This window comes from Pipistrellus kuhlii, unplaced genomic scaffold, assembly GCF_014108245.1.
Source record: "Pipistrellus kuhlii isolate mPipKuh1 unplaced genomic scaffold, mPipKuh1.p scaffold_m20_p_12, whole genome shotgun sequence".
Lineage (NCBI taxonomy): Eukaryota > Metazoa > Chordata > Mammalia > Chiroptera > Vespertilionidae > Pipistrellus > Pipistrellus kuhlii.
The window spans coordinates 47,256,101-47,826,653 of record NW_023425427.1 but is presented as its reverse complement, the minus strand read 5'-3'; the positions used below and the strand labels follow the sequence as shown (position 1 = coordinate 47,826,653).

The window sequence follows — 570,553 nt, the reverse complement described above, 5'->3', positions numbered from 1 at the left end:
TGGCCAGCTCCAGGCTGGGGAAACATTGAACTTTTGTTTCTGGCAAGTGCAATTGATACTCGTCATATTTAAATGTGTGTGCCTCTTTTTTATCTGTACCTTGGTAGCATTAGGTAACTAAATGTTTTGTCTTTATCTTTCCATTTATTTTTTTTTGTGAGTTATATTTATTAGTATTTTTATTAGGAGCATAATGTAAAGAAAACAAACTTAGTTTATAATCTTATCCAATTATTTTTAAAGTAATACACCATTATTTAAAGTAACAAATCACTCATGTGATACCTTCAAGAAGAAGTGTATATGCCCAGTGATTCCAATTATGGGACTTTATCCTAAGAATCCCAAAACACTAATTTGAAAGAATATATGCACTCCTATGTTCACTGTTCGTTATTTACAATTGCCAAGATTTGGAAACAGTCCGAATGCCCATCGGTAGATGAGTTGATAAAAAAGCTTTAGTACATTTATACCATAGAATACTACTCAGCCATAAAAAATAAAAAAAAGAAGGAAATCTTACCCTTTGAGACATTATGGGTGGACCTGGAGAGCATTATGCTAAGTGAAATAAGCCAGTCAGAGAAAGATGGGTACCATATGATTTCACTCTAATATCATTCAGAACAAAATGAACTAATAAGCAAAATAGAGACAGAGAGCAAGCAGACAGCTGTCAAGGATGGAAGTTGGGGATTGAGCAAGAAAAGAAAAAATAAAGAGGAAAAAACCTTATAGACCTGGACAATAGTGTAGTGATTGCTGGGGGGGAAGGGGGGAATTTGAGGAGGGTATGAGGGTGATAAAATGATGGAAGGAGGCTTGATTTGGGTTGGTGAGCACACAATACAGTGTTCAGATGAAATGTGCACTTAAAACTTGTATAATTTTATTAACCAGTGTCACCCCAATAAATGTAATAAAAAAGGGAAAAAAGAGAATAACTTAAGTCTAAAAGAGACAAGAAAAAAATGTATATTCCAAAATATGTGTGTTTATGCACGCTTTTTTATATACACACTAGTTCTTATACATAGTGTCATTATGCTATAATCTTTTGTAAGGATGACAAAATACTCTATTATAAGATTACTAGAGCCCTGGTGCACAAATTCGTGCACAGGTGGGGTCCCTCAGGGTGGAACTTAGAGATTGGGCCCCAGCTTGTGTCCCTGGCCTCGCAGCCCCGCAGCCCTGCCTACGCCACCCTCTCACCTGCTCCACTATCCCGCCTGTGGGGCGATTGATGGGGACCAGGCCCCCCACCCAGCTCCCTCAGCACCTGGGATCCGGGCAGCAGCCCCACCCCCCTCCGCCACTGCTGGTTGCTGTCTGCAGCGTGATCAGACCCCTGCTTACACCTGCGTTGACCTGGTGCTGCCCGCTCACCTCCACCATCCTGCGGTGGCCCTGCTCTCTTCGGGGCCCATTGGGGCCAGCAGTGCCCCCACTGCTGCCAGTGCCACGTCACCGATGCCTGCCATCTTCCGCGCCGCCCCCTGGTGGTCAGCACACGTCATAACAAGCGGTCTAACTCCCAGTTGACTGACCGCCCAAAGGGACAATTTGCATATTAGGTTTTATTATATAGGATGTCATAGTTTATAGTCACAATTTAGCCAATATCAATCGTATTATGGACATTCAAATGGTTTCCAGTTCTTTGGCTATTAAAAGTGTTGCAATAAATATCCTTGGGCAGCCCTAACTGGTTTGGCTCAGTGGATAGAGCATCGGCCTGTGGACTGAAAGGTCTCAGGTTCGATTCTGATCAAGGGCATGTATCTTGGTTGCGGGCACATCCCCAGTAGGAGATGTGCAGTAGGTAGCTGATCATTGTTTCTTTCCCATCAATGTTTCTGACTCTCTATCCCTCTCCCTTCCTCTCTGTAAAAAATCAACTATTATATATATATATATATATATATATATATATATATATATATATATATATATATATATATATATATCTTTGGGCATATAACTTCGCTGTTTTCACACATATATTCATGGGATAAGATCCTAGCTGGGAATTATTGGCTCAAAAGAGCACTACTTTTAAGAGCATATAGAGCAGTGAACTACAGTTTGTTATTGTTTAACTACATCTGAGTGGCAGAAATTGGCCAATAGTGTGATTGTGGTAAAAATAAAATTATTCAGATCCCCTGGGGTGTGTGGTGGACTTTAAGTAAGGTGGTAATCGCCTGTAATTAACTGTCATCATGACTTCCCTGCCTTACACTTTTCATCAGCATTTCCCCCGTTGTCTCACAAGCAGTCTGTAAACATGCTCGAGGGTCATATTAGACCCAAGCCCGTGAAGAATAGGAGAGCCACAGCCTCCCTGTGCTTCACCACATCTTCCCAATCGGATGCTCTAGGAATGCTGTGTTGTGATGTTCAGAAACAAGTGTGCCTTTTCCATTAACGAGTGTGTTTTCCCTCCCTCAGGTGGAAGGGAAGATGCTGGGAAAGTTGAGCGCCGAAGAGGCACGGTGTTGCCCTTGTAACTGGGAACTGGAGGGGAGGCAAGATGCTGGCATAGCTGTTGACCTGAGAACCTGCTATGCCAACATATTGCCATCTCTCTGGTTCCACAGCAGCCAGGCCGCCTGCGTGTCGCTCCTCCACGTGTCGCTGTGGATGAGCGCCCATCCTTGGATGTGGGTTTCTGAGACACTCTGCCCTGCTCACTCCCCTGACCTCTCTCCCACTGCGCCCCGAGTCACTCTGTTTTACCCACACCAGCCTTTCTGGCTCTTCCTTGGATTCACCCCTTGTGTGACTGCCTCTTCACTTGCCTGCCTCTTTCTCCTTTTTTGGATTTCAGTGAGGATGTCACCTCATCCGTGAAGCTTTCCTTGACCACACTGTCTAAAATAGCTGTCACAGCCCTAACTGGTTTGGCTCAGTGGATAGAGCATTGGCCTGTAGACTCGGGTCCCAGGTTTGATTCCGGACAAGGGCCTGTACCTTGCTTGTGGGCACATCCCCAGTAAGGGTTGTGCAGGAGGCAGCTGATGGATGTTTCTCTCTCATCTCTTTCATCAACGTTTATCCCTCTCTCTCTCTCTCTCTCTCTCTCTCTCTCTCTCTCTCTCTCTCTCTCTCTCTCTCTCTCTCTTCCTTCCTCTCTAAAAAAATCAATAAAATGTATTTTAAAAAATAAAATAGCTGTCACATACCCCAGTCACCCTGCACACCAGAGCCTTGCTTTATTTTTTCAAAACATTGGTTACTGCCTGAAACACATCTGTTGACTTGCTTAGTTGTTTTCTCTCCTGCATTAGAATGTAAGCTCCTTCAGAGTTAGGGGCCTTGTTTGTCTTGTCCAAACACTGTATCACCAGAGCCTGACATAGTAGTCACTCAGTATGTATTTTTGAAGCTCCACCCTGACTTCTGTCATACAAGAAAGATGTCAAATAATTACATTCTTCCCGTTGCAAATGGCTTTGGTGAAATCTGATGTACAATAACCATAAATAAAGAAACAGATGTTTAATTCTGTATCTGCAAACTAACTCCTTAAAGCAGTCACAAAATATATACCATTGGGCCCACAGATTCATGGAAGCCATCATGCTGTAGTGGGGAAAGTATGGGTTCAAAATAAAGCTGAGGGGTGAATCTCACTACTGGTGTTGCCTAGCTGTGTTCCTGTACAAGTCAGTTAACTTTGAGCTACGGTTTTCTCAGTGGTAAAGTGAGGATAATACAAACCCATCAGGATTCTTGAGACAAATAAGTTATTTTAGCCAGATGATGGGTGGTTAATGGGGAGAGATTAACCTGGGAATTTATATGAATACTAGAGGCCCAGTACATGAAATTCATGCACGGGGGTTTGGGGTGTCCCTCAGTCTGGCCTGCACCCTCGGAGGATCAGTGCATGTAGGATCTGTGTTCAGACAGAGATCGTGAGAGGCCAAGGAGTCAATTGTCCATCATCTCAAATTCTTATTCCTTGGTTGGTTCTTCCTTTTTTTTTTTTTTTTTTTTTTTTCCTGGAGTTACTCATTGCCTATAGATCTCTTTTAAAAGAAACTTTTACAGATTCACTTTACAGAGTAAAAATATTTAATAAATGCTATTTGATGTTGATGTTTTTAAGCATTGAAGCTTTTGGAAATAGTGTTGCTTTAATAAACTAAATTTTATTTTCATTTTGACGCCTTTCTGGAAAACAAAATGACAATCACTACTCAACTCATTATTTTTTGTTACTCCTGGTATTATAACTGTAACATCCAGAAAGGGTTTATTACACCTTATGTCATGCCCTTTAGGGTATATTAACCTGAGCTGCTAATTTAACAAAAATATGTAGCTCAGAGGTATGGCACTTTTAGTCTTCGAGGTTTATACCTGAGAATGCTTAGTTATAGGCATAATTTAAAACTCTATATAATAATTAAATACCTTAAGGAATATTATGCTGCTTTTCTAATCTGAAGAATCTACAGGTCAAGTGTCTCAATCTTGATGGCTTGAGGATTCATCACTTCGGTTCTTTCAATTCTTGAAGTTATCAGCCAGAAATAAATACTCAGAACCTCAGCTCTGGAGGGTCATTACATAAGATAGCTTTGCTCTCTAAGACTTTTAAGGAGCCACGCATAGCAATAGCTAAAAATTAGAATCCACGCTGCCTTAGTTCTCTCTCTGCCAGGAAAAATAACTGGTGCCGGATCAATAGGCCAAGACATAGAGCTTATTGTAAGAACTGCTATTACTTAATACCTTTTAAACCTATAACTTTGTTCTAAAAGCTTGTTTCATGAGCTTTGGGAGGCTTCTTTTGCCTTTTTCAGAGTTTCGCCTACCCTCATCTACGCTAATTGATGGGTGTATCCACTGCCCCTTGACTTAATGCAGTTGATGAGCTGGATACCTAATGGAAATTAATGCTGAGCTCACTGAGCTCAGTCCTCCATGGCTTAATGAGTTTTACTGTAATTTGCTAAAAACTGGAACCTTCTTTTGGATTCCAAGCGATCCTGGGAAGGAAAAACAAAATTTAGGACATAGAAACATCAAAATGAGAGGCTAAGAAATTGATACACTAAAGCAGTGTCGGCAAACTGCGGTTCAAGAGGCACAGCGGCTCTTTGGCCCCTTGAGTGTGGCTCTTCCACAAAATACCACCTGGAGGCGCACACATACAGTGCGATTGAAACTTCGTAGCCCATGAGCAGAAGTCTGTTTTGGGCCTGGGCCAGTCTATTTTGAAGAAGTGGTTCTAACGCCGAGCCACACTCAAGGGCCCAGAGAGCCACATGGGGCTCCAGAGCCGCAGTTTGCCGACCACTGCTCTAAAGTATCCAATATCGTCTCTAAGTCAATGGTTTTTACACTTGTGTTGCATCACCAATCTCCTGGAGAGCTTGTTTAAAAAACAGCAAAACCGATCCCAAACCATCCCTTAGACATTATGATTTAATAGGCCTTGATTGAGGCTTAAGAATCTTCACTTTTGCCGAAACCGGTTTGGCTCAGTGGATAGAGCATTGGCCTGCAGACTCAAGGGTCCCAGGTTTGATTCCGGTCAAGGGCATGTACCTTGGTTGCAGGCACATCCCCAGCGGCAGGGTGTGTGTGTGTGTGTGTGTGTGTGTGTGTGTGTGTGTGTGCAAGAGGCAGCTGATCGATGATTCTCTCTCATCGATATTTCTAACTCTATTCCTCTCTGTAAAAATTCAATAAAAAAATATTTTTTTAAAAATCTTCACTTTTAACAAGCACCCATTTTGATGCAGTTTGACAGTAGACTACAGCCTGAGAATGCTTGTGTTAGCCACTGGTAAGTCGGAGGGCAGGATTTTAAAGACCGTGTACAGTTCCCAATATGGGGCTTGGGCATGGTCTTGAAAGCAGCCTGCTTTCCCACTGCATCTGTGAGGGTGGAAAACTGGAGCAGTGTTTTGTAATTGCGCTTTATACTCTGAGGTTTCTTACATAAACAGCCCCTATGACTACGCACAGGAGCATACGGGTTGCCCATGTGCTTCTGCAGAGCTGGTTTCCGCTTCAGTCATCCGCGCTCCTCTGGTTCCCATTACAGTTCCCAAGATATTTTATTTTCTTCTCTGATTAACTTGATATTGACCCAAATCCCCTTCTAAATATACATTCTTCTCCAGGATTTCTGTCAAATTGTAAATGATACGTGAGCTCCTTGAGGCTAGAGACTAGGTCTAATTATGCAGAAGAGGAATTTTCAACATGGACAGGATTCCTATGGTGGTAAATCATTGTGTAAATTAATGGATCACATTTTAATTGATCTATTTCTTAAGTTTAGATTTGTGTGGGTTTAAAAAAAGATGGGACATCTTTTCCTTTCTGGGACAGTATGGTGAAATAGAAAGAGCTTCAGGGTGGAATGCAGGCAAGATCGAGGCTCTAGTCCCAGTCCTGTCACTTTCTGATTCTGTACGTGACTTTGGGCAGATCTTTTCATCCTTCCCTTATTGGTGATTTGGGGTAATAGTAAGAGACTATCTGATATATTTGAAAGAAAAGAGGACAAAGCAAAATACAGCTGTGGAAACTAAGCTGGAAGATAATCTACAAAAAATAAAATGGAGATTTTTTAGTAGTAATTTTACTTAAAATTTTTCAGTGTTTTACTGCTTTGTGTTATTGTGTAATTTAAGTATGACTTTTGATAAAGGCAGAGCTTTGTTCTCATCCAGCCTGAGCCTATTTGCTAACTAATTCCAGTGAAAGAAGAAGAAATGTGATATTCTTGTTAATTTTAAGTTGTAAAAAGGTCCAGCTTTTCCTTTGCTGTTTAGAAGGTTAGAAACAGGTTATAGGCCTTCAAATAGTGATGATAACAATTCTGTGACTCATATACCTGCTTTCTAGCTTGTTGGCTTATTATGATAAGATATATAAATATCAAATTAGATAAGATATATGAAGCTGCTTTGAAAATGGTAAGAAGCTATGTGTAGTCCTAAGATGTTTATACAACGCTCCTAACCCCACTTCCTTCCTTTAGCCCTCAAGTTTGCTTTTGAAATGATTTAACAAAATTAAAATATGTTATTCTAAACCTGTCTGTAAAGTTTAAATTCCTAGGGTTCTAATTTGCCATTACATTTGTAGCAGCTAAACTGACAGACCCTGTGTGGATGAGATTGATATTCCATCAACATGTGTCTCAAAACCACATTGAAACCAAGGGACTACTTTTAGTTCCACTGAAGCTTCGGTGATGTTTTTATTGCTGTATAAACATTTTATGTACTTACTGAATGTGTATTAGAAACATATACAGAAGGGGAAAGCTTTGTGGAATATGTTAAATGTTTCCTAAAGTTTCTTTCATGCATCATTCAGATAGAGAAGTCTGTATATTATACTTGGATGAAGGAAGTTTTAGTTTTAAGTGAGGGTTAATAGACTACTCATGCATTGCTTATATGGTCATATATTGCATTGCTGTCAAGAATTACTAATATTTTCCATTGCCTTTCTGTCCTAGGTCTTTGAAAGCAAAGCTTAGTTGGTAAATTATGAAGCCCATTTATAAGTCGATTAGCCAGTCTGAGCAAGCATTTGAGGATAGGTGTGTGTCCCTTTTTTGGAGGTAAGAGTCCTCAGTGGCAAACTGGAGTTCCCATGGACAGAGCAGGCACAATCTGTACATACACAACAAAAGTAGATATTCTTTTTTAAATAGTCTAAAGGACTTTCAAAGTCTCAGCTTATGTCAAAATGACAGCGGGTGCATTTGCCATGCAATGTCTATGCAATACCATGAGGTAAAGCAAATTAGAAAAATGTCAGCCAAGATAATTTGCCAAATTTGGATTTCAAAATCTAGAAGCCCAGAAAGACCCGTACTGAGGAGAATCCTCAAGCATGCATGAGGAAACCAAACTGGAATGGCGTTACAGGAAGTTGAGGTAGTTACTGGGAAGTGGCCACCTTCATTGTTTGCATGCTTTGGAAATATGTTCTAATTGCATATGTTCTGATGGCTTAACTTTCCAGAAAACTGGATGGTTTAACTTGCTTGTTACAGAGTAATTACCTGACCATTGAAAGAATTTACAGAAGCGTTCTATGGAATTTGTGTGGCCAAGAATCAGCTCTGCCCGGGACTTCTCCCCTGCCTTTCCACCTATGAACCTTTCCTGATTTCTACAACTGTAAGAGGGACTCATATACTGGACTTTGGAGATTAGTCATAGAAAATTAGGTTCGGTCTATTGCTGGATTTTGTGTGTGTGTGTGTGTGTGTGTGTGTGTGTGTGTGAGGGAGAGAGGGAGAGAGAGAGGGAGGAGGCTAGGAAGGAGATCAAGGTCTAATCTACTTAAAAGAAGCATCAGCACTTGAGAATGAAAAAGGGGGGAAATGAAGGAAGTGAATGTAACTGGTGGGAAGGCCACAAACTGAAAAATAAGACAAAACTCACCTTTCAAAACTTAAGTGATTAGAGTATTTAGATGAATGTTTATCTAAATTTAATGCATTCAAAATAATTATATAGTGCTTATCATTATTTTGAATTAAATGACTTCTTTGCATCATACTTTCACTGAGTATAAAAGCTCTTTGGTCTTTGGAGAATTACAGAAATCCTTTACTCAACTTTCTATGTAATAGCCTCTATTCCAGTTATTTATTACAAGACTCAGTATTAAGTACATACCATATACTGGGTACAGAGTACCGTCCTATGCCTTAAGTTTAAAAAGATAAGCCATTGCAAGTTTGATTGTGATAGGAAAGTACATTTTTGCATGAGCAAATGTAACAAGGGGACCTAATTTAAACAGAATGGTAAAGGAAAATCACTCCAAGAAAGATGTGTTTTAAGTTTTCTCGGATCCTCCTAAGACTGCTTCTTGAGGAGAAAAGGCATTTCTCTCCCTTGTATATCTTCACTGTTCCTAGTACAGAACCTTGCACATATGACGCATTTGATGAATACACTCAGAACATGATGATTACTAATGTTCTGCTTGATGTACAAAGTACTTCCAAAAGATCAGCTTTGATTAAGGTGTAAACACACACACACACACACACACACACACACACAGATGAAGTGCAATTGCCATGGTCCCTTTTGCTAAGTGAGGGCTCATTTTCCTGTTCTGGCTTTCCAAAAATGCTTTTCTTCTATAGCTTCTGTGATTAGTTTCTATTGATTTGAAGGATCAGAGACTCACTCAGGTCACCTCAAGAAGAAGGGGCATAGTGTAAGATTTCATGGTGGGAAAATGTCAAGAACCAAAGCACCCCTAACCGGGTTGGATTCCCATCAAGGGCACATGCCCGGGATGCAAGCTCAATCCCCAGTAGGGTTGTGCAGGAGGCAGCAGATCAATGATTCTCTCATCATTTATGTTTCTCTCTCTCCCTCTCCTTTCCTCTATATCTGGTTCTCAGCCTTTCTAATGCCTCGACCCTTTAATACAGTTCCTCATGTTGTGGTGACCCCCAACCATAAATTATTTTCATTGCTACTTCATAACTATAATTTTGCTACTGTTATGAATCATAATGTAAATATCTGGGGTTTTTTTCCGATGGTCTTAGGCGACCCACAGGTTGAAAATTGCTACTGTAGAACCTAAGACCATTGGAAAACACATATTTACATTATGATTCATTAACAGTAGCAAAATTACAGTTATGAAGTAGCAACAAAAATAATTCTATGGTTGGGGTCATCACAACATGAGGAACTGTATTAAAGGGTCAAGCCATTTAGTAAGGTTGAGAACCACTGCTCTATATCAATAAAAACATTTAAAAAAAAATTAAAAAAAAGAACCAAAGCTGGTCCAAGGCTCTGCCCACTCTCCTCTGGTCATTTCCCATATGTCTGTTGTTCATTGCTTCCCACTCCCCTCTGAGAGTCTACTTCGGTTCCTTCTTCAGTTCACTTTTCTATTCCTATTGTTCTTTTACTCAGAACCTTGGCTTAAAAGGGCTCTGTGGGTCCCATCACCTGTTTTAATGGGCTCAGCATCACTACCTTTCAGCTTCACCTCCCCTATAGATTGTACCATGTGTCCCAATTATAATTCCTAAGAGTGAGCACCTGATAGGCCTCTCTCTCCTTTTGTTCCAAACCACGTGATAAGGTCCTTGCTTCATGTGTCACTTTGATCCAGTCACCTCTCATCCGCTATACAACATGGCTGCCTTGGTCATAGGAATTGGGGACGGGGTCCCCCTTCGTAAGTGTTTTGGGTAGTCTCTGCCTACACTCACCAAGTGCCATCAGGGGATATCATGTATATATCCACATACACTTACAAAAATATAATTATTTTTCTATCCAATACCTAACCAAACGTCCATAATCACTATACACTGTATTACTTTTTTATTAAAAAATATAACTCCAATTTTTGTTTTCCCCTTCTCTTTTTCCTCTTTCTTTGTAATATACTTTGTCCTTTAAGCCACTCATTTACAGGACTTTATCACATATGCATAAGATTTCCATATAATGATGTTCCAGAAAGTCTTAAACCTTAGAGATTCCTTGTCTCTCCTCTGCTTCAGCTTTTCATATCAGAGCCCACATAGATTTCCAATGTCTGGTATTTGGCCTTTTATACATCCCCTTATCATATTGTTTCCAAGGATTTTGGATAAATTGTTTTGAGGACACATGAGGCTGGGTCTCTTCATTTCATGTCCTATGTTGAGTCACGTTCTTTTAACACTTCCCCTACAAATGAATTTGATGCTCAGTGATATGTTGAGTGCGTTAGTGAAGTCCTGAGGGGGAGAGAGGAAGCAGTTCTAGATTAAAGGAATCAAGTCTAATATCTTGTGAAATTGCCAAGATCCTTCAACTTTGACTTAATTCCAAAGTTATGTAATAGCAAATAGCTCATGAAATGAAGCTAAGCCTATAGCATAAATACCCCTGGTTTCTACTTTCATCTCATTTTATATTTTCCTTCATGTGCTCCCAGAAACATCCTTTTACGGTTGTAGCCAAGATCAGGGGTAAGCATTCTTTCTCTATGGCCTTCTTTAATTTTAAAACATTAGTAGATTGAGTTTTTAAAATAGTAATCAGGCAGTGTGCTGATACGCAGTCTTTCGTGGCATCTCTCTTGCCTTTAGCTAATATTTGTAATTCCTTGCTAATGTGTTTTGGTATGTGCGTTTATTCTCCAGCGCTTCTTAAGAGACTGCAAAATTACAAGAGAATCTGAAAGCTAACAACATATTCTTACAGGAAGGCCAAGCGGAGTGATAATTTAGACAAACAGTGCAGTGTGTAACATTCAAAACCAATCTCCAAGGACTCCAATGAGGCATATGTAGATTTCACTCCTATTGCTGATAGGCACCCAGTAAATATTTGTTAAAATGACTGACAAGGATTTTCATTTAAGTGAAGTGTATGGTCGTTTCAGACGCTCACCACCTAGACTTTAAAGGAGTAACAAGTACATAAAAACCAATGTCTTTTTGGGTGGAGCATAGAAAGTAATTAGTGGCAGCACTGCCTTCCAGAAAAGTCTCAGAATTTACGAGGTAGCACTTGCTGAAACCACCCTTGGAAAAGGCTGCCAGAGAAGCCCACATGCAGTGTCCTTCTCTTCCATACTCCACTTCCAGAGTCCTCATTTTTTTTTTTTTTTTTAGGGGGAGCGGGGTTGTCTCAGAAGCACACCTGGACTCCTTTCTCTCTATTTATTTAAGCTTAAATTCACTTATCTGCCAGTAGATCAGCTTATTGTTTTTTAACATCTTTAAAAGCAAGAACATCTAGGAGTCATAGTGTTACTAAAAGAACACCAATAAAAAAAACACACACACACACCATAAATCATTGCTAGGACAGCCTTAATGATATGTTATAGGCAAAAACAAATGCCACCTTGAGAAGTCGAGATAAATGATTGCCCACACTAATGGTTTAAGACCAGTTTATGAGGAAAATGCATACAATTGAGAAAGCTCTAGTAATGTACTGTATATGCACTGGGAAATGCTTGCTGCTATTTGATTTTAGCAGTAGATCCTCTAGCTTCAACTTGCAAAATCTTTGTTCCATTGAGTCTGAGAACCAATGGTCTGAATGATTTACCTCTAGATAATTTTTTAAAAATCACAGGTCTGCCCTGGCCAGTGTGGACCAGTTTATGCAGGCATTGTATCATGCACCGAAAGGCTGCTGGATTGAATTCAGGTCAGGGCACATGCTTGGGTTGTAAGCTCACTCCCCAGTAGGGCACATGCAGGAGGCCACCAATGGATGTTTCTCTCCCTCCCCCTCATTCTCTCTCTCTAAAAAAATAAGTAACTAAATTAAATATATATTTAAAGTCTTTAAATTTTTTAAACTTTCAGATTTCTTATTTACAAAACCTGTTGGGTCTGTATTTATATCTTGATAAACTCCAAAGTGCCTTAAACCTATTGCCTGATCTTTAATACCCTCAGCTTCCTACCAACTTCCTCTACCATACATTTTTTTTTCTTTCCACATCAGTGTGTGGTTTTCTAATAATGGCTGAATAAACATTAATTAGGGATAGAAAAGTTCAATTTTGCTAAAATCTAAAATTAAGCATGATAGTGTTCCGGCTCATACTCTCCTAAAAACAAACAAACAAACAAAACAAAACAAAACAAAAACACTGTTCTTAAATGGTCTGAGGTGGTAATGTGAATGTACAAAGGATGTAGCCTTGAACTATGATTTAAAATTATATATTTTTTTAAAGTCCACATGATAAATATAAAATGTTATCTCCTTGGCCTCTAAAATTCCAACAAATGACCTCAAAGTTGCATAGTCCCACAATACTGTGCATCCAGCTTCCAATCTCAAGCAACAGCTGCCTGGCAACTTTGTATCATGTCTTTCCCCCTCCCTCCACCATATAAATTGTTTGCTTTAAAAATGATATTCTTTGCTTTGTACATAAATATGCATGCTGATGGTTCAAAAGGAAAATAATTCTGAGGGCCTCAGAACCGATGTAACTTGACCCATCTTGAAAGTATCGGTACACCACCACCACCAGCCAGGGCGTCCATTCACTTCAGAGTGATCTTAATCTGTTCTGACCTTCAGGATGGGTGAGAGGAGTAGGAAGAGGCTCAGTTTGTATCCCCAAAGCTAATGAATGGTCTCATTATATGACCTGACTGTACCTATTGCACAGTCACAAAGAGGACATTGAAGCACACACATACACACAAAACTATCCAAAAAAACAAAACACACTTTTTCTGTCCCAAAGAGAACTGTCACCTGCACACAGGATGCTTCTCAAAGACACTGTCATCATTCCAGCTTGCTCCACCCATGCCCCAGTTGCTACCTGTTGTTGGGTGTGAGTTACCATCTCCAAGCCATCTTCTGTCGAATCTCCAGAGGGACCACGCTGGGCAGCAGTCTCCATTTACATCTTTAGAAATGACCTTTCTCATCTTGCATTCACACGTGACCCAAGGTAGCCCGGCTTGAGTTTCCCGGCTTCCTACGTCCGTCAGAGTGAAGTGTGACACTGATCCATGGGGTCAAGCTGAGTTGCCCTCAGGAAGTTGATCGTGAAGATAAATGGACCCAATGGTACAAGTGTAATTAAGCCCAGAAAAACTGAAATGAAGTCAATCTGTTCCACAGTCTTCCCTTTTTGTGTTGCAGGCATCGATTCTCCTATTTAGAAAGAACTTTACAAATCTACCACACCTTTAATAATTTTTTTTTTTAAATACCAATGTCTTGTCTTAGTTTTTAGTTTATTTACAGCTTATTTGTTTGAGACAACAGATCTTACCTTCACCCACAAGAGCATCTGTACCCAGAATTCAGGTGAACTTGGCCTCCTGGCATTGCAGTCTTGGGGCCACTTGGAGGTTCTCCCACCGCACTGGTCTTTGGATAATATTCACACCAACGGGAGCATTTCCTGGAGCCACGTGAGGCCAGAGCCTCCTTATCCTTCCGGTCCTGGTTGTCCGCTGTGCCAAGAGAAATGCGTGACCAGGTAGTCAGACCACGTTCCTCAGCAAACTCATTAATCTCCGGGCCAGGTCAGACACTGGTCTTCGTATCTGCTTTCTGGTGGTTACACAAGGCAGCCGTATTGATTTTAGACAACTCTGTCACTTGATAATTGCTTAGAGCCTTGAAAAATGTAGGCCAGGTTAAGAAGGCAAAGGACAAAGGTTTCATCTCTTTAATAATTTTAGAGTCTTCTGGTTTATTGTTTGTCTTTGCTCTACCAAGAAGTGAAGCAAGCCAAGTTCTTCTCAAAGCTCAGAGACGAGTGAATCCCCAATGTGGCAAAGCCTCATGAGGCGACAGTGACTTCTCTGGTGTTTGTCTCCTTTAATCCCTCAAATGTTTATTCAGGGAAGGAAGGAGTGACAAAGCCACACTGAGAGTTGATATCAGAGGTCCCTGGGATGGAATCTTGGTTTAATTCCCATCTAAGGAGGATTTTGTAATATCAAATGAAATCAATATGAATTGGAGGAGAAAAGGGACTCCGAAATGGCAGGACACAAATATTAAATTACTAATACCAGGCAATTTACCTGTGTTATTGAATCCTTATGACTATTCTGCAAGGTTATTCTTAAAATGGCTGTACAAAACATGGATACTTACTGAGGTTAACTCTCCAAATACTGTATGTCTAGTATGCTGGGTCTCACAGCCGGTACTATCTCAGGGTCAAACACAGACTCTTCTAAATGCATCATTTTGTTCCAGGGTGACAGACAGCATTCATGACAATGTGAAGTTGACTGGCACATTTCATATTTTGGCAGGTCATTTCCATAATGATTTCCATCTAGAATTCTTACTAACTTTTTTTTAGGTCAAAAGCATAGTGTCCGTGAAGAGTTTGCATGCCATTCTGGGAGAAAAATGTTCACTCACATTATCTGGCCCATTTAGCTTATTCACATAAAAGCATTGGACACTGTTAGACTATCCTGCTTTCCTGAAAACTGGAAACTAAGCCCTCTTTGTTCTAATGCTGCAGGGTCTTATCCGCATCTGCAAAGGGTTCAGGAATCTGGAGGAGGCGCTGCAGTGTGAATAAAGAGACTTGAAATATAATATAAATTTGTATTCCATGGAGGGGCCAGTGGAACTTAGCTGTAGGAACTAAGTTCTTCAAATCTCCCGACCCCTTGCTCTTTATTAACACAAAATGTACTAAGTCAAAGCAGATATACACATCAAAGGCAAGGTTTAGTACACAGTACACAGTAGGTATTGTAGTTTGGGGGAACTGCCTTTGGCTGTTCAGGTGTTTGGCCAGCAGGAGGTAATAACATGTAGATTAAAATACCCTCAGCTGCTGAAACTGGTTTGGCTCAGTGGATAGAGCGTTGGCCTGCAGACTGAAAAGTCCCTGGTTCCCTTCCGGTCAAGGGCATGGACCTTGGTTGCGGGCACATCCCCAGTAGGTAGTGTGCAAGAGGCAGCTAATGGATGATTCTCTCTCATCGATGTTTCTAACTATCCTTCTCTCTTCCTCTCTATAAAAAAAATCAATAATATATATATATTTTTTAAAAATGCCCTCAGCTGCCTGGCAACAGGCAATCATTTATGTATCTTTCTCAGGCTTGGGGAAATGCCTTTGGCCATTCCAGTAGGTAATAACATAAGATTCAGCCCTGCTGAAGCCTCAAGGTTCCACCAACCTTTTGAAGACACTTCTTTCATTTATGACATGCTGGAATTAGCCTCCGGCATTGTTCCCTTTGGTGGTTTTCTCTTCTACTCATTTCCTAAATTCGGCTGCTCCTCTGGGATTGATCTTCTGGCTGTTTGCTCTTCTCTCTCTACATGGAAGTTCTACAGCCAGGGGTCAATAAATAGTGAGGAAAGATGCTCCCAGATGGTCTTATTCTGATCTTTTATGATATGCTCTATCACTTGCTTATATTTTACTATCAATCTCTTTCCACCCTCCTAATCCAGTTAAAACCCATTCCAGACATGTTTATCTCTGGCTCAGTGAATAGTTCTAAAGCAGTGATAGGAAGAGAATGAGCCATCAATAAAAATGTGTTGAATGAATCAATATCATGAGGGCTGCATGGACATTGACTGAAAAGCCATTGGTGGAAGATAGGTGTCATGATATTTCCAGCTGCGATTGATTAAATGGAGTCTGATTGGAGATCTGTGTTGAAAATACTTACCCAGGGATCGATCAGTGGGAAAGGGTGCTGTAATCTATGAATGCTAGCATGCTTAGCACAACTAACATAATAAAATCATTACTGAGCATGGACCATGTGCCATACACTGTGATAAGCACATTAACTGGATTATCTCAATTAGATCTCTCATCAGCACCACGAGATAACCATTATTACCCTTGACTTTATATAATGCAACTAAGACAGAGAGATGTTGATAGTTAGCCCAAGACCACACAGCAAACAAATGGTAGTGTTAAGATTTAAATCTAATCTGTCACACTTTAGAGGCCATGGGTTAAGCATCATGCAATACTCATAATAGGGAGGAGTCGCCTTTTCCCCCTACATTTTTACTCTTCTTGACCTAAATTAGACTGTGAAGATAAGAAAGAATAGCACAGGTGATGATAATATGTAGGAAGAAGGATATTCTGCCTTAGGAGGCCTCAGCACATCTCAAAAATGGGTTTACTGGATTTTTTAAAAAATTTACACACACCCCTTACTTTTGAAATAATCTCAAAGGTTGATGATACATGAGAAAGAACCTTCTTTTAAAACCATTTCAGAGTAAATTGCCAATTGGATGCTCTAATACTCAAATATTTGAATGTGTGTTTCCTACAAACAGGTTTCTTTCCCCCACACAATCACAACACCATCATCAAAACTGAAAAGTTACCATTTTTACATTAGTACCGCATAATACCCAGCCTTCAGATCTGGATGCGACCAGTCATACTGATAATATCTTTGATAGGAAATGGACTCTTCAGGACCACACTGTGTATTCAGTCGGCCTGTTAGTCTCCAGCAGTTCACCATGAAGGTTTTCCTACACCAGCACCAGATTCCACAATGGTTTCCTCCGTGCCTCTCTGCTGTCTGTCCTGCCTCTTTCCAGTTTGGGGGGCAGTGAACTGCCCTGTGTCTTCCCCTCTTTTATGGATCCAAAAAAATCTTGTTGATCTTCCAGCCTGTCCACCTTTTTACTTGTTAGAACAGAGTGGCTACTTCCAAACTGCCTACATGCAGAACCCGAGACCAGATGTCCCTTTAGTCTCTTTCAATCTGGGAGAGCTCCTTGGTCTTCCTTTAACGTTCACAACCTTTCATATTACAGAGCAATTGTTTTGTAGCATGGTGGTCAACTCGGGTTTAAGTAGTGGTTTAAGTAGATAAGATTCAACGTGTTGACATTTTCCAGGAATGTTGTGTTTTTTGAGGTCATCTTATCTGCTGATCCATGATTTCAATGTGTCCCATCATTGATGAGGTCCACTTTGATTTTTGAACAAGATTGTGGCTGCTGGACATACACATGCTGTAAAGTTACTCGTTTGCTCTTTAAAACTAATAAGAATTTAGGAGACTTTATGAGGCAAAGAAAATTTTAATTAGCTTCACGGTAGTAACAATTTCACAATGTACATGTATATCAAAACATCACATAGTATACCTTAAATATACACAGCTTTTATAATTAGGTTAGAGGCCGGGTGCACGAATTTGTGCATGGATGGGGTCTGGCCAGAGGCCCCCATCGGGCCAGGGGAGGGTCTGTGGGCAGTTGGCCATGGCCCATTCCCCGATCAGGATGATGATCTCCTTTAGCTTTTTCTTGTCTAGGAAGCTCTTTATCTGGCTTTCAATTCCAAATGAGCTTTGCTGAGTAGAGAAGGACTTAGCAAGAAATAATTCAAAGTGAGGAAGAGCAAGGACCTTCCTTCTGAAAGGATGCAGCTGCTCTGGGGCCAAGGGTTGGGTCTCATGAAACCCAGGTCAGTCTTTGCATTGGGCACGTGGAATCGCTGAAACCTATTTGAGAGTGGCCAAGGCAAGGCTGGGAGCTGATCTCAAAACAGTGAAAAACACGTTCGTGAGGGATGTTATGGGTTCTCTCTCAACAAAAGGCCCACGCATGTCTGTGCTACACCAGCAGCATTGCTTTAACACAGAAGCCTCCATCCATAAGCCACCCGCCTCCAGGAGCTGGTGGAAGTTGAAAGTGACCATAGGTGACACCTGGCAGGTGTCAGAGTCTGGACCAACTGAGCCCTAGGAGATGGGCTCTGACATCACCACCACGCTGTTGCTATTTTATTTTATTTTTTATCTCCGTTTCCCTTTAAACCTCTCCAGGTTGGGTGCCTTAGAGAGAGGAGCAGCCTCTGCAGGCTCCTGGGTAGAGAGCATGTCTTCCATCTGGGTTCAGACAGAGTCCTGTTTAGTACACATGTACAATAGGTGTTGCATTATTTGTGCTGTTGCCAGAAAGAGGGTTTTAGGTTCTGGCACGTAAATCTGTTTCCTGCTTATCCATGAGGGCAGGAGGCCGAGGGCAACCGCAGCCACAGCCACAGCCACAGCCACAGCTCTTCCCTCACTCACAGGCCTCAGTCCAAGGCGGCGATGCAGGCGCTTCACTCACGGAGCGGGGGGGGGGGGGGGGGCGCCGGGGAGCAGGTCAGGCAGCCCCCGATCTTCCCAGACCTTCTGTCTCAGTCCCTCTTCCTGCTCTGGGTCTGTAGCGTCTCCTTTTGAGGCGGGTTCAGGCGTCTGGGGGACATGATGCTTACCGCACGCTGTTTCTCCGTGTGGGTGGTCAGCACGGGCGTTCCTGAATCAGGCTTCCTTCGGCATTGTGGTTGGGGGTGGGGGGTATGGGGTGGGGGACAGTATGAAGGTACCAACACAACCCGTGGGGACTCCTTCCTGAGTGCCTTCTGTATACCTTCTACTGTATATACCTGGTGGGCGTCTCCCCTCAGAAGGGGTGTGGACAGGTCAGTGGGGTGCTCCCTGTGTCTGGCACCAGCAGCTGGGGGGCAGGTGTGAGTGGGGGAAAGGCTGCAGGAGGTTGAGGGGTGGGGGCATGGGGCGGATCAGGCTGCTTGGCTGCTGCAGTGCATAGCCATGGATCGTTCCAGTGGTTCCACTGTAATGGTGGCTGGGCTTTTATATAGAGAAATATAAACATTTCATGTATTTTGTAGGGTAGGACTTTGAAACTGTGTCCACATGAAACTTTGCTCTTCTTACCTCATTCAGACTATGACACTTCATGGCAGCTGCTCAGCGCCCACCCCAACCCCTAAACTCCCCCGAGCATACTCTACTCACTCTCCCCAGGCTGCAACCTCCCGAGCCAGATTCTCTTCTTACAGATATTGCTTAATTCCCCCTGAACTCTTTGCTTCTCCCTGCTTCTCTCAGCACAGTGCTTACTGTTTTCTGTCTACCTGTTGGCTTTAGAACTAAATTTTCCAGGAAGGAAAGGGCAAGAAGAGATTAAATACCCTTAAAAATCACTCCCAACTCCAGCATTTTATGATAGATACATTAATATGTTTAAATATTGCAAGTTATGCTCACAAACTGCGGGAAGAGGCCTGTTGAGCTCGTTGGGGAAATGACCATTCCTGAATCATCACTGAGGCCAGAGAAGTCAGTGTGTGTTTCCTCACAGCCCCCAGAAGAGAGAGGGGCGGTAATAGTGGATGGTCAAAAAGCAGCACATGTCCATTAGCATACTCAAGGCAAAAAGGAAACTATTCAAAAACACTAACCAGCAGGTAGCATAAGAGAAGTTGCAGTGATTAGTAATCTTGGGCATTATGGGAACAATTTATTTGGTCAATAATGTGTTGCTGACCACATATTATTAGACAACTAGATGCCATGAACTTTTCTATTTCTCTTGCCAACAGTACACGTTGATACCGGCTCTAGCTAATTGATGTTATACTGCCCTCCTTTGGTTGAATTTAAAGTGTCTTCCTTACTAACTTACTATTTTGGTATATTTTTAACACAGAAAAGTAACCAGGATTTTAATTGCAGCCTTATTTTTTTAAAGAATAACAGTTGTTAAATAAATAATTTGTGGAAAAGTGAATAAGTAAAATATACATTTATGTAATAGACATAAAAATCACTGGCAAAGCCATTTTTGTCATAACTACTCCTCTCCTATTATAGCATGAAAGTTTTATATACAATACATAAATCAATGAATACAGTTGTGTTCCAATAAAACTTTATTTATAAAAACAGGCAGCAGACTGGATTTGACCTACAGGCTGTAGTTTGCAAACTCCTACTTTAGATCATTAATGTTGAGAGAACTTATACTTCCAGCCATGATAGATGATTATCATCCTCCCCCTTTAACAACTAGAAAATGGAATAAAACATATGAAACATAGTTTTCTGACACTGGGAAGCAGGTAGCATGGGATAATAATCTTTGAGAAAAGGGAAATAAATATCATGAGCCCTCAAATTGCTCCAGCTTACTGTGTGGAGAAAGCTTTTAGGCTACAGTACAAGGAAGAGTAAAAATACAAACAGAACGGTGGTCTCATTGAATAAATCAGAGATTGCAGTTCAGAGATGTAACTAGATATTTAAGGCCAAATACTGGAGAGGGAAGGAGAGAAGAGAGAGAGGGTTGGGATGAGGGGAGAGCCGTAGAAGGAACTGCCAGAGTCAGTAGCTAATTTGTGATCTATAAATTAGCCTTAATTGGGAAAGAATACCCTGCAAAGAGCAGGCCAACTATCCCCAGGGCTGACAAAGGGCTGGAAATATTGTTATTTCCACCACCCCAAAGTACAAAAACTTCCTAATAGAAACAACATTGAAGGGAGTCCTTACAAAGATATTCCCTTGGCAGTGGGGATGACCAGTGGTCGGCAAACTGCGGCTCGCGAGCCACATGTGACTCTTTGGCCCCTTGAGTGTGCCTCTTCCACAAAATACCAAGTGGGAGGTGTGCAGGAGGCAGCTGATCAATGTTTCTCTCTGTCCCTCTCCCTTCCTCTCTTTAAAAAATCAATAAAATATATTTTTAAAAATATATTTTTACTGTAACTGTCTCTAAATCCCCCAGAATAATATGACTGGTTTAGTCATTTGTTAACTGGAAGTGAATATACACTAGTTATATGTTAATTTAAGCACCATAGTAGATTTTATAATCTTTTTATCTGCTAATCCTCTAAAGTGTTAAGTTCCAGTGTAGAGATGGAAAAAACTGAGGCAGAAAGAGATTAAGTAAGCAACTTGCAGGAAGTCACACAGCAGTAAATGGTAGAGAGAATACTCCAATCTAGGTCTTTGACTTTGATACCCAAATTCCAGAATTTGGGTGATAAAAGAGATTCCCTTCTTTTTCTCCATCTATTCCTTAAACGTTTTAGCTTCTCTAGCAGCCCCTGAAAAGAACAGAGCTTAGTGCTTCCCTTGATGGAGTGAAACCATGAATGAGGTATTTAGGTATTTGTCAGCCTTTGTCCCAAATAGAGGAAAACTATGTGCAGATGACAGACAACCAGTAACTCTGGTAGAATTATTAGGTAAATTTTGATCAAGTGAAAAGTTTAAAAACTTCTCAAAGAGGATATGCTCTACAGAACAATATCCATTGTGGAGCATGCATGGCTTAGATGTTAAGTTTGAAGGCATGGGCATATGACGTGACCTACCTTTGAACAATTCTGTTCAATTAGGTGTGAAGTTTTCTTTTCTCCCCAACCCACACTCCTTGGCATGTGAGCTAAAATCTATTTACCTTGTTAGCTTACATAAGACATTCCTATAATTTGACTCTCGTGGCTCTCTGAGGTTCAAACTCCACAGCACGCAAAGGGTTAGAAACCTTTTGATGAATGCAATTGGACTTTTGTACAAGAGAAGGCTCTTCCATGGAGCAATGCTGGCTCGGTGTATTTCAACTTATTAATACCAGACTCGATGACAAGCACTTAGAGCTGAGCTTGTAGTTAATGAGACCATACATGATTTCAGTGTCTCTTCTCAGCACTTAGGATTCGCCCACCAACTGCCTGCAGAGAAATGGAAAATCAAAGGGCTGTGAGGACCTGGGGGAAATACTATATTTCCTTTGTGGGGAGCTATAGGCCCTTACTCCTTAGACAGACAGACAGACTGGGGTTGAAGGAGGAAAATTGGAAAGGTAGATTGGGGGTGCTTATTTAGGAGGACTTAGAGTATGGAACTGGGTATTGGTAGTTCAAGAGGCATTATTGATGTAATGGCACTTATTTGCCATAGTTCGTGGTACCCTAGGGAATATACATTAACCAAGTGCCCCAATGTCTACTCGCACATAATTTTGTCATTCATAATGGTTATGTGGCATTTCGTTTCACGGATTTATCAACAGTTACTTAACCATTCCCCTGTTGTTGGACCTATTGGCTGTTTCTAATATTCCACTACTGCAGTAACTATTTAATGACCTTCTTTTGCTCATTTATTTTTTTTATCTTTCACATTACTCCCATAGACTAGAGTATTAGATATTAAACTGCTTGGATAAGATACTAAACAACTTGCGATTGCTGGAACATATTTTAAGATTAATTTGCTCAAGGATTGCTGCAAATTTTTATTTCTACTTGAGGTTCTAAACTTGGTAGTCTGCGTGGATTTTAATTTTTGCTCCCACATGCCATATAGATGCTGCTAAGCCTCTGATAAATATTACTCCGGGGGGAAAAACTACCCCTTAAAAATAGTACTCTCAGTAAAAGAAGTTTAACAAGCTTAACTAAATATTTAGAAAGCACATTGTGTTGAGTGAAACTTGGTATGTAATAAACAATGGGAGTATTAGAAGATCTTACCGGATGACTAGTCAGTAATTGTCTCAAGGAAAGCCTACAATGAAACAAGTTCTTTTGGTTACTTCCTCAAACAGCCAACACAATGGGGAAAGTGGAGGAAGTGTCCCAAGAACCCTATGAATAGGGAACCCAAAGGCTTTGGGTGTAAACTTAGAGAAATGCAGCTTTAGAAAACAAAACCAACCACGGAAAACACCTTCCAGGACCATCTGAGAGGCATGAGAGGCCAAGGCTCCCTAGAGCTGAAGCTTTTTACTAAGTCTGCAGAGAGACAAGTGGCATATTTGGCCTTCACCATGATCAGCAAGCACTTCTGCGAAAGTGTGTTGGTGCTGCTGACCTCCTCCGCTATCTTCTCCCTAGAACTGAAACTCATTCTCTTCCAACAAAGAAGAGTGAACAGAGAAAGTCTAACCCTCTTGAATAACCTGCGGCCCTCGTCCATTCAGCAGTGTCTGCCACACAGGAAGGACTTCCTGCTCCCGCAGGAGGCTGTGAATCCTCACCAGGAGGAGAAAGGATACACACTGATCATTCTGCATGAGATGCTCCAGCAGATCTTCAGCCTCTTCCAGGCAAATGTTTCTCTGGAAGGTTGGAAGGAAAGCCACGTGGAGAAGTTCCTCGTCGAGCTCCATCAACAGCTAGAATACCTAGAAATGCTCATGGGGCTGCACACAGATCAGAAAAGCAGCGCTGTAGGTAGCGAGAACCTTAGGTTGCAGGTTAAGATGTACTTCCGAAGGATCCGGGATTACCTGGCAAACCAGGAATACAGCAGGTGTGCCTGGACCATTGTCCAAGTGGAAGTCAACCGGTGTCTATTCTTTGTGTTCCCACTCACAGGAAAACTGAGCAAACAAGAAACGGATCCCTGAGTCATGTGGAGCCAGAAACAAAGCTTTAAAAGCAAAAGGGTAGGTGGAGGGGGTGGGATGTGAGGGGGTGAAGGGCTTCTCCAGCCATTTATTAGTCCTTTTGAAATGGTAGCATAGTTTGAGTTTTGTGTGTCCACATATATATTTATCTGTACCTCAAGATTATGGATGTTGGCAACTGTCTTTATTTTGTAATGTCACTTTATTTTTTTCTATCCATCTTAAATTTTTAAGAATTGAAATAGATGCATTAAGATTTCATAATTGGTTACTCTAATGGGCCTATTTTCATAAAAGTTGGCTTGGTAGATACAATGAAATATGTTTCTACTGTATTCATACTTGTCTAGACATAGAACATTATTCCAATGATTTTTCTTATTTGCCAGAAATTGATAGAAAAAATGAGAAATACTAGGAATAATTTACAATACAATGTTTGAAAATATCATTATACGCTGAGTAACTATTACAGGTGACACAATAGAAATATAACTGAAATATATGAACATGCAGCTTGCAGAGGGAAGAAAAAAAAAATGAAAAGAGGTTCGACCTCACTCATAATGAGAAAAGTACAAATTAAAAGTGAATAACATGACATTCATAATCTACCAGGTAGGTGAAAGCCAAAAGTTCAATTAAACACACACACACACACACACACACACACACACATTCTTGCAGAGACTTTGGGAAGGAATGCTCTTAAATTTGTCCAGAGCACTGGAAATTGGTATGATCACTGTGGAGGCATTTGGTGATACCTATCAAAATTCCAGATGCATGTAATCTGTGACCCATCAATTCCAGGTCTGGAAATACATCCTATAAAAACACTTGTACATGTGTGAAATGATTTATATCATATTATTCATTGCAGCATTACTTATAATATCAAAACATAGGAAACAACCTAAATTATTCTAAATAGAGCAACCCTCTTTGGTTGATAATATGTAGTCAAGCAAAGAAGGTTTCTCTTTCTGTAAAAAGAGTCAAAAATAAAGTAAAAGTAAAAAAAAAAATGGGCAAGATGTAGAAGTGTATAAAATGCTATATTTGAGATTACAGTGAAAAATAAATTTTACATTTGACCTCACTTGTGCATGAATAAAGAATGTATAAGAAAGAAATCACAATGATGACTGGTGTTGGGGGGAGGAGGAATGACTAAAGGAGGAAGACAGGGTGGAAGAGGATGTACAGCATATTTCTATATTTTAACTCTTCATTATGTGTATTTCACCAACTAAAATAAGAAATTGAAATGTACCTAACAAGTCATAGGTACCAGAAATATGGATGGAATCTTGGGGAAAGGAAGTGCTGGGTGCAAGCTGGGAGAAACTGGACTGAGCCAGCCTGCCTCTGGTTGGGGTTTCTGGAAGGAGGAAGGCTGATGGGACAGAAGAGCACCAATCAGAGGGAGAGGTCCCTGCTCCAGGGAGGGGCTGCTGCCAAAGGAGTCCAGCTCTCCAGCCAGCAGCTCCCAGAAATCATCATGGAGCAAACACGGGGCCAGGGGAGCTGATGTCCACCGAGCCTTGGGGACTTTGCGTGCTGGTAGTCATCGCGACTTTTGCCCAGAGTGAGGAGCAGAGCCTTGGCCCCCACATATGGAGCCAGTTCTCCTACTTTGTCATGTTCTGCTTCGGATGCGTTGTATAATTTGAGATAAAAGTTATCACTGAGCCGAAACCGGTTTGGCTCAGTGGATAGAACGCCAGCCTGCGGACTGAAAGGTCCCAGGTTCGATTCCAGTCAAGGGCATGTACCTTGGTTGTGGGCATATCCCCAGTAGGGGGCGTGCAGGAGGCAGCTGATCTATGTTTTTCTCTCATCGGTGTTTCTAGCTCTCTATCCCTTTCCCTTCCTCTCTGTAAAAAATCAATAAAATATATTTAAAAATAAAAGTTATCACTGAAGGCAAAACTTGCTGGGGAACCAAATATATTCCATTTCCGTTTAACTGGTGTAATTGAGTAAGTGTAGTAGCTCTTGGCTGATGCTTCCAGATTTGGCTGAAAAGGGAGGGCGAGGAACCAAATAGGACCCTGAGTGTGAAGCAGGGCCCCTGCACTGGAGAAGGGGGTGGGGAGCAGAGGCTGGCACTCAGGAGGAAGTCTTTGTCAGGTTCATATTTCACCCCAAGGGCTGACATATTTACAGTCAGGTTTACACGGAGGTAGGGAAGTGGAAAGAACAGAAATGTTTTCCAACACTCAACTGCAAACACAGGTCGTTTGCTTCTGATGTCTGTTGAATTTTTGTTCTTGCTTTCTTTAAGCCAGGAAATTTTCAAAGCAAAATACTTAATGTAACGTGTTGCTCACGTCTCAAATTAACCTTAGTCACAGTATTATCTTTTTTCCTCAGGTGAGAAGACATTGAAGATTAAGTAACTAACAGAGCACACCACAGAGCTAGCAAATGCCAGAGCAAAAACTCCCAAGTCCACAACTCGCAAGCCAGCCCCATGTTCTAGACACCACACACCTGACCGGCATCGCACAACATCACTGCGAAATAATGCTAACACTAATGATAATAATTTGCTCCTGTCTTTTCTTACTCAAGTTTACACTCTCGCTGTAGTCTTGGATTAAAGAAAGGACATTTTCTCCCATGGACATTTCCCCCCCTAATAATTTAGGAAAACAGAATGGAGGAGCCCCAAGTGGAAACTTATAGCAGATAATACTCATTTTGAAGCCAAAACCACTACTTTACATGCTCATGTGTTTCCAAACATTTAGTTTTATTAAGCTGACATCTTGCTTATATAACTATCTTAACTGCTTCATACAAAATAAAAATTGCTTGCTTTTAAATATGTGCCCTTTTAAGATTTTAAAACCAGAGTTCTAAACATGGAAATATTTATTAAGGAAAGAGAAATACTTTAATAGACTCCCTACTAATAGTAGGGAGGTGGGTGAGTTCAGAGTGAAGGTAAATTCGTTTGTATTCAGGCTGCGCCAATTAAGTTATCTTTGTTACATCTACATGTACTTGGCGAAATAGTTATCAAATCAATAAACAGGTTACAGAAGAAATGCAGCCCTAACCGGTTTGGCCCAGTGGATAGAGCGTCGGCCTGCGGACTGAAAGGTCCCAGGTTCGATTCTGGTCAAGGGCATGTACCTTGGTTGCGGGCACATCCCCAGTAGGAGGTGTGCAGGAGGCAGCTGATCGATGATTCTCTCTCATCAATGTTTCTAACTCTCTATCCTTCTCCCTTCCTCTCTGTAAAAAAAAAAAAAAAAAAAAAAAAAAAAAAAAAAAAGCAAAGAAAAACAGTATCATCATATTCCCTATAAATAAAACATGCAATAAAAATATCCAAAAAAGAAAAGCATTAAAATATTCACAGTAGAATTTCTAATCTCTTATACTTTTTAGATTGAATATTTTCCCTATGAATACGAAATCATTGAGAACCAGAAGAAAATTATTTTAGTTTTGAAATTTAAAAAAAGAGCAAAAAATATGGCCCCTTATAGAGATTTGGCATAGAATCCTTGTCACCTGCAGCCAGTTAAGCCCCGCGCCCAGCATGCACCAGATTCATCAGAGGGCGTGTTAGAACACATGGCTTAGTGCCCAGTGTATCTGATCCAGCTGGTCTGTGGTGGGGCCCGAGTATTTGCATTTCTAACAGTTTCTCGATGATGCTAATGCTGCTGGTTTGTGACTACCCCCCTGTTATAAACCACAACCCTATTTATTGGTAGCCTTAGCAGACTTTAAACAGATGAAGACATGGTCCCCTTGAGGTTATTCATCTCATATTTTCTCACAATAACTGGAGAGAGGCAAGCATTCTAGATAGGAGAGAATTTATAAGAATTGTTTCTTCCTATACCTTTTCACAGCAGCATATTCAATAGTTTTTTCCTTCTTAAAGAAGTTATATATAGAAACTGTCCTATCCCAGATGCACCCTATATCATTAACCCCCTTTTACAGAAAATGATTCAAACCAAGGCTGTTTTTTTTCTGTTCTAGGGAGGGTTTCTGGTCCTCTTGCCCCTACTTGAGTGAAATCGCTGACAACTGATTGGACAAAGACTGTGTTGTGGATACAAAGAAACCAACCCTCTGAGAGACAGATGACTGACATAAAATTGTTGATAGTGGGACTGTACGTTTTTAAATTTTAGAAAAGTGTTTGGCAGTATTTATAAAGAAAAACAGGTAAACTTAAGCTGGGACCAAGTCAGTGCACTCCTGGGTGTATGTCCAACAGAAATATTCTTAGGTCACCCATAGAAATGTGCTGGTTAGTCACAGAAGCTTTAAGCGTAGTAGCTCCCACACTTGCCAAAGAAACAAAGCAAACTTACATTGATACTAGAATTGACACTAGAATCTATTCAAATTGCAATAGTACATAGCAATGAAAATAATGAACTGTTGATACACAAAATAATATGGATGGTTTCCCAGACATAACATTGAGTGAAAATGCTAGATTTAAAATGTACCTGAAGAGTGTTTTCATTTATAGAAAGTTCTCATGTATAGATTGGCTAGAAAGAAACCAATCTGGAGTGATAGAGGACATAAGAGTTTTTTAATTTATGGGGCGGGAGGGATGTTCTTAAGAGGGAGAACTTTACTTTTATCTTAAGGAACCACATTATCTACATAACAAATTTAATTCCTCTTATTTGTCTTATAGCTTATTAATTCGCTTATATCCCACCACAATATTAAAAACTAGAGAGAAAAATAGGTATTACTGCATTTTACCTACCTTTTAGAAAGAATATTCTGTTTTATCCTTTCTTGTTTTAAAAGAAGCTTGTTTGATATGATTCTCGTGAATGTGTATATTTCTTTTTAATTTGAAGCCTTAAAAGTAATGATATATATTATTTCTTTCCTTCTTCTTCTTTTTTTACAAACATCACATTAAGCCTGGCCGGTATGGCTCAGTGGTTGAGCGTTGACCCATGCACCAAGAGGTCACGAGTTCGATTCCCAGTCATGGCATGTGCCCAGGTTATGGGTTTGATCCCCAGTAGGGGATGTGCAGGAGGCTGCTAATTGATGTTTCTCATCATCAGTATTTCTATTTATTCCTCTCCCTTCTGCTCTCTCTAAAATTAATAAAACATTTAAAAAAAACATACATAAATATCACATCAAAATATTTGCAATGATGGTGTCTTTTTTCTAACATTAAACAATTCTTCTATTTGTTTCCAATAGTTGGATCAAAAATCATGTTACTGATCACATTATCCTCTGTGGTAACTAGCTTAGAAACAATTTGTACAAAAACTTTCCTAGTATCATTCTGGAATTTAATTTAATGAATATTTTATTTAATTTTTTAAAAATTAATTTCAGAAGGGAAGAGATAGAAACTTCAATGATGAGAGAGAATCATTGATTGGCTGCCTCCTGCACCCTCTACTGGGGATCCAGCCAGCAACTTGGGCATGTGCTCTTGGCCAGAATTGAACCCAGGACCTTTCGGTCCCGAGGCTGATGCTCTATCCACTGAGCCAAACCAGTTAGGGCCAAATGCCATTCTATTTAAACAACAAATATGAAAATTTTGGAATAAGAAATAATGCAAAATAAAAGGGCAAAAAGCAAGTTTCAAAATTATGATGTCAGCCTAATACAAGTACTATGTTGTCATTTATGATCTAATCTAATTGCATCAGGCCATGCAATAGAAGGAATTTATGGGAATGTTTTAAATTTTTTAGGTCATGATTACAATAACTTAGCTTTGTCCTCTGGTGTCTCTTTGCTAAGAAGCATATTTGAATGGTTGAGTGTCGGTAAAAAAAAAAAAAAAAAAAAAAGACACCAGAAAGCCTTAGCTGTGTTCATTATGGATGAACATAACATGGCGTTATGTTAATTAACCAAACACAGGAAGACATGAATACCATGTTATTTTACTTGCTTACTATTGACACTGAGAAAATGTATTCCAGTAACTAATGTTATTCTGCCATCTAGTGGTTCACATTGTAATCCCCTGTTTTGATACATACTAATAAAATGGCTTGAATGGCAGCCCTAGCTGGTTTGGCTCAGTGTCAGCTTGTAGACTGCAGGATTCCAGGTTTAATTCCCATCAAGAGCACATGCCTGGGTTGTGGGCTTAACCCCCAATAGGGGATGTGCAATCTCCCTCTCCCTTACTCTCTGTAATCAATAAAAACATATTTAAAAAAAAAAAAGAAAAGAAAAATGTGATTTGGGGATCAAGTCAAGAACCCTATAAAAATAAAAAAGAAATAAAATAGTGTTAAGGTAAAATCTTTATAAAATGTTCCCCTTGAGAAGAGGCCAAAAGTAAATAAAACAGCATGGAAAACTTAATGTATAGACATCATCAAGTAATCAGAATTATTTTTATCCAATTATGTTTAAACTAGAGGCCCAGTCACGAAATTTGTGCACTGGGAGGGGCCCTAGCAGCTGCCAGCTGCCAGCTAGGGCCTCCCTCCCTTCCCCCAGCTGACCCTGTCCCCAGTCCAACTCCAGGATGAACTCCTGGTGGAGGGGGAAATTTGCATATGATACTTTTATTATATAGGATTTCAGGTTTACATTGTTTAGCCCATTACATCATTCAAAAGCTTTCAAAACTGCAACACTTCAACTCAATTTTAAGTAATCACAAGCAATGTTAGAGTTCAACAATGGCTTCCGTGCCATTTTCTGGGCAGAGTTCCTTATCTTCAGGCCACAAGAGAGTCATATTGTTCAAAGGCAGAAAAATTAGAACATGTGGCATATCCAGACATAAATAAAAGTGAAAAATTCTTCATGTTCTAAGTGCTTTTTATACACTATTTCTTTGTAGAGTCTAGGATATTTGCTGGTGTAGTCCAGGAGCTTTCACCTAATTCAGGCATACACACACACACACACACACACACACACACACACACACATACACGAGAACAATATCTCATATACCTGAACACCCTCCTACACAGACCACACACATCCAGCCACCTGTGTATGACTGACAAAGAATGGCTTCTTGACAATCTATCCCAAATGCTCAGAGTACTCACACATGTTTAACTGCATCCCCAATTCTCCAGCCCACTCTCTCTGCAGGATGTTCTCCTGCACTAAGCATTTTCCCACTTAGGATGAGCGTGGCTATGAATATAGTTCCATCTTCCTTTTGTAGATATAACCAAAGGAACCCATTTTAATATTGCTTTTAGTTTCACTTGTTGATAGTTACATATTTGTTGATCATGATTTTTATCTATATCTTCTTCCTCTTCCTAAAGAACCCCTTTCAGCAATTCATATAATTCTGGTTTGGTGGTGATGAACTCCTTTAGCTTTTTTTAATTTGTGAAGCTCTTTATCTGGCCTTCGATTCTGAGTGATAGCTTTGCTGGATAGAGTATTTTTGGCTGTAGGTTCTTGCTATTCATCACCTTGAATATTTCTTGCCATTCCCGTCTGGCCTGCATGGTTTCTGTTGAAAAATCAGCTGACAATCGGATGGGTGCTCCTTTATAGGTAACTACCTGCTTTGCTCTTGCTGCTTTAAATATTCTATTTGTCTTTTGCTCTTGGAATTGTAATTATGATGTGTCTTGGTGTGGTCCTCTTTGGATTCCTTTTGTTTGGGGTTCTATGCGCTTCCTGGACTTGTAAGTTATTTCTTTCCCCAGGTGGGGGAAGTTTTGTCACTATTTCTTCCAGTATTCTTTCGGTATCTTGCTCTTTTCTTCTGTGACCCCCCATAATTCTGATGTTGGTTCGTTTAAAATTGTCCCAGAGGTTTCTTACACTATCTTCAACTTTCTGGAGTCTCTTATCTTCTTGCTTCTGTGGAGGAATGTCCTCTGGCTTTTGTGTTCCAAATCTTTGACTTGATTCTTGAGATCTTCCATTCTGTTTTTAGGACTCTGTATAATATTTTTTATTTCAGACAACATATTCTTTATTTCTAGTTGTTCTCTTTTCATATCCTCATAGGTCTCATTTATTTTATCGGCCTTTTCTAGGAAATTCTTGAAAAACCTTATAAGCGTGGTTTTGAACTCTATATCCAGTCGCTTCTTGTCCTCCATTTCTTTTGTTTGTGATCTGTTTCCTTGTCTCGGCATTTTCACAGCTTCCCTGAGTTGGTAGGGTGGCTTTGTGTGCTAAGGTGTCCTATATGGTTCAGTGAGTCAGCCTCCCAGTTACCTGAGGTGGACAGTCTTGGTGTAGCCTTTTGTGGGCTGTGTGTGCAGTCTTGTTGTTAAGCCTTGCTTGTTGTTGGTATCACTGGAAAGTGTTGATCTCCAAGCCAATTGGCTATGAGGATCAGAAGTGTCTCAGCTAGGAGGGTTTCTATATTCCGCTTGGATGGGGCAGAGTCTCGGGGTGGGACAGCCAAGCTTTGGAGAATCCCACAAGATTAGTTGTAGGCGCGCACCTCTTTGGTATAGGTGCAGACAAGCCTTGGATTCCTTTCTGTCCCTCCCTAGGAGAGTCCTATTTGCGGCAAACAAGAAAGCTAGCCACTGGAAGAGCTTCTGTGCTCTGCTTGGATGGGGCGGAGTCTCGGGTGGTACAGACAAGCTTTATTCAGCCCCTCCCTACGAGGGTCTGGTTTCGGTTTCTGGGTCCCGCAGTAATGGCCTCTGGCTTCACACACCTCTGTGAGATCTCTGCCCACAGCCAGACAGTCTGACCTCTTCCAGTCTGGGGCCTTCTATCAGAGCCATAGGGTGGTTCTGTTTTCCTCCCGAACAAAAAAGCCAGCCATGCATTAGCTGTCGGCCCTCTCCACACGCAGGGAGTAAGCCAGCAGTGAACTTGGCCTGCCCTCTCCGCGCTCCGCAAGCAAGCCAGCAGCAAAGTCTGGCGGCCGCCTTTTTGCACGCACAGTTCTCCACACCTTCATAGTTCCTGAGGTTCAGTGTGCCTTCTCTCTCCTTCCCAGATGGTAGAGCCTCCTCTCAGCCAGCCGTCCGGTGCTTCAGGGCGATATTTCCCTTGTTTTCCAGTTCTAAATTCAAATTTGTTGTTGTAGGCTGCATTCAGGTATCTACCCTATGCCGCCATCTTGGTTTCTCAAGGTCCACAATTTCTTCTTTTCAGTCAGGTCAAGTTTTTAAATTTTCTAAATCTGTTTTCCAGTTAATGAAAAGAAAATAGATTCTACCAAGTCTCCTATATACCTACTCCAGAACTTCTGTGAGGATCAAATGAGATGAGGCACAGGAAAATGCTTCACAGACATTTGGTTAAAGTGTAAATGTTTCTACCTGGCTATAAAGCAAGCCGTGTTTCTAGACTGAAGAACTCCAAGGAGGCTAGTCACTAGGGAGAGGAAGCCAGACGTTGCTATGTGACATCATTATTTGATGCCAGCCACCATTTCCGGGTGTTGCAGTGTTGGCTGTGATTTGATGGGCTGTCATTCTGGGGTGGTAGCGGGGCCTGTGTCCCACTTGGGGGAAGCCAAGGGTTGCTTTGTCAGTGCCAAGTATGCACTGCCATTTCTCTGTCAATGGCCAGTGCGCATCACAGCAGCTCCTGTGTGGTCAGTGCACATTATAGCAACTGGTTATACAGGCGGAGGACACTTAGTATATTAGCCATAGATAGATAGATACATAGATAGATAGATAGATGTTTCTGTGCCTGGCTGGATATCAGGTGTGCCTTGATCTCTGAAGAGGAGGGTGTGGCAGGTGGGGAGGGTCCAGGTGTGGCCGTGTTCATACTCTCACTCTTGAAACCAACAAAACTCAGCTGCCTCTCACTGACACTGCATCGTGGTCCTCTGCATACACTCATCACCACCCTAGTCACAATCCCATCTCCCCTCGTTCTCTCCCCCAGGTGACCACATGTATCTGAGGTGGCTAAAGTGCATAGCCTGAGCAGAACTTGTGATGGCCAGCCAACAGCTCAGATCATCAGAGCTCACTCATCCCAGCCCTGGTTTGCCAGCTGCACTTCTCAGTTCTCCAATACTTTGGAACATATAAGTTAATAACAAAATGAACAAAAAATAAAACACATATACATATATATGTATGACAACTGCCCAAAGGGTAGATCAATCCCAAATCCTACATTATCAGGTATGGATGACTCCTTCAATTTCACTTTATGGATGTCTGTCAACATTTCAAAATTTAAATGTATGCAATCCCTAACCTCTCTCTTGCTCCATGTATTATACATTTTTGTGGGCTAATGTAATTTTTCCTGCATGTTACTTAATGATTGTTCTTTGCCTTTGGTTTTGGGAGAAACAACCTCTGATCCAGTTTCTTTCATTCATTTTTATTGGATATCTCATTCTTTTTATAAATAGCCATTTGGGGTTCCATAAATGTTTATGATTTTCATGAAGCCAAAATTCTAGACCTTAGAATAACTCTAAAGTTAAACAGGAAAAGAATTCAAATAATAATATTAAAAATAGAAATTTTTGACCTTAGCTACCTCTGTTTTAAATGAGTTTTAAAATATCCATAGTAAAAGAAGTATGAGCAATGAGTAAAGTTCAATAATCATATTAATAAAGCAATCAATCTAAAAATAGTTCTATTATCAGAATTAATTAGATTTATGGTAAAAGTATACATGTTGTCAATAAGGAAGGAATTAACATTTCAATATAACATTCTAGAAAAATTGTCCAACACTTTTATCAGAAAGTGATTTAGATGAAATACTGAATTTAATATAAAAATGGGTTAACAAGAAGGGATCTGAATATGTGTAAAATCAAAAGAGAAATGTGACAGAGAGGAAGCTTAGTTCTATATCCTAAGGCCTTGGCAAAATATACAAGGAAATGGCCAACTTTTTATATACAAGTGAAATTACATCAAAAGAATATGGCTAAATAGAAAATAGTTATGTCAAAGGTTAGAAATTTTAAAAGTACAAATAATATAAATGACCAGCATAAAACCAGAGTAAATGAAGGAACAGATAAAAGAAAATGAATCTTGATTATAAAATTTGATTGGGGGGAAAAAAAACTACAACTAGCAAACAAATGAATGACCATTGAAATTCACTACAGCCCTATCCAGTTTGGCTCCGTAGTTAAAGTGCTGGCCTGTGAACTGAAGGGTCACAGGTTTTATTCCAGTCAAGGACATGAACTTCCATTGCAGGCTCGATCACTGGCCTGTGAGGGAGGCAACCAGTTTCTCCCTCTCTCCCCTCCATTCCATGCTCTCTAATAGAATCAATGGAAAAAAATATCCTTAGCAAACAAAAAAAATTCCTACAAAATGATATTAATTAGAGCACTTGTTAGCCAAATAAGCAATTATTACGGTAAGTAAAATACCTAAATAAGCAATAATTTAAATCAGATATGTCAAATATTAAAAATGTTTTTAAGTTTGTGCCAATTCATTTATTCTTGAAAATGATTCTCTGAAAAAAATAGGAAGAAAAGTACACCTGGGCATGTTACCCACATTTTCCTCCAGGTACCATCTATTTCTTCCTTCCTTCCTTCCTTCCTTCCTTCCTTCCTTCCTTCCTTCCTTCCTTCCTTCCTTCTTCTCCTTCCTTCCTTTTCTTTCTCTCTTCTCTTCTCTTCTCTTCTCTTCTCTTCTCTTCTCTCTCTTCTCTTCTCTTCTCTTCTCTTCTCTTCTCCTTCTCTTCTCCTTCTCTTCTCCTTCTCTTCTCCTTCTCTTCTCTTCTCTTTTTCCCCAGAGGGGAAGGGAGAGGGATAGAGAGTTAAAAACATTGATGAGAAAGAAACATCGATCAGCTGCCTCCCGCAAACTCCCTACTGGGTATATGCCCGCAATCAAGGTGCATGCCCTTGACTGGAATCAAACCTGGGACACTTCACTCCACAGGCCAATGCTCTATCCACTGAGCCAAACTGGTTAGGGCAGGTACCATCTATTTCACTCCTCTACTGCACAGACAGACTTACAAAGATAATTTTCTATGCACAACGTCTCCAATTCTCGTTGTGTTTCTTTGTTGACCTTACTCCCAGCTAGATTCTGTCCCACTAATTCTACTAAACCAGACTATTTTAACGTCACCACTGATATCTGTTCTCAGGTCTACTGGGATAGTTCAGCCACACCTTCCCTAGAAGCATTCTGCCTTTTAGTAGTCTCTCTCCCACTCTTCCCTACTTATCCTTCTGACTGTGCTATCCACCCTGCCTCAGGGTCCTTTGCAGACCTCCTCTGCCCAGCCCTTACCTGTTGAGGGTCTTCAGGACTAGGTTTAGCTCTTCCTCTCATTGTCTGCTCCATAAGTGACCACATTCTGATGTTCCCATTACCAGATAAACAATAAGGAATCCAACGTAACCCCTCCTCATGGGATTTTTGTAAACTTTAGACTCATATTCCCAACTACCAATAAGACTTCTGCACTTACATATCTTCCAAGTTCATTAGAAAAGACATCTAATATTAATTCTCCTTTTCAACCTCATTGGTGCCTAAAATTTCTGGTGTAAGAACATCATTTCCTTTTCCTTCACCTTTGCAGTGTTTAATACAATAGAGATAAAATAAACATTAATACTATTTTATGTCTCCTTTCCTGTAACACAAATTTTCAACAACAGAAACTATATATATTTATTTTGTTAACCTGTATTTCTTGACTGCAATTACATATGTAATTTAGATACACAACTTATATGCATAGAATCTGAATAGAATGAATGAGTAAATAGATTTTAATATCATTTGCACAGTGAGGATTTTTATTTTTATTTTACAATAAACAAATTCAAGTTTCCTTTGATAAAAATTCAATAAATAAAACAAAATGCAAACTAAAAAGAACATGGAAAGGTAGGTTTGTTTTATAAATTTAAGTATAATGTAATTATATTTCACTTTTGGATATTATAAATACAATAGGTGCAAGAAAAAACAGATTAAATAAACAAAGTACATAGAGAAATAGATAGACGATAGGTAGGTAGGTAGGTAGGTAGGTAGGTAGATACATAGATAAGAAGTGGGACAGTAACCTCCTAGGGACTGATAAGACTTGAACTGAATTTTTTTACATATTCTTGCTCAAAAGTACTGATGAAAGATTTTCTGAATAAAACTTAATAAAATCTGTGACTAAAGTAGACATAAGAGCCTTTTGACATGACCCAAGACATATGTGCAAAGGTGAGGTGACACATTCATCAGTCAGAATCCTTTCAGGACAACCCCACGACTCCATCCTTATTTCTCAGCCTTTCCTGCAAGGCAGCTATTGTTGAGGAGAAGGACCTCAGGATTTCCACTCTGACAACTTCCCAGGCGCAGTCACTGTATTGCTTCTCCTTCAGGTAGAGATGGATGCCCTGGAAGTACCTCTTCAAAGCCAGGGGGGGCCCTCCTCTCCCATCTCCCGCGCCCAACAGGGGTCCAGAGCTTCCAGCTGCCAATGGAGTCCTGTGCGCAGCTGGTCCACGAGGGTCGTGTTCCAGGGGACAGAGGAGCTCTCTGTGGCCAGGAGGTCGGAGATCTGCTGGAGCATCTGGTGGAGCACAGAGGGGGCCTGGGCCTTCTGGGCCTGGCTGCCATCCACCGCTGCCCGGGGGAATCGGAAGTGCTGTCTGTCCTTCAGACAGAAGAGAGGGGAGATGGTGCTCATTTTGCTCAGAAGCACTAAGGTCTCCCTGCTGAGCAGGACGTGGTCCTGAGGCGGGTCACAGCCCAGAGCTCCAGCGGGGCCAGAGCTGAGCAGCACCAGGGCTGTGAGCAGAGAGAACAGGAGGGCCATGGGCAAAGGAGGGTGCTGCTGGCCTGGCTGAGCTGGGCGTCTTGGACAAAGTGAAAGAACAGGGGGACTGGCTAAGAGATTTTTCATACAACATGTCAAAACAAAATGAACAAAACTGAAAGTATACACATGTATCTGTGTATAGACTAGAGGCTGATGCACAAAATTTGTTCAAGAGTAGATCTTCCTTCCCGCCAGCTGCTGGCATCAGCTTCCCTCTGGCACCCAGGACCCAGGCTTCCCTCGCTTTGCTCTTTTCCTTTGGCTTTTACTCTAAGTAGAATCCTTGAAGATGAAACATAACAGAATCAGAGCACCTGGGGGAATGGGCAGTAAGGTGGGGGAGCCAAGGGATGGAATAAAGGAGGGAATGCCTTCAGTAAAGCAGGATTGGGGAGAGGAGAAGAGGAAGAGTATAGCTGCCAAGATAAGCCAACAAATACCGTGTATCTTTCCTACTCCTCTGTAGACAACTTCTCTTAGATTTTCCTACCCACTTCTCCATGGAATATAAATCAGTTTCAACTCAGGTATAAGTACTGAACATCTTCCATATTTTCCACGATGCTTCTCAGTTCTGTGCTTTTCCAGCTTTTGATAGGCATTTTCTGACTAATGATGGAACTGTTCTATAGGACTTAATAGACAGATCTTATTCTAAGATAGATTTATATAGGACAAAATAAGGATTTAGGTTTTCAAAATCAAAGACCTCAAATTTCTTTGATAAAAATTTAATAAAGCAAAATGCAAATTGATTGACAAAAGAGTGAACATGTTTTGTAAAAATTAATACATGTTGAGATCAAATATTGATTATATAAATACATAATATAATAATAAAAAATAAATAACATCAGGGCAGGTATTTTTTAGGGACTGATATCCCAGGAGTTAATTTTGTAACATTTTCATGATTAATTCCCTGACATCAGATTTGCTGAATAAAACGTAATAAATTCTGTGACTAAAGCAGAAATAAGAGGCTTTTGACATGACCCAAGAAATATGTGCAAACACGATGTGGCACATTCATCGATGAGAATTGTTTCAAGGTGACTTCACATCTCCATTCTTGTTTCTTAGTCTTTCTTGCAAGGATATTATTAAGGAGAAGGACCTCATAAATTCCACTCTGACAACTTCCCAGGCGCAGTCACTGTATTTCTTCTCCTTCAGGTAGAGACGGATGCCCTGGAAGTACCTCTTCAAGGCCAGGGCAGGGCCCTGCATGGCCAGGGGAAATACCTCCACTCCCATCTCCTGTATCAAACAGGTGTCCAGGTCTTCCAGCTGCCGATGGAGTCCTGTGCGCAGCTGGTCCACGAGGGCCGTGTTCCAGGGGACAGAGGAGCTCTCTGTGGCCAGGAGGTCGGAGATCTGCTGGAGCATCTGGTGGAGGACAAAGATGGCCTGGGCCCTCTGGACATGGCTGCCATCCACTGTTGCCCGGGGAAATCTGAAGTTCTGTCTGTCCTTCAGACAGAAGAAAGGGGAGATTGTGCTCATTTTGCTCAGAAGCACTAAGGTCTCCCTGCTGAGCAAGACGTGGTCCTGAGGCGGGTAACAGCCCAGAGCTCCAGCGGGGCCAGAGCTGAGCAGCACCAGGGCTGTGAGCAGGGAGAGCAGGAGGGCCATGGGCAAAGGAGGGTGCTGCTGGCCTGGCTGAGCTGGGCGTTTGGTGAACAATCTTGGACCTCAGGTTCTCTGATGACTTTCTTTCCAAGCAGGGCCCTTAAAAAGGGAACACAACAATTTTCATTTTCTAAATACTTGTACCCACTTTTACTTCCTTTATTGCTTTCATCTATGTGTTTTCTAGGTGATCTAAGAAGATGTCATCAATCTATTATTAATTTTGCTATTTTATTTTTAAGTATGTTTTTATGGATTTTAGAGAGGGAGAGAGAGATAGAAGCATCAATGATGAGAAAGAATCATTGACTGACTGCCCCCTGCACACCTCCCACTGGAAATTGAGCCCACAACCCTGCAACCTGGGCATGTGCCCTGACCGAGAATCAAACTGTGACCTCTTGGTTCATAGGTGGATGCTCAACCCCTGAGCCATAACGGCTGGACTAATTTTACTACTTTAATCTTCAAGTACATTTCAGATAATGACTTATCCAAGTGGATACTTAACAGTCAAATGAGAAACATCTTTGACCTAAAGTCAAAGTGTAGGTAGGTGTTGGTTGGACTCAAAACAGGCTCATTTTATTTTTTTTATTTTTTAAAAAAATCTTTATTGGTGAAAGTATTGTATAGGTCCCCTTTTCCCCCCATCGACCTCTTGTAACCTGACTCCATTCCCACACACCCCCACACCCTGTCCCAGGCCTCCACCACCCTATTGTCTATTTCCATAGGTTATGCATATATACATACAAGTCCTTTAGTTGATATCTTCCCACCCACCCTCCCTCTCTCACCTTCCTTCTGAGATTCCACAGTCTGTTTCATGCTTCTATGTCTCTGGATTTATTTTGTTCATCGGTTTATTTTGTTCATTAAGTTCCACATATGAGTGAGATCATGTGATACTTGTCTTTCTCTACTTGACAAGGATTGAGTTTTCTTTACTGTTGTGTTCCCTGCAGAGGCTGAGGGTTTTAATGACTGTGTTTCAGGGATATCTCTCTTCTAGAACGCATTCCTGCAGGGCCAGGTGGTTATGCTTCCCAGGGGCCACTAGGTCAGCACTTCTGTAGACATTGCCATTTCCTTTCGGCATTTGTCACTGGTTTTTAGTGCTCCTCAGGCTGTGCCAATGCCCCCAGCTGAAATCCGGGTTCCTTGCTAATGGCTGTAGGTGTGGAGATTCTCATAACAAGATAGTAATATTTTCCCAGCACTAACCCATTCCAGAGGCTGAGGTCAGCTCTAGTAACCCTTTGCCTCTGGAGTGACCGTGTTCTCAACAATAACTCTCCTGGACTCCCCCCTGAGGGCAGGCTCACCCCATACTGAAGGCCTTAGAATTCTCCCCAGGGAGAAGGGCTGTGTCTTTGTTGACAAAAGAAGCTGTCAGCATCCTCCTGCTTCCCCTTGGAGGTTTCCTTTGAAGGACCCTTGTTCTCGGTGGTGACCTGCTCCTCTCCTGAGCCAGGACCCAAGTGTAAGTGGTTTCCCAAGTTGTCAATGCTGACAGCAAAAGTTTATTTTGTCTAATTAGGTGGAGGAATTAGTTATCCAATGCATTCATTTTACCTCCATAGGCCAAAAAAAAAAAATGTTATTTTCGAAGTACAGCTTCTATTTTTCTATTTTTATTTAAATTATTGAATACCTGTAATGCTCAAAATTTCTGAGGTTTGCACAGGAGATTCAATGATGACATCTCTCAGTAGAAATTTGTAGGACAGAAGCTGATGAACTTCAGCTGTTCATTCAGTCTGGGCGATTCTATTGGGTTTCTCTGTTCCTCCCTCTCTGTGTCATGCTCAGGGTGCAAGACAGTGAGACTCAGGCCAATAAGTCAGGGAGAAACCGTCTTCTTTCCTTTATTTATTCATGATGCTTCATTTTAAATGTAAATAACCACATAGTCATTACATTGTGGTTCATTGAGCATCATCTGTCTTGGACCTGTCATTATTTCATCCTGAGGTTAATACAAAAGGAAGTAAAGAAAAGAAAGGGAGTTCACCATTTTTTCTCTATAATTATCAGGACTTCAGATTTTTTAGTTCTCATTTCAACTTTCTTAGAAAGCAAAATTGACAGTTGTTTGTGGGCAAAAATGAAACAAATAGAATTCTGTATGTCGTAAAAGTGAGAGAAGGGAAGTGACAAAGTGTAAGGTGGCAGAATTCCCCACTGATACATCCTCCTCCTGGTGGAATCAGAGGGGGCACAGCCTAAACAGAGGCATGATGAGCTCCTGGATTCTGTCCCAAGTCGTGTGTGGACCTGGCTCCAAGCCTTGACTGCGTTTCTGTGTGAGACTGCACATCAGGGTCTGGACAGCTGCAGCCCAGGAGTCAGCTGGCAGGGAGGGTGGAGCCTTGGCCACCTTTACTCTCTGGCCCTGGAAATCCTCAGCTGCTTTCAGCTGGTGCTGCACCCCGATCCTTCACAGCACATCTGTGGGCATCGGGCTTCCCTTCTCAGGCTTTGGGTGTAATGTAAGGTCCTGCTCCTCTGCAGGGGCTGTGGGAGGCCCAGCCCTCGAGCCCTGCTGCTCTGTCTTCCAATAATTTCTAATATTTAATAACCTTGGAATATGAAACAGGGTATGGCTACAGAGATTTTCAGGGCAAGAAGACAATATGGAGCCTAATTATATGTTTTCTCACCCTGGAAATATAATGTAGAACAACACCAACCCCAAAACAAACAAACCACAAAGGTACCGTGTGGGGAAAAAACACCACCAAAAATGGAAGGAATCATTATATGTGAAAGCTGTTGGGCAGTCTTAAAGAAGAGCCCAGTGAATCCATAATATGTCCTTGTAGTTTTGCTCCTACATGGTCCCTCCCACAGGGTGTGGAGGAAGAGAGAAATGCAAGGGACAAAAATAGGGTGACCTGTCCTTTAGAGCCCTTTAAACTATCAATTGGAAAAAGCCATCTAAAGATTGAGAGCATAACCTGAGGCAAAGATTTGAGAGATCCCTGCTACCTGAGCAATTCACACACACTTCCTGATTAACTTCTCCACCCTTAATACCTCTCATTGTACCCAAATAGATACTCCTGGGGCTGTACATTGGCAACAATTATACTCTCTGAAATTCCTTTAAGTATTCCTCCCTCTTACTCTTCAGTTAAGGCGGTGGTTGGCAAACTCATTAGTCAACAGAGCCAAATATCAACAGTACAACGATTGAAATTTCTTTTGAGAGCCAAGTTTTTAAAACTTAAACTTCTTCTCACGCCACTTCTTCAACATAGACTGGCCCAGGCCGTGGTATTTTGTGGAAGAGCCACACTCAAGGGGCCAAAGAGCCGCATGTGGCTCTGGAGCCTCAGTTTGCCGACCACGGAGTTAAGGTGAAAGGGATGACAGTGGAGTCATTACTCCAAATGACAATAAGAATTTCCTCCTAATTATAAAGTCAAACAAGGAGATCTGAACGTCGGAATGAATTTTTAAAACTGCCAACTTACTTTTGAGAGTCAACTCACCCTCAAACTGATTCCCTTGCTTCTCTACACCCAGAGAGGCAAGCTCTAAGCCTCCCAATGGCCTACAGGACTATCTAGGGGGTGATGATGCTGGAGGCTCTGGCCAGCTGGGCAGCCTGCAGGCAGAAACACATTCTAGCTAGTTAGAGTGTGGTTCCCATACACCCAGGTTCCGTGTCCTATTAGGGCACATAATGGGGTGAACCACTGGACACATAAATAAGTGGAACAATAAATTGATATTTCTCATTCTCTGTTCCTTCCTCTCTAAAATCAATACTTTTTCTTTCCTTTCTTCCTTCCTTCCTTCCTTCCTTCCTTCCTTCCTTCCTTCCTTCCTTCCTTCCTTCCTTCCTTCCTTCCTTCCTTTCTTTCTTTCTTTCTTTCTTTCTTTCTTTCTTTCTTTCTTTCTTTCTTTCTTTCTTTCTTTCCTTTCTTTCTAGAAAAGTAAGTGTGGATAAAAATAAAGGCCCACATGCTAACTTGACTAGTTGGGGGAAGGCCTGCATGGCAGTTTTGCAAACTCAAAGACCTAAAATAACCGCAAAGGATGGTCTGAAATTAAAACTTTAACTAAAAGCAATTTATAGTGGGTAGTCATGTCCTAGGCCAGTGTATTCCCAGACAAAGGTCAATCTTTACCTTAGCTGAGCCTTTTTTTTTTTTTTTTCCACCTAAGATAACATGCCAGTGAAATGTCAGGATAACTTGTAACTTCCCTTTTTCTGGACCCCTCAGGGCACAACCAAATGAGCAGGACAGAGACCATAAATTCCTTCATCATTATCATGTTAATTATTGATGTTAACTATCCTGTACCCACCTGGGTAAAGAAGTATGTCTATCATTTTACTTTTTATTCAATCCCAGAAATTTCCTCCCACCTTTGCTTTCTCCAGTCTTCTTAATCTATCACCAGTGGATTTCAGGTAACCCTCTAACTTCTCCTCCTTTGATTATAGTGTATAAAGCAAGGTGAGAAGCTGCCTTCCTCTGAAACATTATCCCAATACATGGAGATTCTGCTTCCTGACAATTGTCCATAGTTTGGGTCAAATAAACTGACAAAAATTCTTTATAAGTTTTAATTTTAATTTAATTTAATTTAATTTAATTTTATCTTATTTATGTTAACAAATGACATTCTGAGTGCTTCTCTCCATATAGGTACTCACTGCTCAAAGAGTGCAGGCCCTGCCTGAACTGGGTATATTTTCCTTCTTTAAGAAACAAAAGCTAAGAAAGTGGGCTTAGTCAAGTATGGGGGCCAGTTCTTTCCAGGACTGGGCTCTGTGTAGCTTAAAGAAGTGTGTGGCAGGGACCAGATTGTTTAGCAGAGACAAAGGAGCCAGTTCTCTGGTGGGTGTCTTTGTCTATTTGGACCAATAGGTGGCTCTCTTCCCATGTAAATTTTTAAATAATTCAGAGTACCAAAATGGATCTGGTTTATAGCTTCAGCTATAGTTAGTTAATCATTGCAACAGGGACATTCCTCAGTTTCAAATGCATTCGTCAGAATAAAAAAAAAAATAGTCTTTTCTATAGGAGTTTCTGAAAAACCTAGAACTTTCACTCAACTTTGCTTTTATTTGGTGGTTTTTGTACTCTTAAAGGGAAACCACAAGAGAACAGGAAACAGCTGTGTGAATGGGGGTGCAGGTGAAGGAGAAGTAAAGAGGGAGAGCACGCTGGGAATTTCTACATTGGAGAGGAAGGAACCGAATGTGATTGGGAATAGAAGAACATGATTTAGAACAGCCAGGAGAGAAGGCCTAAGTGTGCCAGGTATTACTACACTTTCATCCTACATTGGCAATCTTCTCTGGGTTAGTGACGCTCCACAATTTTCTTCATCTTGAGTCTTCTGCCCACTCTCTCTCACTGACTTCTCAAAAGTCCTAGTGCTAGACCAGAAGATTCCTCAGCCATTTGGCTTTGGATCCTTCTGGGTTGGGGACACCCAGTCCAGAGGGTCACCTCTCATTTCTCATGGTGATTTGTTTAGCCCTAAACAGTCACCTTTGTGCCACACTACACTCCCTCTGCACACTCACAGGGGAGATCATGCCCAATCACATCATTTTGTTTTGTAACACTGGCCACAATATAAACTAGAGAATTAGTCTTAATGGCCTGAAAATGACACTTTTAATTTTAACACATTGCATAATTCAGATAATTGCTGTCATTGCAATGGAAAATGGTCAGAGATTCCTATGGCCAGGCCTTTTTCACCCTTCAATCCCAATTCCATTCTCTTGGTCCTGCTCTACCCAGCAGATCTTTCTCCTTCACACAAAACATTATACCCCTAACACTTCTGATTCTGAATCTACTCTTTTTTTTTTTTTAATATTTTATTGATTTTTAACAGAGAGAAAGGGAGAGAGATAGAGAGCCAGAAACGTCGACGAGAGAGAAACATCAACCAGCTGCCTCTTGCACACCCCCCACCGGGGATGTGCCCGCAACCAATGTACGTGCCCCTGGCCGGAATCGAACCTGGGACCTTTCACTCCGTAGACCGATGCTCTACCACTGAGCCAAACCGGCTTCGGCTGAATCTACTCTTAACCCAGCAGACCACTGACCTCCACACCCTTACACACCCTCTCCATCATCTGAGTAGATTCCCAAAAGCCAGACCCTCTAACCAACAACCACCTTCTCCCTGGCCCCTGAGAGCCCAAATCCCAAGAACGAGAGCTCCAAAACAGCCTTTTCCCACCTAACACTTGCTCTCGGGCCATTCAAAGACCGCCTTCCTCAACAGCCACTTCTATTTCTGTGCATAGCTCTCTTCCTCTCTCGACTCATGAAGGACTTACATAAATTTACCACCTTAGAGCCCACATCCCCAGAGGGAACCCTTTTGCTGAACACCCATTTTATATCCCCATCAGCCCCTGACATATGCCACAAACTTTGAAAAATAGACACGGGTCCACAGACCCCTCAAAAAGATCTCGTTAAACTGACCTTTAAGGTCTTTAGTAACTGAAATGAGGAGGCCCAAATCCAAAAACAAAGTTGACATCAGGCCAAGGCTGAGGCTCAGAAGGAGGCCTTCCAGCTCCTAGCCACCACTCACATGAACCCCAAATGATGTGTCGGTCCTCCAACCAAGATTAAGTCAGTGGCTAAGCCTCCTCCAGGCCCATGCTTCAAACGCAACAAGGAAGGGCACTGAGCCAGGTCCTGCTCAAACCTGAGACACACACACCCCCACCCCCTCTTGGGCCCTGCCCAAGGTGTGGAAGGGAAGGCCACTGGAAATCAGATTGTAATCTGGCCCCTCCAGGTCAGACCGTGGCCAGTCCAGCAAGATGGGTCTGGTTTGGAGCTCCCAGACCTCCTGGGGCTGGCCACTGAAGACTGAAGCTTCCCAGGCCCTGAGAGGGCACCACAGACTTACATCACCAGGACAGAGCCTTGGGTAAGGATTGTGGTGGCAGGTAAACTAATCTCCCTTTTAATTGACACTGGAGCCACTTATTCTGCCCTCTTCAAATTCACTGAGACCCTTGTCCCCTCCTCAGTCTCTGTTATGGTGGTTGTCCCAGGAGTCCTCAAACTTTTTAAAGTGGGGGCCAGATCACAGTCCCTCAGAGAGCTGGAGGGCCGGACTATATGAACTACTAATTCCTACTGTAACACCTCGGCTGCGCTCACTGCCCAAAAAACCTGGCAGGCCAGATCAGACTCCTCTGTGAGCCGCATGTGGCCCGCGGGCCGTAGTTTGAAGACACCTGGGACCTCTCACAGCCATTAGCCACCTCACTTCTATACTACAATACATCTTACTAAATGCCCCCATTCGCTCTTTTCTAGTGCTACTTCAATGCCCGTACCGCGCATCCCCTCATAAAACCCAGGTGTCCCGAGTGACAGTCACCTACTTCAGTTTAACTATCACCCCACAAAGCCACGCCATTCCTTAGTCTATAAACACCTTATCTCTTCCACGACTGTCCCCTCTTCTAAACAAGAAATACTCTCCTTTCTTGGATGGCTATTCTCGCCTCTAACTTACCAACTTCAGGCTTCTCGCAAAGCTCCTCTATGACATGACGTGGCGAAGGGACCCACTCACTGAGCCTTTAGGTCCCAAGGCCAGCATTCTCAGCCCTTTAATGCTCTGAAAATTGTTCTGACCTCAGCGCCTTCTCACTCCCCTACCCGCTTCCCAGAGAACGGCTTTCGTTACTGCAAAACTACGAACGATTACTTAGCAGTCCAGCTACTACTATCAGAAGCTGAATTCACTATCATCCAAACCTTAGCACATTATCTCTAAGAAAAAAATGTGGCAGTTTTTTTAAATTAAATTTTATTTTATTAAATTTCTTTATTGATTAAGGTATTACATATGTGTCCTTATTCCCCCATTACACCCCACCTCCCTGTTGTCTATGTCCATTGATTAGGCTTATATGCATGTATATAGGCCTTTGGTTGATCTCTCCCCATTACCCCCACTCTCTCCTACCTTCCCTGAGGTTTGACATTCTGACTGATGTTTCTCTGTCTCTGGATCTATTTTTTGTTCATCAGTTTGTGTTGTTCATTATATTCCACAAATGAGTGAGATCATGTGATATTTATCTTTCTCTGCCTGGCTTATTTCACTTAGCATATTACTCTCTGTCTCCATCCATGTTGTTGCAAATGGTAAGAACTCCTTTTTTACCTCAGCACAGTATTCCATTGTGTAGCAGTTTTAAATCCAAACATCTAGAAGGAGGCCTGGGAACAGGCTGCTGGGCCTGCTCCCTCCTCACCCCCATCCCCCACCACCGCCTTTTCTTCAGTTTCATATGTGTATGCATAATTTTCCAAAGTCTTTGATAACTTAAAGGCTTTGGACATTTGTTGGGTTAGTGATACCATATTTTCCAGCGTATAAGACGACCCCCTAATTTTACAGTTAAAACATAGGTTTAGGCCTATATTCGCTGTATAAGACTACCCCCCACTTCCGAGGCAACACCAGTTCTTTTTTTAATAGATTGGCCAGAGTCAGAGAGCCTGTCTATTAAAAAAAGAACTGGTGTTGCCTCGGAAGTGGGGGGTAGTCTTATACAGCGAATATAGGCCTAAACCTATGTTTTAACTGTAAAATTAGGGGGTCGTCTTATATGCCGGAAAATATGGTAATACTGAATCATTGATTGCTAGACGCATTTTAATTCACCTGCTCTTAGTTTTTATTATAGAAGCTCTCTAGTACTTTGTTGAAAGTATATTTTCTTTATAGTAAGAGTGTGTTTAATGTGTGTTCATAAATGTAAATACTGATTGTTTACTTTTTGGCTAAAGCTGCTTATTTGCCAATGAGTAGAAGGTTTGTGTTGTCCAGTGAGCCAGCACCTGATCACCTCTGATGCCCAAAGGGACCCCTTCTCTCCTAGTAAGCTAAAGCAGCGCCCCCTAGGCTCTCTCCTGTTGCTTAAGTCCTTATATCTGAGCCTAGATTTTCTTTATTTCCACTGCTCATTCACAGTCCTTGACACTATCATTGAAAGCCTCAACAGGTCTTCCTGCTTGGTATTCAGGAACCTTTCTCCTCTTTTCTAACTTCCTTAAAATTCATACACTGCAAAGGACACTGAGTCAGGAATGATCCCATAATACACGGAAATAACAAAGCAGACCAGGAAGCCAAGGCAGTGGCTCAGAGAAAGCCCCCATCTCCCTAACTCTTAGCTATTCCTCATATAACACCCAGATACACTCCAGAGGAACTTCAGTCCCTAGTAGCTCTCGGGGCCACTCAGGAAGATCTGCGGTTAAAATTTTAGGGAAAATATATCCTTCCCTAGGGACAGGCCCATGATATCTTACCGGCTATTCACAATTCCCTATACGATAAGACTGCTTTACAACTCCTAAAACCTCTCATCACACGTTCTAGCCTAGCCTCCCTACTGCAAAATATCACCAAAAACCTGTTCTACATGTTACTCAGTATCTCCCCAGTTAAGGGGCCAAATTTCTGGGTAAGACTGGTGAAATTAAAATGACCCCTAATAAAACACACACACACACACACACACACACACACACACACACACAAATATCTTTTAACCTTGTTAGATACCTTCTCAGGCTGGGTAGAAGCATTCCCCAGAAGGTCTGAAAAGTCCTCTGAGGTCATTCAAGGTCTCATTCAGCATATTATTCCCAGATTCAGCCTACCCACCTCATTACAATCAGATAATGGACCTGCTTTCATATCTCAAATAGCTCAACAGGTCTCTTCCACTCTGAACATCCAGTGGAACTTACATCCCCCTACCAGCCCCAATCTTCAGGCAAGGTAGAAAAGGCAAATTCCTTAATTAAGTCTCACCTAACTAAATTAATTCTTGGAACTAAAGAACCTTAACCTACTCTCCTACCTATAGTCTTTAAACACATCAGGGCAATCCTCCCATACACCCTCCTTTCTTAATCCCTTTAAACTCATATATGGAAGACTCTTGTTATTAGGAAACTTCCCTTCCGCAGAGACCTCTCAGAGACCATGTCCCCATTTTAAACATCATCTTAAGATACATGCTAAATCAGGTCCTCCCTCGACCTTTTACAGGAGACACCCCCCTACTCGACCTAAAGGAAATCCATCAATAATTTACATCCCTGACGGCAAGGTCCTTACCTGGTACTCTTAACTACCCCAACTGCAGCTAAACTATCAGGACATACCTCACAGTTCCACCTTTCTAGGAATAGATAGGTTAAAACCTATCTCAGAAATATCTCCATCACATGAGCTGGAGTCCTCTAAGTATTACAGCCACCTGATCGGGCCAACCAGACTTTGCCTAACTTGCATCCCAGAAGAGGACAAATGAGTGAGCACCCCTGCAGGTGCTCCCTATGTACTCTAATAACCCTGACTTCCCCAAAGCCCACCTCCTCTCCCAATACAAATCCTCCAGGTCCTAGCTACTGCCACCTCTCCCGTTGCATCAATATTATTACCTTTCTATGGGACGCTCTTCTACAAAGGGACTTGGATTATTCCTGAGATGAGATTTCCTTCTTTCTAGATCCCAAACATACACTTCCTCCCTCCCCCCTCGGGACAATCCTGACCCTAGAAGTGTGAATTAGCTCTCCTTCTCATCCTATTCCAGCTCTCCTCTTCTATACCCATGAGGAACTTTCTCACCTCCACTCATCTGGAATGAACACTTAACCTTACCCATTCCCTCCTTAGCCAGGAATCACTGGCTCTGCCTTTTCTTCTCCTCTTCAGCGTATACCACCATCTCTTTACCAATCAAGAGGTGGAATCAGGCAAAAATCACTCTGGCTTATACAAAGGAAAAGGAAACTATATTTCTCAAAAAGGCAGACACCCTACTAGGTAATTATCCTACAACTCAGGCAAATTAATCCTCCCTTCTTTTCTGTACTTAGATTCTATCTCTTTCTAAGGTAGCTCTTTCCTCCCTCCCGGTCACAGGTCCTATCATTCTACACACCTCACTAGTTTTCCAAGCCCCTGTATGCTTTACAAGGTCACAGGGCAATATAACAAAAGGCCATTTCCCATCATCAGCTTGCAACACCAAGAACTGCCAAACTGCCAATGGTCCCAATGGGTTGACTACCAGATATTCCCAGAAGCCAATGGTTATTTTCTACAGAAAGTCGATTTTATGTCTTATGCAACCATTCAGGCCCGCAGCCTCAACTGCTACTTTCCTTCCCTTCCCTTTTTCTTTTCCCTTGGATAACAGCCCATTCTAGCGTTCCTATCCACTTTCACTGCAATAAAATTTCAACCACTCATGTCACCCCTTATTGGGAGCGCCATGGCGACCACACTCTCAGCTTGGAGCACAGAACCAGGAAAAGAAACCTCATACCCTTGAGTCTACCCCTTCTCTCTATACCTTTCAGCTTACCTCTATGATCAGGGATTCTTCTTCCTCTGTGGGGAAAACAATGTATCGGTCTCTCCAGCAACTGGACAGGAACCTGTACTCTCATCTCTCTCTCACCCAATATATATGTAGTTTCCAATAATCAGTCTTTATCTGTCCCCATAACCCACCCTATTTGACAAAAGTGCAATTAAGATAATTCCTCTCCTAATAACCCTAAGCATCACAAAAAGGTTGGAACTGGCAGAGGGGGCCTAACCACTGCTCATCCTATTTTGAAATCCTGTCTCGGGACCTCCAAGAAAGCTCTAGATGTCTAGCAAGAGGCAAAACTGGGAAAACAAGAACCTCACCCCCACGGTAACCTATCCTCCCCTTTCATATCACTAGTGAGGCAATTTACACCCCTCATCCTTTCCCTCCTAAAATTAACATCTAGGCCTCAGTTGTTTTTCAGCTCCAGGCCCAGAAAAGCAGCAAAACCAGACAAGTGACTCTGTGACAGCAACAGGATAATCTTTTACCTCCCAAGCCACTCAACAGGACCATTTTCTGAGACTTCACCAAGTCTCTTGAGGAAATCATGCTGCTGTGACCCCTCATCCAGCTGACTACTAGCTAAGTCCATCTCCCTGTGATCTTGTGGTCACCCCCTCAGCAGGAAGTAAATACAGAAGATATGACCTTTGACCCTAGTCTATAAGACAAAAAGGCTGGACATAGAGGTAAGCTGAAAGGTATAGAGAGAAGAGGTAGACTAAAGAGTATGAGGTTACTCTTCCTGGTTCTGTGCTCCAAGCTGAGAGGGTGGTCGCCATGGCGCTACCAATAGGGGGCAACAGATGAGTGGTTGAGATTTTATTGCAGTGAAAGTGGGAGGAATGCTAGAATGGGCTGTTATCCAAGGAACTTATCTTTAGGCCACTTCACAATGGACATTATACTTGCTTACACCACATTCCACTGGCTAAGACGATTATCTCTCCCTTTCGGAGTTTCCTGGAATGCATACTTGCACAGAGAATTATCCTCCCAGAAAAACCCTACCTAGAATCTTTTAAAAAATCTCCTCCCATTTGAGGGCTCAGCATTTCTGGTATCCAGATGACCTAATAAATTCACAATTCTCTACTTCTTTTGGCCTCATGCTTTCCTCCTAGAGTTGCCTTTTACTGGGGAAGCTCAGCAGGTGCACCCCAGAGTGCTGAAGAAAATGCAATCAAAGCTCCACATGGCTTGTCTATGCTTAGCCATATGTGGACCAGATTACTGTATGTTACACCAACCTTAAAGACAACAATCATTCCTTATGTTCAGATTCTCAGCCTATAATTTGCAAATATTTTATTTATTCTTTATGATTTCCATTGTGGCCATGAGTAAAGTTGTGTCAGTTTTCCAGAAGAGGAATTGAAAATCTGACGTCATTTAAATTCAGGGGCTACCGACAGATGTTGTCAGAAAGTGAAAATTTCTATTAAAGAGTCTCAAGTTCTACTAAGAAAGCCACACAACATGGCCTACTGACTTAAGAATATTTTTTCCCTGGACAGAATACATTTAAAAGCAAAAATTAAAAAACAAAACAAATGGAAGTTCCATTTTGACTTTTTTGAGGAAACTCCATACTGTTTTCCATAATGGTTGCACCAGTCTGCATTCCCCCCAGAGATGTACTAGGGTTCCCTTTTCTTCACAACTTCACCAGCACTTGTCCTTTCCTGATTTGTTGATGGTAGCCATTCTGACAGGTCTGAGGTGACACCTCATTGTTGTTTTAATTTGCATCTCTCTGATGATTAGTGACTTTGAGCATCTTTTCATATGTCTTTGGTCATTTGTATGTCCTATTTGGAGAAGTGTCTATTTAGGTCCTTTGCCAATTTTTTAATTGGATTGTTTGTCTTTCTTTTGTTAAGTTGTATGAGTTCCTCATATATGTTGGATAGTAACCCTTTATCAGACATATCATTGGCAAATATACATCTCCCACACATTGGGCTCCCTTTTTTTTTTTTTTTTTTTTTTCTTTTGCTGTCCAGAACTTTTTATTTTGATATAGTCGCATTTGTTTATTTTTGCCTTAGTTTCCTTTGCCCTAGGAGACTTATCTTTAAATATATTGCTATGACAGGTGTCTGGGATTTTGCTGCCTATTCCTTTTTCTAGCATTTTATGGTTTCATGACTGACATGTAAGTCTTTTATCCTATTTGAGATTATGCCTGTGTATGGTGTAAGCTGGTGATCTAGTCATTTTTCTGCATGTATCTATCCAATTTTCCCAACACCATTTGTTAAAGAGACTGCCTTGACTCCATTGTATACTCTTCCCTCCTTTATCAAATATTAATTGAGCGTAATGGCCTGGGTCCATTTCTTGGGTCTCTGTTCTGTTTCATTGATCTATATACATGTTCTGGTGTCAGTCCCAGGTTGTTTAGATTACAGTGGCTTTGCAGTATAACTTGATATCTGGTATTATGTTCCCTCCAACTTGGTTCTTTCTCAAGATTGCTGCAGCTATTTAGGATTTGTTTTGGTTCCATACAAATTATTGGAGTGTTTGTTCTAGGTTTTTGAAATATGTCATTGGTATTTAATAGACATTGCATTGAATCTATACATTGCTCAGGTCCCACTTGGTTGTCTTGCAAAATCAAAGAAATTAATTCATGGACAAAGACACAAGCAAAAGCAAAGTCATATTATAGAAAAGCTCCTGCTGCAGGGAGGGCACCCAACTGGTCGGCCTGCCTACAAAGGATTTGACAAACGTAGAGCTCCACTCAGCTTTGCTCTCTCGGTTGGCCTTTACTGTGAGTAGAAATCGTGAAGCTGAAACCACAACAGAAGCAGAGCACAGCAGAAGTCTGGAGAGCAGACAGATTATCTGAGAGGGAAATAATTCAGTAAAGTTGGGCCCAGAGAGAGTGGGGGGAAGAGTACAGGTGCCAGGATCAGCCACCAAATACCATATAGCATTTCCACTCCACTCTAGATGACTCCGCTCAGATATTTCTATGTACTGCTCCTTGCTCATGGAATACAAATCAGTTACAACTCAGATATACCTACTGAACATCTCCCATACTTTCTAGGCCTCTATCAATTCCAATCTTTTCCAGATTTTGATAGACATTTTCTGAGCAGTCAGGGGCCTATTCTATAGGACTTAATAGACAAGTATTATGTTGAAGTGGACCTATGTAAAAAATATAAGGATTTAGGTGTTCAGAATAAAAGAAGTCAGGAAGTTTTTTTGATAAGAATTTAATAAATAAAGCAGAATACAAATTTAATGGCAAAAAAGTAAACATGTTTTGTAAATTATAATACAAATATTAGTTATATAAATATATAAATATGATAACATAAAACAATAAATACTAAATAAGCAAAGAAACAATAAATAAATGAATAAATAAATAAAATTGCCACAATAACATACCAGGGACTGATATCCCAGGAGCTAAATTTCATACCATTTTCATGATTAATACCTTGACATAAGATTTGCTGAATAAAACGTAATAAATTCTGTGATTAAGGCTGACCCAAGAGCCTTTGACTTGTCCCAAGACATATGTGCAAACGTGATGTGGCACATTCATCAGTGAGAATCCTTTCAAGGTGACCTCAGGTCTCCATCCTTATTTCTCAGCATTTCTTGCAAGGCTCTTGTTGAGGAGAAGGACCTCAGGATTTCCACTCTGACAACTTCCCAGGCGCAGTCACTGTATTCCTTCTCCTTCAGGTAGAGACGGATGCCCTGGAAGTACCCCTTCAAGGCCAGGGTGGGGCCCTGCGTGGCCAGGGCAGGTCCCTCCTCTCCCATCTCCTGCTCCCAACAGGTGTCCAGGTCTTTTAGCTGCCGATGGAGTCCTATGCGCAGCTGGTCCACGAGGGTCGTGTTCCAGGGGACAGAGGAGTTCTCTGTGGCCAGGAGGTCGGAGATCTGCTGGAGCATCTGGTGGAGCACAGAGAGGGCCTGGGCCTTCTGGACCTGGCTGCCATCCACCGCTGCCCCGGGGAATCGGAAGTGCTGTCTGTCCTTCAGACAGAAGAGAGGGGAGATGGTGTTCATTTCTCTCAGAAGCACTAAGTTCTCCTTGCTGAGCAGGACATGGTCCTCAAGCAGGTCACAGCCCAGAGCTCTAGCGGGGCCAGAGCTGAGCAGCACCAGGGCTGTGAGCAGAGAGAGCAGGAGGGCCATGGGCAAAGGACGGTGTTGCTGGCCTGGCTGAGCTGGGCGTCTGATGAACAACCTTGGGCCAAGACTTCTCCAATGACCTTCTTTCTAGGCAGGGCCCTTAAATAGGGAACACCACAATTTTCATTTTCTAAGCATTTCTTTCCCCTTTCACTTCCTTTTTTTGTTTTCATTTAATTTAGGTGTCCTAAGATGATGTCATCAATCTACACTACTAAATTTCACCATACACTCCAGATGTGCCATACAAGTGGATACTTAGTAGTCAAATGAGAAATGTCGTTGTCCTAAAGTCTAAGTGTAGGTAGGTGTGTAACTACTCACACAGGTACATGCTCAAGTATATAAATATACTGCATCAATATTGCTCTTCTTTGTATTAGAAATAAAAGTTTGGCTTTACTCTGGACATCATGGGCATCACCTCTTCTCTGTGGGTTTGTGTATTTTGTCAGGTACTCACCAGACCATGGTTGGTAAATAAACTCTTTAGAACCAAGGACTGAGTTTTGTTTACTGTTTTATGCACAACATGTATGAGGTTTTCAGTGATTGCATTTCGGGAATGTCTCTCTTCTAGAACCCATTCCTCCTGCAGGGCCATGTGGTTATGCTTCACGAGGGACACTGGGTCAGGTCATCTGTAGACATTGCCATTTCCTTCCGGCATTTGTAACTGGTTGTTAGTGCTCCTCAGGCTGTGCCGATACCCCCAGCAGGAATCGGGGTTCTTTGCTGGTGGATATAGGTGTGGAGATACTCATCACAAAATAGAAATATTTTCCCAGCACCACCCCATTCAGAAGGTTGATATCAGCTCTAGTTCCTTTTGCCTCTGGAGTGACAGTGTCCTCAATATAATTCTCCTGGACTCCCCCCTGAGGGCATGCTCATCTGATCCTGAGGTCCTTGGAATTCTCCCCTGGAGGGAGGTCTTGGGTCTCTGTTGATCAAAGAGCTGTCAGGATCCTCCTGCTTCCCAGGGGAGTGTTTGTGTGAAGGATGCTTATCCTTAGTGGTGACCTCCTCCTGAGCCAGGACCCAGTAGCCAGTGGTGTCCACAGTCCTAAACACTGACAGCAAATGTTTGTATTATATAAGTAGGTGGAGGCATTACTTATGCAATTGTAATCATTTATCTTCAGTGCACTTTTCTATTCCCTCATCTATTGATCGGCCCTTGGGCTGTTTCCAGATGTGAGCTTTGTAAATTGTGCTGCTATGATCACAGGGGTTCATAAACTCTTCTTGATTAGCATTTTGGGTTTCTAAGGATATATTCCTAGAAGTGGGATCACTGGGTCAAATGGCATTTCCATTTTTAATTTTCTTGTGTGTGTGTGGAAACTCCACACTATTTTTCATTATGGTTGTACGAGTCTGCATTCCCACAAGCAGTGTACTAGAGTTCTATTCTATCTTTATCCTCACCAGCACTTGTAATTTGTTGATAATAATTATTCTGACAACTGTGATGTGATATGTCATTGTTGTTTAATTTGCATCTCTTTGATGATCGTGACTTTGAGCATCTTTTCATATGTCTCTTGGGCATCTGTATGTCCTGTTTAGAAAAGTGTCTATTTAGGTCCTTTGCTGATCTTTTAATGGGATTGTTTGTCTTTCTTTGGTTAAGTTGTATGAGTTGCCTATAGATTTTGGATAGAACCCTTTATCAGATGCATCATGGGCAAATATGTTCTCCCACACACTGGGCTCCCTGTTCATTTTGTTGATGGTTTCTTTTGCTGTGCAGAGCTCTTTAATTTGATGCAATCACATTTGTTTATTTTCTTAATGTCCTTTGCCCTTGAAGTTGTATCCACAAACATATTGCTCTGAGTGTTGTCAGATGTTCTGCTGCCTATGGTCCTTCTAGGATTATTATGGTTATCATGTTCACATTTAAACTCTTTATCCATTTGAGTTTATTTTTCAGTGTAGTGTGAATTGGTAGTCCAGTTTCTTTTTATGTTGTGCTAGTGTAGTTTTTATTGTTCAAGTCTCTACTTAAATTATGGAACACTTTATGCTCAAAACATCTGAGGTGGGCACAGGAGATTCAATGATGACGTCTCTTAGTGGTAATTTGTAGGACAGAAACTGGTAAACTTCAGCTGCTCAGTCGGTCTGTGCCTTTCTGTTGGGCTTCTCTGTTCCTCCCTCTGTCTCATGCTCAGATGCAGGGCAGTGAGGCTCAGGCCACTAAGACAGGTACAAATAGCTTCTTCATGGTGCTTCATTTTACATGTCCATAACAACAGAGTTATTACAGTGGTTTCCTAGTCATAGTCCGTCTTGCTCTTCTGACATTATATATATAGAAATAAATTTAATTTTTAAAATATGTTTGTATTGATTTTAGAGATGACGGGTGAGACAAAGAGAGAGACAGAAATAAGAATAATGAGAGAGAATCGTTGATGGGCTTCCTCCTTCATGCCCCCTACTGGGCATGGAGCCCTGGCATGTGCCCTGACCATGACTTGCTGGTTCATAGGTTGATGCTCAACCACTGAGCCTGCCCAGCTGGCATCACACCTTACTTCCTACTTCACTGTGTGGTCAATACAAATGATGAGAAGTAAAGAAAGACAAAGGGACTTCAGCATTTTTCTCTATAATTATCATGATGTCAGACTTTTTATTTCTCATTTACTTTCCCAGAAAGCAAAATTGACAGTTGTTTGTGGGCAAAAGTGAAACAAATAGAATTCTGCGTGTCATAGAAGAGAAAGAAGGGAAGTGAGTTCTGATGACAAGAAGGCAAGGTGTAAATTGGCAGAATTGACTGCAGCCACAAGGGGTCCCTGGTGCTGAGGCAGAGGGAGGATGGAGCCAGCCCTGAGCTACACCAACACAGGGATGGGCTGCCTCTGCCAGAGGCTCAAAGAACAGGACCTCCTGGGCCAGTGACCAGCCGAGTCACTTTCCTGTCATTTAATGCTCATGGGATCAGCTCTGAGGATGGAAGGGGAGACTCTCAGCAACCAGCTCTCAGAAGATTGGCAACCACGTCCCCCACTGCTGGAGCAGAATCCTTTCTGATGCCTAGTGGATATTAACGCTGGTCTGCGTCCTCAATCTAGTTAATAAATCCACTCAGTTACTGAGAAGATTGCCTTGAGTAATCTGGATTTAAGTGAAATGGAGTTGGAGGATCCTAAAAGAGTGTGTTCTTAATTGGAATAATAATAATTATATTGATATTTTAAACAATAACAAAATTTTATTGCATGCTAACTATGGACCAACCATAGTTCTAAGATATTTGAAATGGTGAACTCAACTTTCCCAATATCCCTTTTTGCATTAAACTTGTTTATACACTATTTTGCAGTATAAATCTGGAGTGATGAATTATTTGGAAGGTACCAAGAATCCAAAGTCAAACCCTTAAGAAGTTTGAGACACTGGATGGTTAAGAAGGGTCTATTAAAAGGAGACGGGGCTACAATTGGACATGGGATTTATGAACCAAGGGGAGGCCACAGCATGATAGCACTGAGCAGGGAGGGTGGGGTGACAAGATTCCAGGTTCCACTTCAAACGCCAGTGGATTTGTGTCTATCGTTCTGTGTGACATCACCAGTGTGGTCTGAGTCTACAGAACTGACTGACTCTAAGTTCTAAGGAAAAGCAGACAACATTCCTTTTACATAGTTTTAAAGGGTAGAATTTTCTGACAATTGAAACAAGTTTGTTGCTGGCTGTGGAGTAACTGTGGTCTCTCCAATCCCCAGCAGGCTGCTGTGGGGTCAGAGTCCCCTGTGCTGGGGACACTGCTGTGGCCAAGTCTCTGTGGGAGAGCTCTGCTTCCATTTTCTCCCCTGGGAACCAGAATGATCTGCAGAAACAGGTGACTCAGTGCAGACCCTTCCCCTTGTTCCCCTTCCAAGGGCCTGCCGGCTCCAGTCCAGGCTTTACCTGCCTCTGTTCTGCCCAGTTCTCACATTGCTACTGACTTTCATCTCATCTGCTCCTAGGTGTGCTCTGTCTGTTTTGGAGCAGATGAGAGTCCTGCACTGATGCATCCTCCTCCTGGTGGAATCAGAGGGGGGACCGCCTAAACAGAGGCACAATGAGTTCCTAGATTCTGTCCCAAGTCTTGTGTGGACCTGGCTCCATGCCTTGACTGCGTTTCCGTGTGAGAGACTACATATCAGGGTCTGGACAGCTGTAGCTAGGAGTCAGTTGGCAGGGAGGGTGGAGCCTTGGTCACCTTTACTCTCTGGCCCTTCACCCTGGAAATCCTTTGCTGCTTCCATCTGGTGCTGCACCCTGATCCCTCAGAGAACATCCCTCAGTGTTAATTCTATATCCTGATACTTTGCCAAATTATTTATGAAACCTAGCACTGACTTGTGGAGTCTATAGGGTTTCCTATGTGCAATATCATGTCATCTTCAGATAATGACAGCTTCACTTCTTCCTTTCATGAAAAACCTCCAAAACTCTAGGAGATGAAACAGGCTGTGCCTAACGAGATTTTCAAGACAAGGTGACCAGAAGGAACCAAATCATTAAACATTTGCATCCCAATATTATCATGAAAAGTGACAAAAAATATAGTTACAATGAAAATAAAATCAACCAAAGAGTCCAAGAGGTCATCATATTTGAATGTTGTTTGTGAATCACAGTCAGAGCCAGGTGAGTAAAAAAAAATAGTGTTCTTTGTAGTCCCGTGCCTACGTGTGTCCACCACCGCACCATGCGGTAGAAGAAGAAGAAAGAAATGCAGGTTTGGCATGTCAATTAGAACCCTTTAAGCCATCAATTGGAGAGAAACAATCTGAAGACTGTGTCTATAACCTGAAGGAGAAATTTGAGAGATCCCTGCCTCTGAGCAATTCACACACATTTCCTGACTAACCTCCTCTGCCTCAAGACCTCACGATTCAACATGCACAATATTGTCAGGTGGATTTTAGTAACTCATATTTTCTTCTTGCGGATGTGTACATGTCATGATTGATGTGAGGAAACGAGCGATTGGCCAACAGTCAAGACACTTCTATGAGAAGTGCTGATGCAAAGTCATGCAAAGAAAGTCGGACCTAAGGAAGATTCTCATATGCAAAATATTTATATGATATTATCGTTCACCTGAAACATAACAGGTGAACGGTAATATCTTTTGAGAAACATTTTCTCCCTAAAAAAATGATGTGGAAGGTACATTTTGGACTCAGTTTCATTCTTCCGTCTCATGAAGGAATTGTCCCAGACTATGGCCCTCATTGCAATTTCGTTGTCTCTGCATCCCAGAGAGCCAGCGATTTCCGCCATGTTGAAGCTGTCTACACTGTGGATGGAATAGCAATTTAACCAAATAATGTTAAAGGACAGAAGAATGCTTGGCGTCTCAGTCTCCTCTAAAACGTGTGATAAAGGGAGAGATTAGGCAAGCAAATGATAACAGCAAAAATCTCTGAAATGGTGTTATCTGTATTCACTAGAGTTATGATAAAGGATATATCTGATATTAACATTGTGGTAATAACTTTCCAATAAATACTTCTAGGATGACTAGCTAGCCATCTAAGAAGAAATCAATCTCAAATCTCCTCGCATACCAAAGGCCTTAAAAGTGTCTTGATGGGGGAAAAAAGAAATGACAGTAAGATTAGATTTTTGAAAGAGAGAGGAGACTCAGAGGAGCAGTATAAGTTCATAAGTAGTAGCTAATTTACTAAAGAAACTGCTGGTTATTTAAAAATATATACAACAAACAAGAGAAAAATAAATTAAAGTAAAAATGTATACAACAAACAAACAAAAAATAAAAAAATAAAAATAAAAATGTATACAAATGTCTAACTTCTGCTTATGAAGCAGGACTTGGCTACAAAGACTTTCCTGGCAAAGTGGCTGAATGGCACCTGATCTCAGGATTTTTCACCCACAATATAAGGAAAATCAAGTAAAAAAATAAGTAAAAATTAAGCAGCCATGAAACACTGGGAGAGGAAAAATATCTGAAAAATGTTAAGCAGTGTGAGTGTTAATTTGATGTGTCAGCTTAGCCAGGCCACAGTAACCAGATATTTCATCAAACATTATTCTAAGTGTTTCTGGGAAGGTGTGTTTAACCTGAGGATACAGGCATTTACCATGTGGATGAGTGGTGGACTTTGAGGAAAGCAGTTGCCCTCCATTCTGTGGGTGGGCCCCATCCTATCAGTAGAAGGCCTCAGCAGAAAAACACACTGAGCTCCCACAATCAGAGGAGTTCTGCCTGCAGACTGCCTCTGAACTTGAAATGAAACTCTCTCTAGGGTTCCAACCTCTTGGCTCTGTTTTTGGAAAATGCTGACTCCTACAGTATTGTCTGTCTCCTAAGTTTTTCTGCCTGGTGGAGGGGAGGACAAGACAACAAGGCACAGGAGTCTGTGGAAATTGCACTAAGGCCTGGGAAACCCCAAACTGCAGAGCAGCGAATCCAAATGTTGAGTGTGTTCCCTAAGGAAGAGAGGAGAGATCCCTCTCCAATGGCAGGCCCTCCTGATACCTTAGCAATTCATACCTCTTTCCTGATGATATACCTCAATGACAATATTGTGCTGATTATAATAATTCATTTCAAATTATATCAAAACTAATCCATTGGAATAAATAAAATGTCACTAAGTCTCAGGTTACAATGACACTATTCATTCACATTCTTTAGCTAGTATCACCTTTCCCTCTTCTGCTATCTAGATAAAAATTCTAAATAGAATTTTTACTAATGAGTGAAAAGTTGTCAAGATCACAATTGAAAGATATTCAAAGAGAATATTTTTCTGTTTAATAATAGCTGAAAAATTAGTAATAGTTGATGTTTGCCCAGTCGGCATGGCTCAGTGGTTGAGCATTAACCCTTGAACCAGGAGGTCAAGGTCCGATTTCCAGTCAGGGCACAGGTTGTGAGACTGATCTTCGATAGAATCAAAAGATCCATGAAGCTGGGAACTCTAACCAGTGTCATCCAAGCATTCTCCTCCAGGTTTTAATTCCTGCAATCACTTTCAGTGTTGTTCTTGATGATGATTAACAAGAACATTGGGGGGAGGGGAAAAATAATAAAAAAAAAACAAAACAAGAACGTTGGTTATTTTTTTTTTCATCAAAAAAAATATTTAGTGCAAATAGAATAAAGATAAAGAGTAGTTTTATTCAATAACTTTATGTCCTGTTTCCATTGATTAACAGATTAGAGTCCATTTCTCAATTTCTTTACACTCAATGCATCACCTGAGAAGAGGTTCAAACCAACTAATGGAGCATAAGTGATAGAGCCCTGTGCACTCCTGGCCTTAAAAGTACCCCACGTTTCCTCCTGTACAACTGGGTAGAATAGACAGGAGTTCCCAGAGAAATCTGGCAACATATGTTGAATTTGGCAAAGATTCAACATAGAAGGTACCCATGATCTTCAATCACTATTTTAACAAAGCCAAACAGAAGAGTCCTCTGATCGGGAGTGCTTGCATTGTGCTCTTATACAAATGGAAACTAAAGTTCTAGAACGATCAGTGTGTGGATAGTTTTCTGTTGACAAGTTAAAAGAGTCAGCGTAAACTTTACTGGCAAATGTTTTTAACAGAACCTTTCCATTTTTAAAAAAAATTGGAATGTACAGTTTAGAAATAAGAAATAGCGCATACCTCCTCCAATACTTGCCTCCCAAAAGATTAAGCAGATAAAAAAAAAATTATGTCATAAAATTATTTATTTAAGAAAGCAGATCATGTACCTCTCTCTAAATATCATTTGTAAATTCATGATATATGAAGTATTTTTATAATAACCTCTTTGTTTGGGTGTCAGGCATTTCTCAGCTGGTGCAGAAATGTGAGTGGAGATTGTTTGGGGATCAGCAAACGATGCAGTTGAAGGGAGAGAGTCATCAGGATAAATTTCTTGAGCATTTATTGTTGACTTTCCCTTGAGTATTGCTACAGGACTGAAAGGTAGACTGTCACCTCCACTCTGAGGACCTCCCAGGCACAGGTGCTGTAGTTCTTTCCTCTCAGGTAACTATGGATTCTTTGGAAGTACTTCCGCAGGAGAATTCCCACCTTGGGACAAGCCCGATCTTCTTCTTCCCTTTCCTCCAGGTGCTTCAAGTGCTCCAGGCCTTGGTGGAGGCTGGAGAGAAGCTGGGAGAGGAGGGTGTGGTCCCATGCAGCAAGGCTGTGATGTTCGCTGAAGAGGGTGAACATCTGCAGGAGCATCTGATGGTACAGACAGGTGCGTTGTGTCCTGTGCATCCGGGGGATTGTCCCCCTGTTCCAGGGAAATTTGAAGTGGTTTCTGTCACCCAGGCATAAGTGAGGGGGGGTCCTTTGCAGTTGTCTCAAAAGATTGAAGACGCTCAGGTTGTCCACTTTCACTTCCTTTTTTTGTTTTCATTTAATTTAGGTGTTCTAAGATGATGTCATCAATCTACACTACTAAATTTCACAATACACTTCAGATGTGCCATACAAGTGGATACTTAGTAGTCAAGTGAGAAATGTCTTTGTCCTGAAGTGAAAGTGTACGGAGGTGTGTAAGTACTCACACAGGTACATGCTCACGTATATAAATATTGCTATTCTTTGTATTAGAAATATTAAATAAAAGTTTGCCTGACTCTGAGCATCATGAGCGTCACCTCTTCTTTGTGGGTTTGTGTATTTTGTCAGGTACTCACCAGACCATGGTTGGTAAATAAACTTTTTAGAACCAAGGATTGAGTTTTGGTTACTGTTTGATGCACAACAGGTATGAGATTTTTAGTGACGGCATTTCGAAGATGTCTCTCTTCTAGAACTCATTCCTGCAGGGCCATGTGGTTATGCCTCCCGGGGACCACTGGGTCAGGACTTCTGTAGACATCGCCTTTTATTTCCAGCATTTGTCACTGGTTGTTAGTGCTCCTCAGGCTGTGCCCATACCCCAGCATGAATCAGGGTTCTTTGCTGGTGGGTATAGGTGTGGAGATTCTCATAACAAGATAGCAATATTTTCCCAGCACCACCCCATTCAGATGGATGATATCAGCTCTAGTAACCCTTTCCTCTGGAGTGACAGTGTCCTCAACTATAAATCTCCTGGACTCCCCGCCGAGGGCATGCTCACCCCATCCTGAGGTCCTTGGAATTCTCCCCTGGTGGAGGGGCTTGGGTCTCTGTTGACCCAAGAGAACCTATCAGGATCCTCCTGCTTCCCAGGGGAGTGTTTGTGTGAAGGACTCTTGTCATCAGTGGTACATCCTCCTGAACCAGGACCCAGGTGTCAGTGGTGCCCACAACCGTAAGCCCTGACAGCAAACTTTTGTTTTGTCTAAGTAGGTGGAGGCATTACTTATGCAATTGCAATCATTTGTTTTCAGTGGGTGTTTCTATCCCCTCATCTGTTGATGGGCACTTGGGCTATTTCCAGATCTGAGCTTTGTAAATTGTGCTGCTATGAAAACAGGAGTGCATAAACTCTTCCTGATTGGCATTTTGAGTTTCTCTTAGTATATATTCCTAGAAGTGGGATCACTGGGTCAAATGGTATTTCCATTTTTAATTTTTTTAAAGAAAACTCATACTATTTTTCTTAATGGTTGTACTGAGTCTGCATTCCCTCCTGCAGTGTTCTAAGGTTCCATTTTCTCCACTACCTCACCAGCACTTGCCATTTGTTGATGATAGCCATTCTGACACCTGTGAGGTGATACCTCATTGTGGTTTTATCAATATTTATTTTTATTTTTTTAATATATTTTATTGATTTTTTACAGAGAGGATGAGAGAGGGATAGATAGCTAGATACGTCGAAGAGAGAGAAAGATCGTCCAGCTGCCTCTTGCACACCCCCTCCTGGGGATGTGCCCACAACCAATGTACATGCCCTTGACCGGAATCGAACCTGGATTCGATTCAGTCCGCAGACCAATGCTCTACCACTGATCCAAACCGGTTTCGGCTCATCGTGGTTTTAATTTGTATCTCTCTGATGCTCAGTGACTTTGAGCATCTTTTCATACATCTCTTGGTCTTCTGTTTGGAGAAGTGTCTATTTAGGTCCTTTGCCAATTTTTTAATGGGATTGTTTGTCTTTTTGTTGTTGTTGTTAAGTTGTATGAGTTTCTGATATATGTTGGATAGTAACCCTTTATCAGAGGTATCATTGCCAAATATGCATCTCCCACACATTGGGCTCCCTTTTTGTTTTGTTTTTTAATTATTTCTTTTGCTGTCCAGAACCTTTTTATTTTGATGTAGTCGTATTTGTTTATTTTTGCCTTAGTTTCCTTTGCCCTAGGAGACTTATCCATAAACATATTGCTATGAGAGGGGTCTGACATTTTGCTGCCTATGCTTTCCTTTAGCATTTTATGGTTTCATGACTGACATGTAAGTCTTTTATCCCATTTGAGATTATTTCTGTGTATGGTATAAGTTGGTGGTATAGTTCCATTTTTCTGCATGTATCTGTCCAATTCTCCTAACACCGTTTATTAAAGAGACTGTCTTGACTCCATTGTATACTCTTGCCTCCTTTATCAAATATTAATTGAGTTTAATGACTTGGGTCCATTTCTGGGGTCTCTGTTTTGTTCCATTGATCTATATGCCTGTTCTTGGGCCAGTACCAGGTTGTTTTGATTACAGTGTCTTTGTAGTTTAACAATATCTGGTATTGTGTTCCCTCCAACTTTCTTCTTCTATCTCAAGATTGCTGCAGCTATTTAGATTTGTTTTGGATCCATGAAAATTTTAGGGGTATTTGTTCTAGGTTTGTGAAATTTGTCATTGGTGTTTAATAGACATTGCATTGAATTTATACATTGCTCGGGTCACAGTTCGTTGTCTCACAAAATCAAATAAATTAATTCCTGGACAAAGACACCAGCAAAAGCAAAGTTATATTACAGAAAAGGTCCTGCTGCAGGGAGGGCACCCAACTGGTCGGCCTGCCTACAAAGGATTTGACAAACATAGAGCTCCCGCTCAACTTTACTCTCTCGGTTGGCTTTTACTGTGAGTAGAAACCTTGAAGCTGAAACCACAGCAGAAGCAGAGCACAGCAGAAGTCTGGAGAGCAGACAGATTATCTGGGAGAGGGAAACAATTCAGTAAAGTTGGGCCCAGAGAGAGTGGGGGGAAGAGTATAGGTGCCAGGAACAGCCACCAAATACCACAAAGCATTTCCACTCCACTCTAGATGACTCGGCTCAGATATTTCTGTGCACTGCTCCTTACTGATGAAATACAAATCAACTATAACTCAGGCATATGTACTGAACATCTCCCATACTTTCTAGGCCTCTATAAATTCCATGCTTTTCCAGATTTTGATAGACATTTTCTGAGAAGTGATGGGCCTATTCTATAGGACTTAAGAGAAGATGAAGTAGATCTATGGAGAAAAATATAAGGACTTAGGTATTCAGAATAAAAGAGCTCAAGAAGTTTTTTTGATAATAATTTAATAAATAAAGCAGAATACAAACTTAATGGCAAAAAAATAAACATGTTTTGCAAATTTTAATACAACATAAGGGCAAATACTGTTTATATAAGTATATCAATATGATAACATAAAACAATAAATACTAAAGCAAAGAAAAAATAAATAAATAAATAAATAGCATCACCAGAGTAACCTATTAGGGACTGATATCCCAAAAACTAAATTTCATAACATTTTCATGATTAATACCCTGACAACAGATTTGCTGAATAAAGTGTAATAAATTCTGTGACTAAAGCTGACCTAAGAGCCTTTGACTTGACGCAAGACATATGTGCAAACGTGATGTGGCACATTCATCAGTGAGAATCCTTTCAAGGTAACCTCAGGTCTCCATCTTATTTCTCAGCATTTCTTGCAAGGCTCTTGTTGAGGAGAAGGACCTCAGGATTTCCACTCTGACAACTTCCCAGGCGCAGTCACTGTATTCCTTCTCCTTCAGGTAGAGACGGATGCCCTGGAAGTACCTCTTCAAGGCCAGGGTGGGGCCCTGCATGGCCAGGGCAGGTCCCTCTTCTCCCATCTCCTGTGCCCAACAGGTGTCCAGGTCTTCCAGCTGCCGATGGAGTCCTGTGCGCAGCTGGTCCACGAGGGTCGTGTTCCATGGGACAGAGGAGTTCTCTGTGGCCAGGAGGTCGGAGATCTGCTGGAGCATCTGGTGGAGCACAGAGGGGGCCTGGGCCTTCTGGACCTGGCTGCCATCCACCGCTGCCCGGGGGAATCGGAAGTGCTGTCTGTCCTTCAGGCATAAGAGAGGGGAGATGGTGCTCATTTGGCTCAGAAGCACTAAGTTCTCCCTGCTGAGCAGGACGTGGTCCTCAAGCAGGTCACAGCCCAGAGCTCCAGCGGGGCCAGAGCTGAGCAGCACCAGGGCCGTAAGCAGAGAGAGCAGGAGGGCCATGGGCAAAGGGGGGGCTGCTGGGCTGGCTGAGCTGGGCGTCTGGTGAACAACCTTGGGCCAAGACATCTCCAATGACCTTCTTTCTAGGCAGGGCCCTTAAATAGGGAACACCACAATTTTCATTTTCTAAACATTTCCCCTTTCTCTTCCTTTTTTTTGTTTTCATTTAATTTAAGTATTCTAAGATGATGTCATCAATCTATACTACTGAATTTCACCATACACTTCACTTGTGCCATACAAGTGGATATTTAATAGTCAAATAAGATATGTCTTTGTCCTAAAGTCGAAGTGTAGGTAGGTGTGTAAATACTCACAAAGGTACATGCTCACGTATATAAATATACTGCATCAGTATTGCTCTCCTTTGTATTAGAAATAAAAGTTTGCCTTGACTCTGGGCAACATGGGCGTCACCTCTTCTCTGTGGGTTTGTGTATTTTGTCAGGTACTCACCAGACCATGGTTGGTAAATAAACTCTTTAGAACCAAGGACTGGGTTTTGGTTACTGTTTTATGCATAACTGGTATGAGGTTTTCAGTGATTGCATTTCGGGGATGTCTCTCTTCTAGAACCCATTCCTGCAGGGCCATTTGGTTATGCTTCATGTGGGCCACTAGGTCAGGACTTCTGTGGACATTGCCATTTTCTTCCAGCATTTGTAACTGGTTGTTAGTGATTCTCAGGCTGTACCAATATGCCCAGCAGGAATTGGGATTCCTTGCTGGTGGGTGTAGGTGTGAAGATTCTCATAACAAGATAGTAATATTTTCTCAGCACCACAGATGATATCAACTCTAGTAACCCTTGTCCTCTGGAGTGACAGTGTCCTCAGCCCAAACTCGCCTGGAGTCACCCCCTAAGGCAGGCTCACCCCATCCTGAGGTCTTTAGAATCCTGTCTGTTAGTGGCACTTGTGTCTTTGTGGCAAAAGAACCAGTCAGGCCCTAAGGGTTTGGCTCAGTAGATAGAGCATGGGCCCTCCCATCTGAGGGGTGGCACGTTCCATTCTGGACAAGGGCATTTACCTTTGTTACCATTAAGGGGCGGGCAGGAGGCAGCTGATCGGTGTTTCTCTATTGATATTTCTAACTCTCTTTCCCTCTCCTTACCTCTCTTTAAAAAGCAATATATATATATACGTGTGTGTGTATGTGTGTGTGTGTATGTATATGTATATGTATATGTATATGTATATGTATATGTATATATGTATGTATGTATATTAAAAAAAAGAACCTGTCACGATCCTCACCCTTCCCCCAGGAGTGTTTGTGTGAAGGACCCTTGTCCTCTGTAATGACCTCCTCCTGAGCCAGGACCCAGGTGTCAGTGGTGCCCACAGCCCTAAACGCTGATAGCGAACGGTTGTTTTGTCTAAGTAGATGGAGGCATTACTTATGCAATTGCAATCATTTATCTTCAGTGGGCTTTTCTGTCCCCTCCTCTATTGATGGGCACTTGGGCTGTTTCCAGATCTGAGCTATTATAAATTCTGCCACTATGAACACAGGAGTGCATAAACTCTTCCTGATTGGCATTTCGGGTTTCTCTTAGGATATATTCTTAGACGTGGTATCTCTGGGTCAAATGGCATTTCCATTTTTAATTTTTTTTGGTGTGTATATGTGGAAACTCTACACTATTTTTCATAATGGTTGTACGAATCTGCATTCCCAGCAGCAGTGTATTAAAGTTCTGTTTTTCCACATCCTCCTCAGTTCTTGTCATTTGTTGATAGTAGCTATTTTGACAGATGTGGGGTGATATCTCATTGTTGTTTTAATTTGCATCTCTCTGATAATCAGTGACTTTGAGCATCTTTTCATATGTCTCTTGGCCTTCTGTATGTCCTGTTTGGGAAAGTGTATATTTAGGTGTTTTGCCCATATTTTAATTAGATTGTGTGTCTTCCTTAGTTAAATTGTATGAGTTCCCTATAGATTTTGGATAGTAACCCTTTATCAGATGTATCATGGGCAAATATGTTCCCCCACACACTGGATTCCCTTTTTATTTTTTGATGGTTTCTTTTGCTGTGCAGAGCTCCTTATTCTGATGTAGTCGCATTTGTTTATTTACTCCTTATTGTCCTTTGCTCTTGAAGTTGTAGCCACAAACATATTGCTTTGAGAGGTGTCAGAGGTTTTGCTGCCTATAGTTTCTTCTAGGATTTTTATGGTTATTTACGTTTCACATTTAAATCTTTTATCCATTTTGAGTTTATTTTGTGTATAGTGTGAGTTGGTGGTCCAGTTTCCTTTTTTGTTTTGCTAGTGTGGTTTTTATTGTTTAAGTCTCTACTTAAATTATGGAACACATTATGCTCAAAACATCTGAGGTGGGCACAGGAGATTCAATGATGACGTCTCTTAATGGAAATTTGTAGGACAGAAGTTGGTGACATTCAGTTGCTCATTCAGTCTGTGCGTTTCTATTGGGCGACTCTGTTCCTCTCTCTCAGTCTCAGGATGCAGGGCAGTGAGGCTCAGGCTGCTAAGTCAGGGCGAAACAGCCTTCTTCCCTTAATTATGCATGGTGCTTCATTTTACATGTAAATAACCACATAGTCATTACAATTGTTTCCTTGGCATACTCTTTCTTGCTCCTCTGTCATTATTATTTTTTAAATATATATATATATATATATATATATATATATATATATATATACTTTTTAAATTAAATTTTAAAAATAAATTTGTATTGATTTTACAGAGGACTGGTGAGGAAGAGAGAGACAGAAATATGAATAATGAGAGAGAATCATTGATGGGCTGGCTTTTGCATGCCCCCTACTGGGCATGGAGCCCTGGCAAGTGCCCTGACCAGGAATCAAACCATGACTTGCTGGTACATAGGTTGATGCTCAACCACTGAGACTGCCCAGCCGGCCATCAGACCTTACTTCCTACTTCACTGTGTGGTCAATACAAATGATGAGAAGTAAAGAAAGACAAAGGCACTTCACATTTTCCTCTATAATTATCATGATGTTAGACTTTTTATTTCTCATTTCAACTTTCCCAGAAAGCAAAATCGAGAGTTGTTTGTGGGCAAAAATGAAAGAAATAGAATTCTGCGTGTCATAGAAGAGAAAGAAGGGAAGTGACTTCTGATGACAAGACGACAAGGTATAAGTTGGCAGAATTGGCTGCAGCCACATGGGGTGCCTGGTGCTGAGGCAGAGGGAGGATGGAGCCAGCCCTGAGCTACACCAATGCAGAGATGGGCTGCCTCTGCCAGAGGCCCAAAGAACAGGGCCTCCTGGGCCAGTGACCAGCCGGGTCACTATCCGGTCATTTAATGCTCATGGGATCAGCTCTGAAGACGGAACCAACTCTCAGAAGACTGGGACCATGACACCCCCTGTTGGAGCAGGACCCTCCCTGCTGCCTAGTGGATATTAACCTGATGTACCTGCTTCATCTGGTTAATAAATCCCCTCAGCTGCTGGAAGATTGCCTTGAGAATGTGGATTTGAGAGAAATGGAATTGATGATCTAAGAGTCTGTCCTTACTTGAAATAATAATTATATTGATATTTTAAATGATAATGAAATTTTATTGCATGCTAACTATGGAACAACCACTGTTCTAAGATCTTTGAAATGGTGAATTCAACCTTCTCCATATCCCTATTTGCATTAAACTTGTGTATATCACTATTTTGCAGTATAAATCTGGAGCGAAGAATTATCTGGAAGGTACTAAGAATCCAAGGTCAAACCCTGAGACACTAGGTAGTCTGAAAGAGCCTGTTAAAAGGAGCCAAGGATAGAATTGGACGTGGGATTTATGAATTAAGGAGGGGCCACGCCATTATAGCTCTGAGCAGGGAGAGAGGGATAATAATGGATTCAAAGTTCCACTTCAAATGCCAGTGGATTTGTGTCTATTGTTCTGTGTGACATCACCAGTGTGGTCTGAGTACACAGAACTGACTGACTCTAAGTTCTAAGGAAAAGAAGACGACATTTCTTTTACATAGTTTTAAAGAGTAGAATTTTCTGACAATCAAAACAAGTGTGTCACTGGCTCTGAAGTAACTGTGGTCCCTCCAATTCCCAGCAGGCTGCTGTGGGGTCAGAGTCCCCTGTGCTGAGGACACTGCTGTTGGCCCTATCTCTGTGGGAGAGCTCTGCTCTCAGCATCCACTTCAACCTTCTCCCCCTGGATCCAGAATGATCTGCAGAAACAGGTGACTCAGTGCAGGCCCTTCCCCTTGTTCTCCTCCTGAGGACCTGCCTGTTCCAGTCCAGGCTTTACCTGTCTCTGTTCTGCCCAGTTCTCAAGCCCCTGCTGACTTCCATCTCCTTCCTGCCCCTAGGTGTGCTCTGTCTATTTTTGAGCAGATGAGAGTCCTGCATGATGCAGCCTCCTCCTGGTGGAATCAGAGGGGGGACCGCCTAAGAGGCATGATAAGCTCCTGGATTCTGTCCCAAGTCGTGTGTGGACCTGGCTCCATGCCTTGACTGCGTTTCTGTGTGAGACTGCAATCAGGGTCTGGACAGCTGCAGCCCAGGAGTCAGCTGGCAGGGAGGGTGGAGCCTTGGCCACCTTTTTTTTTTTTTTTTTTTTAAATAAATTTTTATTGTTCATATTATTACAAATGTTCCTTCCCCCCCCCTTCTTACCCCACCCTCTGCCCTTTCCCCACCCCCCATTGTCCTCATCCATAGGTGCACAGTTTATGTTCAGTCTCTTCCCACATCCCCCTCTCCCCTTTTCCCCAAGAGCCTTGGCCACCTTTACTCTCTGGCCCTTGACTCTGGAAACCCTCAGCTGCTTCCACCTGGTGCTGCACCCCGATCCCTCACAGCACATCCCTCAGTGTTAATTGTGTATCCTCCTACTTTGCCAAATTCACTTATGAAACCTAGCATTTTCTTGTGGAGTCTGTATGGTTTCCTATGTACAATATCATGTCATCTTCAGATAATGACAGTTTCAATTCCTCCTTTCAAAAAAAAAACACAAAACCCTCCACAACTCTAGGATATGAAACAGGCTGTGGCTAAAGAGATTTTCAAGGCAAGGTGACCAGAAGGAACCAAATCATTAAACATTTGCATCGCAATAGTATCATGAAAAGTGACAAAAAATATAGTTACAATGAAAATAAAATCAACCAAAGAGTCCAAGAGGTCATCATATTTGAATGTTGTTTGTGAATCACAGTCAGAGCCAGGTGAGTAAAAAAGATAGTGTTCTTTGTAGTCCTGAGCCTATGTGCTGTCCACCCTCACACCATGTGGTGGAGGAAGAAAGAAATGCAAGGGTTTGGCATGTCAATTAGAGCCCGTTAAGCCATCAATGGGAGAGAAACAATCTGAAGACTGTGTCTATAACCTGAAGCAGAGATTTGAGAGATCCCTGCCTCTGAGCAATTCACACACATTTCCTGACTAACCTCCTCAGCCTTAATGCCTAGCTATTCTACATACAGAATATAAAATATCATCAGAGGGATTTTAGTAACTCATGTTTTCTTCTTGCGGATGTACACATGTCATGATTGATGTGAGGAAACGACACGTCTATGGGAAATGCTGATGCAAAGTCATACAGAGGAAGTCGGACTTAAGGGAGATTCTCCTGTGCAAAATATTTTCATCTTGGAACTATAACATGGGGACGGTTAAATCTTTTGAGAAATATCTTCTCCCTAAAAAAAAAAAATGATGTGGAAGGTACATTTTGGACTCGGTTTCATTCTTCAGTCTTATGAAGGAATTGTCCCAGACTATGGCACTCATTGCAATTTTGTTGTCCCTGCATCCCAAAGAGCCAGCGATTTCCGCCATGTTGAAGCTGTCTACACTGTGGATGAAATAGCAATTTAACCAAATAATGTTAAATGACAGAAGAATGCTTGGCGTCTCAGTCTCCTCTAGGACCTGCAGGGAGATTGCAGAAACAGTGTGATAAAGGGAGAGATTAGGCAAGCAAATGATAACAGCACAAAATCTCTGAAATGGTGTTATCTGTATTCATTAGAGTTATGATAAAGGATATATGTGATATTAACATGGTGGTAAGAACTTTCCAATAAATAGTTCTAGGATGACTAGCTAGCCATCTAAGAAGAAATCAATCTCAAATCTCCTCGCATACCAAAGGCCTTAAAAGTGTCTTGATGGGGGAAAAAGAAATGACAGAAAGATTAGATTTTTGAAAGAGAGAGGAGACTCAGAGGAGCAGTATAAGTTCATAAGAGGTAGCTAATTTACAAAAGAAACTGCTGGTTATTTAAAAATGTATACAACAAACAAGAATAATAAATTAAAATAAATTTGTATACAAATGTCTAACTTCTGACGAAACCGGTTTGGCTCAGTGAATAGGGTCCGGGTTTGATTCCTGTCAAGGGCATGTACCTTGGTTGTAGGTTGTAGGCATGTACCCAGTGGGGGGTGTGCAGGAGGCAGCTGATCGATGATTCTCTTTCATCGATGTTTCTAACTCTCTATCCCTCTCTCTTCCTCTCTGTAAACAATCAATAAAGTATCTTTAAAAAAAATTGTCTATCTTCTGTTTATGAAGCAGGACGTGGTCACAGAGACTTTCCTAGCACTGTGGCTGAATGGCACCTGATCTCAGGATTTCCTCACCAACAATATAAGGAAAATCAAGTTAAAAATTAAGTAAAAATTAAGCAACCATTAAACACTGGGAGAGAAAATATTTGAAAAACGTTAAGCAGTGTGACAGTTAATTTTATGTGTCAGCTTAGCCAGGCCACAGTAACCAGATATTTCATCAAAAATTATCCTAGGTGTTTCTGGGAAGGTGTGTTTAACCTGAGGATACAGGCATTTACCATGTGGATGAGTGGATTTGAGGAAAGCAGTTGCCCTCCATTCTGTGGGTGGGCCCCATCCTATCAGTAGAAGGCCTTAGCAGAAAAACACTGAGCTCCCACAATCAGAGAAGTTCTGCCTGCAGACTGCCTCTGAACTTGACATGCAACTCTTTCTAGGGTTCCCAACCTCTTGGCTCTGTTTTTGGAAAATACTGATTCCTACAGTCTGGGAAACACGTGTTTCCAAGTATTGGCTGTCTCCTAAGTTTTTCTGCCTGGTGGAGGGGAGGACAAGACAACAAGGCACAGGAGTCTGTGGAAATTGCACTGAGGCCTGAGTAACACCGAACTGCAGAGCAGGGAATCCAAATGTTGAGTGTGTTCCCTAAGGAAGAGAGGAGAGATCCCTCCCCAATGGCAGGCCCTCCTGCTACCTTAGCAATTCATGCCTCCTTCCCGATGAAATGCCTTAATAACAATATTGTCCTGATTATAATAATTCATTTCAAATTATACCAAAACGGATCCATTGGAATAAATAAAATGTCACTAGCTCTCAGGTTACAACGAGACTATTCATTCACAGTCTTTATCTTGTATCAACTTTCTCTCTTCTGCTTCCTAGATAAAAATTCTAGGTAAATTTTTTACTAATGAGTGAAAGGATATCAAACTCACAATTGAAAGATATTCAAAGAGAATATTGTTCTGTTTAATAATAGCTGAAAAACTAGTAATAGTTGATGTTTGCCTAGCCGGTGTGGTTCAGTGGTTGAGCATCAACCCTTAAACCAGCAGGTCAAGGTCCGATTCACAGTCAGGGCACAGGTTGTGGGATTGATCTTCGATAGAATCTAAAGGTCCATGAAGCTGGGAACTCTAACCAGTGACATCCAAGCATTCTCCTGCAGGTTTTAATTTCTGCAATCACTTTCAGTGTTGTTCTTGATGATGATTAACAAGAACATTGGTGGTTGTTGGTTTTTTTCACCAAAAAAATACTTAGTGCAAATAGAGTAAAGATAAAGAAATAGGACATACCTCCTCTAACACTTGCCTCCCAAAAGATTAAGCAGATAAAAAAAATTATGTCATAAAATTGTTTATTTAAGAAAGCAGATCATGTACCTCTCTCTAAACATCATTTTGTAAATTCATGATGTATGAAGTATTTTTATAATAACCCCTTTGTTTGGGTGTCAGGCATTTCTCAGGTGGTGCAGAAATGTGAGTGGAGATTGTTTGGGGATCAGCAAACGATGCAGTTGAAGGGAGAGAGTCATCAGGATAAATTTCTTGAGCATTTATTGTTGACTTTCCCTTGAGTATTGCTACAGGACTGAAAGGTAGACTGTCACCTCCACTCTGAGGACCTCCCAGGCACAGATGCTGTAGTTCTTCCCTCTCAGGTAGTTATGGATTCTTTGGAAATACTTCCGCAGGAGAATTCCCACCTTGGGACAAGCCCGATCTTCTCCTTCCCTTTCCTCCAGGTGCTCCAGGTGCTCCTCCAGGTGCTCCAGGTGCTCCAGGCCTTGGTGGAGGCTGGAGAGGAGCTGGGAGAGGAGGGTGTGGTCCCATGCAGCAAGGCTGCTCTGTGCGCTGAAGAGGGTGAACATCTGCAGGAGCATCTGATGGTGCAGACAGGTGCGTTGTGTCCTGTGCATCTGGGGGACTGTTCCCCTATTCCAGGGAAATTTGAAGTGGTTTCTGTCACCCAGGCATAAGTGAGGGGGGGTCCTTTGCAGTTGCCTCAAAAGATTGAAGACTCTCAGGTTGTCTCCTCTCTGGATCCAAATTACGCCCCCTTCCAGAGAGCCAGCAGGGCTGGAGCAGAGCATGGCCCCTGCCACCAGCCACAGAGAGATGAGGGCTATTGAGGATTCCTGTGGTCCGGAGGACCACTGCCAGGGGGAGTGCAGGCACCATTAGCAGTGACTTCCCTTCTGGAGATTCTGGAAAGCGCTGCTCCCCAGCTGGCCAGAATCAATCAGTTGGCTTTTTCTCCTGCTGCCTTTTGAGAAAAGCTGCCTGTTGGAAAAGGTTGTGCGTTTTTGGAAAGGATGTGTTTTAGGACACACTGCCATTTGGGCAGGGCTGCATTTTGAGAAAAGGTGGGTTTGGGGAGGGGCTTCCTCTGGGGAAGGGCTGGGTTTGGGCAGGGCTGCATTTTGAGAAAAGGTGGGTTTGGGGAAGGGCTTCCTCTGGGGAAGGGCTGGGTTTGGGAAGGGCTGCGTTTCGGTAAAGTCTTTGGTAGGGAGTAGGTAGGCTGCACATGGACAGAGGCTTCTTTTTCAGTAAGGCTGCGTTTTGGTAAAGGATGCGTTTGGGAAGGTCCGTGTTTTAGAAGGAGCTGCACTCGGAGGCAGTTTGCTGTGGAAAAGGCTGTCACAGGGAGAGGCTGCGTTCTGGAAAGGGCTGCGTTTTGGTCCAGTCTGAGTGATGGGAAGGGCTGCCTGTTGGGAACGGGATCTTTGGGGGGAAAGCTGCCTTCACAGAAAGGCTGCCTTTGGGAGGCGCTGCATTTTGAAAAAGCGTGCATTGGGGAAAGGCGGCATTTGGGGGGAAAGGCTGGGTCTCGCTCTAGGAAGGGCGCACTGGGAGGAAGGGCCTGTTTAGAGAAAGACTGCATTTTGCTAAAGTCTTTGGTAAGGGAGCGGCTGCCTGTGGAGAAAGGCTCCTTTTTGAGAAAGGCTGAGTCCAGGGAAGGGCTGCGTCTGGAGATGGTCCCTGTTTCAGAAAGGGCGGCTCTGGCGGAAGTTTGCCTGCCGAAGAGGCTGGCTGTGGGACCCCCTGCCCTGGGGGAGGGGATGCGTTGAGGAAAAGGCTGTGATGGCTTCAGAGATACATTTAGAGAAAGAAAGCCTGCTGCCTCCCGCACCCTTGGGAAGAGGGGACTGGAGTGCCCAGAGCATGTGGCCACACATGCTGAATGTGGCAAAGTGCCAGAGGAGCAGGAGCCACCGTGACCATGGAGCCCTGTTTACCAACAGCCACTCAGAGGAGTTCTCTGGTCAGGAGTGCTGGCTTTGCGCTCTGACAGGAAGGAAAAGGAAAGTTCCCTGGTGGCCACAGCCTGGGAAGTGCCCTGGGATCAGGTACAAGAGCCAGCGAGAACTTCACTGGCCAATGTCTCTAACCAAACCTCATCCTGAAGAATCTACCCATTGAAAAAAAACAAAAAACAGAGATAATGTCCAATTTGGAAACAGCAAATAGCCCTTCTGGCCCCCAAACCACCACCCTCCCCAAAATGAAACACACAAACCATTATGTCATGAAACTGTTTATTCAAGAAAGCAGATCACCAGCATTCTAAACACACTTTTTGTAAATCCATGATGTACAAGGTATTTTTTTTAAAATAACCCCTTGATTTTGGAGTCAGGCATTTCTCAGCTGGTGCAGAAATGTGATTGGAGATCGTTTTGGGGCTCAGCAAAGGATGCGATTGAAAAGAGAGAGCCAGTCACCATAGAACGTAATTCTGAGTGTGCTGACTTTCCTTTGAGGATTGGTACAGGATTGCAATGCGAAGTGTCATTTCCACTCTGACCACCTCCCAGGCACAGGCGCTGTAGTTCTTCCCTCTCAGGTAGCTATGGATTCTTTGGAAATACTTCCGCAGGAGAATTCCCACCTTGGGACATGCCTGATCTTCTTCTTCCCTTTCCTCCAAGTGCTCCAGGGGCTCCAGGGGCTCCAGATGCTCCAGGGGCTCCAGGGGCTCCAGATGCTCCAGGGGCTCCAGGGGCTCCAGATGCTCCAGGGGCTCCAGGGGATCCAGATGCTCCAGGGGCTCCAGGGGCTCCAGATGCTCCAGGGGCTCCAGATGCTCCAGGGGCTCCAGGGGCTCCAGATGCTCCAGAGGCTCCAGGTGCTCCAGGGGCTCCAGATGCTCCAGGGGCTCCAGGGGCTCCAGATGCTCCAGGGGCTCCAGGGGCTCCAGATGCTCCAGAGGCTCCAGGGGCTCCAGATGCTCCAGGGGCTCCAGGGGCTCCAGATGCTCCAGAGGCTCCAGGTGCTCCAGGTGCTCCAGGGGCTCCAGGGGCTCCAGGGGCTCCAGATGCTCCAGGGGCTCCAGGGGCTCCAGGTGCTCTAGGTGCTCCAGGGGCTCCAGATGCTCCAGGGGCTCCAGGGGCTCCAGATGCTCCAGGGGCTCCAGGGGCTCCAGATGCTCCAGGGGCTCCAGGTGCTCCAGGGGCTCCAGGGGCTCCAGGTGCTCCAGGGGCTCCAGGGGCTCCAGGGGCTCCAGGGGCTCCAGGTGCTCCAGGGGCTCCAGGGGCTCCAGGGGCTCCAGATGCTCCAGGGGCTCCAGGGGCTCCAGATGCTCCAGGGGCTCCAGGGGCTCCAGATGCTCCAGGGGCTCCAGGGGCTCCAGAGGCTCCAGGTGCTCCAGGTGCTCCAGGAGCTCCAGGGGCTCCAGGTGCTCCAGGGGCTCCAGGGGCTCCAGGGGCTCCAGATGCTCCAGGGGCTGCAGGTGCTCCAGGTGCTCCAGGGGCTCCAGGGGCTCCAGGGGCTCCAGATGCTCCAGGGGCTCCAGGGGCTCCAGGGGCTCCAGGGGCTCCAGATGCTCCAGGGGCTCCAGATGCTCCAGGGGCTCCAGGGGCTCCAGGGGCTCCAGGGGCTCCAGATGCTCCAGGGGCTCCAGATGCTCCAGATGCTCCAGGGGCTCCAGGTGCTCCAGGGGCTCCAGGGGCTCCAGATGCTCCAGGGGCTCCAGGGGCTCCAGGGGCTCCAGGTGCTCCAGGGGCTCCAGGGGCTCCAGGTGCTCCAGGGGCTCCAGGGGCTCCAGGGGCTCCAGATGCTCCAGGGGCTGCAGGTGCTCCAGATGCTCCAGGGGCTCCAGGGGCTCCAGATGCTCCAGGGGCTCCAGGGGCTCCAGGGGCTCCAGGGGCTCCAGGTGCTCCAGGGGCTCCAGGGGCTCCAGATGCTCCAGGGCTCCAGGGGCTCCAGGGGCTCCAGGGGCTCCAGATGCTCCAGATGCTCCAGATGCTCCAGGGGCTCCAGATGCTCCAGATGCTCCAGGGGCTCCAGGGGCTCCAGGGGCTCCAGGGGCTCCAGGGGCTCCAGATGCTCCAGGGGCTCCAGGGGCTCCAGATGCTCCAGGGGCTCCAGGGGCTCCAGATGCTCCAGGGGCTCCAGGGGCTCCAGATGCTCCAGGGGCTCCAGGGGCTCCAGATGCTCCAGGGGCGCCAGGGGCTCCAGGGGCTCCAGGGGCTCCATGGGCTCCAGGGGCTCCAGATGCTCCAGGGGCTCCAGGGGCTCCAGGGGCTCCAGGGGCTCCAGGGGCTCCAGATGCTCCAGGGGCTCCAGATGCTCCAGGGGCTCCAGGGGCTCCAGGGGCTCCAGATGCTCCAGGGGCTCCAGGGGCTCCAGGGGCTCCAGATGCTCCAGGGGCTCCAGGGGCTCCAGGGGCTCCAGGGGCTCCAGATGCTCCAGGGGCTCCAGGGGCTCCAGGGGCTCCAGGGGCTCCAGGGGCTCCAGATGCTCCAGAGGCTCCAGGTGTTCCAGATGTTCCAGGGGCTCCAGGGGCTCCAGATGCTCCAGGGGCTCCAGGTGCTCCAGATGCTCCAGGGGCTCCAGGGGCTCCAGGGGCTCCAGGGGCTCCAGATGCTCCAGGGGCTCCAGGGGCTCCAGGGGCTACAGGTGCTCCAGATGCTCCAGATGCTCCAGGGGCTCCAGATGCTCCAGGGGCTCCAGGGGCTACAGGTGCTCCAGATGCTCCAGATGCTCCAGGGGCTCCAGGGGCTCCAGATGCTCCAGGGGCTCAAGGGGCTCCAGGTGCTCCAGATGCTCCAGGGGCTCCAGGGGCTCCAGATGCTCCAGGGGCTCCAGGGGCTCCAGGGGCTCCAGATGCTCCAGGGGCTCCAGTGGCTCCAGGTGCTCCAAGGGCTCCAGGGGCTCCAGATGCTCCAAGGGCTCCAGGTGCTCCAGATGCTCCAGATGCTCCAGGTGCTCCAGGGGCTCCAGGGGCTCCAGGTGCTCCAGGCCATAATGAAGGCTGGAGAGGAGCTGGGAGAGGAGCGTGTGGTCCCATGCAGCAAGGCTGCGCTGTGCACTGAAGAGGGTGAACATCTGCAGAATCATTGGATGGTGCAGACAGGTGCATTGACTGTCCCCCTATTCCAAGGAAATTTTATGTTGTTTCTGTCACCCAGGCATAAGTGAGGGGGAGGGGAGTCTTTTGCAGTTGCCTCAAAAGATTGAAGACTCTCAAGTTGTCTTCTCTCTGGATTCAAAGTGTGTCCCCCTCCAGAGAGCCAGCAGAGCTGGAGCAGAGCATGGCCCCTGCCACCAGCCACACAGAGATCTGGGCCATTGGGAATGGCAGGGGGAGTGTCAGGCCCATGAGCAGCAGCGGGTCATCTTTGGTTTTCTGGAAGCGCGATTCTCCAGCAGGCCGCAAGGGGGCGCGCAGTGGCTTTTCTGAAAAACCTTCTTGGTAGCCTTGCTTTGCTGTAGGTCTGGGCTCAGCCAAGGAAGTCCCTACCCAGGGACTTTCTGCTGCTTTTATAGTGAGGAAACATCCTCCCAACCTGCGTTTTGTAAAAGGCTGCTTGAAGATGGTGCGTTTTGGTAAAGGCTCCTTTTGGGCACAGGCTGTGTTTTGAGAAGGGCTGCCTTTTGAAAGAGGGTGAGCATGGTAAAGGCAACTGGGGGGTGGGGATGGAGAAAGGCTGCATCGTTTTGGAAAGGCTGAGATTTTCCAAGGACTGCGTTTTGCAAAAGGGTGCTTGAAGATGGTGCGTTTTGGTAAAGACGACTGTTGGGGGAAAGGCTCCTCGTGGACACAGGCTGTGCTGTGTGCGGGGCCAGGATTTGGAAAACGGGGCTGAAAATGGGTGAGTTTCTATTCAGACTACTTTTCGGGAGAAAGGCTGCTTTTTGGCACAGACTGTGTGTTGGGAAGGGTTGCGTTTTGGAAAAGGGAGCTTGGACATTGGTGCATTTGGGTGCAGGCTGCTTTGGGGGGAAGGGCTTGGCTTAGGAACAGATAGAGCCAGGGTTACTGGGGACACCATGAGCAGCACCTTCCCTTGGGGTCCCTAGGAAGCGCGGTTCCCCTTTAAAAAAAAAAATATATATATATATATATATATATATATATATATATATATATATATATATATATATAATTGATTTTTTTACAGAAAGGATGGGAGAGAGATAGAGAGCTAGAAACATCAATGAGAGAGAAACATAAACCAGCTGCCTCTTGCACACCCCTTACTGGGGATGTGCCCGCAACCAAGGCACATGCCCTTGACCTGGAATCGCACCTGGGACCTTTCAGTCCGCAGACCTACGCTCTACCGCTGAGCCAAACCAGTTTCCGCTCGGGCTCTCGTTTTGTTGGAAGCTCCAGCGAGGCTGCGAGGCCAGAGGTGGGAGCAGAGCGTGTGGGGGGGGTTGTGCACAATCGGGGCGCTTTGTGCACGAGATGCGCCCGGATTCGGAGCCGGGAGCGCGGGGAGGAGGGCGCTGGGACATTCCGTGTGATGTTTCCACGTTACAGCCTTCGAGAGCCACGGAGGAAAGTTAAAAACAAACAAACAGGATAGTGCGAGCTTTAAAACGGCTCTTCCTGAAGGTATTCAAAATATTAAAATATTTTAATTTTACATATAAACGAAGTCTTAATATTTAAAAAATATATTAAAACACCATTTAATTGAACTTTTAAAATATTTAAGTAGTTTAGAATTGAATAAATATCGCTGTAAATACTTAATATATTTTAAACGTAAAACTATTAACACATTCCATTAAACTTTAAAAAATATTGAGCCCTGACCGTCTTGGCTCAGGGGATAGGGTGGTGGCCTGAGGACTGAAGGGTTCCAGGTTCGATTCCGGTCAAGGGCATGTACGTTGGTTGCGGGCACACCCCCAGTTAGGACAATTCATTTTTTTATATTGCCTGGAAGTATTGTGTATCTTGATGACTCAGATGTGAGCCCTTCTTAAACTCTGTGGCATCTATAACATGTACATGCCCCTAAGATGCCTCTGGCATGTTTACAGTGTAGGTGTGTATGAGTTCAAAGAGTACATGTGGAAAGGAATAAAGACCATCAAAGAGAAGAGGGATATGCATACCAGGTGTACTGATTAATGGAGTTACACATATGTTAATATATATGTGCTTTGATATGTATGCTATTTTGTTGTATTGACAGCAAGTTTCAAAACTTCATATGTAAAATTTTCTGAAGATGTTAACATCATATATATTTTTACACTTAAAAATTAGAATTTCATGCTTCCCGCCCCCCACCCCCAAAAAAAAGCATTTGCAAGAAGTTTCCATTCTTTATTTTGAAGAAAAGTGCTGCTGAGAATTATCGTATACTTTGGAAAGTTATCGTATAGGATCAGGGAAGCTTATGGTGAACATGCTCCATCTCAAGATACTTGTGAACACTGGTTTAAATGCTTTAAAAGTGATGATTTCTATGTGAAAGACAAAGAACGTCAACCAAAAAAGATTGAAGACCAACAATTACAAGCATTATTGGATGAAGATGCATGTCAAACTCAAAAACAACTTGCAGAAAGATAAATGTTGCTCAGCCAAAAACGTATGGTCATTTACAAGCAATGGGAAAGATTTTAAAGCAGTGGTTCTCCACCTTCCTAATGCCTCAACCCTTTAATACAGTTCCTCATGTTGTGGTGCCCCCAACCATAAAGTTATTTTTGTTGCTACTTCATAACTGTAATTTTGCTACCGTTATGAATTGTAATGTAAATATCTGTGCTTTCCGATGGTCTTAAGCAACCCTGGTGAAAGGGTCGTTTGACTTCCAAAGGGGTCTCAAGCCACAGGTCAAGAAACGCTGTTTTAAAGGAAGAAAAATGGTGCCACATCAGCTAAACAAAAGACAAATGGAACATCAAAAAAACACCAGTAAAATGTTGCTTTAACTGCACAAAAAACTTTTCTGACTGGCGAGGAAAGTGGATTTATTTTGAGAATCCCAAAAGCACAAAGTCATGGGTTGATCTGGGTCAACCATCAACATGGACTGCAAGGCCAAATAGCTTCGGAAAGAAGACAATGCTCTGCGTTTGGTGGGATCAGGAAGGTGTGGTGTGTTATGAGCTTCTAAAACCAGGTGAAATTGTTAATACTGATTGCTACCGATAACAAATAAACAATTTGAGCCACTTTTTTATTGTAAAACGACCAGAATGGGCCAGAAGATGGCAAAGTACTTTTGCTTATGATGATGCACCATCACACACTTCAAAACCAGTTAAAGACATATTAAAAGATCTTCCTGCGAGGAATCAATCCACCCGCTGTATTCACCAGACCTTGCTCCTTCAGATTACCACTTGTTCTGATCGATGGCACATGCACTTTCTGAGCAGCACATCAAAATGTATGAAGAGGTGGGAAATTGGGTTTCTGAATGGTTTGCCTCAAAACAAGAAAAGTTCTATTGGATGGTGTCCACAAATTACCTGAAAGATCGGGGAAATGTGTAGCTGGCGATGGACATTACTTTGAATAAAGCACTTTGATGTTTCTCTTGAAATTATCATGTTTTCTTTTATTACAAAATCCGCATTATTAACCGGTACAGCTGGCATTACTTGCTGCAGTTTTAACTCTACATACTGGATGAGTTTCCCTTTCTGCCTTCGAACCATCAGCCTGGACCCCATCACTGCTCAGCTTGGGGAGGTCCAAAATGGACCAACAATTTCTACTAATTGCCAGGAGCCCTTTTAGAAGGATAATGCACAGAAATTGCATGTATCTCCAGCAAATAGGACAGGAATGTTCATTCATTGAATGGACTGTGACACTAGTACCCGTGTCAAAACACAGGAGCAAGACCCATCATGCCAGGGCCTCCCAGCTCCCCAGGGTTGCCTTCCAGGCCTGGCCTCAACCAGCTCACCGGGCTCCTGCCTGAGGATCACCCCTCTGTGGTGACTGTTTGCCAGGCACTGCTTTATGCTTTCTGTGTGTATTTATTCTTTTCATCCGGACAAAAATCCTATGAAAAACCACTGTAATTGTCCCTTCGTTAAAAGAGAGGAGACACGGGACCATCAGTGTTTACACTGATTATCAAGGTCCCGCTGCTGTTAAATTAGAGTTAGGATCCAGCCCAAAGCTCTGGCTACAGAACCACTTCTTGAACCAATAAGCAGCGCTGTGAAAAGGGTCGATCTGGAGACACAGTCCAATCCACAGAGTGTGGTGTGTTGGGAAATGACCGCTAACCTACACATCTCACTTCTCAGAGGTTTCCACGCGTACCTTTAAAGATCTTATTTCCAGCCAACGAAGACTGTAAAACTTTCCCACTCCACTCCGATGTTTCTACCCACTGCTCCTTGCTGATGGAATGGAAATCAGCTACAACTCAGACTTAACCCGTGAATGTCCCCCATACTTTCCCAGGCTCTTCCCAATTCCGTGCCTTTCCAGCTTTGGATAGGCATTTCCTCACAAGTGGTGAGACTATTCTATAGGACTTAATAGATATGTAGTTTGTTGAAATCGGTCTATGTAGAAAAATTAAGGACTTAGGTTTTCAAAATAAAAGAACTCAAGGAGTTATTTTGATAAGTTTTAATAAATATAGCAAAATGCAAGTTTGATAGCAGAAAAAGGAAACAGGTTTTGTACATTTGAATACAAGGTCATGGCAACTATTGGTATGTAAATGTATCAATAGGATAATATGAAATAATAAATAGTAAATTCAGAAACAATAAATAAATATGTGCATAGATAAATAAATAACATCACAGCATTAACTATTAGGGACTGCGAAAAGATTTGCTGAATAAAACTTAATAAGTTCTGTGCCTGAAGCAGATAGAGAGCCGATGCCCATGACCCAGGACCTATGGGCAAAGGTGAGGTGGCACATTCATCAGCGAGAATCCTTTCAGGGTGACCCCACGTCTCCATCCTCATTTCTGAGCCTTTCCTGCAAGGCTCTTGTTGAGGAGAAGGACCTCAGGATTTCCACTCTGACAACTTCCCAGGCGCAGTCACTGTATTGCTTCTCCTTCAGGTAGAGATGGATGCCCTGGAAGTACCTCTTCAAGGCCAGGGTGGGGCTCTGCTTGGCCAGGGCAGGTCCCTCCTCTCCCATCTCCTGCTCCCAACAGGGGTCCAGGTCTTCCAGCTGCCGATGGAGTCCTGTGCGCAGCTGGTCCACGAGGGTCGTGTTCCAGGGGACAGAGGAGTTCTCTGTGGCCAGGAGGTCAGAGATCTGCTGGAGCATCTGGTGGAGCACAGAGAGGGCCTGGGCCTTCTGGACCTGGCTGCCATCCACCGCTGCCCGGGGGAATCGGAAGTGCTGTCTGTCCTTCAGGCAGAAGAGAGGGGAGATGGTGCTCATTTGGCTCAGAAGCACTAAGTTCTCCCTGCTGAGCAGGACGTGGTCCTCAAGCAGGTCACAGCCCAGAGCTCCAGCGGGGCCAGAGCTGAGCAGCACCAGGGCCATGAGCAGAGAGAGCAGGAGGGCCATGGGCAAAGGAGGGGCTGCTGGCCTGGCTGAGCTGGGCGTCTGGTGAACAACCTTGGGCCAAGACTTCTCCAATGACCTTCTTTCTAGGCAGGGCCCTTAAATAGGGAACACCACAATTTTCATTTTCTAAGCATTTCTTTCCCCTTTCACTTCCTTTTTTTATTTCCTTTAGGTAGTCTAAGAAGATGTCATCAATCTACATTACTGATAAGTGCCTTCTAAGTGCATACTTGTCAATCAAATGAGAAACGTCTTTGTTTAAAAGTTAAAGTGTCCTAGGTAGGAGTGCAAATACTCACATAGGTACATACTCATGTACATAAATACACTGCATACATATTGTTCTTTGTATTAGAAGTAAAAGTTTGCCTTGACTCTGGGCAACATGGGAGTCAGGCTCCCTCATCCCTCTGTGGGTTTGTGTACTTTGTCAGGCACTTAGCAAACCATGGTTGGGAAATAAACTCTTTAGAGCCAAGGAGTGAGTTTCATTTACTGTTTTATGTACCACCGGTATGAGGTTTTCAGTGACTGCGTTTCGGGGCTGTTTCTCTTCTAGAACCCATTCCTGCAGGGCCATGTGGTTATGCTTCTCGGGGGCCACTAGGTCAGGACTTCTCTAGACATTGCCATTTCCTTCTGGCATTTGTCGCTGGTTGTTAGGGCTCCCCGTGAAGTTAGCACTTCAGATTCCCCCAGGCAACGGCGGGTGGCAGCCAGGTCCAGAAGGCCCAGGCCACCTCTGTCCTCCACCAGATGCTCCAGCGGATCTTTGTGCCAATACCCCCAGCAGGAATCGGGGTTCTTTGCTGGTGGGCGTAGGTGTGGAGATTCTCATAACAAGATAGTAATATTTTCCCAGCACCACGGATGATATCAGCTCTGATAATGCTTTGCCTCTGGAGTGACAGTGTCCTCAGCCCAAACTCTAGTGGACTCACTCCCTGAGGGGCAGGTTCACCTCATCCTGAGGTCTTCAGAATCCCCTGACATTACAGGGGCTTGTGTCTTTGTTGGCAAAAGAATCTGTCAGGATCCTCACCCTTCCCCCAGGAGTGTTCCTGTGAAGGACCTTTGTCCTCTGTGGTGACCTCCTCCTGAGCCAGGACCCAGGTGTCAGTGGTGCCCACAGCCCTAAATGCTGACAGCAAACGTTTGTTTTGTCTAAGTAGGTGGAGGCGTTACTTATGCAATTGCAATCATTGATCTTCAGTGGGCTTTTCAATCCCTTCCTCTACTGATGGGCACTTGGGCTGTTTCTAGATCTGAGCTATTGTAAATTGTGCCACACAGGAGTGCATTAACTCTTCCTGATTGGTGTTTTGTATTTCTGTCAGAATACATTAGATCCCATAGAAGTGGGATCACTGGACCAAGTGGCATTTCCATTTTTGAGGAAACTCCATTCTACTTCCCACAATGGTTACATGAGTCTTCATTCCCACCAGCAGTGTACTAGGGTTCCATTTTCTCCACATCCTCACCAGCACTGGCCATTCGTTGATGGTAGCTATTTTGACAGATGTGCGGTGATACCTCATTGTTGTTTCAATTTGCATCTCTCTGATAATCAGTGACTTTGAGCATCTTTTCATATGTTTCTTGGCCATCTGTATGTCCTGTTTGGAGAAGTGTCTATTTAGGTCCTTTGCCCATTTTTTAATTGGATTGTTTGTCTTCACTTTGTTAAGTTGTATGAGTTCCTTATAAATTTTGGATAGTAACGCTTTATCAGATGTATCATGGGCAAATATGTTCTCCCACACACTGGGCTCCCTTTTCATTGTGTTGATGGTTTCTTTTGCTGTGCAGAGCTCTTTAATTTGATGTTGTCGCATTTGTTTATTTTCTCCTTATTGTCCTTTGCCCTTGAAGTTGTACCCACAAACATATTGCTCTGAGAGGTGTCTGAGGTTCTGCCGCCGATGGTTTCTTCTAGGATTGTTATGGTTATCATGTTTCACATTTAAATCTTTTATCCATTTTGAGTTTATTTTGTGTATAGTGTGAGTTGATGGTCCAGTTTCCTTTTATGTTGTGCTGGTGTAGTTTTTATTATTCAAGTATCTACTTAAATTATTGAACACATTAACCTCAGAATTTCTGAGCGGGGCACAGGTGATTCAATGCTGAAGTCTCTCAGTAGAAACTTGTAGAACACAAACTGGTGAACTCCAGCTGCTCATTCAGTCTGTGTGTTTCTATTGGGCTTCGCTGTTCCTCCCTCTGTCTCATGCTCAGGGTGCAGGGCAGTGAGGCTCAGGCTGCTAAGTCAGGGCGAAACAGCCTTCTTCCCTTAATTATGCATGGTGCTTCATTTTACATGTAAATAACCACATAGTCATTACAGCAGTTTCCTGGGCATAGTCTGTCTTGCTCCTCTGGCATTACTTTTTAAATAATATGTATATTAGATTTTAAAATATATTTGTATTGATTTTAGAGAGAAAGGGTGAGGAAGAGCCAGATAGAAACTTGAATGATAAGAGAGAGTCATTGATGGGCTGCCTCCTGCACACTCCCTACTGGGCATCAAGCCCACAAGCTAGGCACCTGTCCTGACCAGAAACCAGACCGTGACTTCCTGGTTTACAGATTGATGCTCAGCCACTGAGCCAGGCCAGCTGGGCAATCACACATTGCTTTCTACTTCACTCTGTGGTTATTACAAGCAATGAGGAGTAAAGAAACACAAAGGGACTTCACCATTTTCCTCTATAATTATCATGATGTCAGACTTTTTATTTGCCTTTTCAACTTTCGCAGAAAGTAAAATTGACAGTTATTTGTGAGCAAAAATGAAACAAATAGAATTCTGACTGTCATAGAAGAGAAAGAAGGGAAGTGACTTCTGATGACAAGAAAACAAGGTGTAAGTTGGCAGAATTGGTAGCAGCTACACAGGTGCCTGGTGCTGAGGCAGAGGGAGGATGGAGCCAGCCCTGAGCTACACCAACTCAGGGATGGGCTGCCTCTACCAGAGGCTCAAAGAACAGGACCTCCTGGGCCAGTGACCAGCCGAGTCACTTTCCTGTCATTTAATGCTCATGGGAGCAGCTCTGAGGACTAAAGGGAAGACTCACAGTAACCAACTCTCAGAAGACTGATGACCACAACACGCCCTGCTGGAGCAGGACCCTCCCTGCTGCCTAGTGGATATTAATCTGATGTACCTGCTCGATCTGATTAACAAATCCTCTCAGCTGCTGGAAGATTGTCTTGAGCATTGTAGATTTGAGAGAAATGGAGTTGGATGATACGAAAAGAGTGTGCTCTTAATCTAAATAATAATTAAAACAAAGTTTTTATTGCATGCTAACTATGGTCTATCCACTGTTCTAAAATCTTTGAAATGGTGAATTCAATCTTCTCAGTAATCCTATTTGTATTAAACTTGTTTATACCACTATTATGCAGTATAAATCGGGAGTGGTGAATTATTTGGAAGGTACCACGAATCCAAGGTCAAACCCTTAAAAAGTTTAAGATAACGGATTGTCTGAAGGGCCTGTTAACAGAAGACAGGGATAGAATTGGACATGGAATTTATGAACCAAGGAGACACCACGGCATGAGAGCACTGGGCAGGGAGGGGAGGGTGACAAGGGATTCCAAGTTCCACTTCAAATGCCAGTGGATTTGTGTCTATTGTTCTGTGTGACATCACCAGTGTGGTCTGAGTCCACAGAACTGACTGACTTCAAGTTATAAGGAAAAGTAGTCAACATTCCTTTTACATAGCTCTAAAGAGAGAATTTTCTGACAATTGAAACAACTTTGTCGCTGGCTCTGGAGTAACCGTGGTCTCTCCAATCCCCAGCAGGCTGCTGTGGGGTCAGAGTCGCCTGTGCTGGGGACACTGCTGTTGGCCCCGTCTCTGTGGGAGAGCTCTGCTCTCAGCATCCACTTCCATCTTGTCCCCCTGGCAACCAGAATGATCTGCAGAAACAGGTAACTCAGTGCAGGCCCTTCCCCTTGTTTCCCTCCTGAGGGCCTGCTTGCTCTAGTCCAGGCTTTACTTTCTCTGTTCTGCCCAGTTCTCAAGCCCCTGCTGACTTCCATCTCCTTCGTGCTCCTAGGTGTGCTCTGTGTCCTGCTCCATGATCACCAGATCAGAGTCTACTTCTCACTTCTTTGCACTTAGCGCATCACCTGAGATAGGTTCAGCCCCACTGCTGGGAGCATCAGTGATATTGCCCCGGACAGTCCTGACCTTGGAAACATCACAGGTGATCTACTCAAATTTGCTTTCTGTACAACTGGGCAGAATAGAATCAAGTTCCCCGAGAAATTTGGCAACACGTGTTCAGAATGACAAGGTTTCCAAATAGAAGGTGCCATGACCTACAATCATTGTTTACACAAGAGCCAAACCTAAAAGTCTTCTGATCAGAAATGCTTGCATTGGGCTCTTCTACAAACGCAAGGTAAAGTGCTATAACGATCAACGTCTGGATCGTTTTCTGTTGATCAATTACAAGAGCCATGCTGAACTTAACTGGCAAATGTCTTTAACCAAACATTATCCTGAAGAACCTTTCCATTAAAAAAAAATAAAAATGAAATTTGCTGTTTAGAAACAGTGGATAGCCCCTCCCTCCTCCATCACTGCCCTCCCCCCCAAAAAATTAAACAGTAAAAATATCCTATATAATAAAAGTGTAGTGTACAAATTGTCCCCTGGATCGAGAGTTCATCTGGGAGTTTGACCAGAGGGAGGAGCTGACTGGGGGAACGGAGGTGAACCTCCTAACTCACCCCCTCACCCTCCTGACCACCGAGGCAGCAGGTGCCAAGGGAGGGAAGGAGGTACTCGGCCGGCTGTTGGCATCAATCCCCTAGGAACCCTACCAGCGCATGAATTTCGTGCACAGGGCCTCTAGTTATGGCATAAAATTGTTTACCTAAGAAGGCAGATCATGTACCTCTCTCTCAACATAATTTTGTAAATTCATGACGTACAATACTTTTTTTTTTTTTTTTTACCATTACCCCTTGATTGTGGTTTCAGGTAGTTTCCAGCTGGTGCAGGAATGTGAGTGGAGATTGTTTGGGGGCTCAGCAAACACTGCAAGTGGAGAGAGAGAGAGAGAGTCAGTCACCATAGAAATTTATTCTGAATTTGTTGACTTTCCTTTGAGGATTGTTACATTGTCCCAAGGCGTTTCATCATTTCCACTAAGACGACCTCCCAGCCACAGGAGCTGTATTTCTTCTCTTCCAGGTAATGGTAGATTCCTTGAAAGTACCTCCGGATGAGACTTCTCACCTTGGCGCAAGCCAGCCTGTTTCCTTCCTCTTTCGCCTGGCTCTCCAGCCCCTCCAGGGTCCGATGAAGGATGGACAGGACTTCAGAGAGGTGGTCGTGGTCCCATTCAGCAAAGCTGTGCTTTGTTGCGAAGGCAGTTAAGATATGCGTGAGCATCGTGTGGTGAAGACAGGTGCGTTGTGTCTTCTTCATTTGGAGGATTTCCTCCGGAGTCCAAGGAAATTTGAAGTTGCTTCTGTCTTCCAGGCACTTGTAAGGGGGGATCCTTTGCAGTTGATACAAAAGAAGTAAAACTTTCTTGTTGTTTCTTATATTGAGCCAACGTATGCCCTCCTCAAGAGAGCCAGCAGGGATGGAGCCGAGCATGGCCCCTGCCACCAGCCACAGATAGATGTGGGCCATTGAGAATGGCAGTGATTCAGGGGGCTACCGCCAGGAGGAGTCGCAGGCAAAATTAGCAGCAACTTTCCTTCTCGGGATTCCTAGAAAGCGTGATTCTCTAGCGGGCCGCCAGAGGGCGCGCAGGAGGCCTTTTGTGACGTGGCCTTTGTGAAGAGCTGAGCTCTGAACATTCGTTTTCAGTCAGTCTGGTCTGAGAGCAGAGAAACTGGCCAGCCCCGTAGCCACTTTGTGCAGCTTCAATGGTGAAGGCAGAGTCTCCATTTGGAGGCCGCAGCTGCTGCAGACGGAGCTCTGCCTGCGCCTCCCGCGGACGTTATTCTTAGGAAGCCAGCACGGAGCCTGGCCTTGGCTGCGCTTCCCCAGGAGCTTGGGGCTTTCCTTCCTCACCGCCCCCCCCCCTGGAAATATATGTATATTTTTATTGTTTAGGCAGTACATATATTAGTACATATATCTCCTCCCCCCACCACCATTAACCTTCCCCCAGCCTTCCCTGCCCCCTGCCGCATGCCCTCATCTTCCCTCACCCGCCAGTCCAGTGTCTTGTGTCCATTGGTTGTGCTCATATGCATGCATACAAGTCCTTTGGTTGATCTATTTCCCTCTCTCCCCAGCACTCCCCAGCCTTCCCGCTGTAATTTGACAGTGTTCAGTGCTGTACTGCCTCTGTATCTATCTTTTTGCTCATCAGGTTATAATGTTCATTTTCCATAAATGAGTGAGATGTGGTTGTTGTTGTTTTTGTTGTTGTTGTTGTTGTTTTTTCATTGCCTGTCTTATTTCCCTTAATATAATGCTCTCCAGGTTCATCCATGCTGCTGCAAATTGTAAGAGTTCCTTCTTTTTTACAGCAGTGTAGTATTTCATTGTGTAGATGTACCACAGTTTTTTAATCCACTCATCTGCTGATGGGCACTTAGGCTGTTTCCAAATCTTAGCTATGGTGAATTGTGCTGCTGTGAACATAGGGGTGCATATGTCCTTTCTGATTGGTGTTTCTAGTTTCTTGAGATAAATTTCTAGAAGTGAGATCACTGGGTCAAATGGGAGCTCCATTTTTAGGTTTTTGAGGAATCCAGATATCGACCCAAACCACTATGCTCAATTAATATTTGACAAAGGAGGTGTGCACATACAATGGAGTCAAGATAGTCTCTTCAATAAATGGTGTTGGGAAAATTGGACAGTTAAATGCAGAAAAAAATGAAACTAGACCACCAACTTACACCATACACAAAAATAAACTCAAAATGGATACAGGACTTAAACATAAGACGGGAAACCATAAAAATACTAGAGGAATCCACAGGCAGCAAAATCTCAGACATATGCCGAAGGAACTTCTTCACTGATACTGCTCCTAGGGCAATGGAAACTAAAGCGAAAATAAATAAATGGGACTATATCAAAATAAAAAACTTCTTCACAGCAAAAGAAACCATCAACGAAACAACAAGAAAGCCCACTACATGGGAGAACATATTTGCAAATGTTATCACTGATAAGGGTTTAATCTCCGAGATCTCCGGGGAACTTACACAACTTAATAAAAGAAATATAAATGATCTAGTATAAAGGAAAAAAAAATGGGCAACGAACCTAAATAGAATCTTTTCAAAAGAAGACCGAAGGAAGGCCGAGAGTCATATGAAAACATGCTCAAAGTCACTAATTATCCGAGAGATGCAAATCAAAACAACAATGCAGTACCATCTGACACCTGTCAAAATGGCTATCATCAACACAGCAACAAACTGACTAGTGCTGGCGAGGATGCAGAGACAAGGGAACCCTTGTGCACTGCTGGTGGGGATGCAGACTGGTGCAGCCACTGTGGAGAACAGTATGAAGCTTCCTCAAAAAACTAAGAATGGGGCTTTCCTTTTGCGGGAAGTTCCGTGAGGCCATTGTCACCAGAATCCATTCTCTGCGGGTCCAGAGCATGTGGGGGGTTTGTGCAGAATCGGGGCGCTTTGTGTGCCAGATGTGACCAGACTCAGAGCCTGGATCTCCAGGGGGACAGCGAGGGCCCCACTGGGGGCGCTGGGGGCTGAGCTGGGCGCTGGGCCTGGAGTGGCGGCTCCTCAGGGCTTTGGGGTCACCACGTTACAGAGCCCCTGAGGAAAGTTAAAAGAAAAACAAAAAACAAAAAAACAACGGGAAAGTGAGAGTATTAAAACTGCTTCTCCTGGTGCTACTGAAAATATTAAATTACTATTTTATATTAAAACAGCAAATAATTAAACTTTTAAAATATTTTAGAATGAAATAAATATCGTTGTAATATTTTTAATTTATTTGAAACGTAAAAACTATTAACACATTCGTTTAAACTTTAAAAAATATTTAGCCCTGACCAATAGGGCTTTGGCCAGCAGACTGAAGGGTCCAGGTTTCATACACTGGTCCATGGAGAAGAGCAGTAGAGGAGAGGAAGGTAAAGGATAAAAATGTATTGAAGTATTACCCGCAATTTATTGACAAGTGAACTGAAGTGTTTGCCAGGTCTTCAGAGGGACAGGTTCAAGAAATCCTCCCAAACTGGTCTCTCTCCCTGCTCGCTGAGATAGTCACACATGACACACGCAGTTATGGGAAATTGCTGATTCCCTTCACTGCCATCACTGTAACATCGGCATTTGCTCAGGGCCCAGAGACCTCCATCAGCACACTCCTAGAAGCACAACTGTCTGCAACCGTTTTTGAACAGCTTAGAGCTGCCACTCCACAGCTGCTCTCTCCCTTTGGCTTTTCTGCTGATGAGACACCTGGAAGCAGAAACCACTCCTGAGCCAGAGGCAGCCAGGGCGGGGCGGGAAGGGAGGGAATCCTTCCAGTGGACCAGGACTGGGAGGCTGTGGTAGGAGGACCAGATGCCAATATCAGCCAACAAACACCCTGTATCCTTTCCACTTCGCTCTACAGACTCCTCCCAGATACCCCTACCCTCTCCTCTTGCTGACCGAATAGAAACCCGTTACAATTCTGACATAAAAACCGAACATCTTCCTTGTTTTCCAGGGCTCTTCTCAATTCCATGGGTTTCCAGCTTTCCATAGGCACTTCCTGAGGAGTGGGGGACTGTTGTAAAGGACTTAAAAAGAGAGTGCTGTTTTGAGATAGATTCAACCAATAAGGATGTAGGTTTGCAGAAGTAAAAAACTCAGGAAGTTTTCTTTGGTAACAATTTAATGAATAAAACAAAACACAAATTTAATAACTTTAAAAAAGTTACATGCTTTGTAAATTTTAATACAAGGTAAGAACAAATATTGGTTATATAAATACATAAATATGATAAGAATAAATAAATAAATAAATAAATAAATAAATAAATAACCATTCAGGCAGTAACCTATCAGGCACTATTGGTAGGTAACATTTTCTTCCTTAAGAATGTGACAACAGATTTGCTGAGTAAAGTTCAGTAAGTTCTGTGATTGAAGCAGATAGAAGATCCGTTGCCCATGACCAAGAACCTATGGGCAAAGGTGAGGTGGCACATTCATCAGCGAGAATCCTTTCAAGGCGACCCCACGTCTCCATCCTCATTTCTGAGCCTTTCCTGCAAGGCGGCTATTGTTGAGGAGAAGGACCTCAGGATTTCCACTCTGACAACTTCCCAGGCGCAGTCACTGTATTGCTTCTCCTTCAGGTAGAGACGGATGCCCTGGAAGTACCTCTTCAAGGCCAGGGTGGGGCCCTGTGTGGCCAGGGCAGGTCCCTCCTCTCCCATCTCCCGCGCCCAACAGGTGTCCAGGTCTTCCAGCTGCCGATGGAGTCCTGTGCGCAGCAGGTCCACGAGGGTTGTGTTCCAGGGGACAGAGGAGTTCTCTGTGGCCAGGAGGTCGGAGATCTGCTGGAGCATCTGGTGGAGCACAGAGAGGGCCTGGGCCTTCTGGACCTGGCTGCCATCCACCACTGCCCGGGGGAATCGGAAGTGCTGTCTGTCCTTCAGGCAGAAGAGAGGGGAGATGCTGTTCATGTCTCTCAGAAGTTCTACGTTCTCCCTGCTGAGCAGGACGTGGTCCTCAAGTGGGTCACAGCCCAGAGTTCTAGCTGGGCCAGAGCTGAGCAGCACCAGGGCCGTGAGCAGAGAGAGCAGGAGGGCCATGGGCAAAGGGGGGGCTGCTGGCCTGGCTGAGCTGGGCGTCTGGTGAACAACCTTGGGCCAGAAGTTCTGCAGTGACCTTCTTTCTAGGCAGGGCCCTTAAATAGGGAACACCACAATTTTCATTTTCTAAACATTTCTTTCCCCTTTCACTTCCGTTTTTTGTTGTTGTTTTCTTTTAGGATTTTTAAAAAGATGTCACCAATCTGAACTATTAATTTTCTATTTTAAATTCCCAACAGACTTTTGATTATATATTTTATTTTTTATGGAGAGGAAGGGAGAGGGACAGAGAGTTAGAAACATCGTGGAGAGAAACATTGATAGACTGCCTTTTTCACACCTCCCACTGGGGATGTGCCCACAACCAAGGTACATGCTCTTGACTGGAATCGAACCCGGGAGCTTTCAGTCCGCACACCAATGCTCTATCCACCGAGCCAAACCGGTCAGGGCTCCCAACAAACTTTAGTTGTGTCAGTCTGGGCACCATGTTGCCCTCCTTCCTTTGCACAGGGGGTCAGGCTCCCTCATCCGTGTGGGCGTGTGTGTTTTGTCAGGTCCTTGCTGGACCACATGTACGACATAAGCTCTTTAGAACCAAGGACTGAGTTTTATTTACTGTTGTGCTCCCTGCAGAGGCTGAGGTTTTCAGTGACTGCTTTTCAGGGATGTCTCTCTTCTAGAACCCATTCCAGCAGGCCCATGTGGCTGTGCTTCACGGGGGCCACTGGGTCAGCACTTCTGTAGGCATTGCCATTTCTTTCCAGCATTTGTTATTGATTGTCAGTGCTCCTCAGGCTCTGCCAATACCCCCAGCAGGAATCCGAGGTCTTTTGCTGGTGGGTATAGGTGTGGAGATTCTCATCACAAGATAGTGATATTTTCCCAGCACCACCCCATTCCAGACACCGAGATCAGCTCTAGTAACCCTTTGCCTCTTGAGTGACAGTGTCCTCACCTATAACTGTCCTGGACTCCCCCTGAGGGCAGGCTCACCCCATCCTGAGTTCCTTAGAATCCTCCACAGGGGGAGGGGCTTGTGTCTTTGTGTCAAATGATGGGTCAGCATCCTGCTGCTTTCCTAGGAGGTTGTGTGTGAAGGACCCTTGTTCTCCGTGGTGACCTGCTCCTCTCCTGAGCCAGGGCCCAGGTGTCAGTGGTGTCCACAGCCCTAAATACTGACAGCTAATCTTTGTTTTCTCTAAGTGGGTATAGACATTAGTTATCCATTTTCAATCATTGTTCTTCAGTGGGCCAATAATTTATTTTGGCAAGTGCAGCTTTATTATTGAATTCTCTTTTTAAATTATTAACACATTAAACTCAGAAATTCTGAGCTTGGCACGGAGATTCAATGACAACGTCTCTCAGTAGAAACTTGTAGAACAGAAACTATTGAACTTCAGCTGCTCATTCAGTTTGTGTGTTTCTATTGGGCTTCTCTGTTCCTCCCTCTGTCTCATGCTCAGGGTGCAGGGCAGTGAGGCTCAGGCTGCTAAGTCAGGGAGAAACAGTCCTCAATCCCTAATTATGCATGGTGCTTCATTTTATATGTAAATGACCACATAGTCATTACAGAGTGGTTTCTTGGGCATAGTGTGTGTTGCTTCTCTGACATGATTTTCTACTTCATCCTGAGGTTTATGTAAAGGGAAGTAAGGAAAGTCAAAGAGACTTCACCATTTTCCTTTATAATTATCATGACGTCAGACTTTTTGTTTCTCATTTCAACTTTCCTAGAAAGCAAAATCGACAGTTGTTTGTGGGCAAAAATGAAACAGATAGAATTCTGCGTGTCATAGAAGAGAAAGAAGGGAAGTGACTTCTGATGACAAGAGGACAAAGTGTAAGTTGGCAGAATTGGCTGCAGCCACACGGGGTTCCTGGTGCTGAGGCAGATGGAGGATGGAGCCAGCCCTGAGCTACACCAACTCAGGAATGGGCTGACTGCCAGAGGCTCAAAGAACAGGACCTCCTGAGCCAGTGACCAGCCATGTCATTTACTGCTCATGGAATCAGCTCTGAGGACTGAAGGGAAGACTCACAGCAACCAACTCTCAGAAGACTGGGGACCATGCCACCCCCTGCTGGAGCAGGACCCTCCCTGCTACCTAGTGGATATTAACCTGATGTACCTGCTCCATCTGGTTAATAAATCCTTTCAGCTGCTGGAAGATTGCCTTGAGCATTGTGGATTTGAGAGAAATGGAATTAGATGATCCTACCAGATTGTGCTCTTAATCTAAATAATAGTTATATTGATATTTTACAGTAAATGATAAAATCTTATTGCATAATAACTATAGTCCAACTACTGTTTTAAGATCTTTGAAATGGTGAATTCAACCTTCCCAGTAATCCAATTTGCATTAAACTTGTTTATATAACTCTTATGCATTATAAATCTGGAGCAATGAATTATTTGGAAGATACCAAGAATCCAAAATCAAACCCTTAAGGAATTTAAGATACTGCTGGTCTGGAAGAGCCCATTAAAAGACAAGGATAGAATTGGACATGGGATTTATAAACCAAAGAGGGGTCCCAGCATGAGAGCACTGAGCAGGGAAGGTGGGGTGACAAGGGATTCCAAGTTCCATTTCAAATGCCAGTGGATTGCTGTCTATGGTTCTGTATGACATCACCAGTGTGGTCTGAGTCTACAGAATGACTTCAAGTTCTAAAGATAAGTAGACAACATTCCCTTTTCGTAGTTTTAAAGAGTAAAATTTTTCTGACAGTTGGAACAAGTTTGTTGCTGCCTCTGAAGTAACCGTGGTCCCTCCAATCCCCAGCAGGCTGCTGTGGGGTCAGAGTCCCCTGTGCTGGGGACATTGCTGTTGGCCCCATCTCTGTGGGAGAGCTCTGCTCTCAGCATCCACTTCCATCTTGTCCCCCTGGCAACCAGAATGATCTGCAGATACAGGTGACTCAGTGCAGGCCCTTCCCCTTGTTCCCCTCCTGATGGCCTGCCTCTTCCAGTCCAGGCTTTAACTGTCTCTGTTCTGCCCAGTTCTCAAGCCCTTGCTGACTTCCATCTCCTTCCTGCTTCTAGGTGTGCTCTGTGTCCTGTTCCATGATCACCAGATCAGAGTCTACTTCTCACCTCTTTGCACTTAGCGCGTCACCTGAGATAGGTTCAGCCCCACTGTTGGGAGCATCAGTGACATTGCCCACGACAGTACTGGGCTTGGAAACATCGCAGGTGATCTACCCTAATTTTTTTTTCTACAACTGGGTACAATAGAATCAAGTTCCCAGAGAAATTTGGCAACACGTGTTCAGTAAGGCAAAGTTTCCAAATAGAAGGTGCCATGACCTACAATCATGGTTTACACAAGAGCCAGACATAAGAGTCTTCTGATCAGAAATGCTTGCATTGTGCTCTTCTACAGAAGCACGCTAAAGTTCTCTAATGACCAACCAACATGCGAATAGGGTACTGTTGATCAGTTACAAGAGCCATCGTGAACTTAACTGGCAAATGTCTTTAACCAAACATTATCCTGAAGAATCGTATCATTAAAAAAAGAATGGAATCTATAGTTGGAAACTGCCAGTAGTCCCTCCACCCTCCATCACCACTGTCCCAAAAAATTGAACAGTAAAAAAAAAAAAAAAAAAAAAAGTGATAAAATTATTTATTTAAGAAAGCAGCTCATGTACCTCTCTCTAAACATAATTTTGTCAAGTCATGATGTACAAGATATTTTTATAATGACTCCTTGGAGTTATTTTGGAGTCAGGTATTTCTCAGCTGGTGCAGAAATGTGAGTGGAGATTGTGTTGGGGCTCAGCAAAGGATGCAGTTGAAGAGAGAGAGTCACCACAAAACGTAATTCTGAGTGTGTTGACTTTCCTCTGAGGATTGGTACAGGATTGCAATGCGAAATGCCATTTCCACTCTGACCACCTCCCAGGCACAGGCGGTGAAGTTCTTCCCTCTCAGGTAGTTATGGATTCTTTGGAAATACTTCCGCAGGAGAATTCCCACCTTGGGACATGCCTGATCTTCTCCTTCCCTCTCCTCCAGGTGCTCCAGGCTGTGATGAAGGCTGGAGAGGAGCTGGGAGAGGAGGGTGTGGTCCCATGCAGCAAGGCTGCGCTGTGCGCTGAACAGGGTGAACATCTGCAGGAGCATCTGATGGTGCAGACAGGTGCATTGTGTCTTGTGCATCTGGGGGATGGTCCCCCTGTTCCAGGGAAATGTGAAGTTGTTTCTGTCACCCAGGCATAAGTGAAGGGGGGTTCTTTGCAGTTGTCGAAAAACATTGAAGACTCTCAGGTTGTCTGCTCTCTGGATCCAAAGTGTGTTCCCCTCCCGAGAGCCAGCAGGGCTGGAGCAGAGCATGGCTCCTGCCACCAGCCACACAGAGATCTGGGCCATTGGGAATGGCAGGGGGAGTGTCAGGCCCATGAGCAGCAAGTGATCTTCTTGGGTTCCCTGGAAGCGCGGTTCTCAAGCCGGCCGCAAGGGGGCGTTTCTGAAAAGCCTTCTTGGGAGCCTTGTTCTGCTGTCTGGTCTCAGCCAAGGAAGTTCCTACCCAGGGACTCTCTGCTGCTTTAATACTCAGGGAGCAGCCTTCCATCCTGCGTTTTGCAAAGGTGTGCCTGAAGACGGGTGCGTTTTGGTGAAGGCTCCTTTTGGGGGAAAGGCTCCTTTTGGACACAGGCTGTGATGTGTGCGGGGCTAGGATTTGGAAAACGGGGCTTTAAATGGGTGAGTTTCAATTCAGACTACTTTTCTGCGGAAAGGCTGCTTTTTAGCACAGGCTGTGTTTTGGGAAGGGCTGCGTTTGGAAAAGGGAGCTTGGACATTGGTGCATTTGGGTGCAGGCTTCTTTGGGGAGGAGGGCTTGGTTTATGAAAAGATACCCCTAGGGTTATTTGGGACCCGGTGAGCAGCACCCTCCCTTGGGGTCCCTAGGAAGCGCGGTTCCCCAGCTGGCAGCCAGAGGGCACGCGGGGGGGCCTCTGTGCCCCTGAGTTTGGGGAGCTCAGTCAGTGTGTCTGGAGCAGAGGTGCTGGCTGCCCGCAGAGCCCTGTGAGCAGCTCCCAGGGGGAAGCAGAGCCTCCAGCGGGGCAGCCACTGTTGGGATGGAGCTCAGCCTGCGCCCCCCGAGGCCTGGCCCTGCGGAGCCCCGGAGCCCGGCCTGGGCTGAGCCTTCCTGAGCCCGGGCTCTCCTTTTGCTGGAAGCTCCAGCGCGGCCCTTTGCTGAGGGGCCAGAGGCGGGACCGGAGCCTGTGTGGGGGGTTTGTGCGGATTCGGGCGCTTTGTGTGGGAGATGTGCCCGGATTCTGAGCTGGGGAGGTGGGGAGGCCCAGCGGGGCGCCGGGCGGGAGGGGCGGCTCCCTTGGTCTGTGGTGCTTTGGGGTAATGTCTGCAGGTCACCGCGTTAGAGAGCCCCGGGGAAAGTTAAATAATACTGGAAAGTGAGAGCATTAAAAATGGCTTTTCCTGATGCTACTCAAAATATTAAAATATTTTAAAATTAAGTATCAAATATTAATATGAAGCCTCATATTAAAATATTTTGTATGAAAGCATCACTTAATTAAACTTTTAAAATAGTTGAAAAGTTTAGTAATAAATAAATATCACTGTAAATTTTTAAATATATTTGAATCGTAGAAACATTAATTTACCCATTCTCTTAAACTTTAAAAAATATTTAAATATCTACATGAAATTTAAAGCATTTTAATCTGACGACATTCTTCTGTCCGAATTTTAAAAATACTTATATATTGAATATTACCTAAGTATTAATTAAAAATGGAAAAAGTTTTTATTTTTTACATTCAGGCTATCAAAACTCCATGTGTGAAACTTGCACTTTATTTCAACTGTATTTTATTTGTACCAAAAGAAGTATTTAATGTGATTTTACTGTCTTGGCTGGAAAGGAAGCAAACACTTAATATTTTCAGGGTGACTGTGTTCAGCCTGGCCTGCCTGGCTCAGCGCTGGAGCATGAGCCTCTGAAGCAGGAAGTCCTGGTTTCCCTCCTGGTCTGGGCACAGGGCCTCATTGCAGCTAGATCCCTGGGCGGGGCTTCCAGGAGGCAGCCAATCAGTGATTCTCTCAGATCATTGATATTTCTATTTCTCTCTCTCCCTCCACCTTCCTCTCTGAAATCAGTACAAGTGATTTATTTAAGATTTTTTTATTTTTAATAAAAGGGATTAATTGTTTTCAGTTGGGAGTATTGCCATGTTGGACAGTTTCTTATAACTATGTGCAATGATGAATCATTTTTCTTTAATTAAATTTTACTGAAGTGTCTTCACAGAACCTTACTTGAATGAGTCCATAAAAGTACAAATTGGTTCCCTAACTGATTTGGCTCAGTGGATAGGGCATCGGTCTGCCGACTGAAGGGTCCCAGGTTCGATTCTGGTCAAGGGCATGTGCATTGGTTGTGGGCACATTCCCGGCAGGGGGTGTGCAGGAGGCAGGTGGGCAATGTTTCTCTCTCATCGACATTTCTAGTTCTCTATCCCTCTTCCTTCCTCTATGTGGAAAATCAATGAAATATATTTTATTTTTATTTATTTTTTAAATATATTTTTATTGATGTATTGAGAGGAACAGAGAGGGAAAGGAAATAGAAAAGCAATGATGAGAGAGAACCATTGATGGACTGCCTCCTGCACAGCCCACACAGGGGATCGAGCTTGCAACCCCAGCATTGAAATATATTTTAAAAAGACCAAAAAAACAAAACAAAACAAAACAAAACAAAAAACATTGAAGGAATTTCACTCTTCACAGGAACAAAGAGGCTGCTGAGAATGGGAGCTTCCTTTCTCCAGGACAGTGGTTGTGATGGTTAATTACATGTGTCAACATGGCTAGGACAACCACCGGTCACCCAGAATTTTGCCTTAACATGTACCTGGAGGTAGAGAAGCATAAACTCAGTAGCCCAGGTGGTCCCAGTTGAAATCAGCAGAACTCAAATGGCCAAACAACCTATTTGTAATGTAAGAGTGACACAGTTGACTTCCATTAAATCTGCAAAGCAAGTAGCAAGAATCCTAATGTTGGAAAGGTGGTAGGCAATGCTGCAAGTTTTTCTCCTAAGCTGGTCCATGAAGTAGAGGAGTAGAGGAGAGAAAGATTAAGGATAAAAATGTATTACAGTTCTGCCAACAATTTATTGACAAGTGAACTGAAGCATTGGCAAGGTCATTTGAGGAACAGGTTCGAGAAATCCTCCCAAATTGGTCTCTCTCCCTGCTCGCTGAGATAGTCACACATGACACATGCAGTTATGGGAATTTGCTGATTCCCTTCACTGCCATCACTGTAACATCGGCATTTGCTCAGGGCCCAGAGACCTCCATCAGCACACTCCTAGAAGCACAACTGTCTGCAACCCTTTTGAACAGCTTAGAGCTGCCACTCCACAGCTGCTCTCTCCCTTTGGCTTTTCTGCTGATGAGACACCTGGAAGCAGAAACCACTCCTGAGCCAGAGGCAGCCAGGGCGGGGCGGGAAGGGAGGGAATCCTTCCAGTGGACCAGGACTGGGAGGCTCTGGTAGGAGGACCAGATGCCAATATCAGCCAACAAACACCCTGTATCCTTTCCACTTCGCTCTACAGACTCCTCCCAGATACCCCTACCCTCTCCTCTTGCTGACCGAATAGAAACCCGTTACAATTCTGACATAAAAACCGAACATCTTCCTTGTTTTCCAGGGCTCTTCTCAATTCCATGGGTTTCTAGCTTTCCATAGGCACTTCCTGAGGAGTGGGGGACTGTTGTAAAGGACTTAAAAAGAGAGTGCTGTTTTGAGATAGATTCAACCAATAAGGATGTAGGTTTGCAGAAGTAAAAAACTCAGGAAGTTTTCTTTGGTAACAATTTAATGAATAAAACAAAACGCAAATTTAATAACTTTAAAAAAGTTACATGCTTTGTAAATTTTAATACAAGGTAAGAACAAATATTGGTTATATAAATACATAAATATGATAAGAATAAATAAATAAATAAATAAATAAATAACCATTCAGGCTGTAACCTATCAGGCACTATTGGTAGGTAACATTTTCTTCCTTAAGAATGTGACAACAGATTTGCTGAGTAAAGTTCAGTAAGTTCTGTGACTGAAGCAGATAGAAGATCCGTTGCCCATGACCAAGAACCTATGGGCAAAGGTGAGGTGGCACATTCATCAGCGAGAATCCTTTCAAGGCGACCCCACGTCTCCATCCTCATTTCTGAGCCTTTCCTGCAAGGCGGCTATTGTTGAGGAGAAGGACCTCAGGATTTCCACTCTGACAACTTCCCAGGCGCAGTCACTGTATTGCTTCTCCTTCAGGTAGAGACGGATGCCCTGGAAGTACCTCTTCAAGGCCAGGGTGGGGCCCTCCTCTTCCATCTCCCGCGCCCAACAGGTGTCCAGGTCTTTCAGCTGCCGATGGAGTCCTGTGCGCAGCAGGTCCACGAGGGTCGTGTTCCAGGGGACAGAGGAGTTCTCTGTGGCCAGGAGGTTGGAGATCTGCAGGAGCATCTGGTGGAGCACAGGGAGGGCCTGGGCCTTCTGGACCTGGCTGCCATCCACCACTGCCCTGGGGAATCGGAAGTGCTGTCTGTCCTTCAGACAGAAGAGAGGGGAGATGCTGTTCATGTCTCTCAAAAGCCCTAAGGTCTCCCAGCTGAGCAGGACATGGTCCTCAAGCAGGTCACAGCCCAGAACTCCAGCGGGGCCAGAGCTGAGCAGCACCAGGGCCGTGAGCAGAGAGAGCAGGAGGGCCATGGGCAAAGGGGGGGCTGCTGGCCTGGCTGAGCTGGGCGTCTGGTGAACAACCTTGGGCCAGAAGTTCTGCAGTGACCTTCTTTCTAGGCAGGGCCCTTAAATAGGGAACACCACAATTTTCATTTTCTAAACATTTCTTTCCCCTTTCACTTCCGTTTTTTGTTGTTGTTTTCTTTTAGGATTTTTAAAAAGATGTCATCAATCTGTACTATTAATTTTCTATTTTAAATTCCCAACAGACTTTTGATTATATATTTTATTTTTTATGGAGAGGAAGGGAGAGGGACAGAGAGTTAGAAACATCGTGGAGAGAAACATTGATAGACTGCCTCCTTCACACCTCCCACTGGGGATGTGCCCACAACCAAGGTACATGCTCTTGACTGGAATCGAACCCGGGAGCTTTCAGTCCGCACACCAACGCTCTATCCACCGAGCCAAACCGGTCAGGGCTCCCAACAAACTTTAGTTGTGTCAGTCTGGGCACCATGTTGCCCTCCTTCCTTTGCACAGGGGGTCAGGCTCCCTCATCCGTGTGGGCGTGTGTGTTTTGTCAGGTCCTTGCTGGACCACATGTACGACATAAACTCTTTAGAACCAAGGACTGAAAGTTATTTACTGTTGTGCTCCCTGCAGAGGCTGAGGTTTTCAGTGACTGCTTTTCAGGGATGTCTCTCTTCTAGAACCCATTCCAGCAGGCCCATGTGGCTGTGCTTCACGGGGGCCACTGGGTCAGCACTTCTGTAGGCATTGCCATTTCCTTTCCAGCATTTGTTATTGATTGTCAGTGCTCCTCAGGCTCTGCCATACCCCCAGCAGGAATCCGAGTTCCTTTGCTGGTGGGTATAGGTGTGGAGATTCTCATCACAAGATAGTGATATTTTCCCAGCACCACCCCATTCCAGACACTGAGATCAGCTCTAGTAACCCTTTGCCTCTTGAGTGACAGTGTCCTCACCTATAACTCTCCTGGACTCCCCCTGAGGGCAGGCTCACCCCATCCTGAGTTCCTTAGAATCCTCCACAGAGGGAGGGGCTTGTGTCTTTGTGTCAAATGATGGGTCAGCATCCTGCTGCTTCCATAGGAGGTTGTGTGTGAAGGACCCTTGTTCTCTGTGGTGACCTGCTCCTCTCCTGAGCCAGGGCTCAGGTGTCAGTGGTGTCCACAGCCCTAAATACTGACAGCTAATCTTTGTTTTCTCTAAGTGGGTATAGACATTAGTTATCCGTTTTCAATCATTGTTCTTCAGTGGGCCAATAATTTATTTTGGCAAGTGCAGCTTTATTATTGAATTCTCTTTTTAAATTATTAACACATTAAACTCAGAAATTCTGAGCTTGGCACGGAGATTCAATGACAACGTCTCTCAGTAGAAACTTGTAGAACAGAAACTATTGAACTTCAGCTGCTCATTCAGTTTGTGTGTTTCTTTTGGGCTTCTCTGTTCCTCCCTCTGTCTCATGCTCAGGGTGCAGGGCAGTGAGGCTCAGGCTGCTAAGTCAGGGAGAAACAGTCCTCAATCCCTAATTATGCATGGTGTTTCATTTTACATGTAAATAACCACATAGTCATTACAGAGTGGTTTCCTGGGCATAGTGTGTGTTGCTTCTCTGACATGATTTTCTACTTCATCCTGAGGTTCATGTAAAGGGAAGTAAGGAAAGTCAAAGAGACTTCACCATTTTCCTCTATAATTATCATGACGTCAGACTTTTTGTTTCTCATTTCAACTTTCCTAGAAAGCAAAATCGATAGTTGTTTGTGGGCAAAAATGAAACAGATAGAATTCTGCGTGTCATAGAAGAGAAAGAAGGGAAGTGACTTCTGATGACAAGAGGACAAAGTGTAAGTTGGCAGAATTGGCTGCAGCCACACGGGGTTCCTGGTGCTGAGGCAGATGGAGGATGGAGCCAGCCCTGAGCTATACCAACTCAGGAATGGGCTGACTGCCAGAGGCTCAAAGAACAGGACCTCCTGAGCCAGTGACCAGCCACGTCATTTAATGCTCATGGGATCAGCTCTGAGGACTGAAGGGAAGACTCACAGCAACCAACTCTCAGAAGACTGGCTACCATGCCACCCCCTGCTGGAGCAGGACCCTCCCTGCTACCTAGTGGATATTAACCTGATGTACCTGCTCCATCTGGTTAATAAATCCTCTCAGCTGCTGGAAGATTGCCTTGAGAATTGTGGATTTGAAAGAAATGGAATTTGATGATCCTGCCAGATTGTGCTCTTAATCTAAATAATAGTTATATTGATATTTTATAGTAAATGATAAAATTTTATTGCATGATAACTATAGTCCCACTACTGTTCTAAGATCTTTGAAATGGTGAATTCAACCTTCCCAGTAATCCTATTTGTATTAAACTGGTTTATTTAACTATTATGCAGTATAAATCTGGAGTGATGAATTAATTGGAAGATACCAAGAATCCCAAATCAAACCGTTAAGGAATTTAAGATACTGCTGGTTTGGAAGAACCCATTAAAAGACAAGGATAGAATTGGACATGGGATTTATAAATCAAGGAGGGGTCACAGCATGGGAGCACTGAGCATGGAAGGTGGGGTGATTAGGGAATCCAAGTTCCACTTCAAATGCCAGTGGAATGCTGTCTATGGTTCTGTATGGTCTGAGTCTATAGAATGACTTCAAGTTCTAAGGAAAAGTACACAACATTCCTTTTCCGTAGTTTTAAAGACTAAAATTTTTCTGACAGTTGGAACAAGTTTGTTGCTGCCTCTGAAGTAACCGTGGTTCCTCCAATCCCCAGCAGGCTGCCTGGGGTCAGAGTCCCCTGTGCTGGGGACATTGCTGTTGGCCCCATCTCTGTGGGAGAGCTCTGCTCTCAGCATCCACTTCCATCTTGTCCCTCTGGCAACCAGAATGATGTCAGATACAGGTGACTCAGTGCAGGCCCTTTCCCTTGTTCCCCCTCCCCCACTTAAGGGCCTGCCTGTTCTGCCCAGTTCTCAAGCCCCTGCTGACTTCCATCTCCTTCCTGCTCCTAGGTGTGCTCTGTGTCCTGTTTCATGATCACCAGATCAGTGTCTACTTCTCACCTCTTTGCACTTAGCGCATCACCTGAGATAGGTTCAGCCCCACTGCTGGGAGCATCAGTGACATTGCCCAGGACAGTACTGGGCTTGGAAACATCGCAGGTGATCTACCCTAATTTTTTTCTCTACAACTGGGTAGAATAGAATCAAGTTCCCAGAGAAATTTGGCAACACGTGTTCAGTACGGCAAAGTTTCCAAATAGAAGGTGCCATGACCTACAATCATGGTTTACACAAGAGCCAGACATAAGAGTCTTCTGATCAGAAATGCTTGCATTGTGCTCTTCTACAGAAGCACGCTAAAGTTCTCTAATGACCAACCACCGTGCGGATAGGGTTCTGTTGATCAGTTACAAGAGCCACCGTGAACTTAACTGGCAAATGTCTTTAACCAAACATTATCCTGGAGAATCTTATCATTAAGAAAAGCCTGAAATTTACACTTGGAAACTGCCAATAGTCCCTCCACCCTCCATCACCACTGTCCCAAAAAATTGAACAGTATAAAAAAAAAAAAGTGATAAAATTATTTTTTTAAGAGAGCAGCTCATGTACCTCTCTCTCAACATACTTTTGTCAAGTCATGATGTACAAGATATTTTTATATTAACTCCTTGGAGTTATTTTGGAGTCAGGTATATCTCAGCTGGTGCAGGGATGTGCGTAGAGATTATTTTGGAGCTCAGCAAAGCATGTAGTTGAAGAGAGAGAGTCACCATAGAACGTAATTCTGAGTGTGTTGACTTTCCTTTGAGGATTGGTACATGATTGCAATGCAAAGTGTCATTTCCACTCTAACCACCTCCCAGGCACAGGCGGTGTAGTTCTTCCCTCTCAGGTAGTTATGGATTCTTTGGAAATACTTCCGCAGGAGAATTCTCACCTTGGGACATGCCTGATCTTCTCCTTCCCTCTCCTCCAGGTGCTCCAGGTGCTCCAGGCTGTGATGAAGGCTGGAGAGGAGCTGGGAGAGGAGTGTGTGATCCCATGCAGTAAGGCTGCGCTGTGCGCTGAAGAGGGTGAACATCTGCAGGAGCATCTGATGGTGCAGACAGGTGCATTGTGTCTTGTGCATATGGGGGATGGTCCCCCTGTTCCCGGGAAATGTGAAGTTGTTTCTGTCACCCAGGCATAAGTGAAGGGGGGTTCTTTGCAGTTGCCGCAAAAGATTGAAGACTCTCAGGTTGTCTGCTCTCTGGATCCAAAGTGTGTTCCCCTCCAGAGAGCCAGCAGGGCTGGAGCAAAGCATGGCCCCTGCCACCACCAGCCACACCGAGATCTGGGTCATTGGAAATGGCAGGGGGAGTGTCAGGCCCATGAGCAGCAAGTGGTCTTAGGTTCCTTGGAAGCGCGATTCTCTAGAGGGCCCTGCCTGCCTCAGCACTAGAGCATCAGCCTATGAAGAAGGAAGTCCTGGTTCCTTCCTGGTCTGGGCACAGGTCCTGGTTGTGGCTAGATCCCTGGGTGGTGCTTACAGGAGGCAGCCAATCAATGATTCTCGCTCATGATTAATGTTTGTATCTCTCTCTCCCTCTAACTTCCTCTCTGAAATCAATACAAGTGTTTTAATTACAATTTTTTTATATATAAAAGGGATTACTTGTTTTCAGTTGGGAGTATTGCCATGTTGGAGGGTTTCTTATAACTATGTGCAATGATGAATCATTTTTCCTTAATTTCACTTTGCTGAAAAGTCTTCACAGAACCTCACCTTGATTGAATCATTAAAATTAAAAATCGGTGTTGTGTGCAGGCTGGATAGGACAGTTAGCAGGACAGATCTTTTCCTTTTCTTTGGTTAGAATTCTGTGGACTGAATGGAACTTGCTGACATTTTATTTGCACCCTGCCACACCCCTTCCCTTCCTAAGCCTCTCAGGGACTTGGAAGTGAAAGGTCATATTGTGTCTCTGAAATGTTGAGATTTAGTTCCTCATGATGTCCTGGCATAATTCATTTTTTGATATTGCCTGGAAGCATTGTGTACCTTGATGACTCAGATGTGAGACCTCCTTTTACTCTGTGATTGAGTAAGTACTCTGCCCTTCTACTAACCCAGGAAGGAGCTTTTGAATTAGAGTTGTGATCTTCTGGGGTTGAAAACCTATGCATGTCCCCTTTCTTATTGGTACCACCCTCTGTCTCTGTCTTGTCTATGTTTTCCTGTGCCTCAGATAACACCCAGAGGTGGTCTGCCTCTGAGGCTGAGAGAAGGGAGTATTTAGCTCCTGGTTACCACTCACAGAACAGCAGTGCTTTGTCAGGAACCTTTCCTCAGAGCCGGTTCTCTGCAGAGTGGGCTCTGAGATTCCTCTGGTTCATGTGCCAGGCCCTGATCTCAGTGGAACTCAGTGCTGTCCGATTTCCCAACGCCAGATATTGAAGAGCCTGTCTTCCTCTGTTGTGTGCTCTTGCCTCCTTTGTCAAATATTAACTGTGGGTAATTGTATGGGTCTACTTCTGGGGTCTCTGTTGTGTTCCAGTGATCTATATGCCTCTTCTGGTGCCAGTCCCAGGCTGTTGAGATTACAGTGGCTTTGCAGTATAACCTGAAATCTGGTATTGAGATTCCTCCAAGTTTGTTCTTCTTTCTCAAGATTGCTGGGTTATTTCAGGTCTTCTTTTGTTCCATAGAAATGTTTGGAGTATTCTGATTCTGTTGGTAATAAAATAGGGATTGCATTGAATCTGTAGATTGCTTTAGATAGTATGGACATTTTAATGGTGTTAATGCTATGAATCCATGAACAATGTTTTTTCTTTCACTTATTTATATCTTCCTCTATCTCTTTTGTTCAATGTTCTGTAATTTTCTGAGTACAAATGTTTTATCTCCCAAGTTAAGTTTATTCCTCGGTATCTAAGTTTTTTTGAGGCAGTATGGTAAATTGGATTGTTTGTTTAATTTTTCCTTCTGAGAATTCATTATTGGTATATAACACCATGGAGTAAGGAAAACCTGTTCAATAAATGGTTCTCTGACCATTGGAAAGCCACATGCAAAAGAATGGAACTGAGTTACAGTTTGTCCACATGAATAAAACTTAACTCAAAGGGATCAAGTTCATAAATAGGAGGTCTCACACAATAAAATCAATAGAAGAAAGCATAGGTTCTAAATGTATGGGCCTTGGCTGTAGAGAACATTTCATGAACTTGACTCCAAAGACAAGTGAAGGAAAGGCAAAAATAAATGAATGGGACTATGTCAAACTAACCAGCTTCTGCACAGCAATAGAGACTGACAACAAAACAAAGAGGCAACCAGTGAATGGGAAAGAATATTTGCAAACAATAGCTCCCACAAAGGCTTAATACCCAAATTATATAAAATACTCATTAAACTCAACACTAACAAACAACCCAATTAGAACAGGGGCAGAGAACTTGAATAGACACTTCTCCCAAGAAGGCAGACAAACATCCAACAGACATATGAAAAGATGTTCAAGGCCACCAGCAATTAGGGAAATGCAAATCACAAGTACAATGAGACACCACCTCTCACCTTTTAGAATGGCTATGATCCACAAGTCCAGTGATAAGTGTTGGAGAGGCTGTGGAAAAGGGGGAACCCTCATTCACTGCTGGTGGGAATATAGACTGCTGCAGGCACGATAGAAAACAATCTGGCAATTTCCACAAACATTAAGAATAGAGCTACCTGCCATATGACCCAGCCATCCCTCTCTTGCATGTATACCCCAGAAATCAAAAACTTGTACACACAAAGATATATGCACTCCTCTGTACATTGCAGCCTCACTCACTGTGGCCAATACATGGAGACAACCAAGGTGTCCGTCAATAGAGAACTGGCTAAAGAAGACAGGGTACAAAGACACAGTGGAATTGTAATAACAAAAGGTGAAATACTGCCATTTGGGAAAAGGTGGATGGGTCCTGAGAATATTATGCTGCATGACATAAGTGAGGTGGAAAAAGCTGAGCACCACGTGATCTCATCTGTGGGATGTCACACTAAACTCATACACACAAACAGTAGTGTGGGAGTTTTCACAGGTAAGGGTTTGGATGGTGCGGAGAGAAGGGGGACTACTATATAGTGACAGAAGAGGATTTGACTTTGGGTGGTGTGCACACTATACAATAAACAGATCCTGTAACAAATCCACACCTGAAACCTATATGATCCTATGAACCAATGTCACCCCAATACATTTTTTCAAACGAAAGAAAGAGATAAAGGAATAAACAAACAAACAAACCCTTATATCACTCATGTGGTGTTGCAGAGAATGTTCATATGTGGCTTTATGTCCATTGGAAATGATGTAACACAATTCAATAGAGTACCTGGGGTTATAGAGATACAGGTTTAGAATTGCACTGGGCTCTACAGTATTTTATCTTAGATCCTTATGACGATTAATTTCATGTTTTAATTGGATTGGACCATGAGATGCCCAGATACTTGGTCTAACTTTCTGAATGTGTGTGTGAGGGTGTTTTGGTCTAAGATGGACAGTTAAGTAGATGGACTGGGAAAAGCTGTTGTTCTCCCTAATATGAGTCCACCTCATCTTATCTTACCAGGTGAAGGCCTTGAATAGAACATAATGGCTGACCTGGGAATAAGAAAATGGTAATTTAGCTAAATTCTATGTAACAAAACTGAAAGCAAAGAGGAGGATGAAGGGCACCGTAGGGCTAAGGAGAGAGCACAAGCTGTTTGCCCAGGCTGGAGGATAAAGAGAGGAACTTCTGTCCTATGGCCAACCTTCAGCTCTACCAAAACTGCCACAGGATTACTGTTTCGTTTTCCCCAGATGTAATTATTTGGGAACAAGGAATGGGAATCACACCAATCAACTCACAAAAGACTCACTTTAACAAGGAACACCAATACTAATTCTGTCTAGCAAAATAATGAATGTTACTCATTCTCAATGTGCATTTCTCATGATTAGTGATTCCATTCAGAAACGTGGGTCATCAACTAGTAAATATCATTACTACTCAAGATGACATAGAAGTGGTTGATGTCTCTTAGTGGTTAGTGTTGACCCACCCATGGAAAGGTAGAGGGCTTGAATCCAGCTCAAGGGCATGTTACCAAGGTTTCAAGTTCAATTCCCAGCCTAGTCAGCTTGCAAGCAGAACCCAACTATTATATGTTTCTCTCACATTGATGTTGTCCTCTGCCTCCCTTCCTTCCTTTCTGAAAATCAATTAAAATAATAAATATAAACATGACATTATTGAGCTTCTGCTATGGTGTAGGCACTCTTCTAAGCATATTAATTCATGGTTCATCCCTTTCAACACTCTTTGAAAACATGCATTTATAAAGCAGGAGTTTCTCAAGCACCTTCAAGTGTAAGCCTTGTTCTTCCCACTTTAGTACACATGAGTTAACAAAAGAGGCAGATGTGGTTCTTTTCGTTATTTCTTTTTTATGAAGAAGAATAAGAAAAAGAAGACAAAGCCATAGAGAGATTAACTTTTCCAAGTTCATAGCAGTACTTGAGAATCTAGTTCTGACTCCATAGTCTAAGCTCTTTACATTGTAGGAATTTCCCTCTTCACAGGAACTAAGAGGCTGCTGAGAATGGGAGTATCCTTTCTCCAGGACAGTGGTTGTGATGGTTAATTTTATGTGTCAATATGGCTATGTCTACCAACGGTCATCCAGAATTTTTCCTTAAAATGTACCTGGAGGTAGAGAAGCATAAAGGCAGTAGCACAGGTGGTCCCCGTTTAGACCAGCAGAACTCAAACGGCCAAACAACCTATCTGTATCTTAAAAGTAACACAGTTGACTTCCAGTAAATCTGCAAGCAAGGATCCTACCATTCAAAAGGTGATAGGCAAAGAAAGAATGGGAAAAGTTCATAATTGGCAAGTTTTTCTCATTCTAAACTAGTCCATGAAGTAGAGTAGTAGAGGAGAGAAAGATAAATGATAAAAGTGTGTTAAAATATTACCCACAATTTATTTACAAGAGAACTGATGCATTGGCGAGGTCATTTGATGCAGATTCAAGAGATCCTCCCAAATTGACCTCTCCCTGCTCGCTGAGATAGTCACACAGCACACACACAGTTATGTGAATTTGCTGATTCCCTTCACTGCCATCACTATAACATTGGCATTTGCTCAGGGCCCAGAGACCTCCATCAGCACACTTCTAGAAGCACAACTGTCTGCAACCGTTTTTGAAGAGCTTAGAGCTGCCACTCCACAGCTGCTCTCTCCCTTTGGCTTTTCTGCTGATGAGACACCTGGAAGCAGAAACCACTCCAGAGCCAGAGGCAGCGAGGGCGGGGCGGGAAGGGAGGGAATCCTTCCAGTGGACCAGGACTGGGAGGCTGTGGTAGGAGGACCAGAGGCCAATATCAGCCAACAAACACCCTGTATCCTTTCCACTTCGCTCTACAGACTCCTCCCAGGTACCCCTACCCTCTCCTCTTGCTGACGGAATAGAAACCCGTTACAATTCTGACATAAAAACCGAACATCTTCCTTGTTTTCCAGGGCTCTTCTCAATTCTATGGGTTTCCAGCTTTCCATAGGCACTTCCTGAGGAGTGGGGGACTGTTGTAAAGGACTTAAAAAGAGAGTGCTGTTTTGAGATAGATTCAACCAATAAGGATGTAGGTTTGCAGAAGTAAAAAACTCAGGAAGTTTTCTTTGGTAACAATTTAATGAATAAAACAAAACGCAATTTAATAACTTTAAAAAGTTACATGCTTTGTAAATTTTAATACAAGGTAAGAACAAATATGGGTTATATAAGTACATAAATATGATAAGAATAAATAAATAAATAAATAAATAAATAAATAACCATTCAGGCAGTAACCTATCAGGCACTATTGGTAGGTAACATTTTCTTCCTTAAGAATGTGACAACAGATTTGCTGAGTAAAGTTCAGTAAGTTCTGTGACTGAAGCAGATAGAAGATCCGTTGCCCATGACCAAGAACCTATGGGCAAAGGTGAGGTGGCACATTCATCAGCGAGAATCCTTTCAAGGCGACCCCACGTCTCCATCCTCATTTCTGAGCCTTTCCTGCAAGGCGGCTATTGTTGAGGAGAAGGACCTCAGGATTTCCACTCTGACAACTTCCCAGGCGCAGTCACTGTATTGCTTCTCCTTCAGGTAGAGACGGATGCCCTGGAAGTACCTCTTCAAGGCCAGGGTGGGGCCCTCCTCTTCCATCTCCCGCGCCCAACAGGTGTCCAGGTCTTTCAGCTGCCGATGGAGTCCTGTGCGCAGCAGGTCCACGAGGGTTGTGTTCCAGGGGACAGAGGAGTTCTCTGTGGCCAGGAGGTCGGAGATCTGCTGGAGCATCTGGTGGAGCACAGAGGGGGCCTGGGCCTTCTGGACCTGGCTGCCATCCACCACTGCCCGGGGGAATCGGAAGTGCTGTCTGTCCTTAAGGCAGAAGAGAGGGGAGATGCTGTTCATGTCTCTCAGAAGTTCTAAGTTCTCCCTGCTGAGCAGGATGTGGTCTTCAAGCGGGTCACAGCCCAGAGTTCCAGCTGGGCCAGAGCTGAGCAGCACCAGGGCCGTAAGCAGAGAGAGCAGGAGGGCCATGGGCAAAGGGGGGGCTGCTGGCCTGGCTGAGCTGGGCGTCTGGTGAACAACCTTGGGCCAGAAGTTCTGCAGTGACCTTCTTTCTAGGCAGGGCCCTTAAATAGGGAACACCACAATTTTCATTTTCTAAACATTTCTTTCTCCTTTCACTTCTTTTTTTTTTTTTTTTTTCTTTTAGGATTTTTAAAAAGATGTCATCAATCTGTACTATTAATATTCTATTTTGAATTCCCAACAGACTTTTGATTATATATTTTATTTTTTATGGAGAGGAAGGGAGAGGGACAGAGAGTTAGAAACATCGTGGAGAGAAACATTGATAGACTGCCTCCTTCACACCTCCCACTGGGGATGTGCCCACAACCAAGGTACATGCTCTTGACTGGAATCGAACCCGGGAGCTTTCAGTCCGCACACCAACGCTCTATCCACCGAGCCAAACCGGTCAGGGCTCCCAACAAACTTTAGTTGTGTCAGTCTGGGCACCATGTTGCCCTCCTTCCTTTGCACAGGGGGTCAGGCTCCCTCATCCGTGTGGGCGTGTGTGTTTTGTCAGGTTCTTTTTGGACCCCATGTAGGACATAAGCTCTTTAACACCAAGGACTGAGTTTTATTTACTGTTGAGTTCCCTGTAGATGCTGAGGTTTTCAGTGACTGCTTTTCAGGGATGTCTCTCTTCTAGAACCCATTCCAGCAGGCCATGTGGCTGTGCTTCACGGGGGCCACTGGGTCAGCACTTCTGTAGACATTGCCATTTCCTTTTAGCGTTTGTCACTGGTTGTTAGTGCTCCTCAGGCTGTGCCAATACCCCAGCAGGAATCAGGGTTCCTTGCTGGTTGGTGGCTGTAGGTGTGGAGATTCTCATAACAAGATTGTAATATTTTCCCAGCACCACCCCATTCAGAAGGTTGATATCAGCTCTAGTAACCCTTTGCCTCTGTAGTGACAGTGTCCTCAGTTATAACTCTCCTGGACTCCCCCTGAGGGCATGCTCACCCCATCCTTAGGTCCTTAGAATTCTCCCCTCGTAGAGGGTCTTGTTTCTTTGTGGCAAAAATTAGGTCAGTGTCCTCCTACTTTCCCTGGGAGGGTGTGCGTGAAGGACCCTTGTTCTCTTTGGTGACCTGCTCCTCTCCTGAGCCAGGACCCAGGTGTCAGTGGTGTCCACAGCCCTAAACGCTGACAGCAATCCTTTATTTTCTCTTAAGTGGGTGGATGCATTAATTATCCATTTAATCATTGATCTTCAATGTGCCAATAATTTATTTTAGCAAGTGCAACTTTATTATTGAATTCTCTTTTTAAATTATTGAACACATTAAGCTCAGAATATCTGAGCTGTGCAAAGGTGATGCAATGACATCTCTCAGTAGACTTGTATTACAGAAACTGGTGAACTTCAGCTGCTCATTCAGTCTGTGTGTTTCTATTGGGCTTCTCTGTTCCTCCCTCTGTCTCATGCTTAGGATGCAGGGCAGTGAGGCTCAGGCTGCTAAGTCAGGGAGAAACAGCCTTCAATCCTTAATTATTCATGGTGCTTCATTTTACATGTAAATAACCACATAGTCATTACATAGTCGTTTCCTGGGCATAGTCTGTGTTGCTCCTCTGACATGATTTTCTCCTTCATTCTGAGGTTCATATAAAAAGAAGTAAAGAAAGTCAAAGGGACTTCACCATTTTTCTCTATAATTATCATGACGTCAGAATTATTTCTCATTTCAACTTTCCTAGAAAGCAAAATTGACAGTTGTTTGAGGGCAAAAATGAAACAAATAGAATTCTGCATGTCATAGAAGAGAAAGAAGGGAAGTGACTTCTTTTGACAAGAGGACAAGTGTAAATTGGCAGAATTGACTGCAGCCACATAGGTGCCTGGTGCTGAAGCAGATGGAGGATGGAGCCAGCCCTGAGCTACACCAGCACGGATGGGCTGCCTCTGCCAGAGGCTCCAAGAACAGGACCTCCTGGGCCAGTGACCAGCCACATCATGGGATCAGCTCTGAGGCTGGAAGGGAAGATTCACAATGACCAACTCTCAGAAGACTGGGGACCACACCACCCCCTGCTGGAGCAGGACCCTCCCTGCTGCCTAGTGGATATTAACCTGATATACCTGCTCCATCTGGTTAATAAATCCTCTCAGCTGCTGGAAGATTGCCTTGAGCATTGTGGATTTGAGAGTAATGGAAGTGGATGATCCTAACAGAGTGTGCTCTTAATCTAAATAATAATTATATTGATATTTTACAGCAAATTATAACAAAATTTATTGCATGCTAACTATCGTCCAACCACTGTTCTATGATCTTTGAAATGGTAAATTCAACCTTCCCAGTAATTCTATTTGTATTAAACTTGTTTTACCACTATTACGCAGTATAAATTTGGAGCAATGAATTATTTGGAAGGTACCACAAATCTAAGGTCAAACCCTTTAAGCATTTAAGATATGGGCTTGTCTATAAGGGCCTGTTAAAAGATGACAAGGATAGAATTGGACATGGGATTGATGAACCAAGGAGAGGCCATGGCATGAGAGCACTGAGCAGGGAAGGTGGGGTGACAAGGAATTCCAAGTTCCACTTCAAATGCCAGTGGATTGCTGTCTATGGTTCTGTATGACATCACCAGTGTGGTCTGAGAACACAGAACTGACTGACTTTAAGTTCTAAGGAAAAGTAGTCAATATTCCTCTTAAATAGTTTAAAGAGTAGAATTTTCTGTCGATTGAAACAAGTTTGTTGCTGACATTGGAGTTACCCTGGTCCTCTCCAATTCCCAGAATCCTGCCCTCCTCTTGGAGGCTGCCCTTGTTACACGTGGCCACCAGGGGGCTGTCTTCCCTGAGAGGAGTATCATTATCATATCCATGGACACCCTGGATCATGCTTTCTGTTTCTGTTCAGCTACAGGTATTCTTACATCACATTCAATGGACACTAAAGAAAGCCTCTTGCAGATGTTTCTGCAAAACCTAGAAATGTTAGTCAACTTTTGCTTTCAATGTGTGAAGTTCTGCTCGTTAGGGAGCCATTGCATGCAGCTGAAATCACAAGGACCAGGAAGCAGTTGTGTGATTGGGTGGAGAGGTCACGAGAGTGGATGACAAGCGTGTTGTGGGGATTTCTGCCTGGAGAGGAAGGACACTAGTGTGATGTGGGCATGTGTTCTGGAATGCTGGGAGGGAGGGAGAGAGAAAGGGAAGGCTGTGCTAGGGGTCAGAATCATTAAACATCATGTTGTTCTGTCCTGTATCCAGGCATTCATTCCCCTTTCTTAGTTATTAATACTGGCCAGTAAGCCAGGACAATGGAACAGGGAAACTGAGACAGACAGCTGAACAACCTGGCCGAGGAATTCACCACAGATTCAGAAGGTCACCTCCCTGGATAGCATGTAGGCCTGGGTTATATCGATAGTTCAGCTCCAGCCCCAGAAAAGCAGCAAAACACCAGGACCAGCTGCAATGATGAATGACCCCCTGCCCTGACACTGGCCAATCAGTGGAGACCACAACCCTGAAGGAGCAGCACCTAGAAAACTGTTGAATATTCTGCTGAAACCCTCCCCTGAGTCCTCCCCTAAGATTCCTGCTTGCAAGAGAAAGATAAAAACCCTCAAGACAAAGGACCTAACACTTGCTCTCCCTCAGGGGAGAAGCTCCTGCGGTTCCCTTTCTCCGCTTCTTCCCCCACAGGCATGCATCTCCTAAACTCTAAGGGACCCCACAAGGCTTGCACCCAGGACAGCAATATGCAGCCGCAGCTCATCCCAGACAATGCCCCTGAAGCTGTCCCCGAGGCCCCATTTTCTCTAATGTCATAATGAGCCAAACCAGTGCAGCCTCAGCTCATTTTCCCAGCCCTTCCTTGTTTCACTGTTCCCAGCTATAACATCCACCTGGACTCCTGTTGTACAATTTTTCCTGCAAGAAGTCAAGAAACCACACACTCTTGGCTGGCTCGAGGCAGACCTGCTCAGGGCCAGATCCCCTCTCTGATAACAGTTGATTTCTGGGAAAACTGACCTTTAGAAAGATAAAGTGGGTTGCTCATCATCACATAAATGTTCAGGCAGAATGGAATTTCAACAAAAAGATTCTTTTAAAAAAATAATCTTTATTGTTGAGAGTATTATAGTTGACCCCCTTTTGATCCCCATTACCCCCCTCCACCTGGTTCCCACCCCACCCCAGGCCTTCACCATACTAGTACCATATCTGTGTCCATAGGTAATGAATGTATGTATATTAAATCTTTGGTTAATCCCTTCCCAGGTCTGGAACTCTGGGCTGGAGGTCTGGTGTGGGGCTGGGAACCCTAGCTTCTCACAGGAGGCCTCCACAGCCAAGATATCCCTCCCGGTTAAAAATGAGCCACATGTGGGTGTTGGACCAGCCTGTTCCATGTTTCCACTCCTACCTGTCTCCATGTACTTTCTTCTTTACTTCTCCAGTTGTAGGACTTCCATTCAGCCAGATTTCAGGGGGTTCTGAATGATGGTTGTTCTGCATTTTAATTGTAATTTTGATGTGGTTGGGAGGTGGCGAGTACTGGTGTTTATGTATGCTGCCATCTTGGTTCTCTCCAAAAGATTCTTTTTGGTGAGTTATGGATTATACTTTTTTGTGAGTTTTCTGAGGGAAAAAAATTTTTTTTCGTTTTGTTAAATCCATTTATACCTCTGAATTACACACAGCTGTCTCTTGCTCTGTGGATTTCCATCGTGTATTTTATATTTTTAGCTGATTCTGACCATTATTTACCTTAGGTATTGAGAAAGAGATTGCATTGTCCAGTTTCCCACTTTCCTTTTCTTCTCTTTAATATGTTTTTATTTGTTTCAGGGAGATTGAGAGAAAGAGAAAGAAATATCAATGAGAGAGAGAAGTATGCTCTCTACTGGGGATCCAGCACAAAGCCTGGGCATGTCTCAAGCAGCAAAGGAGCTTTCTTTCCTGAAGAGGTGGAATGCCTGCAGGATCATCTCATGGACAACAGCTGGCTTGAGCCTTCCGGAACTGGTGCGGCCAAAGGCTTTCTCGGGGAACCTAAAGTTGTTTCTGCATTTTAGGCAGGAGGGAGGGAAGATTCTCATTTGTACCAGGAGAATCAAGGCCCCCTTTTAGCCAGGCTGTGGGTCTGAGTCCTGTCACAGCACAGAGAGCAGATGGAGTGCAGGTAAGCTTCAACAGGGCCATCAGGAAGGAAAAGGGTAGGGCTGTTGGGACCTTGCAAATGCTGCTGGCCTGGCTGAGCTGGGTGACACTCTGATCCTTGGTCTCTCGGTGAGCAGGGCAGAGCCTCTCTGTGAACCCAGAGTCTGGAAGTGGTGATTTGTGGGCTCTTGATTTTTTCCTGACAGCCAACAGCCACCTTGGGGGAAGAGATTATGACATTTACTCAATGCTATGGGCACGCATCTCGCACAACCTAACTCTCCTGGGTACACTTCACATGTCCAAAAAATTATATGGATATAAGTCTTGTGCTATTTCCTTGTGACCAAAACAAAACTTTCAACTTTTAACATATATATTGAATGCCTAAGAATGTCCACCCATGTCTTTAAGCTGAAGTACTGAGGATTATGGAGATACAGGTATTCAATAATTCACTCCTCTTGAGCACACATCTCAGATACAGTATGTTTATTTTTATTTATAGTATATACTAGAGGCCTGGTGCCTGAAAATTCATGCACTGGAGGGGGGTTCCTCAGTTTGGCCTGCCTCCTCTCACAGTCTGGGAGCCCTCAGGGGTGGGAGGCTACCCGGCTATCAGAGGAAGGCATCACGCCCCATCACACCTCTGCTGCTGCCTCTGCAGGCAGAGCAAGCCTCAGCTGGTCCTAGTTATCTGAGCCTCAGGTGGTCCTGGGTGGCTGGGCAGCCGTCATCCAAGGTTTGCCCGCACCTCGGGCCAGCCCTGGGTGGCTGGGGGGCTGAGGGAACTGGGGGACTCTGGAGGCAGGCGCATGGCAAGACCCAGCCCACCGAGGGGTGGGCCCCACCTTACCACACCCCTGCTGCCCTGATGGGGCTGAGAGGACTGGGCACTGCCATCTTGTGGCTGTGGATGCCGCCATCTTTGAGAATGGGGTGGTCAATTAGCATATTCCCTCCTTATTGACTGTGGGCACTGCCATCTCTGCAACCATGTGAGGGTCAATTAGCATATTCCCTCTTTATAGATAGTATATATATTACAGTTATAAAATACTATGCATATCATAAAGTATACATTTGGAATAAAAATTTAAAATGGATAAGTAAATCTATGTTAAAAACATTTTAAAAGTGTATTTTTATTATTAAAAGGACATGATTTATCCTAAAAAAAAAAATATATATATATATGCTTCTAGGAAGATGTGACCATCTGCATCAATATGTGTTGCAAGGAAAGTATTCTAGGAATACTATGCTATCTCACAGAATCTGAGTCAGAGTTAAGCAATAAGGCCTGGTAAGAGGTAAGAATCACCTAATCCCCAGCAACCTCAGAACGTTCCACTATTGTTACTTGACTCCTGTGTCTAAGGTTCTGGCTTTCTTGAGTCAAATTCTTTTTTTCTTTCTTTTTTTTAAATATATTTTTATTGACTTTTTACAGAGAGGAAAGGAGAGGGATAGAGAGTTAGAAACATTGATGAGAGAGAATCATTGATCAACTGCCTCTTGCACACCCCCTACTGGGGATGTGCCCGCAACCAAGGTACATGCCCTTGACCAGAATCGAACCCGGGACCTTTCAGTCCCAGGCTGATGCTCTATCCACTGAGCCAAACCAGTTTTGCCTTGAGTCAAATTCTTAAGACTAGCTTTCTGATTGGCTCACACTGGTTTAGCAGCCACAGGCAGCAGCAACATAGCTTCCAGGTGCCAATGTCATGGGTGGAGGACACTTCCTAAGGAAGGCTGTGAAAATGGGTAATATGGCTTATGGAAATCCATCCCTTGGCTTCCCAGTATCTACATAAGCGATTTTCAACCCATGTGCCGCAAGAATTTTTAGATCACACAGAACCTACTTAGTCAATTGTACTGAATTTTTTCCCCTTAGATAGTCAAATAAAAAATAAATATCAAAAGCCAACAATGGCCATCTAGTGTGAGTGAATCAAAATTATACCTATTTTTTTGGTCAGATTGGCAAAAAATATATATTTTTTTGATGTGCTGCAGTAATTAGTTTCTATATGCCATGAGGTAGAAAAGGTTGAAAGTCACTGATCTATATCATTCCATTCACACAGTGACAAAGGTGCCCAGTTCAATGATCCCATCCACTCAACAGATACCCATAAAGCGCTTCTAATAAATATCCCAGGGCCTGAGTCCTTAGGTACACTTTGTCCATCAAAATACTGTTATTAAGCCTTTTTGCAATTTATGGGCCAAGTTGAAAATTTGGGTATGCCCAAGTCAATACAAAAGAATAAAAAGAAAGAGGAAGAGAAACAAACAAAATCCCCCTGAACACTCATTTTTTTAAAAAAAGGAATAGTCCTTTCCACGGTAACCAAAAAAAGGAGAAATAGTCATGCCAAATACACCGAGGGCTATTTGCTGCACCAGTTGCACCTGATGTGTGCACAAGAACAAGGTCATTAAGAAGTTCACCATTCAAGCCCTGGCTTGTGTGCTCAATGGTTAGAGCATTGAAGGATCTCTGGTTCAAATCCTGGTCAGGAGCACATACCTGGGTGGCAGGTTTGATCCCAGAGTCAGAGTGGGTATGGGAGGCAACTAGTTGATGTGTTTTTCTCACATTTATGTTTTTCCCTCTCTCTTCCACTCTAAAATTAATGGGGGGAACATTTCTCACAAGAAAGAAGTTTGCCATTCCAAATGAATGAGATGCCACAGAGGTTAGGAAATTTCCGTAGCCAGTGTCTTTGATGCCTGTGTGCTTCTCATCGCTTTCCCTTTATGCTGTTCAGCTCCTCAGTTGCCCATATTCATGCAGCCCAATTATTTGAGTATCTTGTTAGACTTCCTAAAAAAAAACTGAGGTTTCTTACCTCTGTAACAAGACTTAGATGGCGCTATTTTTGTATAAATTTGGAGCTGGAAAGATGTCTGTAGAGAAATACTACAGATTATTCTGTGGAACCATCCTGTCCATCCCTTAAGACATCTTCTTGGGAAACTCCAAAGAAGATTCTATTTTTATTCTTCAAGACAGTGCCTGTGTCAAGAATGGAGCCAAATAGCTTTAGTTTACAGATACATAATCCTGTGAACAAAATTCAACACTTTGGCATTTATATTAGACATTTAAATTTTTTTTATTTCAACATTTAAAAACATTGATTTCAGAGGATGGGAGAGGAAGAGATAGAAACATCAATGATGAAAGAGAGTCATTGATTGGCTGCCTCCTTTACACCCGAGACTGGAGATTGAGCCTAAAACCCGGGCATGTGCCCTTACTGGGAATTAAACCATGACCTTCTGGTTCATAGATTGACACTCAACCACTGAACTACAATAAACTGGCAGGGCTATATTAGACATTTTGATGCACTATTCAAATCTACCTTCAAGACCTGTGAACTCCCTCCAACTGCAGATGGAACTCCTGGCAGACAGCACACCTGTGTAAACACTTTCTGAAAATTGTTCTTGGCTAAAGTGAGACATTTAGCCCCAAGTTACCACTCCATAGGGGTTAGTCTGAGCTAGTCACTGCAGGGGAAAGCCCTGGTTTTGTCATTCCACCAATGAACTGAAACATGCCTTGTCCAATCAGAACAGCACAATTATATCCTCATTTGCATCTATACCAATGAATAAGAACTGCTCTGTGATGACCAACCAGAATGCATGACACTGACTAATCAGAACTGGATGATTCAGGCCAATTAGAACAGTATAAATTTGGAAACCTCATTTGCATTAAATTGGACTAGTTGGGAAGTTGGGTGGGAACTTTCCCTCTTAAAAGCAGCCTCCCACTTTGCCTCTGTGGAGTAAATTTTCAGTTTCTGCAGAAGGCGGTGTTTGTCGTCTTTGTAAATTGTTTCACCTGAATGAGGTCTCTCCTTTTCTAAATCTCTCCGTTCCCTGCATTTCTTTGGGAATTTCGGTTTACAATATTCTAAACTGTAAGGGGACCAGGTAGGGCGAAGGTGGGCCCTGGGTAGGCAGCGCCTCCTGGTCCCTCCAAAGTTCTGAGCCCAGGACAGGGACCCCTCTTGCCCAGACTCAAAGGCAGTACTTACAGCCAGAGATTTGGAAGGGGAAAATGAGAATAACAGAACTTGAACTTGGGAACAAAGAGACCTAGGCTCCACCATGGCCCTTTGAAACCGGACACAAAGCGGGTCCAGACCGCCCGTCACGACTTGAGCCAAATTAAGCGGAGATAAGAATGAGTCATATATAATTGTTTATTTCCAATAATGCTGGCAGAATGAAGAGAGCAGCAGGTCATCCTGTAAAGTCACCTCCCCTACTAGCAGGCTGATTATATAGGGGTGAGGAAGAAGACTGCAGGCAAGGGGGAGGAGGAGGAGAAGAATGTCTGCAGGGTCTGTGGTCCGTGTGTCTCCTTCCAGGATCTTGAAATCCCATAACAAGGTACTAGTTAATTTTCAATGCTGTTAAAACCCAGCTCGACCAGTTCCTGGGACCTGAGAATAGTCAGCATTCCTGAGGCCAAAACTCCCAAAGGGTGTCAGGGTCTAGGCACAGCAACCAAATCCTGTCCTTGTCTGCTCCCAAAATTTACTTTTATTTATTTATTTATTTATTTATTTTAGCAATGGATTCATCCAGGCTGCCAGGCGTCTCATCTTTTTACAGGCCTGTTTTAATCTTGCAGGATCCTCGTCTCCCAGGGTCTGTAGGAAAGCCTCGTACCTATAGTTAGTAAGGTGAATACCATTAAAGAACTGTGGTCCTATTCTTATTGAATCCCCTTCCCCGTCACCTCACTTGCCTCATTCACCTCCCTCTCTGTTGTGTAATCATGAAGTCCTCAGGACAATGAGGTTCTGCTCAACAACCAATAGTCTTAGGAACAAGGTCCTGGGTCTGCTGACTACTGAGACAGAGTGAAACGTAATATCTTGACCTCAGTTGTGTTTTAGCTGTGGACCCAGGAAAGCAGAACAGTCCCACAGAAAAAATCCTTCTGAAACTGAGGTCCAGATGCCCAGAAGTTTGGTTGCACAAAATGTTATGTTACTGAAGAAAGGGTCTTTCCCTTGGGTTCTCTGAAACTCCCCCTGTCCCCTACTTCTTTGCCACAAAAACACTCCCGTGCTTTTGCTTTTTGAGGAAGACAGATTTGAAAGATATTGCTCTCCTGTCCTCTGTCTTTGGCCAAATTGAATCCTTTCTTTTTCTCGAACCGCCAGTGTCACAGAGTTTGGCTTACTAGTGTATTGGGCACACAAAACTGAATTTTGGGAGGAGGCTTAGTAGCATACCAATAAGTATTGTGACAAATTTATTTCATGATGAAGGCAGAAAAAAAAAGTCTTGAAATGATGAATGGCATTGGTCTGTAATAATTGTTTTCACAGAACTGATTCCTTGGCTGCCAATCATTCTTGGAAGCTTGTTAAAAAGGAGAAAGGTACCGTGATTTCTTCCTCTCACAAATTCCCAGGAACACCAGCTCTCTGCTTTCATTTCCACGGAGAGACTGAGTCCTTGCAAGTACATCTTCAGGTCCAGTATGGGGTTTCCATAGCTTAGGAGAGTCCTTCCACTCCCAACTCTGACAACAAGCTGGTCTCCAGGTCTTCGAATGCTGATCAGGTCCAGGAAGATTTTCTTCAGGATAATTTCATTCCAAACAGCCTCTTATGCTAAACATGTTGAAAACCTGCTGAAGGATTTGGTGGAGGGTAGCAGTGGTCTAAACCTTCTGGATCTTGTTGCCATCTCCCCAGAAACAACAAACAATTGGGACCAGCTAAATGTCAATGGGTAGAGGACTGCCTAAATAATTTATGACACACTCAGTGGGAAACAATACAACTGTTTAAAATAAAATAAAATAAAGAAGTTCTCTATATATTAATATGGGAAGATTTCCAAGTGAAAAGAGATAGGTGCAGAACAGTGAGTATGGGATGCTATCTTTTATTAAAAAACAGGAAGAGTGTAAAAAGAATATATTAATAGCTATATTCTGATTAGTTTGCATATGCATAAATAAGCTAGAAGAATTTAAGACAATAATAACTTCAAATTGTGGATAATGTTGAAAGAATTATGTCCAAGAATACAATTATTCACATTCCAAACTTAAATTGACTAGTAATTAAAGAAGAAATCCAAGTTAATAAAATACCTGTAAAGGAAATATCAATAGAGCATACTCAAGCATTGCTGGTGACGTTTTGGAAAGAAATATTCATCCTGAATTACAGGGCAAAGTGTCCACATCCTATGCTTATTTCAGATTGTATAAAAACAATGGAGGATAAGAAGGTATGCATTCAAAAAATAAACAATGGGCAAAGGAAACGATTGTATGTCTAATTACTGGATAATTGTGTAATCATTGAAAATTTGTGAGTGGAAAAGCATGAAAAAAAAACACTTACTGATGGAATTCCCCTGGCAGGCAAAGGTTTTATTATTTACACAGCATGGTCACAACTCGGTATTTAAAAAGACAAGTGATATGTATTGTAACTGATTAAGCTTTTGAAAATCTGAGCCACAGTTATAATTGAGATGTCCGTGAAATGGCCTGGGATATAACTTACAAAGCTTTTTATAGAGGAAAAATTCTAAGCATATCTCCTCCCCTCCCCCCGAGGTCTGCCTCGTTTCCGTTCCGTTTCCACAAAAGACGCATTTCGCTGTTACTCAAAAAAGCAGAAGTCAGGCTGCGAAAATCTTAAAGAAAACCATACACGTTGGCATGGAGCGCTCAGATGCTGCTCAGAGTTCACACCGAACGCGCAGCGTAAACGCGGGCTCCGACTCTGGCCTTTTCAGTCCCCCCCAGACCACGTGACCCCGAGGCCCTGCGGGCGCCGACCCCGCGCAGCCCCCGCCCCGCCCTGCGCGCCCCCTCCCCCACCCCTACGTCCGCTCTCGGCGAGTCCGGCGGCCGCGCAGGCGCAGTCGCTGCGGCGGCCGCTCCTAGCCCGAGGGATCCTGGGACTCGCTAGGCCTTTCCGGAAGGGGCGGCTGGGCGGTGGCGCGGCGGCGCGGCGGCGGGGCTCGGCCGGTGTTCCAGGCCCGTGTTCCAGGCCCTTCCTCCCTGAGTGGCCCGGAGCCGCGGCGGCGACGCCCCGGTGACAGCGGCGGACGCGACGGGCCGGGCGGTCCGCGGAGGTGCCGGGCGGGCCGCACCGCCCCGGGAGCCCGCAGCTGCAGGACGTGGAGGCGCCTCCCCTTCGCCCGGAGCGGAAGCGCTGCAGGGAGAGCCGCCGCGCAGGCCGCCGGACCAGGCGAACCCGCTGACTGCGCTGCCTTCGGAGGATGAATCATCTGCATAACAGTCTGATCTGAGGCCCGGGGCCCGCTGTGGTCCTGCTGCGCCGCCGTTGTAAGTGGAGGACCTCCCGCCCGGCGTGCCTGCGGGGGGCCGCGGGGGGCCGCGGGGGACGGCTTGCCCTTGACGCGGAGAGCGAGCTGTCCCGCTCCCTTTGGAAAACATCTTTGTTTCCTTGAAAGCATTCCGGTTTCCATCCCGTTCTCCGTTCACCGGCGCGCATCTTCGTGCCAGAGGCTTTTTCCATGAAAGTGTCTCTGGGTAACGGAGAGATGGGCGTCTCCGCCCATTTGCAGCCCTGCAAGGCAGGAACCACACGGATTTTCACCAGCAACACCCACAGCTCAGTGGTGTTGCAAGGCTTCGATCAGCTCAGAATAGAAGGATTGCTTTGTGATGTGACTCTGGTGCCCGGTGACGGGGAGGAGGTCTTCCGCGTTCACAGAGCCATGATGGCGTCTGCTAGCGATTATTTCAAGGCCATGTTCACCGGGGGGATGAAGGAACAAGATTTAATGTGCATCAAGCTTCACGGGGTGAACAAGGTCGGCCTGAAGAAGATAATTGACTTTATTTATACGGCAAAGCTTTCTCTTAACATGGACAGTCTCCAGGACACACTCGAAGCTGCCAGCTTTTTGCAAATTTTGCCCGTTTTGGACTTCTGTAAAGTGTTTCTTATTTCGGGAGTCTCTTTGGATAACTGTGTTGAGGTTGGGAGAATAGCTAACACCTATAATCTTATAGAAGTGGACAAATATGTCAATAATTTCATCCTGAAGAATTTCACTGCGTTACTGAGTACCGGAGAGTTCCTGAAACTCCCTTTCGAACGCCTTGCCTTTGTGCTTTCCAGTAATAGTTTGAAGCACTGTACTGAACTTGAGCTGTTCAAGGCTGCCTGTCGCTGGCTAAGATTGGAAGATCCTCGGATGGACTATGCTGCAAAATTAATGAAGAATATTCGATTTCCACTAATGACCCCGCAGGACCTCATCAATTACGTGCAGACAGTAGACTTCATGAGAACAGACAACACCTGTGTGAATTTGCTTTTGGAAGCTAGCAATTACCAAATGATGCCGTACATGCAGCCAGTGATGCAGTCAGATAGAACGGCCATTCGATCGGACTCGACGCACTTGGTTACCTTAGGAGGCGTTTTGAGGCAGCAGCTGGTTGTCAGCAAAGAATTGCGGATGTACGATGAAAGGTCACAAGAGTGGAGGTCTTTAGCCCCCATGGATGCTCCCCGTTACCAGCATGGCATTGCTGTCATTGGAAACTTCCTTTACGTAGTTGGCGGTCAAAGTAATTACGATACGAAAGGAAAGACTGCTGTCGATACAGTTTTCAGGTTTGATCCTCGGTATAATAAGTGGATGCAGGTTGCATCACTAAATGAAAAGCGCACGTTCTTCCACTTGAGTGCCCTCAAAGGACATTTGTATGCCGTTGGTGGGCGAAGTGCAGCTGGTGAACTGGCCACAGTGGAATGCTACAATCCAAGAATGAACGAGTGGAGCTATGTTGCAAAAATGAGTGAACCCCACTACGGCCACGCAGGAACGGTATATGGAGGCTTGATGTATATTTCAGGAGGAATTACTCATGACACCTTCCAAAATGAGCTCATGTGCTTTGACCCCGATACAGACAAATGGACACAGAAAGCTCCAATGACTACAGTCAGGGGTCTGCATTGCATGTGTACAGTTGGAGACAAACTCTATGTCATTGGTGGCAATCACTTCAGAGGAACAAGTGATTATGATGATGTCCTAAGCTGTGAATACTATTCACCAACCCTTGACCAGTGGACACCGATTGCTGCCATGTTAAGAGGTCAAAGTGATGTTGGAGTTGCTGTCTTTGAAAATAAAATCTATGTTGTAGGTGGATATTCTTGGAATAATCGTTGTATGGTAGAAATTGTCCAGAAATATGACCCAGAAAAGGATGAGTGGCATAAAGTTTTTGATCTTCCAGAGTCACTTGGTGGCATTCGAGCTTGTACTCTCACGGTTTTTCCACCTGAAGAAAATACTGGGTCACCTTCTAGAGAATCACCTCTTTCAGCACCTTCAGATCATTCCTAGGACAAAGGTGTTATAACTTTGCGGTGCATGATCTCATCCTCTTCACTTATAACTCCCAGTGATTGGTCAAGTTATTAGAAAGGTAACTGATGCTGTTTGTATTGTTTGGCTTAATAGGTTTATCAAATGGTTAAATGCATTCTGAAAATATTCAACATAGCCAGCTGTTTTAACACACAAAAAGATAAGGTAATAAATGTTAGAGGTTTTTTGTGGTGTATGTTAGATTGTAGGGTAATTGTAGTAAATGTGTAGTAATGTTTATCATGCTTCAAAGTTGAAAGTTTTCATCTTTTATTACAAAACATCAAAGGGTGGCTGCCAGCTCTAACCTAAAAAATAAGGAAAAGGTCACCAAGTATTATTAGCTACTTCCCTTTTTTCATAGAATTTTTGACATAGCTGCCAACTCAGTAGGTTGTGTGGATGCATTCAGAATATGTGAAGTTTCTTAGGCAGGCAGAAGAAATAAAAAACTCAGAAATATTAACTTGAAAAAAATCAGTGTCAGAGTTTATATTTCTGGAGAGAGTGAGAAAAAGAGAAAATGCACACAAATTCACACATACATACAATACATATGTGCATGAGATACACACACACACACGCACATAATCTCATTTTTAAATTGGCACTTCAAGTAGAGATTAATTGCTTTTAAATTTAAATTCTGTTTGCAGCTAGAATTGGAATTCAGTACCAGAGTATAAATAAATGTCTATATAGTCATGCTGACTGAATTGAAATAGATAAGTACTGTAACATTGAATTGACAACCAAGTTTAGCATTTGACTAAGTTGTTCCTGCAGATGAAACTTAATACTTTTTCTGCTTGTATATTATTGTTGTTTTTTTGTAGAGTTAGTTGCTTTTCTACAGATTACTTAGCAGAGCTCAGGTTTCAGAGCATTGCTTTTACTCAGTAAATTTAGGCTCTGCTCCTTTCTCCCTTTTTGCTCAGTAAAACATATGATTATAAAAGCAAAGAAAGAAACATGCTGATGAACAAAGCTATAGGATTTTAAATTCAGTCTCCCAATTTAGTCCTTCTAACAAGATTATTTGATTTGGGGTGGCTGCCCTGGTGCTGCTCCCATGCATCCTGAGCTTTGTGTGGTCTGCCTCAAGCCATGATCTGAGTAAGCAACTCTGTTCTGCATCAGATCAGAAAACGTCCTTTTGGCTATGTCTACAGGACAGGACGAACTTCAGCTTCCCTAAGGAGCCAGCTACAGAAAGCGTAGGACACTGCTATCTCTTGGAGGCTGTACTAAAGTAGATCTCCAGGCTCTTCAATACCAAGGCATCCCTATTGGTTGAGAACTATCTTGGGAGATCTTAATGGGACCTTATCAGCAAATGGAATCACAGGAGTCCTTTTAGTGAGTAATTCCTTTTTTTAGAATATGTTTTTAATTGATTTTAGTGAGAGAGAGAGAGAGGGAGGAAGGGAGAGAGAAAGAGAAACGTTGGCCACCGCCTCCTCCATGCCCCCTACCAGGAATTGAGCCCACAAACTGGGCATGTGCCCTGACCAGGAATCAAACAGATGACCTCTTAGTTCATGGGATGATGCTCAACCAACTGAGCCACACTGGCCAGGGCTGTCATGAGTAATTCTGAAGTACTTTCCTGGAATGTCTACCTGAAGAAAAAATTTATATATATACACTTAACATACACATATATGTATATGTATATCCCTATATTTAGGAAATTGTCGTAGTGTAAGTCAGGAATATCCTTCTTATTATTGACAAATACCATAATAAAACTCAGGAACCAAGACAAAAGGAATTGGCTTCCATGGATCAGAACTTCACTGCCCATACAAGTGTTGATTCATTTCAATGCTTTTCATGATTTCTGCATTGGCAGAAGTTTTCATACTTCAATGTTTTTTTAATGTCTCAGTTTTTTATTACTAAAAATAACACATTTGCATATATTTAGAAAATAGAAAACGTAGAAATTGCTGTGCATAGAAATTAGCCTTGTGTATAGAATAAGCAAGAAATGGCATCCCAGTTATTTCCTTGATTATTAATGAGGTTAAGTATTTGTTTCCTTTGATCAGATGTTCTTGTCCTTTGCCTTTGTAGTACCTATTGGGGTTGCCTTTTTTTCATATCAAGTTATATGACCTCTTTATATAATAAATTTAATTTAACTGGCATTTGTTTGCATTGATTTTTTCCCCCTCAGTATTGTAACCGAACAAACAATGGGTTTGGCCTGTCTGTCACTACTTGAACCAATTAAGCAGAGACAGACTTGAGTCATATATGGGTTTTTATTCCAATAATGCTCTCCCCTCCCCACAAATCAGCTACTTATATTGGGTAGAGGAAAAGTAGGCAAGATAATGGTAATAGGTTACAGGCAATGGGGATTGGTGGGATCACAGAGGGTGGGTGCCTCTGGGACCAAATTGCCTCAGCAACAAGGTAGTTAATCTAGGTAGTTCTCAGAAAAGGAGGATGGACTGCATTCCGATATTAGCTCCCATGTTCCAGAGTGACAATTCTCAACCATAATGTGCCTTTTCTAATCAACGCAAAAAAATCCTGGTTAGCAGAGTATGATTAATATTTCTCATAGCTAGTCCCCATTATTGTATTTCTACCCCTAACAGTATTACAGTTTTGCAAAGGCAGGGCCATTCAATTAATTTTTTAGATCAAATTTGTCTTTTTCTTTGCATTTTGACCTTTTGGAGATAATGTTCCTGTTTTTTTTTCACAAAGCACTGATGTCAAATTCCTTGCCCTTTATCCTATTTCTTTGCCAGTGCCAATCCTTAACATGCTAAAGTGGCATTAACTGCTTGTGTCCTGTTTAATAGTTTTCCTTTCTGGTTGAAATGAGTAATTTTTATAAAAACCTTTATTTTAATAAGAATATTAATATTTCTTTACAGCAGATATTTCCCCATCATTTTTTAGTATATGTATTAACATATAGCTTATTTTTGTAATGTAGTGAGATTAGTTTTTCTTTTGTCATTTAAAAAATGCTTTCTTAACTTTTCCCCATGATTAGGTGGTATAATTATCCTAGTATTTATGGATATCACTCTTTTTTTTTTAAATAATATATTTTATTGCCTTTTCACAGGAAGAGAGAGGGATAGATAGTTAGAAACATCGATGAGAGAATCATCGATCAGTTGCCTCTTGCACACCCCCTACTGGGGATGTGCCCGCAACCAAGGTACATGCCCTTGACCGGAATTGAACCCAGGACCCTTCAGTCCCCAGGCTGACGCTCTACCCACTGAGCCAAACCGGTTTCAGCATGGATATCACTCTTTTTAAAAATATATATATTTTATTGATTTTTTAAAAATATATTTTATTGATTTTTTACAGAGATGAAGAGAGAGGGATAGAGAGTTAGAAACATCGATGAGAGAGAATCATCGATCAGCTACCTCTTGCACACCCCCTACTGGGGATGTGCCCGAAACCAAGGTATATGCCCTTGCCCAGAATTAAACCTGGGACCTTTCGGTCTACAGGCTGACGCTCTATCCACTGAGCTAAACCGGTTTTGGCTTATTGATTTTTTTTAGAGAGAGGAAGGGAGAGGGAGAGAGAGTTAGAAACATTGATGAGAGAGAAACATCGATCAGCTACCTCCTGCATATCCCCCACTGGGGATGTGCCCGAAACCAAGGCACCTGCCTTTAACTGGAATCAAACTTGGGACCCTTGAGTCCACTGGCCAACACTCTATCCACTGAGCCAAACCGGCCAGGGCTGGATATGACACTACTAGACTTCTGATATAAAATTTAATGTATGTTTTTTTAAGGTGCTCAGTTTTTTATTGTAGTAAACATAACATTTGTCCGTTTAACCATGTTTAATTGGAAACTTTAGTGGCATTACGTCCATTCACATTGCTGTACATCCATCATCATGATGTTTTTTTGGAAAGAATGAATGAATATGAGATTGTAAAGGACCTTGTAAGCCATCTTAATGAGTATGACCTATATATTCTCTAGGCCAGTGGTTGGCAAACTCATTACTCAACAAAGACAAATATCAACAGTACAACGATTGAAATTTCTTTTGAGAGCCAAATTTTTTAAACTTCTTCTAATGCCACTTTTTCAAAATAGACTTGCCCAGGCCATGGTATTTTGTGGAAGAGCCACACTCAAGGGGCCAAAGAGCCACACCGCAGTTTGCCTACCATGGCTCTAGGCAATGAAAAAAAAATTAAAGGTACATGTAATGGGCATAAGAGAGGAAAAGCAATCAAAAAGGATTTGGAAGACAAAATTTACAATAATGATTCTCAACCCTGACTACACATTAGAAAATTTTAAAATCAATCATGCCTGGGTCACATTTCACACCAAGTCAATCAGAACCTTTGGGAAATAAGACTAAAAACATACCAGGTGATTCTGATGTGCAGCTAAGGCTAAGAGCAGTGACTGCACTAGAGCCAAGATTCTGCTTAAAATATCTCCAGACCATCAGCATCACCTGGAAGCTTACTGTATGTTTTCAAGTTGTTATCTATATTCCAACACCACTTTCTGAATAATCTTCCCTTTCTCACTTAGACCAGTATAAGAAGAATTTTTGTGTGTTTGAGCCAAACTGTCGACAAATGCCTGGAAGTAAAATCTCAATACTGAGATAAAGGAGAATGGCGGTTTTGCACCTTGTTTTATACATTACAATTAAAGGAGGAGACGTGAGTGGGTTACATAAGATACATTAGGGAGGTGGGAGAAAGCAAAATGAAACCTTGGGGATTGGATAAAAAATAAAACGATAATGAAGTGGGGTGAAGCTTCGTGGAGCCATTCTCTTGCTCAGCGGTCACCTCCTGCACATCCCAAGACACCTGGCTGCCTTGGGCTTTGTCCAGTGGCAGAGGCCTCTCCAGGGACCAGGGGGAGACAGGGAAGTAAGTCTTGAGACTCTTGGTTTAGATTCTAAACTGTGGTGATGAAGTTCCCCACAGACCAGAACATCCTCAGCCCTGAGCTTCCCATGCACCAGTGATGTTGGCTTTGAGCAGGCAGGAACTCCCTGATAGGCCTCAGAACGCGTGAGCCCCCTATCCGGTTCCTGGGATTGCTTCCCGGTGAGCAGGGAGCAATAATGTTGCAGAGGAGTGTGCGCAGTTCTGGAAGCCAGAGGTCCGAAATCCAGAGGCTCTAGGAGGGACCCAAAACGGCTCAGCCAGGGTTTACAATAAGCTACATCTAACAGGTCAGAGGTCACAATCAGTTGGCTGTGGCTGACATCTCAGAAGCATCGGACATTGACCACAGTCTCCATTTAAAGTCTGACCTTCATCTGGCTTCTATGCCACCATCTGCTTTCCTGATCCTCCTCTTTCCTTTGTTATCCATCCCCTCCCATTTTAGGGACGATTGGTGTTCCTCACAATTCTAAGTTAGGTGCCACATTTCATCCTCTCTGCACGTAGTCTTGACCTCCCAAATTGTTCCAAATGTCATTTCTGTGATTATAACTGGCATATGTATGTCCTTAGAATCATGTCTCCAAACATGAGACCCATATTTCTACTGGCTACCCTAGAATACCTCCACTGACTATGTCGAAAATTGAATATATATATATATATATATATCAATACTTAGCCTTTCTTGCCCTTAGGCCCTGGTTTCTGTGTTCCCTGTCTATGTGAAAGGGCTCCGTCATTCTTCCACTCAAGGAAGACATGGACTTTATCCTTGAGTCCTCAAGTATGCAAATGACAAAGCAAATAAGGCAGAGTCCAGTTTTTAATGAGCTGATTTGCTAAAGATGTCTTCATTCCTACTGCTTTAGTTCAGGTTTCGTTAACAAAATACCACAGAGTGGGTAGCTTATCAATAACAAATTCATTGTTCACAGATTTAAGGTCATGGCTTCAGCATGGTCAGAGGGCCTTCTGCATTGCAGACTTCTTATATTCTCCCAAGCGGGAAGGGAGTTGGGATCCTCGGGAGCCTTTTTTTAATATGGGCAGTAACCCCATTTATGAGGACTGGGCCCTCACAATTTAAGCACTTTCCGGAGGTCCCACCTACATCACATTTATGCAGTTACAGATTTAGGTTAAAGCTGTTTCCTTTTGTTTGAGAAGGCTAGGCTTGGATTGAAACCACTAAAAGTCCTTTGGGAAGTTTGATTTAATTCAAAATACAAAAGATTCGAATTGATGATTTTGTCTAAATTGTCTGTTCTCATTGTCAAATGCTAAACAGAAAAACTTTACAATATCTAGATAAATATCTAGCAGCTGGTGAAGTTAAAAATTATTTTCTGATATGAAGGCAAATTAAAAGTTAAGTACCCCAAAGTAAATGTTAAGCAAAGAATTAAACATTTCAAAAATATTTGGTAGTTTTGAATGATTTTAAAATTACTATATCGGTAGTATTTTGAAGTAGTATATAATTTTAATATATAATTGGGTAAGTTACCGTTTATTTAAGTTAACATTGAAACACTGTTCTTGCCGGCTGGGCCCCAGGGCTATTGTCCCTGCAGGGTAATGTGCCGCTGGGTGCCAGAATAGCGCAAAATGTGGGGAGCCAGCACGTACTCACTGCTGCCTTAAGATTCATTGCTGGTACCCAAAACTCCAGTGCCTCCAACTTGCTTGAGCCCTGGGAGAGGCCAGCAACCCCGTGCCCTTAGATGAGGACTTAAAGCGAGGCCACTTGGTACCGGGTACCAGGCTCTGAGCCAAGGAACTTCCAGGCTCTTTCTTCCCTTGCCTCCTGTCTTCCCTCTGCTTCTGCCCTGACAGTGCACCTGTCTCAGCAGGCTTGGATTTCGTGGACGCATGGCACTGAAGGAAACTGGAGCTTCTGCTGCCCGCAGACCCAGAGTTCTGCCTCCTGCCACCCCCTCCAGTTCCCCAGCCGAAGATCCCCTCCACGCTATGGCTGTGCGCTGGGGAGGAGAAGAGGAGGGATGCTGGTTATTGGCTCCATCCCAGGGCGAGGTCCTCTGGTGGCCGCTCATTGTGTTTTTTTAAAAAAATATATTTTATTGATTTTTGTACAGAGAGGAAGGGAGAGAGATAGAGAGCCAGAAACATCGATGAGAGAGAAACATCGACCAGCTGCATCTTGCACACCCCCTACCGGGGATATGCCCGCAACCAATGTACATGCCCTTGACCGGAATCGAACCTGGACCTTTCAGTCCGCAGACCGACGCTCTACCACTGAGCCAAACCGGCTTCGACGTGGTGGCCGTTCATTGTTAAGACAATGGGACTGAAAACTTTTTCACCTGATACTTTGATACTTGCTCTAATCACTGAACCACACTGTCCAGGGCTGTGCGATCTATTTGATAAGTTACTAGTCTTCTTATGTTTATGCAAATAAGACCAAATTAAAACTGTTCTTAATGCAGTCTTTCTCAAAATGAGAGTAATCTTAGGGAGAAAAATTATATGCCAATTGTGGATATTGAACTCCAGTACAATGAACTGTCTTCAGAGTTTTGTTTTTAAGGTATGTCTGCATGCCACACAGAACTCGGACCTGATGACATCACTAGAGATGTTCAAACTACAGATAATCTATCAGATTGTCATTACTTGATGCCAACAAAAGCCTTATCTGGAAATCTCAAATGGCTTATAACTTGCATGTGTTTTGTTTTCTTCTGGTTTCATAAAACATATGCCTATGTCCTTATTTACCTGATTGCTGACTCACACAATATCAGCCTCACTTTAGAAGCCATCTGTATCACTGTGTCCTAAAGTCAAACTCAACAATTTGGAATTATAATTGAGCCAGAAAAATATGGACAGTCTTATCGGCTTCACCTGAAACTGCTTTCCCTTTTCTGTCCAAATGGCTCAGTCAGAAAAGGCTGATAGCTTCTCATGGAGGAAATCTTAGAATATTTCTCCAGGGAAGCCACTCTACTGGGCACCAATTCCAACATGTCATAATTACAAGAGTTTCATCAAAAGGTTGGTGAAGCTTGGGCGGCTCAACAAGGGCTGAGCCACGTATGTAGTTTACCTGTTGGAACTGCTAAAAAAGCATCTCCCCCAAATCTGAATAGGATTGTCTGCTGCCAGACAGCTCAAGGCATCTTAAATCTGCATGTTATTGCCTCCTGTTGGCCAAACACCTGAACAGCTTAGGCTATTCCCCAAACTGACAATGCTTCTGTAAACCCTACCCTTTGAAGTGTATTATCTCCACCTTGCCTTAGGACAACTTGTGTTAATAAACAGCATGGGATCCTGAGTCAAGATCCTCTGACCCCCCCAATGCCTTTCAAAATTATCTTTCGTCCTTGGACTCCTTGAATCTACACATCAGCTCCTTTCTCCAGATTGTAGCACCCCTTTGTAATGCTGGGACAAGAACCCCAGCACCACTCCTCCAAAATCATCTGGAACACTGTAAGTTAGTATTTCCCTTTATCACATGGGTTTTACATCTCACCAGATCTTTAGTTGCTCTATGCCTGCTCACTTTTGAATCATGCCTTTTCATCTTCTTTTCAAGTTTATTACCTCTCAAGTACAATAGGCATGCCAGCTTATCTAACGTGTCATCCTCTGGACATTGCCTATGTCATCTCCTGGGAACACCAGGTGGACCTGAACTTTGCGAAATCTCTCTTCCCTGCATGAAGACTCCCCTTCCCATTTGCTCCTCCTTCCTCTGTCAGACAGGAAGAACCTCTGAGCCTTGGGATAGGCAGGACTATGCCCCTTGACAGCAGAAAGTAGTTATAAGAAGATGGAGCTATTCACCCATTTATCTCCTTGTAAGATTACACGGTAAGTTCTTGAAGGGAGAGAGTAATACCACTGTGGTTAGCCAGTTATTAATAACAGGAAAAAAGCAAAGGGAAGATCAGATACTATAGGCTTGTCAGTTGGGCAGATCCACTAGGAAGCTGCAACATTGCATTCTCCAGGGAGCCACTGGCCTACTCCCTGCAAAACACCGGGGGAAGGGATCCAACAAAGGAAGACAGATGCATGCCCAGGGGTGACCTAGGGAAGATGCTTGTGTCAGTCACTTCGGGGGACAGATCATTGGCCAAAATGAGCATGGCCACTGCAAGCACACAAACATTTGGGAATACATAATCTTCTAAACAGAGGAGTCCTCTCTCTTGTTGCTCTTGTGCTCTTGGCTTCCTTGCATTTCCCCTGTTTCCTCCATAGCCATGTGGCCATGTGGACTCCACCTGCCATGGACTGATGGACTGCAGTGGGGAGCACAGATTATACTAGCCCGATTGGACTCTGCTCTAACATGGAAAGGAAACTCTGGACACTGACTCTGATTCTAGTCCTATTGAAACCCTCACTACACTTCTATGACTGGGTAAAGGGAAATGGAGCTTTGGAAACTCAGGTGTAATTCCATGGAAATACAGCTTGCTACAATATCACATCTTCCTGTGTGAGTCTCTTTTTCTTGGAATATTGCTATCAACTGGAGAAGATGAGGATTTTTCTTTTCTGTTAATATATCCATGTCTATATACAGTATTCATTTAATAATTCTGATACCCGGCACAATTTCCCCTTCCCTTCCGCTTTCTGGATCGCATTCCTTCACTCCCATGTCTTTCCCTTTCACCCCAAGTAGAAATCCCCAACGTGCTTCCCTCATTCACTCCTCACTATGCTGTCCCTGCCCATTCATGCATCTGCTTCCTTTTTCATTAAGGTTTCTGGTTGTCAATTTTTCCTTAAGAGTACAAAGCCACCAATTGAAAGCAGAAGTTCAGTGAAAGTTCCGGGCTTTAGGGAAACTCTCATATGAAAGGATTTTTCCCCTCCCTGAGAAAAATTTTGGAAAGGGAATGTCCCTGTTGCAATGATGTAATAGTAGCTGTAGCAAAAAGGAAATAGAAAGTAGGATCCATTTCACTCTGTGAACTATTTAAAATATTTACATAAGAAGGGTGCCACCTACTGGCCAAAATGGACAAAGGCTGAAACAAAGTCTAGAGATCCCGGCAGGGTACATGCCCTGCAGGAGTCTGTCCTTGCAGATTTATCTCTAGGGTTTCAAAAAAGGCTCTTGCTTGGAAAGAGCTGATCCTCATCCCGAAAGAAGCCCGCTTTCTTATATTTTATATATTAAAAAATATATACATATATATTTGAGAGACAGAGAGGTAGGGAGAGGGATAGAGGGATAGAAACATCAATTGGCTGCCTCCAGCATGTGCCCCACTGGGGACTGAGCCTGCAACCAGGGCATGTACCCTGCCTGGGAATCAAACTGGTGATCTATTGGTTCATGCTCAACCACTGACCCACACCAGCCTGGAGAAATACATACTTTATTTTTTAGATCAATTTTAGGTTTACAGGAAAACTGAGAAGGTGTAGAAATTTCCTACATTCTCACTGCCCCAACAAATGCATAGCATACTCAAAATTGCACCTATTTTTTTTTGGTCAAATTAGCAAAAAATATACTTTTTTGGTTAGAAATAGAAGCCCAGAGAGAGGTTTTGAGTCACACACACACACACACACACACACACACACAAAGACCTACAGTAGCAGATGGAGAGTTTGGCATGATAATACAAATTGCTTAAACTTCCCTAATAAAAGATTTGGTTTTAAACACATTTTCATAGATACCAATATTGATATTAATATTGCCACCTCTAATTACTTTTCTCCATTGTATTTTCCTTCCCTCCCTCCCTCCCTCCCTCCCTCCCTTTCTCCCTCCCTCCCTTCCTTTCTTTCTTCCTTCCTTCCTTTTGCTTCAAAAAGCTTTGTTTCATTTGATCTAATGCATGGGAGAGGGCTTCAGGGTGGTTAAAAGAATGGCTAGTAGTTTTGGGGAGAGGCTCAGGTAAAAGCCACACCCCAGGGGAATGCAGAGGACCCCTCAGAGCCTCTGGGTTCCCTCCTAAGGCTCCTACTTGTGCTTGGGGGTGAGCCTTTGGAAGAGATACTCACCCAGCCCAGCCCAACCCCGGGGGCCAGAGCCTGAGGAGATGAATCAGGTGTAGCCCATCTCACTAGAGTTTCCCCTCCTCACCCGGAAGTGGTTCTGCAGGAAGTCTCAGAGATGAGGTCTGCACAGGGAGAGCCAGGGCCTGCAGCTCCCCAAGGGCCTGGGTCAGGCTCCTCTCCAAGGCCAGGACGGCTGCCATGGTCCTGAGTTTTGCCCACTCACCTTGGGAGGCTTCAGCGCGTCCCGGAAGGGAATGCGACCACCACGCTGGCTTTGCAGCTTTAAGAGATGCTCAGCGCCCTCGGGCTTCTCCGCTAACTCGCCCTCGAGAGCCACATCGTCAAGGTTGAAATAGATGCCCAGAGAGAGGTAGGTGTGGGGGGCCTGCAGTTGTGGGTTGGCCGCAGCCTCCACGTCGGTGGAATAATTCTGACAAATTTAGGAGGGCAGGGTTGTTCAGGTAGAAAAACCCGGTGTGTGGGCTGATCGGAAGTGGTTCTGAAGGTGGTGATGGGAAGGTGGCCTGAGGCTGGAAGAAGGGGTGTCCCCGGGTCTGTCCCATCCAAACACTGTGGAAGAAGAGACAGATCCTGGGCAGCCGAAGGCACTCCCATTGTGTTCTCTTGCTCTGCTTTTGCCAGTCTTTTCTTTTACTGTTGAAGTATTAAGTATTATTTGATTTTAGGATTTTCTCCCAATGAAAAGTAATAATGGTGATTGATGTATGTTCTCATTAAGAATGATGACACAATAATAGAAACTGTCCAGTGAACATACACTTCCAATGAATGGTTTCTGTGAGAGAAACTGGTATGTAGAACTTAGAAAGTTACTGATGGGAAAGGTGGGTGAGCAGATAGCAGAACTTAAGGATTCTTGGAGAAAATAGGAACCAAAGAGCCCAACCTCTTCACCCCAAGTTTAAATTATTAAAATTTGATTAATTGTCTTAGTGTGGTGCTTGATACAACGCAAATCAGCCAGGGATAACAACAAGAACAATATTGTTAATGAAATAAAAATATATCTTTCTTTTGTTTAAATTAGGTTGTTTATATAAAAATGGCAATTAAATATGTAAACTCTGGAGTAAAAAGATGAATAAATATGTGGATCTAAAAACATAAATTTCACACTATTAGAATCACTATTGTGACATAGAATATTTTGCTTCATTTATATATTTGTTTCTTTGTTCGTAAAGGGGCATGGCATGACAAAAATATTCTTTTTTAAATTTCCAATTCCCTGCCTTCTTCCCAGCTGGAGATTATGGAAGACAGCCCAATACCCAGTTTTGAAACCACTATTTGACTTATATCCAGTAGATGGCAGTATAACACCAAACGTTCATATCTTTTAACAAAATGTTTTTATTGATTTCAGAAAGAGGGAGAGTGGGAGAGAGAGGGGAAAGAGAGGAGAGAGAGAGAGAGAGAGAGAGAGAGAGAGAGAGAGAGAGAGAGAGAGAGAGAGAGAGAGAGAGAGAGAGACATCAGTGATGAGAGAGAATCATTAATCGGCTGCCTCCTGCACACTCTCTGCTGGTGATAGAGCTTGCAACCCGGGCAGTGCCCTGACCAGGAATCGAACCTTGACCTCCTGGTTCAGGGGTTGACACTCAATAGTAAGGCAACAAATCAATGTGCCTCTCACATCAATGTTTTTCTCTCTCTCCCTTTCTCCCTCCATTCCATTCTTTCTAAAAATCAATGGGGAAAATATCCTCTGGTGAGGATTATAAAAATAAGAAAAACAGCAAGAATAAGAAGAATTGGAAAATATGATTTAAAAGAGTAAATTACTGGCATACCTCAATGTAGGGTTGGAGGGATGAGAAGAGATTAAACCAAAAAACATATACTTATATCCATAGCCATGAACATGGTCAATAGGGCAGTGAAAACCTAAGAGGGTAGGTAGGGCTGGGAGGATCAGGGAATGGGGAGAAAATGGGAAATATCTGTAATACCATTAACATAATGAAACAATTTAAAATTGAAAAAAAGAGTAAATCAGTGGTTAAGTCTCTGGGCACTATAATTCAGAATAGGAAAAGTAATTTCTTTAAAATATTTATAAATAATTCACAAAAATTTTTACATATTAGACTACAAAGAAAGGATCAATAATTTCTCCAGAGAAAAAATACTAGAAGTTGTATGCTCAGATAACAAAGCCCGAATTTTTTTAAAAAAATATATTTTATTGATGTTTTACAGAGAGGAAGGGAGAGAGATAGAGAGCTAGAAACGTCGATGGGAGAGAAACATCAACCAGCTGCCTCTTGCACACCCCCTACCGGGGATGTGCCCGCAACCAATGTACATGCCCTTTGACCGGAATCGAACCCGGGACCTTTCAGTCGGCAGACCGACACTCTACCACTGAGCCAAACCGGCTTCGGCAAAGCCCGAATTTTTTTTTGAACAAATTTTAAACCAATTATTTAGACATTTTAAAACATACTGATAAATTATAATCAGGTCAGAGAGAAAAAAAATACAATGACAAATTTAGTAAGTAATTGGAAATTAAAATACTATTCTTAAAATTTGCAGAAGTAGTCAAAGTTACACGCTGAAGTAAACTTATGGGTTTATCAAACAGAGGACTTGAAAATAGAATGTCCTCACACATTAAAGTCAATTAATTCTAAATGACATTAAAACGTACAATAAAAGCTGACCTTTATTGAATGTTCTTTCTGTAACAGGGACTGTGATAAGCACTTTATAAAAATATTATTTCTTATCTTTTCAACAAGCCTACCATGCTCTTAAACTATAGCTTATTCTCTACTGCATGCTCTTAGATGATAACTATCATTTATTGAGTTCCTACTATGTGTAAAAGCAACAAACCACAGAAGCTTAAGTAGCAGAATTCTGATTCAAGCACAGTCATATTTTCCCAATATCATATTGGTTCCACTGTGACAGAATTAAAAAATCACATTAATAAACCCACTCATCACAATTAAGAAGAGTATCTTAGAAATACAAAGGTAATTTAATACTAGAAAATATATTTATATAATGCATCAGTTATCACACCAGAGTTCAATAAATGATACTTTCTTAAGGATTACTTGCCATGTGGGGGCTAAAACTAAAACTGAACTTTAAAAATTCTGCTACCTAAGAATCTATCAATCTGACTGTCCTTGAATGAGTCTCTTTTACCCATGTGTGATTTTGTACTATATGTAACAATCATTTGGAAAATATTCATCCACTGAGATATTCAGATCTTACAAATCTATTTATATTTCAATTTTTCAATTAAGTAATTCACTTGTTGATATAACTTTTGTTGTCATCATAAAAGTCTTTAAGTATTGCAAAGTTGTTAAGTTCACAGTGGAAGATTTTCTGAAATTCTAATTTTCTAGTAAAAGCTCAACTGTTAAAATTGGCAACCGGTGTGGGATTATTTCTGGGCTCTCTGTTCTTCCATTCCATTGGTCTAGGTGTCTGTTTTTATGCTAGCACCTTGTTGGTTTTATTATTATCGCCTTGTTTTATAGTTTGATATCAGGTAGTGTGATACTTTCCACTTCATTCTTCTTTCTTAAGATTGCTGTGGCTATTTAGGATCTTTTCTGATTCCATGTACATTTTGGGATTATTTGTTCTAGTTTTGTGAAAAATGCCCTTGGTATTTTGATAGGGATTGTGTTAAATCTATAGATTGTGTAGTATGAACCAGCGGTCGCCAACTGGTGATCCGTGGACCACTGGTGGTCCGTGAGGTCCAAAAGATTGGCAACCACTGGTATGAACAGTTTATGATGTTAATTCTTTCTATCCATGAGCATAATATATGTTTTCATTTCCTTGTATCTTCTCAATTTCTTAAATATTTTATAATTTTTTGAGTACAATTGTTTGTTTGTTTTTTACCTCCTTGGTTAAATTTATTTCTAGATATATATTTTTTCAATTGTAAATGAGATTGTTTTCTTAATTACTCTTTCTGATAGTTCATTATTGGTGTAGAAAAATTCAACCAATTTCTGAATATTTATTTTGTATTCTGCTATTTTACTGACTTCATTTATGAGTTCTAGTAGTTTTGTGATGGAATCTTTAGGATTCTCTCTATATAGTACCATGTCCTCTGCAAATAATGACAATTTTATTGTACTTGTTCCTTTCCAATTTGGATGCATCTTATTTCTTTTTCTTGTCTGATTGCTGTGGCTAGGACTTCCGATACTATGTTGAATATAAGTGGTAAAAGTGGACCATCTTGTCTAGTTCCTGATCTTAAAGAATTTGCTTTTAGCTTTTCCCCATTGAGTATAATTGTGAGTTTGTCATATGTAGCCTTTACTATGTTGAGGTATGTTCCCTCTATTTCCACTTTGGTAATCTTACAGAACAGGATTCATCCCAGTGAGTCTGGTACCTGCCAAGACCTCCCTTTAGGTGTGCAATTTGTGGAGTTCGGTTGTGATCTGAAGCTGGCCATGATGTGTTGGTCCTGGAGCCTCTAGGGAGGGACTACAGTGCAGATCAATGTCAGATGCTGCCTGTGACTGGTGGTTGGGCAACATGTTAGGAACTACACGTTAAAGCGACTCACTGTGCTGAGCCTGGATGCATGTGGGAGGAGCCTTACTGTGACCTGAGGCCTGGTGCTGCTGGTATAGGGCCTCTGGCAGGTCAGTACAAGGCCTTAGGCATCTCTAAACCTGAGACCATTCACCGGTTGTTTGTAAGGCTCGGTCACTGTAAGAGCCTCAGGCGGAATGTGAGTTGAGTGAAGCAGGTTTGGAGGTAGTTGTCAGGCTGGAGCTAATGGAGTTGACCAGACTAATGCAGAGTTATGTTTGTCCAGGAGGGGAAAAGGCTCATCATAGGAATGATGGGGCCGATGAGCCATGGGAGAGGATACCTCAACACAGAGACACTGGCAGCTGTCCCTCCAACCCTTGCGCTGAAGCCACACAACTCAGTTTCTCCTTGTATGCCTTTGGAGCATGGAGAGCTTTCCTTTCTCCAGAGCCCATGGGGAGTGCCTGTGAGCAAGAGTTTGTGTGCTGACCTTTAATAGGACACCCGGGTTTCCAGCAGCCTTCTGTGTCACTGGGACAAATGGAGGAATCCCCATCATATAGTAATAGTAATACATGGTTATTAGAATATTATTAAAGTTTTTCCTGTACTTCAAACAAGAAAGAAGAAATTATAGTTCCAGGTGGATATTAGACTTATGTGGGGAATCACTTCATAAATTATATAAAATGTCTAACCACTATGCTGTATACCTGAAACGAACATATATATATATATATATATATATATATATATATATATATATATATATATATATACATATATACACACACACACACACACACACACACACACACACACACACACACATATATATATATATATATATATATATATATATATATATATATATATATATAGAAGCCTAGGTGACTGTCCTGCTGGCCAGTAGGTATGATGTGCACTGACCATCAGGGGGCAGACGCTCAATGCAGGAGCTGCTGAGCTGCGATGACTTGTCAGTGGCGGTTCTCGGATGATGCACCTAGAACCAGAGAGGAGGAAGCCGATTCCTCACGGGGCTGTGGGATTCCATTTTGGCTGTGGGTTATGCTGTTGCTGGCACTGTCAGCCCCAGTTTACTGGTGAGCTGTGGTGACCACAGATGCCCCTCCAGCCGCAGAAGAGCAACTGGTGGCAAAGATCCACTGACCAGTGGTTCTCACATCCACGTGGGTGCACACCCTGGTTCCCTCTGGTCCCGTGGCATTAGCAGGACTTGGTGGGGACAAAATCCCTTATAGATCCAGTAACTTGAAGAGGTCCATGTCTCTGTCATCCACAAAGTCGTACCAGGGCCTGGGGGGAGGAGAAGGGCCCCTCCAGGGAGCATTGGGGGTGAGAGCAGCTCTGAAATCAGGGCCTGGAGAGAAATTCCAGGCATCAGGGCCCTGAAGGGAGACTGTGACCTTGGCTGGAGCTGGAGCAGGTGGAGCGGGACCATGCCCTGGCCATCCTGCCCAGGGTCCCACCAGGACTGGTTGTAGCTGGAAGCACTGGGATTTGCTGCTGGGAAGACATGTAAGGGGCACAGGACCCTCTGGGAAGCCAGGGTCCTTGGGAGCACAGGGCCTGCTGGGTTCACAGGGCTAGTGGGGAACACTAGCTTCTCAGGGAACACAGGTGAGGTGAGGAAGCACTGGGGTGGGGATGGGGATTTGTGGTGGGGGGTGATGGTGGTGGTGTGGTGAGCAGAGAACCAGCTGGGTGCACCCTGTGGCCCGGGAGGGACCATCTGAGTTTGGCTCCAGGGCGAGTCTGGCCTGTCTTGACCAGTCCTGCTCTGCCCCGCCAGCCACTTTAATTTCCTTTCAATGTGAACAAATGTGTTCACTGGACCACCAGTATAAAATAATATTGAATGTCAACTGTAATTGATAAAATAATAAAAATCCTAATTCAATGCAATGCTCATCATCTTAATAAAAACCTACTTTGAACTGTTAATGATAGAGCCATCTGGTTCTTTCTCCCTGTTGTTAAGAATAACTTTTAAGGAAACTCTCCTGGGCTTAATTTTTTAAGATCCTCTTTTCCTAACGCCTCTGGATATCTCTCTTGGAAGTGTTGATCAGGTGTGAAATATATCTGAACTTTATATTCATGGGTCTGACCTTAATCTCTGCTGCAAAACATTTAGTTTTAAATTTGGTTTTATTGACTCTATTTAATTGAGAAAATTGCTGACCATTTATTATGTGCCAATCATTATGCAGAACGCAGGCTGATACATCAAGGAAATCACACCTCCACTCTTGCCCTCAAGAAGAGTAAAGTGCAAACGGTGTTTTTTCTCACGGGTTCAGGCAGTTAGAACATGTCCTGGCTGCTTCATGGCAGCCTCTCTGTCCACGCCCAGCTGACATCTCAGTTCTGTTGAAGACGTGGTTAAGCAACCTAGTCTTTTCCTTAGGTATTTTAAATTTATTTCTTTTTTTAATCCTCACCCGAGGATATTTTCCCATTGATTTTTAGAGAGAGTGGAAGAAAGAGGGAAAGACAGAGAAACATCGATGTGAGAGAAACCCATCGATTGGTTGCCTCCTGCATGAGCCCAGACCAGGGCCTGGGCCAGGGAGGAACCTGCAGCCAAGGTATGTGCCCTTGAAACCCGGGACCCTTTGCTCTGTAGGCTAGCACTCTAGCCCAGTGGTTCTCAACCTTTCTTTCTTTCTTTTTTAAAAATACATTTTATTGATTTTTTACAGAGAGGAAGAGAGAGGGATAGAGAGTTAGAAACATTGATGAGAGAGAATCATCGATCAGCTGCCTCTTGCACACCCCCTACCGGGGATGTGCCCGCAACCAATGTACATGCCCTTGACTGGAATCGAACCCGAAACCCCTCAGTCCACAGACTGACGCTCCACCACTGAGCTAAACCAGCTTCGGCCATAAAATTATTTTCGTTGTTACTTCATAACTGTAATTTTGCTACTGTTAATGAATTGTAATGTAAATATTTGTTTTCCGATGGTCTTAGGCTCTATAGCAGCAGTTCTCAACCTGTGGGTCTCTTTTCACTTTATAGAAGTTATCCTAATGCTTTGTCTTTTCACTTTGTGAAAATGATGCTTCTGCAGTCATTTCTATTTCCACTTTGAGGTTTATTGAAAAAAAAAAGACAACCCAAAACAAAACAGGAAGAGAAAATATAAGGTAAAGAAGAGGGAACATATTTTCTCTTTGACTTTTGAGACATCAGAACTTTCTTCTCTTAACAATTATAGGAAGTAAAAGTAAACAGCTATGGAAAAGTATGCACAAAGGCAAGTGGAAAGGAAATGCTGAAAATGAAAAATAGGAAGTGACATCTTTTCTATTCAAATGAAAAAATGTCATCTACCTACACAAATTAGGATTCAGAGCTCTAGTATGACAAGTTTCAAACCAGCCCTTGTGAAATTGTTGTAGTTGCAGACAAGTCCAGAGGAGGGCAGCTCTTGAAGTCAGGCTGTTGTCTAAAAGGCTAATTTCAGCTATGCTAAATCAGAGAATCTATCTATCTATCTATCTATCTATCTATCTATCTATCTACCTACCTACCTACCTATCTATCTATCATCTATCTATCTATCAATCTATCTATCATCTGTATTATCTATCTATTATCTATTTATCTACCTATTATCTATTTATCTATCTATCATTTTTTGTCATTGTCCATGGAGATTATCAGAGTCCAATGATTTAGTTACACTCCAAAGAGACTGGTTGTAAACTGGATGGCCACTTATTAATGTGTGGGAGGTCAGCTATTACCTGGAAGCTAATAGATGTTAGTCATTTGGACAGGACATTCCTGTCACATGAACTCAAGCTCACGTTCACATAAGAGATGAGATTAGAAATGAAAATGTTCATTAGTGAGCTGAGAATTGACCGAGGGGAAGCTGATCATCTCAGGGAAACTTCCATTCAGTTCCCATAGTTGGATGGGTTGGTTTTCTCCATTGTGGGAAAGGCTAACAGATGTTGAGTGTTTATTTTGTTCCGGGCATTGTCTTAGGTACATGAAACCACCCAGTCTTCACCACAACACAAGGAAATAGTTATGATCATCATTTCTGTATAATGGAGGAGAAAAGTCACACAGCCAGTGCATGTGACATAAGCCAAGACAGTGTAGTCCCAGAGTCCAGTGGCCTAGCCACTAGATTGGAGTGTCTTCTCTCACAATGTTCTTCCTGTCTTAGGAAACAGATAGCGGGTCCTTAACTCTGCCATTTGCATTTTTCATGGTCAATAAAAAGCAACATTCCTTCATTTCAGAGACATTACAATGCACTTGAAGAGGACATAGCTTCTTTCTCCCTTGCTAACTTCCAGCCCTGCCTTTCAAATGATGTATTTTGTTGAGTTCTACTGGACCTTTGAAACTCCTTGTTCCCATCTGAGATAGTTTCAGAAATTATCCAGGAGGTAAAAGCATCAACTTGAAACTGATTCTTGCTATCTTTGTGCTCAGAAGTCTGTCATTTTCTGACCCAGTGCCCAAATTCTGGGCCTGCTCCCTCTTCGGAACATGAATCCTTTTGTACTTTCTGTGAGACACCTTGCTGTACACTGGGACACTGCCCTCAGGGGACTTACAGTCCAGTGGGCACTCAGCTATTAACGATTAGACTGAGTAATTATAAACACACAGAATGTAGTTAAAGAAGAAAGTTTAAGTTTAATGAAGAGTAATGTGCAGAAAGAACGGTTCAGCAGTAAGCACTGCTTATGTAATAAAGCATGGCTTTTAACAAATTAAGTAATCTCTCTGAATTTGCAGTTTCCTCATTTGCAAAATGTCAATAATTATAGCAATTATCATATAGGGAAACTGTGAAGATTAAACAAAATAATGTTTGTAAAACATTCTGCTGAGAGCCTGTATATAATTAAAGGTTGCTGCATTAATATTATAAAAAATAATCTGTATATTACAGAGTTAATGAAGACCTGCCACATAAGCTTTTGATACCATTGCAGTCCCAATATCCCTGCTACCCCACAATGACTGGGACAAAGTTTCTACTAGGAGAGGTCGTCCTCTTTACAGAACAGGGAGAATCACATGTTGGCAAACTTGAAACTTTCAGGAAACCAGCACCTAACAGTGTCTGGCAGACCACAGGTGTGCATAGTTTATTTTTAACAAGTTATATTTGTGATATTGTTTTCCCCAAATTATCTTCAGTGAATTTAAGGCCGACTGAGGTGTTATCTTTAAGGTACAAAAACAACTAAAAATTGTTTTTAAAGGGGGGGGGGGGAAAGTGTCCATGAGGAGAAAATAAGAAAAAATCGTACCCTGCTCTTTTATATTAACTGCTGTCCTGGAAAAGCCGCCATTTGTTGTATGAGTGTTTCTCTCTCCTCTGACTCCATCTAGGCTTTTCTCCCCCAAAACAACCTAGGAGACATGAGCAATGTGTTATAATGCTGTGGGAGATACCGCATTGGCACGGGGTGGGGGGTGGAATTCCCCACTAGGCACTCATATCAATAAATGCACATTTTTAATTGATATCATAAAAAAAGAGGAAAGTGTAGGGGTTTGAGGGGGAGAAGGAAAAAAAACAACAGAAATGAAGTTTCTCTTCTCACTATTTATTGATTTTGAGAGAGAGAGAGAGAGAGAGAGAGAGAGAGAGAGAGAGAGAGAGAGAGAGGGAGAGAGAGAAAGAGAGAGAAACAGAAACATCAATGGGTTCCTCTTGCACCTGCCCAACAGGATCTAACCTGCAACCTGGGTATGTGCCCTGACTTGGAATTGAACCCACCACCTTTTGGTGTACAGGACGATGTTCCAACCAACGGAGCCACACAGGCCAGGGCACTGTGTAAAAGGCACTCATCACCAAAGTCCTGGAACTTGCTCAGAACCCCCTCAGGCAGTCCTGCAAGGACCCCGCCCCCTACTTCCCAATGGCCCTGGGGGCTATGCACCACAGGCCCTGCGGATGCTGCTGCGGCAGCCCTGCCTGCTCTCTGGGCTCTGACCTCCCTTTGAGCCCTGTCAATCCGGACATCTTCACACTGTTGAGTCAAAGGGAGAGAAAATCCGTTCTGTCTTGTCTACGTGAGGGGACTGACTTCAGTTTTCCTTGGCTACTTGTGGCCGGGAGCCAGTCAGACAAGGCGAAAGGCCCGGAGCTCAGGCCCTCGATGCCCTGCAGATCTTCCACCTCTTCAGCGCCTGTGGCTCTTTTGTGACCAGGGATGAGACCCTCCTGGCTGAGCTCCTCCATGACCTTTGTCAGCAGCTGGGTGACCTGGAGACGGTGCAGAGGAGGAAAAGGAGGTGGGACAGTCAGCTCTGACCTGGCTGTGAAGAGGAACTTCCGAGGAATTGGCCTGTATCTGAAATAAAAAATAAAAAATACAGTTCTGTGCCTGTGAGGTCATCAGGGTGGAAATCAGAGGGCACATGCCCATCTTTAAGGAGGTCACAGGAACACCTGGGAAATAAGGAAAACTGTTCATTTAGTCTACTAAATAGCTCCTTTCTAAGACTCAAAGTGCAATCTTCATCTCTCTTTTTATAACAGATGAAAAAGAAATAACAGCAACTGTATGATTGCTCTACATTTATATTAAACTAGAGGCCCAGTGCAAGAAATTTCATGCAAGCTCATGGCAGCTCGCCTTAACCCTCATAGCCCCAGCTTCCTCTGAAAGATTGTCTGGAAGGTCGTTTGGCTGTCCAGTCTAATTAGCATATCATGTTTTTATTATTATAGATGTTCTAAGTTATAACAAGTCATTTAAAACAGAGACATGAACAATCCATTTGCTATTCCTGAAAAAAAAAAAAAAACTTTTGTAATTTTTATTTAAATGATTTGAAATATTCTATTCATAGTATTTAAATACTAATTGTCATAAGATGCTTGTTTAGTATTGTATTTTATATGAGATTACTGTTCATATCTTAGTTATGGTAAAGACAAGCAATTAAAAAAACACACCCCTATTTTGTTCGATTGAATGAGGATCCCTAAGCTTAGGGTGGACAGGAAATCTTTGGAGGAAGGACCGGGACCTTGCCTGCCTGGTGCCTGAAACAACTGGAGATGACTCAAGGTGAATCGGGGAACCAGCAGATGTGAGATATTTGTTCCTGCTGCTGCTATTGGGAACTGTGCACATAGTCAGTCAGTAACTAATTATTCACCTCTGATTTTGCTGTAGTAATTACATAAAGACATTCAGAAGCCTCTTGATCTTTGGCTAATGCCTCGACATTTCAGGAGCTGGGGAGACAGAGCTGGCCAAATATGCAAAGGAACTGATTGAGAACTTAGTGTCTCCACAACCACAGGACAAGGCTTTGGGGTGGAGTGGTGATAACAGTCTTGCATAGATAACAATAAAAACATCAAAAACCTAATTTATAAATGGGCACAGGACTTGAGCAGACATTTCTCCAAAGAAGATATACAGTGGCCAACAAGGCCATGAAAAGATACTCAACATCAATATTCATTAGGAAAATGCAAATCAAAGCCACAATAAGATACCATCTCAAACTCATGAGAATGGCTGCTATAAAAAGTATTGGCGATGATGTAGATACATTAGAACCCGGGTGCACCATTGGTGAGAATGAAAAAGGGTGCAGCTGCTATGGAAAAAAGTATGGTAGTTCCTCAAAAAGTTAAAAATAGATTTACTGTACAATCCAGCAATTCTACTTCTGGGTATATACCCAAAAAGAAGTAAAAGCAGGGTTTCAAAGAGATATTTGGACACTCATATTCATAGCAGCATTGCTCACAACAGCCACAAGGTAGAAACAGACCAAGAGTCTATTGATAGATGAATGGATAAATGTAGTGTGACTATGCAATGGAATATTAGTCAGTGTTAAAAAGGAAGGAAACTTGGAGGTGTTAAGTACAGCATTGAGAATATAGCCAATAACATTGTAATAATTATTTATGGTGTCAAAGGGTACTCACTGGAGTTACCAGGGTGATCATGTCATGGTATATAAATGTCTAATCACTATGTTGTATGGCTCAAATGAATATTATATGTCAATTATAATTAAAAAGTTTTAAAAAATAAAATAGTAAAAAAAAAAAAGGAATGAAATTCATCAAATGTTATAAAATGTTTGTACCTTGAGTACATTATGCTAACTGAAATAAGATCAAAAGATAAATACTGTATGATTTCAATTAGATGAAGTATCTAGAGAAGTCAAATTCATAGACACAAATGATGGTTGCCACAGGCTTGGGGGAGGAGAGGATGGGAAGTTGTTTAATGTTTCAGTTTTGCAAGATGAAAAGAACTCTGGAGGTTGGTTGTGCAATCCTATATAATAAAGAGCTAATATGTAAATGGTCGTCATGCTCTCGTGCCCTTACACTGGAACTGCTCAGACACGCAACACTGGGGAGAGAGGAATAAAGACCAGCCAGGCACAAATGAGCTCACGAGAGAGGAATGGGAACCAGCCAGGCTGCGGCCTATGAGAGGGACAAGCCACCTGCCCCATGGTCCTGTTTGCCAGCACCTGTGGCTGCAGCCCAGGAGAGGGACAAGCCACCTGCTCTGTGGTCCCCTGTGGCTGCGGCTGGCCTCAGTGAAGCTGTCCTAGATCCTGGATGCCTACCATCAGCTGGAGAAGGTGCAGGGCAAGGCAGAGGCTGTTAGGAGTGATCAGGCCAGCAGGGGAGCAGTTAGGGGTGATCAGGCAGACAGGCAGGTGAGTGGTTAGGAGCCAGTGGTTCTGGATTGCAAGAGGCAGTCAGAAATCCCCCAAGGGGTCCCAGATTAGAGAGGGTTTAGGCTGGCCTGAGGAATTTTGTTTTTTTTTTTTTTTTTTTTTTTTTTATCATCTTATTGTTTTTAATATATTTTATTGATTTTATACAGAGAGGAAGGGAGAGAGATAGAGAGTTAGAAACATCGATGAGAGAGAGTCATCGATCAGCTGCCTCTTGCACACCCCCTACTGGGGATATGCCTGCAACCAAAGTACATGCCCTTGACTGGAATCGAACCCAGGACCCTTCAGTCCCCAAGCTGACGCTCTATCCATTGAGCCAAACCAGTCCCGGCGGCCTGAGGAATTTTGTGCACCGGGCCTCTAGTGTGGATGTATTTAACACTGTTGAACTGTACACTTAAAAAAAGATTATTAAGATGGCAAATTTTATGCCTGTGTATTTTACCACAATTAAAATTTTTTTTAATATATTTTATTGATTTTTATACAGAGAGGAAGGGAGAGAGATAGTTAGAAATATCAATGAGAGAGAGTCATTGATCAGCTGCCTCTTACACACCCCCTACTGGGGATATGCCTGCAACCAAGGTACATGCCCTTGACCGGAATCGAACCCGGGACCCTTCAGTCCCCAAGCCGACGCTCTATCCATTGAGCCAAACCGGTCCCGGCCACAATTAAAATTTTTAAAAAATTGAAATCTTGCATGAACAGCCAAAAATCATATTATTATGGATAAGGACATGGGATTGTTTAAATTCTGGCTTTCTGCTGATTAACTGAATGACCTTGGGAAATATACTTAACCTTTTGAGCAGCTTCAGTTTTCTTCTTTGCAAAATAAGAATGTTAATACCTTCCTTGAAGTGTCCTTAAATGAGATAATGTCTCTACTATAGAACAATACGTAGCACCTAAAGTGGATTGCAATTATTGTAATTATTAAAATTTAGGAAAGTTTATTGAAATTGTCAACCAGGTCCTTGGTGATTATGAAGAGGGTAATGTCAGTAATAAGTTAGTGACAGACTGAGCCATATTCAGTGAGAAATGTGAAGGCAGTATTAAGAAAATAATTTAATCATGATGAAAACACACACACACAGAACTAAACTAGGGACTCATGGAAACTTCTAAGATTATGACCTCTCATCATTCTTTTCTTGTTCTAACTTATCGTAGCTCCTTGCATGTACATTTATTAGGCACTACCTTGTACTGTTAGTAAATATTTCACTTTCAAAATCTACATTTCAGGGAGAAAAATTTATTTTATTTAAAAAATTCTTTATTGTTTAAAGTACTATATCTATCAATAGTATTATATATGCCTCTTTCCCCCATTGACCTCTCCCTGGCCACCCCCAAACCCCCAGCTCATGCCATCAGCCCCCTAGTCTGTGTCCATTGGTTATGCTTATACTGTATGCATGCATACAAGTCCTTTGGTTGATCTCTTACTACCCTCTCCCCCCTCAGCCTCCTTCCCTCCAGAGTTTGATGTCTTTTTGATGCTTTTCTGTCTCTGGATCTGTTTTTGTTTATCAATTTATGTTATTCATTATAATCCACAAATGAGTGAGATTTTTCTTTCTCTGAATGGCTTATTTTGCTTAGCAGGCTGCTCTCCAGGTCTCTCCATGCTGTTGTGAATGGTAAGAGTTCTTTTTTTTTTCCTCTTTTTTTTTAAACAGCAGCATAGTATTCCATTGTGTAGATGTACCACAGTTTTTAATCCACTCATCTGCTGATGGGCACTTAGCTGTATCCAAATCTTAGCTATTGTAAATTGTACTGCTATGAACATAGGGGTGCATATATTCTTTCTGATTGGTGTTTCTGAGATCGTGGGATATATTCCTAGAAGTGGGATCACTGGGTCAAATGGGAGTTCCATTTTTAATTTTTTGAGGAAACTCTTTACTGTTTTCCACAGTGGCTGCACCAGTCTGTGCACAAAGGTTCCTTTTACTTCACATCTTCGCCAGCACTTGTCATTTGTTGATTTGTTGATGATAGCCATTCTGACAGGTGTCAGATGGTACCTCATTGTTGTTTTGAATTGCATCTCTCGGATGATTAGCGACTTTGAGCATGTTTTCATATGTAAGTATTCTCAGCTCCTTCTTTACCCCAGTTTGTGTCTCTCAGGGATCAGTGTTGGGTTCACTGGAGTTAAGGGTGAAGATGCACAACCCATGTTAGTCATTGGATGATAACGTCAACCAGCTGTTCAGAGGGTGGCAAGCAGAGCAAGGCAGGCTGGGGTTCGCAGAGAGACAAATAAGAGTGATATGAGGACGAGTGGCTGCCATGATAAGTGTGACTTTATAGAACTAATGAGCATTTCTGAAATTTACTTACATTTAGAAAATACACTTGGGTATTTATTGTCATTGTTAAATTTTCAAACAATTTGAGTAAAGGAAAAGCCCCCCTTGACCTATTGGAAGATATACCCCAATCCCACACTGCTAATAATTAATGTGTATCCTTCTCTATTATTTTTAGTAAACCTACACATAATAAATATTTAGCATATATCATATAAATATTCCATTTATATCAATCTCTGATATTTTTTATGTAATAGGTCTTAGAGATTTTCCTCTATTAGTACATAAAAATTTATTGCATTATTTTTGATTGATGTATTGTGTATTAATGTGAAACAACCCCTTGCAATTTGACAGACAGATGTTCATCAAAGCATAGTATTTATTCTGAGCATAGTATTTATTCAATGAGTAATACTTAAGTTCCTACCATGGGATAGACATGGTGCTAATGACTGGAGATACAAAGTTCAAACTCAAAAAGTCTAATCTTCAGGAAGAGTCAGAATAAATAGACCTATTACATAACAGAATGATGTCTTCTAATATAAGTGCTATATTTACAAAGAACCATAGACATGGTGGGGTGGAGTAGGGCAAAGGGGTGTAAAATGGAGAGTCAATCATCAAATGATTGATACTTTAAGACTGATAGATTGGTATGGGAAGACATTTAAAAATTGGACAATGAGAGAAGAACTAGTGATGTGAAGGCCATTTGGAAGCAAGGTCTAAATCAAAAGAGTTGGCAAAATTGGACATTTTATAAAAACAAATAAGAGCTATGAACAAAATCAAGTTTCCTTCCCTATAAGGTGTCCAGAAATGAGAGATGGGAAAGTTGGGCCAGGCCTTGAATGTTCCTACAAAACTTAAAGACTAGCATGTTTTTGTTAAATTTTTTAACCCGGGAAGGGAAGAGACCTCACTGTGTCCATTTTCCCTATCTATCAAAGTAAGACCATGGTCGGCAAACTGAGGCTCGCGAGCCACGCGCGGCTCTTTGGCCCCTTGAGTGTGGCTCTTCCACAAAATACCACGGCCTGGGCGAGTCTATTTTGAAGAAGTGGCGTTAGAAGAGTTTAAGTTTAAAAAATTTGGCTCTCAAAAGAAATTTCAATCGTTGTACTGTTGATATTTGGCTCTGTTGACTAATGAGTTTGCCGACCCCTGAACTAAGACAATCACAGTGCCACACCATAAAGCTGCTTTGAGCATTAATTGCTTTAATTAATGTAAGGTGCTCAGAATGGCACCTGGCACCTGGAAAGGGCTCCTCGCATGTGGGCTCTTCTGTTTGAACCTGGTTAGAAGATCATTCCCCGGAGTTCTAGGTCGGAGGACAGGAAGATGGGGCAGCTCCCTGAGCACTGTCCAGGAGACCTCTTATTGCCAACTCAGCCACTGCACAAAGGGGAGGAGAAGTAGCCGTTCACTGGGATGATGGGCCAAGTGTGTGGTTGTAATAGCCTGGAGTTCTAGGCAGCCATTCCTACTTGTCACACACAACAGTTGTCTGCAAGGATCTTCATTCTTCCCTAGTTTCTTGTTTTTTCCTCATGTTCGGTGTTACGGAGCAAATGCAAGTAAACGACCACTGGAGTCCAGACCAAATTAAAATTTAGGCAGCCTTTAATAATGGCTGGCTGACTGCTCTCTCTCCACACAGCCAGCCCAGAGAGAGCCATGACCCTTTGTTTTTTAAACCCATTCACTCCATCCTGTTTTTGCAGAGCAAACAATTCGAAACAAAACAGTTTTTCTTTCTTTTTTAAAAATTATATTTTGTTGATTTTTTACAGAGAGGAAGAGAGTTAGAAACATTGATGAATTGATCAGCGGCCTCTTGCACACCCCCTACTGGGGATGTGCCCACAACCAAGGTACATGCACTTGACCAGAATCGAACCTGGGACCTTTCAGTCCGCAGGCCGATGCTCCATCCGCTGAGCCAAACCGGTTTCAAAAAAGCAGTTTTTCTTAAGTAACGTCAGCATGTAATTTACAGGGTCCTGGTGCCTGGTGGAGTAAGTAAAATCCCATTATCAGGAAAGTTGACAGTGATCTATTGTGTAAGGCTATTTTGTTAGCTGCAGCTGGGATTTATGGCCACGTTGACTAGGAGGAAGCATGTTCAGAAATCCCCACTCTCCAACATTCAGAAAGTAAGAATTTCCACAGACATGCCACCGGCATCTTGCAGGCAGCCAGAAGAATGCTCCCCTCTCCTCAGCCAAGCCTCTAGGCCATTCTTCAAAGCCAGGCTGACAGCTTGCAGTTTAGTTTCCTTTTCGCTGTGTTGCATCAGCTCATTGTTATTTTCGCACTCCCTTGCTCATGAGACAATCCCTGATGACGAATAAAACCAAATGTAACTGCAAGTTTCAACTATGTAGAGGGTTTTCACTGAAGATCCTGAAACTGCTTCCTAGACAGGAAACTCAGTTAGAAAACAGACACCAAGACGAGCCTGCGTGTTAGCAGAGGGAAGAGAGATGGTGCTTATTGAGCAGCTGCTGTCAATGTGTTGCCCATTTGATTCTCTTCTCAATCCTAGTCCTGGCTCAATCCCCCCCTAAGAGAATTAAATACGCCCAGCTCAGAGAACTGCCTGGTACGTGAAGGGAAAAGGAAGTCCAGGCGTGGTGCACACTGGCATCTATATTTCGAAGGTCAGTCTGGAGTCTCTATAGCAGGAGTTGCGGCAGCAAGTGGTGGGAGTCAGACTTCCTGTTCCTGAATGAGAGAAAACAAACAAACAAAAAACCAGTACAATATCATGTCATCTGCAAATAATGGCAGCCCCTATATGTCCCTGGGCCATTAATCTGTTGCTGGGTGTGGGGTAGGGGATGCAGAGAACAGAACCCTCTGGTTGTGTGTGCATATTGCAGGAGGGTTGTAGTTAGCAAGAGTTAGGCAGGGCCCCAGCAAAAAGTGGCCTAGTCCCAGAGGAAACCAGGAGGGGTACGGAGGAATGAGTCTAGTCCAGTGGTCGTCAAACTGAGGCTCGAGAGTCTCATGGGGCTCTTTGGCCCCTTGAGTGTGGCTCTTCCACAAAATACCATGTGCGATGGAAACTTTGTGGCCCATGCGCAGAAGTCGATTTTCAGCTCTCAAAAGAAATTTCAGTCGTTGTACTGTTGATATTTGGCTCTGTTGACTAATGAGTTTGCCGACCTTTGGTCTAGTCAAGTACCTGTGGGTAGATATCCAGGATGTGGGAAAGGGACCTTTGCTGCATATTCTGTCTCTTTTCACCAGTGGGGAGGCCTGAAGGTGGGGTCTTTGGCTCTCTAGCTGTTGGCTTGTAGTTACAAGGCAATCCTAACCTGGGCAGAACCAGCTCAGATGCCAGGTGAGAGGGAACGTGTTTGTTCTAGATCTGTGAAATATGCTGTTGGTATTTTAATAGGGATTGGATTGAATCTATAGATTGCTTTTGGTAGTATGGTAGCTTCTCTTTCTGAGAGTTCATTATTGGTGTATAAAAATGCCATCTATTTCTGGGTGTTAATTTTATATCCTGCTACATTGCTGAATTCATTTACTAACTCTAGTAGTTTTTGGTTAAAACGTTAGAGTTTTCTATGTACAATATCATGTCACCTGCAAATAATGACAGTTTTACATCCTCCTTTCCAATTTGGATGCCTTTTATTTCTTCTTCTTATCTGATCACGGTGGCTGGGACTTCCAGTACTATCCTATATGATAAAAGCCTAATATGCTAAGTGTCCAGTTGTCTGACCAACCAATCAAAGCATAATATGCTAATAATATCCTAAGGCCACTCAACCACTTGCTATGACCTGCACTGACCACAGGGATCAGATGCTCCAACTGGTAGGTTAGCTTGCTACTGGGGTCCCACTGATCGGGACTGAGCAAGATGGGCTGGATACACTCTGGAGCCCTCTCACAGTCCCTCCCCTGCTGGCCAACCTCTCTCATCCCTCCTCAGCCCTGATCACGCAACAGTGGGGTCCCTCGGCCTAGCCTGCCCCCCTCTCACAATCTGGGAAACCTGGTGGGATGTTGAAGAACCAGTTTTGGCCCAATCCCATAGGCTGGGCTGATGGACCCCACTGATGCACAAATTCATGCACCAGGTCTCCAATGTTTAATAAGAGTGGTGAAACTGGACATCCCTGTGTTGCTCTTAGGGGAAATGGTTTTAGTTTTTTGCCCATTGATTATGATGTTGGCTGTAAGTTTGTCATATATGACCTTTATTCTGTTGAGGTATGATCCCTCTATTCTTACTCTGCTGAGAATTTTTGTCAAAATGGTTGTTGGATTTTGTTGAATAGTTCTTTCTGCATCTGTTGATATGACCATGTGATTTTTACCTTTCAATTTGTGTGATGTATCACATTTATTGATTTGGAAATACTGTACCAGCCCTGCATCCCTGGAATAAGTCCCACTTAGTCATGGCATATGATCTTTTTAATATATTGCTGGATCTAATTTGCTAATATTTTGTTGAGGATTTCAGCATCTATAATCATCAGTGATATTGGCCTCCAATTCTGTTTCTTTGTAATATCCTTATCTGGTTTCGGAATGAGGCTAATGCTGGCTTCATAGAAAGAAGTTGGAAGTGTTCCCTCCTCTTGGATTTTTTGGAATAGTTTGAGAATAGGTGTTCGTTCTTTGAATGTTTAATAAAAATCCCGTGGGAAGCCCTCCAGGTCAGGGCTTTTGTTTGCTGGGAGTTTTATTTATTTATTTATTATTGCTTCAATTTCATCTGTTGTTATTGGTCTATTCAGGTTTTCTGATTCTTCCTGATTCAGTTTTGGAAGATTGTATTTTTCTAAGAATTTGTCCATTTTGCCCAGGTTATCCAGCTTGTTGACATATATTTTCTTACAGTTCTTTGTATTTATGTGGTGTCAGTTGTTACTTCACCTCTTTCATTTTGATTTTATTTATTTAGGTCCTCTCTCTTTGTTTCTCGATGAGTCTGGCTAAAGGTTAATCAATCTTGTTTATCTTTTCAAAGAACCAGCTCTTGGTTTCACTGATCTTTAGTATTTTTTCTTTTCTTTTTTGTCTCCAAGTCATTTATTTCTGCTGATGTTTATTATTTCCTTCCTCTTACTTACTCTGGGCTTTTCTTGTTGTCCTCTCTTTAATTCTTTAAGTTGTAGGGTTAGAGATTTTATTAAAAAAAATGTTTCTTTTTGAGGTAGGCCTGTAATACTAAACTTCCTCTCAGGACTGTTCTGCTGTATCCTATAGATTTTGTGTTGTTGTGTGTTCATTTTCTTCCAGGAAGTTTCTGATTTCTTCCTTAATTTCATGGATAACCCACTCATTGTTTAACATGCTATTTAGTCTCCAAGTTTTTGCCTCTTTTTATTTAGTTGATTTTTAATTTCATGCCATTGTGACCCAAAAAGATGCTTGATATGATTTCAGTCTTCTTGAACTTATAGAGATTTGTTTTGTCTCCTTCTTCCTCTCCCTCTTCTTCCTCTCTTTCTTCCTCAAGGTAAGAAGACCCTTTAGCATTTCTTATAGGAGTAATAAATTTCTTTAGTGTTTTTTTTTTGTTTGTTTTGTTTTTGTTTTTGTCTGAGAAGCTCTTTATTTCACCTTTAATTTTGAATGATAGCCTTACTGGATAGAGTAGTCTTGGACTCAATCCCTTGCTTTTTATTACTTTGTATACTTCATGGCACTCTCTTCTGGCCTGAAGTATTTCTATTGAGGAATCTGCAGACATTCTAATGGGAGCTCTCTTGTAGGTAACTATCTCTCTCTTGCAGTATTTAGAATTCTTTCTTTGTCTTTTTGTTTGCTGTTTTTATTATGATGTGCCCTTATGTGGGTCTTTTGGAGTTCATCTTGATTGGACAGATTTCCATCCCTCCTCACTAATGGTAACCACTATCCTGAATTTTATGATGATCATTTCCTCACTTTATAATTTTACACCAAAACATACAGTCTAATTTTGCCTGCTTTCAACTTTATATAAATGGAATATGCGTTCTTTCACTCACCAATATGTTTGTGAGATTTTTCCCTATTTGTGTATGTAGTGTGGTTCTTCATTTTTATTACAGATGATCTTATTACTTACATACATAAACTACAATATACTTTTCCATACAACTTTTCAGGGATATTTGGGCTGTTCCTAGTTTCAGACTATTATGAATAATGCTGCTATGACTATTCTTGTGCATGCATCTTGATGTATATCCATATGATTTTCCCTAGAGTAATTGCTAAGAGTGGACTTACTGCACCATAGGCTATGCATATTTTCAGTTTCACTAAATGATGCCATTATGTTTTCAAAGCAGTTGTATAAATTTACATGCTCAACAGAGTGAATGAGAGCCCTTGTTGCTCCATATTATCATCCCATTTAATAGTTTTAGTCCTTTAAATTTTTTTACTTGTGTATTTAAACATCTGACAAATTAACAAAGAGCTTTTTGACATAACATTTACAAAGTTGGTCAGATACAAAACCAAAATTAGTAACTTTATACATATAAAGTGTGTTCGTATAAATATAAAAATGCAATAAAAGTTAACCCTATTCCAAATTAGAAAATGTGATGAAAAATATAATTTCATTCATAATTGCAGCAATCATAATAAACCATAAAATACACTGGAATAAACCTCAGAAGAATGTGTAAGACATAAAATCAAGCTAACAGTAAAACTTTATTGAAAAACAAAACTCAGTTTTATAATAGCCTTATAAGATGGCAAGATTTGTCACCAACAAAGGTGTTTCTCTCCCCTCCTCAGGACAGAAATGAAGAGGGGGGGCAAAGCAGATTCAGAAGAGAAGCGTTTACTAAAGGCAGTGGGGGAGGGGAAGGAGAAGGGAGGGAGCGCGGTGCAACAGGGCACACCCTGGCAGAGGATGGCTCCCTGGGAGGCTCCTGGGGGCGCTGTGCGTAGTGGGTCCTCTATTCTCCAGGTTCCCTTGATGGGTGGCCATTGAGGGGCGCAGGTGCAGGAGCGTTGGTGTGGGCGTGCTTGGGGGGAACCTAATGTCAGCTAGGAGAGGCTCAAGAAGTAAGGGAAGGACATTCCCATCCATCTGAGAGAGGCTTAGCCTGTCTCAGATTCATGCTTTCTCTTTATGACATGATTCACAAATTGCTAAGCAAATATTTATTCAGTGCAAGAATGTGTGCTTCTCAGGAGAAGGCTGGCCTTGGCAGTCTCCTGTTGCAGACTCTGACTTCCCTTCTTACTGATGCTTCCCACCCACTATGGGTTTAAATGTTCCTTGCTCACCAACAAAACGGACACGTGGGAGAAGTTGCTTAACCTCATTGGTGATCAAGGTGAAAATAATTGGCCTCTCCCCACTGGAATGGCTCAGTTGGTTGAGCATCATCCTGGACCCTGAAATGTTGAGGGTTCAATTCCCAGTCTGAGTACATGTCTGGATTGCAGGTATGCTTCCTGGTAGGGGCATGTGGAAGGTAACCAATCGATATTTTTCTCTTTCTCTCTCTCCCTCCCTCCCTCTCTCTCTCCTTCCCTCTCCTTTCCTCTCTCTAAGCATGCCCTCAGGTGAGGATTAAAAAAAGACCAGTCTCAATTTAAGGAAAAAACTGTGATCTATTTTCATTGGTTTCTGGCCATCTTATTTGAATAAAAAATTTAATTATAGACTTGTATTTAGAGGCCAAGAAAAAGATGAAAATAAGTTGCCCTGTATACCCTACTTAAAAAAATTTAAAGTCCATACATTATTAATATTTTTGAAGTTTTCACCCAATTTTTTTTTTTGTTTCTCGTTCAGAATGCTACATTACAATGATTTATAATATCTTCTTAGACTTTTCTTGGCTGTGACAGTTTCTTGATAGTAGACTTTTAATGTTATTGTCACTGATATAATTTTTAAAATGTCATTTTCCAATTTTTTGTTACTAATATAAAAAGAGTTGGTTAATTTTTAATATTGGTTCAGTGACCTTGGTTAGTTTATTTTTAAGTTGTAATTAGTATATCTATGGATTCTTTTGTATTTTATATGTACACAATTATATCATTTGTAGATTATTTATAAAAATATCTGATTCAATCAGCAAAAGATTTGAACTTCTGTCTTACAAATAAAATGTCCAATTGGTTAATAAGCATATGGAAATATGCTGAATTATTAGTAATCAGGGAATGAAAATTAAAACTATAATGATGTATCTCTATATACTACTAGAATGGCTAAAATTAAGAAACTGTCAATACCAGGTGTTGACAAAGGTATGACACAACTGCAGCACTTAAACACTAATAATGAGAGTGTAAATTGGTACAAACATTTGAGAAATACGTTTGATCTGATTTACTAAATATGACCCAGTTCCTTCATCCTGGGCACACGCCCAAAAGATGTATGTGCAGCCGAAACCGATTTGGCTCAGTGAATAGAGCGTCGGCCTGCGGACTGAAGGGTCCTCGAGTTCTATTTTGGTCAAGGGCATGTACCTTGGTTGCAGGCACATCCCCAGTAGGGGGAATGCAAGAGGCAGCTGATTGATGACTCTCATCGATGTTTCTAACTCTCTACTCTATCTCTCTCCCTTCCTCTCTGTAAAAAATCAATAAAATATATTTTAAAAAAAAAATAAAAGCAAAAAGATGTCTGTGTAGATGTGCACCAAGATACATATAAGGCTTTTTTTTTCTTTTTTCTTTTTTTTGGTAGCAGATTCATTATAATGACAAAAAAAACAGGAGGGAAAAAAACCCACCAGTTCATAGGTAGTGGAAAGGATGAAACATTGTGGAATATCTAAGAGGATATGAAACATTAATGAAATTTAATGAACTATAAAGGCTCTCAACAACATAGATGAATCTCACAGACATACTATGGAATGTAAGAAGCTGTTACACAAAGTTCGAATACAGGCAGACTGTTGGGTGGTAAAAGGCAGTGGTGACGTGGGAGAGGAGAAGAATGATGGGGGAGGAGAGAGGCATACTGTTCGGGGAGTTGGTAGTGTTTGTGTCCTTTGGGTTTCATAAGTTTCTATTTTATAATAATTTTTTGAGCTGTATTCTTTAGATTTGTGCATGCTTTTCAACATATGTTACATAAAATTTGTTTTCTAAAGGACAAATGAGGAGTTTAAGAATCAGAATACTCTCATAAGATAGAATTTGTTGCTCCTTCCAAGATATCTTTGAAAGACTTCTTCTGGCTTAATTTCATAGGTAGTTTTGCCAATATTCATAGAATTCCTCGGCAACTCTTCTTCTTGTCTAATTTATCATTTTTATAGGGGCCCTTTCCTTGTTAAAAAAAAAAAAAGCCATTGAAATGAAAAGAAAGCTGTAATCTTGATTCCTCGATATACAATTGTCTTGCATAGATAATCACATTTAAAAAAAGAGTAGAAGAAAACTCTGTGATCTTTAAAGCAAAGCAACTCCCAGTTCAACTGATGATTTCAAAATGCTGGGAACGTCATTCAGGTTTTACTTTCTGCATGTCATTGTGCCTCTCTGAGAAACCTCAGTAACCAGCAGAAACTGTGCTGGGGACTGAAAGTGGCTCTCCCCACCACCGAGAGCTGGCGGGGGAATGCATGCAATAACAGTCTCCGCGGAGGGCGGAGTGAAAACACGGCTTCAGACGGTGGAAAAGATGAGAGGAAACGTCCTTGCCAGGCAGGTGTGCAGCAGGCTGGCCTACAGACAGCTTTCTCTGCGAGACACAAGGCTCCATACATTTTCCTGGTTGTTGTGACAAAACGCTATTACATTAGGGGAAATGAAACAAAGGAAAAGATGGTGTCTTACAACAGAAGCAATTTTAACCCATTCGTAGGTGGACTTCTGATGTGACTATCACCAGATCCCCCGGAGAAGAGGTCAAGGAGAGACCTCATGTGGGCCTGGAAGAGAATATTAGGAAACCCCTCATGAATTATAAACATTGCACTCTGGCATTCAAGAGTCCCCACGATACATCTCCAGCTGATGGTTTTCACCCCCAATCCCCTTGACTCCTAACACTTAGTCTGCTCTCAATTTGAAGCTCCTTCTATTTGCTCTTGCAAACTCGCTCATTCCCCTGGCTCGGTTGATGCTGGCATCTCCATGGAGAGCTCTGCTGGCCGTTCTGGTGCCATTAACCCACACGTAGCCTGCAGAGTTACACTTGACTGGTCCACAGTGAGCTATACTCTGAATGGAAAAATATAGATCATCGCTGGAAGGCTTAGTATGAAAAAGAGAAACATAACTATCTCAATAATTTTATATTGATTACATGTTGAAATGACAATATTTAGATATATTATGTTAAAATATACTATTAAGCCCAGCCAGTGTGGCTCAGTGGTTGAGCGTTGATCTATGAACCAGGAAGTCATGGTTTGATTTCTGGGCAGGGCACATGACTGGGTTGTGGGCTCCATCCCCAGTGTGGGGCATGCAGGAGGCAGCCAATCAATGATTCTCGCTCATCATTGATGTTTTTATCTCCCCTTTTCTCTACCTCTCTGAAATCAATAAAAATATTAAAATAAAACTAAAGCATGCTGTTAAAATAACTCCACTTGTTTCTTTCTTACTTCTTTAATGTGGCTACCGGGAAATCTTAAATTGCCTGTATGACTCACATTGTATTGCTGTTGGGTGGCACTGGTCTAGACTGCCCTTACCAAGCCACCTCTCTCGGGTGCTCACCCGCTGCCTTAGGCACACTGCCCCAGAAGCCATTCTTCCTTCTTCCTTTGAGAGTCACCATTGCCACCTTGGCACTATCCACCTAGTTGAGGGCATTGGCCAGGGCCTACTTTGTACTCTTCCTGTGGTTGGCAGAAAAGAGCCCAGCTTGGATGGGACCCACTCCTCTTATTAGCTTTGTGAGCCTTGGGCACATTGCTAAGCCTTTCTGAGCCCCGGTCTCTTCTTCTGTGAAAAGAGAAGGTAATAACCCACCTCAAATGTTTACTATGAGAATTATCCAAAGAATGGAACATAGTAAGTGCTCATAGATTCTATATGATAACTAATACAATATGACCATGAATACTAGTACTACAAATACTTCCACTATTATTTTTACTTCATTAGATTCACATGGAGGTGTGGGCAAGGTGAGCAGGCTCTTGGTCACACCTGGAGAGGTTAGCTCTACGTGAGTTTGCAAGTCACACTGGAGGGGCAGGCCCCAAGGACCAGATTCCTTGGACCACCCCCTAGTGAGTGCAGTGGGCCACCTCCAGTCTACTGGCCTCTGTGGCTCCTTGCCTTGGCCTTCGTGCTGTGAGCTATGGCTGATTCCAGACGAATCCAAGGATTCTTTTCAAATGACTGACATAACTGGGCAGGGAAACAGCTGAGAGATGATTTTGCTTTTTCCAAAACCCACTGCAGAGAAGCCATGAGATGGCTGAGGTTCTGCTCAGAGCTGGCAGGCAAAGGTCAAAAGACAGAGTGATGGAAACCCACATAAGAGGCAGAGTAACCAGAAAGTCCGGGCTCATTGGTTCTTTTTTAGTGTCAATTAGTTTGTAATGTAGATTAATTTTTAATGTGGCTACTAGAAATTTTTAAATTGCCTGTATGACTTGGGTGTTTTTTATTTTTCTAATGACACAAGTAACATGTTCATTATAAAAATTTTTAAATGTGAAGAAAACAAAAAGTTAAAAAATTTAGTAATACTTGCCTGGCCAGTATGGCACAGTGATTGATCATCGGCCCATAAACCAGGAGGTCACAGTTTGATTCCTGGTCAATGAATATGCCAGGGTTTCAGGCTCAATTCCTGGTAGGGGGTGAGGGTTGCAGGTGGCAGCCAACTGATGTTTCTCTCTCATTGATTTTTTTTCTCTCTCTCTCTCCTTTCCCTCTCTCTGAAATAAATAAAAAATATTTTTAAAAATTTGGCAAAATTTATTAAACTCTTTCAAACAAAGAAGTACACTAAATTATAAGGGCCTAATAATCCTATCTCCCAGATATTTTCTGATCATGGGGGAAGACCCATGTACCAACAGTTCTACAGGTACACAGTGGAAAGGGAAAGAAGTTTGCTCTTTGATGCATCCTCATCTGTCAGCATTCTCCCCTAGGGCCACTACCATTAACAGAGGAGTAGGTGTACTCCTTATAAATGTGTATCAGCACACATATGTATATCTTTCTATCTATAATAATAAAAGCGTAATATGCCAATTAGACCAGACAGCTGAATGACCTTCCGGACAGCTTTCAAGACGTCCTTCTGTATGACCTCCTGGACGAAGCGGGGCCGAGCTCCTTGCATGAATTTCATGCATCAGGTCTCTAGTTAAGTTACAAAACAAATGAAAATACCATGCCCATTATTATATGTATTGTTCTTTTAATGAAAGATGTCCAGAAATAGGTCCATTTCAGCTGACTTCCTATTTAACGTCTATGTAGTATTACATTTTGGTCTGTATTATAATGTTACTTACCGTATTTTCCGGCGTATAAGACGACCCCCTAATTTCACAGTTAAAACATAGGTTTAGGCCTATATTTGCTGTATAAAACTACCCCCCACTTCCGAGGCAACACCAGTTCTTTTTTTAATAGACCACCTCTCTGACTCTGGCCAATCTGAGGAGGCTTTTTACTAGAACACAGTGTAGCTTCGGGTACAGAACATGTATAATTTGCATGCATAAAAAGCCTGCTTGGATTGGCTGAGTTAGAGAGGCAGTCCGAGCAGCCTTGCAGTGATTGGTGCAGGATCGAGTTGGAAAATTTGTTTAGTGGCATATCGAGACGTTTTTCGGGATATACTCGGCATATAAGACGACCCCCGATTTTCGGTTGACTTTTTTTTCGTTTCAAAGGTCATCTTATACGCCAGAAAATACAGTAACCAATTCCCTACCCATGGATTTGTATTTTTGCTATGACAGTACTGCAATGAACATTCATATATGTTTGTGTAACATGTATAATATACATACATACATACATATAAACATACTTCTGCAGGAATATCCATGGTAAATTTTGTAAGTAAAAGGGACAACTCCATTGCTTGAAATTTTTAATTTTGAAATTTACAATTTTGAAATACATAGCCAATTTCTATGAGGTCGCTCCTTGTGAGCTGTTTTGGGCATTCTCACAGGTTCAGTGCAGCCAGACTATTCACATGGCAGCTGATGGCTTCAAGAGTAAGAACTCCAGCTGCCAAGGCAGATGCTGCATCATCTTTCCTGAGACAGCCTCAAAGTCCCACACCATCGCTCTACCGCAGAATTCTGCCCGGTTACACAGACCCCACCTTTTGCTGGGCAGAGTCAAAGCTATGCTGAACTTGTCACAGGGGATGGGAGATACTGTTCTGCCTACATCTGAAAAAACAATCTTTGCCACGCTCCAAAAAGTTTGCATAAACTTATATTGTACTTTTATTGTGCGTGATTAGAATACCATTTCCCCACACCCTTTGCAAGTTGTATTGGTGAAAGGTGGCTACCCTGTTACTGGTTTGATTTACATTTTAGTAACATTGAACAGATTTTTATATCTTTATTGGCCCCTTCTATTTCTTTTCCTGGTATCTGGCTATAAACTTTTCTTTGGTAACTAATTATAAGAGCTCTTTGTAAGCAGAGAAAAGTATCCTTTCCTCATTGTATGTTATAACTATAATATTTTATATTGCTCTTTCTCTTTGACTTTATGTTCTTGCCATAGTGAAATTTATAGCTTGTTTATAATCATATTAATAAATATTTTCTATTACACTTCCTGGGTTTTATATCTTCCTTACTCCAATATTATTTTTTTAACCTCCAAGGTGGTTTTTATTTTGCTGATTTTGTTCATTTTACCTTAAAATCTACTCTATATAATGTTATATGGACCATACACTATTGAAAACATCCTAGTTTCCTGTAATAACTCCCTTGGTCAATATATACTTTAAAAAAATTTCTCAACTGAGGATATTTTTTTCTTGGAAGAATGGAAGGCAGGGAAGAGGGGGAGAGAGAGAGAGAAAGAGAGAGTGAGAGAGTGAGTGAGAGAGAGAGAGAAACATTGATTGGTTGCCTCCTGCATGCACCCTACCGGGGGTGAGGAACTTGCAACTGAGATATATGCCCTTAACCAGGAATTGAACCCAGGACCCTTTGATCCACAGGCCAACACTCTAACCACTGAGCAAAACCAGCCATGGCTATTCTATTTTTAATGTACTGTGGATTCCAGTTGCTAATATTTTTCCCAGATTGGATTACTAATATTTCTCCAGTGCCAGAATTCTCTCGAACTTCTTATTTTTTGTGACTGTATCTTATTCAACAAAATGTAGAGTTTTTCTTTTATTTCTAATTATTTCCTACATATATTACTTCATTTCCAAATTTGTATAATTCTGATTTATGTTGTTTTATATAGCTTAAATACTAGTATTTTTAGACTTCTTGGTTAAATGCTATGTTAACATTTTGATCTATTTTGTGTGTCACTGTATTCCTAGTATATTTTCATTATCTGTAGAGATATTATTCTGATCCTTATTCTTCATTTTCTAAAAATAACTTTATATGAGACTCAGTCTTAATACCATTTTGTTTTGACTGAATAGGAGCTTCTTTTTCCTGATTAGCTCATAGTGGTTCCGAGTGGCTTTTTTAACACCCAGAGCTCCCTCTTCTGTTGCTTTTGTGAAGTGTTCAAAAGGCACAGAGGAAAGAGAAATTACTCACGTCCTAGAGTCTGTTTCAGTGCCTTTCGGGAAGAACAGGCCCTCACATTCACCTGCTATTGTGAAAGGTTCTTTTCTCTGTGCCTTCTTTGTTTACAAATTACTCACGTCAGAAGACGGAATAGGTATTGATGAGGGAAGCCTGGAGCTCAGGGCTGCTCCTGGTTTATAAATCCACACTGACCCACATACTCCAACCTCCATTGCACTACGGTACAAACAGAAGTGATGCCCCTCTATATTTAACCACATTGAAATCATCGAACCAATAAAACCGGTGCAGCTATCTGTAAAATGATGGCAAATTTCTTCAAGCCTTTGAATCTGGGGTGGTCAGAAAATGAGAAAATTCACATGAATAAATTAATCTTTCTCTACCATGAGCTCCCTGGTCTAAAATATGGATAGATTACCCTAAACTGTTCTGTTTGCATTTATTCTGCTCTCCCTGTATTACTTATTGCTTCTTGAGAGAGAATATTTCCCCATTCCCCCAAACCAAACCAAATCCACTCACCTAAAGCCCTTCTGTGGCTTTCACTGGTCTTAGGAGACAGAAAAACTTGACATGGCCTCACAATCCCTGTGCTAACTGGCTCCCACCTGCCCTCTGGCCTCATCTTACCAGTCTCTGGCTTGAAGGTTAATCACAGTGGCCTTCAGTCCTGTCCTTTGCCCTTATCATGCATTCTCTGACCACAGGGCCTTTGCACAGGCAGGTGAATTCATTTATGTGAATCCTCTAATTTTAGAGGATTCATTTATGTGATGAATTAAAAGATGAATTCATTTATGTGAATCCTCTAATTTTAGCTCCAGTGTCATTACCTCAGGTCAGTCTTCACTGACCTCTCCTACTACATCATGTTCCCATTTTATAGGAATCCACACAACCACAAACCTCTCCTCTACAACATTTGTCACCCTGCATTTGTGCATTTCTTTAATACTCTTTTCTCTAATTCATTGCATGACCTGTGAGAGGGAGGATTACAATCTGCAGCAGTTCATGCTATAGTTCCTTGCACACAGTGGGGTTTGAATTCGGGTTGAAAAATAATGCAAGCTTTTCTGAAGACTGAAAATTAGTACCTTATATCATAATTATTATTATAATTTTATGTTTGTATTAAAATCTTTAAAAAATATATCATGTCCCCCTGATTATACAAGCATGATATAAATTTGTAATTAGATTTTTAAGTTATACTTCTAATGAAAATTAGTTACTACAGTCTAATAAAAGCACAATCAGATATCACCTCACACCTGTCAGAATGGCTATGATCAATAAATCAACAAACTATAAGAGTTGGCAAGGTTTTGAAGAAGGGGGAACCCTTGTATACTGTTGGTATGATGGAAAACAGTATGGAGTTACCTTGAATATTTAAAAAATAGAATTACCATATGACCGAGCAATTCCACTTCTGGGTGTTAATTTAAAAAAATCTAAAACACCACTTAAAAAAGATATACAGCCCCCTATTTCACTGCAGCATTATTTACAACTACCCAAATTTGGAAATAATCCAAGTGATTCTACATATTTAAGTGAATAAGAAGTATTACTCAGCCATGAAACAAATAAAATCTTGCATTCGTGACAATATGGGTGGATTCAAGGTATTATGCTAAGTGAAATAAGTCAGACAGAGAAAGACAAATACCATATAATTCCACTTACATGCAGACTCTAAAAATCAAAATCAAGAAACAAGTGTCTAACCACTATCTTGTACACCTGAAACTGACATACTATAATATTGTATGGCAACTATAATTGAAAAAATAAAATTCAAGAAAAAATGTGAATGACAAAAGAAAACAGAAAGGAGAACTGAAATTGGGAAATTCCTGTGAACTAGAAAGATGCCTTATAAATAGGCCCTTACTCCTGGAGAGGAGGCACTTGCACTGCCAACCCCGAAGCCTTTGCCTTGGACAGCACTGCTCCTCTCGCCATCATGACCAGCAGGTGCCCGCTCCGGCTCACCATCCTGCTGTGCCTCGCCGGCGCCGCCCTGTCCGTGAACTACGGCGTGCTCCGGTTCCAGTTGCAAAGCAGCACCTCGGCCTGCAGGGAGCTCCTGCGGCAGCTGATCAGAAGCCCCCAGTATTGTCTGGCTGACACGAGGGACTTCCAGATCCCCGAGGAGGTGAAACAGCCACGCCAGGTCCAGAAGGAGGAAGCCATGGTGGTCATGCACGAGATGCTCCAGCAAATCTTCAGCCTCTTCTGCAGAAACTTCTCCAGCCCCGGCTGGAATGAGACCGTCATGGAGAACCTTCTGGAGGAGCTCCACTGGCAGATGGACCGCCTGGAGGAAGCCATGCAGCAGGGAGAGTTCCCCTGGGAGAGCAGGACCGTGCACCGCCTGAAGACCTATTACTTAGGCATCATCCGCTACCTGAAGGCCAAGTCCTACAGCAGGTGCGCCTGGACAGTCGTCCAAGTGGCAATCCTCAAGAACTTCTCCTTCCTCAATGGACTCATCGATGCCCTCCGGGACTGACCTCTCTCCACCGGCGCCTCTGGGGACAGTGACCTTGACTGCAAGCATCTTCAGCCGGTTACCCTGGAACCCCTCACAGCCAATGCACTGCCTTTGAAAGGACAGCGGGAGACTTGTACATGTTAAGTTATGTGTTAAGTTATTGTTTTAATTTATTTATTATTTTACCTTGGAAAATAAATCTCTTTTTTTTAAAACAAAGTCAACATGGCAGTTGGTATGTCAACGTGATGTCTAGAACCCCCACGTTAAAAACGACAGGGCACCTGTGAGCTGTGCTCTCTGAAATGTGCCTGCAGATAGGGCTGGCTCGCATCTCCAGGGAATTCAAAGGAAGCCACAAGGTAAGAGACAGGGAGGGGGCCGGTATCGTAGGTGGGAACAAACCTGGCTTGAGCCTCTATAGGATGTAAAGGGGAGAGGCAGGCAGGTGGAACTAACCCGGGGTGCCTGCTGCTCCCCTGCAACCCAGCTCTGGCCCTAATGTTAGAATTCGGCTGGCTCTCGGGTTAACCATAGGAATGTCTCAGCCCAGTGTTCACTCTACACTCATCCCTGTTATCCGGGATGCCCTGCTCCCCACCCCAGCCCCGCAGGGTTTAAACGTCTCTGTGTGCCTCCCACCAAGCCCGCAGACGAGAAGTCCCAGGCACTTCTCCACCACCACTGAGCAGCGGTTTCTTACTCTGCCCGGACAGCCTGTGGGTTTCTTAAGGGAGCTGTGGTCTCTGCCTGTTTCCCAGGCACAGAACCACAGAGAGGAAAACCTCTGCTTTATATCCCAGCCATCTGGCGAGGTCCCCCCACCCCCTTTTTATAAAAAGAGAAGCAAGTCGGTTCCTGGTCTCCCCTGAGCTGCTTATACAGAATTTCAGGAAAACCCTACGATTTTCCTGCTGTTCTGCATCTCTGGATGCACAGACTCCCCGGAGCCAGTCCGAGGCGGGGGGGCCTGTTTTAGGACAAGTGAAACCCAGGGTGCCTGGACGAAAGGGAACTCGGATGGGGGTGGAGAGGGAGGGCACAGGCTTTCCCAGGGCCCACACCGGGAACACCGTTTTCCCAAGGGCTCTCTGGCACAGGGCCAGCGTGCCTGGGCTCCTGGTTTGTGCTGAACCTCGTGGGTTCCTGGACTATTTGTTCCTGCTAGGAGCAGCTGGCATCCGGGCGGTGTGCTGAGCTCTCTGCGTGCTGCGGGGTTGAGTCCTCTTCACAGGCACCCCTCAGGCAGCACCGTTGCATGATGGCTATTGACACCTCGGGGAACTAAGCTCAGGGAGGTTTAGTAACCGCCCAAGGTGGCCTAGCGAGGAAGTGGAGGTGTGAAAAGATTCCAAGGGAAGAATCACACGGGACTGTGTGTGAACCTAGGCATGCTCTCCTGGAGCAGATAGAAGTCTGAGTCCCCTTTAGGAGAGGCTGTGGGACTATCAGTCGCAGTTGCGAAGTCGCTAAGCCCTTCTGACTTCAGGTGGTAACACGCTGGCTGTGGAAGCCCAAAGCACCATCCTGGTGGGTCTGCTGCTTTAATCCCAAGCCAGCCAATGTCCCTTTACCTCCCCCCCGCCCCCCCCCCGCAACCCCCCAGCTCCTCACTCTTTATGATCTCACACCCTGCTCCCTTTTGCTTGGTAATCAAAGACTTCGTTAGCATCCTTGTGGAAATGCAAGGGAACAGGCAGAGGCTAGAACAAGAGGACGCCAACGAAGTCTCTCTGCAATGAGCTGCTATGCCCACCGCCTTCTCTGGGCCAAGCCGCTGAACTGGCCCAGAAACCGAGAGGCTGGGGCAGCCCTGCAAAGGCCTGCTCTGCCTGTGTGAGGGGCCCAGGTGGACACAGGAGAGACTCTGCGGAATTACGGATAATTGTGCCACAGCTGAGCATGTCGACCCATCAGGAATACCAGAAGTGAGCTCTCTTCACCCATAGGGGATAGGTGTATGTGTAAAAGGGGGTGGGGGGACCTCGCCAGATGGCTGGGATATAAAGCAGAGGTTTTTCTCTCTTATGCACATGCTAAGCGGAGAGCTGCATATGAAGGTGTGATGGATGAATCTATTCTGGAACCAGCATACCTGGCAAGGAGAGCACTCCTTGCTTAGAAAAACATCGAATGTTGTAGGTGTAGCAACACAAAAAACAGCACAACACCAATGGCTTGTTTTTGTGTGTCTGTTTCTGAGGAGGAAAAAGAGTGAGAAACTCAGCAAATGGTCTGGAGTGGAATGCTCCATGGGAAAGTACAGCAGCCACCCTGGTTGAGTTTTCTACGTGACACACCTGAGGTCTACCCAGCAGAGAAGGCAGGGCCCCTCGCTGGGAGACAGACAGATAGACAGACAGCAGTAGGCAGTGGAATTGGAAGGTGAATGGCACCCAGAGTCAGACCTTGGCCATTGCAGGCATTTTCTCTAAATTTGTTCTACCAGTGCTTATTGGGCCTAAAAATCTATTTTATCAATTTCTTTTGTTTTCAATGTAAACTGTTACTTTGAAGCATCAGTTTATTTGTCTAAAGCCTCCTAGAACGTGGTTTTAACTTGAATTTTAAAAATAGCTTAAAAATATCAAACTCTGTGATTGGACTAGAACTGTCAACACAGAAGCATATTCTCCTCTACTCTCTTCAATTTGATTGGGACCAAGATAATAACTTAATTGGTTAATTGCCTTGATGGGGAGCAACTAGTTACCACCAAATCAACAAATTCTGCTTCTGTTGGCATTCTGTTTCACAATTCCTGCTTTGCTTTATAATTCCCTGAGTAGGGTAGATGTAGGAAACCCAAAATGCATTACTTGAACTATATCCCCAACAATCAACTTAGGAATAAGAAAAAATGGAGCTCACTTCAGAAGACCCTCTTAGAAAATGAAAAGACATGTCACAGACTGGGAGAATATATTTGCCAGGCACATATCTCACAAAGGATTTATGTCAATGCATAAAGAACCCTCAAATCTCAATAATGACAAAACAACCCAATGGAAGGTGGACAAAGATCTGAACACATCAATTAAGATACACAGATGGCTAACAGAATAGAAGATGATCACCATCATTAGTTAATAAGGAAATCCAAGTTAAAACCAGAGCGAGGTACCACTATATGCATAGTGGGATGGCTAAAATTAGAAAGACTGACCATATCAAGCACTGGCAAGGATGTGAAGAAACTGAAACTTTGATACAGTTGGAAATAAAACATGCTACACCCACTTTGGAAAACTCTTTTGCAATTTCTTAAAAAGATAAACTACACCTCCTATATGACCCAGCCATTCCACTTGGTTATTTACCCAGAGAGAGAAAAAATAAAGCAGGTTTTCATGCACAAACTTGTATGTGAATCTTTATAGAAGCTTTATTTGTAATATCCCCAAGTTGGAAACAACTCAAATGTCCATCACAGAATGATTAAAGAAGTTGTTGTACACTTATGTAATGACAGATCATTCAGTAATAAAAAGAAATGAATCCCCAATACACACAATGGCATGGATGAGTCTCAAAATAATTATGCTGAATATAAGCAGACAGATTAAAAAAAGAGTACATTCTGTATTGTCCAATTTATATAAAATTCTAGAAGGAAAGACTAGACTATAATGACAGAAAGCAGATCAGTGGTTACCTGGGGTTAGGGACAGTGGTAGTGAGGAATGAGTTGGAGGACACAAGGCCACTTTTGACAGAATATGGATATGTTCACTATCTTGATTGTGCTGATGGTTTTAGAGGTGTACACATATGTCAAAACTTACAAAGTGTTAACTTTAAGTATGTACAGTTTACTGTATGCCAATTATACTTCATTAACCCCCCCTCTCTCTACCTATATATAAAATGAAATCAAAGTATTTTAGGTTCAGAGTCAACATATATTTTTTGAGGTCCTAAGATATTTTAAAATAAAATTTCAAGATTAAACTAAATCACCTTTAGAAAGAAAAAAAACTTATCTTATGGTTGAAGTTCATCATTGTCAGCAGTTAGATTGTTAGAGGTTTTCATCACATTTGCAATAGTTTTTCATTTTGTAAAAGGTTGCCCAAAAAATTGATCAATATTGTCACGTGCAAAAACTATGAAAAATGCATTTGGTACCAGCTGCATTGCAAATGGTAGAATCAAAGCCCAGTGCAGCAGGAAACTACTTTTTATTTTTTATATTGTAGTATAAAATATATGTAACAGCAAGTTCAACATTTTAACCATTTTTTAAAATATATTTTACTGATTTTTTACAGAGAGGAGGAGAGAGGGATAGAGAGCTAGAAACGTCGATGAGAGAGAAACATCAACCAGCTGCCTCCTGCACACCCCCTACCGGGGATGTGCCCGCAACCAATGTACATGCCCTTGACCGGAATCAAACCCGGGACCCCCCAGTCCGCAGGCCGACGCTCTACCACTGAGCCAAACCAGTTTTGGCCATTTTAACCACTTTTAAGTGCACAGTTGTGTGGCATTAAGTACATTGCATATTTGTCCAACCATCACTGCCATCCATCTCCAGAACTTTTTATCTTTCCTAACTGAGGTTTCGCACACATTTCCCCCTCCCTCCAGCCCCTGGAAACCACCACTCTACTTTCTGTCTCTGTGTATTTAGCCCCTCTATGTACTCACATAAGTGGGATCAGGCAGTATTTGTCCCTTTGTGACTGGCTTATTTCACTTGCCATATTTTCATCAAGTGTCATCCATGTTGTAGCATGTGTAAAAATGTCCTCCTTTTTTCTTAGGCTGAATAATATCCCGTTGTATAGGTATATTACAGTTATCCATTGATGGACATTTGAATCGCTTCCATATTTTGGCTATTGTAAATAATGCTGCTATGGATATATAATAGGTGTAAGAATACTGGTTTGAGTTCCAGATCTCACTTCTTTTAGGTCTACATCCAGAAGTGAAATGTCAGGGTCCTATGGTAATTCTACATTAAAATTTTGAGGGATCATTAAGGCACCTATGTTAAGCCGTGTCTTCATAATGCAAATATTTGTGATCAGAGCATAATGCGAACACAACAGCTACCGGTACATTTCTTAAGGACATACATTCTGCAAGGGACTCTGCTAAGTGTGTTAGAATTATACTAGAGGCCCAATGCATGAAATTTAGCACCCATGGTGCCCGGCTTCATTCAGAAGGTCGTTCAGAAGGTCATCTGGACGGTTGTTCTGCTGTTCGGCCGCAAGGTCTAATTCGCATATTACACTTTTATTATTATAGATATCATGTTACTTAATCTTCCTGAGGACCCTGGGGATTAAAGTATTACTATCTCCTTTCTATACACAATAAAAACAGGCTCAGTAAAGTTAAGTATACTTCCATTGCCAAGTCTGCAGTTGGTGAAGAACAGAGGCCACACGCTCAGCTACCTGTTGGCACTGGCCAGCTCCCAAGGGTTAACCTTCCTCCACCTGCAAGGCTCAGCGCTGTGACTGAGAGGGAGCAGGAGGCTCCTCCTAAGGAGGGGCTCTCACCCAGCACTCCGTTTCCCTTCCACCCCCATCGGAAAAGGACTGCTCCCCGTTCTCTGTGGAGAGAGTAGGAAATTCCCCTCTGCTCTCTTGCCAGACTCCACAGAGAGTGTTTTCTCTCGAGGGTTTTAGAGGCGACTGCCTGGACCATGACTCACCGTTCTCCCTGGCCAGGCTGCATTTCCTCCTCCCGCCGCTGCGCTCTCATCCGGCTCTTATCCCCGCCAGGTCTGCGTGCGGTTTCCCTTTCGGCGCGGCCCGTTGCTTTCGTTCTCTCCAAGGAATGTTTCGGAACCAAACGGCCTGCATTTTAAAATAATTAACACAAACAATGTTTTATCTTCCCCATCGCTTTTAAATTTCTTGGCTCCATTTCTTCCCCCCCCCCCCCTTTTTTTTGGTACAAACCCAGAGGTAAAGCAAATAGTTTTCAGAGCCAAAAGTGACTTACTAATCTAAAATACACGAGTTAGAAATCTGTGAATTTAAAGGTCCAAATATTAAAATTTACTATTTTTCTTAAAAAAAAAAAAAAAGACACGGAGTTTTACAAACCCAAAAGCTAATGTGGGTTCTGCCATTTTTTAAGTATGTGATCTTAGGCAAGCAATATAAACTAAAGATAATCATACTCAAATTCTTGAAGAATAAATGGACTATATGATGTGGTCCAGCCCAGGACCTTGCCTGTGGTGATGCCCAGTACTTAGTTTAGTTTAAAGTGAAGAAACATTTTAGAAATTTCTCACACAAAATTAGGTGGGCTTCTGGGACACCCTTTCCAAAATCTCATACAAAAAGCAAATGTTACAAAGAAGGGCCCGGCAATTCTGAAGAAATACAAAATGCTAATTTGAAAAGACATGTGCACCCATCTATTCACTGAAGAGCTATTTACAACTAGAGGCCCAGTGCACAAAAATCAGTGCACAGGTAGGGTGCCTAGGCCTGGCCTGCAACCAGGGCCCATCTGTGGGGCGACTGGCGGGGCGATTGGGGTCCCTGCTCGCACCCACCTTGGCCAGGCACCACCCACTCACCTGCTCCACCATCCCCCCATGATCCCACTCTCATCAGACCCGCCGTGTTCCATGCCGCTCCTGGTGGTCAGTGCATGTTGAACTCCAACCTGTGGGGACAATTTTCATTCCAGCCTTTCATTATAGAGGATAGTCTGTGGCTCTCCTGTGATGCATCTGAACTGTGCTCTGCTCTTTCCGTGTTTCACTGGGCTTCTGCTGCTGCTGTGGGCGTGGACACCTGACCGGGGCTGGGCTGCTGAGAGCACTGGCATCTCAGGCCACAGTGACTGCTCCGAGGAGATTAGTGACTCACACAGAGGCCATGAGCACAACAGGCAGAACCTGGGCTGGAATGCCGGGGGGTGGGGGAACGGTTCTGTCTGTGGTGCAGGTTCTGTCCAGGGTGAGCCTGGAGCCAGGGCAGCCGGAGCCGGCCACACAGCTTATGTTCTGAACCCGGTAAAAGGTGCCTGATATGCTCCACATGGGAAGAAATGTTTAAAAATAAAGCCAACTCAAAGGACAGCAGAGAGGAAAGGCAGACAAACACACATTCTTGCCCTGGCCAGTGTGACTCATTTGGTAGGAGTGCTGCCCCATAAACTGGAAGGATGCAGGTTCGATTCCCGGTCAGGGCATGTACGCAGGTTGTGGATTTGATCCCCAGGGCATGTGCAATGGCTCTCTCTCTGTGTAAGTGTGTGTGTGTCTCTTTATCTCCTTCCCTCTATCTCCCTTTCTCTTTTTCTAAAATCAATAAACATATCCTCAGGTGAGAATTAAAAAACAAAAGACACATTCTTAAAAATGTTGTTTCAGCCATGACTGAAGCCAGGTGAACCCCTAAGATGTTTGTTTTCTGAGCCATGAAATAGTGCTAGAGGGGACTGGAAAATCAACAAAAACCTCACTCACCTTTTGAAGCAACCCATCTGTACTTCCTTCTTAAATTTTGTGAAGCGTGCTCCAGTTAGGGCTGCCCATCCTTTAAAAGCATGTGTGCGTGTGCGTGTGCGTGTGCGTGTGTGCATGTGTGTGTGTGTGTGTGTGTGTGTGTGTGTAGGTATATGAGTGTGTGTGTGTGTTTGTAACTGGCTTTCTGTGTAACATGATGTTTATGTACTAGTCAAAGACAGCGATTTATAAAGCTGCCTACAAGCTCACCACTGGATGCTTTAGATTGGGGTTTAGTTAAACCTTTACAGGAAGATAACATGGCTTCAGAGTTCAGCTGCCCTTTCATTGCTATTTAAGAGCTATGTCTTCCCAGAGGCACCTTGTTTTGTTTTGTCCTTCAATGTAATTGAACAAACATTTCCCAAATGCCCAATGCACACCAGACACTGCTCAGCGCTGGGTTTCTGCAGACAAACACAATCCAGACATTATCCTCAAAGACCCATTTTCAAGGGAAGGAAACGGATAAGTCTATGACTGAAAATGATAGCATGACGGTGAATGTTATTCTAACATAACGAACAGTTTCCTAGAGAAGCCTAGATTTGCTCTCTGACAGGATTTGAGCAGCCATCACAATGAAGATATCTGAGCTTGGGTTTGACGCCATAGTAGCATTTTTTAAAAAATTTTTTAAAAATATATTTTATTGTTTTTTCACAGAGAGGAAGAGCGAGATAGAGAGTTAGAAACATCGATAAGAGAGAATCATTGATCAGCTGCCTCTTGCACACCCCCTACCGGGGATGTGCCTGCAACCAAGGCACATGCCCTTGACCGGAATCGAACCCGGGACCCCTCAGTCCGCAGGCCGACGCTCTATCCACTGAGCCAAACCGGTCCCGGCCATAGTAGCATTTTTTTAAATGAAAAGAATGGGATTGAGGTCATTTTAAAAGAATGAGCTATTTTTTTTTCGTACAGATTGTTTATTCAAATTAAGATTAAATCAAGGTTCACTCATTACATTTGGTTGTTGTGCTTTTTAAGTCAAGAGGGACCTATTTTTTTTAAAATTAATTTTATTATTTATATTTATCTTTTTGTGAATCTTCACCTGAGGATATTTTTCCATTGATTTTTAGGGAGAGTGGGAGAGAGGGGAAGACAGAGAGAAACATCAATGTGAGAGGGACACATCAATTGGTTGCCTCCTGCACGAGCCTGGACCTGGGCCCAGCCAGGGAGAAGCCTGCAACCGAGGTATATGCCTTCGATCAGATTCGAACCCAGGACCCTTTGGTCCTCAGGCCGATGCTCTATCCACTGAGCCAAACCGGCTAGGGCAGAATGAGAAATCTTAAACAACAGAACCTCTCCTCAGCTCACAAGAAGGCTAACGAGGGGCCTCTAAGCCAGAAGCCATGCACATGTGGTTAGGCGCAGAAGATCACTTGAAGAGATTAGCATTCTCTGCTTACATGCAGCGTGTAAATGAATTTATGTACAGTTCCTGTCTGATTGCACTTCAACTGCTTTTCCTGGGAGCACCTCAAAGGCTTTCCCATTCATTGGGAGGTATTGCCAATCCTTCAGCAACCTGGGTGGGGTGTGCCCTGCTCTCTGGCTCATTCAGCAAAGCTATGACAGTTCTTCTCCATGTCCCCTCTCTCACCAGCAGATGACAGTCTCCTAACCCTGGTGAAATCCAGACTTTGGCAGCAGGGTGTATTGGTTTGTTAGGGCTGCCGTGACAAAGCACCCCAAACTGGGTGGCTAAGGCAATAGACACGTAGTACCTTACACTCTGAAGGCCAGGAGTCCAAGACCAAGTTGTCACCAGTGTTAGTTCCTTCTGAGAGCTGTGAGGCAGACTCTGTCCCAGGCCTCTCTCCTGGTTCTGGGTGGTTTGCAGGGATCTTTAGCTTCTGCTGCATCACCCTGATCTCTGCCTTTATCTACACAAGGCAACCTTCCTGTGTCCATGTCTCTGTAAAAATTTCCACTTTTTATAAGGACGCCAGTCATATTGGTTAGGGGGTCTACCCTACTCAGAATGACTCCATTCTAACTTAACTAATTACATCTACAACAACCCCATTTTCCAATAGGGTCACATCTGAGGTGCTGTGGGTTAGAACTTCAATAGATCAATTTGATGGGTGTGTGGGGGGACAGGGCACAATTCAACAGACAACATAGGGGAAGATGAAGTGCCCCCTTCTCTCCTCTCCGCTACTTTATGCGGAATGGGAGGAGACTTATCAACTCTTCTGTGGGGGTTTGCCTTGAAAGGGCCCCCCTCCCTACGTGAGGCTCCACCAGCTGCAGCAGACAGAGGCACAGACCATTCCAACTGTCCCTCACACACTGCGATGAAGCCTAAATGAAAACCAGTCAACGGCATGCCATAGAAATCCTCAAAGGCTATTGAAATCATTCTTTCCACTTTATTTGCTATAAACTTTATAAATAGTTTTCAGGACAAGAATATATCTGTTGAATTGGCTTTAGAACAACTGGTCCCTGTTGGGCATGTGTGGACCTTAGCATCTATGGAGGAAGGGGAGCCTCAGAAAGGGTGGGGACAACATTTCATATTAGCTCCCTCCCCTCCGGGCTGCAACTTGAGCTCTCCTAAAACCCAGCATAGCTGAATCCCATGGGCTAACTTCCTCTCATACACCCATCCCTGATAGAATAAATGTGGTCTGCCTGAGAGATTCATTGCCTTCCTATTTACTTAACTTTTTTCCCCTTCTTATTCTTTATGGCCCAATGGCAGTGGATTTACTAAGTCAAGAGTGTGTAGCCACTCTGAGCTACATATTCATAGTTTCTATGCTCATCAAAAAAGTAAGTTCCATTTTCAAATTGCTTCATTCTAAACCATTGGTTTTACCCCAGGCTCCATGGACTTGGGAAAGTCTGTGCAAAGGGACTGTGGCAGACAATCCCATTCTGTATCCACCACCTGTGGAGGAGTTGTTGAGCACATGCCTGCATACAGTAAGAGCTCAATAAATGGTGGCTTTTTTTTCTCTTTATGGACAATTGCTATCTATTACTCTCTTGCTGAAATATAGGAGCCTCAGAATTTCATAAAATCTGCATAAAATCTTAGCTCAAACAACAATTCTCTTCTATGTAGTTAAAAGGAACAGCATGGTTATATAGTCGGCTTGCCAATAAGGCAGAACTTAGCAGGAAGCCCATCATTATCTCAAATGTATTTTCTATTAATAAAAATTAGACTGGACTTGTATCTTGTCTTATGCTGAGTCCATGGTCAACCAAGTTTCTGTCTCTCATTGTACAATTTCACAGACCAGCCTCCCACTGGAAATCTCCTTAGTTTGGTTCCTCATAATGGACTCTCACTTCCCACTCACTGGGAGCCCAGGCATGAAAACGCCAAAATGAAAAAGATGACAGGAACAACTTTCAGATGTCTTGTCATAGGGGACTGTTTCTAGTCCCTTGTGAGCCTTCTCCCACTACCCCTCCTTCCACTCCCTTTTTAAATCTAGCTTTCCTCTTTGATCCTCACTTGAGAATGGAGAAACACGGGCAACCCACAAACTGAGTCACTGGGAACACTCAGTGGGGGCCAAAGTTTCTGAGTAAGGATGACAGACTGCCTAGCTATGATATTATGCAAGGAGACATCCTCTCACTCATCAGTAATACGTTTTCAACCAACAAGTGTAAGAACTTTCCTGAATATAAACACACACACACACACACACACACACACACACACAAAGAACTTTCCTGATTGTTTTTCTTTTGACTCGTTGGAAGTGATAAATGGTGATAATTCAAATAGAAAACAGTAGTGGAGGGAAGGAGTGGGAGAACAATTTACAATTCTGCTTTGTTGGCCTTCATGAACTGCTGTCATTGGTCAACTTGGAGGAGACTGCCCCTGCGGACCCATTGTCTGACTCTACCTTGTGAGAGTAAGTCTGTGATACTAAGTGCTCACCTACCTGGTTGTGTGTGAAACACAGTTCGCCTCCAGAAGAACATGCCCCATTGGTAACCTTGCCCACCATTATCCAACCAAAAATAGGAGGAAATATATTTTCATCGACTTTTCTCCAGGTTTGACCATGCAGTAATAAGGTTTGCATGAGCTCAAAAAAACAAAACAAAACAAACAAAACAACAACAATAATCCTCAACTAGTTCTTTTATTTCCCTCTTGATTAAGACTACTAATCTAATGCCTTCTGTGTGTATCATATATTCCTCAATATAGCATTTTATTTAAAAAAATCTTTTTAAAAGTATATTTTATTGATTTTTTTACAGAGAGGAAGGGAGGATAGAGAGTTAGAAACATCAATGAGAGAGAAACATCCATCAGCTGCCTCCTGCACCACCCCCACTGGGGATGTGCCCGCAACCAAAGTAATTTCCTTGATTGGAATCGAACTTGGGACCCTTCAATCCACAGGCCGATGCTCTATCCACTGAGGCAAACTAGTTAGGGCTCAATATAGCATTTTAATTCCAAAAATTAAACTTGGCAAAAAGCAGATGACAGATCTGAGCATTATCTTCTCTCCCTGGCCTTCATTATTCCCACTCAACAATCCATGTGCCCTCAACAACAGGCAAGGATTTCAGCAACAACCCTTGGGACTTTTTCAGCAGAGGTGAGTGCCCTAGGGGGAAGGGAAGACCATGCTAGGGCACATGAAGCTTGATCCAATATACTTAAATATCAGAAAGAAATGTGAGGTTCCTGGTTCAAGATGGCAGACAACCTCCTTCTGTCCTCTTCCCCATATGTCTTTGAAAATAATAGTAAACAGGTGTTTAGTCAGGAGATATTCTCTAACATGAATGAAATAAGACATACTATTTAAGTATGTAATTTATACTCATATTTATTCTCACACATGTGTTATATTATGCTTACAAAGTCAACAATGAAGAATGAAGATAATATAATTTTTTCTGTTAACAATGTTTTCAATAACATGTAAGCAAATCCTTATTAACAGTAGCTTAAACAGAAAAGGCCTTATCATCCCCACCTATAATAGATCCAGAGATAGGCAGTCAGGGCAGGAATTTTCAATAATAATACCTGGGACTCAGGTGCACTATTTCTGCCTTTTGTTTTTATTGTCACTGATACATTTGTCACCTCATGGCTGTTGCACCTGCAGGCATTGCCTCCACACTTCAGCAAGAAGAAGCAGAGCCCTAACTGGTTTGGCTCAGTGGATAGAGCATTGGCCTTTGGACTGAAGGGTCCCGGGTTCGATTCTGATCAAGGACACATGCCCAAGTTGCAGGCTCAATCCCCAGTAGGGGGCATGCAGAAGGCAGCCGATCAATGATTCTCATCATTCTTTACTCCCTACATCAATACAAATATATTTAAAAACAACAACAACAACAAATAAGCAGAAATGGGTGTAACCTAACACAGGAGAGCAGAAGCTTCCCCAGAATTCTTTATCTCCCCAATAGCTCTGGGATGTGGTTGTCTTAGTTGGACATACTGCCTCTGTTAGGGATGGCAAAAGAAGGTTGGAAAATGGGAAAAATGTTTTAAAAAGTATAACTGCAAACTATCTTACTGTATTTTATGACATGATGTAAGAAATTATAACCTAAATCAATAAGATTGAAGTACATTATTCAGAATTGCATAGCTAATAATAAATTGTAAAAGAAAATGAATAAAAAGAAGGTGGCCTTTGTAGTTCAGAAGTGGGGATGATGCAGTGAGAGAATATTTTTTTATTTAATTCCATTCTGTTTGAATCTTTTTTATATTCTGTGCATGTGATACAGTTATACAAACTGCAAAGAGATAGAGAAAAATGTGTGCTGATTTTGTACTTCAAGCAGGTGAAACAGAATAGATTTGTTATAAATATACCCAATACCTAGCACAGTGCCAACCTGGCACATAATATATGCTCAACAAATATCTTTGAATAAAAAATTGATTTGTAAAGTAAAATTAAATATATATATATATATATATATATATATATATATTCCAAAAATGTCACAAAAGAATGACAAAAGTTAAGTTATACTATGCTCTTCATTTTGATGAGACAATGTCATCATTTGCTTCAGGATTTGTGGGTTGGTTTAAATGCCCACAGCAAGCAAATATTTTAAGTGTGTGTACCTCAATGTGCATGCCTTTGGCCTCTACTTGAAACCAGCCTCACAAGCCCTAGGGAGAAACTGTGAAGGCACCTGAAAGCTAGCAGAGGGATCACAACCAAAATGAAGGAAGGAGTCAGGAACTGAGCAGGTGTACTAACTCAATCTGCTGCATGATTTTGCCAGGAGCAATGAGGAGAGTCAGAAAATGGGGGGATCTAAGTTGACTTTCTTCTCTTCCTGTCCAATGAGAATAAGCACACATACCTGAACTTAATTTTAGAAGGATCCTTTTAGAAAGATGTGAGGAACTATTTGTGCTGTGAATGTCAAACACCACCCATTGGGCTTGAAAAGAAACCATAAGTCACTGACTTCATGTTTGAAAAATAATAAATACATACCCGACATTAGTAAAAAGAAATAGGCATTGAACACAAAGTAATACAACTTTCAGGTTATAATTTAGAATATTCAAACACTTAGTAACTGGTATGATAGTGGAGAACAATAGAATATAATTGCTGAAAACCTTAAAAGTGTGTATGCCCTTTGATTCAGCAATTGTTTCTAGAAAGTTTTAACAAGATAATGAGACAAATTTTGAGAATATCTAATTTTCTTTTACAAGGATGTCTATTGGTGCAGACTTTGTAATACCTAAAACTTGGGAGTAAATATAAATTTCTAACCATAGAAAATAAATTAAGTAAATTATGCTATCATTTCAAAATGGAATACTATATATCCATTAAAAACAATTATGTTAGGTCACTATGTATTGAATTAGAGAGTATTCTATAGCCAACATACTGTTAACTAGCAAAGATACACTTTAAAAAATATACAAACTGTAACCCCATTTTCTTGAGAAAAATATATATGTATATAAAGGCATAGGCTAAAGCCTGGGATTATGTAAGTAGTGAGCTGTAAATGAAATAGTGAAGTAAGCATAGGTTTATTTTCTTCTTTGTACTTTTCATGAATGTTTAACACATTCAAAACATACCAGATAATGGCTTTTATAATTATTTAGTAGCAATAAAGTGATCTCAGTTTTGAAGAGAAAATATATTGTCTCCAATCTTTTCACAACCCTAAGGAGTGATCTGTTCTGGCTGCATCTTGACATTCTGTGTACTGCACTGTGTCTGACAGCAAAGCAACCAGTACCATGAAAACTAGCTCTGCTGGATGCAGTTATAAGCTCCAGTTTAATTTCTGAGAATCACATAATGGTATTATTTTATACCTTGATGTAGTTTTAAAACATAATTTCCCACTCACACTTTTATGGTTGAATGTAAAGAACTTTTTCTGCTGGGTTTGAATATACCTGAAGCAAATATATCCATATTTAAAACCTTGTGTTTATAAATCAACTCTCACTAAATTGTGACCTTGAACAAATTTCTTAACCTTTCTGAGGTTCAGCTTTATCACTTTAATAGTGGCTAATAAAATGATCTCTCTCTTAAGATTTAAGGTATGAGATGTTATGTCTGGCACAATTCCCGATACAGAGATAAATGTGAGGTATTGTTATTAGTGGCTATGTTGATTTCTCCCCTCTACTCAGACACAGCTGAAGCTCTAGTAATAAGAGAATATATATGTAAGATTGAGAAGAAGAAAGCTGAAGTTTTAGTATATATCTGCATGTCTTCATTATGTTAAATACAAATAGATGCTCATGTTGATGCTAAGTAGGAAAGAAGGAATTAATGGGAGAAAGAAGACATGATTCTACAACCATAATTTCCTGGGTACCATCAAAGGAATTCTTAATATATAAGAACTTAAGAGTCATCTTTTCTTGTCATTAGTCAAAACAATGTGTTTTAAAGTGTTTAGCAGTAACCACCACTTAGAAAACTCTAATGAAGTCAGCTCACCTTTTAATAGTAGTTAAGCAATCATTTAATTAAAGTGTTTATCTCAGTAGACTCTTCACCCATGTTTGTTCAAAAGTCTCCCTCAAAAAGTGGTATTTAAACAGTGGTAATACTCAGGCTTGCCCAAAGTTTGCCGGTGATTTTAGAAAAACAGGGTGTGTTTTTCCTTCTTCTCCGTCAAACAGCACTTGAAAGTGCTCTGGTAATCCAACTCCCAACTTCTGAATTTCAAATGGAGAGCAGGGGATTTACCAAGTATGTGATGAAGAGTCATGTTTTTCATGTTCTTTTATTTTGGCAGGAACTCTTGTTTCAATTGAAAACACTCCTTTACCCTTAAAAAAACCCAGAGGGCAATCATGAGTTAAGACCTGGAAAATAAAACTGAGAGGAAAGAATGGGACAACATGTGGTTGTCATTTTCAAGGCAACAGAGAGGGGAAGTAGGTTTCCACTGCTGGCTAAGCAAAGGCAAGCCCGCATACCGTGTTCGAGGAGGGCAGTTAACGTACAGAGAGACGGTGGTTCCCTTTTTCATTCATGGCGAGGCAGGTGCTGACTTGCCCTGCAGTTAGGACAGCTCAGTTTAGGATCATCATGTCATTTTGTATTTGAGGTGAAGTTTCCTATGTACGTGTGTGGTCTCTCACAATCCCTCTGAAAGATGCTGCCATCCCACACTCGCAGGCTCCTCCTCCACCAAGAGATGCTTAGGAGTTATAAGACTTCCCCCCAAGGCCACAGTTAGAAGTTCAGTAGGAAATCACTATCCCTAATAATCTTACATCATGCTCAAGCAAAGGACCTAGGGTTTCATAATGTGTACATGGGGATGGCACTCCCCTCCCCCTCGCAGCAGTCATTGCTGGCTAAGGACAGTGCTCTGGCCACCTGACCTGGGTGAGGCCTAGCATCCTCCTCCCTCCAGACAACTAACATCAATTGATTGGGGAAGACACCTCTTTGTCATCTCCAGTTTAGAGCATAGTCCCTCAAATCTTGTAACTCCTTCACCCCATAATACTGCCTCTTTCAGTTATGTGATCTTTGGTACTTTCAATCTTTCTGAGATTCCCTCCTTACCCATAGAATAAGGATCATATAATTATTCCACATTGAATCTGTAAGATGATAATGTATCTATATAAAAATGTTATGCAAACATAGAAGAACTATTATTATCTTTAACATTATACGATAATTTGTTTTCCACTCATTTTATGGTTCCCATCACAATTCACTTTCTCCTTCAAAAAATGCTGGCCTGGCTCACACACAATAGGGCATCAGCTAGTATAGTACCTGCATCATTGGTTCTCCATAAACATCAGCCTGCCCACTGCCCATTCCTGACTCCTAGTAATGTTACTATTCATCAACTATTGGTTTTCACAGTGGCCTCGGTTAGACAGATTCTAAAGCATACTGTCCCAAAGAAGGATTTATTGTAAAAATATCGTGACTGCCTTCAATATTCACCCACAGGTCTCTACAACATACTTTTGCTCCCAGAGGATAAAACCCTAGAAAGGAGTATGCTACAGTGGCAACCAGCCTTTCCCCTCCCCCCTTGCACTCCCCTCCTTCCTATAACAGTGTGATGATAATGCTGCTGCTCCTCCGGTGATAGCAATAAACATTGATTGAACATTTCCTGTCTGGTCACTAATCTTTACAACCATATGTGATAATATTCACGTTAGAGATCAGGAAATCGGCACAGAGAAGTTAACTTGCCAAGCTCATGAAACTATTAAGTTAGTGGAAGGGTTCTCCACCAACTTAATAGTTTCACATGAGAATGCCCTAGGAATTAGGGCAGCTCCCTGAGAGAGCAGTTTCGGGAGTGCTGGGAAGGAAACTGCAAGGTGTTATGAAACAGGAAGATAGTTGAGAAATGAAAGAAGTAGCCCTGGCCTCTTTGGCTCAGTGGTTGAAGTGTCAGCCCTTAGACCAAAGGGTCAGGGGTTCGATTCTCAGTCAAGGGCACATACTTCAGTTGCAGGCTCCGTCCTCCACCTGGATCAGGGTTCCTGGGGGAGGCAATTAAAGGATATGTCTCTCTCTCTCCCCCATGTTTCTCTCTCTCCCCCTCCTCCCTTCCTTCCATTCTCTAAAACAAAATAAAACAAAACAAAACAAAACAAACACACACAATGGGAAAATATCCTCAGATGAGGATTAAAAAAAAAAAGAAATGAAAGAAGCATCTGATCTTGAGAGCAGTCAGGTAGTTATTAGAAAAAGAAGGGAGAAAATTATATGAAGAGAGAAGCAGAAATAATAAAATGTTTAATTCTTGTGCAGGGGAGATTTGAGTATGCTGCTAAACTGGTGAAAGCCAGTGGAAAGGGAAGATGAAGATGAGGGAAGAGGCAGTAACAGGGGGATAAACTGATGCAGTGACTTTGGGAGGAACTGGTAAGGGCAGGGGAGGGGGAACCCCTGCAGAGGGCAGTGTGGGTGACGGTGCAGGCCAATGCACAGGTGAGAGGAGGGCTATAAGGTGAGAGGGCAGAGCAGACTATGAGGAAGGGGCCTATGGCCTAATGGGGAGAACAACCACCAAACTCGACCTTGACATTCTAATACTGCCACTTATTAGTCATGTGACTTGTGGCAAGTGACTTAACAATTGTCAAAGTCTAAACTTCCCTTTAGGTAAAACAGGGGTATTACCTTCCCACTCCCCAAACTGGGTGATACTGTCTCACTTTTTTGGAAGTGCCTTCTTAGCTACTTTCTCGTCTATCTATCTATCTATCAAATAGATTCTATTTATTTGGGGATGCTTCCCTTTGAGGGCATAGAACCTGGCAGATGGTCGGGATCTTAGCAAAGGATGAGGCGAACACACGTGAGTATGAATATGTAAAAGGATTTGCAAGCTTCAGTGAGGACCCAGGGGAAGTCAGAGGCCAGGATGCCTCACGGGAGGGGAAAAGAAGGCGTTCGGATAGATGGGGCCACAGCCTTCCTGCCAAACCACCTCGCAGGTGCACCGCCTCGCAGGTGAGGGCCATGCGAGGCGCTCACCTGCGGCCTACGCACCCAGGAGGCTCTGGGATGGCGGGATCGCGTGCTTTTAAAGGCCAAGTGGAAGGGAGGGCCCTTCCTTTCCACCAGGCTGCACCGGATCCTCGTCCCGGAGGTGAGGACGCCCGGCAGGGGCTGCGGGAACCGGCGGGAGCGCGGGGCCGCGGGTGTGCTGGGCGGCCGGGCAGGTCCTGGCTCCGCAGGAGGGAGGTCACCCGCGGTGCAGCGCCGGCCGCCGGCGCCACTTGAGGAACTTGGTTGGAGCTCGAGCTCATTGCACAACCTCGGGCTTTGGTGTTTTTCTTTACTTTCTTTTGTAAATTGCTTATTGCGGAGAGGCCCCGCCCTTCCGCAGCGGCCGCCCCTCCCGCGCTCCCGCCCCGCGCTCCTCCCGGACGGACGGCCCGAGGCTGGCGGCGGTCCCCCGGGGCCCATGGCGCTGCCCGCCTGGCTGCAGCCCAGGTAGGGCTCTCGGCGGGGCGGGCGGGAGGGGGTGCAGGGGGGAGGGGTGCAGGGGGCGGGGCCTCCGGAGCGGGTCCCCCCCCCACCCCCCACCTCTCCCAGGGCTGGTCCCCCCGACAGCTCCCAGGGCCGGGCGGGCACCGGTTGAACAAAGCTGCCCAGCGCCGCACAGCCCGGAGCCCTGCACGGGTCTCAGCTAGCACGGCCTCTGACAGCCCTGGACATAGGCTCTGTTACCTCCTCCCCCTCCGCCCCTATTCTACAGACGAGGAAATGGGGGGACGGACGGCCACCTCCACATTTTAACTCTTCGCCGGTCCTCCTTTCCCCTCCCCACCCTCCCACCGGGCCTGCCTCGACGAGCGCGTTGCGGGTGCAAAGCAGACCCACCTGCTGCCGCCGCCGCCCGTGCACCGCCCCGAGCCCAGCCCCGCGCCTCCGGGGGGTCCCTGCGGGTGAAGGAGGCGCCCCCCTCTCCCCTCCAGCAGCGGGGCGCCCCAGGAAAGCCTAAAGCTACTCTGTCTGCTTCTTAACCCACTTGCCTCACTTTTCAGGGGTTTCACATCCCCAGCGAGGAGAAAGCCTTGTCCCCGCGGACAGGGCACTCCCACTGCCCTCCTGAACCCCCGGGGGACACTCCACACCGCGCTGGCCTGGCCTCCCTCAGGGGCCCATCCGGCAGTCATTGCCGGCTCCTCTCTCCAGCAAAGCAGCAGCTGGACTTCCCTTTTCTGGCCAAGCCACAGAACGGCCTCTGTGTGTGTCTGAAGGAAACATCTGCTCTTGCAACATAGGAGGCAGCAGAGAGATACCCTAACTAATCACAGTGCATCCAAGCCAGGCGTGCCCAGTTACCGAGTCACCCACCGTTTGGGAAGGCCGCCATCGCCGCTCCCCTCTTGTAACTGTAAACCAGTTACTTCTGCAGGTGCATCTCATGTTGACCATCCACCCCTTCCCCACGCTCCACCGCCTCCCAACCATCTAAGGCAGCCTCTGCGATGCCTGCTTTTACCCCTTGGTGAGCAACAAGGGTAGCACTTTATCAAAGATGAGGTGGGTTTTGAAATAGAAGCATCTTTTCGCTTTAAGCAACTCGGGGTACTCGTTAGTGGCCCTTTCGAAATCTGGTGTGCCTTAGAGGGGTAAACCAAATAAAATTAGATAGGGAGTAATTTTCCTCTTGTCTGCTCAGGTTGGCCGGTAGGTGAGTTCTGGGTCATGTGTATTAAGGCAGACAGGATGGTTATAAAGGAAGTGTTTAATGGTATTTTTCTGTATTTTTTAGGAACAGGAAGAATGCCTATCTTTTCATCTACTACTTAATCCAGTTCTGTGGCCACTCATGGATATTTACTAACATGACAGCCAGATTCTTTTCCTTTGGAAAAGGTAAAACTCGAAGGCACTTTTTGACTTTTACCTTTTAATCCTTGTTTGTGCCTAGCTCACTTACATTTATGTTTTGGTCTATGGATTTACCTAAAATCCTTTACTCCTCTATACTTAGTGACCACAGTTTTCAGAAAACATACTCCTTGCTTAGTGCAAAAAACAAAAACGTGTTGGAGAAGAGGGTAAGACGAGGAAAAGGGATTTGGCTTCCCCCTGAGTGGGCAGTTTGCCCTGAAAATCTAGTCCTGGCATTGGGATGGTGCCTTCTCTCTCTTCCTTTTTGGCTCTGCACCAACCTTAGCAGATTTGGTGGGCTTTGAAAAAATATGTAAATTTCAGTACCTATTACATTTTGTGTAGAGAAATCAGAAATTAACCAAGTTCTTTCCTTAGTCTTTATTCCCCAGGTTTAAGGTAACTCCACTGACAAATGAAAGAGAAGCTTTATATTCCTCAGGTCTTTATTTGATCCCCTTAAGGATTACTGTGTCCCTAAGAAAACCACACACTTATAGGTGACTCATCCCTTATATGGGAGTTGGCTTTAATGGTTTAAATCATAAGCTTCTTCCAGTTTCCTAAAAAGTAAAGATTTCAAAATAGCATTTCAATTTAAAAAAAATGACTATGAAAATAACATTGGTGTTCCTCCCCACAAGGGTAAGTGTCATCACAGTTTACGACTGTTTGGTGACTTGACAATTTGAGCAACTGCTCATCTCAGCTAAAAAAAACAAAGGTGTAGACTATATCTGGGAAAAGTCACGCTGTGCTCATCAGTCCCAACTGCTGTATCATCAGGAACTTAATTAACCTTTGAGGTACCATAAACTATTTTATATTGCTATATTTTTTGGTACTGCAAATCTGCAGAAAAATTCTTGTCTTAATTTCAACTGAGTGTTGGGTGACTTTAAGCAGAGAAAACTCCTTTTTCTTTTTAGAAACACACACACACACCCACACCCATCACTTCAGGCTTTGGAAGCCGGCTGTGGCTTGTGCTTTGTGGGCATCTCACAGGCCATTCACAGCACAAGTCCCAAGCAATGAACTTTTTCTTATGCTGCCTATTTATTATCAGCCATCTGTTTATTACTTAATTTTTATAATTATAAAAGCTGCCTATTAAAGAAACACAAACATATGGAAAGCAGAATGAAAACGGCTAAGCGGGGGTTCAGGATAATTCTTGAATCATTGTATAAATCAAGCAAGCAGCTTAGAGTAATCTAATCACCCGGACAAGCACCACCTGCTTCCTCTCTCCTCAGCGGAGCTGTGGAATTGATGAGGCCAGATCGTGGCCAGTGAAGGCGGCTGGCGGGTATGAGAAGGACCGGGTACGAGAAGGACCATCCAGGCCTCAGAACTCGCCTGTGAAATGGGGAGGATATGAACCGTGTCCACCTCGTCGAGCTGCTGAGATGAGAAACCCTTAGTGCTCGTGATGATTTATGATGGCTAGGCAGTAAAGAGTGCAGCGTCTCCTGTGGAAGTTTCTTAACATGGCAGCGTTTCATTTTAAAATCTCAACCAACATATTTGTCCTATTTAGAGGAACATTTCCCCTCCCCTTTCAGCTTCCTCCAAAGTGGGCTTTTCATTTGGGCCCTCTGCAATGCAGAGTCCAAAGGGCCCCACCAGAGGTCCGAGGTCTGGTGCTTCAAACTAACAAAGATGGAAGAGGTTGGGGACAGGATGAAGAGGGTAAAGGGGACCAAACACATGGTGATGGGAGGAGATTAGACTTCAGTGGTGGACACACGACAGGGAATGCTGGCATCATACTAGAAAGATGTACACCTGAAACTGATGTTCTTAACCAATGTCACCAAAATAGACGCAATAACAAAAATCCAGAGAACATTAAGTATGTATAGGACATACATACTGAGTACACATAGATGTTATCTGGTATCATGACATCATTAATGTCATTTCTATAAAGCTCCTCTGAAATCCTATTTTTCTCATTTCCCATTTTCTTGTCAATGGAAAAGCTGTGAGCACAGCTGATTCTTTAATAAGCTCACCTCCAACCAGTCTACGTTTGATGTAGTCTACTGTAGCTGGTTACCTTTATGTGGAAGTTGCTTTATAATCTCATATGTGGGAAATAAATGCTATAGTTTTGGCCATGGTGCCTTCTTTTTCAAGTTTTACTTCTTTGTGGAAGAAAAGCCATTAAAATATAATATGAAGCACTTTCTTCAGTTGCATAGTCTTAATTATGTAATCGTCTATTTGTAAAGAATTTCAATTTTGTTTAAACGTGCTGCAGAGATGTGTGTTGGGCTCTCATTTTGACTATATCTGTATTTTTAATTTCCCCGACGCAGATTCAATGGTTGACACTTTTTATGCTATTGGACTTGTGATGCAACTTTGCCAATCCATCTCCCTCTTGGAGTTGCTGCACATTTATGTTGGCATTGAATCAAACCACCTTCTCCCTAGGTTTCTGCAGGTAATCACATTATTATTATTATTAATGTTGAATCTGTTTCATACGTAACTTGTTCTCTTTATGGCCTCTCTTGACTTGATGGCAGTTAAAAAGCAAACCCTTGAAAACTTGAAACCCAAATCACTAATAAGGAGAATTTCATGAAAAAATTACCTCATCCTCTAACACTGCCTGCACCTTTAGAAGAGCCAGTTGGAGCACTGAGGCTGTTGCTCTGTGCAGCACTGCTGTGCTCCTCTGCTGGGAGATTTCACTCACTTCCCGTTCTGACTCTGCCAGGGCCCTGGGCAGGGGCGGTCTAAGGAGAGTTGGAGAGACATTCAAACTTGGGTTTGATGCCTGGCTCCTCTACCTGCCATCAGGGGATCCTATCACCCACAACCATTGGGCTGTTTTGGGGAAAGGATGCCATTCACAATACCTGGCAAAGAATGGATGATCAAAAAAGAAATCTAAAGTTTTTGAGAAACCTCTGCACTGTTTGAATAAAGGCTGCACCAATTACATCCCCACCAGCAGTGTCTGAGGGTTCATCTTTAAAAAAAAAAAAAAAATTATTGATTTTATTTATTTATTTATTTTTTATTTTACAGAGAGGAAGGGAGAGGGATAGAGAGTTTGAAACATTAATGAGAGAGAAACATTGATCAGCTGCCTCCTGCACACCCTCTTCTGAGGATGTGCCTGCAACCAACGCACTAGCCCTTGACCGGAATCGAACCTGGGACCTTCCAGTCTGCAGGCTGAGGCTTTATCCCCTGAGCCAAACCAGTTAGGGCTGAGGGTCCCTCTTTCCACATTCTTGCTTACACTTTTTATTTCTTGTCTTTTTTATAACAGCCATTCTAAGGGGTGTGAGGTGGTATCCCATTGTGGTTTTGATTTGCATTTCCCTTATAACCAGTAATGTTAAACATCTTTTCACATGTCTGTTGGCCATCTGTTTGTATTCCTTGGAAAAGCGTCTATTCAGGCTCTCTTCCCAATTAAATTTTTAAAAAATTTTTATTGTTAAAAGTATTACAGATGTCCCCCTTCCCCCACCCATTGACTCCCATCCCCACAGGCCTTCACCACACTCTTGTCTGTGACCATGGGTGATGCATGCATACATATAAGTTCTTTGGTTAATCTTTTCCTGACCCACCCTTCCCCCTTCCCTCTGAGATTCATCAGTACACTCCATGCTTCCAAAATCTCTGGATCTATTTTACTTGTCAGTTTATTTTGTTCATTAGATTCCATATATTGATATAAGTGAGGTCCTGTGGTAATTGTCTTTCTCTGAGTGGTGTATTTTGCATAGCATAATACTCTCCATGCTGTCTCAAAGGGTGAGATCCTTCTTTTTCGCAATTGCATAGTATTCCATTGTGTAAATGTGTCACACATTTTTATCCATTCATTTACTGATGGGCATTTGGGCTGTTTACATATCTTAGCTATTGGAGAAAAGGGAGCCCTAGTACACTGCAGGTGGGAATGCAGGCTGCTGCAGCTACTATGGAAAACAGTGTGGGGTTTCCTCAAAACATTAAAAATAGAACTGCCATTTGACCCAGTGATCCCACTTCTAAAAATGTATCCAAAACATCAATCAAATAATATATGCATCCCTATGTTCTCTTCTTAATTTTTAGTCATTGTTTTGTTGTTACTGAGTTGTGTGAGCTATTTATATTTTTTGGATATTAGTCTCAGATGTTGAATTATAATCTTATACACCTGAAAAATATGTATTATTAACCAATGTTGCCCAATAAGTTTATTTTTTGAAAAAGTTCCTTTTATCCCTGTTCAGAGAATAGAATATTTCCTAGCCATTTCTTGTTTACTCTGCTACTTATCCTGAATAGTAATGGAGAGATTGTTTATGGTTATCTAGCATAGTGTCTAATAATAGACTTGGGGATCTATCAGACCTGGATTCAAATCCTGCTTCTACCTCTTAGTAGTTGTATGCATTTCAACAAGTCATATAGGGTTCCAAGTCTAATTTTCTCATGTAATGTGAAAAATAATATGTATCTCATGAAGTAGCTGAGAAAATGGGAAGGGATTAGTTTGCAGCACTTAGTTAAAGTTACAATATTGATAGATATTGCTGTTATGTTAGCTAATATTTGTTCTCTCTACCATGTCTCTAGCCCTAGTTGACCATGTTGGTTTTAAAGGCAGGTTGAAGGAAGATGGGAAATTCAGTGATAGAAATTCAATAGCAGAAATCATTGCTGGATTAAGGCAAACAAAGAAAAAAAAAGTGGCATTTTCCATTAAAAAGGTAGGGCTAGGTGACTATGTGAATATATTTAGAATCTTCAGGAAAAGGCATTTACACGAGTATAATTTTAACTACACACAAAATAAATTAGAAAAATGGATAAGCAGGTTACTTTGACAAATTGCATTGTAAAAGTAAGATGTCAGAATATGATTATAGTGCCAGCACCTAGCAAAGTGCTTAGAACATGAACATACACCTTAAATTTTTGTTGAATGAAGGAGTGGCATAGATTAAATGTTGCTTGTATTAAAACTTATATTAAAATTGGCTTAAAATACCATGAAAATTGTAAAAGATGGAAATAGGAGTATATAATACCAAGGAGTCTAATAAGAACAATGTTGTATAAGTTTATGAGAGATTTTAAACTTTACTTATTAAATAAAAGTAGAGAAATAATATTCATTAAGATGAAGACATTGTAGGTATTGAAATATCAAATGTAAAATAAAAATCTGGGCACTATGCAGAGTATGAACTAATAACAGAGTACTTGTGAGCTAACAGTCAGCTAGTCAAGATCTCAGTTGAATTCCCTTGAACATATTTCCTTATTAAAAAGAAAGGGGGGCCCTTATCAATTTGGCTCAGTGGATGGAGCGTGAGCCTGCGGGATGAAGGTTTTTTGGTTTTTTTTTGGTCAAATTCACCTAAAATCTAAACCATGTTTTCTTTTGGTATACATTATTGGACTTTTTCCTTTTGTAAGCTAAACTGGCTAATATTAATTTCAGCATTTTCAAAATTAAGAGTGGTGTTATTTTAGTTATTGTCAATGTAGAGAATACAAGTGAGAAACAGGACAGTTCAAGTTGTAAGAAAGAAAATAGTGTGCTTTGAGTATGCCTTGAAAATTAAGCACATTTTTCATGCTTTCCTAAATTATATAGGCTTGCCTAATAATATACACTATTCCACAAGTTAGAAACCTGATTTCTTAGAATTCCAGAAATCCAAGAATATTAAAGTGTAATTTTAATCATTATTAATTGAAACTGTAATGACTTGTAGAAATATGACCCCTGTAATCAAACTATATCCTGCTTTTGTAATTAAGAATAATGCAAATATACATTGAAACTTTTTATTCAAAGGTGAGGTTGCAGAGTCCACTATTAATGGGGCTCAAATGATTAAAAAAAATATATATTTTTTATTGATTTTTTACAGAGAGGAAGGGAGAGGGATAGAGAGTTAGAAACATTGATCAGCTGAAACCGGTTTGGCTCAGTGGATAGAGCATCAGCCTGTGGACTGAATGGTCCCAGGTTCAATTCCGATCAAGGGCATGTACCTTGGTTGCAGGCATATCCCCAGTAGGGGGTGTGCAGGAGGCGGCTGATCAATGTTTCTCTCTCATCGATGTTTCTAACTCTCTATCTCTCTTCCTCTCTGTAAAAAAATTAATAAAATATGTTAAAAAAGAAAAAAAGAAAAAAAAGAAACATCAATCAATGCCTCCTGCACACCCCCACCGGGGATGTGCCTGCAACCAAGGTACATGCCCTTGACTGGAATTGAACCTGTGACCCTTCAGTCCACAGACGGACGTTCAATCCACTGAGCCAAACAGATTAGGGCTCAAATGATTTTTAAGTCTATTTTGTTGGTAGGGATAACAAGTGAGGGGTTACTACATTGAGGAGACAGTTACCAGTCTCAGCCTGGGCTGATTATTATTAACTTGAAGCCCGATGCATGAAAATTCATGCAAGAGTAGGCCTTCCTTCCCTGGCTGCTGACACCGGCTTCTCTCTGGCACCCAGGACCCAGGCTTCCCTCCTCTGGCCATCGGCAGGCACAGGGGCCCTGGTTGGATTCCCCGGGGCCACTCAGGCACCTGGGACCCCGGTGGCTTCCCCCAGGCCACCTGCAGGCACCCAGGACCTGGCTACCTTCCCTCCTGCTAAGGCTTACTCAGGAAGGATGTTCGGTCTAATTAGCATATTACTCTATTATTATTATTATTATTATTATTATTATAGATTTTTGTGGTGATTATTTGGTTTACTGTTTTTATTATTTTGGAGATTTCATCTGTCCTCTATTTCTTTATTCATTTACTGTCTTTTCTATGGTGTTCAGAATAGACATGGTGTTGGAGTAAACTTCAAAAACACATGTCATCATATTCAAAGTTTCAATTTCTTCCCCTTCCTTTATTAGCATTCTGCAGACAATTAAAATTCCTTCATGTGAGTTGCAATGAGATGACTGAGGTCCCTGCTTTAAAATAACCAAACAAAACTCTAAAGTTGTGAAATTTTTCTTTGCTTTCCCATTTCCCCATTTTTAAGTGAAGAAACTGTAGTTAAGATGTGGTCAAGCTACTGACACAGTAATCAGAGCTGATTGCTTGTGGTATCTTGAAAAATGCAAGGTGTCCATAGTTTCAAGTAGGCACATTTGTGATGTGATTTTGCCTTACCTTTGTGAGGTTGCTAAGTCACAACTGAATTCTCTTTTTGGGAACTGGCCTTCCAAAATATCAAGATAAGTCATTCCAGGAAAACAGTAGGCATGACAAGCTAGTCGAGCAGTTAAAATCACTATATCAAGTGGTGGTGGTGTGCATAGGGGATGTTTTATTTATTTATTTATTTATTTATTTATTTATTTATTTATCTGTTTGATATTTTGTTCTGTGCATTTTAAAATATTTTACAGACAATCTTTATTTTGACAGAGAATATACACAATTGCTAAAGAAAATAAACACTTATAATAAGACTATAATAATTTAACACAGATGTGTGTGTATTTTAAAAATTTTTCCAATATTTTAAGATTTATTTTGTTGTTGACAGCATTACAGATGTCTCTATTTTTCCTCTGCCCCCCATCCCTTACTCCCTTACTCCCTCCGGCCAGCCCCGACCCACCACTCCAGGTCTTTACCACCCTACTTTCCATGTCCATGGGCCATGCATAAAACATGTTTTTATGTATTTAAAACAACACATTTTAGAGGAAAACATAACATAAACCCGTTCAGCGCATCCTCAACTATAACATAAATAGTTGTTTATAGACATGTTTTTGGAAATAATTGCATGCCAATTAAAATTGCATAAGGAAATATAGTTAAACTTGGTATTTTAAATTTATAAAATGGGAAAGTAAAAGGGTCCCCAAAATGCATAGATCTCTTCTAGGAAATGATAACACAGGTGAAAGCTAAGCATCTCACATTTCCACCCCCTTCCTCCCCACTGAGCTTGCATATGTTATTAGCTTGGTTAAAAAAAAAAGAGTTAAATTGATACGTTAGTTTATTTCAGTAGGTTTAATAAAAACAAGTAGGCTTTTACAGAGCAGAAGTCCTACCAACCTTGAAATATTGATTTTGAATGGCTTTGTTCTGGCTTGGCTTGAGTGGAAGCCTGAGAAAGAGGTTTTTATTGTTGAACTTGAGGATGCTTCAGCTCAAGAAGGGGAAATATTCACACTACAAGCCTTTGTGTCATTAGATTGGCATGTCTTCAGGAAGCCTCAGAGCGACCAGGTTACTCCTTTATCTTGTGAGAAATGCTCGAAATGCAAGGACTTCAAACATAAATGCATTAAGATGGCCAAACTCTGCATCCTTCCCTTTGCATCACAACAATATGGCTGCACGTGTATTAATTTTACACAATTTTTAAAAACATCTAAAATAAACAATAGAGATTATTATCCCAATATTATTGTGCCTATAAAAATTTCATTTGGGAGCCCAAATTGCAAGGATCATCTTTAAATTTGCCAACATCACTTTAGATTTCTGAAAGGCAAGCAAAACCACTCCAAAGATTTCATAGTCACAGCGAACAAGTATAAGGGAAATACCCCCAGAGGATGTTTTAAAATAAACCCTTTTAGGAAAATAGCCAAGATGTACCCTAACTTCTTTTTAGCTATGAAACAGGTACTTCGTTACAGTGCCAGATTAAATATTCTTATTTTCCATAAAAATCATATAGACTTTTTTCTCTAGTTTTGAGTTGGAAATAGGTTTGTATGGTTAGAGATAAAACTGAAGATAGTGTCGAGCTTTGAGATTCTCCTGGGGATGAATCGCACATGCAAGGCACCTGGTAGGCAAGATTTTAGATTTCTTTTTTGTATTTTGCATTTGATTCATGGAGTTCTTCAGTGTGTTAATTATAAAGTTATATTCACAGCATAGTGTTAAGATTAACTCTTTACTGATTGTCTTGATTATCTATATAGAAAAAGTATTTTTCTATAAAATACTAATCACTGCATTAAATTATATTTTCCTAACAATAGCTTACATATATAGGGCTTTCTATGTGCCACCAAATACTTTTCTAAGTTCTTCATATGTATTAACTCATTCAATATTCACAACTGTATTCTATATATTTGCTATATAATACTGATTATCATCTCCAGTAAAACCACTGAACACAAAAGTTAAAGTACCCATGATGACATAAATTTTGATTGGTGCAGGAAAGATCTGGATTTAGGCTATTTGTTCTGAACTCAACTATTATGCTACCTCTGTTTACTGTCTCTCAGTAAGTGGGATGTCAATACCATGAGGGTTGTGTCTTGGTCTTGTTCATAGCTACCCTCCCCCTGGACCCAGAACAATACACTTAATAAATATCTATTGAATGATGAGTAAACAAAATAATAAAACTAGAATTACTTAAATGTTTTTTATAGAAGAAAGTAATTGGTGGTTTTTAAACAGATAAGGGTGTATATATGAAGTTCTCAACAAAAGTTCATAGGATTGAAAAAGTGAAATAGTCCTTGAGGCCGAAACCGGTTTGGCTCAATGGATAGAGCGTCGGCTTGGGGACCTAAAGGTCCCGGGTTCGATTCTGGTCAAGGGCATGTACCTTGGTTGCAGGCATGTCCCCAGTAGGGGGTGTGCAAGAGGCAGCTGATAGATGACTCTCTCATCGATGTTTCTAATTCTCTAACTCTCTCCCTTCTTCTCTGTACAAAAATCAATAAAATATATTTTAAAAAAACACACAAAAAAGCAAAAAACCATCAATGTATCTAATAGACTGGTTAACACTTAAAAAAAAAGGAAATAGTCCTTGGGGCTAAAGCCAACTTATTTTTTAAGATTCTGGAAATTCTCCTTATAGTTGAAGTATCATTTTACTGCCTTCCACAGTTTATAGCTAAAGTGCTAGCTGCCATGTATAAAGTAATAGCTTAGGTTTAGTCATTGCTTAACCTGGAGTTTAAGATTCCCCAATAGAATATAAAAATGCAAAATATATATTTTTTATAGTTACCATACTTTTGAGCAGACTACATTACCACCATGCTTAATTGGGGCTAGGTTATAGAATTTTTTATTGTACCTGTTTGAGTTGCTCTAAACATTACGAGACCATTCATTAGTAATCAGTCATGTTCTCACAGGATTTGTTTTAGAATGACAAAGTGCTAAGTTCTCCCAAATGTAAAGCTCCAAATAACTGATGAAATGGTTGTATTGTAAAGGAAAGGAAAACATTTAAAGTCTGTTCCTCAAAATTGTTTTGGTGTTGATTTAGAAAATCAAAGTTCTTGCTTTAAGGTTTAACTTTTGAGGAGAGGCTTTTGAAAAGAACAGACTATGACCTGGAGAACAGGCACAGGGGTAGCGCGTAAAGGAACAAAGATGACATGTATCAGAGCGAGGGATTTAGAATCACATTGTTGAGATTTTGATTCCAGGTCTTTAGGTAGGTCACCTTCACGCTATGAAATATAGAGGCAGATGATAGCACTTATATCTTAGGGTTGTTAGGGAAATTAAATGAGGGGCCGAAACTGGTTTGGTTCGGTGGATAGAGCATCGGCCTGCGGACTAAAAGGTCCCAAGTTCGATTCTGGTCAAGGGCATGTACCTTGGTTGCGGGCACATCCCCAGCAGGAGGTGTGCAAGAGGCAGCTGATCGATGATTCTCTCTCATCGATGTTTCTAACTCTCTGTCCCTTTCTCTTCCTCTCTGTAAAAAATCAATAAAATATATTAAAAAAATAAAAATGTGGGGATGTATAATTGGAACCTGGCATAAAGTAAGCAATAAATGCTGACATCAGTTTAAGACTATCTCCACCTAAATTCTTCCATTGTATTGCCATGGAATGGTCAAGTTGGAATAAACATCAAATACTTTAATTAGACTGACATTGTCAGGGGGATCTTCACATGTCCACATGCATGCATGTGGTTTGTGTGCTTTTGGGGGCATGCTGATTGTTGATGTCTATGTAGTTGGGATTCTCTCACTTAACATGTCACAAACCATCAAGTGATCATTTTGAACAGGGTGAATATCATTGTGCAGCTCCAGTCTCTCTTTTTGAAGATATTTTCTTCAGCAGTCAACCGTGTAATTAGAAACGTGTTGTTTTTTTTGCCCTGGCCAGTGTTGCTAAGTGGTTAGAGCTTTGGTCCCTGAACCAAAGAGTTGGGGATTAGATTCCCGGCCAAGGGTAGGTACCTGGATTATGGGTTCACTTCCCACCCCTGGCGGAGTGCGTGCAGGAGGCAACCAGTGAATGTATCTCTCTCATATCAATGTTTCTCTGTCTCTCTCTTCTTCTCTCCTCTTCCTTCTCTTCCTCCTTCTCTCCCTCTCTCCCTCTCTCTGTCTCTCTGAAAAGCAATGGAAAAAATGTCCCCAGCTGAGGATTAATAGCAACAACAAAAAGAAATATGTGTTTTGTGTATGCATTCATGTGTGTGCATCTCGAGATTTTATCAAAAACTGGATGATTTTCCTAATTAGCAGGCACCAATTGAACATAAGCTTAGGTAGTTCCTAAATTGTTTGCTGCTAAAGATCTTGTATCTGAAGGCTGCCAAGCTTGGGTCATTCAGCGATTATCATTGCAGTTAAATATAATTTATAGAACTAGAATTAAATTAAATCAAGAAACAGGCTGACAAATGAAAAACAGCTGTGCAGATAGCGCTAGTTGTTTGACTAAGGTTTGAATCATATCTAAAGCCCATAGCTCAGCAGAGACCCTCTTGACTCACTGCTATAGTCATAAACATTCTGATAGAGGTTATACAAGTGGACTTCTGATCATGTGACCACTGTTGGCAAATCTTGGATTTCTCTGTACTAAGTGACTTTCCAGGACTAACAGCCCATGATTCTAAGTCATAGATTATCCCAGCCTTTTCTCCCTGAGCTGCTTTAAAAACAAAGACAGCTGTTGAAAAGTATAAAGCAACCCTGCCCTTTCTTTTATCACTAATATGCTCCCTCAATTTCCAGTATAATTTCCTTTTGACCATTGAAAGAAAAGTAAAATGTCCTATTAAACACATAAAAATGCAGTCTGGATAGGGGATATTACTACAACATAAAAAGGCATGTTATACTTAGGTTGGGAAAGAGGCATGCATTTTTTGAGGCCAGTAATTACAGCTAAGCCATAAGTATGTGAATGCTCAATGATTTGTAAATGCTTACTGTCTTGAAGTAAACGAGTATGTTGAATTCTTTTAATTTGCCACTAGCTTATGAGAGTTAGGACTGTACTACTTCTGTTTCTCTTCCTGTCCTCCCACCCCCCCCCCCCAAATAAATAAATAAATAAAGTTATGATGGCTCCCTTGTTGGATGAAATTGCAATTTCTCAGTCTGTCATTCAAAACCTTGACAACCCAACCCAAACACAATTCTGTGCACCCACTCCTGCCCCCAGGGGTCTCATTCCTCCCCAAGGCCCTCTGCATTGTCACATCTCTGCCTCTTTGCTGAGGCCATTCCCTCTGCCTGGGATGGCCCTTTTCCTCCCTGGTCTACTGCAAAACTCCCACCTCTTCAAGACCCAACAGCAGTGCTGCCTTTCTTTATAAATCTCATCCTTTCCCCAGATGGGCATCTTCCTCACCTGTGCACCTGGGCATTGCACGTTGAGTGACAGCATTGCTCATGCTGTGTTCTAGTTACTGCCTCACTCTTTTTTGCTGCTGCTACCCTCTGGAGCAAGGGCCATGCTTTCATAACCTGTCAGCATCTAATACACAGCAGACACGCAATACAAGCTTGTCAAAGTGCATAAAAACATGTGCGCATGTATTACAGGAAGGGAGATATCCTGGTTCAGATAAAATATGTTATCTTTTTATTTATTATATATGATTTGGAGAATACAGGCCAAAAAAAAAAAAAAAAAAAAGAAAGAGGAAATGAAACTCACCCGTATCCTTACTGCTTCAGAGGTCACGTTAACCATTTAGGATACATGTTTCTAGTTAAAGCATACTTTTAAGAGGAACTCTATTTTTTTTAAAATTAGAAAATTACATGCTTAATAGATGATCCTAATTCTTGACTCTGATGGTTTGTCATTGTTGTTAGCTCACAGAGAGAATCATCATCCTGTTTGTGGTGATCACCAGTCAAGAGGAAGTCCAAGGGAAATATGTTGTGTGTGTTTTATTCATCTTCTGGAATCTATTGGACATGGTCAGGTAAGGAGGCCAAATAATTCTTAAAGAGAGCCAGATTGCTTTCTTCAGGGAAACTATGAATCGATGCTTAGGTTTGATTGCTTAGAGTGAGAGAGAAAACAATTATTTTATCTTGATATTGAAATGTATTTCTCTTGCCGTCTGTAATGAGCATACCAAAGACGTGCAATCCCACCGTGGAGTTACGGGAGCACCGCAGTGCAGGTATCTAATAAGAGTGGTGGCATACCACCAATTTGCAATAAGCCTCACAGCTGTTCGCAAATGAAAGGCATTCCTTGCAGTTGCTCTGGTCCTTGTTACTCTCTCTAATAAGCAAAGCACAGTCATAGTCAGAACTTACAGCGTTGATCTCTGCAAATTCAAGAATTTTTTTCAATATAGGCCCTCATCTCCCTGAGAAAAAAATGCACCTCCACATATATTTTCATATGCGATTCCAGGGGGATCACATGACTGAAGTTCTTTTGTGGACTCCTTGCGAATCCTTAGGCCTCAGGGTAAGAACCCTTGCTTGCACACTAGCTCATCTTGTTTCCTTCTAATTCTGAAACTTCGCAAGAAGATGAGCCTTGTCTGTCTCTAGCAGCAGTGGGGTAGACAGCCTGCTCACTGGCTCCCTTTGAGGGGTTGTCCTAACTGTCACCTCAGCTTTCACAAATGAGAATGGCCCCTCCCGCTTGAAAGGTCTGGGTGTGGGCAGGTAACAAATTAGCTGAGGTTATGTAAATCCTGTATTACATAGTTTAAATACTGTTAAAAAAAAAAAAAAGGGTTGAGCCCTAGAGCGAATTAGAATATTTTGTTGAATTAAAATGTCTGTAATTTTTGGTCTATAGAACTTAGCAAGTTATTTCTCATTTTTTAACTGAGAAGGTTTTTTAGACTGGAGACAAACTTCATGGACTTTCGTAGCTCATGACTTCCTGTTTGTGACACACAGAGCCTCAGCTGGGCTTTCCAATGTATCATTCCCTGGGATGCCTGACTCTTCTGAGCTGATTCAGGCTCAGATAAGCTCAGGAGACCCATCCCAGAAAGCAGTGACTGACTTGTGCATCGTGAGAGGCCTCAGGCTGTCATGGAAAGACTTTGGACATAAAAGGAGAAGATCTCAGGATGACCCCACTTCCACTATGACTTGCTCTATGATTTTAGGCAAGTCACTTAACCTTTTCTTTTTTCTTTTTTTCTTTCTTTTAATAACAGCATTGAGATAATTTACAGACCTTAAAATTCACCCTTTTAAAAGTATAAAATTTGGTTCTTAATGTATTCAGAAACATATGCATCCATTGCCACTATCTAATTTGAGAACATTGTCATCACCCCCAAAAGAAATCCCAACCCCATCAGCAGTCACTCCCCATTCCCTCCTCCTAGCTCCTAGCATACTATGTCTATAGATTTGCCTGTTCTGGACATTTCAGATAAGTAGTCATACAACATGTGGTCTTTTGTGAATGACTCTTTTTACTTAGCATAATGTTTTCAAGGTTCAACCATTTTGTGACACCTATCAGTACTTCATTTCTTTTTATGGCTGAATAGTATTCCCTCATATTGATATACCACACTTTATCCATTTGGATTGTTACTGCATGAATATCCATGTGCAAGATGTGTATGCACATATTTTAATTTCTCTTAATGTAGGAGTAAAATTCCAGAGTGTATAATCTTTTTGAAACTAAATTATTTTCTTCTATAAAGTGAGGGTACAGTTATCATCCAAACTTATCCTTTTTGACTTTTTAAAAAGCAAGACTAGGAAAATTTCTCAACCTCATAGCTAACATGATAGATAATGAAAGACTGATGCTTTCATCCCAAGATCAGGAACAAACAAACATGTCTACTCCAGCCACTTCTATTCTCCATTGTTCTAACCATGGCGATTAGGCAAGAAAATGATGTAAAAGGCATCTATATTGGAAAGGAAGGAGGAAAATTGTTTTTATTAGCAGATTACATCTTTCTTACATATATATATAAATTATAAGGAATCCACCAAAAATCTTTAAACTAATAAACTAGTTCAGCAAGTTTATAAATACAAAATCCATATACAAAAATCAATTATATTCTATACACTTGCAATGACCTAGAGTAAAATTAAGAAAATAATTTAATTTACAGTAACATAAAAATATAAAGTAGGAGTAAATTTAACAAAAGAAGTACAGAATCTTTACATCAAAAACTATAAAACGGTGTTGAGAGAAATTAAGATAAAAATAAATGGAAAGATATCCCATGTTTGTGGATTGAAGACTTAATATTGTTAGCAAAATTCTTCTAGTAGACCTACAGATTTAGTGAAATCTCCATCAGAATCCCAGTTGGCTTCTTTTCAGAAATTGAGAAGCTGATCCTAAAGATCATATGGAAACTCAAAACCCAGCATAGTCAAAACAATCTTGAAAAAGAAAAACAAAACTGGCAATTACAACACTTCCCAATTTTAAAACTTACTACAATACAAGCAACAATAATCTAGAGTGTGATACCGGCATAAGGATATATCATGAAATGGTATGAGATAGTCCAGAGATAGCTGTCATATATATGGTCAGTTGATTTTTGACAAATGTGTCAAGACCATTCAATAGTCTTTTTAACAAGATGTTGGGACAACTGGATATCCACATGCAAAAGAAAGAAGTTGGACCCTTACCTCATATCATATATAAAAATTAACTCAAAATAGACAAAAAACTAAATGTATGAGCTAAAACTATAAAACCCTTAGAAAACATAGTGGTAAATCTTTGAGATCTTGGATTTGGGAATGGATTCTTAGATGTGACACCAGAAACACAAGCAACAAAAGAAAAAGATACACTGCACTTCATCAAGTGTCTGTTAAACATACCTACTGTTGTAATTTCAGAAAAGATAGTGAGATACAATTTTCACTTAGATTGGTACAAATAAGAAAGTTTGATAATATGCCATGTTTAGTGAGGACTTGCAGTGTTGGTAAATGGTATATATAATACATACACACATAGATAAGCATATGCAAAGAATATTTCTGAAAGACTGTATAACAAATCGGCATTGGTCATTGCCTTTGAGGAGTGGAATAGGGTCCTGGAGTGAGAGAAAGATTTACTTTTCACCATGCTTTTCAAGGTTTTGGATTTTGTTGGGCCATATGTATTTACGACCTATTCCAGTGGTTCTCAACCAGTGGCCTCAGCCACTGAGATTTGTTCGTAACATAAGTTCTCAGGCTCTACCTTGCACTCTCTGCGTCTTACACTTTGGGGCCTTAGAAATTCCTCTGGGTGATTCTGAGGTTTGCTTAAACTTGAGCACCACTGGCCTATTAAGAGAACAGAGAGATACAAAGATCTAGACCACTTCACTTATTACAACATAAAAGAAGGTTTTAAACTACCTACGGTAACCCAAACAAACTCCTCAGGATAGTTCTTTAAGATGGCACAGTTACATAAGCACAGGGATGCCAATAGAACTTGGAAGTCATATTTTTATTTTTAAAAGTCATTCCCTAGTATATACAAGTTTTGTTTGTGGAGAAAAGCAATCAAGCAAACAACCCAGCTGCCTGTTGCATGCAGTGGGCTTGGTTGGCTTCTGAGTGAAAGTGAAGTCATGAGTCACGGAGACTTGATGGTTTGCTCGATCCATCGCATGACATAAGCCCGACTGACATGGTTCCCCTTCCCCCATTTTTAAAACCTCTTCTGCTTAAGTGACAGGAAATAAAGTATGGACTCTATACTCATTTCCAGTTTTATCTGTGCATTGAATGACATACTAAATTATTTCATCCTTTTATTTCCCAGATGTCAGCAAATGATGCTTATAAGTTCCTTATCTCCTTTCAGGTACACTAATAGCATGTTATCAGTCATAGGAATTTCCTATGCTTTCCTGAAATGGCTCAGTCAGACCCTCTGGATGCCGATTTACCCGTTGTGTGTTCTTGCTGAAGGTAACAAAAGAGTGACTTGCTCTATTATTCACTGACAAAAGCCATCTAATTATAATGTGCTCACTAAATGTTTTGAGTTACTATTTTTGGCACTGCTTAGCTGACTCAGTGTTTCTTTCCTAGCATACTTCCCTTGAAAAGGGAAAGCATGAAGAAGCAAAGTTATAGGGGGAAGCAGCTCTGCACAGTAGACAAAATACCGGAGAAAGGATAAAAACATGAGTCTAAGCCCTTAACTTCATTAACTCACTGTTTGAGTTTGAGATTAATCACTTAACCTAAGTCTGTTTAGTCATCCATAGGGGGTTTCAAATTCAGTGATCCAGCAATGATTCCCCCTCCCCCCCATTTAAGAAATATTTTAAATTATAGTTGACATACAATAATAGTTTCAGGTATACAATGCAGTGGTTCAACACTTATATACCTTACAAAGTGGTCACCATAATACCATTTGTCATCATATATAGTTCTTACAATATTATTGACTCTACTAGAGGCCCGGTGCATGGACTTGTGCACTGGTGTGGGGTGAGGCCTGCTGGGATTGGCCCACTGTGGGAGCAGCTGCTCATCCCAGTCAGCGGAGCAGCGCTCCCACTATGAGAGTGTACTGATCATCTGGGGGCAGCTCCTGCATTGAGCGTCTGCCCTGTGGTGGTCAGTGTGCATTCATAGCGACTGGACAACCAGTCGTTCTGGTTGTTCCACGGTTCGGTTGCTGGGCTTTTATGTTTAGGATTCCCTGTGCTGCACATTACATGCTGTGACTTATTTTACTGCTGTAGATTTGTATTTCTTAATCCCCTTCTCCTTTTTCTCCCAGTCCCGCTCTTCTGGCAATCATCAGCCTGTTCTCTGTATTTATGAGTTTGTTTCTGTTTTGTCTTTTAGATTCAACATATAAATTAAATTATACAATATTTTATTAATCATTTTTTAATCAAGGTATTATATGTGTACATATCTGACCATTGCTCCCACCCCTCTTCCATACATGCCCTCCCCCCCAGAGTTTTGCGTCCATTGTATATGCTTATATGCATGCATACAAGTCCTTTGGTTGATCTCTTATCTCCTCCACCTCTCACTAACCTTTCTGCTGTAATTTGACATTCTGTTTGATGCTTTACTATCTCTGTATCTATCTTTTTGTTCAACAGTTTATAATGATCTGTTATCCATAAATGAGATCATGTGGTATTTTTCTTTCATTGACTGGCTTATTTCACTTAGCATAATGATCTCCAATTCCATTCAAGTTGCTGCAAATGATAAGAATTCCTTCTTTTTGATGGCAGCGTAGTATTCCATTGTGTGGATGTACCATAGTTTTCTGATCTAGTCATCTGCTGAGAGCCACCTTGGCTGTTTCCAAATCTTAGCTATTGTAAATTATGCCACTATGAATATAAGGGTGCATATATCCTTTCTTATTGGTGTTTCCAGTTTCTTAGGATATATTCCTAGGAGTGGGATTACTGGGTCGTATGGGAGTTCCATTTTCAGTTTTTTGAAGAAACTCTATACTGATCTCCACGATGGCTGAACCAGTCTACATTCCAACCAGCAGTGCATGAGTGTTCCTTTTTCTCTGCATTCTCACCAACACTTGTCATTTGTTGATGATAGCCATTCTGACAGGTGTGAGGTGGTACAGCATTATCATTTTGATTTGCAACTCTTGGATAATTAGTGACTTTGAGCATGTTTTCATGTGTCTCTTGGCCTTCCATCTGTCTTTTGAAAAGATTCTATTTAGGTCCATTGCCCGTTTTTTTATTTTATTGGATCATGTATCTTCCTTTTATTAAGTTGTATAAGCTGCCTGTAGATGGTAAAGATTAAACCTTTATCAGTGATAATATTTACAAATATGTTCTCCCACACAGTGGGCTTTCTTGTTGTTTTGCTGATAGTTTCTTTTGCTGTAAAAAAGCTTTTTATTTTGATGTAGTTCCATTTGTTTATTTTCTCTTTAGCTTCCATTGCCCTAGGGGCAGTATCAGTGAAGTTCTTTCTGCATATGTCTGAGATTTTTGCTGCCTGTGGATGCCTCTAGTATTTTTATGGTTTCCCGTCTTATGTTTAAGTCATGTATCCATTTTGAGTTTATTGTTGTGTATGGTGAAAGTTGGTGATTTAATTTCAGTTTTTTGCATGTATCTGTCCAATTTTCCCAACACCATTTATTGAAGAGACTGTCTTGACTCCATTGTATGTTCATGCCTCCTATGTCAAATATTAATTGGGCATAGTGGTTTGATTTGATTTCTGGATTCTCTATTCCATTGATCTATGTGTCTGTTCTTGTGCCAGTAGCAGGCTGTTTTAAGAACAGTGGCTTTGTAATACAGTGTGAAATCTGGTATTGAGATCCCACCTACTTTGTTCTTCTTTCTCAGGATTGCTGCAGCTATTTGGGGCCTTTTTTTATCCCAGATGAATTTTTGAAGAATTTGTGAAATATGCCATTGGTATTTTAATGGGAAGTGCATTGAATTTATAGATTGCTTTGGGTATTATGGATATTTGATGACTTTGATTCTACCAATCCATGAATATGTCCTCCTCTATCTCTTTTTTCAGTGTCGTGTAGTTTTCCATGTATAGGTCTTTTACTTCCTTAGTTAAGTTTATTCCTAGGTATCTCAGTATTTTTGGTGCGATGGTAAATGGGATTGCTTTTTTAGTCTCTGTTTCTGTAAGTTCACTATTCGTGTATAGAAATACCATATATTTATTGGCATTAATTTTGTATCCTACAATGCCAAATTCATTTATTAGGTCTAATAATTTTTTGATGGAGTCTTTAGGATTCTATATACAGTATCATGTCATCTGCAAATAAGGACAGTTTTACTTCTTTTCCAATTTGAATGCCTTTTATTTTTTCTTCTTGTCTGATAACAATGGCTAGTACTTCCAGCACTATGTTGAACAGGAGTGGTGAGAGTGGGCATCCTTGTCTTGTTCCTGTTCTTAGAGAAAATGGTTTTAGTTTTTTCACATTGAGGATGATGTTGGCTGTGGGTTTGTCATATATGACTTTTATTATGTTGAGGTATGGTCCTTCTATTCACACCTTACTGACAGTTTTTTTTTTTTTTTTTTTTTAATCAAGAAAGGGTGTTGGATTTTGTCAAATGCTTTTTCTGTGTCAATTGATATGACTATGATTTTTATCTCTCAATTTGTTTATGTGATGTATCACGTTTATTGATTTGCGAATATTGTACATTCCTTGCATCCTCAGGATAAATCCTACTTGGTTATGGTGTATGATCTTTCTGATGCACTGCTGTATCCGATTTGCTAGAATTTTGTTGAGGATTTTGGCATCTATGTTCATGAGGGATATTGGTCTGTAATTCTGTCATTGTATTGCCTTTATCTGGTTTTGGTATTAAGATGATATTGGCTTCATAGAAGGTGCTTAGAAGTGTTCCTTCCTCTTGAATTTTTTTGGAATAGTCTGAGAATAGGTTTAGTTCTTCCTTGAATGTTTGGTAAAATTCCCTTGTGAAGGCGTCTGGCCCTGGGCTTTTGTTTGCTGGAAACTTTTTGATGACTGCTTCAATTTCTTCCATAGTTATTTGCCTATTGAGATTTTTTGAAATTTTCTGAGTAAGTTTTGGAAGGTTGTATTTTTCTAGGAATGTGTCCATTTCCTCCAGGTTGTCTAGTTTGTTAGAATAGAGTTGTTCATAGTATTTTTTAAACAATCTTTTGTATTTCTGTTGGATCTGTTATTTCACCTCTTTCATTTCTGATTTTGTTTAATTGGGTCCTCTCTCTTTGCTCCTTGGTGAGCGTGGCTAGAGGTTCATGAATCTTTTTATCCTTTTGAAGAACCAGCTCTTTGATTTGTTGAATTTTTTTTTGTCTTTGTCATTCATTTCTGCTCTGATCTTTATTATTTCTTTTCCTCTGCTCACTGTGGGCTTTTCTTGTTGTTCTCTTTCTAATTCTTTGAGTTGCTGAGTTAGATGATTTATTACCATATTTTCTTATTTTGTTGAGGTAGGCCTGTAGAGCTATAAACTTCCCTCTCAGGACTGCTTTCATTGTGTCTCAGGATTTGCAATATTGTGTTATTGTCATTTGATCTCATTGATAACCCAATTATTGTTTAGTAGCATGCTATTCAGCTTCCAAGTGTTTTTTTTTTTTTTTTATTGTTTTTATTGTAGTTCATTTATAATATTATGCCATTGTGGTCTGAGAAAATGTTTGATAGGATTTCAGTCTTTTTGAATTTGGGGAGACTTTGCTTGTGACCCAATATGTGGTCTATTTTTGAAAATGGCCATGTGTACTTGAAGAGAACGTGTATTCCATGCTTTGGGGTGAAATACTCTGAAGATGTCAATTAGGTCCATCTGATTTAGTGTGTCATTTAGAATTGCTGTTTCTTTGCTGGTTTTTGTTTTGTTTTGTTTTTGTTTTGTTTTTTTGTCTAGAGGATTTATCTATTTCAGTGGTGTGTTGAAGTCCCCTACTATGATTGTATTGTTGTCGATCTCTCCCTTGATATCTTCCATCAGATTTTTTATGTATTTAGGTGCCCCTGCATTGGATGGATATATGTTTACCAGAGTTGTATCTTCTTGTTGAATTGCTCCCTTTAGTATTATGTAGTGGCCTTCCTTATCTCTTATTATGGTCTTTACTTTGAGGTCTATTTTATCAGCAATAAGTATCACAACCCCAGCTTCTTTCTCATTTCCATTTGCCTGAAAAATGTTTTTCCATCCTTTCATTCTCAGTCTGTGTGAATCCTTTGCTCTCAGGTGGGTCTCTTGTAGACAGCAAATATATGGGTCATGTTTTTTTGTTTTGTTTTTTTAATCCATTCAGCTACCCTGTGTCTTTTGATTGGTGCATTTAATCCATTTATGTTTAATGTTATTATTGACAAGTATATGTTTGTTGTCACATTTTCCCTTAGGGTTTGTGTTTCTCCTTGCCTTTCTCTTTCTTCTTTCTACAGCAGTCCCTTTAGCATTTCTTGCATTGCTGGCTTGGTAGTAATAAACCCTCTTAGCCCCCTGATTTCACCTTCAATTTTGAATGATAGCCTTGCTGGGTATAGTATTCTTGGATTCAGACCCTTGCTTTGCATCACTTTGTATATTTCATTCCATTCCCTTCTGGCCTGGTGTGTTTCTGTTGAGAAATCAGTTGATATTCTAATAGACGATCCCTTGTAAGTATGTAACTTTCTGTCTCTCTCTGGCAGCCTTTAAGATCCTTACTTTGTCATTGGTGTTCACCAATTTAATTATGATGTGTTTTTGTGTTGGTCTTTTGTTTTTTTTGGGGGGGTTTAACTTGTTTGGGACTCTATATATTTTTTAGACTTGCATGGTTTTTTTCTTGCCAATATCAGGGAAGTTTTCTGTCATTATTTCTTCAAACAAATTTTTTATCACTTCTCTTCCTTCTGGTATCCCTATTAAGCAAATATTGTTTCATTTTGTGTTTTCCCAAAGCTCCCTTATGCTCTCCTCTTGCTTTTTAAGTTTTTTTTTTTTAGTTGCTGCTGCGTTTGTGAGGTTTTTTTTTTTTGTTTTTTTTTTTTTTTTTTTTTTTTTTTTTACTACTTTGTCTTCTTATTCACTGATGTGGTCCATAGACTCTTCTAGTCTACTGTTTAGGCCTTCCATTGTGTTCTTTATTGCAGTTATGTCATTTTTCATCTCCTCTTGGTTCTTTTTCATGCTGGTGACGTTCTCATTCGGCTCCTTATAATTCTCATTGAGTTGTGTGTATTTGTTATCCATTCATTTAAACATCCTTATAACCATTACTCTGAATTCTTTCCCTGATAAGCTGCTAGCCATAATTTCATTTAACTCCCTTTCTGGTAATTCCTCTTTTTCTTTCCTTTGGGGATTGCTTTTGTCTTCTCATGTTTTCCTGCAATGTTTTAGTTGTAAATCTGCTTGCTTTGCTACCCAGGTTCTTTTGGGGATGGTGCTACTGGTGTAATCTCTCAGTTCTCTTGGTAATCTAGTGTAGCTTCCTACTTGAGCTATGTGGGTTCTCTTGATGTAGGCCTGCAAGCTTGAGAGGCACTATTGCAGTGTCTAGAAGTCGGCAGCTATGGAGGGGAGTGTCCCAATGTTTGCTGTCTTGCACTCTTAGTTGAAGTCATGCGTGTCCAGGGGGGGACTCACAGTGGCACCCAGGAACCGTTTGTTGGGGGAGCTCACAGTGGCTCCCACCAGGCGCCCTGTGTATAGATGGGCTCAGGGTGCCTGCCTGATGGAAATTCACTTCTGTGGAGGTGTGTTTGCAGGCACAGAGCTCCGATGAGCTCTGAAGGGTCCCGACACTGAGGTTAAGCAGCTAGGGTGAATGTGGGCAGTTATTCAGAAAGAGATGTTTCAGAGTTTCTGCTGCAGGGCAGCACATCCTTGTCTGTACAGAATCACACCCAGCAGGGGCTTCCCAGAGGACCCCGTGGACATATGGGCTCAGGCTGCCTGCCCTTTGGAAATGTGCATGTCTTGGTGGTGAGTTTGCTGGCACTGAGTTCTGACACACTTTGAGGGGCCCTGGCACCGAAGTTACCCTGCTGCGGAGGGTTTGTACTTACTGCTGTCAAGCTGAGTACCCTGTGGAGGTCCCAGGGTCTATGGGTCTGCAGCTGGGTGGCAGGTCTTCTACCAGAGCAGCTGTAGTGTCCTGGTTTGCTTCTGAGACCAGATTGGGTGGTGACGAGGCTAGGATTCTAGTCTCAAGCAGTTCTGTTCTTCAAGATGATGTGGTCTCTGTGCCACCGGTGTCCTCCCCATAGTGTTTGTAATGGCAGCAGGGTTTTGCTGTTTAAGACTGCCTGGATTGGGAGCCCCTGGGAGAACTTCAGGGTCTAACTCAGCGTTTTTCAGCCGCTGTTCCGCGGCACAGTAGTGTGCCGCGAGATGTTGCCTGGTGTGCCGTAGGTGCAGACAAGACAAGAATTTTATAATTTTTCACTATTTTGTTTACTTAATATTTCATAATAAAGTAATTATAAAATACTTTCTTTGTGTTTATTTGATTCCTATTCAAGAGAATTACTTTATATATAGTCAATATAGGCACAGAGTTAAAATTTTTAACATTTTCTAATAGTGGTGTGCCTCGTGATTTTTTTCATGAAACAAGTGTGCCTTTGCCCAAAAAAGGTTGAAAAACACTGGTCTAACTGTCCCTATTTCTCTCTCTCTCTCTCACACACACACACACACCCCCTCTATCACTCCCTCACTTGCTCACACACTCTCCCTCCCTACCTTCCTGCCGGTCACCATCTTTTCCCCTCCTGTTTTATTTATTTTGTCTTTTAGATTCCATATGTAAGTGAAATCATACAGTATTTGTTTTTCTCTGACTTATGTGACTTAGCTAATTCTCTCTTATTTAGATCTATTTATGTTGTTGCAAAAGGCAAGTTTTCATTCTTTTTATGTCATATATATATATATATATATATATATATATATATATATATAAGTCTTTATTCATTTGTCTATTGATGGACGCCCAGGTTGCTTCCAACTTGGCTATTGAAATTATTGCTGCAATGAACATAGGGGTGCATCTATCTTTGAATTAGTGTTTTGGATTTCTTTGGATACATACTAGAAAGTGTAATTGCTGAGTATTAAGTCTATTTTTAATTTTTTGAGGAGCCTCCATGCTGTTTTCCATAGTGGCTGCACAAATTTGAAGTCCCACCAATAGTGCACCTGGGTTTCATTTTCTCCACATCCTTGCCAACACCTGTTTGCTGATTTGGTAACAGCCAGTCTGACAGGCACAAGGTGGTATCTCATTGAGGTTTTCATTGGCATTTCCCTTATGATTAGTGATGTTGTGCATCATTTCATGTAACTATTGGCCATTTGCATGCCCTCTTCAGAGAAGTGTCTATACGTGTTCTCTGCCCGTTTTTAAATGGAATTTTTTTTAAAATTATGTTTATTGTTGAAAGTATTACAGATGTCCCCTTCCCCTCACCCCGTGATGCCTCTTTATCTCTCACTACTCCCCCGTGCCTCCGCCTCCTGCCTTCACTGACCACATTATTGTCTGTGTCCATGGGTTATGCATACATGCATATAAATTCTTTGGTTAGCCTCTTCCCTTCTCCCCTCTGAAATTTGTCAGTCTGTTGCATGCTTCATCAGTTTTTTTTCGTCATTAGATTCCACATATGAGTAAGATCATGTGATACTTATGTTTCTCTAATTGGCTTATTTCACTTAGCATAATACTCTCCATGTCCCTCCATACTGTCTCAAAGCATAAGAGCTCCTTTTTTACTAATGCATAGTATTCCATGGTATGAGTGTATCATAACTTTTTTATCTACTCATTTACTTATGGGCAAGTGGGCTGTTTCCTGATCTTAGCTATTGTATATAGTGCTGCTATGAACATTGGGGTGCATATATTAATTATCATTGGTGTTTTGAATTTCTTAGGATATCTTCCTAGAAGTGGGATCACTGGGTCAAATGGCAGTTTCATTTTTAATTTCTTTTTAAAAAATATATCTATTAATTTTAGAGAGGAAGGGAGAGGGAAAGACAGATAGAAACATCAATGATGAGAGAGAATCATTGATCGGCTGCCTCCTACATGCCCCTCACTGGGGATTGAGCCCACAACCTAGGCATGTGCCCTTGGCTGGAATCGAACCTGGGACCCTTCAGTCTGCAGACCAATGCTCTATCTACTGAGCCAAACCAGCTAGAGCTATTTTTAATTTCTTGAAGAAACTCCATCCTGCTTTCTATTGTCTGCATTCCCACCAGGAGTGTACTAGGGGTTTCTTTTCTCCACATCCTTGCCATAAGTTGTGAAACCATGCAAATCCTAGAAGAAACCATAGGTAGCAAAGTCTTAGACATCTCTCTTAGCAATACAATTGCTGAGATATCTCTGAGGGCAAAGGAAACTAAAGGAGAAAATAAACAAATGGTATTACATCCAAATAAAAAGCTTCTGCACAGCAAAAGAAACCATCAACTAAATGGAAAAAAGCCCACTATATGGGAGAAAATATTTTTGTCAATGATACATCCGATAAGGGTTTAATTTCTAAAATATATAAAGAACTCATACAACTTAAACGGAAGACAAGTAATCCAATTAAACAATGGGCAAAGGACCTAGATAGACACTTCTTCAAAGAGGACATACAGATGAACAAGATTGATATGAAAAAAAATGCTCCAACTCACTATTTATCAGAGGGATGCAAAGTAAAAGGACAGAATGGCTTCTACCAACAAATGAACTATTTTTTTATGTTAAGGTGTATGAGGTCTTTATATATTGTGGGTATTAACCCTTATCAGATATATCATTTGCAAATATCTTCTCACATTTAGTAGGTTGCCCTTTAGTTTTGTTGTTGGTTTCCTTTGCAATGCAGAAGCTTATTAGCTTAATTTAGTCCTATTTATTCTTTCTTTTTGTTGTCTTTGCCCTAGAAGACATATCTTAAAAAAAAATATTGCTAAGGCCAATGTCAAAGAGTTTATTGCCTATGTTTTCTTCTAGGAGTTCTATGGTTTCAGGACTTATAGTTAAAACATTAATTCATTTTATTTTTGTATATGATGTAAGAAAGTGGTCTAGTTAATATTGTACACTTGTCTGTCCAGTTTCCTCCATCATTTATTAAAGAGACTGTCTTTATCCCATTGTAAATTATTGCCTCCTTTGCTGTATGCTAATTGACCATATACTAAGCATAGACTTATTTCTGGGCTATTTTATTGCATTGATTTATATGTCTATTTTTATGCCAGTATCATGCTGTTTGATCACGATAATCTTGTGGTATAGTTTGCTATCAGGTAGTGTGATACCTTCAACTTTGTTCTTCTTTCTCAACATTGCTTTGGCTATTTGGGGTCTTTGTTGGTTCCATATAAATTTTAGGATTATTTCTTCTATTCATGTGAAAATTTTCATTGGTATTTTGATAAGGATTGTATAAAATCTACAGATTGCTTTGGGTGATATGGACATTTTAACTATGTTAATTATTCCTATCCATGAACATGGTATATGCTTCCATTTGTGTATTCTTCAATTCCTTTGAGCAATGTTTTATAGTTTTATGAGTACAAATCTTTTACATCCCTGGTTAAATTTATTCCTAGATATTTTATTCTTTTTGATGCAATAGTAAATGGGGTTGTTTTCTTAATTTTTCTTTGATAGTTTGATATTGGTGTATAAAATGCAATCAATTTTTGAATATCCATCTTGTATCCTGCAACTTCACTGAATTTACTTATTCTAATAGTTTTTTTTTTTTAATGAATTCTTTATAGTTGTCTACTAGAATATATAGTACCAGGTATTGTGCAAATAATGAGTTTTACTTCTTCCTTTCCAATTTGGATGCCTTTTTTTTTTTTTTTTTTGGCTGATTGTGTGGCTAGGATTTGCAATACTGTTTCAAATAGAAGAGGTGAAAGTGGACATCCTTGTTTTAGTCCTGAGCTAAAAAGATTTCAGCTTTTCACTATTGACTATGATGTTAGCTATAGTTTGTTCTATATGGTGGCTTTGATTATGTTGAGGTACATTTCCTCTATAGCTACTCTGCTGAGTTTTTAATCATGATTGGTTGTTGGATTTTGTCAAATGCTTTTTCTGCATCTATCAATATGATTGTATTTTACCCTTCATTTAGTTTGTGCCATGCTAATTGATTTGCAGATACTGAACCAGCTTTCCATCCCAGGAATAAATCCCACTTGATCATGATGGATAGTCTTTTTAATGTATTGCCAGATTTGATTTGCTAGCATTGTGTTGAGGATTTTTACAGCTAAATTCATCAGGGATATTGGCCTGAAATTTTACTTTCTTGTGTTGTCTTTGGTATCTGGGTAATGCTGGCCTCATAAATAAGTTTGGGAGCTTTCCCTCTTCAATTTTTTTGTAATAGTTTGAGGACAGAGATTAATTGTTCTTTGAATATTTGGTAGAACTCATGTGTGAAGCCATCTGGCCCAGACTTTTGTTTATTGGTGTGTTATTTTTATTAATTCATTTTTGTTATTAGCAATTGGTCTATTCAGATTTCCTATTTCTTCCTGATTCAGTCTTAAAAGGTTGTGTGTTTCTAGGAATTTATCCATGTTTTCTAGATTGTCCAATTAGTTAGCATATAATTGTTTTCAGCATTTTCTTATAATTCCTTATATTTCTGTTGTGATTTCTCTTTCATTTCTAATTGTATTTATTTGGGCCCTCTTTTTTTTTTCTTGATGAGTCTGGTGAAAGGTTTATCAATTTTACTTTTCAAAGAACTTGCTGTTGGTTTCATTGATTTTTTCTATTGTGTGTGTGTGTGTGGTTTTTTTTTTTTTGTTCATTTATTTTCCCTTTGATTTTTATTATTGATATTTTCCTTCTGTTCATTTTGGGCTTTGTTAAGGTTAGATTATTTGAGATTTTTTTGTTTCTTTAAGTAGATGTATGAATCACTCTTTTAAAACTGCTTTTGCTGTGTCCCATTTTTGGTCATGTGTTTGCATTCTCATTTGTTTTAAGCCACCTTTTGATTTCCTAACTTGATCTCATTGTTAACTCATTTATTTAGTAGTATGTTGTTTAGCCTCCATGTGTTTGTGGGTCCTCCCCCCTCTAATTTTCTTCTTGTTACTGATTCCTAATTTCATACTGTTTCGATCAGAGAAGATGCTTGATGGGATTTCTACTTCTTAAATTTATTGAGACTTGGTTTGTGGCCTATTCTAGAAAGTGTTCCACTGCACTTGAAAAGAATGTATATTCTGCTATTTTTGAATGAAATGTCCTATAAATATCTATTAAGTTAATCCATTCTAATGTTTTATTCAGATCACTTTCCTTGTGGATTTTTGTCTGGGTTATCTACCCATTGATGTGAGGTGCTATTATTGTATTACTGTGGATCTCTCCCTTTATGTCTGACAATATGTGCATTATATATTTAGATACACCTACATGGGTGTGTAGATGTTTGAGTTATGTTCTCTTGTTGGATTGATCCATTTATCATTATAAAATGTTCTTTGTCCCTTATTATAGCCTTTGAGTCTATTTTATCTGACATAAATATTGCTACCCCAGCTCTTAAAATTTCCATTTGTATGAAATATCATTTTCCATTTCTTTAATCTCTGTGTGTCTTTTGATCTGAAGTATGGAAGCATATGTGTAGGTCTTATTTTATCTATTCAGCTACCTAATGTCTTTTGACTAAAGCATTTAGTCAATTTACATTTAAAGTAATTATTGACAGGTATGTAATTATTGCATTTTATTAAATTTTTGATTGTTTTTTGTGGTTCTTCCCCTCCTGCTCTCTTCTTTTATGTATTTATGACTTTGCATAGTATTTGTTTGGATTCTTTTCTATTTGTTGTATATCTCATAGATTTTTGGTTTATAGTTACCATGTGCTTCATATAGAACAGGATGCTTTAAGCTGATGGTTGCTTTTAGAACACATTCTAAATAACATTTTTTCCCCTGATACTTCATTTGTTTTGTCATTTACCTCTTTTATATGTGTTTCTGTGTATCCCTTAATTTATTATTGTATTCATGCATATTATTCCTACTTTTGCCTTTAATCTTCATACTAGCTTTATAATAGGTTGATCCACTACCTTTACTAAGTATTTGTCTTTGTGAGATATTTTTTTTTCATGTATTTTCTTTTTAGTTTTGACCTTTTCTATTTAAATAAGTTCCTTTAATATTTCTTATAATATTGGTTTAGTAGTGATGAAATCCTTTAGCTTTTGTTTGTCTGGGAAATGTTCTCTCTCTTTCAATTCTAAATTATAACCTTGCTGAGTAATCTTGGTTGTAAATTGTCCTCTCTCACTTTGAATGTTTTATGCTATTTCCTTCAGGCCTGAAAAGTCTATTGAAAAATCTTCTAGTTTTCCTGTGGGAGCTCTTGGTACTGTTAAAATTCTATCTTTAACCTTTGGCATCTTGTTAATTTTTATTGATTTCAGAGAGGGACAGGGAGAGAGAGAAACATCGGGGATCAGCTGCCTCCTGCATGTCCCCTACTAAGTATCAAACCTGCAACCTGGGCATGTGCCCTTTGACTGGAGTCGAACTCAGGACCCTTCAGGCTGACTTTCCAGCCACTGAATCAAATCAGCTAGGGCTAACCTTTGGCATTTTAATCATGATTTATCTTGGTGTCAGCCTCTTTGATTTCATCTTGCTTGTGACTTTTTGTGCTTCCTGTGCTTCCTGGACTGTGTATATTTCCTTCACCAGATGAATGAAATTTTTTACCATTTCTTCAAGTAGGTTTTCAATCCCCATGTCTCTCCCTTCTCCTTCTGAGAACCTTATGATGTGAATGTTGTGCTCTATGCTGTCCCAGAAGTCACTTAAACTATCCTCATTTTCTAAAATTTTTTAGATCTTCTGATTGGGTATTTCTACTAACTTGTCTTTCAGGTAGCTCAGATCCTCTGCTTCATCTAATCTGATGTTTATTTGTTCTAGTCTAGTTTTCATTTCACTTATTACTTTCTTCAGCTCTAAATGATACTTTAAAAACATTTTTTTAAATCTTTTTGTTGAAATTCTCTTGATCTGGTATATGGCTCATCTCCATTTAATTTAGTACCATTACTGGAGTTTTCTTCAGTTTTTCCAGTTAAGTTTCTCTGTCTCCTCATTTTGGCTGACACTTTCGTTTTTATTCTTAATTAATTGGAGTTACATTGATTAATAACTTCATATAGATTTTGGGTGTACAACTTTATAATGACATCTGTATACTCTATTGTGTGCTCACCACCCCCAAGTTTAGCCTCTTTCCATTACCATATATTTGACCCAATTTACTCACTTTGTCATCCCTCCTCCCCCACTTCTGGTAACTACCATTCTGTTATCTGTATCTATGAGTATGGCTTTTTTTATATCTTACAAATGAGTAAATCATGTTTCCTGTCATTTTTATGACTGAGTTTTTCACTTAGCATAATATTCTCAAGATCCATCATTGTCACAAATGGTAGTATTTCACTTTCTATGAATGAATACTATTCCATTGTATAAATGTACCATATCTTCTTTAAAAATATTTTGATTTTTTACAGAAAGGAAGGGAAAGGGATAGAGAGTTAGAAATATCGAAGAGTAATATTGATCAGCTGCCTCCTGCACACCCCACGCTGGGGATGTGCTTGCAACCAAGGTACATGCCCTTGACCGGAATCGAACCCAGGACCTTTCAGTCCGCAGGCCGACACTCTAGCTATTGAGCCAAACCGGTTTCAGCTGAATCATATCTTCTTTATCTAATTATTCATTGAAGGACACTTAGGTTGTTTACCTGTCTTGACTATTGTGAATAATGCTGCAATGAATGTAGGGGTACATTCATTAACAAGATGCCAAAGGTTAAAGACAGGTTATAAATATTTTCAAAAATTTCAGGTAGCTTCCCAGAAGAGGGATTGATATGGTAGCTATAAATTTCTTTTAGGAACCATCATATTGTTTTCTATAGTGGCTGTACCAATTTACATTCCCACCAGCAGTATATAAATTTTCCTTTCTCCATCTCTAACACTTGTTATTTCTAACAGGTATGAGGGGGCATCTCATTGGAGTTTTGACTTTCATTTCCTTTATAACTAGTGATATGGAGCATCACTAGCGAATAGATTTTTAAATTTCTCCTTCTGATTGTTATTAATGCATAGAAACAAATTTATGTACATTAATTTTGTGTCCTGCTACTTCATTCTATTTTTCAATGGATTCTTTAGGGTTTTCTATACAGTATCATGTCATCTGTAAGTAATTTTCTTTCTTTCCAACTTGGAGGCCTTTTATTTCCTTTTCTTGTCAGATTGCTAGGACTTCCCATACTATATTGAATAACAGTGGTGAGAGTGGGCACCCTTGTCTTTTATTCTGATCCTAGATTTTTCAGTCATTTATGATAGCTATGGCCTTGTCCTGTATAGCCTTTCTATACCCACTTTGACAAAATCCAACGTCCATTTATTGACAATCATATGACTTATCTTTAGTTTTATTAAACCTTTCACTCCTGGTATAAACCCCACTTGATCATGGTGTATAATCTTTTTATTATTATTGAATTTGGTTTGCTAATATTTTGAGAATTTTTGTATGCATTTCATCAGGGATATTGGTCTGTAATGTTTTTTTGTCTGGTTTTAATAAATGCTGGTTTTATAGAATGATTTTGGAAGCACAACCATATGTGCTAGTGCTGCAATGCCTGCTAGTTCTGAACATTCTCCAGGCAGGGCAGCCCTGCCTGCAGGCTCTGTAATGCTTGGCTAGCTCTACTTTCTCTGGGCTACACATGTATATGAGGCTCCCAAACACAGTGGTTGCATGTAGCAGTGCCCAGCAGTATTTACCAGATTTGCCCTGCACACGGCACCCTTCTATTCCTGCTGGAGCTAGCTCGAAAGGGATGTCTGGGATTGCTAAAGCAGCCCAGGACTCCCACCCACTGTCCAAGTGCAGGGAAACAAACTGGTGCTCACTGGTTCCTCCTACCTTCTCTCTGTGGTCTCTCTCTCACTTGGTCTGCAGAAGTTGTGCCATTGGCCCTCAGCTGACTCTCAGGGGAAACTGTTCTAAATGGGAGCGGGTGAGCTTAGCCTCTTATGAGGCCATCTTGGACCTGCTTCTGAAACCAGTTACTTTATTGCAGAACTTTCTAGAATCTCTACTATACTAACGTGTGTTGCGAAACTCAACGAGGAAAACATATGCAGCAGTTTTTGTCTGTTCATTTTGTCCCCTATTTGTGGCTAAAGGGACAGGTATTTTGAGAGAACTTTGTAAACAATCTCTATTCAATATATGATGGACAAAAATTCAACAAGTCACACTGCTGTCATGGCCTTGCCAGTTTAATCATTCAGTGTATTTGAACATCAAACTGTAGCTTTAGCTATAACATTCAGCAGTCATCACATTCAAAATATCCTTTCATGTGCAGACACATCTACCTGTACATGCATATTTCTAAAGCAAGCTAAGCAGAGAAACCTCCACGATGCCCTCTTTTTTCTTTAAACAGCATTTGCCGTCTACCAGTCGCTGCCTTATTTTGAGTCATTCGGCACTTACTCCACAAAGCTGCCCTTTGACCTATCCATCTACTTCCCCTATGTGCTGAAAATATACCTCATGATGCTCTTTATAGGTAAGTGGCGTTTGTTTTGTGCTGCCATCACCCTCAACAGAAAGGTCTACACACATGGGAAAGAGCTGAGAGGAAGCCTGACACAATGAGTTAGACCTTGTTAGTAAAGCACCTACAAAATTATACTAATTTTTTTTTCAAGATCAAACGAACCAGAACAGTTTTACTAGCAGAAAATGAAACTACATTAGATATGAAATATAGAAGTAAAAAATAAGCAGTCCTATTTCTGATTTTTCCATTTATTTAGTTATCTGTTCGTTTCTTTCCTAGCAAGTAAGAAAAATGTATACAACAAAAACTTGGTCAATTTCCCAGGAAATGGGGAAAAAGACTTCCATTATTAAATTTTAGCTTCCCCAGCTCTAACCATCACAAATCCCCAAGAACAGTGATTATTGCTACAAGGTAACAACTGTCAAGTATATATGAGCCACACACAAGAGAGAAGACAAATGTGAACCATTAGGAGAGGTGGAGAGAGCTTCCCTTGAAGAAAGGGAAAAAGGAATTCTTTCAATAAAAAATCGGAGAGATGGAAGGGGTTTGCTTTCCTTTCCTTCTGAGAATCTCTCCTGACAGCGGTCTGAGCCCCGGCCTCCAGGCAGCGCTCTACCTGTATTTTAAAACTATGGTTTGTGCCAAAGAAATGACTAATCAGTCTTCTTACTTTTACCATTTCCTTCTTCACGATAGGCATGTATTTTATCTACAGCCATCTTTACTCAGAAAGAAGAGACTTCCTCAGAGTCTTTCCCATTAAAAAGAAGAACCTGTGAGCAGCATGCTGCTGTGACGTAAGGACAAAGGCCGAGGACTCCGCTGCAGACACACCGCAGGAAGCGGGGAAGACGGAGTGTGAGACAGAAACCCATCACGTGACCTCCTCCCGGCAGCCTGTGGTTCTCTCACGTCATGTTTTCAAACAGACTCTGAACAACCTGCTTCTCCAAAGCTGTGGATTTAGACAAGTTTATATTGTCTGAAGCCTGATACTTTCCTGTAAGGGTAATGAGAAATAGATTCAACTAACGTGAGATGTAGTTTTAACAACTTTGGTTTCTTTTCACTTCAGAATTCCCCGGTAGCAGCAAGTCTGCAGGAGGGAGCGCTGTGAGGGATGGTCTGCAGGGTCCACAGTCACAGTTTGTACACGTCACTGTTCCCAGAGGTAACACTGGTCAGAAACACTTAGAAAAGGAAAATAACTCCCCACATTCCTTACATTGAGATAAAAGCTAAGAAAATTAAGAACCAGTCATGTTTCAAATCATGTATTATTGAACTACTATTAATTACTCTAATGTTATAAGTCATCACTTACTAGTATAGTTTTGAAAATTGATCCTTTCTTTGAAGATTTATAATATATATGAATAACTGATTAATGGAATAATTTCTGAATCACTGGTATATTATTCACTTTTCTTGAAATAATTATAGAATCGTATTGTCCAGCAACTATATAAAAAGGGTACTAAATATTTTGTTACATAAAAACCAGGTAGTAAAAATGTAATTAAAAAAATTAATTTTACACCATAAATAAATCAAAGAAACTATAAATTTAATGTCATATTTAGAATTTTAAGTATTAAGATTACCCTTTTTAAAAAGCAACATTTTGCTTTTAAAGGTGCTTATTTTACTTCTAAATTAAAAAAAAGTTACTGTGCAAATACTCCCTTAGTGTGCAACTGGAGGTGACTTAGTCTAGCTCCCTCCCAATAAAAATGGCCACATACATTGCTGAAATATTCATCTAGAATCACTAAAACAAGAACTAGAGAAACTATATATAACTTTAATTTTTTAAAAGCAAATTACCTGAAGAACCTTCCTACTTCTTAAAATATTAGACCAAAAAGAAACAGAAGTAAAATTATAATTATGGTAATTTTGAAACAGAATAAGGATTGACAATTTGAGATATGTGCAGCAATTGTAACAAAAAATTCTGTAATTTTCTATGGTGACATTGTCACAAATGTTAGTATTATTGTGGTTGCTTATATTATACTGAATTTCACTAGAGATTAGTGGAAGAAGAAAGCATCCTTAAATTCATGTTCCCCAGGTTAAGAAACCAAGAGCGTAACCATCTAATTAATTGGCTGTTACCAAGATTGAGAAATTTATTTCTTTGGCTATTTTAACTCTGTGTCCATCAAATCTCTATTGTATTTTGTTCAGTGTGGTGAAAGCGCTTCTCTAATATAAGAACCATTAGATATTTTCAAAGCATAAGATATAACTTCTAAATGAACTTTCTTTGAGTAATATACTTGGCATTTGAAACTCCAAAGTTCTAAACAACAGTGTCTAATATCAGAGTCCTGAGCTTTTCCTTTATCAAAGTAGTTGTATACAGAACAAAGAACACTTCTTCCCAATATCTTCGTTCAGTTTTATTTTACTATAGTATGCTTGTCAAAAAGCACTGCTATTCTGGTCTTAGCTTTTGATTCAATAAACAGGTCACCTTAGTAGAGTGAGTCGGCTGTGTACACATGCCTATGTACACTCAAGAAACATATTGTGCCAACAATGTACCAATCATAGGTCAACACGATAAAATCTTTTCCAAGTTTGTATTAAAGAAGGTACCACAGCTCACTAAGGTACCACAGCTCACTAAAGTCCCTAAGAAAGTTGGTAATTTCTGTTTTACTATATCATACTCTGCCTCTGAAGAGCAAATTGTCACACAAAAGAATCTGTTTCTGAAGTAGCTAGAACATCAAGTTTAAATGTTTCTCTGAAAAAACGTGCACTTAAAATTTACGCGCAAAGACCACAGTTACATTTTATTTCATTGTGCTAAAGTATTGAAGTGATTTAAATAAAAATGACCTTTCCTTTCCCATTTTCCTCTCATTTATTTTTGCTTTGAAACATTATTTTGGTTTTCGGTCACTTTACTTTCTTCTTCTGGACCTGAGGGATATGCTAATTTTGACTTGGCACTTTTCTCTAGGTCATTTATTCGAAGTAATTCAGGGAGCAATGGTCACAGTTAACCAGATTTGGAATGCAGATTCCTGGGCTCCCACTAAAGATATGCGGAATCAGAGCCATTGGGAATGGCCCAGGAACATGCATTTTGACAGACCCCATCACACGCTGCTGTTTGAGAACCACTACTTTTGAGTCTAATGTATTTAGCTTTGGACAGAAAACTGCTAATAACTATTTAAATAGCTATTAGCATGTTGACTTTTATTTAAAGTCAACATACAATGTTCTGTTTTTAAAACTGAGATGACATTCATTTTTGTTAATCCCCACCTGAGGATATTTTTTTCAGAGTGGAAGGAAGGTGAGGAGGAGGGGGAGAGACAGACTGGTTGCCTCCCACACACTCCTCGGCCAGGGGCAGGGAGCGAACCGGCAAACCAGGTATGTGCCCTTGACCAGGAACTGAACTAGACCCTTCACTGTACTCTAACCGCTTAGCAACGCCAACTCAGGCTAACATTCATTTTTGTTCTTATGCTTATCTAGTTTTTAAACATATTAAATAAGAATTATTAAAAGGGTAGCTGGCATTTTATTTTTATTTTTAATATATTTTATTGATTTTTTTACAGAGAGGGATAGAGAGCTAGAAATGTCGATGAGAGAGAAACATCTATCAGCTGCCTCCTGCACACCCCCTACCGGGGATGTGCCCGCAACCAGTGTACATGCCCTTGACCGGAAATCGAACCCAGGACCCTTCAGTCCACAGACCGAGGTTCCACCACTGAGCCAAACCGGTTTCGGCAAGTAGCTGGCATTTTAAATATGACAAGATTAGTCAATTCTATATGAAAATCAATTCATAAAAAATATCCCTTAATTCACGAGATACACACAGGTGCCCATTGTGTACTCACATTGTGGTATTCAGCTGGCCTGTGGGGTCCTGGGAGGGAGATGCAGTCCGGAGTTGGACTGGCCTGGATTTGAAATCCTGCTCCAACATTTAGTACCTTCAGGCCTGCACTGAAGCATCACAACTGCTATTTGTTTTCAGTGAAACATGTAAAAGGGGCAGCAATTTATAAAACACATTTTTGTATTCTTTCTTTTAACCCCCTACCAATGCTTCGTGAAGTTGGTTTTATTTCCTGGATTAAAGGAAAAACCTAAGTCAGGGAGCCATCACTGCCATTTTCATATTCATTCATTTAGCTGGATGTCCCTTCACCAGTTCCCTCAGTTTGAAAAGTACTGAATGACTTTCTAAACTGCAATTAAGAAGTGCTGTTTGTGAAGATTAATCCATTACATGCCAACTTAAGCACTTAACGATACGTCACACATTTAAAAAGAACTTCCAGATTCTGAATAAAGTATTTCCTTCCAGGAAATATAAGAACATATTACCTTGTCCTAGGCCAGGGCAACGATGATACATTTACACGTGAAGGTGATGCTGTGGGGGTTTCCACGCGGGAGTTGAGGGATGTGAACCGTCCCATCTGCGTTCAGTCCCGTGGTTCCAGGTGGAATGCCTGCAGCTAAGAATTGGCTGGTTTCGCCATGCTGGTGGGGCTCAGTGACTGGGCGTCGACCTATGAACCAGGAGGTCACTGGTTTGATTCCCTGGTTCAATTCCCGGTCAGGGCACATGCTTGGGTTGTGGGCTTGATCCCAAGTAGGAGGCATGTAGGAGACAGCCAATGAATGATTCTCATAATTGATGTTTTTATCTCTCTCTCCCTTTCCTTTCCTCTCTGGATTCAATATTTATAAACACACATGGATTCAATATTTATAAACACACATATACACATACACACATGCGTGTAAAAAGAATAGGCTGGTTTGTGTCAGAGATACAAACTGATCAGAGATGAGGCCTACAACTCGAGCTTTAAAGAAGGCCCGTCCTCTTAACCAAATGTTCTGATTTCTCTTCTAAAACAGCAATTTACCAAAAACCTAAAACTACTTACTTTCAAAGCAACTAAGTTATTTCAAGATACTAGTTGAGCCCTTAACAAAGTCTTATTCTTCATACAATTAACCTGAGAAAAGTTAACCCTGGCAATTAACTTTAAAAAAAAAAAAAAAAGAGGTTAGTCACAGCCTATTAGTTACCATGGAGCATTACATTACGAATAAACACAAAGAGTTCAGGCACGTACATGAATCCCGACATCTGCTCCTAGCAAGAACCAGAACAAGAACCAGGGTGGTGGGTATTTCTGAGACACCTGGCTTTAACCCCACACGTTAATTTGTTAATCCATCCCAGCATACTATTGGTCTTGGCAATTTATTATTTCAAAAACTAACAGAAGATGGTCTGCAAAGAAACTTCCTTTTGAATATAGTTTGTACAACTTCTGGTCTAAAAAAGCAGACTTGTGGTTTCTAGAGAACCAAGTGAAGTTTCCCAAGAGGATAATTTAATTCTTACCTGGGGTCCTGCCTGCGGGGAATCCAGTCACCTATTCCGGTGACCTATGTTAGAAGGCTGAGATTTTAGAACTTTTAAGATTTTCAAACTAACAATCTTCCATTTTGGATTCTTTAGAGCACATGTGTCAAACACAAGGCCCGCGGGCCAAATCCTTGATAGCCTGTGAGTTGGTTAACAGCACTGTTAAGGAAAAGATTGTTCCACTCATTTTAAATTCACATTTCTGGTTAACATTGTCAGTTTATGACTGTTCAGTAAACCATTCGGCCCGCGATTTAGGCTGGATTTTAGATTTTGGCCCCTTCTCTGATTGAGTTCGACACCCCTACTTTAGAGGTTCCCATGCATAGGAAAACCCCATACATTTTATGCTCCAGGCTGCTGGAGACAAAATAGGGAGCCAGGGAAGAGAGGACTAAGGTCTATCTTCCTTCCCCCTTCGCATTCGTCTGTTTTCTGGTCAAAGCCAGGAGCAGAGACAACGTTTGAATGGGAGGAGACGGGGCTGTAGCAAAAACAAAGTCGGGGTTAGAAGTCTGGGCTGGCTCTTCACCCTTTTCCTGGGCAGCAGTGCGCGCTCTCAGGGAAATGCAGAGCAGCTCTTCAGAGTGTGACACGGAGACAGCTCTGTGTGTGAAACCTGCACTCTGCTCTTCACCACCACCCAGGGGAGCGGCCTGCTCCGGGACCTCAGGCCCTTCCATCCACGAAGGATCTGTCCCTTTGCGCCGCAGCTCCTAGTCCTCCCAACCCCAGAGACTCCCTCACGGAGGCAGGCTTGCTGCTCTGATCTGATCACAGAAATCTGTGGTAATCATAGGACGCCATAGGTTTACTAACGCACATTAACCCATAAGCACATGAATACAACGTGCAATCCTTGGTGGGAATTTTCATCGTAAAGTGAGTGTTGACGAGCCTGAGGCAGTGAAAAGAGCACTGGACCTGGGGCTCTAGGAGCTTGGTCAGAGGCGTAGCTTTGCCCTTACTGGAAGTGCCTTCTCCATTTAAAATTGGGAGATAAGCCGAAACTGGTTTGGCTCAATGGATAGAGCGTCGGCTTGGGGACTGAAGGGACCTGGGTTCGATTCCGGTCAAGGCCATGTACCTTGGTTGTGGGCATATCCCCAGTAGGGGGTGTGCAAGAGGCAGCTGATTGATGACTCTCTCTCATCGATGTTTCTAACTCTCTATCTCTCTCCCTTCCTCTCTGTACAAAATCAATAAAATATATTTAAAATAAAATAAAATAAAAATGGAAAATAAGACCTAGTCACAGTAAGAGTTAAATGAGATCATCCAAGTGAAAGCTCTAGCGCACTAACAGTCTGGCATCTAACAATAAATATTAGATAAATAATTTAAGAAAATGTACGTGGGTGGGAAAAAGAGGGAGGCTGGCTTCTAACATAGATATTCAACCTCTCTTCCTCCTTCAAATCCATTTCCCACTAGCCCTGCCTCTAAAGATTATGAAATATGGGCAACGCAGGTCCATACTACCTGAGAGCTGGCCTTCCCTTCCCTTTTCCTCTGTAGGTGTCTTGGCACCCTGTGGAGTTCAGCCAAGGAAAGAACTGTGCCCTGGTGACAGAGTGTAAGTCACACAGTGAAACACAAACCCAGCTATTGGAAAAACAACCAGCAGATCTATTCTAACCCAAGTGCAGGTAGGTTCACTTGGGGACACCATCCAGGTAAGGTCACAGGGGAACCCTGAGCGTTCCCAGGTGCTTGGAAAGCAGCAGGCACTGCGCTATAGTGTGACAGACACAAAACACCATTATCCCAAACGTTTCTCCCCAGCGACCCACAGGTGTACTCCTCAGCATGCTTATATGGCTGGCTAAAGGCAACCCTGATTTAATAACTGCATGGAGGAAAATGGCAAATATCAACATTAAAATGCTGGCTGAGCCGAAACCAATTTGGCTCAGTGGATAGAGCATCAGCCTGTGGACTGAAAGGTCCCAGGTTTGATTCCGGTCAAGGGCATGTATAATACCTTGGTTGCGGGCACATCCCCAGTAGGGAGTGTGCATGAGGCCGTTGATCGATGTTTCTCTCATCGATGTTTCTAACTATCTCTATCTCTCTCTGTAAAAAATCAATAAAATATATTTAAAAAAATAAAATACTGACTGATTCTCAAGCCCTTAAGTAAAATGCAACTCTTGAGGACATGGTCACATACCTTCATTTACTTGTCATGAGGCCACTAGATGTCCTGATTAAGAAAGGGATGTGTACTTATAAAACAGACTCACCTTTCAAGGAGTATTTGTCATTTTTTGCTTGCCGAGCATCCCAATTCAGGTGGACCAGGCCTGGTCAGGTAGAGGACCCCACTTCCCGGGAACTCACCTGGACTTGAGATGAGTCAGAGTCCTCCCCACATGGCCGCTGCCATGCCTGTGAGCAAAGATACCTTTCCTTCCATGGAGGCTGCTGGCAGCCGTCTTGACAACTATGCAGAGTGAGCCTGAGAGGGACAGAGCCCGGTGCCCTGTCTGCTCACTGGGTGCACTGTGCCTGAGCAGATGTATCTTTAACTTCTGGCCTGTGAGCTAATTATATTCTCCTTTCAGCTGAAGCCATTTTGAATTGGGCAGCTTTCCCTTGCTTTCAAAAGCCCCAAGCACAACAAAATCCTAGCTGCCACTGATCAATCTGATTTAGCTCATGGTTAACACCATGATTATTCCAGTGTGTCTAGCAGTTCCAAGAGAGTGCTTCGTCAACAAGGATAAGAAAAGATGTCTAACTTACGAAGCCAATGGGTGTCCTCCAGAGGCTTCATGGGAAATAGATGAATAATATTTAGTGTTTAAAAGGTAAAAACAAAACCAAAGACCATCTGAACCTATCATAAAGTTAGGTTCAGGGGCTCAGTGGAGCAAGCATACCTGTACTGAAACTATTTGAACAGGCACCCACGAGTCCATAGCTTATCTAATCGTGTCAGGGGTCCCTCAGGGATCAACTTACTAGTTACACAGGGAAGTTCTGTGTCATGCCTCCGGCACCGCCAGGGTTTGGTTTGGTTAGCAGAACCTAGCCTATGCCTGAAAACAAATAAAGTCACATGCACAAAATTCATGGGATTATTTTACTAGAATCTGGGGGAGAGGAAATGATATAGTCAAAGTTGCACAAAGAAAATCTTCAGATTGACCTCGAGCCAAATGAAAGGGAGTTCAGGTTCTCATTTCCTTCTCCTTTCCTGGCACTCAGGGTTCAAACTGCCACGGATGTGGCCACCCTCTCATGACTGTGAGATGCATCCCAGACACAAATTCTGAGAGATTCCTTCCATTCGTGTGGTTTTCCTCTTCTGGCTGAGAATGTGGCTGACTACGGCCAAACTGTTCACCAACCGTACGCTCTGGTCCATACTGCTTTCTTCTTAAACTCCGGGAGAACTCGTAAGGACAGCAGGGTGGCTAAGAGGACAGAAAGCAAAGTGCGCTGTTGCATTTGGTGGAGCTGCATTTGCAAAGGTCATCAAAAGAGCATCAGGACGGAACCTGGCTAATCCTCAAGACCAAGAATGACCACCAAGCCATAGACAATGTTTTAATGGCAGAAAAACAATAATAAAGTTTGGGGGAATTTTTTTTTTTTGTATCAGTTCAGGAGAAATTCTGCAGAATTAAAATAAAAAAACTGACTTCAGGGATGCTGGTAATATTCTTTTTTCTTAATCAGGGTGCTTATTAAATAAGTGTGTCCCCTTTATAAACATTTACTTATGACTTATTTTTCTACATGAATATTATTTTTTTCCACTAGGTATTTAACTAAAAGGTAAAAACAGAACAACAACAACAACAAAAAAACCCCACAAAAAACAACAACAAAAAAACAAAGACCATCTGACCCTATCATAAAGTTAGGCTTAGGGGCTCAGTGGAGCAAGCATACCTGTACTGAAACTATTTGAACAGGCACCCACAAGTCCACAGCCTTTCTTATCTGTCAGGGGTCCCCCAGGGATCAATTTAAAATAGGGAAGTTCTGTGTAATGCCTCTTGGTAACTTATCATATATATTATTTTGGAATACTAATAGAAATATACTGAGCTATTATTTAAAATAGTGTGAAGGAAGGGAGGGAAGCCAGAGTTACACGATTATTGTGTGTGACTCTAATAAAGTCCTTGAACAGATAATAGAGTTAAACATTTACTTTCTTGATCTAAATTACTCCTCCTCATCAGTATCAGTTGTTATCTTTATAACCTAAGAGTATATATTGGCAGTAACCAATGGTATTATGTGCCCCCGGCCATTACAAATGAGTCCGGACTCCCCCATGCAAACAAATGGAGGACATCCCAGCAGCAAATCTCTAGGGATGGCTCTAGTGCCGTGGTCGGCAAACTGCGGCTCGGCGAGCCACATGCGGCTCTTTGGCCCCTCGAGTGTGGCTCTTCCACAAAATATTATACTACGGCCTGGGCGAGTCTATTTTGAAGAAGTGGAATAAGAAGAATAAGTTTTAAAAATTTGGCTCTCAAAAGAAATGTCTATCGTTGTATTGTTGATATTTGGCTCTGTTGACTAATGAGTTTGCTGACCACTGCCTAGTGGAACTATTTCAGGCCCCAGCCCTATTCTCAGTGAAGTCCTGTGACTGATCAGAATCACCTTCACAGACATGTCCTCCAACCTCTTTGTGGGTGGGGAGAAGAATCAGACAAAATACATTAGGAAATTCTCACTTGTTTGGCAAATAATAAATTACACCATGCTTAAAGTAAAACATGGTCAGACTATGGCTCTACCCAAGAGACAGGCCTGATAGGTTATCAAAAGGTAGGCCAACACGCAACCTTCCCAGCTGAGCCGTTTCAGAGCAGTATGTTACAGCATGTCCAGGTATCCATAGCAACTATTACCCACCCACCCACAGAGCCAGCCCTGAAAGACTTCTCATATTTGAGTAAAAAAATCTATATAATTTTCACAGAAATACCTTCTATGTCTGTTGTCCCAACAGTCATAGTTTAACAAATCAATAGAGAGAATACTATAAAAAAAAAATCACACAAAAAACATATAAATACCTGGGAAATGTCCAACTCCCTTGGCAAAATACCAGGCAGCCATTAAAAATACCAGGATGAAGCCAGTGTAAGAAAAGGTTAAATGCTTTAAAAAATAATTTTAAAATATAAGAGGAAGTATTCAAAGTGTGTATTTTCTCAATTATTTATAATTTTAAACACATTAAAACAACATGCACAGAGGGAGCAAAAATTCAGGAAAAATGTCAAAATTATCATTGGCCAATGGGATTCTGGATTCCTCTTTGCTTTTAATGAATTTTCTAAGTTTTGGTTAAGTTGCATTTTACAATTATAATAAAACATTTTAAAACCCATTTAAAGAAAACTAAATGCACTGGAACTTTTTAAGATCCACTTTCCAATTCCAAAGGCCACGAGGGTGGCAGCTCCGAGTTTCTCCTTCAGCTGAACCAGGACAACACCTGCTCAGATGCTGTTTTGAGCGCAGACAACACGGGGAGATTTTCCCTATCGTGTGCAGAAAGCACAGAATTCCTACCTTTTAAAAGACCCCTGGATTCCGCAGAGAGGCCTTCCTTAGGACTCTCCATGAGGTTGAAGAGCCAATCAATGAACTAGAAAGAAAATGAAGAACAACAGTACCAGTCAGAGACCAGTCAGCCCTCAGGCCTGCGGACCTGCGGACCAGAGCCATAGTCCCCGGGGAGCACCTGACTGGGCTGGGGAGGCCCTGCAGAAAGGGACCAGGCGCAAGATGTGAAAGGCAGACACAGCTCCCATTTAGTCAGGAGACCCACCAAGTCAAACCTCTTTTCCTCGCTGAATACCGGAGACCTGGTATAGGTTTTAAGAGTGAGGGACACAGGGGCTCCGAGGGACTCCTGTGTGCCTTGGAGAAACTTTTCTCTCTCATTATTCTGAGAGGTCCATATTGGTCAAAAACCTTGCCCAACTCCACTGTCATTGAATAGCAGTGTCAAGATCTGAACTTAAATATACCTAGCTTCAAAGCTTCACACTCGCTGTGGCCAGTGTGGCTCAGTTGGCTGAGTGTCATCCCATGCACCAAGAGGTCGCAGGTTCGATTCCCAGTCAGGACACATGCCCTATTTTGGCTTGATTCCCAGTAGAAGGGTTGGGGGCGGGGGGTTTGGGAGGCAGCTGATCAATGTTTCCCCCTCTCTCTCTCTCTCTCTCTCTCTCTCTCTCCCCCCTCCCTCCCTCCCTCCCTCCTCTCCCCTCTCCCTCTCCCTCTCCCTCTTTCTCTAAAAAAAAAAAAAAAAAAAAAAAAAAAAAAAAAAAAAAAAAAAAAGCCTTATACTATATCTTTGCATCATGCTGCTTGCTACCTGGGTCTATGTACATCCAAGCCTAAGCTCCTAGTCTGGGCATTAAACAAGGAAACTCAGCAGATGTAAGCCACTGTTTCTAAAATAAAATATGTTTCTGTAGATAAGAACAGTTCATGCCCAAATGAATATAAAACAGCAAGTTGACATGCAAAATAAAAAAAAGCGTAACAATTGGTTAGGTAGAGCCAAGTGTGTTAACTGCACATAGATCCTGCAAATGAGGTAGAAACTCATAGTCTTTACGACTTTGGACTGATTTCCTACGGTACAGACAAAATTGTTTTCGAATTGGATATAGGGCAATTTCATCGATTCCTGAATGTTGCCAATCTTGACTCATTTGAACTTTGGACATAGAAGCTGGATTAAAGAAAGAGTAACATATAATAATAAAGAAAACATTCCTAATTCCTTGCTCTAATTAAAAGCTTTTTTTCTTCGTTTATTTTTTCTCAACTTTGTTTTAAAATATCCTACCGGTAAAGTAAATAAGTCAAACTCTATAAACACACAACAGATGCAGATGTCTGCATTGTAGTTCAAAGCAAGCCTGGTGTCCTAGGCCAGAAAGAACACGAGGTAATACCACATTTAAACTGATTTTTGTTTCTGATGTCACAGAAAATACAAAAGTTGGGCCAATACTATTAATGCTTACCAGGTTTAAGAAAACAGAGGAATTTTCATTGAGATGCTCAGGGGAGCTGTGCACAGCTAAACTATGAGTCTGCAGCTCAAAAATACTTTTGAAGATTAGTAGTCAGGCTTTAAGAATAAGCCTCATAAAGTTAGTTTTAAGCTTTCAGCGTAAAAAAAAACAAACCCAATTTTAAATGATTCAGAAAAGAATCCTCCAAAACAACTGTATTAAAATAAAGACAGGTCAAGGCCACATAAGGAGAATTCTGGGAAGCGCAGTATTTCCATCTGCTCAGCAGGACAGCGAGTAAGCTGGTGAATCTTAATATCAAAAGTCTTAATATCAAAAGCGTAAGGGACTTCCTGAGGGCAGGGAGATCACCTTACAGCTCACACATCCCCACAGCCTTCCTGGAAGGTGGCTGCAGGAAGGAATGAGCTGGGCTACGAGATGATGGGTGCTCCACTCTCATGTTTCCTTTCTGATTCCCTGACACCCGCCCCCCAGGTACTGCTGATTCTCCCTCCCTTGTTCATCACTACTCTACACTCCTTTCCGTCTTGCAATCTTGTGCTCTCAGAAGCTTACTCATCATTTCCACACCAGGACCAAGAACCCATGTGTCTTTCTTCGATAAATGAATGCAGGCAGACCCCACCCACCCACCCACCCTGGTTGTGAGCAAGTTGTTCCTGTTGAGGCTCTGCATCTGGCTGGGATTTGGGGCCCAGCACGAAAGCCTGGGGGGTGAGTCCAGTGTTGCTGGGCTCCCACATCACATCTACAGCAGGAACTGTCGAGGAGGAAATGGCCACCTGCCCCGGCAGCAGGCAGCCGCCCTCACCTTCTGGGCCTGCTCCCTCCACGGCTCCTTCTGCAGCAGCAGCGGCATGCTACTGGGAAGGAGAGCGAGGGCCGCCTGCAGAGTGACCCTGTGCATTGGGCTCCTGCCAAGGAAGCTGGATGCTGGCCCAGCCGGGCCCTGTTCTTGATGCCATGGCAACCAACTGGCACTGAGGCCGAGGAGGAGAGGGGCAGCATGGTCGGCCCATGCAACCACCGTTGTTGCAAAGATCAGCAACAAGAAGTCCAGAGCCTATAATGGAAATAAACACAGGGCTAGTCACATGTTTTAACCACTCAAGAGTAACACATGTTCACATACACAGCCCTGCAATGATGCAATGCTCTGTTCCCCTCTCCACAGCCCCTTCTGCCCCAGAAGAGGACTGGACTGAAGAGCAAACTCTGTTTCCAAACTGAATCAAGACACTGTAGGGAAAGCATGTCAAACTCATGGCCCGTGGGCCATGTGCCTCATTTATTTGGCCTGGGTTAGCCTTTGAGTTTGACATGTTTGCTGTAGGGCTTTGGTAGGTTTTTGGGGTCCTCTTTTGGGAATACAGAAGGACCATCAGTTTATTAATGCTCTAACATTTCAGGAGAAACATAATTAAATTGCTAATCATACGGAGCTTTAAATACTCATCTGGTTTGGTGTTTTCTAAGAGATTAAAAATTGATTAAGAGTGCTATGGAAAAGTATATTTAGATTTATTGTTACGTGGCTGAAACTGATTTTAAAAATATTTACATTCTTGTTTTATTTTACCGAGTCTTGTTTTATTTTATCATGCATTTTACCGAGTCTGTTTAGAATCTGTCCCTTTAGATTTTAGACTGTTCTAGACAATTGTAGAAATGGTGGTAACAGGGGCTACCTCTAAGATGTTGAATTACTGTGATTTAAATTACACTTCTTTCTTCTTATCTGTATTTCCCAGGTTTTAAAAGATTTTTCATAAGAAAACAGAAAAGGCGAATAGAAATGCAGGAGATAAAAAAAAAAAAAAAGATGACAGATTATGCTTGTTAGAAAAAGTTCAAAAAGAACTCAATCTCTTAGAATTCCTACTCTACTAAATAAAAATTTAAAACATACGCAACTCCTCAGAAAAGTGGGGCAGAATTTCAAACAACATTCCAGGCTGTGCACATTTTTACTCACAAAAGAAACATGTGAATGAGGAAAAAAACTGTAAACCAAAAAATTTCCTTATTTAGAAAATAAGGAAAGGGAGAAAAGTGCTGTCATTATTTCATTTACTAATGATATATTTTATTGATTTTTTACAGGGAGGAAGGGAGAGGGATAGTTAGAAACATTGATGAGAGAAACAATGATCAGCTAGATGCCTCCTGCACAACTCCCACTGGGGATGTGCCCACAACCAAGGTACATGCCCTTGACTGGAATCGAACCTGGGACCCTTCAGTCCGCAGGCCGACACTCTATCCACTGAGCCAAACCAGTTAGGGCATAATCTTTTTCTTTTTTAATTCACCCAATACCAGTGATTTTTAACCTTTTTTGGGGTCAGAAGTCAATTTGAAGCTGTGCTGAAAATTCCTAATATATGCACACATACCCACAGGTAGTGGTGTGCACACACTCCAGGAATCTCTTCAAACCAGGAGGGTGAAGCCTCTTGGGCCAGCATGGAGGCCGGAGCCCTTGGGGTCAAGTCCAGGTACATAGACCCTAGGTTTGCCCTCCAACTGGTGTCCTTTGTGTGCTGCCTGTCAAGGAACGTATTCTTTTGAAATCTTTTTCAAGGTGTAACCTTACATGTCCACAAGAACCTGGTAAGAACATCCATTTCTTGTGACATCAGAGTTATCACCACTGTTGTTTCCCAAGAATAAAAGGAAGGAGGAAAAGAAAGCCACAGGCAGCAAAATATTCCTCCTTTTGGGAGGGCAAATGTAAGTTTTATGTTTTAAAAAAGCTACAAATTACTCTTCTGAATTGTACCTCATCAAGAGCCATGTTCTGAATAGAGGTTGACTGGTAAGCAATATTTCTGATATAACCCATCAGTTCCAAGAGCCATTCCATTCTCTTCAATACACCTAAAAAGACAAAAACATTTTCTTACCTGACCAGGGTTTTTCCTTTGAAATGCAAAACAGAACAGTAATGACTATCATAGCTCAAGCAGAACTCCTGGTAAGGATGTCATAAAATAGTGTCCGATCTCTCACCATACCCAAGACTTGCCATCCCCGTGAGAATTACTCTATTCACAGCAGATAAATGTATTTCGGTCTTCATTTTCAATGGCTAATTTATTCTTTAAGCCTACCCACTCACTAGTGGTAAAATGCATTTATTGGAGCTCTTTCTCAACATTAAACACAATATGAGAAATCTGGCACACAACTAGCCAGTGATATTGAATGCCAAAATCGCACAGAAACCTACCTAAAGACATAAAAAAGTAAAAACCAGATGTTATGGGTAAATAGAGAATAAACAACACATTGATTTTTTCCTTTTTTATTTTTTAACAATGAGGATTCCCATTATAAAAACTACTTAGAAAGGTTTTCAAAAATTTAGTGAAAAAGAAAAATATAGGGATTAAGATGGAAGGTTAGAACCAAGGGCAATCTCAAATTTATTTCCATTTGCTTAAATTATCTTCATGCTCAATTGGGAACACCTACTGGATTTCCCCCCCTGATAAATACAGTTTTGATTTTGAGTAAAGAAATCTAGTTTCTCATCACAGGTTCATTTTTCATTGGTGAGGTGCAAACACAGATATGAGACAACCATCTCAACTGCCATAGAGGAAGTGGAATCCACATTTCCAATCCAGTTTTAAAAAGAGTATTATAAAGGCGTTTGCCAGTTTCCTCTCAAAACTTTAAAGACACAAGAGATGGGGGATACGGGGCACAGAAGCATAAGCAACTGGCCATGTCTGATCTGCTAAAGCCAGATGCCACTCAGAATGTAGACAGAGAAATCCTAAGCACATGACCAGAGGCGTGGGAGGGGAAACGAAGGAGTTCCCTTTTAGAGGACTCCTAAAGCCTACATGTATTAACAGTTTAAAAGTTGCATCATACAATTCCTTAGCAGAGCTCAGGCCTGGAACTCCTCCTGGCTTGAAGATGCAGTGAGGTCATCCAGATTTTATTCTCTTCACCCCTGAGAAGTTCTTCCTATAGAATAATTATTCAAGTTCATTGTTGCTATTTTTTGGTCTGTTTGTTAAATGACTACCCAAAAGCCATTTTCATGAAAACATCAGGCATAAATCAATGGATATCCCGTCTGACAGAATCTACCTGATAAACTTCTCTATATCCTTTGAGGGCCAAAAACGAAATAAAAAAAAAAAAAACCTCAAAAGAATTCGTTCCCATAGCTAAAGAGTGGATGCTGTGAGCTGTACCAGCCCATTTCCGGCCAACGTGCTCCTCATTCGGGGTGACAAGAAGCACTAAACCAGCGTGCAAGTTGGGGAAACAGTGACAGCTAAAGAGATGGCTCCTTCCTGTCAGGATGCTCACCCCGCCGGCCTCACCTGTGTTGGCATGGCTCACAATCCGCGCATGGTACAAGCTGTGCAGGATCACCCAGGCCAGGGCATCTCTCTCCTGGTGCTGAGCGGCCACACCGAGCATGTCATTCACGCCCATCAGGGGGAGCCGTCCTTGAGAGACCAAGTACAGCCTGACAAAGGAAGCCTTCTCTAGGCTGCTCTGCAAAAAAAAAAAAAAAAAAAAAAAAAAAAAGGCCAGTTGTTAATTAGCTTAACAATAACCCACAGCCATTGGACCAAGTGATGAATAGCAAGAACCTACAATCAAGATTCCTCTACCCAGCAAAGTTATCATTCAGAATTGAAGGGCAGATAAAAAGCTTCACAGATCACAAAAAGCTAAAGGAGTACATCACCACCAAACCAGTATTATATGAAATGCTAATAGAGGAAAAAGAGGAAAAAGAAGAAAAAAGTAAAGATAAAAATTATGATAAACAAATACATATTTATCAACGAGTGAATCTAAAAGTCAAGTGAATTAAAAATCTGAGGAACAGAATAAACTGGTGAATATAATAGAATCAGGGGCATAGAATGGGAGGGAATTGATAATTCTCAGGGGGAAAGGGGTGTTTGTATGGGGGGGTACAGGAAGAGACTGGACAAAAATCATCATATACCTATGGATAAGGACAGGGCGGGGGGGAGGTAAGGGCAGAGGGTCAAGTGGGGACCAGTGGAGGGGAGCTATGGGGGTGGGGGATGGGGAAAGGAGAAACAATTGTAATAATCTGAACACTGAAAATTTATTTTTTTAAAATAAAGCCAGTTGTTCAGTTACTATTAAAGTAGCTATCCTTGTTATGGAACCTCAGTGCATGGGCAGAACAGAAAGGGTGAGGTGAGGTTATTATTCCAAATGCTAAAACTTCATTTCCTGCAGCCTGTGACCCAGTTCCCTGTGCTCCATTTGAACGTATATGCAGGTAGTGCTGTAGTGTCACCTCCTGCTTCTCATAAAAACCATCAATGAGTTTGGGGTCAATCAGTGATGATATTTAATAAGACTACACAAATAATAATGATCACCAACACGGTACTTGCCAAGTGCTAGGCGCCAATTTAAGCATATGACACGTATTCTTTTGACAGTCCACAAAGCATGGTACACAGACCTCTGGGGACCCCAAGACTCTTTTAAGGTGTCTGTGTGGTCAAACTGTATTCATAATAGCATCCAACTGCAGTAATGTTCATTGTATTTTTCATCCCCACTTGAAATTTTTGCAAAAATCTAGTTTCACTTAAAACATTCCTGTAAACCAGTGATTTCAACCTTTTTCTTCTCGTGGCACATATAAACTAGCTACTAAAATTCTGCAGCACACCAACAAATATATATTGCATTTTTTGCCGATCTGACCAAAAAAATAGGTATGATTTTGATTCATTCATACCAGATGGCTGTTGTTGTGTTGGCTGTTGTCATTTTCTATTTGACAATCTAAGGGAAAAGAGGTCAGTACCCCTGACTAAATAGTCAGGTTTTGTATGTTTTAGAAATTCTTGTGGCACACCGGTTCAAAATCACTGTTGTAAACAATAAAGTATTAATTTCATTAAACCTTTGCCCTCTGAGTACACGTCTTTTTAATATTCTGTGGGACAAAGTGGGAAGTTTCCAGAAGGGACTTCTGCTGCATACTGAAGTACAATGGTTATCCCAAGGAAAAACACAACATCGAGACAGGATATCCCGTCTGACAGAATCTACCTGATAAACTGTTTTTCGCTTTCTAGTTTTAATTTTTAATATGGTGAATATTGGCCCCTCTTCCCATGGAACCACCTACGGCTACTCAAACCGAGTCTGTGACAGCCCACCTTTTAAAAGTGAAAGGAGTGAGACCATCAGTTCATGGAAAATACTTGACAGTATTCACTGTCAATAATATAATCGGAACTTTCAATCAAAAATTAGATTTTTGGCTCTAACTGGTTTGGCTCAGTGGATAGAGCATCAGCCTGTGGACTCAAGGGTCCCAAGTTCGATTTCAGTCAAGGGCATGTACCTTGGTTGTGAGCACATCCCCAGCAGGGCGTGTTCAGGAGGCAGCTGATCAATGTTTCCTTCTCATCAATGTCTCTAACTCTCTATCCCTCTCCTTTCCTCTCTGTAAAAAATCAATATAATATATATTTTTTAAAATTAGATTTTTGGAAAATTTGTAACTGCTTATACAAGTTTGGCAGTTTCCCTATACATGAAAGACTGGTGATATTAACCAATACAATGTATGGATATTATGTAGTGAAAATGTACCAACATTTGGAAAATTTTCAAGTGGCCAATGTGTGATATTACAAAATCACGCACCGGGGAGAGACGCAGAGCACAAAACCGATGAATGGCTTTTAACGTAACAGTGTGAAGCTCACTGTGACCAGGTTCCACACTGCAACTAACCTGCAGAAACTACTGCTTTTGTGTTTTGGTGCAAAATCAGAGAGATCCTAATTATCTAAAAAGCATGTTAACACACTCCTCCCCTTCCTCTTACACATCTGTAGGAGGCTGATTTTCTCCACATGCTTCTCCAAAATAACGTCTCAAGAGACGGAAAGGGCGGCCACCACGAGGCCCCCGCTGCCTCTGCCACGGCAGACACGGAGGAGCCTTGCGAGAATGCGAAGCAAAGTCACTCTCCTCAAGAGCTTTTTTTTTATTTTCTGGAAAATATTTTTTTTCTTATTTATGTTAAGATGCAATGGGATTGTTATAAAACTTTAAGCTGTTTTTCGCTTTCTAGTTTTAATTTTTAATATGGTGAATATTGACAGGTGTGACCCATATACTAGTACACAGCAGCTCTTTGGAGTCTTCAGTCATTGTTAAGACAGTAAATGGCCTTGAGACCAAAAGGTTTAAGAAGTCAGCTAACTACTGACTTCTCACACCGGCTGTAAGCAACCCATTACCATTTCCCCCGCCATTGCAGATGCGGAGGCTGCAGCATGGACACTGGGTGGCCTGCTTGAGCCACATGGCTCTTGGCTCTCGGGGGCAGAGGAACCCTGGAGCCCGGGTGTCTGGGGCTTCCCTCTGCAGCATTCTCACCTCTGCTCTTTCCGGAAATGAAAGTGCTCCTCAGGGGAACACACCTCCCTTGGGGACATCAGAAGACTATTTAGTATATTGTGGTGACAATGTTCTGGATGGTCCTTTAGGAACCAAGTGAATAACACAGCAACCATTAGCTCTAGGTACCAGGAAGTTTGTATGCTTCACGTATGATTATATTACACAAATATAGTAATAGGACATAATAAATTGCATGACTAAAGTAAGTACGATAACAAATCATTACTGAGTACTTGCCTTGGGTCAGGCACTTTTCCAAAAACTTACTGTGGATTAAGTCATTTAATGCACAAATCAACCCAAACGGGTAGGTGCTATTGTCTCCCTTTTTCAGATGAGGGAAACTGAGGCAGGGAGAGGTTATGAAATGTAACTAAGGTCACATTGATAAGTTAGAGCTGGATTTTTTAAAAAAATATATATATTTTATTGATTTTTCACAGAGAGGAAGAGAGAGGGATAGAGAGTTAGAAATGTCGATGAGAGAGAATCATCGACCAGCTGCCTCTTGCACACCCCCTACTGGGGATTTGCCTGCAACCAAGGTACATGCCCTTGACCAGAATCGAACCCGGGACCTTTCAGTCCGCAAGCCGACACTCTATCCACTGAGCCAAACCGGTGCTGGCTAGAGCTGGATTTTAAAGCCTGGAAGTGAGGCTCCAGAGTCCATTCACATCAGCATTTATTTTATTAATTTAATTTTTTAAATTTAATAAATCTTTATTGTTGAGATTTACAATTGTTCCTCTTTTTTCTCCCATAGCTCCCCTTCACCCAGTTCCCACACCACCCTCTGTCCTTACATCCCTCCACCCCCCCTCCTGCCCCGCCACTGTCCTAATCCTTAGGTGTATGATTTTTGTCCAGTCTCTTCTGCACCCCCCAAACCCCTTTCCTCTCGAGAATTGTCAGTCCACTCCCTTTCTATGCCCCTGATCCTATTATATTCACCAGTTTATTCTGTTCCTCAGATTTTTAATTCACTTGTTGATAGATATGTATTTGTTGTTCATAATTTTTATCTTTACTGTTTTTTCTTTCTCTTCTTAAAGAACACCTTTCAGCATTTCATATAATACTGGTTTGGTGGTGATGAACTCCTTTAGCTTTTTTTTATCTGTGAAGATCTTTGTCTGACCTTCAATTCTGAATAATAGCTTTGCTGGTTAGTTATCTTGGTTGTAGGTTCTTGCTATTCATCACTTTGAATATTTCTTGCCACTCCCATCTGGCCTGCATAGTTTCTGTTGAGAAATCACCTGACAATCATATGAGTGCTCCCTTGTAGGTAACTGTTTTTCTCCTGTTGCTTTTAATATTCTCTCTTTGTCTTTTGCTGTTGGCATTTTAATTATGATGTGTCTTGGTGGTCCTCTTTGGATTCCTTTTGTTTGGGGGTCTCTGTGCTTCCTGGACTTGTAAGTCTATTTCTTTCACCAGGTGGGAGAAGTTTCCGGTCATTATTTCTTCAAATAGGTTTTCAGTATCTTGCTGTCTCTCTTCTTCTGGTATCACCATAATTCTGATATTGGTAGGCTTGAAGTTGTCCCAGAGGCTCCTTACCTTCATATTTTTGGATTTTTTTTTTTTTTTTTTTTTTTCTGCTTTGTTTTTTAAATCTTTGACTTGATTCTTGCGATCCTCTAGTATGCTGTTGGGTCTCTGTATAATACTTTTTATTTCAGTCAGTGTGTGCTTAATTTCTAAGTGGTCCTTTTTGATATCCTTGCGTGTCTCGCTAAATTTATTGGCCTTTTCTAGAAAATTATTGAAAAACCTTATAACCATGGTTTTGAACTCTATATCCAGTCATTTGCTTTCCTCCATTTCTTTCATTTGTGATTTGTTTCTTTGTCTCCACTTTTGGCTGCTTCTCCGAGTTAATAGAGTGGCTTTGTGTGCTAGGTGTCCGATAGGGCCCAGTGGCTCAGCCTCCCCAGTTACCTGAGGTGAACACTCCTGATGCACCCCTTTGTGGGCTGTGTGCACAGTCTTGTTGTAGTTAAGCCTTGGTTGTTGTTGGTATCACTGGGAGGAATTGACCTCCAGGCCAGGTGGTTGTGAGGATCAGCTGTGTCTATGCTGGGAGAAATTCTGTGCTGGAGACACCCTTATGAGACAAGACTTGCAAAAGCCTCTGTTCTCAGCTTGGATGAGGCGGAGTCTCGGGGCGGAGTCTCAGGGTGAAGCAGACAGCATTGGTTTCCATTTCAACCCTGCTCTAAGAGGCTCCTGGGTCTTAGTGTCCCATGGTAATCACTGCAAGCACCTGAGAAAGCCGCCCTTGAGTTTCACCCTCTGCCAGACAGTCCAGTTTCTCCCGGAATGAGTCTGGGTCCCCAGAGTCTCACCCAGAACTGGAGTTCAGTGCAGTCAGAAGCTTTTGTCTCCTGATTGGGAAAGCCAGCCATGTACTCAGGTGCCCGCCCTCTCCACGCACTCTCATCTCAGTACCTCTGCCTTCTGCAGCTCCTCTGAGTCTCAGTGTGCTTTTCTCTTTCCTTCTAGTTGTAGAATTTCCACTTAGCCAGCTTTTCTGTGGTTTTGGATGATGTCCATTTTGTCTTTTAATTGTAGTTTTGAAATTGTGCGAAGCAGCAGTTAAGGTATTTACCTATGCCGCCATCTTGGTTTCTCCCCACATAAGCATTTCTTTATACTGCCTCTCCTTGCTTAAACTGGGCTCATCTCCAAAATGTTGGCATCCCAAATTCTCTAACAGTGGTTCTCAAACCTTATGATGCACCACAATCACCTGCAAGAACTGTTAAAACAGACAACCAGGCCCCACTTCCAGAGTTTCTGATTGAATAGGTCTGGAGTGGGACTTGAGAATTTGCATATATAATCAGTTCCCAGGTGATATTGAGGTCTCTGGTCCAGGGTCCACATTTTGGAAATCATTGCTACATGATGCAGAAATTCAAGGATTTAGTTGCATAGGTAAAATCTTCCTTAAAGTGGAATCAGATGTCCACTAGCTATGTGAGGGCTCATAGTTCTGTAGAACTTTGATATTCCCTGGTATGCAGGGTTGCCATTTGAATAAGTATGTCCATGGGGATGTATTGACTAAAAAATTATTCATGCTTATCTGCAGAACAAATGTATTATATCTGCTAAATCTGGCAACCTTACTGGTATGCTACTTTTTGCTCATTCATCATCTGGCTGGCTAAAGGTGGGAGGGTGCTTGTTAATTATCTTGTGTCAGGGCTCATGGTGCTTTTTCTCAGTCAGAAACCTTTCTTCATTGAAAACAGGTAAGTATCAGGTGGAAAAAAAGTAATGTGAGACCAGAACTATTTTTTTTTTTTTCACACCTTCCATGCACAAGGCAGTCTTTTGGTCAGAATATTTCCATTCCTGTGATTTTGTATTGAAGACATTGCGCTGTACTTACTTTTGCCCACAGGTGACACTAAAGCAGCATTGCCAACTGGTGGTCTGTGAACCACTGGTGGTCCATGAGGTCCGAAAGGTTGGCGACTGCTGCACTCAAGTGTTCTTGATGAAGTGGGATTAACTAGTAGTTTAAAACATTAAACACATTTGTTAAGATCCAACCACACAGAGTAGACTGAATGCAAGACCCAGAGTGAATCAGAGATAGTTTTCTGAGATTAATAGTAACAAATAGGACACAAAACTAGCCTCAATAATGAAAAAGTACATAGATTTGTTATTACCTCAGTAACCGGGGCAAGCCGATTGGCTTCGTCGTCTGTCATCTCCGAGAGGCATTTTGCTACGCTGATGTACAGCTCTAAGTCATTCCTCTGGTAAAGAACAAAGCCCAAACGTGTCAAAATACAATGTTAGGCAAGTATATTCTTCATGTTCCAACAAGTTATTAGATGTGCTTATCTCCACAAATAACCAGACCAAAACATGTGGTCATTTTTATCTCCTCATCAGGACCCATCATTCCGAAAGGATTTTAACATCTTTGTAAAACTACAATTCTGGGAACCGCTGGGGGAGGGGAAAGGCTAGTACTAAGTCACTTCATGTGAACAGCAGTGAATGACGTGCCCAGGGATTCTTGGGCACAAAGTTTCTGAGCTTCCTCAACCCCGCATAGGCACTGGTAAAAGGCCTAAGTGCGGACTTCCTGGTTAGCCGGCTTCTGAGCTTGTTTGGTTCTAAACATTCAACCTCAATTTAGATCTTGGAAGCAAACACATTCTTAGTGAAGAACGTGGTTATTTCTTGCTACCCTTCCCACCACATTCTTAAAACGTACACCTCCCTGCTTTGCCAAAAAGGCTTTAAGAAATCCCAAACATAAATGGCCAGGAATGTAAATATTTTTGTTCCTCACCCGAATCTTATTTGGCAGGAGGTCAAAAATGTTCCCAGTAGCTTCAGAGAGCAGGCTCCAGAGGTGCTGGGCAGGGCTGGGCAGCTTCATGGCCTGGCTCAGGCCCTGCAAGGCACTCGGGCAGAGCCCGGGATTGGCAAGCGGGGAAGCCGCTTTGAAAACGGCCACCATTAAGTTTTCAACAAAACCCAGGATCTGTTCGCCAGAGACGTGTTTGGCCCACAGCGGTGCAGACACCAGGAGGTATTTCTTGATATTCAGCTGGAAGGAAAACAGCCAAGGTCAGATGTAAACAGGCAGGTCTGGGCTTACAATGCTTACACTCCCCGGTCATCGCTGTGCTTGAGAGCAACTGAGCCAGGAAAGGTGCAGGTTGCTTCCTGCCCTTGAGTTTTCCACAGCCTCCTGGTCTGACGGGCCACCAGTGCATGCAGTTTTGGCTGCTGCAGGGACTTCTGATCCAGCCTGACTTGCATATGCATGGTACCTGCCCACCCATCTGCGAACGACTCGGCTTAAACCTGGGATCTTTTCAGCGAGGGGAAGAAAATGCTGCACCCATAGTCACTGCTGTTCAGACTTAAGAAGCCACGTTTTCTGTCAAGAAGAGCTCTTGAAGGTGAAAGACTCTAAACTGAGGACCTGGCAGTCCTGACTCCATCATCTGAGGAAGAGCAGGGACATGAGAGCAACTGGCACGAGGAGACCACTGCTGACCAGAGAACAGCAGCTGAGCATGTGAGAGTGACCCTGGCATCCGAGTTCCTGGGAGCTAGGAAGGGGCACAGTTAGTAAAGTCTCACAGACTTTAATAGAGCAGAGTTCAAAAATTCTCAGAAACAGCCTGGTCAGTATGGCTCAGTGCTTGAGCGTCAACTCAGGAAGCTGGAGATCATGGTTCAATTCCCAGTCAGGGCACATGCCTGGGTTGCAGGGTTGATCCTCAGGGGGGAGTGTGCAGGAGGCAGCCGATCAATGGTTCTCTCTCATCATTTATGTTTCTACCTCTCTCTCCCTTTCTTCTCTGAAATCCAATATATATTTTTATATAATCCAAAATATATTTTTTAAAAATCTCAGAAACAGAATATGACACCAAAGGGGCAGCAAGTCTAAAAGAAGTGGTATAAAAAAATAAAGTCTGACAAAAATCAGTAAATTTCTAAAAAGAGTGATGTAATTGCACAAGTTATCTGAAGAGCTCACTTTAAAAAAATATATATATATATATATATATATATATATTATTGATTTTTTACAGAGAAGAAGAGAGAGGGATAGAGAGTTAGAAACATCAATGAGAGAGAAATATCAATCAGCTGCCTCCTGCACACCTCCCACTGGGGATGTGCCCGCAACAAGGCACATGCCCTTGACCGCAATCAAACCTGGGACCTTTCAGTCCACAGGCCAATGCTCTATCCACTGAGCCAAACTGGCTCCAGCTAAAGAGCTCACTTTAAAGAATATGACATTTCAGCCCATTTTTTAATGAGAAAGTATGTAATTAAGAAAAAGAATTCACAAATATAATTCATTAATTAATCAGAATAATATGAAAGGCTCATAATTAAGGACAAATGCAAAAGAGTAGCAGATCTAAAAGAGAAATGAAAAGAGAATTAAAACCTAGAAAATGTCTGAGGTCAACAACACAGGTGAGGCTAGGAGAGTTACACCTAATTCAAAAGGAAAGAGCTAATAGTATATGTTTAAGACATGGGCTTTGGGGTCACCTGACTCTCTTCCATTTGTTAGATATGTGAACTTTGCTTAACGTTCGTTTGCCTCAGTTTATCAATCTGCACAATGAAAATAATAGAATCTACTGTGCAGAAGTAAAATAAGCCACACGCAGAAGACTTCCTATTTTTGATTCCATTCTAAAGAATTTCTAAAAATTAAGATGCCTAGGAATAAACTTAACTAAGGATGTAAAAGACCTGTACTCGGAAAACTTTAGGACATTGAAAAAAGAGATAGAGGAAGACATAAACAAATAGAAGAACATACCATGTTCATGGATTGGTAGAATCAATATCATTAAAATGACCATACTACCTAAAGCAATCTACAGATTCAATGCAATCCTCATTAAATTACCAATGGCATATTTCAAAGATATAGAACAAACTCTAAAAATTCACTTGGAATAAAAAAGAACCCAAATAGCAACAGAAATGCTGAGAAAGAACAAAGTTGGAGGGATCACATTACCAAATATCAAGCTATATCACCAAGCCACAGTTCTCAAAACTGCAATGGTACTGGCACAAGTACCGACATATACCAATGGAACAGAACAGAGAACCCAGAAATTGACCCAAGCCATTATGCTCAATTAATATTTGACAAAGGAGGCATGAACATACAATGGAGTCAAAACAATCTCTTTAATAAATGGTGCTAGGAAATTTGGACAGATACATGCAAAAAATGAAACTAGATCACCAACTTACACCATACACAAAAACAAACTCAAAATGGCTTAAAGAACTTGAATGTAAGACAGGACACCATAAAAATCCTACAAGATTTCATAGGCAGCAAAATAGCAGACATATGTCATAGCAATATCTTTACAGACACAGCTCCTAGGACAGTGGAAACTAAGGAGAAAATAAAAGGGACTACATCAAAATAAAAAGCTTCTGCACAGCAAAAGAAACCATCAACAAAACAACTAGAAAGCCCACTGCATGGGAGAACATATTTGCCAATGATATTTCAGATAAGGGTTTAATCTCCAAAATTTACAGAGAACTCAGACCACCTAACAAAAGGCAGATAAATGATGCAATATAAAAATGGTCAAAGGATCTAAATAGATACTTTTTGGAGGAGGGCATACAGAAGGCCCAGAGACATATGAAAACATGTTCAAAGTCACTAATCATCTGAGATGCAAATCAAAACAATGAGATACCATCTCAGACCTGTCAGAATGCCATCATCAATAAATTAACAAACAAGTGCTGGCGAGGATGAGGAGAAAAAAAAACCCTCGTGCACTGCTGGTGGGAATGTATGTAGACTGGTGCAGCCACTGTGGAAGATATTATGGAGTTTCCTCAAAAAGTTAAAAATGGAACTGCCATGTGACCCAGTAATCCCACTTCTAGGACTATATCCCAAGAAACTAGAAACACCAATCAGAAAGGATATATGCACCCCTATATTCATAGCAGCACAATTTACAATAGCTAAGATTTGGAAACAGCCTAAGTGCTCATCAGCAGATGAGTGGATTAGAAAACTGTGGTACATTTACACAATGGAATACTATGCCGCTATAAAAAAGAAGGAACTTTTTACCATTTGCAACAACATGAATGGAACTGGAGAAGATTATGCTAAGCAAAATAAGCCATTCAGAGAAAGATAAATATCACATGATCTCACTCATATGTGAGATATGATGATCAACATAATTTGATGAATAAGAATAGATCAATCTAGAGACAAATGGTAGGGGAGGAGGGGTTAGAGATCAACTAAAGGACTTGTATGCATGCATATTAGCATAACCAATGGACACAGACACTGGAGCTTGCCCAGGGTGGAATGGCTGTGGGAGAGGATCAATTTTTCCTACAGTTATAATGGTCACCTTCTATGGAATATAAACTCTAACGCAATAAAGTAAAAAAAAAAAAAAAGGCAGTCTGTCAGGATGGAAGACTTAACCTGATGCCTGAAAGTACTCACTGAGTGCTTACACGTAGCAGGTGCATAGCAAGTGCTCACTAAGCGGCAAGCGGGTAGGAGCTGCTTGGAGCAGACAGGTATTGGTGAAAGCTGACAGACAGAAGGCACGCATCAAGAACACTGACCTGCAATTCAAAAGTATTAGCAGATGCAGGAAAACTTAAAGGAAAACAGTGAAGAGGCATGGCCGGTGTGGCTTGGTGGTTGAGTGGTGCCCTGTGAACCAGGAGGTGATGTTTTGATTCCTGGTCAGGGCACATGCCTGGGTTGCAGGCTTGATCCCCAATTGGGAGTTGGGGTGGGGGGCATGCAGGAGGCAGCTGATCAATGATTCTCTCTCATCATTGATGTTTCTCTCTCTCTCTCTCTCTCTCTCTCTCTCCCCCCCCCCTTGCTCTCTGAAATCAATAAAAATATATTAAAAAAAAAGAAAAGAAAAAAAAACGAAGAGTAGAGACTATCGATAAATCAAAAGTTTGAGGAAATAAGGGAGAAGGGTTTAAAGTATCCTCAAAGACTTAAAGCCTCCTAGAATAGAATAACAAAGATGAGGTCATTGAATTTAGAATCCATTGGTAAAAGGATGCTCCCTCCATCCTTTGGGAATGAAGAAAGAAGTATGACAGAAAACAAGGGCTATTAGCCCTGACACCAGGTCATGAACAAACACCAGGCAGATCATTTCTTCCTCAGCTCTGTGCTCAGGCTGAGCACCTCACAGAGATGTCCTACTCTGCACCGACACCCCCGATGCCTCTAGCTGGATGCCTAACCAAGTCCTACCAAGCCTTCTAGGCGCACCTAATTGCTGCCTTTTCTGTGAAAGGGGAGATCAGATGTCCTGTCCATGTGGATTTGTCTTTCTCTGACTGCCTACTGGATGATTATGTGCATCATATAGGTTGAGCCTAGGTTCGATGACTTTCTGGCTGTATGAACTTGAGAAACGAACCAGAATAACTCTGTCAGCATGCTCCCTTTGTGTAATACATGGTAGCTGATAAACGGTGGCAGTTACGGCAGAGTCTGGATCACACAATTTTCCACTCTGTTGGCCGCCCTCAGTTCTTATAAAATCCCACTTGTCCACTCTTCACTTTGAGAACACACCCCGAATGCACGTTAATCTCCCTCTCAAGAACCCTATCCTCCTGGTGCCCGACACCCTTAGTGACTACGTACACTGAGGCCGTGGAGCAGCGGGGGCATTACCCACAGCCCCAGCAGCGCAGCCGCGTTCTGGGAGGACTGCGCCTGGGTCACCATGATTTCCAGGCACAGCTGCTGGACCTCTTCACCTGAAAGAGGAGAAAGGAAAAGAGTGTTAGTGCAGCTGCTGCTCTGCTTTCCAGCCTTCAGTGTCCCAAGTCATCTATGATTATCCTTTAAATATCAACGCACCTGCTGTGTGACTTCTACAGGTAACAACTGCAGGAAACCAAGAGGTATTCCAAGAGACCTTTCAGAGATTAGGTACAAGAATGTACCAAAGAATCCCAGGTCTCAGGACTGACAAGGTCCTGGGTGCTCTCTCTCCTGATACACAGATGAACCTCAACACTCAAATACTGTACAAATTTGGGCTAAAGATCTCTCTGCCTCTGCTTTCCCTCCTCTCCACCTTGCACCCAGCATACAGAGCAATCTGTCTAGAGCTGGCAGGACTTAGAAACAGAGCCATGTTCTGCAGTGACTGAGTCTTTTTAATGGCCTGATCCCATCAGCAGACAGCTTTTCTTTTTTCTTCTCTTTTCTAAAAAGTTTTACTAAAACATGAACTTTTTTAAGAAAGCATGCAAAAGCAGGGCAAGGCAGGACATATTTTCAAATGAAATATCTGATGACAGTACAGTAACGTCATATCTTATACTGGGACAAGGTTAAAAATTAAGAGACATTTAAATAAAAAAATTATGTTCATTGAAAATCATATTTTATTATCCCTTGAAATGCATATAAATCACAGCATACAAATCTTTCTGTAGATCACATATAAGCACCTATCCTATATAATAAAAGTCTAATATGCTAAGTATCCAGTCACCAACAAATCAAAGCATAACATGCTAATGATATGCTAAGGCCACTCAACTGCTCGCTATAAGGTGCACTGATCACCAGGGGGCAGACACTCTGACCAGTAGGTTAGCTTGCTGCTGGGGCCCAGCTGAGCAAACTGAGCAAGATGAACTAGACATGCCCTGGAGCCCTCTTGCATTTCTCCCTAGCCCTGATCTTGCACCAGTGGGATCCCTCAGTGTTGCTTACACCCTCTCACAATCTGGGCTGAGATTTCGTGCACTGGGCCTCTAGTTATAAAATAATATTCATGACATATGCACACAAACATCCATAGTAACAGCATTGTTAAAGTTATTGTCCCTTCCTCTCTCCCTCCCTCTCCTTCTCTCTCTCTCTAATTTTTCTGAAGGAGAGGGGCAAATACATGAAGCTAAACCTGCATATGCTAAGTCCATGGAAGAGGTTGCTGCAGATGAATGAGAGGTGTGGAGGAGGCATTCCTTTGCCTCTGACCACATGTACCTGTGGAAGATAGGATACTGGCCCCCAAAGATGTCCACATCCAATCTCTGGAACCTGGGAATATGTTACCTTGTATGGTAAAGGGACTTTGCAGAACTGCTCTACAGCAGTGGTTCTCGACCCACAGGTTGAGAACCGCTAGCAGAGTCGCCTAACACCATCGGAAAACACAGATATTTACATTACGATTCATAATAGTAGCAAAATTATAGTTATGAAGTAGCAACAAAAATAATTTTATGGTTGAGGATCACCACAACATGAGGAACTGTATTAAAGGGTCGTGGCATTAGAAAGGTTGAAAACCACTGCTCTAGAAGCTAGAAAAGGGGAGAAAACAGATTCTCCCTTTGTCTATTAGAACAAAGTACCATAGACCAAGTGGCTTATAAACCAAAGAAACTCATTCCTCAGAGTTCTGGAGTCTGGAATTCCATGGCCGGGGCGCCCTAGTGGCCAGATTTTGGTGAGGATCTGACTTCTCACTGTGTCCTCATGCGGTGGAAGGGGCTGGGGAGCTCTGTGCCATCCCATTCAGAGGGCTCCCCCCTCATGACCTACTCAACTTCCCTAAGGCCCCATCTCCGAATACCATCGTACTGGAGGTTAAGATTGCACTATTTGCATTTGGGGGTGGGGTAGAATGAATGTTCACATCACAGCACCCTACTAACACATCTAGGAAATCATAATGCTCTATAATACCTTGACCTTAGCTCCGAGACAGAACCCTTGTTGGCCTTGTGAACTGCAGAACTAACTATAAGATAAATAAGTAAACATGTTCTGGTTCAAGCCACTAAGTCTGTGGTAACTGGTCACAGTGCCCTCTTGTCTACTTCTGTGAAAGCTAAGGCAGAGGAAGCGCAGTTTGATAAACAGCCCAGCTTTCTGGCGTCTGCGACACATGCCCAGCAATATGCACGTGTCAGCCAAGCACTGCCTGGATGAGTGTATCTTTCTGCATCCGCCTGTGTCTTCAACCTCCCCCTCCTTACCCTCAGCTACTTAGAAAGTGACTCAGGGGCCCCATCCACGAAGTCAACCCTCAAACCAGCAAAGGTCTATCTAATCAGTGCTGCCCAGGACACAGAACCCATTTTTTTACCCAGGTCACACCCTAAAAGCAGAGTCTGAAGGCATAAAAACACTTGATAGTTACCAAAGTTTAGCCTCATAAGTGGGGAGAGCAGGGCGCCCCAGTTCACAGGAGGGTACTGGTGGCTTTCGCCAACCGCTGCGATGGGTTTCATCACCACCTTGAGAAGGGCCGGGGGCACCGACTCAGGACCTGCAACAGAAGGAGACTGATAACAGGACATTTCCATGGTGTCATGTGTGGAGCGGCCAGTGCTCCCTCCTGGTTCTTCTGCTCCAAGGGGATGTGTATCACATCTCCCACTGTGGTCTATCCTTCAGTCCTGTGCTTTTCATTTCAACCCCTCTTACTCCAAAACCTGGCTTCCTCTGCTCCTCTCTCTCTCAGTTGCCTCCAGTCTGCTCTTGTCTGGATGGCAATATTCAACATAACTGCTCAGCTGTCTTCCATGCTTTCTCATGTCTTTTCACCTAGCTTTCTAAAAAGAGTGATGTTCTCTACAATACGTATTGCCTCACTGCTCACTCACTGCACATTCACTTCCAGAAAAGGAAACAATTACTGCTGACTCAGGAAAATTACCTTCAGTCCCCGTGGCCCTAAATGGGCATGCCCTGTGCCTTGTGATTCACTGTTCCAGTCCTCAGCCTGTGCATGGCTGACTACTCCAGAGGTGAGCATATAATGCAATAGCTAACCCACAATTAACCAGCTTTGACACAGTAGCACGGTTTTAATATTATATTCTTACTAGTGGCCCAGTGCACAAAATTTGTGCACATTAAAAGGGAATTAATTAGAAGAAATATTTTAATATGGTTTTTTGCCCTTTCTCTGTAACAGAAGTGTCAGAGATGAAGGAAGATTAGTAAAATGTATATGAAAAGCTCCCTCCTGTCAGAGACTGGGGTGCACCGCAGGACCCAGAGTCAAGTCCCCACACACCCGTGCATGCCTCGAAATCACACGAGACCCACCCCTGACAAGTCCCACAGGGCAGGGGGCACAGCCTCAGGTTCTCTGTCAAGCTCTGCAGGTGGGGAAAGCAGCCTCAGGTCCCCCGGCCTGGAGCTAAGGCGAGGGGTGCAGCCTCAGGTCCCCTGGTCCTAGCACAAGGGTGTGAGGGCGTGATGACCACTTATATACTAGCTCTTTATTACACAGGATTCAGGTAGGGGGGTAAATTGAAATAGAAAAAAATGAGACATGGAACAGTTATAAATGGAGCCATAAGGCACAGTAGAGATTGGAGTACCCATTAAGGGTCATGAAGTTACAAGGAAGTTCAGAAATGATGTACAGAAAAGTAGAAGACCAAGAGGGAGAAGCAAAAGTAGTAGGGGGATCACGAGCAGGATAAGGTAAAGCAGCATCAGCAGAAAGAGAAGCAGAATTGGCAAAAAAGAAAAGCATCACTAGGAAAAGGAAAATCAGGGTCAGAATCAGTAGAAATGGCTGCAGAATCAGCAGCCAATGAAGGGGAAAGCAGAAGTGGGAGCAGGGGCAGCAAAAGGAAATCAGCTACAGAAAGGAGAAACTCAGAAAAAGGAGAAGCAGAGGCAGAGAGGGCAACAGAATCAGCAGACATTTAGGAGAAAGCAGAAGCAGGGACAGAGTCATTTAAGGGAAACCAGCTGCAGAAAGGAGAAGTACAGAGAAAGGATAAGCAGAAAAGGCAACAGAATCAGCAGGCACTGAGGGGAAAGCAGAAGGAGGGACAGAGTCATTAAGAGGAAACCAGCTGCAGAAAGGAGAAGCAGAAGCAGAAGAGGCAACAGAATCAGCAGACACTGAGGGAAAGCAGAAGCAAGGATTAGAGTCATCAAAGGGAAACCAGCACAGAAAGGAGAAGCCAGAGAAAGGAGAAGCAGAAAAGGCAACAGGATCAGCAGACCCTGAGGGAAAGCAGAAGGAGGGACAGAGTCATTAAGAGGAAACCAGCTGCAGAAAGGAGAAGCAGAAGCAGAAGAGGCAACAGAATCAGCAGACACTGAGGGAAAGCAGAAGCAAGGATTAGAGTCATCAAAGGGAAACCAGCCACAGAAAGGAGAAGCCAGAGAAAGGAGAAGCAGAAAAGGCAACAGGATCAGCAGACCCTGAGGGAAAGCAGAAGGAGGGACAGAGTCATTAAGAGGAAACCAGCTGCAGAAAGGAGCAGCATAGAGAAAGGAGAAGCTAAGGCCACAGAATTAGCAGGCACTGAGGGAAAGTAGACACAGGGACAGAGTTAAGAGGCAACTAGCTGCAGAAAGGAGAAGCACAGAGAAAAAAGAAGCAGAGGCAGAAAATGCAACAGAATCAGCAGACACTGAGGGGAAAGCAGAAGCAGGGACAGAATCATTAAGAGGAAACCAGCTGCAGAAAGGAGAAGCAGAGGCAGAAAAGGCAATAGAATCAACAAACACTTAAGGGAAAGCAGAAGCAGGAATGGAGTCAGCAAAGGGAAACCAGGTGCAGAAAGGAGAAGCACAGAGAAAGGAGAAGCAGAAAAGATAACAGAATCAGCAGACACTGAGGGGAAAGCAGAAGCAGGGACAGAGTCATTAAGAGGAAACCAGCTGCAGAAAGGAAAAGCAGAGGCAGAAAAGGCAACAGAATCAGCAGGCACTGAGGAAAAGCAGAAGCAAGGATAAGAGTCATCAAAGGGAAACCAGCCACAGAAAGGAGAAGCCAGAGAAAGGAGAAGCAGAAAAGGCAACAGGAACAGCAGACCCTGAGGGAAAGCAGGAGGGACAGAGTCATTAAGAGGAAACCAGCTGCAGAAAGGAGCAGCATAGAGAAAGGAGAAGCTAAGGCCACAGAATCAGCAGGCACTGAGGGAAAGCAGACACAGGGACAGAGTTAAGAGGCAACTAGCTGCAGAAAGGAGAAGCACAGAGAAAGGAGAAGCAGAGGCAGAAAATGCAACAGAATCAGCAGACACTGAGGGGAAAGCAGAAGCAGGGACAGAGTCACTAAGAGGAAACCAGCTGCAGAAAGGAGAAGCAGAGGCAGAAAAGGCAACAGAATCAGCAAACACTGAGGGGAAAGCAGAAGCAGGGACAGAGTCAGCAAAGGGAAACCAGCTACAGAAAGGAGCAGCACAAAGAAAGAAGACACACAGGCAGAAAAGGCAATAGAATCATCACTGAGGAGAAAGCAGAAGAGGGGATAGAGCAAGCAAAAGGAAATCAGCTACAAAAAGGAGCAGCACAGAGAAGGGAGAAGCAAAAGCAGAAAGGGCAGCAGAATCAGCAGACACTGCAAAGGGGGAAAACATAAGGGACACTAGAGCCAGCAAAAGGAAAACAGCCACAGAAAAAAGAAGCACATGAAAAGTAGAGGCAGAATTGGAAGAAAGTTAGCTGAATCAGCAGATGCTGAAAATGAGGAAGGAGAAATGGAGAGAGCCAGAAAGAGGAAAATCAGCTATAGAGAGGAGGAGCAAAGGCAAAAGAAGCTGATGCAGAAGCAGCAGGAAAAGCAGCAGAATTCGTAGAAGATGAAGAACCGGGAAAGCAGAAAGAGGCAAAATCAATAAAAGGAAAAAGATGTTGATGTTGAAGAAAAGAGAAGTTTAGGGGAAAGAAGAAACATAAAAAAGGGCAAATAACTTGAACAGACATTTTCCCAAAGATGATACAAAAATGGCCAACCAGGATGTGAAAAGATGGTCAACATCACTAACCATAAGAGAAAAACAAATAAAACCAATGAAATATTATACCCATTGGGATAGATACTATAAAAAAAAAGTGTTGGTGATGATATAGAGAACTTGAAACCCTTTTGTACTGCTAATGGGGTAGCAAAATGATGGAACTGCTATGGAAAACAATATGGTAGCCCCTCAAAAAAATTAAAAATAGACATACCATATGACTCAGCAATCCCACTCTGGGTGTGTGAACAAAAGAACCAAAAGTAGAGTCTTGAAGAGATATTTGTACACCATGTTCATAGCAGTACTATTCATAATACCCAGGAGGTGGAAGCAACCCAAATTGCTTATCCATTGACAGATAAATGAATAAACAAAAAGTAATATATATGTGTATATATACACACAAAGGAATGGTATTCAACCTTAGAAAAATAAATAAAAGAAATCCTGTCATATGCTACAACATGGATAAATCTCAAGGACACTTCACCAAGTGAAATAAGCTAATCATAACAAGACAAACACTGTATGATTCCTCTTATGTCAGGTAACTAAAGTAGTCAAATAGAAACAGAAAGGAGAATGGTTGTTACAGGGTTAGGATGAGGGTGAAAGTATAAGTATTGTTTAATGGGTCTAGAGCTTTAGTTAAAAAATTTTTTTTTTTAAATTACAGTTTATATTCAATATTACATTTTACTAGAGGCCCAATGCACGAAATTCATGCGAGAGTAGGCCTTCCTTCCTCCAGCTGCCAGCACCGGCTTCCCTCTGGCATCTGGGACCCGGGCTTCCCTTGCAGCCCTTCGTCTGGAAGGCCGTCCAGTCTAATTAGCATATTACGCTATTATTATAGATTAGTTTCAGGTGTAAAGCAGAGTGGTTACACAATCATATACTTTACCAAGTGCTCCTCCTGATATTTCCTGTACCCAAATGGAACCATACAAAGTTATTATAATATTGACTACATTTCCTATGTGGTACTTTATATATTTTATTGATTTTTTACAGAGAGCAAGGGAGAAGGACAGAGAGTGAGAAACATCAATGAGAGAGAAACATCTATCAGCTGCCTTCTGCACACCCCCTACTGGGAATGTGCCTGCAACCAAGGTATCGATACATGCCCTTGACTGGAATCAAACATGGTACTTTTTAGTCCCCAGGCCGATGCTCTATCCACTGAGTTAAACCAGTTAGGGCCTATATGGTACTTTGCATCCCCATGACTATCTTATAATTACCAATCTGTACTTCTCAATCCCTTCACCTTCAACCGTGGCCCCCAAACCCCCTCCTATCTGGCAACCATAGTCTGTTCTCTGAATCTGAGTCTGTCTCTGTTTTGCTTGTTCGTTTATATTGTTCTTTAGAGTTTCATTTTTGCAATATGAAAACATGCTGGAGATTGTTTCACAACTTAACACTATTGAACTGTATAGTTAAATGGTAAAGATGATACATTTTATATTATACGATTTTTATAATTGAAAATTTTTTTTTTTTTTTTTTTAAGAGACTTTGGGTTTCCATTTCTGCGTATGAGGAGCTTGGAAGTCCCCCCTCTGTTCTAACAACACATAAAAAGTTGAACACATAGAAACATCATCTTGCCAAGACCGGTTTGGCTCAATGGACAGAGCGTCGGCTTGGGGACTGAAAGGTCCCGGGTTCGATTCCGGTCAAGGGCATGTACCTTGGTTGCGGGCATATCCCCAGTAGGGGGTGTGCAAGAGGCAGCTGATCGATGACTCTCTCTCATCGATGTTTCTAACTATCTCTCTCCCTTCCTCTCTGTACAAAATCAATAAAATATTAAAAAAAAAGAAAAAAAGAAACATCATCTTATTGGATCCCTAAAAAAGGGAAGGACATGGGGCCAACTGCTGCCATAATTTGGAGTCTGACAGACTAATACAGGCATTAGTGTTATTGAGCTCTGCTTTACTGCACTTCACAGATAATTGTGTTTTCATCAATACTGAGGCAGGACCCTCCACCAGGAAAAAGATTACACCTCTCTAAAGGCTCAGATAATGGTTAGCATATTATAGCAAAAAGTATTTTTGTTGAAACTCACACAAGAAGAAACAGATAATCTGAATAGGCCTATATCTATTTACAAATTGAATCAATAATGAATAACCTTCTAAAATAGAAGGCACCACGCCCACTGGGTTCACTGGTTGAATTCTACCAAACATTTAAGGAAGAAAATATACAATCCTCTACAATCTCTTCTAGAATATATAATAGAAGCAGCGGAAATACTTAACTCATTCTATGAGGAGAGCATTATCCCACTAGCAAAACCAAAGACATAATAAGAAAACTACAAACCAATGCCTCTCATGAACATAGACAAAAAAATCCTCAAGAAATTATCAGCATATTAAATCCAACAATATATAGCCGAAAAGGCAACAGAATCAGACATTACACACCAGACAATGGACACAGACAATATGTGGGAAGACCTCGAAGGGGGTGAGAGTGAGGTAGAGGGGGTCAATGGCGGGAAAAAGAGGAACATCTGTAATACTTTCAACAATAAAGATAAGTTAAAAAATTAAACTCAACACACCTGCTACTTTTCTATTCTGTGTTCCACCAATGTAAGCTTTCCTTCTAGCTCATCTTGAGATGTCTTACTAGGAGAGCAGGAAATATCAGGAGCTAACCATTGCTATTACAAGGAGAAGATTTTCTGACAAAAAGTAAATATATTTATGAACACATTCATTCATTCAATCAGTAACTGAGCATCTGTTAGGTACCAGGCTGTCCCATACATGAAGATGGAGTTTAACAAGACAGAATAGTTTCTCTGCTCACAGAGCTGACATGCCAGTGAGAGGACACACAGCTGTGGGAAAATCAATTGTAGCAACAACAAAACAGCAGTGACAGAAAGTCACAGAACTCTATACTGATCGCACATATGTGGCAACTGTCCTTAGACAACACTGGCTGCAAATTGGACTCTTTGATTTTACAAAAAAAGCAAACAAAAATTCAGCTGTTTTGGGGGTCCTTTTGGCTCATAATTCTAAAAAGGGCGATGAACTGGCAGATGGGGTATGGGAGGAGAGGTGGGAGTAAATATCTGTACATAGAATTACTTTTTTCTCTCTTTTAAGAACTTGCATAGAATTCTATATTAGGTATCATTAATTTGTAAGTGATTTCTTCCCCCCTCCCCCTTAGATCAAGTGTTTTTTTTTTTTTGTTTTGTTTTTAAATCACATAAAATTTTACCCCAGGCCCTTCTACAGATTTCATTATAAAATTTTTGCAGTTTCCAGAGGACTTCAGGAATCAGGGAAGACACTGAACCTGCCCTCCTATACCAGGACCCAGTGTGAAATACGACCATTTCCCAGATGTTTTATTGCCGAGACAATGAGCTCTCTCTTGACAGGACAAGAGAACTTTTGCCGATAACTGCATTGTACTGTACTCTTTTCATGTTGCTCCACGTTCTTTAGCATTGATCTGATATATAACCAAGTGTCGGAAACAAGGAGAACTTGTAAAATGGGGCACAGGGTTGAAAACCAAGAAAGTGCTATAACACGATAAGCCTTCCGCTGCAGAGGGCAGAGAACCAGTACCGAAGAGCATGAATAGATTCACACAAAACGTCCCACTGTCCCTGCAGGGAATAAGTCTGGCCCTACCTGGAGTGAAAGGCATTACAGTAACTGTTAGGAATGAAGAGAATACCCGACAGCTCCACGCACGTGGGGGGATGTAAGGACAGAGAGTGGGTCCCCAGGCCTGGGGAGAATGAAGTCACGTGGCTTCCTCCCCGGAGATCTTGAACATTGGACACGAGAATCCAAATCTCAGCCCTGGGAATGGCTGGCTCCCTTATGACAGTGTTTGCCTTTCTAGCAAGTGCCTTAGATAAAAGGAAACACTGAAATGCTTTATAGACAACGGCTTTGAGACTGAGGAGACCTAACAGTGCTTGTCAAAAGGATCCACATGTTTTAAAACCCAGATACAAAGTTGCTTTCACTCTCTCATATAGTTGAAGGCTTCAAAGAATCCAGATACAAATGTCAAATGTCATATTGGAACATAGTGCATTACAATGGGATCCATTACCACACATACCCTGGCTACAATGGATTTCAGATCTCGCTGCCACAGTGTACATGTGTAAGCCCTACACAGGGCACATGTGTAAGTCCTACACAGGGCACGTGGGCAAGCCTTTCGGTAAAAGTCTGGCAACACGCAGGCTAACAGCCAGTGATACACACATTCCTGTCACAGCGCGGTGCTGTGTAGTGTGGAGATGGCTTTTCTTTCTCCATCTTCAGAGCTGTTTAGCAGCGACTTAGCTTAGGATGATCTATTCCCATATATGTGCTTAAAGCTATAGGTCAACAAAAATTTGAAAGTACTCTCTAAGCATTTAGGATAAAACATAGATGCTCTTCCCGCTCTTGATGAAATTATACTTTGAGGCGAAAGACAGACTTTAAATGAAGAACCCAATAAAGAATTAAGCAAACCATCACGCATATATAAAGAAGTATGAAAACCACACTGAAAGACACCACGTAGGAAAGCTGAACTGATCTGGGACCAGCAGGGAACCCTCGCTCTTCCCTCGCCGAGGAAAGGATGTTTAAACCAAGATGAAAACGGTGAGCAGACATTTCCCAAAGTCCTCAGAGAACCAGGCTGGGGCAATGACAGCAGGCGCATTTGTGGGACCAGCAGGTGCTGAACCTGCCAGAAGCACCTCTATAATTATGACAGTCACTGGAAACAGATCATGGTTCTGAGGTGTCAGTCAGATACCAAGCGCTGGTAGGATGTCCTGTCTTCAGACCAAGCACCTGAGCCACATTCAGAGTCATCAGAAACGAACACCCCTGGGCCCCGCAGCACCTGGAGGAGTGCCACGCAGGCAGCCGCCCAGCAGAGGCCAGGGCCTGCGGGAAAGGCAGCTGTGCCCAGAGGCAGGGGCAGGATTCCACTTAGGGGGTCTCAGAAAGTGAGCCGATTTGTGGAGAATAATGGGCGCCGGGTTTCTTACTCTCAGAGAGGAAACTAACCAATATGAAAAGGGGGAAAGGTAGAGTGAACCGGGGGTGTTGAACTGTGATTAGAAACGTTACTGTAATTCTGTGTAGCTAGATATAAAGATAAATACTACTGACATGAGAGACAGGGCAGGGAGAAAGCGGGGTGAGGGGGTGAGGGGTGGGAGACAGAGAAGGCATTTCCTATCTGTGTCCACTGAGAGGGCCTGGCAGCAGAGATTATCCCAGCAGCAATGGGATGATGTGTAGCCAGGTCTTTGCTTCTAAATATCAGTCTGCACTAGGAAGAAGCTGAGCTATCTGGCTATTACAGGGCTGAGGATGCTACAATATGAGTCTTAAACCTCTTGTCCACAAAGAAAGAAAGAATCTCAAAGAATGATAGTCATGTCAAAAGGACACAAGAGCCAACTTAAAGAGGCCCTTACTGATCTAAATCGAACAATGTGAGGATCAAAACAGTGGATAAATAATTACATAGGAATTTAGAGATCAACAACTTACAGCATACACATAAACTCAAAGTGGATAAAGGACTTAAACATAAGATGAGAAAACACAAAAATATTGGAGGAATCCACAGGCAGCAAAATCTCAGACATATGCTGAAGCAATTTCTTCACTGATACTGCCCCTAAGGCAATGGAAACTAAAGGGAAAATAAGCAAATGGGACTACATCAAAATAAAAAACTTCTGCACAGCAAAAGAAACCAACAAAACAAGAAAGCCCACTATACATGGGAGCACATATTTGCCAATGTTAACACTGATAAGGGTTTAATCTCCAACATTTACAGGGAACTCACACAACTTAACAAAAGAAAGATAAAAACCCAATAAAAAAATGGGCAATGGACCTAAATAGATACTCTTCGAAAAGGGGACACATGAAAACATGCTCAAAGTCACTAATCATCAGAGAGATGCGAATCAAAATGACAATGTGGTACCATGTCACACCTGTCAGAATGGCTATTATCAACAAATGACAAGTGCTGGCGAGGATATGAAGAAAAAGGAACCCTTGTGCACTGCTGGTGGGAATGCAGACTGGTGCAGCCACTGTGGAGAACAGTATGGAGTTTCCTTAAAAAACTAAAAATGGAATTCCCATTTGACCCAGTAATCCCGCTTTTGGGAATATATCCTAAGAAACTAGAAACACCAATCAGAAAGGATGTATGCACCCCTATGTTCATAGCAGCACAACTGACCACAGCTAAGATTTGGAAACAGCCTAAGTGCCCATCAGCAGATGAGTGGATTAAAAAACTGTGGTACATTTACACAATGGAATAATATGCTGAGGTAAAAAAGAAGGAATTCTTACCATTTGCAACAGCATGGATGGAACTGGAGAGCATTATGCTAAGTGAAATAAGCCAGTCAGAGAAAGATAAGTATCACATGATCTCACTCATTTGTGGAATATAGTGAACAACATAAACTGATGAACAAAAACAGATCCAGAGACAGAAAAGCATAATCAGACCGTCAAATCTCAGAGGGAGGGGAGGATGGGGGGAAGGGGGGAGATCAACCAAAGGACTTGTAAGCATGCATATAAGCCTAACCAATGGACACAGACACCAGTGGGGGAGGGCATGAGTGGGGGGATGAGGGGCAATGGGGGGATAAGGACACATATGTAATATCTTAATCAATAAAGAAAAAAACCAAGAATTTAGTAGTTTATTATATACTAAGAAAGAAAGGAAAGAAAGAAGGAAAGAAAGAGGGAGAAAGGAGCGAACAGCATTCCTTTACAGTATAGTGCCTACTAAAAGGAAAAGGGATAACAGAATTTTGAGAATCATCTTTTGGCAAATACTATAGTAATAATTAATTCAGGCAAGAAAACATTAATAATATTAAAACTAATGGGTGAAGGGCTAACAAGTGAGATATTCATAAAGTCTCAAATTATCTCCACACAAAATGCTGATTGATAAGGGAAAAGAGAAACTTTATAGCGGAGAAACTGGAAGGTATCACCTACGTGATCGAAGTTAACATCCCCAGAGGGAGCAGACGCCACGTGCCCCCTGACGGGGTGCGGGGACAAGAGCAGAGCGTCCGGTCCCTGGCATTCCTGCCAAAGATGCCTGACCCGACTCTCTCTCTCAGGAGGAACAGCAGGCAAACCCAAACAGAGGAATGTTCTGGAAAATACCTCACTTCTAATTTAAAACATGTCACCGTCATGAAAGACAAAGAAGGGTTGAGGGACTACTCCAGGCTACAGGAGACAAAGAGATGATAAATAAACACTGTGTGACATTCAAGATTAAATTCTTTGTATGTGAAGGACATCATTTCAACTATCAGCAAAACCTGACTATCAGGTGAAAAGAACAGAGGAGTTTCCTAGCTGTTTTCATTGTTTTGTAAGTTTGAAATTATTTCACAAGAAAAAAAAAGGTACATTAAAAAACTCTCTAAAATTTAAATAAAAAGTAAACAACCTCTCAAGCAGTAAGTACATGCAGCAATGTTTATTCCTTCTGGTGATGAAATGCAAATTAAAATCTTAAGGATTCATTTTATACCTGACTGGTTTTTACTGTAGTCATTTGTTCATCTATATGTTAGTTTGCTTTCTAGTATGGTAGCCAGAAAGGGTTTATTATTTACTTTGTTTTCTAAGCACTGTTACACAAAGCAATTTGTAAACTTGCAATCCTTACAACAGCTCTATAAACAAGATTCCATTATTTTCTCCATTTCCAGGAGCAACTGAGGCTTAAGAGACTTAAGCCGCTTGCCTGGAGTTACACAGCCAGCAAGTGGCAGAAGTGGGTATGAACCCTGGCAGTCTGACTGCCATGCTTTTAACCGCTATGATTGCCTGTTTTGCATCGTCAGATTATTTAAGAAAAATAATCTTAAATCATTAGGTGCAAATACATAATGTTAGCACCAGAAATAATCATTTTATTAAGAACTCCTAATATATTTTAAATGTTTTATAAAAAAAAAAGTAAATGAAATCTTGAAATATGAAAATTCAATGAGGTTGAAAAAAAAATACAAAATACCAGAAGTCAGATAAAAGAATAAATGAATTGAAAAGAAGCAAAATAAGAGTCAAAATTTAAAGTTCTTTAAAAGGGAAAAAATGACTCCATGATAGGAAGACTTAAATTACAAACAAATTTTAAGCCTCGCATAGTCAAAAAATGTCCATAGGAATAGATAAGGACAAAGAACAAGGAATAACACATCTGCTAGAAGAAGGCCAGAGCTATTAGGGAAGAAAAGAGAACGCTACAGGATATATAGCAAAACAAAACCCAGTCATATTGAAAATTATTAACCGAAGTCTTTAATAACTAGAATGGGTTTAATCTATTTGGTATGGTTTTAAAATGTAGGCCTACTATGAACATATAGGATTCTATGAACATCTTGTATGTTCTATCACATGGGTATTATAGTGAGAAGAGCCCTAAGCATCAGAAAGCAGATGAATAGATTCGCCCTCTCAAATCTGATTGCCTAACACTGAGATCCTGATGCCCAATCTCCTGGCACGAGTGTGGCGCAGGGATAACCCATCCCACTGGTCTTCCTCGTGTGAGCCGGCAATAGCACCCAGAGGCAATGGAGCCACGCTCTCTCCCTAAAGTGTGCCGTCTTCCGCCCATACCAAACATGATCTTTTCTCACGAGAGCCATCTCTTCCTCAAAAGAGCTCACCAAAGTTGTCATCCTTCCCATCAGCAGCTCCACCGGGCTCTGGGGAATGACATCCCGACATTTCAACTCAAAAGCTGCTTCAGAAGGGAGTTATTAAAATTCAAATGAGCTGGGCATACTGAAGAAGCAGCAGTCGTTTGCATGCACACCTCTGCACTGGGCCACCCCTCCGTTCCCTGAGAGCCCAGCCTGGTTTTGTTTCTGTAAATGGGCTTCGGAGACGGAGGTCAGCCTCCCACGGCCCCCACTCCTCGGGGTCATCGTTAGTAATGTGTGAGGCTGAATAGATTTCCTCTGAATCTAGCCAGCAAACCTGACACGAAGGCAGCCCTCTCCCACAATCTAAAAGCACCAGCGATTGGACTGGTAACAGCCTTTTTCATACTTGGTTTCTCTGGTTCTGAACACGGTGCAGGAGGGCCGTGATGACGGCAGCCCCCTGGCTGCTCAGGTTTGGAGCAGAAGGCTCCCTCTTGTGCCAGGACTGCGCCATCATAAACCTTATATTCACCTAAGCAGGTCCCACAGGCTGCAGAGAAAATCCTTTTCTGCCAAGAACTGTGGCTCTGCGAAGCCGAATGACATTTTATTCACTGGGAAAGAGCCTACCCTTCATTTGACCTTAAGGATTTTTTTTCTTCTCTCATGGAAATTATCTCACATTATCACCATTTAAAAATGTTACAAGCTATCAGGGAGCAACCAAACAAAAAACTGAGCAAAAGATAATATATATCCCTGGAATCATCCTAGCTGTGCAAATTTTAGATGCTCCTTTAGTAAAAATACAATTTTTTACTTATGAAGACATCTTTATTGTCATAGGTGCTTCAAATAGACTTGATGGATGGTGCTCTAAATAATGAACTTCGCATTGTGAGTGATATATGATGTGCTTAGATATAACACTATCATGTACAACAATGACATAACCATGTGTCAGTTTCCAGTGAGGACATGTGAAAGCAAATCACGCTAACTCAGAACCCGAGGAGGACGGCACAATTTCTGTGGAAACAAAAGTTCATCTCCACGCTCTGGAGGGAGTTTGTAATCTGGAAGTTCCAGGGATTTCTGTGTCCAGTGGGAAATCAGACTACGTGACCTTTATTGTCCCTTTCAATGGTTAAGATTTTATTCTTCCACATCTTCATTCATCAAACTCCCGACCTGCCCTGCCAAAGGAAGAACGGAACCAGCCAACACCAGTGGGAGAAACTGGTTCCTGGGCCGTGATGTGTTCAGTTCGAATCCATTTCCTCCCCGCAGCATGGAACAGTGTGTGTACCATTAAAGAGTGTTTATTTAATAACTTAGATAGCATTCTTCTGGCTCCAGTTAAAACAAAAAGGCACTCAGTCTCTGTGCTCAGACTGCCCTCGCTCTAATGGGGGCGACAGGAAGAAAGAATCCCCAAGGACAAATGTTTGCAGAGAAAAAGAACATAAGCTAAAAAAAAGCCCAGAGCCAGTGATTCCAACAGCACAGGGTGCTCACACGAGGTTCAGGGGAAGACCCGCTTCCCACTCAGTTCCTGAAACGCAAAGGGCACCCAGCCCTGTTCCCCTGTTTAGGTGATGCTCATTTGACACTGACTAGGAAAGTAACGGGAGCTTGTTCCTTTGAAGTCACCAGACGGAAGATGAAGTAAGGTCTTCACAGAGCACCCCTCCCCCTGACCCCACCAGCTCAGATACGGCGATGCCAGGAGACCTGCACCGTGTGTGCTTTCTGTGCCACTTAATGTAGCTGGGATCCTCGTCCTCACTGTTGCAAGGATGCTCTAAGTAGAAGAAAATCACCAGCCCTTCAGATTTGTGTTGTTTACTCATAGGGAAGCATGCTCAGGGCACACTCCTTACTTAATATGCAGAAAGAAGGATAAAACTTGAGGAATGTGTTTACTTGCCTTTTTTTCCTCCGGTAATGCAGAAACCAATGGCTGCTCTAATAAAACTGTTTTCAGGCAAATAGCTGTAGTCAGTAGGAACTGTGGAGACAGAAAAATGATCAAATTAACCAATGCATTTGGCGGGGCCAATGAAGGAAAGACAATGCTGCCAAATCAACCTGGAGACAAACCGGCGATGTTTAAGCCATTAGTCTCAGCACAGTACTCTGTGGCTGCACCTAATCCTATTAAAGTGGCCGGCCCTGAAGCCATCACTTAGGCGAGGCGAGCTATCTGAAATGGTAGTAAACCCAGGAGAGGTTGGAACCCAGAGAGGAGGAACATTTTACTGAAGTGGTTAAAAAAACTTCAGGACATCTTGAATCGGATATAGGAGCCATGAGGTGTAACAACCAGTATCAGTATGCAACCCAGCTCTTACTTCATGAGGCAGGGACTAAGGGACAAATAACAACCAGGTGCTGCTGACCTGGAACAGCGAAGCAGTGACATTTATGCTCGCCGAGTCCTGGGAGTTTCCAGGATTCTTTTCCTCCCAGAAAATTCCACCCGAAACAAGTAGCTGTACTTTTCCAGACAAACAATCATTTGGGTTCCAAAGAACCTGAGTGTAGAATGATTCACTATGACCTGACCTGAGTTTATATGTGCCAGACCATATAGCCCGTAATGTTTAAAAACCTATTATATGTAGCCCTGGCTGGGGTGGCTCAGTTGGTTAGGCACCAATTCATGTACTAAGGGACTGCTGGTTTGATTCCCTGCAAAGGCACATGCCCAGGTTGCGGGCTTGATCCCTGGTGGGGTGTGTAGGAGGTGGGAGGCGTGCAGGAGACAGCCAATCCATGTTGTGCTGTCACATCGATGTTTCCCTCCCTTCTTCTCTAAAAATCAGTAAACTACTCTTAACAACAACAGCAAGCCTATGTAAAAAAGCAGACATGCTGTTGTACCATCCTGTGAGAGCACTGCCCTTCAAACCAGCATTACCATGGGTTTCCTCCCATGACTAAGTTTTCTTTCTTTTCCCCATTTTAATATGCTAGCTGCCAGTTGTCTGAAGTTCATTATGATGGGAATGCTGCGGAATAATGCCCAATTTCTGCAGCTCAGGAGTGACTGAAAGTGAGGGAGACAGTAATTACAGGGGCCCGTGTTCACGGTAATGCTGTCCACACACTGCCTGGCAGGGCATATGGGGAACTAGGTTTTAATGAGGAATCTTTGATACCTAAACCCCTCTGGCCTGGGTCCAAGAGAGCCAGTGGGGCAAAATTCTATCAAGAGCGAGGAGCAGATACAGGCCCCGGTACATGATAGGGATGCCTCCCAGAAAATCTTCGAGTATGAGCATAAATTAAGCATGTGGGAATTGCAAATATTCCTTATTGCTTGTTATCAAAAAAGCTGGAAATAGAAAAAGCCTTGTTATTCTAAGACCTAGAATTTCAGTTCCAGTCAATGAGATGCATGATTTTAAATGCACTTACCCCATTATTTTCTCAAAAGCAGGGGCCAGAAGAACCCCAGCCATATGTGAACAGATTATTTTTATTGATTTCAGAGATGAAGGGAGATATATATATATATATATATATATATATATATATATATATATATATCAATGATGAGAGAGAATCACTGATCTGCTGTCTCCTGCATGCCCCCTACTGGGGATGTGCCTGATTGGGACTTGAACCGTGACTTCCTGGTTCATAGGTGAGCCATGCTGGCTGTGGGAGGAAGAGACTTTTAATGAATATGAGTAGTATACAAACGGTGATTGTAACATCTGGTAAAAGAAAAAAGAACTTTGTTCCAAGCTTCAGAGACCTGGTTCTTTTCTTTCTGGATTTGTCACTGAACCAGCTCTGTACATAAGTTACATAATATTTCCGAGCCTCAGGTTCTGCATCTGTAAAATACGGGGTTAGACTCGATGTCTGAACTGTCCTCCCAGGGAGGCAGGGAGAAGAGTGAAAAGAGCATGGGCTTTGGAGGCCGACAGATCAGAGTTCAAACTGGTGTCCGCCACTAACTGCCTCGTGACCATGGGAAGGTCAGGAAGCCTTTCCACAACCCATTTCCTGATGTCAAACAGGGGCATCAGGGTTGTTGTGGAGGGTTGTTGTGGAGACTAATGCTCTTAACAGAGTACATAGCCCGGGCCAGTACCCTCCCTCCAGGTCCAGGCTCTACTCTTACCAGAGGTTCTACTTTGATTTGAGGACAGAGTAGAGAGATGAAGATGTCCTAGAAGCCAGATTGCATTGGACTGGAGACCAATCACCCCGGACACACTGATGACCTGTGGATGAAAATGTGACAGTTCAGTGATGGGAAATGACCCAAACTCAATTCAGTAAAAGGCCACTCACAGAAAGTCACAAATCTTTTATTTGGTGGTAGCTTGTCTGGTAATGAGAAGCTCTATGACAAGGTGCAATACCACCTACCTAGTCTACTAAATCTGAGATGATTTAGTGGGTGGTCAACATACATGATCAACAAGAGTTGCTGAATGGATAAATGAGTGAATGAATCAAATGATGATAGACAAGCATAGCAGTGCTTGTCTCAGATATCCCTGAGTCAGATAGGCCTCAAAATATTTTCCCCTCAAAAACCGGGAAAAGAAAATCCAAAAGGTAAAAAGAGGTAATAATTTGTTTAAAATACCTCTAAAAATGAAAGGAGATATGTATTTTGTTCTCTTCTTTAAATACTTTTCTATTAATACTTAATCATGCATAATAAGCATTTTAAAAATAGTTTAAATTATAGATTTTTCTCCCAAGTTATAGCAACTTAAGTTTTTTTTGTTTTTGTTTTTAGAATGTTCATATTCATAGAGGAAAAAGACAGTTTCTTCTGTTCAGAAATTGATGTTTGCTTTTAAAACTTGAATTACTAAGAGTTCTTCAGGTGTTATAATCACCAACATTTTACAAGAAGAAAAGTACGCTAACTGTAAGACTAGGACACAAAGGTCTATGTGCAGAGAGAACACCGAGTAGGCAAAGAAAATGAGAATGCCTGGAGAGCAATGTGACAGACACGAGGGACAGTCCTTCAGGCTGCGAGGAATACCTGTGATATCTGTTCAGCTCCTTCTGTGCTGAGCTTTTATGCCATAAACATAATCATTAAAAAATAAAAACATTAAGCTATAAAATAATTTCTTAGCACATAACTATGTTCATTCGTCAGCAAGGCGAACGCTGACAGGGATTTACCCACATCCTGTCCCAGTGACACAGGAGCTGGTGCCACTCCACTGGCGACTCAGACACCTGCCTGCCCTCTGATCACCGCCCCTGTCTCCTGGCAAGGTCAGGCTTTGATTTTTATGGGAAACTAATGCCAACTTAACTCAAAATGCCAGCTTTCTTTTTGTCCCCATAGGAGTTTCCCCCCCCCAGCAAATGCAGGGCCACAAACCATTTTTCAAATGCCCTTAAACTCACCATCAGTAACAGAGATTTCCTCATTTTTTAAGGAAAACAGTTTGTATCACGAAAGAGAAAAAAGGCAAAAAGGGGAACATCGGTTTTCCCGCTGAAGGCTTTAACTCCCTCTTCTCACCTGTGTTAAGGCTCTAATGACTTCATTAAGTCTGGCTTGAAACTGAGAGGTCTGGATGGCTTCTGACTTCAGCTGAAAGGAAAAAAAAAAAAAATTCACTCCAACATCCCCGAAAAAGTACATGATGACATTCCTAGTGGATGAGCTACCATCTTCTGCACTATGCAGTCATTTATCATTATGTCCTTGTCTTTCAAAAACGGACTTCATAGTGAGGTCCTGGAGAGCAGGGCCCCGGCTTTATTACCGACTTCCTAGCACCAGTTCAGTGTGGCACCAGCAGTCACCTAATGATCCTGAACTGTATAAGCAAAGGAGGTCCTTAGGATTAATTACAAACTAACACATATATGTGTCCACTATGGAAAACATTGTATTGTTTTAAAAAAATATGTTTTTATTGATTTCAGAGAGGAAGGGACAGGGAGAGGGATAGACACATCAATAATGAGAGAGAATCATTGAACAGCTGCCTCCTGCACGCCACACACCAGGGATCAAGCCCACAACCAGGGCATGTGCGACCTTCTGGTCAATGCTCAACCACTGAGCCATGCCGGCAGGGCTGGAAAACATTTTAGAGTGAAAAAAAAAGTGTACTTAGATACTAACTTAAACATTACAGATGTACAATGGAGTTTTTTATAAACGATTTCTGAAATTATGATTCATTAACTTTTCTTAAGCAGGGAACTCTATAGCAAGTATATTAAGTTGACTAGGTTTAATACCTACAAATCAAATTAAATAAGGGGGAAAAAATCTCTTATACAAAGAATTCGCAGCAAAGAACAATTTTCTGCCCTGGTCAGTGCAGCTAAGTTAGTTGAGTGGCCCCACATGTACCAAGAGGTCACCAATTCAATTCCCGGTTGGGGCACAGGCCCAGGTTTTGAGCTAGGTGCACAGAAGGGGAGGTGCAGGGGGTAGCCAACTGATGTTTCTTTCTCTCTTCCTCTCCTTTCCTCTCTCTCAAATCAATAAAAAAAACCAAAACTTTTTTTTTTTTAAATAACCATTTTCTATACATTAAAGTCACTGCAAAGCCCAGTGTAACCATTGCAATGAGTATATATTCTTCTGTCCTTAGCATACTGACATGCTAGGTATTCTGCTCGTACTCTGGCTAGGTACATATTCAGATTTCTTTCTTTCTTTTTACCTGCATTACACCCGCTTCCGAGCCTACCAAGGCCACCATGCCATGGAGAGCTGCCAGGCAAAGCATTGTGGGAGAGCCCTGAAAACAAAGAATATGTCAAGAGAGAAACAGTCCTTGGGTTTGCATTCTAGAAAACTTAATATATCATAGCAAAATTAATGGTCAAAATGGTACTAAATGGGTAGGGTCAACAAAACCTGTATCACTGAACCAAAAATGGCCTCCGATGTGAATAAAGCTACGGGCTGAAGTCGTTAGATCCATAAGTGGCTTGTTTTTTATTTTTCAAAACCACAAGGTTGTTTAAAATAAAAACACTGTCCAAGTAAGCAGTTTAATAAAAAACTATCATAGTTGACAGGATGTATCCTGTATAAGGGCTGGAGAGCTCATGTTTCTCTTTCATTTGAAATCGCCCATTCTTTTATTGTTCAGCTATATGTCTGAGCAGTCATCTATAAATGGTCCAATTAAGTAGCCTTTTTCCTTTATACAAAACTAAGATCCCATGCAGGTGGCGACCTCTACCTCTGCTAGTACAGTCCTGATCCAGGCAGGGAGCAGCTTGCTGCCCAGGTCTTCAGCTTTTCCATGTCCACACACAGACAAACCATGAACGAGGTTGCCCAACGCCAAGGCAAAACCTGAAGTCTGTTACAAACAAACAGAAACAGGGGTAAGGGGAGGGAAGAATGGCCCGGTCGGCAATGTTTACACAGCATAGCACAAGCACTTCCAGGGGCTCCCTCTCCTCCCGACAAGTTCTTTAGGCATCTGAGAATCGGAGAGCGGCAGATTTAAAAAATCTAGACTGTGTGTGTGTGTGTGTGTGTGTATGTGTGTGTATAGTGGCAGTGGTGGAGGGGAGTGGAGGAGGGTGGGGATAAAGACACATATGTAATACCTTAATACAGAAAAAAAAGTAAATTACAATTTTGTCAATCAAACCTCAATAAGGCTAGACTATCTCAAATAAATAAATAATAGAGAGATAAGCCTCAAAAACAAACAAACAAACAAAATCCTCGACTTTGATTTGTAACAAGCTACAGTCCCATTGCAAAGGCGTCAGCTGCAGTGAGCAGTTTATTTGAGGGAAATAACACCGCACTATTGAGCAACGCGGCTCAAATGATCCACATTTCAGAAGGGGTTCGAGCGAAAATACCCAAGTAGATCACACAAGCTGTCAATTCCCAAACAAGAAGAGAAAATGTCTCATAATGAGCACCGAGTATGTCAACGTCTACATTTTGATGTTGCAAACCCTACTGAACGTGAGCAGGCAAATTATCATAAAGTAGTAACAATACCAAATAATATGCAATATCCTGAAGTAACCCACTGTGGTCAATATTGAGACCTTAGAAACCTTAAAAAAACACACACAAAAAACAACAACAACACCCACACACAAAACACTATCACCAGCAATGAGAAAATTCTAGAGCATGTGCAATCAGACAGAGCCTTTTTTTCCCCCCTTCAATTTTTAAAGTTGTGGTAAAATACTTATAACATAAAATTTACCAACTTAATCATTTTTAACTATGCAATTCAGTGGTATTAAGTACACTCACATTATTGTGTAACCAATCACTACCATCCATCTCCAGAACTCTTTTTATTTTGCAAAACTGAAACTCTATACCCATTAAAAAGAACTCCTCATCCTCCCACCCCTCCCCCTGGCAATCACCCTTCTATTTTCTATCTCTATGAATGTGACGACTCTAGGTGCCTCACATACATAGAATCATACAGTATGCGTCTTTTTGTGATTGCCTACTTCACTTAGCATGATGTCCTCCAAGATTCATCCCTGTTGGAGCATAGGATTTTCTTTCTTTTTAAGGCTGAATAATATTTTAGAGGGAACTAACGGAATTTAATTTAATTTACAGGCATTTAATTTTTAGTCTGTATTATTTGCTTTGCATTTGCTAAGGTTTGACCTTATCAGAGCCCTCTGTGTATTCATTTTGAAAAGGGTATGTACTCTCTCCAACCAAAAAAAAAAAAAAAAGTCTAGAGGAGGACATAAGGAATGAGAGAAAAAGACCCGTGATGGTTGGCCATCGCTATGAGATAAGAGAATAATCAGAAGCTCCTCAGCTCTGGGCATGAAAAATGTCCCATTTCCCCTCATCAGAGTCAGTCAGCACCGGGGCTGAGCAGCAGCCTGGGTCCCTCAGAGGGAAGGAATCCGGGCGCGCCTTCCAACCTGCTGGTTGCTCTCCACCAACAGGCGGAGCTTGTTCATGGTGTCCTCGGCCTCCACAGCCTCAAGGACGCCGGCACTGAACGCCGCTGTGCACACGCAGCTGAGGGTGTAGGCCAGCACCTGGAAGAAAAGACAGGACAGTGTTTCTTCACGAGGGAAAAGGAAAGAACAAGGTCTAGTGGACACAAATATTGGGTCACACGTCTCCTCAGGAAGGACTGGATTTAAGCACGCCTCCCACTGACGGGCACCTGTATTTGCTAACAATGTTGTGAGATGGGCGTCATTATTCCTGCTCCATAGATAAGGACGCTGGGGCTCAACTACTTAGAGCTAGCGAGTGATGGGAGCGACATTCAAAACCAAGAAGCTCCCTCACCAATTTAGGACACACCATCCATAAGCGGCAGAAGCCGATTTTCACCACAGTGGACATCACTGAGTGCCACAGGTCTGATCCAAGGCCAAGCAGCAGAGGGCTGGAGACACGGCTGCATTAAGCTTCCCCCGTAGTGGCAATGGAGCAGAATGGACCACAACTGAGGGTTTTAGAGTCAGATAAACAGTCAGATAAAATAGAGATAATACCTCCTACTTCCTAGCACTGTACGATAATTTAGTAACTAAATGAATACATGAGTGTATAAATGAATACAAATAAAAACACTGGGAGTAGATACGGAATACTCTGGTGTATGTTCCAAATTGATCATTTATTGGCTAAGCCACGTCAGGGAAGTCAAACAACCTATTTGAGCCTCAATTTTTGCAAATCACAGTTAATCACCCCCTCCCTGTTATCTTGCAGTTCCACGATGAATCTCTCTCAGGCCCAAGTGGAAATGTGCATGTCTTCACACTGGTTTATTTGCCGGAAAAGAATAAGTGGTTTCTAAGGTAGAAACTGGCTAATAAAACATGAGGGGAGAAAAAAAACAAAGCATGTGTCCAAGGCCTCAGACATCAAAACATCAAGCAGCCAAATGCCTCAATTATAGGAAAACCTTGCTTTCCTCTATTAGCCAAAGTGCTCCTGGTGACAAAATTTTATTTTCTCCTTTTGCTTAAAAAATATATATCCTTTTGAATCATGCTCAGCAATGTGGGGCCCTAGCTCAATGGACAGAGCGTCAGCCTGTGGACTGAGGGGTCCCAGTTTGATTCCGGTCAAGGGCACATGCCTGGGTAGTGGGCTTGATCTCCAGTAGGGGGCGTGCAGGAGGTGGCTAATCAATGATTCTCTCTCATCATTGATGTTTCTATCTCTCTCTCCCTCTCCCTTCCTCTCTAAAATCAATAAATTATATTAAAAAAAAATTCGCAATGTGGGGCATGTCTGAGAACAAAACTTCAGCCTTCTGTGCTGCCCAGAAATTCACCGACTCAGTCAACCAGCCCCACACAGGAAAGGAGGAGGCACGCAGGGACACAGTGGCCTTTACAGCTTGCCACCTGGGACACGGCCTGGGGTGGGGGTGGGGGGGAGTCTGGTCAGGCCAAGAGGTCATCTCCTGCTCCCTCTGGTGTGAAGCACAGGGTCCAGCCTCACCCACGCAGGACAGACACACACCCCACGGTTGACACGCAAGCGGCATCATGTGAACTGCAGGTCTGCATGTATCTGTGCCGTCACAGAAAAAGCCCTTCATTTAACGTGGCGGAGGGAATCCCTTCAGTGATGTTCATGCTGGCTGACATTTAAAAAAGCAAATGCCTTTCGAGCTGCACTTTCTTAAGCTATTTCCTGGCCATTTTTTTTTTTTTTTTTTTTTTTTTTTAAGTTCCATCGGCTGGGGCCTAATTCTCACTCTCCATTCAACCTCCCTCCAGAAACCGCGGCGCTTCTCAGAGAGTGCCTGCTGGTGATGCTGACTCGGGAGTCTGTATTCCCGCCCAGCTCTTATCTTACCTGCCACATGGAAGTCCAAGTCGATTTAAACAGCTGCCCAATTTGAAACCCTTATGATCTATTGGAGGAGGCTTGCCACTCAGACGTTCGTTCTCCTTATCCCAGATGAGGTCGAGGAAGACTTTAATTCCAGGGCCACCAAAACGTGCCCAGTAGAAAATCAGCGGCAACAAGAGAGCCAAAGCCGGGAAGGGGAAGGGGCCTGGGACCCCGCCTCCTACCTCCTGGAAGGTCCTGCTCTGGCTCCCGCTGCCGTCCAGGTGGGCGGACAGCCTCCGCAGCGACGCGGCCACGTGGACGCGCGACTCCGTCTGGCCGCTGTGGCTCATGAGGGACAGGACCAGTCCCACTCCCAGGATGCAGCCCGTGCTTGGAAGCCAAAAGGACAAGGTTGTTAAAAACCACAGGAACCCGCTCTCCCCCTTTCCCGGGAGTTTACAGGCTCCACAGGCTGGGGGGGAGAGGGCTGGATGCGAATCCTGCTGCCAGCTCTGTGAGCGGGTCCCACGAAACACCACAAGCACATGCCCGCCCTCCTCCAAAGGCAACCTTGACCACAAAACCGGCGATCGTGGCCCAGGCTAGGGCGGTGCACACACTGGAGAAACACAGACATGTAAAAGGATGAAATGGTTGGACTTAAATTCCATGGCGAGGGGAGGAGGAGGCATACACAGAAGACAAGCCGGCGCTATCGCTGCTCCTAGAGGAGAGCTGTGGTACCCCCATCCCCACCCCCACCCCCACCTTGTGTGCACTGTGATGAACTGTACAGGAGAGAGGACCTGAGCTGAGGAGGTCTGACTAACAGCAGGACGGGCCAATGCCAGGAGCGGTTACCAGGCCCCTGCTCCGTGCTCCGTGTTTCCTAGTCAACTCCAGCAAGTGGAATTTCTTTCTCAGGGAAACTGTGCTCGCCTGCGCACAATGACCTAATCCTCGCCTCCCCTCTGATCTCTCGGAGGACCACTGGGTCAGGGGAGAAAATGGACAGATGACAGGCTTGTCAAAAGTTACCCCGAGTGACAATTCAATCGGGGCCCTGGGCTCTTTGTGCCCGAGTCCTCCGGAGAGAATGCATCCCCATTTACAGAAACAAATCCTCTTCCCGGAACGCCTCGCCAGTATGATAAGATAATGCAGCTTGGAGGCCGTTTCTCGCTTTGTAAGAAAATGTTTTGTCTTCATGGCTGTTTTTCAAATGGAGGGGGTGCCGAGTGTCCCAGTGGCTGCCCTGGCTAGGGCCTGGCGTGCCTTCCCCCTCCCTCCCCTCCCTCCCCTCTTCCCCCATCCCGGGCAGCTGCCGCAGACCGGCTCCAGGCGCGTCTCTGAACCCCCATTTCTGTGCCCGTGCTCGATGCCACTTTGCTCAGTTTGATTCCGGTCAAGGGCACATGCCTGGGTAGCGGGCTTGATCTCTAGTAGGGAGCGTGGCATCTAAACTCCTGGGCTGGCCTCAAGGACCTTCGTGTCATTTCATGAACATGTGCGTTATTCCCCCAACACCTCTGTGCAAACAGAGCATCCGTGTCGGAAAAAGACACCCACTGGCCGGGGATGCTACATGGTCTGCGCAATGTCACGCAGAGTGTTCCCAGCATGCGCAGCCAGAAGGTGCTTTTGTTGTTGTGTTGTATTTTTTTTAAAAATTAATTTATTTTAAAAATGTATTTTATTGTTTGTTTGTTTTTACAGAGAGGAAGGGAGAGGGATAGAGAGCTAGAGACACTGATGAGAGAGAAACATCGACCAGCTGCCTCCTGCACACCTCCCACCGGGGATGTATCCGCAAACAAGGTACATGCCCTTGACCGGGATCGAGCCTCGGACCCTTCAGTCAGCACACCGATGCTCCATCCACTGAGCCAAACCGGTTTCAGCTGTGTTTTGTTTTTTAATTCCCAGCCTTCTGTTCCATCCGCCAAACCCCATCCCCTCTGGGTGCCCCCTGCATGATGCCAGGAAAGGAACATGGCTCAAGTGGGTGTTTCTAGGTTCCATTGCCTAACAGCCTGGGCATGAGAAAATCCTCTGTGAAGAAGCGGCTGCAGGGTGACCCATCAGAGATGGCAGAGATGCCGGTGCCGCTGACATGCTAACGTGAAATCAACAAGCTCAACCGGCATCAAGCTCTTCCAAGCAGCCGCCTCGGCATGGAACCCCGAACTGCCTGCTGTCAGGACAGAGCACGTTTTTGAAGGAGAGGCAGCTCCCATTAGTGTGGATTCAAGTCCTTCTCCTCGTTTAGAATCTAAGGAAAGTTTTTCTGGTTATCCTTTAAAAAAAAAAAAAATATTTCTATTGATTTCAGAGAGGAAGGGAGAGGGAGAGAGAGATAGAAACACCAATGGTGAGAATCCCTGACCAGCTGCTCCCTGCACGCCCCACGCTGTGTATTGAGCCTGCAACCCGGGCGTGTGCTCCGACTGGGGATCAAACCGAGACCTTCTGGTTCAGAGGTCGACGCTCAGCCACCAGAGCCACGCTGGCTGGGCCTGGCTATCTTTCTATGCTGGTGCACATACAATTTGGATAGAATTATACCAAAGATAAAGCTAGACAAAATGTGATCAACACTTAGGAAATTCTGACTTTTGTTCCCTCTTTGACTATGTAATTGCTACTTCTGCTCAAGATCTCAAATGTGACTTCCTCAGGGACACCTTCGCTGGCCCAGCAGGGGACCTCTTTACTACTCTCCCACCGCACCCCGTACTAATTTACTTCAGACAATTTTAATTATAAATCCTCGTCAGAATGAGGATTATTTGGGGGATTGTTTAATTACCATCCACCTCATTTGCCAGCCTGCATGCTCCATTCTCTGTGTTTTTCTCACCACAATGTCTGTGCACCCAGCACACTGCTGGGTGGGACAGGCATCCAGCTCAGACCCCGTGAACACCAGGAACTGAGCAAATGCACGGTTTCAAGGGTGTCTGAAGTGGAGGAGAGCTACCGAAAGGAAAACAACAACAAAAGAAAACCAAGACTAGGTTCCTTTGTTTAGTTGGAGGCAAATTTTACGAGTTGTAAAATTCACGGAGTATGTCATCCAAGGTTCAATCAGGAAAACGTGATTTCTATTTCCTGCCAGACTAATTTAAGAAGATGAAATCAGGTTCATGTGGAAAAAGGATTCTTCTCAAAGCTCACTTGAGTACTGGGGTTCATCTTTTCCAATAAATAGGTAGTTATCTAAGTCTTGCTTCTGGGGCTATTGTGGGTGCAGGAAAACCCTTCTCCCCTGGTCTGAGGCTCGTGCTTTACCATCCCCAGGCAGATGGGTACAAAAAAAAAAAGAGACCCTCTTTTAGTTCACATTTACCCAAACGTTCTCACGGCGTAATTAGTCTTAGGCAAGGTTCCCATTCATGACGATTCTATTCATTGCTCCAGTGGTAATTATTTAACATGATGTGTAACCTACCTATGTACACATGTGCCAGTAAATATGTTAGAGTGTGTGCACCTGCTAAATTGTTTCCTTCCACCTCTTCTCATTTTTCCCAGCATGCACCAGGAAGGTGGTTCTAAACCTTTATTCCTGATGTTTCCTTCTCATTTCCAAATCTTCTATATTTTAATGTGTTTGCTTTTTGTCCTCAGTCTGAAAGATTCACCAACTGCTTAGCTCAGCATTTCTACACTTGTCCTCATCCTAGCTTCCCTTTGAGGAGTCTGCCAGCTCTAAACCGGGAACAACGGGCAGAGGTAGCTTTCCCATCTTTCTGTACATTGAAAACAGAAAGGAGTTCAGTGTTGGTGCCTCAGAAAGATGCCCAGGCTGGTGTTGCTCAGTGGTTAGAGTCTTGGCCTACCCACCGAAGGATCTTGGGTTTGATTCCTGTTTGGGGGCACTTATTCGATGTGTAGCTCTCCCAGCAGCGTTTCTCTCTTCCCCTCCCTCCCTCTCTTCTACTTTCTGGAATAAAATATCCTCAGGCAAGGATTAATAAACAACAAAACAACCACCACCTCTCCCCCTCAACCCCCCCAAATCAGACAGATGCAATAAAAACAAGCTACATCAGGTATAAAGTGGAGGTTTTGGAATTGCTAACGTGAATCTTGTATGAGAACACTAACAGCCCTGGCCAGGTGCTTGGCTATTTGGAGAGTTGTCCCAACACCAACAGGCTATGGGTTTGATTTCGGTCAGGCACATACATTGGCTGTGGGTTCGATCTTGGTCATGGCCATGGCGTGTATGGGTGGCAACTGATCGATGTTTCTCTTTTTTATATTTCTCTCTCTCTAAAAATCAATGAAAATACATCCTTGGGTGAGGGTTAAAATAAGAAAAGAATACTAACAAATGATAAAGACAGTCTGAGTTTTAAAATTACATGTTCTATTCTGACATTACTTATTTGAATGTCTTAACCGAGTATATTAAAATACCACTATCAAAAAGAAATTTTGTGACTTAAAAGCTATGCAATTCTCATATGTGTGTTGCCACATCAACTGAGATATAAGGCTGTATACTTTCTAAAATTACCCAGAGAAGAATCTTCAATTCCTCAGTTTGCTGTAGGCTGTCCTGCAGATTAAGTACTAGTCCATCTAATAATTAGTCCTAAAAACAGTTAACATTCGTATAGCACTTTGCCCTTTACAAAATGCTACACAAATAGTATGATATTTGCGAAAGCTCGATAGTAATAATTACCCAATACTTAGGTGGATAGCATGATCAGGGCTGTGAGGACTGCAATGGCACAATAATTACCACTAGATGGCAGCAAAATGTAAGTGATGGGACCACAAACACAGCCCTGCCCAGGTGCTGGGTTCTCTCAGCAGGGACATGTCCATTAAATCCAGGAAGCGTGGTGAATTCGCTCTGGGTGAATTCTATCACTTGAGGTAGCATGCTCCCAGATCCATTAACTACCTCCTGGTAAAGCTCCCACCGTTTCACTGGAGGACTGCCCTAGACATCTGCAATCTCATTCGACAGAAGGATACTTTACACCAGGAGCCAGGCATTCAGGCCTGATACTAGTTAGACACTTAAAAAAAGAAAAAAAAAAAAGAGAAAAAAAGGCAAGCAAGACCCACATGTCAGAGAAAAAGAATAAGTATTGTACATTATGGGTCAAACTACTTTTTTTTATTTTAAAAAATATTTATTTTATTTCCCCATCCCCTTTAGCAACCATCAGCTAGCTCGGTATGGTGATGGGTCTGTTTCTGTTTTGTTTACTCATTTGCTTGGTTTTTTAGATTCCACACATATGTGAAACCATACAGTATTTCTCTGTCTGATGTATCTCACATGGCATAATGCTTCTAGGGCCATCCATGTTGTTGCTAACGGCAAGATTTCATTCTTTTTCACTGTGAATAATACTCCAGATTTCTTTCTATTGAAATGTTCTCAATGTTGTGCGACCCAAGAGAGAGGAAAAGGACTTTGAAGTCAGACAACCTAGGGTTCCTCTCTGAGCTCTGCCACTCATTGTGTGACCTTGAACCAGGCTCCTATCTGAGACTCACTTTCTTCATCAGTAAACCAAAATGAAACTGATCCCTAATTTAGTGTCAACATTTAGGGTGTAATCAAGGCTTAATTACACGAGAAAGGGATGTGAAAATGCCTCGCACAATTTGTGGCTACTCAGTAAGTAATAATTAAACCTCAAACCAGAGAGGGAACAACATACTAAGCACTGCCACCCACAAAGCATTAAGACATAACAAAATGCTAAACTTCATTAACTCGAGGAATAACGGGAGTTTTGAGAGGATAAAGAGAGGGTCCCCTGAAGGGCCTAGGTTTCTCATTGGGGCCCTGAAGACAAGCCAGGGCTTACTAAATGAACAGGCAGTATCTGATGACCCTATTCTACCTCACTCTGCAGGGCCAGCCCCTAAATAGGCCCATCCTTTCTCTCCCAAATGCAGCTGCTCAATCAAATTCAAACAAATAGTTAAAAGGTAAGAATCAAGAAAGAAGGTTATGAGTAAAGAAATAAGAATCTTATTAAGATAAAAAGTTCATTTCAAAGTTAAATACGCTTAGACTTATTTAGTTCGTACACGTGTAAAGACCCATATTGTGGGTAATTCCGCTCTCCCTGTGGTCCTCCTTACTTTCAAACAAACTTCCTGGAAAGTAATGACTATAATACTTGAAAGTCATTCTTGGTAGTTTCAACTGGCTGAAATTTTGGAGCATCTTAATCATAAAATTTCCCCCAAGCTATGACAAACACCTTTAGGGGGAAGGCAGAGAGAAGAAAGAAGAGAGAGAGGGGAGCTGGGGAAGAGGGAGAGAGGAGAGAGGAGAGAGAAGACAAGAGAGAGAGAGAGAGAGAGAGAGAGAGAGAGAGAGAGAGAGAGAGAGAGAGACAGAGAGAGAGAGAGAGACAGAGAGAGATATATCCCAGCTTACTCCTTGGTTTAAAAGACACCATCACTAATACACAGCTTAGGCTCAAAACTCTCAACCTTCCATGGCTCTATACTTTCCATTAAACAGTTCTTACCCAACCTTAGCCTGTGTCCGAAAGAAGGCTCACCATGACCACCTGCTACGTGAACACTTGGTTTTGTTTACTCATGATGAGTACTTGATACATGAAGCTACTTCTACCATTTACTTTTTTGTCACTTTGAACAAACAGGCTAGATAGTACAAATGTATTTTTAGATTGTAAGTTCCTAAAGGCCAGAAATGCAAACCCTGATTTAAATGCCCATTCAGCAAAGAGTAAATGAATTCATACATTGGGGGTTAGTGCCTATAATCTGTTGAGTTTCTAAGTAATAACAAACCCCAGAGGATCCACACATGAGGTTCTAAGACATGCATAAGTACAAAAAGGTACAATGTAGTCCTCAACATGTCATACTCCAGTGAGCCTAAGGAAACCACATATCCCCCACCACCACCACCACACACACACAGATCACAGAGGCTAATGGAAACACTAAGTGTCTCACTAAATGAGTATGTTTAACGCTGGTTTTCGAGGCATTCTTTTCTGATTACACCTTTTCATTTTGCTCTCTTTCATAATGGCAATGAGAAAATGAATTTACATTTTAAAATATTCAGTTAAATGGACAAAAATCATGAGGTCTGTGGGGCAAAAATGGACCCATAAACATTGAGGAGCTGGGAAACCCTGGGGTAACCTGTATTGTTTCCATTTTTATTCCTCAGCCATTGGATGCCACAGGAAAAGCTAAATCATGGGTCTAAGATTCTTTCAGTCCAAATTAAAAAAAATTTCTTTAAAAAGATTGACTTATGCACACGAGCCTCCAGATATAGGTGTGACGGGGGATGTACGAGCCAGAGCGAAGGTATTAGTGACTTAACGACAGCCACAGAACGACATGTGCTGCTTCGCACTGAAGCCAACGGTTGCCGAAGCACTGCTTTCAGAACAAGAACACTCCAATTACAGATCTCTGGTAATTGCTAAGAATCTTTTGCAAAGGAATTACAGATCAGGCCCTACAAATATTTCACTGTAGGATATAAAATTTATGGCAGAGAAAAAACTAGTCTCTAAGCACCTGCTAGAGAGGACATGGGATCCACATACTTGTGCTCAAGATGAGGGTCAAAGCAGCAGTTCTCCAGGGCATCCAAGGACTTCATCAGCAGGAGGTTCATCTGGTGGCCAGAAATGTCACTAGGGAAAGGCGCCGGGGAAAACGAGTCATTTAAAGTCACTCAACTGTCCCAAATAATATTTTACTATACAATATTTTGCTCTCAATATTTCACTGATAATGTGTTTACTTTAAAAAACATTAAAGTAACAATCAATACTATTGATGATTCATATGTATTTATTTTGTAGATAGAGAAACTGAGTCAGAGAATTTATTCAATAATTGGGTTTCTGAACATTGTAATTATTTGCAAATCAATAAACACTGCCACTTTTGCATTTTCTCAGCTCATTAAAACTCTTTTATAATTGAAGTATAGTCACCATAGAATATTATATTAGTTTCAGATGAATACCATAGTGATTCTACATTTATAAACCTTAATATGTGATCACTACGGTAAGTCTATAATCATCTTCCACTATGCACACTTATTACCATATAAGTGACTGTATTCTCTGTCCTGTGCACATCCCTATAACATTTATCTGTAGCTGGAATTTGGTAGCTCTTACTTCCCTTCACCATTTTCATCCATCCCCCTACTCCCTCTAGTAACAATCAGTTTATTCTCTGCTTCCGTGAGTCCTTTTCTGCTTTGTTTGTTCATTTTCTTTAGATTCCACAGAGAAGTGAAATCATATGGCATTTGTCTTTCTTTATTTCACTTAGAGTATAATACTCCCTAGGTCCGTGGCTGGCAAACTGTGGCTCTGAAGCCACATACGGCTCTTTGGCCCCTTGACTGTGGCTCTTCCACAAAATTCCACGGCCTGGGCGAGTCTATTTTGAAGAAGTGATATTAGAAGAAGTTTAAGTTAAAAAAATTTGGCTCTCAAAAGAAATGTCAATCGTTATACTGCTGTACTGTTGATATTTGGCTCTGCTGACTAATGAGTTTGCCGATCACTGCCCTAGGCCATCATGTTGTCACAAATTTTGTCTATTAAAATCTTACATCACTAAAATAAATAAATAAATAAATAAAAACCAAAGTCAGAATTCCAAACAAGGTATGTATTTCTAAGAGCCTAAAGGGGTTGTCGTCAGAATATTTAATAAACCCATGAAGCTCCTATTTTTCAATAATGGTTCTCAGTCTCTTTCATGCAAAGATTTACTTTTGGTTTCATGTCTCGATTGTGGAGGTTATAAGTTCTATTCCTTTAGTTACACCTTTTTAAAAGGTGGTGGTGGTGGGGTATGGACACCAGCTCTCCATGTTCCTATCTGCAGTAACTGATGCGATTTTGTCACTGCCGTGGTGAACACTATGGCTTGCACAGTAAAATAAACAGAAAAGGTAGTGTTTCCTGGCAGAGCGTGGGCTTTATCACCGACACCTGATTATCAGGGTCCCACATGTCAGGTCTGGTCCCACTGCCTCTGCCTGCCGGGGACGCAGCTGGGAGCCCGGCGCAGAGCCCTGCCTGTGTCCTCACCAGGACTGCAGGCAGTGGTTTTGCTCGAGGTGAAGGATTAGATTTTGCAATGAGCACGCACGCACACACACACACACACTTAATAGCTTTAACTAAGTACCGTATTTTCTGGCGTATAAGACGACCCCCTAATTTTACAGTTAAAACACAGGTTTAGGCCTATATTCGCTGTATAAGACTACCCCCCACTTCCGAGGCAACACCAGTTATTTTTTTAATAGACCGCCTCTCTGACTCTGGCCGATCTGAGCAGGCTTTTTACTAGAACACAGTGCCGTCTTATACGCCGGAAAATACGGTAAGTCCTATTATAGTTGTTCTCTGGAGTAAAATATACTTAAATATGCTAAACAAATGCTGAGTGCTATATCCTCTGGGAGTCATGATGGAAGCAAGCTTTGAAATAATACGCTTTCCTGAATAAATTCTAGGCCAGAATGTAAATTCAGGTGACTTGTCCATACGCTTGACCAAAAAAAATGTATCGACTGCCCATTCTCTTTTCCAAGGTGACTTTTCATTCTTGGGACCAGCACCTTGTCCTGAGGGACTGCTTTGGGTCACCTCTTTAACGCTATCAACTAGTCAGTCAAATGCCCTCAAAACATTTGCCTCATTACTGAAAAATGGAAACTTTCCTCCGAAAATGTCAGTATCTGATGACATTGTCACTATCTAGCAAAATATGTTTTAGTACCGAAGGCATATATTCCCGATTCCTCTGCTCAGAAATCAGGAAGGAGGGAGCCATGAGCAGTTACATGGGCTGCAGTACTGAGACACCAGCCAAAAGGAGGATGCTATCACACAGGATCATTAAAGCCACATTAAAATGTGCAGCTTCTGGGAGGGCACTGGGCCATGGGAAGAGCCTCCTGAGGCCCTGCCCCAGAGGTTCCTGCAGGTGCAAAGTCAAGTGCAAGCAGACAGGGTGGGAGGCAGCCTGGGCCCCAGAGCGATGCTTTAGCTGAATCACCGTGGGTTTCTCCGGGTAGTGTGATTAAACGATCCACAGAAACAAGCCTGTCAAGCCCGAGCACCAGCAGCAGCTCATCGAAATCTAATGGGAAAGGGAGCCGGGCCAGGAGAGGATGACAGGAGCCGCTTGGAATGAAGCTGCCACGGCTCAGTGTTAGTTGCAAAGCTTGCTGCTTGAGAAGATCTTGAAGAAAGAGCAGGAACACCGATGGAGAAGAGCTGCCATTCGTTGCAGAGTAGCAAAGGAGGGAAAAGCCACTTTTAAGTTTTAACTCTTTGAACATATTTAGTGCCCGTCACACACACACACACACACACACACACACACACACACACATGTTAACAGTCAACCACATGCAGAAGGCAGCGATTTGTTCATGTCCAGAGCCAGGCCTACATAGACTAACACGGGTGAGGAGAGCAAAACGAGTACTCTGGAAACGTTTCATGTATGATCACAAAGACCAAGCCAACTCCTCCCAATCGTCTGACAGACCTTTCCAAGAGCTGAAAATGATGATCTGAAATATGGCATTTCCCCAGATCAACGGCAATTTTCATAAAGGTTTCCTATATTGGTATGTGCACCAAGCTGTGAATTACAAATGGAAACTTAACCACTGGTTTTAAACTGAAATCTGAGTATCACATCATGTCATCTAGTTTCTCTACATCAAGACCATTTCCTGCCTTTGGACAGACAGGAAAGTTTAACAACAGCTAACAGCACACAGGGTGTCTCTCCCTCTCTCCCAGTGCTGGCAAATGGGCTACATTTCAAGTCAGGGACATCGAAATATTCATGCTGTAACACACTACAATAATTATATATATATATATATATATATATATATATATATATATATATATACCCACGGCGATTCAGCTAAAGCATCGCTCTGGTGCCCAGGCTGCCTTCCGCCCTGTCTGCTCGCACTTTTATATATATAAAATTCTAAGATTTGTTATAAAATATAAAATGAACAACAAAACTAGATTCACAAACAGGAAGATTTCCCCATCTAGTGGAATTTTCCACCTGGCTCTTTGACAGTTCATTAGCTCCATTCACGGATAAAGCTAGCAGGCCAAAAACCGAGCAATCAAAGGGAATAAACCACACAGTATAATATGCGCAGATTAAGACTCCTTAAGGATTATAAAACTGTAGCCAGGGCCCAGGATAAAAGCAACACTTAACACTGGGTATATGGGTACATGCAGTTCTCGGGTGATTCAAGGATCCCTGCACCCTCAGGCACAAGGGACACCCGGATCCTTTCCTTCCACGTTACAGCGATATCCATAAAGGATCAGCAATCATCGCTCAGCTATAAACCGGGGAAAAAGGCAGCTTTTCTTTATAGCACCGTAGATTAGACATTTCCTCACTTCTATCACACAGGTGTATTCAGGGCTTTTGTCTAAACATGAAATGACATTCCAGTAACCAATTACTTTAATAAGAGCAGCTCTTAAAAACACGTTAATATCTATGTGATGGAATTTAGAAAGACAAATTCACTCATAAAGCAGAACACGTGGCTGACATGCCAGCTCAGAAAGTTCAGCAAGCACGCACTGCTCAGATCCAGCACCCGTGTGCGTGTGCGTGTGCATGTGTGTGTGTGTGTGTGTGTGTGGGTGTGAATGACATCCTCCACCGGCACCACAAAGAGAAATGTTCCCCACCGTACCTGAGCTTCTCCTCGCACAAGCGCGAGAGAAACATCCCCAGAGCGAGGCCCATGTGGATTTGCACGGCTTGAGACTCATCAGCGCTCGGTTTCCCAGGTAACCTGGCAGTCAGCATGGTCAGGATTTCCTCCACCTTCTCTTTGCGGGAGATAATGAAAACTGGCACAAGCAGAGACAAAGCCGAAGCGGCCGCCGAGCGGGCGATGGCACTCGCTGTGCTCTCCCCGGAATAGGATTTCTAGGACGCGCGGGAGAGAGAAAATAGGGGGTTGGCCTTTTGTTTGAAACACGGAGGAAACATACCTGTCACACAGGCACTCTGCAACAATACGGGCTTCCCTCCGACCCGTTCCTGCCAAGTGAACAAGCAATTCAAAAAACCGTTTTTGTGTACAAGGTCACGTTTTCACTCCTCCCGACACAGCTGGCTGCTAAATGGTCCGCTAACTGATCGCATCCTTTTAAATGTGAGGAACCAAATTCTAAGTGTCTCGTTTGAACGGGTGTGAGTTCCCTCACTAGAAAGCCTGGGACAATTTCAGGTTGGAAGCCCACATGTGTATATAACGGAATACCCAAAGGGAAGCTAGCTATCCAGGCTCAGAGAACCCTCCCAGCCGTGTTATAAAACGTCCAGAAAGCCAGTGTTTTCCAGGAGAGCCGAAGAGGGGTGGGGGTGGGGCCGGTTCAAGTTCAGCATGGGGGGGGGGGACAAGTGCAAATGCAGTGCAGGGATCTGTTGGCAGATCTCCCAAAATCTTCGGTGGGAATGCTTCCCAGTAGCTGGATTATTTCCTACAGGGGGCTAATTCCTTTTAATTAAAAAGGAAGTTGAAATCCTAAAAGCCTCTGGTTACAAAGCAATAACCAGCTATTGAAAATGAAATGGAGAGCTCTATATGCACCTCCCTATATGCAATTACTGGGAAAGAAGCGAGGAGCAGCCCCCATGTCCTGACAGAGCAGCTGCATTCGAACAGCTTCTCCTGGAGCCTCAGCCGGAGGCGCCACCAGACGTCACTCACGCTTGTCAACGTGTCTCGAGTGGGAAGTCCGCTGACCACTCCTCCCCATTATCCACTTCAAATGTTCACGCGCGTCCTAAAGGCCGTGCTGTCTCTTGTTGTCCAAGCACATGAAAAAAGGTTTTGATACTTTCCTCACTTGCTCTCTAAGCTTTAGTACTTTAAGGATAAGAATCAGGCATGTGCTAAGACGTTCTTCTGGTTAACACAGCACTGCTGTAAGGATACTACTAGTCAAAATGAGCCAGCCCCTAGGTCCCTGAAAATAAAATAAAAAAGTGACTTCTGAAACAGGGCTTTCTTTGAAAAAGTATAACAATGCAAAAATCACGAAGGTCAGAGGCAATCCTGACCTAGCTAGTAAAGAGACTATTGTCATTGGTTTGTGGGAACTACATAGCAGTATTAGATATCTATAGGCTGTGTGTCCTGCCCAACATTGAACCAGGGAGCTAGTGCAGAGACCTCAGCATAAGCTAAGAAAACACTCATCCACCATTAAGGAACCAGAACACGTTCAGCAGAAAACAAATCATCGCAAAGAAAGTACTGCTGTGAGCAAAGTCTACCTTCCAATTTAATTCTGCATATCCTCGCTTTGTCCTCAAGTATAGTTCAAACTTTACTTCCAGACCCGGAGCCCCAGGTGCATACATACCAGGTCCGCCCCGGGGGCGGGGCAGAGGCACAGAGAGGAGACCTCCGGCAGTGGAGTTGGAGGCTACATTTGCGATCTTAGCAGCTGATCGGGACCTGCACTATATTTTTATTCAAATCAACGCTAATCCTCTGCTGCTCAGCTGATTGCCCCACGATCACTGTAATTCCCTGAGCACTGGAGAGTGATAAGGCAGGACCAAAACAATTCCACGCAGATGCGGAAATAAAGCGCCCACTACCGCCAATAAAGGGGAAAAGAAAGCCAAACAAAAAAAAAAGTGTGTTTTCACTTCGCTTCAGATCTCAGGATGTATTGTTGATCCTAGGCGCCTTCTTGAAGAAAGAGAAGGTGCCTAGGATCAACAATATGACTTTGTATTTAGAAAGTATTTCAAAATATTTTCCCATAAACGATATAATTTCATCCTCACTTTTTTTTTTTTTAAAGTTGGCAGAGCATTAGTTTTTACTTCATTTTACAGATAAGAAAAAAGAAGATGATGGGTTAAGTGTCAGGTCAACGGTAACAAGAATCAATAAGGGATGAAGCGAGGGCTCCAATCACTACTGATAACATTGCTCAATCACCTCATTTTATAGACAGCGAAACAAGAGATAAAGTGAACTGCCCAAACTTACATACCCTGAAATGGAAACAAAAAAAACTATGACAAGAAACTCAGGGGTTCCGTCTGCAGCCAGTGTTTATTTTACTAAAACTGGAGCTCTTGACTCTGACTACATGTTAGAATAGCCCAGAAATTCAAAGTGCTGAAACCCAGAGCCTATCCCTGAGCAGGTAGGTCAGAGGTAAGGCCTACACATCAGTGTTTCTTGTTTAAATTATATATGTATATAATATATATACACAAATATACATATATTTTTACAATTCCCATTGTGATTCTAATGTATATCTAAGAATCATCACATGACATCATGGGTTTCATGTGAATGACTGAGATGAGAAGAGACATCCCTTGAGTTTGCGAATCACTTTTCATCTCTCGGACTTACATAGTAAAACGAGCAGAAAAGCTGTCCTCTGGGTTGGTAATGGCTATCCACAATGACCAGGAGAGTGTCAACCACCATGGAAACCCAGTCTTTCATGGAGATGAAATTCGGTTGAACCTGTAGATGGAGAAACACATGAAATGATATGAAATGATAACAGAAAACCCGAACATTATTTCTAGGTTCAGGGAATAGCCCTCTTTTGTGTTAAAGAAAGGCATGGTATTGTCAAAAAGTCAACTTCGCCTGCCAGGACTGCAGGAGGTGAGCGGGTATTTGACAAGCACACATGCTCACCTGTGCCCCCCACCAGGCATACTGACCTTTTATACAGGACTTAACACAAGTGAGAGGATGGGGCTGCGAAACAGCATATCCCAGAGCTCCTCAGAGCTCTCCCAGGTTCAGTGAGGATAATGTGGAGGTTCAAGGGAGAGATGTGCAGAGGAAGCAACTCAAAATTTCTCAGTTCTATGACTTGTCATTTCACAAAGGAGGCAATAAAGCAGCTTACACGATCGCCATCACTAGCATTTATCTGCTATCACCATATATTTATCATTCAAGAAACATCACAACATTTTCCTAGCTAATCAGTCATAAAAGCATAATTGATTTTCAGTTTGGAAAAGGAAAGAGAATCGTAAAAAAAAATAAAAATAAAACTCAACTCATTAGAAAGTGAACATGGCTTTAAAAATCATTCATGACCCTGGAAGTCAAAAGAATTCATTAACTCACATGGTATATTCAGGTCATCTTACCTAATCATAGACAAACATGTAAATTGACCATACCTCCGCTATGCCCATAGCCAATCAGGAGGGAGTATGCAAATTAACCCACCAAAGATGGAGGGTTACTTTGCATATGCAGGCACGGAGCTGCTGGGCAGGACACCTGCTATGAGGGCAGAGGGAGCTACAGGAGTGTGCTCCGGCTGGGAACCAGGACTTGGTGGCTCCCAGGCAGCCCAGGAGTGGGGACTTGCAGGCTCCTGGGTGCCCGGGAGTGAAGCTAGGGGAAGGAAGGCCTATTATTGCATGAATAGCATGCAATGGACTTCTAGTGTAAACTATAAAGGTCAATGCAGTGTTAAGTATCTCTTGGAATTAATTCCTTGAATCAAATAAGACTGCCTTTTTAAGCTCTTTAGCTATTGGTCATATGCAGACTTAGATTAAGTTTGAAAACTTCAAATTTAATCAAATAAGGAGGTCTTGAGTGTGTACTGAGTAACAGCCAAAGTCAAGGTCATCAAGAACAAAAGCAAAGCCCCACCTCTGGGTTGTGTGGCCTCTCAGTGTTCTGTGTATTGTGTGTTACAGTGCAGAACAAAAGGAGGGTAGGGGGGATAAAGAAGAATAAGAGGTTCTGGCATTCAAACTCTGAGCTATACCCCCCACTTATTACTAAATTACTAGTACAACTGCAATGGCTCTTTTTAAAGGGTATGAAACAATTCCTCTCTTTAAAAATTTAACTTTCTCATCATTAAAATAAGTTTCTCGGTTTAAAGTTAAATTTTCATAGAGTAAGTAATTACTCTTACATTTTGTCCTTCATACAATAACTCTGATACGTTACTCTTTCTCACATGTAATACACATGGTAGCTTTTGCCACATGGCATCTACTGTCTTATGGTAATAGCATCCTTTGGGAAATCCCCTCCTCCAGGATCTGAAGCTTGATTAAATGCTCAATCTACCTACCTGTCCTACGCTACCCAAGTGTAGGCTGGGGACCCATGGGACTCTGAATCTTCAGTGAGTGATGCAAAGGCAGCAAATGACTGGATTATCCATCCCAGCTGAGATGGCTCATCAGTACCTGTGTCTGGACTCCCCAGGTTGCCTTGGTTACTGTTCTTCCCAAAACCTAATTTTTAAGCTCTGCCTTCAATCCCATTGGCTTCTAGATTCCTTATCTAGTTCCTCCTTTAAACGAGAGCCATTTTCTTTACTTGCGACCAAAAAACTTCACCATAACACAAAACAAAACAAAACAAAACAAAACAACAGAACAGGCTGGCTTAGCAGTTAATAACAGACTGTCTGGGTTCAAATCCTGGTAGTGCCAACTGCTGTGTCACCTCAGGAAAGTTGTGTAGCCTCTCTGAGCACTTACTAAAAAACAATATAGATGGCCTGTAAGACATTCTGTGGGGACAGACACAGGCTGAATAACACAGAATACACTCTGTTTTTGCAGCAAGAAGTGATGCAGTATATGCTTATGCGAATGAGGACTAGTACTGAGAGGTTAGTATCAACTAAGCATTATGTTTTTTGTCTATTAATTCATTTAATCCTTCAATAATCCCACCTGATTAGTATCGTTATCCCCATCTTATAGATGGAGAAATAGGCCCCAAAAGGGACGTCAGCAATGGCACACCACAGAGCCAGCAAGTACAAGTGTAAGGATTTAAATGACGGACTCTCCTACTTCAAAGGCCGTTTTTAACCCCCTGGCTATGTTGTCTCCAGATACTAATGGCTCCTAGATAATAGGGCTTCTAGGAAGAATGTACCCGTGCCTTTTTATTTTGACAGATATAAATTATCTGAAAAAGTACATCGGGAATGAACACTGACCAGCTCGCCACATGTTTAATTAAGAAATAAATGCCTTGCAAAAATGAACAGGCACTTTGCCATTGACATCTACAATTAAGATGCAAAGTATGATTTTTTTTTTTCTCAGTCAGTAAACACTGCTTATTTATCATTTTTTGACAGCATTGTTCCCTTTCAGTAAGCCTGGTTAACCTCCTAAGGCTGGCTACCACTGATGTCATCACAAAAAGACAAGCCCCGTTGCATAAAATTGGTCCCTTCAAATTGAAATGACCGCTTACCTGGGAGGGAGGAAACTGTCAAGAAAAGTGTCGTAGAGGCCCTAGAGCTCCCGGGGTTAAGGCCCGTCAGCTGGAAAGATTTGGCGCCTCAGACAGACAGACTCTAACCTCATGAATTCAGAGCCGGCTTCCGGAGACGGCTCACTTTCCAGCTGTGACACAGCACAGCCCCCTGGCTCAGATCACCCGACTCACCTCCGGGATGCCTTCGCCGTCCGCGCAGAGGCTGGCTTCGTGTTTGGATACGACGACAGCAAGGCTGCTTAGGGCCAACAGCGCGTTGCCTTTCACCACGGGGCTCTCCCTGTGTGAGGAGAAGAGCATTCCCAGAGAGGGTTTGGGGGGTTAGCCGGGAGGGGAGGAGGTGCTGTTACAGGGAGGGCAGAGGCAGGCAGAGAGCACCCCGCTCCTTCACGGAGCCTCACAAGCAGGTGGGCTTGTTCCCCAGGCCAGCAGCCTCCTCCCTCCCGACACCAGTGCCGACCTGCAACTCTTCTGACAGATGTGTGGTCATCGGGCTTTTTTTTTTTTTTTTTTTTTTTGTAACTTAAAAATCCAAGCTCGCCTTGGCTGGTTTGGCTCAGTGGATAGAGCGCTGGCCTGTGGACTGGAGGGTCCTGGGTTCAACTCTGGTCAAGGGCATGTACCTTGGTTGCAGGCCCTAGTCGGGGTGCGTGCGGAAGGCATCCAATGGAAGTGCCTCCCTGACATCCATGTTTCTCTCTGTCTCTTCCTTTCCTTTCCTCTCTCTAAAAATCAATGGAAATAGATCCTCGAATGAGGATTAATAAAAATTAAAAAAAAAATACAAGCTCATCATACCTAACTTCTTCCTAAAATGTTTATTTTTGTCACTTGACGTTACATTTTCTAAGCGATCTTCTTCCGTCACCTTTGGCCAATATAAATGCATCAACGTGTTCTGGAAACAGGGCAGTTGTGCAAATGAGCCCGGCAGAGCGAGGTGGGTCTGGCGCCTGAGCACGGGTGTGTGGAGCCAGACAGCACACCTTCCCGCAGCTCGGCCAACCAGCATCTTCCCTCAGCCGTTATTATCCCTCTTCTTTTTTTATTATTATTTTTTATTGTTTAAAGTATTACATATAGTAGTAGTACATGCATCACCCTGTAGAATAACTTTGATGGTCACCAGAAATAGGGTACCACATCTTTTAAAATGAGAATAGCATACAAGATAACATAAAAAAGTATCTTTTTTCCTTGTTTTTTTAAATTTTATTATTTATTTATTTATTTATTTTTTTTTTTTTACAGAGAGAGGAAAGGAGAGGGAGAGAGAAACGTTGATGTGAGAAACATGGATCCGCTGCCTCCTGCCCACCCCTCACTGGGGATGGAGTCTGAAACCTGGGCATGTGTTCTGACTGGGAATCCAATCAGTGACCTTGTGGTGCATGGGAAGATATTCAGCTAACTGAGCCACACTGGCCAGGGCAAAAATAAAAAAAATAAATAGTCTGTTTAACACTGAAATTCTGAAAGAGAATTTAGCCTTGGTTTTAAAACAGTGCCCAACATAATTTTATTTCAAAAGTTTCACTGCTCTTGACGTTCCTGCATGTATTATTTCTTATAAAATGGAAAAAAACCATATTTAAAGCCACCGCTAATTAGACCTTCTGTTATAGATTAAATGCAAATTGGGACATTAATCTTGGAATAAAAACAAACTAGCCCACAGTTGCACAGTGCATGCGTAGGCCAAGCTCTCCATCTCTCACAGGTACACGGGCACCTATGGATTTCCTTCTCGCCTCGCGCAGTGAGCGATGGAGAGAAGACACTACATGTGTGTTTAGTGAAGCAAATTCATGGAGGAGCTGGCCAGGTGAAAATCTACAACTGGCTCTGCAGAAACTCATCACCTTGTTGATCAAATAACTGTCCCCTACAGTCAAGCGGCAGTCATTTGCATAATGACGTGTCAGCATCAGAACAGTATTTATCTAGGCAGCACCACTGACATTTTAATTAAATCGTCCTTTGCAACAAACCGATGCCATTAACCTAATTAAAACACGCAAGGAAGGATGAGCTGTGATGATGCTTTCTCGGGGACACAGTATTACGTTACATATCAGTAAAGTGACCCAGTCCCTAGGGGATTTTTATCTTCAGGTTCAAATCTATTTAATTAATAACAGTCAAAATAAACGCACATCAATCATCGGGTTGTATCTGTGTTGTGATTCTCCCTCAGCCCTAACCATTGATGCTTTAGAAATAAATGCTCTCAAATGAGTATGTCAGCCTAATCCGGTGATGTTTTTACCTCCTGCTTTTAACTTATGGCTCAGATCAAAATAAGTCTGATGCTGGCCTGTGGCGGCCGTGGTCCGAGGAGCAGAAGGCTTAGCTGGCAGGGGGTGGCGCTGGGGTCCTCCCATGGCTGGAGGAAGTCAGTGGGAAAAGCAAAGGGAGGGAGGCAGAGCGGTTCCCCTGCTCATCATTAATCCCTTTGCCCCTAGACCTTAACTGTCTCCTATTCACTTGCGGTCATGGATTGCTTTAATAAGATAAGGTCTATAAAATGCTTTGAAATCTTTGATGAAAAGGTAACGCCATGAACACATGAATTCTTTTTACTCTGCAACTCTGAGGATGGCAACACGCTCTTCTGAAGTATTAGTCATGAAACAATGCTCTGGAAAGCTGAAGATTACAGTCTTGTCGAAGAATCTTAGGATGAAAAATGTAAATGCCACTGGGAGAGGCAAAATTGTAGTTTGTTTTAATAGAAAGATGCTAGTGTCTTCAGCACTTTCTGCTGCAAATGTCAGAGCACCATTTTTTTTAATAGGATGTAAAGATATAAGGAGACCAGTATAATAGAACAAACTAGCAGAGGCAAGGTAACGGGCAGCCCCCTCCCGGCACCCCTCCCTCCCAATCTGCAGCTGGGGCTCTCCCTCGGGGTCTGCTATTCACCAAAGCACACACAGATGACTCCCTACAGAAGCCTCTCTAGCTTTAGGTTTCATTTTGTCCACAGTTTTGTCCACACAGCTCCCCCTGACCCCCCCCCAGAACTGAGCACAAAGGAGGGTCACCACTGCTATTTGCCTTCATCCGGGAGACACGAGGCTGAGGAGTTAATGTGCCAGGATCAGCCTTCCCAGTTAGTCCTGTTTCAGAAATGAAACATCGTGTGTGTGTGTTCGTTTTAAGGCAGAATCTATTTAGCTACAGAGGGCTGTGGGACATGATAGGGATAAACTACGCTGCCATGAAATATTTCTGGATAACGGACTTTCAATGCACATGCAATCCTAGAGGTCAAAGGTCTATCTGTGTTGTTTGGTGAATAAGAAGAAAGGATGTCAAGGAATGTCAGCGGCTAAGGGTGATGGTGGAAGGGAGAAGCGTAGTAAGTGAGTGTAACTTACTGCCAGAAACAATTAGTCGGCTTGTTAACAAAGGAAACGGAGGAGATTGTTTAAGTAAGTTCATTAGGTTTGGCTTAAGATAAAAAGCCTCAAGATAGTAATACTCGAGTTATTTTTGTTAAAACAAACCAAGGATATGAGTGAAATCTTTTTTTTTTTAACTGGATCTTTGGCATTAGTTTCTATTATTTAAAAATTCAGTGTGTAGATACCCTGCACCAAATAACACAAAAGGAATAAAAGGAAGTATGCTTTGATTTATTTGCTGACTCACAGCTGATATTTAATAATCTATTTATTAATTCACATTAGCTAGGATCCCCTACCCATCTCCTACACCCAAACTAAATTAGAATTTTAAGAACCCAACTTAGCCCAGGGCCCTTTCATACCTGTAAAACCTCAGTAGACTTTTGTACAAGTATGTGTCTGTACTGATTCCTTGTATTTTCATGAAGAGACACACAGTAAGTATGAACTTAATATGAGAAAGGATAACGACTGATTTTTTAAAATATAATTGAAAACTTCTTTAGAATTCTTAAAATTATGAGATACCCTAAAAGGAGAAATTGTATGTATCTCCAGGAAAAAACCCACACGTGTTTATAGATTTGTGGCAAAGAGAATAAAGGGGTCTTACTTTGCAGCTGACTTGGTGATCTCATCAGTCAACATGTCTCGGACCCTGCAATGATGACACAAAGAAAATCTGTAAGAATCCAATCTTCTTGCTTATTCAGCAATTATTAAAAACCTCTAGAAATGATTCCAGAGCTAAGAATGAGACTTGTGTGATTTAGTGTAAGGGCTTTACTTCAAAGAGAGTTTCATCTTCCTTCTCCTCAGGTCACTAGTGGAAGGAGGCGGCGGTGGTGGTAACTGAGGAGGGACAGGGTTGTGATGGTATCCTCTCTTAAGCAGGTTGGAGAGTAGGTATGTCCTTCATATTACTCTCTGCTATGGTCTGAATGTCTGTCCCCCTCACCCCAGATCCCTATGCTGAAACTCGAGCTCCTGATGTGTGGTATTTGGAGTGAGGCCTTTGGGAAGTGCAGAGAGCGGAGTCCTCAGACTCTCTTTCTCTCCTTCCTCTATATCCCCTTTCTTCTTGTCTCTTTCTCCTCTTCCCCATGGGAAGACACAAGGAGAAGGTGGCCGTCTGCAAACTAGGAGGGAGGCCCTCCCAGCACCTTTATTTGGACTTCCAGCCTCCAGAACGGCTCATAGGTGATAAAATCACTCTGAAGCTAAAACAGAATAATTACACTTGTGACTATGAAGGAAGGTATGCTCAATTCAAATAGTCACAGGATTTTTAAAAATGTCAGTAGAAGAGATAAAGTGAAAACAACCACTGACTGCCAAATTCACATTCTGAACAGGATACAGACATTTTCATTGAGTCTCAGCAATTCAAAGTTTTTATAAATATTATGACTTTTGCAAATATAAGTCATATTTGCATTCATAAATATTTTCATTTGAAATCTAATAAAATCTTAGCTTTTCAGCACTCTCTGAGAATATAATGTTTAAGAGTCAAGTTTTTCAGTTAGTTGCAAACTGCTCCTATGGTTCTTTAACTTGTATTTTATAAGATCATTTGACAATAAATTCCCTAAATTGTCCAATCTCGGCATGCCCAGATGGAGAATAGTACAGTTACTGTATTCTTTTACTGGTCAATGTGGAATATTTACAATTGATGACTTACTTATACTTGCTTCCATGTAGGGCCAGACCTTCCACGAGTGGACCAATTCCCTCCTTTTGCCCATCTCTCTGCCGCATCAACAATTTTTTCTTTCCAACTTCTTTTACTTGCTTTTTAGCATGACAACATACTGAAATATCTATCATCTTAAAATAAGAACAAGCTCTCCAATCACTGTCTCATTTTTCTGCTTCTCATTCATCAGAACTCATATAAAATAGTGTGTACTTGACATCTCCTTCCACTCTCTCTGGGCCCTTCTATAGTCTGGCTTTGTCCCCACCAGTTGGGCAGCCACTGGCATGACTTTCAAGAGGCCAAATTGATTGCCAGCTCTCGGTCTCCATCTTTGGCCAACTCACAGCAGCACTTGACCCAACTGGTTGCTCCTTTCGAGAAACACTCTCTGCCCTTGGCCCTTAAGAGCCCATGAGCTCTTGGTTTTCTTTTTATATCACTGGTCACTAATTTTCTGTAGGCTTTATTAGTTCCTCCTCCACCTTCTCCAGTTCTAAATGTGGAAGTGCTCTGGGTTCAGTCCACTGACTTTTCTGTCCTCAGTTACTCCCTAAGTGATCGATATACTGATAATTCCCCAGTCTGTACTCCAGCCCTGACCCTCTAGCCTGAACTCTAGACTCATGGTCAACAACCTACTTGACAAGGAGAAGGTGTCCGTCTGCAAACTAGAAGGAGGCCCTCACCAGCATCGGACCTCCCAGGACCTTTATTTGGACTTTCTTTAATCCACATGCTGGTAGCTCAGGCTTAGCAAGTCCCAAAGCCGAGTCCTCTGTACATAGACCAGCTTTTCTATTGTCTTCCCCGTCTTAGTAGATGGGAAGTCCATACTTTTAGTTATTCAGAGTTAAAATATTGTAGTTATCCTCAACATCCATCGTTTTCTCACATTCTTCATTCCACATATCTCTCTCTCTATTTTGAAAAGTGTAGCCAATATACCACCTCTACCAAATGATTATTTTCAGAAGATGAAATGAAAACTACATGTGAAAGGTAACACCAATTAGCAAGATCCAAATTCTTAATTCCTAACCATAAATCCAATGTCATACAATTTAAACTGCTTTGCTGTTTTTAAAAATAAATCTAGAAAATGAAATTTAGAATAGATTTAGTCACACACGCGCACACACACACACACATTCAGCTTCTGCTTTTCTACATATGCCAATTTTCAGTAAATAAAAATCAAAAATCCAATAACCTTTGAACAGATTTTTGGATTAAAGAAACCTGTGGCTGCAGGCAAAGCTATTTATTTTCTGGGCATTTGGATTTTGGCTGCTGCAACATTAATCTGGCACAGTGTTTATCCCAACCCATGTAACAATGTAAATTGCCTCTAACGTGCCAGCACAGACACACACATTTCTAGATGACACTGGGAATTCACGAGGCGGGGGTCTGTTAAAGTTGCTCCTGATAAGGGAAGCTGTCTTGGAGAAGGAGGAGCAGGTGAGTGAAAAGGTATTTCTTGACCAAATGTGAGTTAGAAAGGCAGTGTATTAAGTGGAGACAAACAGAAATTAAAAAAAAAAAAAAATCCGTTCTGAGGTGAAAAAGGAAAAGCAAACCATTTCCACACTGCTTTAGAAAACAATAAAAAAACATTCAATATATGAATAAAGCTCTCCTCCTCCTGAGGAGATGAAAAATACAGCTACCAGATCCTTCAGTCCTCCCCCACTTCAGGCTCATATAGAACTTAAAAGCCCCAACATGAAAGCCTTGAAAGTAGTCCCTTCCCATGGTTCCCTTCCCGTGACGTCATGGACCCCCTTACCAGAGCCAGGCCATGCCTTTTTTGAACTGCACCTCCTCAGCGCCTTCCTTGCCATGTTTTAGCTGCAGCTCCAGCTCCGCTATTCTTCCCTGCAAAACAGAGTATACCGCATGCTGACTTGATGGCCAGAATTATCTTAGAACATCTATGAAAAACACTTAGAGACGGCAGACACATTCTTCCCCAATTCACCTTAAGTGTTCCTGATAGGTTAGTAAATTATGTACGAGGACCTGTGTCAGAGATAATTACATCACTACTCAGCTATTTCTACATTCACCAAATAAATATATCCTCGGGAAGTTATATATTTGGCAGAGTTAGTGCAGAGTGTTTCATCTTGGGATATCTATTAAAAGCAGAGTTTAATTTCATAGGTGCCATTCAAAAACACCTCCTATAGTAATAATCAGCTTGTATCCACAGCTAATAATTTTAACTAACATTATCCGAAGATTGGGGTCTGAATAGCAGTATCACAACAGAATGGCAGAATATAAGTAGGATGGTATATAACATTGAAATTCAGGAAATATATAGTAAAGGTTATTTTCAAACAGCTAAACATTTCTATTTCTTGAGTCAACATATAAAAATAAATATTTTTGTTTTATTAACATTTTTTTAATTGATTTCAGAGAGGAAGGGAAAGGGAGACAGAGATAGAAATATCAATGATGAGAATCATTGATCGGCTGTCTCCTGCATGCCCCATAATGGGGATCCAGCCTGCAACCCAGGCATATGCCCTTGACTGGAATCAAACCCAGGACCCTTTAGACCACAGGCCAATGGTCTATCCACTGAGCCCAACCAGCTAGGACTAAAAATAGATATACTTCTCAACTTCTAACATGTAATAAAAATATAGCTAATGCTATGCCTTTAAAAACAAGACCTTCAGCCGAAACTGGTTTGGCTCAATGGATAGAGAGTCGGCTTGGGGACTGAAGGGTCCTGGGCTCGATTCCGGTCAAGGGCATGTACCTTGGTTGCGGGCATATCCCCAGTAGGGGGTGTGCAAGAGGCAGCTGATCGATGACTCTCTCATCGATGTTTCTAACTCTCTATCTCTCTTCCTTCCTCTCTGTAAAAAAAAATCAATAAAATATATTTTTTAAAAAAAACAAGACCTTCAAATATTTCTTATCCTCTTTTTTGTTTATCTTTACCCAAGGCTTTTTTTCCATTGACTTTTAGAGAGAGTGGGAGGGGGAAAGACAGAAACACTGATGTGAGAGAGACACATCCATTGGTATGGGCCCTTGACCGGAATTGAACCCTTGGGCCAATGTCCTACCACTGAGTCAAACCAGCAAGGGTTATTAGCCTCTTCTTACACTCCGAATTATTTTGATCAGATGCTTTGCTTCTATTCCATCACCAGTTACATTATTTACGTGTAATTGGTTTATTGATGAACCCTACATTGGACAAGAACTTAGACTGCATATTGCATTACTGAGTGATACCACACCATTTTCAGAAGTAGCTTTGCCTCTCCCCTCTCGCCAGCAGTAAGAGGTCCAGTGATTCACATCCGCACCGGCATTGGGAATGGTCAGGCCTTTTATTTGGACCCTTCTTGCAGAAGTGAAATGGCGTCCATTATAGTTTTCCTTTTCATTCCATTGTTCACTGATGAGAGTGCACATCTTTGCAAATGTTTATTGACTATTTGGGTTTCCTATTCTTTCCGTTTTTCTATTGGTTGTCTTACTATTATTGATTACAGGGTTCTAAGGTATGTCCTACAAAGGAAAAGTACACGTCTCTATATACACCCTAGAGCAGCGGTCGCCAGCCTTTTGGGCCTCACGGATCACCAGTAGTCGGAGGACCACCAGTTGGTGACCACTGCCCTGGAGAGGGAAGCAATATAGTTTAAGAATGTGAGCTCTGGAATCAGAATCTAATGCCATTTCCACTTATTGAGGTATATATTAACTTCTCTAAGCTTCAGTTTCCTCATTTGTAAAATGTAGCTAATAACTATCGCATGGTATTAGAGCATCATCTTACATAATAAAGAGCTAATATGCTAATTAGACCGAACAGCAGAATGACCGTCCGGACGACCCTGGGGACGAAGCCGGGGCTGCGAGGGCCGAGCACCTTGCATGAATTTCGTGCATCGTGTCTCTAGTATTAAATAATGTGGAAAACTGTCTAATACAGTGCCTGGTAACAGATAATAGCTACCATTACCAGGTGTGTTGTCAATAAAAGAAAATACCCTATTTCCCCCTATAATCTTACAAATCATTTTTTCATGATATATTGAAATTCTTTGTAAAATAATTCATATCTTCATCTGTATATTCTCATAAAGTGTAATACCCAGACTGTACAGTTGCAGCCCTTATATGTCTCTCCAGTACTCTGTTACCAGCCTGGGAGCTCATGGAAAGCAAGGACCATGTCATCAGTGTGACTGTGTACACAGCAGCGCCTCCAGCAACAGCGCCCTGGGCCCCAGCTCAGGCACATCCACGCCATCTCCCTGTGTTCAAAGACAGAACCCGGGCCCTTTCCTTCTCCCCTCTTTCTCTTAGAGCAAGGAGTCAAAGGTGACCAAGCTGGCAAGACATTGATATTAATATTTAATGTTGATAATGGCCTCCTAGGAGGGCAGGCATAATAGAAGATACATTTTATTGCTTGTGTTTATTTGTCATGCTCCTTAAATTATGCCTCTTTCTTCCTAAAACACATATTTTCCATAATGCTTTCCCAAAAAAGACAATAGGAAATCAAAAGGCTAACATCTGTTTGGAAATAAACAAAACAAAAAGCTAGTACTCACGCAGCCTCTTGAGCAGGCCCATTTGTCTAACCTCTCCCGTGGCCATAACTAGCACAGCCATTCTACTGTGACCGTGTCTCTTTCCTCCTCCTCAGAGTCTCTGTCCCTCTCGGTCTCCTCTCTGGAATGTCTCTAACCCCTTCCACCCGGTCCACGCCAGGCTGTTTATCCAGATGTGTGCTGCCTTCCAGTTCTCTGCCTGCTGCTCACAGAGACCTAGTAGCATTCAGCTAAGTAGCCTCTGCTTCTGGCTAACAGTTGTGGAAAGCATGCCTGGGACTAAAAGGCTGAGATCGTCTCCTGAACTGAGAGTTTTGGATTGCCTGGAGATTCCAACTATTAAGCAATTGATCCCTCCTACTTAAAAAAACAAACAAAACTCTAGCCTATGTAACCAAGAGCTTGCTGATTACAGTGAGCAATTTCACCTGGCTCCAAACCTATACATTAAAACAAACAAACAAACAACCCTTACAATGGTCAGAGAGTAATCTACCAGGAGGCACAGTTCCTGACCCTGGCTGATTTCACATAATTCTGAGCGAGCGGACCAGCTCAGGCGGTAAGTGTCTGTTGTCAGCCTGCTTGAATTCCTCTCTCCTGTTCGGGGGTCATACTCAAAATGCCCAGGAGCTCTTCACACAACAGCTGGAGACCTGAACTTCCTCCGCATCCCGCAAGGGCAGCAAGGTAAAGACGTTTGTAAAAGGCGCCTTATCAAAACGGACTCTGAGCTGTCAATCAACTTGTATACGCATTTTTCCATCTTAATGAGAAGAAATCCAAATTTCTCCCCATGTCAAGCACTAAGAAATGCTTAAAATTTCAAATTCCACATCTTACGGAAAAGGTAGAGAAGGCTGGAAGCAGACATCTAAGCAAAAGCCACTTGTGGTGTTCAGATCTCAAACTTATTCACCTAAAAAAATCAACCTGTAGGAAACTCTGGAATGTACCCTTTTGCTTTCTCCTGGGCTTAAAGGAATACAATGCGGCTGCTCGGAGAAATGCTCTAGTTTAATGTCACAAAGTAGGTCTCTCACATACAACTTCTATGCAGAAAAAGTATCCTCCAGGGCAAGAAATTCTTGATGTGGACAAGGAGTCTGGCAGTTGCTGGAATTCCTCTAATATTCCATTGATTCTATTTAAGTGTGGGGTCATTTATGAAACCTGCTGAATAGTTAAAGCGCACCAGGGTACCTTCAAACCACAGAGATAGCCTAAAATATTGTTGCACCTTCAGAAACACTGACAACCTTATTATAGTTGACTTTTATCACCAATTCTCATAGGAACTGGATTTATTCAAAATTCAAATGGTAAATAAAGATGAACATGATCACAACAGTAGAAAAGCAGAGTAATTGATCTACATTGCTAAAAATACTCAGCTGGCTTTTCACAAATAGATCTATCCTTTAAAATATTAAAGCAATTTGCATTACCTGCTGTTACAACGAATGTGCGGCATTACACATTAGGAGAAAATGCATGATGCAGTGGGAAAGGCTGAGGTTCTGGCGTCAAAAAAATTCCAGTTAATTTCCAGCTCTTTCACTTACTGACAGTTGGGTTTTGCACCATTTGCTTTGCTTTCCTAGATAACCCTATTTATAATCCCATTATATGTGGGGTTGACAATACCCTCTTCAAAGGGTTTCTGTAAAGATTAATTGAAATCACATATGATAGGTATTGGACACACACTAGTTATTCAATAAATAGTAACTCTTACTATAAAAAACAAACAAACCATGGAGTTGTCTTTTAATCAACTGCAAGTCATCTGCATCAGTTATACCATAATCCCGTTCAATTTATTTATTTATTTATTTATTTATTTATTTAATATAATTATTGATATTTTACAGAGAGGAGGAAGGGAGAGAGAGCTAGAATCGAACCTGGGACCTTTCAGTCCGCAGACTGATGCTCTACCACTGAGCCAAACTGGCCTCAGCGATCCCATTCAATTTAGATGTCCTTATACTAAGAGCTAAATACCGTATTTTTCGGACCATAAGATGCACTTTTTTTCCCCCAGAAGTGGGGGGAAAAAGTCCCTGCGTCTTATGGTCCAAATATAGCCTACACATATACTTAAAAAAAAAAGTTTTTTTACTTGCCCGGCTCTGTGTGGTCTGTGTGTGCTTGCCCGGCTCTAAAATGGTTCTAAATGCTGCTGTTTACTTTACAGGGTTGATTACATGTGTTTATGACTGTGATGTTGGCTTTTAATGCACATAAAATATTTTAGAACACTATGTGTTTCAGAATCTTTTTTTCTTCATTTCCCTTCTCTAAAAACTGGTGCGTCTTATGGTCCGAAAAATATGGTACAATTCGCAGTTCATTCTACAGGAGGAGTTTCCTTGCTTTCTGCAGGCCCTGTAGCGCTTTGTGCCTCCTCCACGAGAGCATCGCAGGTGTCCTGGGATTGCTCCTGGACACTCGTCTCCGGCACTGGCCCGGGAGCTCACTGAGAGGAAGGAGGGCTTTCTTCCCTTCACGGCCCACACCGCGGCACGGGTCTGCCAGCAAAGAGCACCCCATAAATGTTTGGTGAAGGAAAACACTGCGGAATTGCATGGGGAAAAGTAAATGTGAGGGAAAGCATCCTCTGACTTGTAATTTCACTCATCCTGAATAAAAACTATAATGGTCAAGGGTGTGTATAAGTAATGCCTTCATTCACTCATGCACCTGTTCACAACTGAGTGTCTAGATTCAGCTGAGGATTAAAAAGTGTGTAAGCTGAGAAAAAGGAAATTGCTTAAAATATTTAAAATGAGGGTTCCAGTGTAGTTTGGGGGACCATCTAAAACACATTTTCTCAGAGTGTGGTTGATAGACTGAGTTAAAATCTTGGAAGAGTTTGGTAAACATGGAGATTCCTGATCCCATACTCAGTTCTAATGAACAGAAGATGCATCAGTACTTTATAAATTCTAGTCTCAATAAGATATGTTGCAACAAGGTTTTAATTTAAGGTGAGAATGATGTTCAGATGCATAGCCATTCCTGCCACCCCACCTCTCCTTACACACACATGTACACACATTATCACCATCACCACCACCCACCACCATCCCCATTTAGGACAGCTTTTACCTTTAACCGTAACACTTGACACTCTATGAAAATCTAATTTGGGGCCATAATTTACTTTAGTACCATCAGATTTTTTCCCATCATCCTTGAAAATGAATTCTAAGCTCCGAAAAAGAATTGTTAGTTGTTTTCTTATATTGCTAAGTGTCCATATATTCTCACTCTGATTACAAATTATTTCTAATATTAAAAATCCACAAACTCTAACTTACATCACTGGTTTAAATGAAGTCGAATGGAGTATAATTCGTTTACTTAGGGAGCACCTGTTATGCTTTAGACACAGTCAGGTTCTAGAGAAGACAAAGAAGAAAGCAGAGCTCCTGGTGCTAAGGCACAGGCACACAGGAGGGAGGCCCCAGACAAATAGCCAAGGTGAGAAAGGCTTTGAAAGAGAACCCTAGGTTCCAAGGAAGCACATGTGAACAGCACAGCCCAGTGTGTGAGGGGGAGGCCCACTGGGGCCTTCCAGATAAAATGACCTAAGGAACAGGTGGAACTTAGGTGGGCAAAGAGGGAATGGTAATGCCTGCACTAGAAGGGAGCGGGAGAGATATGCCAAGTTTGGAAAACAAAGACGTTAACGAGGCTGAAACAGTGCTCAGAGGAAGGGTGACAAGATGAGGCGGGAGGTGTGAGTGAGTCCTGCTGAGGAGGCAAGGCCCACAATGCGCTCAGAGTGGGAGGCACTCCAGTGGAGGTGCCCTGGGACATCCAAGCTCAGAGTGGGAGGCACTCCAGTGGAGGTGCCCTGGGACATCCACGGGGGAAGAGGGGGCCTCTGGGAGAGGCCAGAAGGCAGCAGGATGTGGGAGAGGAGTGCCAGGCTGGGACTTGGGGTAGGGGTGGGGGCGTTGTGGGGGGGAAGGAATTGGCATTTATGCCTCACATTCTTTTATTTTTTGGGGTTTATTTATTTATTAAAATATATTTTATTGATTTTTACAGAGAGAAAGAGAGAGGGATAGAGAGAAACACTGATGAGAGAGAAACATCGATCAGCTGCCTCTCGCACACCCCCTACTGGGGATGTGCCCGCAACCAGGGTACATGCCCTTCTCTGGAATCGAACCTGGGACCTTTCAGTCCGCAGGCCGTCGCTCTATCCACTGAGCCAAACCGGTTTTGGCTGCCTCACATTCTTTATCAGCGAACATACCACTGCATTTTCCATAGTTCTGTTTCCTAAGTGCTTTTACTTTGAGGCATATTTGCAGTGCAGTCTGAGCTAAAGAGATGCGCCCCTGAAGCAAACCATCCCGTGTGTCCTTACCTGTAAAATGGCATGGTAAGCGCGGCCCATGTATGCCAGCCAGGCCTGGGGCAGGAAAAGGGCGCGGTGCCACTCTGAGAGCTGGATGTGAACCTGTGGGAAAGACCAAGCAGAGCGCGAGTCAGGCGGCCCGGAGCCGAAACAGGGTGCAATTAAACCCTATCGCCGATCCCTTCTTTCCCCGCCCGGCCTAAATGGCTACGGTCTGAAGCAAACCAAACCAGTCTAGGCCCAGAACCACAAATGAGGCCTGTTGGGTATTTTCAAAGGGGAAGAGCTCAGAGTCCTGAAATTTTCTAAATTAAAGCAAATAGAATCCTACGATAATAACAAGCTGAGATGTATGTGTAATACAAACATGTCCCTGAAAATTAGGGGGGAAACGCTGTAAAGCCTCTTGCCCATGTCAGGAAAGGAGGTACTGTCTGACAAATCCCCCCCAGCAATTTTAAATAAAAATAAATATCGCTCACATCCTGGATTTCCACTCTGACAATTTCTGAAGCAATAAACTCAAATTGCCAACAGAAATACCATGTTGTGCAGAAACCACCACGATGGTAGGAGCATGCAAATGAGCGCGCCCTCAGCAATTGTGCGCGCCGCCAGAGAAAGGCCCTCTAATCAGCGCGGGTAAACAAGCGAGAAATGGAGTCTGCCAGCCCTGCAACCCCGTGTCTGACGCGAAGCCCAGACACAACATCTGGTTTTCATAGTCATTTCTGCGTCTACCTATTAGTGCACGGCTATCTCGAAACCAATCTTCCCAAGGCCTGCTTCTGTGAAAGCAAAGATCTCTCCAGAAACCCAGCCACAGTGCATCGCGTTTCATGTTTCCTGCAAATCATCCCATCAAACTCAAATGACTAGAACTTTAGTCTGTGTCCTATAGACAAAAAAAAAAAAAAAAAAAAAAAAAAAAAACAAGAAACTGAAACCCCCACAAATTTTTATATAATTTCCCCAGAATCATGATAAATAGAGTGTTTAAGGAAATAAGATTTTATTGGGTTGTAAGGACTGATTTTCTCAGCTGCTTTGTGGTATGGCAGAGAAGAGCTTCTCTGAATAGTTGGATAGTGGTTTTGGTGTTTTCTTTAGTTCTCATCTTAGTGTGAGCCTACCACACAAGATATTCTGGGAAAATGTAAGGTGCCAGGTGATCTGTGTCTGCAGGGAGCTTTTTCGTGTGAGAATCAGAGATAAGCACCGATTACACGGCAACATGGATAAGGCATGAAGAAGCTCTGGGAACAAAGAGAACAAAGATGAATTTCTGTCTCCTCCCTGTCACCTCTCAACCCACTGCCATGTTGTAAAGAATTAGGCACTCAAACAGCATGAAAAGGGTATTGGAACCATGAAATGAACTTAAAAAAAAAAAAAAAAAAGATAAGAACAGGTTTCTTCTTTTTCTGATAAAGTGCCCTCTCTGTCGAGTAGGGTAGGGGAATCTGGACAACATTCAAACATCCTGGAAGGAACACGCCCACCGGTTCCTGCATCTTCTCTCGCTTTCCAGAAAGCAGACGGCTGCTGTGGCAGAATTTCCAGCTGGGAGGCATTTAACCAGGCCTTGGTTTTGCCCCATTTCCAAAATGCGAGGAGTTTTCTTAACTTTCATTCCTGTCGATGCTGTGGCCTTTTCATAAACTATATTAACTATCTTTAAGTCATATTTTGACATCTGGGTTTAACCGAAAGAACACTCCAACACCACACCAAAACTTTTATCTCTGACTTCAGAACCTCAATATCTTTAAAAAAAATTTTTTTCCTGTCGAGTAATTCCTGGACGTCATTACTCTGCTCTACTGAGATGAGCCATGCCTCAGCACACTGGCAGTGAGAGAGTTATTAGAAAGATAGTGGTCTCAGTTGGTTCTTAAACCCGAGTTAAAACAAAAACAAAAATGAAAAAACAAAAAAGAAAGCATTATGGAAAAAATGTAAAGGAAAGTGAGCAAACCCAGGACTGAGCTTCTAAGAACAGAGACATCCATGCCAGGAAACCCATTTAAAAGGAAGTTATAAAAACTGAAGGTTCAAGCTAATCCTCCTCCTGCTGCTCCAACCACATCTGAAGGCGCTGCAGGGCGCACAGACGCTGGAGCTGAGACACCAGCCTGCACGCCTTATGCTCATGAGACGAGACCTCGTCGTCATGTTCCATGGAGTCAGCTGTGTACACACCTCCAAGATGCGTGCTCTTGCTCTTTCTCTGACGGAAGAGAGACTAAGGAAACAGCTTGAAGACAGTCCTCACCTACACTCCAGATGTCTTATGGGCAAAACAAGAAGCTATTACAATTCAATATACAGCTTCCCATAAGGGTTCCTAGGCTGGAAATGCAATTAGCTTTTTTAAAGTATGGAAAGGTTATACAATTTGCTATACTTGTGAGAAGCCCTTGAAGCACATGTGTCAAACACAAGGCCCGCAGGCCAAATCCGTCCCGCCAGGCCTTGCAATGTGGCCCGCACCGCACTGTCATCACTGCACTCTGCTGCGTTTCCATCACAATGACAGTTTATGACTGTTCAGTAAACCATTCGGCCCGCGATTTAGGCTGGATTTTAGATTTTGGCCCCTTCTCTGATTGAGTTCGACACCCCTACCTTGAAGGAAACCCAATCAATAAAATAATTCCAAATCATGAAGTTGTAACCCTGTTATTCAGCAGATGATAAAGCAGGGTTCTCAACCACCGAGCACCAAGTTCTAAGGAATATGTGAAGTTTTTTTTCTTTTCTTTTTCAATAACTACACATACCCTTGCAATGACAGGTGTCTGGTGGACTGTTAAGATGAGTAAGTCCTATGACTTGGGGAAGAGTAAGAGTTTCAATGAGCAACGGGTAGTCAGTATAATAAAATATTATGCATGTGCCTAAAAAACATGCAAGTAGTGTAAGGGGGAGAAGAATGCTAAGGAGATGAGGGTAGAGGTGGGAGTGGGTTTCAGGGTTAAATCAGGTGGTCAGGACTGATCTCACTGAGAAGGTGAAGTATGAGTAAAAACTGGAAGGAGATAAAGATTTAAAAACCAAGGTGCGTGCTAGTGGGAATGGAAAATAGCTCAGCTGCTATGGAAATTGTTTGGTGGTTCCTCAAAAAGTTAAACAGAGTTATCATATGACCCAGCAATTCCACTACTAGATACATACCCATGAGAAATGAAAACATATATTCAAACAAGTCATTGTATATGAATATTCATAGTAGCACTTTCAAAATAGCCAAAAGGTGGAAATAACCCAAAGCTTCATAAATGAAGAAATGGATAAACAAAATATGATATGTCCACAATGGAATACTGCCAAGCCACAGAAAGGAATGAGGTACCCACACATGCTACAGTGTAGATGAACCTTGAAAACATTATGTGTGAGTGAAAGAAGCCAGACACAAAAGGTCACTTATTGCATGATCCCATTTACATGAAATAGGTAAATCCATAGAAATAGAAAGTTAGTGGTTGCCAGTAGTGGGGACAAAGGAAAGATACTAGAAAAAGAAAAATGTGGGGAGATTGCCTAACGGATATATGTCTCATGCGAGGGTGATGGAAATGTTTTGGAACTAGACGGATGTAATAGTCCCAATGTACTTTAACCTGGTTAGTTTTATGTTGTGTGAATTTTAATTTAATTAAAAAAGAGATAAAACAAAGCTCCTAAAATGAGCATAGCACACGGTTGATCTGATTGAGAACAAAAGAAGGCCAGTATCAAAGTACAGTGTGAGCACCAAGGGGAGTAGAAGGAGAGTAAGCTGGTGAATTAATGGGGACCAGAGTATTCAGGGCCTTCTTGGTCATTTTTCAGGACTTGCCTTTATTATTATTACTAGTGGCCCAGGGCACGAAATTTGTGCGGGGTGTGTATGTATGTGTCCCTTAGCCCGGCCTGCACCCTCTCCAATCTGGGACCCCACAGGGATCGGGCCTATACCGTCAGTAGGACATCCCTCTTGCAATCTGGGACTGCTGGCTCCTAACTGCTTACCTGCCTGCCTGTCTGATTGCCCCTAACCACTCTGCCTGCCGGCCTGCTCACCCCCAACTCTCCCCCAACTGCGCACTGGCCTGCTCGCCACCAACTGCCCCCCCCCTCCCGCCAGCCTGCTTGCTCCCAATGCCCCCCACACCCTGCACTGGCCTGCTCACCCCCAACTGCCTCCCCTGCCAGCCTGCTCACCTCCAACTGCCTTCTCTGACAGCTTGTTTGCCCCCAACTGGCCTCCCTTGCCAGCCTGATCACCCCCGATGGCCTCCAACTGGCCCCCTTGCCAGCCTGCTTACCCCCAACTGCCCCCCCCCCACATTGGCCTGATCACCCCCAACTGCCCTCCCCTCCTGGCCTGATCACCCCTAACTGCCTCTGCCTTGGCCCTGCCACCATGGCTTTGTCAGGAAGGACATCCGGAAGGTCTCCTGGTCTATTACCCTTTTATTAGTATAGATTATACAATTTTGAGAAGGAAGAGTACGTGATCTGATCGATATTGTAAATCATGCCAAATGCTATAACCATTGGGGGCAAAGGTGAGGAAACCTACTCAGAGGCTACTACAACAACCCAGATAGATCATGGTGGCTCAGACAGAGCAGGATCAATAGCATTGTAGAATAACAGTTTTCAAATAGTTAGCTATGCAGATTTTTCCATCCCACCCAAAATGTGAAAGAAAATGCCAACATAGAAAACAGATGAGTAAAACTTATTCAGATGAAGTCAGGGCAAAGGCTGGGGGCTTGGCACTCCGCCCTCTTGATCAAATCGGAGTTTGCTGTGGTCCCTAGGACTCTTTAAAATAGTTTTATTATGAAATAGATCAGTGGTTATGAGGAGAGGGGGTGGGGAAAGGTGTTGACCACAAAGGAGCATGGGGGATTTTTAGGGGGACAGAACTGTTCTTATCTTGACTGTGGTACTGGTTACACGAATGTGTGTTCTTGTTAAAATTCCTAGAACTATACACTAGAAGGTGAAAAACCTACTCCCTGTATATTATACCTCAATAAAAACAAAATTAAAAAATACAGTTTGAAAACCACTACTTATAGAACATGTACTTCTCACCCACACACCTCCCATGATGTTTATACACTGTATAGTGTCATCATCATTCAAAACCCACTCTTCTGCTTATCATCCCTGTTCCTATGAATATTACCCACTGATTTCTCAGTCACTTAAGCTTAAAACTTTTTATTTATCTTGGACCTCTCTTTCCCCTAATTCAGCTGTCAACCCCACCTCTGAAACGTTTATTATATTTGTCCCTACTCTCCTTCTCATTGACTTAGTCATAATTCCTGCCTAATCCCCTAACAGACTAAAATCTTTCCTCCTTCTGACACAACTACATGGTTCAGCTACTATCACATTAACTCAGCACTTCTTTTAAAAACCCCTTGATGGTTCATTATAGAAGAAAGTTCAAACTCTTTTGTACTGTGTTCAAAGCCTTGGAGACTCAAAAGCATAACACTTGCTTTAAGAAATAATTTGTTCTCATGTAAGAACTCTGCTGGCCAAGATCCTCAACCTATTTCCCCACTTGATTTCCTGCTCTTTTCTTTCATGTAACTTGCATTCTGGCTGAACCGGGTTATAAACCAATTCACACGCCTGCCCTATATTCCACAGGACCCCTGTGCCGCTCCTTCCTCTCCTGGAAAGCCCTGTTTCCCTCTCCTCACCCCTAACTGGGATAACTGCTCCCACCTCTGTACTCCCCGAACACTACAGGCCTCTTCTGTAACTCTCCGTAGACTTCATCTTAGATCATATGTGTATGGACGTTAATCTCACGCAATCCTATGAGCAGAGGTCATGGCTTATTCATCCAGGAATACTTCCCACGGTACCCATAACACTGTCTTGCACATAGGTGTTCAATTAAGTACCTGCTGAGTTGAACTGAACTAAATGTGCGGTATTTGCTTTAAGATAAAAATGTGTCATGTGAAAACCATACTATCATAAACCAGTGGTCACAAAACATTATGATGTGCAACCTCCAATCATACTAGAAGCACAATTTTAGAAAGTTTATTTATTTATTTATTTATTTATTTAATTTTTTTTTAGTAGAAATAGCTAAACTCAAACCCAAGTTGTGAGGACATGGATATTTGAAATTTTACAAAAGCATGTCCAAACTCTTCTGGCCAGGAAATGTTTAATTCCAGATAAAAAAAACACTGATTGACAAGGCAAAAATTTAAAGCAGGTATTATAAACTTTATATTTTGAAATTTCCCATCTAAACTTTTATTTATATCATACAGGTTCTAATTAACTATATCTGAAACACTAGCTCAACAAAAAATACTCTGCTTAGAACACTAGCTCAACAAAAAATACTATGCTTAGGGAAGTGTCAAAGAGCAGATAAAAGAGTAGATTTTGTTTCCTCACCCATACACATTTTACCAGAGGGGACCACATGATCACCTATTTAGTTAATTTACTGTTCAGAAATTTGGTATTATTTTCTGCCTCTGGGTAATCTTAACAGATGAGATTATTCATTCATTTAAAAAAATACTCATTTTAACAGCCCCTCATTCAATACTATAAATCAAGTAAGACAAGCTTTGGTGAAGTTGTTTGATTGTCAGATTGGAATGGGATAAGGTGGGCAGCATGCAAAGACTGACAGGTAAACAAAGTGCTTGCTATTGATTTCAAACCCCAATCTCATCAAGTAAGGCATTTTTCATGCTCCCCAGGTATATGTGTTATCAAAATAATAGTAGTATATGTCTCCAGTTGCTACACAGACAGGTGAATGCTGAGCCACGACATCTGGCCTGTGACAAACACACACACACTCCCCCCGTGTTCCCAGGAGAAAGGCCATTTGTACTCACTATTAGAGACCCTAAAGCCATCAGCGTCCCACTGCTTACATCTAAGGAATAACAGGTTTCAATTTTCTGACAACAGTAATCTTGTTTGCCCAAAATAATGTTCTGTTATTCCTGCCCCCTGACAAACAGTGATTGGAAAACAAGAAGGGAGGGCTGGTAAAGAACACATTTTTAAAGTAAAATGGCACCCGTCTTATTCTTTGTAGGTGTTTTCTGGACATTTGAAACTTTTTCCTTTACCCCTTCCTACCTCACTTATTTTTCTCGTCAGTTTTCCTTCCTCCCTCCCTCTCTCTCTCTCTCTCTCTCTCCCCATCCTCCCACCCCATTAGGGTAAATCAGCTTGAAAGCTGACAATTCAATCACATCTTAAGCAACCACTTACTCTGTTATTTATTAGGAGGGGGGAAACCCAGTTACCATAACAACTCACATAGCTCAGTGGTAATTATGGAGTCTCTAAAACACAGCAAACCACACTTTCCACAGTGTTTTAGAAGGGGAATGTGTAATAAGCACAGATATTACTTCTCCCAATTATTATTCAGCATTTTCATCTAATTGTTTCATATTGCCCGAATGGCTACACATGTTCTTCCTAAGAGATATATAGGGGTTTTAAGTAGATAAGAAACCAGGAGAAAAAAAGGTGAATACACTCCTTACATTTCAAATAATGGGTTATATAGCACATGTACTTTTGGACACTTAGGAAAAAAAAAAATTAGCAGCAGAAGAAAAACAAAATTAATGTGTAGGGTAAAAATAACCACATGACAATCAATACAAAAGGGAATTTAGAAACAAAGATTTCATTCAGAGCGGTGCCACCAATAAGACCAGATAAGGTTTCCCTGAAACAAAAAATGAGAGAAGAGCTCGCTGTCTAAGGCTCAGATAGAAATGAGATTGGGTAGCAGCCGCCGGATCAGGAACATCTGCATGTACCGGGAGACGGAAGAAATAATGAGGCAAGATTGCCATTCTCATCCAGCCACAGACCAGCATCACCTAATTTAGGAGAGTGTCATGTCAGAATTAGAAATGCCAATCGATGACAAGACAGGGAAGGAAACTGTCATTCACCTTCCACTTCCTCATCAACAGGTGCCACGTTAGTTTTGGGAAGAGAAATAACAGTTACAAATCAGAACAGAAGGGGACAGTCCCTTGAGCCTGGCCCAGCCCGGGACCCTCTGAAATGAGCCCTGCTTGCCTCCTGGTCAAAGGAGCAGAGAGAGAGGACACTCAGTTTTATAAAAATCTAAACAGGAGTGTGATGACGGTAGGCCCCCCCTTGAGTGCAGTTTTACGCTTTGAGGCTTTAGTTACCATAGTTAACTGCAGTATGACAATATTAAGTGGAAAATTCTATAAATGATTCATAAGCTTTAAATTGAGCACCCTTCTAAGGAGTGCAGTGAAATCTCAAGCTTCCTGCTCCACCCCAGCCAGGACGTAAATCGTCCCTTTGTCCAGCATCTGAGTAGCGGTCTCCATTGTCAGCTGGACTGTTACATATCACAATGCTTGTGGTCAAGTGTCCCTTAGAGCAGCCTAACCCCATGTCATTATGCCTGCATCATTTGCCTCCCTCCATCTCATTAGGTAAAAATGGTATCGACTCACATCATTGCAAGAATAAGGATGAATACAGTACAATAGTGTATTTTGAGAGACCATAGTCATACAACTTTTATTAGGGTACATTGTGATAATAGTTCTATTTTATTATTGTTAATCTCTTACTGTGCTAACTTACAAGTTAAACTGTATCATACAATAGATATGTATAGAAAAAAAATAGTATAGAGAGGGTTTGGAGCTATCTGTGGTTTCAGGCGTTCCGGGGGGGGGGGGGGGGGGGTTGTCCTTGGGATGTATCCCCCATTGATAAAGGAAGACTACTGTATAGGGAACTGTTCCTGGTAGTCAGATCAAACCTGATCAGATTTAGATCAATCTGTATAGCTTCGAAAAGAAACATGGGAGAGTTACACACCAAGGAAAGTCAATGATGGATCAACCAAAGAACTTGTATGCATGCATATAAGCCTAACCAATAGACACAGACATGGGGGGAGGGGGAGGTCAGGAGAGAGGAGGATTGAGGGGTAATTGGGGATAAGGACACATATGTAATACCTTAATCAACAAAGAAATTTAAAAAAAGAGAAGTCAATGAAAAAACAACTTCCCCCCACAAAAGAACAAGATATAACAATTTCCAAAAGAGTTCATCACAGATTATATTAAATAGCCAGTTCTCCATGACACAGTGACAATGAAATAAAGCAAAACACACTTCAAAATATGAAGAGCACAGTTCTTGAACATTCAAAACTAAGTTCTGTTACCCATTCATTCACTCATTCACCCACCGATAGGTGAAGGCATTAAGAAGGCTACAGAATATCCAATAGGAATATATAATCTTTGGCAGGAAGGAGAGACTAAACCATATAAATGAATAACAACACAAGACAGTACTTAAGTGCTTGTTCAAATGACAATCATGTCTTTTCTTAGTAAGACTTCAACAATTATTAGATTCATCACCAATGTAGTAACATTTCTGGAGAAAGGAAGCTATGCCACTAAAAGCACATATAAAACACAACACACATCCATTAATGCAGCATTTATGAAGTGTCTACCATGTGGCACCAATACCAGCACTGGAGCTACATGTGACCACAAAAACAGCTCCCTGATTTTATGAGGTTTATGCTTTAAAAAAGCAGACAGACACTAATTGCCGTGTATGCTGTGCCACCCAAATCCTCTTTCAGGACTAGTAGGGATGGGTGGATAAATGGATAGGTATGGATGGACAGGTGGATCGATAGAAAGAATGAATACATGGTTTCATATATTAAATAAATTAAATTTGTAGTCACAAACATCCCTAAAAAAAAATCTCTAAGCCCAGATGGTTTCACTGGAATATTCTACCGAACATTAACAGAATTATTTATTAGAATAGCATTACCCTGACAACACACCAAAGATATTTCAAGGATATTATACAACAATATACCTCATGAGCATAAATTCAAAAATTCCTAACAAAATATTAGCAAATCAGATTCATCAATGAATAAGTAGGATAATACATATCATATGATCATGTGGAGTTTATCCCAGCAATGCAGGTTTGGCTCACAATAGAAAACCTATCAAAATAATTCCTCATATTAACAAGCTAAAGAAGTATACAATCATCTCAAAAGATGTGAAAATTTTTTTTTACAAAACTCAAATCCAGTTGTGAGGGGGACAGGAACCAACTCTCAGCAATTTAGAAGTACAAGGAAACTCTGTCCACCCAATAAAGAATATCGACAAAAACTCTATACTAACACCATATTTAATGTTAAGACAGTAAATGCTTTCACCGAAAGATTGCACAAAAAAGTCTGCCATCACTACTCCCATTCAACATTGTACTGGAAGGCCCTACACAGATCAATTAGGGGGGGGAATAAAAAAGAAAAAAAGAAATATAAATCAGAAAGAAAAGAAATCAAGACCATCTCTATTCATAGGCACTATTACAATGTAAAAAAAAAAAAAAACTACAAAAAAAACTTTAATACTACATAAGTGAGTTTAGTAAGGTCATAGAAAAGTATCAATTATATGTTTATATACTAATAGTAAGCAGTCAGGAATTAACACACAAAAAAGGTAGAATTGCTTTAGCACCAAAATACTTAGGCTATGCAATATTTATAAAATTTATCAAAATAATGGCAAGATTTGTAACAACAGAACACTGACCTGAAATAATCAAAGATATATCTTGTGCATGGGTTGAAAGACTCAATAATGTTAAGATGTCAATTTGAGAGAGAGCCCAAGTAGATCTACAAATTCAATGCATTTCCAATCAAAATTACAGCAGGGATTTTTGTGGTTTCTCAAAGCTGATTTAAAATTTATATGGGAAAGCAAAGGGCCTAAGTCAAATTTAAAAGCAAAACAAAATAGTTGGAAGAGTCACATTACTTGATTTTAAGATTTATTATAAAGCAATAGTAATTAACTTGTGTGGTTTTGATGATAATATACACACACAGATCAAAGGAATAAGATTGAGTACAGAGATAGCCCCACACATATATGGACAAATGATTATTGACAAGGTGCCGAGATGAAGGATGGCATGTTCAACAAATGTAATTCATACCTTGGGAAAAATTAACTCAAGTAGATCATAGGCTAAAATGTAAACCTTAAATTATAAAACTTCTACAAGAAAATATAGGAGATCCATTAAGTGATTAATGGGTAAACTATAGCATATTCACATAATGAAATATTATTCAGCCATAGAAGGTATGAAGGACTGATACATGCAACAGTATATGTAAAACTTGAAAGCATTATGCTAAGTAAAAAAAAAAAAAAAAAAAAAAAAAAAGGCAAAAAGACCACGTTATATAATTCCCTTTATATGAAATGTCAAAAATAGGTAGATCTATAGAGACAGAAAGTGGATTAGCAGTTGCTACAGGCTGAAAATGGAGGAAAATGGAGAATGACCATTAATGGATACAAAGTTTCTTTTTAGTGTGTTGAAAATATTCTATAATTGATTGCGGTGATAACTGTAAATATGTTGAAACCATTGAATTGTACATTTTAAGTAGGCACATTTTATGGTACATATGAATACGTCGATTTTTTAAAATAAAAAAATATAACAGAAAGAAGAAAAAATCTTCGAGACTTTGGGTTAGAAAAATAGCAAGAACCATAAAAACAAAAACAAACAAAACACACACACACACACACACACACACACGATAAACTGAAATTCTTCAAAACTAAAAATCTGTCCACCAAAAGACATTAACAGGCCAATAAAAAAACAAGTTACAGATTAGGTAAAAAAAAAAATGTGCAAAACACATTTCTAATAAGTTATATCCAGACTACATAAAAAACTAATACCTAATTAAAGATGGGTAAGAATTAAGACACCTCAGGGAAGAAAAGGTATGAATGACAAATACATAAAAAGATGCTCAACATCAATAGTCATTAAGGAAACACAAAAGGGAAACCACTACCCACATATCCTGTAAGAGAATGTTTATAGCAGCTTTAGTCATAACTGCCCCAAACTGGAAACAACCCAAAGATCCATCGATGGATGAATTACTGAATCCAGTAAACAAATCGTAACATTCATGACAGTTTTGTTTGTTTTTTTAAATAAAAAGACTCAGAATAAAATAGTGAGGGAAAGCAAAGCAGAGTTTGAAGAAACTTAGGCTAGAAAACTATCAAACGGACTGCAACAATAAAAGGACCAGAAGCGAGAAGAGTGAGGAAATACCAGGGTCATCTTGACCCAAAGGTGTTTTTACTAGTAAATGCTCTCTGCTTAACCTGGGAGGGTCTGAGGTAGTTCAAGGACCATGAGTGATTCGGTCTAGGTTCTATTTCCAGGCTCCTCTACTTACTGCTCCGTGGTTTCTAGCACATTAACAGCACCAATCTCACAGTGTTGATGTAGGTATTAAATGAATTAATATATTATAGCAATTTTTAAAGTGCCTGAGCTGGTTACTAGCTATTATTATTTCATATTCACACCTTTTTTTGGTTTCTGCTCTGATTTAAAATCAGCTGTCCAGTAATATTCAATACTTTTATTATCCTTCAAATAAGTAAATGCACCGCTTAAGAACACAAAAAGGTACCAAATTTCTCCCATCTCTACACCAACTAGTAAGATGCCAGGGAAAACATGTCCAGAAATCCCGTTTCTCCCTCTTTCATAACATTCAGCTTTTCTTCTTCCTAGAGAAACACTGCTCTTCCCAGACCTTTCTTCCCTCCTTAAATAAAGACACTGTATTAGAAAAAAATGGTTCTGAAGCAAATAGTCACAGAATTCTAAGTGGCATAAGATAAAGATGGCTCTTTAAAAACCACTTTGGCTCACTGGTGCTCACTGGTGTACACTCAGAATATAATCAAACCAAATTAATGTTACCGAGATTTATAAATTGTGCATCAATACAAGATTTAATACACACAGTGTAGAAGCCCTATTTTTACATAATCTCCATTAATTTATTTATTTATCTTTATTGTTGAATGTGTTATTGATTACCCTAAGTCCCCCATTAACCTCTTTTATCCCGCTCCTAACACCCCACTTTTTATAAAATAATTTACGTATGTTTTTATTTATAGATGCTGTATAAATTACATCTATATTAGGTAAACATCTTTGCTGTGATATTTTGTTATTCATTCGTATATTTTCATTTATATCCATTTGAATGAGCACTGCCAGAAAAAATTTAAAAAAACAAAACCACACATTTCCCAAGTGCTTCTCAGTTTCCCACTTTCCGTAGGTGTTGCTATAATTTGTAATGACCCAATTTCATGCAAATCATGTAATGACATCACATTGCTTTATTTTAAAGGGGTAGACTACATAAACACTAAAACCAAAGTTTTTTCTTTTTTACCTAAACATGTTTATTTACTTTTAATTCCTTGACCTTCAAAAATGTAAATACTGGTGCCCTACATACTTGCAAAAGATTAGAATTAAGAAAGACATAGGTAATTTCTTTAAATGAGAAGTTAGTTTTTATTCTTCACAATGGAAGTTAAACATTGATGAAATAAATCAAATTCCTAGATTTTTTCCCTCAAATTTTAGGTTAAGCCATAGGGGAAGCAGGCCAGTTTCTCTCAGAAACATATATCAAAATATTTTAGTGAGTCAGCTATTTTGCTTACCTTTAAAAAATCTCAAATTAATGATGATAAAGAGAAAAATTATTTCCAAATAGACACTAAATTCCACGAGCATAAAGTAAGGAGGAAAATCCCAAAACAAATAGGGAAGAAGGACCTGTTAGGGGGTGGGAAGGTACCTACCTCATGCACCAGAGCAAGTGAGGTCTGCTTGAAACTTCGCCCTCTACTGGCCATCAGTCGATTCAAAGGTTTGCCATCTTTACTCTGATACATTGAAACATCATAACAAAATAACATACCCCCTTAAAGAAAACAAAAACATTTCTTATGAAAAAAAATTCATCAATTAGATTCCCAGTAGCCAATATTTAATCAATCTGGATAGAGATATTTACGAATTAAAAGAATTTTCTAAGCAAATTATATTTGGCTATTGGTGTCTAAGGAAAGAAAAAAAAATAGAAGACATAAGTTATATTTAAGCTATCACTAATTTACAAGTTTTATTCATTTCTAAATAAGTGAATAAATTTGCAATTAATGGCACTCTAAATTTTATAAACTGTTACTTAATATTCTAATAAGCTTAAAAATAAATTTCAATTAAAGAGAAGTGCTTACACATATTTCTGAATCCTGATAAAACAAGGGTTCCTTGTTTTATACCTACACAAATGGAAGTTTTTCCTCATACCTGCACTCTTTTTTTCATTTTAGCCAATCTGTTAAATATGTCGTGGTATCTTATTGAGGTTTTAATTTGTATCTCTCTGATGACTAAGTTGATCATTTACTCATATGTTCATTGATCAGTTAAATACTCTCATTTTGAAGGGTGTGCTCAATTCATTTTGCTGTTTTCTGATTGTCTTTTTCTTATTAATCTGCAAAAATTCATTATATATGCTAGATATGAGCTAGACACATGTATAATACTCTCTTGCATTCTATGGCTTGCCTTTTCACTCTCTTCAAGATATCTTTTGATTAACACATGTCCTTGATGTTAATATAATTTGTCACTATTTTTATAACTGCAGCTTTTCATTACAGAACCATTTGTGATAAAGACCTTTTTCTCCACAGCTCTGCAGTATTACCTTTGTAATAACCTGTGGCCCTCTTATGTGGGTTTGCAATATTCTTCCAATGGTCTGTTTGTCTATTCTTGCACCAATCCCACAATGTCAAATATTGTGGTTTCATAGAAAGTCTTGACATCTGGAAATGTAAATCCTCCTACTTTGTTTTGATTCTCCAAGATTATCTTGGCTATCGTTCATTTTCACACAAATTTTAGAATCTGCTTGTCAGTTTCAAAGAAGAAAAGAAAAAAACAAAACAATCTACCGGATACTGATCTGGATTTGGTTGATTTCAATTTAAAGAAAATTAACATCTTTACAACACAGTCTTCAAGTCCATAGATATTGTATATCATTCAATTTGTTAGGATTTTTAAATTTTTTCTCCATAATGTCTAGCCATAAAGATTTTACATACTTTTCGATAAATTTACTTCAGATAAATGACATTTTTTTGATGCTACTATAAATAATAGGTTTCAGATTTTATTTATTCTTTGTTATGATATATAAAATATATCACTGATTTTTTTTGGTCATTTTCTTAGTGACTTATTTCTTTAATTTTTAAAAACCTTTTTCAATTATCACTGATTTTTATATGTTGACTTTTGTATATATGCATTAATCTTGCTGAATTCATTTATTAACCCTAATATGTGCATATATTTGAATTTTCTATGTATAGAATCATGTCATCTGCACATAATGACTATTTTATTTCTTCCTTTCTAACCCTTATTTCCTTTGTTTTTTAGCTTATCACACTAGCTATGCCCTTCATTATAATACTGAACAACAGTGATGCTAATACCATCCATATCTTTTCCCCAATCTCAGTATCTGAGTACTAAGTACAACAATGGCATTGTAGATGCTCTTCATCAGAATAAAAAAAGTTCCCTTCTATTCAAAGTTTAATATGAGTGTTTTTTATATCATGAATAGGAGGTAAATTTTTCCAAGATATTTTCTGTATCTATTGCTTCAATTTAAAGATTGCTCTGCATTTTTCAACTAATATAATGAATTACATTTTTAAACATTAAATTAACCCCATTTAATTGTTATGTATTATTTTTTGTGTCTATTGCTGAGTTCAATTTTTTTTAACTACTATGTTCATAAAAAGATTGTTTTGCAACATTCCCTTCTTGCACTCTTCAGATTTTGTATAAAAAGTATGCTGATCTCATAGTTCTTTATTTTTTCCTAATCTCTGTTAGAGTTCATTGAATATAAATATCATTGCTATTGCTCCCGTAATTTGGGAGAAGAATTCCCCAAGGATGCCATGTGCACCATTATTTTTATTCAGTATCAGTGGGAAGGTTATTAGAGGTTCAATCTCTTTAATACATTATCAAACTATTCATAGTCTATTTATCCCCCTGTCAGTTTTGTAAAGATTTATATTTTGATAAATTTCCACACCTTATCTAAACTGTGAAATTTACTGGCTAAGGTTCTTTATAAATTCTTTATCTTTTTGAATGCTATAGGTTCTGAAGTGGTATCTCCTTTGTTATTTCTCGTATCTATATTTCTTTATTATCCAAACGTACACTGGCTTTATCATTTTGTTAAACTTTTCAAAGAATCTACTTTGGTTTTGCTCATTTTCTTTATGTTTTCTAATGCATTAATTTTTCTTATTATTATTACTTCTTTCCTTTCTTTAAATTTAATTTGCTGTTCTTTTCAAAGCTTCTTGAGATAGAAGGTTAAGTCATTATTTTCCTTTTTTGTTTTCTAATATAGTCACTGAAAGTATAAATTTCCTTCTAGCACTGTTTTAACAGTTGGAATATGGCTTATTTTCATTGTTATTCAGTTTAAAATATTTGCTGATTTCCATTTTGATATTTAGTTTAATTGTGGGACTATTTACAAATGTATTGGTTCAATTTCTAGGCTACTGGAGACATTTTAGTTAGTTATTTTTGGGGTGATTATTTTTAGCTTAATCCCATAGTCATTAGAGGACAGACTCTTAATGACTTCAGTATTTTGAAATTTGTTGATGATTATGGCTTGTCATATGGCCATTTTGGTAAGTTTCCAATGTACTGCTGAAAAGCATAGGAATTCTATCGCTGTTCTCTGTCAATTAAGTCAAGTTTATTCAGAGTATTGTTCAGATAGTTTGTAAACTTATACAGTTTATTTGTCTCCTTATTCATCAAGCTATTGAAAAAAGATGTTTTAAAGTTTCCATCTTTACTGCAGGCCTATTTCATCTTTTAGTTCTGCTAATTTTTATCAGATACCATGAAGCTATGCTATTTTGTGTGCATGGACTAGGATAGTGACATTTTCTTAATAGGGTGACTTTGTTATCTCCTTGAAATGTCCCCTTCATTTCTAGCTTCCTCCTTTTTCATATGTCTAAGTACTTTTTCACTGTATACTGGATAGTAAATAAAAAACCACAGAGATTTTAGTCTAAATGATGCTAAACTCCTCTCCTGTTAAGCAGATAGGGAAGCACTGATCTCAACCAAATCGGTGATTGGCCTGGGTTAGTACAATAACTATACTCTGGTCACGTCTGGCTCAGCCCTGTTCCGAGGGCAGCACTCCCCACGGACAGCCTCATGGCACTCCTCAGGACGAATAATTGTGAGAGATCCAGGTCTGTCCTCAGAGGTTTCCAGTCACGTCTAACTCTCCCATCCCTTCAAGTTCCAAATTTGGGCAAATATCATTCTGAAGGGAGAAACGAGCTGTTTGTTTGAGGTTCCTCAAGTCTCCCGTTCTGTCACTCAGGCTCCAAGGTCTGCTGGTCTCTCTAGCCTCCAGCACCAGCCTCTTGTTGAGGTCAGGCCTGAAGTTCTGCCTCTCCCTCTCCAGGACCAATCCCCTGCTCTTGTGCTTTCAGACTCGCTTTCCTAGCTCGTCTTTGTCTCCTGAGCACAAGACTGAAGGAGATTTCACGTTGCATCGGCCTACTTCTTTAACTTTCAGTGCAAACTCAAAATGCAGCAAATATCTTCTGAGGAAAATCTCCAATTTGTCTCCCATATTAATTAGGGTCTTCAGAGAAACAGAACAAATAAGAAATATATACTCGAGAAGAACCAGGGAAGCCAGAAGAGTAATTCAGTCCCAAAGCCCGAGAACCAGGAGTGCCGGCGTCCAGGGGCAGGAGATGGATGCACCCATTCAAGCAAAGAGCAGATTCACCCTTTTGCTGTGTTTCTGTTCCATTCGGGCCCGGGCCGGGCACCCTGCTGATCTTCTTTACACACTTTACTGATTCAGAGCTAACCTCTTCTGAGCACACTCACAGACACACCCAAAACTAATGTTTCAGCAGCTATCCGGCATCTCCCCGTGGTCGGCAAATTGTGGCTCGCAAGCCACATGCGTCTCCTTGGCTTCTTGAGTGTGGCTCTTCCACAAAATACCACGGCCTGGGAGAGTTTATTTTGAAGAAGTGGCGTTAGAAGGAGTTTAAGTTTAAAAAATTTGGCTCTCAAAAGAAATTTCAATCGTTGTAGTGTTGATATTTGGCTCAGTTGACTAATGAGTTTGCCAACCACTGTCTTAGCCCAACCAAGACACACAACTTAACCATCGCAGCACCCTCATCCAGTGGAACCACTAATAGCTCCACTGTTTCTCTAGCCTCCAACAGGCCTCTTCCTGGCCAACCCCCAATCCTACCTCACAACCCGAGTCTGACTCTCCTCCTTGGGGAAGAAGACAAGCCGAAGATGTTCCCTTCTGGATTGCTTTGTTTATCTTTGCTTCTACAGTCCTCTGGTGCCTTCAAAATGTGACTTATTCTTACCACTTATCCAGTGTGCCGACACGTTAGCAGCAGCAGCAGCAATGCCCTCCCATGCCCTACTCCAGCCTGCCTGGACACGGAAGCTAAAACAGTGCATTAAACACTTGTACCTGGATACTGTGTACTGTGCTCACCTGCAAGGCCAGGTTTCAAACCCGGTTGCTTGTTTGTTTCATACATTTTTAATATAAAGTTGGGGATTCCTGCTACCGTCTTTCCTTGGTCTGAGCGGGCACCTCCTTTCAATGCCAAGTGATATATCCCACGGGGCATATTCACCATTTCTTGCTTCACGAGCGATGTAAAAAATTCCTCCAAAGCTGAAAGAGATAAAAGGAAATTAAAAGTAGAGTATTACAGTATGCTAGAAGAGAAACACTCATTTTTAAAATATATATATTTTATTAATTTTTTACAGAGAGGAAGGGAGAAGGATAGAGAGTTAGAAACATCAATGAGAGAGAAACTTCTATCAGCTGCCTCCTGCACACTCCCTACTGGGTATGTGCCCACAACCAAGGTACTTGTCCTTGACCAGAATTGAACCTGGGACTCTTCAGTCCGCAGGCTGACACTCTATCCACTGAGCCAAACCAGTCAGGGCAACACTCATATATATTTTTTAAAATCTTTATTGTTGAGAATATTACAGATGCTGCTCCATTTTTCCCTTTGGCCTCCCTACTCCCCCCACCTGGCTTCTACCTCATCCTAGGCCTTCACCACCCTATGGTCTGTGTCCATGGGCAATGCATATATCCATATAAATTCTTTGTTTAATCTCTTCCTGTCCCTACCTTTCCTCTGAGATTCACCAGTCTGTTGCATGTTTCCATGCTTCTGGTTCTATTTTATTTACCAGTTTATTGTGTTCGTTAGATTCCACATGTCTTAACTCATGTCTTAACTCACACATACCATCACCTCCACAGCAGCAGCAGCTTAGCCTATTTCAGGCCAAACTTCACAAAGTAAAAAGAGAACTCTTGATTCCCTCCTTTTTTTATTCTTCCCCAAGTCAGACCACGGTACCTAGTTGCTAAAGCTTAAAAACGTAGTCATTCTTGACTTTTCTCATCCCCACACTCATATGTACTCCACCAGCAAGTCCTTCTATATCAAACTTCTAAAATATATCCCAAATCCACCCATTTCTCTCCCTTTTCACTGCAACTTGCCCAGTCATTATCTTCTCTCTCCCGCATATGGCCTCATTTAAAAACGGATTTTTTGATTTCTACCCATACAAACCATCATCTATTCAGGCCAGAATTTGTGTCATTCCCTCCCTAACATCTTCCAATTGTTTTTCACTGCGCTTAGAATAACATCAAAACCTCTAATATCACCAGAAGTTTAATCATCTGTAGCAATATCAGTACAATTGTTAAAAAGAAAATATTGCCGAAACCGGTTTGGCTCAGTGGTAGAGCATCGGTTTGTGGACTGAAAGGTCCCGGGTTCGATTCCGGTCAAGGGCATGTACCTTGGCTGCAGGCACATCCCCGGTGGGGGGTGTGCAAGAGGCAGTTGGGAGATGTTTCTCTCTCATCGATGTTTCTGGCTCTCTATCTCTCTCCCTTCCTCTCTGTACAAAATCAATAAAATATATTTTAAAAATAATAATAATAAATAAATAAAATAAAAAGCAAAATATTGGTTTATCATTTCTTTGCTGTGGTCCTAATTAAGCCCGCTATTTTTATTGTTTGATGTATTTCCTTATTATAAGGTAACACAGAAATGTGGGACCAAAGACAATAGATAGCAAACAGAACACTTGAAAAAAATGCAGGTTTGTATTCCAGTGTTATTTCCCTAAGAACCACTAGAGGTTGCCCAATGCAGAAACAAAAACATTTAAACTAAACAAATCAAAGGGAAAACAAAAAAGGAGACTACTGCAGGTGCCTCTTATTATAGGAACAAAAAGCAAAGATCCACCCAATAAAACTGGAATTTCACTCTGAATAGATCTAAATGTCTTCTTTAAAAGATATGATTAAATTCAAGGGAAAGTGCTCACTGGAGCATTTATTATGTGCCTAGCTCTGTCAATGTGATATACTTCAAGATGCAACCAAATCTCTCCATTTAAAAGCGAGGGAAACACTGTATGGGATACTTTCCATTTACCCTTCCAGACCCATCCTCCACCCTCTCGCCCTGCTCTGTGTCCTGGAAGAATGACCTTTAACATCTGCATCACCAGGATTTTTTCCAATGGGAGACATTGGCAGGAGGTCAGAGGGTGGAAACACTGTGAGGTCAGGTATGTATCCCCCAGATGCCCACCTTCAGGACTGCTACCGGCTGCCTGCATGCCTCTTATGAAGACCTGGCTCCCTATTTATACATTCATGAACATTCAAACTAGAACTGGGACAGGACATATAATGCAACATGGTCAGCAAAATGTTGGCTAATACTGAATTAGAATTAGAAAGAATTAAAATATTTTTGAAATGCCAAAATTCTGTAAAGTTTATGTTGAAACTAAATGACCATGCAATGCGATAGATTTTTAAAGGCATTCATTTCCAGTTCTTGAATATTGGTACCATCTTTGGAATAATTCTCTTTAGAATAAATTTATAATGATGATACTAGCTAGTAACTCTTAGAAGATTCTAATAATCTTTTCACTTACCTTCTATAACAATAAACAGTTATTTGAATCAGTGACTTTAAGTCCCACTGCAAACTTACCTTACAGAATAAATTCAGCACTTGAAATACGTTAGTAAAAATGCTTTTTAAACTAGTTCTCCAGTTTAATTTTATTCAAGTCTAACATATTCAGTATATGTTGAATGCCATACTACTTCAAGCAATCCTATGGAACAGATGGAGGCATTTTGCATTTCAGATAGAAAATGAGTATGTAAGATTAAAGCAAGCTATAATATGTACACATCACAAAAGAACACAATTAATCAGATAGGTAAAAATCACTGGAAAATGCTAGCTTCCCTGCCATTAATTAAGTAAATAAGTCACCTGGTAACACCAAAGGTGAGGTGAGTGGCAACAGTTTGAGATAGCAAGGGCCAGGAATAGAAAGATCCACATCCTTTTCATCACCCTCCTCATCTTCATCTTCATCCAGCTTGTCGGGAGGACTGATTTCTGGCCTTATCTGAAATGACAGAGAAGACAATACTAAAGCATCACGTAAAATCTTTTCTTTGTCCTTTTCATGTCAAGATTTTAAAAAATCAGCTAGATTCAATGCTCTATAATGTCAAAAGACAATTAAAAATAAATAAAAAAACAACTATTCATCTTCAGATTAAGTAAATGTTAACCTGTAATTATCATATTAGGTATAATCCCAGATCCATGTAAAGAACTAATGATATAGTAAGAAAATCACCATAAATCAGTATAAGCAATGTTTTATAGAAAAGTAATAAAAGTTTACACCATCAGACAATAAAATGCAAACACTGACACATTGAACATATTGAACTTCTACGGTTTATAATGAAATATTTGCCTAATCTTAATACATTTTTTAAAATCTGTGATTCCACCCACATCTCTATGACAAAGCTTAAAATCCTCCAGTGGAATGTATAGTGGAGATCCGGAAGGAACAGAATGCTTTAGTTGACTTTATTTTAGACTTGGCAATTTGTTGCTAGAGAATATAAAAACACTAAAATCTGTAATTGGTAGCTACACTTTATTGTGGGATTTGCAATTTGAAGATTACCACTATTGTAATTTCCACAAGATATAACTGTCATGCAATTAATTAAATTTTTAATACTTTCACTGATACACCATCATAATGCCCACATGGAGATAATTAAGCATTAGGGGAGGAAATCAAAATATATAAAAGTGGTTGCTATAACCATAAAGTGCCAGAACCCAGTCATTACCATTAGCCTGTCTCCTGGAGTTATTTTTAGAAACAATTAACAATTCCTGCCGACTGCCTTCTTCATCGGTCCCCAAAGCACTGTTCCATTTAGGAACTGCACTGAGCCGGGGTGCTTGCAAGGGATTAAAAAAGGGAAAAAAAAAAAAAAAAAGAGGAAATGCTTCTCTTAAGTATAATAACCCCAAGTCCAATGAAGCCTTTCAACCATAACTTGTGTCCTCTGCAACAGTGAAGGAGGGAAAGCAAGCTGACTGCCCCAGCACTTGCTAAGACAGGCTTACTTCTGAGTCCACAGAGGGCCTGGCCTGGCTCTCAGAGCCTGCGCCAGCCTCAACGACAGTGATAACAATCCACACAGGGCATTTGCTGCCATCAGTGCATGCCAGAGAAACCGGGCGCGCTTGCAAACCTTTCGGCTCTGACAAGCGGAGTTCTCCCGGTGTCTCTGGTCAGCATACGTACTCGGAGGCTGCCAGGGTTAGTATCATCAGGAGTTATCTCAGAGATTCTGACAAGTCCCAGTTGCCTAAAAAGTTCCCCCAGAAGGAATGGGTCTGGGTCCGTTTGCCTTGCTTCCTGACTTTTTACACATCCACAGGACAAATGGAAAAAACATCTGCACAACACGCTGGGGAAGCAGACAACACTGCTTACAGCTGGAGTCTACATCGGAAGTACCCGTTACCACGTCAGGCCATCCAAGCCCTGGGAAGCCGGCTGCTCCTCACGTTCACAGGTGACAGGAGACTTGGGGAGGGGCACAGAGGAAAACTCAGAGGAACGGCGAGGATGTGGAGAAATCGGAGCCCGCATACAAGGCTGGTGTGCATGTAAAAGGGGGCGGCTCCTTTGGAAAACAGTTTGGCAGTTTCTCAAACTGTTAGACAGCTCATACGCCCCAGCAACCCCACTGCTAGGTATATACCAAGAGAAATGAAAATGTACAGTCACACAAAAAACTTTCATGTGAATGTTCATGAATGTGAATGCATTATTCATAATAGCTAAAAACCCCCCCTCCGAAAAAAAAAAAAAAAAAGAAAAAGAAAAAGGCAGAGGCAACTGAAATGCTCATGAACTGATGAAGACATAAACAAAACGTGGCATATCTATACCTCGGAATATTATCTACCTATATAAAAGCCTAAGTAACTGTTGCAACCAAACAGGCTGCATGGAGCAGCGACCAGCAGAGGAGTTAGTGAGGGGTGACCAAATGACCAAGCAGCAGGCTGTGTGGGGTGACCAGGCCAGCAGGAGGGGCGCAGTTGGAGACAACCAGGCTGGTGTGGGGGCAGTTGGGGGCAATCAAGCTGGCAGGCAGAGGCAGTGGGGGTGGGGCACAGTTAGGGGTGATCAGGCAGGCAGGCAGGTGAATGATTAGGAGCCAGCAGTCCAGAATTGCTAGAGGGATGTCTGACTGCTGGTTTAGGCCTGATCTTAAATCAGCAGTCAGAGGGTTGGAGAGGGTACAGGCTGGGCTGAGGGGATCCCCGCCTCACCCACTGTGTATGATTTTGTGCACTGGGCCTCTAGTTTGGTCATAAAAAAGTATGAAGTACTATTCATGCTACACATGAATGATCTTTGAAAATATGCTATTCAGGAAGCCAGTCACAAAAGACCACATACTATATAATTTCATTATAGCAAAGGTTCAGGCCAGGCAAATTTAGAGACAGAAAAATAGAGTAATGGTTGCTTAGGGCTTTGGGAGAGGAAAGGATAATGAGAATTAACTCATAATAAAATGTTCTATAATTAGACTGTGGTTGCTCTGTGATTAGTTGGCATAATTCTTTGACTATACTAAAACCACTGATTGTATGCTTTAAACAGGTGAATCATATGGAATGTGATTCATGTTTCAATTATTCTGTTTATAAAGAAGGAAGGCGGTAGAAGGAAAGGAGGGAGAAAGGAAGAAGGAAGAAAGACTATAAGAGAAGAGAAAGTCAGGAGAGGAGAGAGAGGTGTTAGTGGCTCAAGCAGAAGAGTAAGAAGCAGGAGCCACCATTGCCTTCAGAAGGACCTTAGCTAGTGCATGAACTAATGCTTCTAATTCCAGAATCATTTACTATAAAAGGGATACAATCATTTGTGCACACATTTTAGCCTATCCAGTCTTTCCATTCAGTCCACCTAAATTACTTAAAATGAGTCACAGCACCCAGACATCAATATTTCTGAGAGCCATGAAAAAATGGCCTACTAGGTTGGGGGTTAAAAAAAAAAAAAAGATATATTCATCCATCCATTTTAAGTTGCCCAATTTCACATGCACATAACTGAACACCTATATTAATCTACCTGCTATAGAGTAAACAGCATATGTCTGCATCTCATAACAAAGAAACTACAGATGTACTGTGATTTAAGTATGATGACATACCCTGCCTATTTATAATGCTATGATGACTCCTTCAATTTCGTTTCTTCAAATGTGAGTTGATTCTCCTGAACAAATTAGCACTTTTGTCAGAACTTGATTCCATTACATTTCTGTCCTTTTCTGCTCATCTCTTATAGAGGCATTTATTCCAGCTTCCCGATGCTAGCTTGGGCTTATGTGCAACAACTATGATCAATATGAGTACAACTAAGGAACATCAAGAGACATCAGATAAAAAAGCCAAGTAGAAAATGATAAATTATTTTTAAAATCTGCTTCACATTGAATACTGGAAAACATATCTTACAAAATGCCTTCCTATGGGTTCTGAGCCAGATAACCTTTCAATCACCTTTGTTTGTGTGTAACCTATGAAAACCTAGGAGTTTGTGCAAAAAAACAGGAATTTATTTTGAACACATCAAGTAACTGCATAAATTCATTTAAAAGGAGAAACAGCTTCTGATGAATGCAGTGACATTCACTTAAATCAAAGACGAACAGGTTACACCACATTAGTACCAACCCAGCATGCATAATGAGTCCTTTTATATTACTGGCTTCTAAAATTAACTCCAGAAATCAACTCAATTTATCTTAAGACCTCTATAATAAAAAGTCTAATTTTTAAATAGCTAAATATTTTTTAATGAACCCAAGTCAGAGAAGAGAGTCAATCTTCCACCTAAATGTTTATCCATTATTGTTTTATAAGGAAAACAATTCTCTATGGGTTTTTTTTTTGTTTGTTTGCCTTTTTGGTTTTTTTTTTCTTTTTCTTTTTTTTCAAAGAAGTACAAACTAAAAGGGAGGAAGCACTCTTGTGTAGTTTTTATTTTGTTGATTTCAGAGAGGAAAGGAGAGGAGGGAGAGAGAAATATCAATGATGAAAGAGAATCATTGACTGGCTGCCTTCTGCATGCCCCATATTGGGGATTGAGCCAGCAATTCTGGCATTTGCCCTTGACTAGAATTCAAAACTTGGACTCTTCAGTCCACAGGCCAATGCTCTATGCACTGAGCTAAACCATCAAGGGCTCATGTGTACTTTTTAACATTAGAATCAACAAGTCCTCAATGAAGGCCCCCAAATTTTTTGACCAACTTTAGATTTGAAAGTTTCAAGAAATTAACAATATTTTTACAAACAACAAAACACATATATAGCCTAGCACTTAGTATGTCCAATAAATAATTATTAAACCCATGCACATGTTAAGTGTCTATCTCCAATAATCTCACAGAACTGCCTAAAGAAATACAACACACCCACCAATGACAAGAAAGATGAGTTACTGAATTTAATTTCAAATCCCTAACTCACATGGTATCTCATTCAAATCTATTACCCAATGGCATTTTCCATCTGGCCTTAGATGCAGTGCCTTATTCAGCCCTAAATTTTTTTCTGATGTCTGCCACTCCTCTAACACCCTTTGTTCTCCCAGCCTGTTAGCTTCCAACAAGTTTCACAGTTTTAAATTAATGCATTAATAAACAAGAAATCTTTCTTCGATGAATTTAAAAAAGGGCAGTGCTTATTGCAAAAGTAGCTGAATTACAATCCACAAATGTAACCATGTTGATAAGGATCCACTATACCCCCCCCCCTTTTTTTTTTTTTTACATTTCTACTTGAAATTCATACTGTGCTTATTTAGAAGACTATTTCACAAGTTTCCACAAGCAGAAAAAGAAAAGGGGAACAGACATATTTTCACTGGAAAGTACAGGTAACTTTCAGCTTCGTAACTGAAATTGCCCTTTAATACAGAGGAAGTAGTCTCTGACAACAACAAGAACAAAAATCTTAGTTTTTGTGTTATGTTACTAGTTCCTACCCGGCAGGGACTTTTAAGATAATTGAAAACGGGCCTCACTGTCAGAATGTGAAAGTTGTTTAATAAAAGCTACTTATTCCAGATATAGTACAAGAATGATAGCTGAAAATAAAGGTAATTATCATGCAGTGATGTGAATTAGAAATTACTTAGCAACTACAATAATTAATAATAATAATAATAATAATAATAATAAAAGGTATCTTCCCAGATCTACTGGTAGGCGTTGGCACACCAAATTTGCATGTAGCTTTTTTTCCTTTTCCTTTTTCCTCTCTCCCTCCCCCATTCTCTTTCTTCCTTCCATAAGCTATGGGTATTGCTAGTAACCATAGCGCAGTCTGAAGTCCCATCTTTTTCCCCCCGCCCAGTCTCAGTCCGTTTTCAGAACACTCCATCACCTGGTTTCCAGAGCTCAGACTGAGCAGTGGTCTAGCCATCATGGACCAGGACTAACAGTTATAGCGGCAGAAGCCTCCTTAAACCTCCCTCATCTCTAGCCTGACAGGTTGCTCATCCCCCTAACCCCACTTCGCCTGCTCTTTATAATCCTCTTAGGCTCTGGGCCGGCACCACCAGCCCTGGGGCTCAATCTTATAAGGAAAATACTAGGAGCTCATTCAGCGGCTGCATTGCAAAACCCGGGGACACCTCTGCCCTATGACCCTTGCTGCAGCGCCCCCACACCTATCTCCCCGCCCCACTCTGCGACTCGACCCCGCCATCCACCGCTGGCCTCTGAAGGCCCATCTTTTTAATTTTATGAGTCATAAAACACTGTTTCTTAAGTCTTCCCATTTGTGATAACTGCATGACAAGGCAGCCAAGCTGCTTGGGGACATGGGAAATCCTGCCTGCCTTAGATTTGGTTTGACAGGAGCCTGTCCTTCAGTCCCACTCATGGTGGCTCCTATTCAATTCAACAGACAGAAGTTTGTCTGATTTTTGCTGGTATCTAATATCCATATAATCTCAATCTAGAAGAGAAAGGAAATCCATTTTAATGCCTGAGGAGCCCAAGAAATCTCACCAAAACTTCTTGCCACTTGGCCTCAAGGACAGATTCTGCATAATGTTATACATAAGTTCTTCTACTACAGTGTCTGCCTTCCACTCCACAGGCATTTGTGCATGTGAATGCATGTGAATTAGTAGTAGCACTACATGTGAAATCAGACAATTCCAGACAACCTAATAATTTGAAGTTGTCTATATGACATAGATACTAGAAAAGCTTGTGTATTTTTAGTTTTGTCTAAACACCAAGATAATGTCACACTATGTGTTAACCCTTAAAAGACAGTAATACTTTCCTCATCCAGTTCTCTGGCGATAACCTACACATGATTTCACACTAAACGAATAAGTAACAGATTTTTTTTTTCCTTCACATGGCACCTCAACTTTATATCACAAACAAAGATCTTCATTTGCACAAGCAACATAGATCTTAGTCTGTTAAGGCCATGCTTGGATTTGAAGTCCAAGCTGATGTCCTAACTTGGCAAAGTGGTTCCCACGGTGGCACAGATCTTCCGGAGTAGGCCCCGGGCAGAGGCATGCAGCCACACACCCGGTCACCCGAAGGAGACTCCATTGGCACCACAGGCGTCTTCCATCTTTTTCAGAGAGACCTAAAGTCACTATCTGTGATGTCTCACACCACTAGTGTCTAAGTTCATTGCAGCTTAAACAGGTAATGAATATAACTTATCTTTCATAGACAACATATCCATAATTACGTATACATCCATCGGGTACGAATCTCCTAAGAGGAGGGAAGACACACATCAAGTCGTGAAGCCCAGCAGGAAGGTGGGCAGGGAGAAAGCAGCAGGGCCTACCTGTTCGGGCAGGTGGAGCACCGTGTGCTCGCTGGCACTGAAGTGAGACAGAGACCGATAGGCAGCGTTTGCTACCACCGCGTCCTGGGAAGGATACAGGTGAGACAAAGAAAAGGATAATATTAATAATAATAAATAATAATAATATTAATATAAAGATAATAATAATAAACAACTCTGGAGGAAGAAGATCTCCCATTCTACCCTCAAAGTCCTATGGTCAGTGCTCCAGGAACGGTATTGACTTGCTTAGACTCCATCCCAATTGAAAATGGAGAGAAAAGCATTGGATATAGGGAGCAGAAGCACAGGGATTTTTATCCCAGTTTGGACATTAAACATAAAGTAATGCATCATCTAAGGCCCCCATGACGTAGTAGGGCTTAGAGGAAGGGGGGTGAGGGGTTAGATTCTGATAGGCCTGGAACTGGATTCTGATGCTCCGGCTACCAGGAGGGAATGCTAGCCTTTGGGAATCCAAGCTTTTTCACCTATGAGTTGGATACATCACCCATACCCTCATCTCTATACTCCTTATTGGAAACAATATTAAAAAAAAAAATGGACTGGGCGTTTGCTTGTTTGATATGCTTGCTGACGGGGGAGGGACAAAGCAGGAAAGGGAAGGACCATTAAAAACACGAGACAATGGCAACTGTCCTTCTTCAGACAAATGTCAGCTTCACAAAGTAGTAAGTGCACTTTGTGGTGAAAACGTCTCAATGAGAGCAAACCGAGAATACGTACTTTCTAAAGTCTAAACTTCTGGATAGGTGCAATTCTTTTCAAATCAAGAAGCCATCATTTCAAGGGCGTTCCACTTTTTATTCTAAGAACCTTATTCGGTAGTTCCTTCCCCCGCCAGGTTCTGTGTCAGGGACACCCCTTGTGACAGTACCTTGTTCTGAGTGTGAGTCCAGAGGAAGCTGAGGACTTGAACTTTGAAATTCTGCAAAAGGTAATAGACATCAGAGTAAAATTTTAAGACAAAGATAAAACCGAGAATAAACCTCTAAGGTAGCAAACAGTGGAAATTAAATCACCTTAAAAGTTATACCCCTAGTAATTGACTTAATCTGTATTTACCCACCATTCATAAAATGAAACTTCTTGGAAAACAGACTCATCACTTAGATACACTGATATTTTAAATACAATGGGATTTTTAAGATTATTAAATTTAGAGACCTAACCATTTCCTACTGCCTTATCACAGGATGAAAGAGACTAATTTAGCATGAAAGGGACTAATATTGGAATATGATGGAGGGGTGGTTTATCAAAATCTGTGACTCAAACTAAAAGTCCACCAAGAAGTAAAAATCAATTGCTGCTCTTTGAAAGAAAAGGAAAAAAAGATGAACATACAAGGGAATTTGGTCACAAAAGAGGAGGCATAAATGAATTCAACACCTTCTCTATTTCACTCACAGAAGAGATAACTGAAGAAAATGGTTAGCAGGAATCTATGAATCTTACAGCAAAGCATTTTCCACCAACTTTTTCAATTCATTAGGATGAAAAACACAGAGTCGTCATAAAATTGGTTTCCTCTTCTAAGATGGGTTGGTTTTATAATCATCCTCATTGAAGAATGCAGATGAAGGTGAAAGATGTTTGTATAAAATATGAACTAACATGTAAAAAACAAATCTCTATAGCAAAGCTAGGAGCAAACTGACAATATGTCTATAGCAATGAAAGATTCTTTGTATTTTTTTTTTTTAGAACTTAAAACACCAATAAAATGAATTTAAACTGTTGGTCCCATGAATTCTATTATTTTCAAAACACTTTTTAACATGCTGACTTTTTAAAATCTTGAGAACACCCTCATAATAAAAACTTGGTATCCTTTATGTAAATGAGTCTTAAAGGCTCAGAATTGATAAGGGTAGATATCCTTCCTACTCCTAAGGATCCATACAGATATCAACATGTTCACAGAACAAAACATGCTGAAGGATTTTGGGCAAAGAATTACAAATATTTTATCCAAAAGTTATTAAAAAGCAAAAGTCTTTCCAGTGTAGAAACAGCCAATGCCTTGAGCTCCAAACGCCCACCTCGTATTCAGCTGTGTTGACTGTTAGGGAAGGAACCAGAGAAAACAGTTCACTGAGCGTCTTCAAAATGAGCGGTCTGGTGTCACAGCTCAGCTTTGGGGAGAGAGCATTCCAAGTGGAGCGGATACAAACAACCTGCGAAGCAAATGCAGAGTGAATGCCCAACCACATTTCAGTTCCTAAAGAAGCCATTAGGAAATAACACTATCTTTTTCAAAAAATATTTTATTTTTTAATTACAGTTGACATTCAATATTATATTAGTTTCAGGTGTACAGCACAGTGGTCAGATTCTTATGTAACTTAGAGGTGATTCCCTCATAAGTCCAGTACCCTCTGATACCACACATAGTTATTACAATATTATTGACTCTACTGGGCTATACTTTACATCACCATGACAAGGGTATTATCTTTTATTATGAGGATACTTCAAGAACAGAACATTCCTAGAAGTTAAGATTTCATAAGGTATAGCCCTCACCTCAAAAAAATTATTTAAACCAATATAATATAAACTGTTGTTGAAGAAGATACAGCCTGCCTCACACAACTGCTTTCTTGCACGGGGGAAAAAAATCTCTTCTTCCCTTCTCCTCCTTCCCTCCCTCCCCGCTTCTCCCTCTCAGGCACACACCTGAAATTAAATTCCAGGTTAGCTGCCTTCATTGCTGGAGAAGCAGTCTCTGAAACACGGAAGGGTAAGCTAATGCTAGGACACTTCTAAGGCCAGGTGTCCACAGTCCTTGCAGCTTCTCAGCAAGAAACCACAGCACCACCCAGAAAACCAAGAGGCTAATATACATAAATTGAACACTCTTAAATCATCTCACAAGCTTTTAAAGAGGGTAAAAGAATACTTATATTATTTAAAATAATAATTTAAGACTTTGTTTTAAAAGTCATCTCAGATTTTTTTTTTAAGAAGCTAAGAGATCAAGTAAAAATTAAAGCCTAAGAAAAATGTTTAAGCCCAATTTCCTTAAACCAAGTGTTCTCAGTTCATTTTAATATCTGGTTTTATGGGTAGTCAAATGTCTTCGTAACTTTAATTCCAACTACAACAGATGAGTTCTTCCCTTATAGATATTTTATTAAAAATTTAAAACCCAGGCAAGAACAGTGCCAACACAGATCAATTAGATAGGGTTGAATAAGGATTAATCTTCCTAAAACACTCCAACCTCTTCTCTTAAGCTTGAATTAACACACACAATTTATCTCCATCTACACATATAAATTATTTAGAAAAGCTACAGGAGGCAGTCAGTGGAAACGTGTCAAGATAAATGAATAATATAAACTTAAGAACTCAGATTAAGGAGAGCTTCGAAGAGAAGACAAAGGAAAGTATCACAGAAAACTTATAGTGCTGTTGCTCTTTTTTCTGCTTTCCATGAAATAGTAAAAAAAAATAAAAATAAAAATAAAATGCTTTGACTTGAGATCGACTATGAATTTGGATTCCAGTAATATTTACTAAGTCAAGAGCAGTGTTACGTACAAGGCTTGACAGCAGGCACATTTATACAAAGAAGTAGCTCTAACATTACAAATCACCAGTCTTTGAAATTTTAAAAAACACGCAATTCCTTAAGAGCTTTCAATTCAACATTGAATCTATAACAAGAGTCGTTAGTATACAGCACTAAGAGAAACAATAAAATGTAAAACATAACAGAAACCCTTTACAGAACTTAGCACCTATTGAAAAGAAGAAGTGCATGCAATTGCCAATTATCAGAAAACAAAGGGTATATGATTAGATTTTGAACTCTGTTCAACAGAAAGTAGTTTCAAGAGGAATCTAGGGAAGAAAGGTATCAGTAGATGGGAGTCATCAGAGTATCGAGACCGCATTGCGATGGGACTTGAAGAAGGAATGGACAATCCTTCTTCAGCAAAAAACCCACTAGGAAATGGTAGACTTAAGTCAGAATACACCCCCCCCCCCCCCAAAAAAAAAGCATGTTGTAGGCACAAAAAGCATGTGTAATAGCAAGGAAAGGCTCCTGGATACCTGGACTGTCAAAGCAGTCTGTACTAGAATCAAAAAGAAAAGGCAGCATCTAGCAATATCTGAATTGGGGAATAAATAAAATTAAAATGCTACTTTTGAATGATTCACCTGGTAGTACCAAAGTCAGAGCAGTCATCCACCATTCTAATTCCCATTTCTCACTAGTCCCTACCACATGAAGAGCCTCACATTTTTAAAAAATCTTATGCATAATAAACTCACTAATTGTCTGAGCTTTCTCCTGGCTTTAAATGCCTATCCAGTTCCAAGCTATGTTGTTTCAAGACCCACTTCAAACTCCATTTCCACAATTAAGTTTCTCTTACAATTCAGGCTCTCATTTTATCCCTTTCTCTCCTACACTTGGAACTCTGTCACCCAATTTAGCATTTAATTATTTTCTGTCTAGTATTGCTCACTATTTTCGGAAATGTAAATTGCCTCCTCAACTAGATTATTATTCAAAAACAATGACCATGTCTTAAAAAGTTCTCATTCCCTAGTACTAAGCACAGTAATAAGTATATAACATTATCAGTATTTAACTACTGACAGCACGGGAGCCTGAGGAATGGTAAATCTAACGTGGATATTAAAACAAATAAAAAAAAAACTTGGAGAATGAATTGGAAAGTGGGATGTTTTGGGCCCAGAGACAGGGGTGAATAAAATGCAACATTAAAATAGGAGAGTGGTAGTGTGTGGCCATTCTTAGTTGGTGGAACAATTTGCCTGGTCAATGCCAATGACAACTAGACTCCAGCATACTAACTAATTATGTGACCCCCCCGAGCACAATGGAAAACAGCATGGAGTTTCCTCAAAAGTTAAAAATGGAACTGCCATTTGACTCAGTGATCCCACTTATAGAAATATATCCTAAAAAGCCCAAAACACCAATCAGAAAGAATATATGCACCCCCTATGCTCATAGTAGCGTTATTTACAATAGCTAACATCTGGAAACAGCCTAAGTGTCCATCAGTAGATGAGTGGATAAAAAAGCAGTGTTACATACACACAATGGAATACTATGCAGCTGTAACAAAGAGGGATCTCTTACCCTTTGAGACAGCATGGAGGGACCTGGAGAGTATTATGCTAAGCAAAATAAGCCAGCCAGAGAAAAAATATGTATCAGATGGTCTCAGCCATATGTGGAATTTTATGAACAAAATAAACTGATGAACAAAATAGATCCAGAGACACACAAGCATGGGACAGACTGGAGAACCTCAGAGGGAAGGCAGGATGGGGAGGGGGGATATTAACCCCAGGGAACTTACAGGCTTATATGTATAGCCCATGGACATAGACAATTTGGTGAAGGCCTGGGGGAGGGGGAGAAGGGGGAAAGTGAGGGGTATCTATAATACTTTCAACAGGAAAGATGAATTTTATTTAAAAAAAAAAAAACAACAACAACATGGAAAACTGGAAAAGGGAGCATATTTACGGGAGACGGGGTCTGAAAAGTTCCCTTTGAGATATGTTCTGTACATTACCCAATAACTTGTTTGTTAAAAAAAAACAAACAAAAAAAAACTGATTGACTTCTGTTCCAGAAATATGATGGGCCAAACTTGCAATGATTGATAAAAAAAATTCTGTACATATATAGCTTAGCTGAAAAGAAAAAAAAAAAAAATGGGGATGGGTATTACCTAGGCCTAGAAAGGAAGAGGGACATATCTGTTATATACTGAGGTATATAAGGAAGTTACTCGTTTCTATAACCTGATAGCGTGTGTTTAAATGCCCACACAGAAAGGATAGGGCCTTTATCCTTCATAAGCAGGAGTTGGAATGGAGACCCTCACATAAAGCTAGCACTCTTGAATGGCAATACCCTCAGAATAATGGTTGAACTTGAAACCACTGAGCTGAGAAATTAATATAAAAGTGGCAGTGAATTGGGGCCACCTGGACCACTCTCGAACGGTACTCCCATAACACATATCCCAAATTTATGCACACAGAAAAATAAATTACACCCCTCTAAAAATGAGGTCATTAATATATGTAATATTTTAAACAATAAAAAATATTTTGAAAAATTAAAATGAGGTCATGTCAAAAGAAAAAGTTCAAAACATAATGACACATGAGTCCAATTTGAGTGAGAATCAGCACAAACAACTGGCAGGATAGACATCACGACCCTCAGATAACAGAACAAGTAGAAAGTAGCACAAAAGCACTTAAAAGAATTAGAGATGAAAACACAATTCCCAGTAAAATAATAGGGCATGATGGAAAAAAGGCAAATCTGGAAAGAATCAAATGGAATCTCTACAAGTGAAAAACACAGTCATGAAACTCTGAATCCAATGAATAAGAAGTATCCTAAGTATACACCAGAGAGATTAGAATTCTAAAATATAAAAAAGGAAGTTCAAAGTCAGATGTCTTCAAATGAGGTGTCTTTCTTATGTTCACCAAGAGTTCCTGGGAGAGTTTAATTTTAAAATGGCTTTTAGAGAAGTGGTTGGTTCCAGGGCTGGGATAGGAAAAATAACAAGTCTGGAGCAAATTCTGGCGCCAAAAAGTGAGGAAGTGTGCATAAAATGAGGTGAACTTGTTGAAAGGGAGGGCATAGAAGCCAATCTGAGAGTTCCCAATGGCCACATTAATATCCACTAGCCTACAGTAGCATAAATAATCCAATAAGTGAATGAATAAAAGAAAAGTAACAGTTCTTCCTTACAGAAGAATTCCAATTAATAAATGTAGAAACAATGAAAGAAATAAAAGAATTATCATTAGATACCAGAGGAACAATTATTATAGGCAAAATGTGCTGATGAATATTGAAATTAGTAGGCAAAAGTTTTGAGGATAAGCAGGACAACAATTAGTCTCAAAGTCTCTCCTGTGAGACATTTATTATTTACAAAAAATATATAGTAATTTGCTATGGAAAAACTTAAGATACATCACCTTAACAAACTAAGGTTAATATCACTAGTAATAAAACTTATCAACATCATGCACCCCTGATAAGACATACTGAGAAAGGCATATTATTTCTGTAATATTCTAAAATAATACACCTAATCATGAGGAAACATCTATATACCCAAACAAAAGGACATTTTACAAAATAACTAACAGGACTCTTCAAAAGCACCCAGGCTGTGAAAGCAAAGGAAACTGAGAAACTAGTTTAGATGGGAAGAGTGAGTAAACATGACAAATGGGATCATGGCACAGTAAAAAGTCATTAGTGGAAAAACTGATGAAATCTGAATACAGTCCACAGTCTAGTCAATAGCACTGTACCAATGTTTACTTCTTATTTTTTGTAACTGTGCTATAATGATGAAAGCAAGGTGTAAACATTAGGGAAAACAGATGAAAAATGTATACGAGAAGTCTACGCTATTTTTATTTCTTTTAAAAAAATAACAGCTTTTTTAAAAAAAAATATAAATCACAGACCATACTATTTACATATTTAAAGTAGAATACAGTGGCTTTTAATATATATATTGATTTCAGAGAGGAAGAGAGAGGGAAAGAGACAGAAACATCAATGATGAGAATCATTGATTGGCCATCTCCTGCACGCTCTGCAAAGGGGATCAAGCCTCACCCCCCTGGGGTAGAACCATGATCTCCTGGTTCATAGGTCAATGCTCAACCACTGAGCAATTCTGACTGGGCCAATTCAATGGCTTTTGTGTACTCACAAAGTCGTTGCAATGATCACAATCAATTTTAGGATCTTTTCGTCACCCCAAAGGGAAGTCCGTAATCATTTGTTATTCCTCATTTCCTCCTATGCTTCCATAACTCTACTTTTTTGTCTCTGTAAATATGTGTTTTCTAGACCTTTTCTATATATAAAATCACAGGATGTGTTGTCTTTTGTTATTGGCTTTTTTCAATTAACAATACTTTTAAGGTTTCTTCATGTCATCCCATGTGCACTTATTCCTTCTTATTGCCAAATAATATTCCATTCTACATATACATTGTTCTGTATTACATTTTGAAACTTTTCTGTAAGTTTAATGTTATTCTATATAATAAAGAGGTATTATGCAAATTGACCATCACTCCAACACACAAGATGGACAACAGGAGAGGGCAGTTGGGAGAGACCAAGCCTGAAAGGGAGGGCAGTTGGGGGGGACCAGGCCTGTAGGGGAGGGCAGTTGGAGGCAATTAGACCTGCAGGGGATGGAAGTTGGAAGGGACCAGGTTTGCAAGGGAGAGAAATTGGGGGGGGGGGGGAAGAACCAGACTTGCAGGAGAGGGCCATTAGGGGCAACCAGACTGGCAGGGGAGGGCAGTTAGAGGCAACCAGGCCTGCAGAGGAGGGCAGTTAGGGGGGACCAGGGCTGCAGGGGAGGTCAATTGAGGAGAACCAGGCCTGCAGGTGGTGGCAGTTGGGGGCAATTGGGCCAGCAAGGGAGCAGTTAGGTGTCGATCAGGCTGGTAGGCAGAAGCTGTTAGAGGCCATCAGGCAGGCAGGCAGGCAGATGAGCGGTTGTGAGCCAGCAATCCTGGATTGTGAGAGAGATGTCCGACTGCCCATTTAGGCCCAATCCCACCAGACATCCCTAGAGAGGTACCAGACTGGAGAGGGTGCAGGCTGGGCAGAGGGACACACACACACACACACACACACACACACACACACACACAAATTTCATGCACTGAGCCTCTAGTTTGTTTTTTTGTTGTTTTTTTTTAATATATTTTATTGATTTTTTACAGAGAGGAAGGGAGAGTGACAGAGAGCTAGAAACGTCAATGAGAGAGAAACATCGACCAGCTGCCTCCTGCACACCCCGCACTGGGGATGTGCCCGCAACCAACGTACATGCCCCGGACTGGAATCGAACCTGGGACCTTTCAGTCCACAGACCGACGCTCTACCACTGAGCCAAACCGGTTTCGGCTGAGCCTCTAGTTTTGAAATAAAAGGTTAAACATTAGGGAATAGAAAAAAAATGTATTACTTAAAGAATTAATGGCTGAATTTTTTCAGAATCAAAGAAGGACATTAATTCTCTAAGTCCTAAGTAGGACAGGTAAAAATAAGTTTGTATCTATATACATTATATAATGTGACTGTTTACTACCAAAAGTAAAAAAAAAAACAAAAAAAAAACACACAAAAAATAATCTTCAGAGCTAAACAGAAGAAAATAAAGACTAGATACAAGGAAACCATTTATAGAAACAACAGACTTTTCAAAATTAACTAGATCATGCAGTAAGATCTTTAAAGTGTGAAGGAAATTGCTGGCCTCTAACACTAAATTCATCATTCAACATTAAGGGCAAAAGCAGCAAAAATAATAAAATGGGAGGAACAATACCTAGGTATTGTGCACATACAGCCTATGAATATTTATGCACAAATGACTCTGAACATCTTGCTTTGTTTGCCTATGAGGTTCTGGAGAATCTATCCCATTCTAAGTGCTTACATTATGCATATTTTGTTTCTATTTTTGTTTCTCTGGAGAATGATGCTTCTCCCATGTATTCTTTCCCAAGAATCTTCGCAACGCTAAACAGCGCAGATTACAAAGGCCCTGTGCAGTTTGGTACCCTGGAAAGTGCATGATTGGAGTCAGAAACCCAGGGCTCTCCCATGTGGTGGCTGTGTGACTATGGCAAAGTCATTCATCTCCTTCAATCTGCTTCCCCAGCTCCATACAGGAAACACCACCAGTAACACCTGCTCTGTGCATAGCCACCAGGTTAACAGTCAAGGCCACACGGAGACAATTGTATGCAAATGTGCTTTATGCGCTGTGAAAGATGGGGATGGCTGTTACATCCAATGGGGAAAATAACGAATCCCCAAAGAACCCGAGCCCTGGCTTCTAATGCTCCTGTTGTGAGAATGACTCTGCGCCTCCGCAGAGGAGCGGATAGCTTTCGTCTGATTTTACTTCCAAAAGCTATTTCTAGCAATTCCGGAGAGCAGCTTTTGTTCTGAGGCTTTACTCCAACCGAAGGAAAAGCTTTTATAAAAACCTTTAGGCTATGAAATCCGCCTTATTTGCCCTTTGCATAATGAAGGTAAAAGAAACTGCCTTCACAATTAAAGTCATCGTGATGTGGTGAAGCCCTCTTAAGCTAATTCAGCACACACCATTCAAACAGGATGCTTCTGTTACCAAAACAGGGGCCAAGAGGGAGCGTAAGGAGACACAATCAATGGAGCAGGAACAATGGGAAAAATAACATTCTTTCGTGTCCCAATAACATGGGGCTAAAGGTTATAAGTGCAAAAAATGACTAACAGGTTTATGTAAGCAATTTCACAGTCGTTTAGTGTCTGAGACGAGTTCATTATCAAGGTAGTGCTGTGGGAAATAGGAATACGTACTGAGTTTGCCTTTTTAAGTCCCTTCGAACCTAAAGGACAGTAATCCTGATGATTTTCTATTAGAGTTGCTCAACCTCTGTCCTCAAGGCACATATCTAAATCCCAGATGGTGCCTCCGTCCATCAGAAACAGTTGTACTTGATCTGGTAAAACTGCTTCACATCAACAATCCCGAATATCACTGTGCCCTTTCTAAAGGAGGTACAGCCAAAACCGGTTTGGCTCAGTGGGTAGAGCGTCGGCCTGCGGACTGAAGGGTCCCGGGTTCGATTACAGTTTAGGGCATGTACCTTGGTTGCGGGCACATCCCAGTAGGGGATGGGCAGGAGGCAACTGATCCATGTTTCTCTCATGGATGTTTCTAGCTCTCTATCCCTCTCCCTTCCTCTATGTAAAATACCAATAAAATATATTTTAAAAAATAAAATAATAAAGGAGGTGTGTCAGAGATTTTTCAAATTAGTCTGTATTTCTAAAAAACTGTTTGCAGTTCGTAGCGCAGACTTGTAATTCTATTCTCTGAACAGAAGAGGCTTAGAACCGAGTAAATGACACAAGTAGAAACAGCGGCATTTATCACACAGGTTGAGCCAGCAAGCCTCCCCGGGGCCAGGGATGCTAGGTTCCTCTCTTCCTCAGTGAGAAGCTGCAGCTTCCCTGGGATACCTCCCGACAGGGAACAGGATCTTCCAACGCAAACTCCATGGATTTCTCTGCAGGAACAGAGAGAATGGCACAAAGACTCCTGCAGGGACGTGCATTTTTCAGTTTTTCTGGATTCTGTCTGGATTAACGATCTATTTCATGTTGAACATTCTTCTGGCATGAACTCTCAAGTGCGCAGTAAGAATTGTCAGAAATATCCCTTTACCAGAGAATGATTAGTGCTTTATCCCTCTCCCTATTCAGATAAATGGAGGTCAAATGCCAAGGTAGTAAGGAAAAATATTAGAAATTCAATCAAAATGGCTTAAAACCCCCAAAACCAAACTGCCAGAAAGTTGTTCAGTAGCTACAAAATTAAAGGTCATGCAAACTGAGTATCCATCAGCAACAAGCATAAAATACCACCCATTTATTTTTAAAAAGGGCTAAAGGGACTATTATGACTGCACTGCATAAGAGACAGAAATACAACTTAGTGCCATTTCATATTGAAAAATCAACACGCTGTGTATCAAAAATAACTGATGAATTAGGCAGTCACTTCGGAGACTCTGAGAACACTTTAAGAGCAATTTTAAATTGCAAAGAGGAAGCTTTTAGGGATTCCTATCGAGTTCATTCCACTTTAAAATACGAAGTTTCATGAATACATTTCTAAGTAACTAATGTTGACAGTTACTGGAACTTAACCTGATTACATGTTCACTGAAAATGATTCTTCCACCCACGTCCTACAGATTTTCTGTATCTACAGATTTTCAAATAAGAGAACTGATGAATTCTTAGATAACAAAAGTGAAGATCAGTCTTTAGGGCCTGAAAGGCTTATACAGATCTACCTATAACCCCCTAAGAACAAGAAGAAAATATACCTGTGACCGCTCCCACAAAGAAACAAGCAAGCTCCTGATGAAGAAAATAAAAACTGAAGGCTAAACCTATAACCTACAAGTTCAAAAGAAAAAAAAATAGCAGTACTTCTTTAAGAATTACTTTGCTTTTTTAGTGCTAAAATCCAGTGAATTATTATAAAAATAGTTCCCCAAAACAAGGTTGGGATAAGTGTAAATAAATCTTTTCCATCCACACACATATGCAGCATCTAGCATAATGCTTGGCACATGAAAGCATGACCCTCGAAATAAGAATGAATGAATGAATGAATGAATGAATGAATGAACTCATTGGCCCACCAACAGCTAGCACAGGGCTGGGTACTTCTACCAAGCGCTAGACTTCATTTTAGGCTTTGTGGGCCACACAGTCTGTCACAACTACTCAACTGGGCCATTGTATTGTGAAAGCAGCTATTGATCAAAACAACATAAATATATTGGAAATATTGATAAGTTATCATTAAACATAAAAATAAAATAAAGAACCGAAAGGGTGTGACTTGTGTGGAAAAGAGAAATGGCAACTCGATTTTAAAATTTTTCCGCCAAAGTCAGTATTTTGACTTGTCCCTGAGTGAAGCCCTGAAGGTTTTAGACCTCAGAGTAATGGTCTAAGAAATATTAAATAAGCAGAGATCTACTCTCCTTTTACAAAGGAGGAAGGAGAGTTGGGAAAGTAAAAGCAGCATGATCTCAGACAAATGTTAGTGAAGAGCAGGCAGTGAGGTTGAAGCTCTGGAAATGTAGTCACTTAAAAGTACTGATGTTCCCGAAACCGGTTTGGCTCAGTGGATAGAGTGTTGGCCTGGGGAGTGAAAGGTCCCGGGTTCGATTCCAGTCAAGGGCATACACCTTGGTTGCGGGCACATCCCCAATAGGGGGTGTGCAAGAGGCAGATGATTGATGATTCTCTTTCCTTGATGTTTCTAACTATCTATCCCTCTCTCTTTCTCTCTATAAAAAAATCAATAAAATATATTTTTAAAAAGGTACTGATGTGTACCTGTCCCTTAGAAAGTATTCAGGTTTCCTAATGCACTCCAGCTTGGAGACTGTGGCTTTAATGAATCGTTCTCTGCAAATTGTCATTACTAACTCCCTGGACCCAACTCTCTTGGGCGACAGCAAACCCAAACCACTCCTAAGCAAATACAAAGGAGTTCAAAAATTCAAATGACTGTCTATATAAAAAATCCACAACTCAAAGTGAACAATTAATGTCTTCTTCAGTTATTCTCAGAAGCCTACATCACAACGGAATAGCTGTATCAGAAATCCCAGAAAAACACCAGTCCCTCAGCAGTGGTTAAGGGCCCTTTCAAGAAAGCAAACCACAACTTCTGAAGAGAAGATAGATTGTTGATTTCCAAGAGTCCGCCTGCCACAGAAGAGACCATTTAAAAAGAAGGGGAAACAAAGGACACCAAAGAGAAATGTCGGCAACCAAGCAGAAACAAGGATAGGGCTTGGTGCCCAGGAAAGGAGGGAGATGTTTGTAAGGAAAGCTTCCCAAGGCTTTTTAGACCCCAGAGAAGTTATGAAAGTACTATAGCAAAACTGTAGTAGTCTTGATTTTTCATCCAAATTTTTTGCTTTTCACACACACAAAAATAACAAAAAGAGTTTAGATTCAGTGTGTGGGCCTATTTAACACCAGGTGAACAGGTATTTTGGGTAGTAAATTAGGGTAGATTTTATTACTTAGGATTCTCTAAAAATCCAAACTGATAGATACTAATAGATGATAGATAGAAAATAGATAGATGATAGATAGGTAAGTAGATGGATAGATGGATGGATAGATAGGTGATAGATAGATAGATAGATAGATAGATAGATGGTAGATACCCTGTTTCCCTGAAAATAAGACAGTGTCTTATATTAATTTTTTCTCCCAAAGTTGCACTAGGTCTTATTTTCAGGGGATGTCTTATCTTTCCATGAACCAGGTCTTATTTTCGGAGGATGTCTTATTTTCGGGGAAACATGGTAGATAGACGGGAAGGGAAGGGAAGGGAAGGGGAGGGGAGGGGAGGGAAGGGAAGGGAAGGGAAGGGAAGGGAAGGGAAGGGAAGGGAAGGGAAGGAAGAGAAAGAAAAAGGAAGGAAGGAAGGAAGGAAGGAAGGAAGGAAGGAAGGAAGGAAGGAAGGAAGGAAGAAAGGAAGAAGAGACTTATTATAGAACTTAGCTTACACAATTATGGAGTCCAAGAAATCTCATAATCACCCACCTGCAAGCTGGAGAATCAGGAAGGCCTGTGATATAATTCAGTTTGAGTCAAAGGCCTAAAAACTAGGGGCCACATCTGAAAGTCCCAAAACATCTAAGCCTGAGAATCAGGAGCTCAGATGTTTAAGGGCAGGAGAAGATGGATGTCTCAGATCAAGAAGAGAATTTGTCTTTTTTTTGCCTTTTTGTTCCATCTGGGCCCTCAATGAATGGGTTGATGCCACCCACATTGGTGAGGGCAGGTAGATCTCTTTACTCAGTCTACTGAATCAAATGCTAATCTCTGCCAGAAACATTCCCACAGACACGCCCAGAAATAATGTTTTACCAGCTATCTGAGTACCCTTCAGATAAGTCAAGTAGACACAAAATCAGCCATCACTGTTTTAATACCACGCTCACAAGGTTACTATGAAGATGCCTGAGAAAAGACTTAACACAGTACTTGGCAAGGGGTATGTACTCAAATGTTTACTGAACCACCATCCATTTTTGGTACTAGGCTAGTTGTGCTTCATCAGAATTCAACTTCCATGGGTACTTGAATCAACATCTTTTCTGAGGTCTGATGAGAAAGACACCTAAGATGTTCATTTGGCATCAGACTCGTCCAAAAATGCCGAATGTAGTTACTATGAAACTCCCCTAATATTATTTGGGAAAGTTTCCCAGGCCAAGTGGGAGATGTAAAGAGATTTTTAAGCTCTTGTTTCTCCTTCGTGCTCTTTTATCCTCACTCTTTTGTATTGAAATTGTACTAGTGGCTGCTAAAACAGTTTGGATTGCAGTTAAAATCCAATGAAAGAAAAATAGAAGCACCAAGAAGTAGGCTGTTTCCAACGAGATGGACACTAGCTTTAAGAAAGGAAAATAAAGGTTTGCTTCATTGTATGCTCTTCCTTCGTCAAATATTGAGCATAAAGACTTGAGTTAATTTCTGGGTTCTCTGTCTATTCCTGTGATCTGTATACCTGTTCTTGTGCCACTACCAGGCTGTTTTGATTACAGTGGACTTGTAATATAGTTTGATATCCAATATTGTAATCCTTCCAATTTTGTTCTTTCTCAAGATTGCTGCAGCTATTCAGGGTCTTTTTTTTTTTTTTTTTTCTTTTTCTTGGTTCCATATAAATTTTTGGAGAATTTTTAGATCTGTGAAATATGCTATTGGTATTTTGCTAGGGTTTGTAGTGAATCTATATATTGTTAGGGGTAGTATAAACAATTTAATGTTATTAATTCTACCAATCCATGAACACGATATAACTTTCCACTTGTTTATATCTTCTTTATTTTTTTTTTCAATGTTGTATAGTTTTTGGAATATTAGTCTCCTTGTTTAAGTTTATTCCCAAATATCTTAATTTTTTTTTTGTTTTGTTACAATGGCAAATGGCATTATTTTTTAGTTTCTCTGAGAGTTCATTATTGTTGTATAAAAATGCCATCGATTTCTGGCTGTTAATTTTGTATCTTGCTACATTGCTGAATTCATTTATTAAATCTAGTAGCTTTGGTGGAGTCTTTGGGGTTTTCTATAAACAATATCATGTCATCTGCAAATAATGACAGTATTTTTTTCCTCTTTTCCAATTTGGGTGCCTTTTATTTATCCTCCTTGTCTGACTGGTGTGGCTAGAATTTCCACTACTATACTGAATAAAAGTGATGAAAGCAGACAACCCTGTCTTGTTCCTGTTCTAAGGGGAAATGGTTTTAGTTTTTGCCCATTGACTATGACATTGACTGTAGGTTTGATAAAGGAGGAAAGAACATGCTATGAGTAAAGAGAGTCTCTTCAATAAATGGTGTTGGGATAACTGGACAGGCAGATGCAAAAAAGAAAAAATGAAACTAAACCACCCACCTACACCATAATAAACTGAAGATGGATAAAATAATTAAATGTAAATTATGAAACTATAAAATTCCTAGAAAAAAAACAGGCAGCAAAATATCAGATATCTCATGTAGCAGAATTTTCACCAATACCTAGGAGGGCAAGAGAAACAAAGAGGAAATAAACAAATTGGACTACATCAAAATCAAAAGCTTCTGCACACAAAATAAACGATCGTCGAAATGGAAAGGGAACCCACTGTGTGGTAGAACATATTTGCCAATGATACATCTGCTAAGGGGTAATTTCTCCTTGCTTGTATGGTGGTTATATAATGACGTTCATTCCTCAATTACTCATTGAAAAACTGTTTCTCTAAGCAAATGACATTCTAATTTCTTTAGAGTCAGTGCGATATTCCTTCAAAGCATTTCTATATTAATGAATAAAATAAAATCCGAGAAAAGTCATCTTAAGCAGACCTCTTCATAATGATGGCTTGTATGATACCTTTGAAAGATATTGTAGCCTAAGTTCCACAGAAACATTTTCTGGACCAGTGACCTGTAAACATGCTTGTTTGTACATCTCTACTGGTACCAAATGTTTAGCACACCAGCATATATGTTATACACATGAGCACTTATTTATATGTCATATACATGAGCTAAAGTAAGAAAAATATTAGGCAAAATAAGACTATTTGGAACAATGGTCCTTAATTTTAAAAAATGTATAACATCTTTAAGTTCAATAATATTTGAACCTTCATGTAATACAATAATGTCTGCCATTCCTAATCTCAGTGAAAAATGCTGTAAATAATATAATCTGCCAATAAACAACATAGAGAGATGCTTAACACCATAAATGATCAGGAAACTGCTCATCAAAACCACGAGCTATACCACTTCGTACCCAATAAGGACAGTAACAAATGTTGGCAAGAATATGGAAGAACTGAAACTCTTATACCATTGCTGGTATGTAATATAAAATGGTATATCCACTAGGAAGAAAACTACAATAGTAAACTAGTTTGACAATTCCTTCAAAAGTTAAAAACAGACTTGCCATATGACCCAAAAATTCCACTCCTGCATAATCCAGCATAATATCCCCATCGCAAGATTCTTAATGTAATCTCATGTGCAAAGTCCCCTTAATTACATAAGGGTTACATCCACAGGCTCCAGAGATTAGGATCTGGGTATGTCTGGGGGCCATTATTCAGCTCACCACAGCAATGATTTCAAGTATTCTGGCATTTGATAATGGTGGTCAATGTACAACTTTGTGAATCTACTAAAAAAAAAAATCACTGAATTGTACATTTTAAAAAGAGTGAACTTTATGATATATGAATTACATCTCAATTCTGTTATTTTCTTAAGATACTGCTGTTAGAAAAATACAGCTATTACCTGACTCGGGGGGGAAAAAAAAAAAAAAAGAAGAAAGACAATTTGTGTGTAGTTGTGCTTAGGCATAATATGAAGAACAAAGACATTCCACAAAGCTGAGGAGCAGTGCTTCAGACAAGGCTTTCGACAATCTGCACCTGAAGCCAGCATGTCTAATAAAATGATGGCACTAAATATATCTCCTATACATTCATGTCGCTGATACCCATAAACTACAACGGCCGGCCATTTTCTGTGAAAGGGGAGGTGATCTGCACCCAGTCTTCCCTGGGGATTCCCTCCTTCCCTTGGGACCCCTGGTCTGCTGACAGGTGACACAGGATCATCTGATGAAGTGCAGGTAAAGAAGCCATCATTCCATGTATTAAGTATAATGAAGGCTTAACTTCTCTCTTTTTAAGATAAATAAATATTCTAACATTTTCTTCCCATACCACATGAGTGGACTTACACACAGTTTACTTTACAGACTGCTGCTCTTGACAATGGCCTCAAACTTCACTGCCCATCAGGGTCTCTGGGGAACTCGGTTAAAAGTAGACAGCCTAGCCGAAACCGGTTTGGCTCAGTGGATAGAGCATCGGCATGCAGACTGAAGGGTCCCAGGTTCGATTCCGGTCAAGAGCATGCACCTTGGTTGCGGGCACATCCCCAGTAGGGGGTGTGCAAGAGGCAGCTGGTCAATGACTCTCTCTCATAGATGTTTCCAACTCTCTATCCCTCTCTCTTCCTCTCTGTAAAAAATCAATAAAATATATATATTTTTAAATGTTAAAAGTAGACAGCCTAAGCTTCATCTCTAGAGGCTGTAAGACAGAAGCACATGCTATCCCCAAACTTTGGAAGACCCTACTCTACACACTAGAAATCAATGCCATTCATCATTCTGTGAAGTCCATAATTTAGATGGAGTAGCTGAGCCAAACAAGTGGAAAAAAGAAGAAGAAGAAAAAAAAAGAAAATACCCTCCAACCGAAGTTGTAAGTGTAACAGAAAGAAATAAGGCCATTGGCATTCTTTTGTTTGGCCTGTATTTCAAACAAAGCTATAGGTCCCTGTCATATGTTTAAGCAAGCAAATTGCTCAAATGACCACTTACGTAAGTAGAGGAATATACCGTGGCTCTAAAGCAAAAAGAATGGGATTCATGAGAACATCTGACTCGTACCCCTGAATTAGAACCTGGGACAACACCTTCCATCCGGCTATTGTGAGAAGAATTAGGTCCAGCTTTTAATAAAGCTCAAAAACCAGACAACAGGGCCTATATAGCATGAAGTCATCTAAATCATAAAGATAAGTAATAGTGTATTTAACCCACGAAAAGGCATTAGAATAACATCCAACTAATAATACAGTCCACAGACTGATGAATCCTTTTAGGTCAACTATGAAAAGTCTCTCAAGCTTAAAACTAAACGACCTTAAAACCAAATGCTTATATTATCATTTTTAAATACTACTGCTGGATTTGTGTGCTTGTTGGAGAGGCATTCTGTGTAATTTGGTACCTATGTAAAGACTTATCAAATTCTTGCTGTTTTAATGCCAAAAATTTCCTAAGCACTGCCTTTTACTAACAAGTGATTTTAGTCACCCACTCAAGGTAAAGTCTAATTTGGAAACATTCGTGTTTCCAGAAACGAGTCTCTTAGTGATATTTTATCCCAGGCCAAGAGAAGATGGGATACATATGTTTTTATCAGCACATTTATATAGTAGGAGATGAGCTTAAATACCACAGATAATATCCCCCCCCCCCTTTTTTTTGTAAAAAGGTTAATTCTAGGCCAGTTAGGGATATATCCTTATATACTAAATAAAATATTTTAAAAGACCTACTAATTTTTTGAAAGATATCAAAATAGTGCTTTCAATCAGATCACAAAATCCATAAAAGCTTTCAAACCATTAATGCCTCTCTCCACACCCCATTTTTATTCCTCCCCCCAACCCCCGCCCCGCAAAGAAAAACCATCTCTTGTATAAGCTTAAACCAATATATATTTTTTCCACTGGAATTTCAAAAAGGCACACAATTAGCATCATTTTAGTCATGTCATTATTTCCAGCTCAGTGGCATTTATTCAGATGAGCGCAGTTTGCAACCTCAGAGCCCAGCTCTTCTGATGTTAACTGGCATCATTAAAACCCGCCCAGTGTCCAATTCGTTTGATCTTGGAAAGAATGCCCTGGGTTTGTCACCGAGAGCCGGAAACTCCTGGCTGGAAATCCCAGCATCATTCACGATCGGTCACAAACTACTCACATCAGTTAATAATCCTCCGAGACCACGATTCCAATTCCAGAGAGAAAGCTTTTCACAGAAACATTATTTAAGCACCAAAGAAACAGAAAATTAGATTAAAATCATGTACAGGAGACATGAAAAGCTCCTAAATGTTATAACTTTAAAAGCTGAGGTAAGTTTTTCAGAGTAGAGTATCTAAAGAACATAGCAAATCTGAGTATGGAAAAGGGCAAATAGCAGAGGGAAAGAGGTTTGAAGTATAAAAGCAAAAACAAGAAATGGTGACATTTCAAGATCTTTCATTTAAAATTTTCTATGGTAAGTTTTGATCTGCTGCTGAACTTCACATGATCTTCAAATGCTTTCTTAAAAATTTTTAAAAACAACCAATTAAAGAATAGCGGGAAGCTTAATTCTTCTCTATTTAAAGAAAAAATACACACCATATCTTTATTTTCTCACACATTTCACACATGGCTATGTGTGAATGCTATTCCATTATATAAACATACTACAGTCAGTTAAAATTTTATTTAGAAAATGAAAAACCATTTTAAACCATATTTTAGAATCTACTTACAGATTGACAAAGTAAATGTTATAAGATCCACGAATGTTTAATAATAGTCAAGTTCCTGCTGTCCTTTTAAAGATAAAAATAAGGCCAAACTACAACTTTCAACTGCAAAGAGTCATTGTGGCATATAAAAAGCTCAGCATGGAAATAGATTCAACAAATGGAGAAAAAGCGTTTTCTTGCCCTAGAAGAATTGAAGGCATCAAAAAAACATGTCCCAACTGCAAATAATGTAGAGCTCAGTTCAAAAAGACCAGCGAAATCCTTCTCTAATGCATAGCAAATTAAACTTAATCAACTCCTCTGCAAGGCTGAACAGGCAATCCACCTTTTAAAGTCCCCACAAACAAAACATACGAACAATAAAAGAGGTTTCAGAGTGTAATAAATACTGAATCCACAGTAGGCGACAGAATCCGTACTGTACACAGCTGAGAAACCCTGCCCTGGCACAATGGATCACATTTCCATATTAAATTATGTTTATCACGCTGGAAAAATGCTTCCACAACTTCCAGGATTCCCATTGGCCGCTTCTATACCACACTCACTCCCCTAAAACCTTCCAAACCTGCTGTGTGCCATTGAAAATCATTCCCACCCCACCGTGCTCAGAGGGAGCCGCCAGACAAAGGGTTGGGATGATGGGAGAGGGCAGGGACAACTACCTTCCCCCTGTGACTTCAGAAAACAAATCAATACAAAAGGGTAAAATAGCCAAAACATAACCTTGGCACGGGGTATTTCCGGGGAAAATTGCTGCTGTGACAAACAGCCCGGACTGAACTCTTCCAGCGGTCAACAATCCGCAGGAAGGCCCTCCCCTCCTTATCTGTCACTCGGTTGTACAATACTCCACTTTGAAAACATAACACCCTCTTGGAGCTGGGCAAGATGAAAGAGCTTTTCTTCAGGGGCCCCGCAACGCCTATTAATTTTTGCTACAACAGACTCACAGCTGATGAAGGAGACAGGGCTAGCTCTGCCTCCTGTTTTCATCTCCAGACATGAGAGGAGATGGGAAAAGTGAGTGAGTCCTCCTGAATTTCATTTCTGCACACAACACAAGCTGCTTTTCTCCTCCAACCATCGGCCATGTGCTCACCCTGAAAGTTCTTTTCCTCTTGGAGACAGCAATAGTGAGGTTACTAGATGCCTTTGCAGGTACAGAACTGTCTTTCCAAATTATTGTGACTCAATCATCACCACGCACACAGCGCAGGGTCAGAAATCAATGACTGAAGGAGCAAAACTTAAACAGCCCCCAAAGTGTACTCACATTTTTATCACAGTTGGTAAGGCAACATGACGGAGTGGGAAAAGCACAGGAATTGCAGTTAAACCCAAGAGCACTCAAATCCCCATGTGACCACGTTTCTACGTCGATTGGAGGTTAGATTTCTATACCTATCAGCAAATATTACGTATATTACAAGATTTTTGTGAAATCTAATATCACATAGTATGGTAATCCGGTAACCAGCATGAAAAAAATTGTAGGTTTTACAGTATAACATGCTGTAAAAAGTATTGATCTTAATTATGCAGTTTGGTGAATTCAGACAGATGTACATATGCTGTTGTAACCACCACCCTAATCAAGATGTGACCATAGAGATAAAATGTGAGCCACGTGGGCAATTTTAAATTTTCTAGTAGCCATATTTTTTAAAAAGTAAAAAACAAAACAAAACAAAAAACCCCACAAAAACACAAATGAAATTAATTTGAATATGTCTTATTTAATCCAATATCTCCAAAATATTAGCATTTCAATATATAATTGATTTTAAAATATAATAAGATACTAATGGCCCAGTGCACAAAATTTGTGCACAGGAGGGGGGTGTGCCTCAGCCCTGCCTGCACCGTCTCTAATCCAGGGCCCCTCAGGGGATGTCCGACTGCCAGTTTAGGCCTGATCGTAAACAACATAAAATAGTCATGGTCCCATTACAATGCAATCCAGGACTGCTGGCTCCTTACCGCTCACTTGCCTCCCAGCCTGATTCCGCCAAATGCTCTCCCCTGCCAGCCTTATCACCCTTAACTGCCTCTGCCTTGGGCCTGCCACCGTGGCTTTGTCCGGAAGGACATCTGGTCTAATTAGCATATTACCCCTTTTTAAGCGTAGGTTTTACATTTTATTTGTACTACGGCTTTGTTGGTGAAGTGTACACTTACAGCACATCACAATTTGAACTGGCCAAGGTGCAGGGGCTGATTAGCCACGTGTGGCTGGCAGCTCTGACACTGGACAGTAGAGACCACAGTCCAGAAAATTCCCCATGCCCCTCTCTAGTCTATGCCCTTCTCCCCAACCATCGACCACTATTTGGATTTCTATCTCCATGGATAGATTTTTGCCGATTCTTGAGTTCCATAAAAATATAATGTATGAATTTTTTTGTGACTGCCTTCTTTCCCGGAGCATGTTTCTGAGATTCATCCTTATTGTTGCAAATATTATAGCACAGTCCAATCTCTTATTTCTCAAGAGTGCTCCACTGTATGAGTACATGCAACTTACTTACCCACTGACCAGCTGATGGACATGTGAGTTGTTTCCAAAAATGCTATCATTAATAAAGCTGAAAGGAAAAGTCTTGTTTTGTGGACATGTTTTCATTTACCATGGTAAATATCTACTGTATTTTTTTTTTTTTTTTTTAGAAATTAGAATTTAAAAATGAGAATTCTAATTTTTAGAATTAGAAATGTTGCATAAGGTAGGTTTATGTTCAGCTTTATAAGAAACTACCAAATGCTCTGCCATGATGGTTATATTATGTTATATTACTGATTACTGACAGCAATGCATCCAATTGCTTCACACCTTCTCCAACATGTAGTATTGTCAGTTTTTTTTTTTCATTTTAGTGATTCCAATGGTGTATACATTTCCCAATGATTAACAATGTGACTTTTTTTTTTTCTTTTTCCATTTGTTTACCAGCCATATAACATCTCTATTGAAGAATGATTTGGAAAGATGAAGGGCAAGTTGCTACGAAGGCAAACAGATTGCTTACACGAAATTATTTCTAATGTTAAAATAAGGAACACACTTGCAAAAGCCAGCTGTGCCAGCAGATAACGCACACCTGGAAGCGAGGGGAAAAAGCAATGAGAGCACCCGCTCACCTGCATGGAGCACAAACTGCCTCGCACCACCAAGTGTTCACGGGCCTTTTTCATGTGTAAAAGCATCCCAGGTACTTCCTGGTTCCCTGAGAGAGGGTCGACATCGGTATTTTTACCTTAATTAATACTAGAATTAACTTAAAATAGTGATCCCATGATAATCAAACAAAATAGGCCATACGCTTTCGCACTTTGATTTATATATATACGTCGGTGGTTTTTAGGAGGAGAAACATCCATAGTATGGCAAACATCAAACCATTGAGGATTGCTCCTGATTACTGACCAACCACGGCACCTATGAAGACAAAGCTTGGCGACCCACCAAAGGCAGGTGACAAATAGCTTGAGTGGCAAGGCAGCCATGTCCCAGATAAAGCTGAAAAGCAACAATTGGTCAGGGCGCCTCCCTTTTCCTCTTTCCTAATAATTCTTCTTCTATGACAGGATATATGCTATTGTATTCTTATTCTTGCTCAGCATATACATGTTAGTTTTGAGTAACAGTGAAGGCAACAACTAACAATACTTCATAGCAATGCCTACCTCATAGTATCTGCACTATTTGGGGAGAGCAGAGAAAGATGGATGCTGGGCAAACGTAAAGCAGTACAGCTGCTTTGGAAGACAGTCTGGCAGTTCCTCCAATAGTTAAACACTGAGTTATATCATCCAGCAATCCCACTCTTAGATACACACCCAGGAAAAATTAAACATGTGTCTCACACAAGAACTTGCACATGAATGTTCACAGCAGCATTATTTATATTAGCCGCCCCCCCCCCCCCCCCCCCACCGTGGGAACTGCCCAAATGTCCATCAGCTGAAGGACAGATGAATAAAATGTGGAATAGTCCTACCGTGAGATATTTGTCAGCCATAAAAAAGAATGAAATGCTGATACATGCTACAACATAGATGAACCTTAAAAACATTATGCTAAGTGAAAGAAACCAGACACCAGAGGCCACATATTGTATGGCTCCATTTATACGAAATGCTCGAGCAGGCACATCCATGCAGACATAAAATAGATTACCGCTTCCCCAGGGCTGCAGGGCACGGAGAGTGTGGGGTTTCTTTTGGGGGTAGTGGAAATGTTCGAAAATGGATTGTGGTGATGGATGTATAATGCTGAGCATTCAAAAAGCCACGGAATTATACACTTTAAATGGGTGAGTTTGTAAGATACGTGCGTTTTCTCTCAATACAGCTGTTCACATCAACAAGAAAGAAAAACTAAAGGTACTGGCAAGCCACAGAGCCTCTCTCTTCTCCCACATATTATTTCCCTCCGCTGCTTGGAGTGGAGAGAAATATTCCTTTGATGGCTATGTCTCTCCTCTGCACTATTTCTGAATTTCAAATATATTTAGTGCACTTAACACAGCGTTCTCCCCAACTAGACTGTGAGTTCACAGAAGCCAAAGATGTCTGAGAAATGTTTTTATCCAGAACAGGGTCTTGCACAGCCTGGCTTGTGTTTTCAGTATTTTTATGCTAAGGTTACGGTTTCTGTGTTCCGCCTAGGGAGTCCTAGCCTCTGTGCGCTGTTGCAGTGGACTCGGGGCTTGAGGGGGGAGTTGCACCGTGTCCCTTCCCTGGCTCTCCTCACCACCTCTGCTCATCAGAGGATGAATAAATGACAATTTGGCCAAACACTTCTGAAAGGCTGCTAAACCTTCTATTTGAACATCTCCTGAAACAGACAATAGACTGTATGAAATAAATAGGATCCCTTTGAAACTTATAGCCCATAAATCTATAAAGCAAAAGAGACAAAAAACATTTAAAAAGTATAAAATAAAAGCAAAAAACACACAAACCCCCCTCCCCCACAAAAAACGCAGACATGGATTTAAATATGATCTCCAGATGAATTTTAAAAGCACTCATAATAATACACAAATGACTTAAAGTAAAATAAATAAAATATACTTAACTTTTTAACAATTTTTACTTAAAAATCTATAATGGATTGAATTACCACCTACTCTTTTTATGAATAGCTAGAGGCCCGGTGCACAAAATTTGTGCAGTATGTGTGTGTGTGTGTGCACGTGTGTGTGTGTGTGTAGAGGGAGGGCGGGGGGTTTTGTCCCTAAGCCTGGCCTGCACCCTCTTGCAGTTCAGGACCCCTTGGGGGATGTCCATCCTCGAAACCCAGGATCCCTCACTCCTTACCGCCTGTCTGCTCGCTGCTCCTTACCATTTGACTCCCTGCTCCTTAGTGCTGCCATGGACGTGGGAGAGGCTCCTGCCACCATTGCTGTGCTCACCACCATGAGTGGGAGTGCACTGACTACTTGGGGGCAGCTCCTGCATTGATCATCTGCCCCCTGGTGGTCAATGTTCATCATAGTGACTGGTCGATCTGCTGAACTGGTAGCATAGGCTTTTATTATGTACATCCTCCCAAAAGCTAAACCTACACAGGGCAAAGTCACTGTGAGTAAATAACATTCAGGTTAAGGAATCTGGATGCTTGGTAATAAGCAGAATGATCTTAAGAAGAAAAGTTCCCTAGACTTTAGGAAGTAGTGGCACAACTGAACTGTTCTCAGTAGTAACAAATAATACTGCCAGAAACCTGGATATAAATTACTACATTCTACCTCTCTCTCATGCTCAGGTAAGCATGGAAAATTATTAAAAAATAATAATAACCTAACTATTTAATAAAACTATATCTTTAAAACTCTGAAATATTTAGCTCAAGAAAATAATCCAAAGGAAAGGAAAAAGTTTACATATATAATTACTTTTTAACTATTGAATATATGAAGAGAAAAATGGGAAGTAACTTAGAAATCCAATAAAAAATAGATTATTTTATTATCTATGATACTTTCACTCAATGGAAATAAGCATGCCATTAAAATTTGTATCAAAATAGAAAACCTTTATAGCACAATATAGAGAAGATGAAAAATTTTAAAATGTATGTATAAAACATACAATAGGAAGGGATATAGAAAAATTAAATGGCTTTGTGAGAGGTATGATAAGAAATACCATAACAATAAATGTTTTTAAAAGAGGCATGGAATCATTTTATGCATCTTTAAAATAAAAAATATAACCCATAAAAACACTGAACATTAATTGATTTTAGCTCAAAACATCTTCATTAGGATCTTTATGTAAAGCCTAAATAATGTAAACGTTCATGCATTATCCAATTACAAAGGAAATGGAGGAGGAAAAGTATGAGTAAAGAGTACAAGCATTATGCTCCCTGAGATTTCTCCAATAACACAACATGACATGGTGGACTAAGCACAAATATGGTGATAACATGTATATTACATCTCAAAAAGACTGTATTAAAACAACATAGTGATTAAGAAATTGACTTTGTATTTAGACAAACCTGAGTTTAAATCCTGACTCTACCATCTTTTAACTGAATGACTTTGAGTAATTATTTCATCTCTACCAGTCTCCGAGAAGAAAATGGTACCTATCGCTGACAGGGTATTTTAGTAAGATTAAATGAGATAATAAATATAATAACATAGTACATAGTGCTTAAAATATAGAAAGCACTCAGTAAATCAATAGATACTTACTACTATTATTAAAACACCTTTAATAATTCTACAGCTAAAAGCATTCCACTAATTTCATATGAAAACTAAGAAAAATGTTACTCATGGACAAAGTATCAAAGTAGAATATGTGTCTTTATTGGTTCATAGGTAGATGCTCAACCACTGAGCTGGGGAGGACCTCCATTTCTTACACAAAGGCAAGGATGGGAAAGCTCAGTAAAATCCACTTTTGTGTGGTTTTCCAATTGAGGTATTTTCTTAAAGATAGGATTATTCGATTCATTTTCTTATCCTTATTGATTTTTAAAGTTTCATTGTCTTAGGTTATCTTTCCTTATTCTTAATTACATTTGATAATCAGGGATCTAAAGAGCAATCGACAGATAAATCACTGCCAAATGCTGCAGGCGAACAGGCTTATAGCTATGCTGAATATTTTCATTCTTGAAACTCTTGGCAGCCATTAATGCTTCACACATGAAGTCAATGAGAAGACAGAATAGACAGCCTCACAGAATGCATGCTGGCTTCTGTGGACAGCATGCTGGCAAAAATAAAAAACAAAAACACACTCAAAATTACTAGCTCAAAATTAGTAAATGTGACCTGACAAGGGCCACTGGATTGAGTATATTTCACTTTGACACACATCACAGGACATAACAGCAGCAGTTTCCTAACTAATGAACACACACAAAGAAGCTTGGAAAGGCTTATCATACAGAAAGATATATGATTACCATCTAGGCCTAGCATGTCAAACTCAAAGGCTAACACGGGCCAAATAAATGATCCTTGGGGCCCCTGGGCCATCAGTTTAACATGCTTGATCTAGGCCAGTGGTCGGCAAACTGCGGCTCGTGAGTCACGGTTTGCCACTCTGTTGACTAATGAGTTTGCCGATCACTGACGTAGGCCGTTACAGGAAGGATAAATTATTTCTATTTATTTAGATGAAAAATTTATTCATTACCAAACATAAAAAAGAATATTTTAAAAATCAAAATGAACAGGTATGCAGTCACAACTCAGGATTTTTGTAATAGCTATAAGGAAAATATGATAAATAACACATCACCTTAAGTAAGTATCAATAAAATAGTGGGTTCATCCTCTAGACAAGAAAAGAGATGATAAATAAGAGATAAGGAAATAAGTATTCCTTATAATAAAATGAAGTTAACTGATTGGTGGTATTACTTTAAGATTTATTAATGCTCATCTTATTATGAAAAAAAGATTTAAAAGGATAGCATCTATTTGTCAGGAAGATAACATACTGAATTCTTATCTCATTTGCAACATTTCAGTTGAAGTTTCCCCTATACTAAGCTATACTAAGGCAAGGATCGGAGAGCTTTTGATAAAAATATTATATTGAATGTTGATTTCATAACATCAAAAGAGGGAAGAAGTAGGGAGAGAGAAACACAATGAGAAAAAGAAATGCCTTTAATCCAGCAAAAAAAAATATTACTGATGTATCAAAATAGAAATCAGCCTTTAGTAAAGAAACACCTAGACATGATACTTCAATTCCTCTGGAGGACAGATGGAAGGTGAGAAGTTCTATAGTTGCTGTAGGCTAAATGCTTGTATCGCCCCCAAATTCATATGTGGAAATTCTAATCCCCATGATGATGGTATTCTGAGACGGATCTTTGGGAGGTGATGAGGTCATGAGGGTGGAGTTTCCATGACTGGGATTAGTGTCCTTGTAAAGAGACTTGAGAGAGCTGCCTTGTGCTTCTGCTGGGTGAGACCACACTGAAAAGACAGCCGTTATGAGAACGGTGGCTTCCATAAACCAGGAAGCACCCCCTCCCCCTCCAGTCACTGAATCCCCCAGTGCCTTGATCGGGACTTCCCAGCCTCCAGAGCTCTGAGAAATAATGTGTGTTGTCACGAAGCCCTTATTTTTGTTATTTTTGTTGAGTATCCAAGATGGATTCAGACAGGATAGTCATGGTCTCAAAAATACCCTTATGGGTAGTAGTAGCTTGGGTTGGGGAAATGGATTTGGGGCTAAAAATTCAATAATCCAATGTGGTCTCCTTTTAGTGTAGAAATAAACACCAAAGAGCCCCACAGTGAAGGGATAGGAAACCATTTGAAGAAAAAAATTAAGTCACTACCATTGTGTGAGTTTTAGGAGAAAGATTAAAAACCAAAACCCAAAACCACCTAAAGCCTTCCTGATGGCATTGATTATATTACAATTGTGTGCCATTTGTCTGGAGCAAGTTCAACACTTAAAAAGCACCTCTATAGGCAGATATTACAGTAAGTGTTTTTTGTGTGTAATCGCATTTTATCTCAAATTGAAGAAACAGAGGCTCAGGGGGTTAAGTAAATTAGCCAAAGGAAACAGATAATAAATGCTAGAGTCATGGGAAGTATCAGCCTGAAAAAGATGCTTCCTACCACATCAGGGAATGTTTTTCATATCTCTGGTACGAGCTACAATGGGTATCTTAGAGAAACAGAATGAGAAAAAACAGCGCCGCACTCTGAGGACATCTTATGCATCAATAAGCTCCAGTAGACAAAAGCCTCCCGGAAACAGCAGAGGATGCACGGGGAACACAGTGGGACTGTGAGCACAATAAGACAAAATTACTATTCTTTTAGGGGGAAAGTTAATTTTAGAAATGAAAAAATTCTATTTAGAAAAAATAATAAAGAGAAATAATCCAAAATTATGATAGTGGTCACCTTTCGGAGGTGGGCATATAAAATTCTCCTCTCAAAGATTCTGTTCAAACCTAATTTAAAGACAAGGTTTTATGAAAACAATGTAATTATCAAGGTGATACTTCCCAATTTTAGATGACTGATGGGAGCGGTCAAATACAAAGTCCCTGGTTACTCTGTAATAGTCCTCCACCGAGAACCCTGAGACCTCTGCCGGCAGCTGGCACTGAAAACACTGCCCCCGCGCACGCAGCTCCTGCGCAGCGCTGGAGCTTACTGCCTGCTCAAATGAGTGTGTACCCAAGAGAACGTTAGTTCATTCCCAGACCCGATACCGAGAAAATGTCTAACTGCCTCGAGGCCTATCTTCCTCACTATAAAACGATGTTCTAGTCCCTACATTGCAGAGTTGCTGAAGAACATAAAAGGAAAGTGCTCAGCATAGGGACATGAGATTCTGAACATTCAATACAGTCACTGCTTGTATTATTTATTACATTCATTACTATCCTATCAAGCATAATTGCCACAAGCTAAAATAATTCTGCTCAGTCTCTTTCTCTAATAAAGCACAGTTGTGCAGGTATGTTCTCTCTGGCAAGAACCACAGTGCGGTTAGTGAAGGATCGCTGCGGTCATTACTGCACTTCTCCCAGCGGCAAAGGCTCTCTGCCGGGCTGTCATCTGTGAGTTGTCTGGAGCTCAGAAAACGAGTCAGAGCCTCAGTGCTAACGCCGATGCATCCAAAAGGATCACCAAGAAAGCAAGGCTCCTTAGCCAGTCTGCAAGCTGGCCACAATCGTTGCTGGTTATGAAGCTGCCACTAGTCCACCCCAATCCCTTCATCTCATCTGCTGGTAAAGCTCTCTAATCATGAAACTAAGAGGCCAATGTAGTCAAGCATTCACCTATAAGCACAACTTCCCCTTCTTTATTAACAGAAATAAACAAGATAATAAATACTTCTCTGGAGACTGTCTACATTAGGGGTGTCGAACTCAATCAGAGAAGGGGCCAAAATCTAAAATCCAGCCTAAATCGCGGGCCGAATGGTTTACTGAACAGTCATAAACTGTCATTGTGATGGAAACGCAGCGGAGTGCAGTGATGACAGCGCGGTGCGGGCCACATTGCAAGGCCTGGCGGGACGGATTTGGCAAAAGGGCCTTGTGTTTGACACATGTGGTCTACATAACCAGATGCGTCAAGTCTCCCCTCCGCAAACAAGGGTGAAGTGGAAGGTCTTGCTTCACTCTTTTAACCAAAAATCTCTGGGAACGAATATCCAAACTTTCAGCTACTCGAATCTCATCTTGGATCCTTGAAACTAATACACCTTATAAATTCTTTTCTTCAAAATTATACAAGGCAATTCAAAGAGCCTACCTCGGCTTGGCAGAGTGCGTGGAGACCTTGTAACACCAAGGCTGCTGGGGTGGCCTGATCCGGCTTGGTGCACTCGTTCAGCACCTGGGAGATGGCGGCCAGCATGTCTGCCCCGTGCTGGTAGGGCCTGCAGGGGACAACAGGTCGGGAGGAGATTACAGCCAGAGAGCTCCATGACCATCCCCTGGTCTTTTGTCTGAACAAAAAGCATTAAAGCTTGTCTTTACCCTTCTGCCTCCTAAATATTAACCCTCAAAGAACAGCACCATGTATTTTTCTTCAAAGACTGTCATCATCATCATCATTTTTGCCTACTTTAAGGCTCATTTTTGATATAGAAATACGACCCCCAAAGGAAGATACCTCTTACATAGTATTCTCCCTAAATCAGAAGTGTCTGAGCTGACAAAATTTCCAGCATATCAATAGTGAAAAGAACTGACTTACCTTAGTGAGATTATCAGTAAGAAGAGAGCTACACCTGCCCAGAAGTTGCTCTGGTATCAGACACGGACTACAAAAGCAGTCCTGGGGTCAGAAGGTGATTTATGATCATAGTGATGCTAACTGAAGAGGCTAAACCTATTACACAATGTGACGATGATGATGATGATGATGATGATGATATGAATTATAACCGTCAGAGCATCTTCCTAAGCACAGTGCTCAACTCACTCTTTCTCCACTCCCCCTCCTCTCCATTCCACACATGTTGTGCTATCAACAGAAGGCTTTTAACTCAGGTCATCCTCTGCATTATTTATAACCCTTCAGTGATATAATACTGTTGTCTAATTGACGAAATATCAATTGGTGAAATTGCCTGACTGCAATTCTATTGTTTTACTGTCCTGACAAACAGAAATCATTTTCCAAAACTGGAAAAGCTGATGGATCTAGAAGTGGTAACTGAAAGGAACATTGAATAAGTTCTCAAAAGACTCGCTCCCAAGCTGCAGCTTTATGAATGCAAAACTGCACTGTCAGATAATAATCTCTCAGCTCTAACATATTTCCCATGCCGATAGCCCTAGAGCCGTGATTGGCAAACTGTGGCTCATGAGCCACATGGGGCTCTTTGGCCCCTTGAGTGTGGCTCTTCCACAAAATACCACGGCCTGGGCGAGTCTATTTTGAAGAAGTGGCGTTAGAAGAAGTTTAAGTTTAAAAAATTCGGCTCTCAAAAGAAATTTCAATCGTTGTACTGTTGATATTTGGCTCTGTTGAATAATGTGTTTGCCGACCACTGCCCTAGAGCCTCCAGACTCTCTTGTGTTACATTTGTGTAACTTTCAGACTGCGGTCATCTTTGTATTTGCAGAAGGCTGAGGCTTAGAAGAGGTGCAGAAATGCTGAGGCTTCGATATGGTCTGATCCGAGATTTTTCTTGAAGCACTCAGTATGGACCCCTGGGCCAGTGAGCAGTGAGTGGGCCAACCCACACACTGCACAACTTTAGGAAGTACCATTCACAGTATCATTATGGACAAAAAATGAGATATGCCCCCCTCAATTCTACAGTGCAGAGGCGACACATATGGAATTGCAGGATTACAACTCATTCCAAATGTCTGAAATCTATTTCCTCCCTAAATATTTTTACCTTACTCTACTCAAGAAAAAACGCCGGAGCTTTGCTTGGAGCTAATGCAGTCGCATCCCTCCTACCTATTTATCAACCCATACTCTAGAACAGCAGGGTCATCTCCCCACTACCTTCCTATCCTCCTCAACCCTAGAGCATACATGGGAATTCAAGATCATTTCCTTCCTTATCGCAATTCCTAATAATAATTGCATGTCGTAATTCCATGCAATGGGTCACAAACAAGGCTGTCTCTGTTAAAACTCTAACACAACACCGGGAGAATATAAGGACAAATGGACGACAATCCACTGCTTAGGTCACAGGGATTTATATAAGGAAAAATAAACTACATAAACTCATATGCTTTAATACCATATTAAATTGCTATCCAGAAAAGGTTATGAATATCCTACAAAGCTAGATTAGATCTAAGACATGCTCACTTCTCAAAGTTATTTTCCAATCTTACTAAATTTTACAAATGGAAAACTTAAATTGAAAATTTATTCTTACTCAAATATATTCTACCCATCTTTCCTAGATTCTTGCTTGCAGTAAAATAAACAAATGCAAAATAATAAATCATGACATACATTCCCAAGGGGTAAGCACATCTTACCTTTGCTTACATATGTCTCTGATGGATGCTGCTTTAGCGATCAGTTTCTCCCACTGGACTTCCTTGCTCGCGGACAGAGAAGGGGCCCAGGACATGGCCATGAACCGCTGCAGTTCAGGATAGACACGATCCTAAAAAGACAAGTTCACAAAAAAGTAAATTTCCCAATTTGAGTTGAATAATCATTATTTCCTGTTATGCAGCATTTTTCTCTCCAAATCTCCCATTTGCATTGCAAATTATAATGTCTAATCAGCAGGGAAGAATGCTGTTTTGATTGCTAGGGATTTTCTTACAGTCCCATGCACTGTTCATCTCATAAAAGAAGAAGAAAAAGTGGTTAAACCTCACCCTAATTACAAAGGCTGTAATCACTTATTATCATATTTTTATTACTTTCCCACACAAATGGAAAAATAAATTTCAGAATCAAAGAAATAAGACTATTTTCTAGTCTCAGTTTCTCTGAGTTAATCACAACTAACTGCATTACTTACTGATCAAGAAGCATCACACCGAATCGAATTTCTCCAACGCAGTCACTGATGCCACACACTAATGCTACTATGTCAAAGCACTGCCGGGCACAGTGACAAAATCAGTTTTCTTTACTGAAAAACACATGTTTAATACTTACACAAATGTGTATCAGAGCTCACCTGCTTCTCCCACAAAGATGTCAACAAGCGCAAAGTGACAGCTCTTAGCTGTGGAGTGGTTCCAAGAAGTTGGATTACTCGTAGAATTTGTCCTATGCACACCTAGGAGATATTTTAAAATTTTAAGTTTCATAGATGTAAATGTAGATAATCCCCAGGTTACCAAGAGAATTAAACCCCCCCCCCATCATAAAATAAATACCTAAATGGAAGTTTACTATAGTATTAGCCATCTTCTCAAAGGTTGCGGGTACCTTTGAGAGGTTAGGTAGGAATCCCTGGAACATAAAGACCTCATTTCAGATAATTACCAATGGAAAAACGTGGCTATTAATTGATTTTGAAAGAATTACTCTTCAGATATTTTAATAAATACATTTGGCCCAACAAGGGGAGCAGTGATCACAGCAAAATTAAGGGCTCAAAATTTCATATACCAACCAAAATTCAATGTATTATTCATGACTCACTCTCTTTTATCCTTCAAGTAAATTGGATAATATACAAACCTTGTGAACACCAAGTGTAGGTAAAGTATATAAAATATCAATGTATAATGCAGGTTCTAGTGGTCTTCCCAATTTGAACATCAAAACCGGAATCAAATTTGGTACCTAAAGTGAATTTAAAGAATATATTAATTATGCCTTATGAAGAAAATCAACCTGTAAAGCAACACTACTCATTTTTATGCAAAGAGGTAATATAAATATACTAGAGGCCCGGTGCATGAAAATTTGTGCACTGAGGGGAGGGCCCCTCAGCCCAGCCTGCATCCTCTCCAATCTGGGACCTTCAGGGGATGTCTGACTGCTGGTTTAGGCCAGATCCCACAAGGACATCCATGTCACAATTTGGGACCACTGGCTCCTAACTATTCACCTGCCTGCCTGCCTGGTCGCCCCTAACCACTTCTGCCTGCTGGCCTGATTGCCCCCTAACCACTCTCCTGCTGACCTGATTGCCCTCAATTGCCCTCCCCTGCCAGCCTGATCACTCCTAACTGCTTGTACCCTGACACTGGCCTGATCCCGCCCCTAATTGCTTGCTTCCCTGCTGGCCTGATCACCCCTAACTGCCTCTATCTTGGACCCCGCCACCATGGCTTTGTCTGGAAGGAATTCAGACATCCGGAGATGTCCGGTCACCCAGTCTAATTAGCATATTACCTAAATAGTATAGATATGAATTAGAAGACTGAGAAATAGTCAGCAATTTGTCGTTAATGGTAATTTTATAGGCCACTAATATTCTATCTCTTTTATAATTAGCTGGTAGACACCAATTAAAAAACATTTTTTTCTTAAGCAACTATGACACTACTCTAAGCAATACAAGACTAATTAAGATATATACTGCCCCAAAGAAATTTATAGTTCTAATGATCAGCAATACTTAGGCTATAGAAATAATAAAAGAACTCCACATATTGAAATATTCAATTATGTTATTCCAATATAAAATAATTAAAATCAATTGTACTGTAACAGGGGGGGTGTTAATAAGCAAGGTCCACATTTCAATACCTATGCATAACACAATAAAACAAAAAAAGCAATTAATCTGTGGATCAAAAGAATTAATGATGTTAATTTAAGATAGCAATATTACCCAAGTAGATCTATAGACTCAATGTAATGCCTACCAAAATCCCAACTGGCAAAATTACTTCTTTGGCAAAATTAAAGAAGTAATCCTAGAATTCACATGGAACAGAGAGGGAATCCAATAACCAAAATAATCTTGACAAAATAAGAACAAAGCTTGAGAATTCAAAATCCCCAATTTCAAATTTTACTCAAAGGCCAAGGTAATCAAAACAGAGCGGTACTGGCATAAGAATATAAATATAGGTCAATGAAAAAATACTCTGATGTCATTAAGTTAAAAATACTCAGATGTCAAAAGATACTTATGAAGAAAAATAAAAAGATAACCCACAAAATAAAATATTTGCAAATCATATCTCCAATAAGGGGCTTCTATCTAGAATATATAAAGAAATCCTGTAACTCAATAATAAAAGGACAAATAACCCAATTTTTAAAAGAGCAAAGAATCTTATTTCTCCAAAGAAGATAAACGACCATTAAACACAGAAAAAGGAACTCAGCCAGATTTAGCCATCACATAAATAAAAATCAATACCAGAATGATTTACTATTTCACACCCAATAGGATGCTTCTAATAAAAAGCAAACAGACAATGGCAAGTGTTGGCAAGTATGTGGAGACCCTCAGACACTGCTAGTGAGAGTGTAAAATGACACAAGTACTTTGGAAAACAGTCTCAAATGGTTAAAAAGAATTACCGTATTACCTAGTAATTCTACTTCTAAGCACATACCAAAAATAAAAACATGCATCCACACAACATGTGGACATAATGTTCATAGCAGCATAATTCATAATAGCCAAACAGTAAAAACAACCCAATTGTTCAACAGATGAATGGATAAATAAAATGTAGTCTAGCCATACAATGTAATGTTATTTGCCCATAAAAAGGAATAGGAATCAATATGGATGAAACTTGAAAACTTTGTATAAAGTGAAATAAGCCAGTGACAAAAGACCACATATTGTATGTTTCCATTTATATAAAATGTCCACAATAGGCAAATATACAGACACAGACAGTAATTGCTTAGGAATGGGGCGGTGAAGGAAAAAATGGGGAGTGATGACTAATGGGTAGGTTTCTTTGCTGAGGAGGGTGATAAAAATTTTCTCAAATTATAAGTAATCATGTTTGCATAATTCTGTAAATATACTAACAGTTATTGAACTATACACTTTGAATTATATGGAATGTGAATTATATTGTAATAAAGATATTCTTTATTTTAAAAATTCAATTAAAAATTGAATGAATACCTGCTATGAGCAAAACACTACTTGAGCATGCACAAAAATTTTAGTTTCCATATAGTGCATTTTAGTTTTGTTAGCTGACTTTGTTGAATTTGCTCTACCGGCTGTAATCTTAGAAAACCTATATTTCTTCTTAGCTTAGAAGGTACATACTTTAATTTAATTTCAAAGAGGAAAAACATCCTAACTCTACCACCAAAAAATGTAACAGCCAACCATTCATTAATGAGTCTGACCATGTTATATCAGGGCAGCATTTAAAAATATACATGTAACGGTTATAGACTCACAGCACAGCCAGATTTATGATTTTTAACAACTGCTGGTGCTCTGTTAGAACAGAAGTTCCATCATCCTCACCTTGAACAAATTTTTTAATTGGCTTCTCATTCCCCACTTTAATTAAAAAACAAAAGGTTATCTTGAATTGTCTGTGTGTGACTCAATAAATTGCCCCTTCTGGGAAGAGCTCTACCCAGGCACTGACAGATTCCAAGTTCTGGGAAGGGCAAGCAGCACATTTAGTGGCATTTTATAAAATAACTTATTTAGTTGTGTGGCTTTTAAATAACTGCTTTAATCATATTGTCAGAAAAGAAATAAAGTACTATATTTATGCTAAAGAGTACAGTTCCTTTATGAGCCTTAGAACTAAAGAAGTAGGTAAGGGTGTTTATTTTCTCTGGCAAGTTCAATAATGAAAAAACAAAGTGGGAACCTTTTACAATAAGTTCTTTTAGGCCTAGTACAGTTCTTGAAGTTATTATAACCCAAATTAAATCCTCAGGTCAACAGAATCCCAAACAGGGGTTATTTAATCAGGAAAAGACAGATATAGATATACTAGAGGCCCGATGCATGAAGACTCATGCAAGAATGGGCCTTCCCCTGGCTGCTGGCACCACCTTTGCTCAGGCTGGAGCCGCCTTTCTGCCTTCCCATGCTGCCCAGAGACCAAGAACAACTGGGGTGGGGTGGAATGCCTGTGTTGTTGCCATGGTAATGATGCAAGCATGCTGCCCCACCCCACCCTCGGATGCTCTGGTGCCTGCATATGCAAATTAACCCACCATCTTTGATGGGTTAATTTGTATACTCACGCCTGATTGGCTGGTGGGTGTTGCAAAGGTATGGTCAATTTGCATCTTACTCTTTTATTAGTGTAGATAGGTGTGGAAAACTTTTTATATGAAGTACGACTGTTGTTTTCCTAATGAAGTAACATGTACATTTATCAGTTTTCTTGAGAGGTCATATGAGCTCTTGGTTCCTCTGTTCCTGGTCTCTCTACACTCTGGAGTTAAGTTCCTTGTATGAAATAGGAGATATCACAACCATACCACAGAAATGAAAAGGATTATAAGAGAATTATATATAATTATACCAAAACAAATTCCTAGAAGAAATAGATAAATGTCTAAAACATACAACTCACCAAGACTAAATCGTGAAGAGATAGAAAACCTAACAGACAAATAACAAAGGAGGAGATTGAATCAGCAATAAAAAACCTCCCAACACAGAAAAGCCCAGAACCAGATGGCTTTCAGGTGAATTTTACCTAACATTTTAAAAAAGAACTAACACCAATCCTTAAACTCTCACCCCATAATTAAAGAGTCAGGAACACTTTTATATTGAATAATAAGAGATTGAAAGTTTTTCCTCTAAGATCTGGAAAAAAGCAAGGATGTACCCTCTTGCCATTTCTATTCATAGTACTTAGTATTAGTAGAATACAGAACATAGTACTGAAAGGCTTAGCCCGAGCAATTAGGCAAGAAAGAGAGAAAAAACTCATCCAAATCAGAAAGGATGGGAGTCCATGTCTTAGTTCACCCCTCCATTCTACCTTGGCGTAGTGAAAGCAATGAGAGTCCAGGCTACCTATAACAGGATGAAGAACTATTGTGTAACTGTTCTTGTATTTTGACAAAACACAGGAAAAAATAATCAGAAGAGACACAAACCAGCATCATATAAAGAATGGAGTACAGAAATTTAACTTGGATTCCATGAAAAATGTCCATATTGGCAACACCGTATGAAGTTACACAGATAACAATAATCTTTCACACACTTCTATAATGAAAATCCTGAGTAGTGCTATCTACTCATACATCCTGAGAAATATAAAGGGTTTATTATTCACTTTAGTTATCAAGAGAGAACATATAATTGATGTTTATAACTATCCCTCTATTTTGAAAGTATGAGATAGCTCATATTTTATTACTATATGAGAAATGTAGTAATAAATTAATATAAATAGAAAACAAAGATACCAGTGAAAAGAAATAACTCAAGACATGTAATAGAACAGGCAAAAAACAATAGCAATATCTGATTTTTCTTTAACTTTTCAGACTTATGTTTTAGAAAACTAGATGTGAACTACAAAAGTAAATTCTTAGTTTGTATTTTATCCATATCCTTAGATTAGATAAATGCTGAACCACCTTTGCATAAGACTTTCTTCTGTGAAAACAATGGAAGTAAATTTTACGTACACAAGTGCATTTGCCATTTATTAAAAAAGTGGTAAGATAACAGTATATGTGTTAGGTTAAACACACACACACACACACACACACACACACATGAATTTTACATAACAAATGAATAAGTTTGAATGGTTCCTATAAACAGAAGCATAAATGACATTATTTAATAATTTTAACATCGAAACTCTTAAAAAAAATCATTCTACAAAAAATGGACACAATATCTAGTATTATGCCTTTGAACATCCATTAATCCCAGCTTCCTAATTACTTGACATTTCTATTCATGGTACTTAAGTAACACACTGGAAAGCAGCCCACAGAGAGAAGTACTAGAAAGCTAATCCTCCATTCCACTTATGAGGGATCTGCAGGCATGCAGCAACATCAAAGACGTGTAAGCATAGTATAATTCTATTCTGTGGTTCATATTATATATTTTAAAAAAATATATTTTATTGATTTTACACAGAGAGGAATTGAGAGGGACAGAGAGTTAGAAACATCGATGAGAGAGAATCATCGATCAGCTGCCTCTTGCACACCCCCCACTGGGGATGTGCCCGCAACCAAGGTACATGCCCTTGACCGGAATCGAACCCGGGACCTTTCAGTCAGTAGGCTGACGCTCTATCCACTGAGCCAAACCAGTCCCGGCTCAAATTATATTTATATCACATTATAATTAAGTTAGTGATCTTGGGTCTTGCAGTTTAACCTTTGAGAGTTAAGTAAAGTCAAGGAAAGAAAGGTATGGAGACCAGCAAAGGCCCCTACTCGGCAATCTTCTTTCTATTTGATATTTATTCACTCTAGCCTTATTCCAGTCCAGCTTGAGCACCTGATCTGTAATGGTTCCTCTGAAAGTTGCAGCTAACATCTACTGAACAGTTCCTACAAACACTCTCCTAAGCACTTTACAGAAAATCATGATCATCACCATGTTTCCAATGACTAAAACTGAAGCTCATAAAGACCAAATAACTTGCCCAACGTAATAGAGCTGGTAAGTTCTGGAGTTAGGGCTGCACCAAGGCCCTTATACTTGCCACTTTGCGTTAACAAAGGCAGTGATGACATCTTCATATTTGTATCTCTGGTTTCCAGAATACCATAAATGCTTTTAGAATGCACAAACTACTCCTATTTTTTTTTTATCTGCTCCAATTCCATTCAACAAGATAGATCCCATAACAGCATTGCAGCGATTTGAAACAACCTGTATGCATGCATATGAGCAGAACCAATGGACACAGACAGTGGGGGTGGGGGGTGGGGGGAGGGTGCGGGCTTGTATTTGGGGGAGGGGTGGAGGGAGAGGTCAATGGGGGGAGGGAAGGAGACTCATGTAATACTTTAAACAATAAAGAATTTTTTAAAAAAGCCTATCACTTGCAAAAAAGATACTTAAATAGTACTTTAACTACATTAATTTAGAATCAGAAAAATTTACCTGTTAGATAAATGTCACCAGCATATCAAAATGTTGAGGTAAGATTTTCCCAGTGTATACAAAAACACACAAAAAAACAAAACAAAATCAGGTAAATCACATAGGAGCTCCAAGTATAGAAAAACAAGAGGAAAGATCAGACTGGAATAAGATAAACTATCATATCACTTCAGGAGTTTGAAATCCTTTGAATACAATTACCATGACCTTTCCTGACCTAAACTTGATTAGCAGGATGGTCTCCTTAGCCATCTGAGTCTTCATTATCCCTCAGGGTCAAAGGCAACTTATATATTTGAAAAATGGTACAAAAAAATTTAATTCATAAAGCAATGATTAGTCACACTATCAGTATGTAAAACCATCCATGAGAAAGAGGAGTATAATCAACATTTATTTTTTCAATTGCTAACATTTTGACAACTTGCTATAAATGATGACTATAATGACTGAATTCTTATAAGCATAAAATTTCCTTCCTGGACAAAAGTAGGTTTTACATTTATATCATGGTGAGATCTAAGTCCTTGGCAGTCCAACTGGTCAAACAAAAGTTAAGAGCGGTATCCTACAAGTAAAGTACAATGTGTACCCACTGTATTTCCCCTTTCAACTAGGTAGTCCATTTCCACCACTGTCTCTGTCACTGGCAATGTGTTTTCTATCAGAGAGTTGGAAGGAGGAATTTGAATGTCTTCCAACAATGAGATCTAATTAAATGCAGCTCAGCCAGGTAAGCAACTATGTAATAAAACTAGAGCGATTCAATGCTTTTGAATTTATTAAAATAGTAAATTACTCACAGAATCCAAAGCTATGACAGTCAAATCAATTTTATTAGGATATGAAAAACTACACAAGACTGATGATGATAAATGTAAACCACTCCTCCATACTACATTTGAAGTGAAAAAAAATAAAATTTAACAGCCAACACAAGTTGGAGAAATATAGAGCAGAACTCCAAATCTTCTTTCCTTATTTAATGACCAAAACTATTTGATGTTCAAGTAAGTGGTAAATAACTTATACCAGGACTTTCCTAAGGTCCAAATTCATTCTCAAATATAAGATTAACTACTAAATGGGGTTGGTCAACATAAATAATGGTAAGCAAATGAACTAATTAGAAAACTATTATTAATACGTTAAGCACCAAGCCTGTTTTGTCTTCCTTTCTGTTTAGCCCACAATACCCAATTTCACCAATATGTTAACGGCCCCAGTGACTGATGAGGTCCGGGGGGGAAGGTATAGTGTCAATTCACCAGTGACATGGCGCTTAACATGTTAAGCAAGAAGATTCACACAAAGGAAGAAGTAAAATTAATTTAACAAGCCAGAAACATAAAAAAGGTATTGATTTAAATTTCTTGGAACAAAGAATAATAAAGAATTCTGATTCCACTACTTGAAGTAAACAGTGTATTGATAAGGAACAACAGAAAACAGGTTTAGTTAAACACCCATCTTGCAAAATATTCTGCATTCAGAAAAATTATTAATGTCTTCTTACAATGCTTATTTCTTCTTTCTACTCTAACAGTCACATCCATAATAAAAACAGACTACAAACCAACAGGAAAAAAAAAAAAATTAAACCATGAATGGTGTTAGAAAGTGGCTTAATGGGGTGGGGAAATTCTAATACATTCCCATGCAATAAAAAATTCTAGGTGAATTCCAGAAGTTAAACATCAAAGGGAAATAATCTTTAAAAAATCTAGAAGAAATATTAAGAGAATGCATGCTCTCTACGTAGAACTCACTAATCATTAAAACAATAAAAGACTAGTAAGTAAAGATGTATACATTTTAAAAGGAGAAACAAAAAGCTGTTGAATTAAAAACATATTAGTATAACAGAAAATTCAATAATATTGGAAAGATAGAGCTAAGGAAATCTCCCAAAAAATAGAGTAAAAAAGCAGAGCGAAAGATTTGGGGAAGAAGAAATAAGAAAATCAGAAGACCAGTACAGAATTCAGTGTCCAAACAAGGGAAGTTCTATTGGCCAATGCTATTCTAAAAGGCTGGGGTGCCCAAGAAGACCTCAGATGTTTGCTACATTATCTGTAATGGCAACAGCAGCAGCAAACGACCAGGAACAACTTAGACATCTATCAATATAAAGACACTTGCATACATTGAGCGGTTCATACACTGTGGAACATCAGCATCTTTCAAAAATCATCAATTAGATCTTATAAACATAGCAAGATGGCTATAACATATGAGAGAAAAACACAAATGGCAAAGGAACATATATAACACCTTTGTATATGTGTGTGTGCATATATTGGGGGAGGGGTAGAGAAGATACATTAAGATAAACAATGTGTTTATGTATGGATATTGTACATCCTATATAATAAGAGCCCAATATGCTAAATGTCTAACCATATGACCATTCCACCAGTCACTATGACACACACTGATCACCAGGGGGCAGATGCTCTGACCGGTAGGTTAGCTGGCTGCTGGGGTCCAGCCAATTGGGACTGGGCAAGATGGGAACTGGACACACCTTGGAGCTCTCCTGTGGTCCCTCTCTGGCCCCAATTGTGCACTGGTGGGGTTCCTTGGCCTGGCCTGCACCATCTTGCAATCCGGGACCCCTCAGGGGATGGCAAAGAGCCGGTTTCAGTGAGATCCCCACAGGCCAGGTCAAGGGACCCCACTGGTGCATGAATCCGTGCACCAGGCCTCTAGTACTATGGTATTGTTTAGATATTTTACATGTTATAAGAATAACACTAAAGTATTTTCAGCTATGCTTCAATGAGTGATGGACTGAACTGGATGTTAAATTCCCAGTAGCCCTAGGACTATTAAGCAGGAGAATAAGAAGTAGAGCAGCAGTAGGACCCTGCAAATGCTGAGTGGAGGAATGAGGCTGAGGGCCAATTTCCTGCCCAGAGGAGAGAGTTGATGTCAGGAGACAAAGTCAGATCAGGTTCTCTCCTGTCTTCTTACTCAGCTTACTTTTCAAGGCACATCTAGTCCTTCCTCTTGCCTGATGAACTTGTAATCTCTTCCTTTTTCAAACTAATAGTTCAACTACTCATGCACTAACCATTAAAAAGCAAGTGTTTCACAACCACAAAAATATTAAAGGATAATCGAGTAATTGTTTGACCCTCTTTAGGAAAAGAATATTCTGAGTACTGTTTGTCACTCTAGCTTTGTACATGACTTTATGTCATATATTTTGGTAGCAGTCTTATTCCCAACACTGTGGCCCACACTAGTCTGTGACGGCCTTACAGGCAGCTTTCCTTTTCTGCTTTGTATTTGCTCAGCACCACACATAGAGCAAATACTCAGTAAACATGAGCTAAATTAAACTCAAGATTAACTACTGAAGGAAGAAAAAATTAACAAAATATAAGTTATTGTATAAGACTGGCTACTTCTAAAAAAATGCTGCTAGATAGTCCATCACCCTCTCAGTACTTTCCTAAAAACCCACTTTAAATATTATTATTCTCAAACATTATAGGTTTCTATTATACTGCAGAGACTATGAAGCTATTTTCAGTTAATAAAACCAATGGGAAGAGTATTTCTAAATACATACTTACATTTATATAAACGAAATGAGCATTGGGATTTCTAGTACTTCCGCACTATTCAACACTGTAGCCACTAGCCCAGTGGTTGTCAAACTCATTAGTCAACAGAGACAAATATCAACAGTACAACGATTGAAATTTCTTTTGAGAGCCAAATTTTTTAAACTTAAACTTCTAACGCCACTTCAAAATAGACTCACCCAGGCTGTGGTATTTGTGGAAGAGCCACACTTAAGGAGCCAAAGAGCCACATTTGGCTCTTGAGCTGCAGTTTGCCAACCACGGCACTAGCCACATGTGGCTAGTGAGCAGTTAAAATGCAGATATTCCGAGTTGAGAAGTGCAGTAAGTATAAGATATACACAAGATTTGGAAGGTTTAGTACAAAAACTACATATAAATTTTTCACTAATAGTTTTATTTTTATTACATATTGAAATATTTCAAATATATTGAGTTAAATAAAATATATTTTAAGATTAATTTTACCTATTCACTTATGTTATGTGGCTACCACAAAGCTTAAACCTATATATATGGCTTACATTGTATTTCTACTGAATAGCACAAGTCACTATCTCCTTTACATATCTACATATACATATTTTAACTTGCATGTACACAGAGACACACACAGGAAACAGTGATGTCTTCATGTACTTGGGGAATAAAGTATGATAATAACCCCCAAATGGGCAAGGAACATGCCTATTTGGCTAAGTAGCTTAGCTCTGATGCTGGAACATAATGCAGCAGATAAATAATTGGGAAATGGATAAAAAGGACCTATGAAAATCAACTACAATTTTAATAACACATAACTTTAATTAAACACTGATTACAAACCAAGTACTATATCTGGATTATCTCATTTAATCTGCATGATGAGTTTAATTACTTGGGTTCTTTTATTATTCTCATTTTACAGATGAGAAAACACAGAGATACACAGAATTATGACAGATTCTCCAGTATATTTTGCAATATACTTTTTACAAGAAATGAAACAATTCAATTTAGAGAGTCTGTACACAAAATTTACACAACTTTCTATAAATACAATATTTATTAAGTACCTTCAATCACACTTATACTAGGTGATATGACATTAAAAGAAATCATAGCTTAAAACGTGTACAGGTTAAATTCTGTTACAAATTCCACTATACTTATCCTATAGCCTACCAAAATATTAACAAGCCTGACTAATAATAATTCAGCAACACAGGATTTTTACTGAATTGAAACTATCTTTTGGAATTAAAAACTGGCATATATATGAAATTTTACAATTTTTTTTTTTCATGTGCAAAATCTTGTCATCTTTGCAAAACCCCTGAGAGGGAGGTATTAGAGTAGGGATGTCGAACTCAATCAGAGAAGGGGCCAAAATTTAAAATCCAGCCTAAATCGCGGGCCGAATGGTTTACTGAACAGTCATAAACTGTCATTGTGATGGAAACGCAGCGAAGTGCAGTGATGACAGCGCGGTGCGGGCCACATTGCAAGGCCTGGCGGGACGGATTTGGCCCTCGGGCCTTGTGTTTGACACATGTGTATTAGAGAGTGGGTGGGATCTTACAAGGAGTTAGGCTCAGGATCAGACCCAGGGATGCTCCTTAGCAGGCTTTAGTTCTTGTCCTGTGGCTTGTCTCATAGGCTACCATCCAGGATTTGAGGGAGGGGGGAGTAGAGAGGGGGCTTTAGACAGGCCACCTAGAAAATCAGTTTGGGTTCCAGCTTCCTATCACCTTCAGAAATAATAGTCTTGTGCTGAGCAAAGAATGAAGAAACTGTAATTAAAAACTCTAAGAGGCTCATAGAGGCAAATTTCAAATAATTTAACCACTTTCAGAAAAGAAAAAAAAATCCTTTAAATTTAAAATAGGCCTTCATATAGAACTAGTGGCCCCATGTAGGAATTCATGCACATTAAAAGAGAATTAGAAGAAATACTTTAATATCGCTATTCGCCCTTTCTCTATTAATAGAAGTATCAACCAAATTCATGATTGACAATGACAGATAGAAACACATGCGTGCAATTGGTACGAGCAAGAGTTTTACATGTATCATGCATGTGTGAGTCAACTTAGCCTTTTAATAGATATAGAACAAACTTGCTTAATTAGACCTGCTTACTGACATAGCTAAACTTTTTCCAGTTCAGTGAAGCAATCCAATTTCTCTTTCAGGTAATTGTCAGCAACACAGCAGTAAATATCAACATGAAGCAGATTATTATTGTAGATCATGCAGGGAGAACAAAGGGTAAAATATTTAATTGCAGCAGTGTTTGACTATATTCTGTGCAGTGAGAAAACCTGAAGTCATTTTCAAGCTCCACCGTTTCTTACTTTTTTTTTTAATCCATCCGTTTGTAGATATTTTTATTTTTAATAAATCTTTATTGTTCAGATTATTACAGTTGTTCCTCCTCCCCCGCCCCCCATAGTTCCCCTCTACCCGGTTCCCACCCCAGCCTCTGCCTTTATCCCACCACACACTATCCTCATTCATAGGTGTACGATTTTTGTCCAGTCACTTCCAGTACACACCCCCAACCCCAGAGAATTGTCAGTCCACTCCCTTTCTATGCCCCTGATTCTATTATATTCACCAGTTTGTTCTGTTCATCAGATTTTCTATTCACTTGATTTTTAGATTCACTTGTTGATAGATATGTATTTGTTGTTAATAATTTTTATCTTTACCTTTTTCTTCTTCCTCTTCTTAAAGAATACCTTTCAGCATTTCATATAATACTGGTTTGGTGGTGGTGAACTCCTTTAGCTTTTTCTTATATGTGAAGCTTTTTATCTGAGCTTCAATTCTGAATGATAGCTTTGCTGGGTAGAGTAATCTTGGTTGCAGGTTCTTGCTATTCATCACTTTGAATATTTCAAAGCAATACATATTACATATATACCCTTATGGGGCAAGACTTGCTTAAGTGGGGCTTTGGTGCCTACTGAGTCTGCCCCCTGAGTGTGTCTCTTATGATTTGAGGAATTGTAATCTGGATGATCCCACTCTGATCCCTGGGTACACTGGCTCTTGAGTCTCCGAGGAGGTGCTATTTTAGCCTCTGCTTGAGGCCACCCCGAAGGAGTTACAGAAAAATCTGCAGATTCCTCTTCTTTATTTGGAGTTTGGAGGTGCCCAGATGAGGCCCAGCTGTGAAGCAATGCAAGCTGCTGTGGGGCCTTGGGCCTTCTTTTGGATGTTCTGGGTCTTACTGACTCAGCTTTAGTTTGTTGGGTAATTTTAGATTGCAAAGGGCCAGGCCATTCATATGCAAAAGCCTCTAAGAATAGCTTGGGTGGGGCAGGGTCTTAGGGAATAAACAGGGTGGAGCAAACAGCTATGGCTGCTCCTCAGCCCTGCCCTAAGTGGCCCCCAGGTCTAAGTGTTCCTAGGTAATCACTGCAAGCACCTCTGAGAGAAAGCTGTTCTCGAGTTACGCCTGATAACAGACAGTCCAGTTTCTCCAGGTATGAGTCGAAGTCCCCAGAGTCTTGCCCAGAACTGGAGTTCAGAGCAGTCGGAAGCTTTTGTCCCCCTCCCAATTAAGAAAGACAACCATGTACTCAGTTGCCAGCCTTTTCTGCACGTGCCTCCATACCTCTGCACTTTACTTCCTCACCACCTCTGAGTCATGTACTTTTCTCCTTCCTTCTAGTTGTAGAATTTCCACTCAGCCAGCCTTCCTGTGATTCTGGATGATGTCCATTTTGTCTTTTAGTTGTAGTTGCAAAGTGATTTGTGCGAGGCAGCTATTTCAGGTATTTACCGATGCTGCCATCTTGGCTTCTCTCCAGTTGATGGATATTTTAATTATTTCCAACTTTGGACTTGAGCTCCAGCAGAGGGAGGGCAGAGCAGACTGAAGTTGTATGTGAAAAATGTAGGATTAGGGGCTCTGGGTTGAAGCTCGGAGGGCAGCCAACTCAGTTTCCCATGTTGAGTCATATGCTGAGTCATTATATCATGCTGCAGAGGACATCTTTCTCCAGCGGACCTTTGCTATGCAGAGATCCACCATTTCTTACTTCTTTTCAGTCTGGTCAAGTTTCTAAACTTTCTATATCTCCATTTTCCAGCTAATGAAAATAAAATAGGATTATGCCAAGTCTCCTATCTACCTACTCCAGGACTTCTGTGAGGATCAAATGAGATGAGGCAAGGGAAAATGCTTCACAGACATTTGGATAGAGTATAGTGTTTCCACCTGGCTATAAAGCGAGTCAGGTTCCTGGGCTGAAGAAACTGCAAGAAGGCTAATCATCACTAGGGAGAGGACTCCCGGTATTGCCTCATGTCATCATTACCCAGATGGAGGGAAGGACACTTAGCATTATTAGCATATATATATAATTGAACTAGCATCAATAGGAACTAACTCATCCCTTATTCAGCTCCCTTTTAAAAACATATTTATTAGGGCTCAAATTATGGTCCACCTTGAAAAAACAAGCAATATTCCATACACACTAAATGGCCAACTTATTTTTTAATGAGTAAGTGACATGGAAAGAATGGTTCAAGCACTTGTAAAAACTAAATATCTGGGTATGTCTTCATTGGCTTTTGAATAGTTTCAAAGAGCAGACATGAGGATTCATTAGCTCTTAGCACATATGAACCTGCTCCAAAGGCAGCCAAGAGAGTTGCCTAGCAACAGTGCATTTTGCATCTCTCATCATCCCCAAAGATGCTGCTGTAGCAGCAGCTAGGTCAAGCCTCTCATTAGCAACCTGACAAAGGGTTTCTATCTCCCATTTTACTAAATTATTTTTATTTCCACGCGAATCTCAGATATCTATGTATTTTTCCAACTGACAAGGTATTCCCTTCCCTCTATTCTTTCTTACCAAATCCCATTCCAACAGATATGTTATAACAAACCCATCAAAATACCAGTAACAAAAGCAGGCACTGAGGAATCCAAGAGAATTTATGTGCCTATTCACATCACTCTAACAGTTCCATATTTTTAGGCAATAAATTAAGGAAGCTTTAGAAGAAAGGATGAGAAATGAAGTAATGGGAAGAGGACAAAATCAGTTATTTGACTTCAAAATTAACAAAAAATTTACTCAAGTTATTTGCCATGCTAGTTTTACTTCATTCTTATACCACAAAATCTTAACCATTTAGCAAAATAGCAAAAGAAAATTCCCGAGTGGTAATAAATTGCAACAAATGGATTGACAGTTTATAATGAATGTAATCCATTGGAAGGAAACTCTGGTTCCCAATTTAATTACTGTTGTAAGCATCACCTCAGATCAACTGCTATTCATTTACTTCTGAAGATGTGTTTTTAAATATTTACCACTGCTCTAGCTGGTTTTTCTCAGTGGTTAGAGTGTCAGCCTGAGAACTAAAGGGTTGAGGGTTCTATTCCAGTCAAGGGCACATACCTTGGCTGTAGGCTCAATCCCCAGCCCCAGATGGGGCATGTATAGGAGGCAACCTACTGATGTGTCTCTCACATCCATGTTTCTCTGAGTTTCTCCTCCTCTCTTCCACTCTCTCTAAAAATCCACGGGGGTTAGGCGGGTGGGGGGGACACAGGTATACTTGAGTAAAAAAAAAAAATATAATATATATATATATATATATATATATATATATATATATATATATATATATATATATATTCTAGTTCTTCATGGCCACCCTGGTCAGTGGTAAATTACCACTGACCAGGGTGGCCATGAAGAACTAGAATACATACTTACATAATCTTCCTAAATACATGCAAGAGAACCTTCAAAGAAAATAGGCAGAGATTTCATTTCATGTATAATAAAGTGGTTACTCCAGATTTTGGCATAGACCACTTATATCTTGGTCTACGGAAAAGATTACAGATCGTGCATGCCATGTTTCGAAAGATGAAGTGTGGTACTAATAGACACAGATTAGGAATAGTGTAATGAGGAACATTCAAAGGCAACTGTCAACACATCAAATCAAACTAAGAAAATTTTAAGTGATCTGAAAAGAACAATGTGATTCCCCCCCTTCATGAGGCCCCTCCCCACTTTAGACATACAAACAGCGGGTGTGGGGGAGTGGAAAAAAGAATCTTTAGTAGGATTTCCCAGAAGGGTGTCGTTTACCATTAAAATATTTCATTCCAGCAGTTGAAAGACCATAAAAGGGTGAATGTCCTCCAGAGCCCTAATAACGGTAATAGATCTTGCGTTACTATGCACAAGTGACCTCTCAGTCAGGCGATTTAATTCTTCCCCCTGCAGCATGGCTGGCTTCACAGACAGTGTAATAACAGTTTTTGCACAACAAGACAATTCATCCGATTAGAAGGACGGTATTAAGTCGTTCTTGAACAGCATGTGTCACTGCAGTCCGGCTAGGATTTGATTTAAGACAACCTGATATATGCACGCATGAGTCTTCCTTTTTCTGTGGTTTAAAAAAAAGATTCCAGGGCTGTCTTTAGCAATTTTGCAGACCATTGCCTGAACCCCACCTGGCTTCAGAAAAATAACCAAGGCCTCATCCAATGCACACTGAGCACTTTAAAACGGGCAACAGAGGTGTGCATAAGGCTCTTGTTTCTACGCGGTTTAAATGAAACCCCACTGATATCTCAAGAGAGAGAGAGAGAGAGAAACATGACAAGGGACACAGTGGGCATAACTGTTATTGCAATTACTTTTATGCTCCGCAACATTTCAGCAATGCACCATTAATTATAAAGACGATGTGACATTATCGGGAAAAGCTTTAACGTGAAATTTGAGATCTCCATTTTTAAACCTCAGCAGAGCACAACATATTTACAAGTGGAAACCAAAGGAAAAGGTGGGAAATACATCAACCACCTGGAATCTCTACAGTAAATGGTTCGGCATCATTCATGGAGCACTGAAGCCTACACCTAAGGATAGCTGCATGTTGCTGCCTTGCTGATGCATCAGGGAGGTCTCACGGAGAATCTCTGCAGCAGAGGCCACAGTGACAGCTGGAGGAATTCTCAGGGGTTCCCCTAACCTTAGTCCCTTTCATTGACGCTGATAGGCTTGGCCTCCCCTTCCATCCTCGGATCTGGGCAGGCTCCTGAGGAGCAGAGTCAGCATCCTCGGCTAAAAGACTAGGAGTGTCTTTACAGCTCACGTGCCCCAACGAGACTCTTCTACTCCTCCGAGGAAAGTAGACCAGACCTACAGGACTAAGTTCTCCTTAGATTTTTGATGCCGGTAAGATGCTCTCTTCTGGTTTAATTGTCCCACTCCTTCTAGCAGAGGTCTTGGATCCCCTATGCCAGTGGTCGGCAAACTCATTAGTCAGCAGAGCCAAATATCAACAGTACAACGAATGAAATTTCTTTTGAGAGCCAAATTTTTTAAACTTAAACTTCTTCTAAATAGACTTGCCCAGGCCGTGGTATTTTGTGGAAGAGCCACACTCAAGGGGCCAAAGAGCCGCATGTGGCTCGTGAGCCGCAGTTTGCCGACCACGGCCCTCAGCAAACCTATAAGAAGAGATGAGAAAATTCCACTGCAGTTCTCTTGCTCATAGTGCCCACATTTTATCCACAGGCAACACAAATTCTAGGCATGCAAGCCAATCCCGACATTGTAGGACTCTCTCCTTTGTGTCCGCCACCACACCAGATAGCCAGTCCATCATCTTGTTTAGATGTTTTGGGGCAGTGGCCAATCTACCATATATATCTGTCTACCCCAACTGCAAGGGATAAACATGCAGCTGGATGGGGTCAGGGGTATTCCCACAAAAATCCCTGTCACTAGGCTTGAGATGAGAGGCTAGCATTTGTAGGAATCAGCACTGACAACCTACTACAAGAATCCTCTCTCTTCTCTTCCCCTATCTTCTCTTTCCTAATTTCTAGACCCCCAATATTAAGTGAGGAGCTAAAAACTGCAGCAGCACTCAGATATCAGGGCTTATTCCTAATATTCTGCAAGTTCTATCAATGTTCTGTCTTAAAACTCATTTTGCTATCTTAGGGTCCCTACCAAAACGTCTATCATCCTGCTATATAACTACTAGAGGCCCAGTGCAGGAAATTCGTGCACAGGGGTAAAGGGGGGAGGCAGGATGAGGGAGTTGGAGAGTCCCTCAGCCCGGTCTGCACCCTCGGAGGATGTCTGACTGCCAGACTGGGTCTAAACCAGCAGTCAGGCATCGCTCTCGCAATCCGGGATGCTGCATGCACCAGTGACCATATTTTTCATACAGGTAAAAGGCATATTGCTGTTGGATGGGCAGCTAAATTTTTTTTTTTTTTTTGCCCTGATTATAAAACATGATTCTTCTGAGGCAGTAGTACCATTTCCCCCATCTTATGGGTGGAAAAACTGAAGCAGAGAGAAGTTAAGTAATTGGCTTTGTCACACAGTTAGGTGTCAGAATCAGGGCTGACCACAAAATGTGCAAGCCAGAGTCCATGCCTGTCATCGCTGCATCATCCTGTTTTTTCAGAGTTAAAGTAGCCTTGACAGATTTTAATTTTTAAATAGGAGTCTGTTCCTAATATATAGGGTAGGGTCCCTAAGCCTGGCCGGCAATCGGGGCCATCTGTGGGGGACCTGTAGGCAGAGTGATCTTGAGCTCCCACTGGCACCCACTTTGGCTGGTGGCCTGGCACTGCCCAATGGCCAGCCCTGGCCTCCGGTCGCCTCCCTCTTGGGAGGCAGACGCTCAATGCAGAAGTTGCCCCCAACCGAGGGCAGCTCCTGCGTTGAGCATCTGCCCCCTGGTAGTCAGTGAGCATCATAGCGACCAGCTGTTCAGCAGGTAGTTCCGCTGTTTGGTCAATTTGCATATTAGGATCTTCTCTAAGTCTGATTACCTATCACCTTAGATAAGTTCTCATCTCCTGCCTTACAGCAAGGCTCTTCAGGCTGGCCCAATATCCATTCCAGGATCAATTTCCCTCACCCAATAGATCCCAGTTTCCTATGGTTCTATTTACAGTCTCATTACCCCAATGTGACTGCCACACATCTGTGTCTTTGCTTTGCTTATGCTCTTCACCCTTCCCAGAACGCCCTGCTTTTTCTGTGCATCAGGGAAAATTAAGGGTTTCTTCAGGTATGTTCCAAAAGCACTTACTCACCTCCCCAATGGCAGCTGCCATCTCATATTCAACAGTAATCTTTAATTCCTCTGTCAACTGACTAGACTCTTTGATTCTTGAAAACAAAGACTGTATCCTTTCATTTTAGTTTAGTGTTCTCTTTCTCTCTCTCTTTCTCTCTCTCTCTCTCTCCTTCTCTCCCTCCCTTCCTCCCCATATATGTGATGGGTTGAAAATGCGTGGTAACTAAAAAAACAAGGTTGTCTTCAGTATTTCAAGCTGAATGATAATTCCACAGTGGCCAAGTTGCACCCTTAAAAACTGAAATCAATGTAACAATTAAATTAAAATACCACTGGTATAATTATCACTAAGAATAATTTAGACTACTGGAAACAATTAAAACAGACAGGACTAAATTGGAGAAAAAATGTTAAAATAAAATTCTATTACTTTCACAAAAATACTGTACCAAACCAATTAGCCAAGTGTTGCAAAGTGCCAGTCCCTGCTGATATGTCTTAATGAATAGATAATTTGATCATTTTAAATGGGCACATTCATTGTACTAATGCAAATGAGCAAAACCGAAGTGCCTCAAAAAAAAAAAAATAGCTTCAACATCAGCTTATGTTGTAACTCAGCCAATATCAAATTACCCAGAACCCTAAATTGATAGGATTTCATTTAATAAGATTTTACTGTGATCTAACCTAACCTAATCCCTCTCCCTGGACTCCACACTGTTCCCTCAATTCGTTTGGGAAACACATGACAATATTAGAAAGTAATTTGTTGTTTGCAGGATGATAGGTACATACATCTAATGTTTTTATGTGTTCATTCAAACAACAAAGCATGTAAAGGCCAGGAACTGTCCAAGGTTTCTAGGAGGCAAAAACAAGTAGACAGTTTCTCTTGAGGAATTCCTTTTATGAGTTTTACATCTAATTGCAATCTAGTGAGAAAAATTTTTTGAAAAGAGCTTACATTCAAGATAATTATAGGACACTTCAGAATGCTCACTTGTCCTTACTCATCTCATTCATCTTTAGTATTGTTTGTGACATGATGAAGTCAGCCTAGGTATATTTTACATGCTGGTTCTCTTTAGGTAGAAAAAATACACAAGTCGTCTCATAATAAACAAGATGACAGAACAAGGTCTCCACAAGTCTAATTAATACACAGAACGCCTGACACCCAGAAATCATCTCAAGTCACCCCTTAACTACTGTCTGGTTCCACTGAGATTGCAACCATGTCTAACTATACTTTTGAAATAAACTGGCTTTAGGCTGCCCAATTTCATTCCATAAACTGCCTTGAAACTTGCCAAAGAGTCTGTTACACTCTATCTGACATGAAAAGCTCAAAATTGTCGCTGGTGGTGTAGAAGTCCAGTGCACTCCAAAGTGAAAGGCACAGAGTATACTGTCTCAAGGTTTTGGGTAAGAGAGTTAACATCGCTGTCTAAGAATGCGGAAGTAGACCTTTCCCACCAAATCCACCAAATCCCCACCTAGCCTGTCAGTTACAGCTCTCAGATGGGAGCTATAATTGCAACTGTCAGGGGCTTTCTTTCCCTCCTCAACGAGAAAGTTAAACCTGAAATGTAAGAGAAAATCACCGCCAGTGAACCTTCGGTTCGCAGAGTAAAGAACTACTCCAGGATCTCTAAAAACTTATTCATTCCACGGTTTGCCCAGCAGCAGGGCTCAAAGAGGAGCATGTGTCATTTATAAACAGCATTCCATTCATACTAGAAACCGGCAATGTGCTTCCAGTTCACTTCAAAGATGTTCCTTTTAACTTGTCAATAAGACTTCCCTCATGAATCTGGAACTCCAGATTGTCTTCCTATTGTGGCTTAGCTGCCTCTTTCTGCATCATAGCACTTATCACAGGTCATTCCGTCAATTGCCCATCTTGCCTATGTACTTTGAGTTCCCCAATAATGTCTTCGTATCCTAAACTCCAATTAAAACAAGCGTCCCAAAACGGTTCTTTGTAACTATTTACTGATCTTTTTTTGCATGTTGCTTAAAGATCCTATATTAACTGTATACCATGCCAAACCTTTTAAATGTTTCAAACCTAATAACCAAGGTATAATTTTCTCAACATTTTGTGAACACTTTTCAAAATAAAGGAAATACAACAGCATACTTTTCACTAAAAACCTATTCCTGTATTTGATTAGATTTCAGAATCTTCCAATTATATTAAAGACAAAATATGTAAAGACTAATTATTGAGCTCGGCCAGCTATGAACCAGGAGGTCATGGTTGAATTCCCGGTCAAGGCACATGCCCAGGTTGCAGGCTCAGTCCCTAGTGTGGGGTGAGCAGGAAGTAGCCAATCAATGATACTCTCTCATCACTGATGTTTCTATGACTTTCTCCCTCTCCCTTCCTCTCTGAAATAAATTAAGATATATTTAAAAAAATAAGAAAAGACTAATTTTCTTGTAGTGAGTAATATTCCCAAATTGCAAGCATGCCTGCTGATGCTGATTCACTTAGACCCTCTCAATCTTTGACATGTGCTTACTGGTACATGAGTCATGATTCTGCGTATACCTGTTCTATTTAGGTATAAACATCTGAGTAACAGTGACTTGCTTAATTATAGAAGAGCTAGTGGAAGCTAGAATAGAGGCAAAAATAGACACACAGGATTGAAGATCCGGCTGGATTTCAACCAAATGTTGAGGTTCTTTTAGCTTTTAATATCTCTACAACTGACTAGGCCAATGTAAAAAATGTAAAGCTAGTGAACCTAGTTTATTCTTTCAAATAAATTTTTAAAAATATATTTATTGATTTTTAGAGAGAAGAGAGAGATATAGAGAGGAAGGGAGGGAGGGAGAGAGAGACATCTATGTTACCTCCGCACTTAACCCAACCAGAGATCGAACCCAAATCCTGACTGGGAATCAAACTCGCAACAATCTGGTAAACACACAGGATGATGCTCCAACCAATTAAGCACACTGGCCAGGGCTTAAAAATATTTTAACTAAAAGTTCTAGAGAGACTGTACATCATATTGAGTAGGAGCACCAACTCCGGAACCATATATTCCAGGTTCAAATCCTGACTGCCAATGAGTTTGTTAATATGTGCAAAATAAAGTGATTAGAATAGTGATGAGTATATGAGAACATGTCAATATAGGTTATTTTTTAAATCCTCACCTGAGGATATATTTTATTGCTTTTTAGTGAAAGAAAGGGAAAGGGGGAAGGAGGGACAAGGAGAAGATGAGGGGAGATGGGAAGAGGAGGGGTGAGAGATCTGCCTGGGACAATACTGGCTATTTGTATTGGCTATTACTTTGTTCAAGAAGATAGTTGAGCTTCTATATAGTAGACGATGTTAAAGCCTAGGGAGCTGACGTGGATTGCTTCTGTAGATGCAAGAAAACGTTTCCTTCAGTAAGACTCTCCTCCGATTTGAAGGACTGGCTATGGAAGCCAATGGTATGGGAAGTCAACTGGCAGCTTCACTTGGGGTGTCAGGCCATGATGTTGTAGACAGGGACCCTGTCCACTCACTAAATTAGAAGGAAAAAAAATTATGGCAATGCTGGAGTTCAGCGTACTTTTCCCTTGAGTAGAATTCCTCATGCCTGTTATGAAATTCAGGTACCACAAAATCCGATTCCCCTCTGGGTCCTTCCCCACACTAGAAGCCAATCCAAGGCAGGTCTTGACTAGCAGACAGAGCTCCTGTTACCTGGCATTCAAATGGAGCAGACAGACTCCACTGCTCTCAGCGCAGGATTGGACTGAATCCTCACCACACCTCACACTTCACCCCATTCTTTCTGATACTCATTGTTCAGTGACACAAGACAAGTGGTTTCTGCTCAATCATATTAATAAGATAGTGTCACAGTGATCTAGAGCTGAACTGAAAACCACAATCAAACCATTTTTTCAGTAAGAATTGTAAGCAATTTCCAATCTGTAGACTCCTCAGGAGATAATCAACCCAATAGTAACAATTTTCTAGGAAAAGCAAGAAATTGACACAGAACTGTCTTACCGAGTGCTCTAGGCTTTCTGCAAAAACAAAAATGGCAAAACATTAAACAGTTCAGATGCCAGCTAAAGACATTGATCCTATGCATATCTACGTGGATTTTATAAAGAAACAAACATTGCCACTGGGTGGAACAGATGCTTGACTCTGTATTGTGGCATGTGTTTCTCTTTGTCTAATTGCTTCGTGCTGACCAGCTCATCCCAATTTTGCTCTAGGCATCATGGACGGGATGGCAGTACAGTACTCCTTATCCGTAAGGCTCTTTATTAAAAGGACTGTCCATTTAGGCTTCTTTTTGCTGTTGTGAGGAACAACCAGACTTCAGGAAGCCGACTGACCTCGGGGGGGAGCAATTCATAGAACCTGGCGACAATAGAACTGAGGGCAGAGCGTCCAAAGCCTCTTTGTGCAAGTTCTCTTATAGAATGCCTTTCCTCCTTTTCTCACAGCAGTAACTTACAGGCCATTAAATCTCACACGTTTCCTTTTCATTTTCCATGTTAAAATATGGCGTATTACCCAGAGCAGAGCTATCACAGGATTCTGCCCTGAAAGTCAGCTTTCTGCTATTTGATAATATATGACTTTTAAACGACCAGCATGTCATGGGCCATGAACCTAGCCACATAAGTGATTTCAAATGGCTCAGAAGTGTGTACGTTTTTACAAATGGAACAAATTAAGGCCTGAAAACATTAAGGCCTGAAAACATTAAAGGATAAAACAAAACGATCAAAGATTGCAACTGTTCCATTAAGCAGGACCTTTAGCTAGACTTAACCACCAATATGCAAAATTGAAGTAAAAGCCCACAGAGTTGTAAAATGCAAGTTAAATCAAAATAAAAACAAAAAAAACACAAAGCTATCCCTGCTTCCAAAAAAGAGAAGCAAGCAAGCAGGAAGGGTCTGAAAGAGGCATTGAGTTTCACAAAGCTTAACTTGTTAAGCTCCTCAGTGAGGGAAGGTTGGAAGGAAGGAATTTGTGGTTCTCTGAAGTCAACGCTCATTACCTTTTCCTCTTTGGCACATTCCATTTTATAAATCAGAAACTGATATGCCTTCTACAAAGTATTTGGAGCTATTCCATTTAAGTAGACATACTAAGCTATTGCAAGATTTTATTTTAAACCACCTCGGCCTATGTAAAAAATTACTAATCTTTGTGATTAATGTTCAATTCAGATAAAACACATTTTCTTGAGTTCTAAAAACCACTACCAAGTATCCTTAATTTCCAAAAAAGAATATAATCTTTTGTCAGGGACCCTCTCTACATTTATGTATAAGACATATTATTAAGCATCTAATGATGCCTGTAAGGCTCTTGCAGAATCACTCGGCCATGTGGAAAACAGCTTCCACCAACATCTCTATTATTCTCCAGGGCATAAGGCTTCAGATGGAGAAATCTCAATATGGACAGTTAGAGGGAAGCCATAGTTAATAAGTACCAAATATTAAAAATAATTACATAAAGTTTTATATTTAATATGTTCATAATTACACATTTAATATGCTAATAATTACATATTAAATAAGTAGCTAATAAGTTAATATAGTCCATGTAAGCTAATAGATACCAAGAGGTAAGTAATATCCCTTTCTTCTTAAGGAGGCAAGGGCCAGAGGACATGGTGGGGGATTAATGAGGGGCTCCCCAGCTAGTTAAGAGTTTACCTGGAGCTGCCAGAGGGATGACGGGTGGAATTACAGGAAGTTAAAATCACGGTTGGCAAAGAACTACACATACAATCCAAAATGAAAGGAAGAGATGAGAAGAAAGGAAAGAAAAAGTAAGATTTCTGGCTGAGAGTCTTAGGTACCATCAGGCATATAGAATGGGTTGAGAAGTACAAAACTTGTGCTATCACCTAGTGCAGTAGTCAGCAAACTGAGTCTCGCGAGCCACATGCGGTTCTTTGGCCCCTTGAGTGAGGCTCGACATTAGAACCACTTCTTCAAAATAGACTCGCCCAGGCCGAAAACCGACTTCTGCGCATGGGCCACGAAGTTACAATCACACTGTATGTGCATGTCCGCACGTGGTATTATTTGTGGAAGAGCCACACACAAGGAGCCAAAGAGCCGCATGTGGCTCTCGAGCCTCGGCTTGCCGATGACTGACCTAGTGAGTGTGTATTAGTGGCACACGGCGCAGCTCAGAGCAGGTGTGGTTCTCACTAATGAGAGGTCACAGTGCTGGGCTCTTGTGAATGGAGAGACAGGAGGTTAATCAATACTCACTGATTAACCGGGAGTGATTAACCTCTTCTTAAGGAGGATATGTCGATCTCGGACATTACCAGATTGTCCAGTCATGTTACACAGTTTGGTCAATCCCTGGATAAGGGTTTGAAATATGATTTAATATTGCCCTTTAAATGCTATAAATTAAAGTTCAGGAAATGTCCTCATTTAGTCTTGGGGTCCACATTATCCTTTAATTAACTCAGAGCCTATGTTTAACATTCATTGCCATTGATTTCATACCAGATGTGACCAGATCCTGGACAAATCAGAAGTAGGAAATAGCTCTCCTCCTCTGAAGAGGAAAGAATAGGTCAACTAGACATCACTGAACATGAGCCAAGAAGCAATGTGCTTCGATTGTCATCAGGCATCTCTGAAGGCAGCCTGAATGATTTACTTCTAAAAAAAAATCAAAAAAAAAAATCAGACATACACAAAAAAACACACACACCATTACTCACTGTTATCAGAAAGGCAGTAAATATAATCAAAAAGCATGTGAACCTATCAACTGTTACTTCCAGAAAAAAAGAAAAAACACAAATTAAGGAAATGGACGGCACTCCATTTGTTATAAGCAGAGACTCTGATATGGAAACCCTCTCTCTAAACTAAATCAAAGTGTTGAAAACTTTTAAGACCCATGGAAATGCACACGGGATTCTCTTTCTTGGATCTCTCCCCAGAACGCTCTACGACACTCCCTCGACAGTGTAACAGGCACTTAACTTTTACTGAGCGCTGCCTGACCGAAGCTTGTATCTCTGCAAAGATAAGTCTCATGTCCGCAGAAGAAAACTATAGGGGATTATTAGTAACTACTGATATTTCTACATATAGGGGGGAAAGTTCCTTACTACCTTTTTTTTTTTTTTTTTTTTTTTTTTTACAAGTGTTGATTTATTGCTGTGGCTTTGGGTAACTATCTAGTTATTTTAACATCATCTGTATCCAGTTAACTTTAAAATGGTATGTACAAGGCCAAGTTCCCTTCAGACTACTTAGCTTCATAATCTTCCACGGTACTAAATGTATTAAACCTAATGGAAAATGCATGCCACGGGAGAATCCAATGAGAGACTAAGGATAAAAGCTTATTGGGGAAGAGGGATCCATCAAAGTACATGGATTAGAGAGGGTAAGAAGTAACAGAACCACATGTTTTTTAATAGTATATTTTCTTATCATTAACACTAATAGACATTAGTTGATATGGATCATTTGTATTACTATTAATTAGTATTACTAAAATAATTTCTATTACAATAATATTTCAGAATCCTAACAGTAATGCCAAAACATACTTCAGATATGGCACATCTCCGTCAATATTTGCCACATAAAATGCAAGGTAAGTATTCTGCAGATTCTACTATAGAAGGTGAGTGATCACCAAAACAGGTGGAAGTCAACTTCTAAACTCCTACTCTTACCTATTGACTTAGCTTCTGTTTATTAGTAGTCTAAGATTTTTCTTTACTATGAACTTCCTCATGAACTTAAGCCAAATGATTGCTTATATAATATAGCTTCATTCTATAAGTTGAGAGAAAAAAATAAGCATGCATGAAATATTAAAACATTTCATGTAATCTTGTTAAAGAAATAGATCATACTCCTCCAGTAATAAATTACAACCCTAACTTGTTTCGATTGAATCTACTTCAAGTACTTCCTCACAATTAGAAAACTTGCTTTTCCAAAATATTCAGTTTTCTCTTTTTAATTGCTTTCCCTTGTAGCTTGAAGGCCTGTGGAATATGATCTGGCCACTTCATAAAGAAAAGTGAGGGAAAACACTATCTCCAACTTTGGGGGCATTTATTTTGTTCTTTTCACAACATCCCCACTTTCAAGTTCTTATTAATGACATTGCCTTTGCTTCTGCATGAATTTGTGTTAATTACATTTCAACATTTCACCTCACCATTCCTCTTAACAAGCACGACTACACTAGATCTTTGTTCTATTTTCTTTCAAAACTAAGAAGTAATCAACAGAGTTGTAACGTATTTACTTCAATTTATGGTACTGCTTTGTAATAAACATTGAATAAATGAATGAATTAGGATGGCCACTCTAGTGCTTCGCAACCTTTCCCATTTCATGGCACACATGAAAAATAATGTGTATACGAATATTGGAGTAAGTAAATAAACACCAGGTGGCCAGAAGCTACCAGCTAAGAACTCTGACAGCCTGAACTTGGGCAACTACCAGGCTACTTGAGAGCTGAGAGGTGGGAGAATAATGTTAGCACCCCAGAAACTCAGTTATAGTTCAGTATCTTCAAAATGCTAACTATGAAATTATTCTCCAAATTTTTTTCCTACTTTACATATTCCTACTTTTTTTCTTTTCTTTTCCTTTTCCTTTTTTTTTTTTTTTTTTTTTTTTTGACCAGGAAACTATTTTTCCTTTGTGGACTCATCCCTCCCTCATTCCTCAGAATCCTGGTGGCATATATGATGCCAGGACCCTGACACTTCACTTGCCTCCGTTCTACCAAGGATAATCAATTCAAAACCCTTGTCCTGCCATGATGGTTGATCCAGGGTGAGCACATGACCCAAGCAAAGCCTATCCAAACTCTCTTCCTTTTAGGTTGGGAATTTTAGGTTAAAATGCTTTGGCCTTCCAACTAAGTCACAGAGGAAGGAAAGAAACTGTGCAATGAATACACTGCCTGGGCCATGGCTGTCCTAAATTCTAGAACAAATGAAAACAGTTTTGGACAGATGGGTTTCTGCTACTTATAAAAAAAGTATCTGTCTAGAATTTCAAAGATTCAATGAATTTCCTGAGTATCAACACATACGTATTGTATGCAATACATGTTTCATATCAGTGGCACATGCAGATCAGGTACCTGTCTGACTTCTTTAGATATCATGACATTATCCGATATTTTTTATTCTAAAGAAATTATCCTACAAAATGAGAACACTGAAGAGCAAATATTTGGTAGATGTAAGACCACTAGGGAAGGTGAGGGGAGAAATAAAGTAGGAAGGAAGTTGAAATGAGTCCATTATACAAACGCCATGAGGCAAAGGTCCTTTGAGTACATTTCAAACCCATTTGCAGAATCAGACCCAAGGAAAAGTTTTTGTGCGAGAGCAGCAGTTATTTTCTTGACAAAAAGGAATGAGCATGACGAGTTAGGGACAAAACGGAATTCCAAACACTAATATCATCTTAAGTAAACATCCCCCTACACCAACACATTTTTTTCCTATAGGAACACAATTTTCTTAAAGAGATGAACTTGTCCCTCACCATGCTTAAAAAGAAAATAATATACCACACCTACTTGGTTAGAAAACTCCTTCAGAGGAAATGAATTCTACAGATCCTATCCAATGGGGGGGAAAATTACATTGTATTATGCTAAATATGTAGCTCATTTAGCTGCTATAAAAAAGAAGGAACCTTTACCAGTTGCAACAGCATGGATGGACCTGGAGAGCATTATGCTAAATGAAATAAGCCAGTCAGAGAAAGATAAATATCATGTGATCTCACTCATTTGTTGAATATAATGAACAACATAAATTTATGAACAAAAAAAGATCCAGAGACAGAAAAACACTGAATGGACTATCAAACCTCAGAGGGAAAACAAGGGAGGGTGGAGGGGGGGTGGTGGCAGTGGTGGTAGCGTGTGTGTGTGTGTGTGTGTGTGTGTCTGTGTGTGTGTGTTTGTGAAAGAGAGAGAGAGAGAGAGAGAGAGAGAGAGAGAGAGAGAGAGAGAGAGAGAGAGAGAGAGAGAGAGATATCAACCAAAGGACTTGTATGCGTGCATTATTAGCATAACCAGTGAACACAGACATTACCTGTGTTCAGTAGGGGCTTGTTCTGGGGGGTGTGAGTGGCCGGGGAGGCGTCGATGGGGGAAAAAGGAGACATATGTAATACTTTAAACATTAAATAATAATAAAATAAAAGGTGGGAGTGGGGGAGAGGCCTTAGTAATGTCTGACTGCTTTCTTATTACACTCCAATTCTGTGCAGATAGCAAGAATGACTATTTATCCTCACATCCCAGAACGTTGATCAATGTCATATAGCGAGGAACCAATACTTTTTAGTTTATTAAATTAGTGAATAAAGATAGGATCAAATTGCAACATTAAGAAGTTAATGCCTATGGGATAGGCACCTTTACACTCAGTTATTTTGCATCTATCTTAAAAGATCAATATTATCGATAGAACGAAGGGATATACATCTTAAATAGGCTGCATGAGTTAACAAAAGAACTTCAAATGAGCAAATCCACCAATAAACAGAAATACCAAAATTGCATCATGGAAGATATCCTTGCAAAGTATTCTTTCATTCAAGAAACATTTGCATACATAACTCAGAGTAAGGAGAGGAAACAACAAATTGGGATAAGGACAGGAAATAGAAGAGAAAGAAAAAATTTAAAACTCATTAGGCCGATGATTTAAAACTGATAAAAATCCTGCAAAAAGGAAGGATAACCCACATTTCCAACCGCCCAGCTTTCCCCCCCATAACTGCTCCATTGTTTCTTTACCTGAGAGGAATCTGCTTGGGCTAATTCTGTGGTGACCTTCAGTATTTGGCGAAGATTTCGTCCTTTATCTTCAACAAGGAGGTGAACCAGCAGCAGCAGAACAGGCACAGGGATCGTTGTAGTAATAGGGAGCAAGGACTCAACGGAAGCCAGCCAGTCACTGGCTGCAGACTCGTCTCCCAGTACCTCAAGGAGCCTCCAGGTTGTAAATATGGAAGCATATGTGCTAGAAATGGGGAGCGCAAGCTCGAAGGGCAGCTGAAAAATGAAAAGCACAGAAAGATATGAATAAAACGAGATACACATATTGGTTAGAATTATATTTGACATGCATTTATGTTTTGTATTTCATGATAAGAAATCAATCCTTCCAACAAAATGAGTACAGAATTTTCAGTGCTTTCTGCAAACTGCACACAGCTAATGGAATTACACAAGAAGACAGTTGTTATAAGAAACTCTGGAACAGTTTGCACTACTTTTCTTCCTATTTTCTATTTGTTCCCAGTTAAGGCAGAAAAAACACACACACAAAATCAATAAATAAGTCCCAGTGGCAACACTGTTTGGAAAAGGCATTATCTCTAAGAAAGTAGTCACTAACAAGAGGAAAGATACAAAAAACAAACGGAAAACGCTGCATTTGTCCAGCTTCAGACCCTGGAAGAGGCAGCCTAAGCTGCGGGGACTGGGCCAAAATGGCTCTCTGACATTCCCCCAGGAGTCCCAGATTGCGAGAGGGCAGTTTTTGGGTGAAGCACCCTGGAATCAGATTCCCTCCTCCCTGGTTCTGGGTGCATCACCCGAGAACTGCAGCTGGCTAGTTGCCACAGCTTGTCAGCTCCTGTGTTGAGCATCTGCTCCCTGATGGTCATTGTGCATCATAGCTATCAGCCAGTCACTTAGGCTTTTATATATATAGATGTGTATACACTCACACACACACACACACACACACACACACACATACACACACAATTTTATTGATTTCAGAGAGGAAGGGAGAGGGAGAGGGAAACAGAAATATCAGTGATGGAATTATTTATTTTATTTTATTTTTTTTAATATATTTTATTGGTTTTTTACAGAGAGAAAGGGAGAGGGATAGAGAGCTAGAAACATCGATGAGAGAGAAACATCGACCAGCTGCCTCTTGCACACCCCCTACCGGGGATGTGCCTGGAACTAATGTACATGCCCTTGACCGGAATCGAACCTGGGACCTTTCAGTCTGCAGACCGACACTCTACCACTGAGCCAAACCGGTTTCAGCAATGATGGAATTATTGATTGGCTGACTCCTGCAGGCCCCCTACTGGGGATTGAGCCCACAACCCAGGCATGTACCCTACACTGGAACTGAACCTGGGACCCTTCAGTCTGCATACCTACATGCTACCCTCTGAGCCAAATTACATTTTTTAATGGTGGAATACTACATATTTGTATTTGCTTGTATATGCAAAGGTAAGTGACTACACAAATAAAAAGGCGATTTATATATAGTAATTTTCATTTTCTATTTGCAAGGGTGGGAACTGGACAACTTAGAATTAGGGTGAGAAGGAGACTACACATTGTACACCATTTTATAACTTTAAATCATTGTTACTATAATTTATTAAAATTATAATTTAAAAAATTAAGTATTTAATTTATTATAGCTCTTTCCAAATACACATTCTCTTCCAAAATGTAATTCATTAAAGATTAGAACCCATTTCTTTAGACTAAGAACACTGTATTGGGCATGAGATTTGAAAGACGAGGACTCAGCACAGCCATGGCAACAATTGGCTGTTACATAATCTGAGACTTGCTTTTTGCATTTGTAAAATGGAAGTTATGACTACCTTACTGTCAAGATTACTTAGGTAGGGTAATCAGGCTGGCAGGCAGAGTGGTTAGGGGCTATGAGGCAGGCAGACAGGCACAGTGGTTGGGGTGATGAAGCAGGCAGGCAGGCAAAGATGATTAGGGGCAATCTGGCAGGCAGGCAGGCAGGCAGGCGAGTGAACAGTTAGAAGCCAGCAGTCCTGGTTTGCTAGAAGGATGTCCGGCAGTTGGACATCTCCCAAGGGGCCCCAGATTGCAAGAGGGTACAGGTCAGGCTGAGGGAACACCCCCCCCCACACACACAATGCATGAATTTTATGCATCAGACCTCTAGTAGTTAATACTGTATTGTATAACAAAGTAGAGTAGGTCTCAAAAGTTTTCACCACACACACAAAAATTATAATTATGTGTGATAACTAGATTCATTGTAGCGATCATTCTTCAATATATACATACGAGTCTCTGGTGCAAGGATTCATACACATTGAAAGGAAATTAGAAGAAATATTTTAATATCACTATTTGCCCTTTCTCTATAATTGAAGTGTCAACCAAATCCACAATCAACAATGACAGATGGAAACACAAGCATGTGATTGGTACCAGTGAGAGTTTTACATGTATCATGCATGTGCTAGTCAACTCAGCCTTTCATAGATATAGAACAAACTTGCTTACTTAGATCTGTTTTCTGACTTTGCCCAGTGAAGCATCCCAACTTCTCTTTCTGGGTCCCAGGTTTGATTCTGGCCAAGGCACATGCCCGGGTTGTGGGCTCGATCCCCAGTAGGGGGTGTGCAGGAGGCAGCCAATCCATGATTCTCTCTCATCATTGATGTTTCTACCTCTCTGTCCTTCTTCCTTCCTCTCTGAAATCAATAAAGAAATATATTTTTTTAAATGCAAAGATAAACTAGGATGTTATCTATTTGTGGAAAGTGCTCCAACCAACGGAGCCACCTGGTCAGGGCTGATCACCTTTTTAAAAATTTAAGCCACAGTTTATTTTTGGCTTTTCTTCTGCACCCTACAGGCTGGTTTCTGCTGCATGCTCAGAGTCACCATGCCTGGATTTTTGCTGCTGGAACATTTAACACTACATGATTAGAGGGGTTTGCTTCTGCAGATGAAACAGCTATGGCACTAGCTTGCATTTGTGTAATTCCTCTCTCTGTGGAGAGGTAAGATGCTTCACCAGTGTTACGTGATTGCAACTTCATTCAATCTCTGTAAGAGTAGTACTTGGGAGATTAAAAAGTTTCACTGAAGGCAAAACGGAAATAGCAAAAGAGAAAAGGTCTGGCAAATACAGACCTCGGACCCATCCACTAACCACACATTCACAATATCATAATGTAAAAAGGAACTGAGACAGTGAGACTGAATGAGGATGCCTAGCAGGCGGAAAGAGGAATGGAGTGTGACAGGCCTGCCGTCTTCTAGGGAAGAGGGCAGAGTAGGGGCCACACAGAACACACCAACACCCAGGATGCCAGGGATCCGGGGCCTCAGGTGCCACATTCAAAATGACATCTTCCTTACAAACCTCAGAACTGCAGGCATTTGAGGAGATTTCCCACCTAGGACTGTGCCAGTTGCAGCGACATACTGCACTTATTAAAACAGTGTGACAAGGAAGTCCATGCCTGAGTAAGCGGGAGAAGCACGTGGTGAAAACACAGCCAGTGCCTTCTCCGCAGGATTCCTCAGGCCCTTTACTATGGATGTTCCTGGAAACTCGAAGAGAAAAAGGGTTCTACAGCATTTCCAAAACTTATTTCACAACAGGACTACTTCCTCTCTCCCTTTCCAGAAAAATATACTAACATCTACACAGCTGCCCAACAAGATGGCGAAGTTCACCAATTGAGTTTCAACCCAACACATACCCTCATCGGGAGGTGAGGCTACCTGCAGAGACACAAACCCACACTACCACTTCACTTTTATTTAAGGGTGACCAGAATGACCTCATTACCTGTTGGTGGTCGTCTCTGCAGCACCCTTGCTGTACCGTTTCTAAGAGTTTCAGGGCCAACTGCTGCCTCGAGGGTCCGTCTTCATCCGTGGATATGCAGTCTTCCAAGGCCGTGGAAGAAAGGATCTGCAGAGCCGGCATGACTAGCAGCGAGGACGACTTTGGTATCTTCTGACCGTCAGCAAAAGAGAGGAGCTTCAAAGCTATTCATCAAAACAACAATTCATGTTTTTACAAACTAATGCCACAGGGAAAACAAAACACTATTTTGTTTAAGGGTGAATTGCAAGAACTTTCCTTACAACTGGGTCACACATATAACTAAGATATTAAATCTTATCTTTTTAGAAATAAAAGGAAATTAAATAGTATCCAAAAATAAGTTATTTCTGTATATAACTGAAAACCTGATGAAACTCTTAGAAAAAATACATATCATATGTCAGAAAGTATAAATCAACTTTTTTAGGCCAATACAAATTTCTTTAACATACAATTCAACTTTTGTCCTTGTTCTGTCAGATCCTTCTACTGTCTTCAACAGACAGAGCCAAGAGCGCAGAGTCCTGCTCAGTGGAGAGCGAGACCAACGAGTGTGCTTCCCTTACCAGCCCAGCTGAGCACTGTCTGAGAGGTCAGTGAGTAAAGATGGCGAAGCTGGGCTAGCTTCCCATTTTAATTGCTGAGAAGCAGATCAGGAAAGTCTCCAAGTCCATAACCAGCCTAACAGTCAAACCCAGTTTTACAAATGACTCTTTTTTCTAACATGGACACTCAATTTACACATGAGAGCCACACATGCAAATGTACAATGTCTTCGTCATGTGTACAGTTTCCTCTAGAGGATAACAGAACAATTTAAGGCTTAAATGTACTTATTTCACGGTTACTGGAGGAACTCTGATATATGATGTTATTCATAGGCTTCTGAGCTAGATTATCAAAGCAATAAACTGATATCCCCACTATACCAAAGACAAAAAAATTTTGTAAGCCTTAAACCATGTCAGTGAGTTGCCAGTATTTTATTACTAAGTCACTTGGAAGTCAAACCTGAACATAGTATGAAATATAAATACCTGTTTCTCTAACACTATTCATTTACATTTTTTGGTCTAAATATTAGTCTTAATTCATTATTGTCTTTGAGTATCATGAAAATTCATCTTTGACCATAAGGCATGAAATGCATATAAGACGAATATTTATTTATAAACTATCATAAGTCTTCCAGGCAATTTTATAAACTGCTATTTACAATCATAATTGCTATTGAAGAAGCATAATATTGTATTAATGTTCTGAATTTTTCAAATGTGAAATAATCACTAACCCTTGGTTATTCTATTTTTTTTTTTTTTGAATGCTTGTTCCCAATAATAGTAAACAATAGTTCTTATTTTGCAAAAGACATGCTGGCTCAGTCATTTTCAATACGATTGATTGAATCTAAGGTAACTTCAAATCAGAAACACTGGTTTAAAAAACAAAAAGTCTGTTATCCATCAATGAATGAAAGTATTGGGGTGTTTGATCCTATAGCATCCTATTATACATGAACCACAACAAGAGTGTATTTTCAGAATTTAAAAAGGGAGTTCTCTACCACTTCGGAATTTCTTTTTGTCACAAAAGAAATCCATCTATGTGAAATAACCAGAAAAGGCAAATTTAGAGAGACAGAATGCACATTAACGGTGGGAATGAGGATTAACTATAAGTGGACACAAAAATTGGCAGGGGGGAGGTGATGGAAACGTTCTAAACCTAGATTGTAGTTCTGGTTGCATAATTCTGTAAGTTTCATAAAAAAAACTTATTTGTGTACTTAAATCATAAAACAAACGGTAAATAAAATCTATCTCAATAAAGCTGGTTAAAAAATACACGTGGCTGTCAGTAGTAGCACTAGCAAATTCCACATGTGGGTGATGCTATGTTCATAGTTACAGGAAAAAAAGGCAAAAGTAATTCAGGAAAGGACCAGGGAGGACACAAATGAGCATAAGGCCAACAGGCGAGGGCAGGGCAGGGATCAAGGCCACAGAGCAAGGGCCTCCTCCCCGTACTAAAGCCATTCCAAAGACAGACTGCAAGCGTAGGAGCAATCCACCCTCAAAATCATGATGAATTAAAATGCCCAGAATAGCCGGGACCAGTTTGGCTCAATGGATGGAGTGTCGGCTTGGGGACTGAAGGGTCCCGGGTTCGATTCTGGTCAAGGGCATGTACCTTGGTTGCGGGCATATCCCCAGTAGGGGGTGTGCAGGAGGCAGCTGATCGATGACTCTCTCTCATTGATGTTTCTAACTATCTATCTCTCTCCCTTCCTCTCTGTACAAAAATCAATAAAATATATATTTTTAAAAATAATAAATAAAAATAAAATGCCCAGAATAATAGACTATACAATCAGTATTTACCTCAAGCACATTTTTCAAATGAGGGTGGGACTGTGTCAGTGTATCGTGGCACTATCCAACAATTTGCACAGAGCCTCTGTCATCACACGGATTACACTGGACCCAATAAAGCTGAGCAACATTAATGTAAAAGCCACATTTACATTGATTCACCACATCATTCTCCCCTCCCCCCCTCCAAAAAAAAAAAGCTCAAATGCTTTCAAGTTTCTGCTTATGTCACATTGGTTACTGTTCCATAATCCAAAGCAAATCAAATGACTTTTAAAGATATTTTTATTGATTTCAGAGAGGTATGGGGGAAGGAGGAGAAAGAGAGATAAGAACAAAGATGAGAGAGAATCATGAATTGGCTGTCTACTGCATGTCCCCCACCCAAACTAGGGATCGAGCCCATAACCATGTACCTTGACCGGGAATCAAACCCTGACCTCCTGTTTCATAGATCTATGCTCAACCACTGAACCACACCAGCAGGGCCACATCATTTTTAAATAGAACATTTTTGCCTCTCTGTAACCCCATTCCTCACTTTTCTTTAAATAATATTGGACAGTGAGGAGAATGTTCTTTCATTTGCTTAACTAGGTTAATTAATAACCATAAATTAAATTTTGTCCAATGTGGCAGGAGTTTTGAATAGTAACGGTAGTTTTCAAAACAAAAACAAATGCTAAACAATTATTGTTTCAAGGGTTTTATGCTATTGACACTGAGTGTGAATAGCTGATATGCCCTTCAATATATTTACCAATGTTACAGCTAAATGATTCTGCACAAGGTAATACCTTGTTGGACAAGAGAAAAAAGATTCTATATGAAAACAATCAAGAAAATTCCAAACAGAGACTCAAAATATATAGGGCTTTACAGTATAACAGGATATATAGAGTTCAAGGGACGCCTGCCAACCCTCAGGTTATGTTTACATTTACCTAGACTTAAGATTGGCTTCTGCTGACTTGCAGGAGTCTGTAGAAGTAGCAAAGCTATTCCAATTATGACCAGTTCAACAGGAAAGTCCTAAAGAAGAAAACACAAAGAGTTGTTAAGAAGTTCCCAGAGCCACGGCTTTATAACATGTACCCAGGAAGAGTACATTCAACATGAAAGATTGTTAACCTGTTACAGTCCTGCCTCCATACCCATGGGCTCTGTATCCACAGATTCAAGCAAAAGCAAATAAAAAATGTCTTAAAAATAGTCGATTGTTGCTGACATGCACTATGCAGTTATAGACACATGATGGTTGCATCTGTCTTGAACAGGTATAGACTTTTTTCCTCATCCTTATTGTCTTATTATTCCCTAAACAATATAGTATAACAACTATTGTATTTACATATCATTTACATTGTATTGGGTATTATAAGCAATCTAGGGATGATTTTGGGTGTGTATGAAGGATGTGCTTAGACTATTTGCAAAAACTACACTAATTTAAGAAACTTGAGCACTGTAGAGTTTGGTGTCCATGGGGGATCCTGGAACCAATCCTCCAAGGACAGCAAGGGATGAATGAAGATCAAATTATCAACAGTGAGCCTGTTCTCCTAAAGGAATAATCGGTGAATGCCGGAGCACTCATACATAAATTCAAAATCTTGTATCTGGCCAAAGAACAATAGGCTAAAAAAAATAATTTATAAGAATAATATCTTAACTTAACACAATACAGCCACATGTCTTCAAAACAGTGAGTCTTTGCAAGCCACTAAAGACAACCCAAAATCCTGGATTTAAGAATATTTCGTTTTTGAGAAGTAGCTCAGTTGTCTACTTACCTAATACAGGCATGATTCATTTATATAGCTTGCATAATAAATTATACTAAATGCATTTTAATAAATCATATTATAATGGAAGAAACATTAGTGCCTAGGGAGGCAGAGATTATTTTTAAATTACAGTAATTTATTCAGCATATTTAAATGCAGCAAAGCAATAACCATAGAAACTTTAAATCATTAATTTCACCAAGTATATAAACAAAATGAAAAAGAGAAAAAGGACATGCGCATTAAGTCCCAATAAATAAGATGCAAGTGACATTCAATATTATTTGAGGATTCTAAATACAGAAAACATTAACATATTATGGAACTAATAAAGGAAGGTCTACCACACTTTGCTAGAATTACTTCATTTTGAAATTTCACAGAAGTACCTGCAGAGCAGAAATACCTATAAATCATGAGGATAGGCAAGAAAAAAAGGATACGTGAGGTGGTGTCACATTAAAGAAACCCTTTAGAGAAAATTTCATCTGAGCCACTCAGAAGTTATAATCTTAGGAATGGTTATCAACTCTGGAACAATGTAATAAATATCCTACCTAATAAAAGAGTAATATGCAAATTAACCATCACTCCACTACACCCACAAGACACGCCCACAAGCCACACCCACCAGCCAATCAGAGTGAGTATGCAAATTAATCCCAACCAAGATGGCTGCCGCCACAGAGAGTAGGTAGGAGGCTTAGGTTTCCAGGCAATGGAGGAAGCCAAGCTTCCCACACACCCTGGCCAGCCTAGGCTACACTCAAGGCTACAAAGTTTCAATTATAAAAGATAAATCCCAAGAAAAATGGCGGCAGCCACAGAGCTGGAGAGAAGAGGCTAGGGTTGCACCCAGCAACAGAGGAAGCCAAGCTTTCAGCCTGCCCTGGCTGGCCTAGGCCTCCACTCCAGGCTACAAAAACTCAATTATAGAAGATACATAAAACCAAACAGAAATGGCTGCAGCCACTGAACGAGCAGAAGGCTTGGCTTCACTCCAAGCTACAAACTTTCAATTGTAGAAGATAAATAAACCCCAGATACCAGGGCCTCCACTTGGGTCACTAGGGGGCATGGCCGGCCTGTAAACTACCACAGGCCCTTCGCGCAGGCTGTCCCACACCCCAAGGGAAACCCCCACCTTGATCAGGGACACCCTTCAGGGCAAACCAGCTGGCCCCCACCCATGCACCAGGCCTCTATCCTATCTAATAAAAGAGTAATATGCAGATTGACCATCATTCCAACACACAAGATCAAGATAGCTGCCCCCATGTGGACATAAGATGGTCACCACAAGATGGCCAGCAGGGGAGGGCAGTTGGGAGGGACCAGGCCTGCAAGAAAGGGCAGTTGGGGGCAATCAAGCCTGCAGGAGAGGGCAGTTAGAGGCTGGCAGAGGAGGGAAGTTGGAGCAAACAGGCTGGTAGGGGAGCAGTTATCAATCAGGCTGGCATGGGAGTAGTTAGGGTGAAATGGTTAGTTGGACATCCATCGAGGGGTCCCAGATTGGAGATGGTGCAGGAAGAGCGAAACACTGCACAAGAGCGAAACACCCCCGCCCCCAAATCCACAAATTTTGTGCACCAGGCCTCTAGTCTATATATATAAAAGCCTAAGCAACTGTATGGCTGGCTGATCAACGGGTAGCTATGACATGCACTGACCACCAGGGGGCAGACACTCAATGCAGGAGCTGCCCCCAGTGGTCAGTGTGCTCCTACAGCCAACCTCTGTGGCCAGCCAACCTCCCACAGTCCCTCCTCCCAGCCAGCTGGCCAGCCCGGTCAGCCCTAATGGGGTCTGGGTGAGATGGCCCTGATTGCGCTGATCTGGGTATTATAAGCACACTAGAGATGATTTTAGGGACTGAGGAGGGACCTCACCCATGCACCAATTCATGCACAGGGCCTCTAGTATATCTATAAGTCATTTAAAAAGTGAAATTAATCACAATGCAAAATCTTCTAAAGATGTTATGGATTAAAAACAAACAAACAAACAAACAAAAAAAAAACAGCTAGCCTGGCCGGTGTTGGCTAAGTGGTTGAGTGTTGACCTATGAATCAGGAGGTCACAGTTCAATTCATGATCAGGGAACATGTCCATGTTGCAGGCTCCATCCCCAGTCTGGGGCATGCAGAAGGCTGCCAATCAATGATTCTCTTTCCATATTAATGTTTCTCTCTCCCCCTCTCCCTTCCTTTATGAAATAAAATAATTTTTAAAAAACAGCTAAAGAGAAAAACTGATTTTTTAAATGGAATATATTCAAATTTTTGTCTTCGCAGCTTACATATGTTCACTATTTTGAAATACAGTTGAGAACCATGAAGCAACTTATCTGTTTGAGGACAATAAATGCATTTTGAAACAAATATGCTTACAGTATACACCATCACACTATTCTTTGCCATTATCTTTTCCTCAATTTCATTTCAAACTCTGCATGTTCATAAAAAACAAAACAAAAAGAAAACCAGCAAGAGGATTTACATTTCAAATTTACCAGCTACCAAGAGAATCAGAGACAAAAGCATTCCTGTATTCGAATGCTATCACAGGAAAGCCTTTTCCACACAAGTGGTCCCTGAAAGGTCACAAAGCGGCTTTTCGGGGTTTTGAAACAGTCTAGACCCATCTTACGTGGTGGGAAATTAAAGGTCTGAAGGCAGAAACAAGAGTAGCCTGTTCAGAACAGAGGGTGCAGGGAAAGAGCTGGAGATGCAAGACACCAAAAGTAAGGAAAAGCCATTGTGGAGGATGAAACTAAATGACCTCACACTGCTTTCACTTCTGAGAGGTTACAAGCTTGTTCGTTTGATTTCTAACAGACACTACATATTGGTACCATTTCATGAGATCTTTTCATAGACGCTGTGTTGGACATCTCATGTGCCACTTCAAACACTGCTGTAGTTACTCTTGCTTCAGACCAATGAGACATCCAGAAGCATGGGGAGCTAAAACTTGCCAACGAGGCAACAGAAGCCCAAGTACAAATATCTCCCTCTATATTCCGGGTCCCACAGGAGGGTTTGAGACATTTCATACTGCTACTCAGAATGCTCTGTGGGATGGAGCAACCGGTGCTTGCAGCAGTGGCAAGCTTGATAATATTTATATGGCCTCTCCCACGGTCAGTGTTTCGCTCTTCCTGCGCCCCTACCATGTGCTTCCTGTGACTGCACTTGCACATGAATGCCTGTTGCATCAGCCTCTGCTTTGGGGAAACCCAGGGTCTGCTTCTGTTTACTTTGGGGGGAACCCAGGCTAACTCCGAGTCCACCTAAAAAGGGAAGGCAAATATTTTTTTAAAAAAGGGAGGGAAATGCCATCGGAGTCTTCCCTTGGAGTCTACACTTTTGAGCACCACCTAGGTACCAGGTGATGTGCTAGGGACGCTGCTGTGAACAGGAAGGTAGGAAAAATGAAGTGTAAGGAAGCTGTATCAGACCTGAGGGCCTACTTTAAAATACAGATGCTTAAGCCTCACTTAGCCCTGCTAATTCAATTTCTCTAGGGGCAGGCCCCAGGCATTTGCATTTTAATAAACTCTGCCTAGTGATTTTTATGCACACTAGCTTGTAAGCTTCACAAACCTTGTCTGTTTTTATCTAATTATTTGTATCATATAAGTGTTTGCCACAGAAGATGCTTACTAAATATATGCTAAATGTGTAGTGTGGGGAGGGGCAGATATACAACAAGATGGTCAGAGAATGATAGTAAAAACGACTAAACTCTATAAAATTATAATTGATAATCATGTCACTATGCAAATGAATCTATCAATAGTACAAGCACAAAGAAACAATACGAGGTACAGTTAAAAACACACAACTCTTGGTAATTTATATAATATTTTCTATATAACATTTATCCATAAAATATTATCTATCTATATTTTTCTATATATTACTTATTATATACCCAAAAGGTAATTATGTAGAAAAATTATATAAATTATATAAAAACCATATGTATATTATATAAATGTATAATATGGATATAGTTATACATCTGAGGGGATTTGATATTTTATCATAGTATGTAGCATAGTATGTGTTTATTAACATATAATAGGCATTACATAATACATGACAGATATACAGTATATTACTGTATGTTATCAATGCACATCACTACTATACATATCTATTATACTAGAGGCCTGGTGCATAAGGTTTGTGCATGGGTAAGGTCCCTAGGCCTGGCTTGTGATCAGGTCAATCTCCTCCGGATGCTGGCAGCCGGCCCCGCCCCCTGACACCACTGCAGCCCACCCTCTGTGGGTGGGGCCACCAGCTGGGAGATCAGGGTCCCACTTGCACCTGCCTCAGCCTGGTGCCGCCAGCATCCACCACCACCCACCCACCACCACCCACCCGATTCCCCATTCTCCATCCCCATTCTCCATCAGGCAATAGGAGCCTGCTGGCCAGGAGGAGGGATCAAGAGGTTGGCCATCAGGCCCCAATTGGGAGATCAGGGCCTGTAGGCTAGGGGCAGCGCCTGCATTGAACATCTGACTATTGGTGGTCAGTGACCAGTTGTGCCGCCATCTGATCAATTTGTATATTATGCTTTTATATACACTGAGTGGCCAGATTATTATGATCTCTGAATTACTTGAATCTTCATCTTTCACCAAAACACATTCACTCTCTCCATTTCCTTGCCTGCCATTCACTCCCTTAATCCAATTTGTTCCTCCACCACCTCTGCACTGAAACTGCTTCCTCTAATGTGGACAATAAACTTCCACCTGCTGCATCATAAAAATATCTTTCTGATCTTACTTCACATCCTCTCTCCACAGCAATGCTGACCACTCCCCTTTTTAAGAGATTCCTGCCCTTGATTTTCATGTCACCTGTCTGAAGAAGGCTATCTCTTCTGCTTGTCATACAACCTATGGCCCTACTTTCCCAGACTCCTCCCATCAGTACACTCCAAATATCAACAGTCTCTGAGTTCCAACCCAAGCCCTATCATGCAACCCCGTAGTTAAAATTTAAAACTCTCACTCTAAATTAAATGTCTACAAATCTATACCTTTAGCTTAGGCTTCTATCCTGACTTTCAAAACCATACAGCCAACTGTTTATGATCCATACATACATTAAACCAAGCATATCTCAAAACAAAGTTGCCAATTTCCTTCTAACATCAGCTACCACTTCCAAAAGTGAAGGACACTATCCAGTTGTCCAAAATAGAAAACTAAAAATCTACCAAGGACCCTCTCCTTGACCATCTAGTCACCACAAAGCCCTATTGGTTTCATCTCCTATATTTTTATTTTCCCATCTTCATTTCCCTAATTAGCCCCTTGCTGTAAACCCCTTGCTGTGTCCTTCTAACCCCAAATTCACATGCTAAAGCCCTACCTGCCAAGGCAACAGTTGTTGAATAAAGAAGCAATTAAAGTTAAACCAAATCACAAGAGCAGAGCCCTATTCCAGGAGGACTGATATCCTTACAGGAATGAACAATTAAGAGCTCACCCTTTCTCTCTCCTATGTGAGGACATAAGCAAAGGAAGATAGATAGCCCTTGCTAGGATTCAAATCAGCCAACATCCTGACCTTGGACTTCCTAGTCTATAGAACTGCAAGAAAAAAATGCTGTTGATTAAGCCACCCAGTCTATGATATTTTCTTACGGCAGTCCTAGCTGTCTAAGACATCCCTCCTCATTTCCTGCCCCCTAAGGGTTACCCTGTTCTAAACCCTCCTCCACTCTACCATCAGAATAACCACCGCACACAAACTAGCAGGGCCCCTCTCTGCTCAAAGGTCTCCAATAGCATGCTATTACCCAGAACTGTGGTCGGCAAACTGCGGCTCGAGACACGTGGCAATTTGGCCCCTTGAGTGTGGCTCCTCCACAAAATACCACAGCCTGGGCAAGTCTAATTTGAAGAGGTGGCGTTAGAAGAAGTTTAAAAAATTTGGCTCTCAAAAGAAATTTCAATCATTGTACTGTTGGTGACTAATGAGTTTGCGGACCACTGGCCTAGAAGATAAAATGCGAACTCAACTGTAGGCCTTATCTCCTATACCTTGACCCTTCAACAATACTCAACACCTTCTCGTTTTCTGAGTGGGCCATGCTGCCCTGCTTCTCATGTGTCTGTGCCTGGGCACACGCTGTTCCTGCAGCCAGAATGCCTCCCAGTCTCTGGTGTGGACCAGGCCAACTCCTATTCAGCCTTCACACATCTGAACTCATACCCTCCTTTCCTTAATGTGCCCTTTAAATACAGCAAAGCATTCACCTTACTGTATTGTAATCATTTATTTGCATGTCTGTAAGCCCCTTGAGGTCACGGAATGCAACTTTTCATTTATGTATTCCACAGGGTCTGCCATATAATAAATGTTCATTACTTGTGTCCTACATGAGTAAATGGGAAAGTGACAGAGTGGCAGATACAGAGTATTTAATGATTCATTTTTATAATAAATGATATTAGTAGTAGTTGTACATTAGTATGATCCAATCATATGAGAGCAACACACCCCTTTGATATGATAAAGTATAAGTGCACACCCACCCAGCTCCTTTATGTAAGACCCACTGAAGTGATAAATGATGCATTAAATTTTTTTACTGTCCTTACCTCCTTCAGCAGTTCAACACTACGCTCCAGAAGGTGAATTAACAACGTGCATTCCCCAGTGATCTTCAAGCTGACTTCACAGACACACAGCAGCTGCAGGGTCAGCTGGGCAAGCTGAATTTTCCAGAAACCAGGGTGACGTGAAAGGCTTAAATATACTTCCTCGATAAACAGCATCGCTTCTGTTGTCTGCATCAAATCCTTTATCTGTTTTAACAAGTCGTTATATATCATTACAATAAAGTACCAACCAAAGAATAATTTTAAACTACACAATAAATGTCAAATACATTTGCCTTAAAACTTATACGGTCTTAAGGAGATGCATAAATGTACAGAACTCAGAGGGGATTAAACTGTACATCTCTGCCTTTTCCTTCTGTCACTATGGTACACAAAACAATTGCTCCTGTTTTTATTACTGCTGCCTGGCACCAATTGTTTTCATTTATTTTTCTAACTTCTCTGATTGCAGATCTAAGACAAATTACATGACAGTGCCAACATCTAAAGGAATTTAAAGTTGGTTTTGGGTTCTTCAAATGAACTCTCCTTTCTACAACTGCAACATAATTGCCTGATGGTAAAGGGCTAGCATGTTATTCTAATTCACTATAAGTCCTTCATCTGCAAGGTATTTGCTCAGAGCACCTTAACTGAGGGCATCATTTCCACTCTCAGCAGGCAGGAGGAAAGACCATGTTCACATGGCAGGGTATCTTCTCCACAGGCTAATGGATTAGATGGGAAAGACATGGATGCTCCTGAAAAATCTCAATTCAATTCAAGGCCAGCTGTTCTGATTACAATTCTGGAGTCGGCACTAAGGATATGGTCCTGCTAGCAGACACACTGGCATTTCCCAGAGATTAGATTACAAACAATGAACCATCTGCTTCGATCAGGAGCCTGTGTCTGTTAAATTCATCAACAGGAAAGCCTACAGTTGACCAGCTATACCTTTTACCAGTCATTACCACCCCAAGTTATACAGAGAGAAAAAAATTAATTCCTAGCAAACAAGAGAAAAAGAGATATAGCCAAAACTGGTTTGGCTCAGTGGATAGAGCGTTGGTCTGCGGACTCAAGGGTCCCAGGTTTGATTCTGGTCAAGGGCATGTACCTTGGTTGCAGGCATATCCCCAGTAGGGAGTGTGCAGGAGGCAGCTGATCGATGTTTCTCATCGATGTTTCTAACTCTTTATCCCTCTCTCTTCCTCTCTGTAAAAAAATCAATAAAAACATATTAATAATAAAATAAAAAATATTTAAAAAAAAGAAAGAAAGAAAGATATTAGATCAAGGGGGAGGAGATAGTCCAAAAATACCAAGTTATAAAAAAAATAAATGTAAAAGGTTCAGTAAATTATTTTGCTCTTTTGTAAATATAGAGTGGAAGCGGTAAAAGGCCACCAAGAAAAGGAAGAGATTTAAAATTAAGTAAAGCCTTATGTCTGACATTTCCTTAAATGCATTTTTTTGGTGCATAACTGAAATTTTCCATAATAAAAAAGTTTTATTAAAGGCTCTCTAATCTTTATCATTACCACAATTCTTAACAAGAACAATTTTGAAGTAGAAATAGATCATGTATTATACAATGGTAACATGTGTGATGACAAGAGCCACAATGATAAAGAAAGAACTGCTAGGACCAAAGTCAACAGTCAAGTTTAAGACAGGTAAGTCCCAATAAAGAAAATATAAATTGAAGGGCAGCTGGCAGGAGAAGAAAAGGCAATAGGAGTTCCACTGACCGCCCTCTGATCACAGGGCGGTAGGGTGGCATGGCTATTTCTAAAAAACTTTTAATGAATGCGATTCTATTCAGGTACTCAGTACTGTATTCAGCACTAAGAGGAACATTTCATAGTAACACAATCTGAGAGCCAATAAACTAGAGAATTCCTGCCATAGGACAGTGAAGCCAGGAAACCATTTCATATGGAGAAGTATGAAATTGATGAAGGAAAGAAAGGAAGAAGAGATGGAAAGGAGCGGGGGGAAAAGAAGGCAGAGAAAAACAACGTAGGATGCAGATAGACTTTTGAAAAAGCTTGTTTTTTTTTCAGAGAAGAATTGTGACTAATGAGTAAAGTCTTGGGAAAATGCAGGTAAATTAGAAGTACTTGCTAAAAAGAATGAAGGAAAGAGAGGAGGGAGGGAAGGGAGAGTTTCCTTGCAAAATAGTTTTTTAAAGAATATAAGAAATGCCTGTAATCAGTGGGAACATGGATTACATTGCTGTGTTCAGATTCCTCATTCTAAAAAGCCAACACGTTCAGTGATTAAATATGCTTATGCTGCTAGTTCAATTTGTTTCAAATGGTGTATCCCCCACTTTTTTTCTCTTACCTATCTCAACTATATTATCAAGTTGCATATTCCCAGAAATATTCCAGAGCTCACTTTGATAAGTATTTAGGCTTGTCCATAAAGGCTCGTGAAGATGAAGACAAACCTCTATTCCAGAGCAGAGAGCAGGGTAACGCTAGTAAGGTGTGGCAGAGTGTACCCTAGTTCAAGATGCTCACCACATTGCTGTATTGCCCACACAGAACAAAAGCTTGGGAAAAGCCACAGGAGAATTCATGTTAATTCCCTTTTCTCTACCTTGATTACAGAAAGACCAATTTCTGAGTCACAAAGGCAAGAGTCACTCTCATCATTCCTTGCTAACATAGCTTTAAACAGGTCATCTGTGACCACAAGTGATCATTTTGAAAAATATTCCCTTCATCCGCTAAGCAGCATGGTGCTCAGATTCTAGGCAACGGACAAACCCGGATGATGGTACGGGATGGCCTGACAAATGAACCACTCCATTAAATCACAGCACACTGGCAACTGCAGTTTTTGGTGTGCGTGTGTGTGTGTGTGTGTGTGTGTGTGTGTGTGTGTGTGTTTTAATCTGCTGTTATAGAGATATTAGCTCAGATTTATCTCTCCCTTGAACTCCCTAGGCATTTTATCCATACCACCTCTGTTATACATCTTTCATCCACCCACTTTGAATTATGAAAATTTATATACTTGGTTTAACTCCCTTACTAGACCCTGGGCTTCTCAAAAGCAAGACCCGTCAGGGCCTCGCACATGTCGTAAGGGGACACATGGAAACGGAAACCGAGCCAGCACGCAGCCGGTCAGCCCTGGGTCCCAGGCTCTGCCCGCCCCGAGATACACCTTTTTCCAATTTGCACAAAGAGATCTTTTTTCTTTTCTTTTTTTCTGATAACTCACTTAGTCTCTTGCACAAGGAGAAATTCAACTCGATTCTTTTTTCCTGAGAAGCCTTTCTTAAGCAAAGGAAAGTTTTCACTCCTACTAATCCGAACATGGAGTGTGCTGATTTACATATCTGTGAATTTAGTTAACATTGTATGCATCGGTGTTAAATCTGGATTTGGTTCCTTCATCCTTTCCAAAAGCCTGCAAGCTTTCTCGGAGCCAGGACTGTGCCCGAGTTTGCCAAGTCACAGGGGCTCTACTTTACACGTGACAGAGCCAGCCAGCACGCACTGGTGCTCCGAGGGCAGGAGGAAAGGCCTTACCTGCAAACACGGGACCATGTCGCAACACAGCTGAAGGATCTGCTGCTCCAGCACCGATGGCTGCTCTTCGTCATGAAGAACCCGGGGTTGAAGGAGGACCTTCAGCAGGGCTAGTCTGAGTTTGGCATATTCTTGCAACTGGGATGGTTCACAATAGAGATACCAGAGAAATGGTGCCATTATCTGGACGCATGAAGCTTCCGACCTGCAAATCATGTGACACAAAAGCCAGTCACGGAGTATCAAGCAAACAAGCATCCGAGTGTCACCTATTAGCTCATGACCCATCATGAACTGTGTTAGCAGGTGTTCACTACTTTTCATGATTCTTCTGCTCAAGGACCTACCAAACAGTGCCTTGTGCGCTGGAGAAATTGACAGCACCCTAGAACAGCATCTACCTAGTACATCTCACCCTAGAATAGCATCTGTATGGCACACTAGAACAGCATCTGTATCTCACATTACATCTCCAGCATCTGTCTTTGGTGAACAGCAGACTCAGCTGAGAACCTTTCAAGAATTATAGATGTCAAGACCCATTTTCTAGGAATAAAATTCAGGTATGCACATTCAGAAAAACTCTGTACATGAGGTTCTATATAAAACAAAGCCACAGAGACAACATAAGAAGATTATAAGTTAATATTTACTTGTGAACAGGGTGTGCAACTAACTGCGCCTTATGCCTTTAAGGTAATTTGATCCTCACTACAAACTTATAAAAATATATTATATCCCAATTATGCAGAAACTAAGGCAGAGAGAGGTGAAGTGACCTGCCAAGTCCCTCCTCGCGAGCTATTCCTATGAAGAGGAGGAAGGCAAACATTACCAATCTTTTGTATCTTTAGATTTCAATATACCCTGAGTAGCCAGATTATTATGATCTCTGAACGCATAATAATCTGGCCACTCAGTGTACTTCTCTTAAGTACCTCATTTATTTGTTATCAAAGATACTATAAATCATGCATCTGATCAGTTTCCCCCTTTACACTGGCTGATAGAAAGCTCAGGGCAAATAGGTGGTTGATCTCCAGCAAAAGTCTAGAATACCTGTGGTATTCATTTGAGATACAAATACACTGAGTGGCCAGATTATTATGCATTCAGAGATCATAATAATCTAGCCACTCAGTGTATATCCCAATAACTCCAAGTCCAAAGTTACTAAAATGCCAAAATGACCTTTCAAATGTAAAATTTCATCATGTCATTAACTAGCTTGAAAGAGTTTACCCTTAAAATATGTAGTCCCGTTCACAAACCTCCATAATTTTGCCGCTGCTTATCTTTCCGGCCTCCTTTCTGGCTCTTCTCCCCTCTCCCCTGAATCCCTCCTCTAGTCATCCAGGCTTCTTTCTCCCTTTCCATTCCCGCTGCCTGTAATTCTGTCCCCTTCCTCCCTTTCCTGTTCCTTCTTTTGCCTAATTTCTATCGTCTTTCAGTTCTCTCCTTTAAAATGACTTCCTGAGGGCCTTCCCTGATACCTATCCTGGGTCGGAGCCTTATTATATGCTTCCAAAGGACAATGACTTTATTGTCGTTATAATTCAATATCTTCATCCCTTGCCAGACTATAAGCTAAATGAGGGCATGCACCATGGGTTTCTGTTTACTTCTGTATAACCAACCAATAACTGTACACAGCAGGCCTTCAAAGAGATGCTCGCTCAGTCGATCATTAAATTAACTGATTCAGTTACACTAAATTTAGAGTAGTTTTACAATTTGCATATACCAATTAAAATGTTAATGTTTTTCATATTTATTATACATAAAAAAGTATTATATATAAAGATAAACCAGGCAGTATCTATTCTTCAGAAGCATAGACTCTAACAGGGGCAATCAGCTTTGTTCCTGAACGTGAGTATAGAAAGTGAAAATCGCCAAAAGAAAGGTATGCTGCATGAAGGAAATGCTATTCGAATTATGATTGACAATGTGACTTTATAACATAGATTCCACAGCAGTGTGATTTCAAAACACCACTCACAATAATAATCTTCAGTTATCAAATTGATAAGATTTAATTCATTTATTTATTCGCTTTGCAAAATGTACCGAATACCATACCATTCACTCTTCTATGTGCTAGAAACAAAAACAGATTAAGATGCTTGCTCTAATGGAACTCAGAGTCTGGAGGTTAATTTTTTTTTCCTCAAGAGCAAAAATACTTATACAATCTAAAAAAACAAAACAAAAAACAAAAAAAACCCTCAAAGGGCCTTTTTTGAGGTAATAATTATTACTGAAACATATTTCTTTATCAAACCATCCACTTTAGGAAACTAAAAGCAGCTTCGTAGATCAAGCAAGCAGATGATGGATTATGAGTTAGACTACAAAGCGCAGGTTTCCAGAAAAGAGATTTAAGAAACATTGTCTCCCCATTTCTCTCTAACAATGTGTCCCCACGGAATAAATACTCTCCAGGTGTCAAGAACATCCACGAATAGCTTATCAGTTTTCTCCCACTTTGAGATGCTGAAGGTGAAATGCAAGGTTCATATACAAAAACATATTTCCAAGATGCTGTTACTATTTGACATCAGAAGCACAATGTTGCACTTTCTTAAGGACAATATACTATTATGCATTTAAAACTCTCCTTGGCTTAATCCGTTCCGATTTTATATATTGCATGACCGATGTGGTATGTAATAATTAACTATCACTTTAGTACATATGTATGAAATTACCAGGGCTTAAGGAGAAAAGGGAAATAATAAAACCTAACCTGAAATCCCAAACTGATTAAGAATGTTTAAAAATGTAATCGAGTATCTCTACATATATGTCTTTAATCTTTCTGTTTACCACGAAGGAAGAAGGGGTGGGGAAAGGCCTGAAAGGAGAGTCAAAATCTGAGGCTTCCAGCCAACTCCACCATTAACTTGCCATGTGACCTGAGCAAGTCATTTAATATCCCTCAGCTCCCTCCGCTGGAAAGTAAGTTAGACTCCAGTATCCTGGTCCAGGGACCCTGACATCAATGTCCATTTATGCATTTGTCAGTTCCATGAAGGTGAAGTTTTTAACACCACAAGGCCTTCTACTAGTATAAATGAATGCAGAACTTAATTATAAAATAACGCCCCCACCCTGCTGGTGGCTCAGTTGGTTGAGGCACCACCCCATACATGGAAAGGTCGTGGGTCTGATTTCCAGTCCGGGCACATACTGAGGTTGTGGTTCAATCCCTGGTTGGGGCACGTGTGAGAGGCAACTGATCAATGTTTCACTCTCACATTTATGTTTCTCTCTCCCTCCCAGATCCCTTTCTCTAAAATCAATAAAGCATGTCCTTGTGTGAATATTAATATTAATAAATATATATATATGTATATATGGTTTCCCTACATAAAATGTATATACACACTTTGAGTAATTATAAAGGCAGTGTTTACCATATATATATATATATATATATATATATATATATACACACACACACATATGTTATATCTTCTAAATATATTACGTATGGAGTATCAAAGCTTTATACACTATTTTACATTATTGCTAGGAAAAAGTAATTGACTTATGTTAATTGTTTAACACAACTATTATAATGATTTATCATTAGCCCAGCTGGTGTGACTCAGTGATTAAGTGCCAATCTATGAACCAGTTCTATTCTGTCAGGGCTTGATCACAGAGGGGGTCATGCAGGAGGCAGCTGATCAATGATTCTCATCATTGATGTTTCTATTTCTCTCTCCCTTCTTCTATGAAATCAATAAAAATGTTTTTTTAAATGATTTATCATTTAAGAAATTTAAAAGTTGTAGTAGTTTACTGAATATTTCTAATCAACTTTCGTAAATAACCAATGCTTAACTCCTTTAATAATAGCTGTTCTCATATTTACTATCTGAACAATGAAGAAATACAGGAGGCCCTAGCTGGTTTGGCTCAGTGGATAAAGCGTCAGCCTGTAGACTGAAAGGTCCTGGGTTTGATTCCAATCAAGGGCATATACCTTGGTTGTGGGCACATCCCCAATGGGAGGTGTGCAGGATGTAGCTGATCAATTTTTTTTTCTCATCGATGTTTCTAGCTCTCTACCTCTCTCTCTTCCTCTTTGTAAAAAATCAATAAAATATATATTTTAAGAAAAAAATATGGGAGGTTTTTGTTTTACTCTTAAAAATATTAAACTACAGCTGAAAACGGTTTGGCTCAATGGATAAAGCGTCAGCCTGCGGACTGAAGGGCCCCAGGTTCAATTCCAGTCAAGGACATGTGCCTTGGTTGTGGGCACATCCCCAGGGGGGGCGGTGTTCAGGAGACAGCTGGTTGGTGTTTGTCTCTTCGATGTTTCTAACTCTATCTCTCTCCCTTCCTCTCTGTGAAAAATCAATAAAATATATTTTAAAAAATATTAAACTATATACTCTCAAAGACTTTTCTTCAGGAGAAGACACTGTAGTCAAAGCAGCTTAAAAAAAGGAAAAGCCGAGTTTAAAATTAGCATACGCCAGTCCATGGCCCTCGCTTATTTCACTTTACATTACCGTTCAGGGCATTGCTGGAAAAAAGCTGTCAGCTGCTGCAGAAGCACGGGCCAGCAATCAGGTCTGTGCTCAAGCACAGTGATCAAAGGCTGAGGATGATTTCTGAAAAACACAGGAAGTCACATTGGAAACTATCATTTCAGGACTACACATTCTTAATATCCAAATATAGCAGAAAAGGAAAAAAAAAAAAAAGCCAATGCCATCTAGAGATTTTTTTGCAGAATTCATAACTGCCACAAACTCTCATTTGTTGCATTGCTGCACAGTTGGCTCATTAGAACTGACATGTTTTTTCCTTTAAGCTGTTATTGCAGAAAAAGAGAATGAACCTGGAGAGTCTGAGAGACCCGAATCTGAGAACAGACTCTCTGCCACTTAACAGCTCTCTGACCGACCAAGCTCCTGATCCAGCAGCCATCTCCTCTCCATCCCTGATGCCGGCACTCCTGAAAGTCATGTCTCCCCTCCTGCTCTCTCTTTACAAACCTGGAAGGTTCCATGTTCTCTAACATCGCCCCAACTCCTAAGCACCGTCTCTCCTTCTCCATTCCCCTCCCCCACCATTCCTCTCAGTGCAGGGCACCGAGTTCCCCCAGGATTTTTAAGAGGAAGAAGAAAATGTTTCTCCCATCTCAAACAACACACTGTTTAAACTGAAAATGTTGGAGATTTCTCTTGAATGAGGATAAATCTTTTCCTTTGGGCTATGTGCATGTAGATACCTAGAAATATATATAAACATATACATCATATTTACATTTATATCATAAAATCTGAAACCTGAAGTATTCTTAAGGGGAAAAAATCACAAGTAAGTTATTTTAAATAGTTCAAAAAGTCTAATAGAAACTGTAAATTCATTATATTTTTTAACTATGAAGCATTACACCACATTTTAGTTATTATGGATGTGGCTTCTTTCTCCAAAAATGTGTTTTAAATAAAACGTAAATGCTGTCCTGGCCAGTGTTGCTCAGTGGTTAGAGCATCGGCCCGAACACCAAAGGATCTGGGGTTTGATTCCTGGTCTAGGGCACAGACCTAGGTTGCAGGTTTGATCTCCAGCCCAGTTGGGGTGTCTGTAGGAGGCAACCAATTGGTGTGCCTCTCTCACATTAATGTTTCTCTCTCTCTTCCTCTCTTTATCTCTCTTCCACTCTCTCTAAAAATCAATGGGGGAAAAAAATGTCCTTAGTGAGGATTAACAACAAAAAATGTAAAAGTCATTATAAATTCAAAAGTTCAAAAATACAGAAGTGTCCATTTAAAAAAAAAAAAAAAAAAAAAAAAAAAAAAAAAGGAAGGAGTAGACTAGTTACCAAAATGATTTAAGAATGTGTGATCATCTCACCAGCAATATCAGTATCACCTGGGAACTTATCGGAAATGTAAATAATTCTCAGCTCCAGCCCAGACACAACAGCCCCCCAGGGGTTCTGATGCACTGCCATGAAGCACTGGTTCTTAACCCTGGTCTGCAAGTCAAGGTCATCCGTGGAGCTCTTTACTAAGCACCAATGTCTAGGTCTCTGTTACACTGAGGCTGCTAGGCGTGGAGCCCAGGCATGAGGAATTGTTAAAAAACTCCTCCAGCTTTTCTCATGTGCTGCCTGAGTTGATAACCGCTGCAAGTGAACCACCACAGACGAGGGGGGTTGTTAGGAGTTAGAAAGTTTTCTGAGTTTTTTGTTTTCTCTTACACAGGAAAGCATGTCACTTCCATCACATTGAAACACTCGCCTTAAACACCTCTCTGACACTACCACACAGTTTCTGGGAATTATAACACCATCTCTCTCTTTTCACCTCACCCTCACCTAATCTATCACACACTAACTTCACTGGCTGGCTGCAGGTTTTGCTAAAGCACGGGCTATTTCTGACTGATCAGATTACTGCCATTATAAGGGATCACTCCAAGCTATTTTTTTTTATGCCAAAACTCAAATCATATAAAAATCACTTTTCCAAATTCCAACCTCTTTGGCAATTATAATAAACCTACCTAGAACTTGCTTCTACTATGACTGTCACAGATATTAAGTAACAAATGTAACAAATCCAAAAAGCGTCTCAGGTACATAAGCATCATAGCCCAAACTTCTTAGATTAAGAGTTCAATAGGTCATACTCAAGGAAACATCAGTAAAAAGATCAGAACAGAACCGCCATTATTTCATCTATGGGTTTTCCTTCTGACAAGCACCATACTGAAATGAGGAGCATCAGATATAACTACCACCAATGCGCCAGTTAGTGGGGGCATTTATAACTATTTAAAAAGAAAATCCAACATGTCACCACATAGTTTTTGGGTGATTATAAAGCACTGAAGTGTTTTTAATAATACTCTTCTGAGTCATTCGTTACCTCTTCCCAATCCTCAACCCCTAACAATGTGAAGGATCTATCTCCTTTTTGAAATTTAGTTTTGTCCAAATTAAATCAGGTCAACAGAAATGAGACACGTGACTTTAAAGTTGGATTAGAAATGAAGCACACATGCAGAAAACTCAGCTCTAGCTGCTGAATTCTGCAAATTCTATTTAGTATCTCAGACGAACTCTGAAGATAAGATTGAATAGAATAGAGTAGGATAAGGATTCTCAGATTAATTATTAATTTCAACATCTGGATAATTAACTTTTTCACAGAAATGATTATGTCAGATCTAAGTAGAAATATGGTAGGAAACATACAATATTGATTCCAACAAACTGAAAACCCTAAGGGAGAAGTAAAGTCCAAAATAACAATGAATCTTCCTGTTACCGTTTGACTACTAATATTTTACTCTTTTAATGGGGTACAACAAACCTAAATTAATCATAATTGCAAAAACTTTGTTTTACTATGTTAAGCATAATGAAGCAAAGAAATTGGTATGTAAATTACATATAAAATACATGAGGCCTTATGCTTAAGTAAAAGAATGGATGCATTTTCCAATTCAGTATATTTCATCGTGCAACTGCCATACGTAAAGGTTCCTCAGTCTTGGCAGTACTGACGTGTGGGTCAGACAATTCTGTTACGGGGGTTGTCGAATGAACTATATGTTTAGCAGCATTCCTGGCCCCTCCCCTGTGGAAGCTAATAGCATTCACCCTAGTCATGGCGACCAAATGTCCCCAGACATACCAAGTGTCCCCAGGGGGGCAAAACTGGCCCTGGTAAGAATCACTTCACTAGGTAAAATCACAGGCACTATGAGAGGCACAGAGCCGATCAGAGCATCATACCAGCCTGAGTTTTTTGCGGGGGGGAAAACACACAAAAAAAACCCCTATGATTTCATCTGCACTCTTCTTCACACTGAACCAAAAGCAATCAATCAATTATGCTCGAAATTATAAGTTTCTTATAAAAAAATATAGTCATCAAATATTAACAGTAGGTAAGAGAAATTAAAATGGAAAACAAGTGTAAAATTATGCCTTTGCAAAATAGAGAGTCATTTTCCAAAACAAAGCAGCATTAAATAATGTACATACTAATTTAGGTATGACAGAAAATAGTTATTTTCCTATTTAAAATATTATAATTTGAGTATTTAGAATGTCATAAGGCTAAGTATAGTTCACTCTTGATGTACTCAAGGACTGATTATTAAATTTGTGGATTATTCAAGAGTTTTCTTTCTTCCTCTCACGCAGTGATTGTTGGCCATTCTACTTCTTTCAAGAACATATAACCGAAAAAGGTCAAGGTACGTGAAGGATCCACAATTTAAACAAGTCAACTTTGCTCTTTATTAGAAGCATGGTTGATCACAAAAGAAATAGTCTGGTACAAAAGAACACCAAAACAAAACCTGGGTTATGCCTTAAAAACTTCAATTATTCCCAAACCTGCTATTCAAGTTATGGAGTTAAGTTGACTACACTACTTCCTTCAAAATGATAGATGGGTTGACCATACAATCAACCTCATGTATAGCTTATTGTATGCCACTGCTTTACAAGTTTTGAAAAACAAACACAAATGTTGGGCACTGTCATCATCATTGTTATTTATATAAGCAGTGCCTACATAGAATCACCAAAAGTATTTACTGTTGCCGGGACTGGTTTGGCTCAGTGGATAGAGCGTCGGCTTGGGGACTGAAGGGTCCCGGGTTCAATTCCGGTCAAGGGCATGTACCTTGGTTGCGGGCATATCCCCAGTAGGGGGTGTGCAAGAGGCAGCTGATCAATGACACTCTCTCATTGATGTTTCTAACTCTCTAGCTCTCTCCCTTCCTCTCTGTATAAAATCAATAAAATATATTTTTTTAAAAAAGTATTTACTGTTATACTGCCACTCCCATATCTCAGAAAAGAAAAAAACAACAACAATAAGTAGAAGTGGAGAGGTGAGGTGAAATAATAGAGGAAAAGCATTGAATTAAGAGTCAATATCCAAATTTACATTTTGGCTCTGCAACAAATCCTGTGATCTCAGGCAGAGAATTAACCTTCCCTGGGCAATTTCTTTTTCTGTAAAATGAGGAAATCAGATTAAAGTTATATAACCCAAGCCACCCATTAAAGCCCTAACCTTCACACTGCTCACAAGAGGTGGAACCAAACCCTGTACTGTAAAAGCAGAAGCAGTGACGATGGCCCTCAGCTATTAATAATGCTATGCCAAGCTTAAATGGCTCAAAGAACAATGTCTATTAAAATCTGAGACCTCAGAAAAGAGGTCTCCTATTTTTATCTCCTCATCTTATATTTTTTATTTCAGAGAGAAGTGCTGTGTCCAGAATGAGCCCACAGAAATTTTTAAATCAGAATTTTCTAACTCTTGAGACATCCAATAGATTCTGCCTTTTTTTTTTTTTTTTTTTTTTTTTTTTTTTTTTTTTAAAGAGAAAGACATTATTTCTAAAGATCAAAATCAATACAATCCGGGCAACCAGGTCACCCTTCATTGGCCTTTAGTGCCTCTAACCTCTCCCTCGCTGGGCATTGTTGTGGGGTTTTTCCTACCATAGAGCAACTGATGTGTTGCAAGTTCTTCGGCACTTCCCTATTTCATAATTTGTTTTAATCGCTATTTGAAAATAAAGTACTTACCACAGCACACAGAATACTCCACAAATGGGGGACCATTAGATTATCATGCAGATAGGTTTGTGTCTTAAAGTAGACATAAACAGCTTGAAAGCTGTGTCTATGCCTTATGTGTTTTATGTTTCCCTTTCAGTGCCAAAGGCACATCTAGAATAAATGTAACACACACACACACACACACACACACACACACACACTTCCCTTAAATAACCTTTTCAAACTCTTTGACCGGATCATTAAAAACCAAGTTGTCATAGTCCTGCTGGTACATTGTTTCATAGTCCAGAGGCTCAGAGGGGAAGAGCACAGGCAGCAGGCAGAATTTGGTGCCTAATACTTCCAAATATTTTCAACAACACACATTAACACGTGCCCCTTGACAGACCGGAGTTGGGGAAGGAAGGCAGGATCAATTCCTGGTTCCACTAGACCAGCCCAGAAGCAATGGTAAACCAAGGCATGTGACTAGACTCATCTTTCCTAGAGTAACCACATCGATCCTAACAGAAAAAAGGAGTTAAAAAAAAAAAAAATTAGTCTTGTGGTAGGCAAGTCAAAAAGTTATTTGTAACCTTTAGGTCACCTCAACCTTTCTGCTCCATCTCTGAATGGAGGGAAGCCGGGATTTGATTTCCATCATAAATTCAGCGACAGACAGGGATGGCCTTTTCTGCGAGGAGACAATGGCTGCGGTCACGGGCATTTCCCTGTGCGCAGCTGTGACCCTAGCGCTTTCAGAAGCGCCGCGCAGCACTTACTGCATCAAACATGCATTTAAAAGCACTTCTCTACCTGCTCTGCATTTTTATTCGAAAGCACTGGTTAGAAGCCAACAAGAGATTAAAAAAAAAAGCTCTGCAGATTTTAAATTTAAAATTAAATACTAAAAATTATTGTGAAAATTCCAAAATGATTATTACTATAAAACAGAAAATTAAATATTAATAACAGTGACTCATTATATATCCTATAGTGTTTTAGGATGAAAGCATTTTATCCTTTCCACACAAGCTCCCAGGAAAAGAAAGACTTGGAGCAAAAAAATATTTTAATTTTGACATTTATCAAATTTTTTTATCGATAAGGCAAATAGGGAGACTATAACATTTCTTTGAAAATATATATATACGTCATATGACAATGATTCCTCCCTCATACCATGTTTTACAGGATCCCTATTTTGAGAGGCAGGAATTTGTTTAAATTAAATTTTTTGCAGTTGCAATGGTTAATAAAATTATATAGGTTTCAAGTGTGAAATTCTGTGCTATATCACCTGTCTATAGGCAGGGATTTAATGCAAAGGTGTCTGCTGGTATCACAAGTGTGGCACTATTTTAGATGCAGGTGATGGCTGGAGAGAAACATATAAACATTGAGTTAGGGATCCAACAATTATATTATTAAATTACATGCCACGATTGCCAAAAATAAAAATATACTAGAGATAAATAGGCTAATAAGGCAAACATTATAACATCTTATGGTCTTAAAGACATTTATCAGCAAATTACCATACTAATTTTAAATTAAAAATCCACATTTAGAAGAACGTGTAAGGTGCTTTCTAGTGGCAGTTACTAACTAGAAGATTGTACAATGTGTGCAGCTTATTCTTTAGATCTAATTCTAAGTCACAGGTATAAACCCCAGATAATTAGAATCATAAACTGTGAACAATGACTCCCCAGGGTGGGAAAGAGAAAAAAGTAAATAAAAACATAAGCAAAACATGCAGTTCAAAAGAAAGAATCGAACTGCAAAGAGGCTGACGGGCCTTGGAGAGTATTACTGCTGTATCTTCCCACTTACTGTCCTAGCTTCTTCTCTATCCTTAATTCTGCTGGGCTTTTTCGGGAACACGAATACCCCCTTCTTACCCATTCTCTTGTTCCCGATTTTTCTAGAAAGAACAAGAATTCACAAACCCTCTGAATGATATACAAAATTTTAAGTACATTCATGCATGCACATTTTCTAGAGAAAAATACCAAAGTTTTGTGAGATTATCAAAGAAGGTCCTAACCCACCTCCAAAAAAATGTATCTGTGAATTAAAACTAAGCATATCTAAGGTAACGGCTGCAATTTACTTGTTAAACACTTAAAAAACACACACACACACAAAAAAACACACAAACCTATAAAGCATCATTTCCCCTAAAAAAATAAGTTGTATACGATGTGTTCTGCACAGAGGCCATGGCTCCTTAAGTACTGAAGTTTCTGTAATTTCAGCAAAATAAAATATATTAATGTATTCTACTGGCTCTAATCCCTTATGGAAGCTTGATTACATAGTACAAATGATTAAATGATGGTGTCATGCTTACTTTATGCTAAATAAAACCAAACATCTATATCTCAGGGGATCCCTTTAGATAATATATTCAATTATTGAAATTATCACTGCCCGAAAAAACAAAATGCTTACCTTGACAACAAAACCATATAATAATAGCTGATAGTCGATATTTTAGAACTGCAAGACTCTCGGAAACCTCATTAAGATAGTAAATGTAATAAGGAAATCTGCATAGAAATGAAAAACAATAACTATTCTTAAAGACTAAGAGGTTTCTTTTCAGTAACTTATAAAAAAAAAGTAGTTTGCCTTCAGAAATAAATGTAAAAGGCAAAACACTAAAAATTCATTGGCAGACATACAAAAACATTGCAGAATAAATAAAATGTGGTAATTCATGCAATGTATTATTTGGCCATAAAAAAGAATCAAGTACTAATCATGCTACAACACATAACCCTTGAAGATTATGCAAAGTGGAAGAAGCCAGCCACTAAAGGCCACATATTATATGATTCTATTTATATGAAATGTCCGGAACAGACAAACCCACAGATAAAAGTAATGTTTTCTAGAGGCTGAGATTATGCAGTATCGGGAATGACTGACTGCTAATGGGCATGGTGTTTCTTTTGGGGTGGTGAAATATTCTGGAAGCAGCTAGCAATAATATTATAGTTAAACAACTTTGTGGATATAATAAAAACCATTGAACTGAACACTTCAAAAGGATGAATTCTATGGTATATTACATTATATCTCAATAAAAAAAGACATTAAAATATTTCAAACGTAGACACAGACTGTTTTAAATTTAGTTAACTTCTTGATTTTTAAAAATCATATGTAGCATGTGAAATATACATCATCATAACTTAGATTTCTCTTATAAGGAAAATAAATTCAAATTAGAATCTCATTTATTATCTCAATATCCATTTTGAGAGTTTAATTATGTTCGTTTTAAAGATGAAGTTGTGGAAGGAAAGGAAGTTATGGGTCTTTTTCTAATGTAATTATAAAATTTCATGGCATTAACTGGTATATGAACAATTTGTCCAGTGATTCTCAAGCCTAATACCACATTAGAATCCTTTGGGACTTTTTAAAAATATACAAATTTTAGGTATTCACACTGGCTCCTGCCTGAGATTTGTAAATGAGAATCTACAAAGGTAGAGCTTTCGAATCTACACATTATATGGATTTCCAGGGATCCCTGTCATTTCTACTCCTAAAAGTTATCTCTTGCTCCACTGTCAGCATTAAGTGTGAAGGGACTGGTGGAGCAGTGAAATCATCACAGAGAAAACTGGTTGGGGGGCTTGTGAGCTTAATGAGAACCAGGATACCCGTGTGGTCTCAGAGTACCTCACAGATTAATTAGTTACAAGAGGAGAATGATAACTATAGAGAAACCAGATATCACCTTGAATGCATGATCAAAATTAAAATCACCAGTGAGGGCGAGATGGACCTCAGTGCCTGCAGATGTAATATCCCAAGAAGCATCACTTTTATGGTATTCAAAATTGTCAATGTCACAAAAGAGGATAAGAAATAGTTCTAGATTTTAAAAGATTAAATAGAGACCTGGAGGGTGGCACAGTTTACTGAAATGTCATTGATTCCTGGTCAGGGAATATACCTAGGTTGCAGCAGGCAATGGGTCAATATCCCTCTCTCACATCACATCTTCATCTCTCCCACCCTCCCCTTTTTCATATCCCCCTCCCAAAAAAAAAAAAAAAAAAAAAAAAGGAAAAGCAAAAAATATATTCTCAAATGTAGTTAAGAAAAAAACTAAAAAGATATGACAACTAAAGGCAACATGTGATCCTATACTAGATAACTACTATACACTAGAAAAAGGGAGTATAAAAGGATAAAGGACAAAATTTCCAAAGTCTGAGGTATTGTATCAATGTTAGATTTTCTCAATTTGATAACTGTACTCTGATAATATAGGAGAATAACTTTGTTCTTAGGAAACACATACTACTGAATACAGTATATGCAATCTACTCCCAAATATTCCGAGTTTGTTTTTTCTTTAATCTTCATCCAAGGATATGTTTATTGATTTTAGAGAGATGAAGGGGGAAGAGGGAGAGAAAAAGAAACATCGATGTGAGACAGAAGCATTGATTGGTTGCCTCCCATACATGCCCCAACCAGGGACACAATCTAGGTATACTAATCTGTCCAGACTGAGAATTGAACCCACATGTTTTGGTCTACAGGATGATGCTCCAATCAACTAAGCCACCCAGCCAGGGCATGTTCGGGAGGGGTTGCAGGGGAAGGGCTGTGTGTGTGTGTGTGTGTGTGTGTGTGTGTGTGTACCTATATAGAAAGAATGATAAAGCAGATGTGGCAAAGTATAAAAGGAACTAATGAATCTGGGCAAATGGTATATGAGTATTTTGCTCTGTTCTTACAACTTTTCTAGACCTTCAGACTAATATTTTAAAATCATAAGCTAAAAAGAAAAATCTTCAGCGAATTTCCATTATTCCCACCCCCACTACTCTTTAAATAAAACCCAAAGTCTTTGCCATGATCTTGCTATATTCTAGGCCACGCCCACCTCTCCAGAGCCTCTAGTTAGGCCTCTCCCTCCCTGGAACTCTAAGTTCCAGCCACTCTGCTGCTGGTTAACTCCTCCAGTGCACCCAGCTTGTCCACCAGCAGCATCTAAGCACATGCTTTCCTTGTAACCAAAATACTCTTCCTGTGCTCTTTGCATGGTGGACTCAAAATACAATAGATAAAGGTCTTTCCAAATGACAGAGAGAAAATGCAAAAAAAAGTTTAATAAGAAAAAGCTAGTTAAACAGGACTATGTTTTGATATCAACAACCACAAATTGGCCTTAGTGCTTTGTGCATTTATCTTGGGGCTTCCTCTTGTTTTTCTCTTTTCACCCTAAGGGACAAATGCATTTGCCTTGAGAGATAAGTGGGAAAAAAATCAATATGAATTACAAAGTACCTTAGCCTTTAGGAAACTCATCTTAAAGTTCTTAAAATCAATTCTCCATGTAAATAAACTACAGTCTTGCACAAAGGGATGAATAAATACACATACAGAGTGCATAACTTTAGTTTACAGAGGCCTAATCACCCACTACTATTGGCCTAATCACCCATTTCAGAATATTCTATCTGCCAAAAACAGTTAATATTCCCTTATTTCAGAAGCACAGCTTGATGTGGATCAGACCAAACCTTTCCACAAATAACATTTGATATTTGTGCATGTCAGCCACTGTCTGGCACATCAGAAAAATGCACGAATTCTGGAACAAGCAGTTACTGCTCATGAATTCACAGCTATTTCCTCACTTCAGCTGAGGGAAGAAAATCTTAAGGAGACTGCCATAATATGAATATGCAGAGGAAAAATAAAAAGCAAAAGCACATGATAACATTTCAGGGTGAAAAATAGCACATTACAAAGCAAATGAGAAAATGAGCCTCCAATAATATATGAATAAAAATTTAGTTCAGTTATTCTTCCTTGCAACCAAAACACCAGCCGCATATCAGTTCTCTGCTGCACTTCCTGTATGGTCAATATTCACGAGCGCTTAATCACTTGGTTAAATATACAGAAAAATGGAGTTCAGGCTAACCAACAGAAAAGTCAGTCCAAACAGAAGTGGAAGAAGGAAAATAAGCCTGAACTAAAGGATGTCTTAGAAGAGATTTCTTTTGGATTAGTATAAAAATTGTTCAGTTAGAAAAGGCTTCTAAATTTTTTAAAACCAGTTAAGTGCCTAAACCACAGGTCACAAACTTACTGCCTGTGAGCAGATACATTTTGTCTGCCTACCTTATTGTGTTTTTTTGTTTGTTTATTTTTAATGTTTTTATTGATTTCAGAGAGGAAGGGGGAGAAACACTAATGATGAGAGAGCATCACTGATTGGTTACCGTCTGCAAGCCCCACACTGGGGATGGAGCGTGTAATGCAGGCAGTTCCCTGACTAAGAATTGAACCTTGACCTCCTGGTTCATACATTGACACCCTACCACTGAGCAACACTGGCCAGGCCTAGGCTGTACTTTTAAAAATCTAAATTGTTTCCTAACATTTACAAGTCGAGAGATTTCATATATAATGTTATTAATCCTGAAACAGCTGAAGGTCTGGCAAGGAAGAACTCCCATTCCCTCCCTGCGACAATCGGGCAGCAGTTCTCAACCAGAGCAGCGCATCAGAAACCACCTGGGAGGCTTTGAAAAATTCACAGCGCGACACTCAGCCATTGCAGGAAGAGCCCAGGCATCTGTCAGAGGGCTCGAATGTGCTGCAGGGTTGATTCTCAGGGGCCTAGGATTTTATATTGGGCATATGCTCCTCATGTTACCACAGCAGGCAAATGTACTATATGTTCTTCCAATTACCCTCACCCTCAAAGGCACTGGAGGTTGCAATCCTACTTAAATATCCCCCTGGAACCTTGCTTAAGGAGGGTCCACTTAGGCAACATGAACTTTATTAGCTACGCACACTCTCATCTAGTGTATCTAAAGGATGGTCAGTAGACCACCTGTACCTCCAAGTCTCTTACAAAAATGCAGGTTTGCAGGCCTGTCCCAGACACATACATCAAACACTCTGAGGATACACTCTCCTGCGCTGTAACCACTAGAAACCAGTGGTGGCTTCCAGGAAGGTGCTGAGGGATCTCTTCCCCTCCCGCTCCTGCAGCCATCCACCTGACCAGGAAGAACACGGCTGTGCTAGGGCCGTAGTAGATTTCATTGAACAGAGCAATGAGATTTAAATCTCTTACATTCTCTCACTTATGTCTGCACTTGGCTTGCTCTCACCGAATTGCTTTTCCTTCAGAAAAACTATATGATTCTGCTCTTGGCCTCTCTATTGTCCATAATGGGCATGATACAATGAACATGGGGCCTTGGGGCTTAGGATCATTACAGACTTTTTGCCTCCCAAATAAGAAGCAGAGGCAAGGAGACACAAACCACTCAAGGACCACTTCCTAGTCTGCCCCAAATCGTTCCTTGCAGCTCAGCAGCATCAAGCTCCCAGGAGCTCAAGCAGTATTTCTCAAGTGTGATCCACAAGCGGCCCATATCCACACCACCGACCAGCCAGACAAACATACTGATTCTGAATCTCACACCAAACATACAGAGGGAACGAGAATCCTGGCAAGTGTTCTTGAGAAAATGTCCTTTCAACAGGCTCCCCGGATGATTCTTATGCACAGGAAGTCTGAGCACCACTGACGTCCAGGTTCAGCCCAGAGAACGCCCCCTCCAGAGCTCCTCCGGGAGCCACAGGAGCCACAAGGCCCAGGTGAGGAGAATGCACGTGAAGGGTGGCCAGCATCCCGTCCTGTCCTCACTGCAAACCAGAACCACCTGGGCAACTCAGCACAGACTCAAATGACCACACACTGGGTTTTACTACAACTCAAGTTAGCTCTTAAGACAAAAAGAAGCGGGAAATACTTAAACCCCAAAATGTTTACTAGCAGAGTCCTTCACACCATTAAGAACAGATTAGTTTCACGCCCAGAAAGCTTCCAATTATGTTCGTACTGCTTCCATTTTAAATGAATCCTACTGCATAAGCAGGGAACGCCTCTAAGCTTCTCCTATCCTTTCTCTGCTTTCAAACCCAGCGTGTCCGCTGCCTCTCCCAGGCCGCATGATACGTGGCAAAGCACGCTCTGAGGCAGCATGACAGGTTAATGTTAGACTCAGGGAATCACCACTCTCTCGAGGGGAACGTGCCCGGAGGCTCCCTCCCCTCCGTTTCTGCCACCCACAGTCCCCCGTGGAGGGACTTGAGGTTCTTGTCACTCGATTGCACTCTGCTGACTTATAGTGCCAAGCAGCTTTCAGTAAGTAAGGGCTCTCCATAAGCATTACTGGATTATGCCAACTCAGGTGATTGATTCTGGACCTCTCAATGTGCCACCCATCTAAAGACAAACCTTTCAGCTTCTCCACCCAGGCTCCCTATCCATACCTCACACCTATTCTCTTATGAAAACAAGGCTGCGGTTAGAAGAACTAGCTACTGGAGAACATAAATAAGTAAACACGTGAAACATTATAGATGACTAAAGGCCGAACACTCGCAGCAAGGACAATCAGTATAAAAGTGAGTGACTCTACTCCTGCATGATAGAAAGTTTCCCTGTACCGTCATCCACACCAGGGTTTCTTACACGTTAAGGTGCCTCTACATGACCTGAGAAACCATACCAGCAGGCAGGCCCAGGTCCAGATAGTCCCAGATCCTGCGCTCCCAGCAAGCCTGGAGGTTCTGCAATGCTGCCCATGGCTCTGCTACTTATAGAGTGGTGGGGAGCCAGCAGCATCAGCAGCACCTGGGAGGCCCTCATAGAAGAATCTGGAGCCCACTCTAGCCCTAAGAAAAGAATCTGGGCTCAACAAGGCCCCAGGTGACCAGAATGCATATTAAGGAGTGGCTAGCACAGCGTTTCCCAACCTTCTCTCATGATGAGAATCACCTGGTGGAGTTGTTAAAACACAGATTCCTGAATCCCAACTAAGAAGTGCTAAACTAGAATTTTTGGGAACATATAGGTAGAATTGTATACCTAACTAGTGCTCTAAGACAGATTTTATATACAGAGCACTAAGTTAGGTATGCAATTTTACCTATATGTTCTCAAAAATTCTAGTTTAGCACTTCTTAGTTGGGATTCAGGAATCTGTGTTTTAACAACTCCACCAGGTGATTCTCATCATGAGAGAAGGTTGGGAAACACTGGGCTAGCATACCATCTTGTACTCCCTGTGAATCAGAACCACCTGTGCCTTCTTAAAACTACAAATGCCTACACCTTATGGCAGAGATTTTTACTCACTTGGTCTGGGGCGGTGGTCGGCAAACTCATCAGTCAACAGAGCCAAATATCCACAGTATGATTAAAATTTCTTTTGAGAGCCAAATTTTTTAAACTTAAACTATATAAGTAGGTACATTGTTATTAACTTAATTAGGGTACGTGGTATTTTGTGGAAGAGCCACACTCAAGGGGCCAAAGAGCCGCATGTGGCTTGCGAGCCACGGTTTGCCGACCACTGGTCAGGGGTATTTGATTTTTGATATGTTCCACACCCAGGTGGTTTTAATGAGCAACCAGGGTTGAGAAGCGTTAAATTAAATGGGTGGAGGGAAATATGGAGTGAACAGCTAATCAGAGAGGTATTTTTTAAATGTGTTTTTATTGATTTTAGAGAGAGAGAAACATTGATGAGAGAGATCATCAACCGGCTGCCTCCTGCACGCCTCTTACTGGGGATCGAGCCTGAAACCTGGCCATGTGCCTTCATCAGGAATTGAACCTGCAACTTCTGGGTACATGGACCGATACTCAGCCAACTGAGCCACACCAGCCAGTGCTTCTCTTTTAGAATGATGGAGATGTCCTCGAATTGATTATGGTGATGGTTGCAAACTTCTATCAATATATTAAAAACCATGAGAACTGTATGCTTTAAATGGGTCAAGTGTAACATAAAACTGTTACATAAAAAAATACTATTCTAAAATAAATAACCCCAGTGAACAATAATGAAATGAAATCATTTTCTATCCTGAAACTCTGGCCCAAGAGTTTGAACTTCTTTTAAAAAAGAGAAAAAGCACGGATGTTCATATGACTCATCTAGACATATTAAGATCTGCTCATCTACTCCTTAGGTTCAATTCTGATCAAAGTAAAGGACAAACCTGAAATAAATAAAAATTTGTGCCTCAGGCCTGAGGCACCACTATATTAAAAAGAGAGAAGCATATTTATCAATTTGGAAAGTTTACTCTGCTCACCCCAAGTTTCCACAGTATTTTCAAATAGCAAATAATTTTCTTCTTGCTTCCCCTACTTAAAACTAAATTACTGAGTTAACGAATAAGTTAATGAATTTACTAATTCATTATATATACTACATCCTTCCAACTTTTCTATATGTTTGAAGACATTCAAAAACATGCTAAGAAAAAAAATGGTGTAAAATGCAAATCTGACCTTGTTTAAAAAAAAAATTGGCCTTAAAAAATTCTGAATGTACTCATAAAAAATAAAAGAGATAGTAAATAGCACTAAAACGTCAGGAACGATCACTGTAATGAGACACTGTTGACTTAGTTTCAAAAGGAAAGCACTATAAATCTACATGAGTAGGCAGCACTCAACATTTCAGAGACTCTCAGAGCTTCTGTTAGCTGGTGTCAAACGCTCAAAACTGCAGGTGCTGTGTGCTCCAGCCACTGAGGATTCATTTCCTTCCTCCCCGCCCCCCCCCCTTTTTTTTTTTTCAAATATCTGGATATATTTATATAATTTAAGGGGGAAAACAATTTTGTTTTAAATATCTGAATAGTTAGTTGAGTGATATTTTTCAGTTTCTATCTGGATGTTAGACATCAGAGACAGTCCTCATTTTACTTCCAAAAAACTCAATATTTAGGAAGACTCTAAGCCTCTCATACCTTTGCTGTATAGCCTTTTAATACAAGGATCCATAGATGGAATAACAGTAGCTAAGATACAATGAAAATTGTGTGAGCCTTAGAGGAAAGTGTGCAAGGCCTACTGACGGTTTAAATCAAGGGTGTCGAACTCAATCAGAGAAGGGGCCAAAATCTAAAATCAAGCCTAAATTGCGGGCCGAATGGTTTACTGAACAGTCATAAACTGTCATTGTGATGGAAACGCAGCGGAGTGCAGTGATGACAGCGCGGTGCGGGCCACATTGCAAGGCCTGGCGGGATGGATTTGGCCCGCGGGCCTTGTGTTTGACACATGTGGTTTAAATCTATTTACTAGGATGATCAATCGACCAAGAGAAATCCATTCAAATCTTACTGCAGTCCTCATCAGATCCATCCCCACAATCATTATCTGTGTCACAGAGCAAGTTGGTTTACTTTTCCTATTGAATTGCCATAGCCCATGCGATCTATTTTCCAATGTGAACCAGTCCCCTTGTTTATGGCCTCATGTTCTCATTCTTTTGAAGCAGGCACATTCTGGATGCATCACTAGGCAGAGTTCCTAAGACCATATACATTGGTTACATGGCATCCTCTGGGGTCCTCTGCTCACTAAGAGGGAGTTCCTCTCAAGAAATGGCTCACTAGGACCTTCAAGGTACCTTCACAAATAGGTCTGATGCCATCCTCTGTCCACACTCCCCCATAAAATCCAATGCATTTCCCTATCATTGCTGAGGTGTGGTTTTTCTTTTTAAAATAATTCAATAGATTGCATTCTATAGATGACAAAAAAAAAAAAAAGGCAAATCAATGCTCTTAACTACCGACCTTGCCCTGGGTAATAACCATTTGCTAGTCGCAAATTCATTTTCATGGTGAGGAAGTTTATCCTCCTGCTTTAAGTACATTTGCTCAGGCTCTGAAATAGCTGTTCTTAATGGATTAGCATGTCTCAGTTCATAAGCTCACAATTTACATAATAAAAAAATACGTTTTTTAAAGAAAGGGGAAAAGGCTTACCTAATAGAATATAGATCCTGAATATTCTTCTCCCCAGCTTGTCCTTCCTTAACAGCTTGCATTTGTAATAATTTCATGATAGCTTTTATCAAGCCATGAGTATTCCTATATAAAGAAATGTTACAATATGTTAAATGTTATAGACATACAGCAAATATTCTAATGAGGTGCTTAATTCCACCATTTTTAAATAATTGAACACTTGCCACCCAGAGTGAACAGCAGCCACCCAGCTCATTCTACAGCTCAGCCAAGAAGAGGCCGACAAGCAGACAGCTCCCATGAAGGAGAGGTAGAGCCGAAAAAATCAGACCACCAACTTATCAATAGCCTAACTCACACTTGGGATAAAACAATCAGGGAAAATACAAACATTAGCCCACATAATTGCAGTCAGTGACCACATACTGAAAAATCAAGCCCCTCATTTATAAATATTAGCAGATGATGAATTATTATACCAGACAATAAATAACCAGATATATGAAATGAATCTGGTGGACCAGGAGACCAATTAGAACAAAGCACCATTAAAACAAAGCTAATGGGAGTAGGGAATAGAACTTTAACTGTTTCCTTATTCCTGTATGAGGATAATATATAAAAAAGAAGACCTATGATTACTTTTTAAAATTATGAAATGGGATTTTTTTTCCAGATTTAGCTTTATTGAAGTAAAATTGGCAAATATAACGTATTTAAAGTGTATAATGGGATATATGTACTATAGTAGTACATTGTGAAATGATTGCCATAATGAAATTAATACATCATGATCTCACGTGGCCACATTTTTTTTTTTTTACTGCAGTATTCAAAAGAGAACTGCAGTGATGTCAATAAAGTAGGACTTTTCCTCTCTTCCTCCAGCTGTGCCCTCTACCCAGCCGTGGGACAGGAAGATGGGGAAGCAGGTGGAGGAGAGCAAAGGAGCTGTACATGGTCCTTCCTCACTGCTGTTTCAATTTATGGTCATACTTATTTCTAGTTTGTTATTGATTTTACATTTAAGTTAATTCTATTGAAATATATTTAAGTACCATAACAGTTAAATAATTGTCCTGATATCATTTATTGATTTTTGTGTGTGTGTGTGGCAGGAGGTGGAGGGTAGGGTGAGAATGCTTAAGATTTACTCTCTTAGCATATGCCAAGTATACAAGGCCACATTGTTAGCTATAGTCAACAAGCTCTTCCTTACATCCCGAACTTATTCATCTTGTAACTGGGAGTTTGTGCCCTTTGGCCAACCTGTCTCCATTTCCTCTGTCCCCCTTCTAGCCCTTGGCAACCACCAAGGTACTCTTAGTTTCTATGAGTTCAACCTTCTTTTTAATTTTTTTTTTCGATTCCACATGTAAGTGATACCATATTTTTTTTTTCTTTCTTTGTCTGGCTTGTTTAACTTAGCTTAATGCCCTCCAGATTCAGCCATGTACTCATGTCACAAATTGCCCTACCCTTTTATATAAGGATCTCCCTGGGAACTAGAAAAAAAATATTTGAAATAAAAAAAAAGATATTTGTTAAATAAAAGTGATTATATTTCAGTCATAGTTCTTAATACTTCAGCACATTTATTTTAAGTTACATATTCTCCTAAGTGCTTACCATGTATTAAATTGGCATTTGCTATCCAAAATAATAGTAGGTTACAAATCACTATTAACCTTATTTTGGAGCTAGGACAATAACTTGGGCTTAAGTGATATTAGTTGGTGCAAATATGTGAGGTGTGACTGAATGTACTCTTTTATAGCATTTAGAGTTTTCAAACTGTATTGGCCAATAGCCATAGGTGGCAACTGAGCATTTATAATGAGATGAATTCAAACTGAGATGTGCTATAAGTATAAAATACATGCTGGATTTAAAAGACTTAGGACACACAAAAAGAATGTAAAATATTATGTATAATCTATATTAATAAAAAGGTAATATGCTAATTAGACCAGACTTCCATTCAAATAAAGCCATGGTGGTGGGGGCCGAGGCAGAGGTGGTTAGGGATGATCAGGACAGCAGGGGAGAACAGTTAGGGGCGAGCAGGCCAGCAGAGAAGGGCAGTTAGGGATGAGCAGGCCAGCAGGAAAGGGCAGTTAGGGGCAACCCAACCAGCAGACAGACAGGTTGGGGCAATCAGGCAAGCAGGCAGGTAGGTGGTTAGGAGCTAGCGGTCCCAGATTGCGAGAAAGATGTCCTGGATTGGAGAGGATGAAGACCGAGCTGAAGGGATCTCCCCTCGCCCATGCATGAATTTCATGCACTGGGCCTCTCGTGTTTTATATTGATTACATATTGAAATAATATTTATGATATGTGGAGTAACAAAAAATACATTAAAATTAAAATCCCCGTCTCTTATTACTTTTTAATGTAGCTACTAGAAAATTTTAATTATATATGCAGCTCACTTTTGTGGCTTATATATATACATATATATATATACATATACATACATATATATATATATATATTTCCCAGCTCACCTGGAGATATTAATATAGTTTAGTTCCCAGCAGGTTCTTTGGGGAGCACTGAGGTCTCCCTTGCAGCCAAAGCATTTCCCACAATCTTTACCACAGTATGTTTTGTCTTCCATGTGGATCTTCTTATGACCATGCAATGTAGAGTCATGAATGAATCTTTTGTGAAAAACATCACACATGTATGGTTTCCCTCTTGTGTGGATTCTCTGGTGAACACAGAGTTCTCACCACTATGTTCACATGAAGCCTTTCCCCTAAGATCTTCTCTCCTACATGTGTTCTCTGATGGACGTCAAACTGAGAGTTAGGTTTCCTCACATACAATGCATTGGTATCGTGTCAATTCCACGGTACCTTATTTCACCTCAAAACATGGCCAGTTAGTCCCGCTGTCACTCAATAAAAATGAAGAAGCAGTATTTTTTTAAAGACCGGAGAGAACTGGAGCTCTCTGAGGAAGAGCTGACTGCACGGCGTCTCTCTGAGTCCTCCTGGGGACAGAGGCATTGCCTTCTCTTCCTTTGGGATTGTTCACCTTCTTCTGACGACCTTCTCTACTGACACTCTGAGTTTCTAGAATCGTCCTTCTCTAAAGCTTGGGAAACATTCAAACTTGTAGAGTAAATTCCTCCTTCATACCATTCACTTTACAGAGTCAATGCATTCTATAGCTGAGGATCCAGGATGTTAAGGAATGGAATATTCTAGCATATCCCCCAGCTCTTCACAACCCTTCACACTCTCTTTGACGAAGACCTGGAGATCCTTCTGCATGGAAATCGTAATTGTTCTATAACCAATTTAGTAAGAAGCTACTCCTGGGTCTGAATGCCTGGACTCCGTCACAGAGGGCAGAGCTGACAGAGGCTCCTGGGAGTTTCAGGGCAGTGTGACTCCTCCAAATATATAAACGTGCTAACTCACCAGACATCAGGGCTGCAGTCTAGCTTTTGGAAAGGTAGTTCCTGAGGTAATACCAACCACTATGGCTCTGACCCAGGCCTGTGCCTATGTGTTATACAAGACCATGAAATCTCAGGTCTGTAGCTATATTTAGCAGATACATTTCCATTGTTAGGTGTGAGTGAGCAGTTCCCAGATTGCAGTATCTGACTGAGACCCGTCAAGGGGGCCGACACTGGTTTGCATTGGTCAGAGGGTCATTGGATGTTCAGAAGAGTCCTTGTCTTTGAGCCTTCAGTGTTCATGCAGTTGGAAATCAGCTCTACTGTCTGATTTAAGCTCAAATGACTGCATCTGTATGGAGAAAGTCCACACTGCACCAAGTAATCACATGAGGCCACTTCTCCTGGGTCTAACGATTAGTTTAAACATTATTCATTTTAGATGATCGGTGTTAATTGAATTTATGACTGAATTTCTTCCAAGAAATATGAATTTATTAAATACAGGATACCTTGGAGATATTACGGTTTGGTTCCAGCCCATCATAATAAAGTGAGTATCACAATAAAGTGGCTCATAATCTTTTTGCTGGTAGAGGGGCTTGTCTTCAATTTGTAAAAATCATATTTGTGAAGCACAATAAAATGAAGTATGCCTGTAATCCTTTTTTTGTACATGAAACTATATTGGTTTTCCTTTTTGAATGATTTGTCACATGACTAGAGTTTTAGAGAGACCAATAACAGACCTATGACTTTAACCAACATGGACCATCATATCATATTTGCATTGAATTACAGGGAGTCCACAGAACCACAGGCTAACAAATGGACTTCAGTTTTTTTAACCTTTAAGTTAGGTCTTGCATGGTCTTATTTTTGGATCCAGATTTTACTGTGTGAATAACTGAGATCTTACTATTGGCATAAATAGATTATGATTTTTGAAAGATATGGTGTCAATCAAATCACATATAGAACTATTTAAATAGTAACACATTGCCTTAAATTCAATTGAATAACTGTTTAAATTATTTAAATATTTTAAGTGGGTTAAGAGGGATGACATCAGATTAAATTTTTTTAATTGCTTTCAGAGAGGAAAGGAAAGGGAGAAACAGAAACATCAATGATGAAAAAGAATTATTGATCTGCTGCCTTCTGCATGCCCCCTGCTAGGGACTGAGCCTACAACTCAGGCATGTGCCCTGACCAGGAATCAAAACCTAACCTCCTGGTTTATAGGTCAATGCTTAATCACTGAACCACACTGGCCAGACAATTTTAATGTAAATCTTTGTTTTAATTCTAATTAGCTAGGTAATATTGGGCAAACCACTTAACATCTAGGATGATAACAAAATCAGTTCGTGTCTTGTATTTTTGTTGTTATTGTTGATAATCCTCCCCCAAGGATACTTTTCCCATTGCATAATTTTATAAATAACTAAAAGTGAGTTGTACAGTGAAACAAGTATGTTATCTCTGACAATGAATCTATGTCCACTCAATTTCCCCTCCCTTTATCCCTGTCAGAACAAAGCAGGTTTAATATTAGTCATTCATACTTAAGCACAATTATGTTCCAGAGCTAGAGCTGAGCTGAGAGGCTGAGAGATACCTATTTCCAAATTCCTGGCTTTCTCCCAAGTTCGGTCCCAGTGCAGAAGACTCCTTGGGACTAGTTTGCCAGGCTCCTTTCTGTTTTGGAATGGCATCTTTCCTATTCATATGGTTACTATACAAAGGGTCCTAGCATTCATATGTTCACACAATAAAGACACACCCTGTAGAAGGTAAATTATGTCCCCCAAAAGGATATATTGTAGTCCTAACTCCTGGTACCTGTGAATATGACTTCATTTAGAAATAGAGGCCTTGCCGATAAAATTAAGGATCTCAAGATGAGCTCATCCTGGATGATGAACCTTAAACACAATGAGAAAGAATAGAAACTTGAGATACAAAGACGCACAGAGAAGGTCATGAAAAGACAGAGGCAGACTGGAGTTAACGCAGCCACAAGCCAAGGAGCACCCGGGGCTGTGCAGCCTCAGGAGCTAGGAGAGAGACACGAACAGATTCTCGCAGCCAGAGAGAACCAGTTCTGCTAACATCTTGGTTTTGGACTCCTGGAGTGCAGAATTGTAGAATAATCAATTTCTGTTGTTTTAAGCCACCCTGTCCTTGGATCCTGTGGAATACCTCTTTACCAAAAAATTAAACATCACCCTTTTTTGCTCAAACTAGTTCAAGTGAGTTTCTGGAAGTTGTCACCCAAAGAGTCCCAACGCACTCAGGAACCTGCCGCCAAAGGCCTTCAGCTGCCACAAGCCCTTCCTTGGTTGTGTGTGGTGTGTGTGTGTGGGGGGGGGGGGGGGGGGGAGAGACATCAAAAAAAGCTAATTGACTCAAGACCCCCCTAAGGGGGAGCAGAGAAAAGGTCAGGCCCGAGCTACCAGCACAGTGGCAAGAGACAACGCAAAACAGAACCCAATTTTCACTACACATATGAGCCAAGACCCAGATCTTATCATGAGAGGGAGTGTGGGTCAATAATAATGTTGACTATTTTAAAAAATAATAAATAAGTGATACAGAAATGAGAAAAATGTTGGTCAAGTTATACCAACTATGCTAACGAAAACCACCCAGGAAAATTGCTTTTCATTAGATAAACGTAGCACAACTGTTATTGTGTATAGGAATAACATATATCAGGTTTCCTTTGTTTGGGGTTCAAATGATAACAATAAAAGCACTGCTCTTGTACTTTGGACTCCTACTGAAAAGACTACAAATAATTCCCGGTTCTTTGCTTTCCAGACATTCCGAAGGTGAGGTACAAGGACGCACCACACTAACTTTTTTTTACCAGGGATGAGAATAACAGGGTTGAAGAGAATGACACAAACACCCCCCAAAGGGAGCATTCCTTGGGGATCATGGGAACAAATGGCACAAAGGGAGCCAAGTCCCTTTGTTAACTGGAAAGGATCACTGGACAGCCTTACGCAGAGTAAGTCACCAGCAGATTAGACAATGGCACACACTAGATTAAAGGACAAATCATTTTCTGACTTTATTAGAAAAATTATGTGGGAACAGAGAACCAGGAAGAAAGAGAGGAAATGCAAAACAAAAGGGGGGGGGGGAGAAACAGTTCTGAGGAAACCATGTTTGAATAAATGACAAAAAATAATACTTTTTTTAAAAAAATAATTCTTTAAAAAAAAAATCTAACCCATTGTGCTCTGAGTTGTGCTTGAGAAAGTTCTGTACCCTCATTTGTCTTCTAAGTACCAGACAACAGCCTGATTCCTTCTGAAGCATTTTTCCATTATCAAAGTCACATGTTCAGCAGTTCCTTTCCTTAAATCACCTAGAAAACATCTTAGCAGAAACACGTGACTGGAAGATTTTGTGACAAACAAAGCCTTCAACCAGATCAACCAACTTAAAAAAAAAAGAAATAGGGCAGAATGTCCTAGACAAGAAAAGTGGCTGGAATTACTTTGCTGGTTATGAGCTGCAATTTAAGAGAGATGTGGGATTTTAGAGAAAGAAAAGGCATCGGGAGGAAAGGAAAAGAGGACATCTGGGAACAAGCTAAACAAGTTAAAGGAATGTTTAAAAGAACAGGTAGAAAAGCAGACACTGTCAATTAATTCTGTCACTGCCAAGTTGGAGTTAAATGAGCGATGACACCAATGTAGACTTAAGCCCCAAAACCAACTCAGTTCATGGCAGACATCATGACAGCCCAGCTGCATGTGAGAGCATGCTGACTCTCCCTTAGAGGACACCTTGGAGGAAACTCCAAATACAGAGAAGGAAGCTAAATCGCACAGAAAAGCCTCAGGAAACAAGATATTCAATACAATCCTGCATGGTGTGGCTCAGCTGGCTGGGTGTCATCCCATGCACCATAAGGTTACCAGTTTGATTCCTGGTCAAGGCACATGCCCAGATTACAGGCTCAAACCCCGGTAGGAGGTGTGCAGGAAGCAGCAGATGGGTATTTCTCATTCTATCTCCCTCTCCCTTCCTCTATCTCTAAAAATCGATAAAAATATTTTTAAAAGAGCCGAACCCGGTTTGGTTCAATGGATAGAGCGTCGACTTGGGGACTGATGGGTCCCAGGTTCGATTTGGGTCAAGGGCATGTACCTTGGTTGAGGGCATATCCCCAGTAGGGGGTGTGCAAGAGGCAGCTGATCAATGACTCTCTCTCATTGATGTTTCTAACTCTCTATCTCTCTCCCTTCCTCTCTGTACAAAATCAATAAAATATATTTTTTAAAAATATTTTTAAAAGAATACAAGCTATAAATACAGTATCTCCTTAGTTGCTAGCCATTTCCTACATAATAACAAAGCAATTAGGTGTCCCAAGGAATAGGGTCATCAATACAAGAGAACACTCCGAGAGAGAATTTTCTCAGAAATTATACTAAATCTGAATTCCAAATAGTTTTCAGAATATATTTTTTCAAAAAAATTTTTAAACCAAATTGGACATTGATCAATCCATAATCAAGAACTCACTGAGTCCAACAGCTTTACTCAGGACACACTAAGGGCATTTTTATTTATTTTTTATTCTTTAATTGATTTTTTTCTTTTTTAAAGAGAGTAAAGGAGAGAGAGAGAGAGTTAGAAACATCGATGAGAGAGAAACATCAATCAGCTGCCTCCTGCACACCCCCTACTGGGGATGTGCCCGCAGCCAAGGTACATGCCCTGTCCGGAATCGAACCTGGGACCTTTCAGTCCACAGGCCAACGCTCTATCCACTGAGCCAAACCGGTTTCGGCCTAAGGGCATATTTAATACTCTATGCAAAATTTCATTTAAAAGTAGACTTCAGGAACCTCGGGAAATAGGCTTTTATCTCTCTCACCTTAATACACTTTATTTTCCCAAATATGTAAATTGCAGTTCTTTTCTCTGAAAGTACAAAAGGCACACAAATCAAGTGCTAGCCTAGTTTATCTGGAGCATAACTGCTCCACCAAACACATTTTTAAAAGGAGGTGTGGGGGAGGTTGGGGAAGCAGTTAAACTGAAATTACAGGCTGTCATGACATCTCAATACCGAAAACTGAATACCTGGTTCCCCAGGACAGTAAGATTTTTATTCACAGTCCCGTTACTAAGCAACCATAACAATGGCAGCATCAGCTTTCTTAGAAGCTAGCACAGTGAAGGGGGCGGGAAATGGTAGAAAAAATGGGGACACCCCTGGCTTTGGGAATCATTATGTTAGGATAAAGTCAATGTGGAAACAAACAAGCAAACCCAAAAACTATCTAAACTTAAAACAAGCAATTCCTTGAAAGACAAGAAAAGTACATGCTACTATTGTATGTATCATTCACTTTAATTTCAGTTTTGTTTAATTTGAAAATTCACATTTCAGTGGTGATAATGATTTCCTCTCTGTGTTGCCTTTGTGGTCCCCTTCTTTCCTTCACCCTCCCTGGGGATCTTTTTTTCTTCTTCTTCAAATTTCCTTACTGATTAAAAGAACATTTTGGATCTCTTAAATGCACTTCTTTGTTTACAGAAGCTATAAAAACTGGTTTACAATTGTTCCATGTTGCCTCAGCTTTGAACCAAGAATACCCTTGGACATCAAACTACTCCTTTGAAGGGAACAGTCTCTCAGACAGAGCCAGACACTTTCCCAGCCCCTCCCTGAAGTCCAGACAATCAGAGCCTTGCAAATGTCAAGTCTTTTTCAAAGTTAGACTATACAATGCAGGTTAATTTTGAGATGGTGGTGGAGGTCCAATCCATGTTCCAAGAGAAATTTATAGACTAGACCTGCAAAGGGCTAAGGGGCAGGTTACAAAGTTAGGAGAGCTGACCTCACCAACTTTGCCTTCCATCATTCCTTGCAGCTTTCAACATTTACTACCATACTGAGAAAGTTCCAGAAACTTCCACATTCCCTAAATATCTATTCCACCGAAGGCTGCTTCCCACCATCAGTCCCTGACACCAGCATCAGTGTGCACTCTCGCTCGCTCGCGCGCGCTCTCTCTCCCTCCCTCTCTCTCTCCCTCTCTCTCTCCCTCCCTCTCTCCCTCCCTCCCTCCCCTTCTCCCACTCTCTCTTTCCCTCCCTCCCTCCCTGAAAGATGGTAGGCTTGTAGGAAAGAAACTTTTACAATTATTTTCTACATAAAACTGAGCGACTCTGGCCGAGACCGATTTGGCTCAGTGGTAATAGTGTCGGCCTGGGAACTGAAAGGTCCCAGGTTTGATTCCCATCAAGGGCATGTACCTTGGTTGAGGGCACAACCCAGGTGGAGAGGGTGCAAGAGTCAGCTGATCGATGATTCTCTCTCATTGATGTTTCTAACTCTCTGTCCCTCTCTCTTCCTCTCTGTAAAAAATCAATAAAATATATTTAAACAAACAAAAAAACTGAGCGGCTCTGTTCCCAAGTTACCTCTAGATCAGTGGTTCTCAATATTTCTAATGCCACAACCCTTTAATACAGTTCCTCATGTTAATTTTGCTACTGTTATGAATCGTAATGTAAATATCTGTGTATTCCAATGGTCTTAGGCAACCCTTCTAGTGGTTCTCTACCTGTGGGGCCCACAGGTTGAGAACCGCTGCTGTAGAGCCTAAGACCATCGGAAAACACAGATATTTACATTACGATGCATTAACAGTAGCAAAATTACAGTTATGAAGTAGCAACGAACATAATTTTATGGTTGGGGTCATCACAACATGAGGAACTGTATTAAAGGGTCATGGCATTAGAAAGGTTGAGAACCACTGCTCTAGAGGCTAATAAACCTCTACGTCAAGAAGACACTTCCAGAGACAAGTAGACATTTGAATATTGGAAACTGAAGATCTAAATTGTCTCACCAAGAAGCACAGGCAAGTGACAAAGTCATTCCTGCTTTTAAATCCCAAAGATAAAGATGGGTTTCTGTCTCAAGATCTCCTGAGCAGCATTTGGAGGAGGCTGTTTGAATCTCCTGTTTTTAATTAGATTTAGTATAATTTCTTAAATGTGATGCTCACTTGTTGTTTGTTTTTAAAGACAATAACGTATAATCCTTGTAATTGCTACACACCACAGAGCTCTGCTACTTGAAATAAGCTAAATAAAAAAAATTCTTCACATATAATGATTACTTCTACTGGTAACAATAAAGAAAATTTAGCACTTATATAACACATTGTATGATCAAATTAATTCAAAAATTAAATTGGTGTCTTAGCTGGTTTGGCTCCGTGGATGGAGCGTCAGCCTGCAGCCTCCAGGTTTGTTTCTGGTCAAGGGCACATGCCCGGGGTTGCAGGCTTGTTCCCTGGTAGGCAGCCAAACAATGATTCTCTCTCTCTCTCTCTTCCTCTCCCTTCCTCTCTAATCAATATAAATAGATTTTTTTAAAAATTAAATTGGTTAGCTGCAGAGTCTATTATATCACCATTTCCTTGTGGCTAACAATTTAGACAACATGAATATTCTCAGATAAAATATCTTTGTATAAGAATTTTTTTCCAGGATAATGTGTTAAAATTTGTATTTTTGCATGTTATAAAATTCAAGGCTTTCTTCTATATCCAGTGACCTCTGAAAACTAATGGTCATCTATACGTGTAAGATTATATTACTCACTGAAGCACTGCCTATAATGCAAATAATTGAAAACAATAGGAGATTGGTAAATTATGGCACATTCACACAATGAAATATGATGTAGCTGGAAAATTTTGAAAGTACTTTATGTATATAAGAAATTATCTACAAAATATTTTTTTCAATGAAAAATGGAAAATAAAGAATAATATGTATAGTCGACTACTAATTTTGTGGGTTTTCTTAAAGAAAAACTATATACACATAAATTTCAGTTACATGAATATGTAACACCTTGAAAAGGATAACAATACCGAGACATTGCTTTATATACCCTTTTGAATTTTTTTTTTACTATGTATTATCTATTCAAAAATTACATTTTAAAATTTTAAAAATATAAGGTTATTGACAAATTATAATGTATACAGATGGGATGCTGATTCATTATTAGCAAGGTGTATGCTTTTCAGTTTATAATAGTGATGATGGACTTCATTGATGTGTGAGGAATATATCACACCAGCATCATTTTCTAACATGCTCTTCTAGAACTAAAGTTGTAATGTAACCTGCTCTAATATCCCTCACATACATAGAGACATATCTCCACCCTCTTAGCTGCTGATACTCTGGCTTTTAAATATAAGTAGTATAGTACAATGCAAACTGATTTTATAGTTGTTAATTTTAAGGCATTTGAAAACTATCTAGGGGGGAACAAATACCATTACTGTATCTGCATTTGAAAAAAAAAAGGGGGGGTAAGTCAAAATCAAGGTGGCCTGCTTAAGGTCAATCAATAAGTTACGAAAAGAGCAACACATTAAAACTTAACTCTTTAAAAGCCTTCTCAAAACTACTTTTTTTAAATGGTTAGAAAATAGGATCCTTCTAAAAGTATGTGTGTGTGTATGTGTATGTGTGTGTGTGTGTGTGTGTGTGTGCGCGCGTGCATGAGTGCATAAAATGTGAGCATGCAAAAACGAAAAAAACAGAATATAAATAACTTTTTAACCATGATAAAATCCTTACTTATTCAGAAACTAGAGGCCTGATTCATGAAATTCATGCAAGAGTAGGCCTTCCTTCCCCTGGCTGCTGGCACTGGCTTCCCTCCGGCAGCCAGCAAGTACCCGATCCCCCAGCTTCCCTCACAGCCCCAGCTTTGTCTGGAAGGTTGTCCAGAATGATGTCCGGTCTAATTAGCATATTAGCTTTTATTACTATAGATTAGGGGTGTCGAACTCAATCAGAGAAGGGGCCAAAATCTAAAATCCAGCCTAAATCGCGGGCCGAATGGTTTACTGAACAGTCATAAACTGTCATTGTGATGGAAACGCAGCGGAGTGCAGTGATGACAGCGCGGTGCGGGCCACATTGCAAGGCCTGGCGGGACGGATTTGGCCCGCGGGCCTTGTGTTTGACACATGTGCTATAGATAGTTGTCATCTGTTAGAGGGCACTAGAGATGAAATACAGGTTGAAAAGAAAACTGTGGAAGAGCAAGGAGCCCATCTGTATCTAGGCAGGAGAGATGACATCTGAGTTGAGCTTTGAAGGACGAAGATGAAGTCAGAAAGAGAAGGAGAAGGAACATTCTATGTGGAGGCTGAGCACATGTGAAAGTTCGGGAATGGGGAACAGGTGTGTACAGCTAGAGGCAAGAGTTCATGGCAGGACATGCAGGTTGAACAGAAGGCTGCAGGTAGTTTGGGAAGGGCATGTACCACACTGCAGGGTCTGGACTGACAACTATACACAGCAGAATTTAAAGAACAATTGAGGTTCCAAAAAGTTATAAAGAGATGATTTAAGGGAACAAATAAGATTTGTGAAGAAAGGAATTTAAAAGGCCAGATATTATTTAACCTAATAGCTTCAAGCCTAGGAAAGCATCTTCCACAGATTGAGAGAAAATCTGTTCTGCCTAGCAATGAGACTGTGACTCTTTTCCCCTCCATTGAAAGCAGAAAAAAAGATGAAGTATTCAATTCTGATGATTCTACAATAAAGGTGAGTGAAAAACACTGATCAGAGTTTGGAGGAGGCAGAAGCCCAAATGACATAAAGAAGGCAAATTAAGACCATTTCTTGAAGCAAAGAGTAGCATCTCTTTTTGAGGGAGTATTTTGCAAGACAGTCTTAATTCCACAGGATGGTTCCAATATGGTCCTGTTTAACCACCTCATAATGGCATAGCCCCTTTATCCCTTGTGATTCCCCTATGCTCAGTCTGTGAATGTACTAAACAAAGTCATACCAAACAAATTAAAAAACAAAACAAAAAACACCTCTACATCATTTACTTGGATAATGATCAGGGGAAGACATGTCGAAATCACAAAATATTTTTAAAGGGGTTAGTGCTATTGTTTGCTAATACACATACTAATGCCAAAGTATTTTCAACAGTGTGTATAAGACCACTCTGTGGAAGTACTGCTTTTAGGCAGCCTTCTTTCTTAAAGTGAGTCAGGAATGTGCACTGCAATTGTAAATTCTTCTCTACTTAACTATTTTCTTCATAAAAAAAAAAAAAAAAAAAAGAACAATGACAAATTTCAGCATAGCCCCAAACTTAAGTACAGCAAATGCCCACAAATTCTACAACTAGAGAGTTTAAACTAGCATGTTCTCATCACATTTGAAATATTAATTCCATGACGTTTTAAGAGAAAAAAAACACCGGTAAGTAGGTTAGATGTGGCCATTAATGGAATTCAGTGGATTTTTTTTTTTTTCTAAGACTTTAAATGGTTAACTGATCCGATGGGAAGAGTACCTGGTGGAGGGAATCAGGTTGAGGATCCCGTTGAGGACATAGCTGAACTCCGCTTGGTCCTGTGCAACCAGCGCCACCAGACCCTCGCAGCAGGCTGTCCGGACCACCACGTTATCGCTGCAGCACTTCTCCCAGAGCAAGTTCAGAGCGGGGGTCTGAAAGCAAATTAGTAGTAAAAGGACACTTCCGATGAGCAGCAAATGCATTCTCACCCCCAGCCATGCATCACAGTGTAATTGGTTCAGGTAGGCCAGCTCTCCTGTATAAAGCTGCTGCTGTCACAGCACTTGTGGAATAAACTAAAGTCAGTTTCCCAACAGAGGTAATGGTTCTGTTCTGATATAGCACCTCTCTCTCTCTCTCTCTCTCTCTCTCTCTCTCTCTCTCTCTCTCTCTCTCTCTCTCTCTCTCTCTCTCGTCTGGTGTATTTGCTGCACAATAAACCTGGCTGCCAACAATTATAAACCTGGGTTCAAGCAACACAACAGAACCTAACAAGAGATCAAAACTAAGACTTGGCTCTGGCACAGTGCTAACCCAAGCCCTTTCATCAGACACTTATAATATCAGCAGATTGGTTAGTCTAAGTTGAACCCAAATCATACCTATGCTTTAAGCCCTCAATGGGAATGAAATTTTCAGAAAATGTTCCTAGTCTCCTATCACCAACCTCTAGCACCTACATGCACCCCATCCTGACCCTCCCACCCCCACTCCACACACATAATGTCCCTGCCCCAATGGGCACAGAGGGAAGAGAGAGAAGAACAGCCTACCAGCAAGCTGCTGTCCCATGGCTACTAACAAAAGCCTAGAAAAACTGTTTTGGCCAAGAGGGAGACTGTGACTCTTCCCTACCCCTCACACAGATCTGTCATCTTTCACAGAAAAGCACTGGAAGGGCATATAAGTTCTTCATTTTGAAAAATCCTATTAAAGCAGAGGTTCTAACTTTGATAACCCTCACATACAAAAAAAGGTTCACTATTAATGATAAACCTATATTTAAATATATTGTGGGTTAAGTTTATTTATATTAATACATGGTTTGAGAGTTTTTTGGATTGGGCCTTTTCTTAAAGAACATATAATGAAACTATTTTTCCTTTCCATCCTTCCCCCAATAATTTATTGGGAAATACATAATTTGGAGAAATTCCCGGCTCCCATAGAATAACTAAAAGAATGAAATTAACATTTTAGCCGAAACCGGTTTGGCTCAGTGGATAGAATGTCAGCCTGCGGACTCAAAGGTCCCGGGTTTGATTCCAGTCAAGGGCATGTACCTTGGTTGCGGGCATCCCCAGTAGGGGATGTGCAAGAGGCAGCTAATCAATGATTCTCTCTCATCGGTGTTTCTAACTCTCTGTCCCTCTCTCTTCCTCTCTGTAAAAAATCAATAAAATATATTTTTTTTTTTAAAAGAAAAAGAAAATAAATTAACATTTTATTGTGTCCACTTTCCTACTGGAGCTAACTCTGAAATCCTTGCAATTATAGGACCCGCCTATAACAGAACAATATAGTTAAAGGTTGCTACAGGTTAAGTAATATTTATATTCCATTTATTTTATTTAGAAGGAAATTTAAATCACCTACATGGATAATATGAAAGGGGACTAAGGGGACTGTTTTTCTTACTACGCTAGAAAAACAATATAAATAAATAAATAACTTTCCCTTCAGATAACACTGTTTTATCATGGAAGTAAACATTCATTTATTAATGGAAGAGGAAATATTTGGTTACAGGGATTGACATTCAATAAATCTGGCAGATTAAGTAAAACCACTAGATCTTGTCAGAGTACATAATGTGATTATAGGTAGGATTAAGATCAGGGTTCTCAGAAAACCTAATTTAAATGACTACATACAAACACTAGATAAATGCCATTTAGTGAAGTATTATATATACCCCTACACTACCTTTAACCTATCGGCAGAAGCAGTAAAGAAATGTGGTTTGGAGCAGCTAATCAAAAGGAATGTGAGAGGAAGGAGATCAGTTTGTTTCTGCTGTGAAAAAAAATCTCATTTCCATCATCTATGTTCTCTAGAGTTTACCTTAGAGCACTCACTTAAGTAGAATTTCCAACCAGCATGTCAAAATACACAACACCAACACTGGTCAACCAAAACGAAAGTGATATATATTCCAGTAGGCTGGAACTGCTTCTACACTTAGCATTCACCTGCTCTATGCGTGGTAAGAATTCTTCCCCCAATTCCACTGTCCATGCATGACCGTTTCATTCATGGGGCCATCTATAGCATGAAAAATCTCCCACACCCAAATAGAGCCACTATGTTCACTCTCTACTAAACAAAAATATTCACTCAGAGGTAACCCAGTCAACCTTCTTATCTAAAGCATGCCTACTCCCATTCCACTCATGTTATTTTTTATTAATAATCATAAAAATACTCCCTCATCTACTCCATATCTTCTTCCTAGAGTCTACTGCCACAAATTTTAAATGTTTTAATTATTTGGAAGAAAAATATGGCAAACAAACAAAAAAAAGGCAATAAGCTTCTCACAGTTCTAAATCATCTTTACAGTGACCTGAGCAGTGAGTGAAACAAGTGGAGTGATTCTGTGGTCCAGCTGGTAGCAATGTCAGAACAGACCCACAGCACAGAGTTAAGCACAGACCTGGTTTGTAGACTGATGGATCTTTTCTGAGAAACCATTTTCCTTTAGGACTGCAGCAAGGAGATGGCCCACAGCCTAAAAAGAAAAAAATAAATGATACATCTCCTCAGACATTTTCTCCAAATAGTGCATTTGAAGGTAACGACTATCAATGGTAGTTATTAGGACTTTGAGTCATATCAGACAGTCAATTGGTAATAAAATTCCAATTTACCGAGGACACGTTCTATAGAAGGTACTAAACTAGCCAGTCCACATACATAATTTCTTATCTTTATAACAACCTTCAAGGTAAACATTTTTATCCCAATTCTTATCCCAATAGGCAAACTACAGTTCATCGATGCTAAGAAAATTGCTAGATTTCCAGTTCAAATTGCTGTCACTTAATATGAGAAGAAACTTAGAGATTGTTTAATCCATGAAACCGTAAGACAAATAAGAAACTCCACAGCTTTTAAAATCACCTTTGCATCTATACAAAATCCATCATGCTTCATCATGCCCTTAAGGAAGATGGAGGAAATGCATTCCCGTCTTCGACTATGGCCCACACTGATCTGAATCCATAGGTCTCTTGTGAACACAAGCATTCTCCCTCCTCTAAGCTCTATGACTTAATTTCTTTAAGAAAATTATTATTTTCTCATAGGTTTTAATGCTGTAACAGGCTTCAGTCTAATAAATCTCTAAATTTTTACTAAATCCTGCTTTGGTTCCCAAAGCCCCAAATTGAAGATGAGACTCGGACAGGAGTGTTGGTTACATAAATACATAAATCTCAGTACCTCCCACCACCACCACCTCTTTCTCCTTGCTCTTCAGCACTACCCAGCCCTGCTGTCTTGGAACTTAGCCAACGGCGACAGCCATTCTGTGTGTGGGTTGGAAATACCTGGCAACTCCAACAACTGCTGATCCTACATGAGGGACCAACGTATGATGCAGCTGTGAATCCCTGTCAGTCTTGCAACGTTTCCAGAGTTCAAATAAAAACACAGCACCCAAACCTTCATCTCTCTTTGTATTTCCCATATTAAAAACGATTAAGGACCTCAAAGTGTAATGGTCTCAGTTTTGCAATGCAAGTCATTTGTTTAAAGGAATGTTACATTTAGATCAATTAACTGTCTCTTACCTACTTAAAGGGATAGTATCAAGAATTGAAAACCAGTAAATAGTTTTGGTTTCTGTTTACAAAATATACCATATTTCACTGAATGTAACTGGCCATCAACTACAAGATACATCAATATCTTATGTAACAGTAAGAAAGAAAAAAAAAAGGCTGCCAATTAATCTACATCATACAATGCTTCAAATGGTTTAGAATTTTTATTTTATATTAAGAAAGCTCTTTCAAACTCATTTAGAAAATCATGGCCAAGTTCACAATTGCACAGGCAAAACCAACGTTATGACTACTGCCATCAATCACTAGATGCCAACCAGTTTCACGGTGTTAAAATTAGAGAGTATAGCCTAAATTAATTTTAAAATCCAAAATCCAAGAATACATTAGCCTACATTAATACACTGTTACTTTAGTTTTGTATGACAGAACAGTTTAAAAAGACATCCTGAAATACATATACACTTTTCACTCAATTTAACAGTAATACACATAAGCATTTCTTAATTATCCATGCTAATGAAGGGACTCCAGGCCAGAAAAAAAAAATGGAGGCCAGTATTCTCCAAGTTTTCATTTCTTCTTCACGGTAAGGACCTATATGGTGCAGAATAAGATTCCAACCCAGTCAGGCAGAAGGGAATCTTGCATAAGGAGTGCTCTTCTCCTCATTGAGTTCCCCACTACCCAGCTGAGTCAGCTCCCACTGCAGGCATCTCCACAATTAACTGCTGAAAGTAGCCAAGATGCTGTGATGGTTAAGTCTTCAGGCAGGCTTCTGCTGTTCTGTTATCTTTACTCTCACAAGAGAAGACAGTAAGCTATTACAATGCCTTGATTAACCACCATGCTTCTAGCTAGCTGAAAGCTAACCAGAAAGCCATCTTTGGTTTAACCTTAATCATTGAAAAGCTCTTTAAAATAAATTATAATCTCCTGCCTGAGTTGGAGTATATAGATTGAAGTTTTTTAATCTAGGATAGTTTACTTAATAAATGTCATTATTCTTATAAAAATCTACTATTCTTACACTTACATAGAGGTAGAACATACATTTTAAGGTAATAGTCTCTCATTCTCTATCAATGCATATATCTGTAGAGGTATAAGCATTTACTTTTATTCCCAATAATTAATTATAGAGCAAAAAGAACATATTCAAGGGGTTAATCAAGGTTTTCTTATTTCTTTATATATATGCTACCCAGCTGCCTCTTGCACACCCCCTATCAATATCTATCAATATATATTATTGATCTTTTACAGAGAGGAAGACAGTCAGAAACATCGATGAGAGAGAAACATCGATCAGCTGCCTCCTGCACACCCCAAATTGGGGATGTGCCCACAACCAAGATACATGACCCAGACCGGAATCAAACCAGGAACCCTGAGTCCGAAGGCCGATGCTCTATCCACTGAGCCAAACTGGTTTTGGCAAGGTTTTATTATTTCTAAGAAAAGTATGATATAAATAGAAGCTGCAATTAATTGGTCAACTTCAAATATTTATTTTATTGTCAAATATAAATTTTCAAATTAGTTTACATAAAAGTTGTTTAATAAAATGATATCTCATTATAGAAAAAAATCAATGTTAAAAATATAAAGTTAAATTAACAATCAATAAAAAACGTTCATTTGTTACCACGAAGCATAAATAAATAAGTAAATAAATAAATAAATAAAATTACCTGTGTTTGGATAAGAGAATTTGGAAATTCAAACCTTTTCCTGATATCATCTGACATTTCTGCTTCTTTTACATATATGTATGCAGATTCTGTAACCAAGACAAAAAAACATATTTATTAATCTGGAAAAGGAGTTCAAACCAATTACTCTTCAAATAACATTAAAGTAATTCTTTCCAAAGTCACAACTGAAATAAAGCACAGGGCTCTGCTGAGTAATCCTTGCCATACACTTCACTGTTAACCTCTTCGGTCCTCAAATGCCATGGCTGATAAACCAAAATGTCCAAAACCGCCTCACCCTGCAGGCCACTGTCCCCGAGATCCAAAAGTTCTAGCCTGATAACACAATTTAAAAAATTCAATGACATGTTTGAAATAGAAATTAATTTTTTTATTGATCAAAACTTCTAAGGGAGAAATAGTAAAACTTTCAAAAATCATCTAAACTATGCTGTGCTTTGGGACAAAGCTCTCATTTAAACACTAATCCAACAAATTGCCGAAACCGGTTTGGCTCAGTGAATAGAGCGTCGACCTGCGGACTGAAAGATCCCAGGTTCGATTCCGGTGAAGGGCACGTACCTTGGTTGTGGGCACATCCCCAGTGGGGGGTATGCAAGAGGCAGCTGGTCGATGTTTCTCTCTCATCGACGTTTCTAACTCTCTATCCCTCTCAATTCCTCTCTGTGTAAAATCAATAAAATATATATTTAAAAAATAAATAAATAAATAAATAAACACTAATCCAACAAATATAAAGCCTAGGTGGGCTGTTTGCAGGGAGTGTAGAAATGACCTAGAAGCTCACATCAAAACAGATTGCTTGTCTTCTAAAAGAGGAACCAGCAAGCAATTAAGCACCAACTTTTAATATTTACATCACACCTCTTTTTCCTACGGGGATCTCAATATTGAGATAGGATGAAGGAGGGCAGGTGATAAATCAAAGACACAGACCTAATAAGAGGATTTCCTAAGAATCCAAATTTATCTAATTCCCATGCAGCACTGAACCTACCAACTTACACTATTTTAAATTATGGATGCTTTAGGTCACTCATTTATTATATATTGCTTTCAAAAAAAAAAAATGTATGTCTCTTCAGTACTCTCGGTTGCTTATAAAACTAACAGGTTGCAAAACCAAGCTCTCCTGATCTCAACATTGAAGGCACCTTGTGTTGAACTTGCAGCTCTACTTTCCTCCCTTTCTTTCAGAGCTAACTTCCCTGAATAAATAATTTATCCTCACTTCCTTCTTCAACATTTAGGTCCAACTTTACTCCTTGAATCTGATAGTTCACAGTACTGAAACTGGTTCTACAACTGCAAATGATTCTCCCTATCTAAATCTACTCTTTAGCTTGGGTAGGTCAAAATCTCAAGTTTCCAGGTGCATTAATCTGACCTTTCTTGAAATTTGCTTCTCTTTTGAATTCCATAAGACATCACAGCAGAATTTTTCAAAGTATGTCCTTGGGGAACCCACAATAAAGAGATCTCCACAGGGAGAAAAAAGGATTCTGTAGGAACGTATATTGCCACCTTGAAGATTCAATCATTCTCTTACCAAACACTTATTAGATGCTTACTATGTATCAGAAACTGTTCGAGATGTTACCTCAATAAACATAGACAAAAACCCCAACACTCTGGAACTCACAGTCTAGCAGGAAGAAGTAGACAGTAGATAAATAAATAAGTAAATAAATAACTAAATGAAATATAACATGGTAAAAGGTGATAAGAGCTATGGGGGGGGGGGAGTAGTAAAGCAGATAGAGTAAAGGGAATGAGAGATGAAGGGAGAACATGCTATTTTATTTTATTTTATTTTATTTTAATTTGTTTATTTATTTTATTTTATTTTTTTTACAGAGAGAAAGGGAGAGGGAGAGAGACTTAGAAACATCAATGAGAGAGAAACATCAATCAACTGCCTCCTGCACACCCTCTACTGGGGATGTGCCTGCAATCAAGGTACATGCCCTTGACCGGAATAGAATCTGGATTCTTGAGTCTGCAGGCCAATGCTCTGTCCACTGAGCCAAACCAGTCAGGGCAGGACACACTATTTTAAATATGGCTGTCTTTTCTAGAGAGGGTGGCATTTGGGAGTTGTTAGGCATATACATATTTGTGGAAAGTGTCACAGGAAGAGAAAACAGCGAGTACAAAAGCCCTAAGCTAATTAAAGGCTTAAGACCTGTTCCAGAAGGAGCAGAGATAGATCCGGCACAGAATGGGGGAGGAAGAAAATGGTAACCAAAGAACTAATGAGAAGCCAGTCCTTCCAGACCTGGAGGGCTCCTGGACGGACAGCTGCCTGTATCCTGAGAGAAACAGGAAACTACTACACACAAAACCGGGTGAGATTTTCATTGATATCTTTTCCGATTCGGGATATGTTTGAAGACAGAGCCAACCTGGTTGCTAAAGAATTAGATGACTGTAGAAGAGGGAAAAGGAGTAAAAAAAAGATGACTCCAAGGTTTTGGATCTGAGCAACTTTATTTTTAATCGCATTTCTTTGGGCTATTTTACACATGAAACAAAACAATTTATACATTACTACCACAGCATTTTTTACAAAAGAAACATATGCTGTTGCAGTCAACTGAGATGGGAAACAAGTTTTGTGGGGGGAAGACCAAGATTCCATTTGAAACAGGGAAGTTCTAGAGACCTAAGAGAAATCCAAGTGCAGATTCCAAGTAGAAAGTTGCATATAGGAATCTATAATTTGAGAGACAGATCTAAATAATAATGCATGTCATTAAGTAGTCTGAGAGGTTCTAAAGCAAGGAGTTTGATTAACTTTGTTTAATCTCGAGTTTCCCAAACTTATCTGATCATGGCACCTTTTTTCCTAGAAATCCCTGTTAACAGTCTATACAACCAGCCTTTCCTGGGGCACTCTGGGAAACACTGCTCTACCCATTCCTCCTATCCCTCTGTCGTCTGGTTCCTGAAGGCACCCCAAGGCTCTGGCCTTGTGCTCTCTTCCTTTGTGTAAACTCTCCCGGAGCCTTCATCTAGTCCGTTATCTCCACACACTCCCCTACTCTCTTTTATAAGGCTCTAAAACACCAGAAATTGGAAGTGTCAAAACCAAAACACATGTTTTCTCTCAAAAACACTGTTCACATTTCAGCTTTTCCCAGGTCTCCTCTCACAATTTCCCTCCCAACATTCTCTAAATCTAGTCAGTCACAAAGTCGACTTCATTCTTTCCAGCTTCTCGGAGGGAGATTGTTTGCCCTCTCCATTTCCATACCCATCACCTCAGTTCCTCATGCTGGGCTTACTTCAGTAGCTGCTTAGTCTTGCTTGAGTACATCCCATACACTGCTGTCAGATCATTGTCCCAGAATGCTATTTCCATCACATCAATTCCCTTGAAGATTCGGGACACTTTTCAAAAGCCTGTCAGATTAAATGCAAATTTTGATTCCTAGTTTTTAAGCCCTGCAACAATCATCTCACCCGTTCAACTGTATTGTCCCTACTGTCCAATTCCAACTGGGCAAAAACCATTTTCAAAATAATCCCACATGCTCAAAATGTGCTTTCTCCACACAAAATGCCCTCCTACCTCTGGCCATTTTTTCCCAGTGGTTAGGGTATCGGCCTGCAGACCTAAGGGTCAAGTGTTCAATTCCCAGTGTAGGGCATGTACCTCTGTTGCAGGTTCAATCCCCCGCCTTGGTCAAGATGCATGCAGGAGGCAACCAGTTAATATGTCTCTCACATTGGTGTTTCTCTCCCTTTCTCTCATTTTCTCTGAAAATAAATGGAAAAAATATCCTAGGGTGAGGATTAAAAAATAATAAAGTAAAATGCCTTTCTATGTTCCCACTATTTAAAGATGAAATGCCTTTTGTAGCACAGCTTCTCTCTTAAGATATTCCCAAGTAGCCACATCTTACAGTAATCACCTTGGTTTATATTCTTTCAGTGCTATTGCATTTGGTCTGACCCATGCCATCATGTGACTTAGATTAGGATTGTTAGTATTTTTCTGTAAAGGGCCAAATGGCAACTGCTGAAGTCTGCCCCTGTAGCAGAAAAGCAGCCATAGACCATGGCTGTGTTCCAATTTACAAGAATAGAAGGCACAGGGGGTCATAGTTGACTAACTCCTGGTTTACATAATGACTATTGAATTTAAATTATAAAATTTGTTAATTCAATTGCAACAATTAACATTCAAATTCACCCCTGTGCCTCCAGCCTCAGGTAAATATATAAATAAGATAATTTATACATCTTTTATTATCTAAAAGTTGGGCAAGTAACCTTTATCAAAGAAAACAAACTTTTGCATGCCCCTAAACTCTGGAGGAAATTCCTCATATTAGACTTTTATATATGGAATACAGAATGGCATATAATAAGCAATGTTCTTAATAACATAATAGGGAATTTCATGTTATTTTTTTTTAAACAATCCCTGGATAAAGCCATGTGTATTATATAACATGTAATTCAGCAAAAGAGCCTAGCTCATAGGGTCCTAGTGCAGTTTTCTGATTATCTAAGCCAGTGGTAGGCAAACTGCAGTTCGAGATCCGCGTTTTGCTGCTCTGTTGACTAACAAGTTTGCCAACCACTAATCTAAACCAATTCAACAAAAAGTAGGCTGTACATTATCCAGAGAAGCAGATGGTTACAGGGTAACAAACTTATCCAAATGTCAACAGTGATAGAGCTAAAGAAAAGAAATGTGGAGTTATACCCTCTGAGCCAGCTCTAGAACGGGGAATTCCAAAATGCTGTGGGGACCAGATGAGCAGCTGGTTAGGCTAATAGACTGTGTCAGTGAAGAGACCACACCCTCCAGAAAAATGACTGTCTCCTAAAGGTGGGCCGATGGAATAATGTTTTTTTTTTTTTTTAATCAAAATTAGGCTCTACTGTTCTTATTTCCAATGTACCTGGCTGGCGTTCCTCAGTGGCTGACATTGACCCATGAACCAAGAGATCATGGTTTCATTCCCAGTTCAGGGCATAGGCCCGGGTGGCAGGCTCAATTCCCAGTAGGGGATGAGCAGGAGGCAGCCAATCAATGATTCTCTCTCATCATTGATGTTTCTCTCTCTTCCTTTCTCTCTCTAAAATAAATAAAAATGTATTTTTTTAAATATACCTAAGTATAGATTGCAAATACCTGAGCTTACAAAAGATAGTCCTTATTTCAATGTGACACTTCAGAGAATAAATACATTTTTAAATCTGTAGTAAATTTATCTTTCCTAACAAATGGTCAGTAAGCATTCTCAAAACTACTCCCCAAGCAAGAATATGATTTGATATCATCCTTGATTTGCTACCCTTGGGCTATAAATTGTATGTGTCTTTCATCAGCTGGAGACTTATATTTCAAGGTTAATCACAACCACTTGACCCTTGCAGGCGTCTTCAAACTACGGCCCGCGGGCCACATGCAGCCCGCACAGGAGTCTGATCCGGCCCGCCAGGTTTTTTGGGCAGTGAGCGCAGCCGAGGTGTTACAGTAGGAATTAGTAGTTCATATAGTCCAGCCCTCCAGCTCTCTGAGGGACCGTGATCTGACCCCCACTTTAAAAAGTTTGAGGACCCCTGCAAAGTATCAAAACATACATCATATTCTCTCAGGGAATTAAAGAAAATACATATGCTTGCTTTAGCATTGGCAGTATAGTATGTGTCCTATTTCATTTTAATCTCAGCTTCCTTTGGGCACTATCTACATTAAACCACACACAATTTCTTCTTTCCGTGGCATTCTTTACTAAAAGGAAACTCAACACAACATGCTCCATAAACCATGATACAAAAATAGAGTGTTTGATTTTAAAAGATTTATCTGTAACCTGTCAGTTTGCCTCTTTATTTATTTATTTATTTATTTATTTATTTATCTATCTAAATCTAAATCAGAATGAGAATTTTTATTGAGGTCTTAAGTTCCAAATGAATCAAAGCATATGTTTAACATTAGCAATTACCCTACCTGTCAAGGCTTTTCAGTCCCATAAGAACACTTCAAGAAAATAAAACTGTCAATTGCATCCTAGAAGTAATAAATGAGTAGCAGAAAGATAAAGCATTTTAGGTTTTCAGCTTTTCCAATAGTTTTTCTAGGATGCAACAATTTACAGCTGTATATCCTCCAAAAAAAATATTTAGTGTCAAACTTCAAATAAACACAATCTAAAACACAAGAGAAAAATCTATCTAGTGATACTGACAAGTGCTATGAGAGGCAGCAAAGAAATTATGCAAGGCTGGGTGGGGTGGGGGTGAGCTGTCTATTGGTCAGAAAAAGATGACTCTGATCCTCCTGTCTAATAAAGTTCTATTCAGGAAGAGCTCAGAGCAGCAATGCAGGACTATAGATAGCACATCCTTGAAGTTGGTTTATATAAGCAATGTCATCAGCCATCTAATAAAAATGCATACTTCATCCACATTAATGGGACTCGTTTGAAACACAAAATCTAGGACTTTTTTTTCTAATTTTATCAACTATTCCAATTATTAGTTACACATTTATTTAGTTTCCTCGTCCCATAAAGTAAGCTGTGCAATCATAAGTCTGAGGATTTTAAACACATATTTTAACAATTCTTTTCTTTTTTACTACCTTTTTTTAAAAAAAAAAAAAATGGCTTATAGAAAAGCTGATGGGGACAGTAAATAAGTTTGAGCTGATTTTACAAATTTATCAAGACTGTGTTTCAGGGGTATGCTCTGGACACTCCTACTTGCTTTGTCCTGCCCCCTGTCTATACTTGTTAACTGCCCACCTTGTGATATTTATATCTTCCTTATTCTTCCACCTGCTGAGTTTCTCAACAATCAGTTCTTGGGCCCTAAGTATTTCTACACATCCTCTCAAGGGTCTGGCAGATAGGTTCTGCTTCATAATCCTGTATTGAATCCTGACACCTGTTAGAAGAAACTCAAGCTGAGCCTGAACTCTTGCTTCAAAGCTTCAAAATACAACTGTCAGCTATGTTCTCAAATGAACAGGACAAGATAATCAGAGCCCTCCTAAGTGCATGATTCATAAAAACGGAAAAATCGTGGGGAAATCGCAATGGAAAGTTTTCAAAACAAATGAACAAGTGTAAGAAAATAGTAATTTCTAATCATTACATTCTCAGAGAGGTCACTAAGTCATCGTTAAATTAGGCTGAGAGTAGAAAATAGCTTTGTGTTAGCAGTAATTTCAAAATCAAGCCAAGGCAGAGGGCAACTAAGGTCAACATGTTATAATCAGAGAAAACGGGAACTGCATAGATATGGTAGAAACCACTAACTTCAACGTCTGTGCTCTCCTTCATCATATTTTCTAGACTCAAGTCAGGTTAAGTAAGGCCTATAACCGAGTTCTCTCCAGTGGTGTGGGTACAGAGGTGATGGGCTGCTTCCTGCTGCAGAGTGCTTCCTCTACTCTCTTCCCAACCCAAACCAGGTCCTGGCAACAACTCAGATTCAATCATGTGCATAAAAGACGGTGCCTCTAAGATAGCAATATTCAACTGGTGAACAACAAGAATTTTTAAAAGATGCAATACCTGGCTACCTAGTCAGGGGCACCAACCTCTTTTTCCTTTAGATTGTCATATTTAAAAAATGACAACAGTCAACACAATAGCTGTCCAGTGTAAATGAATGAAAAACATACCTAATATTTTTTATCAAATCAGCAAAAAAAATTAATTTGTGGGTGTGCCACAGAATTTTAATAATTATGTGTGCCACAAAATGAAAACGGTTGAAATTGCTGGTCAAGGACATTGTTGAATAAACAAGATGGAAGAAACTGGACCTCTAGATGATAGCTAAGAGAACTTCATATCTGGACTTCCAACTATTATACAGGAAAGAAATTTCTACTCTGTTTGAACCACTGAGTTTTGGGGTCTTTTTGTTGCAGTAGCTATTACTTTCATAATAATATAGGGGACCTGAGTTCATCTCAATTCTGTACTATTTTCCATGGGCAAAATAAAGAAGCTAAATGTCAGACAGGTTAAACAACTTGCCAAACAGGAAAGTCATCCTGGCAGCTCAGGTGAGAAGAGAGGTTTCCTGAATTCTAACCCAGTGTTCCCCTGGACCATCAATGTCATGAGGATGATGAGCCTGGTCCCCATTACTATATCATGTCCCAGGAGCTTTAAGAATTATAATCAAAGTGCTGAGCAAATTTGGGTGACTATGAATTCTGATGATCTCACCAGTTGCAATATACTGGCCTGAAAGGATGAGGCCAAAATCGGCAGTGTGACATCCCCCGAGGGGTCCCAGATTGCAAGAGGGCACAGGCCAGGCTGAGGGACCCCCACCCATGCATGAATTTGTACACTGGACCTCTAGTGTCATATATTTGTATGTATTTACACATAATATTAATATATAAATCTATAAAGGAATATGGATGAAAAATAGCTATTTTTTCATCTAAAGATTCACTTATCTCTGGAATTTTTATAGCATCCAATCAAGGTCTTTTAAAAAATGTTCAAATTAGCTCCTTTATGAGATTATTTTTTCCAATATATATATATATATATATATATATATATATATATATATATATATGAGTCTAAGCGACCATTTGACCAGTAGCTATGATGTGCACTGACCACCAGGAGGAAGATGCTCAATGCAAAGGCATAGAAAGTTGGAACAAACTGATAAATCTCAGAGGGAAGGGGGACAGGGGAAGGCAGGAAGAGATTAACCAAAGATCTTATATGCATACTTATAGGCCTGGTGCACAGATTCGTGCACTGGTGGAGTCCTGTGGCCTGGCCTGGGGGGATGGGGCCAACACTGACCCAGTGCATGGATTTGTGCACCAGGCCTCTAGTATTATAATGTTTTAATTGATTTCAGAGAGAGAAAGGGAGAGGGAGAGGGAGAAACATTAATAATGAGAGAATAATCTAGTGGCTGACTTCTGCATACTCTCTAATAGGGATTAAGCCTGAAACCCTGGGCATGTGCCCTGATCAGGAATCAAACTATGACCTCCTAGTTCATGGGTCAACAGTCAACCACTGAACCACACTGGCTAGGCTCCAATATTATAATTTTTAAATATTTTGTTCTACCAAAAGAATATTCAAATTGTTCATTACATTTATGAATACTTTATGTTGATGCAATAATCTACAGTATAATTGTAATAAAACTGATGCTCAATCATTTTAAAGATCTTCAATGTCTAATCTGAATAACCAATATCTCCATATTCATAATCTTACTTCAAATGCCATTCAGTTAATTAAAATCTAGTACGATACCTCAGAAGTATCTTACAGGTATTTTACTTCTACTGCTTCTCCTTAAAAATGACTCAAATTTTGTGCGTTAGTTATCTAAAATAATTACTTCTTAGCAAATATTAACATAGTATAAATGGTGATATTTGTGGGATAATGATATGACATTTGGGATTTTCTACAAAATATTCCAGTCTACCTCCAGAAGTGGAGAGTGGGGAGAGAGGAAATAATAAAAGACACAAGAATATCTAGATGTCGATAATAGATGATACATTAAAGTTCATAACACTATTATATTTTTACATATATTTGTAATTTTCATAATAAAAGTTTTTTAGCCCCTCCACCACTGTCTATGAACTAGGAGAGGATCTCATCCAACTATGCTGGTGCCCTGAGCTCACACTTCCAGCCTCCAAAATAGCAAGAATTAAATTTCTGTTGTTCATTACCCAGAAAAATTTAATCTCCATGTATGTGGTTTTTAGTAGGGCCAGGCAATATTCTAAGCATTTTACCTATATTAACTCTTTTAATCCTCACAATAACCCTATGAGAGAGGTACTCATTTTACAGATAAAGAAACTGAGGCACAGAAAAATTGGATAATTTTCCCAAGGTCATTTAGTAAGTTGCAATTTAAATCCAGGTTGTTTGGGTACATACAGGGGTGGATAAAAGTAGGTTTACAGTTGTTCCTATGAAAAATAATTAATAAATAATAAAAGAATAAACTCTGTGTTTCACGTACTCACAACTATAAACCTACATTTGTCTACTAATATATATACATAGAAAAACTTGGAAATATACAAATTATGGGTGCTTTTATTTTTTTCTTATTCCCACTTTCTAATTTTTTTTCGCAAGACACTGTTTTTATCACTTGAAGTTACCAAAACATGAAAATCTTTATTCAAACACTAACACAGAGAAATGGAGAAAATGAGTTTCTGAAACCCAAAACATTGCAAGCACAGAAACCCATCAGTAACAGTTATGCTCAAGTGATCAGCAACTAGGAAAATCTTAGAAATGATAAAAGATTAATTACCTTGTTAACCAGTTAACCAATTCTTTATGGAAAGAGTAATGTGGAAAGGAGGTGAATGTAATCTAACTGGATAGATTCAATTAACTTTAGACTTTTTTTAAAACTTCCTCCATTTTCAAGGAAGGGCATAACCATTACTAAAGTTTTCTCAATTAGACTCCTGGGAAATTTTACACCAAAGTAAAAACTCTTTTTCTTAAAAAGAATTATGTCGACTTAGTGTAAGTTAAATGGCAACATTCCTCTTAATTGCTACCAACTGACCAATCAACTTCATTTAATTTTATGACAACTAACTTATTAAATTTATGTACAATGGAAGTTATAGTGTAGTTATTTTAACTTGCATTCTTAGTAGTAATGAGCGCTAAAGATCAAATGAGCAAAGGAATTTTACAGGAAGATAGTAAATCTCTCTGCTGTTAACTAAGTCAATGTAACCCAAGATGGACGTGGAGAATATCACTCTATTCCAGTCCTGAATGAATCTAATCAGAAGGCAACATAAGCACCACACTGGTAGAAATACCATTCTGAAAATGTTCAAATAAATACGATGAAGCAATGTCATACATGGTTTGCAACCTCTAAGATTGTCTACCGTGAAAATGAGAAAACATCTTTAATCCAATCATACTTATAGTCTGACATACCTCTATCATCAAGATGACAAAGAGCAAAGTACAGGCGTGGTAGATGCTGAAACCGATCATTGTCTCACTAATAGAAAGATGTAAAAGGCTGGTCAACCCTGAAGTTCTGAAAGGTCAGAGCCAACCACTCCCTATCTAATTGAGACAATGGTAACTGAGGCAAATTCCAATCAAATAATCATGTAAATCTTTACTGATATGATAATCCGATTATTACCTTCCTACGGGATATGGGTGTCTCCCAAACCTGCTCAAGGATAATAGGTGTATCCCATAATCTCAATAAAAGGGATAGCAAGATCAGAGCCTAGCGACAGTCCTCCCACTAGAGGTGGGTTCCCACCGGGCCCCCATATCGTCAAATTGAATTTCTTCTAGTCTCTTTCATTTGTGTGCAGCCCTTTTCCAGAACCCAGACCTGAACCAGAACCCTGAACCACGCGGAACATGAAAGGGGTTCTCACAGGTAGACAGGACATGGATGCAAATTCTAGCTCCAGCACTAGCCATTACAATTAAGGTTAATCACTTCCTATCTCCAAGCCCTTTCTTCATTGGTTAAATGTGGGAACACTTGCTTCACAAGGTAGTGAGCTATGAGGTGTGCCTAAAAGCCATGAGGGTCCTGACACAGCAGGTACTCTAAATAATGTGTGTCTCCCTGCCTAGACACCAAGTGGGCTAGTCAAGGGAGGTGAATAATGAAGAGAATGAATTTTGGTGAAAAGTATTATAGATCATCTCTAATCAAACACCAGGATGGGATCTTATACCTAAGTTACCAGATAGAGCAATAAGACAGTAGGCCAAGGTTAGGAAATGCATGAGATTCACCGATGGTTTATGGAAAGAGTAATATTGAAAAGAGGTGGATAGATTCAATTAACTTTAGTCCTTTTTAAAACTTCCTCCATTTTCAAGGAGAAACATAATCATTACTAGCGTGTTCTCAATGAGACTGTTATTCCCCTCACAATGTTGATCACAAACTCCAATGATTATCATTTCCTTTTTTCTGCTGCCCCTCTCTACCCACCAGCAACCGCTTGAGGGCATGGAACTGAGCTCCCTTTTTGAGCACTATAGCCCCAGGATATAGCAAGTGCCTGCTCAATAAATATCCAGTGTATAAACACCAAGCTCGTATCATGTTGGGTCCTGGCCAGTTGGTTAGAGCATCATCCTGATATGCCAAAGTTGTGGGTTCAATTCTCAGTCAGGGTACATATAAGAATCAACCAATGGCCCTACCCGGTTTGGCTCAGTGGATAAAGAGTAAAGAGTCCCAGGTTCCATTACAGTCAAGGGCATGTACCCTGGTTGCAGGCACATACCCAGTAGGGAGTGTGCAGGAAGCAGCTGATCGATGTTTCTCTCTCACTGATGTTTCTAACTCTCTATCCCTCTCTCTTTCTCTCTGCAAAAAAAATCAATAAAAATATATATAAAAAAAGAATCAACCAATGAATGAATGAATGCATAAATAACAACAAATCAATGTCTCTCACTAAAATTAATTTTTTTTTAAATTTAAATACCATATTGGATGAAATAGCTCCTATGTGCCAAGCACTCCACAGACTACTTTTAAGTAACAAATCTCATTGGATTTACACAATTGTCTGAGGTAAATATTATTAACTCCATTTCCCACATGAGAAAAAAGGAGCTCAGAAAGTGATTTGTCTGAGGTTATACGGCAATATTAATAGCTAAGATTTAATGAAAATTTCACCATGAGGCCAGGGAGGCACTGTCAAGCTTCTTACATATATTCTCTCACCCAATATTCAAAACAACCCCATGACATGACTACTATTATTAGCTTCATTTTTATATGAAAAAACAAGTGAGGCAAGAAGAGGTCAAAATTAATTGCCTAATTATGTAAGAAACAGGGCATGGATATGAATCATGCAGTCAGCTCACATTCTTTTTTTAAATATATATTATTTAATTGATTTCAGAGGAAAGGAGAGGGAGAAGAGACAGAAACATCAATAATGAGAAAGAATCATTGATAGGCTGCCTCCTGCATGCCCCACCCTGGATCAAGCCCACAACGTAGGCCTGTGCCCAAACCAGGAATCGAACTGTGACCTCCTAGATTATAAATCAACACTTAACCACCGAGCACCACCAGGCCAGACCCCAAAGCTCACATTCTTAAAAACTCCTCTATACAGTATGTTTGACACAGAGACTTTGTCAAATTAAGATAAGCCATTAAAGCACTTCACTCAGAGGAGACACAGAATAGCTTTTAAATGTTAGCTATTATTTTTAGTCTAAATCCAACCTTTCCCCCCCTATTATATTGGCTGTGTCCCACAGAGAATCAAGCAAATATTTTTAAAAAATAAATAAATAAAGGAAGGAAGAAGGAAGGAAGGCCGGCCAACCAGGGCTTAGATACACAGTATTAAATCAGGTTCCCAAAGCAGTTCATCAGGATGTACAAGCAGCTCTTTGTCTTGGTATAGATTGCAATATTAAAAACATGTAATCAACTCTAATGTGCAAAAGTTACATATTAAAGGGTGCTCCCTGCTGGGGAAAAAATGCAAAAATTAACTATCTAACCTTAATCTTCATCCTTGTGGCACCATCACCAGCAATACATCTCCCACTTTTGTGTATGTTCTCTGATTTTATGCTTTTATTTCATCACTGATCACTTAGTTTAAGTCCAGTGAGCACCTTGCAAAGGATAAAGATTGCCCACTTTCCTCAAGGCCATTAAGGTAGATCTTTAGTAAATCCATGTTTCTTGCCTCTGATGTCAACTCCTTCATATTTACATTTTCCGTTTTTTTTAAATAAATAAATAAATAAATAAATAAATAAATATTCATTAGAATAGGTGAAAGCAATCATTTGCCCCAATGGCTGCTCCAACACCACCACACAGACACAGATGGCTGCACTGCTGCAAAGAACACCTGGCTGGCATGTAGCCCCACCACATACAGGACAGTTCGAAACACCGTTTGATGAGACAGGGAAACTTCTGGGTGACGGAGTTTACTTGGAAAAACAGAGTTTGAAATTATAGTGGAATGTTCTAGAAGCAATGCTCAAAAGCAGGAAGATCAAGAGGAGGCCACTGCATGTCCTTTCTCATTTCCCACAGCTACCTGAGAAAACGGGGCTTGAACTACAATGGGACATCACGGTCCAGGCAAGGAGAGACTGTCCGGATATGGTGGGGAGGGGCCACACTGCGGAGCTAGGATCAGACGACCACTAAGGCCCCTCCCAGCTCTGAGCGGACTGTAATTAGCACTGAAGACAGAGGCGAAGACCTTCTCCCTCATTCTGAAGGGGCCAGCTCCCATCTGTGCAGCAGCCTCGGATAAAGATGGATTTCAGCCTAGTGCTCAGACAGCAAGGAAGGAGCTCCAGCAGCAGGGCTCGGCACTGGCCAACTCTGCCGCCTTCTTCTCTGGATTTGTGAGTTTCTTGAGGGAAGCAGCTGAGTCTTGTTCACCTGCATGACCAGGAATATTTGTTTCCTGAGGTGCTGTGTTTAACGCCATACCTCCAACACAATAGAATTTCTAGAATTCTACTGTTTATTTTGTTTTCAGATTAACTTTCCCAAACAGAAAGTGACAGGGAATAATCTATATCTCTCATTCTCACTAATTAAGATTCATGAAACAAAGGCAAAAATAAATGAATAAGAACCAGAAGTAAAAAAAAAATAAATTTGTAAACAACTTTATTTCCAAATTAATAAAAACCACACATTAGAGTTTGAAAATTATTAATTCTTTTTTTAGGCACACCCCTTTCTCCCAGCTTTTAATTTTATTTTTTAACTGATCAAATAACTTTTGAATAGGTTATATAATGATGAGTTTCAGCCAAGTCCAAATCCCAAATCAATGGAATTCAGATTAGTGAGATTTTATTACACTGTTAGTCATTTTGGTACATTTAAAAAAGAAAAAAAAAAGTCAAAGAACTCATGCCAAAGCTCCCAAGACTGGTTCCTCGCTGTTTCCAGCTGAATATAATAGAGGTGAAAATGGATCTTTGTTATTTGAATACATCATAAGTTTTACATGAATGCTTCAGTTGACAGCTATTATTTATCATAGCTTTGCTCTTAATCTGTTACATAGTACAACCCTTTCAAAACCTGCAACATCACCTCTGTGGAGTGTTCCCAGTGGGGTAAAAGGCATTTTAAACATGTAATTACCCAAAGAAGTAACATTTACCAATTTTCTATTGCACAGCTAAAATTATTCATGGCTGTTTTGATTTGTAAGGTGCTTAATAATCATATATTAGTTAACCTTCACTACCAGCCTGAACAGAAGATCCTTAATGAGTCATTTCATATCAGCAAAGAGTCATCAAGCAGCATATTCAATAATTAAAAGAAGATCCTGAAATAAAATGCTGACATCTAGTTGGCATAGAAGAGTGTATAAATTATTTATATCCTATATAATAAAAGGCTAATATGCAAATGGACCGAACAGCAGAACAACTGAAAACCGGTTGCTAGAGCATGCACTGACCACCAGGGGGCTCATGCAGAACATGGCGGGAGTCAGCAGCAGGTGGCACAGTGTGGAACATGGTGGGCATCAACCGCAGCGGAATGGTGGAACAGGTGAGCAGAGGTGCCAGATCAAGGCAGGGCGCCCATCGCTGTCTTTGAGGCAAGTCTCTGGTGGTTTCTGAAAATTCTTTGCTCCGGCATGCTGTGGTCCCATCCAGCATTTGCACCTGCTGCTGGTGCTGGCCCCACTCCCACACACTGTTGGTGCTGTCAGCAGATGCGAGCTGCAGCTGCTGGTGTGATAGCCCCTCAGGGTTTCTCCATCTCTCCCTGCTCCTGAGGGGCTATTTGGGCGGCAGCTACAGCTCACACCTGCTGCCAGCACTGGAGCTGCCACTAGCACCCACTGCCAGTGCTGGCCCCATTTGCACCTCCAGCTGGCACTGGAGCCACTGCTCACACCTGCTGCTGATGCCTGGCTTGGCACCATCAACGGGTGCAAGTGGTGGCTGCCAGCCCTGATTGCCCCTGAGGGCTTCACCACCTCCCCCTGCTCCTGAGGGGCAATCGGGGCCAGCAGCAGCCATTCTCACTGGCTGATGGCACCAGTCCCACTCGCACCCGCTGCTGGCACTAACCCCAATTGCTCCACGCCATCAGCAGGTGTGAGCAGGGCCGGCGCCATCAGCACATTGGAACGGCAGCAGGAGCAGGTCTGCCGGCAGACAGAGAATTAGGGACAACATTGGTAGGGGCCAGGCAGTGTTACAGAGGATGGGCCAAGACCCATCCCTGTGCCCATCACAGCCTCACAGCCCGCAGTTCCTTTCAAGGTGCACAAACTTGTGCACTGGGCCCCTAGTCCTATTTAATAAAAGAGTAATATGCAAATTGACAGTCACACCAAGACACAAGATGGCTGCCCCCATGTGGTCAAAGATGGCTGCCCCCATGTGGACACAAGATGGCTGCCATAAGATGGCCAGCAGGGGAGGAGAGTAGTGGGAAATCAGGGGTGACCAGGCCAGCTGAGGAGAGCAGATGGGGGTGACCAGGCTGGCAGAGGAGGGCAGTTAGGGGAACCAGGGCTGCAGGGGAGGACAGTTGGGGGGCACCCAGACCTGGAGTGAAGGAAAGTTGGGGGGTACCAGGCCTGCAGGGTGGGCAGTTGGGAGCCAGCAGTCCTGGATTGTGAGAGGGATTTCTGACTGTCCATTTAGGCCTGATTCTACTGGGGGGAAAAGGGGGTGGTGGATAGACTTGAAAGGGAGGGCAGTTGGGGGGACCAAGCAGTTGAGGGGGATCCCTGGGATTGGGTCTAAATGGGTGATTGGACATCCTTCAAGGGGTCCCAAATTGGAAAGGGTGCAGGCTGGGCTGAGGGACACCCACTTCCCTGTGCACGAATTTCATGCAAATAAGCCAAACAACTGAACAACCAGCCACTGTGACGTGCACTGAGCACCACAGGGTGCAAGTGGAACATGATGGGTGTCAACAGCAGGTGGCAGAGCACAGAAATGGTGGCAGCAGCAGGATGGTGGAGTAGGTGAGCAGGGGCACCAGACCAAGGTGGGGTGGCAGTTGCTGTCATCAGGGCGAGCCTCTCGTGGTCACTGAAAATTCTTTGCTCCCTTGTGCCACAGTCCCACCTGGCTCTCGCACCCACAGCTAGCATTGGAGCTGCTGCTCACACCCACTGCTGGTGCCCAGCGCCAGCCCCAATCACTCAGCACCATCAGCAGGTGTGAGCGGCAGCTGCTGGCCCCAACTGTCCCTCAGGGCTTCTCTATCTCCCCTGCTCCTAAAGAATGATCAGGGCCAGCAGCCACTGCTCGCACTCATTGCCGGCACTGGCCCCACTCACAACAGCAGCCAGAGCCACCACTTGTGCCCAATCGCTTGGTGCTGTCAATGGGTGCGAACAGTGGCTGCTGGCCCTGATTGCCCCTGAGGGTTTCTCCACCTCCTCCTGCTTCTGAGGGGCGATTGGGGAAACAGTTGCTGCTCGCACCCATGGACAACACCAGCCCTGCTCACACCCACTGCTGGCACTGGCCCCAACTGCTGGGGGTGTGAGGGGGCCAGCGCAGTCAGCGCGTATGAGTAACAGTGGTGGGAGCGGGGCTGCTGGCAAACAGGGGACTGGGGGCCGAAGCGGAAGGGGCCAGGTAGGGGGTGCAGAGGATGGGCCAAGACCTGCCCCTGTGCCCACTGCAGTCTCGTGGCCCACAGTTCCTTTCAAGGTGCATGAATTTGTGCCCTGGGCCCCTAGTATTTAAAGGAAAAAGGAGGAGTGGGGAAATCATGTAGTTCTTCATGAGACTTTTTTTTAATTTCACAGAGTTTACAACCAATACATACATACATATTATGGGATCATAGATACAGTCATATTACAGGATCATAGGTACAGTCATATGTTCAGGTTAAATGGAACTTTTGAACACTATGTTGGAAGTAAGTGATTGACTAGATGAACTGCAGCAGCAGCTCCATATGCTATCTTCTCACAATGTATCTAGTGTTCAAACAGCTTCATTTCACCCTCAAAACCTACTTGTGCCTCTCAGCAAACTGACACAGAAGTTCTCAAAGACCAACCGGGTCAGCTCAGAAGCAAAGCCACAGAAAGAGGGCCGAAACAGCATGGTTCCCAGGACCACAGCCTCCCAGTCCTCGTCCACCAGACTCAGTTCCACAGGGAACCCAGCACAGAAAAGCTGAAGGTCTGGGGTAGGTGAAAAACTAACCCCTGCTCTGGGAGTGAGTGGGCACTCAGGGTATTCCTTACTGAGCATCTGGCCTTAGTGACACTTCTTGTCTGTACCGCAAAGTGTCACATTCATTCCTCAAGTTCTAGTCACTGCCATTTCAAAATATAAAAAAGGCTTAAAGGAAGCATCTTTTGTTTAAAGTTACTCATTGACTGAGCTACTCATTTAAATACACACACACACACACACACACACACACACACATGATTAAGAAAAAAATGAAGTGAATATGCAAAAATGTTAGGGTTATTTCTGGACACTAAGATGATGAGTGATTGCATCTTATTGTATTTCTCTTTATAAATGCTACATTTAATTTTTCCCCCTGCAATGGGTGTACATTATTTTTACATTAAATAGAAATTATGAATTCTCTTCAAATAAAGACATAAGATCAGTTTTTAGGCTCAATAAAAAAATTAGTGATCACATTTACTCACTGGAAACCGTGGTCCTTTATCACTGTCTAAGGAGGCAGTTTCACCACAGCACACATCAGATAAAAAAAGGCTTAACTTGATCCAATTACACTACTTATTAAGAGCTATTTAATGAGAAAGTCACACCTTTGAGTTATTAGAAGCTATAATAGTCCTGCAGAGTTCCAAACAAGTAAGCTAACAGAATTACCTTTGATTCTAAATTGTTTGCCAGGAGATTAATCCATCTGCCCCTGAAAAAAAATTAAGTGTTCTTCCAGTGTGTTCAACTTCCTCTAATCTCATTTTAATCAAGTACGTTAGCCTCAGTCAAGAGAGTAGGGCATTTTAAACAGATTTATTGAAGTAGAATTGATACACAAAGAAATGCAGATATTGAATGTGTACAGTTTGATAAGTCTAGACATATAAAACACTTAAGATATCATCACCGTAAACAAGGTAACAGATATAGGCAACACCTGCCAAGGTTTCCTATGGGCTCTCTTTGTTTTCTTCTGTGAGCGTGGAAAGAAATCAACACGAAAGCATTATACTATACTCACCATGCTGTCAGCCATAGGCACTATGCTCTACCATATCTACAGTGTACTCATCTAACAGAATTGAAAGTTTATAGAAGGTAGATATTTTTAATCACTTACATTGCAGTACAAAGAGTTTAATTTTCAAAATGCATATATAATGTGACACCTAAATATAAATGTTAGTCATCAATAGGTACATTTTAATGGAAGTCTACATATGTTTTGATCTGTCGAAGATTGAAGAAAGGCCTTTCAGATATGGTGACATTTGAATAGATGTGAAGGAAACAATGAGCATTCCAGGCAGAAGGCCCATGGAGGGCAACACCCTTAAGGTGGAAGCACACCAGGCAGGTTTAGAAAAGGCCACAGACACCAGTGCGGCTGGTGCAAGTGAGCAAGTTGGGCCTTAAAAGACAACAGAGTGAAGCAGGGGCCCAGATCTCATAGTTCCTGGAGAAAGGGGGGAGGAGAGGGTAAAGGGAGGGGCACTGTGGGCCTTTGGATTTCCCAAGAGGGGAAGTCCTAGAGCCATGGTGGGCAAATTGCGGCTCACGAGTCACATGCGGCTCTTTGGCCCCTTGAGTGTGGCTCTTCCACAAAATACCATGGCCTGGGCGAGTCTATTTTAAAGAAGTGGCATTAGAAGAAGTTTAAGTTTTAAAAACTTGGCTCTCAAAAGAAATTTCAATCGTTGTACTGTTGATATTTGGCTCTGATGACTGAGTTTGCAGACCACTGGCCTGGATAATTTGGGAAGGAGGGATGGCATACTTAACTGCCATTTTAAAAAGATAATTCTAGCTTCTAAGGAGACTAGACCCTCAGAGGGCAAGGATGGATAAAAGGAGATCAGTTAGGAAGTCACAGCAATAATACAGGAGAGAAATCATGTTGCCTTAGACAAGGGGAACAGCAGTGGAGGTCAGACGTTGCATATATTTTGACACAATTTGCTAATGGGTGAAATGTGGAATGAGAGAAGAGGGAAGGATAACTCCGAGATTTTGGGTTCTGACGACTGGAAGAGAGAAGCACACACCCATACACAGAAGACTAAAGGTGTGATTCATCTTTTCTTTTAACACCACAGCGATGCATGAGTCTTCTAAGTGCTTGGGGCACCATTTACCTTTGTCCATGTCAGCAGGGCACTAAGTGCAGAGAGTACACGTTTGATTTATTTCTCAAATTTATTTGAGACCAATTTTGATTACATAAGACAAATGTTAAAATGTGTATGTTTAACTCCAGCCTGGATTAACATTCAATACATGCCCAATACCAATGCTGCGATTAACATCTGTCCCATTACCAATCCCTCTAAGTCCTCATGGCCCTCTAAATCATAACTATCCTACACAGCTTTAAAAAAAATCTTACAAACTAAAGACAAAGAAATAATAGGGAAAGAGGGAAGTGAGAAGGGCAAGCCAATAGGTAGTAGGTGGGAAGATAATCCTTACTCCCTCCACTTCCGCAACTTTCACTATCATCCCATTTCATAGCTCCTTCCCAGCTTAATGTCAAATGCTCAGTACATTCTGAAGGTACTGTACGTATGTGTAAATGTAGGATTCTGGGAGCAGAAAAGGTAAAAATTATTTATAAAGTGATGTGAACAGAGATGTGAAGAATTAAAATGTATTCATTTCTTTAAAAAATACCTTTGAAGGTATCACATCACTTCCTTAATATAGAATTGATTTGGGAATAAATCATGAATTATTGCTAAAACTGTTAGGTAAAAAATGATGGGAACTTCCTTTTGGAGAAATAAGGATGACCCCACCTGAACCCATTGATTCATGTTAGCATCACTAAAAGGGAAAAACCAGACAACTATCTTCATGATGTTATGGAATAAGACATACACAGAACCTTCTAAGAATATTGTTGCCTAAATAAGTTCAAAATGAATCTACACAGCACTATATATGTAACTACCAATTTATAGACAATACAAAAGGTAGAGGGACAAGGTAAACAAAACCATTTTAAGGACAAATGACTGTTTCTTCAACAAACAAATGGCATGGGAAATGGAAGGAGTGGAGGGACTAGTATAGTATAAGTGACCAGAGAGACACAATAACCAAATACAATTTGGAAACCTTATTTGGGTTCTGATTCCAACAAATCAATGATAGCAAGACATCCTTGGCACAAGTGAGAAATTCTGAAATATGGACTCACTACAAGATAACGGTAAGGAATTTGTGTTAATTTTGTTAGCTGCAATAATGACACAGTAATTGAATTTAAAATTAAAAGTCCTAAAATACTAAATAAATAGTCCTTATTGTTAATTACTTTTTTAAAAAAGCTAGAGGAAGAAAACCTGTTAGAGAAAAGAGAAAACAAGATTTAAAAATGATGATTTTTGTTGAAACTAAGTTCTCTTCTGTACTCACAACTTATGTGTGTGTTTGAAATTTTCCTCAATAGGAAAAAAAATTTTTCCTGATATGATATTTTTAAAAATAAAACAAAATGGAAAACAATAACCAGAAGTTGTACTATTGCAATGTAAGCTGTTTAAAAATTATTACTGTTTGCAACTGGTAATTTATGTTAATGGAGTTTTCCTTAATGGTATGCAACAAAAACAAAATACAAAACTGAAATTCAAAAATAAATTGGAGGCTGAAGCATTTAAAGGATTATCATTTTCATTCATAATCAGTAATTTCAAAGGCTATGCCAGTTCTGTGAAAAGGCTGTGGGTGCAAAGTGGCCTCCAAATGCTGAAGGAGCTAAGAGGCAAAGAAGGAAGCAGACAAAGCCAGCTCATCAGATGATGAGTTTAATGCAGAACTTAGTACAGAACCGGCATCCTGGGCCACAGGAGGGCACTCAGTACCCTTTATGATCCTGGTTAGAGACGGACCCATGTTCTAGAAAAGGAGTTCATGGGTGGTCATGGGGGAATCAAGGGGCCAGATACAAGGAGGCCCTGGCGCCAGGGTGAGCTAAGAGAGATAACACAGAGGACACCTTGCCCCAGAGGATTAATGAAAATTCTCTGATTAGCCAGAAGCCTCTGTACACATTCCAGAGGCCACCAAGGGGGGTTAAGGGAGGTCAAAGGTCAGGGTTCCTTAACTCAGAAGTTAAGCAGGTGGATTACCTTCAAGATGGAGTCAGCTCTGTCCTCACTTGCTCATTATAATAGATTCAAGATTCAGACTGAGTTTATAATAAGATTATGCTATACATCAGTATGTAAAATACTTTATTTTGACTAATAAAAACATCTCTCTTACCTGGAGTTCTCAATAAAGTTATTCTGGAGAGAGGGAAGGTCCAACAGTTTAACAAAAAGGGTTGAAATTATTCTGCCTTAGACTGTTCCTTTCACATATTAACTAACTCATCTTTGCTTTGAACAAAATTGTTATGATGTACAACTCAAAGTGAAGAGGTTGCTATTACGAATCTACTGAGCAGGCATTCAATGCAGCTGATTAGAGATTGTGATACGCTTCGTTCAAAGAATAAAAAGCCTGGATGGGAAGAACACTTTGACTAGCAGACCTCTTAAAAAGAAAAATGGATCACAAAAGTACCTACACAAAGAGGTCAGGAATTTCCTCAGATAAGAACCCAGAATCAGTTTCAAGAGTTTTTGCATAAACATGGAAGAGATACCTGGGCCTGGAAAATGTTTGATACCAAAAGCCTACCTTTCATTCATTCAACAAATATTTATTAGATGCCTACCTTGAGCCAGACACTGTTCTAAGCACTGGGGATACAGACAAAAATCCCTGGCTCTACAGATCACAGTCCTAGTAAGGGAAAGATAAGAATAAGCAAAAAAAAAAAAAAAGATAAGAATAAGCAAAATAGCATTTTATAAGATAAGTGCTAGTCTCAAAAGTAAAGCAGGATTATTAACCCAATATTAGAGAGAGTTCCAATTTTAAAGAGAATGATCAGGAAAGGCTCACAGAGGTGAAACATAAGCAAAGACTTGGAGTAAAAGAGTCCATAGTCTGCAAGAAGAAGACTGACTCTAGGCAGAAAGAACAGCAGTATAAAAGTCAGAGGGAGAGTAGGCCTCCTATGACTACAAAACTGAATAGAAGCTAACTGAGCAGATTTAGTTTGTGAGGAAGAGGAGTTGGAAATAAAGTTAGAGACACAACCAAGGGGTCAGGTCATGGCAAACCTCACAGACCTTTGCAAAGACTTTGCCGTTTAACTTTGAGTGGCAATGGGAAGCCATTGGAGAGCTTAGGAGAAAAAAGAAAGGAAATCAGACAGATATAGAGACAGTAAAGCAACAGGCAGACTGTCAAATTACAGTGGGGAGGGGAGGAAGATCTGGGGGAGATAATAGATCAACCGAAGGACTTGTGTATATGCATATAAGTACAACCAATGGACATAAAACTTTGGGGAGGGAGGGTATGTATGGGAAGGAGGGGGGGGGGAAATCAATAAAATATATTTTAAAATAAATAAATAAATAAATAAATAAATAAATAAAATTTAAAAAAATTAAAAAAGGAAGGAAATCCAACTCAAGTTTTGTTGTTGTTGTTTTATTTTTGTTTGTTTGTGTTCTTATTTTTAATCCCTTTACTGCTGTTGACAATATTATAGAGGGCACTGAGAGAATAGAAGAGAGAGAGCTATGGTAGATTGCAAAAATAGAAGGGGGGGAGGGGGGGAGGCGGCAATTCCCGTTTGCACCTTTCTGTACAAGGTGACTTTGATGTTCCCCTCATAGAGTGGTGATCTATTTCCCCATCCCCTGAATCTGGGCTTCCTCGTGATCTGCTTTGATTAACAGGGGGAAATAAAGTTGTGGGAATTCTTAGTCTAGGTCCCTAAAAACCTAGACAGCTTCCACTTGCTCTCCTGCTCCCATTAAACCACCAGATGAAGCGTGGGATAGCTCACCGGACCACAGATAGCAGAGACAAGTATCTGAGCTGCAGCTTCCAAACCTACCAATCCCCATTACTACATGAGTGAGCCCAGGCAAGACCATGAAAGAACTGCCCTCGACCTCCTGGGAATAGGTAGTAACAAATAACAAATACTATTACAACATCAAGGACATAGACACATGGGGGCTCAGAACAGTGAGGAGTGTGGAATACTCAGATTCTAGATGTATTTTGAAGATAACAGCTCACAGGCTTTTTTATTAGTTTGTATGTGGATTATGACAGAAAGAGTCAAGGATGACACCCAAGTTTTTAGCCTGAGTCATGGAAAGAATGGAGTCTCCATTCACTGAGATGGGGAAGACCATAGAGACAGCAGGAATAGAACTCTCAGCAAGCAAAAGCCCTGGTCAGGACGGCTTTACCAAACATTCAGAGAACTAGCTGTATTCCTCAAATTATTCCCAAAAATGCCAAAGAAAGGAACACTTCCACGCTCTTCTTTTGAGGCCAACATTATCCTAAGTCTAAAACCAGATAGGGACACTACAAAGAAAGAGAATTACAAGCCATTATCCCTGATGAACGTAGGTGCTAAAATCCTCAGCAAAATATTAACAAATTGGACTTAGCAATATATTAAGAAGATCACACACTATGACCAAGTTGGATTTGTTCAGGGGTGGAAAGCTGATATAATATTCACAAATCAATAACCATGATACATCACTTAAATAAATTGAAAGACAAAACTCACATAATCCTATCAATAGATACAGAAAAAGCATTCAACAAAATACATCACCCATTTTTGATAAAAACTCTCAGCAAAATGAGAATAGAGGTATCATATCCCTGCATAATAAAGGCCATATATGGCAAACCTACAGTGAACACCACCCTCAATGGGCAAAAATTTAAACTATTTCCCCTAAGAACAGGAACAAGACAGGGCTGTCCACTTTCACCACTCTTATTCAACTTAGTACTAGAAGTCCTAGCCACAGCAATCAGACAAGAAGGAAACATAAGGCATCAAATTGGAAAAGAGGAAGTAAAACTGTCATTATTCACAGATGACATAATATTGTACATAAAAAAAAACCCCTAAAGACTCCACCAAAAAACTACTAGATTTAATAAATAAATCCAGCAATACAGCAGAATACAAAATTAACACCCAAAAATAGTTGGCATTTTTTTTATACACCAATAATTAACTCACAGAAAGAGAAACTAAAAATAAATAAATAAATAAATAAGTATTCCTACTTACAATTGCAACAAAAAAAATTAAGATACTTAGGAACAAACTTAACCAAGGAGATAACAGACTATTACTTGCAAAACTAAAGGACATTGAAAAAAGAGATAGAGGAAGATATAAACTGGTGGAAGAATATACAGTGTTCCTGGATTCATAAAATTAACATAATTAAAATGCTTATACTACCCAAAGCAATCTATAGATTCAATGCAATTCCTATTAATATACTGAAGGTATATTTCACCAATCTAGGACAAATACTCCACAAATTTATATGGAACCAGAAAAGACCTCAGCAATCTTGAGAAAGAACAAAATTGGAAGGATCACAATACTGGATATCAAGCTATACTACAAAGCCACTGTACTCATAACAGCCTGGTACTGGCACAAGAACAGGCATATAGATCACTGGAACAGAAAAGAGAACCCAGAAATTGACCCGTCATTACGCTCAATTAACATTTGATAAAGGAGGCAAGAGCATATCATACAATGGAGTAAAGACAGTCTCTTTAATAAATGATTCTGGGAAAATTGGGCAGGTACATGCAAAAATATCAGTCTGGACCACTAACATACACCATACACAAGAATAAACTCAAAATAGATAAAAGACTTAAATGTAAGTTGTGATACCATAAAAATCTTCAAAGAAACCATAGGTAACAAAATTTCAGACATCTCTTATAGCAAGATGTTTGCCAATACACCTCCAAGGGCAAGAAAAACAAAGGAGAAAATAAAGAAATGGGACTACATCAAAATAAAAAGCATCTGTTACAGCAAAAGAAACTATCAACAAAATGAAAAGAGAGCCCACTGTATGGAAGAACACATTTGCCGATGATTCATCTGATAAGAAGTTAATTTCCAAAATATATAAGGAACTCACAAACAAAAGGAAGACAAATAATCCAATGTAAAACTGGGCAAAGGATCTAGATAGAGACTTTTCCAAGGTGGACATACCAATGGCCAAGAGACGTCTGAAAAAATGCTCACAGTCATGAATCATCAAAGAGATGCAAATTAAAACAATAAGCCTTGACAAGTTTCTCAGTGGTTAGAGCATCGACCCATGGACTGAAGAGTCTCAGGTTCAATTTCTGGACGAGGGCATGTATCTCGGTTGCAGGTTCCATACTCAGCTCCAATCAGCACAACTGCAAGAGGCAACCAATCGATGTCTCTCTCTCTCTCTCTCTCTTCCTCTCTTCTCCTCCCTCCCTTTCATTTCACTTTCTCTAAAAGTCAATGAAAAAAATATCATCAGGTGAGGATTAACAAAATTAAAAAACAAAACAACAATGAGGTATCACTTCACACCTATCAGAATGGCTACCATCAAGAAATCAACAAATGACAAGTGCTGGTGAGGATGTGAAGAAAAGAAACCTTTGTGCACTGCTGGTGGGAATGCAGACTGGTGCAGCCACTGTGGAGAACAGTATGGAATTTCCTCAAAATATTAAACATGGAACTGCCATTTAACCCAGTGATCCCACTTCTAGGAATATATTCTAAAAAACCTGAAACACCATTCCAAAAGAATATATACACCCTTATGTTCATAGTGCAATTTAGGTTAGCTAAAATCTGGAAACATTCCAAGTGCCCATCAGCAGAGGAGTGGATAAAAAAGCTATGGTACATTTACACCATGGAATGCTGTGCAGCTGTAAAAAAGAAGGATCTCTTACCTTGTGAGACAGCATGGAAGGACCTGGAGAGTAATATGCTAAGTGAAATAAGCCAGTCAGAGAAAGACAAGTATTGCATGACCTCTCTCATATATGGAAACTAATGAACAAAATAAACTGAAGAACAAAATAAATCCAGAGACATAGAAGCATGGAACAGACTGTCTAATCTCAGAAGGAATGCAGGGCTGGGAGGAGAGGGGAAAAGATTAACCAAAAATCTTGTATGCGTATATGCATAACCCTTGGACACGGACAATAGTGTGGTGAAGGCCTGGGGTAGGAGCAGGTACTGGTCAATGTGGGAAAAGGGGATATTTATACTTTCAACAATAAAGATAAGTGTGTTTTTTTTTTAAATATGTTTTCTTGATTTTGTACAGAGAAGAAGGGAGAGAGATAGAGAGTTAGAAACATCGATGAGAGAGAGTCATCGATCAGCTGCCTCTTGCACACCCCCTACTGGGGAAATGCCCGCAACCAAGGCACATGCCCTTGACCGAAATCGAACCCGGGACCTTTCAGTCCCCAAGCCGACGCTCTATCCATTGAGCCAAACCGGTTTCGGCAATAAAGATAAATTTTTAAAGAAAAGAATGATCTCACCCTAGCTGGTTTGGCTCAGTAGATATACCATTGGCCTACAGGTTCGATTTTGGTCAAGGGCATGTGTGCTCGGGTTGTGGGCTTGATCCCCATTAGGGAGTGTGCAGAGAAGGCAGTCACTTTCTCTCCTCAATGATTCTCTCTCATCATTGATGTTTCTATCTCTCTCTCCCTCTTCCTTCCTCTCTGAAATCAATAGAGTTATATTAAAGAAGGAGGAGGAGGAGGAAGAAGAAGACGAAAAGGAAGAAAAGAAGAAGGAAGAAGAGGAGGAGGAGGAGGAGGAGGAGGAGGAGGAGGAGGAGGAGGAGGAGGAGGAGGAGGAGGAGGAGGAGGAGCAGCAGCTTCAGACTTAGCAAAATGAAAGTCACTGTAACTTTGAGGAGAGAATTTCTTTTAGAATTATGAGAAGGAAAGCCTAATTAAATTGAATTTAAGAAAGAATAGGAGGAACCCAGGCTGGGTAGCTCAGTTGGTTAGAGCATCCTCCCCATACACCAAGGTTGCAGCTTCCATCTCCTATCACAGCATACACATGAGACAACCAATGAATGCATAAATAAGCATAACAATAAATCAATGTCTCTTTGTGTCTCTCTCTGTGTCCCTCTGTCTCTCTCTCCTATAGATAAGTGAAAAAAATAAATCTCCCTTCTCTAAATAAGTAAATACGAGTAAAGTAATTGAACACATAAGTATAGTTTGCCCATAAAAGGGGGAAAAAAATTGTGTGGTGGCTAAGAATGAATGTGGTCAAGAAGAAATAATATTGATAATTCATTAACAGTAATTATTTTTAAGAAAGAAGGAATAACAGGAATCACAGCATATGGATGTACTAAAGGGAATAATCTCATTAGAAAATGCAATCTTACGGGGAGAGAGAGACACTGGAGCCAAATCTTTGAGTAAATGAAAGGAACAGTATCTTATGCGTGAGTGGGAGTAGTCCTTGGAAACACTACTAAAACTCCAGGTCCTAAAAATAACAGGAAGGAAATCAGAGGTAAATACAGGTACGCCCACCTCCCACATCTATGAAAACGATCATTAGGATCAAGACATTTTTCACACCTCTGAGCCCAGAACTAACCCAGAACTAAAGATGCTTAACACAACTTTCCAGGCATCCTAACAGAAGACGAGAGATGTCACATGTGATAAAAAGTATTTGCCAAAGTAGTTTGGAAGTCCAAAGGCCAAAAGAGGTTCATAAAAGAACAGAAGCAAAAAAGCCATTGCCTCTGCTGCTTTTCCTGACAAATAATACCCATATTCACTGAGACATATATTATTTTTAAATTTAGAAATCATACTACACCTGTACTAAACACTATGATTTGTTGGGTAAAAGTTGACAACAGGAAGCTTCATTAAAACTTGAAATCCAAACTACTATTTGGAACTTCAAAGCCAGCCATATGATTAAGAAAACCTTCCTCACTCACACCCAAATCTAACCCGGTTCTAACCTGCCTTCCCTCCCAACCTTTTGGACTCTGAATACCATGGTCATGAACTTTTCCTTTGAGATGCTCAGCTTCTCCATTAGATGGTCCCCCAACCTCCCAGGTCTAATGGAAAGTAGACTCTCATTCTTTGGTGATTACTTCAGTGACAGCTAATCATCCTTCCAAGCTCCATGGTCCAGAAGAATATTTCCATGACATTTTTCTCTATGCTAGTGGCCCAGTGCATGAAATTCATGCACATTAAAAGGGAATTAATTAGAGAAAATATTTTAATATTGCTATTTGCCCTTTCTCTATAATAGAAGTGTCAGAGATGAAAGAAAATTAGTAAAATGTATATGAAAATCTCCCTCCTGTCAGAGACTGGGGCATGTCACAGGACCTAGAGTCAAATCCCCACCCACTACCCGCACGTGCTTTGAAAATGTTGGAGACCCAGACCAGGCTGGCCCGACCCCTATTGGGTGAGACCCAGACCCGGCCAGTTCCACCATCAAGCCCCTCTGGGCGGGGGTGCAGCCTCAGGTCTCCAGACCTGGCACTGGGGCGATGGGGAGGGGGGGGAGAGGGCTTGCGGTGCATGGCCTGAGGTTCTCATTGAGCCCCGAGGGGCAGGGGTAGTGACCTGACGTCCCTCACACCAGCCAGGCACCATGCAGCCTTTGGTCCTTGCTGTTTGGTCGTGATGTCATGGCGTCCAGGCTAATTAGCATATTCTTCTATTATTAGATAGATCTTTGAGGGCATACCATCTAAGTTCCTTCATCTCTATTATATGTACTGATTGCTACCATATCCATAACTCTTTAAAATTCTATTTACTTAAATGTCTTAAAACAGCTTGAATAAAAAGTTTCCTCTACGCCCTCCATGTTTATGTCCTAATAGCATATACTAACACCTGAAGGTTTGACTACATAAACATGTTCAAGGATTGTTAAATAGAGTAAAACTTAAAGTAAATTCTAAGAACAGTTAGTTCAAAAAAAAAAAAGGTTTGTTAACAGAGGAGAGAAAGTTACACCCGAGCAGCCAAAAAACCTCATTATAAAACTATAATTGCAACATCCATAATCATAACATTTGCTTAAGATGCTTGCTTATCAACCAAATTAGCAAGCAGTAGCTTATCTGACCAAAAAGAGAGAAGATATATTCTAATGCACTGGGAAGGACTAATGTTCAGTTTAGAAGCCTGTCGGAATGCTTCATTGGTCCCCCGACAAGTGAAAAGATAAATCTTTAAATAAGTAATAATGAACAATCTATGTAGATTGGATTCTCAACTTCCTTGGGACTAAACAAATATTTTCTTATCATGAGCAATGAAAATTTATATGGAATGGAATGTGAAACTTTTTTAAATGTCTTCAAAATATATAAAACTAAAGTAAACTCAGGCTAACTGAATGAAAGCCAATATAAATTAACACAAGTTAAAAATCATAAATGCAATTTTTTAAATATATTTTATTGAGTTTTTACAGAGAGGAAGAAAGAGGGATAGAGAGTTAGAAACATCGATGAGAGAGAATCATCGATCAGCTGCCTCCTGCACAGCCCCTACTGGGGATGTGCCCGCAACCAAGGTACATGCCTTTGACCAGAATCGAACCTGGGACCTTTCAGTCCGCAGGCCGATGCTCTATCCACTGAGCCAAACCGGTTTTGGCCATAAATGCAATTTTATGACTTCCACTGTGACCTGGAATATGTTTAAAAAAAAAAAAAAAATTGGGGACAGAAGTATGTGGGAGACCCAATTTATAAAAACAATAAATTGCAGTCTTAATGTTTGAAAATAAGCAGAATCATCCGCATTGCTTAAAAATTTTCCTTCAGCCAAAGCCGGTTTGGCTCAGTGGTGGAGCGTCGGTCTGCGGACTGAAGGGTCCTGGGTTCGATTACGGTCAAGGGCATGTACATTGGTTGCGGGCACATCCCCAGTAGGGGGTGTGCAAGAGGCAGCTGGTCGATGTTTCTAGCTCTCTATCTCTCTCCCTTCCTCTCTGTAAAAAATCAATAAAATATATTTTTTTAAAATTTTTTTTCCTTCAGCCCTAGCCAGTCTGGCTCACAGGACAGAGCATGAGCCTGTAGAATGAAGGGTTTGATTACGGTCAAGGGCAGGTACCTCGGTTGCAGGCTCATTCTTGGCCCTGGTCAGCGCACCTGTGAGAAGTAACCAATTGGTATGTGTCTCTCTCACATCAATGTTTCTCTCTCTGTGTCTCTCCCCTTCCCTTCCACTATCTCTAAAATCAATGGGAAAATATCCTCAGGTGAGCATTAACAATAACAAAAAAATTCTTTCAAATAATTTAAACGGAAGAAAATTGACAAGCATCCCATGTTCATTTCCAATCATGGACACAAACTCTGTCCAATTTATCACTAATTGTTAATCACAGACTTATATTTATATAACTCCTAGAGGCCCATGCATGCCCCTTGTCCTGGCCTGCAATTGGGGCTATCTTGCCCAGTCCCAATCAGGCCCAAGCTGGCCAGCCGGGGGGAGGGGGGGGGGGGGGGGGGGGGGGGGTGGGGGGGGTTGAGCATCTGCCTCCTGGTGGTCAGTGCACATCATAGATACCAGCTGATTATGTGGTCATAAGGGCTGCTTAGTTGGCCCAGCAGCAATCAGTTAAAATATAGTAAATTTTAGATTGATAAAATAATGGTTAACACAGCGTTTTTCAACCGCTGTTCCGCGGCACACTAGTGTGCCGCGAGATGTTGCCTGGTGTGCCGTAGGTGCAGACAAGACAAGAATTTTATAATTTTTCACTATTTTGTTTACTTCAGATGAGTCATAGTGCTTTGTATACAGGAGTTGGATGCGAATCAAAATAAAAAACATACACTTGCTTGATAGTCAAAAACTGAATGTGAACAAATTCAAAAAAATTAAAACTTAAGCATAAAATACATACTGTGTTTTTAAAATGGTCAGTTCTGTTAACACAATAAACATGCTATTTGCCCCTGTCATTAAACATCTCAAATTACAGAATATTTCAAACCCATCCTCCTCACTTTACAAATAGATCTTCAGACTTAGGGGCCTTTAGTGATACAGTTAGCAAGATTAGGTCTCTGGGCCATCATGGTTTGAGGCTTAGCAGAGGTGAAAGTAAAGAAAGCAAGGAGGTCCCAGAAGAGTTTTATCTTATGATATAGGATCATAAGCTTCTGTTCCTAAATCTAGAACCTGAAATTGAAACATCAACAACAACTCCATCTCAAATCTAGAAAATAAAACTGGCAGATAAACTGATAGAAAAGACAGGAATGCCTATTGGTTTGTAGCTTAAGATCCTGACCATCAAGACAGCCATCCAAAAGGTGTGTTGAATCGATGAAGATTGCATGATACTTGATAGGATGACTTCATTGATTTTAGAAGCTCCAAATCCAGGAACTAAAAACTAAGGGATCAGGATGCCACAGATAAAATTAAAACTCACGGGAGTAGGTGCAACATAAGTGCAAGTCTCTGCAAATCTCCGCATAGCTTTTGCAGACATTTCAAAACATACGTGTATGTGCTGTTAGGTACATACAGGCACATACGATTTCTTCGGGTAACTCCCGCAAGTGAGGACCAGAGAACCAGGAGATCTGAAAACAGGCCCTGCTAACCCATAAATCTTTGCACTGAAGTGGACAGGACCTGAGTGAGTCACTAGCAATGAGGAGACAGCCACCCCAGGCCAGACAAGACATGGACAGAATCCCCTGCGCTGCCCTGGACTTGGGAACCGGTGGGAGAGTCTGCGAGGACTGCAATCTACTGCAGGTGAGTGTGCAAGGATCACATGATCAGTTTCCGAGTCAGGACCCCACTGACCCCACCGCAGGCACCAGAGCCGGCATCATCGACCTCCTTAACAAGGAAGGCCTAGTCCCCGCGAAGTTCAGAATCCAGAAAAGATAAGACTAGGGCAACCGGCAAGACCTGTCCCCTTGCAGGACGGCCCACGCCGCGACCAGGCCCTGCGGCCACATGCTCCAATGCCCCATGTCCCTCCCTGCAGAGCCCCAGGCCCCGGCCGCCCTGCACGCGCGCTGAGATAAGCCCGCAGGCGGGTGCGACCCGGCGGCGGCCGATCACCGGCAGCGGCCGGCTGTGCGCCGCCTGCCACCCCGCAGCGCTTACCTCTCTTCTGCCACGAGCTCAGCCCCCAGCCCGCAGCCTAACGTGGCCAGCCCCGCCGTCTCCCAAGCCCCGGGGCGTGGCCTACGAGGCGACAGCCAATGGGCTGCTGATGGCGAGGGCCTGCACCGCCTCCTTCAGCTTCGGCCCGCCCTCCCTCGCTAGTGCGCACGCGCGTCCAAGGCCAAGGCACAGCTCATCAGAGTCTGTTTGGCGGCGGGGGAGGCGGAGCCTGGCTCCACGGCCCGCCCAGCAGGAAGGACCGCGCACAGGTGCGGGCTGTGGGGCTGCACCGCAGGGGGGAGTTGGCCCCAGACTTGATGCAGCTTTTGGTAGCGACTTGGGATTTGGAGATTTTGTTTCCCAGGGAAAAATAGTCCTGATAGCTTTAGGATTCAGAAAATTTATTGGAGGTAACAGTATTGCCACTCAGTTTTTTACCCCCGTGTAGCTGTTGCTTGGCCAACACACACAACACTGCAAGCTAACTGAAGCTAACTAACTGTGTGAACGGAAAGGGGCGACAGAGTAGACTGGACAAGTTTAGGGACTAGTTGGTGGGCCCGACAAGCCCAGGGACTAAAAGTAACTGCAGAGCATTGTCTTGACTTAGCATAAATTCCTAACTGGGCAGATCATGGTGGGAAGTCAACATTACAGGCCTATAGCTTCCTTCGCTAAGATTAATCTTTACCTTAAGTGAGCCCTGCCTTAAGTGTTTCTTTATATATTAGTCTTTACCTTAAATGGCATATATATAATTTACTTAAGAGAGGAAGTGAGATGGAGAGATAGAAACTTCAGCAATGAGAATCATTGATTGGCTGCCTTCTGCACACCCACACTGGGGATCCAGCCTACAACCCCCACCAGGGAATAGAACCTTGACCGCCTGGTTCATAGGTGAACGCTCAACCACTGAACCAGGCCAGCCTAGGCCCTGCCCATTGTTCTTATGATAAGGTGACCAGAAGTCCCGCTTTTTTTAAACAATTTGTCCCGCGTCCCACGGCGTTTTAAAAAAAGTCCAAAAGATATAAAAGAATCTTTCCAAAAATCGGGACATTTTTAAAACACCGCAGGACGCGGAACAAATTATTAAAAATCGCGACTGTCTCGCCAAAAGCGGGATGTCTGGTCACCTTAATCTAGTATAATATACCTTTGAAATATCAGGGTAATTTTCTTTTCTAGACACTTGAAGGCACAGCTGGCACAAGACCTACAGAGTAGGAGACCACAAAGCTCCTCATTGTTATTTTGTTGCCTACAGACCATACTATAAATGTTAAATTTTAACTATCCTGTACACACTAATTTCAAAGAAGCGTGTATCTTCCCATTTTCCTTAAAAGCCAATGCTAGAGGTTAACCCCATTATGCTTTCTCCTACCTCTTTAATCTACCACCAATAAATTTCGTGTAACCTTTCTTACACTTTCTCCTTTGATTCTAAATGTATAAAATAAGCTGCAAATCTGCTGTTCTTTGGAACATTTTCTCAATCCCTTGAGATTTTGCTTCTGGGCATGTCCTCAAAACTTTGGCTCAAATAAATTCTTATAAAGCTTTCTGAAGGTCTGGAAATTCTTTCATCAACAACTGAATATCCATATCCATTGTTGGAGAGTCATAAAGGTTGTTCTAGTTCAGACATTTTTGTTGATTTAACCTGGGGAGAACTGGCACTCATAATTTGTACTATTATTTGTTATTATTTTTCTCTAATACTTACTGAGTGTCCACCATGCTGAGTGTCCACATTTTCATAGGAAGGTTGTAACACATCCAGCACAATAGATCAGAAGCTAGGAGCCAGCAGGGGGGAAAAAAAAAAAAAATGAGAAGAGATAATGGAATTCTGCTTGTGGATAATAGAACTGGTAATGGAATTCTGCTTGTGGATAATAGAACTGGAAATTAGATACAAACAAAAGAATTAAGACAAATTGCTCTAGAGAACCTGTTTTACCCAGCAGTTTCTAAATCCTGGTGCACCTTTACAGGTATTTGGGGAGCTTTAAAAAAAATACCAGAGTCTGGGTCCCCATCTTTAGAGGTTCTGATTTAATAGCTCTGATGGGGGGCTTTAGCACTAGTATTTTCCTAAGTTTCCAAAGTCATTTACATGTATTGACAAGAAGTTTGGCTTCTTATTTCTAGAAAGGATTTGGTTTCCTAACTCCACTCGGGAAAAATAATTATGTACCACAGACCATCTTCAGTTCTCTCTAAAATTTATTATGCACTCATTCTGTAAGAATTTATCTAAATTATTTTTGAACCTATCCTTTAAGAGAAATACATTTTTAAGATTTATAATTGACTTCTTAATTTTATGTATTTGGGTGATAATCCCATTTGGCTTTAATAATCCAAAAGCACTAGCACTTCTTTTAGGACCTTTTTAATTCTTAAAAAATATGTTTTTCTAGTCCCATACTTCTTGAGACACATTAATCAAAGTTATAATTGAAAACTTAATGATAGGAGCAGTACTGTTCTAAGTATATCAACTCACTTAGTCCACACAATAACTTCATAAGGCAGATAAAATAGTTGCCCAGATTTTATAAATAAGGAACCTTAGGCATAGGAGGTGACACACCTTGACCAAAAGCATGCACCTATCTAGTGGCAAAGCCAAAATTTGAATCAGGCACCCTGGCTCTCAATAAGTAAATGCATTGCCTTGCTTATAGACAGGCTGTTTTTAGGAGTGTAAATAGCCACTTAAAGAGTGATGATGAAAACAAGTGCTGTTGAGGATGTGGAGAAAAAGGAACCCTCATGCATTGTTGGTGGGATTGCAAATTGGTGCAGCCACTATGAAAAAAAGTATGGAGGTTCCTCAAAAAATTAAAAATAGAATTACCTATGACCCAGCAATTCCACTTTTGGATATTTATCTGAAGAAATCCAAAACACTAATTTGAAAAGATGTATAAACCCTTATGTTCACTGCAGCATATCCTACCTAATAAAAGGATAATATACAAATTAACCATCACTCCACTACACCTACAAGCCATGCCCATCAGCCACACCCACTAGCCAATCAGATCAAGTATGCAAGTAAACCCAACCAAGATGGCTGCAGCCACAGAGAGCAAGAGGGAGACTTGGGTTTCCCAGGCAACAAAAGAAGCAAAGGTTTCCACCTGCCCTAGCCAAACTAGGCCTCCACTCCAGGCTATAAAGTTTCAATTATAGAAGGTAAACAAGCCCTAACTGGTTTGGCTCAATGGATAGAGCATCAGCCTGCAGACTGAAGGGTCCCAGGTTCGATTCTGGTCAAGGGCATGTACTTTGGTTGCAGGCACATCCCCAGTAGAGGGTGTGCAGGAGGCAGCTGATCAGTGTTTCCCTCTCATCGATGTTTCTCCCTCATCGATGTTTCTAAATCTCTATCACTCTCCTTCCTTTCTGTGAAAAACCAATAAAATATATTAAAAAAAATAAAAAGGTGAACAAATTCCAACAGAAATGGCTGCCGGCCTTGGAGCGAGCTGGAGGCTTGAATCCACTCCAGGCTACAAAGTTTCAATTGTAGAAGATAATATATCCCAGATACCAGGACCTCCGCTTGGGTCACTGCAGGGGCATGGCCAGCCTGCACACCACCACAGGCCCCTCCTCACGCAGGCTGTCCCACACCCCAAGAGAACCCCCACCCTGATCTGGGACACCCTTCAGGGCAAACCAGCTGGCCCTCACCCATGCACCAGGCCTCTATCCTAACTAATAACAGAGTAATATGTAGATTGACCATCACTCCAACACACAAGATAGCTGCCCCCATGTGGTCAAAGATCCTGCCCCTATGTAGACACAAGATGGCCATCACAAGATGGCCAGTAGAGGAGGGCAGTAGAGGAGGGCAGTTTGGGAGGCACCAGGCCTTCAAGGGAGGCCAGTTGAAAGCGATCAACCCTGAAGGGGAGGGCAGTTAGGGGTGACCAGGCTGATCCTACCAAGGGGTCCCAGATTGGAGAGGGTGCAGGCTGGGCTAAGTAAGGGACACCCCTCTGCCCCCATGCATGAATTTCATGCACCGGGCCTCAGGTTGAATTATAAATGTAATAACGATGTATGAAGCTAGCTGGGTACTAGACTTATGGAGGAGTAAGAGTGAGAGGTCACTGTAAATAATATGAATGTCTAATCACTATTTTGTACATCTGAAACAATTATAAAGTAATATTGAATATCAACTGTAATTGAAAAATTTTTAAAAGAAAAGAAAAACTATTTTAAAAAATAAGAATGATGGTGATTTTTGAGATATACCATAGGTTCAGGTTTAGGAGAGGCCTGAGGGATTTAGGCTTTTAAACATAGAGCCTAGAATGGACTTGACTGATTTGCTGCAGATTTTGGGTTAGGATGGAAGTGCAAGGGTTCACCCTCTTCTGGGTTATACTCATCCTACTTCTGGGATATACTCCTTCCATGCATGACTGTAGTTGGGCAGGGATCATTTCATCTTTTAATTGAATTAATCTATTGCTATATCAGGCTAGACATGAAAGATATGAAGCCTCAAGAAACAAGATCATACTGAAGGCCAAGTCAGTAGCCACCAGATTTATCTGGACAAGAGTTGAAGTACAGACTTTTAAAACCATAAAGGTTCTCAGAAGCTGCAATTCCAAGAAAAAGTTTTCACTGACAAGAGGTAAAGTTTTTTAATAAATAAATAAATAAATAAATAAATAAATAAATAGTTCTAATCAAGATGGCAGCTCAGGTAAAGGCAATACTCAGAACCTCCTACAAACACATCAAAATTACAAATAAACTACAGAAAATCCATCATTCAGAACCACCTGAAATATGGCTGAATGGAAGTCCTACAACTAGAGATTTAAAGAAGCCACATTGAGGCTGATAGGAGGAGTAGAGACACAAAAGGGCTAGTCCTACACCCACATTTGGTGGATAAAAATCAGGTGGGATATCTCCACTACAGAGGTCCCTCCTGAGAAGTGAGGGTTCCCAGCCCCACACCAGGCATTCCAGCCCAGGGTTCCAGTGCCAGGAAGAGAAGTCCCCATAATGTGTGGCTATAAAAAAACATTTGGGATTGTAAGTGAAGGGCTGAGTAAGTGGAGGGCTGAGTAAGTGGAGGGCTATTGGAGTCCCAGGCAGTTTCACTTAAAGATACCAGGAACAGCCTTACTCAGACTTACTCCCTCTGAGCTCCAGTGCTGAGGCAGCAATTCAAAAGGCACAGGGACATTTGGTGAGGAGTTGAATTATTTTCCATCAGGATGAGAGTGGTGGCGGGAGAGGGGATAGCTTTCTGACAGGCCAAAAATGGTGGCAGAGGCTATCGCTCCATTTTTAGAGACCTTCACATACACACACACACACACACACACACACACACACACACACCACAGTTGCCAGATGGGTGCCATATCTGAGTAGCCATCATCTTGGATCACACTGTTTTCTCCATGCTGGTGATTCTTTGAGTCCCCACTCCACCTAACTTGGAGGCCATCCAAGTGGTTTCCAGTGGTTTTTCCATACCTGTCTTGGCTCATGATTCAGACTTTTCTAAAATTTCTCAGACAATCAGCATCTGGTCTGTGCTTCTCAGTAAGTGGCTCCAGACCTGGTGCTAACAGCAGCCAGCCTCAGTCCACAGTTTGGCCTCTTCCAGGAACCTCTAAGCTCAACAGGCAGATCACTCTGCAGCTTCAGGTTGGGAGGCAGGGCACAGAGAGTGGCTGACTTTGACCTCCAGGGAGGCCCCAGAGTCAGTGTACCCAGTAGACAGCTTCAGACCATGACAGATTGCAACCACCTCCAAAAGTTACACATTCAAGGGGAAGACACAGCAGCACCAAAGGCCTACTCCGTGGTGTCTGCCCCTACATAGCAGCTCTGATATAAGTGGCAGCTGTTCCTTGTCACAGTTCAACCTTGGGATCAATCCCTCCTAGTGACATGTCAATAGCAATCAAGACTCAATTACAACATGACAGTGGACACAGCACATGGGGGCGGGGGGTGTGTGTGTCTCTATCTCATAAAAAGAAGAAAAAATAATTTTTTAAAATGAGGATACTTTAAGGAGCCTCTGGACAACTTCAAACAAACTAATATCATGAAGGTGCTGGAAGGAGAAGAGAGAGCACAAGAAATTGAATATCTATTTGAAAAAATAATGATAGAAAACTTCCCTAACTTGGTGTAGGAAATAGAGAAGTTCAGAAAGCTCAGAGTCCCAAACAAGATGAACCCGTATAGGCCCACACCAAGAGGCATCATAATTAAAATGCCAAAGGTCAAAGACAAAGACAGCATCTTAAAAGTAACAAGAGAAAATCAGTTTGTTACTTACAAGGGAGCTCCCATAGATTGTCAGTTGATTTTTGATCAGAAATCTTGCAGCCTAGAATGGATTGGCAAGAAACATTCAAAGTGATGAAAATCAAAGACCTAGAACCAAGATTATACTACCTGGAAAAGCTATAATTTAGAATCAAATGATAGATTGAGTTTCCCAGACATGAAAAAGCTAAAGGAGTTCATCACTACCAAACCAGTATACAAGAAATGTTATAGGGTCTTATTTAAGAAAAAGAAGAGAAAAAAGATAAAAATATGAATAACAAAATGGCAATGAATATATATCTATCAGTGATTACTTTAAATGGAAATGAATTAAATGCTCCAATCAAAAGGCATATGGTGATTTAACAGATAATTAAACAAGACCCATATATATGTTGTGAACAGAGCTCACTTCAGATTGAAAGACACAGAGACTGAACAAAACAAAACTAAACAAAAATGCTGGGGTTGCCGAAACTGGTTTGGCTCAGTGGATAGAGAGTCGACCTGTGGACTGAAAGGTCCTGGGTTTGATTCCGGTTAAGGGCATGTATCTTGGTTGCAGGCAGATCCCCAGTAGGGGGTGTGCAGGAGGCAGCTGATGGATGTTCCTCTCTCATCAATGTTTCTAGCTCGATCTCTATCTCTATCCCTCTCCCTTCCTCTCTGTAAAAAATCAATAAAATATATATATTTAAAAAATGCTGGGGTGACAATACTTATGGAGATATCCCACCTGATTTTTATCCACCAGACTTTAAAGCAAATGCTATCACAAGAGATAAAGAAGGATCCAGTAATGACATTTCTGAGTATTTATCTGAAGAAATCCCAAACAGTAAATTGATAAGACATATACTTCCACATGTTTATTGTGACATTATTTTCAATAGCCTGGCACCTAAATGTCCATCAATAGATGAGTGGGTATGCCCTGACCAGTGTGGTTCAGTTGGTTGGAGCATCATCTTATACACCAAAAGATAGTGGGTTTGATTCCTAATTGGGGCATATACCCAGGTTTCAGGTTCGATCCCTGGTTGGGGTGCATGTGGAAGGCAACCAATCAATGTTTCTCTTTCACATTGATGTTTCTTTCTCACTCTCCCCTCTACTTTTCTTCAGAATCAATAAAAAAGTAGATGAATGGCTAAAGAAGAAGTTGTGCACATATACATCAGAAAATTATTCAGCCATAAAAAAGAATAAAATCTTGTCATCTGCAATGACATGGCTGAACCTAGGGTAATGTGCAGAGTGAAATAAATCAGACAGAGAAAGACAAATGCCAGATGATTTTACTTATAGGTTGATTCTAAACACACACACACACACACACACACACACACACACACAAAGAGAACAGAAACAAATTCATAGATGCAAATAACATTTTAATGGTTGCCAGATAATAGAAGGGTTGGGGGAAGGGGTTATAAAAGGTGAAGGGGTTTAGAACAGTCATTTTCAACCTGTGGGCTGCAAGCATTTTTAAAACATGCAATACCTGACTATTTAGTGAGAGGCACTGACCTCTTTTCCCTTAGATTATCAAATTTAAAAAATGACAACAGCCAACACAACAATAACCATTCGGTGTGAATAAATCAAAATGTCACTTATTTTTGTCAGATTGGCAAAAAATATAGAATATATTTTTTTTAGTGTGCCACAGAATTTTATTTTTTTTAAATTTATTTTTATTTTTTTAATTAAATTATTATCTGTGTACATATTTTACCATTGTCCCCTCCTCCCATACATACCCTCCCTCCCCAGAGTTTTGTGTCCATTGGTTGTACTTATATGCATGTATACAAGTCCGTCGGTTGATCTCTTATCTCCCCCAGATCTCCCTACCATCCCTGCTGTAATTTGACAGTCTGCTTGTTGCTTTACTGTCTCTATATCTATCTTTTCGTTCATCAGTTTATACTGCCACAGAATTTTAGTAATTAGTTTATGTGTGCCATAAGATGAAAAAAAAGATTGAAAATCATTGATTTTCAGAATAGTCATGGGGGTGTAAAATAGAGCATAGGGAATATAATGAATAATATTGTAATAAGTATATATGATCATATGGGTACCAGATTAATCAGGATGATCACTTCATAAGTTACATAAATGTTTAATCATGGGATTGTACACCTGAAACTAATATAATATTATACATCAACTGTAATTTTAAAAAATTTAAAAAGTAAGGATAATGTATTATTGAGTTCATTCATTCATAAAAATAAAATTATAATTTTAAAAACCTTGTTTCTGAATTATGCTTTGATTTTTTATATTAAAAACTAGAGGCCTTGTGCACAAAATTCATGCACAGGGGTGGGGGTGGTCCCTCAGCCCAGCCTGCACTCTCTCCAATCTGAGATCCCTTGAGGGATGTCCAACTGCCTGTTTAGGCCCATTGGGATTGGGCCTAAATGGGCAGTCCTCTCCCAGTACAGGACTGCTGGCTCCCAATTGCTCACCTGCCTACCTTCCTGATTGCCCCTAACCATTTCTGCCTGCCAACCTGATCACCCCCTAACCACTCCCATGCCAGCCTGATTTATGTCTAACTGCTCTCCTGCCAGCCTGTTTGTCCCCAACTTCCCTCCTCTGCCTGCCTGGTCACTCCTAACTGCCCTCTCCTGAGGTTTGATTACCTCCAACTGCCCTTCCTTGCAGGCCTGGTGCCTACCAACTGCCCTCTCCTGCTGGCCATCTTGTGGTGGCCATCTTGTGTCCACATGGGGGCAGGATCTTTGACCACATAGGGGCAGCCATATTGTGTGTTGGAGTGATGGTCAATCTTCATATTAGTCTTTTATTAGATAGGATATTCTCTTTATATGAAATGATAATTACTAGACTATAGTTGTTGGGAGTTTTATTATTTCTATGACTTTAAAGTCCTGTGGTACTTCTAAAAATGTTTGAAGTTTTACTGATTTGGTTTAATGCCACCAATTTACAAAGAGAGAAACTAAAACTCAGAGGAGGAAGTCCAGTCCTCTTTCTACTGCACACCCCTGGGATGGCCCATTTCATATACAGAACTAGAAATATTTTTTAAGTAATAATAAAAAATTTTTTAAGAGAAATCGGGGTCAAGGTTAGACAAGAAAGATTAGAACAGGTTCTGATAGGCCAACTATGTTTTAGCTTTGAGGAAAAGGTGCCTGCTTGCTTAATTAACCAAATTAGCTAAATAGCTTGGTTTTCTTCTGAGCTGAAAGGGGAGAATGGGCCTGAGGGAATAGAACTACTATATATAGTAATATTGATTGAGGTGAAACCTAGGAAAGATCAGCTTAATTGAGTAGGGCATGCCCACATCTGATACAGACATTTGGATATTACGAGCCCTGCACAAGGGGTTCACTGACAAACAGCAGGAAGAGGGTGGACTGTCAGAGGGGCAATGGGAGGAAATTCAACTTTATTCATGTAACCTGCATAGCAGGATTTTTAGGCTTAACACCAGAAGACACAGTACAGATGGAAATTTCAATTGAAGGATTAAAACGGACTTCAAATTTGTATATTGTTTTCTGAATAATTTTAGATTGAACATGCAAATGAGCTCTGGCTTTTAAATATTCAAGACACATTCCTCTTGAAAAGGTAAGCAGGCAGATGGCATTTCTCTGTTTAACTCCTTGTATTGTTTCCCCTGAAGTAGTGAGGCAGTGAGTTCTCTATTGTTACCAGACCCTTTAGATAAGCACACTCTTTTTGAAGTCAGCATAGAAGGGCCTATTGACTTTAATAACAACAAAAAAAGAAAGAGTAAGAAAAATGTGCCCACTCCCAAATCATTAACTGAACTGAAAAGAATATGCTAACAGAAAAAGACACTGTAGTCTCTGAATTCTGTACTGTAAGAGAAGGTCATGTCCCCCACAGCATCAGGAAAGACTCAGTACCAAGCATGCTGGGCCTGCTCAACACGCCCACACATTCATCAGCAGGCAGGAGCCTAGGTTGAGAAATTCACAATAGTCCCAGAGCTCCACTGTTGACCCATAATAAGAAAGTAATCTTGTTAGATTTCATTAGATGTGAGGGAGTGTATGATTATGATGGCTTCCCATTTCTTTCAGAGTAGAAGCCAAAATCCTTACAAAGGCCAACAAGGCCATACATGATTTGACTCCCATGCACCACACACCTCCATCCCCAATTCATGCAGACAGCTTGTTAAATCTTTGGTCTTGCCTTCTACACTCCTTCCTCCCCAGCCCTCTCTCTGGTACAGCATCTTGACACTTCCCCCACTTACCCTCATGACTCATTTTAGTGGATTAGTCAAGCCACTGCTTAGATATTACCTTCTGAATCAGACCTAGTCTATCAGTCTGGGTCCCAGCAGGAAACTGATGGTAGGATCAAATTAGGAAAATTGGAGGAGAGTTCAATAAGGACTATAAACAAAGATGTGGGCAGGAAGTAAAGAGATCATATGAAAGACTCAGTAACATCCTGGCCCCCCAAAGTCACTCCTGAGCCTAACAGGGCCAGGGGAAGCAGTTACCAAACACAGAGAAGGCTGTGTGCATAGGGAGGGACTACCTGACAGATATTGGACACTTTGGTCCCATTGTTACAGGACTAAAGGGGTCCGTCTGCCTACACACATCAAAACCCAAGACATGAACAGGAGTTTGCAGCAAAGAAAGTAAGGGTTTATTTTTAGAAAGTGGCCCACTCCCAGAGACAGGGGAGCTAATGCTCCAAAACCTGGCTTTCAGAATGCTTCCAGAGGATGGGTTATATAGGGGAAAATTATTAATAATTGCAACTACGGGAGTTAGGGTCATGGTCTCTACTTGATTGGTCAATGCTAGTATAGAGGATAATTGATCATTGAATTTGGTCCTGATGTCAGCCATGGTGTTACTTCATCTGGTTTTGCCAATTTGCTGGCCCCTGGTACTGAAACACATCTGAGGCCTAGATGTTATCTCTGTCTTTGTGGTCAGCAGATCTAAGGCTTTGTTCTTAAGATTATTTGATGCTGATCAGAACTTCATTGTCTGGAGGGCTTACTGATTAAGGGAGTGGTCCTTCGAGGGAGAAGGAGGCAGGTGTGCCAGGGTGCTGGATGTGGCCAGTTTGAATCAAAGGGAAAGAAAGGAGAAAAGTTCATATTAAAGAAATGAAGTTTCTATGCGGTTCCACCGTGCCCAGTAATTAATTCCTTGACCTTCCTCCTTGTCCTCTCACCTTTTGATCTTCTGAAGCCCATGGTGCAGTTCATATATGTCAGTCTCCTGGGTCATAGTGACTCCAGGGAATTACATATCCAAGAGCAAGTAAATAAAACTTTCCTTTTTTCCATTCTCCAGTCTCCAACAACACTTCCCATTGGCTGGTCCAAATGGAAGTCAGAGGGCAAGGAATCCCTCTCGGTGCAGTCCATAGAGGCCAGCCCAGAGTCCAGTGGAGAGGCTAAAGAGGGGCTTAGAGAGGCTCAAGGAGGCTACTGAGCAGGTTGGACAGACAGACAATAAAGTTCACCCGTACTGGTTAATACCACTGCTTGGGCTTTATAGTCCAGACAATAAATTACTTTTGAACCTTGCTACTTCATTCCTATTAAGTTAAAAAAAATTTTTTTAATGTTTTTAGAGTTTGTCCAGATGAAGCAGGATTCAACCTCCTGCCACAGCTAACACTTGACATAGGGCAGCTCATATGTGAAAGGTGACCTCCTGAGAGACAGCCATTTAACTGGCTCCTGACAGCTTTAATTATGACTAATGGATCCATTCAGTGGCCATCATGCCCTGTAATCATACCAGTTTGGATTTTTACAATCTTGATAGCTTATTGTAACTTCTCTCTTTTCTTCCCCCTGTACTTTTTAAAAAAACAGATTTTGTTTTATATCAGAAGATAGAAATGTAAACATGAAAATAATACTTAGCTGATAGTAATTGCTGCTTATCACAAGGAATATTTTCATGCACAACATAATAATACCGGCAGATAATGAAACTTTGCTTATATCAATAAACACTTATAAAATGTTCCTCTTGATTCACACTTCCATCTGAGTAGTTAAGAGGATGCTTTTCATCTTGCTTTTCTTTTTGTATGTAATTGTTAAAATGGAGTCAGTAAAGATCAAATAATTCTGGGGTCATGTTTCCCCCTTATGACTAAGTGTTATAAGTATTGAGTCATGAACTCTCAGTAAAATGAACTTTGTCATTACAATTTAACACCTCATTCTAAAAAAAAAAAATACTAAAGAGATAGAAATAAAAATGGATTTTTCTCTACCATAGTAACTAGGAAATGCGTTTATTTGCAAGGAACTATGTAATTAAATCACATTTCACTCAGATATTTTTAGAGAAACTTAGCTCTCCCTTGAAGAGCAACAGGAAAAAAAAAAGACTGCACTCCCTCTTCCCTGTCTGAACCCTTCAACCTTTTGTAGTGGCATCTACCAACAACTAAGAAAATGAACAATTCCGCTCCACTGGGGTAATCTACATCAGAATGATCTCTTTGGTAAATACAATGAAGAAAGAATCGCTTCTCTACTAGGAAGATAGTTTGCTTTTTGACTAATTTTGTTGTTGTTTTTGGACTTTTTAAAAATTTCTTTATTCTTTGGAAGCACGAGGTTTTTCACACATAAACTTGCCCCAGCCTGAGCCTGAGGCATTACCTCCTATTACAGCAGTGACCATGTGCAAAAGGTCTTCGGCTGTAAAGCACCTAAAAGATACTCAGGATTTCTGTAGTGGTTTCCTTGGTAATTCCTTTTTGTCCTTTCAAGGATGCCCCCGGACTCCGAAGAATGAAAATGAAAGACTCCATTGTCAGCAATGTGACCAAGAGAGTGGGGTTAATTTTGGGTGGGGTTAAAATATGAGCCATTTACTGGTTACTTTTCTCTTTACAGTTTAAAATTGCAATTATAACATTAATGGCACACTCAGTTTATTGCTTCTGTGTTAACAAATCTATAGACTTTCCTTTCACTTTATGAGCCTGTCTATGAGAATTATATGAGACTATTTCAATTTCAGATGAAGAGGTGAATGATTTTTTTAGCTTTTCCTAAAGCATGTAGCCTAAGTGACTTCAAATTTAAAACAATCCTTTATTTTCTTAATGAAAACATGCAAAATTACTGGATGTATTGTTGTGCGCTTTTTTTTTCCCAACTAGAATATGCACTATTTTAGGAACATTGAGAAAATACTAAAAAATAATTTAACAATTTATTTTACACACATGTTTATAAAATCATGTTATTTAATGTTACTTTAGGATGTTTTCCTATATATTTATTAAACAATTTAATTCAAATTCGTCACAGGCATCTACATCATCAGTATTTTTGTCATCAATACAGCCACATTTTAAACATTGTAATTTCCCAACACATCATTTTCACTTTTATCTAAGTGGCTTATTTATTAAATCTATATATGAGCTCTCATTGGAAATTTTATTCTAAGCCATAAGTACATTGCAAACTTTTTCTCTCTTTCTCGTTCTCTCATCAACCAATGTATTATAGTCCTATCACAATTTGGGGTTAAATCAATATTCAGTGTTTATATTATTATAATTATGTTAATATTACCCACAATTGAGTTACCTTGTGTGCAAGAATATTTTCATTATTGTACAATTCTTTTGTTTATTTTTCCTGGAATTACTGATCACCTCATTTGTTTTCATTGCTTTATCTTCTATGTATCTATTACTAATTTACCCTCAAACTCTCAAAAGAAACTTTAAAGCTTTGTTCAATATGTCAAAACACATCAGGTAATCTATATGTTTTATTCTTTATGGGTGAAATAGCTCATGAATTTTTTCCCCCTGTATTATCCTAGGAACTCCTCTCTTGTAGTCCTTGCCATCATCATCATCATCAAAAATTCCCTTCACCTCTTTCCGTTGGTGGATCTCTTTTTCTCTCACCATGCCCCTCCCCCCCCCCCCCCCCCCCCCCCCACACTCACTTCTTCTTTCTTAGTTTACATTCTCACTAGCTTCCTAAAAAAGGAAGGGACATTCATTTTCTGAAATCTAGTATTCTGAAAAATGACACATTATTTTTTCATGTTGACTGATAGTTTAGGTAAGTGTAGAGTTCTAAATGGAAATAAATGTACCTACAGTTCTAAATGTGTTGTTCCATTATACTCCAGTGGTGCTACAAAGAATTCTGAAGTTACTGTGATACCCAATTATCTTCAGGTAAGTAGTTGTCTTATCTTTGGAAACTTTAGGATCTTCTCTTTATCCCCGATATTCTAATATTTTATCTTGATACTAGAAGCTCAATACATGAAGATTCGTGCTAGAATGGGCCTTCCTTTCCCTGGCTGCTGGCACCACCTTTTCACTCCAGCCCAGCCCCGGAACCACCTCTTTCTGCTCCTTCCCCACCTTCCCACGCTGCCCAGAGGCCCTGATCGAACAGGGGCAGAGTGAAATGCCCCCACCTCGGTCGCTCGGTGCTTGTGTATGCAAATTAACCCACCATCTTTGTTGGGTTAATTTGTATACTCACTCCTGGTTGGCTGGTGAGTATAGCAGAGTGAATAAATTTGAATACTTCTCTTTTTATTAGTGTAGATATCTTAGTGTTTGTCTCTTCTCATACTCTGTTGAGCTGAGTTTAAAAAAGGCACAGTATGTTTTTCTTTGTGTTTTTTAAAATATTTTATTGACTTTTTTACCGAGAGGAAGGGAGAGGGATGGAGAATTAGAAACATCAATGAGAGAGAAACATTGATCAGCTCCCTCCTGCACACCCCCCACTGGAGATATGCCTGCAATCAAGGTACATGCCCTTGACTGGAATCGAACCTGGAACCATTCAGTTCACAGGCCGATGCTCTATCCACTGAGCCAAACCAGTCAGGGCCACAGCATGTTTTTTAAATAATAAAATTCTAACTAGCTCTGGAAAATGGTCTTAAATTATTTCTTTAATAATTCTTTCCCACCATTTTCTCTATTTTGTTGTTGTTGTTGTTTGTTTGTTTTTATTTTTTTCCATTAGTCAGATGTTAATCCTTCTAATTTGTTTCTTTTATTTTGTTAAAAAACAAAATTCAGCCCTGGCCAATATGGTTCAGTGAGTTGGAACATCATCCCATATAGTACCAAAATGTCACAAGTTTGATCCCCAGTTGGGGAGCAGCAAGAGGTAGCCAATTGATGTTTCTCACAGTAGAGTTTCTCTCTCCACCTCCATTCCTCTCTTTTCAAAAAATTAATAAAAACATAAACAACAACAACAAACAAAATTCAATCAAGTAAATGTGAAGATCTAATTGGCTTTATTAAGTGTCTCATAAAGTGGACAGCACCCTGTCTAGCTACTAGAGGCGTGCTCTGAGGGGTTGTACAAATGGATGGTTTTTGTACAAAAGAAGGGTGGGGCAATAAAACTATTAGCAAAAAAAAAAAAAGGGACATCTTTTTCCCCCCTTTTCTTAGGGGGTGAGAACTGGAAGGGTTTTAATATGCATTTGTCTCCTCTTTCCGTGGGAGATGAAGAGGCCCTCTTGACAGATTATCCCATGATGTTAATCAGAACATTTTTGACTCGTTGATTAATATTATGTTCCTGCCAGATGTTGAAACAGCAATTGGTCAGGTATTAAATCTAGGTTTGGTATCACCAGCTTTAGCACAAGTGATGTCATTTTGGGCCTGCGGTTTTCTCTTCCACAATCCAAAACATGTTTTACATTGTATTCTTCTACAGTGATGAAAAATTTTGGAAATTAGAGAGAGGTGGTTGAATAATATGATGAATGCCCTAAATATCACTGAATTGTATACTCTAAAATGGTTATTTGTATATTATGTGAAATTCACCTTAACTAATTTTCTCTCTTTTTCTTCATCTGTGTTGTACCTTCCTGGTAAGTTATAGACTTCTAAATTTCTGTTTCTGTATTTTTCACTTTTTAAGAGACTTTTGCTTTCTGTACATATTTTTATAAGACACTGTTAGTAGTTTATGAATGTAATACTTTATCTTTCTGAAAGATTTCTTTTTCCATAATTGTTTTTGTTTTATCATTCTCCCTGTATTGTTTTGCTTTCCCAGAGGTTTTTTTTTTTTTTTTTTTAATATATTTTTATTGATTTTGGAGAGGAAGAGAGAAAGAGAGATAGAAACATCAATGATGAGAGAGAATCATTGATCTGCTGCCTTCTGCACATCCCTTAATGGGGATCAAGCCCGCAACTCAGACATATGCCCTTGACCAGAATCAAACCTGGGACCCTTTAGTCCACAGGCCAATGCTCTATCCACTGAGCCAAACCAGTTAGGGCATCCCAGAATTCTTTTAAATGTTTGGTTTGTTTGTTTCCTCCAAGGTACCACTGATTCACTTTTCTGAATAACGTTGGAGTTTTCTGACTTTGGAGTGGTTTGATTATTTTTTTTCCCTTTGGCTTTCCCACTAAAGTGACAGCTTTCTTAAATCCATTAACTCAAATACTACCCATTCATTTTCCAGCTTTCAAAATGTTATTAATATCTCTTTTCTGCTATTATCACCTCTCCTTCCTATTCTTTTATCTCCTACTGCCATTATTTTAAAAATATTTTTATTGATTTTAAAGAGGAAGAGAGAGAAGAGAAGGACAGAAACACCAATGAAGAGAATCATTGATCTGCTGCCTCTTGCACGACCATCACTGAGGATGGAGCCCGCAATCCGGGCATGTGCCCTGACTGGGAATCAAACTGTGACTTCTTGGTTCATAAGTCGATACTCAACCACTGAGGCATGTCTACTGGGCTCTTTACTGCCATATTCACTGATGTTCCCTAAAAGTGGCAGAGAGAAATTCATATCTTTGTTCCACCAAATGTAGCTGGAAACCTGTATTTCTTTTTAAGTGAATCCTATGAAAATGTATGTTTGTTTTTTAATTTTATTTTTTTAAAAACTTAGTTCTATTGTTGAAAATATAACAACTGTCCTCCTATTTTTCTCCATTGCCCTCCCTTCACCCTACCCCCTTCCCCAAAAGTGTTTTCTGTTAGTTTATTTCAAAAAGTATGTTTTAATGACAAAAAAAAAAAATGCTTTTAGTTTAAGGTCATACTCTCCCACTAATAAGGAGTATAGTAAGGCTTTTCTTTGGGACAATGGAAATACCAGAATAAAGTAAAAATGCAGAGCTATGTAGGGAAGGGAGATGACCGAGGATTCAACTGTGTTCCAGCCCATGGTTCTAGTCAGCCCTGAAGTTAATCCTGTCTCCCTCTCCAGAAACATAATTCTTTTCTCTTAATTATATTCGATGTTCTTCCAATAATTTCCACTGCTTTCCTCTCTCTATTTTAGCAACGAAAGAATTGAGATTAATAAGTATAAGTTAGATTGGAATTGGGTTAAAATCAGTGATATAAAATACAGCAGAATAACCATAAAGAGACATGGACAGGAATAAAAATTAAAAAAAACCTTACAAAATTTTACTGAAGAACATAAAAGAAGACTTGAATAAATGGGAAGTCCTGCCATATTCCTTAGTAACGGTGACAATTATAAAGATGTCAGTTTTTCTTAATTAATTTACAGGTTTAATGAAATTCCAATAAAAATCCAAATAGAATATCTTTAGAAGCTTGAAACAGCGATTCTAATGTTGATTGGCTAGAAAAAGTAGAGAACAACCAAGAAATTTTTGAAAGAAGAAAATTGATGAGGGGAGCAATGAACACCTACTGGGTGCCCTCTTTGGCTTAAAGTATTCTACAGAGGTGCCTCTCTAATTGTCTCTCTTGTTCAAGGTGATCCTTGTCCCGGCCACATTTGATTGGTCCATGGATAGTCTGCTTTCCCCTAAACAAGTAATTTTGTTGCCCACTCAACTCACTGGGGATTGAGCCTGCAACCTTTTGAAGTAGGGGCTGACACTCCAACCAAATGATCCACACCAGCCCCAGAGACTTAATAAAAGAACTAGCATATTAAAATATATTAAAACAACACATAAGTCCTAACTCAGTGGTCGGCAAACTCATTCGTCAACAGAGCGGCAAACCGCGGATCCTGAGCCAACCATTGCCATAGCTGGTTTGGCTCAGTGAATAGAAGGGTCCCAGGTTCGATTTTGGTTTAGGGCACATGCCTTAGTTGCGAACTCAATCCCCAGCAGGGGACATGCAGGAAGCAGCTGATCAATGATTCTCATCATTGATGTTTCTTCCTCTCTCTTTCCCTCTCCCTTCCTCTCTGAAATCAATAAAAATATATTTAAATAATAAATAAATAAATAAATAAATAAATAAATAAATAAAACACACACAAAACAGAGTACTACTAGTATAAACACATATACACATATTTATGGGATGGAATAAATAGCCATAACTAGAAACATTATGTAAGAAATGATATAAATTATAAAGTTGGCATTACATTTCAGTGTCTAAAAACATTATGCAAAAATTGGCTAGCTGTGATAACATAAGTTAAATTGCCAGTCTACAGCATATTACCCCCCCCCAAATTGAGATGTTAAATTTGAAAAGTGTTCATTATAAAATAAATCAAGCAAATATTTTAAAATGTGCCTGAAACATAACCAATGGTTGCTGAAGTATGGCTATAAGCTAAAAGAATATTTAGGGAACTATTTAAACTATTTACTTCTAGAGCTAAAGAAAGAATTGTCTAAGCATAAAATCAATGGGCTAAGTCACAGAGGAATCAAAACGAAAGCTTTGACTACATAAACAATTAGGAAGTACCCATAACAAATTGGAAAGTAAATTACAAAGTAAAAATACCTGATACAAAGAAAGTAGCACCTTTACTAGTAAATCAATAAGGAAAGCACTGAAACTTCAATGGGAAATGTTCTAACAACAATGTACAGACAAATGTCAGAAAGAGAAATACAAATGACCAATAAATATATGAAGGAATTTACCATTAATAAATACAAAATAGAGAGAGAGAGAGAGAGAGAGAGAGAGAGAGAGAGAGAGAGAGAGAGAGAGAGAGAGAGAGAAAGATTGATTCCTTGGAGCTTCATTTCACTCATATTCTCCCTCCCCTCCACCTCTGCCCCTCCTGTCCCCAGAGTTTTGCCTTGCTGATCCTATTGAGTAATTTAGGTCTCAGTTGAGACATCACTTATCAAGAGTCCCTGTTAGTTGCTGATAGGGTGATTTGCCTAAAGACTTTTGTTATGGTTATCTTAGCTTGGGATAAGGATAAAGAAAATCCATATTGAATATGTTTTGATTTGGAATATCATATTTTGGGTAAGTGAATTAGAGATACTATTTTTCTGGTCAGCAAGACCTGGTCACAAAAATATTTTCATTCCTAATATTAGTTTAAACATTGCTTCTGTAAGTTAGCTATAGCAGCATATCAGTAATTTTTAAGTCCTAGCTCTTCTGAGTGGTTCTAAGGAGCACATAAGCAATTGAAAAGTAAGCCTATGTTTATTTAACTCCTTGTAGATAAATTACATAAAGTAAAATGCACAAATCTCAGTGAAGAATACAATTTGATGAGTTTTGACAACTGTGTACACCAGGGTAACTGCCACTCCAATTGAGATATAGACTTTTTCCATTACCCTAGGTAGTTCCTTGGTGCCTCTTTAATTAGTCCCTTCACAAGGCAGCCACTGATCCTATTTCTATCACAACCCATTAGTTTTGCATGTTCTTGAATGTCATATAAGTAGAATCATAAAGCATACATGCTTATGTGGTTAAATTACCTTCTTTTGCTCAACCTATGTTTTTGAGACGAATGCATAATGTTGAACATGTGGGTAGTTTTATCTTTAAAAAATATATGTTTTATTGATTTTAGAGAGAAAGGAAGGGAGAAGAAGAGAGAGACAACCATGAGAGAGAAATATTGCTCAGCTGCCTCCTGCATGCCCTCACTGGGGATCAAGCCAGACCAGACATGTGCCCTGACCAGGAATGGAATTAGGAACCTCTTGGTACATGTGTCGACGCTCAACCACTGAGCAACACCTACCAGGCCATCAATTTTTTCTTACATATTATTCCAATGTAGTATATGAATTGCTATTTGTTTATCCATTTTATCAGTGCTTATGTTGGACTTTCAGATTATTTTCTGTTTATAATGATTATAAATATTTTACATAAGTCTTTTTAATAAACATGTTTTCATATTTCAAATTTAATAAAAACATAGACATTAAATACAATTGGATCACAGAATAGGCATATTTTATGTCATTGTTGGAAACTGCTAAACAGCTTTCCAAAGGGTTTGGTACCATTCTGTACTCCACATACTAGACATGTGTGTACATTCTGGTTGTTCCACATCCCCACCAAATTCTGGTACCATCAGTCCATACCCCCTCCCCCCCATTGTTGTATTTTTGGTCAATCTTTTTAATGTTTGCCATTCTGGAAGTGTGACATGGTATTTCATTGCAGCTTTAATTTGCATTACCCTGAAAGCTAAGGATGTTCATATCTTTTCTAGGTTTCTATTCTGGAAATCTTAGGATGTGGCCTCCATCTTCATTCTTACAAAAGGGCTGCTGGAGCTCTAGCGGTCCCTCTGAATTGTTGGCAGAAAAAAGAACAAGGATCCAGGTCCTGAAGTCATGCCTCCATTGAGTCTTTCCCAGAAGCCCCATCTAGTGGCTTCTGCTTACATCTCATTGGTCAGAATTATGCCACATGGCCACTCCAATGGGCAAGGAAAGCTGGGAAATGCAGCTTTTTAAAGTTGGTCTTCTGGGTATCTACTGATGTCTAACAACCCAACTCAAAACATAGTGGCTTAAAATGAAAAGTGTTTTGCTCACAAATATGCCACTTGGGCAAAGCATCTCAGAAATGGTCCATCTCTGTTCCACTAGGCTTCACAAAGCAGCAGTTGAAGGGAGATGTGGGCCATGAAGACTTGAACTTGGAATGTGGTTAGAACACCTACCCAAGACCTTTCCATGTAGCTGCTTGGCTATAGTGGCTGAGTTCCAAGAGCAAGAGTCCCAGGAGAGACCCTGGGGAAACCATATTGACTTTTAGGACCAAGGCCTGGAATTCGCACAGTGTACCTGTGCTGTTCTCCATTCACTATGACAACCCTGCCCAGGTTAAAGGGGAGGGAAAATGGATTTTACCCCTTGGTGGCAGATTCTAGAAGAACATGTGGGATCAAAATATTGGTGTGGCCATTTAGAGGAACTACAATCTGCTACAATTGGACATGTCACTTGCTTCCTGGATTCTCTTAACAGGAAAAACATGGTAAATAGATAGTGGGTAGACAAAGTAAGTTTCTGTCATGTTCCTTACACATATCACACTATAATTTTTGCTTTGCCACTGAATATAATTTCTTTTTTAAAAAAATATATTTTATTTTTACAGAGAGGAAGGGAGAGAGATAGAAACATTGATGAGAGAGAGTCACCAATCAGCTGCCTCTTGCACACCCCCTATTGGGAATATGCCCGCAACCAAGGTACATACCCTTGACCAGAATCGAACCCGGGACCCTTCAGTCCACAGGCCGGCGCTCTATCCAAACCAGTTTCGGCTGAACTATAATTTCTATAAGAGCAGCAGCCAGGCTTGTCTATCTTGCCAATTATTGTTTCCATGGGGCTTAAAGAAAAGTAAATAGGTACTAAAGAAATATTTGTCAAGGAATGATCACTAAACCAAGTAAGATTTTATAGAGATGATCAGTTTTAGAAAACTAAACTGTGATATAAACATTAGGAAAGAATAAAACAATTGAAATTTTAAAAGCTGATAACCTACAAAGAGTCTAATAAACATTTATGCTAAGGATTCAAACAAATATCCTTATTCCATCTTTTAAAATTAAAAAAACACACACCAGAAAACAAAATATTAACTTCTAAATTAGAAATGTGTGCACAAATAAGTTCTGTCTGATTATTATGTGAAAGGAAGGACCTCCTAAAAAAAGGATAAAGCATGCTTCAGTGGGGTGATCAGGGACTACTGGACAGTCCCAAGAGTTTTGCACATATTTTTTCGAGTTGGTTGGAATATCAACCATCGACCATTATTTTCTACTAGAGGCCCAGTGCATGAAATTTGTGCACTGGTAGGGTCCCTAGCAGCTGCCAGCTGCCAGCCCGCTTACCCTCTTGGTACCTGCCGCTGCTGCCCAGAGCCTCTCTCTCTTTCCTGGGCCAGCCCCACCCCCTGGCTAAACTCCAGAATGAACTCCCAGTAGAGGGGACAATTTGCATACTATGCTTTTATTATATAAGATTCCTGGGTACAGTGTGGAAACTGGAACCTCCCTAGTTCTTCCTGGATCAATACTGTGGATAAGAACTTGTTCATTTAATAAGTTTTTCATCTTTATCTTTAACTACACTGTAGGTTCAAAAAGGCTTTAACTTTTTTTTCTGATTACTTTCTTCGAAATATATCAATCTTCTCATTCTTTTTGTTAGTTTTATAGTTCCTTTCCAAGAGATCTTCAAAGTTTTTTTTTTTCCTTGTGCATTTAATAACTAGTTCACCATTGGCTATGTCTTTGCATGGCACACTTTCTAGGACTCTGACTAATAGTCTCATACTGATCTTTTTAACATGAAATCTGATTGTTACTCCTCAAGACAATTTCAATAGCTTTCCATTGGCACAAAATTCTTAGCATGACATACAAGGCCCTTCAAGACAGGTGTCCCTGCTGAAGCTGGTTTGGCTCAGTGGATAGAGCGTCAGCCTTTGGACTCTAAGGTCCCAGGTTCGATTCCAGTCAAGGACATGTACCTTGGTTGCAGCCACATCCCCAGCAGTGGGTGTGCAGGAGGCAGCTGATTGATGTTTCTCTTTCATCTATGTCTCTAACTCTCTATCCCTCTTCCTTCCTCTCTGTAAGAAATAAATAAAATATATTAAAAGAGAGAGAAAGAGAGAGAGAGAGAGAGAGAGAGAGAGATCTCCTCATCTCCCACCACTCTGCTTCCCTCAGGCTACTGAGCACCTGTGCTTTCTCGGGTCTCAGTACCACTCCACCCCACCTGCCTAGTGTCTTTCCAGGCTGAGGGGAGAATAACTGGTGTTTTCTCTCCACTTCCCTACTTTTTGTCCATGTGACAAATTCTTACCCTTCAGTCTCATCTCAGCATAAACTCCTTGTGGACCCCTTCCCTGAGCTTTCCTCACAGGTTGGGCACAGTTTCTTTGTCTTCGTTTGAAAATCTACATCTGTATTATGGACTTGTAAAAACTTTTCCTCATGGTGAAATCTTCTACCTGGCTTCCTACTGCCTACCTGCCTCCTTCGCCAGCTTTTAAGGCATATTTCCCCATCACCCATGGGACACCCATCCATCTTCTCTGTTCTCTCATTACGGACTTATAAAAACTTTCCCTCATAGTAAGCAGTTTTTTAACTCTTCCCCACTCTCCCCCATTTATTTTGTAGGAGTAAGGAGGTGAGGAGGGAAGAAATGCACCCTGTCCTTTGATGCTCCTTTTGGTACTTAGCATTGGCCAAAGAAGGAGCAGACAGTTGGAGAGTGGGGAACTGGCCTTGTCAGAGGTTCTTTTTTAGTGTGGTGGTCTCAGGACAAAGCGGTTATTACAATGATTGCGGGGGGAAAGGCCAATAGACACAGACAACAAAAAATTTCCTTAAGGGTCATGGATACAGAGACTTACAGAAACAGTCAAAGTAAGAAACAACATGGAATGCTCCCAGTTGGATTTATAGACTTTCAGGTTGCCATAGTCCCCACTTGTGAAGAATGAGACATCTTTGCCATTCTCGTGGGGAATTTCCAATCTTCCCTCTGCCTGATTTTCTGGAAACGTTGCAATTACCTTGTCTGCTCTACAGCTGCAAGCAATCGGTGCAAATTAACCCTAACACATTTGGGAGTGTTTATTAGAAGGCTAGGTGAGCTGAAGGTGAATCTTCCAAGTGCAACATCTTGTAAAAGGCCCAGGTTTCGGGGTTGCTTTTGTTTGTTCTATTTTTACACAAGGTCCTTCATCACTTATCAGATTATCCCTGCATTATAGTGAGGAAGAGAGCACTTTAGTAGAATGGAATCTGGAGTCAGATCGCCAGGATTTGAACTTTTGTGTGACTACCCATCCTGATTTTCCCAGGGTTGAAGAGTTCTACTGGGCATGCAGGACTTCCAGTGTCAAAGGACACTTCCAGGCAAACTGGGACAGTGGGTCGCTAGATCTTTGTTACTCAGTAGCTTAATGACCTTCCACAAGGTACTAATCTTTCAGTGCCTCAGAGTACTCAAGGCCTAACAAGGAAAAAGTAATAGTGTCTCAACCTCATGGAAGTATTATTTGGGTTAAATATTTGTAAAGTACTTATAACAGTGTCTGGCATATATGAGTGCTTGTTCAATTAAAAAAATTAGGAAACATGTTTTACCTTGGGCATAATCTCAATGTCCAAGCAATGCTTTCATTATCTTAGGGATTTTTACAAGTGCATATCTCATTTATTTACACATTTATAATATGCATATAAAAATTCTGACTTATCAAGCTTTTTCCATCTAATTTTCACATATAATAATACAGACTCAAAAGTAACATTTCCATAGTAATGTTGAATGACAAAATGGTATTATGCAAAGTGATGTGAGTAGCAAAGGAAGACCCCTGATTATGAAGAAAGTCTCCTAACCCTCTAATTCTCCTTTCCGCTCTCATGCTACTTTACTATTTTATTTATTGATTGAGTTTTTCTGCTCTCATGCTACTTTACTATTTTATTTATTGATTGATTTTTTTCTGCTCTCATGCTACTTTACTATTTTATTTATTGATTGATTTTTTTGAGAAAGAGAGCCAGAGGGAGAGAGATATTTGTTGTTCCACTTATCTATGTACTCATTGGTTTGTTCTTGGCCAGGGATAGAACCTACCGCTGGATGTATCAGGATGCCGCTCTAACCAACTCCCCGGCCTGGGTGCTCTTATGCTACTTTTAAACAAAGCTCCATTATAACGAATATAATGTTATATGTCAATTACACCTCAATAAAATACACCTCCATTATAGTAATTACTGTATTGCTTTAGAATTGTATGTCTATTACTACATGAAAGCGAGTGTGAAAGGGGTGGATGAGCACAAAGGGAGAGACTGTGCCGCACCTAACAGCAGGAGGGACAGAGAGTGTAGATCAGAGGCTGGTAACATTGCATTCTTCCGCCAGAAATGAGAGACCCAGTGAGCAGGAGACTAGCCACCCTTTCTCACGTGGAGGGGAGTGGGAAATGGTGGAGAAGGCAATCAGAAGTGTCCACTCCCATATTCTAGGGAAATGAAGAGAGAGATGGATTCGGGCTTTTCTCCCTACCCATACCTTTTTGACTAAAAGCCCACTCCTTTAAAATATTTGTTAATGTTTTGAGGCTTTAATCCTTAGGGCTCAAATCTAGAGCAGTGTTTTGTTTTGTTTTTAATGTATTTTTATTGATTTCAGAGAGGAAGGGAGGAGAGAGATAGAGTTAGAAACGTCAATGAAGAGAGAGAATCATTGATCAGTTCCCTCCTGCATGCCCTCTACTGGGGATCGAGCCTGCAATCCAGATATGTGCCCAGGACCCTTCAGTCCACAGGCCGACGCTCTACCCATTGAGCCAAACCAGCTAGGGCTAGAGCAGTGTTCTTGACAAAGAGTGAAGTCCATGCAAATTTAAATATTTTAAATTAACAGTATGGTAGTTATCAGAGGGAAAGGGGGTAGAGGTGAAAAAGGATAAAGCGGGTCAAATATATGATAACAAAGGAGATTAGACTTTGGGTGGTGGGCACACAAAGCAAAATACTGATGTGTACTCTTAGAAATCCCTAAGAGTGTACACTTGAAACCTATATAATTTTATTTGTCACCCCGATAAATTTATTTTTTTAATATATTTTTATTGATTTTGTACAGAGAGAAGGGAGAGAGATAGAGAGTTACAATAGAAACATCGATGAGAGAGTCATCGATCAGCTGCCTCTTGCACACCCCCTACTAGGGATATGCCCGCAACCAAGTTACATGCCCTTGACCGGAATCCAACACGAGACCTTTCAGTCCCCAAGCTGACTCTCTATCCATTGAGCCAAACCGGTCTCGGCTCACCTGATAAATTTAATTTTAAAAAGATTTCACTAACACCGCAAAGTAAGAGCTTGAGGTGTTTGGTTTTTTTTTTTTTAACTCCATGAATAGGACCTATAGACTCCCCCAATTCTTCTTCAAGTCATCCTTTCTTCTCCCATACGTCTTCTGCTCTGTTCAGCGAGGCAGCCCCGTGGACCTTACCTCCTCAGAGCCCACACTCTTTTCCTCACTCCGCTGCATTTCCCACTCAAGCCCAGAGGCATTTGTTCCTTCTCCATTGTCCCTATAGCCCTGAGCTCCTTATCAGATAAATGGACTTAATTGCTTTGCTAAATTGTTGCCTCCTCCTAGGAATATCCTCACATTCTAAATCTGGGCTGTCCTTCCAATTTGCTAGCACCATTGTGGCTACTGAGCACTTCCCACATGGCTAATCCACTTTGAGATATACTGCTACTGTGCATACCCTGAATTCAAAGACTTACTATGGAAAAAGATTGTAAATTACCTCATTCATAAGTTTTATATTGATTGCATATCGAAGTGTTAATATTAAACTTAATTTCATTTTCATTTTCTTTTTCTTTTTTTTAAATGTGACTACTAGACTATTTAAAATTACATACATGGCTCATATTATGTTTCTATTGAACAGTAATGTTCCCAATCAGGTCAACATTTTCTATAAAGGCCCAGAAGGGAAATATTCTAAGCTTTGTGGATCATATGGTCTCTGTCACAGCTACTCCATTCTGCCCTTTTGGTGCAAAAAACTGCCATAGATAATAAGTAAACAAATGGGTTTTAATGTGTTCCAATAAAACTTTATATATAGACACAATAATTTGAATTTCAAATAATTTTTACATCATGAAATATTTTTCAAAGTTTTTATTTTATTACTTAAAATTTAAAAGATTTACTTATTTATTTTCTTGTTTATTTATTGATTTATTTTAAGCTCAAAAGACTTACAGCCTGATATGACCTGCGGGCCATAGTTTGCCCACCATTGATTACCCACATCTGCTGTATATCAGCAATGGGATCCTAGGGATGAGATTATCTTTACTGCCATATGAAAGGTTCCCAAGGCGAGGCCCACTGAGTAAATGAATGCACTAGACAGAGAACTTGAGGTAACTGGATAAGGATTACCTAGTCCCGTGGTCGGCAAACTGCAGCTCTCGAGCCACAGGCGGCTCTTTGACCCCTTGAGTGTGGCTCTTTCACAAAATACCACAACCTGGGCGAGTCTATTTTGAAGAAGTGGCATTAGAAGAAGCTTAAGTTTAAAAAATTTGGCTGTCAAAAGAAATTTCAATCGTTGTACTGTTGATATTTGGCTCTGCTGACTAATGAGTTTGCTGACCACTGGCCTAGTCTAATGAGGACCTGAGGTGTCCTCTGTGTTGTCCTTCAGATACGTGAGCCTTGGGTGGCCAGATCTGTTTTCTTTTTCAGGAGAAGGAAGAAATTCACACATTTATATTAAATTTTCCAATTACTTATTCCCCCTGCCCCCAACACACACACACACACACACACACACACACACACACACACACACACTCACTTCTTACATAATCTTTTTTAAAAATCCTCCACCGAGGATATTTTTTCTATTGACTTTTAGAGATAGTGGAAGGGAGGGGGAGAGACAGAAAGAGAGAAACAGAGATGTGAGAGAGGCATACCCATTGGTTGCTTCCGACACGCACCCTGACGTGGCCGGGGTGGAACTCTTCAACTGAGGTGCCCACCCTTGACTTTAGTTGCTTACCCCACACTACCCTTCAGTCTGAGGACCAATGTTCTAACTACTGAGAAAAGCCAGCTATGGCTCTCTTATTGATTTATTTATTTTTTAATGATTTTATTCTTTGTGAAAATGTGTTCTTTTCTGAAAAATAGCTTTTAAATAACTTGTAAGATAAGAACAAAGCCAGACTTTTAGTTTTACTGTGATTATTTCAGGGAGAATACTAAGTACTTAGAAAACTATGTGTATTCACTGCACTAAAAGAAAACAAACAAACAAACAAAAATAAGACCAACATGAAAACTGATTTGGGGGTTTCTTAAAAAAACAAACAAACTACTTTTGCATCTGGTTTAATGATTACATTTGGGTGATCTTTATCCCTAATTAAATAAATTTTATGTTAGTAGCTTAATAAAAAATTATTCTGAAATGATTTTTTTATTGCTGCAAAAGAAAATGATGTCTCAAATTTATTTTGGGAAGTCTGCTATTTCTGCTTACTGGAGACAACCTCTTAATGTCAAAGAGCTTCCTTGATGTCAAAGAGAAATGTGCCTGGCTCAGAACTACTTATGCTTCTCATTTTTGCTAAGTGGGCTTCTTATACCCAAGAGTTAAATAATTTTATCTTTGACATTAAGGAGTAGCTGAGCCAATTTGTATTTTGGTCAATCCTTTTAAACAGGAAAAAAAATACACTAAGATAGATTTAATATTGTTTTGTAGCGTATTTCATATATATGTTTATGTGAGTTCAATGAACTCATACTGCCTAACATGTAAAGTTAAACAATAAAGCCTTAGCAATTATTGTACCTTTAAACATAATTTTTCAAACTTTCTACCCATGAAACACAAAGCCAGCTTTTCAGAGTGACTGATATGCTCAAATACTAGAGTAGCAGGGGAAAGAATAAAACCAGGACCAAGACTGTTCTGATTTATCTCAACTGGAAGAATATAGTTGGATGCATCTTCACCGTATCCTATACCAGAGGCCTAAGTGGTCGAGATTCGTGCACAGGCATGGCCAGAGATCAGGGCCCATCAGGGCCTTTGGGTTGCTGGCCAGGGCCTTCCTTCGTTCTGTGCCATCCCCCGGTGCTCATCACACGTCATAGGGAGTGACTGAACTCCTGGTCTCCTGGTCAAACTCCTAAGGGGACACTTTGCATGTTAGCCTTTTATATTGTATATATAGATTTTATATATAGATATATTTTTATCTAATTTTTCTAAAATGAGAAATATCAATGAATAATATCCCTTTTACTTCTGAAATTCTAAAAGCTTTTTAGAGACCATGTGATCGCTAAAAGCTTTTTAGTCTGATTTATCCTGTGTAATGATAAATGTCCATACTTCTCCATTCCCAAGTTGTTGTGATATTATAATTGTTCCCACAATATCTTATTCATATTGTTTCTTGTTATATAACAAATAGATTTAATCCAGGAAATATATCATCTTGAATTCAAATATTAAATACTTGCAAGTTTTTCAACATTACCTTTTAGAAGATTTTCTTGAGTCTACATGATTCCAAGTATTTATTTTCTGTGTATTTTTTCCTCTTCTTTATCTCTTCCTCCTTTAACCACTATCACTCTACCCCAATAGTCTTTCCATTGAATATTTTTGATCCTCACCTGAGGATATGTTTATAGTTTTTGTTTTTGTTTCATGTGTGTGTTTTTATTTTGTTTTGTTGTTTTTTTGTTTTTGAGAAAGAGAAACATAAATGTGGGAGAGAAACAGATTGGTTGCCTCCCAAATGGTGCCTTGACTGGGGATCAAACCCACAACCTGGGTGTGTGCCCTGACTGGGAATCAAACCTGGCATCTTTTGGTGTACCTGAGGATGCTCCAACCAACTGAGCTACCTTGCCAGGGCTTTCCATTCAATTTTATATAATAGGTGTACAATAAATATTTGTTCAATAAATCTATAATGTTAGGGAAACATTCTTTTCAGTTTCATGTATTCTTTCAATAGTTTTATAAATTAATGAATCTAGGAGCAGAAACAAGTTTGTCCACTGGTAACAGTCAGTTTCACCCTTAATTAGAATTAGAGGAATTATAACTTCTTTCTATCCTTTTCAAAATAAAACAAAAATCAGAGCCTTGAGTCTCAAGCTAAAAACTGTACCAAGGTGATGAATCAAGGGAGACCAAATGACTCGGGATATTTTGTGTTGTGACCTAGAAGCTGGACTTACATTTTTTTTTTTTCTGCCATGTGAAAACGATTATTGCCTTAGGACTCAACTTAAGCTTTGGTGTGTGGTCAGACCTTTGCTCTAAATCAAAACATCAGAGTGGAATCAGCACACAGTTTTAAATACAGGTTTGTAGAACAAAATACAACATCTTGACTGAAGGAAAGGGGAAGAGGACAGGCATGTCCAAAAGGCACTTGTGGTGCCTTTTGTTTACGGAACAGCCACAGTTTGGGGAAGAACCACAGTAAAACAACTAATTAATTGAGAAACTATGTGGACTATGTTATAGGCAATTATTGCTACCACATTGGGGTTACTGACTGAAAATCAAAGTCTGTCTCCGAAAGCTTTTTCCCCAGAGTAAAAAGGATTTTTCCACAGTAGAGTGATTATATTTATAATTCCCATACATTTGTTTTGTGGTCTCATTTGGATTTTTCTTTCTTAAAGTGGTTTGGGTTTATGTAGCTTATGCATTCTTTATTTGGGGCTTGATTTTTTTTTCCTGCACTTATTTCACTTCTTGACCTCCCCTACCCTTGACCGACATTTGAAGGAGTGAGTGGTGGCTTTGTGCATTCTCTCTCACATTTGGGAAAGAAACACAGAGCTCTCCCCTGGTTTCTACCCTGTGTACTCTCACCACATTCCTTTCGCTGGTACCTGGTTGGCAAAAAATTCCCCATAAGGATGCTTGCCGCAAAATGAGAGCCTGAAGAACAACCTCTTAATCTGCTATTTGTTCAAAGACTGCTGTTTGGTCCTTAGACATTGTACTGGCTCTACTTGAACAAGAAAAGGCCCTATTCCTGATTCTGAAAAGTGCTAACCTGACAGGTGTCAGAGGTAGGTGACCTTTAAAGAAAATATTCACTGAGAATAAAAGCATTAGATGGTTTCCAAATGAGTCAAGGCTACTCATCCAGCTGCCCTTGAGCAATAAAAAGGGAAAGGCAGTGCATTATATGCTGGGTCAGTGATAAAAGCCACGAAAAAAAAAATAATCTTTCTGAATTAGACAATGCTGATATTGGCAGTCCTTGAATGCTATTAAAAAAAAAAAACCCACATCATCACACTTCTTTTTGAGAAATGCTTAATGGGGCACAATTAAGCGGTCTGTAGAATTGAATGACCTTTAAATTGCTGTAATCTCTTGAGAGAAACCTCTCACACACAGCATCTACTTTTGAAAAAACATTCACATGAAAATATTACCACTAATTCAGCAGAGCATGCCAAACCCATGTCCTATGTCTTGATCCCTTTTGGCACCCTTCATTGCCAGAGAAAAGCTGAGATTACCCACAGATACAGACCTCAAAGATGTCAGTCAACCAGAAGCCATCCCTCTATTATAACCAGAAAAAAATTGTTTTTGATGGTGAGCAGAAAGGAGAAAATATAAAACTTCAAATGCCCCCTAAATTCTAACCTTCTGTCTTTTCTTTAAAATAAAATCCTTTATAATTTTTCTTCTTCCCATTTTCCCTACTTTTATCCTTGTTAAGATTTTTTTTTTCAGAAATAGAATACTATTGAAGAAACATATACTGAACTTCAAAAATTAGTTCTGAATCTTGTGTTTTTGTCTACAAAGTTATATTTTGAAAAATAAATCTACAAAGAGGTTGTACAATGATCACTTTTACTCATTTTCTTATTTCTCTTTTCTCTCTCAATTTATATTTACATGTAACTTCATATATTATTTTGAGTGATCTATTTGAGAGTAAATTATAGAGATTACGAGGCTTTTCTAAACACTTCAGTATGTATTTCCTAAGAACCAGGAGAATCTCCTACATAACCACACTACCCTCAGCACATCCGGGTAATAAAACCTTAGTATTTTAGTATCATCAATATATGGCACATATTCAAATTTTCTTAAGCTGATTTTTGTTTATATGTTTGATTTATATCTAGAATCCAGTTAAGTATTAAGCATTATGTTTAGTTGTCATATTTCTTTAGTTGCTTGAACATTTCCTCACTATTTTTTTTGGAGGTGGGGGTTGTCTCATATTATTGACTAGAGGCCTGGTGCACACAATTCATGCATGGGTGTGTGTATCCCTCAGCCCAGCCTGCATCCTCTCCAATTTGGACATCCCTCTCACAATCCAGGACTGCTGGCTCCCAACTGCTCACCTGCCTGCCTTCCTGATTGCCCCTAACCACTTCTGCCTGCCAGCCTGATCATCCCCTAACCACTCCAGTGCTAACCTAATTGATGCCTAATTGCTCCCCTGCCAGCCTGTTTGCCCCTAACTGCCCTCCCCTCAGGCCTGGTCCCTCCAATTGTTCTCTCCTGTAGGACTGGGTGCCCCCCAACTGCCTTTCCTTGAAGGCCTGGTCCCTCCCAACTGCCTTCCCCTGCAGGCTTGGGTCCCCCCAGCTGCCCTTCCCTACAGTCCTGGTGGCCCCCAACTGCCCTCCCTTGCAGGCCTGGTTTCTCCCAACTGCCCTCCCCTGCTGGCCTGATCACCCCCAACTGCCCTCCCTTGCAGATCTGGTCCCTCCCAACTGTCCTCCTTTGCTGGCCATCTTGTAGTGGCCATCTTTTGTCCACATGGGGGTAGTCATCTTTGACCACATGGGGGCAGTCATCTTGTGTTGGAGTGACAGTCAATTTGCATATTACTCTTTTATTAGATAGGATATTTCAAAAACCCAGGACAGTTATCTAGTAAAATGTCCTGTGTGATTTGGATTTGCCTGGTTTCTTTCTCACAGATTCAAATGCCTTTGGCAGGAATACTACACAGGTGATGCTATGTGTTTTTTATCACATCACCAGAAGAGGCACATGACGTCAGCTCTTCCCATTACCGGTGATGTTAAATTTAACCACTTGGTCAAGTGGTGCCACTGGTTCTTCACAGTAAAGACACTTTTTTCCCTTTGTAATTTATATGTAATCTGTGGAGAGATGCAATGAAGCATTGTATCATTGTGAATAATGTATTTTCCAAAAATCTTTCACTTTCCATACTTCCAGCATGCTGTATATTGATGAGCTTTGACTGAATCTGTTACTACCTTTAGAGACTATAAAATAATGATTTTTTAAGTTCTAATTTTCCTTTTAGATACTGATATTTTTCTGTATGGAGAAGTTTTTGCTTTTACCTGCTTATTATCTTTTTTTAAAATATCATATGGTCGTAGATTCTTTTTAAGACTCAAGTTGTCCCAAGTTTGACCATTGGAGCCCTTGAAAATGAAATTTTTGATTTGGAAGTCCTCTCAGTAGTTGTTTGTGACCATAGTAAATAATTTCATAATTTCAACAACCTTTTTTTTTTTTTTTTTTTTTTTTTAAGTTAGGGTAACTGCCAATGTCAAGCCTAAATAATTTTTCTTTCTTAAATAGAGATACAAGGGAATAACAAGGGCTTATTGTTACGTGCTTAATAACATCTTTCATTTTTTATAACAACCTGTCAACTCCAAGGTAATAATTGTGAAATGCCTTGACATAAATGAGCGTGTTAAAGGCAGCCTATATTTGTAGCCTGATTTCAAAGGACCAAGAAGAGTGGCTGACCTTCAATTGAGAGCCAATAAAAGTTAATTGAATACAGTGAATTAACAGTAAGACCAAAATGTCAAAATCATGAAACATAAGCAGAGCAATTGAAATAACATATGTAAATGGTCTAATTGAATGGAAATAAGTAAAACTCTTTTGCTATTCATAAGTGATTTTTATCTCCTTGTTACAACTTGAAATTTCCCCCAAATTGCTAACACTACAGTTAGAAGATAGTCTTTCACTAACATTTTTGTATTCAATTTCATAGAAAATACATCATAGAACTATAATTACTAATCGCCTCTAGGATTTCTTTTGATTCAGCACTGGTAAATGACTATTCCTTTTTTTCCCTATCAATTTGTATTGTTCCATAGATCAAAGCATTCTATCTCTTAATAAAAGTTAGAAAGTGGGGTCCAAAAGTGTTAGGATGAGTTAATAAACTTCTCTGTGATAAAAAAAAGAAAAGAATGGAAACTGACAAATAGAGGCAGTAATGTGCATTTTCTATCTATCTGTCTATCTATCATCTATCTATCTATCTATCTATCTATCTATCTATTTATCTATCTTCTGATTCCAACATAAATTCACATTAAAAAACACCACACATAAATCATAATTTGTGTCATTGAAGATTATCTTACAAAGTGGACATTATACTCATGGGTTATTCAGAACTGACTATAAATACTCTAACCCAATCAGGGTACTTGATCTTACCAGAAGGTAGTAAATCATTCACTTAGAGGCTTAGTATTATTTTCAAACTACTGTTCAGACCATTTAATACACCAAAGGAAGTAATTTCTACTTTTTAAATTTCTATCACAGTCTTAATTGAAGTTTGACCTGTCTATATTATTGATAGTTCATAGGCCTGGTATGCAATTTTTCCATTTTTACAGCATAAGGAAAAATATAGTCTATGATTTTAGGATAAAGTGATTATTTTAACTTTCCACTCATAATATGTAAATGGGAGCAGAGAAATCATATATAAAACAGAATTTCCACTGGAAATCAAGAAAATCACATTATTAAAAATAGGAAACTGTGCAGTAGACTTTGAAGAATTGCCAGGTATACATGAAGATATAGTAAAATGGTCCACTTTATAGATAGTTTTACAGTAAATTAATTTCAATTTAATACAGGGTGTCCCAAAATGTACACATACTTTAACAGCTAATAACTCAATTTTGAAAATGTAATGTATTTGAATAAACACTGCCTTTGTAATTATTTAAAGTGTGTGTATACATTATTGGAGGGACACCCTGTATGTATTTTATCTATACATAAATATTTGACTAGTATTCTCATATATATTAGGAAGACCTTTTCAATCATACCATATCCAATACTTATTTTGCCTCAGATTATTGGTCTTACAAAAAATCCTTGATTAATTTTAAGGCCTTTAGTGCTATTCATTACATTAGAGATACAGCCCACTAAATTAATAAGTGTAGAGGCACTCTTGTTTTCTGAATGTATAAGTGCATTGCTTAAATTACCCATAGGGAATAATTTACACGTGAAGAGGCTCTGGTATGTAAAAAAGCTTTGTATATTTCTTATCTCTGGAAATAGTCCTGGGCTAAGACCTGATGTGGTTATCAAAACAATTGCTTTTTCAAATGATTTGTACTATTCTGGTGTTCCTAATACACTATCCCAGAATCATGAATTAAACATAATGTTAAACATGTAACATTTTGAATCTAAAAATTAGGAAACAGACTGTCTCAACTAAGAAAATATGTTGATGATGTTGAAAAACCTTAGCTTTCTTTCATTGTCATATATTTTTTTTTTCTTAAAAGAGCTCCAATAAGGTGAACAGAGAAAACATTTCAAGATCAAGGAAAGGAAATTAGGACCTGGCTGCTGTTGCATAAAAGAGACCACCTCCTTCCCACCGTACTTTTAACTACCAATAGGTAGAATTTGAGGCCAATGACTACTAGTTCCTAATCTTGTCCTTGGGGTGTTCATGTCAAATGTGCTTGCTGTTTGCTTCTGTGTGGCACAGATCTTTATCCCAAACTTAAGTGTGATAAAATTAAGAAGAAACGGTTTTGGTGAAACTTCTCTGGACTGTGGGGGCAGGAACCCTGCCATTCTCATATTCTTACAGCCTGACTCTGTGCCTGGCACATGAATGAACACATGAGTGAAGTACACAGAGAAAGTGTACCATTGATTATATTTGCAAGATACATATCTGGTTAGTGTCTGTCCCATTATCCTCCCCCCACCGCCACATGCATCTTCTTTCTTTTCCTTCAAGTCCATACAGCAAAGGGCGAGCAAGGGTTATTTTTGTTTTTACTGATTTGATTATTTGAGTTCATACATCAGTAATCTATCACAGCAAATAGATAAAATTTTAATAAGAAAAAAAAGTTGCTTCTTTACACCATAGTTACTCTTTGAAGGCATTATTTTGTGCTAGAAACATCTGAACTTCTCTCAACGTCCAAACTAAACAAGAGGATTGCAAATAAAACGGCTGGAGCCCAAATGAGGGTGATGGTGATGGTAGTGATCAGGAGTTAAGCTCTGTCCCAGACATTGTCCTCTTTTACTCTCCATCAAACATTTTATTTGATATAACAAGGTCAATTGCTTTTGTTTTCTGTTCCTCAAAACTAGCCCTATGGTGCTTCATATTGTGCTAACTCCTACAGTCAACATTTTGGTAAGATAATTGCCTTTTTGGATAGACAGATGGTTTTATCTCTCATCACTTCCATGTTTAATATGTTTGGTATTTAGTATGGAAGAGGTTTGCCTTAAAATTTATTTGCAAAAGTAGTATCGACAATTACATTGTCAAGTACTCAAAAGGTTGTTTCACATTTGTACCGCATTTTAAAGTGCAAACGTCTTCAGATACGCTCCACATTAAATTAATCTGTTATTATTCTCTTCTAATTGTTTTAAAATTAACACTCAGCTTGTTATAATGATGTAACAATAACTTGACAGACTGGCATAAATTTACCCAAAAGTTGAATCTATTCTAGGGTATTCAGGATTATGTATATTTTTTTCTTCTCCCCTCACTCCTGGTCTTTTTTGTTCTACAATAAAAGAGGTCACGTAAGGACGTTGCTGGAAGGGCTCTGTGCGCCATCTACTGACGGAATCTGTATCTTTTGGGTGGGGATAATGAGAATTACCCCTACATTCGGTTTTTAAAGCATTCTTCTAGAAAGGAGGGGCCACTGGGAAAAGACTCTCTCTGATTCTCTGATTTATTGGTGGCTGCTGGAATAAATTTCAGCAAACACAAAATGCAAAAAGGAGACATCAGTTTCTCAGCGTGAGTACAAGTCATAAGAGAAAGTTTCAAGAGAAGTTAGTCAAACCCTGAAGTTAAAATAAAAACAGGATTGTTGTTTTTCACCTGTGTGGTGAAAAACCTTGGCTGCCTATGCTTGCCACCTTGTAAAAAATGGCTTTACTAATGGCACATCCAGACAGCCATTAGTTTCCAACCTTATTATACCAAAGGGGCTTCTTTCCAATGTGATTATTTTATTTAAAAAAAAAAAAAGTAGTAGTGCTTAGCAAGTAGGTCCACCCTTCCTGTTGGTCCTAACACCCAGCTTGCCTATGTGTATATAAATGCAGTCCTCATATGCATGCGCAGACACACCTACAGGTACATGATATGCATCAAGTACACATGTAGGTCAGATGAGAAATCTAAGCCCTTGGATTAAAACGCTTCTCCCTCCGTCGATCTCTCCACTCTGTGCTACATTTCAACAGAGAGATGGGAGAGGTTGGGGTCCTTAAGCCAGATAAGTTTTCTTTGTTGTAAGTGGAGGATCTGATTCGGGTTATTTGTGTGTGTGTGTGTGTGTGTGTGTGTGTGTGTGTGTGTGTGTGTGTGCAGCTGGAAGAACTGAAAATGAACAAATAAGACCCCGGATCCTCCAGGTACCCTTCTTCCCGTTACACACCCCTCTCTTGAACCCAAGGGCCAAGACGACTTTGCTTTTGTGGTAGTCTTTATTAAAAAAAAAAATAAAATGAAAAGAAAGCAAGAAAAGTTGAGCCAGAAAGAAGCAAAGAAGCAAGTAAAAGCGCGAAGGTTGGGCAAAAGCGTATGAAGCCAAAGGAAAGATTCTAGAAAAGAAGCTGGAAAGCGAGAAAGCGAGAGGGGGGAAAAGGAAGGGGGGGGGGGGAAGAAAAAAGATCAAGGCGGCAGAAAAGCAACTCAGGGAGATGCAAAGATCTTTATTTAAGGAACCCAAGTCACACCCGTCTTTCACTTTCAGATCAATTGTCTAGATCTTATCCGCTTCCTCTGCAAAGGTTGTGTGCGTCGCTGGAGGAAGCGGGTCCGTGTTCCTCTCCCCGGCCCCCGAGGCCAGACGCCCCCCGAGCGGGAACGTTGCGGGCGCGCGCCCCCGGGAGCACTTCCGCGACTGGTTGTCACTCGGGGAACCTAACGGGATGAATAACGCAGAGATGGGATTACGTTGGCTGTCACCCATACGCCTAAAGATCAGCATCCCATTCATGCACACCACCGTCAGGGTACACTTTTATCTGATAGTTTAAGACTCTCCGTTGTTGCCCCTCGCTCTCCCTCCGAGGACGACCCTCCGCGTTCTGATGCACCCCGGCCGGCTGAAAGGAGGGAAAGCATCCCGGAGGAAGCCACGCCGAGCGCCCTCCCGGAGGGTCTGCGCCCGGCGCTCCCAGGTAGTCCGCCTGCACCTGGGCGCTGCTCTGTGCTGCCTCCCCGCCGCCTGGAGGCGTTCCCTGGGAAGGAAACAGCATTCTCCTTTCTTTCTGCTTCATTTCATCTTTCTGGTTTCAGGGGCGGGGGCGGTGGCAGATGGGTGGGGAGCGCAGGGAGGAGGGGGCCCCCGGCGCCTGTGTGTGTGGATGGGCCAGGGGGCCAGGGGACCAGGGGGCTTGTTGCCGGTTATAACAGTCCCAGCGATCGCTTCCATTCATGCTTCTTTGTAGGATGGCATGTTTCTCTCTGGCTCAGCCTTGAAATAAGTTTGTTGGGGTGAGCGTTCTTGCCGTGTCAGCACAACACCCCCAAAAGACGTGGTGGTGGAAAGTAAAAGAAAGCCCCTCCCGCCCTCCCTCTCCTCTCCAGCATGCTAACTAACGCCAAACACTCCATCTAACACCCCTTCTCCGGCGGCTGGGGGCTCTGGGCAGTGGCTACATTCCAGCAGTGTTAATCCGTTTTTTATTGTGGGGCGACGCGAGTGTACACACGGGCAGGGGTGGCTCCCCAGCTGGCCTCTCTTCCCAGCTCCAACGCCCCCTCCCTCCGCGCCCCGCCCCCTTTGCCCCCCCCCCCCCCCAGCAGGAACCTGTTACTTTAAGCGGGGCGTTCCGGCGCGGCGCGGCCCGCCTCCTGGCGGCGGGCGGCGGCCGGCGATTGGCTCCTTCGAGCTCCCCGCTCGGCCTCCCCGCGCGCTCCGCCCCCCTCCGCCCGCAGAGGCCCGGCGCCCGGGTGCCAGGCGCCACGGCGCATGCTCCGGAATCTCCTCCTCCGGCCCCGGAGCTGCTGCCGCCGCCGCCGCCGCCGCTGCTGCTTTTGCTTTTGGGGCTGAGTTTAATAACCCGGCGAGCGAGCGAGCGAGCGAGCGAGAGAGAGCGAACGCAGGAGGGGGAAAAAAGGCAGAGCATGCCCGCCATCTACCCTCTGCTCCCGGGCGCGCTCTCATGCATAGCAGCCTCTTCATGAATTACAGCTGAGAGGGGGGGGGCGGGGAGGGGGGACCTCACAGCACCCCAGCACACCTCCGAGCCCCCAGGCATGGCTAGCTCGGTAAGTACATGCGAAAATAAATATAATAATAATACTACTTATTATTATTAATAATAATAATAATAATAATAAAAGATCCCCCACCCACTCCCCCGCCTTCCCTCCCTCGCCCTGCGCCGCCAAAGCCAGCGCCAGCGCTCAGCGGTTTCAATTAGAAAATGTGGGTACGGTTTGCAGGGAGCTGCCGCCTCGCTCAGCCTCGGCTCCCCTCCCCCCCCCCCCCCCCCCCCACGGCGCGCGCGCGCGCGCACATTCTCTCTCTCTCTCTCTCTCTCTCTCTCTCTCTCTCTCTCTCTCTCTCTCTCTCTCCCCCCCCCCCCCCACCCCCCGCGCCTCCTCCCTCCTCGCCTCTCTTTGCAATCGCAAGAAGCGCACTCTCGCTCACACGCGCGCCCTCACACACACACACACACACACACACACACACACTCACACTCGGTGGAAGGAGGCGAAGAATAATAACTCAGCCATATTCCAGCCGCCGCCGCCGGAGCCGCCGGGAGCCGCGGGCGGGCACGGTCCGGGACGCGGCGGGCAGCCGGGGCGGCCGCCACGATGGTGCGTTGTCCGCGGCGCGTGCGGGCGCGGCGGCTGCGGGCTGACAGCGGCGGGGCCCCAACTTGGCCCCCGCTAGGGGCTGCGCGCCGCCCGGGCTCCGCGGCTGTCCGCCCGCCGCCCTTGCCTTTCCGAATTTCTTTTTTTTTTTGGGGGGGGGGTGAGGGGGAAGGTGGGAGGTACTTTGGGGCCACTTTGGCTCTTGGAAGTGTGTTGCGGGGGGCTCCGCGAGGATGGCCTCGCCGATCGCATGGGGGGCTTCTCGCCGGAGGGTGCGGGGTGTGCGCCTTAAGTTATGGATGCCGCCTCGGCGTGTCCCCGCGGGCGTGGGTCTGTGTCTCTGTGTGTGTGCGTGACCGGGTCTCTCATTTTTTTGTTGTTTGTCGTGCACAGACCCCGAGGTCAGGAGCACGGGAGTCGGTGCCCATCGGCAGCGGCTGCCGGTAGTTTCCATGCAGCCTGGCACCGCGCTGCACACGCACGCAGACACACACACACGCGGACACACAAAGACTCGCTCGGCGTGTGCCTGTCGCCGGGGGACTTCCAGGCAGGGAGCTCGCCCGAACCCCCTTCGGGGTCCCGGCTGCCTCCCCTCCCACGCCGGGAAGCTGCCCGCCCGCCCGCCCGCCCGCCCCTGCGGCACCGGCTCCGAGGAGTCTTCTCCTCGTTTGTTTCCGATGCATTTGTGGTCGCGCTTGGTGGTAGTGGCTGAGCGTGCTTTCCCTCTTTCCCCCCGGACCCCGGACCCCCTTCCCAATGGGGGTAACATTCCGTTACAATCCGGGCCGGTGTGGATGCTGGGCCCGGGGCGCCAAGTGGGGGACCCCGGGCCGGGCCGGTGGGGTGTCTTTGGGTGTGTGTGTGTGTGTGTGTGTGTGTGTGGAGTGTGCGCGCCCACGCGCGTGGAACGTGGATGCAGAGGGCACCGCCGTGGCCTTTTATGTGCGTTTCAAGGAGGATCAAAATAAAAAATAAAAAATAAAAAAAATAATGTCAGGCGGCGCGATGGGCAGGGTGGGACGGGTCGCCCCGCTGTGGCTCACGGCCGCCTCTCCCCCGCCGCCCGCAGTGTGCCGTGCAGGTGAAGCTGGAGCTGGGCCACCGCGCCCAGGTGCGGAAGAAACCCACCGTGGAGGGCTTCACCCACGACTGGATGGTGTTCGTGCGCGGCCCGGAGCACAGCAACATCCAGCACTTCGTGGAGAAAGTCGTCTTCCACTTGCACGAGAGCTTCCCCAGGCCGAAAAGAGGTAAGGGCTCGAGTACAAAAGGAGCCGGATAAAAAATGTCTTTGCCGGCGGAGGAGGAGGGAACAATCGCTGCTGCGCCCGGCGGCCCGCGGCCCCCTCTCTCCCTCCTCCCCTCTCCCCGGTCTCCCCCCCCCCCACCCCCCATCCCCATCCCCATCCCCAGGCGCGCTCGCCCCGCGGAGCCCGGGGACCCGGGTGCGCGGCGCCGCGCTGGCGAGGTCCGGGCTCCCGGCCGCCCGTGCAGGCGGCTTGGGCTGCGGGAAAGTCACCGGAGAGAGAGCACCGTCAGGTGTCGAGTGTTTATTCATCCCCAGCCCGCCCTCCCCGGTCCTCTGGGGCTAGCTGCGGCGGCTTCTGTGGGAAAGGTGCAATTAGTTGTGGGGTGTGGGGCTGGAGGGAATAAACAGCATGAGCCTCCCTCCCTCACAACCCCCCCCCCCAAAAAAAAAAAAAAGAAAAGAAAAGAAAAGAAAAGAAAGACAAGAAAAAAGAAATGGAGACTTACCTGCGCTACTGGCAGAGAATGTATGGGATGTAGTTATTGTTCCTTCTGGAGAGAGAAGTCGCCTCTCTTGAGGGTCTTCTCTGCCTTCCTCCCTGCAGAGGCATGGAGAACCCAGTTGTCAGGGACTTTTCCTTTTGTGGATTAGCCATCCCCAGCCCACACGGTCAAGATTTTATGTTTAGTTGGGGGGGGGGGGGCGGCGGTTACTCATCCATAGTCCCCAACGGCGCTTAACCGCTCGCTCATTGCGTTTTGAGCAACCTTCGGAAATGAAATGTCTGCCCCGATGTGATCTGGCAGGGGAAGCAGGTCGAGCCTTAAGTTTCAGAGGAACGATGTTTTGTCCTGGTTTTTTTTCAGTCCTTCCCCACCTTGGTTTTTTTCTAGCCTTGGTCTCTCTAGTTTGTATAATCCTGCTGAGCCTTGGGTGCCCAAACATTTTTTTCCAGAAAGGATAAGACAGTTTTGAAGAACAGAAACCGGGTGTTATTTTAAAAGCAATGGAGAGAGTTTTAAGAAATCCTGATTCCTGTTCCCCCACCGCCTCGGAAAGCTTGTCTGGTTGTTTTAGTTGGATTAGTGGAGGCAACAATATAAATACAATCCGGGGCTTTGTTCGTGAGCAGGTTTATTTATCTAAGTGGACACAATGGTTAGTAGTTATCTTCCATTTGATCCATAATCTTTATTGGCATCTAGAACTCCTGCAGCCTCTTAGGGTCACATCGTAATAAATCCATTCCGCTTGGAGCTAGGTGGACATTATTGAGCATCCAGGGGGTGGGATAAAGAAATACTGTGCGCCTTGGAGGGGGGGGGGCTCGTGCTTTATGCTTATTTTTGTTTCCAGAGCTCATGCACTGCGATGTAGGATGCATGTTTTGCCTTCAGTGGTCTGTTTTAGGGTTCCTTTTGAAAACTTGAATGGTTGGATTTGATGGGCTCTGCTGGATGGTTAATAAATAGATGGGCAGGAATAGATGCATGGCCTGTAGGGAAAGGCATTTAGATTTTGCTGGCGTTTTCTACCAAGATACAACTAGGGATATTATATTCACATTTCCTCAACACTGGGATAAGGATGAGTTATTGTCAAGTTTCTGTCCCACTAAGAGGTTGGGTGTGATGCCTCTTGGAATCTCCCGCTCCCTTTTCCATGTGCCCTCAGAGCCACTCAGAGGAATTTAAACAAAAGAAAGCATCTTCTGAGATCCTTGGTGCACACTCTTAGGACCGTTTGGCTGCTATTCGCTTGGAGGTGAAATACATTTAACAACAACTACAAAAAAAGCAACGTGTATTGAATTAGGGAAACAAAGTCAGTTGGCTCTTAAGGATGTTGCACTTAAGATAACTTTGTTTAGGTGTCTTGACCTTCTACAAATGGGCATTATGAAATTAAAGATGATCAGCCTCCCCCTATTTCACCACCATTTTCTGCCTCTGTGTGTGTGTGTGTGTGTGCATGTGTGGTGATGTTCCCCAGTATTCCCCATCCCTAATGGTTTTCTGTCCGGCTTGAGGGGATGGGAGGGTGCTGTCCTCACAGCCCACACCTGGGAGCTGTTGCCATTCCATAACACTGTGCCTCCCAATGTCTCTGCTGAGATGTCAGCTTGTCCCTTGGGCTCTTTAGTTTTTATCCTCAACTGCGGAGTTTCTTTATGTAGTCTATAAGCCATTGTTTTAAAATGTTTATTTTTGGGTTTTTATTTGTATGTGTGCTTCCCATGATGTGACAAGTCCTGGGAAAAATGCCAGCTTACATAGCCCAGGAGAGACCTTGTCATACTGTAATTACACATGATTCAGATTGCGAGGGAAGGGTTCTCTGTTCATTGGGGATAGTTGTAAGTTCATTTAACACCAAACGTGCCATTTACTCCTGGGACTCATTTTTTTGGCCTGTAATGTCTTTCAAACTGATAAGAATAGGCACAGAATAAAAATGCCAGGCATTTCTAAGTCAACTTCTATACCTGATAAGGTGCTATATTTGCGATATTATAGATCTGTAAGTGTGAGGGTTGAAAATGGGAGAAACTGCAAAAATGGCTTTGTGAAAAAAATCCGAGTCACAAAGTACTTCAAGGGAATGCACATATTCTAAACTCTGAATGGCTATTAAGAAGTTAGTCACTTTCACTGTACACAGTAGCAGATCAACAGAAGTGGACCTTAGCACTGAGGATGAATCCCTTAGCCACAAAGATGGATGAGTCCTTCCTTAGTTTCATAAATCTTTGGTTTGAAAAAGTGAATTAATTTTCAGGTTGATTTCCTTTTATTTCACAGTAATATTATGAGAACTTGTAGAGGAAGAAATTATAGTATCATCAACTTGTTGCCTAATGAGAATTACATATGCCATTTCAGGATTGAGCTAATTGAACTTGATTGAATGAGTTTTTACTCTGTCCCAAAGATGTATTGGAGATTTTAAATGTAAAACTGCTAACACAAATTTCAAAGTTCTAAATGAGAGAGAGAGAGAGAGAGAGAGAGAGAGAGAGAGAGAGAGAGAGAGAGAGAATTTTGTTGAAATGGTGAAGCCTAGAATATCCATTAGATGTTACAGAATAGGCAGGTCGGAGTATAATGCATTTTAAAACCATCTACTAGGAAAAAAAGACCATATCTTGTTTATTAGTACCAAAGATTTATAATAGTCTGATATGACTAAAATGAATAGTTACATTCAAAACATTTCATTTAAAATATTAATGTTTTCATTTACAGTATGATGTGAATTTGAATGAACTTTCTTTTCAATTACAGCTATCCTTACTATTACAATCTGTTCCACTGACATTTATGATATGAAATCTGTTGCTTATTATTTTATGTAAGCTAATTTGGCCAGTGGTATGAATGGATAGCTTTTTATTTGTAGCCTTAGTCTTTTGAGTGGGCAGATAAAGCCTAATAAATCCACATATATAACTTTCCTTTGATTTAAATGTTTGACCCAGCTTTACTGATTTGTGTTCTGAAATAATTTGAATAACTTTATCAGGGTTTACTAGTTGCAGATATTGTATGCACCTGGTGTATTTTCTCTTTTGAAGTATTTAAAAGGTGTAAGGAAAAATAAAGGTGGAAAACTATACTGATACACTCAGTGCGCGTTAATAAGATTTGTGTAGAATTCTGTATGGAATTAAGATGACCAGTGAGAACAGTTTTACTACTAGGCAGTTTGAAGCAACATAAGCGTAATTGTCTAAGGCCCCCGAAAACTCAGTTGCTGGAGGAACTCTTATGTGGTGTTAGTGAGAATGTAAATTGGGCACAGACATGTTGGAGAGCATTTGGCAAAATCTAATAAGATTGTAAACGTTTATACCCTTTGACCCAGAATTTTACTTCTAGGAATTTTTTTTTTTTTTAAACAGATATGGCTTCACAACTATACAAAGGCAGATCATTGTTCTTGTGACTGTTTTTTAATAGTAAGCCATAAGGGAACTTTTCTCAATTTGAGTAGGAGTGAATGATGGTAATCTATACAAAAAGAGGTAAATCTACTTGTAGGTGCAGGAAGATCTTCAAGATACATTAAGTGAAATAAGGCTGGTTACTAAATCAGAGTGATCAATTAAAAAATGTGCTTAGTAGATAAAAATATTTATGCGTGTATGTCTATAAAGTAAACACTCTCATCAATAGTTTTCTCAGAGAGTGCTGAAGGTGCTGGTGGTGATGGGGGTTATTTTTGCAGTGTTTGATTAAAAAAAAAAAAGTTAATTCTGTATAGTTAAAGCACTCCAATGAGCAGTCATCACTTTTTAAGACTGAAAGTCAAAGAGTAAAGACCCAGGATAGAACATTGCCTTTTAAACAGGGTTAACTTGAAGCTACCTAAAAGTGATCTTGAACTATCTTGAATTGCTCAGTAGTGAGGAGCTAAGGTTAGGATTTGCATTCAAATGCTGACTTAAGAGATGTCTGGTGTCTGGTGTGATCTTGAGCAAGTCACTTCTGTGTCTTTTTCTCGTTTGTGTCCTTCTTTGTGTTAAGCAAGGGAATGACGATTGAGCAGAACCAGTACCTCAGAAGTTGACTGAATAGGAATCAGGTGTTCTCAAATTTATTGGTCTTCAGACCCCTTTACACTTAAAAGTTGAGGACTCCGAAGAGCTTTTTTTGTGCACGTTTTATCTGTTAACATTTACTGGATTAGATATTAAAACAGAGACATTTTAAACAAATTCTAAAACAAAAGAAGAGGAAAAAAGAGTGACATTGTTTTATTTTTTGTGTCTCTTTAATGTTTTGTTAAATAGAGGACAACTGGATCCTGTTATGTGCTTCTATGTTCAGTCTGTTGTGTTATCACATGTCACCATAGCTTCTGGGAATATCTGCTGTACACTCAGGAGGGAGTGGGAGTGAAAAAAGGCAGCTAATGTCTTAGAGTTGTTATGAAAATAATTTTAACTTTGCCAATCCCCGGAAAAGATCTTGGGGATCCTGGGGTCCCTGGGTTACACTTGGAGAAACTCTAGTATGAAGTATTCAGCATACAGCCTGGCACATATAAACTGCCCTCTTCATATGTGGAAGCTGATTTTTAAAAACCATTATTGTTGCTGATAAAACATTCATTTAGTGGAAAGAGAAAAGATAAATCTTCCAAGGCATTTGCCTGGTTAAATTTCAGTGTAACAATTATCTAACAATATTTTTCAGAAAAGGAAATCCCAAACTTTGGTTTTACTGGATATATTGTATACTTAATGTCCATTTTATCCCATGTTATCTGTGTTCTGTACAAGCCTTTTACATCTATTATTTTAGGGGACCCTCTATAGTAGGGGTGTCGAACTCAATCAGAGAAGGGGCCAAAATCTAAAATCCAGCCTAAATCGCGGGCCGAATGGTTTACTGAACAGTCATAAACTGTCATTGTGATGGAAACGCAGCGGAGTGCAGTGATGACAGCGCGGTGCGGGCCACATTGCAAGGCCTGGCGGGACGGATTTGGCCCTCGGGCCTTGTGTTTGACACATGTGCTCTATAGAATTACCTCCTTGAGGTAGACAGGGTAAGGAGTATCAGTGGGTCTCATAATTTTACTTTAAAGATCTTTGTTCCTTCTCTTGGTTCTTTGAAGTTTTTTTTTTTCCCCCAATGATCTCCCATGGACCAACCTTAGCCCTTCAGCTCTTTTTTTTAATTTTTTTTATTTATTACATATGACTCCCACTACTTAACACAGCTTTTATAGTTCTAAGATGTGGAATTTTTAAAAAATTAGTGACTTACGTTTTCAAAAAAGAGAACTTGCAGGGGGAAGATGTTAAATACAATTATACCAATTACAAAATTAAGCAAGGACTCAACATATTACTGAACTTTATTGGACTTTAATTTATTTGGCCAGAATGTAGAATATTTTTGATCTTTGAAACATAATGTGTCACATTGCCCTAATAGAAATCATATAGATTTCTATATTTTGTTCCTTTGGCTTTTATACTTTGTTTTAGTTTATGCTTTTACTCCTCAGAGAAGAAGCTGACATGTAGAAAGAGAAATTCTCTTGTTTAGTGATACAAAATCATACCCTCTTAAAACATTTGTTTTGTGTGCATGTGGCCAGGATCTCTTTAGTTCATTCTCTTCCTAATAACATATATTGTAATGCTTTAAATTTTATTCTCTTATACTTTGTGGTTCTCCTTATTCTTGCTTGTAGTGCTATAACCATTTTTGGGACTACAACTTGTCTGAAAAGTGTCTTTGGATAAATACTTGCCCATTGATGATAATACAGGTAGTTCATAAGTGTTGTTTTTTTTTTTAAAGCTTTTGTTATAAATATCATAGAAATTACATTGCACAATTGTACAGAGCTGGGGATAAAGCACTAAAGCATAGATAGATATTCTTACCCTGCAGAGATGGAATTTCATCTTTTTAAAGCTGAATTTTATGGTGTTACATTGAATATAGATTTGTCAACATTATTTGGACATATAGATTGTTCTCAGTTTGAATTTGATATGAATAATGCTATGTGAACATCCTTGACATTCATTTAAATCCTCACTTGAGCACATGTTTCATTGATTTTTAGAGACAGAGGAAGGGGGAGGAGAGGAGAGAAAGAGAGAGAAAGAGAGAAAAAGAGAGCGAGAGCGAGAGCGTGTGTGTGTGTGTGTGTGTGTGAGAGAGAGAGAGAGAGAGAGAGAGAGAGAGAGAGAGAGAGAGAGAGAGAGAGAGAGAGAAACATACATTGATGGGTTACCTCCAGCATCTGCCCCAACTGGGGATTGAACCAGCAACCTTTTGATGTACCAGATGATACTCTGACCAACCGAGTCACCTAGCTGAGGCCTTGACATTTATTCTTATGGCTCTTCAATAATTTTTAATGTTAACTTTCCAGATGGGAGGTAGGTGAGTCAAGGTATGTAGATTTTAAATTTTGATATGCATCACCAACTTTCCTTCAAAAAGATTGCACCAGTTTATACTGCCTATTTCTCCACATGGTTGCCAGTACTGGGAATTATAGTTTTTATTTATTTATTTTTAAAGATATTTTTATTGATCTCAGGGAGGAAGGGAGAGGGAGAGAGAGATAGAAGCATCAGTGATGAGAGAGAATCATTGATCTGCTGCCTTTTGCACACCCCACACTGGGATTGAGCCCACAACCCGTATCCTGACTGGAAATCGCACTGTGATCTCCAAGTTCATAGCTTGTGGCTCAACCACTGAGTCACATTGGCCAGGCAGTTTTTTAAAAAATTCTTTATTGTTGAAAGTTTTACATATGTCTCCTTTTTCCCCTATTGACTTCTCCGCGCCTGCTCCTGGCCCCTAGCACATGCCCCCTCCCCCATGTTGTCTGTGTCCACTGGTCATGCTCATTTGCATGGATACAAGTTTTTGGTTGACCTCTCTGCCCCCAGTTTTTGTTTTTTTTAATCTTTGCCAATCTACTGGATGAAATAATACCCCATTTTTATTTGCACTTAGTTGATTAGTAACGACAGGTATCTTATGTATGTACTTGGTATTTACCATTTTGTCATTTGTGATATGCCTGTTTTGTGCCTTTTTGATAGTCCTAAAAAAAAAAAAAGTTCAGGAAAACACAATGGAAAGAATGATAACAAACATTCAAATCCCCACTGCCAAGAATGAAAGTGTTTACATTTTATCATATTTGCTTCCTTGTTTTGATTTTAGGGATTTAAAGTATTGTAGATTCAACTAAAATTTTTAAATGCTACTCAACCTTTTCTTCCAGCTCTTCAGCCTTTCTTCCGTCTATTAATGTACATTTGCACATTTATATTACTGTAAGTCATAGGGTATTGTGTCTTAAAATATTCATAAAGATTGTCATACTGGGAGAATCATTTCTTCAATTGAGATATAATTCACATACCATCACACTCACCCCTTTGAAGTGGAACATTTAGTAGGTTTTAGTATATTCACAGGCTTGTGCAACAATTGCCATGATTTAATTCCAGAACATTTTCGTGAGTGAATAATTTTGTATCTTGCTTTCCTCCTACCCCCAAGACGTTTTTGAACTTTCTGTTGTTGTTCCCATTGATTTTTAGAGAGAGTGGAAGGGAGGGGGAAAGATAGAGAGACAGAAACATCAATGTGAGAGAGACACATTAACTGATTGCCTCCCTCATGCATCTCCACTGGGACAGGAAGCTAACCAGCCCAGGTATGTGCCCTTGACCAGGAATCGAACCCGAGACCCTCCAGTCTGAGGGCTGATGCTCTATCCTCTGAGCCAAACTGACTACGGCTGTTTTTGAACCTTTTGGTATTTCATTTATTGAGAGCCAATTCATCTCCTTTAAGTTCTTCTGCCTAGTATTTCATTGTAGGGCTATGTTTATGCTTACTTTTCTGTTTCTCTGTTAAGGACTACATAGGTCATTTTCCATTCTGAACATCTTTGTAGGTTTTACCTTGTACAAATGAATAAGATTTTGGACATAAACCTACAATTTGAGTTGAGGGTACTTTTTCATTTGTACCAAACATTGTTAGATTGCTCTACAAAGTAGTTGTGACAGTTTATGCCTTGTCAGGGAATGCATACTATTTTTTCTACATCTTTGCCAACGTTGGATATTTCAAGGTTTCTTATTTTTGATATTTAGTTTTAATATGGTATCTTTTCGTTTTCATTTGCATTTCTCTGGTTTCTATTTGGTTAAGCCTTTTCGATATGTTTCTGACCATTTGGGTTTCCTCTTTATTGACTTTTTATATCTTTTGTTTTAAACAAAAGATGTTGAGATGCTAGTTTTTTGTTGTTGTTGTTGTTTTTTGTTTTTATATGTAGGGTGTTAATCCTTTGCTATTTGTGTTGAAAAGATCTTTTCCTATTTTTGTCTCTTTCTCTTGTAGCCTAATGTATGGTAGTTTTTGGTCATATACAAGTTTTCAATTGTGTCAAAATGATATATTTTGTTTTGCTTTCCTGTTTGGTTTTGGGGTTTTGTTTAAGAATATAATTTGTGGTCATGGTAATGTGCTTAACCAGTAGACTTGGTATGCATAGGATACAGTGAAAGGATTGGGGGGTCGGGATGTAAGCGTGCTTGTGTCTTTTAGAGCTGGAAAGGACACTTGAGATTCTTCATTCTTGCCCTCTCATTTTGCTTTCAGTCGGCAGCCTGGAAATGTGAAGTGATTTTGCATGTAGACACAATGAGTCACAAGTGTGCTGGTGCAAAGATAACTATAATAAATGGCAGCAAATGTTTACTTTTAAAATATTGAGTAATTATTCACTTATATTAGCAGACTAATGTTCGGCAGTAACTGCTTTTGTAGACATGATCTAGGATTTAATTAAGTGGTGGTAACCATGGCAGATATTGTTTAAAGGAAGAAGCTCTGTAGCTACTTTCAGGCAGCATTAAATTCCGTTTATGAATTTGAGGTTTTCTTTTGAGATTAAATCATTAGGAAAAAATTTTACTGAATGGTAGGTACCCTCTAATATTGCCATCCCCTTTAGTCTCCCCCTCTCCCACGGGATTGTAATTCCATGAAGGATGCAGAACATCGTTTTACCAAATAACGCTGTATGACCTAATTCTTTTAAGTGTGGTAAGTTTGCAGTGGTGGAGGCCTGAAGAAAGTTATGACCATTGGATTTCTAAAACGATAAGGCTAAGCAGTTGGGCATGGGTTAGTAGGTCTGTTGTAGTTAACAATTAACTTTTTTGGATAGAATCAATGCACCATCATTATTTTATTAAGGAAATTTATGGCTTATTTTGAAATGGATTCTGAGGTCCTTTTATTTAAGTGAATGCTCCCAAGTGATCATAAAGATGATCAGTTGAACTGAATTAGAGCTATTACCTATGTTAGAACATTGATATTCTCAGAGCCAAATACATTTTAAAATATTCGATTTTACCAAATGTAGATTTTTTTTTTTTTGTTCCTCTCCAGCAGAAATCATTAGTCAGTTATTTTCCCATCAGTGCCATGCCAAATGCTGTGTAGAGGTATTGATTTTAAAAAAGCAAAATATACATTAACAATTTTATAAAATATTAATAACCATAGCAGTGGCCTAGAGAGTAGCCAGATTTACTTGCCTCTTGATATGTCTGCATATACATTTAGTCTGCATGATGCCTTTAATTTTTGCAAATAGGTTTTGTGCCTCTTTCTTCCTCCTTCTTCCTTCCTCTCTGGGTGGTGTTGGGAGAGTTTACTGTCAGATTATTCTAGGTATCTATTTATTTTTAATAATCATGTATGACATTTTGAATGTTTAAAAACAAGGCTCATGGTAGACTTCATGTCATCCACACCTTTTATCCAAAATACTACATTATTAGGAATTGCTGAATAATAAAAACTTCCTTTGTATTAAATAAAAAAATTCTCTATTTTACAAAATAGTTTCCTTTGTTTGATTTCTTTCTGTGTTCCGGTATTATAAGCAACTGTTTTGTAGCGACTCAGTGAAAATTAGAGAGTTTAGGTTGTTGGGATTTGGTTGCTTTTAGTGGGATGAATTGTTCAAAATGTTGAATGACGTTTGTCATATCAGAGTTGTTTGTTGTCGGACTTTTCCTACCTGTGCACAAAACTAGCAGGAGCCGTGGAAAGCTGCCTTCCTCCTCATACGGACCGTCTGGCACCAGCACGTGTTACACGCTTCCGTCAGCCCAGCACTCACCTTTCCTTTAGTGTGAACCCGTGGTTTCTCCTGTATCGCAGTAGGGGTACACATCAGATGAGATGGGACCTGTGTTGTCACTGTAGATAGCACTCGTACCTCTGATCAATGTAGTCTAGACATTGGAAGTTTTGGCAACAATATAACATGAAGGTAGATATTGCGACTCAGAAAAAGAGTGTTAGAACTCAGACTTTAGGGTCCACTCTCCAAAGTGGCAAATTATTACGCACTGTTCTAAAGCTCACTTCTTCCATACCTCTAACAATTGACTTGGTGCAAACAGAACCACCACTTGAATTTAACAGGAAACATTGTGTTGGCCGAGAATCCATCTAGAATGTGTTTCTAGCTTATGTTATAGGTGAAATGAATTGTTCTCCCTTATTCTTCCTTCACCTGCTTTGGCTGCTTTTTAAAAAGTCACACACAAATTTGAGAGAGTTGGCCAGGTCTATCTTTTTTTTTTACTACTTAATCCAGGAAATAAAACTAGCCTTTTAGCTTTAAAAAAAGGAGTCAGATGTATTCCAGTAACTGGTAGGAGCAGTATTTAGCAATGCAGCAGGAAAGGCCTAGGCCTGGGAGGTAGAAGGAATGTGTTTGGACTAAATAAACTCTGTGGGCTTTTCTAGCCCTGAAATACCATTTTTCTTTCGTTTTTTAAAAAAGGATACATTCTGAGTGTATGACTGATGTAGTGTTTTTATAATGATGAAACAACGAGCATTTATTGGCTATCATCTGTATGTTGGTTAGTTGTCATGCAAGACAATAGGTATGTGCCGCTATATTTAATTTCTCACTTTTCATAAGTGTAGTTTGAATAATGTTGATATGAACTTTTGTATATTGGAATTGAACTGTTTTTAATGGTGAGTGAACAGTGAAATGGGTAAAAGGCTTGCTGTGATAGGGAGGTAGAAGATAACCGAGGCATTTCATGTAGTAGGTGATGAAGTTTTGGTTATGAAAAATTACTTTCTCATTATTGTGCCATTTACACCAACCACCAGCTTCTTGTAGGCTGGAACATTCCAAGAACTCGAGACACCCTGTGTTTATTTGAAACTACTACTTTCAAGTATAGTTCTTGACCAGGTTGTTAGATCATTGAGTTTTTCATGGAAGTTGACCGACTTATTTATTTATTTATTTTGTATTTCATATAATATAGCCCAGATCTTGAAATTGTGTCACGCAGTTTGCTTTTATGAAGTATCATGTTTCAGATAACTACTTATGTTTTGTTGAAGTTGTCTTGAAAAGCAAGTGCCCTTCTACTCTTTACTTGCAACAGCCTGCATAACTTGTAGGTCAAAGAAAAGGAATTCCAGTTATTATTTCAGCTTATCTAATGACTCACTGGAGCCGTGGCTTTAATTTATATAAAAGCACATAAATGCAGACATTTTTAAAGAAAGCAGCAAATATGTGAGCGCGTTCTGATGTTTTAAAGGCAGCTATAGAGTAGCTTGTAGTTAAATGCTATTTGAAATAGTGTCTTTCTGTGGAGATTCTTTTTTTGGGCTTATCATCATTGATTTTAGTACTTAGTTCAGTCCATTTTCTTCATACCAGAATTGTTCATCGTTACCCACGTTTTGAGAATTGTGATAGATAAAAATACATAAAGGAGAAGATGGGAAGAAAATACTATAGCAAAATGCCAAGAGAAGTTATCTCTGAGAGGTGGGCTATCAGAAAATTCCTCCATCAGCAAAATTAGTTGGATTTTTCAAGTTTTCTTGCATGACACATTTTATGGATATCTAAATGTACAAGTGAACATGTTTAAAATAAGCTTTCTTTTCTGATCCCTTGGTTTGGTTTTAAGTTATGTCATTTGGAACATATACAGGAATGTCTTCCTCAAGGAACATTTTTATATTTTGTTATTTAAAGTTTTAACCACCTAAACTCATTTGAGTTCTCAAAAATATGAAAATGAATATATACTTAATGTTTCATAAGTTGATTATAAGATTTATGTAAATAATGTCTTTAAATTTCTTAATAATTTTTGTTGTTGTATGACAGTTGTAAAATTAACCAGACTAACAGGATTTATAAGTACATATTCATATAAGATATTCGTTGTAACAAACACAACCATATTTAATATTTCAGTACAGTATAAATTTTTGGAGTACTTAGGAATGTTTGGAAGAGTTTTGAGTTTTTTTCTGTGGAACTTTGATAAGTACAACTTTGTTAATATGTTTATCTTGATATGTAGCTTTACAAAATTTTTCAGAGAGTAAATCTGACTTTAAAAATTGTCTACAAATAAAAGGACTCTCATCATGTTTAGTATATGATGATGGAGTTAGGAATCTGTAGTTGGAAAAAAAGACCTATTTCTAGTTTGCGTTTTTGTATATATTTGAGAAGTTAAACATTGAGAACTAAATTATGAGAAGAAAAAATTACTTAAAAACATTACCAAAACCAATGCAAAAATAATTATGTCTAGGGTAGGGAGAGAAATGGTCTTTCTTGGATGGGGAGTTGATGCATAATTGCACAAACAATATTTTAGTACTGAAACAGTTTTAATACTATTAGTATACTATTGTGCAGATAGATTGATATGAATATTCCTTGTACAAATGAACATGTTTAAAATAAGCTTTCAACTAAAAATAATGATTTCTGCAAAACGAGGGATGTAATTTTAGTTAACTTAAAAGGTGTAATCTTAAATTTATTATCTAAAATTTATAGGATTTAGTCCATGATATTTCAGTCTGTGGGAAACATCTTTTACCTTTTTAATATTTTTTAAATAATAGCCATTAAAATTATACTTGCTCAAATACATAGCAAAACTATATGCCAAATAAAAATAAGTCTGTATTAGATGCATTTATAAAATTCATAAGTTATAATTAGCCAGATTAAACTCCACTTTAGAATAAAAATAATAAAAATTGATATTTGTGATCTGAGCATTTCTTTATCAACTATGTGAATAAAATTGCTCTTTTAAGTTCTGTTTGCTAACATTTGGGATAACATTATTTTCCATGAGCTTAATTTAGTTCTAATATGTTTTTAACTTTTTTTCTCTTTCTTTAAAGGGAATTCTAAATGGGGTTCCTAGTAGCCTGATTCCTTTCTTTAGAATTAAGGTGTGTATGGGAATGAGATAAATAAACTGGCACCTTGACTACAGATCATGATGCTGGCTTGCTGTTTTTGTTATTAAATTAATTCATGTAGATGTCTTAACTGCAATTAGAGAAAATTAAGTAATTGCTTTAAAACCCGTTCTCACGAAATACTTGAGGGGCCAAATGAAGAGCTGAGATTTTGAGTAATATGTACACTTGGTTTGAATATTGCAGGTTGTTAGAGATTTCACACTTGGTATTAAAGTAAATAAATATACTTATAGAATTTTATTCTAGGACAGACAGAGCTAAAGGAGCCCAAGATAATGTGTAAATGGCCCTTATTTAGAGTTACAGAGCTGGAGCATATTTTGCAGTGAAAGGGGAACGCAGGGACAAGGTGTTCTCTGCTTGTAGTCTTGTAAAGACCTCAGAGTTTTCTTTATGTTATTGTAGAAAGACATTATTTTTGCTTTGGCGTGCTTAAAACTAAAGGGCAAATGATCCAAAAGAATAATCTTGAAATTCAATAGCAAGAAAACTACTTGACATTGTGGGCCGGAGGCCAGCAAACGTGTTGCTTTCATTGAATGCGTGGGAAATGGGGCAGGCCTGGAATTTAAAGAGACAGGGTGCAGGCAGTACCCTAGAAAAGAAAAGCCCTCCTGTATGATTTGCTTACTTGGAGGAGAAAAAAAAAATAGACTTCAAGTTTTCTCTAAAAGATCTTTATTGGATCAACTGTTTTAGCCATTGAAAGACACTGAGCGAGTTTTTCCTAACCCCACCTCCCTTCCCTCTAAGAGCCATCTTCTCTTGTCTGAAATCGGGGCTGAGTAAAATTGTTTATAACAGGGGAGAAGCAGCTTTTCAAATAAAAGTACTTTGTAGGCTGTTCAAATGGAGTATAATGTAATTCTCTCTGAAATCGAGCACTTACTACTTTGTTTATGTAGCTGTTTAAAAAGGGGGGGTGATGAGGAGCTTGGGGGTACTACAGGAACCTCTGCTTTAGAAATTACTGTGTGTGTTTTTTTTCTGTCTGAGTTTTCCTTCCCCACTACTCATGAATCCCCCTTCTTCCCCTCCCTCACTTCCCACAATCCCTCAATAAAATAGTATTTAAAAGACTTGAATAACCAGTCTTATGTACCAGCTTCTTGCTTGAGGCAATAATGTTGTGCTATTTTCAATGGGTGGTCCTGAATCTCCATGGGAGATTTTACAGGCCATGGGCTCCAAGCATTATGTTGAACATAACCAGTTAAATTCCCGAGCCATAGAGAATATATAGAGATAGTTTTCCATTCTTGAGGTTCCATCATCAATTACTTGCAAACCAATTTATTTAATTTGAAGAATTTATGGTTTAAATCCCTACAAAGATCATACATTAACCCAGTATTTGAGGTTTACTTTTTAAAACAAGTAACCCATTCATATACATATATGTCAGTTCATGAATACCCATTTGCAATGTTTTTTAATTATAGGTGTTTTTTGTCTCTTTTAATTTTTCTCCTTTAGAAATCAACACCTAGTCATCATGTTGAAATGTTAAATAGACATATTTCTTCTTGTTGAGATAGTGTAAAATGCAGGATTTGTTATAATTAAAAAGTATGTCAGATATGCTTATAATTAGTGCCTCTTACCTGTGACATGTAGCATAAATGCATGTTGGCTTGAAATTTACTAAAATTGTGTAGGGCCAGACTTTTGTGGAAGTAAACAGGATTGAAATTACAAATTAAGTACTGGGGTAGGATGCCCTTTGTAATAAAAAATAAAAAATAAAAGTGTTTTTTAGGCAAATTTACTTGAACAAAATATTGTATTTACTTACTCATTGTAAATATTGAAATGAGGAACATTGCAGTCTTGACTATATATACATAACTTAATTTAAAATTATTTTAGAGTATGAACCTGTTGTTATTAACCAGGTTCATTGATTTGATTACTTTGTTTCTCTTAGGTTCTTCAGAAAGTAATTTTTCTGAGGAATGTTAGACTTCTGTTTAAAATAAATATTTGTAAGTTCTGATTAGTTAGATGCCTGGAATACCTGTTTTTCATAGGCTAGGTAAAGAAGAATTTAGGAGTAGGTATCTCAGAAATGTTAGTAATAACTGGATGACGATATATAATGAGCGAGCTTTTGTTTATTTTAAACAATGCAAGTAGTTTTAGGTGGAAAATTATAATCTTTGAGGAACTGAATTTGGTTCTTCTATAAAAATGATTACAGTTGTTTCAGGTTGTAGAAAGTAGTATGAAATCTGCAGTTTTCTTCACTGATGGAATCAAAGATCTGTGGCTCAGGTTTACAGCAGTGACTGTCTTTTCTTTTTTTTGCTATTTTAGCTAGTCCTTGAGCACTTTTTTTTTTATAAGCGGGTTTAAAGAAGTGATAGCCATCTGAAGTTTATCTTGTGTGTAGCCAGTATTTTAAAATTATTAATGCTCTCTTACACAAAAAGAGAAACAGCTCTTATGGATATACATGTGCATAAAAGTTAAAGGTTGGTAAAAATTAGCTTGTCAAGCAAACTTACTGACTGAGGAATAATTCTGTTTTCATTTTCCATTCCCTTGGCTGAAAATGAAATAGAAACGATCTGGTTACTAAAGACCAAGCACAGTATTGGTCCCTTCCTTGGGCTTTTGCTATGATCATTACAGGCAAAGTTAGACAGCTGCTGTAGATGCTGCCAGTGGTCTCACAAAAAACATGTTTAACCCTCTTGGTTTCAGACACTATCATTTCTCCTTTGCAGCTATGCTTTCTGTGTTAGATACGGATCTCTATGATGTGAACTTCTGATTTACAGGAAGGGCGTGCAGCAGAAAATGAGTAATTTTAGCACTCTCCTGCAATACCATTTTGTGTCTCAGACCATGACATATTGCAACTTTTTGCTTCTGTTTAGACAGATTTTAAAACTTGAACTCTATAAAGTTAGACTTTGCTTTTTGCACTTAACGACCTTTTGGGAATTGTGAAAATTGTGGAAAAGTGTGAAAATTGAGTTTGAATTATAACCCATGATAATTGAATATTTAAATGTCCTTCTCAGGGGCTGGAAGTTCAGAGGAAGTGCTAAGTCTTTGACTTTAAATTCGCGTTTTTGGCTACATGTAGAATTAGAACAATGCCCTCTACCCCCGAAATTGATGTTATAATGTTAAAAATCCGGTGACGTCGGTTTCCTTTTGTGTCATGTGTCTGAGTTATCCCCATCGGCTTAAAGGGCAGGGGGAAAACTTCGCTGTAAAGGTTGTGTGGGCAAGATCCAGCAGCCTACCGCTATGTGATCAGATCAGTGTGTTTGTCCCGAGGCTTCAGCCATTCCGGCCCAGTGCACAGTCTCGAATTTTTGGACTCATTCTCTGTTTGACAATCATCTTAAAAATTTCAAGACCGCCTTTGCCCACTCACATGACAACGATTGAGGCAACTCACCAGGGCTGAGAGTTTCCTGCCGTCAAGGCTGAAGATACATTTCAGCATTTGAAATAAAATTTTATTGGGCTTTCCATTAATCCAGAATAACTGGCCTATAAGTATTTTATCAGCGAACACGGCTCCGCGTGTACAACGAGGAGCGGAGGAGCACAAAGGCTTCTTGCACATTACGGGCACAATGAGCACTAAAAGACTTTCCAGCCACCTCCAGCTGGGAGATTATTACAGTTTTTGCAAAACCCTTTTCTCTCAAAACTACATCAAGAATGGTGGAGCCCCGATAAAAAGGAGTGTAGAAAAGCCTAACTAATCCTCAGATGAGTTACTTCAAACGTGCCAAAATAGAATAAAAATCAGTTAATAGTGCGGATTAAAGGTTACTTTTTAATGCATTTTATCACTCACGTTGAGAATTTTTGTTGCATGTTAATGCCTTTGGCCTTGGTTAAAAAAAAAAAGAAAAGAAAAGAAAAGAAATCCAGAGAAGAAATATAATTAAATCGGAGAGATTACGTAATCACAGGGCTATGAGGAAAGTTGGTACCCATGTGAGGTGCCCGATTTGACCTCAGAGATAAAAGCTGCGTACTGGAGATCAGAGCTGTGAACAGGTGGCTCCAATTTTGAGTGGTGAGTTTTCGGGTTGTAATGAAAGGATTCACCTATGGGCTTCTAAGAGTTGGTTTATTGTATAGATTAAAAAACACACAAAACAAAAACGTGGCTCTGAGTCTTCGGATAAATGTGTACAAGTGGGTCCTTGGATTCGATCATAGAAGAGTGCTAAAGTCAGATCTGGGTCATTGTTTTGAAAGGGAAGTAAGAGAAAGAGAAATAAGAGGCGGTTTTGGGTTCAAAGGTAGTCTTCACCTTTTATGCGTGGTATCTGAAATGATCTTCCATGCATAGAGGGAGACTAACATCTGCACTTTTAATTCAGAATCACATGTTTGCCAGCTACTCACTTCGTGAAATACTTTTTCCATGTAACTGGCACAGAATGACAGAGCTGCCAAAGTATTAGGTTAAGGAAAAACTGATTTAGCATGATACCATTGGTGGGAAGAATTTAAAACAAAACAAAACAAAACAATTTTCTCTCTTTTAGGTTCAGATACATAGATACAGGCATTAGGAGCATGTGTATCTGTGTGTCTATCCACCTTAATAAAAATTTTATTGCAAGAACCTGGACGACAGGAGGTTTTATAGTCATGTCACATTTGCCATTCCTTTAAGGTGCCAAACCGTAAGTTTCTCTAATGGGACTGAGCGTTTATTTCCTTGGAATAGGTCTCTTGCTCTTCCTCTAGCTTCATAGGAAAATAGCCTGACTAGGACTGCAGGCACATGTGTGTGCTGTATCTGTTAGGTATTTGTGTATATGCCGTCCCACCTATAATACAGAGACTTTTTTTTTTTTTTTATAAACCATGTGAAAATTAAGTCCTGTTAATCTTTCGTCAAAACATACAATCACCCACACCTACATTTCCTCTGTTTGATATTGTAACCAAATTTAACATTATGCAAAGCTGCTAGCCTGAATGAGTTTTGCAACATTGAGTCACAATACTGTGCTGTATCGTTATTTACGTGCGCAAGAGGCTGAACTCTCGTTCCATCCCAGTAAGTTCTCTTGCGTTAAGTTATTCTAGTCCATCAGACACATCTCTGTGGAAGCGAAGTAATTCTTAATGTTTGGAGGCTTAAACATGGGAAACGCAGCCATATGCACAAGAGAGAAGAAATTCTAGTTGGCCAGCATCACTAAAAGAACAGTTGGACCACTGGGCCACCTTACGTTATCCTGGGGTGCTGGGGAGAGGCGCCCCGCCGGCTGCCGAGTTGCCTTGCTTCTGTAGTTGTGTGTGTGTGTGTGTGTGTTTATAGGAGCGGGGGCATTCTGTCTCCTGCGTTTCTGGGGAGGCTGTTTCTCAGCAGTGCCCCTAGAAGAGTCCTGGAGGCTAGCTTTGAAGCCGTGTGGACAAGCTGGATATCAAAGAGCCGAGGAATCCTCTGGGCAGTGATTGTTTTATGGCTGGCCCGAAATCAGACCTATTTGTATAGGTAGCACACACCATCGCTGCGATTTGACAATTTGGCACTATTTATACGTACCATAAAAAAAGGAGAAAAGAACAAGTTAAAGGCGTATTTTGGAAACAGGAACTAAGCTGTAAATGCAAATTGCTTCACCATTTTCTCAAAGGAAAAAAAAAAAAAAAAAAAGGAAAGGATTTAGGAAGTTTTTATGGAAGCTACATTATGGAGGATCTGTCTGCTTTCAGGACATTTCATGCTTTACACTCACACTGAAACTACATTTCTTTCTGTTTGCACTTTTTTCTCCCCCTGATTCCCACCTGATTAAAATTATTATTATTATTATTATTATTATTTTTTTTTTTTTTTGTGGAGCAGAAGAAACTCTCCAGAGGAGGGACAGTAAAAATCACAGAGTTTCCAATGCTCTCTTAATAGACCTTTAAAATTTCATCTTACTATTGTTATTCAGCTTGGGATAAGAACCATCTGCTGTTGCTATACCAGACGTTTTTCTTTCCAAATAAAAGTAATATTTTCAACAAGCAGTCACAGGTCGTTTACCGTGGCAGTGGCTGATTTGCCAGGTAAATTTTCATGGCTTTTAGGAAACGGGAAGAAGAGATTTTTCACGACTGCTCCTAATCTTTCAGCTGGAGAGAGGCCTTTCTGAATACAAAGTGCCTCCGTGGTTACTCTCACCTCGAGGCTCACCTCGAGTCAGCTCCAAGCTCCAGGTGAGCGGTGCATCCTGGTTTGTCTGTACATCCAATGGGCAGCCCGAAGTGAAGGTTGCCTGTTTCCAGAATGTCATTCAGACCTTCTGAGGTTGTCAAATGCTTCATTGTTTTTGCCTTGAAACCCCGAGCCCCAGAGCAGTCTGAGTCTGGGGCAGCAGTGCAGAGAAAAAGTAAACATGTCTATGATTGACTCTTTTTTTTTTTTTTTTTTTTAAAGAAACCCTAGACATGCCTGACGGACCTCAGGGGCTTCTTCACAAATTTGATACCATTTTACCATTGAGGGCATTTCAGTGCTGCCCAACAGAGACTGTGTTACTGTGCTTTGGCTTTTAATGCGTTTTTACTTCATTGGATTCTGATCTTCCATAATTTGAGTGGTCTTTGTCAAGTGGACCTTATTTTTGGGGTTGGGGGGAGAGAAGCGGGAGGTGCTACTGATTGGCTGAAGAGAGATCACCGGGAGTAGGAGAAAAGAAGTGGAAACCGGTGGAGATAAAGACAGCCATTTTTGCCTTTCTGTGGATAAAGACTTAGAGTTTAATATGGTGTGTGAAGAGTGGGAAGTGTGTGAATAAAGATTTGAAAATGGGAATTATTTAAAACCTAATTGGATTTCAAGATGGATTTCCCCGTTGAGAACGAGCAAAACCACTCTGCAGAGAGGAAGCCTTCTGGGTTGCTGGGTCTTATCACAAGTGTGAGAACGCACTGGGCCAAGAGACAGTTGCAGACTAGCTTTGTGGGTTGAGCGTCTACAGCAGGATTAGGGCTGAGGAATGGAAGGTTTTATTTCTAAAATAGTGATCATTAATTCAGCCAACATGGAGCCCTCCTGGGTGCCCGGAACTGCTCTAAGCATTGAGGAGAACACCATGGACAGGAGTGGCTCTTGTCTTCCAGGAGGGGTTAGTCTGGCATCATGCATGTAAAAAAAAAGAAAGAAAAGTCATAAAGCAAGGAGACGAGTGCTTTGATGAAGCTATGAAAAGCAAAGCTGCAGAAACAAAGTTCTGAGTGATTAGTTCTGCCCAGGTATCAGAATTTGAACTAAGTTTTTATTTTTTATTTTTTATTTTTAATTGCTGCCATTAAATGGCTCAACGCTTGAGGAAGGTGCCGTTTTAGAGGTGTACTGTGTATCAGATAGGTTAGTTTAAAACCTAAAAATTAACGTAAACTTAATTTACTCATAGTCGGTTCTGGCAGTCAGAGAACTCTGGTTTGCTGTCTGTCATCTCTCTGAAATGATGTGTCACTCGTGATCTGAGCAGTGCGTCCCTGAGGCTGTAGTCTTCTTTACTCAGAGAAGGACTGATGGCAGCGATCTGTTAGCTTTTGAATCGACCCGAGAGGCTGAAGTAAAATAAAGCCATTTTAAAGATCTGGGTTAGGTGATGTTCGGGTGGGGCGGAAATGTCTCCTTTTGGTCATCCTATTTTTCACCCAAATTTACACAATCTGTTCATCCACGTGACTTCTCTCCCCCCTTGAGAAAGCTCAGAGACTTGTAGGGGGAAAGGGAAACGGACTTGTAAGCAAATATATTTCAGAGCAACTTCCTTAAATACAATTGATGTGCCCTGGCTAGTGTGGCTCAGTTGGTTGAACATCATCCCATGCACCAAAAGGTTGCAGGCTCAATTCCCAGTCAGGGCACCTGCCCATGTTGTGAGCTCGATTCCCAGGGGTGGTGGTGGGGGGTGGGGGTGGGAGTGCAGGAGGCAGCAGATTGATATTTCCTTCTCACATCGATGTTTCTTTCTCTCCCCCTCTCTCTAAAGTCAATAAAACATTAAAAAACACATGATTATTAAAAAAAGAAATGTAATTGTTGTAAGAATGTTTTGTGGGAACATAAAAGGGGAAGCTGATATTGAAGATGAGCACAGTTATGTTTCCATTTATGCAGCAGATGTTAAAACCTGAATCTCTTTTTCATGTTTTGTACCATTTTTGGTTTATACAGCATTTTATGGTGTTTTGCTTTATTTATTTATTTTGGAACAATACAATGAAATTTGTCTTCAGCTCAAGCTATTGTGAAACCAAAAATAAATCTGGGCTGAGATTGGACGCTGTGGCACAAACTGTGGTGTGTAGGTTACGGCTGTTATTGTTCCAACAAGTGCAATTTAAAAATTATGTAGAAGTAAATCAAATGTTGTGGAGACAAAAGTGGACCTGCTTGATTTTTTAAATGGTGCTTTAGAACAGTAAGCAGATGTCTAAGTTTAAAGAGCTGTTTGGAATGAAATTGTTTCTGTTAAAAAATATTAGTATGCTTTTGTGGAGTAGTAGGGTCGCAGACTTCAGTCCTTCAGGAACTTTACCTGTTGCAATCCCCTACTCCCCCCATATACACATTTCTCTTTATTTCCCTTCTCTGAACATTCAGAAGCATGCAATGGATTTCAGAGAAAGAAAAAAAATCAAAGATAGTAATAACAAGATTAAAACTCTACTATCTCCTTGGTCAGGTTCAGTGCTGAAGCACTGCTCTGCAGCAGTCCCCATGGTTAGAAGTATGGAGGAGTCTGGTAACAAACGTTACAATGGTAAGGAGGACTGAACCTCATTTTCACGGCTCCAAAATAGATGATTTTCTGAGGCTCTTAACTAAAGAGTGTACGAAGGCAAACTTGTTGCCAAAGGAAGCTTACTCAGATTTTTAAAATCTGATATATCTATACAGATCACTTGAGGGGCAAGTAGGATCTATTTTGGCTCTAAGACCACTTGTTTCTTATTATAAGATTTAAATAAAAATCACTCACAGTTTTGCACATAGGAGGTGTTGAATAAATATTTTATGGTAAAGATGCCTTTGCAAAGCACTTGATGTATAAAAGTTCTTTAGTAGTAATCACCAGTATTTAACACCAACTATGTGCCAGGTCTTGCTCAACCTAGGAAACAATGCTGAGAACTGTGCAGTAATTGCCTAATTAGTCTAATGGTCCTTATGAATTGGAGTACAATCAATACTACTCTCATAGTGTACAAGTTCATCAAGTTTGCAGGATACAAGATCAATAGACAAAAATCAGTAGTATTCTATACACTTGTGATAAACAATCTGAGAAAGAAATTAAGAAAACACTTTCATTTTCATTTATAGTACCAATTAAAAGGATAAAATACGCAAGAATGCATTTAACAAAGGAAGTGTAAAACTTAAGCGCTGAAACTACAAAACATTATTGAAAGAAATTAATATCTAGACAGATGGAAAAGTAGTCCATGTTCATCCCATGGTGTCTTTGTAGAAATTGACAAACTGATTTAAAATTCATGTGGAATTGCAAGGGATCCAGGATAGGCAAAACAATTTGGAGAAAGAATAAAAAAGTTGACCAACTCAAGCTTCTCAATTTCAAAACTTAGTACAAAGCAACATTAATGAAGACAGTAAGGTGCTGATATGACAATAGACAGGTAGATCACTGGGATAGAATTGAGAATTCAGCAATAAACCTGCTTGTCTCTGATCAACAAGGATTCTAAGACCATTCAGCAGGGAAAGAATAGTTATTTTAATCAATGGTGCTCAGAGACCTGGATGTCCACATTAAAAAAAGAATGAAGTTGGACCCTTATCTCACACCATATACAAAATGTAACACAAAATAGATCAAAGACCTAAGTTATAAGAACTATATCTAGAAAACACTTACAAGAAAGCATAGGGTTTAATCTTCATGACCTTGGATTTGTCAGACAGTGGACTTTTAGATATGCCACCAAAAGCATGAGCAATAGAAAAAAAAATAGAATGGATTTTATAAAAATGGAAAACTTTTTTGACTCAAATGACTTTCAAGAAGTGTACTGATAAAGACAGCACACAATATGGGAGAAGATATTTTTAAATGGTATGTCTGATAATGGCTTGTATCTAGAATATACATAGACATACCGGTAGTATGACAAATAACCCATTTTAAGTGAGCAAAAAGATCTAAAAAGATCTAAAAAGAAATTTCTTCAAATAAGGGAAACATATGGTCTATAAGTATGTGAAAAGATGCCCAACGCTGGTAGTCATCAAAGAGATGTAAATCTAAACCACAGTGAAATACCATATTATGTCAAGTAGAATGGCTCTGACAAGAAACAGATAACAAACACTGGCAAGGGTGTGGAGAAATCAGAACCCCCTCATACACTGCTGGAGGGAAGGTACAGTGGTGCATCCACTTTAGAAAAAACGGTTTGGCTGTTTCATAAACAGACACAGAATTACTACCTGACCCAGAATTTCTACTCTTTGGTACCCTCAGTTGGTTGGAGTGTTGTCCCAAGCACTAAAAGGTGGCAGGTTTGATTTCTGGTCCCGGCATGTACCCAAGTTGTAGGCTTGATCCTCAGTTTGGGTGCATGCAGGAGGCAACTAATCAATGTTTCTAATCGATACTTCTCTCTCTCTCTCTCTCTCTCTCTCTCTCTCTCTCTCTCTCTCTCTCTCTCTCTCTCTCTCGTCAATAATAAAAAACTTGCTTTCCTTTAAAAAACCCACACCAATATATACCTAGCTGCTTTTGTAATTTTACCCTATGCAACTTTGAGTATTTCTGATCTAGAATTAACTGTTATAAAAACTCATGAGATAGTTTTTTCTGAAGCCTGTTCTAAGTTTAAGCTTATAGAAAATATAAACTCTTAGTTGATAGGAAATAATAACAATGAATAGTCGTTAAATGGTTATGCATATAGGTACTGCTCTACATTATAATTAATGCTATTCAGTAAATCTCACAAGAAACCCATAAAGTAAGTGTAATAACCCTGAGATTAAAGATGGGAGGCTGAGGATGGGGTTACGTGACTTAGCCAAAGCCAAGAAGGTAAGCGACGGAGCCCGGTCCCAGGTGGCAGCGATGCTTTGTAGAATCCCGGGCCAGGTAGCTTTCCCTTATATGACAGATGCTTCTGCAGTGTGTGTCCAAAATGACTTCTTATAAGTGAAACCATATTTTTAGTTTTTCTAAAGGAGCCTATTATTTCAAATGAAAATGGCAAATAAGTCAGTTCCCTTTTATCAGTCTTGACAATTGTGACATCTTAAATCAGGACACTCCTATATATTTGATTGAATGCAGCGATTTCTCTGGTAATTCTGTTTATTTGGGGTAGGTTTAAGCTGTGTTAGTTTCACTCTGCAAACCTTTATTGAAGACCTATTTTTTTGGAGTAAAGAAAAAGTGCCATAAGAAAACCCAAAGGAGGTCATTTCTGATCTAGAATTAGCTGTTATAAAAGCTTGTGAAATAGTTTTCCCTGAAGCCTGTCCTTAATTTAAGCTTGTAAATTAAGCCTTTCATGTCTCGGTTTTTGTATACACGCTACAGCTGCACTGTCCAAAAACAATAGCCACTAGACACATGTGGCTATTTAAATTTACATGCAAATTAATTGGAGTTAAATAAAATTAAAGAGTTAGTTCCCCAGTTACTAGTGATGTTTCAAGTAAAGTTGCATGTAGCTAGTATCTACCATTTTAGACAGAGATGGACTAGAGAAATGATAACATATCCTTAGGACTTCTTGTAGGGGAACTAAGATGGTATAAGCAGCTCCAGTATCCATAAATAGATGGTGGATAAAAAAAGCTGTGGTACATTTACACAGTGGAATACTGCTCAATTGTAAAGACTGGAGATCTTTCCCTTTTCCATGGTGTGGACGGACCCGGAGAGTATCAGACTAAGTGAAATAAGCCAGCCAGGGAAAGACAAGTACCATATAATCTCACTTCTATGTGGAATCGAATGAACAAAAGAAACCAACAAACAAAATAGAAACAGATTCATAGAGACAGAGAACAGTGACAGCTTTCAGAAGGGAGAGGGGTTGGGAGGCTAGGTGACAAAGGTAAAAGGACTAAGCGCGCGCGTACACACACACACACACACACACACACACACACCCCTCATAGATAACAGCAGTATGGTGATTACCAGAGGGAAAGGAGGATGAGGGAAGATAGAAGAGTGTAAAAGGAAATAAATGGTGATGGAAAAAAAAAATATTTCCCCCAGTGATATGGGATAAATATAGTTTAGCAGACTCCTCTCCCCCCAAAGAGGAAGAAAGATGATATATGCACTTTTGTAGGGAATGGAAAGTAGAAGAAAATGATCTGATGAGGCTTCTTATATAAAATTATATGTTACTTTTTTTTTTAACTAGGAGAAAAGCATAAAATACGTTTTACATGATCTGGGAGTCCTCATAAGGAAATAAAGACCTATGGAAACAGACCTGAGTATTTTATGCTAAGTTTGACTCCTGAGTACTCAGGGCATGCATCCCCTAAGAGCCAGGATATTGTGCTATACAGTATAACAATGTTGCCATTATCACACGAGAGAGAAATGATCTATTTGTCCCCAATATCGTATACTATTAATGCTAAGCCTTTTAAAACATCCAGTTGTCTCTCAAACACCTCTTTTGCTTCTTTTTCCCCCTCAGACAAGGATCTTGTCAAGTTTTATGCAAGTCTTTAGTCTTGAGCAGTATTCACACCTCTTGTTTATTTTCCTAAAATGACAACACCCTCCACTTTATTTGGAAGGCGTTCAGATCTACAGTAAAGTTGAAAAAATAGTACAAGGAATGCCTAGATTCATGAATTGTCACTATTATTTGCTTCATATGCTTTATCTCTTTGCTTATAATAATTTATATTTCCCAGTTGCTTCAGAGGAAGTTGCAGATGTCATGGCCTCTCACCCTTCAAATGCATAACTGAGTGTCTCCTAAGAACCATGATATTCTCCTACAAACCACAAACTACTGATCACACCTACGGCTTATCATTTATTAGCATTTAGGTATGTGTCTCTCTTGAATCCTTTAATCTAGGACATTTCCCCCACCTCCATAAATACATTGACATCTTTTACAAGGCTAGGTCAGTTGTCTTACAGACCCTCCTATAATGTGGATTTGTCTGGTCATTTTCTCCTGGAGTCATTTCACACTTGAATTCTCTTTCCCCAGTATTTCTTGTGAATTGGAGTTAGATATGTAAGCTTTGTTCGATTTAGGGGAAGTGTTTTTAGAAAGAAATATTCATAGGTACTTCTTGTATTTCCACGTCAGGTTGTATTCTACCAAGTGGTTAAACTCAGTAGCACTGACATTGGGATAATCTACTCGAGGCACCTCTTGATGTGCCTCGTGTTGATTATCCCAATGTCAGTGCCACTGAGTTTTACCACTTGGTGGAAGTGGCAAAAGCAGCGGAAAAGTTACAGTTCCCTCCTTGTAATTACAAAGGATCCAGTGTGATGATACGTTGTGTCTTTCAAATGCCATAGTGTTCTTTCATGTAATGGTTTTAGCATCTACTGATGATGCTTTGTGGATGAACCTGAATTAGCTATTTTCGCTGGTTATTGCACACGGGTGATTTTCCTAGTTCGGCAGCACTTATTAAGAGGATAGATATAGGATCTATTCTATTTTCCTCCTCCATTAAAAAAAAAAAATACTTTATTGACTTTTTACAGAGAGAAAGGGAGAGGGTTAGAGAGCCAGAAACATCGATGAGCGAGAATCATCAACCAGCTGCCTCCTGCACCCCCCCACCCCCTTCCACTGGGGATGTGCTCACAACCAATGTACGTGCCCTTGACCGGAATCGAACCGCAGAGCAACGCTCTATCCACTGAGCCAAACTGGTTTCGGCTCCATTTTTGACAATTAACATATTTTTTGACAAGTTTATGTGATGACAAATGGTTTCTGTGTCTGATCTTACGGTTTAATTTAGTTAATTAAATATGCAATAACCTACATTCTGTATGTAATCTTGTTTCTCTAAGAATTTTAGGTAGTTCTAGGGGGAGGAAACTGATTCTAGTCAAATGTTTATGGCCATTTTAACTTATATCACTGAAGCCCTTATTCCTTCATTTTAAATATGCGTATGACTTCTGAAGAGATGCTGTTTTGGAAGACATTTCTGCTTGTGCAGAGTTAGCTAGCAGTTCAGCTGGGGAGCTTTTATTCAGTTCTGGGCATGGACATCAAGAATGCCATCATATACTTAACAGCTTTGGAAGCAAGTGTTGGAATGTAACTGTATAAACTTTTTCTTTTTCCTTTGCCTGCTCTTTCATTGCTTCTTTGGTTTTATCACCAAGAATGGGTGTGAAAGCAGCTTGTCTGAAATTTTGTTGCCCTTAGGGAGTGACTTAAAATTCCCAGGATAGTTTCAGAGCGATCCTTGATCTTGGCATGATGGACCAGACCTCCTGGTAATCTTCTGGCTGAAATGAACATGGATTCAAGGCGGGGTCTGGCTACTCTTAATTATAGTGGGTTTTCCCTCTTTTCTTGATGAGTGTTTATTAAGGAAGTTTCAAATTTTTTGAAGCAATGGTTACTTTAAATTTAAAAAATACAGGTAGCTGTAGTGTTATGGGCTAAATTATGTCTCCCTCCTCCAGCATCAAATTCTAATATTGAAATCCTAATGCCCAACACCTTAGAATATGATTGTATTTGAAAATAGAGTATTTAAAGAGGTAATCAAGGTTACATTAGGTAGCCCTGGCCAGTGTGGCTCAGTTCACCAAAAGGTCGCCAGTTTAATTCTCGATCAGGGCTCGTGTCCAGGTTTCGGGTTCAATCCTCACTTGAGGTTGCATGAAGAAGGCAGCCTAACAATGTTTATATCTCTCTTCTCTCCTTCTCTCACTATCTCTCTTTCTCTTTATGTCTCAAAAAAAAAAAAAAAGTAAATGAAGTAATCAGGATGGACCTTAATCTAATGACTGATGTCCTTATAGAGGAGGAGGTTAGGACACAGACATAAAGACAAAAGACCATACAAAATCTCTGAGGTGTGGCACTGCACATTTAATACTGGTCCAATCATTCACTTCCATGTCAAACACTTTTGTTTTAAAATGAGTTTTCTGTGAAATATTTCACATGTAAGATATGCTCCAAAGGGTACATTCACAGGTTGGACGTAGGCTCATTTTCAGAGGATCCCTTTCCCCCAATCATGTCATGATTCCATGCCATTGTGTACGTGTCCCTCTCAGTCTTGGAAGATTCTGGTTCCCTCACCTGTAGTCAGTTCCCTTGTATGGCCTTCAGCCGTCACAGCTTGTTTGTGTTGTTGTTTTCTTTTTATTTTAAATAAATTTCACTAAGTGTATTGGGGCGACATTGGTGACTAGGCGCCTATAAATTTCAGATGTACATTTCTGTGATACAAGATCTGTATATCGCACTGTGTGCCCACCCTCCAAAGTCGGGTCATCACCTGTCACCCTATATTAGGCCCTCTCCACTTATTTTTAAATGTCTGCTTGTGAGTTTGTCCTGTGGGCCAGGGTGAGTCCTTCTGTGGTAGCGTTTGCTGCACACGCCTGTCAGACCTCCATCCGACACAGAACCGTGGTCAGCCTGCTGCTTCCGGGATGCTATCCTGTTGACTCAGAAAACCTTTTTGAAAATGAAATCAGGGAACCTGCATTTTATTTTAATTTTTATGTTTTTGTGTGATAAACATGATTTCCTTCTTTAGGGAATCTGTATTTTATTTATTTATTTATTTATTTATTTATTTATTTCCTCACCTGAGGGTAATTTTCCATTGATTTTTTTAGGGAGATGGAAGGGAGAGGGAGAGACAGAGAGAAACACGAAGGTGAGGGAGACACCTCAATTGGTTGCCTTCTACATGCCCTGGACCAGGGCTCAGAGCCTGCAACAGAGGTATGTGCCCTTGACCAGAACTGATCCTGGAGCCCTTCATTCCAGAGGGTGATGCTCTATCCACTGAGCAAAACCGGTTAGAGCAGGGAATCTGTATTTAAAACGGGCTCCCTGGTGATTCTGTCAGAGCATCTGTGCTGTAGGGGCAGCTCCTTAACTCACCTCCCCTTGTGCCCCGGCCCATAGTAAATTAGAAAGCACACTGAATAAATCCCCAAGAACGATAAGCTAGATTTAAGACACACGCCCCATAAGTTAAAAAATGCCACTACATTTCCTAACACGCAAACGTTTATTTGAAAGTAACGTGGATTCAGAAACCAAAGCTTTAAAAACCATCTGATACTTGAGCTTTCAAAATGCTGATGCTGTTACCCTGGAATATATCTATTTCTAGGGGAACTGATGTGATGAAATGTCCCTCGTGTTCTTTTTAAAAATGTCAGGATGGCAATCATTGCGGGGACTCTCCTTAGCACTAACGTAACCGAGGACTGGCACTTCCTACCAGGCACGGCTGCCGTTTTCCTCGGCCCCTGGATGTGTGCGAGCTTGCGGGGAGCTGCTGCCCTTGGACATGGGTTTCCCCTGAGCTGTGGAGGCTTATTAAGTGAGGGTGCTTGGTGAAGGGAAGGGAGAAGGAGGCTTTCCAGTTGCAAACAGCTGGCATAGATAACTTTGTAAAGGGGCCATTCGTGATCTGCCAGTGTGTGCTGGTCCCGGCAGGTAACTGCATCGCAGGGCTGCCCAGGAATCCCCAGTTAGCACCGTGGGCTGGACACCAGTGGCGCCATGGATGCCCAGCTAACTCGCAATCAGCTCTAAGGCTCCCCTTTTAAGAACGGTTTAAAAAAAAAAAAAAAGCCGAAACCACTTTGGCTCAGTGGATAGAGCATCGGTCTGCGGACTGAAAGGTCCCAGGTTCGATTCCGGTCAAGGGCATGTACATTGGTTGCGGGCACATCCCCAGTAGGGGGTGTGCAAGAGGCAGCTGGTCGATATTTCTAGCTCTCTATCCCT

The 570,553-nt window shown here is 40.9% G+C and overlaps 15 protein-coding genes, 3 long non-coding RNA genes, 1 other non-coding gene and 1 pseudogene across 21 annotated transcripts in view; 8 read left to right on the top strand and 12 right to left on the bottom strand.

Moving 5' to 3' along the window:
• Window positions 1–23,111: 23,111 nt before the first annotated feature.
• On the top strand, window positions 23,112–23,816 carry IFNE (interferon epsilon). The gene has a single exon (XM_036434289.2). The coding sequence runs from the start codon at window positions 23,139–23,141 to the stop codon at window positions 23,718–23,720; it is 582 nt and encodes a 193-aa protein (XP_036290182.1). The 5' UTR covers window positions 23,112–23,138; the 3' UTR covers window positions 23,721–23,816.
• A 12,907-nt stretch (window positions 23,817–36,723) lies between these two features.
• On the bottom strand, window positions 36,724–37,463 carry LOC118716630 (annotated as a pseudogene).
• Window positions 37,464–38,513: 1,050 nt separating this feature from the next.
• LOC118716628 (interferon omega-2-like) lies at window positions 38,514–39,155 on the bottom strand. Its single transcript, XM_036434182.2, has one exon. It carries the CDS (start codon window positions 39,099–39,101, stop codon window positions 38,514–38,516), a length of 588 nt encoding a protein of 195 aa, XP_036290075.1. The 5' UTR covers window positions 39,102–39,155.
• A 14,941-nt stretch (window positions 39,156–54,096) lies between these two features.
• Window positions 54,097–54,784, bottom strand: LOC118716627 (interferon omega-2-like). Its single transcript, XM_036434181.2, has one exon. The coding sequence runs from the start codon at window positions 54,709–54,711 to the stop codon at window positions 54,124–54,126; it is 588 nt and encodes a 195-aa protein (XP_036290074.1). The 5' UTR covers window positions 54,712–54,784; the 3' UTR covers window positions 54,097–54,123.
• Window positions 54,785–66,529: 11,745 nt separating this feature from the next.
• LOC118716629 (interferon omega-2-like) lies at window positions 66,530–67,106 on the bottom strand. Its single transcript, XM_036434183.1, has one exon. It carries the CDS (start codon window positions 67,103–67,105, stop codon window positions 66,530–66,532), a length of 576 nt encoding a protein of 191 aa, XP_036290076.1. The 5' UTR covers window position 67,106.
• An 8,220-nt stretch (window positions 67,107–75,326) lies between these two features.
• LOC123652173 lies at window positions 75,327–120,899 on the top strand. The gene is made up of 4 exons (XM_045580296.1): window positions 75,327–75,558; window positions 89,239–89,369; window positions 107,963–108,095; window positions 119,454–120,899. Exons 1-4 carry the CDS (start codon window positions 75,327–75,329, stop codon window positions 119,678–119,680), a joined length of 723 nt encoding a protein of 240 aa, XP_045436252.1. The 3' UTR covers window positions 119,681–120,899.
• Window positions 80,095–88,599, top strand: LOC123652161. Its single transcript, XR_006741327.1, has 3 exons — window positions 80,095–80,454; window positions 80,626–80,756; window positions 88,189–88,599. It is a non-coding gene; the product is annotated as an uncharacterized LOC123652161 (long non-coding RNA).
• Window positions 84,831–85,418, bottom strand: LOC118716626 (interferon omega-2-like). Its single transcript, XM_036434180.2, has one exon. The coding sequence runs from the start codon at window positions 85,416–85,418 to the stop codon at window positions 84,831–84,833; it is 588 nt and encodes a 195-aa protein (XP_036290073.1).
• Window positions 90,453–91,231, bottom strand: LOC118716633 (interferon omega-1-like). The gene has a single exon (XM_036434187.2). The coding sequence runs from the start codon at window positions 91,087–91,089 to the stop codon at window positions 90,565–90,567; it is 525 nt and encodes a 174-aa protein (XP_036290080.1). The 5' UTR covers window positions 91,090–91,231; the 3' UTR covers window positions 90,453–90,564.
• Window positions 93,873–95,425, bottom strand: LOC118716625 (interferon omega-2-like). The gene has a single exon (XM_036434179.2). The coding sequence runs from the start codon at window positions 95,201–95,203 to the stop codon at window positions 94,613–94,615; it is 591 nt and encodes a 196-aa protein (XP_036290072.1). The 5' UTR covers window positions 95,204–95,425; the 3' UTR covers window positions 93,873–94,612.
• On the top strand, window positions 95,570–106,503 carry LOC123652160. Its single transcript, XR_006741326.1, has 3 exons — window positions 95,570–97,049; window positions 98,259–99,360; window positions 105,714–106,503. It is a non-coding gene; the product is annotated as an uncharacterized LOC123652160 (long non-coding RNA).
• LOC118716631 (interferon omega-2-like) lies at window positions 103,257–104,018 on the bottom strand. The gene has a single exon (XM_036434185.2). It carries the CDS (start codon window positions 103,971–103,973, stop codon window positions 103,404–103,406), a length of 570 nt encoding a protein of 189 aa, XP_036290078.1. The 5' UTR covers window positions 103,974–104,018; the 3' UTR covers window positions 103,257–103,403.
• Window positions 113,888–114,831, bottom strand: LOC118716632 (interferon omega-2-like). Its single transcript, XM_036434186.2, has one exon. It carries the CDS (start codon window positions 114,602–114,604, stop codon window positions 114,035–114,037), a length of 570 nt encoding a protein of 189 aa, XP_036290079.1. The 5' UTR covers window positions 114,605–114,831; the 3' UTR covers window positions 113,888–114,034.
• A 6,423-nt stretch (window positions 120,900–127,322) lies between the features above and the next one.
• Window positions 127,323–131,353, top strand: KLHL9 (kelch like family member 9). The gene has a single exon (XM_036434178.2). It carries the CDS (start codon window positions 127,323–127,325, stop codon window positions 129,174–129,176), a length of 1,854 nt encoding a protein of 617 aa, XP_036290071.1. The 3' UTR covers window positions 129,177–131,353.
• Window positions 131,354–165,580: 34,227 nt separating this feature from the next.
• Window positions 165,581–179,780, bottom strand: LOC123652159. The gene is made up of 3 exons (XR_006741325.1): window positions 179,564–179,780; window positions 178,682–178,826; window positions 165,581–165,692 (listed from the first exon to the last, which is right to left on the bottom strand). It is a non-coding gene; the product is annotated as an uncharacterized LOC123652159 (long non-coding RNA).
• On the top strand, window positions 172,321–173,025 carry IFNB1 (interferon beta 1). Its single transcript, XM_036434288.2, has one exon. The coding sequence runs from the start codon at window positions 172,477–172,479 to the stop codon at window positions 173,023–173,025; it is 549 nt and encodes a 182-aa protein (XP_036290181.1). The 5' UTR covers window positions 172,321–172,476.
• Window positions 179,781–191,856: 12,076 nt separating the features above from the next.
• HACD4 (3-hydroxyacyl-CoA dehydratase 4) lies at window positions 191,857–229,665 on the top strand. Its single transcript, XM_036434176.2, has 7 exons — window positions 191,857–191,982; window positions 193,271–193,374; window positions 195,720–195,847; window positions 206,477–206,589; window positions 210,450–210,556; window positions 226,674–226,799; window positions 227,496–229,665. The coding sequence occupies exons 1-7, from the start codon at window positions 191,954–191,956 to the stop codon at window positions 227,576–227,578; spliced, it is 690 nt and encodes a 229-aa protein (XP_036290069.1). The 5' UTR covers window positions 191,857–191,953; the 3' UTR covers window positions 227,579–229,665.
• Window positions 229,666–235,307: 5,642 nt separating this feature from the next.
• On the bottom strand, window positions 235,308–498,163 carry FOCAD (focadhesin). The gene is made up of 44 exons (XM_036434175.2): window positions 498,093–498,163; window positions 464,725–464,813; window positions 461,899–461,973; window positions 459,240–459,394; window positions 445,447–445,551; window positions 428,549–428,650; window positions 424,020–424,224; window positions 420,466–420,672; window positions 412,992–413,079; window positions 409,634–409,836; window positions 405,817–406,074; window positions 375,990–376,094; window positions 375,481–375,582; window positions 374,822–374,952; window positions 372,615–372,741; window positions 343,579–343,713; window positions 342,411–342,461; window positions 341,513–341,596; window positions 334,544–334,682; window positions 331,678–331,863; window positions 326,843–326,964; window positions 313,044–313,136; window positions 305,851–305,939; window positions 302,970–303,014; window positions 299,115–299,223; window positions 296,058–296,174; window positions 293,355–293,593; window positions 289,165–289,254; window positions 281,821–281,968; window positions 279,691–279,810; window positions 277,995–278,117; window positions 277,467–277,544; window positions 276,305–276,376; window positions 274,925–275,027; window positions 272,717–272,797; window positions 258,461–258,589; window positions 255,937–256,052; window positions 251,047–251,307; window positions 250,412–250,501; window positions 243,617–243,794; window positions 242,053–242,150; window positions 240,082–240,333; window positions 237,784–237,859; window positions 235,308–235,655 (listed from the first exon to the last, which is right to left on the bottom strand). The coding sequence occupies exons 2-44, from the start codon at window positions 464,779–464,781 to the stop codon at window positions 235,582–235,584; spliced, it is 5,418 nt and encodes a 1,805-aa protein (XP_036290068.1). The 5' UTR covers window positions 464,782–464,813; window positions 498,093–498,163; the 3' UTR covers window positions 235,308–235,581.
• On the bottom strand, window positions 340,037–340,117 carry LOC118716843. Its single transcript, XR_004987293.1, has one exon. It is a non-coding gene; the product is annotated as a small Cajal body-specific RNA 18 (non-coding RNA).
• Window positions 498,164–536,495: 38,332 nt separating the features above from the next.
• The window catches only part of MLLT3 (MLLT3 super elongation complex subunit), a 258,074-nt gene continuing 224,016 nt past the window's right edge, over window positions 536,496–570,553 (top strand). Inside the window, exons 1-2 of one of the 3 annotated variants that reach the window (XM_036434174.2) lie at window positions 536,496–536,817; window positions 539,538–539,718. In XM_036434174.2, the coding sequence (XP_036290067.1) occupies window positions 536,728–536,817; window positions 539,538–539,718 (271 nt within the window). In that variant the 5' untranslated portion in view covers window positions 536,496–536,727. Of the gene's footprint in view, window positions 536,818–537,592; window positions 537,911–538,257; window positions 538,469–539,537; window positions 539,719–570,553 lie in introns of those variants that run through there. The other 2 variants (XM_036434172.2, XM_036434173.2) reach the window with 2 other exon arrangements.

Excerpts from the sequence above, each read along its gene's own strand:
- LOC118716632 (XM_036434186.2), bottom strand. The coding sequence starts at position 114,604 with ATGGCCCTCCTGCTCTCTCTGCTTACGGCCCTGGTGCTGCTCAGCTCT.
- IFNB1 (XM_036434288.2), top strand. The coding sequence starts at position 172,477 with ATGACCAGCAGGTGCCCGCTCCGGCTCACCATCCTGCTGTGCCTCGCC.
- LOC118716625 (XM_036434179.2), bottom strand. The coding sequence starts at position 95,203 with ATGGCCCTCCTGCTCTCTCTGCTCACGGCCCTGGTGCTGCTCAGCTCT.
- LOC118716631 (XM_036434185.2), bottom strand. The coding sequence starts at position 103,973 with ATGGCCCTCCTGCTCTCTCTGCTCACGGCCCTGGTGCTGCTCAGCTCT.
- KLHL9 (XM_036434178.2), top strand. The coding sequence starts at position 127,323 with ATGAAAGTGTCTCTGGGTAACGGAGAGATGGGCGTCTCCGCCCATTTG.
- FOCAD (XM_036434175.2), bottom strand. The coding sequence starts at position 464,781 with ATGTCAGATGATATCAGGAAAAGGTTTGAATTTCCAAATTCTCTTATC. Across the intron at positions 278,118-279,690 it reads TGGTGGAGAGCAACCAGCAG|ACTTCAGGTTTTGCCTTGGC; the intron begins GTTGGAAGGCGC and ends TGTTTGTAACAG. Across the intron at positions 251,308-255,936 it reads CGCTGCTCCACGGCCTCAGT|CTGAATATCAAGAAATACCT; the intron begins GTACGTAGTCAC and ends TTTTCCTTCCAG.
- LOC118716627 (XM_036434181.2), bottom strand. The coding sequence starts at position 54,711 with ATGGCCCTCCTGCTCTCTCTGCTCACAGCCCTGGTGCTGCTCAGCTCT.
- LOC118716629 (XM_036434183.1), bottom strand. The coding sequence starts at position 67,105 with ATGGCCCTCCTGCTCTCTCTGCTTACGGCCCTGGTGCTGCTCAGCTCT.
- LOC118716626 (XM_036434180.2), bottom strand. The coding sequence starts at position 85,418 with ATGGCCCTCCTGCTCTCTCTGCTCATGGCCCTGGTGCTGCTCAGCTCT.
- HACD4 (XM_036434176.2), top strand. The coding sequence starts at position 191,954 with ATGGCGCTGCCCGCCTGGCTGCAGCCCAG. Across the intron at positions 193,375-195,719 it reads ATTCTTTTCCTTTGGAAAAG|ATTCAATGGTTGACACTTTT; the intron begins GTAAAACTCGAA and ends TCCCCGACGCAG. Across the intron at positions 210,557-226,673 it reads GTTGTGTGTTCTTGCTGAAG|CATTTGCCGTCTACCAGTCG; the intron begins GTAACAAAAGAG and ends TTCTTTAAACAG.
- LOC118716628 (XM_036434182.2), bottom strand. The coding sequence starts at position 39,101 with ATGGCCCTCCTGCTCTCCCTGCTCACAGCCCTGGTGCTGCTCAGCTCT.
- LOC118716633 (XM_036434187.2), bottom strand. The coding sequence starts at position 91,089 with ATGGCCCACATCTATCTGTGGCTGGTGGCAGGGGCCATGCTCGGCTCC.
- IFNE (XM_036434289.2), top strand. The coding sequence starts at position 23,139 with ATGATCAGCAAGCACTTCTGCGAAAGTGTGTTGGTGCTGCTGACCTCC.
- LOC123652173 (XM_045580296.1), top strand. The coding sequence starts at position 75,327 with ATGGATTCTTTGGAAATACTTCCGCAGGAGAATTCCCACCTTGGGACA. Across the intron at positions 75,559-89,238 it reads GCATCTGATGGTGCAGACAG|CAGGCTGCTGTGGGGTCAGA; the intron begins GTGCGTTGTGTC and ends TCCAATCCCCAG. Across the intron at positions 108,096-119,453 it reads GCATCTGATGGTGCAGACAG|GGAGATTGAGAGAAAGAGAA; the intron begins GTGCATTGTGTC and ends TATTTGTTTCAG.